Source organism: Melozone crissalis, unplaced genomic scaffold, assembly GCF_028551555.1.
Source record: "Melozone crissalis strain CALT ecotype California unplaced genomic scaffold, PUWL_Pcris_2 ptg000063l_1, whole genome shotgun sequence".
Taxonomy (NCBI): domain Eukaryota; kingdom Metazoa; phylum Chordata; class Aves; order Passeriformes; family Passerellidae; genus Melozone; species Melozone crissalis.
The window spans coordinates 4,031,144-4,531,128 of NW_026535841.1; the positions used below are offsets into that span (position 1 = coordinate 4,031,144).

Sequence of the window (499,985 nt, forward strand, 5' to 3'; positions counted from 1 at the left end):
GGGAATTTTCTGACTAGCAAGAGGAAATTCAGGAACATAAGAACAAGTGCTGCACCACAAACTGTTAGAGGCAGCCCAGCAGCAGCCACTCAGACCTGTATCAGAAATCAGGATTGTCCAACAAGCACTTCCCAGAAATCAGGTCCCTTCCAATTTTGGACTAACTGTAGTCAGATTCCAATAAGCTTATTTTGCTGTGCAGTAATTTTCTTTATTTCCCAGGTCACACCTAGCCAAGAAAGAACTCAGCTAGTCCCAATTCCAAAGGCAGCCTGACACTGGGGAGCACCAGAAGTGAAATTACAAGTGGAAAAGTGAAAGTCCTAGTTTGGCAATAAGGGGACACAGGCTTGGCCCCAGACTGGTCTCTTGAGGGAACAGGAGGGAACACAGTGAGTAGAGGTCATTTACAGTCACTGTCTTTGCTCCACCTAAAGCAGCACCACCTGTAAGAGCTCAGGAAAAGGAGCCAGAGCACACCCAGGACACATTTGGTAAAAGCTTTGGGTCAAATGATATAAGCAAACATGTATGTCAAAGTCATGACTCTGATTTAAGCATCATCTAGCTCTCACTTTATTCTGTGAGACTGGGCTCTCCTCAACTCCAGACACTTCTAGGAAAGAGGCTGCATGATGCCTAGAGCTTCAGACTTTCATTTTCTTTTCTGTATTTTGAGGTCCTTATGAACTGACAGGAAGTTTCCACAAGCCAAATAGATGAGAGAACTTACAGCCACTTGTGTATCAAGGATTTCAAGAACACCACTAGAGCATGACAACCCCTGGATCATTTGGGTTTGATCTTGGCTAAGTTTATGTGATGTGATGTATTGGTCCTGCACCAAACCCCCTCATGGAGGTACAAACACTCTCAGCTGCTCCATAACAGACAAGGATTTCTGAGAGCTCCTTAAAAGTCTGGTTAACAGTAACTTACCTTTAAACAAGAGTAGCTGCATGGTGTCCTTTTTTAGAAATTTAATTTCCTCAAACTCTGATATTTCACACCTGCAGTATGACATCATAAAATGCAAAGTGCTGAAAAACAAGCTTGTATTGGATATGTAACTATTGTTGCTTACTCATGACTTCATCAAAGCAGTGAAGAAAAAACAAAAGTCTCAGAAGAGCTTCTTTCACACAGACTCTCACCATCCCTTTTTGCAGCAACTGTGCAGGCAAGGAAAACGTGTGACTCCGTATTTATTTATTTTAGTTGTGCTCAGAGTTTTACAGGTAGCATCTTCCCTTTAGACCTTCTCAACAGAAATATAAAAAAGTTTGAAGCCATTTTCCCATTTCCCCCCTCATCTCCAAAAATCAACCGGGTGAAAATGCAGAAACATCTTTTGTTAACAGAGTAGTGAGTTTGGCTTGTCCCAGTCTAGAGCTGGGCTTCCTGCTATGGCACAGACCTATTAGTTTGTAATTTAGAAAACCCAGCCCCAGAGTCCTGTAACTCCCACCTACTCAACAGGAAACAAATATCTTCTCTAGCAGTGACAGGGACACCGTGCAGGGGAAACGCTTCCTGCAGCTTGAGTGAGCAACTGGGCACCCAATCTGTCTTTGTGGGATGGAGAGGAGGCAGGGAACCAACTCTTCAAGGCAGAACAGACTCTTCAAGTAAGCACTGCACGTCCTGGTGGACGCGCCTGTCCTAGCAGACGGCTGTGGCATGAGGCACTTCGGTCATGGCTGTAGAGAACTGTCCCAGTTCCATCAACAGAATCACAGGCAAATGCGTTCTCTTTCCTGTGAGAAGTCCCTGAGTTGCAGATCTAAAGGATCTTCCCCCCAAACACACCTCGGTGTCACTAGAGCAGGAGCAGAGCAGGTCAGTAGCCCGCAGGGAATCCGCCTTTGCGCGAGTCGGAGGCGGCGGCCCAGCCGCGCTCGGTGCGCAGGATGGCCTGGACCACCGCGCCGATGCTGGTCCGCACCGTGTCGTGCCTCCTCTTCCTCAGCTGCTGCTCGATGCCCTGCAACGACAGCGGGGTCAGCACACAGGGAAATGCACCTGCTGCAGCCTGCAATGTACAGCTGTGTGAGAAAACTGCATCTGCTGCAGCCTGCAATGCACAGCTGTGTGAGAAAACTGCACCTGCTGCAGCCTGCAATGCACAGCACACAGGGAAATGCACCTGCTGCACCCTGAAATGCGCAGCTGGGTGAGAAAACGGTACTTGCTGCAGCCTGCAATGCATCTGCTGCACCCTGCAATGCACAGCGGGGCCAGCACATGGGGAAATGCACCTGCTGCACTCTGAAATGCACAGCTGGGTGAGAAAACTGCACCTGCTGCAGCCTGCAATGCACAGCACACAGGGAAATGCACCTGCTGTACCCTGAAATGTGCAGCTGGGTGAGAAAACTGCATCTGCTTCACCTGCAATGCACAGTGGCGTCAGCATATGGGGAAATGCACCTGCTGCATCCTGAAATGCACAGCTGGGTCAGCACACGGGGAAAATGCACCTGCTGCAGCCTGCAATGTACAGCTGTGTGAGAAAACTGCACCTGCTGCAGCCTGCAGTGCACCTGCTGCACCCTGCAATGCACAGCGGGGTCAGCATATGGGGAAATGCACCTGCTGCACCCTGAAATGCACAGCTGGGTGAGAAAACTGCACCTCCTGCACCCTGCAATGCACAGCTGGATGAGCACTGTTCGATGCCCTGCAATGCACAGCTGGGTCAGCACACGGGGAAAATGCCCCTGCTGCACCCTGCAATGAATGCACCTGCTGCAGCCTGCAATGCACAGCTGCATGAGCACAAAGGGACACCGCACCTGCTGCATCCTGCAGTGCTCAGCTGTGTGAGCAAACTGCACCTGCTGCATCCTGCACCCCGCATCCCCCACAACCAGCCAGGTGCTCAGGGCTTGTGTTGCACAGGGCTGTGTTGTTCCTCCTCTTCCCTTTGCCCTACTTTTGAAGGAGTGGAATTCAGAATTTGATATGTGTGGTGCTCAGTGTGGGTTACCAATCTATTCTTGGTCACAGATATTCACACACTAACAGCCAGGACTGATGGATCCTGTCTGGCAGTGGTGGAGAACACAGGACTTGTAGAGAGCAGGGCATCCTCCTCAGTGCTGGCAGATTCCAGCTCTTACCTTCATTATAAGCTTATTAACAGAGGAACTTCTGCAGAGTTTGATAAGAAAACTGCATTATGTAAGACTGTTTTCCCAAATAGAGAGGCACAGAGATATGAGATAGGTACACAGAGGCAGATACAGAGGCATGAGAGATGTCCAAAGCCTGTGCCTGCCTCAGGCCTCTGGGGATGTGCAGGTGCTCAGGGTGAGTGAAGCTGCCAGCTCAGGTGAGGGGTCTGGAGAGCAAGGCAGACCTTGCCATCAGCTCTCCAGCTGGCAGAGCTGTGCTGACATCTCTACTGTGAATTATTTTCAAGCCTGTTCCCAGGTCCTTCTGGGCCTTCCAGATTCATCATGAGGTTACACAGCAGGACAAGAGCTCCCTGAGACTGACTGGACTGAGACTGCTGCACGGTCTGGGCCCTGATGTGGTTGGCTGTTTTGCAATTCCTTTGTGCCAAACATCACTGCAAGCAGATGCTCAGTTTCAGACACTCTTCAATGCACTCCCTTCACCCCTGTGTGACTGAGACTGAAGGTGCACTTTGCACAGCTCACTGTGACCCAGCACCAGACCTGTACCAGCTTTACTGCTGCTCACCTGGGAACATTTGGCCAAACCTGATGGTTTTCCACAGTGCCTGCCCTCCCAGCACCAGGGGCCCAGCTCATACACGTTCATGTACGGCTTGGTGACACCAACCTCCTCTATTTGCTGCTCCAGCTCTGTGATGTTGGGAAACAGCTGATCGTGAATCCTGGGCTCCTCCACTGCGCTCTTCACATCATAACCAAACCAGAGGGAATTCATGATTGTCTGTGAGAAGCAAAAAGCCTCAATGTTAATGACTATGTTCAGAGAAGTCTGCAGGCAGAGGTGCCTCAAGGATGCTCACCAGAGCCCACCAAAGGCACTGTTTCTGGGTTATGTGGCTTTCAGTGGTTCTTCTCTTGGCCAAGCAAAACACAGGTACATTGCAGCTTGTATATGCTCAGGAGGATTCCCACACGAAGAAACCATGAGTGACTAAAATGAACACAGCAAAAGGATCAGATCCCTGAGCCATGGTGGCTGGGTTTATGCTGCTGGAGCCAAGCACACAGCAGTCACCTCAGCAAACACACCTACAGCTTCCTGCTATTGTACAAACAGTTCCCCTGGGCCTGGCTCCTCTCTGCAGCACTGAACTGCAGGCTGGAGCTGCTGGGAGGTGAGAACACTCAGAGTCCAGGGCTTAGGAAATTGTTTGTAGTGGTTTTTACAGATTTCTCCTATACCTTAGCCAAAAAAGCCAGATCCAGCCTGGTGCTGCTGCCACAGCAGCTCACAGAGGCCCTGCCTGTCAGGCCTGACACCATACCTGAGCTGAGTTCTTGTTTAGCTTCTCTGTGGGACTTTGATCCAAATTGGGATGTTGGATGGGAACAACTCTAGGTAAATAGGTTCATGGAGATGCAGAGAACAGAACTCAAAGCAAATCTTGTGCAAGTGGTAAGAACTTGCCAGAGAAAACGTCACTAAAGGAGGCACTGGAGTCACTAAAGGGGGCAATTTAATAGCAGACCTTTTGTAGCCCTGGCAGGAGTTGGTGTTGGAGGTCTGGCCCTCAGAATGCCAGGCAGGAATCTCCTTTGCAAGCCCCTGGCCCCAGCAGGGAGCCACAGCCATGATCCTGTCACAGGTGCAGACAGGTGTCCCCCCAAATGCTGCCTCTCCCATTTTGCCCCATTTGCCCACACCCTCACGTACCAGTGCTGTTGCTGTCGTTATTTTTGTTCCTCCTGAAGCACCGACCACCATCCTCACCTGTTTCATTTTATCCACCAAAATGGAGGGGCACATAGAGGACATGGGCTGTTTACCTGGTGGGGACACAGAGGCAACACAGAGGCTCAGCTTTCTGCCTGCAGCTCACAATTTCCAGCTCTTGCTCCACATCTAAGCTCAGAGGCTCAGTATTCACCTGCCTGACTCAGCTCGTGTCCTGCTCAGCCCTTGGGGATCCTACCATCCCCTGCACTCATCTCCTTCCTGACTCTCTCCCACCCCTGTCCCCTGTAGGTCCCATGGCACAGATGCTGCAGTGTGAGCATGCACAATGCAGCCAAAAGGTTGGGTCAGGAATGCAGTTTACAGCTACCTGGAGCTATGAAATTTGCTGGAGAAGGAGGGATCCCAAATCCATTGATGATGTAAGGTGAGCTGAAGTCATCCATTTCATCATTAAATATGATTCCACTCACGTTGGATCGTACATCAGAGCCAAAGCTGGGGAAAACAAATTGTCAAAGTCAGGTCAAACCCACAGAAAATCCAGGCAGAGCTTCAGCTGAATTTACTGCAATGTGAAACCTGGGATTTGATTGGAGTAACGCTCCACTCCTTCCCATTGTAAAGGACATTCTGTCAGCCCTAGGGGGAAGGAAGCAGTTAATACTGTGAGTACACAGCTTCATACAGAGGAAAGGCAGCCCAGAGCCCTTCCTACACCTCCCCTGCGAGGATCCCATGGGGAAAACCAGCACAGCACCTCAGCACAACTACTGCCCCTTCCAGGTGGGCAGCACTGCCTTCCATTCAGAGGCAGCACATTTGGGAATGACTGGGGCTTTGCTTAGCTGTGTCAAGCTGGAGACATTTTCTATGGATAAAAATAAGCTTCACACCCTGGCTCCAGGCCATATGTGTGAACACAGCTCTTTCTGACAGCACTCACAGCCAAACACTGCGCTCCCAGGCCAGCTGCGTTAGCTCAAATTCCTTCCAAAAGCCTGGGAAATCAGAACCAGCAGCAATAGCTGTGCTTATGAGAAGATCCAGATGCAGCCAGTGTTGTGGTGGGATCCAACAAGAGAGAGGACACAAGCACTGAGAGAGGCCTCAGTGTTGGGCTCAGCAGAAGTGCCCATCCCCAGCAGTGCTGACCCACAGCCCGCCCCAGAGGTGACACTCAGAGGTGTTTGACACCCAGAACCAGCGCTAGGAAGGTGGCAAAGCCTACAGGGAAGGAATGTCTGAGCTCCTACTATTGGTTGATGGTGCTGGTGGCGGACACAGCACTGCCATCGTCAGCCACAACGGAGACGTGGGATGTACCGGCATTGTCTCCAGAGTAGTACACGGGCTCGTAGTACTCCACGGGGTGCGAGGTGTTGTCTGTGATCTTCCTCCACAGGCTGTCCGCAAACAGCTCGGATGTCATGTTCCTGATTGCCTGCCAGAGAAAGCCAGGGCAGCCACTCAGCACGTTGAGGCACGTACTCGTGTGAAAAATGCATGTATTTTATGTTTGGCTTTTGGCAAATATTAAAATGAATATTATATGTGTTGTGTTAGAAAGTAATGCTGTATTAACTCTCTTAGGTACTGTGTTAAATATATTTTTAGGTTATAAAAATTGTTAAAATGGAAACGATGCTATGTAGGGTACATTTTTTAAAGAAAGGACTCGCACTGAGATAGCAGCCATAGGACACCCGAATCTTTCAGAGAAAAAGAATTTACTGCTCATTATCAGAAGAAACAAACTTCTTCCCTCCTCAAAGGCACTGTTAGGATTCAGAGGAAGAAGTTGATGATGACCAGCCAGAATCCTGTGTTTAAATGGAATTTATGCATCATGTATGAGCTGTATGAATATGCAACAGGCTGTTGCTTTTAAGGGTTAATCCTCTGTTGACGTGGGTCCTTTTTCAGGCTCGTGCTGCCCAGATAAAGGTACCCGGATGTCTGTAACTCTTTGTTTCTATTGTCCTAATTCAAATTGTCCAAATTATTATTACTCTAATTGTATTACTATTTTTATATAACCGTTTTATTACTATGAAGCTTTTAACATTTTAAAAACAAGTGATTGGCGTTTTTCACACTCATGAGCCTGTTATCCCATACTTTACACCACACAACAGTGGCAAATCCCAGCAGTGAGGCTACAGGTTCCCCCCAAGGGTCTTCCTGTGGTGGTGTCCACTGGGGTTCCAGCACAAGGGAAGAGATGAGAATCTTGACTCTATGTTTCAGAAGGCTGATTTATTAATTTATGATATATATTATACTAAAAGAAAATTATACATTAAAATTATAGTAAAAGAGTAGAAGAAAAGGATTTCATCAGAAGGCTAGCAAGGAATAGAAAGGCATGATAACAAAAGCTTGGAAAGAAAGGAATGATAACAAAAGCTCGTGACTCTCAGAGAGTCCAAGCCAGCTGACTGTGATTGGCCATTAATTAGAAACAAACAACATGGATCAATCAAAGATGCACTCATTGCATTCCACAGCAGCGATAATCATTGTTTACATTTTGTTCCTGAGGCCTCCCAGCTTCTCAGGAGAAAAAATCCTGGCAAAAGGATTTTTCATAAAATATCATGGCGACAGTCTTCCTTCTTGGAAGATGGACACTGTAGCAAAAGATCATTTTAAGCTGTCACAGGAGCAGCTGTTAAAGTCACCCCTTTGTGCAGAAGTTGATCAGCATCCATTATTGCAGGGCTATGGAAAGCTGCCTCCACACTGCTGTGAGGGAAGCAGGGCTACACTTGCTGCAGGGACAAGAGGAATGGGATGGGGCAGAGGACAAGGACAAAGCAAGGTCTGACCAGAGCTCTGTAAGTTGGAAATTTGTGTTCATCAAGCTGGGCTGGGCTCAGAGTCTGCTGCTTTTGCAGAAGTAAAGCACAAAGTGCAAAGCTGGGACAAGCAGTCTCATCCCTTCCCATCTGCTGCTGCATTTTACTACAGGCAAGCCTCTGGTTAGAGAGCCACAAGGATGCTGGGAATATGGTGAATAAGGCTTCAAACACTACAAAAGCAGGCAGGGTTAGACCTAAATGTACTCCAGCTCTCCTGGTGAATTGAGGAGTTTGCTTTTCCTTCCAGCAGGAAGGTTGCCTCCAATTATAGCCCTGACAGCTCAGCCATGAGCCACACAGGGCATCACTTTTTGGCTCAGAGCTGTTTCTGTGCCTTCACAGCAAATGGCACAGAGCATGCTTGACAAAGCGGAGTCACCAAAAACCTTTAAGCCACATTCCAGTCAATTTTGGTGTTGCAGAAAGAAAAGGCTTTTGCCAGGTACCTCTGTAATGTTGACAAATTTGGGGTCTCCCAGCAGAGTCCTCTTGGCGTAGGCGAAGCGAAACGCCTCCAAGATGCGGTGGTAGGTCAGACCCCTCTCCTCCACGGTTCTGATGCTGGCAGCAGAGAAATTATATCCTGGAAACAGAGCACAAACAAGTGTGAACACAAAGCACAGGGTCCATGGATTGCTAATGCACCTGTGCCAAATGTAGAACCTCTAAGCCCAGGTGCAGTCACTGGACTGTCCTCATCTCCACATGGAGAGCTCAGGAGCTCTGGTGGTTCTGAGCACTGTGGGAGTCACCAGCAGAATTTGTACTTGCAGAGGTGATTTCCAAAGAAGCCTCAAGTAAATGTTAGGTTCCACCCATACAAGTATCAGGGAAGCTCCCCCATCTGGAAAATATTTTTCCTCTTGAACCTTGTATTTCAGGTAGGAAGGCAACATCCCTGAGTTTACAGCAGAACAGGAATGTTTCTGCATCTCTGATCTCTCATGGGCTCTCAGACCTCTCACCTGCTGGAGGCCTAGCCCCCAAAAACCTTGCTCCCCCAAAAAAGGTGATGTCTTTGGAGCTCTCCCAGCTCCTGCTGCCTGTGGGGCACTGCTCTGTGGCACTCTCACCTTTCAATATGTTCAGAATGAGGGCCAGGACTGGGCCACTCAGGGGGGCACTGGGTGTGTAGAGGGTGAACTCCCCGAGTTGGATCTGTATGGGGTCCTCGATCACTGTGGCATTGTAGTCCCGCAGGTCTTCCAATGTGACAATTCCCCCTGGAAAGAGAAGGAAAATGGAGATGTGGGTTTGTGTCATCTCTGGTGGGAAGGGGAGGTCATGCTCCACCACCATGAATCACAGCGTGGACAAATCCAAAAGGCAACAAGGTGAGGAAAGCAAAGATGTGTGCCCAGGAGATTTACTCCTTGACAGATCCATCTCAGGCTCAGATAGCCTAAGCACAAAGTTGGGCTGATTTACAGCAGCCACAACTCTGTGATCCATCTTATTTTACAAAGGACACCAGCAGTGTCTGGCTACAAAATGTCCTTATGAATTCTGTTTACAGGAGGAAGATGCAGTTCAGGGTGCAGATGCTTTGTGGCATCCCACGGGTAGAATAATTTGAGTGTTCCTTTACCTTTCTTATGTGAAGGGGGAAGAGAGTAAGTAATTATCCACCACAAATAAAGCCAGTAATTACTCACAGGGAGCTCACCAAGCCCAGTGCTGGCTGCTGAGGATGGGATACTGCCACCATCTAGTGGCACCGAGAGACCAAACAGCTCAGAGCTCACCACGGATGGAACGTTTTGGGCACAAACTCGTGGGATGCAGGCTCTGTGAACAGCCTGAGCTGCCCAGACTTGGGAGGCTCTGTGGCCCAGCAATGTACAGCAAACCCGCCCCATTTCTGACTTTCAAACACATCTGTTAAAGTGCCTCTTTTGGGTGTCCTGCTGCCACAGATCTCAGAGGCAGCGTTTCAGGGCTGGCCTCTCCCAAGGTTCTGCAGGTCACTGGCTGCTCCTGGGGCTCTGAGCAGTGTGGTCACTCCTGCTGCTTGGGAAGGGTGTCCTGGCTCTCACCTGCATTGCGGATGTCAGCAATGATCTGCTTTGCCAGGCTCCCTGTGTAAAAGGCATCTGCTCCTTCATTGGCTATGGTGGCGTACGTCTCGGCTAGTTTGGGCATCTTGATGGTTTCACCCTCCTGCAGGATTTTCCCTCCTTTGCAGAACACTTCACTAGCAGAGAAAGGAGATTGGGAAGATCAGATATGAGGGATAGGTTCAGAACTTTGTGTGTCAGTGGCAGCTGAAGCAGCATGGGTGTTCATGCTTGGTGCTTCTTGGAGAGAAGGGAACTGCCTGAGCCATGGGCTTCTCAGATCCTGGCACTGGGACACAAAATTGAGCAGTGCTTTCTGACCTGCAATTCCACATGCTCAGTGTGCTCCATGGAGCCTGCAGCAGGGATTTCACCATGGCACCACCCTCCCTGCCCACCCCAGGGGCCAACAAGTGCTCAAGATGCACAGGAGGGGCCACAGTCCTGGACTCAGCAGTGCAGTTCAGAGCACAGCCTGTTATGCGATGAAGTTCAAAGCTTCCAGTAAATCCAGAAGTGTTTCAGTCCCTGTCTGATAGATCACTTTAAGGAAGATTGCTTCCTCTCCAGCTCCCTCATGATGGATCATGATTGTGCTGCTGTGGACCTGCCTGATTGAAGGACACGAGGCAGGCGAGGGTGTACATTATCAATTAGATAGGAAACAAACCTGCAGCTGGCAGAGATTTTAGGGAAAAGAGAGAATTAAGCATGATTTCCATCAGGGCTGTTCATAAACACTGAGGGTTTCACTGTAAGAAGTGAGGAGTGTTTAAAACCCTTCATGCTCAAAGTCTTTGCCAGAGGTGGATGGTCAGAGGCACTGCTTGAGGAAGGCTGATTGCAGAGTAAGAGATGATCCCAATTCCCACATCCTGACAGCAGAGGTGTTCAAGGAGACTGCAATTACTCCAAATGCAGGCAGGATCAGCTTGGTGCACTCACAGCATGAGGAAAAGCAGGGATTCAGAAAATCCATTGCCATTGAGCAGGCTGACCCCAGCATGTACTCCAATTCCACCTTGCTCAGACAAATGGGCTTCAGGAGCAGAATTTCTCCCCCTTTAAAGGTCAGGACTGAACATTCCCCATGATTTAGCACCTTTAGGTATCTGCAGTGACCCCAGCAGGCACAGTGAGTGTGGTTACTGCAGGGGATGATGATGATACACTCCTCATGGACACTGCACTGCACAAACACAGGGAATTTGCAGATTGGATGCAGCCACTCCAAATTTCTCTGCATAGAACAGCAACTGCTCTACCTACCACAGCAAGGGATTGTTTTCAATTGCCTCCTCTTTTGATTTGATGGCTGCAGCAAGGCCTTTCCCAACAGGGAATCCTTCTCTTGCCAGCTTGATGCTGGGCAGGAACAGATCTTTCCATGCCAGTTTGCCATGCCGTTTGTGAGCCAGCTCATAGCCACGGATTTCTCCTGGAACAGCAATTGACAGTCCACCTGCAGCAGAAAAGGAATGGGGTAAGTCTCCCATAGCAAGAAAAGAAAGTGGTTGATGAGCAGGAGGTAGGGCAGGCATCTCTGCCAGCCCGGGTTTAGGCAGGGCTTGTGTGACCTGCTCAGCTTGTGAGAATTAACAGAATTAACAGAATAATTTGGTCTGACATTTGTGCCTACGTATTCTGAACCTCTGAAACCCCTCTGTGCTCTTGCTGGTAACTCCAGTTTTGGGGTCATTTCCCTCTGTAGCCTCTGCACCACAGCAAAGCTGCTAAGAACACAGAAACTGTCATGGGAGAGGACACAGACTGTGATGTACAGGAACCCAAAACTTTGTTACAGCATTGTAGCTACAACTGGAACAGGCTGATGCCACATCCCACAGTGATGTTGCAGTTTGCTCCAATCCTGGTTTCTCTTGCATCTCCGGGAAGTTCAATACACTGCTCAAACCCCCTCCAAGATGCTTGCTTAGAAGGGTGACCATGAAGAGGACTAGTTAGTATTTCTTCCTATTTCTTATTAGAAAATACTTTCCTGAAAGGAAACGTCTCTGGACACCCCAAGCCTAATGGGGCTTGTGGTTGAAGCCACCACCACAAGTAATTTAGAGAGGACACCTGAACTGACAAAGCCCAAGGTGATCCACACAAAGATGTATTCAAAGAGGTGGAAAGCAGAGATGGCACATGTGGAACAGGTCACACTCAGTGCTTTGCATTCACCTGCTTTTTCATGAAGTGCAAAGCAGAAAGTGATGGGGTCCCTGACTTGTTTAAAGGGCATTGTTTTTAGCTTCTTTGTCAGGCCAGAGTTTGCAAATTCTGTAAGAGGATATTTCCAGGATATTTCTAGTGAGAAATCCTGTAGATAGGCAAGAACCAACCATAAGAAATGCTCTCAGTGTAGATGTGCTGATGCTGGAGCTCTGTGGTCCCCCCAGGCAGTGCAGCAGCCTTTGCCATACCTTTCAGAGAGAGCTGTGTGTTGTTCCCAAACATGTCCTCTGATGCTTTCTTTGGAGCCACTTCTCTTGCATTAATGATTTCCACTTTCCCTTTAATGACAGAGCAAGGAAGATGATGTTTAGCTCTGGACCCTGCACACAGCCACGGTCTCTGCTGGAGGACTCTGACCAACGTGAGCCAGGTCCTTGGCAATTATTTTTGCCATTCTCCCAGAGGCTGTGAGCATCATCCACCTTCTCTAGGTAGGATAAATCACTTAGATAAAGCTCTCCAGCTGTTCCAGGCGTGTGTGGCCGTGTCCCTTACCTGTGCTGCTGTAGATGGTGAAGAAGAGGCCCCCTCCAATGCCCATGCTGTGAGCATTCATGAGCCCCACGCAGAGCAGGGCTGCGATCGCGGCGTCCACCGCCGACCCTCCCTGCTTGAGGATGTCCCTGTGAGCAGGAGGGAAGGGACATGAGACAGTGCCTCAGCTCCCTGTCAGCGCTGCATGGCACATCCTCTGAGGCCCATCTGTCCGCTCCTAGCCCATGTGCTCCTCAGGAAGCTCTGAGCTTCTGTCACCAGGGAGAACAGACCCTCAGCGGTCAGTGTGCCCTCGTCAGAGACACATCCAAACCAGCCTGGGAACAGCGAGAGGTGACAGAGTACACGTGGGGACAGACATTCCACACACATTCATTACACTGTCATGAGAAATTACAGCTTGCTCAGGAGCCTTGAACCTGCAGCACTTGAGACTAGAACTGAAGGATACCTCAATAAATGTTTTTATTTAAAGGAGGTAGAAAGAAAACTCTTGATCTCATTGATTGTGGATCCAAGGAATATTTGCCTGCTATGGTGTCTGTGAGCAGCTGCAGTAAAGCTGGTCAAGCATGGTAAAAGCCTGGGGTTTATTAGGATCTCCTCTTTCTACAGGTAGATTAGGGATTGATTATCCATGCTTGATGGATATTCATGGGTTGGGCAACTGCAGGGATTGCACCTGAGCATTGGGGAAGCAGCAGTTGTGTCTCATGGCACAGCTGTCAGAGCCAACGAGACAGGGCACAGTGAGTGGGTTGGCACAGACATATTTTATGAAAAATCCTTTCATTAGGATTTTTTCTCCTGAGAAGCTGAGAAGCCTCAGAGTAAAATAAAACCAATAATTATCTGCTGCTGTGAAATGCAACAGGTGCATCTTTGATTGGTCCATGTGAGTTGTTTCTACTTGTTGACCAATCACAGGTCCAGCTGTGTTGGGACTCTGTTCACGAGATTTTATTATCATTCCATTTTTCCTTCCTTTCCAACCCTTTGATGAAATCCTTTCTTCTATTCTTTTGGTATAGTTTTAATATATAATTTTCTTTTAATATAATATATTAAAATATTATAAATTTAATATAATATATAATATATATTATATATATATAATATATAATATATAAAACATAATAAATTTTTCTTCTAAAATTTTAATATAATTTAATTTAATTATATATAAAAATATAATTATATATAAAAATATAATTTTATATATATATATATAAAATTTAATATAATAAATTTTCTTTTAAAATAATAAATCAGCCTTCTGAGACATGGATTCTCAGAAGATTCTCATCTCTCCCCTCGTGCTGGGACCCCAGTGCACCCCCTCCCCCAGTGGGTACCTGCCAATGATGGAGCAGGGCCCCGCGTCGGTGGCCACGGCCGCCCTCCTGTAGGTGTGGGGGTCCCCTGAGCGCAGCCCAAAGAACAGCCCTAGGAACAGCACCAGCCCCAGCAGGGCTACAGCCACCACTGCCACCACCACACAGCGCGTCTTCATCTTCCTGTGGGGAGAGACAGGATGGTCAGCCCTGCTGCCACCTCCTTTGGAATCCTCAAACCATCAGCTATCACCCTTACAGCGGGCAGGGAACAGCACAGAAACCTCCAGATGCACAGGGGAGAAGGGAAATCCAGGGAGCAGAACACAACTGCTGCCAGTCATGGCTGACACCATCTTCAGGACAAAAAAAAATTTAAAAAATTAAAAATTTTAACTTCACATAATCTGCTTTTAAATGCCAGGTCTGTGGAGGAGTCTCTGTCTGGAAGGTTGTTGGAACCAAGGACATCCCTCTGGGTGTCCAGAGTTGTTGGGACCCCTGCCAGGGGGCTCAGAGACCCTGGCACACAGCCCAAAACATCTGTGGGTTTGATTATGACCTGTGGTGCAAATTACCAGCTTTGTATGAAGACCTGAAAGCCACAGAAGTTTAAAGAGTGTAATAATAAAATTAACACTGGGTGAAAAAGTAGATTTTGGGGTTTTTAGAATGGGGGTTTTGGGGACAAGCTGGAGGGACTTGTGTGTGTCCAGCCTTTCTTCTTCTTCGCCTCCATCTCCTGCTGTGATGGTGGCACTTACAGATTGGTTTAGAGTAGAAGCTCACTGTCTAACATAGGTGATAGGTATTGGGAAGGAATTGTAAACATTGTACACGTAGTTTTTAGTATAAAGACATAACACAGCCTGGGGGCAGGCAGAGTGCCTGGAACTGTCCTGCTGGACGGACCTCAGCAGGGCAGGAGAAAATTTTTATACATCAGATACAATAAACAACCTTGAGATCAAGAACTGAAGAGCTCCAACTCCTTCTTTTGAATGTGTGGGCCAAAACAGAGACTTTTCAGGCATCTCAGGGCTGCAATAAACTGCAACCTTCCGAGAGAATGTTGCCAAGGAGCAGTGCAAAACACATCTAGGTCATTAGGAATCAGCCTTGGCTGAAGCCACAGGGTGAGCACAGCACCCATTCCTGCCTGGGCCCTTGGCCAGGGCACCTTCCCAGTGATCCCAGCACCCCCAGAGGGCCATGGCCAGTGCTCAGGTCCCCACGTGCCTGGTCCTGCTCTCAGCTGCTCATCTGAGAGTGAGCACAGAGCCCAGGGAGCTCCCTGGGCTCACACAGGGATGAGCAGAGAGCCACTGAGGGGATGGACACTCACTGCCACCCTGCTGGGACAGGCACTTCAGCAAATACAGCTTTTACAGCCACTCTCTGACCCATTTTCTTTTCCATTACAAGACCACTCCAGCAAAACAGACCCAAATTAATCATACTGCCCTCAGAGATCACCTCCCCCCTTTGTACTGCAGCTCTGGGTTGTTACCACAGCTCCAGCACAGCAGCCAGGACGTCCTTTACCTTACCAGAGCCTCTGCCATGCTCAGGGAAAAGCCAGTCCATGGAACTGTGGTGGAGAGCAGATGCACCAGCCACAGGGTGGGTGCCCAGCAGCCCAAGGCAGAGTGAGCTCAGCAGGCAGAGCAGCCCTGAGTGCCCTGCAGCAGGCACACACTCAGCATCAGGCAGCAGGGAGTGTGCCAGCACTGAGCTAAATAAAGGAAACAGGCCAGGCCAGCCAAACCAAAACTTTCCTTAGAGGGGGAGTTTAGCAAGCAGCCCCCCCAGCCTCGCCCCTGCCCTAAACCAGGAGATTTGGGCACATTTGCTGTGCAAACCCTGGATCTGTGAGTCTCAGCCTGAGCACTACAGATGCCCATCTCCATCCAGGTAAAGCAGCTGTAAATCTGCTGTGTGTGCTGCTCTGTAAACAAGTGTCAGCTGAGGGTAGTAAAAGGAAATGGATGAAACCTCTTTCCAGGTTCTAGAACTTAATTTACACTCAAGCACTTTTAAAAGAGACCAGTGGTGTGTTTGCAGAGCAATGACTGTGCAGGGAAACAGAGGAGCCATTATGTCCCCAACAATAGCTCACACACAGCCTCAGAGTTTAAAGACAGTTTTGTTTGTTGGCAGAGATATTTCAGCTTCAGCACTGGCAGCCTCCTCCAAGCTACACAAGAAATGCCATGGGATCTTTTATCTGTGCCCCAGCTCAGCAGAAGGTACTTTGTTTGGTCTGAAGGCTGCTCTGTGCTGGGCTGTCCTTCAAGCCCTGTAGTGCTGATTTAACCCCTGGGCTCCTGGCTGGGCTCTGCAGCTCTTCTTGTTCCCTGCAGAGCTTTACTGCCTCCTCAGGGAGGTTACTCTGACTGCAAGAGAGAAGGGAAAGTTTCAGGTGCTGCCTCTGCTCTCAGCTCCTCCCTGAAATGGGATCACACCTGTGAGCATCCCACGGACCCAGGAGAGCTCCATGCTGTGTCCTGCTGCCTGCTGAGAGCACACACCTTGGGAAGGGCCCTCCAACCAACTTCATGTGAGCCTGGCCTGCCAGGCATGAGGATAATGCACCACTGGGCAGCAGCACACACACACAGGCTGCCCTGCAGGGACACTGACCCTGAGCTGCACCAGCCCGTGCCTCTGTAACTCCAGGGAATGCTCTTGAGGATGGTCCATCTGTGCAATCTGTCACACTGAGCCTGCCCAGGAAGCAGCAGATGGATGAGCTCCAGAGCTGCAGGTTTCTCCTCTCCAGCAATGAGCAGAGAGCAAGCCCAGCTGGGGACAATCCTCTCCACCTCTGCAGCCAGCTCAGCTCCCATGAGCTGCTCAGCCCATCCCAGCCTGACCCCAGAGAGGAGCACACCCCAACCGTGGCCCAGCAGAGCCCAATGTGTGCTTGGTTTGATGTACAGCAATCAGGAGAGGGATCAGGAGCCTGCAGACACCCTCTGCTAACCCAGCTCTCCGTGCTCCTTGTGCCCTGGGCAGGCACGCTGCAGGAGTTTGGAGCAATGGTCTGTTTGAACCTTGCCTCTGAGCTGAGTGCCCATTATGATTTATTAATGGGAGTGGAGCAGCAGTTGCAGGGCTCCACCTGAGCAGGCTCCCCAGTCTGCTGAGGCTGCCTTTAACCTCCCATCCCTGCCAAATCCAGCTGTTTGGAAGCCTGGCTCCAGTCACAGAGTGCTTTGGCAGCAGCAGAAGCTCTCCAGGAGACAGGGGCTATAAAGCAATTAAAAGCAATACAATTATTTCTCACTGTTATAAAGGTCCACAAGCCAGTGTTAGCCATGGAATTTAAAAGTAGCCTGCTTGTCTCCTTACATTAGGAGAGGGGGAGGACCAGGCAGCAGCAGGGCTGTGCTTGTACCAGCAGCACCATTGATGTGCCACAACATGCACAGCCTTAGTTAAACACGACACTGGGCTTGAATTAAAGTACCCCAGTGCAACAGGGGGTGGCTAGCTAGTGACAGGCAGGAGAGGCAGGGTCTGACATCCCTGCCAAGAGGGCTGGGGTGTTCTGTAGGAATGAGGAACCTGCCATGGTCAGGGGAAGTGCCAGGAGAATTGGAAGAGGAGAAGGAGAGCAGTGGGATACCAGGGGATGACAAAGGACCCCAGGCACGATCAGGCACTGCTTTGTTCCCAAATGAAGCAGTAAATGAAGCATCCACTGACAACACTGAAAACTTTAACCACAAACTCAATCCCAACAGGTTTCTGCTTTAAACCATCTTGCAAGAGCTCCACACCCCTCCACCATCCTGAGAGCTCCCTGTGCTCCCCTCACAGCCCAGCAGCCACTACTGGGCCATTATCTTTGAGATATCCTCCCCTGCTTCCCCCAGGCAGCACAAGAAATGCAAGGGGAGTTTGGACATCTGGACTCTTGTCACAGGACACAGGCCATGCTCTGGTGACACATCACAAATTGTGACATTCCATCAGGAGATGTTTGAATTGAGCTCTTGCACAGTCTGCAGCTCCACCAGCGATAAAGGAACTCAAACAGAGGTTCAGCCAAGCTATGAAGGAGCCTAAAGAGGCTCCCAAATTCAGACCCAGGCAGTGCTCCCACCTGAAGCGGGAGGACAAAGCAGTCCCTGGACAAACACAGCAGCTCCATTCAGCTCAGTTAAAGCCTTCCTCACTGATGGTGCCTCCGTGCTGGTTCCTGCCCAGGGACCAGCAGCCCCTCTTGGATAATCCCAGCATTGCAGACTCTGTGGGCGCACATCAGCTTGCAGGAGAGAGGCCTCAGTGGGGATCAGTGGTCCCTGCTCTTTGCTGAGATAACCAGCATTGAAAATAACTGGGCACTGTGTCTGTGAGTGAAGGGGCTGCTCAGCTGGGCCCAGGTGCTGCTCAGGAGAGCTCCTGTGGCTCAAAGAGAGCTCTTGTGATCTCAGTTTGTGACTCCTCCACAGGCACAGGCTTTGCTGAAGCCCCATGGCATGTATTGTTCTGCCCAATGTAGATCAAACTCTGAGTTCACTGACAGAGAGACAATAATTTCTTCTTGAAGCAACTTTTTTCTTAAAAATCCCTCATGTCTCCCTGCAGAAATTTTAGCATCAAATCCAACATTTTTTATTTTGACACTTCAGCATAAACTATGAAGTGGAAAAAAAAAAAAAAGACAGAAAGGTGGAATAAACACAGAATTCCCCATTTCCCATGGTTTTCACAGCGTTTCCTAGTTGAGGACCTCCCAGAAATCCACAACTGGTGAACTCAATCTCAAAAGCACAAGTTATTAAAGTAGTACAGAATGAGTTTTTATAAACCCATTAAAAACATTATTGTTATGGTCACTCCCAATTTAAAGCCAAAATGCCTCATCAAAATAGCTCAGTTCTCCCAACTGTTGCAAAAGATGCTTTCAGGTGCTCTTTTGCCATTAAACTGGAAGTTGTATACTAGACCTGAACTCATTCAGACTGGTTAGTCTGGTCCCATCATTCTCTTTTGGCAAGCTTTCATCTGCTTTCTAAAAAAATCCCATTTTCACACATTCTGTTGAATAATAAATCCCACACAGCAATTTCAGGCTGAGGGGAATGGCTCAATGAAGGTAATTCCTGTTTCCCCCTTACCTCTCAAGAGTATTTGCAAGTTGATCCTGTCCTTTTGCACGGACCTGTGTGCACTGACCTCCTCTGAATGTCCTTTCAAAGGAAGTGAACCCTTTTCCAGGGGCACAACATCCTTGTAGGAGAAGCAGCAACCACTTCTCTTCCTCAAAAGCTCTCCAAAACTTGTATTTGGTATTTGTACTGCCCTGCTCACAGAGATGAACCCATTGGAACTCATTATGTTTGAATTCACAGTACCAGAGGAATGCAGAAGTAATCATTGACTAGGTGAAGAGTCAAGAGCCCACACCTCTCAAAATGCATATTTTAGGATCCACAAAGATTGTTTATCAACAGCAGAATCATTCTGTGCCCCTGGATTTGGTGACTGTGTGGTACAAATATTTTTCCTCACCTCATTGCTGGCTCTGAAGTTCTGATTAAGCAAGTGAGGAAATACAACGGACTCAAGCTGCACCAGGGAAGGTTTCGATTGGATTAGGAAAAAATTTAGGAATTTGGATTAGGAAAAACCTAAAAAGTTTTAGATTGGTTAGGAAAAAATTCTTCACTGAAATGGTGGTCTGGCTGCCCCAGAAAGTTGTGGAGTAACCACCTCTGGAGGGCTTAAAAAACTTGTAGATATGGCACTTGGGGACATGGATTGGTGTTGATTTGGCAGTGCTGGGTTAATGGCTGGACTCAATGATCTTTAAGGCCTTTTCCAGCCTAAATGGCTCTGTGATTCTAAACACATGGTGTCTCCACATGGTCAGGTACCCTCACACCACTCCTGCCTACAGCCCTGTGTTCACACAGACTGGATTTGGTGTCTGTCTGTCCCTTCAGCTCAAACCCAGCACTGCCAGACTGAGCTGCGACTACCCTTGGTGGCAATGGCCTGTCTGCAGGGGTGGCAGCTGCTGGCAGTGCCAGGGCCCCTGCTCAGCTCCACAGCTGCCCCTCAGCCAGCACAGCCACCCCACCTTCAGCTGGCACCACACCAATGCTCCGGCTGCAAGGAGAAATGCAATGCCCGTTCTGCCCGGCCTGCTGCCACTGCAGCACCCTCTGGCAGGCAGCACGGCAGGGCAGGAAGGCAGGGAGGGAGAAACCTGCCCTCCACCACTAAATCTCACTGAGGGTTTAAGCAACAATCCTCCATGTCTGCTTGTGGCAAGTCTGGAGGCACAGCTGCAGCTCCAAGGCTGCAGCTCACCTGCTGAAGTGTAGCACAAAACCCAGACCGAGGAAAGGAGCTGTACAAGCTGTCCTTGGATTTATGGGCTCAGCTACTAAAACTTAGGCCACTGTGTCTGTCCAGAAACCCCAGAGCCTCCCCTGAGCACAAACTCAGTGCCCATGCAGAAATGCTGAATGCCCAACCAGAATTAACACAAGCAAATCACAGCCTGCCTGAAGCTTGGGCACACTGAGGATGCAAGCCCACATGTCTTCCAGCCAGAAGGCTCTCTGCAAACCCAGCATGAAGCAAAGTCTGTCTGATGGCATTCAGCACAGAGATGCTGTCTCTGGACCCAGAGGGGTCAGGAAAGGTGTGAATGCCTCAATTCCAGACCAGCCCAGTCCCCCTGCCCCACTCCAGCCTTTGACACCCCACATCTCCCCTTGCTGCGCAGCTCTGCTGCACTGACTCATTAACAAAGTCTGGCCAAGCTCCAAGATTAAAAGCTTTAGGGTGATATTTTCCCTGCCTAAAAATACATGCTTTTTTCTATAATAGCCACAAAATGGAGTTCTGTTTAACATTTACATGTGGAAAAATCAGTACTAAAAACCATGAGCATTTCAGCCCTGAGATATTTGGAAGGAATATAGCCTGTGCCCATTTTTCAAAGGTGACCTTCAAATACTCCTTTCAAGACATTGTATGAAGAGAACAGGCCCCTTCAGTTATATTACTATTATCCAAGAGGTCTTGAGCAAAACATGGAAGTTTTCTGGAAAGTAGATCCGGGCACAGAAAGTACTCTGCAGGCTCAGAAGGATTTGATGTATCTGCTGCTCCTACCAGCCAGTCTGAGCTACACATCAGAGTCCAGGCCACATTCAGCTGTTCACACACACCCCTCTCACTGTGTCTGATTTATTGATGTGAGACTCATGGTGCTCCACAGAAAAGATTGTGACAGGAGCACCCAAATGTCCTCTGAAAAAGCAGACAGTGTGGAAAGGTGTCTGGTCTCTGCCCCAAACAAATCAACCTGCACTTTTAGCCTGTCACACCTTTAATATTAACAGGGGAATTTAAGATGCAGTCCACTGAGCAGGACCCTTTTCTTAATTTACTGACCCTGCAGGTGTGATGGTACCAGGTTTTATTCTTAATATTTTCATAGCTCTAAAGTTGCTACATCCCTGAAGTGGGTCTAGGTCAGACAAGAGTCTCCCTGTCACATTTGTCTCAGAGGGTGCAAGGTGACAAGGAAAGGCTGTAAGAAAGCCCAGCTCTAAATCATATTTATCCCACTGTAATATTTCACCCTCACAGCTGAAAGGCAGGGTTTATATCAGTGACCCAACAAAATGAGGCAAATTCTGCCCTTTTCCAAGGACAATGCAGTGCCATGTTCTCAGCAGCACAGAGCTGAACAAGTTGGATGCTCCTCAGCAGGTTACTCTTTTACTTTTATGCACAAGTGGAGTTGAAGATGGGGTCAGAGAAAGTTGTGAAACCTGAAGTCAGTGCCTGCAGTTCCAAAGGGTGAACTCTGCTGTGTAAGGCTGTGCTGTGCACAGCCACCTTATTTCAGCTGTACACAACATTTGGCAGCTATCAAGCATCTCTGTCTAGGCACTAATTTTATAGAGAGCCCTGTTATAACTCAGCCTTACAAGTTTCAAGCTGCAAAGCCACACCTCGAGCAGTAATGCCATGTTTAATGCAAGTGCATTGCTGACTTGCTTTTCTCAACCCATTACAAATAAAGGAAAAACAAATCTCCTGAAGGACTTTCCACCTCCTTCCAAGTGGTCACCTTCATGGCATGGTCACCTTTAATTTCCCAAAAATTAGCAAGTGCTGTTATGTTGAAACTTGAGCAACAAATTCATCTTTCAGCACATGAATCAATACCTTCACACCTCTTGTCATGGAACTTGCAGACACTGAAAAGCATCAGGCAACCCGAGACACTTCTGGGGAATTTTTCTTTTTGTTTCTTTCCCCCCGCCCTTGTTGATTTTTTCTGTAGGAATTACATGAAGCAACCCCAGCAATGACTCAGAAAGCACAGACCAGGTCAACAGTTTAGACTCCTACTTTTTATGGCAGAACAAGCAACCCAAAGCCTCCATTTCCCAATGTTTTTACATCCCAATGCATTATTGGGATAGATGCTGTTACAAGATTTTGTACCTCTTGTTGCAGGTTAGCTATTTTTCCCATGAGGAAATCTTTCCCCTCTAACAGAGCAGTGTTGCAATCCAATACTACCTGAACATGAGCATCAAAAATAGCACCTTGAGTGCCCACTAACACTGAGCTTTTCATAAGCACATGAGGCTTCTTCCTACTAAATAACAGTTCCCTTTTTGACGCTTTTCCCTTACTCTACTCTACCATGTGGAAGCTAACTGCCAGCTGTATGTGTAGCAGACACTTCCAATTTAGGCTAAACATGACTCAAGGAACACTGATTCAAAAAAGAGATCACAGCTGAAAATGCCTTGGAAAAGTCACCAGGGGAGACTTAGAGAAAAGGTGCTTTAAGAATGGAAAACATGCCCAGTGTGCAAAAGGTTGAGTTGACCAAGAGCAGGGACACAAAAGTTGCCTTGCAGAGCTGAAAATAAACAAGCAGATGTTTGTCCACAGCCCAAGCACCTCCTTCCCCTCCAGTGAGAGCTGCTTTCACTGGAACTCACCTGCTGAAATGGAGCCACCCACTAAACCCCACATGCTTTCATTTCAGTGACCTCTTTTCCCATTATCACCCACAGGTGCACACTTTTCCCCGGGACAAAGGTAAGCAAGGGGAAGATAACTGGTACACAGGGAGGTTTATTAACCTGTTCTTGGCAGCCACACTGGTTAACCAGTTCTGGTTACATCCTTCTAACCCAGGGGCAGCTGCAGCAGCACTGCTGGGACAGAGCTGTGTGAACCACTGGGGCTCCTCAGTGCTTGGAAGTTGCTGGTTGCTGTTGCAGAAGCCCTTCTGCTTCTCCTTTCCAGAAAAGATAACTGTCTTCTGTCCAAAGTTCTGCCTCCTTTTCTCATTTTTCCTCAATCTTATCTCTCTGCTGTCTCAACTCAATCTTACTCGTTAATTTTACGTCAAGCTCTGCCGTTTCCAAAACCTACATCAACCTGTGCCATTTATCTAGCAGCTCTATAAAGCCCTTTAATCTTTGCAAAGCCCGTCTGCCAGGCCACCAAAGGGGCTGCAGAAATGTGTTCTTGCAGCTGAGAGAACTGCAGAAATGTGTTCAGAGCTGCCTTTCCCCCAGCAGCCAGCACTGGGCTCAGCTGCACAATCCCACACAGCTTCCCCTCAACCAAATAAAAAGGGACAGGGCTGATGGAGACAGCAGAAAGAAAAGATAATGACACCGGGAAAGAAGAAAACCTAAACCAGTGAAGGGAAAAACAGAGAAAGTGGGAACAAAGGGGGACAGAAGAAATGAAGATAAGAGGGCAAAAAAGGTGAAAGAACAGGAAAAGGGGGAACTGAAGGGGAAGAAATGAACTATGCCCTCTCTCTGGGCTAGAGGTTTTCCCCAGTCTTGCCTGACTGCTGCACTTGGACCTGTCCTGCACATGCACATTGAAACTCCCAGATCACAGATGAAGTTTAGACTTTCTTGGTGCTCTGCAGAAGGATTTGTGTAATTTTAATGTAAGGTTTATGTAATGTTATACCTGCCATGGCAGATAACTGTGTATTTTATAGAATGTAGAGCATCTGGATGGGTGGGTGAGGCCACCAAAACCCCTGGATTCCAGTTATAATAAATGAACTCAAGACTGAATTCACTGAAGAGGTTTCAGAGGCTTCAGCTGAAGCTGGAAAAGAGCTGCTTTCAACTGAAAAAACCCTGTAGCTGCCTGCTTAAATTCACCTGTTTTTGCCAAACCAAGATTCTACAGGCAGGTGAATACCTTAATGACCATAGAGCTGGTTTGAATGGCTTTGCCTCTCCTGACCTCCCTCCTGTTTGCTGTGGACACCTGGATCAGGAAATGCAGCCCAGGACTGGGACCCTGAGAGAAAAACCCTCTGGTCCAGGAGAGCCCCCCCTGACATGTGAGAGGGGATCCAGCCCAGAGCAGGAGCAGTCTTTGTTTTCTGAACACACATAGGAGAGGGCCATTCTTTTGGTCTGGTAATGAGCAGAGAGTGTCCCAGGTGCTGCTCTGACCCTTCATGTGTCTAAATATTCGTTTGCCTGGGCAGAATCTGCTCATTTTCATACAAATACAGTTGCCCTTGATAGTTCTTTGCAACAGATTTTTTTTTTTTTCTTACAAAGAATTTAATGTGAACTGCTTGATTTATTTCAGAGTATTTCTTCCTCCTTCACGGGCCAGTTTCCACACACAGAAATGATGCCCTGACTGTGCTCTGCCTGCTCTGCACCAGGAGCTCTGCTCTCCCACAGCATTGCCCTTCCACCCTCAGCATCATCCCACTGTCCCTGCAGCTTTTCTGGTTCTGCACCTGCCTCCTGGCCTTTCCCCAGGTACCAGGGAAGAAACCTGCCAGTGCTGGACCTCCCACACCAACAGGGCTTACACTTGTCAGGAAGCACAGAATGATAGGGAAAGAAGAGGGATCCAAGATCTGTGGATTTCAGCCACTTCTTAGACCTTGACTCCTCTGATGAGCACCACCTGCCAGAGGCACATGGACTGAAGTAAGAATTTCTCATCTTTAGGGACCCCATGAAATCTGCCTTCCCATGTTTGTGTAGCTCTGACCTCTCTGGTTGTTTTGGGAGCCTTTCCTGTGTCAGCCTGCCAAAACAGCACTTCTCTTATCAGCAATCCTTGTCATTTATGCCACCTGCAAAACCTGACACTCAGGCCAATGACCCTGCACCAACCTTTCCACAGACCTTTATAACCCAAAAAGGAGCATCAGCTTGGGTGGTGGATAGCACCTTCAAAGGGTTGGATGGGCCATGCGGAGGTGAAATGTCTTCCCCAGTGATGGGACTGAGATCCCAGCTCACCAGACTTCCAGGTCCTTGCTCTCATCTCAGCCTGTCAGAAGCCCCAATCCTTGAGGCCACCAGACCCTGCCAAGCCACAGCAGCTCCCCACAGGGTGGCCCAGCAGCTGCTCAGGGAGCTTGGACAGAGACCCTGCTGCCTTTGCTGCCTTTGCCAAGTGAGCCAAGCCAAAAGCAACACAGCAGATCAGGTCCTGTCCATCCTTGCAAGGGACAAACACTTGCTCTCCAAACCTGAGCCTGCAGGCTTGTGAAACAAAGGCAGCCTTTAATGAAATAGGATTAACGAGCTGGAGAGGTACGCAATAAAGGGGAAGAAACAACTCCTCTATTTCACGCCCCAGTCCAACCAATATGGAGATGCCAAGATAAAATCAGCTGTTTACTCACTACTTTAAAAGCTCTGCAGTTCACCTTCAGCCAGTGACATCAAAGGAAGGCTCTTCTGCCTGGTTCTCCTGCCCCTTATTCCTCAAGAGTTCCCAGGAGCAGGGACTCCAAACACAGGACCGGTCACACAGAGCTGAGTGGCAGCAGGGCTTCATATATGGGAGTGGTCAGGAGGGGAGGGTGATGTAATGAAGCCCTATCTTTGAGCAGTAAAGGCATGCCACCCTTCCCCCTCCCTGTCCCTGGAGGATTGCTGGCTCACAGGGCAAGATGAGAACAGAGTGGTCCAGCGCCTTCCGCGCTGAACTTTCTCACGGCAATGGGAACAGTGCGCAGGGTGGGGAGCAAAGATCAGACTTGAATGGAGACAATACTTTGATATTAGGTAGTCCCAGGAGTGAATCTGTGCTGGCAGAGTTGTTTCTTTTCTTCATGCATCAAACAATTCTCTGCCAAGTTGCTGGTTTTCCCTGGCACCAGTCCTGACAGGGAGGACATTGTCTGCATTAGAGCACTGGAGACCCCATACCCATCCTGACAGAGAAAATCCCATTCCTGCACTCTTCCAAGGTGGCTGATGCTGGAGCACTGCCCAGCTCCATGGCCAAAAGGGCTGAGAGATTTATAGAGGAGAAGAAATGTGCATCCCATAAATGGTGGTGTCTTGGACACTGACCTGCGAAGAGGCACATCAGTCTTGGACACTGACTTGAGAGGCACATCCTCCCCTTCTCCATCAGAGGAAATCTTGAACCCTGTGAGTGGAGAGGAAATCTCTCAAGGATGTGCCACTGCTGTCCAAAGGGAAAATAGTCATTTTTGACTTCCTTCATTTCAGTTTTGTTGATCACTCACTGTTGGAATGTTGGGGGACACAAGACAGATAGATGATGGACTTTGGACCTGGTTAAGATAAGAGATTTGATAACAGGATGCCTTGGCAAAAGCAAACGGAACTTTTAAAATTAGACCTGGATTGCAAGAAGATTAAATCAGACAGGTTTACCAGAAAAAGAAAATCCCATTAAACTCTGCAAGCAAGAGATGTTGTTATATGTATAAGTTTGTGTATGTGATTTTAACCAATCATTGCAGTGCACATTACCAGTCTCCCTGCAATAGTATATAAGGATATCTCACAATAAAATTGGATTCTGATCACCAAGTCAGCCTCCCCATCTCTCTCCATCACCAACAACTCACTGAAGGGCTTGTTTGACCATGAAGAGCCACTCAGGCACTGGGATGAGGTTTGTCTAAATCAAAGGTTGGGTAGGTCAGTGATTGCTGAATAAACAATCAGCAATCAGTTGGGTAGGTCTGTGATTGCTGTATAAAGGGAGAGTCCAGGGCTAACAAGAAGTTTCTGTGTGCTCTCAGATGAGGCAATTGGGAAAGGCAGGAGCCAATCCTGGCTTTCACAAAGTGGAATTCACAGAGTTAGTCCTCTACCAGGAACTGCACCAAGATCCACAGGATCAGGCAACAGCAGCCAAACAAACGCCACTAGTTCTGAGAACCAAAACCTCATTCTGACAGGAACCTCCGTGGGTAATTCTCAGATTTGGGTGGGGAAGGCAGATCTGGGAATGAAGGAGATCTGGGAATGACCCTTGCCAGAAGGGCTGCTTGTGCAATGCCCAGTGAACTGAACTGGAGAAGGAGCCATTTCCAGTCCTGCAAGGAGCACATCACAGTCTGGGTCTCTCTTACCCCCTGGAATGGGTCTGCTTTGGTGGTGTCAAGGGACTTGAAAGCAGATACACAACTGAGAACCCCTTTTAACTGCAGCCAAAGAATGCTGCCAAAGAGATTTTTTCAGATCCAGGATAAACTAGCTCTCCCTTACAGATGTAAGGTTTGCTCTACTATAATTGCACTCTTCTGCAAATTATATAATCTCAATAAACTACTCCATCTTGCTCTGTTGTTTTGGGGAGGGCCTGGCTTTGGAGCTATTGGCAATGAAACAGAAATAATTAACATTGAGGTGTTCTGTTATCATTATCCAAACAGGAATCTGACCATTTTCAGTACAACCTCAACTGCAGCAGACCCCATCCATCCCAAGGAAAGCTCCCCACTTGCTCAAGGTGCAGCATGGTTTTTACACCATTGTTTGGAGACAACCTAAACATGCTGGCTGGGTGACAAAGTAAACTCTACCCAAACTGTAAACACAAAGAGGAAGATCAAAGTCAGAATAAGTTCCTTCCCATATTTTTCCGATGATATTCATGGTAAGAGACAGAGACACAGGGGACTGTGCAAAGCTGCCTCCCAAATATGAACCTCCAGTACTTGCTGCACCTACAAGATCTCCAAACTCCATAACCTGTCCAGACTGCTGAATTCTTATCATCATCACCACAAAAAAAAAAATTCACTACTTAATAGCATTTTAAGGCTACTATCAGGGCCAGGGAGCCTTACAAGCCCACATGATAAAAGCATTCATATCCTCACTTCAGAGACAGGAAAACAGAGACAATCTTGCCCAGGGCTTCAGAGCAGGTCAGTGCCTGGGCTGGAATAAGGAATCTTTCCCCAGATCCCTTAACCATGTTCCTAGACATCACCTTTCTTCCCTGTCAATGCCTGATATTTACAGTAAATCCAGAGGCAGCTGAAGTGAGAGCAGAGCTGACACTGATCTGCTCCATGGGATGTTGGGCTCAGTGTTCCTCATGGCTTTGGGCTCTCCTCCACTGGAAACAGGAAATTAATAAAATGTGAAGGTAGCACCCTCCATCTCTTTGGAAAAAATGACAGATTAGATTGCAACAGAGGTGCTGGGGGAAGGACAAAGTGTTTGTACTTAATGGAAAACTTGCAGATTGTACAGAAAGTTTCTGGGTAACTAATCACTGTTAATGTCTAACCCAAGCAAGAGGGCTCTAAAACCAGAAGAACACAGACTTTAGCAGCAAGAGCCAAGGTTCACTTTCCATTCTGCTTAAGGATCAATAGGACTTGGAGATGTGAGGCTCAGAAGTTATTCCTGGACATGAATGAACACTGACCCACAGAGATCTGAGTGTGCAGCCCACCCAAACTTTGCCTTGTGGGAGCTGTGCTCCTCAGGAAGCCCCACAGCTCCTTGTTCCTTTCTCAGGAATTTCTGCTGAAGGATCAGCTCCACTGCTCTTGGAGCAACAAATGAAACCTCTCAGCATCAAATCCAGCACGTCCTGGTAAGGCAGAATCTGTCCTGGGCTCCCTCAGTGTGGCAAGATTTCACTGGGACCCCTGGCAATAGTATATATTGCCTGACCCTGGCAGGGTCAGGGTGGAGCCTCTCAGGGAGGGATGGGCACAGCAGCAGCGCAGCCACCCCCAAACTGCCCTCCTCCCTTGTCACCCTGCTGCCCCAGCACTGCAGGGACACTGGCTCACACAGGGGTGGGAATCAACCCAGCCAAGAGCCTCTGGTGGCTGTGAGATGCTGTGAGGGAAGGAATCCCACTGAGGCCCTGGGAAGCTGTGGATAAAGCTCTGATTTGCACTGAGTGACTATGCACATCCTGGCTACACTACTGCCAGGCTTCAGAGGGCAAACCTGCCTTGGGAATGAGCACCCAAAGCAAGAGTCCCATGGATCTTTACACTGGGAGCCCTTTCCCTGCTGTGGGCAGGTGAGGAGGGTGCTCAGCAGACACACAAACAGCTCAAACAGCATTGCACAGCAAAGGTGCACACCATGCAAGACAGCTCATGCCCCAGATGAGAATCTGGACATACAACTCTTTTATTCCTGTGGTTGTCAGCACTTCAAACTCTCTGGGTTTGCTCTCCAGCCTCAGGAAATAAATGAATTTTTTCTTTCTAAAGAAGTCACTCACTGCAGATCCAATTCTGCCCTAGTGCTCCAGGCTCACATTTAGCCCAGCTAAGGCTTGGGCAATACAATTCATGTCAGGGTGGCCATTTGCAACCCACCAGTTTTGACCTTAGGACAGAAATGCAGAGCACAGGTCAGTCTTGGGGCACACCATGAGCCACTGCCCCTGTGGGACAGGCTCCTCTCACAGCCACCACAGCAAAGCACTGAGCATGTTCAGCTTCACCAGCCCAGGGCTGCACACTGAAACCACTGGGGGACTGTGATGTGCAAAAGGGCATCACAAAGTTCCTACAAAAGGAGATTCCTGTCTTGACTGGCCTGAATGCAGAAATCTGGCAGATTTAGTGCTTGCAACACCTCCTTCTTTGGGCAGAGCATAACGCAGGGCAGAGAAAAGGACAGGTGCTCAAACACCAACCAGTCTCCCGTCCCCTCATGCTGCCAGGAGAACAGGGCTCACCCCTCAAGTACAGATCAGAGAAAAGAGTCCCCGCCTGCTTCACCTCCTGCCTGTCCCAGTCTCCTTCAGGGTTTGTTTGTTTAGGTGCTGCCAAGGGCACCAGAAATGGCCATTTGTTTATGAGAGATCACAATACAAACCTCTGCCTCAAAGCACTTGGAACCTGTGCTGGAAAGTGTGAGGGGGCCAGCTGGGCTGGAGGCAGAGCCTGCACCAGAACAGCTCTGGGAACACACCCTGGGCTTGGGAGGGGCACACAGGCTGCGGGGCTGGACACACCGGGGCTGGACACACCGGGGATGGACACACCGGGGATGGACACACAGGAGCTGGACACACAGCCCTGCTGGACACACAGCCCTGCACAGGGGATGGACACACAGCCCTGCACAGGGGATGGACACACAGCCATGCACAGGAGCTCAGCAGCCTCCCCTCCTCTCTCTCCCCCGCACAGGGGCTGCTCAGCCTCTCTGGGCCGCCATGGGGCACATCCTGGTGCTTTCCCACAGCTGTTCCCATTCCCACTGCCACTGGCACCCACAGATGCTCTGCCACGTTCCCCCTGATCCCTGGGGAGGGCTTGCTTTGCTTGCCCAACGTGCCAGGGCTGCCAGAATGAGCCAGTGCCACCTGCATGGCACAGCACAAAGCTGCCTAAACCCCCTCTGTCCGCCTGAGCCCCTTGAGCCCCTGACCTTCCCAGGCAGAAATGGCAGAGCATGGGGTGCCACAGGCAATGCACTCACAGGTCAGGGTGTCTCCCACTACAAACACTGACACCTCCTCAACTTTCAGAGCCACAGCAACCAGGCACAAGTGGACTTTTGCAGGGGTAGAGTGGCCTTCCATGGGAAAGGAGCTCACCTTCCCCTGCAGAGAGAGGCAAAAGGGCTTCCCCAGGCTGGAGCAATGTTCCTACTCTCATAGTTATATTTATAACCATATAAATGGTTATACCCACAGCATCAGAGGCCCAGCCAACAGCTCTGGCCCTCATGCTGTGGGTACAACCATTTTCTGCTGTGCCTCTGCCTCCCACCTTGTCCCCTCACATTGCCCCACAGCACTGAGGAAGGGGAACACCTTGCATTGAGGTCAGCCTGACGTGTCACAGGGGTTTGGGGGAGCTCAGACCTTGGGACTCAACAGGGCTGTTTCCTTTTGAAAGCTCAAACCTTGGGGTTCAAGAGGGCTGCTTCCTTGTGAGAGCTCCCACAGCCACAAAAACAGACCTTGGGGGTTCAAGAGGGCTGCTTCCCTGTGAGAGCTCAGACCTTGGGGTTCAACAGGGTTGCTTCCTTGTGAGAACTCCCACAGAAATGAACCTTGAACTCCAGCAGGGCAGGACAGAATTGTGCAGAGAGAGAAGACTAGATAAAAGAGATTATCCTTTTATAGATACGGATTTTTTTTAAAGAGAGCAGGAAGGAGCAGGAAAGAGAGGCAGGGTCCAGGGCCTGCTCTGCCTGCTCAGATCTGAGGCTCCCAGAAAAGCTGGCGGCCCTTGAAAAGGCTTCCTGGCTCCCCCCATGCCACCCTGGCTGCCCCACTGGCCTCTGCCACATGGATCCCACCAGCCTGCAGCTAATTTGGGCTCCTGGGTGAGAACACAGAAACACAATAGTGACAGGGATGAAAAGCAATGGGGAGGATGACACCCAGGGGACTTATTCTTATCAAAACCCAACAATATATCAAAGGGCATCTGTGAAGACAGGGAAGAGCCTTTTGTAAAAGGCACAATTGAGGCAAATCCTGCAGTTTTTACATGCTGCAGCTTTTACACTCTCTCAGGAACCCCATGATGTCCCAAAGGGGGGCCCTGTGCCAGGCCATGTGCCAGGCACTCTGCACACAGCAGCCACACACCCACAGCACAGTTGCTGCTTGCCCTGTGCATGTGCTTTTTAATTACAGCTTTTATTTGCAAAGCACCTCGTACAACAGAAAAGACAAATTGCATTACTCTCAGCTTATTAAAATCACACTCAGATTTTCTCAGCTGCTAATTACAGCCAGGCAGCAGTGTCAGAGTAATTAAAGCTGGGATGGACATTTGGGGACACAGCTGTCACACACACAGCCCCTTCCTGAGCCAAGCCCTGCCCAGCACAGCCCTGCATGCCACGAGAGAAGATGAAGATGATGATGATGAAGGTGAGGCCTCCTCAGCACAGGGGAGGGGATCCCCCTGCACCAAACATCCCAATTACAGCTGGGCACTCACCCTGACCCTGCTGCAGGGGATTCATGTGGCCTTGGGGTTACAGCATTGAGGTGTGGGGAGTGAAAGGGGGTTTTGTCCTGTTTCTGGGGCTAAATGATTGCAATAAATCACACTGCCTGTCCAACTCACCATTTGCTTTCACACAAAACAGAGATTTTGGGCTTCCCAGTTAAAATTAAGCAGCTCTGGGAACAAACCACAGAGTGGATTCTTGCTGGCACCCAAGCATTTTAAAGCCTGGCTGTGGCCCACAACAGACCTGGGAGTGGGTTACACAGGGGAAGGTGTGAAACCCCAGAAACTGAGTTCCAGAGAACTGAGAGACAGCAATAAAAGAGTTTACAGAGCTGTGAGGAGCTGGACCAACTGTGCCTTGGCAGAAGGGCAGCCCAGGTGTGCAAACAGCACAGCAAGCACCTGCCCCAGCTCAGGCAGCTCAGATACAGAGATCTCAGGGCACAGGACCAGGCAAGCCTTGGCCAAATGGGGATTTAACCCCAGCACTGCTTCCTACTGCCAAGGGGATGCTGTGGAGGGTATCACCCCCAGGAAGACAGAGTGCTAATTAGGGAAGGCAGATAAGGACTGTGTCTGTTTCAAGATGAGTTTCCTTCCCACTGCAATCCTCACAGTTTCAGTGCTCAGCAGGATGTAAACACATCCTTAAATGATTTCCTGGAGCCTGGTTTCAAAGATCAGTCCCTTCAAAAGCAGGAACACGCCAAGATCAATAGCAGAGCCAGGAGAGCTCTAAGCAGGCCAGCTCCAAAACCCACCAGGCTTTCCCTACAGCCAGTCCCCTACCAGGTGCTGAGGGGCCCTGATACCTTCTCATAGCTGAAAAGGCTCCCAAGACTTCCTAAGCAATCAGCCTTACTTAGGTACCAAGGGAAAAATAAAATCAGTAGGAAATGTTACATTTCAGAGGCAGCACAATGTGCCTGTGCAATAAATCCTGGAGAGGCAAAGCCACAGACAGGCTCACAAGGGAAGAGGAGCAGAGCTCACAGATACTGGATGTGATCCCAAGAACAAGGATATGCTCAGTTTAAATGCTAACCCCCTAAAATCACCAGCAGGATATCCTGGGAAGCAGCTGCCAGGTGATCATTTTTAATCCAATAAAAGCTACAAGAGAAGAAGGAATGATCAGAACTTCAAGTGGAAAAAGCTGAGCGGGGTGTCCTATGGATGCCAGAGGCAGCATGTTCAATATATTTACTTGTGATCCAGTAATGAAATAGTAAAGATAACATATGGATCTAGCAAAAGTTGTGGGAAAGCTTCAAAACCTAAAAACATTTAACATATGGAGCTACAAAAAGTTGTGGAAAACTTCAAAACTTGAAAACATCTGTGAAGCAGGGCAAATAACAGCTGATGAAAATCAATATAGAGAAATATGTAACAGCAGGCTTTGATAAACCAATATGAAGGACAGATGTATATTGATGGGTTTGAGTTAGAAGCTCCTTACACCACCATTAAATCTCTTACAAAGATTTGGGGGGGAAAATGCAGCAAGAAGGAAGCAAGAATTTGTTAGCTCCTGAATCATTGGCTCTTAGTTAAAGCTTATAAATGAAACTGGGTCTGTAAAGAGGAAAAGTATTCCTTTGAAAAGGGTAAAGAGGACAGAGGCAGAGTTAAGAATCAAAGCTGGCAAATCAAGCTACAGCCATGGAAACTTTTGAAAAAATAATAATAAAAGGAATTTACCTAAGAAATGACATAACAAAGATTATGCCTAACACACTAAAAAATAAAGTTTTTCAGTCTAGGGTGCTCACTCAAGTACAGCTAACTGCAGCGGAGAATTCCAGTCAGAGATCATTATTTTCATCCCTTAAAACACGTGGGCAGCCTTAGAGCACAATGCCTGAAAAGCAGAGGGGTTCCCAGGAGTTTCCAGCCTCCCTGTGAGAGCAGCTCTCGCCCGGCCCGGCTCCCCTGCAGCCCCGGCAGAGCCGCAGCTCCGCCCGCCCGTCCCGGCCCCGCTCCCGCTCCGCTCCTACCTGGGGCCGCGCTCGGGGCGGGCGCTGCGGCATCTCAGGGCTGCTGCTCCATCCCCGGGAGGGCAGAGCCGGCTCTGGGGGCAGCCGGGCCGCGTCCTGCGGGTGAGAGCCCGGCTCGGTGCCGCTCCTGCCGCCGGGCACTAGATGGCACAGACGGGAGGCGCTGCCGGAGCCGGCGCTGCCGCTGCCCGAGGGCTCCGACCCGGGAATGGCATCGGCCATCCCACTGTCCCCTCTGTCACTGCCCGAGGGGCTCCGACACGGGAATGGCATCGGCCACCCCACTGTCCCCACTGCCCGAGGGGCTCCGACACGGGAATGGCATCGGCCATCCCACTGTCCCCACTGCCCGAGGGGCTCCGGCACGGGAATGGCATCGGCCATCCCACTGTCCCCTGTGTCACTGCCCCACTGCACCCACTCATATCCCATCCTGTCCGGCCAAAGCGCCGCCAGGGCTGCGGGGAGGCTGCATAACCCAGCAGGGCTGTGGCATCCGTGCCCCCGCTCCGGGATCTGCTGCTTCTCGCCAAGCTCAGGGCACTGAGTGTACCTGGCTGGGCTCAAACTGCGCCAAAAGGCAGTCAAAACTGAATGTATAAACTGAATATACAAACTGAATATACCTGGTTGGGCTTAAACTGCATCAAAATCAGTCAAAATTGAATATATAAACTGAATATACAAACTGAATATACCTGGTTTGGCTTAAACTGCATCAAAAGTCAGTCAAAACTGAATATGTAAACTGAATATACAAACTGAATATACCTGGTAGGGCTCAAAGTGCGTCAAAAGTCAATCAAAACTGAATATGTAAACTGAATGCACCTGTTTTGGCTCAAAGTGCATCAAAAGTCGGTCAAAACTGAATATATAAACTGAATATACCTGGTTTGGCTCAAAGTGCATCAAAAGTCGGTCAAAACTGAATATATAGACTGAATATACAAACTGAATATACCTGGTAGGGCTCAAAGCGCACCAAAAGCCAGTCAAAATTAAATATACAAACTGAATATACCTGGTTTGGTTCAAACTACATCAAAAGGAGGGTGACAATCCTCCCTGGGAGGGTCTGTCCAGTTTCACTGTGGCTGCCCCTTGGCCATCAGCCCCCAGGATAATAAAATAACACCTGATCCCCAGAGGGTGCAGAGAGGCAGCCAGGGCAGGGACCCCACCAGTGGTCCCTGTGGGCTCAGGCCAGCTCTGAGGAGTGGCACCAGCACCTCTCCTTTGTCCCACAGGATGATGTGCAGAGGAGGGAAGCCCTTAGTCACTGCTCTCTAAGCATTTGTCACAAGGGAGCTCCTCTAAAGCAGCTCACTCTTCCTCCTGGTTTTCTTCCTTTTCAGCACTGCAATCGCTGAGGCAGGACCTGCACCCCAGAGCCTTCCCAGCCTCATCTTCCTCAATTTCTTTAAGGTGTGGATGAAATTCCTTCTCCATGAACGGCGTGGGCTGACGCGCTGAGGCACACAAGGGCTCGGCCACACGGAGCTGCTGTGGTCAGCACGGGAAAAGCCAAAGTGCTTTCTGTGGTGACAGAAAAAAGGGATGGCAAGGTGGAGGTTTGCATGTTGGCCTGTGCTGTTGTGCCATTAGAAATTCACTTTATTTCTAAGGTTAACCCAGTTAGTGCCTCTGGTGAGGATCACAGGCTCTGACAGCCTGCCTGGAGCGGCTCCATCCCTGGCATGTGCAGGGGGGCACCGAGCAGCAAGCTCTGGGCACAGGGAGGGCACAAGTTGGGTGTTATCCAAACCAAACCTGAGCCTGGCAAAGCCCAAAAGAGCTTTTGTGCTGAGCAGCTGTGTGATGCCAGGTATTAATGACACAGACCAGTCTCCAAGGAAAAGCCTGCTTGCTTTTCCAGCAGCACTACCCTTTCCTGTCTGGCTGCTCCTGGCACTGCCCTGCAGTGCACTGGGGCCAGGCACCACCTGGGTCAAACCCACAGGGGGAATCCCTCAGGCTGCTGTAGGTGGGAGCAAAAATTAATTCAGATGCCTGCAGTGTAAAATCCAAATTCATCCATGGTCAAGCAGGGCAGTTTGGCTCAGTGGCTCTTACCTTCTAAAGGCTGGAGTGGGTGGCCCTGGTGAAAACACCTGGAGAGAGACTCATGCAAGGTCCTAGGGACAGCTCCAGTCCAGGGTCCAGAGGCTGAGAAATGCAGAACAGCAGAGAAGCCCCTTCCACAGCAGGCTCTCACTGGCAGGCCTGGGACCTGCTCCTGCTCAGCCACATAAATCTGAATGCTGGGTCACTGTGTGGAGCAACCTGCCTCTGAAAGGCTGCTGGGCAGGGAAGGAAATGCTCCAAAAAGGCTTTTATGCCTCAATTCCCACTCCAAGTTCTGCTTCTTGAAACATTTGGGGTTTTTTTTAGACAAGAGATGTCTTTTTATCTTTGGATATAAATGGAGAAGTATCGTAGACAACTTTTATGAAAAATCCTTTCCTTAGGATTTTTCCTGCTGAGAAGCTGGAGGCCTCAGGAACAAAATGTAAACAATGGTTATCTGCTGCTGTGGAATGCAACAGGTGCATCTGGGATTGGGCTCATGTGGTTGTTTCCAATTAATGGCCAATCACACTCAGCTGGCTCGGACAGAGAGCCGAGCCACAAACCTTTGTTATGATTCTTTGCTATTCTATTCTTAGCCAGCCTTCTGATGAGAACCTTTTCTTCTATTCTTTTAGCATAGTTTTAATGTAATATATATCATAAAATAATAAATCAAGCCTTCTGAAACATGGAGTCAGATCCTCGTCTATTCCCTCACCCAAGAACCCCTGTGAACACCGTCACAGAGAAAAAACAGTCAAACTGAACAGAAATAAAACCAGTTGGTTGCTTTTCCAGGCCTTCCATGAACTGTAAACACATTTTAAGAAGTGCTGAGATCTTTGCAGAACATGGGAGTCTTAGGGAGGCCATCTCCTCAGCAGAAGGATGTATGTAACGATGTGAAGGATGTGATCTAATGCGTCCTGTGCTGGCTGGACTGGCTTCCCTGTGCCAGAGCCAGTGATGGGAGCACTGAGCACCCCTCAAACCAGCAGCACTTCCATGCTCTGTGTCTGCTCAGCCTGGCCTCCATGCCTGGTCCATCCACTCCCCCAGGGCCTGTGGTTGCCCTCAGTGGTTTAGAGCTGCTTGCTAAGATGCTTAGAGCCAGTATAATCTATGCACTTAGTGGTTTCAAATTCCAAAAGGAGCTTAGCAGCACCAGGTGCTGCCTTCAGCCTCTCCTGCAGGGGCTTAAGATGGTTTAATTCTTTTATGAAACCATAACTCCAGCCCTTAGCTTTCAAATGAGGAGCTTCTAAGCCAGGTTTTCTAAAAGCTCTTCAGAAATATTTTCATGAGACACACACACACACAAAAAAAGCAGATTCCAGAGGGATGTGTTATAAGATCAGACACTTCTGTCTCTTAAAAGCTGGAAGTGCCAGAGCCCCATGGCAAGGTGTATTTTAAGTCCTTGCAAGGCTTTCTTCCAATGTTTCTCCAGTCTTAGATCAGCTTCTCCTGTCCTTTCCTTCCTCTGGAGGCTCTTGTGTGTCTGTTGGGGGAAAGCAGAGGGCTGGGAAGGACAGAGAAGGTATCTGGAAAGCAGGCATAAACAGTGTCTGGAAAGCTGGGGAGAGGTGCAAAAGGTAGAAGGAAGAGAGGGGAAGTGTAAGCCTGGGGCAGAATGAGTGAGAAGAGCCAGAGCTTGCCACCCTGTACAAGCCCCCACAGTGTGGCAGACATCTTTTATGAAAAATCCTTTCCTTAGGATTTTTTTCTCCTGAGAAGCTGAGACGCCTCAGGAACAAAATGTAAACAATGATTATCTGCTGCTGTGGAATGCAACAGGTGCATCTGTGATTGGTCTCATGTGGTTGTTTCTAATTAATGGCCAATCACAGTCAGCTGGCTTGGACAGAGAGCCTGAGCCACAAACCTTTGTTATCATTCTTTGCTTTTCTATTCTTAGCCAGCCTTCTGATGAAATCCTTTCTTCTATTCTTTTAGTACAGTTTTAATATAATATATATATCATAAAATAATAAATCAAGCCTTCTGAAACATGGAGTCAGATCCTCGTCTCTTCCCTCATCCTCAGACCGCTGTGCACACGTTCACAGCCACAGGGCTGTGAGATGCACCCCACAATGCAGTGTGTGATTCCCTTCCTGCCTGGGACAGGGGGGTCTGGCCAGCCCCAGGGCTCCCAGAGCAGTGAGGAACATCTCTGGTGGTGCTTCCAGCCCTGCCTAGCTGCCAGGCACCACAGCCACTGCAGCAGCTCAGAGCAGGGCTGTCAGTCCAAACCTCACAGCATCCTCACAGCCCACCTTAATTTAATCAAGAGAAAATGAATCTAAATGAAATGGATGCAGTGTGCTCCCAGAATGGAGGTAACAGAAATCCTCCAGGCATCTCAGCTCCCAAACTGATTGACTGTGAAAGCAGCAGAAGCTCCGAATTCCCCTGTGCTGAGAAGTCAAGGAAATGCCATGTGTCACTGGAGCAGACTGGTGACCTTCCTTCCCTGTGCTCACAATTTCACTGTAACAGGTTGTTAATATTCTCTATGCAGGCAATAAACAGCCCAGCAAATCTGCTTTTACGGGCACTGCAAGAACTTGATTAATTTGTGCAATAATGAGCAGACCAGTGTCCATAATTGCACAGCAGAACTCTGTCCTTTTGAATACCCATCACTGCCTCAGACCCAGAACACCACCCAGGGCCTCGTGGGCTGCAAAGAGGGCCTCAGCTGCAAGAAGCAAAAAGTTTAAGACCTAATGAATGTTACATGGGTTATTGCTGCCATTTCTCCATCAAATACAGAGCCCCAGCAGTGACTGCCTGAGTGCAGCTGCTTCCACCAGCACTGATGCTGCAGGAAATCCCTAAGACTAGAGCCCAGCTGATGCTGTGCTCATCTTGCATTTCCCCATCTCCACGTGCTCTGCAGTTTCAGGAAAGAAATCCCCTTATTGGTTGTTAATAAGAGGAATTCTTCCCCAAAACTGCACTGTCATGGACAGATGGACCTTCTGCATGTCTGCTGCTTCGTTCAACCCAGAGCTTGCAGGCATTTGGGATATGGAGCTGCCACTGAATACTGGTTGTTATTAAGAGGAATTCTTCCCCAAAACTGCACTGTCATGGACAGATGGACCTTCTGCATGTCTGCTGCTTCGTTCAGTCCAGAGCTTGCAGGTATTTGGGATATGGAGCTCCCACATGAAAAGCTCATGGCCAAACCAAGTGCATTTGCCCCCTAGACACAGTGGAATTAAATCTGGAGCCTGCACTAGCTCTTTGAGCATGAATGTCTCCAGAGCTGCAGCTCCCTTCCCAGCAGGAGCCTTGGCTTTGAGGGATCTGCCAGCAAGCTCAGAGCCACGAGAAACAACAACTTGGGAGCTCAGACAAGCTGGTTTGCAGGCAAACAAAAGCTGAAGCTGTGAAAGTGTGAAGCAGTCAATGCAGCGTCTGGCAGCACAGCCTCACCTCCGCCTTAATCCTCTTTCCCTTCTTAAACTCTAAATTAATCAATTACACCTCCAGCCCGGCAAAATCAGTCAGAAATGTAACCTCCATCATACACAAGGCAAACATAATTAGGATTGTCACTGGAAGCCAGCTTGACCAGCATACAAATGAGAGCAGCCCCGTGACGGGCAGGGAGGTTGGGATTGGGGACACAGCCTGGCTGTGCAGGGGAAGGGCAGCTCCAGCAGGGACTGCCATGGCACTGGAATTGGCACTGGCATTGCACAGATGGGCATGGGGAAAGGGCAGTGGGCACTTCCATGGCACTGGCACTGCACAGAGGGGCATGGGGAAAGGGCAGCAGGGACTCCTGTGGCACTGGCACTGCAGAGATGGGCATGGGGAAAGGGCAGCAGCTCCAGCAGGCACTGCCATGGCACTGGCACTGCACACAGGGGCCAGGGCACATCAGGCAGTGACTACTCCAGGCAGCCCCTTTGGCCATGCCAGGGAGGAAGCCAAAACCTTTCCCAGGCACAGATGGGAGCCCAAAGTCCCAGCCCAGCTGCACAGGCTGCAGACCCTGCAGGGAGGGACAACATGGAAATCCCAGGCCATGACTGCTAGTGTGGATTCATAAATGGGGTAAGCAATGTTTATCCCCTCCCCATCCCACTAATGGGAAACTGACTCACAGGGGCCAAGTGATAGCAAGAGCAAGGCTGCAGTGTTCAATGAAAGCATCAGCTCAAGCTTGAGCACAATCAAAAGAATCCAAGAGAGTGCTGGCAGCCAGAGCAAGATCACAAACCCAGCGTGCTCCCAGGCAGCTCCAGGGGGCAGCTGCAGCCCCAATGGCTGTTCCTCTGCAGCAGGGCTAGAGGGGAGGCAGGGACTTGGTTAAGGATGAAATGGTTTCTATACAAGTCCAGCACTCCTCAATTTGCGAAGCAGAAACCTGAGAGGGGGCACAGCAGGGGTTTATCTGAGAGTGACTTGGAGAAAATGAAAGAGGAATGACTGCCTGCTGCCTCTTCCAATATTTAAGCTACAAAAGCATCAAATGAAAACAGTGAGTGACAGATTCAGAACAAAGTAAATATTTCTTCACACAGCTGAACAGTGCCATAAGTTGCTGTGGATACCCAAAATTTTCTCAGGCTCAAAAATGGGTTTAGGAAAAACTTGAAAATCCTATTAAATGCAGAGATCCACATCTCAGGAAATTCCTGAACTAGGGATGGCTGATGGTAAGGAGAGTACCCAGCAGCACACTGACCTACATCCCCCTGGTTTTATCCTCCTTGCTGGACATCCTCTATTAACCATTGCTAATTGAGGATCCCAGGGGAAAGAGGCCTGTGGTCTGATCCTGTACTGAACCTTTACAGTTGTTCTTCTGTCCTGGCACTGATCTGAGCTCTCCCCACTTGCCTGAAAGACAAGGAACTGGAACATTCCCATTCCTGGGCATTGGGTGACAAGGAGATGTGCTCACAGCACAGAATTTGAGTGAATAGAGAAAGGATCTCTGCTTTCCCTTTTTCCCATTTCTCATGTTAGGAGCAATTTTTGGTAAAATTAACTCAGTCATGCTGCACCCAGCTAGATGCAGTTGGCAGCACCGTGTACCCCGCATTCAGTTTAGAAACAAGATCACATCCTTCTGAGAGGTGCTAAAATACCCACGGGGATGGGATTTCCAAGTCTCAAACCCACAGCTTGTGGTCCTTGTGAGAAACCCCAGCTCCCACTCTGTTGTGCTAAACCAGCTCTTGAGCTGATCTGTCTCTGTGTAAAGTTTGTGGGTGCCCTTGGCACTGCAGCAGAGATGAAAGGAAGGTGTGGACACTCCTGTAGATTGGTATCTCCCGGGTTTTGCATGCTGGCTCACTCTCTCCTAGGGCTGCATTAGGACCACAGGATGCAGACTCTGACACAAGAGTCCACTCTTTGCAAGCAAACTCCTGCCTCCTCCCCTTGCTGACCATCTCAGCTATGGAAGTACATCCACTCCCTGCCGTGTGCCCTTTGGAGGCACACACAGCTAGGGCAGGATTATCTCAGCCTCCTGAGGGCTGCTGGCCAGGCATTCTCCTTCAGGGAAGCCAAGTGGAGCACTGGTGTGTTTCCCATTAGCTCCCATTATCCGTTCTATTGTAGTGCTCCCAGGGCTAAAGCACAGCCGGGAGACAGCTGAGCTGCCCTGCAATTGTTTGTTTGTTAAGAGGATTTGCTCCGTGGCGGGATATTGTCAAGCCAGATGCAGAGGAGGGGTATCCTGGTAACAGTGCCATCCTCTGAGCCACTTGTGTGCCCTGCTTCTCCCACTGCCTCATTACAGCCCACCTGGTTCCACCCCAGTACGAGTAAGCTGCACATTGTGTTTCCTCCTGGCTCTCAGAGATAAGGGGTGAGACAAGTGAGCCGCACAAAGCCATCCTGCTCATGAACTGAGCCTCTGGTTCCACATCCTCTATTGCTGCTGCTCCTTTCAGTGTCACTCAGAAGCATGGATTTATGGCAGCCTGTCCAGCTGCCAGGCAGCAGGGAAAGGCCATCGCGCACCCCTCCTTTGTCACCTTTACTTTTTGTCCTTCCCTTTGCTCCCAGTGACAATCCTGCAGCTGTAGTACTGCACCCCATATGAGTGATTTTCTCTCTCAAAGCTCTCTGACCAGATCCAGAAGTCCTTACTCAGCATCTACTCCCTCCAAATGGGATTAGCTTGAGTCAGGCTCAGCCATATCTCAAGATCTGTTGATGCTAATTTCCCTCATGCAGGTGGTCAGGGCAGGGAGGGGACAAATGGGCAGATGGACAGTCAGGGCTTTTGTCTGGTCAAGCTGAGGAAAACTCTGAGAAGGGCCTTCAGAATCTGACCTGCCATGGTTAGAGGGTTGCACAGGCAGTGACAAAATTAATGCATTGGCCAGGCTGCTTTAGAGTCCAGCCCTGTTTTGTCTCTGTCTCTTCAAGCCAGACAGGGATCACCAGCAGAGTATCTGAAGGAGGCTTTCATGATGCAAAACACCCACACCTCCGTCCCCATTCATGGCTCAGAGGAAGGTTGAGAAGGAAAATGATCCTTGCAGGCTCTGTACCTCAAAAAGCCATGGCCATCCCCATTCCCCCAGAGTGAGAGCCCAACAGCCACAACATTCTTCCACAGATGCACTGGATGATGCTTGTCCATGGATGCACAAGGCAGTGGGAACCCCAGGTCGTTCCTATAGCTGTGTGTCCTCACATTCCAGCTCCCCCTGCTCTGCATGCAGGACCCACAGCCTGCTGGGCTCACTGTGCTGATAGTCCTGATAGAAGCCAGCTCATGGCTCCAATTCCCAAAAGTAGGGCAGGTTGAGCCACTGGTTGTGCTGGGAGCATGACTGAGCTGCCTGCAAGATCTCGGTGGCTGGAGATGGGATCCAGGCTTTGTTTTTTCCCATCCTGTTGGATGGCAATGATTTTGTCTGAGGAAAAGCATGTGCTAAACTTGCTGTGCACTGCTGGAGGAGGGAAAAATGCACACAAGGAAAACAGTTCTACCCACAGCAGGTGAGGAACGGTGCCAGCATCGTACTATCAGTTGCAGATGACGGGTGGTGGGCAAAATTCCTGCCACTTTCTAGATTAGTAAAACACCTCCTCTGGGTCCAACAGCAGACTGATAGAAAACACAGCCCACAGAAGCATTCCCTGCAGATGGTGTGCTTTGAACTACTATTAATCTAGACAACCTTTTGCGATGCTCAAAGAGTTTGTCCGGGAATAGAACAGCTGGATGGCAGGAGCAGTGTCGGCAGCACCCGCGTCTCCCTTTGTCCTCCCCAGCGAGCATCTGCGGGCAGAGCCAGCCCGGCAGGAGGAGGAGGAGGAGGAGGAGGAGGAGGCTCCTGGGGCTGCCCGGCCGCGGGAGGCGGGTGCGGAGCGGGCGCGGAGCGGGTGCAGAGCGGGGCACCGGAGCTCGGGCAGCTCGGGGAGCCGGGGCGGGGCAGCCGCACCCTCCGCCTTCCGCGGCGCCTCCCCCGGCCCGCAGCCCCGAGCCCCGAGCCCGCCCGGCCCGAGCGCGGCGGAGCGCGGCCATGGGCTCCCGGCTGAGCCGGCAGAGCAGCCTGGAGGAGGAGAGCGGCGAGGAGCCGTGCCCGGGCAGGCTGGAGAGCGGCCGCGGCGACTTCCACCTCTCGTCGCTGCTGCTGCACCCGCAGAAGCTGCCCGGGGTGCTGCGGAAAGCATCGCCCGCGCCCTACGTGCGGCGGGTGGGGTGGCTGCGGGAGATCCAGGCCACCATCCGGGAGCACAAGCGGGAGCACGCCGTGCACATCCTCCGGCTGCTCAGGAAGGTACAGCGGGATGCGGGATGCGGGATGCAGGATGCGGGATGCGGGCGGAGCAGGGACAAAGGGCCGTGCGGGGCTGCGGGAGCCGCGGTGCAGGAGCCCCCTGCCCGGCGCGGGGTGTGCAGCCTCCTTGGGGGGCTCTTTGTGCTGCCTTTCTCCGCTCCGTGCCCCGCTCCGTGCCCTCCGTGCCAGGCGGCACCAGCCACCTCCCCGACCCCAGCTGGCCCGGCTGCCGGGGCACAGAGAGGGGCTGGAGGAGCTGCCGTGCAGGAGAAGGGGGGTCCGGGAATGGGCTGTGCCCATACACACCCCTCCATGGCAGCCCGAGGGTGTGCTCAGATTGATGCCCCTCCAGAAAAAAGCCACCCACTGCCACCACGTCCCGTTATGGCCACTCAAGCAGCCTGGCTGAGATATGTCTGGGAAACCCCAAAATGGCTTTGGAGGGCACCTCTGGGACAGGCGAGGCTGAGAGGAGAGGTAAAGGGGTCAGTGTATCAGTGGGAGCACGTCTCAGTCTGCCGCCATTCAGGAACAGCACAGGCGGTGTGCAGACAGTGTGGTGCCAAACTGATGCTGAGGACAGAGCCCTGCTGCTGGAACGGAGCCATCTCCTCCATCACTCACTGCTTCCATCACTTTCCAGGCAAACTCAGCTGCCCCAAACTGCAGGCAACTCGGTGACTGGTGGCACAGGAGGCAAATTCCACCTCTGATGGGGACATCAAGCACCATCAGTTTGTAGCTTGTCATGTTGCCTCATTAGATAATGATGATCTAACTTCATCTTGGCAATGTGCATTATCTCTTGCCTTAGTAGCAAGTGGCCTTTGGGTGTGAGTGCAGTGGAGCAGGGATGGCTCGCTGGATGCTCGGTCACCCACAGCACCAGCTGCAGGGAGCTGCATGCACAGCCCTGCCTGCCCTGCATGTCCAGGGTTTTCAGCACATCTGACAGTGGTGCTCACTGCCCTGGGCCGCCAGGAGGTTACACACTCACAGGTGAGAATCCACAGGACCAAAAATCACATCTCTGCTTCTCCTGTCCACTACTTCAGCATTCACTTGAAGATTGTTACCAGCACCACACTCTTCTTGCCACACATGTAGACAGATAAATTCACAGCAAACCTCTGTGTGTGCACCACTATGGCAGACAAGGGTTGAATAAGATTTAAGGCAGTTTTGGGGAGGCATTATTGCAAGAAGCTTGTGAAGAAAGAGAGGCAAGCACTCGCTTCATGGATGTGGTGATGTACCATGAACAGACTTTACTAGGGTATGCCAGAGGCCAGAACCACAGAATGCCATTTTCTGTAGTGCTCAGCACCTCTCCTGGAGACTGAGGCACTGAAACCTTTCACAGACCCTGGAGGTCTCCAGAAGGTCCATCTGTGACCAGGCATGGTTTGAGTGCTCAGGCATGGGGCCATATGAAATGCAGGGTCATTTCTAAGCTCCTTTCAGGATCAGTTGAACACCTGGCTTCCCCACATCTGCGCTCGAGAATTACCGTGCCATGAACATTCACGTGTTGCCTGCTGCCTTTCCAGTCCTCATGTTATTCCTGGTCCCCAGTTCTGCCTGGCCATGATGAAACAGTGACTGCCTGCCCATCTGCTCACAGCAGAACAGCGGCACATGCATCCTGTAATCACAACATCTTGTGCCAAGCAAGATGGGAACCCATCCAGCAACACCCCAAGGCCTCTGGTTCATTGAGCACTCAGAGGTTTCAGAGATGGAGGGTTCACACCACTAACATGTACCACACCCCAGGCTGGGGTCATGCAATCACCACCAGTCCTCCTCACGTGTCCAATGCCAGCTTCAGATCAGGCTTTTTTTCCAACTCACAGATTTTCCTCACTCCACAGCTGCATCCACCCTTTAGCTGGGTCCCCAGCTGTCCCCCCCTTACCTTGGCAGTGTCTCGCTCTTGGGAGTCACGGGTTAGTGTGTCCCAGGTGAGGGTCTGTTTGTTACCTGGAAAAAGAGAGAGATTCCTTGTTCACTGGAGGGGACAGGGAGGATATTTACACCACACCTCATCACTGTGCCTTGGCCAGGGTGCAAACACCCCAGGGAAGGCAGAGAAACAGTAGGACTGGAATTGCAGCCTGCTCAGGGGAGCAGAGAGTGCAGCCAGAGCACAGGACACGGGATCCCCTGTGTGCCTCCTGCTTGCCCAGCCCTGCAGGTGCTCCCTGCTGATGGATCTGCCAGGGGTTTTTCACCTGAGGGCTGCAGACTGTTCCTGGGATGTTCAGAGGGTGTGATAATGTAAAGCAAGCAAGGCAGGAAGCAGCAAATCCACTGACAGAGGTGTGGGATCCCAGCATTTCAGAGGAGTGCATGGAGAACAGCTGCAGGTGCAGGTGCAGGTGTGCTTTGTACATGAACACTTGGACAGCTCCACTGCACACCATCCACCCCAGAAATGCCCCCAGCAGGAGCCAGATCAGCTTTCCTGCTGATCTAGGTGGGCATCCCTCAGCTGAAGCCCAGGGAGACATTAGACTTAGACCAGCAAAAACTCTGCTGTAATGTGTTTTCCCTGTGCTGAGACGATGGCAAAGTGTCATTTTTAAGACAACAGCACTGAGCCAACTGAACTGGCAAGAGTTTTAATATTCTGCTGTCTGCAGCCACCTTTTAGCTGGTACAAAATTTTCCAAGAAATGAGAGGGAGAGGGAGGGAGAGAGGGAAATAAGTAAGATGAGCTGAAAAATGCCTCCGGGCTAAGAATTTATGGAATATCAATGTGCAGTGAACATTTACAGCTATATTACTGAAAAAAACCCTTGCAGGCAGGATTTATAATGGGAATGCAGATTCATCTTAATGGTACAGTTCCAACTGGGGGAGTTTAATTACTGCTCTGACATCCACTGCTGCATGCCCAGCCATGCCATCCCCACAGCAGCTTCCTTCATCTGTGCACATTACACTTGCTGTGGGAGGCTCCATTTCCCTGAAGCCTTATGGTTAAGGGAGACACTGGCATGATGCCTTGGCAGGCTCCTGGCCCATGTCCAGCTGTGGCTGTCTGTCCTTCAGGACTGATCCACTGCTTGGGTTCCTCGCCTGCTTACAGGTGCCATTTGTGTGCACAGAGTGATGGTAAAGTATTTCATTTATTCTCCCTTCCTGTGTCTCTAGCCAGGGTCTCTTTGGGATTGTGCTTCCTGCTCAATCCAGCATATCCAGAGCAGGATGCAGCACTGGCTTTGGTTGGTGCTTGGAGTTAAGATCCCAAACCCCTGCCAGCCATGGCTCTGCCCCTGTTGGTGATGTATGTGCACACATCCAGCTTTTCCCCTCCTCTCACTCCATTTTTTTTTAGCTCCCAGTCACTGGGTGGTGCCTGAAACACACACTCAGTAGAGCAGTGTGAACATATGGGGCACCCATTTGCTTATTCATTTCTCCTGTCAGCTGCATACAGAATGGGGAAAAGACTTGTTCCCTCCCTTAGCTGAGCCCTCCTTATCAACTGAATCAAACCCAGCACTATCCCTACTAGAGGGTTTTTCTGTTCTACATCTCTACTCCTAGGGTAATTTTTTCAGATGTGAATATGTGATCTCTCTTTCCTACATTTTTTAAAAATTTTTGTTTGTTTTTCACAGCTCTGTGGTACCTTTTTATTGTAATAACCGTGTCAGTATATTAGCTCTTTGCTTTCTCCTTAGTTCTTTGCAGTATTATCCATTTGGCCCTGGGAAGGCTTTTTGCTCCCAAAGATGCTGAGGTTTTCAAAGGTGCCCCATCCCCTGGTGCACACAGATAAGTTGCATGGACCACAGATGCTCCCCTAACCCACACTGTGCAAGATGGAAGAGGAGCTCCTCTGACTGTGGTGTGAAGCCACCTCTAAATTTACCATTGCACCCCATCCTGAGAAATTCACAGCACAGCTCAACTCTCACAGGTGGGCAGGACTTCTGCTCAGCCAGCCACCACCAGGGCATATGGCAGCATCTAAATACCTGAGAGAGGTCTGATTCTTCCAGAAAAGCTGAGATTGGGGAAGCAGCTTTAGAGCCAGCCTTCCTGCTTGGCTTCTTCAGCAGATTCACACATAGAGCTGACAAAACTGTGTTTCTCTGAAGTGAATTCTCTCCAGGCTCCAGCCAGCCTGGAAATGATAGAATTCTCACCTTCCTGTGGTAGGTGGGAATAAGGTGGACTAGCTGAAATTAGCTCAGCATCTCATTCAGCTCTCTGGCTGCTCAGCAATGCTGGGTCAGACACGGCTGGATAATCCAACTCTGCTGGATAATTTCCTGTACTTGGGCATCCAGCTGGCACCACAGCAGATTTGCTTTCTGGTTTCAGAACATCCAATGGATATAGTCCTGAGGAAATCTGACTGTCTGCTTTTGTTGTAGGACCTAGGACTGGAAGGAACATTTCTCAATGAAGTGCTCTACAAAAATGCAACTTTCCTCAACTTGGTGGATCCCATCTCCCATGACCTGCTGATGAGCCTTGCCAGAGACCTGCAGTGCCCCAAAAAGGTGAATTCTCCCCCAGCTCAGTGAGTGCTGTGTGGCACAGCCCTGGTGCAGAGAGCCCTGCTGGGGCAGCTGGTGCTGCATCAATCCTCCAAAGCCAGGCACAGCGTGCCCTGGGAGTGGCAGCATCTGGGTTGTGGGGCACTTTTCTGTAGAAATCAGTTAAAAATACTTCAAAACATGAATGCAGCTGAAGGAGAGGATGACTATGTGCACAGAGATTAGGAAATTACTTTTTGTGCCCACAGTAAACTTAGTGATAGGGCAGAGATATAATCACTCAAAGCAATTAGAGCTCATGAAGCTGCAGAGGAGAGCAGAGATCCCTGCAGGAAAATCACCTCTCTCTTCCTGGGCCCTTTGCCATATGTAACTACCTCAACCCAGCATTATTTGTCCCCATAAAGTCTCAGAGTTCCCCACAGAGAATGGTGCTGCAGGAATGTATTGCCACTGGTGTGTTATGTGCACAGTATCCCTGCATGCTCCAGCATTTCCTTCAGAGGATGAGGAGAGCAGAGACAGAAAGGCAGGGCTGAGAACTGACAAACATCACAGATGCCCCAGTCCCACTGCCACAACCAGCATCAATTCCTGTTACCCTTTGCCACCACAGACACTTGGATTTGCAATGTACCCGTTTGCTCATTAGGCTTGGCAAGTGTCATGTTTGCTTTATAAGGAGAGGAATAGAGTGAATTTCTTTATTTGAAGAGAGATATTAAGAACACAGAGCTCAGAGCAAGCAGCAGTGCCCCAGGGAATACATTGAATGCCTGGTGTAGATTAGTGGCATTGCTAACCTTGTTCTGCCATCTCCTGAGGCTCACTGATAACAATTAACCAGTCATGTCTCAATAGACAAACCACATTTAGCCAAAGTTTAATCATCATTATTAGGCTGTAGCACAGCCTGAAAAAAAAAAAAAAACCAAACCAAAACCTTTCCTGTGTAATTCATGTAAGCATTTGCAGGAAGGGCTGGGTGGTAGCAGTGGTATCTCTTTACCCACACTTCACCTGACCTCATCTCCAGCTGCTCTACCAGACCCTCTCCAAGGCCATGCTGTGCAGTGCCCCTCAGGGCAGGCAGCAGGAGGGGACCTTGCTCTAATCCAGTGCCCATGTGTTTGGCAGATAACACATTGCCATTTTTATACACCTGCTTATCCCCCCTCTCTAGTTTCATGCCTTGTGGATGCACTGACACACGTACCATTACACAAGAAATTGTTTTCCCCATTCCTAAGGAAGATGTTGAGCACCTGAGTTGCCCTTCAAAGCCAGCAGAGGTTTAATGATTTAATTAAATTCTTGTAGAAATTCAGTACCTACAGCAGCACACCCTTCCCAGAACAATGCCAGCCCACGTCCCCTCTCCGACCCTGGCTGAGCATCTGGCGGGTGTAACTGCATTACAGGCAAGCAGGCTGAGTGCAATCCCCAGCCTGTCAGTGGGAATTAAATCAGAGAGGACACAGGAAAGAACAGGAGGGTAACTCTCAGCTGGGAGCCAGCAATCGCTCGCAGGGCTCTGTGCCAGCTGCTGCTCTACTGGAGCCTCTGTGCACGTGCACCCACTTGGACAGGTTTGCTGTGGTGGGTGACAGCAGAGTGCCAGCTGCAGCCCTGCCAGCACACAGGAGTCCAGAGCAAGGCCCCTAAGCCAAAAGCATGGGCCAGTCCCTGTGGGCTCCCAGGGAGGCTGGGATGGGGATCAGGGATGCTCAGCTGAGCACAAGGCTGGGATCCCTCTCCCCCTGGCGCAGGGGAGCTGCCACGAGCTGGCAGTGCATCCTTCAGGGACTGCTGAGCAAAGCCACAGAGCAGCTGTTGGCCCCCAGAGCAGAGCTTTAATGCTCACAGTAAGGAATAAATCCCTGCATTCCCTGACAGCTTCACTGGTGTTCACCTATCAAATCCCTAAATGCACATGTGGCCCCAGGGCTGGAGGGCTGAGGGCTGGGAATGCAGGTGTCTGACACCAATTGGAAAATACAATGGGGAAGGCAGAATTCCCAGCCTTCAGCAGCTGCCATTTGCCATTCTGCTTCAGCAGAGGAAGAGGTTCTGTTCCAAGCCATGGCATCAAAGAACAAGCGCAAAAATAACCCAGGAAGGCAGAGCAACCATGTGGGTGCCTTCTTTTCCTGACGAGTTAGTGCAGGGGCGGGAGGGAACTGCTGGCATTGCAAGCTCCCAGACTCACACCTCCTGTAGCAGAGTGGACTGCAAGGAAGTAAGATGGGCTATGGACTAAGTTTCCTGTCCTGACATCTCCCAGCTAGAGCACAGGAGGCTGTGGAGTCAGTGTGTTACTGCAGGAGGAGCAAGAAGCACCTTGGGGATGGGGCAAGGGTGCCACTGACTGACCTTCCCACATCAGGGTATCCGATAGTCCAGAGACAGAGTCTGGGGAAGCACAGCAGCAGGGTGATTAACAGAAATTCAGCACTGTCCTGTAACACAAGGAGTTGGCAGCGCAGGAGTCCCTGAAGCAGAGCATTGTCAGTCACCCCTGCCTCGGCCCTAGAAAATGATCCCTTCTTCTGAGTTTCATTTGTTCCTGGGTAAATTGTAGCCCTGCTCTGGGCAGGAACATGCTGGGCTGGGGTTCTTCCTGGCAGTGCAGAACTCCTCCTGCTCCTGCTCCAGTCCAGGAGAGCTTGGCATATGGCAGAGGCATCTCAGACCTTCTCACCATTCCTCTTCCATTCCCTCTTCTCTGCTCCCTTACATACCTGACCCTTCTCCACTGCCTCTTTATTCCTTCCCCATCTTCCTCTGCCCTCCTCCTCCTCCCATGCTCTGCTGTGGTGCAGGCAGTCTGAGCTGTCCCTTTGCTTTCAGGAGTATGACCCCTGGAAATCCTCGGACAGGATCTGCAGGCAGCTGATTTACCACCTGACCCCGCACTCCAAGTGGCACCGGCACGGGATGCCCCGCAGGAAGTCCCAAGTGTGGTAAGAGCCCGGCAGGGATGGTGTGGGTGGGCACGGAGGGGGATGTGCCTGGGCAGCCCATCCCAGCCCTCCTCAGATGGAGACAGGACTGAAAGCAGTGCACAGCAGCTGCATGCAGCCTCTGTCAAAGCCCAGCCCCTACAGGCTTCTCTTGGATGTGTTTTGCTCCTTCCTGTGTGGTGTTACAGCTCCTCACCCTCTCTGAAGTGCACTGAAATCAATCCCCCCTGAGTGCACAGCACAGACACCCCTCCTGCAGGGCCTGCAGGGTGTTTGGCCCCAGCAGCATGGCCAGGGCTGCCAGCCTGCAAAACCCCCCATGTGCCAAAGGGAGCTGTTCCCAGCTCTGCATCACACCTTGTCCTGGTTTAAAGCATCACTGACAATGGGAAAAGTGTCCCATATGAGGCACTGCCCCCAGTGATCACCCCATTCAGCAGGAACCCCTCTGGGGTGGCTGGCAGGGAGGTGCCCAACCTTCTTAGCTCCCACTTCTCTGCCAGCACCTGCAGAGGGCCCTGGTGTTGGGATCTCTGGTTGCTCAGAGTGACCCCAAGGTTGCTCAAAGTCTCTTTCCCCAGCCCAGTGCTTGAGGAAGGAGTCAGGGCTCTTCATTTCTCGGTCTCGAGGTTGTTCATTGTATCTTATCTATAAAATTCTTTCTCCTGCCCTGCTGAGGTCCATCCAGCAGGACAGTTCCAGGCACTCTGCCTGCCCCCAGGGCAGTGTTATGTCTTTATACTAAAAACTACATGTACAATGTTTACAATTCCTTCCCAATACCCATCACCTATGTTAGACAGTGAGCTTCTACTCTAAACCAATCTGTAAGTGCCACCATCACAGCAGAAGATGGAGGCCAAGAAGAAGAAGGAGAAAGGCTGGACACGCCCAGTTCCCTCCATCTTGCCTCCTGAACCCCCATACCAAAACCCCAAAATCTACTTTTCCACCCCATGATAACTTCACTATTATTCTGCCTAAACTGTTGTGGCTTGCTGATCTTCATCTAAGGTTGGTAATTTGCTCCATGGGTCATAATCAAACCCACAGGTGTTTTGGGCTCTGTGCCAGGTCTCTGAGCCCCCTGGCAGGGGTCCTGGACAGCCAGAGGGATGTTCTGGGTTCTGACACCCTGGGATGGTGCACATGCACAGAGAACCCAGCTCAGAGCATGCTGGTCACTGACAGCTACTGGATGGCAGCTGCTTTTCACTACTAGAAGTGTATTTGGACACCCACACTTGTTCCCTCCTTGCCACTTGCTGGTTTTTCTGCCCAGATAAAGAGCAATCCCCATGTCTTTTAAATCCACCCCTCCTCTTGTCATTTTCTTGGAGCAAACCCTGTTCTTGTGACACAGATCACCACTGCTGAAGAAAAGACAGAGAAGTGACTGAGAAAAGAGCTCGTGTCAGCCCCATTAGATTCACAGGAATAAATGCAGGATTGGATAAAAAGAAATGCAAAATCAGCAGCACTCTGAGAATGGCCTTGGGCTTTTCTGATGCTTTTGGTCTTTGATGTGTGTGCCAGCAACTTAAAATCCCCCATGAGAGTTGACATTTCCATCATACCTTTCGTTCTGACTTAGAGGCAGGTTCCCAGTGCATCCTAAGGAAGAAAATCCCTAATGCCATGATTTCCAGGCCATCTGCCTCCTCTTGCACCTGCAGCCCCACTTTGGCAGGAGCTGAGCAGTCCCAGTGCTCTCAGCCCCAGCACCCACAGGGCTGGACTGTTTGTGCTGCTTTGCAGGTGCCAAGCACAGCTCAGAACAGGACTGAGCTCTCAGAGCTGAGTGAGCCCTTTTCCAGACCCACTCAAGGACATTTTCCCTGTAGGATCCTGCAGAATACTGGGGATGCAGGATACAGATGGCAGTTCTGACCTCATCCCAAGCTTAAAGAGAAGAAGTTCAGATCTCCAGACTCCTCCTTGCAGGCAAACCTCTTCTCCAGCTGGACTTGAGGGTGAAGGGTCAAACTGGAAGTGTTCCCTGTGATTGCACAGCCTGCAAAGTGCTGCAAACCCATCCCTCAGCAACAACAGAGAGGAGGTTTGTGGCCAGAGGAAGAGCTCTGGGTCCATGAGCACCCCACATAGAGGGTCAGGCCCCAGGTATTGGCCAGGTACAGAACACCTGTGAGCACAAGCAGGGAGAGGGCAGCAGGGCAATGTGCAATGGGTCTGCAATGGGCTGCCCTGCCGGGCTACCACACCCAGTTACAATGTGTTACATAAGGCACAAATTAATTTTGATGAAATATTTAACAGCACAGCTTTCTCTTTTAAGTGTGGAGATGAAATGTTTTGCAGTTTGCAGCAGAAGACGCCTGCAGAATTGGCATCTGAGGCCGCTGCAAGAAAATGGGTGTTGCCAGTAGCAGGCAGGCAAGAAATAGCTGCTTCTTTTGGAGATACCAAGGCATAAGTTTGTTCAGGCAGGCTGTTTTTACATTCTGCACTTCCCTCTGTCTGCTAGTGGGAGTATTTTACTACAGTGTCTGTCTCAAAGCCTGTGCCCTTGGCTTGCACCCTTCCTGCTCTTTGGGTCCTGCAAAGAGCATGGGTGTAGCAGAAATACTTTGAAGGAATTTCTAAAGTCTAGTGGGGGTTAAGGGCAGCAGGGAGGAATCTGTGCATGGAGACCACATTCAGAAACCAAATTTTCCTCTTGCTTTTGCAGCCTCCTGGGCGTTGGCACCTGGCTTTCACAGAGCTGATGCCCGAATCCCTTGCTCTCTGAAATGCAATTTCTACTTTCTGCAGCATGTTAGATGGGTCCAGGAGATAATTAGCAAGCTCAGCCGTACAGGGAGCTTGGAGCATCTGCCAGGTTTTAATTACATTTGGGCTGTTATGGAGCTGTGGTGCTGCAATACTGGAGTCAGATCGTGCACCAGGTGTTTGTCCCCACTGCCAAACCAGTGGGTCACAAACAAACTCACAGCAGTTGCATCCCCAGCTGCTCTCAGTGGGACCCACATCCAGCAGGTGCACACCTGAACCACCCATGGGCTGGTAAAGCAGAAAGATAAGAGACATTTCTGCTGTTTCAGTGCACAGGCAGAGCCCATACAGAAATGTGGAAGGAGAAGGCTCATTGTGGGTCCAACAGCAGCTGGAGGGAGCAGGAGACATCCAGGCCAGGCTCTCTCTGGTTCCTGTGCTTGACCAAGCTCCTGAAGGTGAAGCTGGGAGGCAATTTGCCCTCTGCACCCACGCCTGTATGCTCCCTGGAGTGCCTGTGTGCCTTGTACAAGAAAGGGTTGCAGTCCCCAGATGTGCAGTCACCCCAAGAGATTATTTCAGCTGCCCTGGTGATACTCAGACTAAGATTGCCACACTGAAAAGAAGGAGCTCCTTTGCAAAATCCTGTCTGCAGCCAACAGCCTGCACCCCACTGGCTCTGCCCTGCTTGGGTTGGCTGCCTAACCAAACTAGGAGGATAAGCTCTTGCAGATTTACTCCAGGGGTATTAAAATTGAAAGCTCAGAAGGTGGAGGATAAGATTTCTGCAGCATTTTTTTTTTGCAGGGACTAGCATAACTACTACACAATTTTCAGTCCTTTATATCCTAGAGGGAATTTGGTTTTAGCACCATTTTACAGTTGTATAGATCACTCCCACTTAACGAGCAGAATACATCCTGGAGTGTTGTATAACTCCAGCTTCACTTTCTCATTAAATTGATGTTTAGTGTGTAAAGAGCAATGGATTAAGAAATGCTCCTTTATACAGACATAAACCTTTTGGGCTATCAATGCCACTTCTGTGGCATTTTGACAGATGCAGAACTTTCAGATGTTATTAATTCTTGTTTTCAGAACTCTTGGGGCCTCTTGCCATGCTGAATTCAAGAAAACTGTCACCATCTGCTGCCAGAACAGGGTGGGACCCAGAGGGTGTATTGCTTTTTGGGCTGCAGTTCAGAGCAGAGAGGGAGAAGGGTATCAGGTGAAAACTGCCTTTGTCTGGAGAGCTGGATCATAGTCTGGTACTGTGATTAGGAAGCTTTGGATGACAACTGAACTGTCTTGGCAAGGCAGAGTCAGGGAACCTTGATGTATCTTCCACTTGCATCATCCCCAGAGCTGGCTCCTTCAGTGTAACCCTTCCTTTCCTGAGTGCACAGGATCAAACCTGACTCCACAAAGCAGGCAGGCAGCAGACACAGCTTTATAATTGTGAAAAAACCCCCAGATTTTTCACAAAGAGCAAATGCAGTTGTGTGTATGGAATTAACTCCCACACCACATGTATATGGCCTTTCCTTTCCACAAATCTCACCACAGCTTCGCTTTGCTCATCTGAGTGAATTTCATCGTGGCTAATCCAGTATCCCTTCTGGGCTCATTGCTCCCTTTCTGTTATTGATGTGCATTGGCCAGACATTGCAGCATTAGGTGCGTTTTTAAAATGCAGTGAAAGCACTAGTGTCTGGAGGACTTCAAGGAAACAGCTCTAAAGGGCTTCACATCTTTTTTTTTCCCTTGAAAACATCACTCAGCACTGAGGCTGACAGTTCTGGCAGATGAGATCCCAGCCTTCACATGGCATGAGGAGAATATTAACTACAGCTTCGTGTCACCCTTATGCAACAGGGTAAACAGGCACCATCATTCCTGCTCCAGTGAGAGGAAGCCAGGTCAGTTAACTGAAGCCACATGGAAAACATCATATGGGAGCACAGGAACTGCCCCACACGCTGTTTGCAAGGAGCTGCTGCTCACAGAGATGTCAGATGGACAGACATGGCAGGAATTGTGCCCTCACCTTACAGTGCAGAGCGCCCCAAACACTGCCCTGAGGAGGGTTCCCAGCAGGAGCCGTACATTTGGGGATTCCTGTATATTGGGGAAGCTGTTGGAGGTGCAGAAAGGGTCACCCAGCAGCCTGACACTGCCCTGCCAGAGTAAAAACACCAAGAGGAGCAGGACACTGTGGTGGGCAGACAGTGAGTGAAATAACAGAGGCTGGGTGGAAGGGAGTAGTTAAAAACAATCAGCAGAGACCTTGTGCCTCTGTGACTCGTACCCAGTTGAAGGTCTGACAAGGACATGGGTCAATACATGATATTCACAGCAAGGAGGCATTCCCTGCTTTGCTAGGGGAGGCCTAAATAACGAAGAGAAGCAACCTGAGGCCTTGGACAGATCAAGCAGCAGCAGGAGGAAGGCCAAGGGCTCACAGGTCTCTTGAACACACCTTCAAGGGCAAAGTGACAGCAGAGGCAGGAAGAGAGAGGCACTCAGCTGCATCAACAACTGCTGATTTCCAGATTTCCATGTCCCACCCCAGCTGCAGAGGGAGTGACACAGGAGAAGGGCTGCCTTTGCCTCCTCTCCACAGCTGGTCACAAGAGCTTGGGCACAAGGATGGAGATGTGACTGAGGGAGTGACCTATTTGTGCATTGCCTCCATCCTCCCAGCAGGGCCAGGATCAGCTGGGGCTGGGTTACTCTAGGTCAGTACTTTTGAGGCTTCTCTTTTCCTTTTTCATGTTGCATTAGAGGCAGCTAAAGCCAGCCCTGCACAGCAGCGCCCTGTGCCACTGGGGAAGCAAAGCAAGCAGATTATGCTAAGCAGGCAATTAAAAAGCTCAGAATCCATCCCCCAAATCACTGCTCAAAGCAGGGATGCCATCCAGACATGCCTGAGGTTCTGTGCAAGAAAGAGCAGCTGAGAGATACCTGACTCATGGCTAATTAGCCACTGCTGGCAGTGCCTGTTAATGACGGAGGGGATATCCACTAATGGGAATTTCTGGCATCAGCAAAGTTTTACATTTGGAGACAAATTTAATGTAAAAATAAAAGACAGAGTGGTAGAAAGCTGGTAATTCTCCAGAGAAATAGGCATGAAGTGGTGAGCACCCCTCATTAGCAAAATTCTGTCTCTTGCTGTCTCTTCCCAGCCTTTCTCCATGGCATGGAGACAAGGAAATGAGCTGAGACTCCAGGAACTTCAACATTCTTGGGCTGAACAAGCTCCCCCAAACCCCACAGAGCTAACAAGAGTTCAGACACCACTGTGACTGCTACAAGTCCCAACAGGGCATCACTCAGGAGCCACTGCACCCCTTTGGTGCTGCCACCAAAGAATTTAGCTGATGAGCAAGAAACTGATGGGATTCAGTGCTAATAAAAAAACCAAACATGCTGAGCCTGCAGCTTCATGGACTTGAAGAAGGACCTGGAAGATGGCCTGAGGGTTAATTCTCTTGGGACAGGTCCTGGAGACAAACAGCTAGCAATTAATTTCAGGTCCCCTAATTGTCCCATTTCAAGACAGCTCTGTATTTGTTCATGCTAGCTGAGTTCCCAGGAGGCTGGAACACTGGCTGGGTGTTAGTGGAAAGAGGAAGATTTTTATCCCCAAAAAAAGCCTGGGGAGGCACAGGATGGTTTCACCTCTTTCCCAGCCCACATTTCTCACTGAGAGGGTTTTTTTTTCCAGACACCGGCAGTCTCTCAGGCCCCTGCTCTGTCTGAACTGATCCAGGGTGGATCTCCCATAGCCAGGCTCAAAGTGCAGCCTAGGGAATGCTGGTAATGAGGAGAATATGAACTACTGCTGAAGAGTAGAGTTGGCACCCAGGGAAGGGATAAGTGGCAGTGAGGGTGGGAGGAAAACTCCCTCGTTGTCCATGGGAGAAAGGCCAGACCCCAGGAAGGGAGCTGGGAACAATGCAAAGTAAAACCTTCCACATGAGAAGCAAGGACAGGCACCTAAAGAGCTCCCATCCCTCAGCAGGGTGGACAAGGGCTGCAAGCAGGTGCTGATCCTTTACGAACAGGACTCTGGGCCAGCCCCATTCCCCACTGGATGCTGCACCCCCAGGCAGGCAGTAGGGCTGGGCTGTTCATTGCCCTTGTTTCTTGCTCAAAGTTTCCAAGAATTTCTCACTTGCAAGCCATTTCTCCAGCATTTGAGGGAGTTGGGGGTTGTTTCCTCTCCAGGCTTGCTGCAGATAATACAAACACAGTCTGCTGCCCTGCATCCAGGGTCCAGATCCTTGTCAGATGCAAATCCTCACAATTACAAACGTGCCCTGAGCAGCAGTTGCAGCAGCAGTGGGTTAATCCAGCCCCCAGTGCTCTGCAGCCTCTGTCCACGAGTCCCACAGGCATCCAGAGCCACGTTGCTAAGTAGCTGTTGTATCTCACACAAAAGGAAAAAAGCACTCTGCAGCTGAAGCAATCTTAAAGCCTGTTTCAAGTGCAGAAATTAGAGGATAATACATGACCCATTTCCCTGGAAATAAACCTAGTATTTTCTCAGCTGCTGCATGAGTGACTGAGGGCTTGGTGCCCTGTGTATCATGCCCCTCTCCCCTCAAGAAATGGAGCTTAACAGACCTCCAAAAAACGCCAAGTGTCAGATAACTCAGAGTAAAGCATCTACCCACATCTCCTTGACCCACTTCTGACTGCAGACCCATTTTCCTCTGAAGCAATAGAGAGACTGGGTAGCTGTTCTATGCCTTGCCCTAGACCTGGGGTTTAATTTTGCCTCTTGGAGCAGCACAGAAACACCAGGGACGCGAGGAGGAAGCTGCCAGGGGTCACAGCATGCGTGGGGTATTGCATCTCATGCTTCAGCACTTACCAGAGAGCTGAGGGCCTGGCTGCAGCACAGGGCTGTGTCCACCAGGATGAGGCTCCTACAAACACATCCCCACAAGAGGCATTTTTATAGGCAAGGGAACAGCTCAAACACAGGAGGGAGCCCCCCGGTGCTGAGACAGGAGGCCCAGAGTCACCCTGGCAGGTACAGCAATGAGGGCAAAAGGAAGCAGCAAAAAACACAGGAAAAGAAAGAAAAACAAGCCAGCAAAGAAGGGAGGGCGGGCTCTGGCACAGGACAGGAGGGTTTGAGCACATCCAGCCAGGAGCAGTCCGGTCTGGAGAATCAATTATGGGAAGATAATTTGTCTGCTTGATTAAAGCCTCCTTGGGGTATCGGCTCGGCGCTGGGAGGGCAGCAGAAGGTACCTGTTGTGGCGAGAGCACGATCCGTGGCTTATTACTGCAGTCTGCTCACGGCAGCCACAGGAGGGGAGGGCGGGGAGGCTCAGCGGGCACAGACAGACGAGCACATTGCTTTTGTCTTTCAGACATTTCCCTTCAGTCATCCCTGTCTGCACTCGGAGCCAAGCCGCTCCGGAGGGGACCCCGAGAGCCTCTCAGTTCTGTCCCCTGTTAAGGAACCGCAGGACGATCGATCGGCACCTGGATGCCGAGGGCGCGGCGAGCGGCGCCGGCTCAGACGTGCCCTCCAGTGGTCCCCACTCCAGCCTGGCTCCCATCCCCGCTCCAAACCACGCTCCTGCCCCGCAGCTTCACAAAAGGAAGGTCTGAGGAGGCTTTGCACAGACACAGACAAGGGTTAGGGCTGGGGAATGTACCCCTGTGTTCGTGTCTCCTTTCTGTGTCCCCCACCCAGGATCTGCCGTGGTTTGACTGGGATAGAGAATTTCCAGGAGCCACAGGCTGTGTTTGTACAACACAGGCACTGAAGTAGTTACAGGCTTGTTTCTGTGCTTGTTTATCCTGTATTCCTCACACTCCCAAGAAAGCCTTATTCCAAACCCCTGCAGGCCAGAGAAGGCTGCTGTATCCCTTGCACCAGCCCCCTGTGGATACAGGGGACTGGTACCCTGTGCACTCAGGTTCACACTCCATCTCATTCCTCCCTGCTTCACTTGATCCACATGAATGCACACCTGCACTGAGCATTGGATGCTCTGTTCTGCTAGAACAAGGACTCCAGATCAAACACCCAGATAAAATACCTAGCATGGATAACTCTTGTTGTGCTAGGGGAAACCTGAGATGTTTCCAACTTCAAGGCTGGTCCCTGATAAATTTCAGACAAGATGAACCCTCTTTTGTGGTAGATTGTGCTACACCACTGCCAGTGATTGGTGACAAACTATACCAAAGCACACATGTTGTTTTTCAAGAGAGTTGAAGAAATACAGCTCCCAGAAGCCTGGGCTGATCTCAAGCATGTCTGGGCTTAGCAGGAAAAGGGAGACTTGCTCAGTGCCACCCTGACCACAGCATGCACAGTTCACAACTGCTGCTGCAGCAGGCAAAAGAACTGCACTGCTGCTACAAGCAATGTCCTGGATTAATTAATTCTTCACAGTCCCATCTCTGGGCCCAGGTAGTGGAGGGATATCAAGTACCATCTTCAAGGCCCTCTTGTGTGCTCAGACCAATTATATTCCCCAGCACATCCCTGCCATTTGACAGGACAGACAAGCACTGCTCCCTGTGCCCCTCCTGTGATCCACTGACATGTAGTGTGGGTCATCTGATGTGTAAATATTTAGTAAGTAATACATTTTACTTACAATACTTCAGGTCTGAATAGAAGTTAATTTGTGCTGTTATTAGCTCTCTGCCATGAGAGCTCATTATTCCAAATGCATGCTTGCAGGTATGGTTTCAGCCTTGCACAGTGAATTCCCATGGGGAATACAAGGACACAGTGAATTCCCATGGGAAATACAAGGACATGTGGAAGTAGTGTGAGCAAAGTACTGCTAAACCCAGGGCAGGAATCTGTGGGCTTAAGAATTGACAGGAGAGGCCATGAGATCTTTCTGCCTCATGCTCCTACAAGAAGGTGCAGCTGCAGGTTTGTGCCAGTGTTGAACATGTCCACAAAGGGCTGTGGCCTGCACTGGTGCCCATTTACTGACTTATGTCAACACATGCTTATAGGGGATTATTAAGGGCTGAAATTTCTAGGATGCCATGAGCTGCATACGTAAAGCAAAGCTGCAGAGGCAGTGCCACGTCCTCTGCACAGCTCCAGCAGAGCCTGGCCATGCTGAGGCTTGGAGGGACATTCTCACCTGCCACGGGAGCTCCTGCGCTGCTGCAGCCTCCTCCGAGGGAATTGCATGTCCCCATGTCCCCATTGCTTTCAGGGACTGGCTGTGCCACAGGTGTGCAGGACACTACAGAGAGCCAGATAGGAACAGTGGGGACCTTGGAAGTGGTGGTTAATGCTTAACCCACCCTGATCCTCCCAAACTCAATATGGCTTTTACAAGACCCCCTGAGCACATGACTGGGGGGGCTCCTACTATGTCCTTAAGGCAAGATGTGTCGGAAAGAGCAGCAAGATTAACACAATTTAGGTAAGGGATTAGGTTCTCCTGTGTTACACCAACACACATTTCTACTCAATTTTGCAACACATCCCCCAGCAGCTCCTGTAGCCCCACAGTTCCCACTTCTCACAGTACTCTTACAAACCCACAGTCCATCATTAAGCTCCACACCCCATTCCCTTTGCATCCTCAGCAGCCTCACAACACAGCTTTCCTACCTCCTCCTCACTCCCTTGGCCATGCAGACAATAATAGAAATGGCTGAAGTTATCTCTTAACACCCTTATGCCCTCCCTGCCTCTTCATAGCTGCAGCAGATCCCAGATGATCTGCTGACCACAGAGACCCAGATAGGCAGCCACTGGTGCTGCTTACTGACTAAGTGCTGCTTGTGAAGGCTTTTAAAGGGACACGCAGTGAATCCATTCCTGGAGTGCAGTTTGCCTATCTATTGTTTTCCTGATGCAACATCCGTTTCTCAGACATTTAACACAGCTCTCCTCTGCGGCACAGACCTTGGCATTCACCTGGAGAGGCGGCTCACAAACAGCCCCCGCACAGAGTAAACCAGTGCTTTTGGAAAGTTTGCTTGCCTTGGTTATTTTTGCTTTCTGTGCATGAGCGCCTGTATGGGCACATACAGACAAACCCTTTGACATCTGCTAGTGGGAGACGCTTCAGCAAGCTGTGTTGAGCCAGTTCTGGCAAAGTTTATGTGTAAGTGCTGAAAATACACAGCAAAGCCCCAGAACAGTCTGCCCTGAGGTATGGTGCAAATGCTTGTTTCCCCAGTGAGCTCTGTTAACCCTTTCCTTAACATTCTAGCCCGTGTTGTTGATGAGTTCTCCCTGTCCCAAATGCTCTCTCACTTGGCTGGGATGGATGGGAGTGCTTTGCTTAAACCTTCATGATCTCTCTTGATGTCTCCCCTTCCCCACCATCTCCCCATCCCCAGAACAGTCTGCCCTGAGGTATGGTGCAAAGGCTTGTTTCCTCAGTGAGCTCTGTTAACCCTTTCCTTAACATTCTAGCCCATGTTGTTGATGAGTTCTCCCTGTCCCAAATGCCTTCTCACTTGGCTGAGAGTGCTCCCGTTAATGATGCTTAAACCTTAATTATCTCTCTCCACGTCTCCCCTTCCCCACCACCAGCCTGAAGACCAGCCTGCAGAAGAAGGTGAGCCAGGACTCCATGGATTTGTCAGGGATCCCCCTGAGCACGCGGGACGTGCACCGCATGGCCTACTACCTGCAGAACCACGGCGACCGCCTCACCTCGGTGGACCTGAGCTTCACGGAGCTCAACGACGACATGGTGCGCCTGCTGCTGCCCTTCCTCGGCGCGCTGCCCAAGCTCACCCACCTGTCCCTCAATGGCAACCGCCTCACGCGGGCCACCATGAAGGAGCTGACTGACACCATGAAGGACATGAACAAGTTCCCTTGCCTGGCCTGGGTGGACCTCGGCAACAACGTGGACGTCTCGTCCATGCCGCAGCCGCTGCTGGTGGGCCTGCGCAAGCGCCTCAGCCAGCAGACCACGCTGCCGACCATCTATGAGGCGCTTGACTGCGACTCTGAGATCGCCGGCGGGCACGAGGGCAGCCAGCCAGAGGATGAAGCAGCCGGAAGCGCCCCGCCACGTGCTCTTTCTCAGCAGGGCTGCGAGAGGTGACTGAACAGCGGGCTGGCGCCGGCATGCTGAAGCAACCCCAAGGAGAGGTTTTGAGTACAAACATCAAGCAGAGGGCCAGCTTGACCGGCTTCCCTTGGCTCTTTTCTCTCGCCTTCCCTGACATCTTCCCCCCCCAACCTGCTGTGAGACAAAAGCCTGTCGTCCCCCCACGGCGTGTTCCGCCCCCTCCCCTCGCTGCCAAACCCATTGCCCACGTTCCAGAGAGGAACCGGTGACTTACAGTGAACCTGGTCCCCAGGCAGGGTCTCACTGGAAGACGGGAAAAGACCTGTCGGAGTCAAGAATATCCTCCAGCAGCCATTGGGTTGAGGGAAAGGTGTTGGGGGGAACCTAAAACAGAAACAGGCTTGTAGTTTACTTCCTTTCTTCCTTTTCCTATGCACCTTGGAAACCTTGGGACCTGCAGCCTTGAGTGTGAAAGGAGGTGCCCCAAGAGCCTAGTGCTGTGGAGCTTAGTGGAAGGGCTCAGAGGCCAGAGCTGGAGCCCGGCAGTGTGTCTCCCTCTTGTGTCTGGCTCCTTTTGTTTTGTTTTTTTCCTATTGTGTGTTTTGTATGAACGTCTGAACAAAGGGACCTGGTCAGAGACCATTGGATCACATAGGCTGGGGCGGACACATGGCTTGGAACTGCAGCATCAGGACATTTGCTGTGTGACCGGGGTGAGAGGGAGGGGAAGGAGGCATGTGTTGGTGGGAGCATGGGGGATGGGATGAGTTGGGATGGGATGGGGAGGAGGGGGGGAGGAGAGGGAATGGGAACGGGAACCGTCTTGTGGATTAGTAGGATTGGTTTCAAAAACTGTGCTTTTGTACTAAAATTACAAGTTCCAAGGTACTACAATTGCAAGTTCCAAGTGAAATTGAGGAAAAGCTGACAGCTGAGCACCTAACTGTGGCATAGAGGAGCGAGCAGGGAATGTGCCAGAGGTGGGAGCTCCCCAGTCGGAGGCGCAGAGCGTTGGCTCCTCGTGGCACACTCACCTCCTGATACAGCCACGACGGGAGCAGCTGCATCACCATCTCCAATGCTGTCCAGAAACCAAGCCACTGATACAGAATTTCCGGTGTTTTCCACATTGCTCATGCTCTATGTAAACATAATAAAGAGTTCTCTTGGACGTGAGCGTGAAGCACTTCAGAGTCTGAGTACCTGGGTTGTTTGGAGGTGTTGGAATATGGATCAGAGCCCTCATGCAGTGCTTGAGGGACAGGATCAGGTGCCATTCACATTGGGCAGTGTGGTTCATGCCTTGAGGAAGGAGAAACATGGGTGTTCATTTGTGGTAGGCTGCCGTCCTTTGTTTTGCAAGGGGCTGGTAGAAGTAAACTGATGAGATTTAGCTGATAAGTCAAGTCCTCTCAATTATCTGTCCCCTCAGGAATTCAGACTTGGATGAGTTTTTGAGAGTTAAAAGTTATAAAAATGAGACATATTTAAAAAAAACAAAACAAAAAAACCATAAAAGTCCTCATCTCACAATGGTAACTTCACCTTCCTCTGCTGATTGTCTCTGTGAGTCTCAGAGCAGCATACATAAGCAATGCTCCTATATGAAAACAACACAAATTCACATGGAATAGATGCACCTTTCATGCTCTATACTAATTTTACAAGACATTGCAATAAGTAAATTGGTGATTTTTTTCAAGTGATCTATTCCAGTTGGACCAAGCGGGTGAGGACACTGGAAGGTATTGGTGTCTCTGATCAACCACCAAAAGCCCCAAAGAAAACCAGTTCCCTGAGGAGGAAAGGTGGGATCAAACACTGTGCTGAGCATTACAATCTGACACTGCAAATGCTGGACCCAGTCCTATCTGCCCCCCAGGCACAGGTGCAGGACCTCATAACCTTCACATTAACCTGCACAAAGGCCACCACCTGCTCTCTTCTCACCACTCATTTTTCCCTTCTCAGTGTAGTATCTGAAAGAATCATAAAATTGTTTCAGTTGGGAAGGACCTTTGAAGTCATTGAGTCCAAACATTAACCCAGCACTGCCAATCCCACCACTAAACCACGTCCCTGAGAGCCACAGCTGCACCTCTTTTCCATAATTCCAGGGATGGTGACTCAACCACTGCCCTGGGTGTCCTGTTCAGTGCTTTACAGCCCACTCCTGCTGGCCACACATACAAGCCAGGATGCCACTGGCCTTTTCCACTCAGCAGCTTTCCAGCTGCTTTTCCCCAAGCCTGGAGTCATGTTTGGGATTGTTGTGACCCAGGTGCAGAACTTGGCGCATGTTGGACCTCAAACAATTGTCCTTTGATTGACCATCAAATCCAGCCTGTCCAAACCCTTCTGCAGAGCCTTCCTACCCTCCAGCAGATCAACATTTCCACCCAACTCGGTGTCATCTGTGAATTCAGCTGAGGATGCCCTCAGTGCCCTCATCCAGATGATCAATAAAGACATTAAACAGAACTGGCCCCACTACTGAGCCCTGGGGAGCCCCACCAGTGGCAGCCCCAGCTGGCTGCAGCTCCATTTACCACCATCTCCAGGCTCAGCCCTTCCTTTTCTTCCCTCCTGTGGAAGAGATGGTATTAATTTTTTCTTTTCCTTCCAAAATACCTTTCAGCAAAAATGAAAAGTATTTCAGATGTCAGCAAGATCTGTACAAACTCTCACAGTCTAAGCAGAGCAGCACTCTGCTGTGTGCCAGGAAGAAAACTCGGGCACAAAGCATTTAAATGAGGGCTTGGAGCTGCCTGGTGAGCCAGTGCACATCTCCAAAGAGGGAGCAGTGCTGCTGAACATTTGGTCTCTGGCTCTGAGCGCTGTCCCCATAAGGCTCTGCATCCAGGCACCCTCACAGCTTTTCCATAGCAGCAGCACCCCCTAAAATGAGGTGAGACCCTCAGTGTGCGGTGCACCCCTGACACAGCTCTTCCTGCAGAGCCCCTGGAAACAGAGCCCCTGTTTCCAGCCCTGTGCTTTCAGTCTGAGCTCTGCTACCCAGCAGGACAGGGATGAGACATTCAGCCCCTTGCAGGGGAATTCTGTGCCAATCTCTGGCCGTGCCACCTGCCAGTTGGCAGCTCCAGGATGTGGAGATAAAGCAGGAAACACAGTGGTTCAGCTGAGCAGCTGTGGCACGCAAGTTTATTCCTCTATAAGCACTGGGTTGCTTTGCCACAGAAAGCTCCCCATGGAGAACTGGTTGTGAATAAATGTGTGAAAATGCAAATTACAAAGTGCTGCCACTGCTTCTTGGATGAACTCTGATGGGAACTCAGCAGGAACGATCCCAGCACACCCAGCTGCTCCCTGCCAGCTCCTGATCCCATGGACAGGAGAGGGGCTCTGGGCAGCACAGTGCATCCAGCTCGTCCCAAAGCTGGGAAGTGCTCCTGGGGCCCCTTCAGATGAGGTGTGTGCTCAAGGAGCAGATCTAGAGGCCCCAAATCTGCAATTTCCATAAAAGTTGAATTCACCAACCAGAGAGGATGACACAACTGGAATAAACCTTTCCTTGCACTGAATGAGAAGGCTCAGGGCTCTCAAAGGGTATTAAAGGGATGAGCTGCTAATTCAGCCAGAGGGACCAGCTTAGTTATGATGCTCAGTCAGGGGCCACCTGCCCTGCAGTGAGCCTGTCTCCTGTCAGGTGACACAGCAGACTCAATACTCTCCTCACAAGGCCCTTGCTGTAATCTCAGGTATTTGGAGCAGCACTCAGTACCAAGACTCAGACACCAGCCTCTGCCTCCACCATTTTCAGCTTGCCAGCCTCCCTCTGTGTGCAGGCTGCAGATGGTCAGCCTGGGATGGGACCTGGAAGCTGAAGCTGCAGCTGCACAGATGGAACCACAGCCCTCCCCCATTCCCTGCAGGTGATCAGTCTCACCACAGCTCTGTGAGACATCTGTGCACACTGTTCAGCAGCAGTGTGCTGGAAGGAGAGGTCAGCAGGTGTAAAGCATCCCCTTGAAGATGCTGGTGAGCATCAGCTGGGGCTCCACGGGGCTCAGGCAGCAGCAGAGAGCTCCAGCAGCAAAGCCCAGCCACATGTGGAGATAACGAGCAGCACCACAGCTAATGAGGCCATTGGTGCCTGGGAGGGAAGAAGGAACAGTTGCTCCCACAGAAAAGCATTTGTTCTCTCCCTGCCTAGCAGGACAACACCTTCCTTGCAACCACATCCTGTATTTTACCTCAGCTTCTGACCACAAAACCCAGGTAAGCATCTTGGCATGCTCCAGGCAGCAATGTGCTGAGCACTGAGCTCAGCAAAAGCCTCCCTCACTTCAGTGACTCTGCCTAAATAAATGGTAATTATTTTGTTGAGGTAAGGATGCAAAAAGCAGCTGGAAGCACAGGCTTGTCTAATCTATTTTTTATTTCACACACTTCAAAACCTGTCAAGGCCCTTTTCTTTTGCACTGCCAAGGCTCTCTTCTCAACTTATAATTCATTTCTCATCACAAGCGCTGGGAAGATAAAGGAGTTTGCACTGTTTGGGGCAGGCTGACAAGCTCCTTAGTGGACAGCTGCTGACAAAGATGTCAAAAATATAAATTGTTTCATCTTAAGAAAATAAACAAGATTAAACATTGCCTTTAGAGATTGCTCTGCTCCTTACCAGAGGATGTGACTCAAAGCTTGGAAGAGGCAAAGTGCCTCAATACAAACTCACATGCAGCCCCTGCATGAAAAAGCCTCCAAGGGCAGCTGGCAGGAGGCCCAGGCACCCCAGCTGGGGACATTATCCACAGATAAGAGAACTTGTTTTATAGTTTATTGGCCTTAAGCAGGTGCTCTCAGCATAGATGCAGGTTTAAGGCTGCCAAGGGGCACTTCACAGAACAAAACAGGAACACTGCTGGCTGAGGCCAGTGCTCCAGAAGGCCACGACTGCCTCTTGATCCACTTTGAGACACCAAGTACTTGGCTGTGACCCTCTGCTGCTCCTCTCAGACCTGACAGGATCCCACTTCAGTAATGCTGATTCAAAACCAGAACAGCCACTAAACTCAATAACCACACAGGAACTCTTCTTCAGCAGAAGAGACCAGAGGAAAATCAGCTTTTATTCCATTAACTCCTTTTCCCAAAGGCCAGCACTCCCCCTGCTGCATCCTCAAAATCAAGTGAGCCACAATGGCAATGACATTTCCTCCCACAGGTTCATTCTGCTTGCATGCAGGGTGTGTCACAAAGGTGGAAGAGAGGCACTTTCCTGCTTTCTGACCAGCCAGTTCCTCAGCTTCTGGGAGGGTTATTCCTCCCAGTCCATTTCTGTGTCAATCTGCCCCACAATGGACACAGTGATGGGAAGCATTTGAAAAGCTGTCAAAAATGACGTGGGCCTTATTCCACCTGTGTAATTCCCCTGAAATACATGGTGTCTCAACAGCAAAAACATGGCACAAAGTATGGGAAAAAGGCTCTTTCCCAGACTAGCAGAGGCAGCTGCCTTTGAGTTTCAATGTCAGACTTCTGAGCAGAGCTTTGTTCTTGATCCCCTGAAATCTTTTGGTTTGCAGAGCCAACAGTTTGATGTGTGCACCTTTGTCTGAACTCTGCTGCAACTGAAAAACTGAGCAAGTCACAACCCATCCACTCACTTTACCCACAGCTCTTTGGGGTTTTAGTTTTTCAGAAACTGCAATGGAAAGAGAGCCAAGTGGAGGCCAAAGGAACAGATCTGATGTGTAACCAGATATTCAGAGACAGCAGCCCAGGGTGCCTGCAGGTCCCCTTGCCTGGGTCTCAGCCCTGGACTGGCCCATCCCTCAGCTCCAGGGTGAATCCCAGTGTTTTACAGTGTCACTGGCAGCCCTAAAGCTCCTGCTAGCACCAGGCCAGGTGCTCTGGAGCTGGTGCACACTTGGCTCTCACAAGCAGGATGGCAGGATGCACCCTCAGAGCTCCTTCCCAAGGTATCCAGCTCAGCCAGGCTCAAATGAAGCCTTGGAGATAAAGTGACATCTCCTACATGGACCCTCTCAAGAAGAAACCCTCCAGCCAGAGACTTCAGCATGTCCCATGGTATAAATCTCTGCCTAGGTTCAGGATTAGACTTCATGTATTTGGAGTCCAATTCTGACATGAAAAGCCTCTAATGAGTTCCCTAGAGCTTCATCCACTTTCTCCATGTCAAATATGGATCATTAACTGGAAAAGAAAAAAAGAAAGGCTGCAGTGAAAAGACAAAACAAAGCCAATGCTAACAAGTACGAAGAGAAAAGGAAGAAGCAACATTTCCTCTAAGTGCAGCCACTCCTTTCCCCAGACCACAGCACTCCTGCTGCTGCATCCAAGCTGCCCTCAAAAGCATGAGGTGAACAAGACTGCAGGCAAATGACACACTCCTGTCTGGTTCTGAGGATGCACCTGATGTGCCCTTTGATATAGTGTTCTTCAAGAGGAGCAACACTGACTTTTGGCTGAGCTTTGCAAAAACAGGCTCGTTGTGGAGCTGTTTCAGAGACATGAGACAGAAAGGAGCTCATCTGATCATGAAGCAACAAACAGCAACACCTCTTCAGTAGAGAAAAGTGAAAATCTCCACATGCTGGTTAGGGTGTCAGGGAAAAAAGCCCAATTCACCCTACAGTTCACCTGAGATTTTAGGGGAGTGTAAAGATATCTATAAACACTCTAAAATGCCACCACGTGGGTCTGTGCATTGTCACAGTATCAGCTTCACTGCATGTCTGCTGAGGGCCATCAGCTGCAGTGCTCCAAAACCTCTCTGAGGCTCTGGGCTCCACTCTCTATCAACATTTTAGGCACCAAGGGACAAAATGTAAGAAGTTTTGCCTCACAAACAGTAGCTTGCTCAGGATTAGATGTGCCAGCATCTCTCCAGTGAGCTGGAATTAGGGCAAACCCCCAACCACACAACAGATTTGAAGTCCCTAGGAAAGGGAAAATGAAGAACAAATTAAATGCTCACTGCAAGCAGTTCACCAAACAAAAGAACAATGATAGTGTTTTTCTGCAATTCTTTTCATTTCTCCCAGCATTACTACACATCTTCTGGATACAATCTGTTTCCTTGCCAGGGTTCAGCATTCTCCCTTGAATTAACGATGCTGGAAAATCTCCACTTTTCATAGGCTCTGATAGGCTGTGCTGAGCAGCAGAAGGCTGCACAATACTTGCTTATGCAATGACTGGTCCTGTGCCAGGAATAATAGCCTGCTACTAGGAACAAGCAACTCACACACAAATACTTTTTAACCCAAATACTTTTCTCATTAAAGGTCTGAATTAAGTGGCATAAACCCACCCCAAACCTACTACTCATACTGCACACTAATGTCAGCACTAACTCCAGGAGGAGTGAAATAATCCCACACCCTGGTCTGTGAGGAACAGCGACCGTGAGCAGGGAAGGGTGGCACGTTCTTATTCACCACCTCCAAAATACTCTTGACTCTATCAAGAGCTCTCATTACAGGTTCTAGGGAACAACAGGACACCTGGAGCAGCCAAAACACAACTTGACCTGGAAAATATTTGCAGACAGGCAGTGCTTTGGCTACTTCAGCACACTGCAGTCACCTGGCAGCTCTCCTGTCTGCAGGTGTGAGCAGGTGAAGCCTCCTCTCAGTTGTGATCTGCACTCACTGACCCAACAGCACCTCTTCAGGGCTGTTCCATGACCATGCTTTTAAAGTGGTATATCTGTATTTCCTTCCAAAGAATCTCTGAAGGCAGGAGGGTTCTGGAAAGTTTTATCTAAAGTTGGAGGAGGAAGATCAGATCTGTCTGAAATTAGTTTGGCTGCAATAAGGCGCAAGTCCACATCTAAATTTCTGCTTCTATCAGGATGGAAACAACACAGATCCCTGGGAGAACTCTTTCCCCACTTTTGGCACTTGCCTGAGAAATAAACAATTGAATCACTGACACTTTCTTGTACACCTCAGAATTCCATCCATTGCTACCTTACCAAACCATTGGTGACCCTCTGCTGCTTCTCTCAGGACTGGTGTCTCACTGGGACATCAGTCTTCCACCCTTGCTCACATTTTACTGGCAAAAGAAACAGGACACATCTATTTTACAGGAAAGCTCACTGTAAAGCTCAAGTAGCAAACAGATACAGACTGGACAGTTATCCTGACTACCAGCACCAGAAATTCACATTTCCCACTCTAGTCTGCCCTTCTAGAAGAGGTTATCTGAAGACCATTGAAAAATGAACTAAAGGAAAGTACAACTTTAGGATCAAATACAAGTTAGACTTACCTGGAGATAAGAGCTGTACATGTATGGGATGAAAGCATCTGGTCAATGAAAGATCCCACAGTTCTATGCAAAGCAATTTTTTTCAAGAGATACTTTCTTGAACTTTTCTCTGATGTTATGCCTTGTTTTCATACAAGGCCACAAGTGTGGTTTTGACCCTGGAAGACCAGGTGAATTCCCACCTGCACCTCTCCACACACCATTTTGGACACCTACAGTACAGATTCCCTGTCCTACCAGTACTTCAAAGGCACCTGCACTGGTGTTATCAAAGGGGCAAGTTGGAACAAGGTTTTAGGCCAGTGCTTGTCCCTCTCTGCCAAAAGCAGGAAATTATGGAGAGCCCTGAACCCACTGAAGAACATGAGATTTATAGCCCACACACAGTGTGATGGCAAAGAATGTAAAGAAATGCTGCAATCTGTGATTAAAAAAAAAATTACAAATAAGTGCAGATGTTAAAAGCAGCTGCATCTCTCCTTAGTATCTGCCATCCCAGGGAAACAGATTGCTTAAATTACTGAACTGAGGAATCTGCATGATCTAAGTGCATTTGCCAATTAGCCAAGTACCAGGGAAACACAGCATCAATCAGCAGCTGGAAAAACCCAGCCATGCAGGAAGCCAGCACTCAGAACACTGGAGAAGAAAGAAAATAAGGTGAGTGCTTTCATGCTAGTTTATAACAGCCCTTGAGTTTATGGACTTTAGAGCAGAAGTCACATTTCTCGCATTTTTCTTTTCCAGAGGGTTCTGGTTTCTTGAGCTTCATTCTCTTCCCAACAGAGCCATCTAGTGGGTGAGACCTCATCTGTGAGGAAGAAATTTTTATTTATCACACTGAAATAATACACACAGCACAGGAAGGCACTGGAAAGCAGCTTGTAACAAACTAGCATTCCAGCTACTCCAGTCAGAAATTCAGTCAGAAATTGCTAAGTGATGTTTGTCTTGGCTGGGACTTTCCTACCAGTGTGAAACTCCAACATTTTAACACTAAATTCACAGTATCTCTCTGAAGAGTTCATCCTAGACTCAGCCTCAACCTGAAGCCACAACGCAAAGCTTTTTGTTTTTGCAAAATCCAGTATCTTCTTCAAAGCTGATATGCATTAGAGAAGTTACTCCAAACTTCCTAAAGCAGATACAGTTTGTTCCATCAAACCTCCTGAGGAAAGTTACTGTTTCTCTCCAAAATTCGTGCTTGTCCCCCGCCCTCAGTGCTGCTGAATGCCACATCCACTGCTCCTGAGAGAACAGCAGCTTGGCATTGCTCAAGGAGAACAGAACTTCAGAAGAGGTGAGCCAGTCACCACCAGTGGAAATGGTCCCTGTTTGTGAGGACTGCCATCTTTTGGACACATTCCTCATGAGAGGTACAAAATGACACTAAAATGCTTTTAGAGTTAAGCTCAAGTATCCCTTACACACATTCTAAGAAGGAGGATTCCATTGCAAATATTCAGGATCGCTGCCACCCAAAAGAACATGCAGCAGGGCTTTCCCTAGAGACCAAATACAGCTTTATTTACACACAATTCAACAAGTTAATACATTAGTTCAACTTTCCTGTCTGCACACGAGGGAGAGTCTTCACAGCATCCAGGCAGAAAAGCAAGAGCAGCTTTTTGTGTGTGTACAGACTGGTAATAGACCTTATGAAAGTAGGAGATTAGGTACACAAGGGTTACATTGAAACATTTCAACCATTTAAGTCAGTAAAAACACCCAGGCCACACGTTAATGAAGTTACAACTAGATTTGGCTTCCTGCAGATCAGCTGATCTATACACAACTGTGTACAGACAATAGGATCAAAAGCTGAAGTTGATAGTGAGTTTTGTTCAAAAATCAGCATTTGGATCAAGTTGTGTTTAACAGATAACTCTTTATAAAATTTCTCACACACCTGCACTGCCTTTCAAATTTACAAAGCATTTCAAACTTATCCTGGAAAATGCCTATTTTATATTCTGTCATCTTTTCCCAGACACAGGGAAAAACTGCTAAGAAAGTCAGAATAGATTTTTTCACTGCAAATATAGATTCAGGCTATCAAAGTTGTGTGCTCCTAATGAAAAATTCTCCCCATATCCAAAGAGAAAGAAATGCAAGAATACAAGTTCAATATAGAGATCTGAAGGTGGACCTCTATCTATTGTAGGTCCATATAAAGCTAAAGAACACAGCGCTCTGCTTCTCAGGAAGCTGCCTCTGTTTTGCTGTATTTTCCATAAATTCAGCTGCTAATAAGACTTTATAATGTATGACTTAAAATTCTTCATTAAGAATGCCTTCTAATTCTTTAGAGAATAAATGAGAGCAGGACTAAATAAGAAAAAAGAAACATAATAATCTTCAAAAACCAATGCATTACACAAAGTGGTCAAAACTAGTTATAACAAAGTCCACTATTTTCCAAAGCTGGCTTGAGTTTGAAATATTTGCCCAATAATTGTCCTGTCAGGTAAGAGCAGACAAGTTTTTGTCAGAAACATTTATTAAACAAAACTGATACCAATGCACACAAAGTCAAGTTAACACCCCTAATAAAAAAAGCAATTCAGCCAAGACCAAAATTATCTTCTCTTCTGGAAGATGTTGCCACGGCCCATCCCACGGCCTCTTCCTCTTGCAGCCACTGAAGAAAGAAAACACCAGTGATGACATGAATTTGACATGCCTGCACATTTATCTCAACAAGTGACAAGCAAAACATCAACAAAACTCGACGTCTCTTGCTCAGAAGGCAGGAAATGCTCAGAAAGTGATGTGAGAGCACAAAGTGTTCTGTGAGAAGAGCCAGATCCTAATGGCCCCACAGCTCCTCAGAACGACTGCAGCAGATATTCACACATCTCATGCTCCTTCTGACACACAAATCTGTGCCACCCAAGACACTTGGAACCCCACGCTCTTGCAAGGTTTTGTAACACTACTCAGTAAGTTACTCCCCCACACAAACGTTACTGCACACTGCAGTTAAACAGGGACTCTGTGGCACATGACTGTTACTGAGCTACCTAAGAACCAGACTGATCCCCTGAGGGAGGCACAAATGAGAGTGAACTACAGAAAAGGTAATAGTTACAGCTCCCCAGTAACTTTGTAACTAAAGCTGTTTTCCTACAACAGCTCAACAAGAACACATGAATCCTTCCCCAGGCACTTCAAACAGCTGGTGGCCACAATTGCAAGAGAACAGACCTCTTTAACAGAAAGGCTCTGTTTAACAAGACTACCCACTACCTCTAAATTACTGCAGCATCAATACTACACATTCAGTTAATTGGGACAATTTGAGTCTTGACTCTCACTTTAAGATAAAACATAGAGAAAAACACTGTATGAACCAGTAATCTTTCCACTTCTTACTGCTTAATCTCCCCAGTGACAGAGATGAGTTTTCCAGTTCTACAGAAAAACAGGGGGAGGGACCATGAACAAACTGTACCGACCTTGAGCTTTAAGAATAGCTGCTTTCCCTCGGCCAGCTCCAGAACCCTGGTTTTTATTCTTCATGCTCTTCAGCATAGGAGCATTCTTCAACATATCTGGTAAGATGAGAAACCGTATCTTGCTGCCCCTGATGTAGACCTGCTCGAGCTGTGCCACCCGGCCATCTCTGTATGTCACTGTTATGTTGGACATCTGCAAGGGAAAAATCAGTCAGTGCTCAGACAGTGACACAAGGCATCATGACCATTCAAACACACCCAGGACTTTTGCTTTCTCACCAGTTTACAAATCAGCTTTATCAGCATCACTATTTTTGTTTTCTTATATGTAAATAGTTTTAATAAAGCTCTTCTAGTACTTACTATTAGGAAAGCATTCTGATTTCCACGAGCACTTGCCTGAAGTCAAAGTCAGGCCCTCTTGGAATGACTATAGTAATGTGCATTAAATAAGCTTCAGTTTCTTAAATCAAGGTTTTTTTATTCTTATACTCAGTGACTTTAAACAAAGGACCCTGGAAAAACACTGTTCACAGGACAGACTTAAAAATCTCTGATCCTACTGACAGGGATGCCCAATCCTACTCTGAAACTGGAAATAAGCTCTGGCCTCTTTGGAGCCTTCTGTAACGCTGAATCCACTTCACCACAGTAAAAAACAGCATCAGTACAGTTTTTTTTTTTAATCCCAGAACTAAAAGCAACAGTCTTTTAATCAAGTTTTCAGCCTTCCAAGGCCCAGATCAGCCAATCTTCCCTCCATCCTTGTGAAACAAAAGATACCTGACAGTTCATGTTGTCTTCAGCTTCGATAAGTTTGCCTCGATAAACCTCTCCAGTGTTGGTCTCGCAGGTCACGATGTGGCCCTCGGCCTCGTGCAGGACCTTGATTGGCACTCCGATCGACATGGCTGCAGTGCTGGGGCTCTACACCTGAGGCACCAGGAAAACAAAAGCGTTTATTACAAAGAAAGATGTAGAATAACTTCCAATTACACAATCCATCATCCCTTCCAGTAGTGTGACGAACCAATTTTTTGACATTTTTAACACAACATGTGTTTTGACTATGCATCGATAACGCTTCTCTAGAGACGTGCCCATGTAGACGTTAAACATCAGCAGCCAGTCTTTTCCAGGTCTCTTCTGGGAAATTCACTGTTAAGGACCACAGAACAAACCACTCGTACCTCCAAGGGAAGGGCCCCAGGTGGATCCCACAGCGTTACGGCCCCTGCGAACCCCGCGGACAGCTCGGCCGCGCTCGGGGGCCCCGGGCCCGTTCGTGAGGGAGCCGCGGCCACCCCAGCCCTCCCGCACCTCGCCGCTCCGACCCGGCCCCCTCTGGCCCCTCAGGGGATGCGGCACCGCGCGGGCACCTCCCCAGAGCGCCCATGGAGCAGGGGTGCCCTACAGGGAGCCGAGAGCCCCGCACCGCACTCACCGCCCGCGCCGCTCTCCCTAATGGCCTCCGCCGCCTCCCGCCCTGCCCCGCGCGCCGGAACCGGAACGAGCGCGGGGGGCGGCGCGGCCTCGTCCCGTCCGCTCCCGCTCGGGGCCAACCCGGCAGCCCCGCGGTGCCCCGGCTCCGGGGCAGGGCTGCGCGTCCCCCGCCCGCCGTGTCATGCCCCTGCCCGCCCTCACACCCCGCCGCTCTCCTCGCCGCCACGGCGCGGGGCAAGCGCCCCGGGGCCCGGCCCCCCTCAGCCCCCGCCTCCGGGAGGAGCCAGCGCCGGGCCCCGGGGCCGCGCCGCCGGCTCGGCGGGGCCGGCAGTGAACGGGCCATGAAGAGTCCCCGGGAGGCCGGCGAGCCGCCGCCAGGTCAGTGCGGCCCGCCCAGCCCCGCTCGGGCCGGCGGGGCCTCTGCGGGCAGGGGGCGGCGGGGAGGCCGAGTCCGCCCCGCGGAACGGGCTGGCAGAGCGCCCGGCGGGCGGCGGGGAGCGGGCGGGGAGCGCGGGGCCCTGCCGGGGCTCCCGGCGGCCTCTCGGTGCTGCCGAGCCGCGGGGCTGCGGGTTTGCCCTTAGCAGCGGTGGAGAATTACCGCCTCCGTCCGTAATGTCGGGGCGGCGGGAGCTGGCCAAGCACAGAGGAGTTCGCAGGGTGGTTTACAGGCACGGCACAGACGGGCTGGTCTCTCTTGGGACAGCCACAGCCATCGCTGAAGAGCTCTCGGTGTGTTGGGAAACAGGTGACTGGCAGCTGGGCGGCCCAGAAAAGTTGTTATTGCTCTCTGAAGCTTTCATGTAGAAAACACGTACTCCTTGGTTAATGTGGGACTTGGTAGATGAATTTAAAAGACTATATATTTAAACTGGTGCACCATTCTTTAAAGTCATGATTAAATGGGGGCACAACTAGGAAAAATATAACAACATTATCTAAAAAGTTCTATAAATCATATTACCCCAAAACTAAACAAGTCCACGTGATGTCAAATGCATTCTTACTCCCATCATAAAATGTAGAGGACCTTGTTAACAAAACTTGTCAAAGGCCGTTTCGAGATCAAAGGTTATTGAGAAAAGCCATTTGTGATTAACTCACTTTGGTCAATGCTGAAGTAGCAATGACAGGCACAACCCTTCAAGTCCTGCTTGTGGTGAAACTGAAACCACCACATTGCCAGCTCCATAAAAATAAAAAACTGAGGCTGAGGATGGAGCTTGTATTTTGGGACTTTTTGGCAGAGATTATTAATTTTCCCTCTCTATTGATATTTTGATGGAATTAATACAAAAGGACAATGGTGCAACTTGCGAGTTTTAACTTGTTTTGTTTAAAGCCTGTAGATTACCATTCTTGAGAAATAAAGGCATCTATAGAAATCTGTGGGGCATCTAAGAGATTCATGCACAGAGATCTTGGTATGTTTTCTCCCAGTTTGGTTGAACTCCTCTTGTGGCACAGAAGTACAGTCAGACGCAAGAGAAAAGATGAATACCTGTGTCTTACCTGCTGTTATCCAGGAGGAGACACAGCTTCAATTGAGGGGTGGTGGGTACATCACCCCACCAAAAAAACCCATAAAACCAAAAAAAACACCAAAATTTCCAAGGGAAAAGGGGTGGAAAGCCAGTGATCTAGGTATGGAACAACAACAAAAAAAGAGATTAAACCAGATTCTTACCTGTACAGAAATACTAAGAAAGAAAAAATCCACCTTCCAGTCAGGCAAAACCACGTTCCTAAGTTCCCATGGTTGTAGTGCTGAGGACAGGCTGACTTTTGGTGGCATGGAAAACCATTCCTGTATGGATTGACATTGTTTGTGTCCTGCTCACCCAGCTGACTGCATCCAGCTGAAAGTGCCCGTGATTCAGCAGCTGTACCACTGGGACTGCGGGCTGGCCTGCTCCAGGATGGTGCTTCAGTAAGTGGCTCTCTGAGTGGGAAATGCCATTCCATGGGGAGGGGGAGCAGGAAGCAAATCCAGGGAGAAGAGGTGTGTTGGAGCAGCCATGAGTTCAGTCTTAGGAGAACAGCAGGTTGTGAGGTGCCCTTGGACAGTGACTGCTGCTTGGGCCCAGCTCTCCAGCAGGAGCAAGGGAAAACATAAACTGGAGTGAACTTCGGACCCTTTTGAATAATTACACAGATGCAGAATACCTAATCAGCTCTCTGAACTTTGCAGGCTGGCATGCATAAGCTCATAGAAAGGGTTGCTTCTTTCCTGTTGTTACAATTAAGAAATGATAGTTTTTAGGTTAGGTTAGCTGTGACTCATCTGATTCCTTTCTGTGTTTTCAAGTGATGGTAGGTGTATCCCAGTTTATGAGTGTGTGCTGTACCTGTACTGCCTCTGTCCTGCTGAGCCCCAACCTGTGGGATGAGTGTTTGTGTTCCAGGAGTAGTTTCAGCTTCAAAATTGTGTTGCCCTCTGGGGTTTTTTTTGTTTATTTTTGGTTTTTTGAACTAGTAGCTGTCCTGCTGAACTCCTCTTTCCTTCCACAGAGGAACATGAGCTTAGGTGCAGGAGAAATACCTATTTAGATGTCCACTTAGTAGATATGAAGCAGAAGATTTTCATTTCTCTCCATCCCTTCTGCCAAGACGTTAGTCCGTATGCTGGTAATTTCCCATCTTGACTACTGTAACCTCTATTCCCTTTACCTCTTTGCCACTCCAGTCTGCCCAAAACTCAGCTTCCAAGATTAATCTTCTTACCCTGCTGATCTGACCTTGTTTGCCCTGCATCCTCAATTCCAGTTGCTTTTTCTTTTTTATCATTTACTTCCATTTGTTTTCTTACTTTCAGAACTCCCTGTAGCTACCTTGCCCTGCCCCTTTGCAACCTGTCCCAAGCTTCCTCCTGACTTCCATCTCCCACTTTCTTCCTTTTGTGTCTTCAGTGCCTAAGACAAGCTTCCTTTGAATATTTACTGAATTCCTTTATGGCTCCTCCTTTTAAAATCCATCTATTGTGTGAAGGAAGTTTTAGTCTTTAACTCTTCTTTCTGTGTTGGCTCTAATACACTTGTACATTACACTGTAAACCCTTCAGGACAGAGTTCTATACCAGCTTGACTCTGGTACAGCACCTGTACACTTCTAGCACTCTGAAACAGTCAAGGCACCACATATTTCCAATTTTAAAAAGTCAGCATTAAATCCAGTTAAATATTCCCTATTCCCTTCCATTAAATTTCTGTCTCCTTTGTGGGTTGGTTTGGTTTTGTTTTTTTTTTTTGGTTATTTCTTAGCCAAGCCTGTTGTTTCAGTTTTTATGTGCTGTGACGCAGAGGCTTGGACTATAGCACACATTTTGCTTCTCCTAAGATCTGTGCTTCCCTTCCCCTGCCTTTGTTGATACTGTAGGTACCTGAATCATTTGGACAATGATGAGTTTCAGAAAGCCATCCAGGATCTCCAGTTAACAAAGAGTATCTGGACTATTGACCTGGCCTACCTGATGCGGCACTTCGGAGTTAAGCATAAATTTTGCACCCAGACACTCGGAGTGGACAAGGGCTACAAAAACCAGGTCAGTGTTCTCATCTACAGGGGGAGGGCAGGCAGCTTTAAAAGCCTTGAGTGTCATGCTGTAAAAGCTCTGGTGTCTTACTGACAGTCAACCACATTTAATTTGACCTACTGCCAAAACTGCCACAGATCTGTTCCAAAGGCAGTATGATCTCATACTGATTCCATCTTTTGAATTTTTAAAAAGTTTGCATGTAGTGTTCATGAAAGGTTCCAACCTATTTGACAGCCTTGGAGACTGAAGCCCTGTATTTATCTACAGAACAGGTACAGCCTGGGCAGCAGCAGTGTTTAGCTTCCACACTTTCCCCACCACCGTGCCTCAGCCTTGACCTGGAAGATCCACCTCTAGAGGTGAGAGGGGAACTCAGCCTCCCATCCACGGAGAGCTTGGCCTCTCCAGGGCCTGTAGCAGTGGTGACTTTACTGCAAGCTCCTGCCCAGTTTCCCCTGGGAAACCAGACAGGCTTCTCTTACCTAGGCAGCTGAACAGCTCAATACTGGATAGAAACTGCAACAGTAACTGACCAGGAGCAAATTTAATTTGTAATTCAGAGCAGAAATCCTTGTCTTGTTTCCAGCAAGCCAAGGGAAAGATCTTTTATCCGATAGCCAGAGCTCCAACTTATGCAGGCTCTTGCTAGCAGACTCTAAGTGGTGGATTACCCAAGGTAAACACCATTCCAGTTCAGAACTTCTGTTATTTCCACAGTCATTTTACAGGAAGCACTTTGACACAGAAGAGAATCGAGTGAATCAGCTCTTTGCACAAGCCAAAGACTGCAAGGTGCTGGTGGAGAAATGGTAAGCTGTTTTCTTTCTCTTTGGAGATTCTGTGGGCCCCTGCTTTTCTTGGAGGCACCAAGCTAAATCACTGAAAGAGACTGAAATCAAGCCCTAGGCCTTTTTTTACCAATTAGTGTCTTTCTCCTATATCTGTCTCAAAAAAACCTCATGCACATCAAGACCTAATAATGAAGTTTGAAAAAAAATTAGTCATGATGCAAAATAAGTGATAAGAAAATGCTGATAGGAGCTGACTGTGTTCTGAATTTGGTTATCCATTACACTTAGTAGGGAGTGCCTTCAGCACTCTAATTGGCCATAGCTGGAATTAAGGGGAATGCTGTGTGGGTACAGAACTCATTGTTCCCAGAGCTATGCAAACATTATGGATCTCTGTTCCCAGACAAACATGCAAATTACAAGTTAGCAGAGGAGCTTTTGCCAAGGAGACCATGAAATAAGAACTACAAACCCAGAACAAATGGAAAAACTGCAGAATTTTCATAATCAGCAGTGAAATCCTATTGGGGAATGACCAAACATCCAAGTTGAGCTGCATCCCTTTTTATAGGGAAGCTGGATTTGGATCCCTGCTGTCAAAGTGGGGTAAATGATTAGGGGTAAGGAAAGAAGAGAGGATATGGGGCAGCCACAATAACATCTGAATGCTGGAGCATAACTTACATTTAGCAGAATCAAGTGTCCTTGCTAACATGCATGGAGTCACCTTCACTTTAATTAATAAGCTGTGACAGGACAGAAGGGACACACAGTCCCTGTTGCTTTTGCAGTCTTAAGACCGTGGCCTTGATCAAGGGCAGGGACAGAGGGCACATTTACCTGTGCAGTGCTGAGGCTGGGGCATCAGAGTTGGGAAGGATTAAATAAAAAGCACATGAGCTCAGTCAGGTGGTGCACACAGCACAGACATCTGGAACTGATCCAAGAGATGAGTTTCTCACGCATATGGAACACACCATCTGCCTCAGAGAGGGACAGCTTTTAGCAGATGAGGTTATAGGTGGTGTTTGGTGAGTACTTACTCTCTGTAGAAATAAAGCCTAAAATATGAGGCAATTCAAAACTTCAGCTAGGAGAATCACAGTCCTGAGTGACACAGGCATATCTGGGTACATCTTAATTTGGTTAGTGGTTACACAACATTTAACCACTCACTGGATAAAGATTTGGTGTTTCAGAGATAAGCTTTTCTAACAGCAAGAGAGAACACTTCACTTAAAATTTTCCTACAACAGAAGTCCCTCAAGTTACTGAGTTGCAGCTCCTTTAATTCTCTTGTCTGGGGCATCTGATGTGTCATCTCAGAATGTGTTACTGCAAATATAGACCTGTTGCTCTGCACTTCAGCAGCAGCAATGAAATGAAAAGGCTGTGAATGCTGCAGGTTCTGTCAGGCTTTGTCCATAGCAAAGCCTGCAGGGTTTAACAGCAAAGAGCTGTACCTGTGATAAAGAAGTACATCTGTGATGTATCTATAAAGTGCCAGCTGCACTGTCCACCACCAGGCCCTTTCTTTACACCAGCCCCTTTCAATAAGTGTGTCTGTTTTTTCCTTGCAGCACAGTAACTGTTCAAGACATCCAAAACCACCTGTCCCAGGGTCACGTAGCCATTGTCCTTGTGAACGCAGTCCTGCTGCTGTGTGATCTCTGCTCAAGTCCTGTCAAATACTGCTGCTTCCTTCCCATTGGACAGAAGTGCTTCTGCAGGAGCCCTGACTACCAGGGCCATTTCATTGTGTTATGTGGCTACAACAAAGCCTCAGGGAGCATTTACTACAACAACCCTGCCTATGCTGACCGTGAGTAGCCTGTCCCTTTTGGATGGATTCAGCCAGGGCATTACTAATGAGTCTGACACAGAGCCACAGCTGGACCCCCCCTCACAGTGCACAGGCATTGTAAGCATCACTACCCAATTTGTCATAAAGGGTTTTGCCACATTGATTAGATCAGTGCTGCATTTCTTGGTGTGATTTACTTGAAGAATTCAGATAGGCATTCTAGCAATTGGCTTGTTTGGCTTTCAGATGGGTTAGTGAGAGGTGCTGAAATGTCCATGTGCAGAATGGCTACTTTGGTACCTGTCTGCAGCACTACTTCAGGTGAAAAATCCACCTGAGTAAAGCTGTAACCTAAGCTGCTGGGTGTAGTCTCTACACTAGTTTGGTTTGTGGATTCTGTTACATCCCATGTAAGAACCTTTCACTGGCAAATCCTTCTGAATTTTTTTTGTAACACTTTGCTCCTCCTTGCCAGGAACATGCTGCACCAGCATCAGTAACTTTGAGGAAGCCAGGACAAGTTATGGCACAGATGAAGATATTCTGTTCATCTACACAGACAGCTGACACCCACCAGACACTCCTGCTCCTTCCTGCACAGCCTGCAGGGCAGCTGGCTGCTCGTCTCAGGACTCCCCTGCACACACCTCACTCCTGGACTGCAGTGGGACCCTCACCAAGGGAGGCTTTACAGACATTGACAGGACTATATTGCAATGCTGTCTTTACCTTTTTCTCTTTTTTTTTTTTGATTTTGCAATATCTGTCTTTGGTTTTTTTTCTTCCCCTAATTTTCAAAATTGCACATTTGACAGCAGTTCTAAAATACAGGCCCAGAGCCTGCTCACTTTCAGCTTATTTTCAGATTAAACACATAAGAAAAAGCACCAAATTTATGCATTTTAACACTTGGTAATATTTGCATAGGTTTAGGTAAACAAAGGAAAAAATAGAAAATACCTGTTTCTCTCTCTGTCAAAGCATGAAGGGCTGGTCTTCATACAAAACCTATGGATTTGAAATTCAGCAGAATATTGTAAAAGGAAAAAAATTATTAATTTAAACCATCTTTAAATAAGAAAAAAATGCCTTGCTGGTTCATCAGTATTGTCTGCAATGTAGGAAACTTCCCACCTACCAAATTCACAGAGATTTACCATTTATGCAACTGCAATACTGGAATTACTCCCTTGCACTACAAACTCAGTTTCTTTTGGCTAAATCCTCTTGGATGACTGCTCAGAACTCCACATTGCTCCAAAACTTTAAGTGGAAAGATTTTATTTGCACTGGGAAGTCTTGACTGCTCTTTGCAAAAAGCTCTGAATATTATGCCACCCACATGTGCCAGTTTCTGCAGAATCCATTCTAAATATGAATATTTTAAATATTTATACTTATTAAGCAAATGCAGAAAATTGTCATCCACACTAATGGTATATATTTTGTGTGTAAAGTGTAAATATCTGGCAGCATCTACTGCATTGCTAAAATGCTAAATCATAATTTGAGCCAAATTTTGCTGTTAGTATTAGTTCAGTGACATTCTCAGAGGAGCTAAAATCAATTAAGGAAAGAAGAAATACAAACATACCTTCTACAAGTAAGAAGGCAGGAACCTAGATTGTTCTAGCTCTTATACTGCAGCTGTATGTGGATTAAGTTGTTGGTAACACCCATTCATATCCCTTTCCTCTGTTACCTGAGGAGCACTCTGAAGTGTAAGAAAAAACCACTTATTTCAGCTTCATCCATCCTAATTTCTTACCAGTCTCAATCTTCAGTCCTGCCTATATGAAAGTGAGTAGGAAAATCAGCACTGACATAAAACTAGGAAAGTTTGCACTTAAGGCAGAGGTCCCACATCTCTGGCATGGTTTTAGGAAAAGAACTGTTCAAGTTCTGAAACTCTGTGGATATAATAAATAGGAATCTACTTTCAGCATAGAAAGTTTTTTTACCAGGATAAACATTTTCTTTTATCAGTTGTTGACTAATTGAAAAGTACACAGTGTTGACTAAATACTTATTAGAATCAAGAGTGCTCCTTTGTACAAAGGCATAAATAGTAATAGACATCTAAAATGCAGTAACCCTTAAAAAAATTCCAAACAAAAGTGCATGACAGGAAGTTTTGTGTGTCAGATTTCGATTATCATTGGTGAAGTTTAAATACATTCTGGCAGCGATGAGCAACAGGTAGGATGTGATTTGTGGAGAACTGGTCCATCAGTGCCACCAGCAGAATCCTTCCAGAAGAAAGGCACAAAACCTTTGTTTGTTGTAGGTAATGCCTTTCAACTCCTCCAAAGTAAATAAACAGAAAACTCCTGATCTGGGAATTTTTATATCCAGGGCCAAAATCGTGATGTTTGATTTTGAGAGAGTGTATTAGCTCAGTTAATAATTAACAGGTATGGAAGCTACAGGCTCTTAGAGTACCCCCTTAACCCATGCATTTTCAGGTAGGTAGTTCATTCAATCCCATTAAACTGCCACAGGATTTGTCTTAGAGCAGGCTTGATTAGTTGAATAAAACCAATTCTTACAAAGGCTTCTAATTGGCATTCAGCATCTCACTGTTGCCATTACCAAAAGTGAATCCTGGGTGTACAGAAAAAATGAATTTAAGGGCAGGCTCAGTGTTCTGAAGTGCACACACAGGTGTAACAATATTGACTGGTAAGTGTTGGGTACTCAGGGTTTAAATGCTTCAACAAAAGTGAAAGATAAACAAAGCAGACAAAAGGAGAGGTCCCCTACAACAGGATCTCATACAGCTGCCAAATGGAAGATGGCTGTGAGAGATGAAAACAAAGGGAGAAGCAAAAGCCCAGTGAAAAACTGAGTATGTGACACAAATTCAACTGAAAAAGCAGCTCACTGCACAAGCACCCAGAACCACCTGCATTTTCTGAAACTTTGTTTCCTATTACAAGATTGTCTATCAAAACACTCTGAAAATGTTCTGTTGCTTTGTTTCTGTCAGGATGTCAATAGCAAAGGAAGGGGATTTTACATGCAGGGATTTTATACATAAATATATTTTTATTTGTAATTAAGCCATTCTCAATAAAGGTTAAACTCACAAATAACCTGGTAACATAACGTAGCAAGTGCATTTATTAATAAGTTTATTAGAAATAATGGTTTTGAAACTCTGAAATTGTAATTCAGAAAAACAAAAACAAGAGTTCAAATATTTATTACTATTACTAGCTACAAATTCATAGTTGCTGGGGTGTAAATTGTATTCAGCCTGCATTGCCTGAACACTCATTGCCATCACCCAAATCATACAGAGCAGAAATTTCAGAATACCACCTAAGAACACTAAATATACTACTAACATTTCAGTACTACCTAAGAACAGCAAATGTATCATTACTACCTTTATTCCAGAGCTGGTTTGTGTACTCTGCAGCCACCACATATCCTACTGGAGTGCAGCCCCAGGGAAGGAGTCTTCCTTACCCATCCTGAGCTTTCTGTTCACAGTGAAAAGCAGGCAAGTGCCCCAGCCTTGCCTGTGCACTGGCCAGGGTCTCTATTTCTGCTCCCCTTCAGGGCACTGAGCTTCAGAAGATACCAAAGCATCTCCCTGAACAAGACTTCTGCACCTAGAAGGGGCCCTGCAAAGACAGCTCCAGCTGTGGTTGTGTAAAGGCAACAGAACCAAAGCAGTCCTGCTTTACAGCACCCACAGATCTTCACACAACTGGGATAGCTGGTACATTACCCAGCTATAAGTGAATTGCATCAAGTAGTTTGTAAGCAGAAAAAGCAAACAAAACCCAGATGAAAACAATTTCTGCCTCATTTCTCCCTAAATTATGCATCTGGGCAGAGGGTAAAAACCAGAAAGCAGAAACAGATGCACAATGCAAAGCTTAAAAATGTAAAAATGTTCATGTCCTCTGAACTCATCCCATCAATTCTACCACAGTACACTCTGTGTGTATCTGCTCTAGAAAACACTGCATGTATCTCTAGCAAGGAACAACTTTAGACTCATTAGTGTAAATGACAAACACTTAAAAAGCCATTTTCAATTATCTAACCTAACACAGTTCTGACTCCTATTATTTAAAACTGGTTACATGAAATTAAACTGAACATTAAAACAGCAACACTGTAAAGCTATAATCCAACAGTAACTTTGAATTTGTCCTGTAACATTTGAGTGTAATGAGATGCTCTCTCTTACTCTTTGATGATATTGGGTATAAAGAAAGGCTGGATTGCTTCAGCAAGCTTTTCTGCATACATTTCATATCTACCAGTCATCTGGAAAAGAAAAATCAAAGCTTCAGTTCTTTCAAGTAAGCTACAGAAGTACTTCAGTAGAAAATATTTCTATCTACTGGCTGGTTTTCCCTATGACAATATATGATTTCATTGTCCCAAACATCAAAACTATAATTTCCTCAAAATCAAGATCTCCAGTGCCTTAGCACAAACTTTTTTTTTATAAAAGAACTTTTTTTTTACAAAAACTTTTTTTAAATGAAAAAACTCATATTATGTTGCCTAGGACTGTATTTCTATCCAAAAAAGAAGTGTAGTTCCATCCTAAAAAGTCCAAGTTTTAAATGAACACCTTCCTATTTTGCAGCTCTCCTTCAGTGACAGTCATGTCCACTGACTCCCTACTTATTATAGCTGTTCTGGACAGCTGAAAGTTGAATGTGAAAAGTGGACTTGCTTTCTTCTGGATCAACAATTTTAAGTCATGTCAGTGAAGGCAGAGGAGTGTCTCTGTAATTAGGGCTCCATGTCATGTCCTTGACAACCAGAGAACCCTGCTGCCAGCAGCAAGTTTGCATATATGCCACTGACATTGTTTGGGTTACTCTGCTTCACCCATTAATAATACAAAATATCAGTGGTTTGGGCAACAGAGCAAGCGCTGGAAGTGCTGCAATACAGCACCTGAGGTAGTGCCATTGTGCTCTTCTGAGTGCACAACCCACAACATGGGCTCTGAGAGAGGCAAATCACATCTTTATTTAATTTGTTTAACCCCTTTGCTGCCCTAAGTTTAGCAAAGCCATTCTACTGAATGTCCCTTTCAGGTATCACTGGGTGCAAACTGCAGACACCAGAGCAGGTTAATTCGGTTCCTGTTAAAGTGGGTGAGAAAACCTGTGACCACTGTTCCTCATTCCCCTCAGCAAGAACCACCTCTGGCCTGGTCACAACTCAGAGGAAAAGGAAACAGCTCTACCCTGCCACATAAACAAAACCACAGCTGTGCCTGAAGTGCCAAAACCCAACAATAGCACTCCAAACCATCAGCATGAAATAAAGGTGCTGAAAGCACAGGAGTTGAAGACAACAAAAATACACAATTGTACACAAATCAGCCAAAGGGCAGTGTTTTGCTTTTCCTGTTTGTTTTTCCCAATCAATACAATTGCTTTTGTTCAGATACCCCTGCTAAGGGGGCAGAAGCAATGCTCCATGTGCTTCCTGACACACCAAACCTCTGCTCTGCACTGAGGAAGGGCCTCAGACTCGTGGCAAAGCAAAACGAAATGCGTGCCTGATGTGAAAGGCTACGGATCTTTCAGCACAGCTTAATTCCATTAAGGCAACAACCACATGCCTACCACAGGCATCTGTAAAACAACAAATGCAATTCTGCTCCAGAAGATGACCTGAAATTACTTCTTGGTTTTAGTCCCTACGTATGGATTAGCAGTATTAGCAAAGAAATTGTGCTGTAGATAAGAAATTACTATTTTTTAATTAGAAAGCTTATTCAGCATTTCAAATCCACAGACTTTTCATTTTTATGTCAATCTGACATCAAAACACGTGGAATATTGCACCACACTGTAATGAACAACAGACAAATAAAGCAGCTCTATAAAATAAATGTCTGCTTGCAGTAGCATGATGTTCAAAAACTGACACTCCTTGAAAATTATTACTTATTTTAAAAACTAGGTGATCACTGAAGAACCTACATGTATTGTACAGCTGCTGGCCAGGAGTTCTGGTCTATGTTTTTAGGATTCAAACCATGCTGATCTTAAGAGGGACTAGGAAAAACTTCTAGTCTTTAGCAGTACTGAGAACTGGAACAAAACATCTGTCTCCACAGAAGCAAACAAGATGTTTTCTTCATCAACAAAGTCTATTTCCAGAGTTGCCACTTTTTTTTGCTCCAACGGGATCTTTGTGTGGCCTGTTGTAAACTTGATCAGAATAAAAAAGGAACTAGAGTGTCTTTTGTTTAAAAAAATCAATCTGCTCACTCCACTAAATCAGTATATAATAGAGCACCCACACAGCTTGTAGTGGCACAACTGAAGGGTTAGCAAGCTGCTGTACTGAAGCAGGCATTTCTTCAACCAGCACTGCTGCTGGACAAATTAAATCCAATCATGTCCTCTGGAAAGATGAACCAATTAGCTTTACCTCAGAATACAAAAAAATTGTAATAAATAAGGTTTGTTAAAGCCATGTGGAGTGGCTAGCAGCTATCTTAATCTGATTGAGATAAATTCAAACGCGTGTTAAGATGCTTCAGACATGAATATATACAGTACACAGCTCTTTCTCTGTGGTTTCAACATATCCACAAATTCAGGAAGTTAACATTGCAAGAATTTTGCCTTCAGAAAGTTCTCAAGCTTGTGGGTTTGGGTTTTCACTAAATTTCACCAGAAGTGACAATTAAGGTCTTTAAGAATATATACCATGTTAGATAGATCCAATGAGCCTGGCTCAGCTCAGCACAAATGGCTGCATTCACTGCACAAGGAAAGCAAAACTCCTCCCCACCAATCCTCAGAGCTGCTGGCAGTCCACATTAAGGTCCTGAGGCTAGAGTTTTCATCTGAAAGCTACTGGCCTAGCTTCCCTGAATTTAGCTACTCCTTTTCCAAATCCATTTATGCTTTTGGCCTCCATAACCTCCTGTTAAATTACTTCAACAATTTAAGCTCTGAACTGCTAAAAAAAATTAAAAAGAAAGGCTGCCTTTTAACTATTGTAACATCATAGAATTGTGGAAACCCAGGGCACTGGGAATATTTCTATGTCTGCTCTGGGGTGCCCTGATCCCCAGGGAAGCTCTGACTTTGACCCTCATCCATGGAGAAAGTTTCCCAGACTTCAAGATAGACTGGAATCCACAAAATGTGAAAGAGATTACAGAGAATAGCGTAGGTGAATCTTGGTGAGAAATTTAGGGTTTGGGATTTTTAGTATGCTGTGGATGGAAGCAAGATGGAGAGCACAGGGTGTTGACCTGGGTTTCTTCCTGTTTCTTCTTCCTTCTTCATGGGTTTGGGTGGCAGTTGTAATTGGGCAGAAAAGTCTGCATTGCAGGCTCTTTGGGATTAGTTATCAGGTTAAAGGGGAAAATAATCCAGGTGTCAGTTCTTAATTGGATAGTTCAGTCTTAAAAGACTTTGTACCAAGAGATTGTTGGCCATTTTGTGCCTTCTAATGAAAAGCTGCTGAACTCACAGCAGTGAGACTGTTTTACTGATAAGAAATAATAAAAATCTGAGTCCCAACATGAACTACTGTCTCAAGTGCCTTCAATCCAGACCCAGAGAAACCGACAACCACAAAGAATCATTACCAAAGCTTGTTTGTTCTAATATTGTACTTCCTTTATAGTCAGGCTTACCTTGAAGTTCCATTTGTCACTGACTTGCCTGCAGAGATTCAGGTCCATCTCTACCACCAGCAGCCCGTCCTGAGTGCGAGACAGCCCCGGGGTCCTGCTGCCGTCCGGCGCAGCCACGTAACTCGAGCCATAGAAATGGCCCAGCTCATGGTGGGCTTGGAGAGATTGTTAAAAAGCATCAATTGCCATCTGCAAATAGGTTTGTACCTTAACATGCAGTGTCCCCTAAAACCTGACTCCATTTACTGGGGACTCACTGTCCTTTAGGCAAGATAATCATCTTGTAGAGTCACAGCACAATCCTAAAATAAGTCCAGTTTTGGCCAGTTATAGTTTTCATGCACACTACACCGTGAAGTTATCAGAAAAATCACCCTGCAGTGCCTTTCAAAATAATGCACCATTATTTTTTCCCATTATTTATTCCCATCATTGCTTTTTACTCTGCATTTAAATGAATTCTAACTGTCAAATTATACATTTTCAAGCCAGCTGACAGAGATACACCCATTCTATTTTCAATAAAAGGTCAGAGGTGAAAACACTGGGATTTGAGGCACAGAAAAGATGTTATTTCATATTGCACAACTCTTGAGTTGTGCCAAAAATCAATCCCATTTTTTGTACTACTAAGCCATGGATTCCACTGACCTTTCTCATGCAGCTGCTAAAAACACTTAGCTACAGAACTGGCTAAAAAAGGCTCAGGCACACTCTAGATGGAGCCACAAGCAGCCACAGTTTTCACAGCATAAATTACTGTGTTTCAACATATAAGTACATACAAGAAAATCTCATATTCCTCATTGATAATTCTCTTTTTTAACTTCCAGCAATTCTGGGAACTGGTAGTGAATGTGATTTCTGAACATACCTTTTCCACCATCTCCAGAAGTAAAGGCATTCTTGTAGTATTCCTGTGAAATAAGAGGAATCCATAGGTGGCAGTATAATTCTGTTTCATTCAAGAAATCCTTGCTAGTTTATCATATTTTGGGAGTTTATATAAATCTACAAATATTTTTTTCTGGCACATGATCAGCACTGTCTAAAGGGAGTCATCAGAGGGGCCTAGTTTCTGTGATGGATAGCACAGAACACAAGGTCTTTTTGTATCACTGCCTGTTGTTCATACACTTCAGGGAACATGCCTTGTATCCATTTCACAAGTTTAAAGAGGCAAAAGAGATATTTAACCAAACATATCTTTTCAGATCACAAAAAACAGGCAAACATATTCACATAGCAGCAAGGGCAATTCTGGATTTTAGCAGGAAATCTAATTTTAAAAATATACATACTGTGTAATTGGGCTAGTCTGAAGGTAAGAATGACTTATTGCATGCACTATTAAATTTCATTATAGAATTTTGCAGTCCAGAAAGAGATAGTAGCTATACAAGAGCCACAAGTTGTATACTGTTGACTTAAGGATATATTAATTTTTCAGTCATTTTGGCTAAAAGAATACTGATTTCACAGAGAAACTGGGAGAGTTAGCAAAAGGGTGGGTGCCTATTACAAAGATTCAATTCAAGAACAGGAAACAGCTGCAACGAAAAAGTAGGCTGCAGCAACAGAGGCAGCTCTCAATCTCTTCATCACTGTCCATCTTCAAATCACACCACAAACCCCAGGACAGTGGTTACCCAGCAGGGGAACCCATGCTGCCTTGAACAAACCCCTGCTCAAGGCCTGAATGATGGAATGGATGAGGCAAGGAGGATACAAACCGTTCCAACTCTGTTGATGGGGCACGTGAAGCAGTGGTTGGCTATGGCAGCATTCCTGGCTTCGATCGGCCACAGTGCCTCGCTGCAACACACACACACACACACACAGAGGTGTTAATTCACTGCACACACAGAGAAAATTGTTCATTATCTGACACTCCAGGGCTGCATCTACACTCTGTCTCACACTGCACATTTTCTGTCCAAGCAGCCACAGTTAGCTTCTAGGAAATCAAGTCAGTCGGGTGCAATTAATGTTAATGTGCAGAAGATTAATCTCAAGGGACAGTTCACACTGGTCCAGTCTGGTTCAAGAGGCCTGATAATCATAAAATTGCCAACAGTTTAAAAAAAAATTCTGAAAAAAGGGTATCTCAGCTTGGTTCTGAAAACTGCAATTTCATACCACACTCCTTAGGTGGACAATGCAAGCTGGTAAAATAAGCCTGAACATGACCACTACCTACTGTATAGCAAAAATACTACATAAAAAATCTAAATAAACTCTCAGTTTTCACAGCACCAGCTGGATGCTGGGGAACACTGTCTCAAAGACAGGAGAGCTGCTGATGTACAACAAAGCTGTCAAAGAGAATCAGTTACTGGGAGGAGACTGAAAGCCCAAAATTCCTGGTGGAGCTATCTTGGGTGAAAAACAGACCTCCAAATGATACCTGGCTTAAGAAGGCTCCTATCACTGAGGAGAATGCAGGCTCCTTTTTAAAGACAAAACAAGGAGACTACATTCCAAGACCTCAGCAAGGTGCTTATGGCCCCAGTGAGGAGCTCAGAGGTTCAGTTAGCTCAGAAGGGGAGCAACGGCACAGCCCAGTTTGTGTTTTACCTGAGTGACCCTATAGTGGCTGAAGGGTTAAAGATGATCTCTGCCCCATTCATGCTATACATGAGCCAGTTCAGAGGGTGGTGGCGCCCATAGCAGATGTTCACAGCAATTGTCCCAAACTGGGTCTGAAACACTGCGTGTCCTGTGTTTCCTTCCATATAGTAAGTAGACTACAAACAAACAAAGAAAAAATAAAGGAAAAAATATAATCAAACAACAAAACCCAGAGAGGCATTCTTTAAAAAGTGCAAAGAATTATTTCCAACTAAAAAAGCTTTTTAATTTGTAGATGGAAGGCTGAGGATAATATGATGAGATTAACAAAATCACTTGGGCAGTGGAAAAGATGGATACAGAAATGCCAAGGCAGCAGCAGGAGTGTGTAGTCACTGAAATTACGCTCTTATACCTGCTTTCAAACAATTATGTAGCTGGCAGTGCACTTCCAAAATGTGCTGAAGGTACCATCACCAGGTTCAGACAGGGACAAAGACAGTGATAAAGACACACAGATAAGGAGACAAGACAGGCCACCCAACATTCCTTACACAATACTGAGGATCCCAAGGGAGCACAGAAGCTGCAGTGGCCAGGCTGATTCCTGACAGCATCCTCTGGTGCTGATCTGAGACAGAAGAGCAAGGGACACAATCCAGCACCCTGACCCAACAGGACACGTCTCTCATCCCAGAAGGAAGGTGTGCTGTAAAGCAGACCCCTCTTTATTGAAATTATCTGTTCTTGTAACCACCACTGCCATTGGTCCTGGAGGAAGTGGAAACACCTGAGGGCTGGGAACAAACCTGGGCCCCTGTAAGTGTGGGCCAGTGGCATGACAGATAGAGGGGGGTCACCCTCTGAAACCAAGGGCTACAGGTTCAGTATGTCCAGTGAAATATTCATCTCATGTTTCTTGTTTATTATCAGTTCTCATGAAATTGCACAGTCCCTTGGGCAGTGATTTGATCTCCTTTCATGTCTGTAGACAGCAGACCACATGGTGGGTGCTCACACAAGTCTTTTTCAAAACAATTCTGCTGTTTGAATATATTTCCATTTTTCATGCTATTCTCAGTTTCTTTTCCTACAACAGCAGAAGAAAAACAAGAATGCTGTTGCTTCAGGGAATTCATCAGTTCCTATTTCTTTATTTCACACCAGAGGTCACAATCCTCTCCACAGCAATAAACTGTGATGTCTCAAGAAGGATTGATTTTTGTTTGTAAGGCCTCCCACACATGGCTGAATAGGCCACAGACCAACCTCTCTGCCCTTTCCATTTAGTTCTTACTGACTCACTGGGCATGATTTTAACAAGGCTCCTCTCCCATCTGCCCTACAGAGACAACTCACAAGAAACAATTTCAAATTCGATATTTCCTTGAGGTTTAACTTTGTTGATAAAGAAAACAACATTAAAGTAACAGAGATGAATATAATCCCTTCCTGTAGCCTGGGTGGTTTCTGAAGTTGCTTTATCAGAATTGTTCAGTTCAGAAGAGTGGACTTTATGCTTTGCTACCAAAGCCAGCTGAATACAGTGCTGTCTTGGGTAAGCACTACTTGATTCTGTAACAAGTAGATACAAGAAAAAGTGCCAGATCATTCTAGAATATCTAGAAGCTATAAACTGATAGTTTTGTAGTAATTCTGGCATTTAGGATTCTAAGAACAATTTCTTTTAGCAACTATGCAAAACTCTTAGTGAAGTTCTATTTATACTTCACATGAGAAAGTAAAAATTCTTTCTTTTTTTAGGTGTCTCTCATTACAGTTTCATAGCTGGAAACAGTAAGTTTCTTGGAATCTGTTGATTCTCCATTAAACACTGTCAGGAAAACTGAAAGACACCATATTTTAGCACAAGCAACAGGAATTTATTTTTTGTTAGATTACATAAAGAATAAAAATATGGAAAGTAACCAATGGATTTGTTAGTTACTACTTTTGCTAGCTAAAGGACAGACCTGATGAAATAATATTAAATGTAAGAGTAAGTGTTAAAAATACAAGGTAAGGCTGGTGACTGACAGGCTGTGCCAGAAATTCATTGTGTAGAACTCTATTAACAACCTCCTCTGGAGAAACTCAAACCAGCCTGATCAGGTCTGGGAGCAAGGTCAAAGCTTCCAGAGGTCTTTGAACACAAAGTTTTGACACCCAGAAGAACTTTTACATTAATAAAAAAGTTCTGAAGCCTCAGTTTGATGACTGGAGCAGTCAGACAGGGAACAAAAGCTACTGCAGGTATACAGCAGCCTCCAGCTTAGCAGAAATGCCTCTGTTAATTACTCACTTTAGCTGACAAGGAGAGATTTAGTTAGGTAAGACAATGTATTTTTAGACTTCAGTTAATTTCTAATCCTGATCTTTCTGCATGTGATAATTGTTTGGATGAATAAACACATTTCAGATGTACCAGTCACTGCCTTTAGTGCCAGTTCAGTTTGTGATCCTGGAGGATGGCCCAAACCCTGCTGGGGGCTTCAGCTGCAATAATGCCATTAGCAAACAGGAGATGCCATAAAGCAGCCACTCCGTCAGAGGCACAATGAATTAAGGGATTCTGCTCGAATAAGCACAAGCAAAAGAACTGTCATTGCCAAGACAACCTCCCAGAGAAACAGAAAGGCTGGAAGTAATGTTCATGCTTGAACCATGAAACAATTGCCCTGCAAATTAAAGTAAGTTCAATGTGCACACATGACAAAAGTACCCAAGCCAATCATGCACAACAACCATAACACAGCTGTAACTTAAACAATCCTTTTATTAAAGGATATTGATACTTTTGAAGTTTCACTGGGCCAAGGAAGAGTACCTAACAAGATTTAATGTTGTTCTTCCTTTAAGACTCATCACTCTCACAAAAATTAATCCTTCTTGATAAATTAACTATCAGTTCACCTCAGAAAAACTGATTTGACAGCAAGTGACCACATTTTCTAGAACCCATTGCATTTCCTGCCACTGTGACTCTGACACAACACATGCTGGCACAAACAGAGCTGCAAGGTAAGACTGACCTGTTTGTCACAACACTGCACCTTCACCTTACCTCATTGAAATCTCCAACCCTTGGAATGTGATTTTTCCTGCTTTTGCCAAGGAGTGCTCCAGAATTAGAAATGATCACTGCAGTATTCCAGAGAACTCCACCATGCAGTTCATCTCGCTCCAGGATTGGAGACACCACAACCATGTTGTATTTCTTTGCAAGCTGCACAAATAAACACAATTCCTCCATCAGACACCAGCCTGCAGCACCCCAGAATGACAGACACCACAGCCAGCTGAAAACAGCTAATTAAAATAAAAGAAATGTTAACACAGGTACAAGTCAGAAATACAGCAAATTCTGCCTGCCAGTTCACTGATATGTTGTCTTTTCCTTCAAATGATGTCAGTTGGTCTTGGTTTTTTTTGCTTGCCTGGTTGGTTTTTTACCTCTTGACAGAACTTGGTTGTTGGCCCATCCTCTGCTGACTCAGCAAATTCAGTCCAAGGAAGTTTCTCTCTTGTACAAAAAGCAAAAGGCATGGCTGGAAAACACCAAAGCAAGGTAAATGTACAAAAATGTTCATGTCACTCAAGAAATACATGATATTTGCATGAATACAGATAAAAAAAATTAAACCATTAAGAATGATTCAACTGTTTTCCTTGTTTAATGGCAAAAGCTATTTAAAAATATTTTTAGCCAGGGCAAGGAGTTCTGAGGTCACACAGGGCAAACCAGAAGAGAATGGATGCATTTAGTGAAGCCTCAGAGGGGTAAAAAGACAAAATATCCCAGTCATGGTGTACACTGTGAACAACCTGCCTTCACAAACATTTCATGGCCTTCACTTGCCCATTAAAGTGAAGGGGTTTGCCTCAATTAAGCCTCAGACGCCACATGTAAATTAAAAACAATTTTTAAATTGTAATACCTCTCTAGAAAAAAACCCCAACGTTTTAGGAGAAAAATAATGAGGAAAGCATCATAAAGGATGCCATGAAGGAGCTCCAAATACCACATGGCAGTCTTCAATACAACAGACCCCTCATAGAGTTCTGCTACCTCAGACTCTTTGGTTTTTCCTTCAGGAAGCAAATCACTGAAGCCAATTGTTGTATCTTGGGAAATTTCTATGTTCATTTACAGCACAGCTGCTAAAATAGAGAGCACTGGAACATCTGAGAGCCCAGAGGGAAGCATAGGCAATACTCACTCCAAGCCTCCTGGAAGCACACGATGTTGACCCCACACATGGCAGCCACTCCCACCATCTCCTCGATGCGTCTGTGCAGAGCAGCCACCTGGCGGTGACAAATGTCACACCGTTAAAATGTCACACCGTTAAAAAGCCACGTGCTTAACTCACCTCCGTGCCAACTGCCTGCTTTACACCCTGTGCTCACACTGACTTCGCCTGTTCTGCACTTAGAGCCATTGCTTTCAGGGGGAGTAACTCAGCTATCATCCCTGAACACTGATAATACAGCCAGATTTAGATTTTTAAAAACATTTAGATGCTGAGAATAGAGAAAGCATTCCAATGGGATTCTAATTCCATGGCTGCAACATTTATATAGCTGGAAATTCAGTGCTGCCTGACTCGCAAAAAGCTGAAAATCTAAACAGAATTAATAAAAAATATAATTTTGCTGCTCATTGTAAACAATCTACAGGATGATGTTAAGCCCTCTGTCCTAAGAGCTAAATAATTATTACCAAGAAAAATCATCAAAGTATTTATTAATTAGTTTTCTAGAATATTCTATGTAAAGATAAGCACAGGTGTAGTACTTTGCATTGCTACTTTCAGGTTTCAAAAAAAATTACTAAAAACAAAACTACAGTGACCTATGAAATCAAAAACTGTACACTGATTTACAGAAACAGTTAACTAGTTATTCATAAAGTAAAATCATTAATACAGCTGGTACTTTATTCAACAGCTGTTACAAAGAATCCCCAACTTGATCTGTCCACTGAATTAATGACTTGCATCTGTGATAGGTAATCTTTCCAAAACAAACTACTTCAGAAGTGTTCTGTCCTGTCCCTGTACAAAACTACTCCAGGAGGTTTTGTAAATGCAGTATTTTCTTTCCCTTTTTTTAAAGCTACTCTCAGGAGACTATTTCTATACAGATTTGTCACTTCAGTGCTGCTGTGTCCAAGATATTAAGAGATGATGGTTTCAGAATAATTAATGTTGGAATAGACCTCTAAAATCATCAACCAAGTCCAGCCATTAACCCAGCACTGCCAAGTCACCACTAAACCATGTTATCTTGTAATAAGATTTCACTGCTGTACGAAGAATAATGAACACAGCTTTATTAATCTGTTTCCTTTAATGGATTTTCCTGTAATGGAACATTTCTCAATTAAAACAAGAACTGCACCTGTGGTTTCCACTGGTTGCCGTCCCTTTTGATTTCGTGTAAATGATTTTGTGTTTCATCTTAGAGGCAAAGGATTTTCATGTGTAAAATGAGCCCCTAATATTTAGCTTTGGAAAAGCTGCAAGCAGGTTGGGTGTGCTAGGTAAATATAAGAGGTGTTTCTGAGAAACAAAACTAAACGTGTCACTCAAATTTCTTACAGAATGCTCTATTGCAGTAGTGATGGGTCCTGTACTGCCAGACAATCATTAAGACATTTCATGCTAAGTTCCTAAAATCAACAATAGAACTGTGTTATGTTTCAATCCAGCAGAAGAGGAGATAAAAACAGTCCCAGTCTGTGTACCTGGACTGCCACTGCTGTGTCTGTGGGAAGAGGAAGTTTATTCTGTATCAGTCCCACTCGAACAATTCGTGGCCTTCTCAATTGCTCCAGAGCAGCTTCAAATCCATAGCCCTGTAGTTCAAAATCTTTTTCCTGAGCTGCTGACAGCGCAGCAGTTGGCAAATCAAGTTTTCTGGATTGAACAGGAAACAAAGACATTTCAAGATGAGATGTTCTCATTTTCTGTTGAGAATGCAGAGGACCAAGGGAATGACAATTCTGCCTTACCCTGCAGAGACACCCAAGCTCCCATGCCCCATGTCACCCATTGTCCACTGTCCTCCTGTCATTCCCAGACATTAACACTTTGCTGCAGAAATCAAGGAGCACACACGCAAAATTCCATCTGCCATACCTGGATTACAAACACTTTCCCTCGCATGTCTTTCCCTCAAGTTTAATACCTATTCTTCACGCTCCATCGCCCCACTATCACTATTCCCGTCATGTCTTCCATCCCTGTCCGACATCTTCTCACACTGCCCTGCTCCCCTCACCTGGATCACCTCCAAAATCCCTCAGTCACCTCACTGCAGCACCACCAGCCCTACTTTTCCTTTTTCCCCTCAGCCCAGCCCTGTGTCTCGCACACCCCCCCTCATAACTGCCTCCTTCCCCTCACACTGGGGCTGGGCATCTCCGCGGAGGCCGCCCAGAGGAGGGACGGACGGAAACCCGCAGAGCGAGGGGCGAGCCCGTCCTGGTGGCGCACCTGGGCTCGCCCCCATAGAGGATCCGCTTCACCTCGGCGAGTTCCCCGGGCGGGATGTGCCGCTCCAGGCACAGCTCCAGCGACTCCAGTTCTGCCGCCATGGCGGAGCCCGAGCGCGCGCAGCCCCTCAGGCGTTGGGCGGCCCCTGCACTTTGCCCCGGGCGGCCCCGTCGGCCACGCCTCGCTCCCCTCACGGGTTTTGGCGGGACGGTCCCTCAGGGACGGGGTGGGGGAGGGAAGAGGGAGAGCGCGGGACTTGTAAGTGTTCGTAGTGGAAAAGAACAACCAAGTCCACAAAAAGTCACTTAGAAATCCATTATGTTGGTCCCTGACCTACTCTATAACACAGAGTAGAAAAAGGGGGAAAAAGGAGAGAAGGAGAAGAGGAAAGAAAGAAAAAGAAGGAAAGGAAAAAGATCATCAGCCCTGGTTCCATCCGTCCACCCCATGGGATGTTGAGGAGATGAGGCCATTCCTGGCTTCTTGCCACTTCTGGAGCAACTCTTGTGCTTCAGACATCTAAAAGTAGAACATCTTTAGGAGCTTTTTCTGGTGATACCTGCCCAACAAAAAGGCTTGGAAATAAGTCATAAAAAGGCAGTGGTTCTCAGGGATATGTGTGTGTCCACTGAAGTTGCAGTAAAACTCTGAACAGGAGCCAGTAATAATTAACTTTGAGTTTAACATGGATTTTGAGGCCCATTATAATTGGAAATCCATCCCAAAACCAGACTTAACGTCAGATAAAGGATTGAACCAATTAAGACCTTGGTCTGGGACAAAATAAAAATGCACCAAATAAAGGCCATTTCCTTCTGCAGCTCCAAGGCAGACACCCTGTTTAAAGCAGATTTTCCCACTGAAGCACTGGCCATGCCTTCTGCTTCAAAACACACACAAGTTCACAACATAGCAACCAGATTTCTCATTCGAGTGGAACACCAAGTCCAGGGATGGCTTCACTTCTCTAAATATATCCCACTGAGTTTAAGCACTGCTTTATGTATCTGCTGGAGGATGTAACAACTTTCAGCACTTAACATTTGCAGTTGTTAGGTATTTTGAGTTAAATATTAAGCCTTTTAGACTAAACAAAAAAAAAAAAAAAATAACGTCAGGGAGAGAGTGTCTAATATTTAACTTTAGGCAGAAAGTGTCCAGAGGTAGTATGGTTTCATCAAGGCGTTTGGAGACATGTAATTCTTTCTCTCTAATTCACCCTTTTTAACCAAAAAAACTTTCAGTGAAATTACTTTTCTTTCCCAAACATGTTTCTGAATGACAATAATAAGCAGTGACTGATACGTACATTAGATTTTTAATCTGATTATCCTAATTTTCTTTAAAAGGCAATTTTAAAGGTACCTATCCGTAACATTTTGTTCTGTCCATGGCTGCCAAATCTTTAAACATTGCAGGGAGAGAGATCAATGACAAAGTCAGCTGACAATGTAGGGGGGAAATGAGGAGGCCAAGTAAGTTCATTTCCGTATCAGCATAGCCAGGATGTCAACAGATAAAGCATTTCTGGAGGATTCATAGAAACAAACAGAAGGGCCTGGGTTTCTCTGGGAACTGTTCAAGTTCTTTTCTGCCTGGACTGGAAATTAAAGGGAAAAACAGCAGGTCTATTTTGTATCCAGCTCCTGAAGAAGGTCACATAACTGAACTTTTCTCTTTAAGTTCTATTCTTAGTGTGAACTTTCACTGACTTCTCTATTGGTGCCTTGTTTATTTGTAATTTAGTAAATTGTACTACATGTAGGAAATGGACTTCATGGCAATAAAACTGAAGCCCCTGAAAAGAATACTTAGGAACAGTGGAGACCTGAAAAAACAGAACATTTCCTGTGCACCGTATCAACCATCCTGCAACAGCGTGGTGAGGTCCAGACTGCATGGATAGGAAATGACAAGCCTAGAATTACTAATAATGATGAAAGGAGACCAGGCTATTCCATAGGGACTGTGTGTATATAAAGGTATAACTCCAGCCAACACAATAAACCTTCAAAGCACGAAATGTTAATGTTGAGCAGGAAAGTAACCTAATAAAGGAAGATGCCTTCCATATCCCAGACAAAGCATATTAGAGGGCTTGGATTTAAGTCTGAATGTTCTACCTCAGTCATTGCAATTATCTGTTAAGTAGGATGCTCGAATCCAGATCCCAGTGCTGATTCTGACTTCTTCAAACCTCTGTATTTAAACTTCTTCTCAGTTCTGCATTTACCTGGACCAAGTAACTGGTTTGGGAAACAGCTGAATCTTTTGGTATGAACCCAAACTGTAATAAGTGATTTAGAGGAAAATAAGTATTTTATGGAACAAAAGCCCTTCAAAATGAGGGGAAAGTCCTGCAAAACAGTTCTGAAGTGCACATGCTTTTCATCTCCATTGCCCTCAGGCAGGGTGGTCCATAAAGTCGAGAAGTCAAGACCACACAGTGCAATCTGTGCAGAAACAGTTCTTGTGTGTTTCTGTGCTGAAACCCTGCATTGCACAGGCACCATCACAGAGCTAAACCTGGGCTTTGCTAGTGCTGGTCCACAACTCTGTGCTGCAACTGTTCCCAAGAGTTCCTGTAAAAGCCCACAATAGCACCCTGGCATTAGTCAGAAGCACCCTGGAGAATTCATTTAAGAGCCAAATATCTGGAGTTCAGGCTAAAATTGGGAAAGACCCAAGAAAAGATTTAAACAAACAAACAAAGTCTTTCTGCTGTAGCCCAAGATAGGAGGAAAGGCTGCACAGCATCACAAACCAGTGCTCATAGGGAGGATTAGAGACAGAATTTCTGTCTGTCCTTCCTGAGGCAGTGGCAGTATATGTCCTCCCTCTGAAACACCCAGCTTCTTACCAGCCCTGCTACTATCATCATGGGAATCACGTTTCTGACACTTTCTTTGTATGTCAATCCTTGAAATTGGTCACACAGAGTTCCCCAGAGCAGCTGAATTAATTATTAACTCATGTCCCTAATCCAGGACCTGCCTCAGATACCCCCAGTGTCGTGCTGCTGGTCACTGACCCCTATCAAGGGATTGGGGTGGACACAGATGTGTCCTGCAAGGGCACATGATGTTGGTGCTCTGGCTAAGCTTGCTTTTCTAATGCTGCAATACCCTTTAAAATTATCTTCTGCAATGTCCTCTTCCAGTGGCCACAAAATAAAGTACTGAATTCCACTGCAATCAGGTCTTTACATTGCTTCACCTCCAATACAAATTCCCTTGCTTCATGTGGAAATATAACACAATTATCTCGAAACACACCTGATTCAAAACATTTCAAGTTTAAGAGAAAGGCAGTGAAGGGGAATTAGCATAATAGAAGTGTAGGAGAGGAGAAGTTCTAAAATATAGAGAGAAGATAAAACACAAGCTTCAGGCTGCTTAATACACAGCTAAAAGAAGGGAGTCGGTAACCTTCCTGTCTCTGTGCTTTGGTTTAAGGGTGCTGTGGTAAAGGAAAACCAAAATTCTCCATTTTAAAGTCACTCCTTTGTACCATGACCTCTTGCTAATAACACTTAACTCTGGTGGGGCTTTTGGGGTTTGGGTTTTTTACAGACAAAGCTCTCTTCCTAATTCTACTTAAATCCTTACAAGCACTGTTATCAGTTTTAGAAATGGGTCTGTATGTGAACTTAAGCCAAAGTGAATTTGAGGATTTTGATATGGATGGAGAATTCCAGCCTACATTTAGATTACCTGTCTTAACTGTGAACTCTGCAACAGCCATAGGTACAATCACCTAGAGAGCAGCAGAGCCAAATTACAAACCTCATCCAATTGGCTTTGTGTCCTCTGCTTTGGCTTCCTGCTGTTCTGAAGGCTGGGTGAGGGGAAGTGGCTGAAAACTGAGGAAGTTTATTGTTGACAATACATTTTGTCTGCTCTCAGGCATGCCTGGGACCAAAGCAGTCCCCAGGCAGCCCCAAATCCGGGCAGTGAAATCTAAGTTTTTAGGACTCTCCCCTCCCTCCCACAGGAAAAGCCCAGCTCACAGTTTTCAGAGTTAATATATCTTTGAAAGATCCCTTCTGTTGTTGTCTTTCTAGCTAGAAACATTTTCCTTGATTGCTTTGACTGAATCACACCTGAAAATGTATCCTTAAAGCAGAGGAGATTTGCAAATTGGCTACTTTACCAATTAAAAACTTCATCTTCCCCAGAATATGGCTGTCTCCCTGGTGCACAGGAAGTGCATTAAAGAAGTAATAAAGACTCATAAAACACATTTAGTGATCTAACATTTAAAAGCAGAGTTCTTGTTCATTACTGTAACTTTCTGCTAAATTACCACCAACACGATTGCTCATGGGCTCAAAAGGTCAGTGTTATTTTTGCTGTCCAAATCATGGAGTCTGGGAAACAACTGTGTGTAAATTGCTGATAAACTGGAACAAAGACAGAAGAGCAAAACACTGAACATATAAGAATGCAAGTAAACCAGCAGGAAAGGAGGGGAGGGGAAGAATCTCACGGACAGTTTATTAAAAGAACAAAAGAATAAAATCTGGCGCATTTGTTTTCCACGGGTTCAGGAAGCCTGGTTTTAAGCACCTACTATAAATAGTGTTTTAATCCTTCATCAAAGTGAGTAGTAGTCTATACCAAAATGAATGAATTCTAGGTATAATCTGGGAAGAGGAAGATGTCCCTCCCCTCGCAGGAGGAGAAAGATCTTTTGTTTCAATACCTAATCTGAAATTAGGTATTTCAAAGTGTAAGAGCTGGAGAGATGAGGAAGAATCTGGAACGAGACATTTCTATACTGCCCAATTCCTGTCAAGAATATTGTTAGATAACGGAATTAGCAAACATCTAATTTGGAATTGAGTGATCTGATTTTGAGAAAGATGGGCTTGAATTTAGCACAGGCCTAACTTCAAAATCCTGAAGGAGTTCCCCTCTGAGTGGAAGCTCTGTGTGAATTGTATGAACTTTGGAAAAGCTTTTGATAGAGAGATCATACTGAAAGGAATGGCAGTTTGTTTGAAATTCTGAAAAGGACAATTTTCAGTCATTTAACCTTGCATAAAGGATCTGATTGTAATGCAATCCCAAACAGCTACCTCAGAGCCACCCAAGTTAAAACCAAAAGCAGATTAAAGGAGCCTTACATTGCCTTTAAGAGCAAAAAAGTAATTGAAAAATTATTTAATGCAAAAAACTGCAAATTGTTCTGGTGAGCCTATTAGATGGCCTCAAGACCCATTATCTTCTAGGTGAGAGCTTTGGTTAATAGCTTGGCCAGTGGCAAAGTGTTATTAAATTATTCCATGCACTGCCCTGGCTCTCAGTTGTATGATTTGGGGTTTGGTGGTATTCAAAGCAACTCCACAAGGACCTTGAAAAGGTTTGTTTCCAGAGCTTGCCCACTGAACTGGACACCAAATGGGTAACTTTCAGGATAGGCACTGAATATTTTTCAGGCAGGTCAAAACCTGCACACAGAAGTCAGTAGAGTGCTGCTCTATTGACTACTATTAATCTTTAGTTTCACACTTGACAGCACAAAAGGAACAGCAACATCCACTACCAGTCAACACCTTGCTTTTCTGGGAAAATCTCATGCTGAGATTGAGGAAATTGCAGTAAGGCTCTCTCTCATAGAGGATGAGACCCTTCCTTCCCACCACTAGAATTATTAGGGAAAAGGTGTTAGATCTGTCATACAGAGAGATCTTTATGCTCTTTATGAAAGGCCCTCCAGTGCAGGTTGCACAGGCTGGCCCAAAGACGGGACATTCTCCATATTAAATACTTCCTCATTAGTGTCTCACCAAAGCCATTGAACTCACAGCTCCCACTGACCAGAAGGAACTAGACCTGCAGAGCGATTTCAGTGGCAGGAAGGGCAAGAAAAACGAGAGCATCTGTGGGATCCATCTGCTGCACCCTGATGTGGGAGCACAGTTTGTGCTAAGGAGTAGCAAAGGGGCTCCAACCCTTCAACTGAATTTACCCAATGAGCTGATCCATACCCTGACACCTGGACACATTCTCTCAGGATTTCAGGGGTTTTATACACAGGGATTGACACTGACACCCAGCCTGGACCTTCTGCTTGAGAATAACCTGATCTGCTGCAGAATTTATTTCTGAGTAACATACTTTATTTCACAGTGAGAATACCTATGATATTACTGAGAATACAGGGCACAAACCAGAAGTAATATCTCACTTGGACTGCACATTTCACTGCAACCCAAATCAGTTGTCCGGTGTGAACAAGCCCTTTTTTCAGAGAAGTGGGAGGACAACAAAACTTGCCATCTTCTAAGGACAACTCATGGAAGGGATGCCGGGAGGCCTCATTGGCACATTTGTGTAGTGAAGGCCAATAACTCTGGCTCACAGGAACATGTGAAATTGGGCAGACAGCTGCAGCCGCACTTGGCAAACAAACAGTAGGAACATAAGCTTGACACTCTAAATTATGGTTATTGAACTGGTGTCTTCATGAACAGCCTAGATGCTGGCAAAAGGGCATGACAAAGACAAAACAGAAGTTTAATTAACTTAACAGGAAAGGAAAAATCTCCTAGAGAAAAGGAAAAGAGCCATTTCTGAGCCAAGTGTTTAAAGGGTTCTCAGACCTTCCCAGGCCAAAGAGTGTCTGTGTGCAATGCTGACTTCCTTCCAGTTCTGTCTGTGCCAGAAATAACTCCTCAATGGACTATATCTTATTAGAGTACCTTTTATCAAAGCCATTCCTGCACAGGAAAGTTATACTTGCTGCTGACGTGCTGCTGGCACACGAGGAAGGAGGAAGGTGCATTTATGAAGAGTGTAACACATTCTGCTGTCCTTCCTGAGCCCATACAAATGTCTGCAGACTTGTAGTGGCACAAACCAAAAACTTCCAAATGAGAGACACCAAGGGAAGAGGACATCTGCAAGGATTGATTTGCCTCTGTGAGATTTTGGGTATTTTCAGCATATTTTAAAGACTTGTTAGCAGTTTGTGTCATTGGTGATATGTCCCCAGGTGTTGTCATTATAGCGCAAGAGTTCTATTGTCATTATATTGCCAAGGTTCCATATTGCTAGAGTTTCATACCTCCTTGATGTTTCTTGTAGGCATCTCCTCTAGGCACTGACTCTTCCTCATCCTCACAGCAGCCAACTGACTCCAGTTCCCCTCAGCCAACCAACCCACTCCTTTATAACACTCTTCTTATTGGCTACAGCTGCCAACATTGCTTCAGGCCTGCTCCTAATCCTTAATAATTGGCTCAGCTGTAACGCTTTAGGGGGTGAGATTACTTTCTATACTCCCTTTATTTACTTATGTTCTATCCCCCTACACCAGGCACAGCAGAGGGAGCCCAGAGTGATGGGGTGATGCCTCTGGGGGTCACAGCAGCTGCAGTGTGGGGCTGGGCTGTGCACACAGGGCAGGCTCACATCTGCCTCGAGACACAACACATCACTTGACATGAGCGACACGCAGGTCGCTGGAATTTAAACTGGTTGGACAGAGATAAGGAGACAGGATGTGCTAGGAACACAAAGGCAGTAGAAAGAAGGAAGGGAAGAGATTGTAGATGACCTACTGGTGGAGATAATTTCCCTGCTGAGCAATAGTTACCATACCAACAATTTCTGAGCAAATTTCCAACAGTAACTGTAGGAAGATTCTTTGTTTGGCTTTGGGGATTTTTCTGTTTACCAGCTAGAGTCCATATGAGACCTTTGGTCCAACCTCGCAGTGCAGAGTTCTGTGGGTCCTGAGGAGATGTCAGTACTAAATTTATAGCCCAGATATCATTAAGGATGGAATGTAGTCCTTTCCAGGAACGAGTGAGACACTCTTCCCACAGCCAGAGAGAGGGGCTTTTATCTCTTTCCTTCTACACACAGGCACCCTCCTGCCCCCCCCCCCCCCCCCACTGTGCTGCATGCATATAGCCATTTCCTGAAACATTTCAAATTTGTTTTCCTTAGGTTATTTGTGTCTACAGCCACCAGATGGTCTGTGTCAAAGCTGATATGTTCAACATATTATTCCATTATCCTATTAGGTTGAACATGTCCTTCCTCCCATGAGAGCTGTTAAGATATCACCCTTACAGAAAAGAGGCAGCTTTAGTCCCACTGTCACCTCCTTTCTCCTTGTAACATACAATCCTCAGTGATCCTATAGCACATAGCTAACATTTTAGACCATCTTGATTTTCAAGAAATAATATCTGGCCATTTAATATCCAGCTCCCTCAATGAACAAGCTGCACACATGTATCCAGTGTGATAAAAAAAGCTCTGAAGACTTGAAAAAGACAGTAATAATGCTTTCTTATTTTCAAATAAAAATTTCCTATATTGTTTTATAGGACTCTATAATTTGAAATGATCCTCCATCAAGATACCAGTTATATTTCCAAAACTACTCTCTTGATCTTAAAAAGCCTTGGAAAACATCTGCAATTCAGGTCAATGACATTTAAACTGAGGAAATGGTCACCTTTGGTTTTCCTCTGTGGGCTCCTCATGCCCCTGGGAATGGGAGAGCAGAAATTCCTGGCTGGTTTCCACGACCCCAAGGACTGAACTTTGCTTGAGGAGCCTTCCCAACCCCTGCAGCATCTACAACTAAGACAGCTTCTGTCAACAAAGATTATTCAAAAGATGCTCTTTCAAGTTGGTAGGGGCAGAAGGCAATGGGAGAAGAGAGAGGCAGAGAAAGGCTCACTGGTGGGGATGGAGGCAGCCAGCACACAAAGGAACGAGCCTACGTCAAAGATACACTGGGGCTCCTGTGGGAATTCTTAATCACTAACAACAGCATGAGCACCAGCTCTTGCTTTTCTCCAAGATGCAAGTCTGGGTGAGAAATACCCTGAACAAAGGACCTTCTTTTTACATATCAAAAATAAATGTTTATGGAAAAAATGCATACCCCCCCTTTATTGAATGCCTGGAGATTTTTGCTATCTCTTCACTCACCCTTTACATCCCCTGTTCCATGATGGGAAGCAGTCACAAGCGTGTCACTCACAAATACATTGACACAGTTCAGTTCCTCCTGGCCTGGTGCAATGACAGTCACCAGCATCAGCTCAGTTCCAGGAACTGAATAAAATTAGATATTTTTAAAAGCCTCCATCAAAGCTGTGCTCTGAGAAGCCCCTCCAGCACAGCCTCCTCCTGTGTTAACCAGAAGGAGCAGTGAAGGACACGTATCTGCCTATCTGCACATCCACACTTCTCACCCTGACTGCACAGAACATCAACAGAAACTTCAGGCAGATGTGAAGATGTGTGAGTAGGGTCCATACAGCTCCTTCAAGAGGCACCAGAATTCCTAATTGTCCCGGAGGAGACAGTGGTCCCCTCAATTACTGCTGCATCCCCTTCAGCTATAGTTTTTATGATCTTGTAACACACAGGTTGTATGTTCTCCCCAGAGAGGTGGGCAGGTGAAAATTAACCAACATGCACCTAAAACACAGAAAGGTAATTAAGAAATTGATATTAGGGCAAAATGGTGGAGGTTTTTATCAGTAGTTCCTATGGAAAGGAGCTGATGTGGCACCATTTAGGTGATGGCAGAAAGCTCTGAGATGTTTTGGCTGAGGAGCCATCCCTGTGAGCAGCAGCTCCCAACAGAGGGGAGCAGCAGTGGAACTGTTATTGAGGGATGGGACAACTGGGGAATGCCAGAGTGTCTCACATGTGCTGTAACTCAGACCATATCTGGTATCTCTTCTAATCCACAGGGTACCACTTCTCATGCTCTTTCTTGCTGGATTGCTTTTGTCACCATAAATCCAGATGTTCAGGCTTTGGGAGTAAAGAGGCAATTACACTGAAGGGCTGCTCAGCATTGCAAAACAACATCCAGTTAGGCTGGGATCCTGAGGGATTGCAACACTTTAGAGATTCACTTGGACCGTGCATTCAAAAAAACCATGATACACTGACTGTCACATCTGCTGGTCTGTGCTTCTCTGGTCACCTCACTTGCCTAATTTCATGTAAACTATTGCAGGTCTTCAAAGCGTCCTTCTAGAATGGTGTAATTTTCCACTGCAAGCAAGATCTCTTCAGAAACCAAGCCACTGGGAAGCTCTGCATGTACAAAGCTGCAATTTTCAGTGGAAGCCTTCCCCAAGGATAGAAGCATCTGAGTGGAAAGATTCCTCACTTCCTACAGGTACAAACAATCATGCTCTAGTCATGTTGAATCACCAGATCTTGAATTACCAGTCCTAGAGGAATGCTTGCTTACAAAGCAACGATTTAGCAGAATAATAGAAAATACAGGTGAGAGGAGTAGCAGCATACAAATACTTTCTATCTCACCACAGTTTCAAAATGTGCCCAGCCCCTGGAGCCACAGATTACTGGACAGAGGCTGGGAGCAGCAGTAGGAGCTGCCTGCAAATGATATTCCTAAAGATTGTGCAATTTAAGCCAGCTATTATGAAGATGGATGGATGCAGCATGCTCACATATTGCTGTCTGCTCCACACAATGGCTGAAAATGGGCAGGGGGAGGGAAGGCATAGTGCAATTTACAAATAACTAATGTGCCTGTGGCCTTTCTTCACCTTTCCATCTCCTTATGCATTAGGCAAAATATTCATATCCCAGGCAACAACCCTTCCCAGTCCTGACCTCTGCATCCACCTCTTTCTTCCTGCCTCTGATTTGCCAGTGATTCAGCTTCCCTCATCCACATACTTGGCCTATAACTATGTTCTCACTTACTTTCATAAACTCAAACAAAACTTCTAAAATTACTACAGTTTTGTCTTTCAGCTGCCTGCTTACAATTCAAAGCTTCCATATGGTCTGGATGAGCTCAGATATATGATCAGATTGCTGCTTGTTTCTCTTATTCCTTTGTCTTATTTCTGTTTCTCATCTTTTTATGCTATATTTTATTTTAGCTTGTTTAATGCGTACAGCTGCTAACAAAGCAAGGGCCAACTTAACAACGACAAGAAAGATACTTAAGGTAATTTCCTTTTTTAAATGTAGAAAACCATGTAATGCCCTGCCTCTCAGGATGATTTACCTTGCTTAACAATGAGCCCTTTGGGTTCATTGAACCTCCACATCTCGTGCATGCAGGGACATGTTTGCAGTTTAACCAAGGTGAAGAAAAATAGCACTTTTATTAGTTTCCAGGCCAGTGAGCAATCACAGCCAGAAAACCTTGTTGCTTCTGACCACAGTTGCTCATCCTTCAGGGGCACCTGAACTAAATGAAATACTATAACAAAGGATCAATTATGTTACAGTTGAGAAACACAGGAATGTCTTCCTGAGCACAATTCCAGAATGTGGTCTGCAAACAGAGAGTCCTGAGGGGACAAAAAACCCCACAAAACAAGCAATCAAAGGGGGAGACCCTCCAAAAGCAAAAAGAGGCCTCATAAACATGAAGTGAGAAGCCACACAAGTCCAAGGCAAAGGGAATGGCTGCCTCCCTTGCTGCTGCTGCTGTCTGGCAAGGCACTGCCCAGTTCAAACAGCCAGAATGTTTTCTATTTTCACCCAAACAAATAATGACCAGGGTTAATAAGCTTAATAATCACAACAGAGTAATTTAGAGGCACTTTTGCTTTTAAATTGCTTAATTGCTTTTAAAAATCCTTTGTGGTTGCCCCATTCCCCCTTGACTTCTTGGCACCTCCCTAAGGGCCTTAGCATTGATGCTGAGTCAAGTCATGTGTCCTGGTCTGAGCCTCCATCATTGTCTCCCTTAAAAGTAAAGAAACCTGCCTGAAATAAACCCTCAGAGAAGTCCACAGAAGAAGCTGCTTTACAGACCTGAGATTTGTACCCCAAATTGTGTTGTAGTTGAGACAGCCACAATACACAGGGAATCTTCACACGATTTTAGAAGGCTTCAACCCATACAGAGCAACACCACATCACTTCAGAAGGCTGCAGGTATGTGCCCATCTGGGTCTTTAGCCCAGCCCCTCATTATTCATGCACTGCACCTGTGTGCCCTCTGTTCCCTTGGTGGTTGCTCAGTGCACTGGGCACTCCATGGCTCCCTGCTGTCAGTGCTGTTCACCTGCTGCTCACAGCTGTGCCCATTGGGGATGAGGATCAGCCACAACCCCATTCCTGATGACCACAAACATGTGCCTACAAAATTGAATTTTGGATTTTATTTCCTCTTGTCTCACACAGGATGGCACGTCACAGTTCTCACCTCCTCAGGAAAGACCACTTGCATGAGTGTGCCCCAGTCCAATCCGTCCTCAGCTGAATACAAAACTGATACATCCATCCCTTCTCATTGGGGTATTACACTCAGTCCAAACCTGAATTGACAGTCACACACAGGCTGTGAGTCCAAACCTGAATTCACAGTCACACATAGGCTGTGAGTCCAAACCTGAATTGACAGTCACACACAGGCTGTGAGTCCAAACCTGAATTCACAGTCACACACAGGCTGTGAGTCACGCTGGGCCTGGCACATAAACAGCAATAAATGTATTTGATGGGTCCTTTACAGAACCATCTGCAGACCAAACAGCTTCCAGTGTCATCTCCAGCCCGGCAAATCATTTAATCTGAGCAGGGAGCAGCTTAGCCAGGAGCCTGGAGGAGCACAGACAGCAGAGGGAGCACTCACTGCTCCGGTCCCCAGCTCGAGCATCCTGTCCGAGTCCAACAATGCAAAACAAAAGTAAAAATGACCCCCGGCGGCCACCTGGAAAAATGGAGGTACCAATATAAACATGCTGCACTTGTGGTTCGAATGCTGCTGAATTATTAGACCAAGTTATTGCCCAGATCAGGTGCTTAAGGAGGGCTGTGTTTTGGAGGATGTTTCCCCTGCTGTGCTGCACCAAGCACACAGTGATCACAGCACACATTTAGTCCTGATTCTGGTTTGTTCTAGGGTTTCACTGCACATGTGGAGATGGAAATGCGGTCTGGACTGGACTGCTGGAGCCCCCAGGTTTAATCCCACCTTTCCTGCAGTGCTGCTGGAATTTCCTGTGAAGCTCCATCCCACCAGATCCAGCCTCTGACTGTCCAAAGTGGAGGCAGCACTGAGCTCCCCCGTGAAGTGTGGAGACCTCTCATGGCAGTCACTAGAGATGAAACATCTTGTGAGCTGAATCCCATCAATTTAGGGGCTGAAGCATTCCTGTAAGTACCAAACATGAAGCAGCTAAAAAAAGAAACAGTCAGGGGTTAAATGTCAGATTTACACCATTGAAATGCAGGGCAGATGCTTCCTAGTTCTGTTTACTGGCACATTACAGGTGGGTTCTTGTCAGCAGTTCTGTCAGTCCAGGCTTTCTAGATGTGTGAGGAAAACCCCCAATCCTGGGCTCCAGAAATCACCTTTCCCCATCGTGTGCTTCCCAAGGCATCGGAACAGCAATTGCCTCTACTTGGCAAATCAGACTTATTCAGACAACTCCTTCTGCCCCCAGCAAGCAAAAGGAAATGCTGTAAATAAGTGGAAAGGCTCAATCCTGCCACTATTTCCTGACTCCCAGCACCAAATGAAGGCACAGGAGTCTGTGGTTAAGGAGAATATTCCTGATGAGAAACTCTCTGCAGCCTTTTGGAAATTTCTTATGAAAAGGGCCCCATTTGTACACCCACCTCAGCCTCTGACCTGGTTTCTCCCAGTGATGTTATTCTTTGCTCCCTCTTCCCTTCTTGCTGCTGTTTGGCACACACAAATATCAGGGAATCAGTATATCAGTATATCCTTGGATGCCTGTGTGGAGAGGAATGGCCAGCCCAGGGCTTCTGCCTCACACACCACAGCATGCAGCTTCTCAGGGAGCAGGAGAGCATGAGGCAGAGGAGAAGAAACCAGCAAAGGAACAAAAAGCTAAAAATGAAAAAAGTGCAGAACAGATTCACAAGATTAATTGAAAAATGAAAAAAGTGAGGAGGAGAGGAAGAGTACAACCACCTTCAAAACAAACAGCACAGGTAGAAGTTGGGGAGCATAAAGAGAGACAACACATTTGAATTCATTGGAACAATAAATTTTTTCCTATTCACCCCATGATCTCTGCCAGCCATGCAGAGTCAGCTTGAATTACCTTACCTCAGGAATATTTGTTACAGGAAGATGCTCTGTGTGCATCAAATTAGTGCCTTTAGAAAGCCCCTTCAGGAAACATCTACATGCCCCTTATTCAGTTAGCAGGGAGGGATGGAGTGGGGATGCCCAGCTGAGAAAGGAATTTTATGCAAACACGGCACTGATGGACAGACAGGGACATGTCCTGCCTGTACTGAATATTGGTGCAGCCTCTCAGTTGCTTTTGTGCACAAGAACCATCATATTTTAGAGTTGAAAAAATCCTAATCTTCGATGGAAAGTACTGGGATAAACAACTTGAACAACTGGGCTTGGAGGTGCCCACAGGGCACATCCCCTTTTAATCTACATAAGAGACCAAGGTTGATGAGCATCAGATGCCTTTGGAAGGTGTTTAAACCTCAGAGTTTGGATATGAACTTATGACATTGAAACAGCCAAGTCACTGGGAGCAACAGCAAAGACAATCCCAGTCCAAAATGTTCCCCCCGGGACTGGGGAAAGGTGAGATTTCCATGGGAAATACACAAAGGCCTCAGATGCTGCAAAAATCTACCAGCCAGCTATTGAAACAGCCCCTGACACTGGTGCAAGTCTTCAGCACATTTCCTAAAGTGCTGAACAGAGATCTCAGAGGACATAGCCACAGACTAATACCTCTTTCAGGGACATGGTGTCTCACAGAAATGTCCCATTCTCCTGCTTTTGTTGCCCCAGGGAAATGGGATGTAACATGCTGCCAACAGCTGCGAGCAAACAAGATTGTCCACATGGCAGCTGCAAGGCAGTGGGACTGAGAAGAGATAAATTTCTGTCTCTGACAATAGCTAATGGGCTCCAGGCAGACTGGCAGCTGCAAAGCACCCAGTTCCCTGCTCTGGTTCTGCTGACCAGGCACCTCTGGGGCTGTACTTTGAGCTGGTGAAGAAAAGAGGCAGAACAAGTCTGCTTCCATCTATTTTTATACTGCAGATCCATCTGCTTCTCTCCACAGCTGGCAAGGCCTGGAGCTCAGTTTAGATCCTCCCAACAAAAGGCTCTTTATGAGGCAAGGGAATCCCCCAGCACTATCAACACCATTTGGATTGGATTGCCCAGGCCTGGGCTATTTTGGGCACCACAGGTGGTTTCTCCGTCTCACTGAGCACAGGGATGGAGGCAGCAGATGCCTCACCACAATACTGCTTTGCCATTCCACCAGGGCTAAACTGAGCAGTGGGAAGGCTCTGCTAAGCCCATTGGATCTGGAGGATGGGACACAAAGGGAAGAGTTCAGGGAATGGGTTTCACAGGTGAGACAGAGCAGAATTTCCATCGACACCGAGATTGAGAACGGCTTTTGAGACAGAAAAACAGAGCACAGCTGATCAGTATCTCTAGCCTGGAGCAAAGCCCTAACTCACCCCACATCTAGACCCAAGATCTTCATTCCACAGACCCCCTACCCTTGAGAGCAACCCCTGCTCTGCCTGGGCAAAGCAGAAAACTCCTTTTCTCTCCCCTCTGTCCAGTCAGTAACCCCTTCCTTTGTGCTGAGGTTCAACATCTGCTTGCTCCTGCTGGAGAGAGTTCCAAGCTCTGGGTTTCCCCTCAGCACACAAGCATCACAAAGCTCTCCCAGCCTCTCCTTTCTCTGCTATCTTATTGCATGGATGATATTTCCTGTGTTTATTTTTCTTGTCTGCTTAGCTGGCCTGGAGGGTCTCACCTGCTGGAAAACTGCCATTACTTCTCTATCTGCAACACTGGTCAAGGGTTAGCAAAAAAAAAAAAGGGTTTTAGATCACTTCTTCTAGTTTTCTTGGGATGCCTGAGTACCAGCAGAGGCCAAAGGCCACAGATGCTGAGGGGGAGCAGGTTCCTGTGTCCTTACCTGGAAGCTGACATCAGCAGATGCATCTCTTTAGGAAGAAGAGCAGGGACACATTTCACAGTGCTGGGATTCATCTGGCACAGAGAGAGCACAGCCACCTGGAAAACACTGAATTCATGGTTCTGTCCTCAAGGAGCTCCCTTTGGAGACCGTGAACGTGTCTGTGCAGCAGACAGAGCACAGCTCTTCCAGGACCTGACTGAGGCTTCAGTGCTCAGTGTCAGCCACATGTCACTGACACCCCGACCCCAGGACGCAGCCTCGTGCTTTGGATGGGAAGAAGGCATTAAACCCTCCCAGGGAGGACTGCGTGTCCCACACAGTGTTTCCAAATCAAATGCTGATGGAAAGATCCTCCTGCAAGGGAATCAGACTTCTGTTAACACAGAGAGCACGTCTCCTGCAGCCACACATGGAAAATCTACAGGACCACGGATGCTGCAGTCCTTGAAAGTGCAGGTAGCTCTGAACCATGGTGGCCCCTGCATCTTGGATAAACTCCTTGTGCATTAGGTCTGGTGTGTGGCAGGAAAGGAGGGATCATCTGCAAACACAGAATTTAGGATGGGAGAGAAATTGCTCAGGAAGCAAGTGCTCAGAGAAAGCAAGCTGGAAGTGTTTCTGATCAAAAGACTTGATTCCTATGCATTGGCTCAATCTATAAGGAACAGGGGATCTTGGGTTTAATTTTGTGTAGATGAATGCTAGCTGGGTTAGTTCAGCAGACTGGAAGGCCTCAGTGCAAGTTAGGGATATTATTGTGTATTTCCTCTGGAAGGAAACCAAAATGCTGTTTCTCATGACTTCAGAAAGGACACAGCTGTAGAACAAGCAGCTGAGTCTCAGCTTTACTCGTGGCATTGAGTTACCGATGGTGGGAGAAAAGACTATTTCTGTTTTTCCAATGCAACCTTTAGCATTTTGATCCTTCTGGAATTAGAGGAGGATCTTGAGGAGGGTCTGAGATTTTTTTTTTGTCTCCACCCTATTCTGTTAGTGCTTTTGGCATGGATATAAAGAAAGGCAGGAAACACTTGGAATACTGGACTGCTCCCAAATGGCAGGCACCTCAGAAGCAAGGCAGTCAGCTGTCCTTTAAGGTGCAGGGTGCCACGTAGCCCTGCACCCCTGTGCTGGGGCTGAGTGCTCTCCTCTTGAGGCTCTGCCTTTCAATCAGCCACAACCCTTGTGAATTAACTGCAGCTGTCCCCCAGTAGCCTCTCTGGGACTGGGAATGCAAACATCAGTCCCCTTCTCCCCAAAGTCTTTTGGATCTGCAGAATAACTTCACAATTGGATGTGTCACCAGCACAGAGCAGCTTCAAGACAGCAGCACAATCTTCAGTTGCCAGCAAGGAGCCTTGTGTATCTCAGGGCTGGATCAGGAAACGTGTGATTGCTCACAATCACATTAACAGAGAAGACAGGATGTCAGGGAGTCACTCGGCAAGTCTCAGAGCTACCATTCCTGTCACCTGTGAAACCAGCCAGATTCTCTGCATGATGGAATGGTTTAATATCACAGGATCCAGTGTGTGTGGCAGGGCTGCTCAAGACATTAACACAGGAAGCAATATTGTTCAATGTTGATTTAACGGCCTGGCAGGTTATTCAGTGATGTGGAAGGATGGGAGCCTGCCTGGGCCCAGGACTCACAGCCCTGCAAGCAGCATTTCTGCTTGGCAGGACTGCGTTTTCTACAGCTCAGTGCTAAAAGCTGTATGAGCACGGAGTGAAAATGGCCTTCACCCAGCCCAGCTGGGCCCTGCACACCTGTCCACAGGAGGCTTCAGCATCTGCCACTGCTCAGCCCTTCAGCACCTCCAAAATAGGAACTTGGCAAACGGAGCCAACAGAGTGCATTGCTAAGCAGAACGTTCTGCCGAGTCCCAACACCAGGACTGCGTGTTATAGGGCACTTGCCAATTCCTGAGTCAACTTTATTTATTATACACAAGAAAGGTCATGACGAATCTCAAAAGATAAAATCTGTGTCTGTCAAGTCACCTTCCTTATTTTCATTGGCCCAGACCCTGACGTTCCACACCAACAATAACAGGACATGGGTTCAGGAGGCACCGTGAGTGCAGCTTACCCTGAGATGGCCCAGCCTTGTTTTGCATTCTTCACAGAACTGATCCAGGCTGCTCCATTCTCTTTATTAGGAGTTGGGTTTTTTCCTGGATGCAATCACCACACTGCACAAGAGCCCTGCATCCATGGAAATCCCAAAGAACAGGCACAAGCTTTCACAGCCCAGATGATGCCAAATACCCAAATGATGCAGCTGCGAGTTCTCCAGCAACATGAAGTACCCAAGATATGCTTAACTCCCAATTAGAGGAAATATCCTGGACCAATACCAGCCCAAAAAACATCCCCATGATCTCATCAACAGCTGAGGCAGCAAGATACCCCACACACATAGATTTCTTCTTTGTCATCATGAGCTGTCACCTAGGAGAGACAAAAGATGGGAGCTGCCTCAGGTTCTGGGTAAATTCTTGACTAAATCCATTCAATTGCAGCTCCAATGCTGTCAGTGTCCAAGCTAGCAGGTTTAAAGGCTTCCCTGGGATCTGTAGAAGTTGCAGTCACCTCTCTGGATTGCAGAACACTCCCAGAAACCACAGTCTTTGCTTTGGAGTTCAGGGTAACAGTCTTGGACCACACATTATGGGTCTGCACTCCACATAACCTCATCTTTGTACAGCTCACTCTGAACTTGGAGATGGAAAGTTCTTTTCCCACTCCTTGCCTTTCACCTGCTGGAAAATCACCACGCTGCTCTCAGACCCAAACTTGGTTTACATTACCTTCTTTGATGTGTTGCAAGGACTCTAATTCTTGAAATGAAATTCTGATTTTCTGAGATCTAGAGAGCACTTTCCTGACACTGCAGAATCTTAGCAGTGACTGCTGCAGTCCCAAAGCAGAGAAATTACTGCATCTGACAGCCAAAACTCCTCCAACAACTCCACCCACTGGGTCATTTCTGAGGAATCATCTCCAATATCCAGAGATGCCCCTCTCTGTTGTCTGAACAGCACTGAAGAGGAGATTGGGAAGTCATGGAGGAGCACTTCCTATTCAGGGAGACTCCAACCTGATGTGAGTCCCATCATCTCACCTGGGGCCCTCATTTGTGGGATCAGAGGAGTGGATTCCTCTCAGGGTCACTCAGAGCTGGCAAGTCTGTCTCCTTCCCATGAATGAACACACAGAGAATCTATTTTCTCCATGGTCACAGTCAAATACAAGACTGGAGGAATCTTTCCTGTGAAAGTAAAGGTCCACAGGGCCTCAGAGGAGGTGCTCAGAGCTTTTTAACTACCTGAAACTTCTTGAAACACATGCAGACACTTGTATGCATTATGCTTGGCAGCAAAGTCTTCCAGTTTGGGGGCAAAAGTGACAAGGAACATTCTGCTGCTTTAAATACTGTGAAAAGCTCTTTAGAGCCAAAATCATTATTTCCCATTTGTAGGGAAAACCTGCTAATCCTCCACAGCCCCATCCTATTTCATCACTCAGAAATGTCAGCAGTTCCCCAGCGCTGCAGCCAGCTCATGTCTACATCAAAAGCCCTGCAGAGTCTGATTGCCCAGGGGGACTGAGCCAAGGTGTGGATCTCTGAGCAGAGATTCCAATTGTGCTGTTGAGCTGGAAGCTCTCTCTGTTCTTCCAAGTTCTCTTTCTTAGGCACAGCATTGTTCCCTGGGCTCCTGCAGGTGCCCATTGTTCTGAAGGCCTTTGATGCTGCGGAACAAAACGCTCAGTGTTTGTGAAAGGAGGGAAAATCAAAAACTGCTCAGTTACACACTTGGTTGAACAGCTCGGGCTGCAGAGCACCAGGGCTGCAGAGCACCAGGGTGCCACAAACTGGGGCCTCCTATGAGGAGACCTTGAGCAAAGTGACCCAGGAGAGGGAATGAGCAGTGGTTGATGAATATCTGGTGAACTTTCAGTTCACAATCTCCCAATTCCAAGTGCTCCTGGACTGAACAGACTTCTGTCAACCTCCTTAGACACACATTTAGTAGCTGCCAGGTGGAAAAAGCTGGAAATTACTTCTGCTTCAGCATTGCTCAGATTTGACAGGAGAAACACCACAGTAGCATCTCAATTTCCTGCCTCCATTTCCAGACTAATTTGGCTGGCAAGAACTGGGCAGAAGTCCGAAAGGGTGATGGTCTGAGGTGCACCTGAAGGAGAGCCAGCAAGGTGGGATGGCCCAGGTCCTGCTGGGGAACACCCCCTTCCTGCCAGGGCAGTGGTTTGGGTGAAAACAGCTCTATTTGTGTTCCATACACAGCTGCGAGGGACTTCTACTGCCACGGTGGGAGAAGTTTCCCAGTCCATTTGGGTCTGTCACTTTAGTCCATGCTAATCTGTGCTGTGAAAGCATCACCAGGGATAGAGCTCTCCAGAAGGATCAATCAATGGAGAAAGGTAACAACATAATTAAAAAATGCTTGCACACAAGATCCAGCCAGCCGGATCTTCCTGGGACAAAGGCACTCACACTCTCTTTTACAAATATATTTTATTATTTTAATGCTTATTAAGAAATGTAACCAAGACAGACTCCGCAGCACCGGCGGCTCCTCACTGCCCAGCAGTCTGATGACTTCACAGATAAGAAAACTTCACAGATTCAAAAAAACCTTTGGTCAATGCACTTTAAATACATTTGCATGCACAGATTCTCCCACCCCCTTCCCACCCCCCCCCCCCAATGGTAACTGACAAAGGGAAAACAACACCTATATCATAAAACATTTAAATTAAAAGAGTAATTGTTTCATACTGACAGCATGTGCAGCAGGGTGTTGATAGTGTCTTGGTTTGCAGACCACAGAGAACCTCTCCACAGGACAGGGCAGGAACTCCAGCTCCTGAGACAGTGAGGGGAGGGATCGATGTTCTCAGATCAACAGGTTCCAGTCTTGATTTCAACACATCCTTGTGTGAACAGCCCCAGCAGGCAAGTCAGGGGGGGAGTTACACACAGCATTGCCCCAGTCTGGGGATTCTCATCTATCAGGGTTAGTCACCTCTCATGGAAATGAGGAACTGTGATTTTTGTTACTCTTTATGTGTTTTGCCATAAAGACAGCCAGAAGCTGAGGGCTGGAAAGAAAAAAAACCACTGAAATGACTCAGTGCAATTTGATGCCCAAAACAACTTGGGAGAGAAGTGATTTTTAGGCAGCTGAACTTAGCAAACACCACCAGAGAGTATTGCATGCAGGTTTAATGCATTGTGGCACCACTGCAGCCTGTTTGTCCTTCCACAGAATTGGCTGGAAGGATTGGTTTAGGTAGGGCCCATGCTCATGAAGCAGAAGGGGATTTGTTATACCTGGAGGTGCTCTGAAATGGGACAATGTATCTGAAAAGAACATTATCCATAACAACCATCCCTGTCAATACAGACCCTACAAAGTCAACCCTGTGCACGCCCCAGGAAGGGCTGATCCGTGCAGTGACCCAGGAGAGCTCAGGATAAGGCTGTACATCCCTTCCAGAGTCCTTCCTCAGCAAGTCCCACCTTGGTCTCAAGCCAGCATCACCTCTGCACCCCTCAGCACCTCCCAGCACGTTCCTGCTCCCCTGAAATCCTCCCAAACACCTGCTCCGCAAATGCTCCTTCACTACCAGGAATTCCTGTCCATCCTGACCCTCCAGTCTCCCTCACCTTAGAGACTTCTCTATTTCCACCAGCATCCCTTGAGGCATCATCAAAAAATGACCAAAGGCTCAGACTATTCTATGTCACTCCAAGTCCACCTGCACCAACTGGGACCAGTGAGAAACCCTTTGTGTCTCACCATGCCACATTGCTTCTTGGTTCAAAAGCTGCAGCTCAAACTTGCACAGAGCTTTGAAATATCACTGATCCAAAGGGACTCTGCAGGATACAGCTGTGAGTGCATTTATTTGCACACACAAAAAGCAGTGCCCTGTTGAGGAGAGAGCACCAAGAACTCTTGGTAAAATTACTCCTGGCAACGGATCAAACGTTGCTTTCTCCAAAACTCTTATAAAACAAATAAACTCTGGAGCCTAAGAGTCTTCAGGGAATGGTGAAATTTATGGAATGCCCTCACACCAAATGAAGCACCACATCTCTCAATGCATCTTCAGAGTTTTTTAGCAAGAAGTTCTCGTTCAATTAAATTGGTCTCTGCTGACCCCAGCTCCTACTCTGTGGACCCACTGCACCTGGGATTCTCCAGCCTCTCCTGAGAGTCACCTCATTCTTCCCTTTGCCTTGGCACCATCTTTGTTTATCCAGAACAGCTGGATCAGCTAAACATTCTCCAGCTGGAAGAAAAATGGAGATTTGAGTGGTCCTAGGAAGTTTGGAAAGCAGGTACTTCTCTCAGGAGTGGAGAGCTGCCAGAGAAGGAAAGAGCACACCTCATTGGTGGGACCTTTTTTTTTTATGGAGAAGAAACAAAAAAGCAGGAAGCCCTGAAATTATGATCCCTAGGAAACAAGAAACATGAAGTCCAAAATTCTGTTCAAAAGCCTCCTGCTCTCCCCAACAACCATTTCAGATCCTGAGGGTCCATCTCAGCCATGTGCTTGCCAGAAGGCCCAGCCTGTGGTGCAGCTGCCATCCCTTCCTTCCTGTGGCTGCAGGCAGCCCCACAAAGCACCCTGTCCATTCCCTGCCCTTCCTCCTGCACACAGCCCACCCCTTCACACACCCTTTTCACTTCAAGTTTGACCACTGATATTGAAAGGGACTGGACACTCTTGGGGGCAGCTCAAGCAGCAACACAAAAGTTCAGTTCAAGACATGTGGAAAGCCACTAAGCTCAGGTGGTGATCTAGTTGGGCAGGAAAGTTTTCCAGAGCAATCTGGAAAGCAAAGCAATCCTAAGCTTGTCCATCAACATAGATCAGCTTGATTCTTGGGGCAACCAAGCAAGAAACAGCCACAAGTAGGTGTGGAGATGCTCAGGAAATATAGAAAGCAACCAATCCACACCAACTGTGCAAACCATCCCTTTGCCAATGGCAGCTAAAGCTCAGCAGGCAACACTTCTGCACTGGTGTGTGCTCCAGCACATGAGCAATGCTGGTATTTTCCCACACTTCCTCCCCTGCTCTGGCTCTTTGTGGACCTAATTGTTATTGACATGAGTGCCGGATGTAATCTTGTGTTATTCTTAGAAACATTTCAGCTCCAGCTGAGGCCTGAAGAGAACAGCCCCCCATTTTCCTGAGTTCTCTGCTGCTGTTACAGGAGGTCAGAGAAGGCATCACACAAATAACCCACAGCAATATTCCATCCAGGAGGATCAGGAGTGACGAGATCCCGAGTCCCCCTTCGCAGGAGCTGCCTGTGACATCAGTGACAGGGAATGGCTCAGAGCTCCTTCAGGGATAATCCTCTCCTCTGACATCAGACCACGGGCAAGAGCCCTGCCAAGAAAGCAGCAGTTCAATTAAACCACCAAGTCTATTGTTCTACAACTGGCCTGTCTTTCTGCTAAGCACTGTGGTGGCAGCCTCATCATTTTATCCATCTCACAGCAAGCTTTGTGTAGCCCACAGCAGCTACATGCTCAAACACATTCAGCATCACAAGCTTCTCCCCACATGCGTGTAGGGAAACTGGCAAAAAGAAAATTCTCCTCAAAATAAAACTGATTTTTCACTTTAATAGTTCACAATATATAAAATAAACATGGAATAAGAACACACAGACCTAACCTGCTCTTCCTCAAGTATGAAAATCCCCCTTGGCTTCTGAAATGTTTGTGGACAGACACGAGGAGGAACCAGAGTGAGGGAGGATATTTCTGATGTTTTCAGCTAGGGAATGAGCTTCAGATCCCTGGAATTACCAGACTTTTCACTTCCCAGCAGGACCTGGGACTACTGCCTGTCTCTCCAGAAGGCTGGTAGTACAGGACATGGATTATTTGTCTGAAAAACTCAACCCAGACAATATTCAGGTAGAATTCCAGCTGATGTGGTTTTCTGCTGTTCTTGAGCTGCCAAACTTCCTTAATTTTCCTTCCAGAAAATTACCAAACTGCAGTGAAACACCTCTGCAACAAACCACAGCAATGTGTACACTTGCTGCAGCACAAATTTGCCTGTTCTCTTCTACAGAAAGTAGAAACTGCAGTTTCTAAGCTGAGTTCCAATACCACTGACACCTTTCAGCTTCTCAGAGCAGGAGCATCTTCTAACCAGACAGAGCCCAGAGCTTCCTCTGTTGGCCTCTGCACCACAAGGACACATCAGGCTTCTCAGGAAAAAACTGAAATCACAGGAGAAAAGGTTTTTTAAATAGAGCTCATTGGAATTCCAAAATTAGGTCAAGGTATGTGTGTGGGTTGCTCTCTATCCCAAGAAAGAAGTAAAAAAAAGTCCCTCAGCCTGTTGAGTGAGGATGAAGATGACTGAAATATGGAATATTACTTCCCCTCACACACATCTGGGGCCATGGAAAGAATTTGCATCCTAGGAGCTCAGGAGAGAAGCAGAGAGGGAGGGGGAGAGCTCTACAAAGAGCTCCCACACCCACAGCCCTTGACAGCCCTGCCCTGAGGACACAGCCCACAGCACCACAGCCTTTTGCCAAGGGAAATCCTTGGCAAGGCTCAGCTTTGGTGATTTGTTGGACAAAGGGGAGTGCTAAGAGGTTATATTTGCCATGTGCATCTGGAACGCTGAGCACTCAGGGAACAGACATGAGCTCTTGCCCATCTTTTATAAGTTAACATAAAGTAACCTTATCATCATGTGGAAAAAACCCATTTGAGCAACCTGTTGCAGTAAAAGCTTCAAGAACACAAACTGAAAGACAAAGTGCCATGGTTGAAAGTATCCAGAGTTCCAATCAGGTAAATTCCTTCCCTCTCCAAGCAGTTCCTGGCATCCTTCCTGACAACAGATTTTGCTATCCCCCTTCTGCTTGTTGCAGGGCCACAGAACTCAGAGGCCCTTCCTTCCCAGTTGCTCTTTGTTATTCAGGGAATACTTCCAGCCACACTTCTATTTCCATAGGTAAAGACAGTGAAACCAGCTCTCAACCAGAGGCACAGTACAGCAAAGTGTCCCAAAATCCCTGCATCAGCAGTCTCCCAGTGCTCAACTTGGAATGCCATCCTCGACCTTGGCACTGCCCTTGGTGACAGGTCACTGATGGGTAACGTGTCCTCCTTCCTTAGTCCACTTCAGTGGTCTCTTGGCTCTTCTCCAGCCTGGTATTTAGGATCATCCAACAGTCCTGGATATGGACCCCTTTCTCCACAGTGATCTGAATACACTGCTCTCCCCCCGCCCCCCAGCCTCCCTTTCTGCCATGGCAGAGGTCACCAATGGAAAAAAAAACAATTCTACCAGGAAAATTTCAAAAGTCTCATCAGGAAACATCAGCTGCAGCAAAGGCTGCTCTTTCCAGGTCTGAGTAAGACACCTGGGCATCAATTAGCTCTTCACTGTGAAGCTCCCTGTTCAGGCATGCATCTGAGAGAATCCCATTTTTACAGGAATGCGGGAGATGTCCGTTTGTCTCCAAGTCCAGAGCGTTTCCGTTCTGGTGCCATTCCAAGGCAGCTTTGCATTTGTTCAAGTCCTGCTTCTCGGGGTCCCTGTGGATCTCTCCGTTGCCGTACAGCTCCAGCGCATACTCACCGATCCGTATGCTGGCGTTCTCCGCGTCCCCGCCGTGGGTGGAAGTCCTGGAGCTGGCGGCTCCCGCCTTGAACGGCTCCTTGCGGCCCAGGATGTGCTGGCTGATGATCTTGCGGAAGGTGTAGCGGAACTCCCTGATGCGGTAGGCGTAAATTAGGGGGTTCACCACCGAGTTAGCGTGAGACAGGATAATGGCCAGGTACATCAGCCACAGGGGAGCGTGGGCACAGTCCGGGCAGAAAAGGGTGAAGCAGTTAATGATGTGCAGCGGGAGCCAGCAGACCGCAAACAGCCCGACGATGATGGCCAAGGACTTGGCTGCATGGACCTCCTTCTGCAGCGTGGAGCGGGAACGTTCCCCGTGTACCATCTTGTTCTCCATCTGCTTGAGCTGGCGCCGCGCTGCCATGAAGATTTTCAAGTAGATACCAAACATGAGAAGGAGGGGCAGGAGCACACAGGCAAAGAAGTTGTAGTAGACCATGTACTCCATGGTGACCACGGCCTCGAAGAGACACGCCACCATGCTGTTGCTGCAGTTGATGGGAGAGGACCAGTTGGAATGGGGCTCTTGGATCTGGGCTCCGTTGTGCCAGCCCAGCATTGGAGTCAGGCCGATGATGAAGGACAACACCCAGCAGATGGCAATGACGCCTTTGGCTCGAGAGCCGGTCACCAAGCCATTGTACCTGTAAAGCAGAGCAGATGGGAGCTGTGTCAGTGTCATTCAACAAGCTGCTGGCACCCACACAACCTCACAATGGCCCCATGGCCCAGAAGACAGTGAGAAAGGCACCTCCTTCATCAGAGGGGCCTTTGCACTGATGTGCAGAACCCATGCAGCACACCAAGGACATGCTGACACTGTGCCACCTACTTCCCTCCCCTTTCCTTTAAGCAGTGAATAGTTGACAGAAAAGCAGGGAAATAATTCAGTTTTCATCTGTGCTCCTTCACTGCACCAGTCCACTTGGGTGTGCACATAGATCTTGCAGCCTGGATAACCAAGAGCACTGCTCTGACCCTTGTGATGAAGACCACTGTGGGTCTCTTGCCACAGCCTAAGGCAGCAGCTCCTTCCTGGCAAAGGAGCAGCCTTTTAGCATGGAATTGTTAGGTCTGTCTTGCAGTAGATCTGTAAAACAAATAGCACAAAAGAGCCTGGAGGCACAGAGCCACCAGCCCTGCATCCACGTTCTGGTGTGCTCCAGGGAGATCCTGCTGGCTCCATTGCAGCAGCCAGGCTGGCATTGCCTGCATGGCACCTCACTCTGCTCCTCAGTGGCACTTTCAGGAAAAGCAGCACCACCAACCTTCTTGAAATAACTGAGGCAAGTCAGCAGTTTTCCTCACCAGCCCAGCTAAGTCGATCCCATATCTTTCTCAGAAAAGAGAAATAAAGCTGGGGACAATTCTCTGACTGCAGGTGTGCCATGGCCTGCCCTGCACACACCAAAGGGACCTCAGTGGTGGAGGTATTGATGCCTGGCTGAAGCCACTGCTCTTAACAGTAAACTTTCCATAATCTGTTGAAAGAAACAATAACCAAATGGTAAGGATCTGACAGTGCAGCAGAGACCTTGGTTTGTTTATCAGCCAGTTTCCAGGGCCTCACAGGTTACTGCGAACCCTGAGCTGACTCCACCAGTTCTCCCCTCTGAAAATGTAAATTAGGGCAGCAGTTTAACATTTCAGTGCAATTTCCTTCCCTGGGTAATGCTCAGCATGGAAAGTAGATGGCTGGGTTCTCACATGGCAGCGTGGGTCCCACACTGTGTTTGACCCAACAGTAGCTCCCAGTGTTTACCCAGTGCTCCTTCTGCCTCTGTCCCCAGAATTCTCTCCAAAAACAAACATTACAAGAAATAATACAACAAACCACAGAAATCTTTCCATCTTCCAGTGAAATAATTGCTCCCACAGGTTCATGCTCCTATCCCAGCACGAGTTCAAGACAAGGGAGAAGAGTGGCTGCTTTTGCACAGTACAGAATGGAGATCCTGCACATGCTTTAAATCCCTGACCATGGGCTTGGAAAAAAACAAGACCCATCAGGCTTCAATTTCCCTTTCTCAGTTGCATTTCAAAACCAGAAAAGAGTAAGTGGATAAGGGAGCCAAGCACACAATTCCCAGCACGCAAAACACACCTAAATTGCCCTTCCAGAAATGAGGAAAGACTTCAGCTGATTCTGAGGGAGAAAAAGGTTTTTTCCAGCAATTAGCAGATCCTGCTCAGTGCTTAAAGGATGCAAAGGGCGCAGCATGAATGGTAGTGGAGAGCTGCTCCATTCAGACCTCGTCCACACATCAAAACAGCATCTGTGCTTTGAAATGTACACTCAGGGAGCAAGAGAGTGGCTGGGGGCCCTTGAAGCTTGAAAAAACAACAAAACAAAACAAACAAAACAAAACAAACAAAAACAAACAAAAAAAAGACAAAACAACCCAACAACAACAACAAAAATCCCAAAAACCTCCCACAACCACCAAAACCCTGCAGCCCTGGAATTAGCTACATTTTGTCAGAGGAATTTTGAAACTGCGCAGCTGTTATCCCACGACTAGAGATGTCCCTTCCTTCCACTAAAAACACATTCAGCGCTGCTCCAGACAAACACCCCGCCGCATTTCCCCCTCCCTCCTGTCCTCTGGGGATTCCCATGCAAGGAGCTGTGCAAGGCTTCAGAACAGCACCCAGCCCCAGCAGCTGCCCAGCTGCAGAGCACTGCCCTGCATGTCCATAACACCTCGGTCAACATCTCCCAGGGTCAGGACAGAGGGCTCACAGCATCTGGTGACAAAGCCAATGGCCTTGTGCTGGCCAGGTACCCACTGAGAAGTGTGGATTTGTTTAGGAGAGCTTAATTTCTGGGATCCACACGAGGCACCTCTGACTGACTTGGCTGAGGCAGCGTTACAGTCCAGATGGGCTTTCTTGGACTCTTTCCTCTCATCCACTTGGAGATGTCATTGAAGATTTTGTGTACATCTTTGTGTGCTTTGTCTCAGTATCTTTCCAGGCTCGCAGCAGCCAGGCCAGAGCCATTCCATTCCACAGGGTGACTTCAGGGCTCCCCAGACACGTCCCCAACCCTGGCAACCCTGGGGGCTGCTGGCACCACGCAGGAGACACAGCCAGCTGGAAGGAGCTGCTCACACCTGTAGCCCCTGCTCTGCAGAGCTGGCAGGTGACTTTGCAGCGTGCCTGATGTGTCCAGGCTGCACTGGATTGTCTGTGCAGCAGCAGTTCTGCTTCCTGGAAATAACACACTTGCTGCACAACCAACCACTTCTGCTTGTGAAACTGCAGACACAAAGGATGTGAGCACAGGGATGCTCATGGTGGGGATAGAGTCACGTCTCCTCTACAAAGCAAACCCAGCTTTTGCAAACACATGGAAGTGTGAAAGTTTTCCCCAAAATAGTTTCAACCTGCCCTGCTGCTCTCCCAAATACCCAGCTGGCAAAGTGGAGCAGGAGAACAGCTGCCCTTGGTGAATGTACAGCTCCTCTGGGCTGCCTAGAGTAATCCAGCTGTGGATGTGTCTTCAGGGAGAAGTTAAACTCTTTCACTGCATTGAGTGGTATGTAGCTGGCCTAACTCACCCTCACAGTGTCCAGCCATCCTGCTGCTTGTCTTCCAAGCCCTCCTTTGTGGACAGCACTGCACATCCTCTGGCAGGTGTGCAGCATTTTTCAGACTGCATCACCCAGAATGCCCAGCTGAGGGCTTTGATCTGAATTCAGCACTGCTCAAAGGTGTTTAACAAATCACTACAAAACACTGCTCACCAAGCACCCACCAGCCACACTTCAGGCAGCTGCAGCATCAGGGACAGCACCAAGCAGGAGATTCAGTCCCTATTGCATGTAGGTGGAAATGAGAGACCCTGGCAAACCCAGATCATCCAGGGAATCTGGGACAGGGCAAGAAATCAAACTGAGACCTTCACATGTACCAACTGAACAACCTTTCCCAAACCACTCATCTGGAACCTTCCTCCTCTATTGCCAGGCACCAACAGATCCTGGTGTTTATCCACGCTCTGGAGAGGGGCAGGTGGGGTCCCCCAGGTGGGCACAGGTGCCCAGCATGATCTCTTTAACCAGCAGGAGCAGCAATGATGGGCAGACACGTTCTGCTTGTGATGTGATCAGCTTCCTGAGCAAAACCTTGGTAACAGCAAGTTCTGTGCAGACCATGAAGGCACTGCTCTCAAAGCTGTGCCCATTTAAGAGAAGGAGAGGGATTACTGTGTTCTCACATTAGGCTGAACCTGCCCTAAATCTATTTAACAGATGAACATACGTAGGAAATGCCTGCCATAAAGTCAAAAGGTTTTATGGTGAGCAGGGAAAGAAATTAATCCACATATGGCTCAAAGTGGCAATAAAACGTTAAAACCCTGATTCACTGGTTTAGATGCTCACATATGAGCATTAAAGAAAGGAAATCTAGGGAATTAAAGCAACTACTGAAACAGACTGTTCCCAGCACAAAGGTCCCTTGCACATCCTATACTTTATTCGGGGTTGGTGTTCATTTCTCCTATGTTTCCTAGATTTTGGGAAGCCAGAGCACCAATCCTCATTTAGCTTTTCCTTCCTTGATTCTTCATGTCCTCTGGCACAAAAACATCCCCATGCCACCTCAGAACTGCAGTTTAAATCACCACCACGTGGGATAACATGGGATAAACCAGTCCCAAAGCTCCAAACATCAGGGAGCTGCACCTTGCTAATGTTTCCCCAGAGAAGCCTGGCAGCAGCAGAAGCAGCTTTCACCGGAGGCAAAGGCTGCAGTGGCACTGTGTGACCCACGTGTTTCAGCACGGAGAGCAAGCAGCAGCCTCAGCAACCTCAGCAAACTTCTCTGTTTGGCTGCAGGAAGGAAAATCTCCCCTCTGTGTGCTGTGAGTTGGAGGTACCTGTCCTTGCTGGGAATGAACATCCTTCCACAGATCCCTGCCCAGGATCACACGGCTGGGCACGCTGCCCTGGCTGGCACCGCGGAGCCTGGAGAGCAGCAATTGTTCCTGGCCCAGGGCTCCATCCTGGGGCCCACACTCACAGCCAGGTTTGTGCAGAGACCTGGGGGTTGGATATTGGCCAGGGCAGGTTTTCAGGTACCTGCCATGTGAGAGACCTCTCATTGTCCTAGAGTGAACAATGGCTCGGGCTCCCTTCCCTGGCAGTGCCTTACTGTGGTACATTTGTATGAAACCTGGCAGAATTCAGCCAGGTGCTTGAGAACTTGTGGAAAATAGACCAAATTCTACAAAATATTGCCATTGTTTGAAAGGCAGAACACATAAGATATTCACAAATTTGTTTTTATCTATTTTAAAATTTCACCTATAAATATTTTTTTCATTGCAGTTTTTTGGAGGGGGGTATCTTCTCCACAAAAAAATAATTTCAAAGGTAACTAATAATGTACTGAGGGGTCCAAAACCAAGCAGTATCAGAAAACCCACTCTTCTGCCTTCTTAATACTGACAGTTTATTTCTGTAGGAATACACATCCACATATGGAGTTATCTTCATTAGGACAGATCAGACATGAAATATTTAAAGAGAAACAGAAGAATAAAACACAGGTTTGGCCCTTTTTGGTTTCCCTGGAGTGAAGGAAGTCTGGTCTATTAATTATTCAGCTAATGAATATTAGGAATACCTGCTGGTACCTTTCATGTCCTGTGAGGAGGAGAAGGGACCTTCCCAGGTATTAAAGGATGAGGTGAAAACAACACCCTGTTAGTGGCAGAACTTTCCATCAAATTGTTTGACCCCTTTTTGAGACAAACAGCTATTAAAAAAAAGAAAAAACATGAGGATGTGGGCAATCTAAATTATACCACATTTCCCTCTTCAGATAATCAGCTTTCACTTTCTCACCATGTCTGAGGCTATAAATGCTTATTCATCCATAAATTCTAAAGGCAAAACGCAACTGACAAGTACATCACTCCTGCTGTGAAAGGACAAACAGCAGAGGACAGAGAGGAGGAGGAACCCATGGATTTACCTGTGGGTTTCTGCATCCAATCAGTCCCTCTGTTCCTGGGGAGGAAGAGGGTGTGCTCTGTTTTTTCCAAAACAAGATAGTGAAACCGGTGTCCTGCCCAGCACTGATGTACTCTGGTTTTTTTGAAAAGACTCTTTACCTTGGCTGTTCCAGGAAATTACATTTTCAAGACAATATAGTTACAGTGATAGCCCAAAACGTGGGCAGAAATCCAGATTTTAAAAATCCCTTTCCTGGCAAGTCATGCTCTAGCAATAAGAGAGCTTAAACTGTCAGCAGGCATCCTCAGAGTTACCTTGTGAGAGATGAAATCAAGACATCAGCCCTTCTCAAACCATTCCAGAGGCAGCTCCCAGGGGCTACTCAACGTATTTCCTTGTACCATTTGTCATTATTTTGGTTTATAAACTGGAATCATCTATAGCAGAACTGTAGAAAAGTGGAGACTGTCCAGTTTATAGGTAACCATTATCAACAGAGTTTTCTCTGCAATAAAATGGAACAGTTGTTCCTTACACCTACATCAAAACCAGAGGCTGTAACAGGTATGACCAATAGGGTTTGGAGTCAGTGTTAGAGCAGCACAAAGTTGCTGAGGTGAGGCTTCAGAAGGACTTGGCTGCACTGGTCCTTCCACATGGAAAGGCAATTTCCGCTCTCCAGGGCTCCCATTCTGGTTTGGAACAGGAGGTTTGTGTTAATTGACATAAGTGCTGCATGACCAAAGTATTCAGAAGAGACAGAACTAAATTGTACAGATCAGCAAAAGTGATTTAAGCTCAAGAAGAGTGAGGATGTCCAAAAACTCAAACTCAAGAGCATAAAAACCAGGAATTGGTTCCATTTTTGCAGCCACGTTGGTTGTTCAGGAGACGAGGGCGGTCTCTCCTTTCCTGAGAGCGTGCTGCATCCTCCCAGGGACAAGACAGGAAGGAAGGAGACTCCTACAGTCCTTCTGCAGCCTCTCCAGAGCTTCCTCTCCATCTCTGGAGCTCGGTGAGTGCCTCAGAGCAGTCACAGCAGTGTGGGGCTGCCTCGCGCCCACGGGCACACAGAGCCCATTGCAGCAATGTGCTCCTGCCAAACTGAATGAGCAGCAGCCCCTGTGTGTGTGACAAACCTGCCCCTGTCCCATGCCAGCCTCCCTGGTCACACACCACATAGCAGCCAGTCTCAGTCATTAAAATGTCCTTTTCTTTCCTTCAACTGCAGAGACCACAAATCCCCACCTGCAGGTTGGGCTGGGACAAGCCTCCACCTTGACCCATCCTGTGCTGTGCTTCCAGAGGCAGTGCCTGAGCCACTCCAAACCTTCCTGAGGCCCATTCCTTGGTAGCCTGCTGCTTCCTCTCCCTCCACATTAACCAGACCCCTGAGAGAAACCCCAGCTCCCTGCCCCAGCCCTGCTGCTCCAGCTTCAGGCAGAACCCCCTGCTCCCCATGGGGAGGGACAAGCTGGCCTCACCCCCTTTCTGCCATCCACGGCAGCTCGGGGCACAGCTTGCCTGGGTATGGAGCGGCAGCTCCCAGGCAGCACCTCTGAGATGCCATGGACACCCACCACAGGAGAACAGGAAAAGGAAGCAAGCAGAAAATCCACCAGCCAAGGCAGACTTTAGGACCTGGAAAAGTTGCTTTCAAAATACAGGAGAAAAAGCACCAATCCTCATTTAGCTTTTCCCTCCTTGATTCATCTCCAGACCTGTGTTTTTAGGGATGTTGAGCCCCCACCACCCCAGCCCAGCCCCTGCTCACCTGAGGGGAATCCGGATGGCAATGATCCTGTCGATGGCGATGGCCAGGAGGCTGAAGATGGAGCTCTGGGTCAAGACCAGGACAAAGCAGGCAATGAAAAGGCAGCCATAGAAGAAGGCACAGAAGCCAGTGCTGATGGTGATGGCAAAGGGGATTGCCAGCACCCCCACAGCAATGTCAGCAGCAGCCAGGGACACCACAAAGTAGTTGGTGACGTTCTGCAAGTTGCTGTTGAGATAGACGGCCCAGCAGACCAGGATGTTGCCCAGGATGGCCAGCACAGCGATGATCAGCTCCAGGATGATGTAGGCTATGTCTGAGAGGAAGTCGTCCTTCCCATGTACTAGCATGGTGAGAACAACCAGCCCCAGAGCTCAGCGTTCATATCTGCAGAGCCCTGAACAGCCAGCACCCCTCAAGCTGCCTGGGCTCCCTGCAGGGCTCAGCCAGCCCAGGAAAGCTGCTCACACACACGTCTTCCTCCCCATGGCTGCTCAAGGACTTTACAGGGGACGGTGTCAAGAAAAGAAGCCCAGGGTCTGCCAGCTCCAGCACAGTGGATTAACCAGGTGCAGAACAATTCAGGCTCCAGCAGACAAACGGACAGGAGAATCCCTCTTGGGGACAGACAGTGCTGGCCAGGCCTCAGGGTCCAGCAGGCAGCGCAGCACAGCAGCTGTACTGAACAGCAGAGCCACATTGGCTGCGGTGCTTTGTTTCCTGTTGAGAATCCTCCTCCTAGTCATGGCTTCCTGTCATCCCCATGCCATAGCAACATCCTCTGGTCCTCTTTTTCACCTTTTCCCACCAGGACTTGGGAAATATTCTCTTCAGCTGAAGCAAACATTAAACTTCTTCACTTGCAGCTTCCTCTAAAAAGAAAAGAAAACACCAACCACATAGACTAAGTAATCAGCTCTGCAGAGGAGCTGGAGAAAGCAAAATCTCATTAAAGTGGCACATTAAATTGATAACGGATATTACACAGACCTAGAAGAATACATTATTGGCAAAATTCTCACATTTTGTCTATCCTGAAAGCTGCAGGGCCAAACCCAGGTTCAGGAAGGCAGCATTTCACAGTGGTGATGGGAAACAAGGGACATTTTGTTTTCAAGGCTACCAACTGAGCTGGCACTTGAGCAGCTGCTCCACAGCCCGCCCTGAAACACGAGAGCCCCACTAATTATGTGCTGGCAAGTGCTGAGGCTGCACAGAGGAAAGGTGCAGGAGCCTTTCCCACACACCTGTCTCCCTCTGAGGGCAAACACCGCGCTGGAGCCATCACGTGCTGCCCACCCTCACGCGCTTGGCCACACAACTGCTGCGCCAGGGCCCTGCTCTGCAGGGACAGGGGCCCTCAGCCACAGGGCCCTGCTGGCACGTGTGTGGTCAGCCCTCTGTGGCCTCCATGGATCCACGGTGCAAGATCCAGGGCAAGGAGCTCAGACAGGGACATCTTTAGGGCACTCCTGCTGACCATGCTCACTCTTTGCAAGGCTCTCTGCAGGCTCCCCTCCTGCAACTCTGTTATTTTTGTTCATGTAAATCTCTCTCCTATCAGCAAACCACTGGTTCATGGTACCTGCACTGTCCATAGTGTTGGTGGCATCCAGGACAGCATCATCCTTCTCCCAGAGCCAGCCAGAGCCAGGCCCACCCAAACTCACCTCTCCCAAAATACACACCCAGGCACAGGGCCATGCTCAGGGCTGCACTCCAGCTCCTGCAGTTCCTGCACACAGCTCTGGGCTAAAGCTGCTGCTGCTTGTGAGGAAACAACCCTGCAGCTGCATTTCATACGGAATACACATCACCTGCACACCCCTGCAGGTCACCTCGTACCTCCGTTCAGATATGGGGGCATTTCACCACAGCTTCAGCTAAAAATGCAGAAGGGAGAACACAGTTCCCTGAGCTTTGTGCCACAGTCAAGAGATAATTGCTTGCTGTCCTCGCCTGTCACTTCCAGAGTGGGTTGCAAACCTTATTTAGCAAGCTTTAGCAATAATATTTTCTCATTAATTTAAGAAACAGCTTGATACATCAGAGGGTTAGGAGAGAGAGAGAATCACAGCACTAACTGATAAATCACCGAGCTCAGTTTTGGATGCAACAAGGACCTCCAAAACACAAGATTTTTGAGCTCCATCCACAGGTGATCTGGCATGGTCTCACCCATCAGGGTTTGATGCCTTCACAGTTCACTCTGTTTTCAAGTCAGAAACCTAATTTCTCAGGATAAAATAAAAGGGTAAAGACAGTGATAATAAAAGAAAATATGATTAACTTGTGATTCACATCTGATCTCAGGAATATAATCTAATTTTAGACCTTTCATTGATTTAGAGCTCTATTGCTAATGCTGCATTTGAAAGGAAAGCGAATGATTCTTGGTGGTTTGGACATGCTTCAAACCCCTTGCTTTTCTCTACCTTCAGCTATCTTGTTTCTGTGTTTTTTTTGGTTTTAGCAGAAGAGATCAACAGAAGAGATCAGTGTGTGATCTAGCTATTAAGAGGAAGATAAAGATCATCCGTTTAATCTTTTTTAAAGAAGAAAAACCCCGAGAAGTCTCTATATTGTCTGTGCTCCTACAGCAAAACCTTCGGTTTTTCAGTGGCTTCCTAAGGATGGCTTTTACTTTCTAGGATTTCAGGGATGTCAGTGATATGCCCCTGCAAGGATCTGCCTGTCCATTACAAATCCCAACAGGTTTGTTCCAAAGCAGCAACACTGAAACCTCACCCTGCAGCCCAGCTTCTGGGGAAGAGGATGAGAATGAATATAAGACAGAAATAAAGAAGATCTGGAGGCAGAGAGAACAGAAGGGGCAGGATGAGAAATAAACAAGGCTTTGTGCATGTGTGTGAGCAAGAAGGGAGGAAAAAAAGACAGGAAAAAGCTGGTAGGAGGAAAAAAACAACCCAACAAAGGAAGCAGTGGGCAAAACAGGCTCCTCAGAGGAAGGGGGTGCAGGACATGGCTGAGACTGAGACTGAGGTGGGTGTGAGCCCCTGGGTCCTCAGCAGGACAGAGTGGGAGCACACACCTCCCACAGCCTCACACCTCACCATGCAGGACAAGAGCACAGCAAACTCCAGTGCCAGCCCAAGATTAGAAACATTTGACAAAGTACTCTGACATACTTGGGCCCAAACCGCTGCTAAAGCCACAATCATTCCCCTACAAGCTCCTCTGGGATGGAGTCAGAACTGAGGGAAGCCCTGGGAACTGGGCACCTTAACCCTGGTGCTCAGGATTTACCTACAGCCCTGCTGTTGCTCTTGCCCATCCTGTTCACAGCTCAAACACCTCAGTGAAGAGGATCAAAGCAAAATTACTGCATATTCTTCCCCACTGGAGAGCTCCCTTCAGTAGGATCACAAAGCCATACTAATCCTAGATGCATTTTTGTTTATCCTGACTCTGGCTCATCTCAAACTCCAGCAGGACATGGAGGAAAGTTACAAACGTCACTGTGGAGCTCCTGCACATACCAATGGCTCAGCACAGAGCTGAAATTCCCTACACCTCTGCCTGGACCTGAAAAAGAACAGGAACCTGCAGTTCAATGGCTGCACACACACTGTCCTCTGACACAACAGAGCTTTTAACCTTCCACTTTGACTCTTTCATGGCCTCGTGTTGAATTTGAATTTTTTATCTCTGAGTTTGTTTGTCTCTTGCTTCCATCTCTCTACACAAACAGTGAGTGGCCTGATTCCTCATCCCAAGCCCCAGCCATTTATTCTGAAGCAATTGGAATGTTATGTCCAGAAAAGGACAGCGTGTCCTTCCACCCTCTGCTCTCAGATGGGCCGGAAAACATTCGGAGTTCTGCAGAGCCAGCACATCTCAGGGGAGACACGGCTGCAGCTGAGCAGGTGTCCCAGCCACCACAAAACAACATTTTGTCTCTGCTTCAGTGCTGCTCAGCAGCCACTGACATTAGAAAAGCCAATTACAATTACTGGCCACACCAGCCCAGGCTCACCTGCTGCTGACAGAATGTGCAGGAGGGTTCACGTTCAAGCTGAGCTCACCTCTGCTCATTCCTCTCTCACAGTGCCAGCTGCTGTACTGCTCACCTGGCACAACAAATCTCCATTTCAGGAGTAGGTGCAACTTGCTTTACAACAAAAACAGGCTCAGTCTTTCTGCTTATACAGCTAGAAATGCACTGCACAGGGACAAAATGAAATACAGACCACCCAGAGAAGATGACGTAGGTCCAGAGGCACAATTAAATTTATTGTAGAATTGTCTACTTCATGCAAGACCCAAAGGCTCAGCAATCAGGTCTAATAAGAAAAAATTAATTAACAATCTGCTTTACTCACTGGGGAAGTGTATATTTAACATCTCAAGCCCTTGAGGGATCAGCATGGCAAGCTTCTTGAAACTTAAGAAAAATAACCTGTATCACTCAACAGGCTGGACAGCTACAATTAGTATTTCTTCATCAGCCCTTGTTTTATTTTGTTAATTCCTTCTTGATACCCCGGGCTATGTTCCGGCCTTTCCCCCATTATTGAATAAACCTTTTTTGTCATTCACAAACCTGTAAACCTGCTGCTCTGTTCGTTTGTAGTGACTTGGAACACTCTGTTCTCTCTCATATTTCAGTCCCAATGCGAAACTCCTCCTTGAAAATTCAATAAAGCATCTGCACAGCACGTCCCCATGAAGCAATTCACCAGCAGAGCCCAGGCAAGCTTTAGTTTGGCATCTCCAGTTGACTTTGGACCAAGGCGCTGCCCCTGCTCTGAGTGCCAAAGGATTGAGCGGGGCCAGGGCTCGGCTCAAAGCACCCAGCTCAGAGCAGCTCCTGTGCTGAGCCCCTCGTGCTCTGGGGGTTTGGGCAGCCCCGGCTCTGTCACTGCTGCAGAGCAGATGCACCTCAGGGCCTGGGACACCTCAGCCTGGCAGCTCCTCTCACCCATCAGCAAAGCTGCGGATGCTCAGCAGCCCTCGGGGCACCGGGACACTCGGTGGGCACGCAGTGACAGAGCGCAGCCTCGCCTGGCCCCAGGGGGGTCTGTGCCTGCTCCGGGATGGGCAGGAGATCAGCAGGCAGGGATTGCTCATTCCACAGATCAAATCTTGCATCTCCTTCTACATGACCCTTCCCAGGTCCCAGCCACGTGCAGATTACCTAATTCCCTTAGGGGGAATCCTTGGATTCACACATGGCCCTAAGCAGAAGAATCGGTGCTGCTAAATCATTTGTTTCCTACTTTCCGAAGCCTGGAGGGGGAGATGCTTGTCAGTTTTTATCCTCTCTTTGAAATCCCTTCGGCTCAAAGAGAATCTCCCTATCTTTGAAATCAAAGACTCCAAGAAATCTTGTCTCTCCCCACCACTTCAGAGGATCAAGTCAATAAACCAGCCAATGTGCTCACAGGCAGAACAGAAATTTGCAAAACAACCGGGGCTGTAAAACATGCTGAAAACAGGTGTCCTTTGGGGAGAATGACAGGGAAGGAACAGGAGCACTTCTCTGTGCTGCTCAGGGGTTTCCTTTCTGTAGTTCAGTATTTTATGAACACTTCACACAGAGCAGCTTCCCAGGTCCCTGAGTGCTCACACAGAGCTGTGGGGAGCATCCCCAGCCCTGCCTCCCATGGGAGGATGAGGAGCTGTGGCTGGGTGGGGCAGGAAAGAGGAGGAAGGAGGCATCACCCACCTAACCAAGACGTACATTTTCTGATTCCTCTCTTTGCTTTATTATTGGCTGCTGCCTAAATGATCTTTTAGGTCATCTGCTTACAGTAACAGGAGGAAATTAAATATTAATAATAGACTATTTCCCTCTAGACTGCTCTTTGTTAACAAAGGATGCAAGTGAAACAAAGCAGGCAAAATTATCAGCACACCATGGTCTTGGTTTTCAGGTACCTGGAGCACTTGCATGCCTGCCTGCATGGACACCATTGAAAGAGCAGGACATGGGCAGGTGTGGAAATTTTTGTTCTTTTAGGGGCTCCACGTGCCAGTCTGACCCTCCCAGGCACCATTTCAGATTTTATCCAAAATATCATCTGAGCCACTGATGCTCTGACTGCAAAAATGCAAGGCCAGGGATTTTTGGAAGCACAGGCTTTGTCTCCTCTTGGGAAGTGAAGTCTGCTGTAATATAAACCTACAGAGGGGTAATGAGCTTTCTGGATAGGCTTTGCAAGTTCTCCTGAAATAATAAGTAAAATGAGAGCTTCAGCTTTGCTAAATTTGGTGTAATCCCCTCTTACAGGAAAGCAACAGCCCTCCAAGACTTAAAACCTTCCCTTCACATACTGGTGAAAGGCAGAAGAGATGGCTCTTCAGAGACCTGTACTGTGCCTGAACTTTGTCTATCAGTTTAAACATGGGAAACAATTCTGTTGTACATTTCCATCCCTGCTGCAGTCCAGGCCAGGAAAGGAGGCTGTTCTCCAGCATGGTGAACCTGGGTGTGAAACCTTGAATGATTTACCAGAGATACCCAGACTGTTGCACCAGAGACAGCAGCCAAAACTGTGACAAACCCACCCCCTGCCAGCCTGTCCTGAGACTCTCCTCTCCTCCTGTTTGTGCCCATTAGCAAAAACCCTAAAAACCAAAACTGCCCCAAAAATGAAATCCCACTGGACAACAAGCAAGATGGGCTGGCTGACAGGAATGGCAAATCCCAAACCAACATTGCAGCTTTGCCTCCTGCCCTCCAAGTGCTAGAAGTGGATTAATTTTTATTGTGGCAGCGGAAGATTAGAACAAAACACATTTGACCATATTTTTTTTCCTAAGTGGATGTTATAAATGTTTAAAAAGCAAGGAAAAAAACCTCACAGTAATTATCCCAATTCTAATGGTCACAAAAAGCCAAGGAGGGCAAAACTAAGTAAGGATGAATGACCAGCAGTTAAATAAGCCAGACCAAACAAAGAGAAGGGAAAACAGCTCCCCTGTGCTCACCAAAGTCTCGCTGGGCAGCAGGCATCATGAGGTATTGCCAAAAGACACCAAAACATTGGATTTTTTAGCAAATTTTTTGTACTCAGGACAGCTGATGTTCATTTATCTATGTGGTGTTTCTAAAAAAAAAAAAAAAAGAAAAAAATAGAGCATTTGGATAGGCTTTCATAAGGCAGACAAGTAAAAAAGCATAATTAAAACCATGTACCATGGCCAGAAACAAGTTACTACTGCCAACAGCATCCACAATGTCTCTGAGGAGCCAGTTTTCCTTTCCTGTGTGAGGGAAGAACTCAAAGGCAAACCCTGCCTCCTCACAGCCCTACTAAAGCCAGCTGTGTTCACACATGAGGAGCATTTCCTTCAAGGACAACATAAGAGAAATGAGGAAACAGAATATAAAGAAGAGGTGACCCATTGAAGAATACAGCAAGGGAAGAATTTACTCTGAAGATATTTATCATACTGCTAACACATCCATTCTGGTCTATTTTAAAATAATGGTGCAGACTTCTCTCCAGATGTGACTTTGCCTCTCATTTCTGTATGAAGTTTGCAGACAGGCAGTTGAGAATTGGGTACATCTGTTGGTTTTCTTGCATTTTTACGCAGTTATTCCCAAACCCTGTTTGCCTTCTCTAAGTGCAGGTTATCTCTGCCCCAGGTGATCCCTGCTCCCTCCAGCACGGTCCTGCAGGCTGCCAGGAGTGTTTGCATAAACCCCGATGGTGAAACAAAACCTCACCCGAGAGCAGGGAGAGCTGCTGCGGCAGGTCAACCAGCATCCTTCCACAGCAGGGAGAATGTAACTCTCACTGTCCCTCTCCATGTAACTTTAAATGATTCCCCAGCTGTCCATCCCTATCCTGATGAAAGCATTGTCCTGCTCATCCCAACAGCAGGCAAAAGCCACAAGAGCAAATTTTCTGTGCCCTGAGTTTGTTTCCAGCACTTTCCCTCATCCATTTTGTGACTGCTAATGCTGATTTGCTCAGGGTCAGCCTCACCATCCTGTCAGTGCTTCGGTCACAGCCTCAGAGCTCTCTAAGGCATTTCCAGGACTCTGCCACCCTCTGTGGATAAGGCGTGGATGCTCTGATCATGCCCCGAGGCCGCATGGCCTCACTTTGTCATTCTCCCTCCTTTGCTGTGACTTGCACCACTCTGCTGTCACCCTGTGAGTGACTTGCATTTCCACTGTCCCAGCCACACCGACACTGCACGTACTCACAGGCACCGGGTTTTCCCCAAATCCTTGATAATAATCTGATTAATTAAGACTTTCCAGCGTCCCTGCTGCTGCTGCAGAGTGTCAGTGTGGTGCTGAGAGCACTCTCAAGCCCTGCTGCCATTTCCCCGTAGGTTCAGTGCAATACAACATTGCCCAGCCCTGCGCTGCGGTCAGGGCGCGTCCGCCCCGCACCGCTCCCGCTTCCTGCAGAGCCGGGGTGCAGAGCGGGGAAATCACCCTGCTCACCGCCCAGGGCTGCCCTTCTGCACCGCTCCTCGCCCTGCAGAGCTGCAGCTGATCCGAAATCACTGCAGAAAACCTTTTCCTGCATTTGCTGGGGAGAGGAGAGGAGAGGAGAGGAGAGGAGAGGAGAGGAGAGGAGAGGAGAGGAGAGGAGAGGAGAGGAGAGGAGAGGAGAGAGCTGTCAGGACCCCACTACAGCAGAGATCCCTCCACCAGCCTTGGCAAGTGGCCCTTCTGTCCTGTGAAAACTTCAGATAATTTAGATATTTAGATATCAAAAGGTCCATCTGTAAAGCAACCTTCGATCGTTTCTCAAATGCATGACAACCATGATGCTCACACCTTGCCAAACAAGGATAAACCAAAAAAAAGACCCCCAAGGCAAATTCCTTAGGGACTGTGACATTTGACTCCAAACACAGAAGATGTTAATCAGACAGAGGTGGATCCTGGGGAGCTCTCAGAACAGACTCCCCAAGCCTTCAGGATGGTTTCTCCCCGGTGCACTGTGTCCATCTCTTGCTGCTGTAATCGTCCTGCTGGGCAGTACGGTGGCCACAAGGAGGAAAAGGAAGGTTTCCCTTTAGGAATGGGGTAGGAAAGTTAACAAGAATCCTAAATTAATCATAATGGTCAAGCAAAGTTTGCATCAACATTTTGTAAGACAGAGGATGACATAAAACAAAGCCTTAATGTTTTTCAGGTGTTTGACAGAGTTAGGTGCCTCAGCTTTAAAAGGTCTGCTAAAAGGCCTGCGTTTTGGGATTATCAGGAACAGTCCCAATTTATCTCTTGATATCCCTAGGCAGCCATCAGCAAGAGTCATTTTTTTTTTTGCCAAAATCCAGGCTGCAGAACATTCTACAAACTTTCTAAATGTCAATGCGCTTCCTCACACATGCTGCAGGAGCTGTGATGGTGCTGGTGCCAGCCCAGGTCAGCCTGATGTGATTTTCCACCATCCCATTGAACCTGGGCACTGATCTGTGGATTGGACGTATGTGGAAACTGCAATTATTCAAATCTGTTTCAATCACGTGCCTCTCTTCTGAAGATTTTAGTAAAAAGCTGCCCACCTCTTTTATCCAGGGGAATGTTTCCTATGGAAAATCCCAGCCTGTGCCCAAGTATATGGATCTTACACTGAAACCAAAGTTGTTACTATCAGAGAATATGACATTTAACCACCTACTTCCCTTAAGTCCTTAAGCTCAACAGCTGATTCATACCAGGATCTGACAATCCTGGTCTGTTGGGGAAAACTCAATAATCAAAACGATAGGGCTGTTTGTGGAGGACTTTCCCAGAACAAGAAGGGGAATTTGCATAAGAGGCCAGTATTAGAGAACAGTCAGAGAGAGCAGAAACATTTATGCTGCCCTGGTTAGAAAAAATGAGAGGGTGGGGAGGGAGAAAGGGGAGACAAGAAGCAAGGGGAGAACACAACAGTGCAACCCCAAACCAAAACATCTCCAACAAAGCCCAGCCTGGAGAAAACAGAGGAGACTCTGAGGTCTGAACACTAAATGAGGAAACTTCTAACGGGGAGAACTGTAAAGCTCACCATTCCCGAAGGATGCACGCAAAGCCCGCACCGGGCTCCGCTCGCAGCGCTGCTGCCCCGGCCGGGGATGCTCGGGCGGGACCCGCGGCTCGGGATCGCTCCCAGAGGCTCCGCCAGACACAGACGGGTCGGGAGCTGCGGGACACGGCGGGAGCACGAACGGGGACACGGGGACACCGGGACACGGGGAATGCCGGCCGCAGATGGAACAGCCCCAGGCTGCAGGGACGGCGTGCCGCTGCCTTCCCCCGGAGCTGGGAGCAATCGCAAATGCTAATCGGCACACAGACAGCAGCCCGGCATGTCACCCGTCACGTCTCCAAAGCTCCAGGAAAACCCCCCTTTCCTCTCCTTGTGTCACGGAGGCACAGGAAGATTCCCTCAGCCTTTCCCTCCCCCTGCCTCAAGTCAGCCCTGCAAGTTTCCCTCCTTGCAAACTTCTCCATTGTCTCAGACGCATTGTTTGCAAATGTTCCCTAAAAATGCTTTGTAAAGTATTCTTTATTCCTGTTTCAAGTCTTTCCACATCCCTGTGTAGCACCTGGACTTTATCTTGTTACCTGTCAGATAGTGATAAACCCACTGCAGGCAACCCCTGCCTTACCATCTAAGATAAATACAATTTGTCTTGTAGCTGTCATTTCTCTTCAAACCCTTCTTCCACAGCTGCCTTTGTAGTGGTAATAAAATTACTTTATTTGGGCTTGAAATGTGTAACTTTTAAAGAAATAAAAATGTAAAAATTCCCATCGGCAGGAGCCCCAGGACCCGGGTTGAGGAATGAGAGAGATCACACCTTTACCCACTCACATTTGCCAAATTCCTGCATTTGGTGAAGTGCTTTGAAATACTCTTTGCTGATTGCCTGTGTGTTGCCCACTGTGGCCAGGATGAAGAATGAGTTGGAGCAAAGGAGGTTTAAGCTGGAATCAGGGTATTTCCTGCACACAGGGAAAGTGAGGAGTCTCCACTGCTGCTCTTTAGGAGCAGGATGGAGAAAGATGTCAGGAATGGCAGATCCAGAGCTGATCCTGCCTTTGGACAGAGGTCTGGAGTAGATGACCTCCAAGAGCCTCCTAAGGATATCTTCCATAATTGAGAATTGTATGGGCCATCTGTCCATTCTGATCTACAGAGATCTACTGCAGGAAAAAAAAAGTGCAATATAACCAATAACTATCCCTGATAGAGATACAACCTTTGTGGAGGGAGAGGCATCTTCTGACTGCAGAAGGAACTGAAGCCTCCAGAGGTTAAATCACCTTCTGTGCATCTGCCAGACCCTCCTGCCCTGCCAAGAGAGAGTGCTGCCAGTTCTTCACCCCTAACAGCCCAACCCTCAATATTCAACCACAAAAGCATCTCATTAAGGGGCAGCTTCCTCAGCATTTCTGAAATGAGCAGAGAGGCAAGGAACTGGTGCTGCTTTGCTCAAGTAGCTTTACCAAGGCTGTTCAGGTGCACTGTGCAAAACCTGAAGATGGCCCATGAAGCAACCAAACCTTCTGGTCTAAATACCAGGTATCCTGATAAAAGGGAACAACCCTTCACTGACTTGTGAGGATCTTCTCTGATTCCTTGACACACAGCTCAAGATCTCCTTCCTGGTTTTTACTTTAGAGTCCAACCAAAAAAATATTTAATAGCCCATCTCCATTTACAGATGGAAATCACACAATAAAGAACAACCTCGAGATTTAATCACAATCCAGATCAAATGAGAAGATGAACACGCAGAGCCAGAATCTGTTTGAGCTGAAGACAAGGACAAACTTTGCAGGACACCAAGAGAGATGCTGGCACCAGCCTTTGGACGGAGAACAGCTCACTGCCAGCTGTGCAGAGCTCAGAGACTTTCCCCACTCTGTGCCTTGTCCCAGCTGGTGTGGGCAGAAATGTCAAACCCCAGCGAAGAGCTGAAGCACAGTGAAAATGGTGAGAAATCTGTGAAACCTTAAACATCCTGTGCAGACATCAAGAAATCATGCAGCCATCAGTCAGCCAGGCAGAAAGGAAGTGGTGAAGGGAGAGGCTTTCCCTCAGCACAAGATGGAAAAGCAGCCAGGTTCAAAAACAAGGGGGGACCAGACCCTTTGAGAGACAGCCCTGAAAGGAAGAGTAAAGATTCCCCCCAAAACCTTCTGCAGGGCTGAGCTTTCCCCACTGGTTCTCAGGAGAAATTAAGCACACAGCTCTACAAGAAATCTGTCATTGAAGATTAAACAAAAAAGATGAAGATCTTTCAAAAGTTGATTGTATTCAAATGCAATAGCATCAGCAGCCCTTATGGAAACACTCTATTAAAAAATCAGCAAAAACAGAAATGCAAATATGGGAGACCTGCAGAGGCTTTCCAGCTCAGACCTTCAGTGCCTTTTGCACCCACTGATAGAAGGACAGAGGCTAAAAACATCATTATTGGGCCAACATCCCCTGACCTGGTACAGGGTGATGCTGATTCTATTTTTTATGTATAAAATACATACGGAAAGACACAGATTATATACACATGAAAATTACAGATGTACCACATGGCCACCATTAAAAAGGAGACCTGCTTGCCTTTGTTGGTTTTTTTTTTCACACCCTGCAATAGGTCATTTTTATTTTAGGTACACACATACGTTGTTTGCAGTTTGTACCCACATGTTTTCTCTACAAATTCAGAGGTTCACAGCTTTCCTGGTTAATTCAGAATTTAATCCATTTGCTACATTAGACAGGATTTTGTTTCCATAGGTTTTTGTGGTACATGATTACGTTTATATTGACTTTTTTATTGAGATTCAGAATAAGGCATTTCCTCAACAGACCTAATCCAATTGAAATATCTCTCACATCCTTGCTGGTCACTTTATCTAATGTTTTTCTACCTCACTTGGGCAATATGCTCCAGGAGTGTCTCTGACTGCAGGGGCTGACCATGCTTTCTCTCCCTCTGCTAGTTTCCCTCATGCAGAAGAATGAATTTATCAATTACTCCAGTTCTTGAGTTACATGTGCCTGAGACTTGCAAGCCCGATAAGAAACCTGAAAACAAATACATCCAAAGACAGAGTTATCTAATAGTTGGCCATCTGCTTAGGAAAATCATTTTAAGTAGTTACAGCAATTCTATTAACTATTTACCAAGTGAGTCATGTTGTTCTCTTTAAGTTAACCCTTCCCGTCTCTCTGTGGGCTCAGTGCCCCAGGCAGTTTTGAAGAAGGTGCTCAACTACCTTCCCTCCTTTCAGGCCATGGCAAAACCAGCACTCCAGACCCCCCAAACTCACAATGTCCAGGGCACAAAAGAGCAATTAAGCAACCAAAGAGCAATAAAGCAGCCGTGACTGTCGGTCCATGCAGCAATCTGCTCCCGGAGCATCCCCGCACAGGGCAGCGCGCAGCAGCCCCGACGGGGTTGGGAGCGCGCCCGGGGCACTGCGGGCGGGCCGGGCCGGGCCGGGCCGGGCCGGGCAGGGCAGATCCCTGCCCCACAGCCCGCAGCCCGTCTGCCCGTCCGCCCGTCCTGCAGCCGCCTCTCCCCGCACAGGGCACCGGGCACAGGCCCTCGGGCAGGGCCGGCTCCATCGCGGGTGCCGAGGCTGAGCGCTCCAGGGAAAGAGGCTCTGCTGAGGAACTTTCAGCTGCTCGGCAGGGATAAGGCAGAGATGGAGCCTTTGGGACAAGACCGCACAGGTTTGGAGCCATCTATTCAGTCCCTGCCCTTTTCCCTTTAACACTATGAAGCGGATAGAAATCTCCTTTGAAAGCACTGCAGAGAAGTTTGCAGGATGAAGGGTGCTCCCCCGGAATCGCTATTTTGTCATTAAGCACAAATATCTGCGGAAGGCCGAGGAGGGGTGGGTGCAGGGAGGCAAAGTCCAGCGCCTGATGTTTGAGGGAAGATCCGCGGAGCAAACACCTTGGAGCGCGGGGGTGTGTCGAGGGACTGACAGTCGGGAACCAGCGCGGGGTGAAACGCACCGGCTCCACGGGGAAACACCGTCCGAGCCGGGGCAGGAGAAAGCGGCAGCCGGGCAAAATCGCCCCGTCCTGCGGCTGGGGGCTCGGCTGCACCGAGAGGGCAGCGGGCGGCCACTTTTCAAATTCGCGGGACGGGCAGGAGAGGGACCGCGGCTGCCGTGAGGGAACCCGAGCCCCGGCTGCGGGGCCGGCACCGAGCCGCGCTCGGGATGCTCCGGCGGGACGAGCCCCGCAGCCCGCCCCGCTCCGCCCCGGGCGCTGCTCCCCGGGCCCCGCCGCCCCTCCCCGCGGCCCCGCCGGCCTCACCCACCTGGGCTGGGGGCTCCGCTCCGGCCGCGCCCGGAGCCGCGCGTTGCTGCCGGCGCTGCCCCGCTCCGCTCCCGCCTCCGCGCAGGACGCGGCGGCCGCGGCTCCCCCTGCAGGGCGGCGCGGGGCGGGCTCGGCACCGAGAGCGGCACCGGCACCGCGGGACGGGCCCCGGCAGCGGCTTTACCCGGCACCCTCACGGAGAGCCCGCAGAGCATCCCGGGCTGCGGGAGGGACGGAACTTACTTGGGAGTCCTGGCTCGCCGTGAGGGACCCGCGAGTGACAGCGGCGCGCTTTGACCGGACCCGATCTGCATACAATGAAAGGAGGAAAGAAAGGAGAGGAGAGGGAAAAGGGAAGGGAGAAGGAGAGGGGAGAGGGCAGAGGGGAGGGGAGGAGAGGAGGGCTTTCTCACTACATTATTTTAAGCATCTACTTCTTTCCAGGCTGGAAAACCCACCCAGCGAGTGAAGCTGCAGCTGCAGCACCCAGGGCTGAGGGGACACCGGGCCAGGCTGCACACACGGAGCAGCTTCACTCTGCTCTCTGCCCGGCTGCCACCTCTACCCACGGAAAGGAGCCCCGTGCATTGCCACTCTGAAGTGTTTAGGATTCTCTGCAGCGATACTGACTCTCTGACAGCAGTTCCACGTTCCCAGCGGGCAGGCGGCTGTGGATGCCCCAGCGCACCCCACATTTCCTGCCCGCCGTGCCCCTGGGGCCGCGCCTGTCCCCAGGCAGCTCCTCCGAAGCTCTGAGGACAGCCGTGACTCATCTGGCAGCAATTCTGAAACAGGGGGAGAACCTCTCGAGAACTTGATCCCACTGGTCTTTGTGGGTATCTTCTAAGTTTTTTAAGTTCTATTTTTCAAGTTTACCTCTTAGCAAATAAGTAATCTATGTGTTCCTATTGGGTGGACATTGCAAATAGGAAAAACCACCAACGTGACTCCACAGTTCCCACCAGCTCCACGGCAAGTCCCAGGCTGTGACAGACTGATCCACCTCGGTGACAGCAGGCCAGGGCCCTTTTGCAGGGACTGCTTGTGTCATGCAGTGAGGTTTTATTCCAGGATTCCCACTCCAAAAGCATTCCCACATCACTGACACCCGGCACTGCTCACCCTGCCTTCCCTGGCAGCAGGGATGCTTTGCATCTCCTTGGTGTAGGAAAAAAGGAGCAGAACTGGCACCAGCCCCTCCAGTGCCAACCTCAAAATCCATGAGCATCTAAACACTAAAAATCCAGCAGTGGCAGCAGCAGCCAGCAGCTGAGCTGCCCTCCCCTCCCCTCCACTCTTACCCCAGTCAGGAAGGCAGGCTGGTTCATGGGCTGGCTCAGCCAGGCAGCTGGGAACTACAGAGCACAGTGAGGGCTGCTCCAAACACAATGGGAATCCTCTGGGGAGAAAGAAAGAAAAAGTATTTTTTTCCCAGGAAGTTACAGAAAAAGCTGGAGTAATTTACCACACAGCAACATGAAGTGATTTTAAGGAACACATACACTGACTAGCCAAGTCAAGAGGAAAAACAAAAGTGGGAGATGAGAAAATTAGGAGCCTCATCAAAACAAGCTGCATAGATGATAGATTTAGAAATGCCACCTGCCTACATGATGTTTACCAGAGCTTTTTAAAAAATGCTGACACTAGGAATGGAATACTATTCATATAAGGGCCTCACATCTGCCCTGTACAAGAGGTGGTATTTTCCCACTCCTAGCTGATATTCCATGAAATCTTATGCAGTGCAATTGTTTTTGAACTAGAGGAGCAAGTCAGAATCAGCTGCCTGCCATGCTCTGCTGCATCTGCTCCGAGTTGCTCCTTTCCAGGGCAGTGTTTGCTGTGTTTGTGTTTGCTGTGTTGCAGAGGTTGCCTCACGCTTTGGCCCAGATCCTCAAAGCCATCCAAATTACTCTCTCCCACTGAAATCAATGAAAGCTGGAAATCAAAATACTTTTAAGGAGCAGGGATGCAGTTTCTAAATATGATTTTGTTCCAGAATACATTAAACATAGCTGTTGCAGTCAACCCTCTTCACTGAGCTGCCAGACTGGTTTATCCCAACCATCCCATCCTCAATATATCACCTTACCAGTTGCCCAAGTCACAAACACTGATCACCATTCCTTTGAGGGACCCCAGAAAGGCATCATTGGGTGCTTCTTTTCCCAGCTGCAACTCTTTGACTTTTTGCAGCTAACCAATTTTAAGAGTATTTGATGTAGACTACATAGATTTGTTTTTAAATCAGCAAGTCATAGAAGATCCAAAACAAATGTCCAAGAACTTTCCCAGGACTGGCTGATAATGGCTCCCTGACCAGCTTCTAGAGCTTCTTAGGAATTACTTTCCTTCTATAAAAGTGTTCTGATTCCAGAAGGACTGGTTCCTTCCCTCACTGGCCATTCCAGTTTGGATGGCACATCAGATCCCCATTGTCACCTATTGATTTTATCTGTGCAGCTGGGAACTCTGCAGGGATCCAAGACGTTAAAATTGATATTAACACCTCCCAGAGCAACGGGGCCAGACCCTCTATGGCTTCTGCATGCTCATTTCTCACTTCTGTACAAGTAACTGTGTTTATAATGAGCAGCTGCTGTTTTATGTCCTATTCAGCAGTTGGATAGGATAACTTCCATTACTATAATAAGATCTGAATAGATCTGTTATGTTACCTTTCTTTTTAAGTAAAAAATGAATTGGTGGTTCTATGCCACTATCCCTGTCAAGCATCAGGCCATAATTCTTGTGCATATTCCATGTGCACTGCCCTTACCTCTGGGCAATTCTACTTATGCCCTCCCTTACCAGTGCCAATGAGTGTAAATTGACAGTAAGGAATACAAACAGCTTTTTTATCTTTTCTCTGGTTTTTTTAAATAATAAATGCAGGGGTGGCAGCACCACAGAGTGCAACTTCCCAGAGTGCAAACAGCCCCACAGCCATGGTGGGGCTGCCACACGTGCAGAGCCAGCTCTGAGCTCAAAGGAGTCCAGGTCTGCAAGGACAGGAATTAAATTTTCTGCTTCTCCCGTGTGCAGGCAAGATAGGCTCTCTCATTCCTGGAAAGCAGAGATCGGTGACATCCCGTTCACTGTCTCACTGAACAAGCCAAACTCCTGAGCTCTGGGCAGCTGAAAAGTGGTGATAAGAATGTTTGCACTCCTCAGATTTAGCAACTCAGCTCAAGCAGTAAACTCTAGAAACCTGTGTAGAACAACCCTTGAAATGCTCACTCCAAAAAGGTGAGAGCAAGGTAAATAAAACCCTCATGCCTACTGAGAAACTCACCATTCTCCGTGCAGGCACTGCCTGAGGGACACCTTGGGCACATCAGGGATCCCCTGGAACACAGAACAGACTCACAACCAAACACAGCCTGCCACCCTGGGAGGCAGAAATCATACCCAGGTACTGAGGCTTCCATGTGGAGGACTTCAGGACATCAGCTTGCCTAGGACAGAATCTGGAAAAATCAATCTTATTTCGAACAGAAAAATTATTTCTGTCTTTACAAAGAGATTAATGATTTATCAGTTTTGAGGCTCTTCTCTATCATGAAATTTTTCTCTCTAACCAGACTGAATGATTTAATATGTGCAAAATTACATTTAAGGGATGTATATTTTGCCAAGAACATCAAACTGAGTGTTGCATTAGCACAGGTGTTCAGTGTTGTTAAACAGGACATTTAAAATGGTGTGTTCTGACTTGTACATATCCCACTCCCACAAATACTTCCTGAATCTCCTCAAAAGCAATGAAAGAGCAATGAAAGACACCTGTGTTAGTCTAAAGGAAGGGGTGAGGGCACAGTTACTTGAGATCCTTTGGGTACACCAGCAAATCCTTCAACATCAAAACCAGATATATAAATATAAATACAAATACGAACCTGTATGTGTGTTTGTATATATGTGATTATTTCACACACACTGTTCAACATTAAATATTTGATAGCATCTTAAAAATCAACATTGGGAAAAGCTCGATTTTCCTGAAGAGTGTCTCCTTTAACAAAGTTACACATACAGAATTGTGTTGGCAATGCCCATGGCTAAAATCATAATGAAGGACACTCTCATGTCAGAGACTGAAGCCTTTTGCACCAACTGTTCAATTCCAGTTCAGCTTTTACCAAAGGCTGAAGGAAAAGAAGCTGAAGTCAAGGTAAGATCTGCCTTCACCATGTCCCCAGCACAGTCTGAGTCCAGTCTGGGTCAGGAACAAAGGAAGGATTTTCAGTAATTTCACATCAGGAGTTGACTGCTCTCCATAAAAGACACTGCCCAAACAGACTGTGGCTTTATTCCTCTCAATGCTATCCAGCATGACAGACTATGAGATGGAATTCAATCTAAATTTAAGCACTCTCTGTAAACTATTAATAGAAGAAAAACTGGTAGCATGAATCATCATGTGGGAGCTGCAGAGCAACAGCTAAAATATAACTTACCTTTACACAATAAATGAACTGTTGAATTGAAAGGCCCAGCAAGAGTCACTTGATTCTTCTTCACTTGAACTATTCTCATTTTATTCTGAGGAGCAATGAGAGGGCAGCCCTTACCCAACTCCACAAAACACACCTTGTGTACAACCCCATTTTGTCACAACACAAACTGGACACAAAAAGTGGCTGCTGACCCTGCTCCCCACCACTCCCTGCTAGGGAAGAGCTTGTGCTGGAGATGTTGGTGCAAAATGACACAACCTCAGAGGTTTATAGAGCTGGGCTCATGTTTTAGCTCCCATTCCAATGCCACCTGTACCTCTGGCCAGGAGCAGAAGGCACCAAACCCTCCTTTGACGTTTTGTCCCTGCCCAGACCAAAATCCAGCTGCATTAATTTCCCAGAGCAGCCGTTTTGGGGGGATTTTTTGCAGCTCCTGAACTGCAAAGCTGACAATGCAAAGCTGGGATTTTGCAGAGCCAGCCCTGGCTATGCCCAGTGCAGGCTGTGCCCTGGTGCAGCCCATGCACTCTGAGTGTGGCCCCACGGAGACTCAGCCTTAACACAGTGGCATTTTGGTGCTCTGTGGGATATTTATTTTTGAAAAATATGATATTGTCAACAGCTCAGTGAAGTTGTCTCCAGACTGTTATGTCTCCTTCTCAAGTTTCTTTCATTTTTAAGAGCTTAACTTTTAGGCTTCTGGCGTGAGGAAAGAGCCTAAAATGGTTTAAGAAAAGGACATAAACAAGGGAGTGAGCTATGCACAGCACTGGAGAGCAGCACAAATAGTGCCCCACACTATAGAATCAATGCAGATGTCCAAGAGCAAAAATACTGTGCTGAGACACTACTGTGCCCAACCCCATTCTCACAAAGGTTCCAAAGAACTGAAAATCCTGAAGGACAAAGACCATTTAAGGAAAATCAACATCATACTTTTCAAATAGGGCATTAAATATACAGAAATCCAGTCCTACAAAAAGGACTGAACAATGGTGACACAGAGGAAATTGCAGACAAACGCTAATAAAAGCCTTAACCTGGATTAGAATTGGTGGCACCACTCCCTCATCTGCTTCTTTAAAAATTCATAGACAATGCCTTTTTCTGAACAAAGACTTGCATGGGAGAAGTTTCAACTCAACTCTTCTAATAGAAATGAAACTAATAAAAATATTTAATTAGACATAAATGCTGTTTTGATCTTGAGCTGCCAGCACCAGAGACACTAATTATCCAACCTGCCCAATCAAGGGGCTGGGCTGCAGCACCAAGCAGGAATTCCCAGGGAAGGCACCGGGGCTTCCTCAATGCCAACACAACTTCCTGAGCAAATTCAAAATTCAAAGGAGAATTCACTCAACCTTTAGTAGTGAGGATGAAAAAGAAAACCAGCTTGAGATAGGAGAACATCTCAACATGAAATGCTGAGATGGAAAGCCAGTGCTGAACAAACACCACAGACAAAGCACTGAGGGAGGGAGCTGAGAGGGCACAGAATCCAGCTCCCTTTTTCTTGGGTTTTAAGTTCTTCCAGGAGCTACAGGCTGTAAATAGCTTCGTAAAGGTTTAGAAAGGAGTTAACTTTCAGTGATAAGGGTCTCCTCTAAAATAATTGTGTGGTAACAATGCACATCTTGTGAGCTGCTCTGATCTCTGCCCTTTGTAGAATTCTGCAGCAGGCATGATTTAATCCAAGTCTCCTCTATCAAAGCAATTGTGAAACCCTTTAGCACAATCCCAGTAGAAGATCTGTATTTCTATCCACAGAATTCAACAATTTCAGCAGAAAGTCTCTACTGCTAACCTAGTTCCTTCACAGAATTTAACTGCAGAAAAGCCATTTCTCCAATACCAGATTCTGTGATTTAACACAATGGAATATTATATTGCTTCTGATGTATTTATTTCACTATTCCATATAGTTGCAGCTTTTCATTACAGTTAAGATCTTAAAAATTAATGAATCAATTGTACAATATTCAACTTAGACACACTCATGGAGCTGGTTTCACATTTTTAACACAATTTTTTAGTGACAGCTTGGAAGGCAATCCATGAAAATACTCTGGTGAGGGAATATTATTTCAGTGGATATTGGAAAGAAAAGCTGCAGCCCTACAGACTGTGCAGACCCTGCAGTTTCAGCATCCCTCAGGCCTGGCCATGTCCTGCCCCCAGATGCCCACTGCACATGGACCAGTCCCTCCCATGGAGCTGCCAAGTGCTTCTTAGAGAAAAGAACATCATCTATTTTCTGACATTGTACTGCAATGCACTTCTGAAATATTTATTTGCAAGAAAAGTATTAAAAACAGGTTATAAATCCATTTTAAGAACGTTTTCTTAAAACAGGCATGTTCTTAAACCCCTCCAGCAGCTGAAGGCACTGCAGGCAGGACTGCAAGGAGTTCTCAGGGAGAATATTTCACCTCAAGAAAGGAGAAACAAGGCACTTTCTTGCAGAATAACATCACTGAGACAAAGACTTTTCTGGATTGCTGAACAGTCAGAAAACACCACACAAAGTCTCAAAAAAAAAAAAAGTAAAATTAAAATACCTACACTAGCCAGTGCCTTTCAGAACAATATTTACAATAATTAGGAGCTCAATCCAAACCTCTGGATCCAATTTGTTCCAGAACACTTGAAACTAAACCAGCAGTTGTTAACAGTTACCATCCAGGACAATTTGAGACCAAACCAGGTTTAAGGTGTTCCAAGCTTTATTTTCACCTGGAAAAAATTGTGTTTAGGCTTCTGCTTTAAATAGTCTGAATTGTTCTAGAGATTAAGCCCCCAGCTCCTTTGGACACAGAGAGGGGGTGAGCACACAATTGCCTTACTTGGGTTGGGCCAAGTAACATTTAAGTAATTCTAAACCTGCAATGTATTACAGAAGTTGCCCAAACTGAACATATTCTCTGCAATTTCCTTCTCTAGAACAATACAGGCTAAGCAGATGCCTTTAACATGTCTCTCTTATCTGGGGCATTCACTGTCTTATCACCTAAAACCCTTTGGGGGTAGAGGCTGCTGGTATCATCCCAAGAGAGATATGACTTCCAAAAATATCCTGGGGTTGAGTGCACACACTGCTCACCTCCAGCCCTGCTTCCTGCAACACTCCTGAGCAAACAGTGCCAGAGGCAGCCTGAGAGCAGCCCCAAGAAAACAAACACACATTCTCCTATTTGCAACCTTTATTTCATGAATAATTAAGAAGAAAACATGGCAACATTGGCAAATTGAAGGCATACATACTAAATACTCATACAGAATACATCATGGAGAAAGTAAAATGCCCAGGTCTCTAGTGGTCCTTGCAAACTGAAAGCATATTGGGTCCTCCAAAAGGTTTAGCTTAACACAGGCTTGCTGACTTCTCATGTTCCAATCATGGCCAACTTGTGTCTTTCAAACCACAAATACAATTGGAACACTCAGATTTTCCTCAGAGCTGCATTTCCCAGCTCTAACCAGAAGCAAACAACATGTTTTTTCCTCCTTGCCATTTAAATATCTACACTAATACACCAGCCTAAGTATTCAAGACATAAGCACTCGTTGAAACACGTTCCATGTTATCAGAACCTGCAGGAGCACCTATCTGCACACACATTTACACATGTGGGTACATCTGTACATTGATGCAAAGCCTCTCTCTATGTAAGATATGTGTAAACTATCCAAAAGGGTTCTGGAAAAAAAAGCAAAGTACTTGCACTTGTCTGGAGGAATTTCTAAACCCATCCACAGACTGACACACAGCGGCTGTGTTCCAGGGAAGAGTAAAACCAATACAAATCAGAAAAGCTGGAAGGATGAGAAGAGCTTTTAGAATCACTGGGTTTTAGGTCATCTTTAAAGGCCACAGAAAGTGAGCTTTAAATTAGCTATTTAGGAGATATCATTACTGGCTGCAGTGTCATCTCAAACAAGGTTAGTCCTTATCCAGTATAGTGCTGTGAAGTCAGACTGAGGCATCAATAAATTCTGTTCTTCCACCAAGTCCAAAATTCCTCACACTTGTGTCAGTTCTGCCTCACACCTGAACTGGAAGCACCCTCCAAGAGGAGGAGGGTACCAATTAATGCCCTTCTGGGTTGGATCAGGGGAGTTGTCCAGCAGTAAATGGGATCACTGATTTATTTCAGATACTCTGAACAACTCCTGATCATTACTGACCTAAAGTGAACTTACAGTCTGGAGGCAAACTACTCTATGCCTTGTTTAGCAGTGTTATACTTTCTTCCCATTAGATAATATACAGAAAAAACACATTTCTGTTCAAAAAAACCCTTCAGATACATATAAAAGTGCTACTTAGAGACAGAAAAATTAACCTTACAATACACATAAAACCAAAAGTTTCTATCAAACTGAAATGTTGTAAGTTACAAGGATTAATTACTTGAGAATGTTACATGTATTTGTGCCCTCCTAGATGAACTGATTTCCAAGTAACCATTCTAACATGAACAAATACAATAATTGGAAACCATTAAAAGCCTCCAGAAAAATTTCAATAATGGAATAAAAAAAAGAAAAAAGGAAAAAAAAAAAAGGAGCCCCCTTTTTCCTCATTTGTTGAAAGAGCTCAGAATCAAAAATGGACAATTCCATTATTGCAAGTGCAGTCCAGAGAACAGGTCAGCTGATGAACTGTGGAACTGGGACTGCCAATGGCTCCTGTGCAGCACGAAATGTCTGCTGGGCTCCCTCACTGCCACATAAATACATCAGCTACATGCAATGAAAATCATACATGGATCACTAGGTGAAAATGCACATCACACATTCCTGTGCTGGGGCAGAACAGGTTCCAAGCCTTGACTTCCCCAAGCAACTTCCTCATCTTCTAGAACTATGCAAAATACAAAAGCCTTAGAAAAGTGCAACAAAACTAGCTTTATGACATTTTTCTTTCCATTTCCATAAATACAATCTCATAAAAATATTATTAAACAGAAGCATACTTCCCAGTGGAGAACTAACAGGCCACATTTCAGCTTTCAGTAAATTATTTTGTCTAAATTGAAAACCCCTGAAAATAGGGGATTCAAATGAAACCAGCTTAATTGCATCAGGCTGCTGTGATATTCTGCCAAAGTTTACCCTGCTGCTCTGCATCCCCAGGTGCTGCTGGGACTGATGGGAAGCCCACATGCAGCTCTGGGGCAGGCAGTGGCCTTGGAGTAAGGAATATTCCAAGCAAAAGCTAATGTCACTTGGAAGGAAGTCATCTGGGATCCATAGGTTTTACTAAAGCTTCATTGGGAGCAAATAATTCTAATATCCCAGAATGAATTAGCTCAGGAGATCAGGACAGTGGCTTTGTCAAACCAAGCTCAAGGGTGTTGCATCCAAACAACTTTAGGCAAGTGCAGCAAAAACACAAAGAAAAAAAAAATTGTATCAATTAACAGAAATCAGATCTGTACAAACCTCAACCTTTAAAGTTATTTAGCATTAATTACCCACAGCATACTTGCTACATATTCCAGATGCTGAACATCTTGGGTTAGATAATTATAGAGTGTACTACAAGGCTGATTGTGAAATCAGGGAACACAGCAGAAGAACCTTAGATGAAGGAGGGACACAGCAAGCCACACAGTAATTTAAAACCCATCCAGCCACTCTCCTGTGAAAGCAGGAACACTATTAAAAATACCTTTCTAAATAGGGACAATTGAATGTATTAAGGGCTGTCTGTGTTTTGCCAGCCAACACACACTAACTTGGGAAAGCACAGTGCCATGTCCAGCACTCCTGGCTGACAAAGATATTTAATAGCCCTTCTCACCAAATAATGCCTCAAACTGGTTAATATCAGCCTAAAGAAAGGGATCCACTAATGGCAGCTTAAGGAAGGAGTTGCAGAAATAGAGCTCACAGAACATAAAAAGAAATAAACAGAAATAAATATTTACCACCAAGTCTAAGGAAGGACCACAAACAAACCATACAGTTAACTCAGTCCATCCATGAACATGGCTATTTTAAGGTTCTCTTTCTACAGCACCCCAGCATAACTCACAGTAGGCAGAAAGCAGCATGAAGATGCACAGCTGGATTCCTTCCAAAGAGTTTTACCCCTTAGGAGATTCTGCCTGGGGCTGTGTTAGTGGCAAGAGGCAAACAAGAAGTGAAGTCCCCACAGGAGTCACAGTTTAAGGGTGCAACTTTCACTTCAGCCTGTGGAAGGAACTGTCACACACCACCTGAACCCCAGGCAGTGTCCCCAGAGCAGGCACAGGCAGGAAGAAAAACACCCACAAGTTCTCCAAACCTCCAGCTTCCCAAATAACCTGGGTTAAAACTAGGCTGGAATAAAAACTGTGCCCTGGGCCAAATCTGTGCAGAAACAGAACTGAGTGAAAGTAATCTGGTGATGCAAAAGAACCCAAATGTCTGGAGTGTTCAGACTGAAAAAAGCTAAAACTTAACAATGAGATCAGGAAGAGAAATGAGACTCCATTCCCAGGGCAGAGCCTCAGCTCACAGCACTGCACCATGGCAGGAGGGCTCCTGCTCATTTCTCCTCATGCACCTGAAACCACAGCATTCTCTGCCAGGACATGAACAGGAGTCTACACCAATAAATTAAAACAGAGTTCATTTAGCTCTGGCAAATTAAGGGCCTTCTAAGACACAATGATGGACATTACAGAAAAACACAAACAGTGGAAATATTTAATAAAATTGGAGGCAAAAATTATCAGAAACACTACATGGAACTCAAAGAATATATTCTATGCAAAATAGACAAAAATCTACCTTTAAATTGGAACATGTCACAATTATATACTATATTCTGGAGAAACTATCCACAAACACAAATTTAAAAGTGGAAATTTCATTTTTTCAGAGGCATGGGAATAAGGGCCAGAGATTCACACTGGAGATACTAAATTAGTGTTTCTATTGAAACAAACAGCCAAACCAAACTGGATTAAACAGAACCAACTGAAACCCAAACCCAGTGAAACACCCATGGAAGTGTTTCCATCCACAGGATCCAGAGGATGACACAGCTGTACCTGCACCAGGTGTCCCACAGCTCCATCCTGCTGCCCACCCTGACCAGGAGTAACCCTGATGTTCCACAGCACAGGCTTTTGCAAGGCACATAGAAAATATAAATGGATGACAACATATTTTCAGTACATTCAGCACTACCTTCTGGATTAAAAGGGAAATAAGTCAGCATAAAGTTGCACTTGACATGAACAGAAAAGCAGGCTCTTTGAGGATTAACTATGAACAGAAACAAAACACAACAGTGTGTTTATTCCACATCCAGAAGGACTACTGCTATTTTTCCTCTTGAGCAACTGAATGTGGTTTGAACCTTCAGGAAGAGCCACACTGTGGAGTGCAGCAGGGCTTTGTGTTTGCTTTGCTCTCCCATTGCTTCATTCCTTCCATGGGCAGCACCTGACACGTAAAGGCTCAGACACATCAGGACACAGAAACCTCTTCTGAAGCCCAGGGCTCCTGGGCTGGATTCACAGAGTTTTATCACACAGATCACAGCAAGAAGAAGTTCACAGAGCTCTGAAGTTCATAACAAGATCCCTATTACAATTACTGCTAGCTTTTCTCTCTCTTCCTTTCTGAAGACCAGAAGTTCATGTTTCAACAGAAGGGATCTGGCAAACATGATTTCTCCTTTGACAAATGGTGACACTCTCAGGATTATTGCAGTTCAGGACTCTGACAACACTCCAGGTAAATGAAGGTGACCATTGGACAGAAAAAAAATCAGCTCAAAGCTTGAATTACCTCACCAAAACAGGTGATGAGTGAATTTAGATCAAGAAATGCTATCCTTTTCATTAGAAAAATATTATTTTTTAACTCTAAGGCAATGAATAAGACAATCATAGATAAGGATATCAGTTCAGAGGATAAACAGAAGGGTTTTTAAACACTGATTGGCAAAATCTGGAATTTAATAACAGGAGATAGAAAGCAAGGCAGCACTAATGTGTATTTCCACTAAGACTATTCTTATTGAAACTAATAAAGTAAAAAAAAAATTTGAAGAAATATAGAGGAGAGGAAAATGCATTTCAGACTTTTATTAAAATCTATTAATGAAGATCTTTCACTTGAAACCTCGCTTGCAACAATTGTCTTTAGATTATGCTGGCTCTTCAAATGCACCAGTTAATAATCTGAGGGTCTCTACTTCTAGTTCTAAAGAGCTGCAAGAATGTTTGAGACACCACTGCTCTGCAAACTTCTCCAAAGGCCCTCAGCACAGGTTAAATAGCTATTTTGCAAAGTTCCATAATTCTCACAGGCACATATCAGTGTAAATGTGTATTCTTATACAATGCTAGAGACATGCTGAATTATTACTCTTCACATGGGCTATGTTCTTCAGATGATGGGGTTTTGGATTTGGCAATACTTTTGAGTTAAATCTGTGCTTTTTTACCATGAAGAAGTTTCACAGATGCCAAGCACAGCTGCATTCACTGGGTTAACATCTATGACATTCAAACTGTCCTTAACAGTCATAAGAGCACCATAGAACAGATTTATTTTCTTTACAATGGGGTTACTGCTGAAAGAGCCTGTGCTTATAAATAGCAGCTGTTACAGAACTCACTGCTCAAGTTGGCTTCTGCTTAATATTAATGAGATGTTCCATGGCTGAACTGCTGCTAAGTGTTCAGAAAAGCAAGAGGCAGAAGCAATGACAGAAGGAAGTCTCCCCTGGATTTGACAAACAAGATTACAACAAACAGCTCGTGACAAAGGGAGCCACAAAACCATCGGGAGCCATTAACATTCCACAGCAGGCCCTGAAGTGCCAGCATCTATCAACTCAATGATAGCTAAGGCACTTAAACTCTTTTGCCCAAGAGCTGCTAAATGAATTCAGGTACATTTTCAGAAAGAAAAAGAAGTTGAGCAGACTACAGTTTCTCAATTCCTTCCTTGTGACAGTGAGTCATTTCCACGAAGTATTTGAGACGGCTGGGTGGACACACATTACATCAGTTCCTCCACAGTCCTTCCCAGAGAACATCTCACCTCCTGTCACTCAGATGAGCATGTGCAAGACCAAGGAAAAACACACAGAAAACATGGCAAAGTTGGATTTTGAGACAAACTACTTCATTATTACATCTTATGGAGAGTATCTTCTCTGCAGAGGAAATGCTGTCCCAGTTGCACAGTTCCAGCACAGCCATCCATGATCTGTGCTCGTATTGCTGCAGGGGAAAGCAGCACAGGCAGAGCAGGGAGAGAGCAAGGAACAAGCCAGACAGGGGGTGATCATTGATTCATTGCTGTTAGAGTGGAAGCACAGGGACTTTGCACAGATTCCTTGAAGTGTAGTGTACCCTGAAAGCCAGGAGCTGCATGTGCTAGTCTCTACAATCCATAAGATAAAGATGAAAGCCACATCACTGTGACAGAGGTAGGCTTATAATGAAGCTTTAGGATGAAGACTTCTTCTGTGCCAGATTTTTCGAGGTATCAAGAGCGCTTTTCCCCTCAATTTGTCATTATGGAATCAAAGCTTGTTTTCCTAGAATATTGTGCACATTTTAAAGGATGGAAAATAGCTGTATAGGCAGTAACTAAGTTACCATTAAGAACTCTACTGCATGGGGCTGCCGTATGCTGTGGGTAGAGTATTCAGAGTCTGTGAAATCAGGATGCTACAGAAAGTTCAGTGATATGATGCCATGTTATCCTTTTCCTTCTCAAAGCTTTATCTGTACATTCAGTCTCCTATATGCCAGAGGAAGCATTCATCTCTCTCCCAGCAAAGAAAGTTTCAGGAAGTCTGACTGGAAAGGCAGCACAGAAGTAATTCAGGCTCTTTAGGCTACATAATTAATCTGAATAGCTTAATAACTTGGGTTATTCCAAGCACTGTGGCAACAAGTTCTCACTTTTAAACAGTTGTTCCCATGCTTAGTAGCTGAAGCAATCCATGATAGTGTCACTGAAGTTGGAGGGGACTCAAATGTTGCCAGTTTTGAGTGAAATGGGGATTAGCATTTCAGTAAGATTTCCATCTGGTAGCTCACGTTGGTTGTATCCCATGGATGTGCTGAACGATTGGGGTTCAGGTTTCAAAGTATTTGTAAATTGCTGTAACATACAGCATGACATTCTGCCAGTCCGGACGCTCCGTTCGCACCATTTCATTGATGTCCTGTCACAGAAAACACATCGGTCAAAAGCAGCAATGGAAACCCTGAGAGCAATGTGGCACTGCTTTCACACATTCCTGGCAATGGGAAATCTGTCAAGTTTCCACAGTTTAAAGCACTGATGAAGAAAGCTCTGTTTTCTTCCATATATCTTGGTATTACTTACAAACTGTAATGAATAGCATATCTGTAGACAGCTCTTTTGTTGACTTAAGATTGAAATGTCTGATGCTGTGCATGCTCAAGCTGTGCCCCACTGAGCACAGCTGGTACAGCAGTCAGACTTTAGTGTTCACAGAACCCTGCATCAGCCCTGCAAATCAACACAACCCACCCAGGAGCTGTGAGCCACGGAATCGAGGCCCAGATATTAATTAAAGTTCAAAATTCCCATCAGGTTGAGCACCAATAAATAACTGACTCTCATCTACCCTCTTCAGCACATGGCACAAAGCAAAGCAGAGTGATGCAGTTCCTAGTAATTTCTGTTTAGTCTGTTTGAAAGCTTTGGATATAGGAATCTCCAGAACTCAAAAAAGAAGTTGTGAGTTCTTTTAGCTGAACATCTTCAGAGAATGAGTAACTTCTACTTGCATTCCACTCCTGTTTACATACAGCAGGTTTCAGACCCTTCTTAGCCCCTCACTCGTGTAATATGGATGAGAAAAAATGCACAAACCTCCCCATCACACACAGTGTGCATGCAGGTATGCAAACAGCTGCTAACTTCTTCAGATGGATGCAATTTGCACTTAGACTGAATTCCATTCAATCTGCCTGTCTGGAGTCTCTCTAATGAAGTACATCACAAAAAGGAAGGGCAGACAGCAACCATTTGGACTAAGGCTGAGTTATGCAAGAATTTCTGTAGTTATTTTCCACTATCTCATTCTTACATCAACACTTGGTGAAAAACTCCCACATCTCAAGTCAGTGCCAAAGTCAAAGTAGGAAAGCCCAGGAGCTGCACTGCCATTGTCAGCAAACACAATGCTGGGGGGTAAAAGCACTGATAAGGATCAAGGAAAGTGTTATTTTTAAAAACTCTGTTGTACTGTTAGTTGCTAACTATGGCAGCTTTGTTAGAACTTAGGTTGCAGAAGTATCACTTAAATCTCATTTCTAATAGTGGCCATTTCAGCTGAGTTTTGTGATCACTCACAAGGGTTTGGATACTCCCAACTCCACACCTTCAGAAATACTCCTGTTCTAGTAAACACTCTACTGCTGAAAACTAATTCTTTTATAGTGACATTTGTGTAAGACAACTTTTAAACCATCACTGAAAAAATCTTACAACTATTTGCAATGATGACAAATTAAAAGTCTAACCTTAAGAGGCAAATATCAACTCACACTACACTGAGAAAAAGGAACAAATTACATTGCTTGATTTGTAGCTCCAGAGTTCAAAAAATCCTGAATAATTTAGAAGTAGGTTAGAGACAGGACAGATTTAATGGATTATTGAAATCTTATTCTCAAATTATTCTCAAAAAAATCCACTGCTGTCATTAACATTTATTTTCATATTGGGAGATAAGTGTTGGTGAACCTTCCTTTTAAAGCTTAACCAGTCTGCAGTTCAGTCATTATTTAGTGCAATAACCTCTAGCTGAGCTCATCTGCTGCTATTTTTAAGTATAAACATCCAGATCTTTTGAAACTACAAAATGGAGTTATTTGGATTTTATAAGTGGATCATAATTAATTCAATATACATTTAAATCTTACCAGAGTAGATTTGATGCCAACACTTTCAGCTGCCTGAAAAGCCAAAGTGAAATTTCTTCTCTGCATGAGATATAAAAACATGTTAGAAAACAAGGAAATACTATTTCAAACACAACAAAATGGTCTCAAGAATGTTCATAATAATGCTACTACTTAAACTTCAAATGGAGTATATAATTAGACTACAGTAATTTTAAAGAGTCATAGGAATGAATGTGTTTTAATATCATCAAAAATGTATAAAAAAATTTATCAATTGCCTGTTCAAAAGATAATGCTGAATATCATTGTCAGTGAAGAACAGCTGAGTTATAAAATGCTAAAGAAGAGATTATTTATTCTCTGAAAAGAATAAATAAATAAAATCTCTTCATGCATTAATGAAATAATATTTTGCTTTGAGGATCTATTATCATTGATTGTACACCCTGGGCTAATTAGTAGGTAGGAACTGCGGCAGACCAGAATACAAAGAGATTTATGGAAATCCTAGTAACACTGGGGGGTTTAGAACTGAAATTACTTCACTGGTCTTTATTAACTCATGTTAACCTAAGCACTGCAGTCCTGGGAATGGGATTTTTAATGTCTTACCTTGTCCTGGCTGTTCAGCTCTTGATAGGGAATATGGGCTGGGAGGTAAGTGTGGAGAACTGCACAGAAAGCCAGGCCATCATTCCAGCTGCTGCTGAAGTTTGTGATGTCAATATTCTTGAAGGGAAAAAAATAGAATCAATATTACAATTGTAATCTAAAAATTATTACATGCTACCAATTGATCAATACTTTATTTTAATACCTTCAAAGAAATTGGCACAGAAAGTGGACAGCCCAGTATCAAAGTTCTGTGGTAAGAACTGCACTACTAACAGAGGAAAACAAAATAATGTAGTGGTAAGAAAGTCAGCTATTTTATATATTGATTTCTGGTAAGTTTAAATCCTCCCCCCCATAAAAGTGCAAAATGTGTGCTTGAGTGTGTGTTAAAAGCTGTAAAATGTTGTGCTAGAGAAGGTAATGGATTTAGTGCAACTGTACCACAAACACAAATTTAAAAGTGGAAATTTCATTTTTTCAGAGGCATGGGAATAAGGGCCAGAGATTCACACTGGAGATACTAAATTAGCGTTTCTATTGAAACAAACAGCCAAACCAAACTGGATTAAACAAAACCAACTGAAACCCAAACCCAGTGTAACACCCATGGAAGTGTTTCCATCCACAGGATCCAGAGGAGGACACAGCTGTACCTGCACCAGGTGTCCCACAGCTGCATCCTGCTGCCCACCCTGATGTTCCACAGCACAGCCCCAAGACAGAAAAGCAAATGAGTCAAAGAATTGTACCCCAAATCCCTGATTAGACAATGTGCTCCTATCTCTGCTCATGTTCATTCTATTTTCTCCTTCTACGACATTCATATCCAGACAAAATTTCTAATTGATGAGGGAAAGTATTTTCTCTTTTAAACAGACCATTTCTCTATAGAAACTGATGTGAACAAGAAGACAAACAAAAGTTAACTTTCATTTGGAAATAAAGATGTTCCAGCAGATTTAGTGCTGATAGTAGCAGAGAATCTTTGGGATTGAAACTGAAATTGAAAACTGCTGTCTTGCACTCTTGATCTTTTAGTTCCCATAGGAAACTCAGTGGCACTGGTAAATGCATCTCCTGAGACTGTATAAATTATTGGAGAGTCAGCCCAGTCCAAAAGAGTTTTGAACAAGATGCCTCAGTGACCTTTTAAATGAGTGTGTATTTGGCTGTTGGCAGTCAAACAATGTTAGAGAGGCTAAGTGGATAGCAGTCAGTTTAAACTTTAATTAGGAAACAACCAGTAACAACAATATATCATATCTCTTTTACACTCTCATGGAGAAATATAAATATAAATATGCTTTAATATCTAACCCACTTAACTGGGCTGAAGCAGAAGTATTGTATTTGCAGGGAAATGCCCCAGTGAAGGCAGGAATGATGCATCTGACTTTATGTTCTCAGAAGGCTAATTTATTACTTTATTATCTATATTATATTAAAGAATACTGTACTAAACTATGCTAAAGAACACAGAAAAGATACTTACTCAATGTTAAAAAGATAAGAAGAACTTGTAACTCTTTTTAGAGTCTCAAACCAGGTTGGCCAACGAGTCAAAGCAACTCACACCAGAATTTAATGAAACAATCACCTTTGGGTAAAAAAATCTCTAAACACATTCCAAAGGAGCAAAATACAAGAGAAGCAAATGATATAAGAATTGTTTTCCTTTTCTCTGAGGCTTCTCAGCTTCCCAGGAAAAAAATCCTAAGTGAAAGAATTTTTTCAAAAACGTAAATGCTACACAGAAGTTTACTTAGTTTTCAAAGTTTTAGCAGCAGAAACCTCCAGTGACAGAAGTGCAGGACCACAATCACCTGAGCCAGCCTTTCACCTGACAGCAATTTAGTCATCATCATCATCATCAGCTGTCTTGGACAAGACACTGAAAGTGGTCATTGCTAAGGCAGAGAACTCCACCCCGAGCCAGCGCTCTGTGCCAGGCAGCTCTGGCCACTCGGACTTCAAATGAACAACAGCCACAACCTCCTCTGACAGAGGAAAAAAACAAAACTCTGGGCAATTTCTAGAAGAATGTGAGGGAAATCTGGGTTTCCTGCCCAGCTCCAGCCCCTGTGCTGTGCAGTGGCCCCGGGCTGGGGCTCAGTGTACGTGCTGGGGCTCACAGCGGAGCCCCCCGGGCTGTGGGAACTGCTCTGCTCACAGCTTCCTCCAGCCACAGGCTGGGAAAACTCAACACCAAAAGGGAAAAAAATAAAGGCAGAAAAAAAAAAAAGCACTCTCTTTTTTTCCTCAAGAGAGACAGGAAATTAGATTTAAATTAATGCATGGTTAAAGCTTTCTAAATGTTACTTAAATTAAGGAAGCATATGCAACACATAGGATGAGGTTTTAAGGAAAAAAAAGGGGAAAATGTCAGATTGTTAAAGCAAATAAATTTCTACATGTGTCAATTTACAGAAGTCACTATTTGGGAAGTTCTCTCCTCCTACCCTGTATCCAATAAGGCCTCGGGCTCACATCTGTGTCAGTGAGAGGGATAAAGGCAGGAGAGGGGCTTCTTCTGTCACAGACTTGTGTGGCAAGCTGGTTGTAAAAATCAGGTGTGAATGATCCTGTGTGCTTTGCTATACAATCCACTGAGGGAGAAAAACTCAAACCTGGTTTTTCTCTCTTGGCTGAAATGTTCTCCCTCCTTCCCCAAGATGAGCAAGTGATGTGGGAAGGGGAGGAGAAAGAGGTACACTGGCATTGCCACAATGAAATTACAACAAGCAAGTCTTCTCTTCAACATTACAATTGTACAAACTAAAAACTTCACTTTAATATTAGCAAGTATCCATAGAATGCTGAATTTTTAATATAAACATTGGGATGAAAAAGGGCCACTCAAAGTACACCTACACATTTGGTTGGTTCTCAAACAAAACCAAACTCAAAATACCCCATTTTCCTAAATCATCTTGTAGGGTTCAGCTCTTATTATTAAGACAACAAGCAGAAAGCAAGCCTATCATCCAAGAATTTTAATGTATCCAGAGAAGCTGAATTAAATACAACGGAAGGAAACAATTAAAAGGGACTGGTTTCTGTTTCCAATTGCTCTAAGCATTATGAATTATTATTACCTCTCAGACTAAAAGAAGTATAATATTGGTCAGACAGTAAAAACAAATCTAGAAAGGGGACAGATTGTCATTTAAACTGAAAATTTAATTTTTCATGTAGGGCTTTGAGCACATAACTGGCACATTTAAATACGGCAAATTTTATTTCCTAAATGCTTTTAACTACTTGTGGTTTTTTTGAAAAAGCTTGGTCAGTATAATGAAATCAATCTTGCATTAAGCCCTTATTTCTCAAAGAATTGATGGTAAACAGAACATCAATCTAAAATCTCTGCCATAATTTCTTCTTTGTTACTGCCTTTATTAAGTAATTGGCTCTATTAAGAGAATTCTGCTGGAATCTAATCTAGAATTATTCTTCAAGACATTTCAGACCACAAAGTATTAAAGCAACTCAAGGACATACTTTCAGATAAATTGTCAAATGAGGAAAAAGCTTTTCTGGAGATAAATGAACTAGAAGGGCATTTATCATCCCTTGTCTTTTTATGACTAATAGGTAGGATGGCAGTGAAGCCACCTCTATATTTAGGGTAGATGGTTTTTAAATAGGTGATTTTTACAAAAGTTAAGCAGCACATCATTGTCATAAAAAGATCTGTGGAAGACACTTTCCAACCAGGAGTAAACAACAGAGTTACAAATTTGTAAGACTTTCTGGAGACAGAACATAAAAATATCAAGTGAAAAATAGATGGTACTAGAACAACCTGGTAGATCCACAACCAAGCAGCATTTCAAGCAGGACTCCTGAACTGGAAACTGCAGAGCAGGAGCAGCCGCCACAAAATGAGGATTCCCTTGAGCTCACATAGGAAAGACTAAAAACAGTATTCCCCATGAAACTTTCTACACTGCTTAACAGACTGAGCTATCAATCTCTGCAAACCTATGGCTTTTCTAAAACTCACTATTTTAAAGTGGTTTTAACCAGCATATCACTAATTTTAAAATTTTCTCCTATTGCTTTTTGCAATAATTCTAAATTAATAGAGGATCTAAAGTCAGTGAAAATACTTTTTTTTTAAAAACCAAGAAACAGATGTTAACTATTATAACCCAGCAACTCTTTGAAATTTTTTATCCCCCCAGAAAACTTCCACAGCTAAAAACCCCACAAACATCAAGAAACTCAACTACAGAAAACATGGTTTCTAACTTGCAGTTACAAATTAAGAACAAAGCAATTTTGATCACTTTTTTAGACACATCCCCAGCTTCAATCTCCCTGAACTGTGGACATCAGAACTCCAGCAGAGCAGCATCCTGCACAGCAGCCATTTCTCCACCCCTTGTTCTGCACAAGGAGGAGAGACTCCCATATCCAAACTTGGCTTGGCTCTCAAAAGAGTCAGGACATGAAGAAAATAAAAGCATGTGTCTATGTCTCTGTTGTATTAGTAATTAAATAAGTGGGTTGAGAAAACAAAGCCATTAATATGATTCTGTGCTATAATATATTAAAGCCTTAAAACAAGATTTGAAGTTTAAGTGTGCAGAGCTTGGCAAGCTTCCTCCCATGGCAGAAAATTACTAGTAAAATGCTTTTAAAAGCTTTTAAAGATACATCCACAAAAGAAAAGAGTATCCATTACAGAAGATTACAAAGGTGAACTACAACTCCATTGAATCAGGATTCACTGACTCTCAAATCATGGAATAAAGCTGTGCCTATCTGCTCCTGGCAGTGGGTGAGAACATGAAAATATTTCTGGAATAGACTTAGCAGCAGTCCCAGCTACTGCCTCTTCAATGCCAGCTTCTGGAAAGGCAGTAAATGGCAAATATAGACCATCAAAACCCTTAAACACTGACTAGTAATGTTTCTTTCCATACCAAACACATGTTATTTTTCACTTTGGGCATAAAGAAGAACCATAAAAGAAACAGTCATTCTCACAAAATCCAGTAATAGCTTCAGACATTAATGTCTGAAACACTTAGAGGTACAGACAGCTTCATAATTTATTCTAAATTTCGTCATAATTAAGTCTAACAAGTTGACATTTCCCTTGTATCACAATCCAATCCAAACAAAAAAAGGAAGCATGTCTTTCCATAACTCAATGATTTTTGGCTAAAGCATCAGCTTAAACCAAGGAGAGAAGTGTTTTGGCATCCTGACTGCTCTGATGAATCAACCAGACAGCACAGAATGCACACCCTGGAGTCAGTATTTGAACACAGGCTTACATAAGCACACTCATGTCCTTTGCTTGTGCATTTTTAAAATCAATATAGCACTTTGAATAGAATATGGCCTACTCAGTGTTGATGAGTTTTAAAAAAAAGGAATCTGAACCATTTTTTACTTCAATTTTTGTTATTCTACACTTATGGCCCAAGCACAAATAAAAGCATTGCTTGATTCCAAGGTGCATTGAGGACAGCATTCAATTTCTTGTAAAACATGTAGCTTTGATCTGTACAGGAGGTAAAAATTAAGTCTTTGCAGCAAAAGTCTTTCCAGAAAGCAGCATTGCATGAAATAGAAGACAAGTACTACATGGCTACACTAAGTGTATCTGTACCTAGAAAGTGTGTAAATCTTAAAGAAAGTTTTTTTTAAAAAAATTAGTCTATTCTTGTTGCAATTTTGCGACAATTGCTTTTTTGGTGCCAGACTTCTGGAAGTGAATTATCTTTCAGAACGCTGACAAAAATGGAAAAAAAAATGGAAATACTGGTGGAGATAAGAATGGGTAAGGATGTGTGTGTGTATCCTGTTTGTTAGTCCTCTTTTAACATGAAACATGCATGCTCACATCCTTTTGGGGACTTTTATTAGCTGTGTACTCAAAATGAAAGTAGCTGTGTTCCAGCCAGGGTAAATGCTCCCTAACAGCTGGATGGGATTACTTTATGCTTTGAAGATATCTGGAATTTATGACAGTTTTATGACAGTGCACATATTTCAGAGGAGCCAGGAGGATTCTCTCCTCTGAAAAATGCAGCACTTGGCTCTGTGCTCTGCAGCAAAGCTAACACACAATGAAATTTCAGCTATTTTGTGCCTGTTCAACTGAAAACTAAAGGTGATTTGCTCCTCTTTTATCTACAAGCTTATCTTGAGAGCAGCTCTCCTCTCTCAAGGCTCAGAGATCTGCTCAGGCCAGAGCACAATGAGCTCAGTAACCTGGGTGTGCAATTGTGCCAGAACTGAACAGGCTCAGGGTGGAATTAATTCAGAACCTGCCTCTGCCAGTCCTGCACTGACCTTCTGCAGATCACCATCCTCCAAACCGAGCTCCAAGGAGAAATCCTGCCTGCAAACAGCATTCAGGCAGCATGGCAAAAGCTACAATATTATAAGAGATGAAGTTCATTCAGGTTTTTACACCAGTAAATTCTCCTATTTTCTTTGGCTGTATCAACCTGATTTTTTTACTAAGGTCTTGAAAAAGCATTTGGAACACAGTTAAATATTAACAACTACATTTAAAGGTGACTGTTCATTTATTCCCCTTCAAACTTGCTTGAATAAATCAAGAAAAGTGTACTATGAAGTAATTTACAACGTTTTTTAACAGGGTTTATAACACTATAATGGACTGAAATTAAGAGCTTCACCACACTATCATATTTGAATTATTTAGCATTCACAAAGTTTCAAGCTTCTAAAGCAGAAAAAAGGACTTAAGACTTTTAATCAAAAGCTTGAAAGCATTTTCTAGAAGGGATTGAAAGCAGGAGTTATTTCTCTTCCATTTTACTTAAGCTGACAAAAATCCCAAACCAGTTACACCAGACAATTCTGTAGGGCTGTATTCTCCACAAGTATCTTGTGAGTAAAGAAAACCTTCTCCCTTTGAAACAGGACAGACTTTGCTGTGTTTTTCTTGTTTTTCTCTCTTTAAAGAAGAGAAATTTATTTTATTAAATAAAATAAATATCAGCAGTATTTTCCCCTGCTGATAAGGAAAATATCAGCAGCTCCACCACACCTGGTGTTTAACAGGCTAAACCACTGACAGCTCACCTAGAATTCTGTACACCTTCAAAAAAATTCTAGAAATTAAGAAGTATCTGCTTACTTGTGTGATTACTATTTTTTAGTATTCATTATCTACTTTCTACTATCCAGTGTGAAATATAACACCAGAGATAAAACGCAAAACAATGCCAGGAGCAAACATGTCTCTGTTAGAAAAGGAGCTTTAACTCAAGGTGCATGGCTCCATCTTCCCTGTGAAACACCAACAGCTGAAATAATTTTCTATAAATACCTTACATACATTAATGCATAAAGACCTACAGCTGTGAGACATCACCTCCAGGTGAGAGGGAGAAAACAAGACCAAAAAAGTGATTATTGTTGGCAGTGGATGAATCAGTTGTGATTTAAACACATCTTGAAAAATACTGGCTAACAGGGCTTTACCTAAGTATTGGTAGTTTAATATGAATAGGACAAAAGTAAGAAAAGAATTATTCTGAAACAAAAGCTTTCTAATCCTTTCTTTTCTTTTGCTTGTTTCCAATGATGGTTACAATCTTCCAGATTTTAGAACTGGTTACAGACTCCATCTACAAGTATCTTTCCTTTTGCCTGCCACATTTACAGCTAATATTGGATAGAAACTGGTGACTGGATAGAAGGGACCCACTGCTCTTCCTAGAGGAGAAGGTTGGGATATTTGGGACTTGTGTTCTGTGGGGCTCCTGCAGCAGCTCAGAGACAGAGGAGCATGTCCCTGCAGCTCAGAAAGCTCGTGCTGGCTCTCACCCAGGTGCTAAAGCAATAAAACAACAGTGGGACAGAGGAAAAGTAGAAGTTCTGATGATAGGAAATGCTGGGGAGAAAAGGGAGCTGTGGCAGAGTGAGAGACAGCAGGAAGAGCTGGAGGTAAAGAGGATGTCCATGCTTGCAGGACAGGGAAGGAAGGAGAGCTGAGCACCTTCAGCAGGACTGAATGAGGAAGGGAGACATTCATTACCCTGATGCTTGTCTCCTGTTTGGCAGTTTTGAACACACATAGTTTTAAAATAAAATTAAATGAAGCAGAGATTCATTGAAAATAAAAAAAAGATCCTTATCTGTTATTGATAACATTGAGATGCCAGAAATCTGGATAAGCACTGTTCACAATGAATACACTGCTGGCTATGTTTAAAACATTAGAATACCACCAACACAGTGTTCAAGCAGAACTGAATTTCAGGGGATGCTGAAAATAATCAAATTCTGTACAACAAAGAAATGAAAAATGAGTGTGCCTAAAGCAAAAGCCATTCTTCTCCCAGAACTACTTAATATAACCTCCTGATACTATCTCACAATTTCAACGAAGGCATTGCAGTGGCTCTGCAGATGCTCTGTGCTTTCTCAGCACCATGCTGCAGGTTCTGAAGCAAGTACAGAAAGTCTCAAAAGCTATCCTTTGAGCAGTGTTTGTAAAACTCCAAGAATTAGAAGCAGCAATCTGTAGAATCAGAAGTGTATTCTTCAATGTGCACACAACTAGAGAGTGAAAAGTTTGGAATAATTTCTATCACTTTTCCTAACCAGATTAACGAAGCTGTCAAATTCATCTTTCATTTCAAGACAATATGGGAAAATATTTTTGCACTTAGTTTGAGGATTTATAAAGCAATGTAACATCCTGCCTTTTTTAAAACGTGGGGAAGGAGAAAGGCTCTTTCCACAAAGCTGCTTCTCCTCAGAAATAGCACAGCTGAGTATCAGACGTGCACAGGAAGAGGGGGAGGGTTATATCCCAGCCTGCCCATTGTGCTGGAGGAGCACTTTTCCTATGGATGGGCCACCATCCTGTTATGTGGCTCTCAACTTCCTCCTGCATTGTGAGCCTCAAGTCATGGAAAGAGTAAAGTTCTTAAACTGAGGATTGTGTTGGGAACTCCAAACACTTTCAATACAAGTTAACCAAACAAATACATCATGGTCAGACTATTAACATCCTGGTTTAGTTTGCTGAAGCCACTATTCTTTTGAAAAAATAATGTAATCAGGAGAACTCTGGACAGTTATCTTGTTGGTTCTTCTGGCTTCTGATAACATTTGGACCAAGTGAAAAAAAAAAAAAAAAAAAGAAATCTGCAACTACAGTGGAAAGCCAAGTTCAAAATTCAAGACAATGCCACCTTCACAAAACAAACTCCCTGAGAGGCCAAATGGGAGTCAAAGATCCAAAGAAAACCCCGTGATAATTACCTATAAAAAATAAATCTCTGAAATCTGAGAAATGGTACTCTAGCTGCATTTGGGAAACTTTCATTTAAACATTCAGTTGATAAAGTTTCAGCTCCAGTTTCATAAGTGAAGGGCTGATTTCAAGTGCCTCAGAGGGAGGGAGGCCGCCCCTTCAGACCAAGCTGTGGAGCAGTGACTGAGGAGCTGCTGCTGCCGGAGCAGCCCTGGGAGCCCCCGTTCCCAGGGGAGGGTACAGGACATGCCAGGGCACTCAGCCCATGCAGTCAGGTGTGGAGCAGCCTGGTTTGTGCCATGGGCAGGCTCCACTGCCTGCAGCCACTGCACACCCAGCTCTGCAGGTACCTGGTAGCCCTCTGTTTTCTTCTGGCACCACTTCAGCAGGGCATTCCTCTTGGAGCCTCCATATTCTCTTGCCAGGGCAGACAAGGGATCTTTCCTCTCTTCCCTAGGAACAAGGCCAGAAGAGCTTGTAACACAACAGAAATAGGTATTTATAAAGGCTCAAATAGAAGGACAAATTCTTGGCACACTGGAAGAAGCAGGATACAGCACTTATGACTGAAAAACAGAACACACAGGAATACCTGCAAAAGACTTTTGAGTTAGTTTGGAGTAATTCTTTCATTACCAAATCATCCTTCTTTTTCCTTTAAGCTTTTTTTACTAGATCTTTCCACCTCAATGATATTTCTTTCTAAGAGTTTGCAAAATTAAACTCACAACATATTAAGTTGCAGCCTGAACCATTAAGCTAACTCAAGTGACTTTATTTCTTATTCAGAAAGAATATAAACTGATGCTATCTCTTTTGCATCTCATGGCTGATTACAAATGTCACCTTGAAACAACAAGTTTGCATTTGAGCAGCACGGTGTTATTAACAGAACACTTGCCTGAGACCTGGAGTTCTCAAAAAAGAAGGGGGAGATCTATGTAGGCTGATCTGCCATTTGATGTATTAGCACAATAAAAGCAGTCAATTAATTTCAATTCCAGTTTGTCAAGCTATCTTAAGTAATTTTTTCCTTAAGAAAAGTTTGAGGAAGAAAAGAACAACCTAACTAAGTTGGCCATTTTTTCATGAGCCTTACATTACAAGCATCTCTTTACCAGGATTCAGAAAAGAATTCTTAGATTAAAAAATGTATATATTATAAAGGCTAATACTTTAGTGGTCTGGTTACATGACTCAGTATTTCTATAGATATTATAATGAACAGTCTTTAACAAAAAGAGCAAGTACTACACCATTATGGATATTAGTTACCACAGAGGAAGTGTGACAGCAATTGTTCTTGTTTTTAATAATCTCCATTTGGAAAATTAAAATAAGATAGCTATCAGTGAACTGCAAAGACTTCCCCATCTGCCATTTTTAAAGTTTCATCAGAGTGTCCTGGTTTGAAAAGGAAGTAAGTTTTTTGGGATGCTGTGGTCAAACCAATAGGTGCTCAGATTTGAATAAGCAAAGTTTTCACAAAATAGACAGAAATTATAGCCTAAGCTACTCTTTCTGAATATTTCCCAAAAGACATTGGGGTTGTATACATTCACTCTCAAATCTTCAACTCTTTGTTCTTTACAGCCCATATGGTGACTGGAGAGAGGGGTGGAATGTGGAAGTAAATAATAGCACCAGTGGATTCTCTGAAGATTTCAGGTAGCAACTCTCCAGCTCCTGCTAAGGGACAGAAAGCATCCATGGAATGTGAATATCTTCCTGTGTGCCTGTTATAAACAGAACACCAGAGACTGTTCCATGCACCAGCATCTCTTGGTCAACGCACAAAAGAGAACATGGCCCAACAGACAAGGAAATGTTTTAAGGCACTAATCTCAAGTACATGTATTGCAGTTTTCTTGGCCAGCCTTCACTGACATATGGATGGGCAGGATCTCAGTGTTACTTACAGATAACAGCTGAAATATCCATGAAAATTTAAGCCCAGCAGGACAGTAAATACAAAACAGTAACTGCTATCTTTGATGCTGAGCCTTCAAACCTAACTGCTCATCTTGATTTAACACAACAAGGAAGTCAATAATTGCATATTTAAAATGTGAAATAAATTATCTGAATAAGTCACTGTACTTAAACTTCATAGGCACCACACAGCCAGTATGATGCTTCAAGAAATTCTGTACTTCAGTTCTTAAATCAGTACAAATATCAACAACTTACACTGGTGATTTTCTCCTTTGGTGATTGAAACAAGTAACAATGGGATTGCATATTTAATCTATAATGAGGGTTATGCAACACTTTGAGAACTGAAGAACAGAGATCTGGGGCAACAATAGAACTCAAATAAAAATATCCCTCTCTCTTTATGCTAAACATACTGTTTAGCCATGAGGGAGCTGTACAGCCTGTTCTCAAATTCCAGCAAGAGCACATGGTTTATATCAGGTTCTCACAGCTATGAAAACACTGCTGAAGAAAATAAATTAGCTTTAAGCTGTATGGAGACAATGAGAAATGGTTTGACATACAAATCTTACATGTTCACATATTAGGGCAACTGCATTCCAAATCAAAGAGCCAATGAAGTTTCACCTAGAAGAGGGAACTGCAGGTATTTGTTCTAGTGAATTACACCAATAACTGTTTATCTTCCAATAACTTCCAGAAAAAAGTAGGGGAAAACAGAAAAATCTGCTCATGTAACAAACCAGTGTCTCCAAAGGCCACACTCATCACCACACACCCACTGCTCACAGCCCATTAAGTCTCTTGTAGCACTGAGCACTGCAGGCAATGGAGCACAGTAATGATTTCATAATTATAACTGTCCAGTTTCACCCTGGAATGCCACACTGTTTGCTCCAGTCTGCAGACTGACACCAACACAACTCAATGTTACCAGTTCCAAGTTCATACACAGGTGTTTAAAACTTATTTCTGGATGTATTCAGTTTAAATTTAGGTGTTAACATACACATTAATTGCTGGTAGTAAAGTTCCCACAATTAAATTCAGTTTAATTTGTACACAATAAAAGGAGGGTGGCACTGAGGGCTGTCTCAGCTGATTTCAGAAAAATCACTTTCAAAAGCACCCACAGCTGTAAATATCTTAGACTTTTATATATATTGCAAGTGTCTCTGAACATTAGGAGTTTAATACTTCTGCTGTACAAAAGCTTTGTCAGAAAGCTCTGTGAGAAATGGTCTTGACAGAGTTATTTAACCTTTGTCTGCAAATTTCCCAATCTATGAAGCAGAGCTGAGGACATACTTCACTTGGATAACGTGAGGATTAAATACTTTGAAGTCCTCTGACTGATAACACACCAGAGAGAAAAAGTTTTAAATTTACCACAGACTTATCTTTTGTCTTACTAATCAAAGGAGGTTGTCTGGCCATTTGTTGCTCAGACTTGCACTATGACTCCATCTGTGGGACCAAAAAACCCAGGCCCATTCACTCATGGTTATGAAAAAGACCTGTCAGTGTCTGGGATTAAGATCTGGGCATGCTGCTTTTTGTCTTCAACTGGGATTACAGAAGTTAAGGTTTATCATGGTGTCCCTGTGTCCAAGCCAGTCTGCATGATCTGCTCCATGTGCTGCAAGCTCCCTTCCTGAATTTGGCTCTGTGCTATTTTGAACTGCTATTATTATTTAGTGACATGACTTAGCTTGCTTTTCTAGTAGAGCATAAAGTCTGCTATTAACTTATAAGCCTTAAAAAGGACTAAAACTTTTAGTCTCACTTTTAAAACAAATACTGAACTGTAGAAAAACCTTTCTGAAGATCATTATTGTGTGGGGTCTGCAGTCTCAGTACCAATTTCATATACTAGAGGTATGCAGGCAGACAGCTGTGAAATTACACCCAATAAAGGGGTTAATTAATTAATTACCTTATTCTGCTTCTGGTTGTAGGGGTGACAGATGCTGTAGGAGAAGATGAGAGGGACAGCTGTGGGGAGGTGGTGCCCATTGCCATGAGAGATGCTGGGGATGCTCCATCAGGTGCACTGATGTCCCTCTTGATTTCCTCACTGCTTCTTCGAGACACTGAGGGGGGAATTGCCCAGGCATTTCTCATTTGCAAACACAAGAACTTCCCAACTTGCTCTCAAACAAGCACTTGTTCAGAAACCAAGCACAGAAACCTATGTCTAATAGTAGGTGTCAATATTCTTCTTGATGCTTTCCACTTTGGGAATATGAAGGATTTAGACTGCACTAGAAACATTTATGATCAAGCCTGTATTTTGAAGCAAAGAAAGTTTGATGGATGTATCTTAATGGAATATGACTACTCCCATTTGAAGGATTTAATGAATAAGAAGGAATTTTAACATCAAAACATTTATTTTCCTCTAGTCCATATAATTACACTGTGAAGCTTCAAGTAGTTAAGGAAAAAGAAAACCAAATCAGTTTAGAGATGACAGCTGTTTTATTTCCATTTAATTTTAATGAAGAATTGGCATGTATGTGGTGCTCTGGACATTAATTAAATATCATCAACAAGAATATCAAATGTTGACCTGAGATCAGTCAGCCACATTCCACAGAGCTTGCTTCATTTTATCAAAGGAAATAGTTTTTGTTTCAAATGAAAGCACAAGCATTGTACTCTGTAAAACCAAATTTGGAATTGTTACATGTTCTATACATGGAAGAGTTTCCAGTTAAAAGTACGATGTTTGTCTTTATACTTAAATAATCACCATTGTTCATGTTTGTGCAAATCAAAGATTCAACTCTCTACATAAACCAGGGACTTATTTTCTAATGACCTGGGGACAAGTATATTAATTTATAAATACCAGACACAAGAAGTTTGGATTCTTATACAAACAAAAACTATCTAAAACTTGTAAGCATTTACTCAAATATAGGGATTTTAAAAAATATTGATTTAAAATCAATTCTGCTGGGATTTTACAGAGCATCTTTTTCACAGTATTACATTATTTGTGCTATAATTCATAAATATTTGGTTTTAGAAGTAACATTTTGCTGATACCGAGACATCGGTATTACAGCTTGATAGTAAACTAACACTCTGCATAAACTTGTATTTAGCAAGTCTGGCTTTTTAAAAATCCAAACTTAACATCAAATGTCCAGCAGTGCTGAAGAATATTTGTGGGTTTTGCCAGTCACAAAGCAGACCTGTAAGTACATGACTGAAATGAGAGCTCCCCATTTCCCTGAACACCTAAAAGCTGTGGTGTTACCTGAAATGGATTTGGCACTTTCCATGGCAGGGACCCTGGGCAGAGACGCCGGCCGGCTGGTGGAGGATGTTCTCAGCAAATGCTCTGCACAGAGAGAAAGAGTCATCCTTACTACAGGTTCCAAATGTAACATTCAGGTCTGAGTCACCAATATTGCCCACCAGTGCCTGAGTTTGGCTGTTTTAGGGAGGGCAGGTGGGAGGCAGAAGAGCCCTAAAGTTGCCCATTGCCAATGAGGTGCACCAGGAATGCACCATGAGCACCTGAATCCTTCTGCCCTAAAGCAAAAAGGAGGATGTTCTCAGCAAATGGTGAAGGATGTTCTCAGCAAATGCTCTGCACAAGGAGAAAGGAAAAGGAGGGAGTCATCCTTACTACAGGTTCCAAATGTAACATTCAGGTCTGAGTCACCAATATTGCCCACCAGTGCCTGACTTTGCTGTTTTAGGGAGGGCAGGTGATTCTCTCTGGAAGACAGAAAAGCCCTGAAATTGCCCATTGCCAATGAAGTGCACCAGGAATGCACCATGAGCCCCTGAATCCTTCTGCCATAAAGCCTCTTGCTAATCCACTTGCCCTGGTCATAAACAATCCTTACACCAAAAGGCTGGGAAAGGAACCCCCATTCAGCACATGGCCAAAAATATTCAATATGTCCTTCATAATGTTCAATGGTAAAGCAGATTTTGCTTTATCCCTCAGGTGTTTTATTTTTTCCTCCTCTCTGGTTTATTGGATTGACAGTTTTTGGGCTTTTGGGTTTTTTTTCATTTTATTATTAAATAAAACTACACATTTTTTCCTTTCTTCCTCCATGCAGTAGGGTCTAAAATGTGCCTGTACATATTGCACTGCAAAATCAGTTCTGACTAACACCAATGAGTAAAAAAAAGAACTAAAACAAAATTAATTTTCTATAGCAACAAATCAAAGCTATTTGAAATATTCCTTCAAGTAAAAGCTGCAAACAAAAGGTTTACATACTCCTACGTAGAAACACTTAGATGACAGTAATTAGAATATAAAACCTCATGGAAACAAGGATTAAGAAAAGTGAAACCCCATTTATTAATTGAAAATGTGACATTTTTATACATTGTTGGAGAGATACATTAAAAATGTATCTGTATGGCTGTAAACAAGAATTCTGTCTGGCACCCTCACTCCTGGAACACAGTCCTGCTCCTGCATTCACTGATTTGAAAAAAACCACAAAAAGCCATGTAAAACATACCATTCATTTTGTGTTTAAGCTTATGTCTAACCCTTCTGTCTTACCCTGAACTCTGTAACAATTAAAGAATCCTGTATTATCTTCTTGGAAAGGCATTTCAATATTCCTAAAAATATCAAAGTTTCTAAAATTAAAACTGCAGCTGCATTGTACAAACAGCCTCAATATGGATTCAACAAAAGCAAGAAGGAAATCTGGCACATACAGACTATTATGAAGTGCTACAGAAAAAAAAAAAAAAACAAAAAAACCCAACCCTTTAGAAAACATCAGACCTCAGGAATACCAAATTGAGAGGAAATATTCAGCCTGGAGTCATATGGGGATTATCTTGAGAAACATCTACACACAAAAAGCCCCTAAAGCAGGCATAAATCAGAGAACTACACCCAACACATGATAGCCATTCATTCTCACAGGAAGAGCACATTGTGAACAGTGTTTTGAGAGACAAAACAAAGTTCACAGAACAGGGGAATATTGGGAAATAGATAAATCAACACTCAATTCCATTCAATATTTCATCTGGCTGCTGAAGGTTCAATACTTAATTAGTTTATTTTATTATTCACATGCAATACAATGCCAATCATCATCTTTGTTGCATTTTCGGGGGTTAAAAACCTGTAACTCCAGAGGCTGGGTTTTTTAATATCTGGGACAGCTGCAAGATATGTCCCTGAAATTATCTTATCTTGATTTTACAAGTGATCTTAGTTTATGCACACAGTAAAACTTGTCAGAATAGTACCAAGTTATCAGCATGCAATTGTGGTTCTGTTGGAAATTCAAAAAAGCATCTTTGTTACTCACCACATGTGATGAAGCACAAGTACAAAGAACTTAAACATGAGAGAGACTATGATTCTATTAAGATGTTTTGATAATAAAAATATGTAACATGCTAATGCTTTGGATACTAAATAATTTTTTAAAAAAACCTATCAATAGCAATGCTAAAACCAAAGTTTAAATGAACTTGAATCAGTACCTTGAACAGGAATTTCTGCATAGCTTGGTCTTTTGTCTGTCAGTGTAGCAAGGGGTTTTGAAGCTGAGATTGGCCCACTTATGGAATGCCTCTGAAATGGAAAAATACTTCTGTCAGACATAACTAGAAGGTAAAAAAAAAAACAAATATGGAATTGCCGAATTAGCTTTAGTAATTCAGATATGACATTATTACTAATTTTAAAGAACTACAATAATAAAGGAACCTTTGAAATTTTTGCCTTCTTTACTTAAAAAACCTTTACTTTTTCCAATCTGACTATGCCTTGAACCTGTAACATTTACTTTAAGCTGAGTCCTGTTCCTCAGACCAATGTTAAAAATTAAGGCTGTGAATGCTACTGCAATTGGTTATTAATTCTCACCTTCATTTCTATTTTGTTTGAACAAACCTGTTCTGGTTAAACTTGATGTGTTTATTTAAACCCACAGAACCCCCTATACAAAGCCAAGGTTTCAGTGCATGATCTGTGTTATTAATAAAAGCTTTCACAGCTTTGTGCCTCTTCCTGGAAATCTAGGAGAATGGTGCAGTGGGTACAGTGACCCAAAGCACTCTTTGATAAGAAAAACACCACTGAAAAAATGGGGTTTATTCACAATGTCAAGAGCTTTTGTTCCCACATATTTAACTGAGATGCTCTGGGAACAAATGGAGAAATCCATTTTATTATTTGTTAAAGATGTAATGAAACACAAAATTTTTTTTTGCCTTCTCAAGTCACTTCAATTTTTGTTCTCCTCTAAAGAGCTATGAATTGAGCATTTAGTTTTCACATTTTATATAAATATTTAGCAATATATGGCTTTTAGCAAGCACAAGATCACAGCTGTGTTCAGGCTTGTACACACAATTCAGCAAGCACTGAAAAGGACTAAAATAAGCATTTTAGTCTCACACAGCGAATTGTACAAAGCAATAATTACCCTCAGAGTTACTGAAACAGATTCAGTTGCTGAAGACTCATGGAGGATCGCCCACAATTCTTTCAAATTAATCATTTCAAAGAGCCTATTGCAAATTACAGTTCATTCTTTATTCACCCTGTCCTTTCTATTAGATTCCAATATTTAATCATAATCAGTCCACTAATGTGTTTATCCTGAAAACTCTTTCAGGTCTCCATCTGGCCCAAGGTTAAATGAGTCTTATCTTCACAAAATACTAAAGGTCAGATGTTTCTCACACCAAATTATGCAGGCAAGAGAGACAAATGCAGAATTGTGATTAAAATGAGTTAACAGTATATACTTTACAGCACCCCATAGCACAGGCAGGATTACAGGGCTACTTATTCATCACTTGGAGTCACACTGGAGTTTTGCTTTTGTGCTAGAAACCAAATGGAGAGCACAACTGCCAAAGGACAGCATGCAGAATTTCATCACTTCATATACCCAATGTCCTGCACACACACACACAAAGATTGTACCTTTAAATGTGCAGGTGTGTGACCGTGAGCCATGCACAGAAATGCCCACAACAGCTTCCCCTCAGAGCTGCCCTTTCACACTTAAATCACCTACTTAAAAAACCCCAAACATTTCCTTACTAAAGGCTATGAACTGTACCAAAGTGAGCCATTTCAATGCATTCCCCACCCCAGGAAACAGCTGAAATATGAGGCTAAAATAAAAATATTGAATTTTGGTTAGCTTTGGGACTGGCACTACAGAGACAGGGGAGTACAGAGCTTCAGCCAAGAAACACAGGTATGGATAACCATACACATTTATCCCTTAAAACCAAACATCTTTTATGGAAATTGTCAAAGTGGCTGTATCACTCAGCTGACAACTTGCTGTACATTGCTCTTGTCTCTTTGCAATAAAACAAAGTGGTTGTCTCTGTTCCTGTTGGCACTGCAGACAGGGCTCCCTTGCCCTGTTTAGCTCCTAATTCCAAATCTCACAGCTACCAGCACTAACACAGGGACTGATGCACTGCAAACCAGAGGAACATGGACCAACTGATGCTTATCTATTTTCACCTGTCTTCATCCATGTGGCAGTGCACAAGTGTCTGGGAGAGGCTTTAAATTTGAAACAGAACTATGGCAGGATGAACTAATCACTTAAACCCCAAATATTTGGCTTCTGACTTCTCATCCTTGTGTCTGTTGTCAGCTATGGAAGGAAACACAACCATCACCACTATCCAGGTACCTCCTCCTGATCACTTTGCACTTCGTGCCAGTGCACCTGCAGAAGGCAACTGCAGAACAAACAGTTCTTCACATATTGACCAGTTCAGATATAGGAAGGCTTGGACACTAAACTGCTTGGACCTTGGAAGTTGATATGCTCAAAGCAAAACAGGGCATTCAATGGTAACCTGTAAATCTGAAACCATGTCTGTTTCAGGGCATTCAATGGTAACCTGTAAATCTGAAACCATGTCTGTTTCAGGGCATTCAATGGTAACCTGTAAATCTGAACCACATCTGCTTCAGAGAGTCCTCCAGCTACAAAACAGAAAATGGAAGTACCCAGGGGAAGCAGCAGCCACGCTCCCTTGTCCTTATATTCCTCCCTAGGCATGTGCTTTGGTCACTCCCAGTGGCATTCCAGACCAGCTAAGCTCTGGGCTAACCCAGCAGGGCTGTTTTCACATTCTGAAGAGCATTCTCTTCATACCTCTCTTCCTAAATTGCTTTGCAGTGCTGCTAAGAGCCATAGTAAAACACAGTTATGTTCCACTGCAGGCTTGGACCTGAAGCCACAAAGGGTTTTGTTTGTTTGTTTTGAGTTGCAAAATATATTCAAGAATCTATCTCATTATACATACACACAGCTGTAAAGAAAAACAAACCAAGCAAACAAAAACTCTTCAAGACTGAGGAAATTCATTTCACAGTCCAAAGACAAAGCACATGGTTGATGCCTCTGTACTTGGACAATGTTTTTTACAACCAATCCATCTTGTGGAAGTATCAACACTGTGCCAGTTTCTCAGTAGGTGCCCATGTAAATATTTCCACTGGGACAGCATTTAAGAGGAACTGAAATTAATGATAATAAACACTGCAACGCCCATACAGAGATCCACCTTTCTTCAAAGACCTTAAACCATAGATGACTTCTATAATGTGGGAGCCAATAGTTCAGCTCATATAGTGATTACTTATTAAAATCTTGTTTTTCAATTGTAAGAGAACAAACAAAAAATGTTTTAAAAAAATTACATAGAATGCAACAGTAGAAAATGAGGCAGGCAATATGAAAATAAAGAAAGCTCAATACCCTTCTCTCTTGAGCAGAAAATATTCACATAACTGAGGTCATGAAACCCAACTGCCTTCTGGATAATTACAAGCACTTTGAAGAAAACCACCTATCTTTATAAAGACAATAGAAGCTGTTTTTATTTACACACCCTTCCCTTTGTTTTTCAGGCAATGTTTCCCACTAATGAGCATCCAGCTGTTAATGACTTGGGTCTATACCAAAAGTTGAATTCAAAATTCAAGTAATTCTGGCAGATCAAGAACATCAAACAAGAGCTGTAAACCTGAGCAGCTTTGCAGTATTCTAAGAGATTACTTTGGTTCATGGTTAATTTACAGGTAAACAAAGTGAGATAAGCCTTAGGCTTCACCAAAAAGTCCTCTGTCTGCCAAAGGTCTGGTTCAGCCCTTTGGAACATGAGATTAAGTCTTCTTCCTCCTCCAAGAGTGCAGAAATAAACAGAAATATAAAGCCAGATCAATAGGAACAAAGCATCTGTCAGCAAATTCATCACATTTAACTAATTTAGAGAACTGCTGTCAAGAGCGACTGAACCACAAGAAGCAGCAGAAGCTCTCCCAAGAAACCATTTAATTCTTTCTCTTTGCTTTAAGGCTATCTATTTGTTTCATGAAATTCACTCTTAAATGAATAAAAGCTGCACTAGTCTGAGAACAGGAGAACAGTCAGTCTGTTCCAGGTATTGTTCCTTGAGGACTAAAAGCTGATATGGCTCCAGAGTCCTCAGCTCAGGCAGAGAGAATGTATTACCAAATCATTACACTGACCTACAGTGAAAATCAAGTTCTGGAACTTTGTGATAGCAATATCTTGATGGCAACAGGAGAATTATGGATATTAAAGGAGTAAAACAACATGCATTCTTTGACTTTTCTTTATGAACCTGGTCCCATCTGCTTTGTCCTTAAACTTGTTGGATTCTGCCAAAATCTCACTTCACACAGCAAGTGAGATAATAAAGTCAGCAAAGCTCTACAAAGCTGAACATCAGTCCTGAGAATGCCATCTCAGTGCACCCAGGCTGCTGCAGAGCTGAGCAAAAGCACAAAGCTTCAGAGGGGACAGCACAAAACACACAGCACCATCACCCACTGGCCAAACTCTGCCAGTGCAAAATGAACAAAGAGCAGAAATCTGCAATTATTTCCATCCTACCTGTAAGGCCTGCATTGAAAGATACATTTACACTGATGATTGCTGACAGATTCTGCACAGTCCTTAGTCCACTGCCAAAGGGATTACTGCTGTTTCCCTGCCAGGCATAGGACTAAGAATTGACAAACTGAACTCTAAAAACTAAGGAATGCAAATAAAGTCTTCCTCTCACGCTTTTTAACAGCACAGGAATAGCAATGGTTGCAAATATTTAACAAGAACTTCCAAGTTTCCAACGTGGCTCTCAGTGAAACACTTGTTAGACTGAACAGTTCAGTAATTACTTACTTAAGGCAACATTTTATCTTTATTTCCCCAGCAAGTCAGCCAATATTTGTATGTCACCACCTGTAGTTTCACACAATCTTCTTCACAGAGAAGGATTAAGTGCAGTCATAAAACACCCACCTGCATGGGGGATACAGCAGCAGCTGGGGGAGTTTTCATGGGGCTTGGGCTCAGGGGAGTGCGAGGAATTGTGGCAGCAGCAGGGCTTGGAACTAGGAGGAACACGGAAAAGAAGCCATGGTGAGCACAACACTGTTCTGCAGTGCAACAGGAGACTGCTAAAGCCAACCCTCACCTTGTACTTTACATTACCAGTTCTACCAGATCACACTCTCAGAATTTCAATTAGCAATTGACTGAAAAGTCATTTGAAAGTATGCCTACACATTTACTCCCCTGCAATTACCTTCATTTGCTGTCTTTCTATCATCCTTGGTAAAAGGCTGAGCTGGCTGGGGGTGGACAAGGCTAAGGTGCAGGATACTATTACCTTGGCAGATGTAAATCATGGCATTACTAGCTCTCTGATCTTCAGACAATTAAAGAGATAGCAGCAGTTCCTGGCTCTGCTGGTAATATAAGAAAGATAAACTCTATCACCTGCTTCTCCTTTCTAGCTTCTAATCAAAGTCCACGAGCACTAGATTATGATATACTTTAAATTTTGGGATTAAACAAGTAACATTTTTAGAAATGTATGAAAACAAAAAAATTCTAAATTGGTGAATCAGTGATCTGATGATTTAACAACATGATCAGACAGGAATGCTGAGGAAGAAGGCAGATATTAGCTTGAAATAAAAAATTCCAAAGAAGGGAGAGGGGATTTGTCATTTACCTAAACTAACTCTGGCAAGAAAGCACCTTCCTCCACTAATAAATTAAAAAAAACTTTCTAAATTAACACTAGAAAAGTAAAAACTGTAAATACCTGTGAAGAAAACAAGCAAGCATGGAAACAGAAGCCTTTACAGAATGATTAAATAACAGAGATGGTTCTGTATCTGAAACTTCCTGGTTCTAAGCAGTGGAAAGCAGCTTTGCTGTGCACAGTACTGGACTGGCTCTGCTAACTTAGTCTGCTTCAGACCAAACCTTTATACATTAAATTTATGGTGACTTTGTTGGACATGAAAGTCAAAACCCAAAGACCTGGCAAGGGAAATACTTTAATCCACACAAGGTTTCATATAGAGCTAAAGGTGAAACCCAAGTGTTTCTCATTTCAGAATAATTACTTGGATTCCTTATTCTGATCACTTATGGAGAACAACACCACTTCCTCCCACAAATAGAATAATAGTAAAGTCCATTGCCTCAAGAGTGAGACTCCTCTCATTTTAGAGAATATCTCCTATTTCTTTCAATAGGTGATATTGGCTGGATCTCACTTCTTACTGTCATCAAAGCTCTGAGTATAAGACATAAGTTATTAAAAGAAATAAACTCAGCTCTAGCTATTACATGGCTTTGAAAACGCTTAATTTGGAACATTAAGTTCACATTTTAATAATCAGGCTGAAATCAGCTGTGCTCCCAGCTATAATTATGTGTGTCATATGTGTTTATGTATTTCTAATATACAGGAGCACTGAATCAAAGCATCCAGCATATGAGTCACTGGCAATGCGACAGCAAAGAGAAAAATAAAGCCAAGACAAAAAAGGATGCTTGCACTGAAGTGCAGTGAGCAATCTGTGCTGCAGCCCAGTTGGGGTGGGCTTGGTTCAGCCAGGACAGGGGGAAGCAGTTTGGCTGTGAGCCATCAGAGGAGCACAGGCAGCCTGGGGCACTCTGGACCCACCTTGGGAGGAGGCGCTGTCGAAGGACTTGATGAGCGTTTTCACAGTGGGCGTGGGCTCCGAGGAGGTGGAGGAGCGGCGGCTCAGGCCCATGCCTTGTCTCAGAGCTGCCAGGTCTCTCTCCACTGCGTTCATGTAATTGTACACTCGGCCACGCTCTTCCTCCTGCCTGGAGTCAACGTGCTGCTCGTTTAGGGCATTCAAAACACATTTTAACATGCAAAGGCTTAAAAAAATCGACACAAATTGAAGCTGAATTAAAATCTATGGTCCAAATGGGTCATTACATTAGCCTAACTTTCTTTCCACTGTAATTCAGAAATGGGTTATCAATGCAAATTTTCACTGTAATTTCTTACTACTTGTCAGCAACAGAGCTCAGCAGCTGGTAAAAAAAGTCTATCAAATCAATATTTGATATAAAGCTTAATTCCTACTCCTACTCACACACATGGATGGAAAAAAATTGAGACTTAAGGATTTTATCATTCCACATGAAAATAATCATCTCAGAGGGTTTTTTTCTACCTGAATAATGGAATACAATTTAATACTAAGGAGGTAAGAATATGTTCCTGGTGTACATTTTTAGGTAGCATTAGCTTTTCTCCAAATTTCACAGCCTGTGAAAGGATCTCCTATCCTCCTAGATGCTGGCTAAATGTAATGTAAATCTCACCACATTCCCATCCATGCAGAAAACAATAGTTTTATATATCCACATCACAAGCATCATTACTGTAAGCTACATACAGATCTGACCCCTAGAGACAATGTAGTCAGGATTCAAATGGTGCTGTCCAAGATGTTCCTATTTGAGGACTTTATTACTTCTGAAAGACATATAACTCAGCTTCTAAATATCGGGAGCACCTAATTCAAGCCACAATTTGGATTATTTTTGTTTTTATATAGAAAGCACCTCTAATTATCAGTGGAAAGAAAACAGAATAAGTAACATGCAGAACTAGATTAAGGTTTCTTCTCAGGTAAAAACCCAGCTGTGTTTTTAACCATACCAAAAGCCCTGATTGCTAATAAAGAAATATTAATGATGGTACAGGAAAGCCAACACTGCTTGTTTTTCACACTGTAGGAAGCCAAATAATTTTAAGCTGTTAAACTGGAAAAATCCCCCACTCCAACTTAGTTTTGTAAAACCCTGGGTGGGTTAAGTATACAGTATAAAGAAACAAATATTGCTGTTGTAAAATGCTGAAAGCTGTAGGGGGATAGAAGATAAGAAAGATAGAGTAGAAAGTAAGGAGTTGCAGCTGGGTCAATTATCAAAGATTAGGAACAGGCCTGACTTTACCAAGCCACAGATGTTAAGTAGTGAGAAGAAGAGTGCTATAACAGAGTGGGGTGGCTGGGTGAGAAGGGAACTGGAGTCGGTGCTTTGTGAAGAAGAAAGTGTCAGTGCTCTGAGGAGCTGTCCACGAGAAACACCAGGAAGGTGTGACACTCTTGTGATAAGGAGACAACAGCGTGGAACCCCTGCGATACGATGACAACACAAAGCAGCATAAAGCAGCTGAAATACAGATATCCACAGTGAGAGGTTTTACAAACTTCTGGAGCCTCAATAAATAAGAAACTGGGTTCCAAACTGCCCTTTCCCTGCAGAAGAGAGCACCTATCCCTGTTGTTATTTGCATACTTGCGTGACTTGATCTCCTCCAGCTCCTTGGTGAGTTTCTCGTTCTTCTCCTGCGCCTCGTGCAATCGGCGCTTCAGGTCCCCGATCTCCTCCTGCGCCTCGGACTTGATGTCGTTGGCAATGACCACTGCAGTCTGCAGGTCTGCCTGGAACTGGCGCCATTCTGCCGACTCCTCCTGCAAGCACCAATGTGGAAGTTAAAAATAAAAACTATCCTTATTATTCACAGTTTTCCTATGCTGTTAAAGGAAATTATTTACAGGAACAACACAGGCACTTGTTCAGTGTTAGGCACAAGCTAACTCATAAGATAGATTGAAGAGGTTTTGCTGGAAATAACTAGACTTTGCAAGTCATGAATTTCTTTTCTGGAGACAAAATGTTCAAAGTGGAGGAGAAAAATATTTAATATTACACTCCACATCAAAATACATAGGAACATTTTCTCCTAAGCCCAACATCATATCTTTGTGACACTGAGAAATTTTTAACATTATTTAGTGTTTGTAGGTTAGTAAATATATTCCCGTGATGCCGTCTTTCAGAAACAATTATTTTATTGGCATTGTATCTAATGATATTATCTTTTCACAATTTCATAAGCTGGTCTGAAGACATTCTAAGCTGACAATGTATTGACTTTTCAGTTTTTACCTACCCGGAGTCTCCTGTGAAGATTCTTGATCTCTCTTTCCATGTCATGCTTTTGATCCTGAAGTTTTTTAACTGTATCTGGAAAAAAAGTTAAATTCCCTGTAAGATCTTAGTCAGGGATTTATTTACTTGAAAATGAATAACTGAAAAGACCTGCAAATGTTTTTGAAGACTTACTCAGACATTTTTATAACCAAAGACATCTGAAGAAACACAGTACGAGAGGGAATAATTTGCCAGAGGGTGTTAATAGGTACACACTCCTCTGTGACTGGCAAGGGGAGCAGCATAAGCAAACTCACTTCTTATACAAATCCCAAATCACAATACCAAAATGACAAAGCAATAGCAAAGAGCAAGTAAACAAGGCAGGCAATTTATCATGAAAGGATCCTAAAAACATGCATGTCTGGAGGTTTCCCCTCCTCAAACACAGACTGCAGCTACAGGAAGCCTTTTGATTCACAGTTTAATTCCTGCCACCGAGCAGCTGACACAACACTCACAGCCCTGCCTTCCACAGGGATAAAACTGAACCCGTGTCCCCAAGAATCTGACATTCTTGTCTATCAAGCTACTATTTGAGGTCAAAGCAAACTATATTTACAGCAAAAAGGCCAAACAGTCTGTGAGGTTGTGTTATGAGAGAGAGGGTCCCTAAATCTGTCAGCAGCCACACAGCAGGGTGGCCAGCCTGGCCAGCAGCAGAGTGTGGCGTCTGACAGACTGGCTGCTGCAATTATTCTTCATTTGTGACTTTATTCAATACACAAGCACCATATGATTGATTACTCCATTCTTAAAACTAAGCAACTAATGAAGCAGCATAAATTTCTAATCAGCGTGTCACTTCACTGATCCTTGCATTCTAGGATGCTTTATTTCTGTAGCATTGTGTGACTGTAAAAACTGTTAAAATGATGGAGAAACTGACTAAATGCATTTTTTTGTTCAGGTTCATTATCTCAACAAGTATTTTTCCTGTATATTAGCAATGCTCTTTCTACAACATGACATTTAGGCTATTCAATACACAAAACCTTCCTCAACAGCCCCAAGTACAGGGACTTTTTAAGTCCCAGTTAATTTCTTTACAAGAATCGTGAAAACGAAACCTCAGCTGGTCTGAAAACACAATAACCTTTCAATCTTGGAAAAGTTGGAACATAAAAAATAGACAGACATTTCTGTATTTATCTCCTCCTTGTAAAACTGCCCATTTTAAGCTGCACCCAGCTGATCTTTAAGCTTTGAAGATAAGCCTACACAGGGTGGGCCACTCAAATCTCATGCTACCATGATACTTAAGCAAAGCCCTCCAATTTTTAGCTTGTCTCTTGATACACAACTTGTTTGAGCTAAATTCAGAACCAGGAGGCCAGCTTTAGGCCAAAGTTATAAAACTTGCTCCCCCCACCTTTTCCTTTAAATACATTTTGGAACAAATCAAGTTGATGTTCATTTTCATTTTAAAAAAAGTTCAAAGAAAAAATGGTTTTAAAAACAAAATTTGCAGTACTACTAAAAGCAAGCTGTCTAAAAATAACCACAAACCAGAAACCACAAATGCACCCAGTTAAAGCTTGTGTAGTGCCATTGTTCTGAGCTCCTGTGAGTTATGAAACGCACCATTAAATTTTAGTGTATTTATGCTTTGAAGTAAAACACAATGGTCTGGATATTCTGCAGGTACATAAATAATACAGAGCAGTTTAGAGCAGTTGTTGGAAAAAGTGCTCTCCCTCCTCCCCAATCAACCAAGGAGACTAAAAATACCCCCCACAAACTGCAACTGAATTTGAAATGCAGTGAGAAATTATGACTAATTTTTATGATTTCACCTCTTCCACCAACAATAGCCTGAAAATTCAAGTAGTCAAAACAGGTAGAGGCTGCCATGTGGCACCTTTCCTTTCTGCATCCCTGCAAACTCTACACTCTTCTCTAACACACACAAACCCTTTCCTGCTCCACTGCCTGGATTTTCAGTATGGTAGGACAGGTACTTCCACCTTTATCCAGTCTCATTCTTCAATGATCACAGACAACAAAGAAGACTGAGATAAAAGAAAAAGTAACTACATGTTAGGGTAAATGAAGAACAAGGAGACTCTTCTGATGAATGAACAGGATAATTAAAAATGGCAAATCAGCAAGCATGTGTTTGACTGCAGGATGCAATTACATCTACATTTTAGAAAATTATATTGATTTAAGCCACAGTTTGACAAGACCTTGCCTCTACCTAAGAGGCAGAAAAAAAAAAGATTATGGGACATGCAGATACAAAAGGTAAAGAAAACCTTAACAGCTGGGGGTGGGAGGAAGAGTTTTGTAAGGCTACCAGAGAAAAGGTATCATGATGTTCTGTATCTGCAATTTTTACGAATTATATTATAACTGGCAGTTAGAATTTATCACTATGAAATAAAAATGAGTATTAACATTCAATTGTATAATTTCAATCGTTTCTGGGGAAAAAATATTAACAATATTCATGTGCAGTAGTTTCAGAAAAAATGACATGACAACTCCTGGGAAGGAACACTAAATCAAGTAACTCTGACACAGTCAGTTCCACAGTGGACACCCTCACAGTTTTTGTACTGGTTACACAGGCATGCCCAGGGAGAGCATTTTGGTTCTTTAGCACATAAAGGCTATCCCAACACAACCACAAATACACAGAGCAGGCACTGGGCACAAATACCAAAGCTCAGGCAGTTTGTAGACCAATCTTGCTTTTGAGCTCAACATGTCAGACAATACATCTATACAGCAAGAAAGGTGACTTTTTAAGGGTCTGCCATTAGTCACAAAACTAAAAATGTTAAAAAAAGGTACAAAAACTGAACATCCTATTGACTTTTCCAGCACTTTGTTAGAAAAGGCCTAAATATGGTAAAGCAAACATTTCATTTCATAACTGCTGTCAAGATCCTTTTCAAATGAAATATAGCAGAATTAAAACTAACACTGTCAGCTCCATAAAAGAACTATTCATTGAACATTAAAAATATCCACCTTCTAGCTCACCTACACTTGTCCTAAAAATTTACTGACTTTTAGTAACAGACTAGGAGAACCTATGTGCACCTGTGCTAAGAGAACAAGCAATGATTATTTTTGTGCTTCAGAAGAAACCTTTGAGAAGTGGTAAGCTAACCTACAAATATACATTTTCTGCACATCAGGAGTCAAACTTTTCTGGAAAAAAAATCCCCAAAAACTCTTATTAACTGCTTGGGAAAATAACAGGTTTCTGTTTCCCACTTAGTTACTGCAGATGACTCATGTGACAGCTGGGCTACCTGACTGCTGCAAGTTTTTGGGAGTCAGGAGTGAAACCCAGAGGGAACACGCCATCTAGTGCAGTGTCAGCCTTCCCCACTGTCCTTCCTTCCTTCCTTCCCCACTGATGTTTCAGCTCAGCACAGCATGGAGGATATAAAACACTGAATATTTTAGTATTTCTTAGACTTTTTACATACAAGAGAATCATAGAATATCCTCAGTTGGAAGGGATCTATCAGGATTATTGAGTCACAATCCTGGCTCTGCACCCCAACACTCCCACCCTGTGCCTGAGAGCACTGTCCAAACCCTCCTTGAGCTCTGCCAGCCTTGGGGCCACCCTGAGGATCCTGTTCCAGTGCCCAACCACCCTCTGGGTGAAGAACTATCTATTCTGCTACCCAATCCAAACCTCCCCTGACTTAGCTACAGCCATTTCCCCAAATCCTGTCAGAGTCACAGAGAGCAGGGATTGAAGGCCACAGTGAGGTCTCCCCTGTCTCCTCCAGGCTCAACAAACCAGGTGCCCTCAGCTGCTCCTCACTGGGTTTCCCCTCCAGGCCCTTTTAGCCTTGTGCTTAAAACTCCTCATCCCAGCAGTAAGAGCTCAGCTGCAGTGACTGCAGCTCTCAGCACATCTGGATGCATGGCAGGAACATCCCGTGTGCTTTTCATCAAGGCAATTTGCATCCTGCTGCACACATCAGAGATCCCTGTTTCTGCAGGCAGACATATTAACAGCTCCAATGTGACAGTTCAATACCCAGATTAATGTGAAAAATGTTCCACTGGAGGTTCCTTGTGTGTCTTGGTGTTTGAAAGCCCACAGTGAAGCATGCACTAAGTGCTTGGAGTGTTTCCCATTTCTACATTACTATTTGTGTTGATTAATCATTAAATGGAATGAACACTCCCCACCTCATCTATGAGCATCTTCAACCTAAATGTAAAGTCTGCCTTTAATAAAATCTTTAAGTTATAATTTCCCATTTTGTGTTTACAATTCTATCTCTTAAATGCTGTTTGTACTACCTGTAAATCTCAGATTTTTCACCATGTTCTATGCTGTCAGTTCTTAGAGACTACCATGAAAAAACTCCTGTGAGAGGTTTAACTATGAACCTAAAATCAACAGTTTTCAAGTTGTCAGAAAAAAAGCACTTTTAAAGTTTATAGAATTCCTCGTGTGCCATCCTCTCTTACTGCCACTAGATGCCACTCTCCTTCCAGCACAGAACTAAAACAACAGCTTGCTTCATCCTCAGGATCACGTCAGGACATTGGCTGCTCCACATGAATTTTCCAAGACCAATGAATAACAAAGACTTTTGCAATTTTTGTTGAGAATTTTTCCCCTGGCAGAGCTTTGCCTGCCTGAGTTTTCACCAGTCGAAATTAAATATCTAACAGCTGGTTTGTACCCACAAAGCAGAAGCATCTAAAAATCAGAGCTGCCTTGTAATGAGGTATTGCTAGGCAGAGTCCCAAATATCCACTTGACTACAGTGCTGCTCCCTGCATGAGTGTATTTCAGTTAATGGACAAAACAAAACAAGTAAAAAACTGTTTAACCTTCTTGAGTTTTTGCTCAAAATGACTGTCTTTTTGCACAGAAATGGAAAAAAAATCGGAATAAAAACTTAAAACTATTTTGTAAAGAGAGGCAGAGACTGCCTTTCAAAATAAAAAAGGGTTGCTTAGGGAAACAACACTCACAGCCATGTCTGAAGATACTGAGCTTGAATAAACAATTTAGTTTGCTTAAGACACCAACTTTTCTTGATAGCAGAGCAATTAAAAACCCTTTCTATGAATATTTCCCTTGTTGTTAGAAGGAATCATGCTTTGATTTTTTTGCTATCTTGTTTCATCTTTGAATGACATGGAAGACTAACAGATATTTAAATCCTCTAGGCAGCACTGTGCAAATACAGCTTGCCGGGGTAGAGTTGCCCGTGTTCTTAATTAGATGGTGACTAATTGCAGAATTCCAGCCCGTGGTAGGAATGTCTGAGCAGGTCTCCAAGATCAGAGAGGGAATAAGGCACAGAGAGCTAGACAGGTACACAGTAAACATGTTTTCTACCACATGTTTTTCTACTTTGAAGAACAACTTGAAAACAGTATTAGCAGAATTCACATTTGTTCTCTATTCATAGGTTTCATTCCCACACCAACTACTAAGTGGGTCTGGAAAAGCTAAGCCAACTTGATTTTTTTCTTCTCTTAGTGTGTAAGGATTCTGCAAAACCCAGTGTGACTTGAATTCAGACATACAAAACACAAGTGAAAATATTTTCAATATTCCAGTGTTCTACTTGAGCTTCCCTTAAATTATCCTTTCTCTCAAGAGAAATGCATAATACTTACTCTCCAAATCAGATATGATGAGATTGTCATGCAGCTTCACAGCACGGTGCTGCTCCACTTCATCCTCCAGCTCAAAGATGGTTTCTTTCATGTCACTCCTCTCAGTCTCCTTTTCATCCAGCTCTGTCCGAAGCTTTTCTAGAGTCACATTGAGATCCTCAATTTGTTTCTTGGCTTCTTCTTGGAACACTCTGTATTCATCTTCAACCTAAAGAAGAATAAATCTCAGTTGCAATATTAAACATACTTTTTGTTTTGTAACTACCACACTTACAATCTATTTCTGCAAAGAGAAAAATACAAGAGAAATGTAAGCCTTTGCCTATACATTGTTCCAGTGGGCCAAAGTTCAACTGTTTTTATTCCCAGGCTGGATAAATGAGCATTCCCAGCTACTCTCAGAGCATACAAGTGAAGCAACATCATTGCACCAAGGCTGAGGTTTCATGAGCAGCTGATCCAATTTAACATCCAACTGCCATGGAAAAGGGACAGGGTGGAGAGGAAATGTTAAAACTCTTTACCCTTCCTTTCTCTTGCCAAGAGAGAAAAAACTTTGTCTCTTGGGCATCAATTTAATGCTTGCTGCACCTGTGTGATGAGTGATTCCCTTAAGCAAGTGTGACATTTGTGTGTGAGATGTGTTAGTGAGCTGAAGCAGTTCTCAGAGGAGTCTGAAAAACAATTAATTTGAAAAAAAACCAAAACAGGGAAGAGAAGAAGTGGTTGACTTCTCTCGTTCAGGAGCAGGGGAAGAGGTTTTTTCATCCTGCCCCATCAAACTGTAACATAAGTAACAGGCTGGGATCAGCGGCACAGGAACATTAACCCAACAGGGTTAAAATATAATTCTTTTAATATATATATATATATAAAGAGGGCATTAGAAAAACAAGAGAAAAGAGAAAATAGGTTGTGGCTTAAGGTGAGCAATGCTGGCAGGCACCAAGTTTAACAGACAAAATACCCTGCTCTTAATTCATCTGCTTCAGTGGTTTTTATTTTAATAGCATTCTCCAACTTTAATTATTAAAATCATCGTAGTATGTTTTTCACCTCAAATTAAGGTTGATTCTAACAGGCTTGTGATCACGACTAACATGTTGTTTTGCAGCTAATATATAGTTCACACATTAAATTTGGTATAAATTGTCTCTTTAGGAAGCTATACCTTTAAATGCATATGTAAAGTTATTAAATAAATAGTGTGATTCTTGCTTTTATATTAAATTATGGTAAATACTTTTACTAGACATAGCTACTGCATAAATTGGAAATATTTGGATTGAAACGGAACTGGAAATAAACATTTTGATCCAAAACCTAGTCAGCACATGAAGTCTTGCAGGTGTGCAATTTAAGCACTAAATTAGTAGAGTATCTTAAATACTGTTTAAGTTTGGACATTGAAGTAAGTTGTGGAGTTTAAAAAGTAACACTAGAGTCACCCTGTAGCTCAGTGTATCTATATAATTTTCTCAAATGCTGACATCATTTTCATAACAAAAGTCAAGAGAAAGTACTCAGTCCTAACACTACTGCAATTCAATTAAGCGATGGGATGTTAGGATGCAATGGCATTTGAAGCACTACCTTAGCAATGGCATCTTGCAGTCGATTGGCATCGTTGCGGGTGTGTGCCAGCTCCTCCTGCAGACCACTGGCCAAGCTCTCTGCTTTCTCCTTATCCAGCCTGACACTCTCCAGCAGGTCTTGTATATCTGATTTATCTCCAGAGTTGTGTATGGAATACAGCTCGGCCACTCTCTGCTTTTCGTGCTCCAGCTGAGCTTTCAGCCTGTTCATCTCAATCTGGTCACTGGCTACTGTGGCTTTGTACTCCTCCAAGGTGGATGCCAGAGCCGTTTTGCTTTTCTGCTCCGACTCAATGATCCGTTCCATGTGGTGATTCCTCTCTTTTAACGCCCCTATCATCTCTTGGGCCTCCTTGTTGTCTTGCTCTGCCATCTTCAGCGTGTTGCTCAGGTGCTGCTGGACGCCCAGCAGCTGCTCCCGCTCGAAGCGCGCGTTCTCCGCCAGCTCCATGTAGCGCTGCTCCAGCTCCATGTAGCGCCCGCTCTTCATGTCCTCATCAATCACGTAGGAGATGTGGTGCTCGTCCAGGAGGGAGCGGAAATACTCGATCTGACGGCTGAAGTGCTCCAGCTTGTCACTCTGCTGGCACAAGGACTCCATCAGGATTACCTTCTCCTCTCCAAGTCTTTCATTCTCGCTGTTCAGCTCTTGTGTTATTTGTTGTAGATCTGCAAGCTCTTGAAGCGTGGCCTGGAGCTCCTCAGCTGTACTGTGTTGGTTCTCCTCCATCTGATGTATCCGTTCTGTCAGACAGGCTACGGACACCTCACTTGCATTGCCACTGCTTCCCTTCCTAGACCTTTCTATGCTTGGTACTCCTTCAGATTCTGAGGATGATGGAGCATCTAAGGCATCATCGCTTGATGTCAGCGGCTGATAAACTTCACTGCACTCACTGTCTAAATTATCCATGGAATTACTGTGCTGGTTGTCCATGAGAGTGTTTTCATCCTGACTTAACAAGTCTTCCATCGATCCAGGAGCAGACCCTTCCACTGAAGATGTCAGAGTGCCCCCACCATCGCTGTGGTTGCCAGCTGTAATCTCTGGACTCAAAGACTGATAGCCAAAGAGCTTTTCAGAGTTGTCCAGCCTTTGTTCCAAAGAAAAGCCCAAAGCATTCAGTCTGTCTTTTAACATTCTATTCTCATTCTTCAGCTGGTTGAGCTCTTCTCTGATGGCAGTGTTTTGTTCCTGTAACTGCAGCAGCGTAGACTCTACATCAGTTGGCTGATGGACAACAATGGCTTCTTTCTCTTCAGATTTCTCATCCCCCTCAAGATGATCTTCGTTGAGTCCAAGCTGAGCACGCATGTCCCTCAATTCATTTCTCAGATGCAAGATCTCCACATCTTTAGTTTTTGCTAACGTCAGGAGATCATTCACCTTTGCTTCCAGCGCAGCTCTGTCGCTGATCTGATTGTCTGACTTGGACTTGCTCATGCGGACGTCGCAGTCGGGGTTGGCGCGGCTGCGGGAGCGCTTGGCCAGCCCCGCGTCGCCGGGGCCCTGCCCTGCCAGGGGCAGCTTCTTGCTCTGGCTCAGCCGGGAACGCTCCCGGATCCTCTCCCTGGAGGAGCTGGACTCTTTGTTTCCAGAGGAAGTGCTACGTTTAGCTGTGGAACTTGTACCTGTGTGTTGGTTGAAAGTTAGGAGATGAATTTAAAATACTGGATCTGTCACAGCAGGCTGTGTGCTTTGTATCAGCAGCACAGTGGCTGATTTTCTGAAACACACATTTATTATTAGCACACAAGCTAAATACATTTCATAGAAAATATTGGAAGTAAGCATGAACCCAACATCCAGCGCTTTCTGTTTTCTGTATTTTCATCTTATTGCATAAAAATAAAGATAGATCATTACTTCTTTATTTCCAGATGGTTTACAGCTTTGCAAGCATTACTGAATCCAAAACACACCAATCAAAGGCAAGACCTATTTCAATCCATATCAATAACACACTAAATGATTTCATTTTTCTCAACAGTTTCTGAAAGTTCTCCTACTTTATTTCTGTAAAGCAATACAAAATGTCCAAAATGTTCATTGTAACAATTCATCTTAGAGATTTAGTGCTTGTGTCACGGATTTTTTAAACAGACAATTTCAGAAAAATCTATGATTCTCTAAATTAATTCTATTATTTCACCTTATATAATAGTTGCATAGTCAGTACTGAAAAAAACTAAAAGGAACACCCCCCAAAAAAGCAATTACATTATTAAAAACAGGAAAAGAGTTTAGAAGGTGTGTTATTTGATCATGGTATTACTGAGCATTTCAGTAAGCAGCCTGGATCCTCAATACATTAAATGAAAATAAAAAGCCCCCCAAATTCCACCTTTAAGAATCAATATATCCATTTACCTGCAATAGTTTTGGGTTTGTTTTCTAGAGTGTTCATGGCAGTCCCTGGAGCTGAAGGTGCTGTTGATGATACACAAGAGTTCTTCTTGGCCTTGACACCGTTGGTCATGGTCACTCCACCACCACCAGCCATCCCTGCTAAGAGGTCATCGTTACTCTTAGTCTGAAAGAAAGGGAAGAAGCAGCTTTAAAACAGCTGGCCCAGAACTCTGCACAGCCAACATTTCTACTGCTAAAGATTCCTTCAGTTTAAAAAGTACATATTTGACAAGTCATGTGTCCATGCAAGAATGCTGAAAAGTGTAAGTGTGCTGCACTGTGCAGAGTCAGTAAACTGAAATGGAACTTTAACCCCTCACATATGAGTGAGTATTGAAACTTCCCTCTCCCCCCAAGAAATTCTTAATCTGCCAGTAGCAAGGAGAAAAATTTAAAAAAAAAAAATCAATTAAAGCAGAGTAAAACATCATAGTGTAAAACTTCTCAATTTTGTCTAGAACGCTGCTTATGCATAAAAATAAAGGCAACGCTTAGATAATTAAACCACCAAATACCAGGAAGTTAGTACAATATCCTTCAATTGAGTATGATCAAATATTTTCTGGTGGACAAATTCACAACAAAAAGCTCAAATCAAAGGAGAACAAAAATCAATCCAACATTAGCAAAATACAATTTCTAGCTAGAAACACTGAGCTACAGACCACTAGAAACTATGGCAGAGGCAGGGGAAAAGCCACTCTCACCACATATCCTTGCCTTGCTTTCAAGCTCTTTTCTAGGGAATTTTAAGAGATGGGGTATTTGTTTGATGGACTTTTTGTCTAACCTCATATGATTGTTCCTGAAACTACTGTTAGCCACAAAGCTGCCTGGAATGTGACAAGGCAGCAAGCGCAGGATTCCCAACAACCAGACTCCCAAACAGAGAATACATCTTTCAGAATAAAGCAAACTCTAGAAATACCAAACTCTTAAGCATTAATTGGCAGGCTTTATACTCTTTAAAATACAATTTTTCAAATGGTGAAAATCAAAATGTGCTCAACATTTCTCCCATTATATGAGGAAAAAAAATTAAAAGGAAACAGCTGTGCTAGCAGCATTCTTGAGCAACTGTATTATTCAGCTGGATAACACATTTGAACTCTCCTCCAACATCCCAGCTAAAGGTACTGCTGAGGAGTTAACCAGTTGCTTGCCATCATGTCTGCAAGTTTGTAACTTCTAGCTCCCACACACATCCATGTTAAAAACCATATTGCACACATTACAATTCTATATATTTAGAATAAAGGTACACTTGCTTAATTTAAAAAATAGTTGCACGTCAACCTATTCTCTACAGTCTATTTTTGCAAATGCCAATTCCAGAACAGCCAGGAACACTGATCACAGCACTGTGGAAATGGATGGGATCTGAGCCATTTACAGACAGCAGCTACAAAACAAAAGGGAGCTTAGGGAGGAGAACATATTTGCTCTGCATGAATTGATAGAAATATAGAAAATTTACAGAGAGAAAAAACTATTTGTAAGGGTAAAATCCTCTAGGACAAGGATGTTTTTATTGAATCATGTCAGAAATGGTGCAGCCTTCTGAGAAGGTTTATACAAGGCTGGAAGAAAACACATCACTCCAAGGATCCAGCCTGATGTGCATCTAAAGCTGCCTTTTCTGCTGTGGAAATGCCATTGCTGTTTGCTGTGCAAACAAAGCTCTTCCAAGGGCTCCTTCCTCCCAGGAGTCAGAGCAGCTCCTGGGTCTGCCATGTCACACAGCCATGCAAACAGGCACAGGCAACAGAAATACAAACAGGAGAGCAAAAATATCAGAGGGCTACAAAAGCCATAAAGCTCACCCATCTCATGGGTGAGGATGGGCTGAGCACAAACTACTGGTGTACAACAACCCTGATTTACCTGTGATCTGATTAGATTTTGTACCTAACTGAAACTCATTTTGTGGGCATGGGGGCACAGGGGGAGGGAAACAACCCAGTGCAACTATTGCCTAAACCCAGGTATCACAGAAAGGCACAGAACTGATTTTCTGCTTTGCTGCTGGATCTGCCCACCCTCCTGCAAACATGATGGTTCAGACTATGAGCTGTCAGCATCTTTACCCTGCTGAAACACTGGGGAAATTAGATTAAACTTTCAGACACTTACAGTACAAGTACATGTTATCAAGCCAAATAGGTCAAGATGTGACTCAGCTTGAAGAAAAAACTCAAAGTGAAATGCACAGGTTCAGACATTACTCATCTGCAGTCCTTGCTGAACAAAGGAATTTAAGACAGCCATTCTTCTTCTGACTTACCCATAAACTATTTCTGGTCTAGGTTGGAAGGCACTGCCTCCTCTGCAGCCAATTAGTAAACAGCTTCTCAAAGCTGTAACATTATACTCTTGGCAAAGAAACTATTTAGCAAAGCTTTGGAAAAATTACAAACCAGCAGCTCTCTTCTTAATGTTCCACAATGGCAACCATTCAGAACCTTTAAAATCAAAGTATTTTTGTAGCATATCTTTTTAATTGAAGTAAAAGCAATGCTGCATATTTATTAAACAACTTTTCCCATTTACTAAGAACTGTGCCATCCTGCTTAGCATAAAAATTCTTACATTCAAATATGAAAAATTAGAAACTCTCATAATTAGAAATGCTCATCCAGACCTATTTTGCTTTTCTGTATAAAAAAAACACTTTATAATTATACAATTCATATTCTGTTTTCCTCTCACCACTTTCTTTCAGTGCAACGAAACTTGAATAATGACCTATACAATTCATTTCATCTCAGTTTCTCAACAGGAATATCCTATTTACTGCATCTCATTCAAATCCCTTTATATATATATATAATTATTCCTCCCTAAGATTTTCTTTGATGGTTGTTGTTGCTGCATTTGAGTTTTTCAAACATCAAACTTCACAACAATCTGTAATTAAGTGACTGCATTTTGCAAACAGAATAGAAGCCTAGACACATCAATACTGAAAACACACTCTAATTTTTAATATTCAAATATTGGTCTCCAAGTCCTGGCTTTTCAGGGACACTGGATTTTGCAATTTGTCTGAAGTACAGCTGCTGTCTAATTACAGCTGGGAATGTCAGCAGGATCACAAGCTCATTAGTTGAAGAAGTCAAAAAATAATGATCTTAAAAATAAGAATACATTATTTGTAGAGTATTTTTTTTTTACAGATTAAAAGTGGCTGGGAGTTAAATTTCTGTAGTAATAAAGTTTGTGGGGTGCTGAACATTTACCCAAGTGCTGGGCAAAGTGAGAGACAAAAACTGCAGAGAAGGAACCGACCAAGGGCATTGGGAACCAGACCCTGGGACAGGCTCAGCTCTGCTCAAGGGTGGGTCCCACAGTTTCTTCCTGTGCTCATTGTCCATACATTTGAAAACTCCACAAGAAAGGACAAATGTATGGAACAATGCAGTTAAAGAAGCCCACCCAAAGCTGAATGTTGGCCTGTAGTTGTATCATAAAGGGGATGCTATAATTAAAAAATAATGTTCTGTTCTGCAACATTATTACTGACTGAACCAAGACTGCTGTAGTACTGTATTTCTAATCTTTAATAGGAGCCTTTCACTCAATATCCACCTCAAAGGACTGAATAAATTAGTAAGCATTGCAATAAAGTTATTTAATGCCAGCTTTTATTTTTGTCAAAGAATATTAAATTTTAATTTAATAACACACACCAATTCATCAACTCTAAGAGAATATCCTACAGCTCTATGAGGAAAACAATATGCCAAATGTTTCATCAACAATATCAAATACAAAATCATATTTAAAAAGTATTTTTAAAAATGCAACTTCTATTGATACTTCTTTCAAGCCAGAAATTATGTGATTTGTCAGTACCAGTAAATAAAAAGCCCCACAAACAACTAACTTTGTTATATAAGTACAGAACACTCAAAGAAGATTCATCACTATCATTAAGTCACACAGCACTATAACAAGTAAAAGACATCCAAGTGTGTGAGTAAGCCTGGTTGAACATAAACCTGAGATAAGCCTCAGTAACCAAAAGAAAATTTTCATTGTGCCTCAAACTCATAAATTGTCATGAATTCCAATCCCACACCAAAACATAGCCAGAAGTGTTACTAATATAAGTAAAACTGTGAAAGCATACTGGGTCAAATCTGTTCAGAGTTACATCATCCGCCTCCTTTATCTCCCTCAGAGGAATGACATAAGAAACTTGATAAGTAAACTACAAAGGGCTTTAGTTGCTTTGAGAGGTTTCTAGAAATATAAAGTATGTAGTGTCAACAAGCATCAAAAGATTATTTAAAGCTAAGAAAACTGCAAGATGCACTGGGTGATGGAAGAAAGAAGGGGCACTGGGAGAAAACCTCCCTGAAACTTGGCTTGCAAGTTCATCAGCAAAAGTATTAACCATTCTTCCATAGAGGAAAAGGAAGAAGAGAAAGGGAAGACACCTTCTGACTTCAGTAATCCTGCAGGGCTCTTACAGAGAAACCTCAAATCTTACACCTCTTTAATTCTGGATCTTTATTTGCCAGGTACTTCAATGGCCTTTGTGGCTCCCTGTGGGTCAGTGACAGTGGTTCAGGCCCCTGCTCCTTGCTCTGTTTCTCTGTTCCAGGGCAGCAGCAGCACAGCCCTGCACCCTGGGTGCAGAGAGCAGCAGGAGCTGCATCCAGCCACGTCTCCATGCCAGGAAAAGGAGCAGAGCAGGAGCCGGCAGGCTCATTCCATCCAGCCAGCCCAGATGTGGTTGCTCCCAGGTGAAAACTCCTCAGTGCCTCTGACTGTTTGTTGGAAGCCATTTGCTCCTCCATACACTGCCCTGTTTTCCTACTGTAAGAGAAAACCTCTACCTTTGAACTTGTTCTGGGAGCAAGAATCAACTTGTGAAAGTTCAGCTCAAGCAGTACTTGAATACAAAGCAAAGGCCAAAACAGCCAGAAGAACTCAGCTGCACTGACCCAACACAGATCACTGATATATAAAGAAGTTCTCATGTTAGATACTTCATTAGTTCTTTTTTCAGAATGAGTAAATAACTCCTATCAAATCCTATTAGTCACTGACACCATCCAAGCATAACAGCAAACAAATAACATTGGTCAGAGCACAACTTCCCCTCTGCTCCTCCTGCACAGCAGCCAAGGGCTGCACAGCACTCTGCTCTCCATCTCCTGCTGCAGAGTGAAAGTTCAGCATGAATGACACACCAGATCCTGTCACCCTGCCCAGCCCTCTGCAACTACCCACATTCCCTCCAGCTACCCATGCAAACCTCCAGTCTAAGCTGCATTAAAGACAAGCCTGGAAATTCTACCCTTTCTAAAGCTTTATTTAAAAAAAAATACAAATAATCAGAATGTTCTACTGGTTATTACCTTCAAAAGAGATGCTGATGTCCCAGTTTTGGAGAGTTTTGTGACTGCAGACACTGAGGAGCCGTTTTCTGGTTTGGCTTTTTCACTTGTTTGAGCTTTATTTACTCCAGGCACTTTGGGCACTGAGCCAACACTCCTGCTTGCTTTCTTCATTCTGGGCTGTCTGTTTATGATGCATTTACAAACAAATCTACAAGCAGAAAGAAAGAGACTTTAAACATAAAATACAGATGAAAAGCAATGCCTTTTTTAATAATGTTCTATTTAAGACCAGACATCCAGAAGAGCAGCAAAGACCACAGATTAGAGCCAAACAAAATGCATGTGACTGACCAATGGTTTTTGCCTTTTTTTAAAGGGGATTTTTGCTAAGGACTAAGCTCCACTCCAAATTATAATAATTTCTTTTTTTAAGTTCTTGTTCCACAAATGGCATTGAACTGAGGATATTTTCTAAGTGACCCATGTAGCTGAGCTCACTCGTTAGCCAGCAAAAGAAAGGCTTAGTAGGGAGCAATGTCCTTTATTCCTGACTGTGGGAAGCAAAACACTGTGGGAGTATTCAGGCAACAGCTTAACTACCAACAACACTGGATCTGAGAAAAGATTACCACTAGTTCAGTAAAACAGCAGTGGTGGAGAAAAACTTACTGTACAAAAAATCCAAACAAGTTGAAAAATTCAGATTCCCTCCAGCCAGTTATTAAAAATCACAATAATAAACACATGGAACTTCACAAATGCAACACGAGTGATGTGATTCTGAGGATTACCTGCAGGAAGGAGCCAGAAGCAGCTCCCTGGGCTCCATGGCCTGCAGTGAGGACACTCCTGCAGCCTGGCCCTGCTGTCCCTGTCAGCAGAGAGCTGCCAGCACTACCATTCCACCCACAGGCACTGATGAACACCCAGAAAACAAAGCTGGCTTTATCCAAACCAGGAGCAGCCACAGCAGCAAACTGCAGGTATTACAGCAACAGCAGCTGATTCCAAGGAAGCACAGACTGACAGGAGAACAGCCACAGGAAGAACCTGAAGCAGGGGCTACCAGAAAGACCAGACACAGCAGGGACTTCTCCTCCTGCAAGAGGGAGAGCTGGCAGCTGTTTTCCTCATCACCCTGAGTCAGATGTCATGGGATGGAAGATTAAAAGGACAACATCCCCACTCCACTTTCAGTCTGAGGGATTCCAGGTGGAAGTGAGTGATCAGGTTTATGTGAGCCCAGTATCTCACAGCTGATTGGAAACATGAAACACGTTCAATCATTTCCATCTCTTAAAAACTGAAGCATTTCAAAGGCACAAAAAGCAGACTGATGGCTGTGTGCATGAGACATCTGACATAACACCACAGTGGTCAGAAGTACTAAATAATTTCAGCTAACAAAATTAACACCGTACCTTTACACACACTCCTTCCTTCTGAGCACCACCTCAGCTGCACACAAGTACATTTCAATTCTGACTTTGATCAAAGTCAGTAAAACTGCAGGAGTTTTGCCTCCTCAGATCCCTAAGCACTGTTAACAGAAGCGACAGGAAGCTTCATCTTAAAACACTGAGAATATTTGTTTATAGCTTCCAGATTCCTTTAGTTCTGAAAGCTGCCATGAACAGACACAGAGAACTTTGTTTGCTGTTGCAGTTTCATCATCGCAATGTCAAAAATGCACCAGTCCTGCCATATAGCCACAAGTAATCAGAACACTTTCACAGAAGACTAAATAACTGAGAGATAATTTGAAATGAGAGGCTCCTTAGAAAACCAAAACCCAAACCAGAAAAGCCCCATGAAGGCAATATGTTTGTTATACACAACTAATATTAAGTGGCACAACTGCCTACTAGATTCCAGAAGCAGATGGTAACACTGGCTACCATCTAAGTCACCACACTTCTATTTCTTGCCTTTTTCATGTTTATGAGTCACTTACTTGTGCTTTTGATCTTATTCAATTGAAACCTAAACCTGAAAAATACTATAGAGGATAAAGTTCTTTAGTAGAATTGGCATCTTTACCATTGAGGGTTATTTCTGATGTTTTACAGACATAAATAAATTGCACACTTGAGGAATAACCAAATGAATTTTCACAGTTTGTAGTGAAGCTGACTGCATTAAAAAAATTATCCCAAAGAAAAACTACACACCTGTGATAAATCAGTCAGTCAGAAGCATCCCTTTTTGATGGTCAGAGCTCCCAGGAGGGCTGGGGCACCAGCAGTGACATGACTGTGACACATTTGGGCAGAGCCTGCCACCCTTGCCTGGCAATGCAGATCCAGCAGGGGCCCTGGCTGGCATGGAGACACCCAGCACTGCTTGCAATGCACATTTCCATGTCTGCAGAGCACAGTCATCAGCCCTGACACATCTTGCACAGCCAGACACAGCACACACCACTTTGCATGCACAGTAAACACAGTTGGATCTGTTTATCACAGCAAGGAAGAATAACAACACACTCGGTGGATGGCCTCAAAGAGATGCAGGCTAATGTTACCTTCTACAGAACAAACCATTCCTACTGGAATCAAGGTATCTCAGGGGGCAGCAGTGACAGACTCTGTGAACTCAAATGTTTCAGTGTCACTATAGGACACAACTGAGCACACACACCACTGCTCTCAAGGTGAAGGAAAGGGAAGTTTATTTTCTGATTCTAACATTTATAGTTTTCTAAAAGAGACAGTGGATTGGAGGGTGCAAGTGCCACCTCTCCGATGACACTGGACAACTGAACAGTCTATCAAATCTCTCTTCTTCCATAAAAGAATGTAAAGCAATAAATTATTTACAGAAAGTGTGTGAGAAAGTTTACTGCAAAAATGTAAACATCAGAAGGCTTAAAAAATCAAAGTAGCATTTCTTATCCATGAGAAGTGTTCCTGAAAACATGCCACAGTGTTTGCTTCAGGAACAGCGACTGCAAAGCAGTGATGGAAGCAAGCAAAACTCAACAATGTCAGCTAAGTATAAATCCTCATGTTTCATCAAAGCATTACTTTAAAATATCCAGAAATTTGACACTCAAGACCGGTATTTTTGATTCACTGAAACTCAAAGGTAGAACCACATTTCCAGAAACTAAGGATTCATAGAGGACAAGAAGGCTTAGAGACCACTGTTCCTGTTTTAATTCCAGAGAAACAAAGCCTTAGAAGTTACTTTCCTAATGAAAGAAGTTTACATCATTAGAGTTTAAAAACTGAGAAAAATACACAAATGGGTCACAAAAAAAAGAACAAGATATCAATGAGCATTACAGGTTCTAAAAGCAGCTGCTTACTAAGAGTCCTAAAGTGAATTTATGGCCTCTCTGTGCCAATTTCTCCCCTCCTGCCTTCTCCAGGAAGGAAAAAGAAGATGGGGTTTCAGCACTGAATACAGGAGACATCAATATTGTGTGACTGGAAGCAGAAAAAGCTCTGCTTCATCCAGTTTCTCCAAAGGCAGGTATGGCATTTAAAAACTACTTTTGTGCTTCTGAAGAACACAACCACGTTCCTTAGGAAGAAAGAGTATTAAGAAGCAGCAATAATCTTGTCTCTGTCCAACAAGAAAATTTAACAATAAATTTCAAAATAAGAAATAAAACACTCTCCAACCAAAGGAAGCTTTCTGAAGAGTAACGTACAGCATTGACAATTCAAACAATAACAAAAATATTATTTCACTATTGTTTTAAAAAGAAAATATTGCATATAAAACTGTATTTTATCTTTTGCCCTAGGGAGAAAGAAAGAATTACTGAAGACTTCCTTTCCCTTTATACACGCTTCCTCCTCAAAAAAAAAAAAAAAGGAAAAAAAGCCACTGCTAAAGAAAATATTCATCAACAGGCAGAAGACGTTAGTGGAAAACATTTGATTAATGATAGCACAAACAATATCAATTAATCAAAATGGAAAAAAGCCAAAACAACCAAAATATCAGATAGACAGACTGCATTCCTGAAGTGCACTGTAACTGCTCCCTCTAACCTGTATCCCTTCCCAGGCGTCTCTCTCTCCACAGCACACATAGTCCAGCACACAGCAAACTCAGGAGGGCTCTCCCTGCTGCTGTGAAACCAGCCTGGCCCTTATAGCAGCTGCACACACAACTGCATAAATAATAATTCCCAACTGTTCTGCCCAATAGCATGGCTCTGCTGCTGCCTGTAAGCTGATATGATGCATGCAGGCAGCCAGCATGCAATGCTCTCAGCATTACACTTGAGAGCCCTGAGCAGGGCAGGGAGCGGTGATTCCTCACTGTGATTATTTTAATCTCATCCTTTATTTAATCTGCTTGTTTATGCTAATATTGTTGTCACAAAAGTAAAGAATAGTAGTTACAGGAGTACAGAATATAGTTTCCTGTGCCTGGAAGACAATAGAGGGTTGAGCAACAAAAGTATTTTTGAGAGGCATTAAGCAATGCTATCTACTAAAAATAATGAATTATTAAGAAAATTATAAATAATCTTAGAATTATTTTTTAAGAGAAAAAAAAAAGAAGCAATCCCTCAAATCTGAGGCTACTGAGCACTTTTGGAGACTCAAATACCCAAGTTACAGAAGAAATTGCTCACATCTTAGAGCAATAGAGTCAGTACACTTTCACTCTGTATTTGTGCAAATTCTTTGGTTTTGATATATTCAGGCTGACAACTTTGCCCAAATAATTAGGGAATGACGTTTTCAGGTCACTTATACAGTCCCAAAAGGCAGAAAAGCAAAGAGATTATAAAACACAGCCTCATCAACCCCCTGTAAAACACAGACACAGAACTTTCCCCAGTCTCTGCAGACAAGACAGCACAGACACCATTTCATACCTGGAATATGAAATAAGTTATCTAGAAAGAGACACAGCTCTCCACATCTATAACTTTCAGCCTGCAAGCTGCACAAGCACTCTACAACAATGTCTCTTGCTCAATAATTCCAAAAACATGATATATAAACCACTGGAATCCAGCAGCCCAGAGCAAATAGTGCATTTCTTTTATTGCTTAAGATCAAGACATCACTTTTAGTGACTTGCAAGTTTGCTGATGCTAGTGGGTAATTTAAGATACCAAGGATAACAGAGAGTCCATGGAATCACAAAAACCCTTATGAGACTAAGTGGACAATAAAAACAGCAAACAAAATTAAATAGAGGTAAACACAAACACATCTATCTCTAAAAGGAAAGCAACCTCAGCTTCAAATATGAATGTGCTCTCAGTGTATCATTACTGCTCAGCAAAACTCCAGCATTCTGATTCACAGATTCATTAAACCATCAGTGCGGTGTGTGAAACAGGAAAAGAAAAAAAGCAAAGCAATTCCAGAAATTATTACAGAAAGGAATAGAGAATGGACCATAAAACACAAATATCACACTCAACAAATCAATGTTTTGCCCATCTACCCACACTTTAATTGCTATGTGCAGTTCTTCTCTCAACCTCAAAAAAAAATTCTTACAGATCTTAAAATGATCAAGCAAGGGGCAAAAATAAGATCAAAGGTATATAATAGCTCCCATGAGATATCTCACAGGGATCATGACAAAAGCCTATCAAATCTGGAATGGCATCAAGAAGGCAGACTGGGAGTGGCTGTTAAACATCTCTTCCAGTAAAAAACTATAACTAAGAACCAGCAAATTAATTTAGAGCCAGATTCTAAATTTAAAAAAAAAAAAAAAGTGAGCTGTATGTTTAATGTATATTGTGTGAGGGTGTGAGGAGATGGGGAGACTGGCCATGCACAAGGCACAGAAATTTCCTAATGGCTGTAAAACATCTGAGCACAAAGGGCTCAGAAACCACCCTGAGCCAAAACTAATTAGAAGCTGGGAGAGCAGTCAGGGTAGGAGGGAAGATTTTGGGTTTGGGCTTTTTCCTGAGGCATCTGCCCCCAGCTGCAGGTGGGCTGGAGCTCCAGGTGGGCTGATCCCTGTGCCAGCGTGGGCAGGGCCTGCTCCCTTCTGTGCTGAGGGGAAAATGCACAACTGGGGGGAAAATGCACAACTGTGCACTGCACTGCAATACAGATGGAGCACACAGGGCTGCAGGGAGCCTTTTAGAGAGAAAAGACTTTTCTACTACTTTCTGTCTTAAAAATTCTGAACACCCTTTACAGTTTTCCATTACAAGTTGTGGAATTACAAAAATAGGAATTCTGCGTTTAAGTTATGCTATCCAGGCACTGTTCTCAAGCTGCATTTGCTATTGCTACTTCTCCTTCAAACAGGAGGGAGGAAAGACCAGAGCTTTGGGCAAGAATTGGCTGTTGCACACCTCAATTTCTCTACTCCTTCTTTGGAGAAAACTTCAGAGCTGTAGCTGCTGCAAGCAATGTGGAACCGTTGCAATACTTAACATTCCAGACAAGTGACAGGAACATTTACAGAACTCCTGAACTCACAAACTGTGCTCTAAAGGCCTTTTCATAACAAAATTAAATTATGTAGCCTTGTTTTCAAGCTCCTATTTCAAACAACTGCTATTTCAAACCACTGCCAAGGAAAGAAAAAACAACTGTTCATCAGCTAGCATGGAGAAACTGGTCTACAGGGAAGGGCAACACTGCCCACAACTTGGTATCAGCAAGAGATTCTACACTGATGGCAGTTTCAGAAGACTTTTTTAATTAAAAAACTTTGAGAAACAGAATAACAGACCAGGTAAATCCATACCTAACTAGCATCCATAGTTAAACTGATTACAAAACATTCTATGTCAGCCCATTAACTACAGCTGCTAACAGTCCAGATCAAACACCAGCCCCATCACTATAAAGCAGGGTTTGTTTCCTTGGTGTTGAAAATACAGGTAATTTAGTTACACTGCCATTTTTCACTCCTTTTGGTAAATTTCACAGTTGCATCCAAATGTTAAGCCACACACGAAGAGATGAGACAGCATTTACCTATTTCCTGGGTAGCAATTGCATTTCTACGTCAGATTTTACATGCTTGAGCAAACAGCAGACATGTCAACCTTCCCTGTAAACCCCTTGGGTTAGTATTCTGATAAAACAGAGCTAACTCCTACAGTGACACTTGCTTTCCAGGAAAATAAAAAAATTAACACACAAATTTTCCCAGCCAGAGGACTGGCCACCTTTAAGCATAAACCCAAGTAATCTAAAAAGTGATACTTGATCAGTTAACTCCATTAATTGGAAGTGCTCTTACCTGTTATCCCAAGCAGGGTCTAAAGCAAGTGTTATTCCAAAAATCAACGACCTTCCAGTTCCAAAGGTATATTTAGTGTCCTATAACCCTAAGCATATACTGTATTCCTCACACAACAACCAAAGTCCACTGGTAGAACGCTTACAGTGTTAATTGCTGTGATTCCTCCAGCCATGAGTCCTACTGACAAACTCATACGTGGAAATTCCCCTGGCACTGCCTGGCAGCACTTTCAAAACCAGCCCTGGCAATTTTAAAACCAGGGGAGTTGATAGAACAGCACAAAAAAAGGTGCAGGAGCAACACTACAGCTTCCTTCCCTTACAAACTCACTGGCTCAGCACACAACATTTCACTGCCATGTTCTCTCTCTCTCTGCATGAGCAGGTGACCAGTGGTGACCTCCTCCCTCCCTTTGGTGCACTGTAAATGTTGTCAGCTGAACTCAGATAGCAGCAGCTGCAGCAGCAAAGGTTCCAGGGGAGCAAGGCAGGCAGCAGCCAGTGCCCGGCACAGGAAGGGGACAGAGAAGGGACGTGCAAAATGCAATTTCAGAGGCAGACCAGTGGCTCCCAGCACACTGTGTGACAGGTAAAACCTGTAAGAGAAGTGATTAACTTTGACTGGGTCTCATGCTCATCCAAAACACTCCACCAGATCTTCAGTTCATGCAAAATCCAAACACTCCCAGCCCTGATAGCAGGATGGTTATGGTGACAGATCTGCTCTTACCAGCAGTTGATTAATTCTCAGCTTGGGGACTTTCTATTGCCTGGACATCTGGAGCTGGGAGGTGACTGAGTGCTCACCATGTCCACTTCACCCCCAACCTGGTCTGACAACATTCTTGGAGGCATTGCAACAACAAAGTCCCAGAGGACAGAGAAGCAATAAAGAGATGCGTGACCTGAGGAGCTTCCCAGGCCCCAGGTGCTCACAGCTCCGGGATTCCCAAGCCCAGGAGGACCATCCTGGTCTCAGATGCTCCAAGCAAATGGCCTGAATGGGAATGGCTCATGCACAGCTCAATCTTGCTAAGGCTGGGGGAGGGAAGTGCCTGCTGAGGATTGCTTAAGTTAGTCATGAAAATAACTTAATTGTACCTTGCCACCTAAAGAGGCAGTCCCACCCCTTGCTCAGTCCTCTCCCTTCTCTCCACTCTAGAGATCACAGCTCATTTTTGATGAGTTGGTCTTTCAGACAGATCAGGACTGATGTGACTCACCTTGTAATTGCCAGATACTATGCAAAGGAAGCAGCGGGACTGGGAACAAGAAGGAAGTCTCATCCTTCCAGAGATGGTGTAGCCCCAAATTTGTTTTAATTCAGTTTCAGGCTATTGGCCTCTAAGCAGCAGCCCTGCTTTAAATGAACCTCTTACTGTCCCCTACCAAGCCACCAACACTTTCCAAGCCAGGGCACAGATGAACTGTGTTATTTTTATGCTATCACCACGTCACTAAACAGGCACTGAGGGGCCTGAAGCCTGGCTGGCTACAGATTTCAGTTCTGTGCAGTGGCCCACATCTTTCCTCACCTCCACGACCTGTCAACAGCACACTCATTACACAGTTTGAAGGCTTCAGGCTTGGCAGACACAGCCACATGCAAATCCTTCCTAAACACTCGGGTGTCACTAAGGGAGGAGCAGTTACTGGCCCCAGTGTGGAAGCTCAAGGACACAAATTTGAGTCATATGGAAAAAAAGTCCTTGTGACAGCATGGAGAGGTTCCCATCTACTGGCAATTTTTTATTTCCCCAGGGAAAAAGGGTAGGACTATTTCTCTTCCAAATTTTATTGTGAGCCTCCCAGAAAAGGGTGAATCACCAGGCAGTTTATGGAGCTGCCATTCCCTGGGACAGTTTGGTTCAATGCAGGAGCAATGCAGGATTCTACATGGGACAAAGCCTGGGAAAGCACCAAAATCCCAGAACAGCATCCCTAGCTGATGTAGCTGCTGATATCCTGATATCAGCTGATATGGAATGCCAAGTGCACTTTCTATTGTGAAACACTTTTAAGGTATTTCCTTGAAAAGCTCCTGGATCTCCAGGTTTCCTGGCAAACCTGGAGATCCAGGACCTTGATGCATGACTGAAGGCCTCAGAATAATTTTTCCTCCAGTAAAATGCAGTCTTTCTATTAGAAAAGCCTATACTGAAGTATTTCCCTTTAAATATCCTTTATATTACAACACTAATGTCCATAACTGATAGACTTAATTTTCTTCTGTAGATAGACACTACTAATTTCTTACAGGTGTGTACATCAGAAAGATTTTGAGAAAACTGTCAGTAAGTTTTTCTAACAAGAATTTGTATGATTTCACATTTTTAACACAGCAAATGTAGTTCTGAATATGAAACAAAGTGGACTGAAATCTTCATCTGCACACTTGGATCTATACCCTTTAAAATGTCTTTACCGTTTTTCCTGAGTTTTCACAAACAGAATTTACATTGTTTACAGCAATATCTATCCCAGCAAACTATCAAAACCTTTGGAGAACAGCATGATGGCACCTTTAAACTTTTCCAAAGTCCCAGGCACACCCATGCTGCAGGCTGAGGAAACCTTCTCCTGTAGTTTTATATAAAACTAGAAAGAAGAGCAACAGTAATGGGGAAAAAGTTTATGTCACAAAGTTTTCATATTAACATGACATTTCTTTATGACCTCAGTACAGTTCAATCCAATGCTATTGCCACATTCAAGGACGCATCTCATATTTACAAATCCTAAATCAAGAATAATTTGATGACAACAACTGTATGCATTTAAGAAGTCCATCATTTCCAAAAGAGAAATTAATTGTCCGTCTCATGTAAGCAGGTGCAGATACAAAGTAGCTTTGCATGATTCTGTCACTGAAAGAAGGTTCTGGTTTTTTTTGTCACAGAAAGAAATAAAAACAAAACTAAAACTTCAAGTGTACACAGTTACTCAGATTTGTGGAAGGAATCATGCCTATAAAAGTAGCTTTGGTTTTCCTTTTCTCTTCCAGAAAAGCCTATATTCCTTCAGGGGCTTGAAGGAAATATTTGCCATTAACCATTTAAAGTGCTGGTCACTTGTTAGGGAAGAGCAAATTCAAACAGGCAAGACCATTGTCTGAAAAGACACTGAACAGCAGATGCTACTTTAAATGCACACCCACTAGCAACCCTCAATAAAATAAATTTTTTTTTTGCTAAATAAAAGAAAAATTTAGCTCAGTATAATCCAGCAACTCAGGAAAGAGAGAAAAAAAAATTAAAAATCCTATGGCTAAACAGAGAAAGTCAAACTTCAGCAGATCATTTTTATAAACTTGCCCATGTCACTTAAGACCTGTCCATACAAAGCCAATATTCTAGCAGAGAAATACACTGAATTACTTCAATGCTGGAATACTCTCCAGCACCAACCCTCCCACAGCAAGGAAATTCTGCAGCCGAAGCCTCACGAAGGCTCCATCTGCCAAAACCACTGTGTGCTTTTAATTAAAAACGTCCACAGAAATGCACTGAGAAGAACACACAAAGCTTCAGGGAGCAGTAAGAATGGCAGCACCCTGGTCATGCCTCCCACCCACGTCCCCCAATGCAGATCCCACAGAAAGCCTTTACTCACTGCAGGTACCTGTGCAGAGCATGAGTCCCACACTGCCCAAATGACCAAAGCCAAGGAAATGCTTTCAGCATCCAAAACACACAAATACTTCCAGGCTGATGTCATCAAATACATCACTCAGTACCTCAACTCTACCTTAACTCTTTTTTACTATTATTTAAGTACTACATGTTAGATGCTGAGTTTATTTTTCTGAACAAAACTGCAAATCTAACCATTAGTTGCAGCCAGTCATCACCTTGGCTCCGTTCTGGCACACAGGGATGGAAAATAAAATTCATGCAAGATTTAGCTCTCAAAAATGTCAAACCAAGTTTTGAAGTAAGTAAAAACTTGTTATTTACTCTTCTGAAATTTTGCTTTAGTGGATTTATAAACATTTAATATGCAACCAGTGACTTGTTCTAGTTTTGTTTTTCCTTTTGGTAGTGAAACCTCGTGGGTTGAAACCCTTCATAAAGGGTTTCCCCTTTCACCTAACTTCAGAATTTATCCTTCTATTCTTCTTCCCTGCAATTTGGGAAGCTACTAGCTCTGCCACTGATTTACAACACAGTATCAGTTCTTTGCAAAACTGAAGCACCTCAAGAAGATGAAGATCAAAAGTCTGTATGTTTGATGAAGATCAAAAGTTGTAGTGCCTTGTAGGTGTAGGACAGTAAAGTCTTTTTTCCCAAAGAAAATCACGCACACATGTGTGAAAACTCTACTAATGAATTATTTATGTTTAAAGATAGAATCCTGTGATTATTTCCAGGCTGCACTAGTGCTAAGTGCTCCAAATGGTGCCTTCTCTGATCATTTCAGTTGGAATAAGCTCAAAAGAAACAAGTAATGGGTTCCTTGTAGCTAGTCATGTAAGGCTACCATTATGTGCATAAATCAGCTTCCAACACTGCTCTTTCTCCCTTTTTCAGTAGAAAGACCAAAAATAAGACTAAATGGGGTATTTTTTAAGGCAGGAAGTACAAGCCTCACATTTCTTATGCTGTTTTCCCAATGAGCAATACTGATTCAGTCCCATTAATAGCATTGCACACTGCTAGGACTGGATCCTTGTAGGCAACACAGGCTCCAACACCACAAGGTCCAAAAAGAGCTTCTGAATTACATTAGTGAAAAATCTCCTAAGGAGTTTCCATAGCCTCCACCTACTGAGAATCTATTTTCCTCCTTCATACCAATAGTAAAGCAAAAATGGCACAAATTTGACTGCAAAACGTTACTTCTAAGTACATAGCTATCAATACATAAAATGTCGATTGTACATCAGATTTATTTTGTACAATTAAATCTTTGCAGCATAAAAATATCCATCCCAACATAAAAATATCCATCCCAACATTGTGCTAAAGACAAAAACTTCTAAAACTCAAGAAGTTTTAGCCCTGGCAATTGCCACCTTTAAATGATGTCCAGGTATGGCTCAGGAAAATTCCAGCTGGCCCAAGCAAGCCATGCCAGTGCCCATGCTGGAAATGATGTGGCCAGGCACCTACCAGACCTCAGCCTAATGCCCAAGTTTGATTTGCTGTGTCCATACACACTCTCCACTGATAGAAACCATAGTTCCAGGTTCTTCCTGATGCAGAAGACACCTTTGGCAGATGCCTGGAAGGCCACAGAGATCACACCAGCCTAAAGCACAAAGGGAAATGAAAAATACCCCAGAGCTGCAAATCACAATAGAAGGTAACAGTCCATGACACCTGGAAATCCCTGCACTGAGGTTTTCCCACTGTGTTCCACCATCATCAGACTTTAATACAACAAACCCTCAAACAATCAGAGAGAGAAGACAGATCTTTACTGATGATCACACTAAAACACATGTCAGCAATTAGCTTGAGCAGATAAAGTAACTGGGAAAATGTGGGCTGCATTATCTAATTAGATGGCCCTTTATTTGACAGGAATAGGAAAATACGTTAAAAATATCTGAGGGGTTTTATTCCCAATTATGTATCATATTCAAAAAATAAAGAAAAAGAGATGTATCTTCAGCCATACAAAAACATCTGAGAAATCAAGGGGTTTTTTTCCTTACTTCATGTAGTTTACCAGCCTGGAATCTGGTTTTTCCATTAGCTGAAAGTGAAGTGGCAGTGTTACAAGAAACATGAGACTACTCCCGTCTCAGTTTCCAGTTTTAATCTCAGACTATTTACAATGACCTTCTCTTTTCAATTTTGTTAGCAACTACCTAACAACACTCACCCAGGCTGGAGACAGAGAAGAAACTGCTTCTCCTCTTCTGAGCTACTACAGCCCTACATTGTGATCCACAGTGTTAAAAGCAGCCAGGGGCTTTAGTTTGCCTATCTTTCAGCAGCCAAAGTCCACACCATTAATGAAGCAGGAAGCAGCTCCAGAAGGTTTATGTTTGCTCTTGGGGTGAGCAGAGCTTGCACAGACTATGCCCTTCAAGAGAGCCCACGGCTCCTTGGAGCTTTTTTCACCCAGCAGAATCACTTACATGACACATTTTCTGCTACAAGAGAACTCTGTTCTCCAGATCCCAGCACAGTCAGGCACTTCACGCGATCACAGATGGTGTTGTGGAGAGGAGGGTGCAGTTTGCTGAGCATCAGCACAGCGCTGCATTGTTTTTCCCTCTAAAGACACAGCGTACAGAACCCTCAGAGCCGGCTGGTGACCGGATTTGGCTCTGCTATAGGAACCTGCCTTCCTACATCCCTAGTAATACCAGGTCATGATAGACTTGGAAGTGAGGCACAGGATGGCAGACAGCAGGCACAAAACTGGAATTTAGAGGCTCCTTCAGCCCGAAAAAGGCAGAAAAACCGCGCTCCAGAGAAGCACGACACCAGATTGCAGACAAAGGTGCTCCCGAACACACCAAACCCAGCCGGAACGCTGCTGACCGCGGGCACTCCGCGTTCCTCCTCAGGGAGCTGCACACGCACCCACCATCCCTCTCCCAGCCCGCAGCGTGAAGCGAACGATTCCCCCAGGGATGCGGACGCGGGCCAGGCTGCGCTCCCCGCCAGCCGGCACCGGGGGCCGCTCCGCCACTCCCCGCCAGCCCCGCGGTTCCCGCACCGCAGCTGACAGCGCCAGGCCGGCCGGAGGGTGCCGCGGGCGGCCCCTGAGGCGCGGGGGACCCGAGCGGGCGCGGGGCGGTGTCACCGCCGCGGGTGACAGCGCGGCCCCTCGCGGGAGGCGGTGAGGAGGGGCCGCGCCCGGGGCTTCCCGCGGCCGCGAGGCGCTGCGGCCGGGGCGCGGGACACAGGCCCTGCCGGAGCCTGCGCGGCCGCGGGCGACCCCCCGGCGGGCGGGCGGGCGGGGGTCGGGGCCGGGCTGTGCCCGCCGGCGCTCGGCGCTTACCGGGGCAGCCGCCGCCTCCTTCCCGCTGTTCCGCAGCCCCGGCTCCGGGGGCGCCGCGCGGGCCGGGCCGGCGGGAGCGGGGGGGGGGCGCGGAGGGGCGCGCGCACGGCAGGGACCCCTCCGCCCGCCTCCGCCCCGCCCCCTGGCGGCACCGCGCACGCGCCCCCCGCCAGCCCGGGGGCCGTGAGGGGAAAGGGCGGGGCCGCCCCGCGCACGCGCCGCCCGTGAGCGCGCCCCGCCCTCCGGGCGGCCCCGCTCCGCACCTGAGGCTCGGAACCGCGGGGTAGCGGCTTCAGGTAGGGAGGAAAAATTCTCAGGTAGCGGAGCCCAATCTGTGTCCCAACACATCGGGTCATCTAGAACATGGCCGTGAAGTGAGCGCCACGTTCAGTCTGTCCTCAAACACCTCCCGGCACGGTGACTCCATCACCGCCCAGGGCAGCCCGTTCCGATGTGGGATTAACCCTTCTGTGGAGAAATTACTCCTCGTGTCCAACCTGAGCCTGCCCTGGCGCAGCCTGAGGCCGGTTCCTCTCATCCTGTCCCTCGTTGCCGGGAGCAGACCCCGACACCTCACGGCCTCATCCTCCTGTCAGGGAGTTGTGAGGGACAGAGGGTCCCCCCTGAGCCTCCTTTTCTCCAGGCCGAGCTCCCTCAGCTGCCCCTCATCACACTTGTGCTCCACACCCTTCCCCGTTGCTGAGGGTGGGAGGGCGGCAACAGCCCCAGCCCAGGGCCCACACCTGGGACTAGTGAAAAAATCAATTATTTTGTTTGGGGGGGGGGGGGGGTTTTGGGGCCAAGGAATGAGCATGCATATTTTAAGCTCCAGCACCAAGTGCACACAGTGCAGGAAACATGAGTGAGGGAGCTGTGGGTCTTGTAAACCTCTGCCTTACTGTCCAGATCTATAATTGTAGCTTTTCATTCGAGTGAGAAGTAGATGTTTAAATGTGTGTCGTGGTTTAAATGGGCTAGAGTTTTCTTCACTGTTCAGCACAAACGCAAAATATAGCCCATACTGGCCACCTTGAAGAAAATTAACTCTACCCCAGCCCAAACCAGCACATTGTGGTAGGAAATAGCTCTACCTTCTTAGGTGACAAGAACTCACCTGCACACAAGCTTTCAGAGTCTGAGCTCCCTTCAAACGCACTAAACTGAGCTCAGCTGTGTAGCCCATCACTGTGCAGGATGTTTGACTTGTCACGAACAGCCAGCAACTGAAGTTAATAACCCCAAATTGCAGCGTGGGTGCTTTGGTGGGAGGTATAGCAGAGTTTGTGTTTACAGACACTGCCTGGGAAATGCTATGAACACAGTAATGAAGACAATGTGCTGATTTGACACATTCCTGTAAAAGTTTCCCCCTATTTAGGATAAAGCTTTCCCAACTCAGCTGTTTTAGCAAAAGAAACATTTCAGTGTAAGACTGAGTTGCGTGTTCTCCCTTGAGGTACACTCCTTCCTAGAATTCACAGGAATACAGAATTTGTAGGTTGCAGACTGGTAGGGCAAGTATGATTTACAGTCCCCTCATTATCTTTGGTGAAGATAAATTTTCAATATTATAAATCAAAGCAAATGATATCTCTATTACATCAGAATTCCCTTTAAAACCAGCAGGATGTGTGCTGCCAGATATTGCAACATCATTTGATTTACATGGTGGGAACATTTTTCTGTTTGTGCGTCTTACAAAGTCAATTTCATGAGATGCCCTTCCTTGGCCATTTCTTTGTCACTCTGCCTGCTCCTACCTGGTGAGGATTCCCCTGCACAGACAAGGTGCACTCATTTGACAGTGAAATGCTCCTTTATGCTTAAATAATAATAATGTTTATTTTCCTACACTATGACCAATGTTATTCTGCTATAATTTCTGCTTCATGATACCTTCAGCAAAATGTTGTCCTGTTTCCACCTTCAGGTTGTTTTTGAAGTTATCAGCTAAAAAATGGCATTTCAATGGCAATAATTCTGTATGAAGGATGTGAAAAGTGGCTGCATTTGTTCTGAACAATGTATTTCTCACGGCAGCCCACAAAGGGCTCAGCTTTCTGCTTTGCAGCAGGAAGCAGCCGCTCAGCTCAGTGAATTAATGAACGAGCTGCTAGCTGACGGTGCATATGCCTTGGATCTTGGTTCTGGAACTTGAAAGGTCGCTGAAAAAACCGCGTTAAATGGCAGCATTGTGTGCTGTAACGTGTGTGCGAGCGGTTCAGCTGTCTGCTAGGAACGCTTTCTCTTTGTGGTTAGTTCTGGGTTGGCCTGCCCCTGAGGACTACAGAATCTCCATAACTGCAGGCTCCTGGCTGATCCTGCTCACACCGACAGCTGGATCCCGCCGGCCTCGGGGGAGCTGCTGCCCCAGGGCAGTCTGGAAAATGGAGAGACACCTGCTCAGGTGCAGCAATTTGCACGGAACATCCGTGCTTGTTACACTCATGTTCTTTCTCATCCTGCTCCTGCTCCAGCCTTAGGTTCCATTCACTTCCTCTCGTTCCAGGTGCCACAGATGTGTGTTGGCTGCTTTGCTCAGGCTGCACCAGGGGGCCTTCAACGGGGGAAAAGCATCCAGGAGGAGTGGCTGGGATGCTCCAGGCTGGCAGTGCAGAGCTGGACACGGTAGGAGCTGGCTGTGGGTGCAGAGTGCCCGGTGCAGGACATGATCCCTGCCAGGCTCATCCAGAAGCTGCTGTTCCATGTGGCTGCACCTCAAGGGTTCACTTTCTGGGACAGGGAAAACCATTTGCCAGAAGAATTCCACATTTTTACATTATATCATCACACCACTGATGTATTAGTCAGAAGTATTAGCAATAGTCATTGAGTTTCCCCTCCTTTGCCCAGTTCAAGGTAAGCATGACACTCAGTGTAGTTTTAAACAATGCAGTCAATCATTACATTCCATTTTATCTATTTCCAATGTTGCAATGGAACCCTGTCATCTTTGTGATCCACACTTAATGAAATGGGCTAGAGAGCTTTCAAGCAGGTATCTTTTTATTGTAGAAAGGTTTATATATTATATGAAATTTGGACTATATTTAAACATAAATGTACTTTAATTACATTAATAATTTAAACAATGTTTAAATAAAGCACCAAGTCAACTTGATTTAAATAACTGATTCAGTTTCCACACTGATTCCTACAAAATCCCACTAATTTCATGCAGTGTTTGAAGAACTGGAGGCCAGAGCTGATTTCTCAGTAAACACTGACTGCAGTTCAAGTGCTCTGCACACAAGGGGAAAGTTGACAAAGTCTGAGACAGGCTGAGTTTTGAAGCAGAACTCCTACAAAAGGATTCATACAGATCTCAACAGGGACTGGGTTGCTCAGCTGTTTCTCTACCTTCCATGTAAACTATTTCCACACATTCAAGTTGTTCCAGTTTAGTTCTCTGTACTGACCTCTACATTTTAGGTGATACAGCTCTATCTTGTAAAACAAGAAACAGCTTTTATTTTGAAACAGCAGTGTTAAATTCCATGCCCCCAGCAAACTCAGCTGAATGCAATTCACACATTCAGTGTAATATAGGCCCACTTTTATCTAAATAAGACCAAAAGAACCTGACAACATAGATACAGGAGATTTTATTTAACATTGTGTACAAAGAAAGGCTACAAATGCCTTAAGACGTTTTTCCCCCAAATACAGTTCTTGGATCCCTTTTTCATACCACATTTCTCAGAAAGTTAAAAAAAAAATCCAAAATGACAATTTTTCCCTTTCCCCTTCTCTTTGGGCCTAAACTGAGAGATGTTTAGCAGTATGGTTTCAACATCTTTCCATATTAAACTATTAGGATTAGGTTTTCTTTCCCCAAAACTGAGCACTGTGAGATACTGAAGCACTACCAACAGCAGGATCAAATGTCAAAAACTGACTCCCTAACACGGTAGTGTTTAAAATAATGCCAACAGTATTAGCTCTGATGAAACCCAAAATTATCCAAACAATAACAAGTTGTTTGTCTTCTACATCTGATAATTTAGAACTAATTATATAATTTAATTGTATTTATATTTAAATAAATAGTCTTAACTCCTTTCCTTGGAATTCTTCATGGATTATAAACACTTATAATACTAGAGATAACAAACTACACAACTTACATAGGCAAGAGAAGGCTGAGTTGTTTTGTTTTGGTTTTTTTGCTGGACAGACACAGAAAGGACAACATTTCAGTGTCCTGCTGTGAGATCATTTTCAACTCACCATTTCATTGTGATGCTTTTCATTATCCCAACACAACAATTCCTTACCCTCTTTTTGCTCCCTTGGTAATCACTCTTAGTACTCCTGAAACATTGGTCCCTGCATAGCTAAGTTTTATCCAGGGTTCTGCAAGTTTTGGATGTGATTGTGAAACCCAAGACAAGAATTCTTTTAGGCTGTAAGAAGCAGTAAAGAAGGCAGGGAGTAGAAAAGGCTCTTGTGGAGAAATGACCTTTTGCTATAGCAGCTTTTACATTACCATCTACTAGATATGAGATAGGTTTTAGATAGAGATTGATTTTCAGCTATTTGTATATTCCCAAAATAGCATTGCCCCTGTTTCTCCCAAAATGGGACTAAAATAGAAGAATTTTGAGCTACTCTAGATCAGCAGCTGATCACTTGGCTGGGTGCAGTGAGAAGGAACTCACAGCTTCCTTCTGAGCCTGATCAAACTGGCCCAGGGGAGATGGGAGCACCCAGCAGCAGCCAGGCCCTGCTCCCTGCTGGGCTGGAGCTGCTGTGACCCTGCCTGGGGTCACTCCAGGAAGCTGCTGGAGCCTCCTTGCAGGCAGGAAGCTGTTTTGTACACAAGCCTGCCCTTTTGTACATCCACAGGGATATAAAATGCTGTGTGGTATAAATCATCCTGCAGATTAGAGAAACAGCTCATCTGTAGAATGCCTCCTCAGAACATCCCACCACAGGGGGAAAACCACAGCAGTTACACAAGCAAAAGCTCTAGCACAAAACAAAACTTTCTCTCTTCTGGTGAACCATTTTTGACAAGAGGATCTGAACATGATTGTGATTAAGACAAAGCAGTAGAGCAAACACTTCTGCTAGGTTTGGGCACTCTGTTATTCTACTAATTCCCAATATGCTTGAACAGCTGTAAATGATAAAATTTTACTTAGCTCACAACACAACCCTGTATGAGCCCAGAACTTTAGCACTACCTGGTCCACTCTGCAAAAGAAGACTGGAAATATTTTAATTATCTCCAGGGCTCTGCTACAAACTGAACCTCTCAGTGTGGTATTTCTACAGAGCAGAAAGATGTGAAGTGGTTCTGTTGGGAAAGGAAGGGTCTGTCTTACTGTGAGGGGAAACATGGCAGCAGGAAATAAATGATGTAAAAACTGCTGCACGTTCTGCAGTGGTCTCCAGCAATTCACTGTAAGATGGTAGCACAAGAGAATTAACAGTGGAGGCAAACTAGGTAATTTAGTCATTTTCTAATTCTGGACAAGAGGATTTATGAATTTGCTTGACCAGAGAGGCATAAATCTAATGATATGGTCAGGGAAGGGAGACTCAAGGCAACACAAACTCAGGTTTGCTTTGGTCCTACTGCCCCAACCCTTCTGTCATTACAGCTGTTGTGGCATTTGATCCTTGCAGCCCAAAACCAGACTTCTAGCTTAAACAATAATCCAACTTTGTGGTTCTAGGAGTTTAGGGGCTTTTTTCTTCCTAGTGGTGGTTTCACCTACTTTAACAAACAGGTGCTATAGCTGTTGCCTCAGGGAGAAATGTAGAGAGCAAGTGATAAGCTTTGCTTTCTTAGCACTGAACTGTGAATGCTCACTAGCAAGAAAGAGGGGTTGCAGCACATCAGAACTGTGAGGCTGCTGTAGCTAAATTCCTGCCATTCCCATGTTCATGTTCATTTCCTGGCAGGAGAGCCTTTGCTCAGTGATCTAGGGCATGAGCCACCTTCTGGAACTCAAAATGAGAGCCTCATTCTAGTCCCAAGCAACGTGACCTTGAGCAATTCCTAATTTTGCTTCCCTTTTCCATTTGTGATGGTTTCATTCCCTAATGACTGTTAAGGAACAGTCTATTAACTATAAGTGCTTCCTTTATAGCTTCTGTTGATTTTAAGGGCAATCCATGGATTTAATTCCATTCAATTAGAAAGTTCACAGAACACACATGAACATTTATTTCATCCCAGTTCAGAATGGAGCATTGCTAATACCAGTCCAAGGCTGCAGTATCTCAGTTTGTACAGGCCCTGTGTTAAAGGAAGGGAATGGTACCATGTTTATTTTCCACTAATAGCAGTAGGACAGTGTTAGCAAAGTCTACAAAGAAAAACATCCCTGGAGCAGAAATTTAAGAGAGCATAAACAAGTGACTTTATATATCATATGAGAATTTGATTGAATTGCCCTTTCAGATTTTTCTTCTTCAAGGAACAGAAGCAAATCCCCCCAAGTCCCTGCACAAATGTATTGGTCTCCTGTTATTACAAATCCCTGTCATCTTGAATTTAAATAAAAAGAGAAAGGGGAAGTTTTTCTTTTTAAAACATTTCCCATTTTATACTAAAACTTCCATAAGAAGAACGCCACATCTGGTAAAATTATCCCAGTAGGTGACCAGCACTGAAACAAAAGGATTACCTAGTGAGGAATCTGAGAAGGTTGGGGGTTTGCCATCAGACTTTAAACATTTCCAAAACCACATTGGTCAGTTTACATTTGATACACACTTGAAAGAATGGCACATTAAGGTAAATTGACACATTGTGATGTCTTCCAGTGTTACACAGGTGACAAACTAATCTGGAGATCCAGGTCTGCCTAAAGGAACAGTCCATTTCTTTAAATAAACTCATAGAAAACTAACAGGAACAACCATAAAACAGTTTTAAACAGGTAAAACTAATAAACTGTAAAAATCCTGCACCTGCCATAAATATCCACCAGCTGTGGTTGCACCAGCTCACGGCCACACCACGAGGGCCGCGTGGTGCCAACGATTCCGCGACCACGGCTGGAGCCGGGGTGGGCAGTGGGCACTGGCAAGGACGGGCACCCCACTGCTGCATCCTGCCCTTAGCTATACACTGAAAAATAGCAGCATTAAAATACAGCCTGAAATAGCTTAGCTACTACCTCAACTTGTTAAAAATGTGCAAGAATAAAGAACACCAGCAGCATTTGAATGGATGTATTTCAATTTGGTTTTTGACACTTCCCTCCCATACAAAGCATACACAAACACAAAGCTGACTCTGAGCTAGTAACTGTTATTTCTTGTCCATCTTTGAAAACTTTTCCCTTCATTTACTTAACTTTTTAAAATTTTACTTAAAAACCTATTCAGTGTTAAAAAAAAACCACAAGAAATTTTAAGGTAATTTCTAAATGCCAAGAAACTGATGCTTATTCCTCTCCTTAAACTGGAGAGACACAAACTATCATAATCACCTGAATTTCCTTAGCTGAAAATTTAAACATTTCAGATTCCTGTTCCTGAAAGTGACATTTGTAAAAAAGTCTCTCCAATACATTAGAAACTGAAGGAGCAAAATCTCCCAGTGCACACATAAAGGGTAACTTCTTGCTCTTGTGTTGTTTATATTGTACCTTTTAACACAGAAAATTAAAGAATTCAATTTTCTGACACAACTCACAAGGGAATGTATAAGAGGAGAAATCAGAAGGCCTTTTCTGAAGCCAAGTTTTGCATTTCCCTTTTTGTTTAAGTATGATAAGGCTTATTTAAAAAAAAAAACAAACCAAAACACAAAAAAACCCCTCCAAACAAACAAAAAAACCCAACCAACATCCCTGGGAAAGAAACATAAAAGCCTTTTGGAAATACTTAATTTCTGAAAACATAAGACTATTGGAAAAAAAATGAATTGCAAAATTAAAGGAAATTCAAGAAATCAATTCTCGTATTTCAAATCAGTCCATTATTTCATCATCAGCAATATGATCCACTATCTTTTCCAGCCCAAAATTACCAGCTTTGGGGAAAACATATTCATACTTAACAGAAATAATTAATGGGTTAAGTTAAATTTTTTCCCTGATCCACATGCCTGCATGTTAGATAACATTACATTAGAACCGAGCATTGTAATGAGAGACTGACAGCAACAACCTGTCACAGTAACCAAAGCAAAAGCAATTTTCTCATGGTTACATACTATAGATCAGTAATCTAATATTAAAATTAACTTCCTATATAAATAAAAAATTAAAAAGTTGGGCAAAAGTAAATTGGCACAGTCATTATGGTATTACTTTCCAGTTTCAACACTGCAAAGAGCAGCCACAGATTGCAAACACCAAAGGAAAAGGCTAGCACCCAGCACCAGGTGTAGCTTGGCTTTTCTCCCTTTCCCATGAAGTCACCAGCAGTGCTCCTGCCTCAGGTCCATCCCCCCAGGTGGGAGCAGGCAGGAGTGCAAGGATTGCTGTGGGGCTGCTGGGGAAAAGCGAGAACAAATACAGAGAAACAAACACAGAGAATGCTTTACTGCTCTGCACAACATGGCTCGAGTCAATGGTTTTGCAGGATTGTGACCAATTTTTACCTTCAAACAGGCAAAAAATGAATATAAAAATTTAAAAAATCAAAATCTTAAGCCTTCAAGTTTCCTTGCCTTCATTCCCTCCCTCCCCCAAAAAGCACTTCCTACTACAGACAGTTTTTTTTTTTTGTGGGTTCAGAAGTTGGAATGTTGTGGAAATACATACAAGAGAGAAGGAATTTCTAGTTGTACATTACATTACAAAGAGGTTTGCTCCCAGACCTAAGGAGGGAGGGATACTAAGCAATATTAAATTCCTATAAGAATCCTTACAAAGCATGCAAAATATTGATATACTCACAAAATTGAAATTTATATTTGTTCCTTTCTGATTTCGCAACTTCACAGTACAATAATTTCTAATATTCTGCAGCAGTCAGAATTACAGTGACTACAAAATCCCTTTAATTTTTTTCTATTTGCTTGAAACACTCCTTTGCTATTTTTTTTTAAATTGAGAGTTTGCAGATCACCCATCAGAAAATGTGCAATTCAGCACAAGAGGAGTTGCTTTCTGTGTCATTTTTCCCTGTAAATGATGTTGACAACCTGACCCTACCAATCTTTCAACATCTGTCCCTCCCTCCCCTTGTTGTGCCAACCCTTCCCTTGTGTTCCAGCTGTACTTCCAGCCAGGATGATGATGGGCAGATGCCACTAAATGGATGCTGCATAGCTGGGTAGGAGTAGTGGGGGCTGGAATAGTTTAGGACAATGGCATTGCTCCCACCCCAGGATGTCTGGCACAACTGCTTCAGAGCCAGAGTGCTGCCTCTGGATACCAGCTATTCAATCCTGCACTTTCAATTCCCTGCACAAATCCTGCTGCCTTTTCCACCCCTGTAGCTTCAACTGATTTAGGGAGGGAAATAAAAAACTGGTGTTTGGCCAGATCTTTTGTACTGCTAGATGGAGTTCCACAGAAATTTCTCCGCTGCTCTGAATTAAAACAGAGTTGGAATTTCTGGAGAATTCACAATGCATGCTACTTGCTAGATTGTCCATGAAGTACATTCTGGCATTTTTTTAGAGTGTTTGTATCTATCAGAAAAAGACTCTTGTAGAAACAATGTACAAAGCCTCCAAAAATTCAAGTATCAAAAAAAAGATGTTCTGATAAAAGTCTGGAGTAAGCAGCCAGCCAAACTGAGAGCTATTGATTTTTTTTTAATCCACAAATTCTTCAATTACTTTTGCAGAGATAATGTGTTTTCTTTGGAGTGTTGGGTATTAAGTCTTCCCAATTAATTTTCATTAAGTTTGGTGGGGTCTAAGGAATTTAGCAATCCTTCCTGGATAACAGTGCCCCTGCTTTTTATAAGCAAACGAACAACAGAATCACTGACTGTTATTCTCCCTGCCTTTCATTTACTTATTTATTTATTTAATTTTGCTGAGTCTGTCTCAACCCAACAAAATCCATCAGAAGTGCAACATAGGCAAGAGCAGGGCATCTCCTTCCCTGGGGTGTACAAACATTTCTATGGGAAGGGCTGGGTGAGCCAAAAAATCATACCAACAAAATAAAAAACCCAGCCCCCAACCAGCCAACAGTTCTAGCTGTACATTACACTCTTTGATTTCTTTAGAACCATATTCAAATCAAGACTTGAATTTCTGTGGAGAGAATTTTAGATCCCAGACCCTTCTCTTCTCCTTCCTCTTGCAAAGCAATGCTATTTTTGTGGCCTCAAACAGTACTTGAAAAACAGCAGTTATTAAAGACACAGTTGTGATATATCCTTTAACGTCCCCTCTCCCAAAAAGGGGTGTCCTATCAAGTGGTCCAGTAGAAATCTTGAAGTTTCTTTATGATAAATTAAATCCATAAAATGAGGAATACCTTCTGTCACATTCCTAACAAGGATAATCACCACATTCTGTGGTGCATTTGTCTGAGTGTCTATTGCTCCTTCTAGTGGAGATTCTGCACAGCTCCATCTCCGCTCAGTTCTGGTTCTACCAGCACAAGGAGGTTTTTCTCCATTCTCTCCAGCTTGTCTCTGGGTACCAAACTGCAGAAGCACTGAGGGCCAGGATTCCCCAGCCCAGGAACAGTCTGAGGAAACACCAGTCATCTTTATCCCAGGGTGACAGAGTTTGCCAAAAGCAGTTTGTGTCCTGTTGGTACCGCAGGCACCTACACCTCTGTAGAAAAGAGAATGCTTTGCCTCTTGCTGTCTGGGGTAGGGATAGTCTCTAGCTGCAGGAAGTACAGAAGAACTTGAACCTGGAAAGAGAAATGACAAAGTAATACTAAAGCCCTGTAAAAATTCATTCTCATCCTGGTTATATGAGAGCAAGTGACACAGCTCTCTCTGGGACATCTAGCAGCTGTGTATTTAATATGCTGTATAACAGCAGTAGAAACAGTAGAACTTGACATGCTTCAGAGACACTTTTTTAGATTCCAGGTGGAAAAATTGTGCTGGAGGTTCCAGCACTGAAAAAATTCAATCTAGAATTTGCCATTACTCAACAGAGAAATACAAACCAGTGTGACTCAGTGACACAGACTCTGTGCTCCAATCCTCTGCCTTCAAAGGCAGCAGTGGCCAAACAATTTTGTTGTGCATCAGTGAAGGTGGTTTAAGTGCTGAGGAGCATTGTGGAAACACTGCCAATTCTTTTATCCCAGGCCAGCAGCATGTGCTGGGACACAGCTCCCCAGAAACTCTTCCCATGCAGGAGCACACACAGGATGCACACACACAGACATTCCTTCATGAAAAACTGTATTTGTACAGATGCAAATTGACCTGCCTGAAGGAACACTGTTCTATAGACAAGCTAAAATGTCTCTGTGAGGGCAAAAGTTGTTTTATGTTTACCAAAAAAACGACCATGAAAACCCAGTGGGGTCACTGAGCCAGGCCTGCCACAGGACTGTGCTTTCCCAGAAAGTGTCTTCACATGAGGGAATGGCACATTGAGGATTTTACCTGGGACATGACTTCTAGTGACCAGCTGTCAGTCATGGTGATGGGCTGGGTTGGGTTAGCAGGGATTTTGCTGTCCTTCTCTGAAGGTCTGAGCAGTGTTGGTCCAAAGACAGTGGCAAGATTATGCAGGGACATCTTGTTGATGCTTTCCCTCTCAGCAACCCTGGGAGAAGGAACAATGCACAAGGCAGACCTTCATAAATATCTTAGTTTCTAAATGGGAAACCAAGGCACAAAGTTTAAAAAATTTGCCCAAGGGCAGAAAAGTCTGCAGCAGAAACACAACTAAAGCCCAGATTTCCTGGATTTTAATCCAGACTCTTAATCACAAGATGATCTTTCATGTCTCCAGGGACAGTCTCTGATATGTAAAATATACTTATGCAAATCAACACATTGGGCAAGCATTAAGCCAGCTTATTGCATTAATGTCAAATGCATGGCAATACTTTTTCACAGGTACAACCATATTACAAAGACATATACAAAATCAGAAAGACTTGACTACAAAAGGAACTGACAACTGCAGTTAGGCAAAGTGCTGGAATTTAAAAAATAGATTGTATTGGATTTCAGACACTTTCTGAGACAAGGTTCCCTAGACCTTAAATATAGGTAAATCTTCATGGTTTGTACAAAAACCTTTCCTAGTGTGTGTATCCAGATGCAGGTGCAGTCTCAGTGACATTGCAGCAGCAATTTGCATTTGCAATAGATAAGCCCTGACTCTTTTGTTACTCCTTTCCTCCAGTCCTAATCATTTTTCAGTATGAGTGGAAATGGAATTCAGGATTTACTACCTCACTAAGTGAGTATGAGACAATAGTTATCTGATTAACAATCCCAGCAGATCAGCAAATACTTCCTCATTTCTGTGATTCAGGCAGGTATTTAAAGAAAAGGCTCCATATTTCAAAATAGCTGATGCTGTACACATTAAATGCATTTCTGAAGGAACCACAGTTACCTTTTTAAATGGTCCAGAAGGAAAAGGAATGTCACAAGGTTGGGTTCTGGAAGTGATAGCAACAGATTCAACATACAGCTTTCCTTTGCAACAGGATCTGAAAGTGCTGCAAGACAGAGAACAAGACATGACCACAGGCAGAGAGTGCAAGTCTGACTGACTGAGCCAAGTCCCAGAACAGCCAATATGGATGGTCCCAAAAGGATTGTGACCACATCATCATGGGCTGGAAGGTCAGAGTTGCACATCAATACCCCACAGCATCTCATTCCTTTATTTCACAAATGCATTAAGAATCCTTTAGTCTCTTTTTCAAAGCAGTTCAAGTGCTTTGAGGCTTTCAATCATTGACGTTTTTCTTTGCATCAAGATAAGATGAGGTACATATCCCCCTCCCCTCCAAAGGGGGGTTCCCTGAAGGCTGCCTGGGCAGTGAGTGTGCAGGGCCCCAGCAGGCAGGGGCAGTCTGTTCTGACCCTGTCCTTCAGAAACCTGGGCCTTGCAGCTTGCAGCACAGCGTGGCAGGCACCCATACTGCACCACTGGGAAGGCAATGTCACTCTGAGCTCCATCCCACTGCCCTCACAGCCTGTTCCAGCTTTTGCCCAACACTCTAAATCCAGGTTTTATGATGTTTAGGAGCAGCCTCCCATGGAAGAGCCTCCATTGCCCAGGGCCCCTCGTGCTGCACCTACCGATGCCCTCGGCAAAGTTGGGGTACAGCTCGTCTGTGAACAGGGGCTCCGGCAGCTCCCGGAAGTACAGCTTGAGGGTGCCCGCGATGGCGTTCACGTCCATCTCGCTCATCATCACCGACACATCCTTGTTATCTGAAACAGGGACAGTACAGCAAGGGTAAAGGCACTGCTGGCCTTGCATTCCTCCTCTTCCTCGCCTTGGGTCTGTTCATCTTTCCTCTCTGCCCAAATAGCTGGGAGTTTTCCTGTTTACATTTCTCCAGATTAAATGAGCAACCTTCCAGCTGAGAAACACTGTAAAAATGATTGCAAACACTTCATTGCTTTACAGCATGCCAGGGAACCTCACCCTCCCAGGGCTAGCTGTGCTGTGCCAGCAAACCTGGCCTGATCTGAACGAGCCCTACTTGACTGTATTTATATGCATTTCAACTTTTATTACTGACAGCGGTTGTTATTCCAATTTCCTACCTCTAACAGCTTAGACTAAGAGATTCTGAGATGCTCTAACTCCCTATTGAGTGTAGCTAAGGCAATTCAGGCTTATATTTCCATTTTGTTACTCTTAAGAACAACAAAACCAGACCCTCTCGCAAACACCAACCAGCATTGGTTTCATAAAGCAGTGTAAGCCAGCATTTCACAGAAATGAAAAAAGTTGTTTTTCAAACTTTGAAAGACTCTTACTTGCACTAGCTGTGATGTATCTGGTTTTTGATATCTTAGGGTGATTGAAAAGAAAACATGAAGGAAATTCCACTAGAAACTGAAGGAAAAGTGCAGGCAGGGTGAATTTGGGTGTCTGGCACAGATCTTGTGACTGTTGGAGTGTGGCTTGAACAGTTCTTGGACCATCACATAGAAGCTGGGAGTAGGGAAAAATTTCACTTTTTGTACCTCAGCAATTTGGAAGCATTTCACCTGCCTGATCTCAGGTGCCTTTTGGGACATACAAGGCACTCTTTTAAGTGTGGCACCAGTAAGGAGCCTTTTTCTGCTCAAGATCAAAGTGAGCTTTGCAAAGGCTGCTCAAAGTGATCTAATTTTCTAAGCCTGTGCACATCAGTCCAGATGGAGTAAGGGAGAGAAGCCCTGACAATCCAACCCCAGTTACATAAATACCCCTCCTAATTCTAAGGAACATTTGGCTTTCACAAAACATTCTTTATTTTAAGGACTTCTATTAATTTAGACACCTCACAACAGTGAAGAAATTATGACTGCTGATTGCTGATGTTTTCCCCCAGAGAGGTGTCTGCCATTTACAAAGATTTGGCAAGGCAGGTAAAGCCATCATTTCATCTCTGCTGGGAAGAATAAAAAAAACATGGTTTGGTACAAGGATCATCCTGTTTTATGTCCTGGGTTATATCAGTAAATAAAATATGCAGCCAGGGTTAAAATTATTTTCCTTGAGTGAGAAGCTCTACTTCTTAATGCTTCTTGGGCAAGATAAGATTAAAAATAGCACAGCCACCTGACAGGGAGCTGAGGCAGGTTCTGAGAGAGCAAAGGGAAGAATCAGACCCAAATACTTACTGACATCAAAGGCAGCTTTCAGAGCCTGGATGTCGGTTGCGACTCCGGAGACGCGGTAGATCCCCACCTCCTCCATCCCGCGCCGCTCGATCTCCTCCACGCACTGCCGCACGATGTACGGCACCTTGGACCTCTCTCTCCTGAGGGGAGACACACAGAGGGGCTCAGCTCAGCCCAGGCCCTCTGTGCCTGTTCTCCAGGCAGCCAGGATGGCTCCAAGCACCCCAACACTTCCCTGGGCAAATGGGGTGGTAGGAAGTCTGAGCAGGCAGTCAGGACTGAGCTGAAAAACTCCTTTTAAAACTCTGACTGTGTCAGCCCTGCTCTGGCTGTTCTGCAGCTTCGAGCACTTGAGCTCTTGGCCAAGTCCCAGTGCCCCCAGAGCCTGCCCAGGTAATCAGAGGATTCCCAAACAGCCCTTGGATCCATAGCAACTCTGTTGATTTCAAACTGATGCAATTCCATGGGGAGGAAATACCACACTTCCCAAACCATACAACAGAACAAACAGGTTTCTGCTGGCAAATGATTCATGACAAAAGATCAGGGGTTAAAATAATACAATAGGATCCAAAGACCTTGAACATTTTTGATTATGGAAAGGAAACATCACTGTTCAGTGGCTCTGGAAATTTGTGACATGTCAGCTAACTACAGAGAAGGCAAGTGCAAGGGGGATTTCCGGAATTCAGAGGAGTGATAGGCTGTCAGTAAACAGCCTGTGTGCACACTGGATTTAATCTCTGCAAAAAATGAAGCTCAGAGATGGTAAAGCATCTCCAGTCTGCAGCCACATCTACACTCCTACACTAGTGGAGCAGGCTGGACTGCCAAACCCCTCAGGGGGACACAGGCTGGTGCAGCCCACTGGCCAGTTGTCTTCCTGAAACACAATAGGGAGAAATGTGACCCGTCAGCTCACTTGGTGACAATGGCAATCTTGACCCCAAACACTCCTGTCTGCTTGCGGGACGGCATCCTCTTCAGGCTGAACTCCCTGCTGGTGAACTTCACTGACAGCTTCACTTCCACCTGAAGCAAACAGAACAGCTGTCACTTTTTAAACATTTTCTTTTATTTTCTTCATGTTGCAATGAGGAGCAGAGAAATAAAGCCCACAGGAGGTACAGCAGCAGAGCTAATTTCTGTTTGTACACTTACCCCATTCATTGAGATGACTGTGCGCTGCCAGTCTTTGTCCTGCAGTGCCTGTGGGTCCAGCTGGAAAACAAAAGTTACCCATGAGCTAGGAACAGATTTCAGAGAAACCAGCTAGCCTGGGTGGCTTCTGCAAGTGAGCAGAGCACAATCACTTTTACCTTCTTATTTCTTTTCCATAGGAAAATCTATGGAACACTCCAAGTTTCCCTGGTTTCGGGGAAACCAGGTATTGGATATTGTGCAGTTCTCTAAACAGGGCTGATGAGGGTTCATACCCATGGAAAACCCAGCAACATGAGAGCAGTGTCTGCTCAACAATAAAGGCAATTTCAGGGAGCACAACCAATATTTGAATCTGCTGAGAAATCAGGGAAAGCTGTCCTTCAAACAGCCTATTCCTTTTCATTTCTATTTGAGCATAGAGGCAGGAAGAACACCAGACCCTGCTATTGCAAGCACTCATTAAACAGAAATGAGTTATAATCTCTCATTTTCAGCTTCGCTTGATATCTTGAGTGGACAGTTGTGAGGCTGGGGAGCAGCTGACTCAAGTGCTAGAATGTCACCCAGCGATTCCATTACTGCCTTGGGAGAGCCCAAACACATCTGAAGGCCTGAGCAGTGGCACTCAGCTCCAGGGGGACTGGCAAGAGAGAGAAGCTGTCTGCTTGGGGGCTCGATCAGGCATTGGAACCAGCCAAAGCAAGAATTCAGTGCCTCCTGAGACAGCTTTGTAACACTTGGCCTTTGAACACAGAGGCACAGTAAGAGCAGGAGGAGGCAACTGCAGCAAACTCTGTGTTGAGTTTACTACTGTCAGCAAACAGGCAGTCATAACCAGAGCTGCTTTGCAGCACAGCTCCCCCCTCTCACAGAGCCCCGTGCAGAGCCAGAGAGCTCTGGCAGGGAACAATGGCAGCTGCAGGAAATTCTGGGAGAGCTTAGACACAGTCATGGTCACACACACATGGATCATCCACAGAGCAGCCCAGTGCTGCTGACAGCTACAGACACAAGCCCCCACCCAAACCTTCCCCACTCCCCAAAGAAAGGCAAGCAGCAGAGAGCAAAGTTCCTCCCTCTGCAGGGACCCCCAGCAGCACAGAAGCAGCGAGGCCAACCTTATCCCTGCGCGCTCTGCTACGGCCGTGAGCCCACAGCGCGATGCTGCCAGCACACACGTGCTTCCATGGCGAAATGGACCGGCTCCTGTAGGTGCAACGCTGGCAGAAATTCCTGAAGAGCCCTTGTAAGGAATTGTCAGCAACCAGCAGCTCCCACATTTTGGAACTGTGCAAAGGATGGGCAGCAGTGCTTGGCTTCAGTGCCTCAGTGACCCCACACACAGCACTGCTGGCCAAGGGGGTTTGCTTTTAACTGCGGCACAGCAGATCCGCCCCGCCTGTGGGGCTGGCCAAGGGCCCTACGAGCTGGCCAGCTTCTGGGCTGTTCTACCCTCAACTTCCGTGCTGGAAGCTTGATTTCTTTCAACAACTGAATTCTTTCCCAGAAGCAAGAGGAAACCATTTCTGAAGTGTCTGGTTTCCTATGAGGAGCAACCATGCTAACAATTCCTGATAGCTTGATCTCCAGCTCTGAGGAGTCATCTTGTTAAGCTGCCAAAATGGCCCTGCTGATGGACACAGTCACAGCCAATCCTCTTGCTGGGAACCAGTTTTCCATATGCTTTTAGAATGGAGTCACTGAGTGTATTATTTATAGCAGGGAGTTATATTATTTATAGTTAAAGACTAAAGGGGAAAGAGGTTTTGAATATTTGCCAAAAACTTCAAAGGAAGAGTCCAGCAGAATCCAGTTATGGTTTATTTAGGCTAACAGGTATTACTGGATATGTCTCAGTAATGACCAGGGAATTCCTGCCACGGCACAAAACAAAATCAAGTAAATAGCTGTTAAAAAATAAAACCATCCTGTTCTCTCTCAAGAGTAACTTTGACACTGCTACAAAGAACAAGCAGAAGCCCAGTGCTGGAGCTGAGAATTCAAAGACTTCCCCTTGCTGTAGCTGAGAGCTCACAGAGGCTTTTCCTCACTGGGTAACTGCTGGGGCTGAGCCAGGGCTACGGGTAAAGCTCCATGTACCTGCTGCTGCCTCTTGCTCCCTTGTTTCTGAACTCTCCTGCAGAGCTGGCAGGACCCCTGCACTCCCTCCTGCTGTTTGACTCCTGCTGGAAAATGCCTTGTACAGAATGGGGACAGCCAGGGACAGCAGGCACCAGGGCTGGCTGACCCAGCCAACCCTGCATAAATCACTGGCAATAACAACAGTAATTAAGGGGGAAAAAAACCCAAACTCCTCCAAGGTGCTTTTTAAATAACAAAGCAAAATGATGGAAGCTATTAAAAGAGCAAAGCTTGAATAAACTCTCAGCAACACTGAGTGAGACAGGAAGATCAGGTCTAGCAGTCTGATAAGTCACAGCAGGACATCACAGAGTCAACAGGAAACCAAGAGCTGTCACTGGGACTTCAATCAAGCTTCAGTCGTGGTCCCAAGTGATGACTGACCTTCTGAGGCCAGCAAGAGACACAGAGGGAAAGAGCAGCTGGAGCAGGCAGGGAGAGAGCACACTGAGGACATGAGCTAGCAAGAGTGATGCTCCAGCACAGGGGACAAATGGGGCCATGCAGTCTTCTGGCCCGATTTGGAGATCAGTGACCTGAAAGAAGGAACACTGAGTAGAAGAATGCAATCCACAGCCAGCGTGGCAAAGGGAGGCAGCTCTGAGCAAGCTGTGCCAGCTCAGGCAGGGGAGGCACTGTGCAGCTGCTGCCTCTGCATTGACAGTGGAATTTACTGCTCCTCTACACTGTTCCTCCAGTTGCTTGGTTTGAGTGAGCTGCCCCATCCCCATTGAAGCAGAGCCACTGTGTTGTTTCCATGCTCTGTGCAGATAGGACAGACCTGCTCAAACCCTCACAGACTCCATTGCAGGGGCTTCTTTGCACAGCCCCCACCAAAAGCTCATGCCAAACAGGAAAATACAAACCAACCACTCTGTCTGTTTGCTGCTCCCTCCAGTCCCCTTGTGGCCTTTGGTAACTGCAGTGGCAAGCTACAGCCCCAAAGTCACTAATGAATCAAGCCAATACCTCTCTGGATCCTGCCCAAAACACAACAGAACAAAGCAGCTCAGCAGCACAGGGGTTTCTGAGTGCAGGGCTCTGGCCCTTGTAGCAGCTCAGCACTGAATTCAGACAGGGCACAGCAGTCAGGAAAGGCTGAGAGTGCACAGCAGAGTGCTGAGAACTGGAAAAAGGGAAACTGGGAATGCTGCTCTGGCAAATGCAAGCCAGGCACTAAGGAAGGGTGTCTATGCTCTGCCCTAGGAAACCACCACAGAGAGTCTGATCATGATTTCTTTTTCCCCAGAGAGAAAAGAAAACATGCAGAAGGAGGGAAAAACAAAGAAGCCTCAGTGGAAATGAAAGAGCATGGACTGTGGAACATTAAGGTTAGTGTGTTCTATATATACAGTACATTCACACTACTTGTTCCCTTTATTAAACTTCCCAGGCAACTTTACACCCCATCAATTTTGAACTGTAACTAATGTGACATAGATGTTGTCAGAGCCTCACTGCTGCTGGGAACTCCCAGTCCTGCCATAACCCCATTCTTCTCACAGCTCCCCACTGACAGCTTAGTCTTTCCCACCATCACCCTTTAGGCATGACCCATTGCCTTCTTCATTTCCCCCCGTTTTCATTGCTGGGACAATGTTCTGCTTCAGCAAACTGTTTAAACAAGCCTGAGTGAGTAAAAGGTTTCCAAGTTAACACTGGGGAGGTACAACATGGGACAATCTGGTTTACATGGAAAACAACTTAATGCCTGAAATAGCCATGGGCACTGCTATGAGACATCCCAGATAATTAAGATAAGAGTGATTGTTCTGCAAGGCAGCAGGGAATGGTGCTGCTCCACAGAATGAGCGATCTAAGGTCACATCCTCCCTGATTTTCCAGCACTGCTGTGAGGGAGAAGGAAATATTTAGCTTGAGCTGATCATGCAGAAAAAGAAAACAGCCAAGGAAATGACATTTCTGGGAGGCACCGGTGGGAGGAGCTGGATCACAGCGTGAGGAATCACCTCACTCACTCACAGCTCTCACAGCCAGGCTGGTCCTGCTGACAAATGTGCCCAGTGGTGCAGTCTCAACACCAAACAAAGGCTGCTGCACTCCAAACGTGGGGATGTGTCTGCCATCCCCACAAGAAGTGCACAATTCAAGGAGCCAAAGGGCCAGCCAAGTGCCAGAGATGGACTGCAAGGTAACAACAAAGAGAAAAGCCAGGGTGCTCACAATGAGAGGGGCTTATGCCCCCAGCTGAGCTAAGCCTCACATTTCCTCCCATCATGTGATGTCCATTCTGTCCTCCTCCAGCTCCCCAGTAATTCCAGTTTCACAGTGAACTCAGGAATAGTAATTCTCATGCCTGAGGTGCACAGAAGCCCCCAGCCACGTGTGCCAGTCAGTTCAGCACTGCACACCCAACACTGCTGTGCCCAGCTCTGCTGAGGACTTCACCCCTACATTTACAGGAGGTTCTCTGCACTAAAACCTCATGGGTTTATGCTTCAGAGATAAAAACCCTGCAGACTGGCAGGAAAGAGGCAGCTCTTGCATCTGGCTGTACAGACAGACAAATAAAATATTCCATAGGAAAAGAAAGTATGAGCAATGGGAGCTATTAAAATTGCTGCCCATTCCTGGAAACTTGTGACATGGACCAATTTCCAGCCTTCCTTCCTTCACTACCATAATGTAACGGAGAGATTTAATAAACATTTTTTCAGCCAAAACAGTCCCAGTCTCCTTGATTGTCTTCATCACTGAGGCTCAGTATTTGGTGAGTCACAATTCCCAGTAGTGGGAAGTTGCATATTTACAATAATTCATGGCTTAACAATACACTGCAATTTGGCCAACAGAGAAACTTCTCTGCTTTTATCAAAGGAGGATGCAGACACGACTCTTCATGTTCCCAGAGTTTTTACCTAAAAGGAATTTATGAAACAAAAATCCTCACCCAATCTCACAGACCATGCCTTTAGACAGACAGACTTGGGCTGAATAATGACAGTGCAGCAACAAATCAGAAACCCAGGATAAACTAAAAACTCTATAGCAAACAAAATTTGATATAAAAGCACCTGGGAGAACAGCCAACCTTCAGGCTGTAATCAGATTTTGTGGTTGCATTATTATGGTTTCTTAATAGAGAAATGGTGTTTACTTCAAAAATGGAACTAAACCAAAATCAAAACCTTTAATAATTTTTATCAATCCAAAATTTTACCAGACTGTCATATGACTTCTCTTTGATTCAATAGTGTTTGAAATCCATGATGGGACAGAAATCACTGAAAATTAAGGGATTATTCTGGCAATTCATCAAGTTTCTTTATAAAGTACAAAGGGGATTTACAGAAATCAAGAGAGCTTTTGCATGTGCCTTTTATGATACAACAGAATGCAACATTTGTACATTGATTAAAAACATTTTAATTGATTTTTTAACCTTCCCACTGTCTAGGTTTCTCTAAAAGAATCAGGATGCAATTAATATTTAATTGCCATCAAAGAGTATTTTTATTTACTAAAGTATAAAATATATTTACAGAATATAAAATTGCTGTGCATAAAAATGCCCACAGCTGTGAGAAGGAAAAAAATGCCAAATTTTGAAAGATTTTGGTTTTTTATAATATTTCTATGTAACATATTTGTAGAATTTATCAGGTCAGTGATTTCAGGGTTCTCTGTTATGAGCACACAAATCTCCAGGGCATTTCAGGGCTGAAGAGTTGCTCTTTTGTAGTTGCTCAGCTCTGTGGAAAACAGCCTTTGTTAGCTGAAGGGACACAGGGATTTCTGGTCAGCTGAGACTCACACAGCAGCCTGTGCTGGCATTTATTGATCTCACAGCAGCTCCCTTCACATCCCACCATGCATCTGAGACAAAAGCTCTCTCTGAAACCAGGAGAGAGGGGAGGAAGAGGCTGATCAAAGTCATTTAGGCAATGAACCTTGCCAGAGCAAAGGGGGGATGTGATCCCACAGGCCACCCTCACCCTGAGCTGCTTCTGCAATCGCACAAATGGCCTTGGCCTGCATGGCCATCCCTGCAGTGCTGGCCAGGGAAAGTGTCATGCACAGGGAGAGGAACAGCCAGACCCAAATGGAGGGGAGCTGGTGAGACCTTTAAACAAGACAGAAAGGAAAAGGTGTCTGGGCAGGGTCCCTGTTCTGTTCAACAGCCACTCCAACACAAAGAATGGGTCCTCAGAGCAGGCATTGAAACACCTCCTAAAGTTGTGGACAGACAGTGCAACAAACTGGAACAGGATGGGGGACATATGTTCCCCATGTTTTCCTCCACACAAGGCCTGGTTTCTCCTACATCCAGCTTTAGTGCTGTGTCACACAGCAGTTCCCCAAGAGCAGCAGCCCTTTGCAATCATCACCTCTCCCACTGTATTACACATCTGCCATACAAAGTGTCCCAGGCCAGTTCCCAGCAGTGGAAATGTTCCTCAGATGCTGTCATGGACACCACACTCTGGGCATGGCACTCACGAGGACAGGCAGGCTGTCCCAGGGCCTGGCCAACACATCCATCAACTTCCAGCACACACAGCTGGCAGCCTTTGTGCACAGGATTTCCAGAGTAGAGAGAATATTCTTGCATCCTCCTGTCACAAATGAAGCATCCTCACCAGTGCCCAGGGCACTTCCTACACAGTGGTGTGGAAGTTTTGAAGTTAATGGGCAAATGAGAGATCAAAACAAGCAGCTATTCCATGGAGCAGGCACAGGGCACAAAGCTAGAGGGACAAAGCTGCTGATTTCCTGCCTGTGAATCACACTGTGTCCCTCGCTATCTGAGGGAAAAATCTTCAATGCTGAGACAACCAGAAGGCAGAAAAAACCTCTGTGGTGAACAGCAGGATTCAAAGTGCTGTGATGTTTTGCAGTAAGGGTATCAGGAATGAGATGGGCACAGTCTTACCTGGATCTGTCCTTTCCCCATGATGCGATCTGTGCTCTCCCCATCCTCTTTGGTGAGCTTGGTTTTGTTGTAGCACTTTTCATAGCACAGAATCCGCAGTGTCTGGGAGCCCTCCAGCTCAATTTCAAACTCCTGCAGGGCACCAGGAAAGGAAAGAGCAATGGCTGCATCACAACAGGACACCAGTCTCAGAATAATCAATACAGACTCTTTAATACTCATCAGAAGAACACTTCAGGGCTGGCCAAAACCTCCTCACTACTGGAATTGGTCTAGAAATAAGCAGAATTTGTATTTTGTATCTATAAGATGGTCATATTGGAGACTAAGATGGTTCACTCCTTAGTCAGGTTTCACAGGTCTCAGCAAAGCATTATTCAAAGACACATATTTGCTCTTCCATGTAAGAAATTTTGCTCACTAGCAGGTCTGAGTTGGCTGTAAACAGGCAAAATGTCTATAGCTAATTCTTCCCCCTCTCAACAAATAAACAAAACCATCTCCTTCAACGTATTTTTACTTATGTCTTTAAAAAAATTGTCAAGCATTAATCTGTTTAAAAGATGAAATACTGGACAAGACACATTTATATCAAACTGTTTGTTTAATTGCCACTAATCCAAGAGAAAATCTTCTGCAAGCTCTGACAGCCAAATGAACCTGGCAGAAAAGTGTTTTGTGAGAAGCAGCATGTGCAGCACAAGTGCTGAGCATGCAGCACCCTCCTTCACTGGCAGGTCTGCTACCCATCATGTGTTGATGTTTGGCACATGGAACGAGTCACATCAAGAAAAATCAAACCTACCTCGTTCCAGTTGGGCTCCGTGGTGTCTCTGTAAACTCTGGTTTTGGCCTTGTTCACAAAATACCCAAAAGAATCCACCTCTAACGTGCAGTACAAATCTGAGGAGGGGAGACAGGGGAGATAAAAGCTTTAAAAATATATCTAGAATCTCCTAACTTGCATTAATCAGCTGCACAAAGTGCCTTCATTTCCATCATCTCTGTATTAGTACCAGTAACACCATCCCATACAAATCTCATCACCTGGATCAGCCCAGCTGTCCTTTAGAAGCTCTGTCATCTTTTTTGATCCTTCTGTCAAGTCATTCCCCTGAATTTTAACACCACTTTCTTCCCAACAAAAATTCTGGATGCCAGAGAACACCTTTCATTCTTTCCTTGTAAAACAAAATATAGCTGAAAGAATTGAGAATAAGGGCTGACTTGTTTCTAGAACAGCTGGGTAATCAGCAAACACTGCTTAAAACCTCAAACAGACTCAGCCTAACAATAAATGCTGTGTGCTCAATCCTTGATGCTGATCTTTTTGGGAGTTAAGAGTAGAACTTCCAGTTCCCCAAAACACCTCTCCTCCTCACCACCACCACAGAATCCATGCCCAGCTGTCCCAGCACACGGTTTATCTACCCCCTGTCAGTACCTCCTGTGTGTCCCACAACTGCAACTCACTTGAGCTTTGCTTGAACCCCGTGGCAGAGTGGACAATGACGTTCAGGAATCCATAGAGACCTGGGGATTCATCATCTGTACAAAAGACCCAAGGGATTTTGTTACATTCAAAACAGAGCCAAGAGTGAGAGTGATGAGACTGATATTACACAGGTTAATGAGCAGAGGGTGAACTGTCCCCAAGGATGGCAGGAGCAAGTAACAACCACTTCAGCAAGACAGGAGACAGTTCCACAGCTGGCACCTGTGATTCCTTCTGCCACTGGGGGGCTTTTACAGAGACAGTTCTAGGATCAGCAAGACAGCATGGAAGAAATTCAAAGGAGAAAAAGTAAATTATAGTGGCTAAGTCTACATTAGCAGATTAAGCAGTAATTTAGGATGGCCCCTGACACAATTTTGGCCAACTAGTGTTATTCCAAAGGATTCTCAGACACAGCTCAAAGCTGTCCCAGGCTAGGACTCCACCAGGCACTCCAATACCTTGCACAACAGCTGCATGCAAGGACCATTTAATAGTTATTAATGTATACTGGAGGATGCCTGCGAAGTGTAGCAAAAAGGAACAGTAAGAGCAGTTCTAGGGGAAAGCACAAAATCAGGCAGGGGGAGAGTTCCACTGCAGCTGCACCATGTGAAAGCAAACCCCAAAGGTCTTACCTTCCTTATTGATAGTGAGGGGAATGTTGTGCACTGTTTGAAGCTTCACACAAGAGTTTGTCAGCATCTGGAGCTCCACTGATGTGAGTGAGAAGCTTTTAAAGCCTGCCAAGGAGATTGAAAGAGGGAGAAGTAAAAATTCCAGGGAAAGGCTGGATGCATGACCCCTCATGCTGGGCACACAGGGACAGAGCTCCCTGGGCACTGCTCAGCAGCAGCACCGAGGTGCTCAGGGCAGCACTGCTGCAGGCAGCTCTGCTGGGGCATATTTAATTACTCTTCCAAGTCTCAGGATGGTTCACAGGAAATAGAGGGGCTCTTAGTTCCTTACAAAGCCAAAAACACCATGCCATAAAAGTAACTGAGTTTCTTTTGAATGGAGCCAGGGGATAGGGTGCAGCTCTTCCCTCCTGGAATTCCCTGGAATTGCATTGAGCTCTGATCTCTAGGGTAAATGGGAGAATCTCTACACACATTTTCTTACTAACTGCTCTCTCTACACATTCCTCACGTGTTGCTGCAGCAGAAATTCCCCAATCAGCCTCAGACAGGAGACATCCATATTATGCTGTGGTTTTCAATGCAGATCTCTGTTTTGGCAGGGAAGTCTGTCCCACACCTCATCTTCTGGAGCCCTGCTCTCTTAAGATCACAGTATTTGTACCAATGACAGCTGAGGGATACTCACATTTCTTTTGCTGTTCCCGGATATTCTCCCTCCACTCTGCCCTTTCATAGTCCGATGAAATGAGGAATGTGTAACTCTGCCCAGGAACACAGGAGACAACAGGGCATGCATTAGTGTGATGCACCACTGAGGGCAGGACCTGCCTGCTCCCACCCTCCCCCAGTGCAAACTGCTGGACAGACTGTTCTGCTGGCACTCCTGCCACTTACCCTGCACCACATCTCTGTCAGGACAGGCTGGGCTGTGGCACCGTGCCCATGGTACCAACATGGACAGTCATTGTTCACAGAGCCTCACCCTGCCAAGGGCAGCTGTGGCCCTGCAGCAGCTCCCATGGCAGCTTGTGCTATTCCTCACAACAGGAATTCAGCTGCACCAGGAATGCCAAAAGCCTCCAGCACAGGCCTAGACACTGATGAAGCAGTGAAAATGCTGCACCAGGGGATTAATTTCTATGGTTATTTCTTAAATGCCAGTCTTGAATGCAAATTAATCACAGCCTTACAGGATGCCATCATAACCTTTGGCACAGCAAGGGTGAGGTGGCTGCTGCTTTGAGGACACACAGTAGAGGCCACAGAGCCCTCATGTGCAGGAGCAGGTGCAGTCACAGACACAGGCCCCCAGGATCTCTGGCCCTGAGGGGGATGCTGCTCTCACCTTGCCGTTGCGATTGTGCACGCGGAAGGCCATGTTGGGAGACATCAGCAGGAGGAGGGATTCCTGCTCCGACAGCTTCTTTTTCAACCTCTCAATGACCTTGCTGCCTTTATTGGCTCTCTGAAGGGTGTGGGAGAGAGGGAGCACAGGACATGTGTTATTCTTCAAATCTGCCCTCATTCACACAAACTGCTATTTTGAAATCCACAGTCTCTACCCTGTGAGTAGGTAAATGGCCCCAGAGCAGAAGAAATGCTGTCAATAGGATCCACAGGACTCCCAGCTGCTCAGAAAGGTGTAATTTGCACAATCTCTACATATGGATGGGGCACTGTTCCCAGATTCCAGCTGTCCCAGCTGAAGTGCAGAGGTGTATGGCCACTGTCCCAGCTGTACCCTGTATTTCTGTTCCAGAGGCTGCAGTAGCATCATGTCACTGGGCAGCCATAGCACTGCCAGGTCCTCCAAGCGTCCTTAACTAAGGAGACTCTAAGGAACTTCTGTAGAAGCCATCCAGAACTCTCCCACTCACCACCCACTGATCCATTTTCATCAGAAGTCTGCTAAAAATATGTTTTTTCCTGGATAAAATCCATTACCAAACCCAGCCATGTGTGTTGTTAGCACTGATGCACCAAAGCACGAACCTTAGACACCTGCAGCTTGAGTAAACAGCTTCCACAATTCTTCCTAATACCTTATTTTTTCCAGGAAGCCCTCTTTGAAAGCCAGCCAGGGCTGTGAGGCAGAAGCACGTTCTTTGGAAACGTGGGGAATAACCTTCCCACAGTATGATCAATGTTATTCATATCCTGCCCTACATACCAACGGTGTTCAAACTCTTAGTTCTCTTTTAGGCTCCAGGAAGGTTTGGGATCTAACAGCTCTCAGAAAATATTTCTTGCAAGCAAAGAGAAGCCTGGGCCAGAGACACCATGTCCATGTCTGACTGTCAGCATAATTGCTGGTTTTTATGCATTTGCTGCTGCTTTGACATCAGGGAAGTAGGAAAAAGCTTCAAAGGCATAACTGAGCCTGCTGAAATTCAAGAGTATATGGCTTCTGACCAAACTCACTGGCAGGATCATAATTTAACAGCCAGAAACTGGCAAATAACACTCCCAGTCCTTTTCATGTCTGCAGCATAAAATCCCTGCCTTCCACATGGATGCCCATAGGAATAGAGGAGCTGCTGGGTACAACCACAGGGTCTTTTTGTCTCTGCCTCCTCACAGGGCAGCACCACCCAGGCTGTGCACTGGGATGAGCAAAGCCCCAGCTGAACAGGGCTGGCCCCCACAATGTGCAGCCCTGGGAGAGCTGCCCCAGCACTCCTCTGAGCATAGACCTGTGTCTGCATTGCCCTGGAGTGCTCAACTCCTTTACCTTTTCCCGCTGGATGTCGTTCTTGATCTGGGATATCTTGATCTTCATGGCATCCAGCTCCTCATCAGGTACCAGTGGGATGTTGGGCACTGCCTCAGACTCATCCACCATTTGGAAACTGAGGTCAGTGAGAGGGATGTACCACTTGCAGTCGTACTGTTGGCTTTTTCTGAAAGGCAGGAGGTCCAAACCTTTTACTGCTACTGGTGTTTGGCAACATCCAGCCCTTCCCACAAGCTCTTCCCTGCTATAGTGCAGAAGATGCAGATACTGGCCCAACTTCACTGTGATTCCCATATGGAAAAAGTCTGGCAACAGGCTGCTCTTCAGCAAGACAGCCTAGCAGGGCCAGTAGCTGCTACAGAACATTTTAAAAAAGACAATTCATTTTGTTATCTAGCTCTTTTCATCCTAAGAACCATATCCATCTCCTGCAGACAATTTTGGTCCTGCGTGCTCTCTCTTTGAAGCCTCTGGAGTGGCAAAGTTCTAAAGCTGTGCCACAGCTGTGGCCTGGTGGCCCCCTGGGATCTGAACCTGAGTCTCTCATGACCAAGCTGGGGCAGATGAGCTAATGGATATAAACCTCTGTGTAATCCAACCAGGGGAGAGAAACTACAGCTCACAGCTGCCATTCTTCAGGGATTTCACCAGGGTAAGCAGCACTTTTTAAGTGTTTCATGTCATTTATTCCCTCTTCACCTGTGCTGTCAGGAACATCCACTCTTGGGAATGTCCCACTCCTTTGAAGGTTCATTCCTCACAAGCACATGCTTTGTAAAGGGCAGACATAACTTTTTTGCTTGAGGAGGGCAAGAAGATAAGAGATGTCTCCCCAAGAAGGTTTACCAAATGAAGAGAAGTCCTATCTGAGGCAAGTGCATTGGTAATGGTTTGCCTCACTCACATGTGAAAATTGTCAGCAAAACTGCTTTAATAACTGCACTTTGGGTTGACACATAGTCTGTTTACTGCACCTTTGCCATTTTTCTGTAAAACTGTTAACAGGCTGTAGCTGCAAAGCCAAAATTAACAACCCTAGTCATAAAAAAAAAGTGAAGAATGTCACCTATTAAAAGAAAGGGCAAACAGAAAATTGATTGACATTTGTCCAGAATACCAGCAGCTACAACATCTCCTGCTCTCCTTGGTAGGCTCAGGGCAGGGATGGGAGGAATTACCTTTCCTAAGGGGTCAGGACTTAGACAGGATCTCATACAGCAAATATTCCTATCTTGCTGATCATTTCTTATCTAACTGCTTCTTGTGCATGATGGTTACCCAGGCCTGGGGTATCCATTCACAACTAACACTACAGGCTAAGCCCAGGGTTCTGTTGCAGCCGAGGTGCAAAGCATGAAGTCCAAAAGCAAACTCTCACCCTCCAATCTGCTTCTTGAGCTTGGCACAGAGGAAGAGGTCAGTGAAAAGAAAGACATGGCGTAGCTTGCGAGCCCCTTCCACCAGCTCCACCATGAAACTGTCCTTCAGCAGCTGCCGGTGCTGGGGAAAAACAGGAGAAACGTTCCAGTGCAATACCAGCCCCAAATAATGCTCCAGTGCAATACCAGCCCCAAATAATGTTCCAGGGCAATACCAGCCCCAAATAATGTTCCAGGGCAATACCAGCTCCAAATAACGTTCCAGTGCAATAGCAGCTCCAAATAATGTTCCAGGGCAATACCAGCTCCAAATCTGGCACTGGGGCAACACAGTCCTTAAACTTGACTCCTACCAGAACAAATTCAGTACATTTGTCTAATTCAGAAAATGAAAAAGCCTCTGAAATACTCCTTGCTGTCCACTCTGCCCCCTGCTGCAGCCCTCTCTCCAAAGGCAGAAGGAGCCATGCATCTTGCCCCCAGCCTGGTGCTGGGTCAGACCTCGGGCTTCTCTCCATCACCCGCTCCTGAGCCCAAGTGCAGTTTGCTGTGAGTCACTGCCCAGCCCCAGAGTCCCCGAATCCCTGCCAGGGGATGGTCCCCTCCCGAGCCAGCAGAGAGCAGCACACACCGCTTCTCCCAGAGCCACCTCCCTCAGTCACCTCCCAGCCTCTGCAGCAGCTTCAGCCACCCCGGCAGGGACAGCAAAGCTGCCCTCGACCCCTTCTCCCCCATTCACAGACCGACTTTGTCAACATTAACAGCTGAACGCCATGGCTGCTTCTTCATTACAAGTGCTGTTAAGGGATAATTCCTGGACATGTGTATCTGGCAAACTTCTCAGGAGTCCCTTATCAGCCTTTGCTTTAAAAGGACCATCTGGACGTACCCTCACCACATGCCTATTGGAATCTCCTTTATATATCATATAAAATTTCCCCAAACCTAGAAGATGCAAAGAAGCTGCACAAGTCTGATGCCTTTAATCCTGCTTCTAGTTCCACAGAGTTTAACAGCATCCCAAAGAAGGGGCACACACTGGTAGGCAGAACATTGCTTTCCTAACTCCCTTACGGGGGAGGGGTGGGACAGATGACTCCACAGTAAAAAGCCCAAAAGGCTGGAATGCTGGCATGCAGACAGGTGGCTGTGTGCTCCTTCCAGTGACCACCACAGGAGTTTCATGCCCTGCTCTGTGCTCAGGTCCTCCCCTGTGCTGTCAGGATCAGCAGGACTCAGTGAACACCTGGAACAGATACCTCCCACTGATTTTAAGCAGAAGTCAGCATTCAGCTCTGGGCAGGTTTTATTTCCACCAATATGTGTAACTGTCAGTGCTGCCTCACTTCACAGCCAGTACAAGCAGGAACCATCAGCTGCCCCACACGTGCTAAGGTATGCTAAGGAACTCTGCCCTGACCTGTACTTCCTTTGCTGTTCCAGCCAAGAGGATGCTCCTCTGCCATCCCTGACATATCAGACATCCCACATGTGCCTAGCCAGCGCTGTGGCTGGAGACAGGAGAGTTCTGCCAACCCTGTCCAGGGCTCACCAGCACCTCCCCAGCTGCCTCACTGCCAGCCTTGCCCAGCCCCATGGCCAGGACCCCCACACTGACACACACAGAGAAGGGTCTCCAGGGGCAGCACCACGAGAGCAGCTCCCCTGGGCAAGGTCAGCACACCCTCACTGCAAGTGGTGCCTCCATTTCTCAGGTGATGCCCCTGGGCTCTGTTTGTTACATGATTTAACAAACCCTGAACGTGTTCCCTGCCAAGGGTGTGGGAGTGCAAACCCCCACACTGCCTCTCCTCCTGCCTACCACTCTTCCCATCTTGGCTCTCCAAAATTAAAACAAACCACATCAGTCCTGAGCCTAGCAGGCATCATGGCAAGGAACACATGACAAAGAAATGCCCTTGCAGACATAATTCTTCTTTCCACAGTCTGTCCCACAGCACCCTGCACTTCCTGACAGGGACTAGGAGCTGCATTTTCCTGTCTGCAGCTACAAGAGCACCACAGCTACCTGCAAAAGCACATGGAGCAGTGTCAGCAGCTCATCTGGGTGCTGCCTTCCATTACACAAAGATCCAGGAGATCTGTGAGCACAGCAGCAAAAGCTGCACCTCTCCCAGAGCTGCAGAAGCAAGGCTGCTCCCTGGCAGACTGCTGCACCATCCCTGGGCAGGACTCTGGGGAGATCTGGCATCCAGCAGTGATTCAGCTCACAAAGGCCTGTACATATGTTAGTGTTTATTTTTAGGTGGGTGTGATCATCCTGGCTTCTTCTCAGTGTTTTTGAGAGAACTCCTGCCTGCACTCCTGCCTTTGCTGCTGATGGGCACTTGAGCAAGCCTTCCCCTCCTGCCCTTGAGAGCAAGCTCCAGACAGGAAACTAGAAACACTGAGCTTTGAAAATAAATAAACAAACAGGAGGAGGTATGTTGTCAGTAGCACAAGAACACTCTCCACTCCTGCACAGAATTTCATTTGGGAGCAATAATAATAAGCAGGGAAAGATTTTCTGAGCAAGCCAAACCCCTGATCTCAGGTTTCTAGATCTGATGCATATTAATTACACTGCAAATCAGCTCAGCTCCTCTGGAGCAATGAGAATAGCTGCTTGCTGCCAGCTCAACCTCTGCTCATTGTTCGTAGGTGTAAAGATGTTCTCACAGCTTACTCATCTCTGCTCCCCAGCAGGAGGTGGCACTGTCCTTTCCCTGCCTGGCACTGACAGGGCACAGTCCTGGCCTGACCCTCTGGCTGCCTCTGCCAGGCACTGGCAGTGTGTGAGAAGAGCCAGGGCCCAGCCCAGCACCCTGCTGAGAGCACATCTCCCCCAAACCCGAGCAGAGAGCTCAGCCAGCCCATGCCAAATGACCCAACAACCTTCTCATTCCCATCTGGGGCTGAGGTGGCACTCAGTTTATTTGGGTTAGCACTCCTGGGAACCCAATCCTATCACTGACAGACACAGTGCAACCCTGAGGCAGCAAAAAGTCCCACAAGGAGAGCTGGGTGGAAGAGGACAAGCCTGTGCTTCCTAAGCTTGGCTGGAAGAGAAGGAAAGAGGTGAAAGAGATTTATTCCAGTCAGTCAGAGAGAAACATGGATCTTCCCAGAACCCTTCATTCTTCTGATCTCCTTGCTCATGGCAGCTAGTTGGGAAGGTGTCCCTCCTGGAAGCAGCATGGGTGAACTGCCAGAAGAGCAACCAAGCATCTGGGGAGGAGAGTACAGGAGAAAACATTTGTGGATCAAGTCAGGAAGTGTCTCCTCACTACCAGCTTTTCTTGGAAAAGAGAACTTTCATTAGGGCTGGGTAAAACAGGCATGCCCCAGGCTGCTCAGCATCCGTGGAGCTGAGGAGGGGCACTTCCAGCAAAGGGGCACATCCTTTGCTGCACATGAGTCATCTTGTGGGAGGTTCAGCAGGTCAGAGGGAAACAATAAAAGGATTTCCCAATGGCTTACCAGATCCAAACCCCACAGTGTGGGAGCAAAGGGCACCTTCCTGGCCCTCCTGACATGAGTCAGCCCATCCTCTCCCACCCTGGGGGAGCCAGCAGCCCCCTCAGACAGAGCTTGTGCCACTCAGAGGCCTGTGCCACCTCAGCTCTGCAGTTTGGAACCAAGACTTTGGTCAACTCCTCCCACCCAGGGCCACCAACAGCTATTCCTTTTGTGGCTCCTGTTAAATGGGGTCTCCTGAAACACAAGGGGTTTTTGGATGAGTGATCCTGCTGTACTGACATATAATAGCTCATGTGGGAAACCATCACTCTACCCAGAGTTACTCTGTTAAAGTAACCAAAGGTGCTAAAGATTTCCTGAAATACTCTGAAATAGCACTGACTACAGAAACACCAAATAAACATCCAAGAGAACATAGATTAGAGTGATAGGGTGACAGTGGCAGGAAAGTGGCAGAGTGACCCCCTCCCTTCCACAGACAGCCCCCAGGTCTGGCAGGTGTCCAGCACAGGAGCTCAGCTCAGCTTCAGAAAGATGTTCCAGGAAGTGTGAGAGAAAAGTCTTGATAACAGAGTGAATTAGGATCATCTTCAATCTCTCACACCAGGTCTGTGCTGTTAACTTCAGTGGCTCTTGCAAAGCTCCTGTACTGGTGCAATACAAGTTCCACATCTCTTTTCCAGGCCCTGCTTTTCTTTGCATGTTTTCATCTGCTTCTTCTCCCACCCACCTCAGTGCTCTGAACAAAAGAGCTCTCCCTGTACCTTTCCCAGAGCTTGGTTATCCTCTTTGGATTGCTTTTGCTGTCCTCCTCCTCCTCTTACCTCTGTCACTGAGCATCTTCCCCTCCTCTGCCAGCAAGCTCACGACTACCTGTGTGCTCATCTATTCATCCTACAGTGTTTTTGTGCCGTTTGCATATGATAAATCCTGCTGCTGTCACAGACTGATTAACTCCAGGAAGTGTGGCCAGCTTGTCTGAGGCACATGACAAAAACTGGAATTAAAAAACCTACTCAAGCAGCCCCACAGCTGCACAAAAGGCCATCTCCCCACTTGTGTGCTGAGGAAGGAGCTCATCCCATGTGCTGACAGCAGAGGCCTGCAGCGTGCGTGGGTGAGAGCCCCAGGAAGGGCTGGGACGTGTGTGAGGCACAGGGAGGAGGGGAAAACCAAGAGATGGGTATTGGCACATGTCAGTGAGGAAGAGGTGGTTTGGCTTTCTGCAGAGCGTAGGAAGAAAATGATTCCTCGTGTGTGTAAGTGTGTTGCAAGACCAGCACTGCAAAAATAAAAGGGATGCTCTGCCTAGGGAGTTAAACTGGCTGCTCTTTGAGCATTTTAATGGCCTCTTTCTTCTTCCCAAAGCTCCTGTCACCAGGAGCTCTCTGGCTCCAGCTGTAAGACAGAGTGTGAAGCAGCCAGGATAATTTCTGAGTGCTCTATTGCCAACATCTGCCCAAGGCCCCCAGGAGCAGTGGGCACCAGGCCCCACACTGTGCATGGCTGTGTCTCAGCTTCACTTCCAGCTTTTCAAGGGCTTCAGTTTGCACTTCTGCTCCCTTGCACATGTCCCTTGTCCTTTCCCTTCTCTAGCACACTTGGTCCTCTACAAAGTCAAGCAGAAGCCTAAGGCAATGCTAGCCAGTCCCTTGACTGCAGTTTAAAACCAGATTTAGAAACAGCAAAGCAGCTTGCCAAGCAGCCTCTCCTCTCCAGGGCAAGGACAAAGGTGTACAGTAGCACAAGCAGATCTGTGATGTGATCTACTGGGCTTGTTCCCAAAAAAAGCTGTCAGCTCCCCTGGGTCTGGACCAGTGCTGATGAGAGCAGACATGAAGCCACTCAGCCAGCAGTGACCCAAAACTCCAGGCCCCTTTCCTCTGTGCTGCTGTGGATCACACAAACACCAGTGTGAACACTTCAGAGAGGGTGGGAGAGCATGGCCAAGGCAGAGTGGCAGCCACCACACCCAGGCTGGTCTGAACTGCCCTGGAACAACACCCTGCAAAAAGAGCACGAGAGGAGCAGCAGTCAAGGAAGGGACCACCACCTCTCAAATGAACTCTGCAATTTTTTGCTGTTTCATTAATTCCTGCTTTGCACAAATGAATTAGCTGGAAACACCAGCCTTGACCTCTGGCAGGCACTACAAGCACTACACTCATTTGCATCTGGGCTTAGCTGACAAAACCCCAACATGCAGTACCTAGAGCTGCTCTGTTAATATGACTAGAGAAGGTTATTACTGCCCTCCTTCTGCACGTAACAGTGGCACTTCCTTCATCTCAATGCATTTGTTTTCCTTCTCCCCCAAGGCACCATCCCCAGCAGAACCTTAACCTCATTCCTTGTTTAAACCAAGACAACAGTGGTGCAGAAGGATCAGCAGTGACAAGAAGATGCCTCTTCCATGCCCCCAAGGGCTGGGTGACTCCACCACTCACAAGGCACAAAGCACACGGCTACTTAGACTCCCTCCCCCTCCGTGCATTTGCTTGGTTGTTTGGAGGGTTAGTAAAGTGGATATCTGTAGATAATTCATTAAAAAAATGTAAAAAAGGTAAAACAATAACAGTAGAAAGATGGGATGAAAATAAGGGAGCAGGAGAATGTGGTGGATCAAGCTGAATGGAAACCCCAAAGGCCAGAGATGCCCCCTGGCTCCCCTGTGTTGCCAGGCTGGGGCTGAGGCTCTGCTGGCTCCTCTGTAACACGGCCCTCAGCAAATCTGCCACAGTCAGCAAGGACCAAACTCTCTGTTCACAGGCTCCCTGCACCAATCCTGCCTTCCCTGCTGCAGCTCTTTCTGGCCCTCTGGGGAGGGATTTTACTCCCTTTGTTCCCATCTCTTTGTACTACCTGAAACACTCATCCAGCCCAGCAAGTCACACCACAGGACAGAAACCTCCCAGTTCCTATGCATAAGTCTAGATCAGAACAAAGCCTCTGGAGCCCAGCAGAACTGGGGGGCTGGAGTGCAGGATGGACACCTGGCAGCACACAGGGAGCCCAGCAGGCAGGGCAGGCTGAGTCAGTGCTCCCAAAGCAGGGAATCACCTCTGCAAAACACAACAACACTGTGCTGATGAGCCTGTCCTCTCTCCTGACCTGCACTCCCCTCCTTAGCAGCCTGTCACTAGGGAGATTAACAACTGGCTGCTTTCCCCCAGTTCAAAGCAATCCTGAAAAAAAGAGCTGGAGCAAGAGGCTGGCAAAGGAGATTTGATTCCTCCCCACAATACACTCAAAAGGAAAAAATATTCCACATAAAAGGCAAGGACTGTGAAAAAAGATAACTGAGATCAGCACCTAAGCAATACATGAGAGGAAAAGGCTATTTTACCCTCCTTCCTTCCCACCAAGGAAACTTCAATGGGAGGAAGACAAATAATGAAAAAAGCCATCAAAGCAAGCTGGTGATTCATTAAAATAAAAAATGCATTATGCATTGAGAGCAGTCAATTAGGAGATGCAATCCACACACTGTCCTGTCACCCCGGGGGAAGCACCAGCAAGGCGAGTGGGAGGAAAGGATAAGTAGAAAAGGAAAGATTTACAGGCATAAACAAAACCCAGTTATGACCCCAAGCTGAGCAGCTTGTAGGAAGGAACAGCCATCACTAACCCACACAGAGTAGCTGGGAGCAGATTTGTGTTTCTGCATTACTACATGGAGAGTGAGCATACCTACTCTCAGGACACAGAGGGTTCAGCCGGGGCACTACTGCTTTGATAGAAGTGGGATATTGAATAAAGCAAATATTCATGGTCAGATTCCCAGAGTGGAAGGCAAGTCCTTTTCTTCCCTGGGCTCAGGAAAAGCTGTGTGCAGTGAGGAAGGGCACAAAGGCTTCCCATTCCCTTAGCACACCCACAGCCCTCTCCTCTGCTATGTTCTCTTCCTCCCTCCCCACATCACACCTGGAGTCACTGCAGGAACAGTGAGAGTGTGACCAGGCCTGCTGAGCCCGTGCCTCCCCTCCTGCTTTCTGAGATCTGACAAATACTGCCCCAAAAAGGCATCAGCAGGATCATCCTCCTGAGCCCCCTCCTCTGCCTGGCTCTGGCTCCTCATTAGGATTCTGCATGACACCTTTCAAAGGCTGCATCCCTCACGGAGATGCTGACAGACACCAGAGAACACAAACTGCTCCCTCCCCTGCGAGGGGCACTCCAGCCTGTGCTTTCTGCTATGACTCAATCAGCAGCCACTTTAACGAGGCCATCCCCTGTCACTGAGGCACTGGTGACTGATGGCTCAGCTTCTGCCTCAGCCTCCAATTGCTCAGCCCCTCCTCTTCTTCTCTCAGCTGGAAGTGTCCTCAGTTGACAAAATGAGACAATGAGCAAGACTTGCAGGACAAAGTGCACCAAATTCCCAGAACTGCAGCTTCCAGCAAACCTTTTGTCAGCTGAAAATCAGTTTAACAGCTAAAAGCAAGCATGTTTAGCTGTCAGGATTTGGGAATAAATCATGAAGGTTCACGGTATCTTAACAATCTCCTGGGCTTTGTAAGAGATGTTTTTGTACAATTTGGGTCACTGCTGATCAGCCCATGTCTGGAATGCTGCCACAGCTCTTCTTGCACCTTTACTATCTGAGCTGCTCCTCCCTGTGTCCAATCTCCTACATCCTTCCCTCTCAACCCTTCTGCCAGTCCTGGCCTTTCTTTACAAGGAGGGACTGAACCCCATTTTAATGGACTTACAAGGCAGCTGAATCAACCACTGAGGAACACACACTCCACCACAGAGAAGCTCCATGGTCTCCCTGCACAACACTGCATGCAGGTGAAGGATCTGCACATCTCAGACCCTTCTGGGTGCAGTGCAGCTCCTTACAAAGCTGAAAAGGGTTATATTACACTCCCAGGAGTCAATCATCTCTCTGGCATTCCCAACACATTCCATTTGTTTTGCTTTCCAGTCATATTTACAACACTCTCCTTTAGAATAAAGATGCAGACAATTAATTTTATGGTGAAAATTAAGATGCTGGAAAACAGCTTTTCCTAATCTTTCATGACTTCTGATGTTCCCTCATCTTTTTCTCCTTCTAGGCTTCCTATTTGGTTTCAGTCTGCAGGTAAAACACAAATCCATTTAGTGCATGGCAATGTGCATCACAGGAATTACGAATGACAAATTATTGTAACAATGCTAAGGACAAAACTCTGATCACACTTCTCCTCTTGGTTTCCAAACTGTTTTCTGAACAGAAAACAGAGGGAGCTGTACCACATCCTTTAGAGAACAAGGACATTGGATAAACTGTATCTTAGCAACAAACAGCTTAAGAGCAGAACTTCCTAGTCAGCTCTACTGAAAAGACATAACCAGTATTTAGAAACTGAGAAAATAACAAGACAGGAAGACTCACCTCCCCTTTCTTTACAGTCATGGATTGCCTGCGAGGAGTGATCTCCTCGTTGATGCTGGAGAGGAAGTTCTGTGAGATCCTCAGAGCATCCTGCAGCAGGGGATGGTCAGGGTGGCTCACAGGGGTGTGCTTGAGCAAATCCTGACAGAACACAGAGAACACAGTCACAGGCAGCACTGGAGGGCAGGAGAGCCTGAGCACCCCTAATCAGAGCTGTAGGACAAGATGCTCCAGCTTCTTCACACAGATGAGAGTAAAGCTTTATCTCTAGATAAAGATAAAAATACCCTGCACTTCTTGGTGACATCACTGCAAAGATAGCAGCATCCTACCATAGACTCCATCTCCTTGGTGTAAAGGGAAGAAGCTCTTATGCAGCTCAACAGGTTTATTTTTGCAGTCCTTCAGCTCCATGGAAAATGTGAAGGTCAAAGAAAATAGGACAGGGATCTAAAGTTTGAAAACTCCCCTTCAGATACTTACATGCAGGACAAGTGTGCTGCGGGTCACCCGATCCACTGGCTTGTACAGCAGAGCTGTGGAAACAAAGCAGCAGGAATGTCAGGAACAGTGAGTGTGGAAGCTCCTTCTAGCATGGGGTGTCTTCTACTCATGTGCACAAACACAAGCACTGTGGAACCTGATCTTGACCAGGCTCCCTAAATGCCCCCATAAACCCATCACTGCTGGGGTTGCATTTGTGCAGATGTTCTCTTAAAATCCCAACAGCCCAGTGGCTGGGCTGGCTTTGCACAAAGACACTGATGAGGTTTGAAGCCAGGAGGCACCTCCCCATGCAGGCAGCCTACTTAGCAAAAGGGAACTGACTTCCATAACCCTCCAGCATTAGAAAAGAAAAAGGGAGGGTGGAGGTTTGGCAACAGCCTCCACACAGTGCTGACAGACCAATCTCCTCTCCATGGATCACTCACTTTCCAAGGAATTTTTCGTCGTCTGATCTTTAGATTCCTTTGTGCTTCTGGCCTTTAGATTCTGAAAGAGAAAGAAAAGCCATGTAGCAGATGGTCAATCACCTTGAAATGTCACATGGGAACACAACAGCCTATCTGCTCCTCCAGGGGAAGGCCTAGGTGTGAAAGGAGGAGAGCCCTGTCACAGTTCAAGTCAGTGATGGAAAAATGCACTTTCCTCCTTGGTAAATCCACCAGTGCCATGTCACAGGCACCCACACATCTCAAACATGAAGCAATGTTCTTAGGAGCACCTGTCAGTAGACATGCAGCAAAGCAGGGAACCACCTACAGCAGTGGGGATGGGGGAGTTTTTAAATCACCTGTAGAAACAAGACATCCATAAGCACACAGCCACTGTCCAGCACCAATAAATAAAGTACAGCACTGGCATTCAATAGCCTCAGGTTACACTTCTGACTCCTGGACTCAGAGCTGGGTGACCTTGACACATCAGATCTTCCACAGCAGCACAGGAACACTGTCTGTGACTCTGCTCTTTGCCATGGGCCATGCCATGCATTAATATGTCAGCTCCAAAATCCTCACCAGGACACAAATGCAGAAGTACCATTATTCCAAACACAGTAGATACTGATATGATTCAGAATTGTTTGTCAGAAACAGCAAAACGGAGAGATCATATTTTACCTCTTTCTCAAGTCTCAAGGGACATATGATATAGAATGTACTCAGGAGTTTTCTCAGAGCACTAAACGCCCCTGGTACTGCTCAGCTCTGATGATTTATCTGATTGTTTTTATATGAAATTCATGTTTTCTTGGCAACTGAATTCTTCAAGAAATAATCACTGCAATATAAAGAGTCACTGAGACCATGCACTGCAGGGAAAGCTCATGGTCTGAGAAGCCTAAAAATTATTCAAAATGCTTTGAGACAGGTACTCCTCTGTCAGGGAGGAAATCAGAGCAGGCCAAAGAACAGTATTATAGATTTATGGTTGACACACTTGCCTTTTTCATGAGAGAATTACCCTCTCCTCTCCCTGCCAGTGAAGCCTGCAATCCCACTGACAGCCACTGTGCAAGCCATTGAGGATGGCTTTTATACCACAGCCAGAATCATCATTAGCAGAGAAACATCTGAGAAACTCACAGGGAGCTTTCCCTTCTGGAAATGCATGAAGGGGGCACAGAGCTGGAGAAGTTCAAAGCAAAGCCAGTTTCTAGCAGATTCCCTGGGTGGGACAGCACACAAAGGCTGTGTCTGTGTCTGTGACCAGCCCAGGGCACAATTCAGTGTAAGGACCCGAGCTGAGTCTGTGGGAGCTCACAACTCCTCCAAAGCCAGGGCTGCAGAGGTACTTGGAGAATAGACAGGAGTGACATGGCACGGGATTAGTCAGAGGCAGACAGCTCGTGTGTCTGAGCACCGTGACATTACCTCAGAGATTTCAGCAAACTGAGCATTGGCTTGGCAGCATTTCTCTGCTGTCTCCATGGCAACCTCATAGTTATCCACAAAGGCCCGGTACACTCCCAGCTGGCTGGCCTGCAGGAAGGAAAACAAAATGTAATGAATGCTGGGGAAGAAGACAGTTTGGGATGGTCAGTGTTGGTATCCAGTGACCAGGTCATGCTTTTTTCACACCAAACAACTGCAGGGAATGCTGAGCAGGCCCAGAATGACATCTCTGACCTCTCAACTTTGTCCAACCAGCACTGCACCCAGTTCCACCCTCTGCTGAACAAGTTTACTTGTGAAGGATGTGAAAGCCTATGAGAGTGACACATCCTTATTTCTGACATCTATTTTTCCCTTCTAAACTGCCAGATTAGTATCTATTAATATTGCAGCTCATTGATGTAACTGGAGCTGCTGGCTTTTGGCCACAGCATATGAATCAGGGAGGAATGATTCAGCCCAACAGCACAAATGTGACCCCAGTAAGCTACTTGTTGGCCTTTGCATGGTGGATATACTAAATCAAACCCAGATAGCACCCATATCTGCCTTAGTGAGCATTATTATAAGGGCAGCAGAGTGCTGGAAATGCAGAAGAGGGCACAATCCGTTTGGATGGCAGTGACTGGGGCACTAGGTGACAGAAAATGGCACTTTTTCCAGCAGAAGGAATATGGAATTGGTCCAGAAGAGGATGGAACAGGCCCCAGAGTGCAGTAGTAAGTCATTATTATCACAGAGTCTTAGTACTGATCCCGTTTGCTGACTTAGGAACTTCAGCCATATTCATGCCAGAGAACACAAGATCCAGCCTGGGGAATCCCTGGGCAGGCTCCAAGCTTGTCTGGAGTGCAGAGCTGGCTTTGTGCTGCAGAGCTGCCAGGCTGGGCTGGGCACCCCTCGGCAGCCTGAGGGCAGCAGCCAAGGGTGCAGCAAGGGGACACTGCCAGGGCTGCCCTCACCTCAGCACTGCTGCAGCACACGTGCAAGAGGCAGAGCAGGAACCTCCCACTGCTCTCTCCCATAACCACTGTGCTCCCCACTCTCTGTGGAGCTTTGTGCCAGACGTGATGGAAGAGAAAAAGCCACTCCCAGGACAACATTCCCTGCACAAACTCTGTTAACAGGGCTGACAAAAGTGAGCTATTTCCTAGGTAACATTTTACTGAAAGACTAGAAACCAATCTCAACCCTTACACAAAATTACACAGTTATGACTGAAGCTGAAGAAAACTGTGCTCACTTATACCAAGGATGACCCCAGCAGCATGGAGAGAATGAAGTCTGGTTTTGCCACTGAGGCTCCATCCTGTGAAGAAGCTGCTGTCAGAATTACTGACCATTTTGAGGGCTTATGCCACTCAGATTTGGATGATGCCAGCTAACATGGCAGAGCTTTAAAGTTTCTCCTTTCCCATGCAGCTCTTTCATTTCCTGCTACTCCTGAACAGTCTTTCTGAGCTTTCATTTTCCTCCTCTGAATGTGTCATCACAAAGACATCTTTTTCATTAAAAACTGAGCTTCCAATTAAAGTAATAATGCTCACACACCGTTTTCACGCTGATTAATTTTTTTTTTCAATTAAAAAGAACTCAGTGAAAATGAAACAAGAGTTGGTACAAATGGTTGGCTTTTGGACATTTTTTGTTTTTGAGGCTTATCAGTGAGGATGTTTGCTAAATATGTCTTCATTTCTAAAAAGAGCTCTAAAGAGTTTCCTTTCTCGCTATAAAAAAATATGCACAATTTATTCTCCAAAAATGAGGAGCGTATTTCACTCCCACACGCCTGGCATCTTTTCTTTTTCTCAACAGGAAAAGGTGTACTAACAGTCAATTTGATGTTGCAAATAGATCATGCTTTGTGCCAGAACACACAGAATTCTGAAACTCTTTGCATCCACTATCTGTAACTCCAATCTACTGTGCTGTTTTTTGCGTGAGTACAGAAAATTCATGTCCCCAGGGACATCTGGATATTTCGGTGTTTATCATCAGCCTGCATGACATGGCCACGAGTAAACAGTCTGCTGCACAAGATTTGATGTACATCCAGTGGAGATGCCTTATAAAGCCTGATGTTCTTGCTGTCTCTCTCTTCTAGTTGCTTCCCAGTGCCTGCCAAGAATTATTAGCTTTATCTCATCCAGCAATTCCCACCACTGCTGTACCAAACCACCCGAAACTAACACTGCCATGCCAGCTCCAGGCCTCCTGCACTAGGGCAATTTGTTCCTTTGTTTCCAGTGCTAATCCAACAAAATCATCAATTCTGTCACAAATGCAGAAAAATCAGGGGAACATAAGAGCAGAGGAAGGGTTGAACTCCTGCACCCAAGATCAGCCAGGAACAAGAAATGGTCTGAAACAAAAGCCTGAGTAGGAGTGCAGTGAGTAGAGGGCTGCTGGGCAGCCCTGCCAAGGAATATGTTCAGGTCTTCTCCAGTTAGTGCTGTTCCCATTGCTGCACCACAATTCCAGGGCAGCTTATGAGGCTGCCACTTCCAGCAGCCTTCTGTGTCTGCTTCAGCACCCAGCAGCAGCTGGGTTTGTCCTCTCAAACCAGCTGCTCAAATTGCATACCATGAACTGTTCATCAAGGCACCAACTTGACCCCTCCTGGCTAAAACATGCTGGCAGTGAAAAGCAGATTCCTGCATTTTCATCTTGAGCTGCTGGCATGTACAGAAAGCATCATCCTCCAGGCCAGCTCCCCCTGCTCCACAGGGGATGGGGCTGATGCTGGGCTACACAGCTGCTAACAATTGATGGACCCTGGCAAAGCACACTCCCCAGCCAATAAACCCCTCACTGGAATGTCACTCCTACCCTGAGAACCAGAGGCACCTCAGGAATGCAGAGCTTCTTTTCTTTTCTAAAAAGGAAAAAACAGCTCCTTTAATCCTTTGCTCTCTGCACATGCTAGGGGAGAGGCTAAAGGGGCCGAAAAAACCTCCTAGAATGCAAACAATTTGTCATCTGGCTCAGAAACTCAGCAATTTTAATTCAGCCTCAGGAATATGCTGTATATGTCTTTGTCCTTTTCTGCACTCAGAGAATTTTGTTGAGGTTGCTTGGAGGATTCTCAGCTGCAGGTTCACTGCATCAGCACAACAGCAAGGGGAGCAGAAAGGCCAGGACAGTGGCAGAGAAGCAAAGCCAATGGTGATGACCATAAATCAGCACCAGGCAGAGCAAAACACCAGAGAGAGAGGAAAGGATGAGTGGGGGAGTTCACAGCAATAAGGAATGCTTTACTACTGGTGTTGAGAAGTTCACTTGGCAATACTGCCCCTCTCCCATCTCCAGCTAAAGGAAACACTTTTTGGACTCCGCAGAAACCCTGTAGATTCAACATTTATGTGAAATTGTATTTATTTTACCACCACAGCTTGGTGCAGTCTTTAATTAAAGACAATGAAAGAGCCACTTTTGCTGTAGGGCCTCCACTGCAGTGGCAAAGTGAGGAGGTGAGAAACCTCTCATCTATTCCAGCCACAGACCCCTTTGTTCTCTGCAGTCACCAGAGGGAACCCTCAGCTCCTGGGAGATGGGTGAGGGGTCCCAGCACCTCTGGTGATGGCAGCTGACTCACCAGCTTCTGGAAGAGGTCCCCAACACGCTGCTGGTGACTCCACTGCTGCACTCGGGGAAAGAGCCCATCATAGAACTCCTTGTGGATCTCATAGAGCTCAGGCACTTTGAAGAATATTGTCTCAATTTGCTGACTGGTCAGCACGGGCTGGGACGTGGTGGCAGCAGCTTTCAAAGGCTTCATAGGCTGAAATGAGGAAAGAAAGAAATAATTGTCATGCAAACCATGAACATTCACCTTTGCCACACTGCAACACATCCCTCCATAGAGTTATTTTTCATCCTAATGAAAAGTGAGATCTGCATTCACACAACTCCTAAAGGCTAGACATGAACAAGGTCTCTCATGAGGATCAGCCATCCCTGGTAGGTGGATTTTCCCTGGTTATTAATGCTGCAATTAAAACCCCTTTGCACTCCATTTCCCTAACCTCTGTCCAACTGTACAGCAACATTTAATAATTAGCACAGATAGTTAAGAGAGCTCCTGGATACTGCCACATTAACAACTCCCAAACTCTGCTACATCCACTCCCTCCTGTAAGCCTCCCTCTCTACTGGGGGTGTAGCAGGTACCTTCTGCACCCAGCAACTTGTGACTATGGCATGTGGAGCTCAGGGAAACTCTGAACAGAAGCAGCAGTGAAAATTCAAGCCCCAGTGTTTGCACTGGCACCTGGCCCCAGCCTTACCAGCAGCAGGGCCTCCAGGTGGCTCAGGTAGGTTTCCTCACTGGCCAGGATTCCTGACAGGACCCATTTTCTCATCTCCAGGCCCTTCTCCAGGTCTGGCTCACTCTACAAGGAAGTTGTTTAGGAGAAAAAAAAAATTAAAAAAATAAAGAGCAGGTTGCAGGGAGAGTAAGAAAAACCCCAAGAATGAGGATGAAGAGTAAAAGACCATTCAGTTGACCAGAGCACACTTGGTTTTTCAATTTACTTTCAGACTAAAAACCAAAACATCCGCTTGTGATGAGCATCTTGTTTCTAGAAATATGCAAACATAAAACATAAAAGAAAAACATAAAGAAAACAAAGAAATTTTTATTTACTAGCAACTGATACCACTTAGATTATTTACAGTTTTCAGCTGTAGTCATCCAACTGTGGTGTCTCAATTAGGTGCCCAGACCTCTTCACAAAATTCAAAACATGGAACTTAAAAATTCAGAATTCATCCTCCTAAACAAATGTTAGGGCCCTTGTTCTGTGCAATGCCCTCCCTCCTTCCATGGGAGCTCTCCAAAGCTGTATTTGTGAGCAGACAGGATCACTCCTCCTCTGTGTCTGTGGGCAGACAGGATCACTCTGTGTCTGTGGGCAGACAGGATCACTCTGTGTTTGTGGGCAGACAGGATCACTCTGTGTCTGTGAGCAGACAGGATCACTCTGTGTGAGCAGACAGGATCACTCTGTGTCTGTGGGCAGACAGGATCACTCTGTGTTTGTGAGCAGACAGGATCACTCTGTGTCTGTGAGCAGACAGGATCACTCTGTGTCTGTGAGCAGACAGGATCACTCTGTGTGAGCAGACAGGATCACTCTGTGTCTGTGAGCAGACAGGATCACTCTGTGTGAGCAGACAGGATCACTCTGTGTCTGTGGGCAGACAGGATCACTCTGTGTCTGTGAGCAGACAGGATCACTCTGTGTGAGCAGACAGGATCACTCCGTGTCTGTGGGCAGACAGGATCACTCTGTGTCTGTGAGCAGACAGGATCACTCTGTGTCTGTGAGCAGACAGGATCACTCTGTGTGAGCAGACAGGATCACTCTGTGTCTGTGAGCAGACAGGATCACTCTGTGTGAGCAGACAGGATCACTCTGTGTGAGCAGACAGGATCACTCTGTGTCTGTGAGCAGACAGGATCACTCTGTGTGAGCAGACAGGATCACTCTGTGTCTGTGGGCAGACAGGATCACTCTGTGTCTGTGAGCAGACAGGATCACTCTGTGTGAGCAGACAGGATCACTCTGTGTCTGTGAGCAGACAGGATCACTCTGTATGAGCAGACAGGATCACTCTGTGTGAGCAGACAGGATCACTCTGTGTCTGTGGGCAGACAGGATCACTCTGTGTGAGCAGACAGGATCACTCTGTGTGAGCAGACAGGATCACTCTGTGTTTGTGGGCAGACAGGATCACTCTGTGTCTGTGAGCAGACAGGATCACTCTGTGTCTGTGAGCAGACAGGATCACTCTGTGTGAGCAGACAGGATCACTCTGTGTCTGTGAGCAGACAGGATCACTCTGTGTCTGTGAGCAGACAGGATCACTCTGTGTCTGTGAGCAGACAGGATCACTCTGTGTGAGCAGACAGGATCACTCTGTGTCTGTGGGCAGACAGGATCACTCTGTGTCTGTGGGCAGACAGGATCACTCTGTATGAGCAGACAGGATCACTCTGTGTGAGCAGACAGGATCACTCTGTGTCTGTGAGCAGACAGGATCACTCTGTGTGAGCAGACAGGATCACTCTGTGTCTGTGGGCAGACAGGATCACTCTGTGTCTGTGAGCAGACAGGATCACTCTGTGTCTGTGGGCAGACAGGATCACTCTGTGTCTGTGGGCAGACAGGATCACTCTGTGTGAGCAGACAGGATCACTCTGTGTGAGCAGACAGGATCACTCTGTGTCTGTGGGCAGACAGGATCACTCTGTGTGAGCAGACAGGATCACTCTGTGTCTGTGGGCAGACAGGATCACTCTGTGTGAGCAGACAGGATCACTCTGTGTCTGTGGGCAGACAGGATCACTCTGTGTCTGTGGGCAGACAGGATCACTCTGTGTGAGCAGACAGGATCACTCTGTGTCTGTGAGCAGACAGGATCACTCTGTGTGAGCAGACAGGATCACTCTGTGTCTGTGGGCAGACAGGATCACTCTGTGTGAGCAGACAGGATCACTCTGTGTCTGTGGGCAGACAGGATCACTCTGTGTCTGTGGGCAGACAGGATCACTCTGTGTGAGCAGACAGGATCACTCTGTGTCTGTGAGCAGACAGGATCACTCTGTGTGAGCAGACAGGATCACTCTGTGTCTGTGAGCAGACAGGATCACTCTGTGTCTGTGAGCAGACAGGATCACTCTGTGTCTGTGGGCAGACAGGATCACTCTGTGTGAGCAGACAGGATCACTCTGTGTCTGTGAGCAGACAGGATCACTCTGTGTCTGTGAGCAGACAGGATCACTCTGTGTGAGCAGACAGGATCACTCTGTGTCTGTGGGCAGACAGGATCACTCTGTGTGAGCAGACAGGATCACTCTGTGTCTGTGAGCAGACAGGATCACTCTGTATGAGCAGACAGGATCACTCTGTGTGAGCAGACAGGATCACTCTGTGTCTGTGGGCAGACAGGATCACTCTGTGTCTGTGAGCAGACAGGATCACTCTGTATGAGCAGACAGGATCACTCTGTGTGAGCAGACAGGATCACTCTGTGTCTGTGTGAGCAGACAGGATCACTCTGTGTCTGTGGGCAGACAGGATCACTCTGTGTCTGTGAGCAGACAGGATCACTCTGTGTCTGTGGGCAGACAGGATCACTCTGTGTCTGTGGGCAGACAGGATCACTCTGTGTGAGCAGACAGGATCACTCTGTGTCTGTGAGCAGACAGGATCACTCTGTGTCTGTGGGCAGACAGGATCACTCTGTGTCTGTGGGCAGACAGGATCACTCTGTGTGAGCAGACAGGATCACTCTGTGTCTGTGGGCAGACAGGATCACTCTGTGTGAGCAGACAGGATCACTCTGTGTCTGTGGGCAGACAGGATCACTCTGTGTCTGTGGGCAGACAGGATCACTCTGTATGAGCAGACAGGATCACTCTGTGTGAGCAGACAGGATCACTCTGTGTCTGTGGGCAGACAGGATCACTCTGTGTCTGTGGGCAGACAGGATCACTCTGTGTGAGCAGACAGGATCACTCTGTGTCTGTGAGCAGACAGGATCACTCTGTGTGAGCAGACAGGATCACTCTGTGTCTGTGGGCAGACAGGATCACTCTGTGTCTGTGAGCAGACAGGATCACTCTGTGTCTGTGAGCAGACAGGATCACTCTGTGTGAGCAGACAGGATCACTCTGTGTCTGTGAGCAGACAGGATCACTCTGTGTGAGCAGACAGGATCACTCTGTGTGAGCAGACAGGATCACTCTGTGTCTGTGAGCAGACAGGATCACTCTGTGTGAGCAGACAGGATCACTCTGTGTCTGTGAGCAGACAGGATCACTCTGTGTCTGTGAGCAGACAGGATCACTCTGTGTGAGCAGACAGGATCACTCTGTGTCTGTGAGCAGACAGGATCACTCTGTGTGAGCAGACAGGATCACTCTGTGTGAGCAGACAGGATCACTCTGTGTCTGTGAGCAGACAGGATCACTCTGTGTGAGCAGACAGGATCACTCTGTGTCTGTGAGCAGACAGGATCACTCTGTGTCTGTGAGCAGACAGGATCACTCTGTGTGAGCAGACAGGATCACTCTGTGTCTGTGTGAGCAGACAGGATCACTCTGTGTCTGTGAGCAGACAGGATCACTCTGTGTCTGTGAGCAGACAGGATCACTCTGTGTGAGCAGACAGGATCACTCTGTGTCTGTGTGAGCAGACAGGATCACTCTGTGTGAGCAGACAGGATCACTCTGTGTCTGTGAGCAGACAGGATCACTCTGTGTGAGCAGACAGGATCACTCTGTGTCTGTGAGCAGACAGGATCACTCCGTGTCTGTGGGCAGACAGGATCACTCTGTGTGAGCAGACAGGATCACTCTGTGTCTGTGGGCAGACAGGATCACTCTGTGTCTGTGAGCAGACAGGATCACTCTGTGTCTGTGAGCAGACAGGATCACTCTGTGTCTGTGGGCAGACAGGATCACTCTGTGTCTGTGAGCAGACAGGATCACTCCTGTGCCCCTCCCCAGGTGTGCACAGCCTGACCCGGCTCCACAGGGCTGCTCTTCCTCCCACTTCCCTCTATTCCCTGAATTATTTTTCAGTGCCACCTAGCACAGTGCCTGTTGCTAGTGAGAGGATGGAATAATCAGCATGGCTTGGAATGCTCATGCTGATTTTCTTACTGGGATCCCATGAAGGAGTTCTTAACCAGAACAACTGAAGAAAGAGAGGGGGGAACAGGCCCCACATAACTGCATTCAAGGGCTAATGGGGAAGACTAGCATGAAGTGCTAAAAGAAGCAGTAATCCCTTCTGCTGAATTTCAATTATCCTTCCTCTCAAAACTGTTACCTGAAAAAGTGTTAAACCTGATAAAGTGAAACTGAGTCTTTCCAAAAACTCCAGAAAAAATTGGTCGAGCAGTGAAGGTTATAAATAATGAGAAACATCCCCCTTTTACAGAGTCCTATTCCCAGTTCTTTTTATTTCTGTCATTCACAGAAATAGCATTTTAAAACTCGTGCAGCCTTTTTATGTTGTTAAATGTCTCTAAGAATAGAGTCAGAAGTTGGCTCTGAAAGGGTACATGCTTTTCAAGGGATTTGGGTAGGTTTTCTGGGGCTCCATCCTACTCTTAATATCCAGAGGAATCTGAAGCTTTTGATTTCACGGTGGGAGGATCAGGAAGCAGAGCAGTACACTCCACTCTAGTCACTGAATTTACAGCTTCCCCCCAAAAAGCTGCACTTAGGGTCCTCTGCAGATGTACAGATGAGGTACCTGGGCTGGAGGTTCAGTTTGAGGAACTATCACATCCTGTGACTTTGAGCCCACGCACAACACAAAGAAAGAAACAGATCCTCACGCTCCCAGATATTTCTGGATTCTGTCTCATCAATAACCATCCTGATTTTCAAACAGTTTCATTAAATTTCACAAGCTGTATTCTAGCCTAAAAGACTTGCAGCAACTACTTCATAAAATTTTTGCAAGGTGTCAAATGCTACCACCACCTCTTAAATAAAAGTGGCAGACAGAAGCTGTTCTAAGGAAATGAGTAAGATTTACACACACATTAGGTACTACATGGAAAGAAGAACTTCTCTTTGCAGCCCACCCTTCAGTGACATTCAGTAAGAACCACAGAGCCTTTTAAAATCTTGAAAGGGCATCTCAAAGAAGGCAGAAATTTTTAATTCACCAGTCAGTGTTCAGAAGACTTCAGAAGAACACAAGTGACAAACTCCATGGTAAAATGAACACTGCACCAGACTCTGCATCCATGGACAGCCCTGTGACTGGCATGGAAATGTTCAACAGGGCTGTGACCATTCCTTATGGACTCTGTGCCAGGAGTGCCTGGATGCCCAGCTCATGGACCATTCTGTAAGGCATGGTACACACACATAATCAACACAGGCAGCCCCAAGATGGTTAACAAAGATTGCCTTCATCCAAAGAGGAAGGGATGTGGCAGCCCTGGTGCAAGAAAAACACAATTGCTCTTGGTTTCCAAAGATTTCTTACAACATTCACAAAAGAAAAAGTGCAGCTACACAAAGAGGCATTGAGGAAAACTAACAGTGCTCCAAGTCTGCAGTGCTGAGGATGAGGTAAGTGGTCAATATTGACACAGCCCTATAATTATCTTTACCAGGTTCTCTTGGAGGAGGTGAGGCTTTAAAAACCAGCTGGGTATGTTTGTAACATCTGTAAAGAGCAGCACACAATGACAAGTTATTGAAATGACTTAAACTTCCCCATCACAACAGTGGCACACCAGTTTTCCTTTGAGCACTGAGAACAGTTTTCTCTTCACAAGAAAAAGCTTTAATTTACAGGCCAGCCCTTGCTGGGCACCGTCAGCTGACAGAGAGGCATTTTCTGCCAGAATGTTAATTTCCTCCTTCAAGAGATGCACTTTCAGAGAGACAAATATCTCCCAGGACGCACTGCAGCCCTTCCTTCCTGCCCATTACCACAAGGGCACCGTGCAAAGTCCACGGATTTGTCCTAAGCCTTTGTTAACAGGGGCATTTGTCCAAGTGTGATGCTTGCAGGAGTGCAGGCACAGGACACGGGGCAGGCACTGGCTGCTTTATGCTCTGCACAGCAATTGCTCAAGAAACCCTCAGGGGAGTTGTTCCAACAATCACAGGGCACATTACAAGATCTCCAATGCAGTACCTCGAATTTACATACAGCTTCCTCCAGAGTGAAAAGATGATCCCCTGCTCCTGCTGTGTCAGGGATCAATGCAGCACCAGGGAGCTGCTCTGTGCATTGTGCTGCTGCTCCTGCTCCCTCCGGGAGCTGTGTCCTGACAAGAGCCCCTGCTGGGGGAGGCCTTTGCTCACAGTGTCAGCTGGGGCTGATGGAGCACCAGGAACATCTGGAAAACAGCCCCTGTGCTGCTCCAGCCTCAGGGTACTTTTAAGTCACACATGTTATGAAATGTACTCCAAGATGCAAAAATTCAGTTGGTGCCAAAATCAGGAGGACGAAGAGTAAATTTATGATTTGGTATTGCAAATTCCTCACTTACAGAGCTGGGAGCAGCTCACCTGCTCACCCAGAGCAGGAGAGCAGTGAGCAGGCACAGACTGGGCACTGTCCTGCCCACAGCAGCCAGGCTGTGCTGCACTCTGGGCCAAGGGCATTTCTGCTTTGCCTGTGTCTGGCACAGAAGGGAAACAAAGAGCAACCCTGATTCCAACAGCCTCACTGCCCCTCTGTTCCTGCTCTCCAGCCAGGACAGCTGAGAGGGAACATCCTGGGCAGTGCTGTCAAGCTTCCCACCAGTACAGGGAGACCTGCCAAGGCTGAGGACTCCTTTCCCCTGCCCTGGCAAGAAGGCAGCAGTCTGAAATCTTTGAGCTGCTTGTGGCAAGTGGAGGAGCTGGTGCCACAGCCACCAGACCACAGAGGAAAATGGGGAAAATACACCTATAACCAAAGTGCAGATGGGATGTTCCCAGCAGGAAGTGGGAGCAGCCTGAATTGGCAAACTCCAACCACTCAGCAGGGAGTGCCAGGTGGTCAGCAGTCCATCCATCCCATGCTTCCTCCCCAGCCTGGCTAGCCTGTTTTCCACTGGTACAAGTCTGACTGGTATTTCATGCTCTGCCTCTCCCACCCTCTTTGATGCCAGCATCCATGTCTAGCACAGCCCTGCCATCCTTTGGCTACCTCCCTACCCACATGTTTCAGAATAAAGCTCACAGGACTGGACCAGGGCAGCCCTCAGAGCATTGCTGTCTCCCTGCTGTGGGAGCTGTGAGGACCAAGCACCCAGCCAGACCTGAACAAACAGCCATCAGTGCTTTGCTTCCACTCCTCATGAACTACATTAAAAAACCACCAAAACAATAAGGAAGGTGGAAAGCAGGCTACAGGAAATTACACAGGTATCTCATGCCCATAAGATCCTGCTGTTGTCCTCTCTTCTCAACTGGGTGATGCTTTTTGCTATTCCAAAGCCTTAAAAACCAAAAGACTGAGTCACAGTGCAATCTTGCAACCTGAACCATGGCCAGGGAGAGGGGTTGGAAGCTCTGGAGATATCAGAGAGCACAAATCTGATATGTGGAGATATCAGAGAGCACACCCTGGCCCCGAGCCATGGCTGGGCTGGATGTGTTTACAGCCTGTCAGCCTAAGTGCTTTAGTTTACTAACCAGGTTGGCATCCTGTGCTGTGTTCAATTACTGTGAGGCTGACATTCACCAGCTCCGAGGTTTAGACAGATTCAGCTCCTCCTGACTCTGGTTAAAGAGCTCAGGGCTTCCTGGTCCTTGTTTAAATTACAGCAATAATTGTTTTCTAGCAAATGTTAGCAGAGCACAGATTAAGAATCCAGAAACCACAATACCTAAGGTTTTGCAAAGAGGTTGCTGCTGACACAGCTCTTTAAAGAGAATCAGGGATTCAAAGTGGGTGTTTAAAAGGCACTTTAACTCTTCCTTTGGTACAGGCTGTTCATGCACCATGCAATGAATGTGTTCAAGGGAAGGTTTCCCATAAGGACAGCTCACAATCTCATACAGAAGCTGCCAGCTTACCATGGAGAAAAACATTCTGTTCAATTTTTCAAGTGTAAATATGTTTGAAAGCTTCTGCTGGAGGTGTCTCATTGTCCTGGTGATATTAAATGGGGCAAATTCTGTAATCAAGCCAATCATGCTCCATGTGGGGAGGGGAAGCAGCAGGGAGAGGAGCCAACATTATTTATAACATCAGTACTGGTGTGCCAGCTCTCCTCAGGAAGGGCTGACATCCAGGCAGAGCCTTAAGGAGCAGAGAATTGGAGAATAAAAAGGAAAAGCTTCATCTGTTGGGGGTTGTGAGGGGAAAGTGACAGTAAAACAAAACAAACCAACCAATTCAAATACTGAGAGGAAGAAAGAATGATTAGGAAGTGTTGGAGGGGGAAGGACAAGCTAGCAGGAGCAGCACCAAGAGGAGCAGTAATCCCATTTACTGTGCAGCTTCAGGGGTCAGCTTCCTGCATCCCCTTGGGACCAAGCTAGGAGCAAAATCCACAACCTGCTCTGCCACAGCCCTGCTCTTGCTGAGCTGGCAGACAGCAGGAACAAAGGGATCTGATCTGAGGACAGGCAGTGGCTGCCAGTGCTGCACCAACCATGGACGCACAGCAGAAAAGGAAAAAGAAATTTCACCTGAAAGCCTGTGAGTACCAGCAATTTCTCTCCCAAACAGAACAGACAGTAGGAAGTAGTAGCAGGAGTTTAGCACTCCTGCCTCCCTTGCTCTGATATATGCAAGAATTGCAAAGATCTGTTTTGTCAAAAACTCATCTTCTAAATTCCTGAGAAGGGACTCTCCTCATTTCCTGGCATGGTGGAATGAGCTTTGCTTTTCCACTGCCTGCCCTGCCCCACCTCCACAGAGCCCTGTGCACATCCCTGAGGCTGCCTCTGCTGGGGAGCATCCTCAAAGCCTTTCCTATTCCTGCCCTTCCCAGGCTGCAACTTCTGCTCATGAGGAGCCCAGGGTGACAGTGAGTGAGGAGCAGCACCAGGGTGACAGTGAGTGAGGTTTTCCCCTCTCCCACCTTTCTCTGCCCTCCAGGCTGCCAGCTGCCCCTCCAGAGCTCCTGGCAGTGACTCTTCTCCTCTGAAGGGTTTCAGTCACTGATTTTCCAGCTGTCCCTACACCTTCCTGTGGCCTCATACTGTATCAAGCTCTCTCTCTGTCCTCCTCTAACTTTGTCCAGGTATTTTCTCTGCTCTTCACCCTCACTGTATGGGAAAGACAGACACATTCTCTCTTTCTGGGAGTGAATTATCACTATTTTTTACCAACAGTCTGACACCTTCTGAAGCTACCAGCACTGTCTTGTTTGGCAAACATTTGGGCTGACATTTTCCAAGAGAGGTTCCCAGAATTTCTGTAAAGTTCAATCATAACAGTTCAGCTGCTACAGAAAGGAAGGTTTGGGAAAATTAAATCTCAAGTTAAATAAACAAACATCTTAAGCATTAGTGGAACCTATTTCTCCTTTTTCCATTGTCCCTGTTGGCTTGCTTGAGAGCACAGTTTGGCAAAAGCACTGGTTTTATGGCAGGACATGCATCAGCAGCCCAGCCTGAGATTCCAGAAGAAATGGAGCAAGTTGGGTCAGACTCTACAAACATTTGTTAAGGCCTCCTTTCCACACAAGTGACAAGTCAAGGGCTGCTGAGATCCACACCACAAACAGCTCTGGTGCCTGTCCCTCTCTGGGTACAGACAAAACCAAAGCCAGAGCAGCCTTGGGCAGCAACAGTTTGTGCTGTGGGCAGGGAACAGGGGGAATGGGGGGATATCCCAGGGAACAGGGGGAGTGGGAATGGGATACCCCAGCTGTGGCTGGAGTGGCACAGTTGGGAGGCAGAGCAGGCAGCATCTCCTCATCTACTCAGGAGATACAGGTGGTAGGAGGGAGTACAAAACACTGCCCAGGTGTAAAGTAACACCACAAAGCTCTGGGAGTCAGCTGCAACCCCAGAATGTGCTGGGAGTCACCCTACACACTGAGGGAAGAGCAGGGAGCTCCCTCCCAAGCAGCCCAGGAGGTTTCCCTTCATTCCCTTCCAGCAAGACACCCTGCTGCTGGCACCCTGCACCTTCCCCATGGGGGCTGGACAGAGCAGGTGAGCCCTGATGTGCTCCCCAGGCATGGGCCAAGCTGCTCTAGGGAGGTGCAAGAACTCAGACAAACTCCTGGCAGAAAAGTACAAAGCCCAGAGCAAGCCCATAACATAAGTCAAAGCAAAATGCCCTCAATATTCAGTTAGCAAAAAGGCAGGCTCCAAGAGGCCTCACGGATGAGGCAGATAAACATCACAGCAGAATGCTGCAATGCCTGGGTGATGATAAGTGAATTACTTAGATTTATATTTATAAAAAATAAAATTAAAACATCAGTTTGCTACATTTTCCATATTCTGGGTGTCTGACTGAAGTGCAGTTAACTCTTGGTTGCAAAGTGAAATGAAAGGAATTTTACTTTAATGAGAATAAAGCTGTGTTAAAAGTCAGAACCCTGTTTTGCACAACATTACACATCTCACATTAAGCACCCAAAATTAGCAGATGCTTCTCCCATAACCTGTCTGCCCTGATTCCCTGTGGTTAGAGAACATACCACCCTCTTATCTCCCAGGACAATTAAGACCTGGGTGGCATTCCAGCTGTATCTGGACTTAATGGAAACAAACACTGTTGTACCCAGTCCTGTAAATAAGGTGCAGCTCTGGAGATGAAAAATTGAATCCAGTGAGTACCATTCCCTGTATCCACTGCACAGTGCAGGAGCCCACAGGAGAGATGGGACAATTGAGTAATTCAAAGTTATCATAATGATTCAAGAGTTCTTAACTTTACACCCTTAATGTTTTGCCATGGTGTATGTAGTGCATGCATTGTGCTGCTGCACACAGTTCACTTCACTTCCAAACTCTGGTCATAAAAATAATCTGAAATTTTCAGAAGTAACTGCAGGCACCTCAGTTAAAAGTAAAAAGGCAAGAAGACAACTTTAAAAGCAAACACATCTAAACAGAACATGTTTTCTGCTAATCAAGTTTAGTACAAAAGAAAATGGAAGAGACATGTCCTGGTATTTCTGGTCCAACACATGTTATGTGCTGGGCTCAGCAGTGTGTTTGACACTTAACTTTGTTCCTGATGTCTTTTCCACTATAGCTGAAAACAGCTCAGCAAAAGCCATCTCACAGCTCATGATGGCTGAAAGCTCAACTTGCTTGGGAAATACCTGGGTATAAATTTATCTCTTTCTGCTTGTCATGGACTGCCCAGGGACTGTCACCTGTGATTACAGAAAGGATCAAGTGAAGCAGCTGAGGTTCATGATTAGAAGTCCAATCTGTATCAGGACACCTCTTTCTTTTGGAAGCCATAAAACATCCTTTATAGTCAGAGAAAATAACGCAGCAATTTACGTTAAAAATTATTTTTCAAGAAGCGGCCTTCAAGCATTACTAAAGTAATTTTAAAATTAACTACTGTTAAATGCTTATGAGGCAATATTCAAACAAATAAAGAAAAATATTAACTCTCAGGCAGTGTCTCCTCCAGGCCTCCAGTCACAGGCACTGTCATAACTGGTTCTTTGAAGATAACTCTCAGCCATGTGTAGTCACACAGTGATTTTTCCTTCATCATAGGAAACATAACCTGAAAATCTCAAGCCAGTACTAAAATGGTTTTAGAGCTCTTTGAATTTACTAATGATAATTTCTTCACTCAAAAGCCTCTTAGATATCACAAGAATTCTCATCTTGAAAGAAAAGAAAGCATCTCAAAATGAATACACTAAAGCAACTAACTAGATTCTACCCTTTACAGTCAAATAAAATTAAGCAAACACCAACAATATATCTACTTGATAATGCTTTAAGAGATCCTGACAATGAATTTTATAAATGAGGAAGAACAAGGACACTGTATCAGGAAGGATTCTTAGCCCAGAACTCATGCTGGAAGAAGAACAGCTGTGACAGTAACCAACAGAGAGCAGGAGGATGTGTATAATGATGGCTGGTGGCACTTCTCAGACTCTCCTTTTGATGCAAGATAAATAAAACTGCCTGATAATGGTGATGGTGTTGATTTACATGTACACTGATATCTCTAAAATAGCCATAATTATCTTCCATGATATCTTAATTAACAGGAAGGAACAATATAAAGGCAACACATAAGTTAAAACACTTGGATGAGAGATTTCAAAGTGTCATTTACAATGTGGGAATTCAAGATTGTTTGGCACATTTTCTTTGAAGTACTGTAGGAAGGAAGTGACAGTTGCCTTTGTGCTATTGAACATCTTTATGAATGATTTGGGGAACCCAAAAGTTTGAAAATGACAAAAATATTCAGGAAAAAAGTAACTTGGGACTCAAGTGTTCTGCAATCTATTGCAAAAGGATAAAAAGAAACAAAAGGTTGAAAGTCAAAGAGACAAATCCAAGCTGAAACTAAGACATTTTGGACTGTGAAGACAGCAGAGCCAAGAGTTCTTTACCAAGGCATGCAGATGTCCCACTCCCAAGACTATTGTAAAACCAAAAATTGAAATTTTCCTGAAGTTCCAAGCTATGGCCATGCTACTGAACCTGAAACAAAACCAAAGCAAGGTAGGCTGAAGGGCCATGTTAAGCCACAGGTCAGGTAAGACAGTCCCTGCTGTATTTTTACTCAATGATAATGGATGATATAGACAGCTATTTAGTGAATATCAAACCAGTACAAGCAGTAGCCATCTCCCAACCAAAGTCCCCATTTCAGAGCTGGCACTTTTAATTCTTTTTATTCCATTTTCACAGGGTGAAGGAAATAGATCTTCTAGATGCTTGATCAAAACCCTTAACCTACCTGAAAATAACTTTTATTTTCCTTGTGAAAGGCAATGACAACTCACACGCAGAGGTGTATGAATGTGCTTCATTCCACAGCCTCCTTTCCAAAATATCTGTTATTTAGAGACCCTCTCAACTGAATTAGTCACTAATTCTCTCCACTAAAATGCACAAAGGGCTCAAAAATCATATACACAACTATTGTATTTGCAGGGAAGCCCTGACGAAGGCAGGAATGATGCATCTGACTCCGTGTTCTCAGAAGGCCAATTTATTACTTTATTATACTATATTATATTAAATAATACTATACTGTACTATACTAAAGAATACAGAAGATACTAACTGAATGCTAAAAAGATAATAATGAAAACTCGTGACTCTTTACAGAGTCCCAACACTGACTGGCCAAAGAGTCAAAACAGAGAAGAGTCCAATCGAACAATCACCTGTGGGTAAACAATCTCCAAACAAATTTTACATGAGCACAACACAGGAGAAGCAAATGAGATATGAATTGTTTTCCTTTTCTCCGAGGCTTCTCAGCTTCTCAGGAGAAAAATCCTGGGCAAAGGGATTTTTTCAGAGAATGTGAATGCTACACACAACATCGAGCCCTGAAGGGAGGCCTAGCATCAGCTAAAATGTACAATGTACAACACCGGGCAGGGCTGTGTCATGTAGGGTGATGTCTTGTGGTGTTTGTGAGGGTCCCCAGGACAAGGTTAGAAATGAGAATCTGACTCCATGTTCTCAGAAGACTGATTTATTATGATATTCTACTATACTATATTATACTATACTAAAACTATACTAAAGAAAGAGAAAGGATACATCAGAAAGCTTAACAAGAATGAATAATAAAAACCTGTGACTGACTCAAGGAGTCCAACACAGCTGGCTGTGATTGGCCATTAAGTTAAAACAATTCACATGGAACCAATCAAACATTCGCCTGTTGGTAATCAATGTCCTAGCCACATTCCAAAGCAGCAAACACAGGAGCAGCAATCAGATAATTATTGTTTGCATTCCTCTCTGAGGCTTCTCAGCTTGCCAGAAGAAAATCCTGGGCAAGGAGGAATTTTCAGAAAATATCATGGTGACTGTAGAGGGATATAAGATAAGAAAATAAAGATAGTGTAGAAAGTGATCTTACCCCTAAGGAGTTGCAGCTGGGCCAGTTATCAAAGATTAGGAACAGCCTGACTTTACCAGGCCACAGCTGTAAGCAATGAGAAGAAGAGTGCTATAAAAGAGTGGGGTGGCTGGGTGAGAAGGGAACTGGAGTCAGTTGGTGCTTTGGGAAGGAGAAAGAGTCAGTGCTCTGAGGAGCTGCCCATGTGAAACACCAAGAAGGTGTGACACTTTTGTGATAGGAGACAACAGCATGGAACTTTTGCAGTAAGATAACAGGTGACAATGTCCCACAGCACTGGCAGTCCCTGTCTGTCCCCACTAAGCCCACCCACCCCTGGCAATGGTGCAGGGAGCAGGGAGGCAGGAAGGACTCACAGATTTGGTGGATTCCAGGGAGCCCGAGGACAGCGTGTCGCGGCTGCCGCGGCTCTTGGAGCTGAGGTGCGGCGAGGAGGAGGGCGAGTCGTCGATGAAGGGCATCATGTCATGGTGCCGCCGCTGCTCCTCCGCGCGCTCCGCGTCAAAGGCGTAGCCCGGCGGGGTCCCCCCGAACGGGGCATCTGCAAAACACAAACACAGCGGGGCTGTGCTCAGCCTGCACGGCCAGGGCACGGCCCACAGCCCCTGGGATCGCTCATCGGGAAACCAAACACTCATCAAGGAGAGGAGCAAATATCATTCAATTCACGTTGTCACCAAAAGTTCATTTCACTTATTCTAAGTCCTAAAAAGCAAAGTCCTTTCTTGCATTAGTTGTCATTTAATTACAGCTCTTTCCCTCACATCTTTCTTCAAAAGCATTAACATCAAAATAAATTATTTTGCCGGCTCCATAAAAGTCACCAGTCTGGGTTTAGGAACCTACTGGGTAACAGACTCTGGGTTTTCTGCCAGTCAAAAGCAGATGATGCCCCTGCCAGTTTAGGTAAGATATGCAGGGGATAAGGTAGTATAGAAAGTAATCTCACCCCCTAAAGAGTTGCAGCTGAGCCAATTATTAAGGATTAGGAGCAGGCCTGATGTTAACAGGCCACAGCTGTAGCCAATAAGAGTGCTATAAAGGAGTGGGTTGGTTGGCTGAGGGAACTGGAGTCAGTTGGCTCCTGTGAGGACAAGGAAGAGTCAGTGCCTAGAGGAGCTGGCTGCAAGAAACATCAAGGAGGTATGAAACTCTAGCAATATGGAACTCTTGCAATGTAATGACAATAGAACCTTTGTAATATAGTGACAAGATAGGTAATACCTAACTCAGTTCTCCCCTAACTCAGGGGAGAACTGTAACTGTAACTCTCTCCATACTTCTCATCAACAACAAGAGTAGGAAAGAAAGGTCCTACATGTCAAATGAACCAACCTACTGACAAAAATAAGATCCTAAAAGATCCTCTTCTGTTGGCTGCCCCTCCTTCTATTTTGACCTTAACCCCTTAAACTAACAAATAAACCACCACACTGTTCCCTTCTATAGATCCCATCTCCCCTCCCTCAAAAAGCCCTAAAACAACCCATCCAAAACACAAGCAGAAAAGGATGGTGGTATGAGGAGTCAAGCTAGCCATTAATGCATGAGACAGCAATGAACTTCTGCAGGAAAAACGAGCAGCAAAACTGCTTATGGCATCTTTAGTTGTGTACAGACACTGCTCCTGCAAAAATCCGTAACAAGGACACACAGCAGCTCTTCTGCCATAAGTTAAAAATCTTTTCATCTCTCTGCACAAAGAAATATTCACAGAGGAGCCAAATTTGGTGTCTACACAGTGACACCACACCATGACCTCCATGGGCATGTGAAGCACTTTCACCTGTCAGTGCCCAGCAGTGTCCTGTGTGTGACAGTGACAGCCATGCACAGGCCACTGCCCACAAAATGGCAGAGCTGTTCCTCCTCTTCTTCACAGAATGCCACCCTTCTCCCCAAACTGAAAAACAACCCCAAGGAGGTAAGCTAGATCTGCCTTTACAGAAGCCAGTGAGCCTTATGGAAAACAAAGCCATCAAAAAAGGAAAAACGGTTACACTTGAACACAAGTAGAAGCGATTTCTTGTTTTCACAAATATCCAGGTTCTGCTAAAATAATAAGCAGCTGCTGCCAAGCATACTAATAATCCTGTTATACATCACTAAGGCAGGGTGGAGGAGTAACATTTTAAAGCCCACTTTCCTCCCTCACAGTAAACTCAGTTAAAGCATGACTCATTTCAGTAAAAGATGTGAACTTTATGTGGAACAGAATAAAACTTGATCTATGTGGCTTTTTCAGGAGGGAGAGCTGGTCTGGGACTTTACACAAACAATATACTGAAAACCCAACAATAAACTCACTGTGGATGTGAGCCTCTGTCTCAGCTTGTACCAAATGCCACCCAGCTAAGTAACAGCCTGGTACGAGGCCTTGAGGCTGCTGAAGGACTGTGGCAATGTTATTTTAACAAACTCAGTGAGTTTTATGTCACCCACCTGCTCGAGTTATTACCTTGTGCTCAAGCTCTCAGAGCTCCTCAAAAAACTTGTCAGACTGTGCACAACCACAGCAACAAGAGGGAAGGGGGTATCTGCTCTCTGGAAGGAACTTGAGTCTAGATGTTAGAGGTTTGCAGAGCCCACAACCATTCAGAAAACACCAAATAAGTTGATTTGCTAAACAGCAGCTTGAATGGGAGTTGCTTAAACCAGGAACTTTGTAACCCAAGAAATCTGTGATAGACCACTGACAACTGGGTGTTATCCAAGGAGGAACATCAGTACTGGGCACTCCTGCTGGCCTCCAGCCCACTCAAGGCAGAGTTCCTTTTTCCTGCAGAAGTTTCTTCAAACTCTTCTTATCCAAACCCATTTCCCTGCACTCCTGCAGTAACAATTCCAAGTCACTCTGTGGAAATTAAGGCAGGAATTTTTTTTTTCACTCCCAGTGCTCACTCTCAAAATGAATCGTTTGCTCCACTTTTGTTAGTGGGGGAGTAAATGCAGACTAAAATACATTAGCAGAAAGGCTTGCAGTGAATAACAGCATTTCCACTTAACTCATTTTCTCCAGCTAAAAACCAGCTCCACGCTTCTACCTCCCATAACATGTTCTGTCTCCTGCTGCACAGGAAAACCTTTACCTGAAACTGGAGGAAATGCAGCTCAGAAGGATATTTATTCCTAGTTTTGCAACAAGATTCAGTCTACCTTTGAATCACTTTGTCTCCCTAGCCATAAAAAAGAAAATAAGTCATCTCACAAATCTATCAGTGTCACAGACTGCTATGAGATGTGCTCACAAAGCCCCACACAGAATTTAAAACTTTATTTCCATATCCTCCAGGGATTCTTCACACATTAAAAAGCTTAGAAGTAGTTATAATCCTTCTTCTTTCTATTATTGCTGGATGCAGCAATCTACCTATGGAGATTTTAATTATCTCAAAGGCAGCAAGACCTTCTTGCTTTTATTTGCCATTTTTCCCAAAAAAGCCAAGTGCTGCCATAGCCAGACACACTACCCAAGCCTGAACCCCAGCAACAGAGGTAGCCTTGTGTCTCTGTGATGAAAGAGCCGCTGTTGCCAGGGAAACTGGGTTATTCACATCTCCCCAGCCCAGCACAAAGCTCAGCCTGCTCAGCCCCCACCTGGGAGCAAGGGACAGAGCAGAGAGAGCAGAGCCAGGAGCTCACCTGCTCTGACACTCGAGCTGCTCTGGGGCCAAGTGGAGGCAGCACACAGGAGCCAGAGCACTTCGTTTCTCAGCCAGTGTCTCTGTCAAGGTGAGCATTAGGAGGGTTCCTATTCTCATTTTAGGGCCAGCCAGGCCCAGAGTTACTATCAACAACTTTGCCATCAAGGCCAGAGGAAGATGAACCACAGCAACACCAGGTAACTGCTGACAAGAAAAAGGGCAGGCAAACAAGGGTGATGGGCTCCAACACAGAGTGCTGAGAGAGCACCTGAGAGCCACTGAGGACACAGCTCCACGTGTGCTCTGCTCCTCACATCAGCACCAGGCACAGCCCTTCCTCCTCCTCTGGCTAACCTGAAAGGGATCTCGTCCCACAGAGAAGAGCAGCAGCTGTGACTTACAGCACTGAGCCCTCAGCACACAACAGGAGCTGTGTGTACCCCTGGCCCTCTGACATTCTCTCACAGCTCCAGCACAACGGGCTGAGAACCACCTGGGGCTACACAGGCTCATCATTAATTCACCCATTCTGCAAAAACCCACTCAAGCATTTACTTCCACCTTTGCTTCTGACAGCAACAGACTGGCCTGTTCAGCTTATGTGAGTCTGTTCTAGCATTTCCCTCCTCAGTTACTGCTTCCATTCTCTCATCTTGTTTTTCATCTCTGTCCTATTTTAATTTTCTTTTGTTTTACTCAAATATAATATTTCTTTCCTCTGTGACCTTGTGCCTCCCCTCTTCTAAACTGCTTCCCTCCCTCACTGCTTCAAATTTCACCTGGCTGGGGGTAAGGGAGAATCGAACAAATTTACAGTTACAAATCCACTGGCACTCAGAGAGAGCACAGCAACACTGCTCCCTTGCCCTGTTGCCCACACCCTTCCTGCTGGGTGCCACATTCATTCTTTGGAAATATGAAATCACAGACCTAATGTGAAAGCAGGAAGGGTAAAAGAAATTAACTTCTAAGTAAAAAGAAAGATTATCTGCATCTAATCCAGAGGCACACAATGGTTGAAATGCACGTGTCATACTTTCACAGCAGCACAACATCCACGGCTGCTTGAGAGGCTTAGCAGCAGCATGCAGAGAAGATTCCAAGCGAGCTGTGCTCCAGCTAATCCTGCTAAAAGAGCAGTGAAGCCACAGCAGCTCAGACCTGCCTGCCTAAGTAAATACCTAGAATCCTGGAGGGGGAAGGGAGCTGCACATCCTGCCAAAGCCCCACATCACTGTGGCTTCTTTGTGAATGGTACCACGGCTAGCACAAGTTTGTAATGTCTGCACTCACTCCAAAAACATCCCACAGCTGCAGAGCAGAGCAGAGCTAAGGCAGTTTGCACCCCTGTGTTTCTGTGCCAGGGAATGTGTGAGGCCATAGCTTGACAATGCATTGTCTTGGCAGCAATGGGGTTTTAGGTTTCCCCCACCAAGCCATAAACCACTTCACTGCCCTTTCCCCTCTTATCCCCTCAGTTCTGCAACCCCACAGATGCCTGTGGTCCAGATAAAGAACTCAGCCAGCTCAAAGAAAAATATCTTTGACGCTTCCCTTCTAAGCTGGATCAGCTCTGTGATCTAGTTCATGGCTCAGAAATCCAAACTGGAAGGACACACACACAGCAGATATGGGCTGGGTACACTTAAACGCTTCTTCTGCAACTGAAGAACATATTAGCAGAACACTGCTTCATTTTCCTCCAGGCTGCAGCTCAGTCAGTTCCTGGGATTTACACGTGGCTGCTTTAGGGATAAGTTACCAGAATGCAACACCCTTTCTATTTTTATTTTTCCTTTGTAACCTTTAAGTCACTAATGTGCCTTCCAACCTTAATGCCAGCTTTTGCATATCACTGTTTGCTTGGTGATAAACAGTACAGAAACATGTCACTTTATTTCTCAGTGCTGGCCAGGCCACTTGGAGCAGGATCAGGGACTGAGGCCCAGTGCTGAGCCTGTCGAAGCACATCAGTGTGCACGGCTGGGAATGCAGTTGCCTGGGGAATACAGCACCATTCTCTAAAAGATATAATAACCAAGCTATGGAAAGCTAAACATCCTGCTTATTTCTTTGACATATCCTGAATCATCATCTCCAAACCCAGGAAATAGCACACTCAATATGTACAATTTCACACAGAACTGAGATCCACAAATTATAATTATGATGTTTACCTATACCAGGAGCCTGTCCCCCAGGACACAAAGATCAAATTCAAAAGAAAAAGAACAGATATGTTTGCCATGTCAAATCTGTACACTTTATTTTTCTTGTATGGATGAAGAAAAGTCTCTGCTAGGATGCTAAACAGATTCAAAACAAACTATTTTCTTCATCCTTTCCATCTCTTCTCTACATAAAGACAGTACACCAACATGTAAGGAGGTTTAGTGTACCCTGGAGCCCCCCTCATGTACAAAACCAATTCATTTAGCAACAAAAAGTCCCATTAATTTGTAAACTCATTCTTCAGTACAAGGTAAAATCAAAGACAAAAGCATCCCAAGTTAGCTCCAGCTAGCTGCCTATGGCCTCAGACCATGTTCTCCTTTGGGCACATGAAGTGAAGCCAGTTATCAGTGCTGACAGACTCTCACCAGGTACTCCCTCACTGAAAATGGCCAGGGGATGATCCCTCACACTGCTGAACAAGCTGAGCATGGGCTGCAGTGAAACCCAGCCCAGCTCACCCAGGAAACAGGCAGAGCTCAAAGCCAGAGCTGAACTGCACTGTCCCCTCTGCAGGAGACATGAAAGCTTCTCCAGGAACAGGACAAAAGGGAAACAGCATCCCAGGAAGGGAGGTTCTAAATGCATTGCTGCACACTAGAATGACAACTGCAGCTTATGCAGGACGTAAAAAAGGAGTTTGTGAATCCAAAATTTTCCCGCAATCACCAACATCCACTTCAGGTTTGCATCCTCTGCTCTCTCATTCCAGTAAGTCATCTCTCAACCATGTGGAGAGGCTGCAGAACCTGTCACTTGTGAATTTTACACAATTATTTCAATGCCTGCTAAGGAAGGGTGAGACTCACATGTGAGTCAAGTGTGTATGTGCATGTACAGATTGCAAACTGCATCTCATTTCTGAGATGGAAGGAGGAGAAAGCAATGTACCTGGCATATGGAAGCAGCAGGACAGCTGGTGGTTCTCTCCACCCTCCCTCCCCCGGGGGGATCCCAGGCCATGGATGTTAACCAGCCTCCAAGAAACTTCTGTCTCTACCACAGATGGGCTTTATCCCCACAGCAGACAGCGCCTTTAAGTCTTTAGGAGATGAATTAACTGCAGTCCACTTTTAATCTTTTAGGTGTGTCAAACCCAGATCATTAAACATCTAAAAAAGAAGATCAGAGTTCTTTAATCTGCCCATATATTCCATGAAGAGTTCATGCAGAGACTAGAGGACAGGTCTGATCTGTTTGCAGCAGTCTGTTAGTAAAACATGTTGCATTTGCTCTCACCGGTGTATTTGTGGGGACAGATTAAACATCCATGCAGATCTAACGCCCATGCAGAGAGGTTCCATGATCCACCCATTATGTGAAAGCTGGGACTACTGAGGCCATTCTGCACCTCAGGGAAACTCAAGGCATCCTCCCTCCCACAGGACAGAGGCAGCTGCTCACTACAGCTCCTGAGAGTCATTAGAGAAATCCAGGAAGCTAACCTGATTATCCAGCAGGGTCCAGACACGACAGCTCTGCAGCATGCAAATTCCAAGGATCTCCCTTCTGCCAGCACAACTTCCCTGCTGCTCATCTTCACTCCTGACAATGCAGTCAGCAGCCCTGGAGTGCTGCAGGCTGAGGAATCGCCCTCAGCTCACACCCAGCCAGGCCTGCACTAGGGCACAGCAGGCCAGGAGCAGCAGAGCTGTGAATTCCCACCTCTCCAAGACATCTGACACTCAGAGCAGCTCCAGTCCAGCTGAAATACTGGGAGGGAGCACAAGCAGTGCACCACAAACCAGCCAGGGGAGTCCCACTGATAACCACAGCTGTGATTAAGAGGAGAACAGGTTACACGTTTGGATGTGGCCTTTCAAATACAGGGTGTCTCCATAGCCATTTGTAAATTCGAGGATATACTACAAGCAGTGGGGTGTGACTGACAAGGAGACAACGTTACAGCCATTGCCACTGCAGAAACCAAGATTTGAGCCTGTCTCTGCCAGCTGACAGTGCCTGTCTGTCCCATGGATGTCCCAGGGGCTGCTGCACGTCCTTAGAGACACTCACAAGGTTTAATGTCCCCATTTAGAGCCCCAAACAGCAAACACACACATACATGAACAGGGATGTGCCCAGCATGACTGGCTGCAAATATCTTGCCAAGAGGTAAAGACAGAGATTTGGTCAAGGCTGCATTACACAGGTACCACCTACCCAAGGAGAGAGCCTGAACACCACAGTGCAGGGCCAGGGCAGTGACACTCCTGTTATCTCTTTTCTTTTTTCACTGTTCCTCCTGTTTAACACTGAGTGATAATGGCACAACATCACACTCCATAACACTGATTAAACCTCAGGTTTTGCCTTAGAGAGAGCAGAAAATGAATCTCTGTCCTTACAGCTTCTACGCCTTTAGATTCCTCTCCTGTACTATGTTTTCTCAGGCAAGCTGGAAAGGTTTCCATGTTCAGTTCATGTTGGCAGTCAGGCCACTGGATGTCCTTGGCAAAGGAAACCCCAAAGCACCCTGGAACACCTCTGCAGTTTTCCACTCCCTGCTCAGGATTGTGCACCAAGTTTAGCTGTCCTCATTTAGTGCAAGTCTAACAGGCAGAAATAAATTTCAGTCCTGGTTGTTCACATGTAGAGACTTTTCAGCACAGAGATACATGGACAGGCAGCTACATTCAGAGGAACCTGTGGCTTTGTGCCAAAGGCAGCAGGAGCTTTAGCACTGACTAGGTCAGAGGTGCAAACCGAATGAAAGAAAGAAAAAGTCTCCATGAAAAATAACGTAAAACACCCCAAGAGCAAAACCAAACAAATGAACAACCATGAACCATGCACAGCTGTAAGGAGAAGAACCTGGAAGTCAAAAGTATTTCCCAGCAAAAGCAGGGCCCTCATTATGAGGGGTAAAGTCTTAGGATTCAAGCAGTTCCCCAGTGTAGGTTCCTGTCCATGACCACCCACTGTCCCCTAAATCACATTTGCAGGGAGCATGGCAGACCACAGCAGGAGCTGGCTGAGGTAAAAATAACTGCAAAGAGTGTTATTTGATAAGGCAGAGCAGTTCCTATTCCATTCCACTGATCCCCTGCACACAATGCAGCAGCCTCAGAGCAGAGGTGGGGTGCAGCAAACCTGACTGCTCAGGTCAGCACGACTGCTGTGCTCACACTACAGCCTCCATTTCAGCTCTAGAAAAACCCTCAGTGACAAAGGCCAAGTGGAAACTGCATGTACTGACTGCACTGGGAGGGCTGCTGCTCCCATACCCAGGGGCTCTGTCACCTGCCAAGTGAATGGAAGAAAATTCCAACCATGACCAGCATAAGATTTACTGTTTTGCCCACAATTGTCTCAGAGTTTTGCAATCACTTCAAACATTTGGCAACAGGAATCTCCGGAGAAGTAGATTATAAAACTACTTGAAACAAAATGGAGCAATTCTCACCCTATGATCTCTTAAAACCCCTCCCCAGTTCTATATCCATCTTTTCCTGTATTTAACTAGAGCAGACCATCAGTCCTGGCATGTGGAGAGGAAAGGGCCTGTTCAAACAAGAGTTTAACTGAGCTGACAGTTCTGTGAGAAGGGAAGGGAGGGTCAGCCCTAGGCAGTGGGGGGCATTAAAGTCTATTTAAAAGAAACAGTAAAATGTCTGATAAGAGCACTGTTGTGTTTCTAGATCTTCAATCTCTTTCAGGGTGAGTTGCTTTGGCTTTGTTTTTGTGCAATATTGTTTTGTTTTCTCACTGATGCATCTGGGACACCAAGAAGCCAATCAAGGTAGCTCCCTCTTCCTGTTTACACTGTAAATCTCCCCATTGACATCTTACTTGTAACACTATGAAAAATAAGCTATTGATTTACTATCTTGGCCTAGAAAAGCAGCCCAAGCTAAATGCCTTGCTAGGCAGATGGTTCTGCCTACACCACTGACAACCCTTCTGAACACAGCTGCTGCCCAAGCTCAGTGCCTTCCTGTCATCTGGCTGGGGAAAAAAACCACTTTTGTGTCATTCATAACCATGGCAAGGTAGTTATAGGAACTTCTTTTAATTAAAGATGCTGAAGGTGGAACAGAGCTTCCTAGCAGCATTAATAAACAAAATCTTCTCCCCATCTCCTTCCCCTTGAAGCCACTGGGTTAAGAGGAAGGTCAAGGTCTGCTCTGGGTTAGGGGGTTCTCAGCTGACATACTACAGCACCTTTCTCACAAACTCTGTGCTTCTGTGTGGAACCTGCTTTTAGAAGTGGAAGTCCTCCTCCAATTATTATGAAGAACAAATTTAGAAAAACACGATTCAAGAACAAGCAGCACAGTGGTGCCAGAGTTCTCTGAGAAGCTGAAAAGCCAATGAGAGGAAAGACCTCTCAGTCTGAGCTCGTGGTGCACTTCATCAGACACCAACAATGCTGGTTTACACTTCAGCATCACTGACTGATTCATTGCTGTTCAGATTTTATTAAACCAAGGGATAAGAGGGAGCTTATTTTGGTAACACAGATGTGTTACACCACCACTTCATTAAGCCCTTCCATCCCACAGCACGGACGAGCCAACAAGGGAATTTGAAGACATGCCAAGGGGAAGCACTAAAACGCCAACAAATTCCAGCCAAAGGAAAACAGGGCCACATCAGTCCCAACCAAGACAAAACCTGTGCAGAGGATGGTGTCCCCCAAGAGCTCTGTTCTGTACCCAGACTGTACACACCAAGCAGAGCTCTGCTCAGACAGCAGCTCCCAAAGCAGACTGAGTGCTCTCAACGCCCAGCCAGTCCCAAAGCACCCTCACTCAGTAACTCTGCAGCAAGGCCAAGAACTGAGCTCCTGCAGCTCCCCAGCACTTGGAGGGGAGCTGTGGATGTGCAGGGATACACAGAGCCAGGCAGGATCAGAGCCTGGCTGCCTGGACAGCCTCACACACACACATTCTCCAAGGGCACCCAGAAGCTGCAATTCAGCTCAGCTGCTGCAGGAGAGGGCAAAGCAGGAGAAGCACTTACCTGTGGAACCAGCTCTGTCCACTGCAGGCCCCAGAGCAGCCTCTGCACTGTTGCTGTGGTGCAGGTGATGAGCCAAGGACGCCCACAGGGAGCCTGACCCCCAGGCAAGGCACAAAATAAAACAGAGTTCAGGGGAGTGTGTCTCACACCCCACACCCTGCCCAAGACCTCCTTCCCTTGAGGTGAAAAAACCTTGTTAAGGAAATGCTCTGTGTCCAGAGCTAAAAACCACAGAACACACACCGAGTGTCTGTACACAAACACGCACACACATTTACATTTACAGCCCACAGGAGAAGAATGGCCCAGCTATCTGGGAGCAGGATTTGGTCTGCCAACACCCAGGCTGAGCCCAAGCACTGCACAGCAGACTCCTAGTGAGCAGTCTGCACAGCAGGGTAAGATTTTAAAAGATTAAGCAGTACAGCATGGACAGTCACATACAGAGCACACACAGCCAATGATGCTGCTTGCTGCTGTTAACACTTTCATTTCCAAATTCCACTGCTTAATATAAACAGGTGAGGAGTCCAAGCAGCTATTCCAGAGCATAACAGAAGCCAGAGGCAGAGAATTTTCACGGGAGATAGTTTAAAGTAAGAAAACTTTAAAACCAATACACAGCAACAGAAATGCTTTCTCCATATGGCTTTGGAATGACTTTCTCCTTTTATTTCCAGTGACACACCCCTCCCAAAAGAGCCAGACTACTATCCTGCAAGCTGAAGCACTGAAATTCCAGAAGGAGTGATAATCACAGTGGTCTGACACTGGCTCTTAAGACCTGCTTCTGATTTCAAGTCTGAAAAAAAAAAATCAATTATTTACCAGAATTACGACCTACTTAGCAGATAATAGCCTGGGATCTCCTCCCTCCCCCCTTTACAAGCAACATTTTGCTAGAGAACAGAGCATTAGAAAGGCAAGTCTGTGGGAGCAGCAGGAGCAGGGGCTGTTGTCAGGAGCTCCCAAGCCCCAGAGCACTCCCATCCCTGCCCGGGCAGCTCCCAGAGGGCAGCTGGGGATGGGGAGCAGCTCCCCTTGTGCCAGGGAGCCCCGAGCCCTTGCTTGGCTGAGAGCTGCAGGGAGCTGGCCTGCCTGGCACTGCCACCACAGCACTGCCTGGGACATGTCCTGCATGAACTGGCACTGCAATCAGTGTTTTGAGAGGAGAACAGTTCTACCAACACAGAAACACTAAGAGAAGCTCTATGGAGGGCAACCTTTATCCAAAATCTTCAAGACACTGAGCTTCCAAAAGCCCTTTATGTCAGGCAAGAGATAAGAGAACTTGGTGCCAGAATGCATTACAAGTACACATAGGGTGTTGGCACCTTAACCAGACACCTTAGAATGAATACAGACCCAAGTGACTCTTTGGCCTCGCTCAACTCAAGTTAACAGAGGTGGGGATATAGAAATTCACAGCAGCTTGGACTGCCATGGAAGGTACTTTAACCCCACCTACCCCCAAGGAACTGATTTAGAAATGATGTCAACCTAAACTCCTTACATGGTCCAGAGGCACGGCCGGAAACAAACAAAAATCTTAGATGGGATAAACTGCTTACTGGGAGGGGATCAATCACTTGTCAACAGCAGAAATCCTCACAGTTATGTGCCCCTGCCACAGGGAGAGGATCCAGACCATGGTTTCTGCCTTGACTGGACCATTCTAAAAGGGAAAAAGATTAGCCAGGCCCAGCTACTTGCTCTGAACTGAGTAAATTGAGTGTACAGCTAATGCTTGTGCCAGTAGGGGAGCACACGCCCAGAAGGATGGCTGCACTCCTCCATGCAGCACAGCTGCCTCAAATCTTCATTCCTTTTAAAGGAAATGTATTTATTTATTTTCATCTCTTGCCTTTCATCTCGTGTTTGCACACAGTCAAATATTTTGAGTGAAAACTTCAGCAAAAAGCCGAACCATCTTTAAATGGAACACACGTACAAGCAGCAGCAAGTCAAACACAACAGGGGAAAAGAAAGGAACACTTGTACATCAGCACTATATTTAGATACTGCTTTCCTGGGACTGTTACAGAAACTTGGAAGACGTGTTGTGTTGATGCTTGGTCCAGCCCTAAAAAGCTTCAAGCAATTTGCCACAGCCCTGAAATAGAAGTTGTGACGTTTCAGACTGCAAGCTGCACAGAGCAGATACTGTTCAACAGCACAGCCACTGTTTGCCACAAAACCTCTGCACACCACTAGGCTTCCTGCATTAATGCTTCCTTTAATTTGCTGCAGCAATTTTAAACAACAACTACACTGTCTGACAGACTCACACACTTTGGTAGGATTGAAATGCTGAAGAATTAATAGGATTAGACAAGATTCCTGTCAATATTACTACAGCAGAAAGAAGAAACACTACTTAGTTGCTGTATGGCACTAGCCAGCCAATTATTTCAAGCACAGCATCCACTCACATAAAGTGGAAAGTTTGATCCTGCCCCAAGGACAGGATTTGACAGACAGTCCCCAAAAAATAAACCTTAACCTGGGGATTTGTTTTACTTCCTCCGAGTGGGGGCATGCCCCAGTCCAGATTTTATGTAGCTCATAAAACGCACTTACCCAGCACAGTGGGCACATATTTAATTACAAAAGCTGTGTGTGGCAATGGAAACCCTGTTCAGGACATCACTATCATAAAACAATAATCAACACCTTCAAGGGGCTCCTTTTCTGCCCCAAATATTAATTTCTCCTTCTAAACCCAAAAACATTAAAAATAAAAAGAAGGAATTACATTTTGGGAATGTAAGTCAAAATGGGGAATTTCTGGGATCACGCTGGTACCTCACAAGCCCAAGTAATTCATGAAAATAAGATTTAGGCTCAAGCTATTTGAGCAAATTTTAGCCTAAATCCTTGGCCAAGAATCTTTCAATCAAATAAGTGTAGACTATAAAACCAGCAGGTGTTAAAGATGCCACAGAGAATGACATCAAGTTGTAATGGAAGAAACACAGTTGACACAAAAGAGATGACAAATATCCTCAGGCACTTTCTTCCTGTTAATAATCACAACCGTTTAAGTTGTTAGTTTCACATCAGCAACCCGGGGCTCGGGGACCACAAGTGGCTACACACAGCAGGAGCTGCAGGAAGTGAAACAAGCCTCTGTCTCTTCTATCCTAAAATAAAAATGGGCTGGACCTCAGCACTTTATAAAGGAAAAGCTGCCTTCTAACAGCAGCCTGGTAGAGATGAAAGACGATGGAATAACTTCATTTGTGTTTAAGGGTTTGTTTTTAACAGATGGGAACAAGGAGAAGAGAAACAAAACAAGCATAACTCACTCTATTTGCATATTACTCCTGAATGTAACAGCTCAGAAAAAAATGTAAAGTTTCATAATCACCTGCACTGCTGATCCATGTGTATTAATGAATCTAAACACAAAGTTTTCATGAAGCTGAAGGCCAAACTCAGTGAGCAAGGTGAGGACTCCCAGGTAAAGCCAGCTTACCCTCGTGCCCAGGCTCTCCATCTCAAAGGCTAAAGCACTCCATGCTCAGCTGAGGGGTCTCTTGCCTTTGGTTACTGCCTCCCTCTCTGCTGAACTCTGCCTCAAGGCCCTTCTCCAGCACCTGTGAGCAGCACCTGGTGCTGACAAATGGGAGGGGAACAAGAAGAGCAAAACCAAAAAGCACAGCTGAGCCTCATCAAAGGGTGGCCCTGAATGGCCTGGACATCACAGAACCTGCCTGACAAGCAGAGGCCTTGGCTCCCCAGTCACTGTCCCTGTCCTCTACTGGTCATGGCAGCACCTTCCACTGCCAGCTCCCTCTTCCCAAGCCTGGAGATTCAGTCTGGGACTAAACCTGAAGTTACCTTGAAGTCATTCACACGCTGCTCTGCCTCAGAGAGGAACAAAAGGTCAGGGGAGCAAAGGCAGTGAGAGCCTCAGGACCTGCAGTGCTCACACAAGGGACTATTTGAATTAATCCAGTACCAAAAGTATCCCTGCTGCCCTGGAGTCTTGGCCAGGAGGATTTGTGATCCCTCCTGTCAGGGCTGCCTCCCTCTCCTCCCAGGGAAGGATGAGCACTGCCTGATGGATCCCTAGCAAAGAGCAGCCACTACTCCTTTTCTGTAACTGCTTCTTGGAAACCAACATCCCCATGGGAGCTGGCAAAAAGCCAGGGGTGAAATGTAAAATTTAGTAACAGTGGGATCTGCAGCACAACACTCACAGCACACAGACTTTTCTGAAGGGATTGCTGGCTGCCAGCCACTCTCAGAGGGGCTCTTTACACGAGGCTGGCCATGGTCCTGGCAGGAGGGATGGCACAGACAGGAGCTAACACAGCCACAGCAGCCCAGCTCACTAGGGATGGAGGGCAGGGCAGCCACTGCAGCAGGACAAATGACAGAAGTGCCAAATGACAGAATTAACTCCACAGCTACCAACAGTGCACCCGATGGGGCTCAACCCCAGAGCAGCCCTTTAAAACAGGAGCTCAGGCCCCACTCCAGGGCAGGCACATGGCACAGGTGGAACCTGAGCTCACTGGAGACCAGCAGGTCCTGGCATCCCAAGTACAGTGTCACAGGGGCATGAGGGACAATGCTGCTCCTCAGCAGGTGTGGTAACCAAGCAGCAGAGACACCACTGGCACATGGAGGAACAGGGAATTCCATCCTGTAACTGGGAACGTGGAGAGATGGCCACTAGAGCTGGCACTAGGCAGGCCTTGCCTTCAAAAGGCAGGGTTTAAAATCCACTCCTCAGCTAGAACTTGGAATGACCATACTGCAAAATGAGCTTCCCTCTGGATGTACAATTCCTTATTCAAACCCAAACTCACCTTTCAGGCACATGAACAGTCCAGGATTAAAATATCCCTCTCTCTCATCTGCCCTCTAGAGATGACAAGTTTGCCTCTCCTCACTGCTTCTCTCTGAAGAGAATGTAAAGCTTTTTCTTGCCTTCCAAAAAGCTGGGACTCCTCTTGCTTAGCCCACAAGGCTGGAAAAGGCTGGAAAAGTTTTTTGATGTGAATATTCCTCTTTCTCTATCCTTGTTTTATGAAATTGCTGGGAAGAATGTTCCACCCCATGGCTGCACAGATCCCAGCCTGCTGGCTCCCAGCACAGCAGGTTGCCCTGGGCAGCTTGGTAAGAAACTTGGAAGGGGAGAATTTCAGTGAGGATCCCACCTCCTCCAAATTCTATTAATAATCTGCTTTTCCTACTGAATGCTGTCCATACATGACAGAAATCCTAAGAATGCCAGTGTGGGTTGTGCTCCACATCTGGAGGCCTGCAAGCAAAGGGAGGCCAAGGTCATAAAACTCCAGGCACCACTCAGTGAGCTCAGCTCTGTGGTTCAGTGCCCAGCCTCAAAACACCACATTCCCATTTTGAACCTACCAAAAGCAGCTCAATTAATAGGCCCAAAAGCTGTGTATAAAATATATATTATTTAAGGGAAGCAAGGAGGAGGAGAAGACATGAATAGAAGCTTTGATGTCAGGAGTTACTCCCTATCTGTTTGTTGGGTAATTTAAATCTCTCCACTGTCCATGGTTATTGAGTTTGGTAAAAGGGAAGGAGGAAACCACTTTGGACAAGCCCCTTCTGCAGGTTTCTTTAAATGGCAACAACAGGTCTGGTCAAAGCTGTTTCCCTGTTCCCAGTCTTTCCCTGTGTTCTCATGTCAGGAGCATTCTACCAATGGCAACCAAAGCCAAAACCCTTCCATTCCTAACCAGCAGAGCCCAGGAGCCTGGTCCTACACAGCAAGGCTCCCAATCAGGGGTGAAAAGAGCTCACACACAGAAAAAAAAGTGGCATTTCTGGGAATGTCATTCCCTGCAAGAATGGAGCACAGACATCCTGCAGTACTGTCCAGAAGAAATGGAAGAAAAGATTGAAGAAAAAGTATGAAATACGAAATTCAAAGCCAGTTGCTTCAAATGGAAACACATCAAACGACTTCCTTCTGCACTAGCACAGAAATCCCAGTAATTTCTGAATGTTCCCTCAGTATTCCATTCAAAGGGTCAGGAATTCCTGGCTACAGAGATTTCTACCCCATTAAAGAAATTAAAACCTTTTTGTCCCTTACCTGGGAACCCATTCAATGTCACCTTTGTAATAGCTGATACATGCATATAAGTTAATGCCTCTCCTGGCAGTGGTTAATAAAGGATCCTGGTAGCATCAGAATTACAGCAAAATTCCACCACAAAGGATAAAACTCATACAGGGAAACAGCTTTATGCTGAGCTAGAGCTGCAAATCAGGAGGACTGAAGCCTAATTTAGGTACGCTTCTGTCTGCAAGGCTAGGAACAAAAATCTCAGCTGAGGAGACATGGAAGGCTAGGAGAGCTGTGACAAACAGAGAATTCAATCCAAAAGGACCATGTGGCAAAGAGAAGGTGGATTCTCTGAGAATGACAGCTGGAGAAAAGAAGCTCTGGCATGCAGCAAACCCAAGGCAGACACTTTCCACGCCTCCAGGACTGCTGGAAATTAGAAGTATTCCAGTAGCTTAAATTCAATTGCTTATAACATCACGGCTCTCTGGGTGCAATCAGACTGCTCTGGAAACTGGCAGAAAATATCCCTACTTCCAGCATCACCTGGGCAGCTCATTTTTCATGAGAATGGCACCATGAACTTGTACTTCTCTGCATCTAGTAGATGTACAAAGCCTGACTGGAAAAAACAGAGTCAGTGATTCCCAGCAATCACTGGAAAGGTGTCTAAGAAACTCTTCTGCAAGGTTTGACAGTGTGGCACCATGGTTACCAAGACAATACCTGGCACAAAATCCTGCTCCATATCAAATCCCTTTGGGTCCAACCATCTGGGACAGCAATTCCATTCATGTAATAGGGAAAAGCCATGATGTTTTAGAAATGTGGCTTTTTAAACAACACCCCAAGTTCTTCCATTGTTTTTAACTTTCTAACATGTACAGATGTGCTGAATATACTATTTCATTCATAACTTTAAGGACATGTTACAGAAAGACAACAGCTGAGATATTTTGTTCTGCAGGTGAAGAGTTGGACTCCAGGAAGAGCCAGATTAGCATCCAGCAATGCCTTGACTTCCTCCATTTTTAAACTGAGATAACATCTACCTATAATCAGTAAAGCAAAAGCTAGAAAAATTTCTATTTGCAGTTTTTTGGGCAAAAGTAATTTCCTACAGGTAACTAACTCTTCTCAGGCTTCTCACTTGCACTTTTCATAGCAGGGAGGGTTTGTAAATGAATCAGGATAACCTATATAGTTAAGGGCTGAATTATTCCATTGCAAAGAAGAGAAATTCCAAAGCATCACTCAGGAACAGCTTTTTGAGGCAAGGAGAACCAGACAGCTTTAAGTTACTATAGGAACAAGCAACACACAGTGTCATATACAACAGAAGAATTTCAGAATTACATCAATCCAGGACCCCCAAAATCTTGCATATTTTCCCCTTCAAGGCATTATTCTGCAGTCAAGCTCTTCTGGATGCAGCACTTTACCCCTCTTTTACCTCTCTACTACCAATCCTTTAGTCAAAGCTTCTGCAAGGGCATGGAGAAAAATCTTCCTCCGTCTCAAATTCATGATGTTTCCAGTTTTTACCCCTCCACAACCCCTGATGGATGCCAGCCCCAGCAGCTGGCCCTCAGACAAGCTTACACAGTAATTGACTTGACATCTTCTTGAACACTTCTGCATTATTATTTTGAGAGCTTCCAGGTAGGAAGGTCATTGTCTAAGGGCAGGCCTCCCACACAACTGCAGTTCTCCTGAAATCATGCCCTGGAACACAACATCACATCTGCTGTCACAGCACTGACATGTGAGCAAGGCTGACACACACTGAGGCAGCTCCTGCACAAATCCTGCACCACCCTCTGCTCACACCTGCAGGCTCTGCCCTTCCTTGAGCTGAAAGCTGCTGTACATGCTTCTCCAGAATGAAACTTCAAAAAACAAATAAAAATGAATCTGTGGATGCTGCCCTGACCTCCAGCACACATAACCAGAGTGCTGGTGATGCTCTGGGGGCTCTGTGCTTGCAGTGGCCACTGCCACACCTGAGCAGGCTACAAAAGGAGCTTCAGCCCCTTGGCACCAAGCCCAGTTACTTGGTTTTTTTCTGTTTCTTTGTTTTCTCCAATCAATCATCCCCTTTAAGTCAAATTCTGGGTTTTCCTGTTGCTAGGAATGGGATTCATTGCTTCAGCCTGGCTTCCTCTAGGACACATGGGGAGGAGAGATAAGCTCTCCCTTTCAGCCAGTGCTGACCACAGATAAGCAGAGGGGGTTTATATTTCCCACCTGGCTCTACAGGCAGGACACAAGCAAGGATAATCTGAAAACCTGACAGGTTGAGGAGCAGAAAAAGCAAATGCTTCTTCAGCAAGTCTAAGCTTGCTAACAAGGTTTAAGCAGCAGGGCACATTATTCTAGACTCAGGAAGTAACCAAATCTTATAATTCTGCAGGAAAGAAAATTAGTTCTCCTCCCTAGGAAAAGTGAGGGTGAATAGCTGATGTGCACAGCCATTCTTTGGAGAGCAACACTTACTGGCAAAGCTTTTCTAACCAGCCTTTTGCCACATTAACTCCTTTTAACACAAAAGAATTTGAAGATCACAGTCTAAGAGATGAGGAAGCTTTGCCATCTCATCCTTTGCAGGGAGGCCCAGGTAGCAGCAGCACTTAAAGAGCATCAAAGAGATGACTGAGCAAAAAAGAAGAGGTGGGAGGCATTTAAAATATGCTGTAGTTCCAGGACTTCAACAAATGTCAGGAAGTACCAAAGTCCTGCCTTTTATTTTGTCCCAAAATACAATACTATGATTTAAGAAGGGTGTGTGAAAACTTATTTGGTGCCCCTTTAACTGAGCATGCTGCTGCCCACAGGCAAAGAAAATGTGCTCCAAACATGATGGGTCTGTAAAGCCTGAACTTCTCACCACCTCCAGCTATAACAGAACAGATGCACTTTTAATGCCCCTGTCACCCTGCCCATCCTCACAGACAATGTTTGTCCCCTGGAATAAAAGAAGACAGCATTTGGAGAAATACAGAAGCAGATTAAGCAAATTCCTAAACCCATTTCAACAACTGTGCCTCTCATTTATGCTCATGTGCTGCATTCTGCAGTGGTTTTTAGCTGTTGCCACATTCCTGAAGGCAGCTATCAGCACAGCAATTGCCATTACAAATCTGCAGTTCCATCTTTAGACTTCACATGAAATATGGTCACAGAAATGAGATGCAGAAAACAAGTCTGTACTACCAAACATTTGGAAACTCTCAGTCAAACAGCTGAGACAATGCTTCTGCACTCCAATAATGTGCTCTGTTCATCAAAATGCTGCCCAGCACTTGAAGTAGATTTTCTCAATGCTTCCACTTCCAGGCTGGTTTCTTCTGTTAACTCAAGTCCTGTGTGGATGCTTGTCAGCCCTGATCTTCAGCAGATGGTCTACACTTCAGAGACATTTCTGAACTGAACTCCTGAGTGAGCCCTACACATGATGCACTGAAATATTTATTACTGCAAATATTAAAAATGTACATGTCTGGTCTCTCAGAGACTGAAGAGTCTGAGATACCTGTGAGCCAGGACCAAGAAACAGGAAAGAAATTGTTACCAGAAAAAGATTCTTATAATTCATTTGAGAAAGTTCTTTTTGCTGAAGCTAGTGGGACTGTATCTTAGAACATTTGGCCAGAAGAAACACTAAAAAGTCAAATATTCCAGTGCTTTGAAGCACATACTACTTGGGACAAGAAAGTAATTTGCAGAATAATCCAAATTAGAACAAAACCACAAACACAAAGCAAGATGCTCTCAGTTTGTACAAGCAGGCACAACTAAGATCTGCAGATCCTTTGACCTACTGCAATTCTTTAAAATGTTTATGTATTAAAAAAACAAAAACAGAAAAACACTTAGATAAGCAAATCCAAATATTTTGTTTAATCAATGGCTCCTAACAGTGTACTACAAGACTGCCTGTCAATTTAGGAAAAAAACCCCAGCATTTTATTTGAAATAGAAAGAAGAAACACTCATAATTAAAACAAACAGCAAAGTTTCTTTTAATTATGCCCTTCGGTGAGGAAAAGGAGCAACCCTGGGGCAATGATTGGGGCAAGGCATTGAACAGGGGCTCAGATTTGCCAGGGCACACAGAGAGCTCTGGGATGCATGAGGAGCTCACTGTGCAGCACACACCGACAGCAAAGCCCACACTAACACACAGCCATGGGGAACCCACACCCTGCAATTAAATATTTAGAGAAATCAGGGCCTGCACAGAGCTCTGCAGCAGCCACTGCCTCCTTACACTGAGTCTGGAAGAGAAGCTCTGCACAGACTGCCCTGAGAAAGGACAGCCCTCACCTTGCATGGGCAGATGTGGCACAGCTGTGATGCTCCAGGTGACCAAACCACTCCAACCAAGGCTTGTACATTCAGCAAGCAGGAAAAAGTTCAATAGTGCCAAAGCTTTCCAGGGTCAGAGCTCTTATGCTGACTAAACAAACAAATTTACATTATGCATACAGACAATACTGGATGTCAAAACCTGGTATGTCAGTGAATGAGACTGTGTATTTTCTGACACAAGAGTTTCAAATGAACTCACATTTTATGCACCACACAAATGTGAAAAGGCCTTACTGCTGAACCATTAAATATTCTGCACATTGCAATTCTACAAAACCCCACAAAACCATCAACACTCTCCACAGGACTTTTAGAACATTTGATAGTGTGTGCACAGCAAGCCATAACATGAGAAGCACATCTTTGATAGCACATGTGAGGGAGTCTGTCTGTCTTGTTATCAGAACACTGTAAAACCAGATTTCCTAGGGAAGAAGCCTCTCCACTTTGCCACAGTGGGGCAAGTGAGACCAGACTGCAGCAGCCATCCAAAAGAACACAGATAAGGACATTATGCATGCACAGAAATGGTGTCACTCACCAACCTGTACATGCATTTATCTGCAATTATAGCTCATTATGCCTGCAGTCATAACACAGTTATTCAACAAACTCTGCAGACATTAGCCTCCTGGAGAGTCTGAAGTAGTTTTTCAGCACCAGCAGAACCAGCTGTCTGAGGATTACTGCAGGGATAAAAACCTCTTTCCCTCTGTATCACCTTTCAGTGACAGCAAGGACATCAAAGGAAGGGACAATGAACAAGCCATGAGTCTAGTTAAGCAGGCAGAGTCTGGTTAATAGAGCAGGAGTGCAGGGAAGGTTCTGGAAACAGCTACCCCAGAGGCATCACAGACCAAAGAGAAGGGATGCCAGGTTGAGCAAAACCCTGCCTGATGCCAGGCCCAAGCACAGGCACAAATTCAACATCACTACAGGAAAAAAAAGGCAACATGACATGCTCTATATGCTGCTGCTCTGACATGGGGAATTAAGAAATTCTGTATTTCTGCAGCCTCAGCTCTGATCACAGCAAAACTGCATCCCCAGAGAGGAGGGAAGACCAAAGGGGAGGAAGGAGCATCTCCTGGCAGAAGGGGACACAGGACACAGCTTGCCATCCAGCTGGACAGCACTGTGGGAACATCACTGCTGTACCAGCACCAGGAGCCTGGCCTCCTGCTCAGAGAGAAATCATTGCTTTGAAAGCCTCAGTAACAAAAATTTAATAAACTACCCTTCTCTCACACCAGTTTTCAGCTTCAGTATAAAATCTGACCTTGACAAAGACAAACTGGCAAAGAAATTACACAAAAAAAGTAAACCAAAAGATACAGATTTTCCATTCAGCTGGTCCTTTAATTTTCATTCTTAAGTCCAGCTTGGCAGCTAAAAGTCTCCCAAGCACAGTGCATCCTAATTAAATGTCATCCAAAGGGAACATACTGATTCAGCTGTAACCATTTAGCATTAAGACATTCTGGAATCAGACTTCACTATATGATGTCATACTCTGTAGACCAATGTATTTTGAGCAAGAAAAGTTTCTGAGATGCTCACATGGACAAATCAACATGAGACAGTGAACAGAATTTCAGAGCTGGTACTACAAGGCTTTTCTAAATCACAGAGTTTCACTCAGATGATGCTTCAAATGTGCCAGGCAAAGCTTTGAGGAACTTTCTTTATCAGGATTTCACAGGTGTACGTGACACATTTACATTTTTAAGGTTACAGGACATTCCCAGATACTCCAGACTCAGGCAGCAATGAATACGCCCCCAAACAAATCCATTGGCACTTTCTGAGCAGTATTTCAGCAGTTAAAGAATCAGGAATGTGAAGTGTGCTGGGACTTGAACTCTGGGTGTGGTTACCACCGAGTTGAAAGAAAGAAACAAGCCGATGCAAGAACCAGCTCCTGCTTTGCCAGGGAAATAGAAACAAGGCTAAATTAAACCAGAAACTGTGGTGAAAGATAGTGTCATTTTGAGTGTCACTGCCTCAGCAGTGCAAAAGTCACAGGAGTGACTGCACCTCAGGAGAGCCAGACATTCTGTTCCTGTTGAGCATTAATTTCTTGCCAGAAGATCAGTGAAAACAAACACAAGAAAAGAATTTCAGTTGTGTTTCATCTTCACAGCTTTCAGTGACCGTCTATCCAAGCAGTAATTTTCTCAAGCTTTTTAAATCCAACTATATTCATTTAATAAGGTGATAGTTTTCTATTTAAAACACAAGCAGAAAATTCTCTGTCACACTTTACACTGTCCTGAAGTCACTCCTTTTACCTGGAGATGGCACACTCTCAGCAGCACCTAAACACAAAGTCTGCAGAGAAAAGGGCTATTTAGCCCTTTATTTATTTATTATCAAAGAGAACTCCTTCACCTCAACCTTTACACAATGGAATTCTTTGCATCCCTATCAAAATCAAAAATAGTATTGTCTTCCATACTCCTCTCCACTTCTCACCTTCTCACATCCTCCACCTTCCCCACAGAAACAAATATGGAAGGAGAAATTCTGCCTGTACACTTTAATTTACAACAGATTCCAAACTGATCCAAATGGGTGTTAATCAGAGCTGAACAAATACATAGATTTTTAGGGTAGGTGTCTCAGGAAAGGCTCAGAACTACCCTCACTAATCTCTTTGAAGATGATGAATATTTACAAGTGACAGGATACACTGAGACAATGCAGAGAACTTTCAAAATGCAAATTTTGACTGCAAATTCCTCCCCTTAAGAGAGAAATAACCCTTGTTCCAGACGTGCACAGCAACCTTGACAAAGGGACTTGTGCTCCCCAACCAATCCACAGCTCTTTAACAAACTAATCTGTGTATTGGCAGAGGAAATCCCATCTTGCTGCACTGGGCAGGAAAAGGCTGGAGATCCTTCAGAGGGTGTTTGTGGGGGATCCCTTTGTGTCACTCCCCACTGCAGCAGATAAGAATTCCAGCATCCCACCATTCCCGCAGCAAAGAGCAGCAGGGCTGGTCCCTGCCCAGCACCTGGGGCCCAGCAGAAGTTCCTGAAGCAGGGCTGAGCCCTCAGCTGTCTCCCAAAGCAGCACAGGCAGCTCTTGTGCCTCCCCCCTGGCAGCTGCAGGGAGAGCCCTGGGGGCTGGGAGCTCTCCCCAGCCCACCCAGGGGAGAGCATCAGCAAAGGACAAAAAAGGAAAACGGGGAAACAGAGCAAGCACACAGATGCCAGGTATTGGCACCCTCCCCTCCCTTCCAGCTTGCAGTGATTTATTCTGAGGGCTAATGTTTAATGCTGGGGAAATCCCAAGTCCACCTAAGGCTGGAGAATTTATAAAGAAAATGTGAATCACGGTACCATCTCACCTGCCTGCAGCCTTTCTGGGAAAAGGAGCGCAGGGAAGGCTGTCTGACACAGCACCTTACTCACCCAGAGCTCCCACCAGCCAGGCTCCAGGGAGATGCAGGGGACAAAGGACCAGAACAAGCCCAAGGGTCCCTGTGTCAGAACTCAGGACATCCTTCTGGGTGTCCAGAATGGCCAGGACCCCTGCCAGGGGCCACAGAGACCCTGGCACACAGCCCAAAACACCTGTGGGTTTGATTATGACCTGTGGTGCAAATTACCAGCTTTGTATGAAGACCTGAAAGCCACAGAAGTTTAAAGAGTGTAATAATAAAATTATCACTAGGTGAAAAAGTAGATTTTGGGGTTTTTAGAATGGGGGTTTTGGGGACAAGCTGGAGGGACTTGAGTGTGTCCAGCCTTTCTTCTTCTTCTTCTTCTTGGCCTCCATCTCCTGCTGTGATGTTGGCACTTACAGATTGGTTTAGAGTAGAAGCTCACTGTCTAACATAGGTGATAGGTATTGGGAAGGAATTGTAAACATTGCACATGTAGTTTTTTAGTATAAAGACATAACACTGCCCTGGGGGCAGGCAGAGTGCCTGGAGTTGTCCTGCTGGACGGACCTTGGCAGGGCAGGAGAAAAATCTTGATAGACAAGAAACAATAAACAACTCTGAGACCAAGAACTGAAGAGCACTGACTCCTTCTTTGAATGTGCGGGCCGAAAAAGAGACTTTTCACGTGTCTCAGGGCTGCAATAAACTGCAACCTTCCAAGAGCCCTGAGCACTGGCATGTGGCTGCAGGGCCCCAGTCCTGCCCAGAGCCAGCAGCAGATGCCACCCCAGGGTGTGTGACAGCTCCCATTCCACAGGCAGCAGCTGGCTCACAAGTGGCAAGTGACAAAGCACAGCAGGGAAGCAGCAGCTGAACAGGTGACAGCCCTCAGCAGAGCCCAGCTGGAGCCCAGGGCAGTGAGTTTGGAGGGTGGTGGCCACAGAAAGGGAATCTAAGCAGCAGGAAAAGCTGCAGCTTTCCCTGGAGCCAAGTCCTCCAAGTTCAGGCCATAAAACATCAGATAAAAAAGCAAAATTGGCAGAGTAACCATAGGAGGGACAATGGGAGAACCAATGAAACATGCCTGGGTAACATTTACCACATGAAATGTGTGCTCCCTTTCAAAAATTCTTCTGTGCCTTCCTCTGGCCCTCAGTGTTCCTTCAGATGAAGAATTGCTACTCCTCTAAACTCAGGTAAGCAGTGATACTCAAATGTAGATACTGATCACATTCCTCTCAGGCCTATCCCGCAATTTCCAAGCTAAGCAGGAGTTTCACTCCAGAGCACAGCTCAGGTAACAAACATCAGCTCAGCTTTGACAGCACCTTCTGGTTTTTAATGCTGCCACAGCTGGTGCACCAGCTGTTTTCTGCATGCACTCTTGCAAAGTTAAGGGGCAGGCCAGGCAGCAGAAGTTTGAGCACGAAATTCTTGGATTAACAGGGGTTAGATGAGGCAAATGCAAAAGCAGCAGCACTCTGAGGAAGTCCAGAATGGAAGCATGGCTGCAGAGAGGCTGGAGTGCAAGAGCCACACAAACAGGATTTCTCAAACTCTTTAAACACATACAAACACACAAGTAATGGCTGAAACCACCTCAAAATATGCACAGGCAAATTTCTCTAACCCTGACTTAATTACAGTTAAATTAACACTACTATAGATCCACACCCCACTAACAGAAGTCCTGAGAAAACAAGAAATAAACAGATGAATCATCCAACTTCTCCACCTGCCTCTCTGGTATCCCTTCATTGAGCCCAGACTCTGCAGCATCCAAGCTGCTGCCACATTCCAGGCAGCTGTGGCTGCCAGTCCTCACCTGGCACAGCTTTGGAACCATTTTTCCATTAACATGGGCTCCACCTGGAAACAAAAGGCTCCAAGTATTGATGTACTCAGGTACTGATCCATGTCCTTATTTTCTTGCTCTAGCTATTTCAGATCAGATATTACAGAGCTGCTCGAGCCCCCTCATTCTCACAGATTCAGGGGGAAAAAAGGAAAGCTGTGCCCAGCTTCCCTCAGGAAAGGTGTCCAAAGCAAAGTTAACTGGAACATTGAACACAGCCAAAGCCTGGCAGTGCCATGGGCTGTTCCTAATGAAGGCATTTACCACAGGGTGCATTGCAGACACATCCACAGGCAGTTCTGCCATGGATTTGGTCTCCCTTTGCAGTTAAGTGACATTCAAAGCAAAGAAATTTACAATTTACAAAGCAAATCTTCATTTTCCACAAAAGGATGAGAGAGATGCAGAGGTAAAGCCCATCCCCCTCCACAGTCCCACTTTCTTTCACTGTCCTGTGCCACACCAAAGGGATCCTGCTCCCTTCAGGCTTTCTTTGCTTTCCTGAACAGGAATCAGCACAGTCAGAAGGCAAAGTGCCTTTTACCATCCCCAGTCAGGTGTCAGGATACAGGAGCTGGGAAGGTTGGGCTCCAGCAGAACCTTGTTCACCAGTTTAGGTCAGGAGCTACTGTTCACAGAGGGTGTAAGACTGGACTAGAGATTCCCCTTTCTGCTTTCTTCACTTTTATTCAACCTCAGTGATTTCCCACTGAAGGCACTCTATCCAACACCCCCAAAGCTATGGCATCAAAAGTCCTCTAAGGTAAACCACATGAACTGGTAGGATGTCTCCATTTGCCCTCTTTAATCAAGTTTTGTGAAAATCTTAAGCCTCCAACCTTGCCAAGGAGATCACATGGTGCCTCCTAAAATGCTCCATTGACAGAGATTTTTGTTGTGCCCACCAGAACTCTTTCTGTCCACTCCTCAAACAGCAACTCTGCTGGGTGTGTAATAAAGCTGTGACACTCCAGCAGAAACAAGAACCAGGGTCCAGAGAGCCAAGTGAGAAAAGCAGTGTGAGGCAGGCCAGGTCATGCTGAGCAGCTCCCCACTGCTCTGAGTGCTCCCTCCCTGTGCAGATCCAGCTCTCCTCCATCCCCCTGCTCCCAGTGACCACAGCACAATACAGAAGCAAGGCTGGCCTCTCACAGCCATAGAAATCTGAGGGCCTCAGCAGCCTGCAACAATGTGTGAATATAAATCACATCCCAGCCAAACCTCACACTAGTCAAGACAAGTGGTTCTAAACCTCCTTTTAAAAAAGAAACTAAAACAAATAACCAAACAAATCTGTTTAAAACCAAAACAAATAACAAAAACAACACAGAGCAGACCACAGCTCCCCTGCTTTTAGGTCTTCCTCACCCTTCCAGGAGCTCAAAAGGACTCTCTGGTGACCTCAGAGAGTATCAGCTCCTTCTTGTTGGCATGCAAGTAGCTGTTCTGTGGAGCTGCCCCATGAAAGCAGGGGTTCCTTTATTTACAGTTTCTTTCCTCCTTTCCCACCAGTTATTTTTAAGGGATTATGTTTCCTGTTTTCACTGCTTTGCCTCCATTTGTCATTCAACACTGCCATTAAAGTAGGAGGGAAGTGCAGGGGAGAGACCAACACAAAGCAAACCTTTAGGGTTCAGCAAGCACGGGATTAAATGTCACCAATGTCACCTCTTCCTCCCTCAGCCTCACCTCTCTCTTGCACACCCTCCAAAACATTACATAAATAGCTTATCCCCCAGAGTATACCCAGATTCTGACACCTGTGACAGATTAAACATTTCAGAATGGATCAGATCAGCAATTCATTCATCCTGGTTTGTGACAGCTACTTACCCTCCCTCTGGCTGCTCCATTCTGGATCACCAACAGCTTGTTCTGGAAAACCCCTCCCTGTAGGTTGGGGCTAGAAATGGTGCCACAGTATTTTTTAGACAAAAGCAGAGCAACAGAACTCAGATACTCTCTCTTGTTATGCTGTTGATTTGCAGACATTGCCTCCCTACCACCTCAGTATGGATGTGTGATTTCCAGGGAAATGGTAGTCAGAGAAAAAACAAAACTAAGAAAACCCAAAGGGTCTGGCAACAACTTAGAAGGATGCAATCCACAGAACTACTGCCCTTTCCTTAAGCCTTTGCTTACAAATGTGCTGGCAGCAGTCTCACAAACCCTCCTGATGAAGGTTGTGCTGAGTAACTCAGGTGCAGGGTATTCCTGTAACTCCACTGCTCCTCAGCACAGCTCTTCTGCAACTTGGAGATGTATGGTGACCCCTGAGGACAATAAATACAAAGCTTCCAAAGGTTAAGGGTAACAGAACAACAGGATTTGAGTAGATAAAGGGCAGTTTTCGTGTTTTAACACCTTTTCAGTTATCTCAAAGCTCTTTGCTCTCTGTTCATACACTCTTTTCTACAGCCTGACTCCCATCCACCACCTGATACTCAAACACACGTGCTCTCTATGGAGGATAAGGAATAACTGCTCTAGCAGAAGCATCTCTGTCAAATCCATTGGCCCCCTTCAAGGGTTCACATGCTCCTGGTTCACATGATTCCAGGGCTCCCCAAGGCTGCTGCTGTAATTGCAACCTTCCCACCCTCCTCTCTCCCAGTCACACTGCAGGGCTGCCCCAAAGGTGACAGTGCATTGCTGTAGAAGCAGATGATGGCCAAGGGATGGAGGAAATGAAAGATAAAAAGCAAAGTGGTGAGACAGGAACACAAAGAAATAAAAGTTGGTTTTAAGCCAGCTCAGGGTATGGCTGAGCTAGACTTATGAGGGAGTGTGGGTTTGTGCAGCAGCAAATCATACACAGAAAGAATCCTTACACAGGTATCAGAGAGCAATTAAGGTTTAATTAGGCTCAGGGTAGACAAATCAACACCAAAGAGGAAACTAATTACATATGAAACTGAATCATGCATGGCACACAGACACCAGGGATACCAGAATAATAAAGGTTATTGAGACAGGAGAAAAACACCACAACCAAAAACTGTCAACAAGGAGAGAAATCAGCACCTGAGATGGCCACAGCCACTTCTGGAGGAGATACATTTCTGCTCCCAGGCAGAAGCAATCTTCACTTAATGGGACTGCAAAATGAACATATTTCAGCAGAGAAGAAAAACCCAACCAAAATCATGGCAAAGCATCAGGAGATCCTAAGCTCAGTATCTGACAGCTCAGACCACACAGCTGGGCAGAAGGAACAATAAGACTGAAGACAAAAGTAATTTCCCAATGCATAAACCAAGCTGCCCCTTTCACTGCATTAGGAAAGGCAGAGACCCTCCCAACACCAGTTACAGAAGGGTGTAATCCTCTCCAGCACAGTGTACTGTGAAGGGTGAAGGGCCATGCTGGGGAGCCAACACATCAGGAGGGCTCAGCTCAGCAGGGCTGCTCTCAGCAGAGCTGTGTGGGTACTGCTCCTCTCAAACCACTCATTCCCTGAGGGCTGGGTATTCCTCTTTTCTTTGAACAGTGCCACCTTATTTCTTGATGCTACTGTAAACAGGCTTACCACAGGAACTGGTTTAGGGAGCTGCTGATTCAGAGCATCAGCAACTTCAGATTTTAAAGCCCTCCCTAAGAGGCAGAACAAGCAGAGCACACAATAATGGAGGATTGAAAAAAATAATAGGTACAAAGAGTACAAATAAGCAACCACACAGTGAAAACCTGGGCAAAAGTGCTACAAGGAAGATACTGAAAGTTTCTGGGCTCGGTAATATACCACAGATCACAAGACAGTTGCATTCCTGGCTGAGAACGCCAGCTTCTCTCACTGATCTGGCAAGGGAATGTTAATGAGACCTACCTGGAAGGCTTTAAAATTTAGGAGAGTACTGTTCTGGCAGGAACTTACTGGTTAGTAAGTCATTCTGAAACACAAATTACCTCTACTGTAAATGCACCTTTCTAAGCAATTAAAACACACAAAAAACCCAAACAAAAACTCCAAAGCAAACAAACAAAAACCCCAAACCAAACATCAACCCAAAAAAACCCCAACGTACAGATCTTTGGAGAACTGCAAATAAGAAAAGCCGGTTAGTCTAGCAGTCAATCCTGTAGCACAGGAAAAATGGAATTTTTTCAATTCCTCTCTCCTTTATTGTTGCCAGCTAAAGGCTTGGTTGATTTCTTAAGCAAACTCAGTGGGAGAACAGACTGGACTTCCCTGAAATATTCTCCTACCACAAAATTTCTGTGTTGCCAAGTACCATTCAATTAACAAGTTATGGTCAAAAGAAGTGTCTCTTGCACTGTAGTAGGAAAACAAAAGTCAGACTCCTGGATTCCACCATGTCAAGAACCACAGAAATGTTGGGAGAAAAAAAGAAAGACAGAAGAGCTTCCCAGTAAGGAGCCTGGTAATGAGACATAAACTACTTTTACAGCTTCAGTTCATTTACATGCATTAGTAATTAAAAAATAGTTGTTTGGTTGGTTACATAGAAGATGATGTGGTCACCAGTATGGTTCTTTATCACCCAAATACTGCAGCAAAGGCCAACAAAAAGGCAGCAGAGCACAGTAAATAGGGCCCATCCACTGCAGTGCTCCACCAGAAACAGTGAACAGAAAGGTGAAACCACACTGATCTAAGCACCACAGGCAAAAGGAGAGGGGCCAAAGGTAATTCAGCATTGATGATACCACCTCACATCATGGATGAGATGTAGGCAGTAAGCTCTAGAACCAAAACTAAAGTCCAGGGTAGGATCCCAGACTATCATCTGTAGATGATCTAGGACAAACAAACTCCTCAGCTTCCCTGGATGGACAGGGATGTACCCACGTTTCTGAAACACCTGCAGATCCCAAGAACAAACCCATATCATTACAGCAGTACAAGAGCATAGATGGAAAGAAACCCCCAGTTTAAACAGTGTGTATCCTTCTTGTTTCGTGCAGACAATTTCAGAGTTTTCTATTTCCCATTCCCATGTCAGGTATAGGATCCCTATGTGCATTTTTTAAGCCAATCTCCAGTTCTGCACATTGCAACATAAAATGACAAATTATCCTTTTAAAAGGAAATAACTGACCCTAATCACAAGTCTCACACAGACTTTCATACTATTAAAACTATATTTCAATATACTTAGAACAAATCCCAGGACTCTCTAGGCACAGGACCTCTACCATCCTTAACACTCTTCCTTTCTCCAGGCCTGCTTCTCTGAAAAACATTCACCCACCCAATTTTTGCCTTATCAGGAACCTGCTACATTCCAAAGGGCTGTGCTCAAGGTTGTAATGTTCTTTTCCAGGCATTTTGCTGACTGTTTCACTGCCAAACACAGCCCTTTCCAGGATGTACTTTTCTGCAAGAACTCAAAACTTGGGCCATTTCAACAGGGTTGCACAGCATTGCTGACAGAAAGGAGACTGCTGTTTACCTCAAAGACAAAAAGTGTGTCACTTTGTGTATTTTTAAAACCAAGAATTAATAACTGATGTTTGCATTCACACAGTCCTTTGCTCCCAAAGCAAAAGAAACTGAAGGGATACATTCAGTGGTACAGCTGTCCCTGGGGTGAGCCACTGGACACCTGCAGGCTGTGCAAGGAGGAGAAGAGAAGAACAGGTAAAATAACATGAGTTTGCCCTTGTAACAGAGTGCTGAGCCCTGGCAGAGCAAGGAGACTTTCTCAGCACTGCCTGAGAGACTGAGCTGTAGACAGCACAGTGTTAAAAGCAGCAATGGTTTGCTACCCCCAGTTTTCCCCTACAAATAGCAACTCCTCCCCACTGCCTACGGCACTGGCTGACATCTCCCAGGCACACTTGGAATGCACACACAGACAGGACACACTCTGACAGGTTTCATTTGGAGCCATCTTCAAGGACATACTAAAACAATGCAGTCAAATCCACTTAAACACCCAACAGAGTATCAGAATAAACCTGTTAAAAGGATTATTCTACATAAGAGTTGATTTCTACAACAGTTGCATTTGTTGTAAAAGCCCTTTAAATGAATACGAGCTGAGGAAATCACCTTGGGGCTGAGGCAGAGCAGCAGCCAAGAACAAGAAATCAGCTATTTTAAAAGGTTCTAGAGAAGTGAACCAGACCCAGCTCTGCTGAGTTGCTCCAAGTGCCTCAGATAGTAATCCTATTTCGGGAATATAGGACTGCTCTGGGCTCAGTGAGTCAGCAGGGTGGGGCAGTTTTTTCCCATGTTTGTGGACTGAACAGGAACAGAAAAAGCAAAAGAAGCTGGAAGCCAGAAATGTAGCACCTGGCTGGTGCACAGGCAGGAATTCAGCAGAGTTAAGGCAGAAGAGTTCACAAATCTCTGCAGAGCCAGCAGTCACAGGTAAAAATAGAAGTCTTATCTAGGAGTCACGTAAGAATTCAAAATTAAACTGAACAGAGAAACTGTAAAGATGTTTCAATGCTGGAAGCTACATGTATTTTCTCCTGGTGGTGACCCTTGTCCTCTCCTTGTTCAACACTGAGCTTTTTAAGCAAATCACACCATCTGACAGAAATCTTAGTTCCACTATTAGGCCAGGACATGACATTTTATATTTCAAAGCAAACAAATGTAAAAAGGCCTACAAATGACCTCTAAAACTCCACTTTCTCAAAAACACTCATCAAGGGAAAATATTCACATGGTTGTAATTCTACAGATGTCTCATCACAGTAATTACATCCTAAAAAATGACTTTAAATCTTAGCCCATGAACACTCAGACACACAGAGAAAGCAAACACAAGTTACTGAAGGAGATCCACTCACCTCTAAAAGCTGTGCTGACCTGGCAGCCCTCCTGTGCTCCTTTCAGATGATGCATGACCCAAACATCCTTTTGACAGGAGCTGGTCACCTTTTTAAGTCTCAGTAAAAACTAGTAATTGTATCTTTTATTCCATTTTCCCCTGGTCATAACCAGTCAAAGTATTTGCTGATGTAATAATTGAAACCACAAAGTAGTTATGTAGGCAACTGAAAGGGGAGTCACTCATACAGAAAATGGATGTCATCAGGCATATGCAGTCACAGAGCTACAATTTCAGGCACCATGTCACCAGGATGTCATCAGGTCTGTCTTACTGCAAATACTCCCATTTTCAGCCTTAGCATTCCACTTGGATTTATTCTACAAAGCAATTTTAAATATCTGCAAGCTCTCAAGCAGCTTTTACTCATTCACACTATGCCAGCAGCAGAAACAAGGCATCTTCCTAGAGAAGAGGTACTCTGCTCAAAGGACGCCCCAAACCTCTTTGTGAGACCCCAAAGCAGCTGGAGAGTCATAAGTGAAATTGCTGAAGTTAAACAAGACTTCTCAGCATTAATGTCCCATTGTTATTTGAATTAACAGCCACAGGGGACTGGGGCTTTAAGTGGAAATTGTCTTTCATGGCATTACACTCTGCCCCAGCACCACCCCATCAGTTACTGCTCCTCCAGCAACATTTGCAGGAGCACAGATTATGATCCATGCTTAGAGGGGGTTTGTGCTTTGCTTGGGTGAGTTTTGTGATTTTTGTTTGATTGATTTTGGCTCAGAAAAAACCAAACAAAACCCCCAAAAATGCCTCAGATAAATTCCCTGATCCAGCTCCCAGCGTGCAGCCAGAAATGAGCAGTTGTTGGCACGGCTGACAGGGCAGCAGGTCACAGCATGAGGCTTTAGCACCAGAGACAATTTAAATCAAGATTTAGCCTCAAGGGGCATAAGAAAATACTGGAAGACATACACAGATACATGTTGTAAAACAAGGCAGCTCGTGCTTCAAATTTTAAGCAAATAAACCAAAAGAAGGAAGAAGTAGAAAACCCAGAGAATTAACACATAAGGAGCAACCACAGCCAGAGGCAAAACCCCCAGATTCTGAGCTTATTTACTTGGAGAGGAAACACAGAATTAAGTAGAAAAAAAGAAATAGTGGAAGCAAGCATATGAATTGTAGAAATCAGTAAAAGGGGAAGCCCTCCGGCAACAGAACTCAGGTTATTTGGTTTTTTCCACTGCATTTTGGTTTTTTTTGGCCTTTTTTTTTTTTTGACAGTATTTTCCTTTAAAAGTTAAACATGGATACAAAACAATTTCTAAACACATACCTATAGAGGAAGTTAATCAATTTACTAACTAAAGCATGATCCAGGAGAAATGTACCAAATTTGATTCCAGTATACTGGAGTACCAAATTTGATTCCAGTACACTAGAGTTCACCAAATTCAGCTAAAACCCTGAGTTTCAACAACTCAAAAGACTGAGCTACATATTTCCTCATTAAAACGCATGGAAATTTATTTATGCAAATCACTATATTAAGATAAAAGCTTGCTATAAACCTAAGGCTGTTTTTCTTCTTAAGTTCCCTTTTCATTCTTTACATGTGTTTGGAAAAAAAACTTGCAAATGACTCGTTTCCTTACAAGCTAAAAAACACAACCACAAAGCAACCAATTATTAAGGATTATTAAACAAGCCTGTTTCAATGCGCATCAGCCCTACATGGCAAGTGTCTATTAATGGGAAAACCAGTTTTAGCATCAGAATGCTTCCTTAACCAGATGTTGGTCTAATTACAAGAAAAAGCTCCTTATAAAGTTTAGGTAGAACTCTGTAAATTTGCTTATATCTTTTCATCAGTGTATATTTGCATATACATTGAAACCAGTCTGAAACACCTATACAGAGAATAAAATATTCAAGTTAAAAATTCTTCCTCTTCAGATTCTCCTTGTGCACATAAATATTCAGAACACATTTATGTAACAGATAATCAGGTCTCCTTTGCTTTAAGTGGAGATGCTGAGACTTCTAACATGCTCAGGAATGGAGGACACTAAGTGGAGGAAGATGTGCAACCCTTTATCTGCAGCAGAAATTTTATTATGTTTACCTATCAGCACAGAACAAAGCAGAGCTTAGATCACATTAGTCCCTGTGTCAGTTTGAGCAGAGACCACAACAAATTATGTCTAGGTCAGTGCTCAAGGCTGAGTGAATTTGGGGTAGCCAAGGTCAGGCCTAGGGCAGGTTTGCTGAGCACACAGGACAGGTCAGTGCCACAAAACAGCCCCATCCCAGCAGGGTGGGTGTGACACAGCCCCAGCCCCGGCAGACAATGGCCCAGTGGAGGGCAATGCACCTTCTGGTGTCTCACATACTCTACACACAGATTTTTCTCTCCATGAACACTGAAAAAGCCCTACCTAACCAAAACTCACTCTGAGAGTCCTAGCTCAGAGGACCGGGCAAACTGGAAAGAACATATTTGACATTTTAATGTAAATACCATTTTCTCACTCTGTCAGGCCATTTTCCCCTTTAGGATGGCAGATGCAGGATGGCTAAAAGAATTATTAAATAAAATAAAAATGCTTTCCAAATTACATTAGTGTTTCCATAGCACCTAATCAGGAGCCATGGCAGATACATATGGCCAGCTAACCCAGCTCTCCAAGAGGTACAAGAAATTTCAAAACAAAATTACAGTTTTGAACTGCCTGCCCAGCACAGCTCAGCCACATCAGTATTGCTACTGAAACAGCATAACTTTGCATGCATGTCAGTTCTAAAACATTTATAATCTAAGCCTGTGAAGACACTATCAGTGCTTTTGAAGTCAGAGCTCAAGTTCAAACTTCAAAATCAAAGTATCTTGGAAATTCTGGTTCAGGTAGTTACATAGAAACAAACAGCTACTGCTGTGGAGCTTCACTCACAGCAAAAGAGTCACTAGAATTCTCCTGGCATCAGCAAGACCTCAATCAAGTCTTTCCCAAGAAACTGTTAGAGGTCTCAAGAGTAGCCACTGGTGTTTTCAACTATTAAATAAACCAAAAAGCAATAATCCAAGCAAAAAAAACCAAACAAAATTTGTTAAGCTCTCCTGCTGCTTCCTTGTTACTTATTCCAAATGCATACCTTCTTTCCTAATATTTTTTCCTACTGAGAACACTGATCCTTTTAGCAATACAGAGAAACTGATAATAGCAAGTTGACTTCAGCTCTGTGACTGCACATTTCACTCAGTGCATACAGAAGATGAAAAATCAATTTGGATTAGGAAGGGTCAAAGCGATGTTTAAATCCTATGTAAATATTTCTATATAAAGCAGTGTGGTTTCTCAGCAATGCAAAAGAAAAGGTTTATGGGTTTGTGGGACTGCTCAGCTGTGCTCAGAACCTTCAAGAAATTCAGCAAGTCAAACAGTGCAAGTGCCCTCCAAAGCCTGAATGGGTGCAGTGACAGGTCTGCATTCTCTGCATTGTGAGTGAAAACATCACTCAAGAATACAGGGAAGTGAAAAATAATTGTCTGCACTGTGGCCTCATATAAATTCATAAGACATGAGAGAGCTTCTGCTTTCACATGAAGCAGAACCCAGCCCTCATCTGAATGGCAAGAGCACCAGACCATGCAAAGCATCTCAAAATTGCAATCAGTGTCTCATCCCTGTCAGGCAGTACAGATCAATTCAAGAAGGCAGTCAGGCCTGTAGCTCAATACACCCCCTGAAACACCAAAGGAAAACCAGGGAATTTCCTTGGTCCCTATCCTCTGCAAAGAGGATGGGGACCATCAGCCAGGTCTGCCAATGGCCCTTCTGCCAGCAAAAAACTGAACTGTTGAGTAAGTGTGAGACAGCAAATGGTTTCTGGGTTCCCTGTTGAGCTGAGCACACACTGGCTCTTCTGGATATACTCAAGGACTAAACACAATCCTGCTTGTCACACACCAGCCCCTCACCTGATCACACACATGCTGATCATGAGTTCTGTTAGAGCAGCATCTGCCTCTGGGCCCATTACAGTCACAGCTTCCAAGGGAAAGAGGGCAAGAGCAGACAATGGGGAACACAAATGAGTTATTCAGGATTCTTCATTCCCCTGAGTAAGTTCCTCGGGAAAGATGCCAATGGAGAAAAGGCTGAACAAAAGATTCACCCAAACAATTATTCAGGTGACTTTTAAGCCCAATGAATTGCACACATTAAGTGCACCAGCTTTCTGTCAGAGTCAGAAGCAGCTCTTGAGGGCCCCTGAGGATCTTGCTTTTGTGAGCTGAGAGGTGCTTGTTCCAGCTTAGGGAGCCCTTGAGAAAATACTCTGGATCTGACTAAAACATTCTCCTCCTGATGCCCATTTACCCCAGACCAGGAGCCAGAGATGATCAATACTAGGACTAGAGAAGTGGTTTATGTCCCCAGGCTAAAGAGACTATTTTCATCTGACAGTTTGTCAGATTCTTCTTCCTCTTTGCAATTCAGATTTCACTCATCAGCTTTCTAAGAAAACCAAGAAAAGAAAAACAAGGAATGGACGGTGAGATGTGCTCTCCTCACTGCAGCCACTGATGTGGGGTAGGATGCCCATCACCTGTACAAGACACCTTCAATCCCAGCTAAGCACTGGCTTTGGTATCCATCACACTTAGGCTTAGGTGGGAGAACTGCAAGACAATTTTGCAACTGGGCATTCTCTGCTGACTAATCTAGAAATCCAAATAAGTAATTGATACAGCTGGCAAACACAGATTTATTCATTCAAATACCATGATTTCTCAAAGACAATTGAGACATTATTGTGTTTTCTCAGAACAATGTCAGTGGTTTCATCCCTGTCAGACTGACAAGATCCAATGACCACCTCAGGAGAGTGTAAAGCAAAATTGTCCTACCCAGGGAAGGGACTCCCATACTTGTTCTACCTAAAAGGATTCAAACAAAGGGGACAATTTATAGAAGTGACAGGCAAAGACAGGGGAAAATCCATCCAAGTCCTCCAACAGTGATCTACTGTTGTGAGCACAGTATTTTCTGAAACTTCGTGTCATAATGTCACTTCAGGCCACTATACAAAAATTTCCGGAGCAGCTCTGGGTTAGCAAGAAGCAGAACTGAAACTGAGGCAGTGAAATATGAGCTGAGGCAGCTGGATCAGCAGGCACAGAAACAAGTGTTGTATGCCCTGGCTCACTGCAAGCACCAGAATCTGGCTCCTCTGGGACACCCTGAGCCCAGGCAGGGGCTGCTTGCTGGGCAGTCCTGCCCTGTCATGGAACTGCACTGCAGCAAATCAGTGCTGGGCTTGTGTGTGACACCTCCCTGCTGACAACACGCCAATTACATTCCCTTTTCAGCAGCTCAAACACATTTGGAGCCTGATGCTCCAGGGAACAAGGTATTTTCCTTCAGAACAGATTACCCTAGGAAGCTGCTGGCCCATTTCAAAGGAGCACACAGATGTGGCTGTAGGCAACTGAGGGATTTGTTGCTTTTTGGTGGTTTTTTGTGTGTTGGGTTTCTTAAAACTGATCTAACAACAGCCTGCTCCAGCCTCACCCATCTTGTGGGTTCTAAATGGGCACTCCTTCCTTAGCTCTGCAGCCAAGGGAGCACGTAATTGCTGATAACAGAAGAGCTGATAAATACCCCAACAGAGAAGGAGCTGCATTGCAGTGTGGAGTCTGGAATATTCTCGAGTTCTTAAGAAGTAAACACACACAGTGAGCCAAGGTGCACTTCTCCACACCTCAAGGAGAGGAGTCCAAGCACACAAGTTACTCACTATTTAACTCCTCCTACCAGGGCTGCCTGCTTAGATTTCAGATAAACTGTGTGATCCACAGCAGCCTGCCAAAGCTGCTACTGTGCTGTTGTCACAGACCAATCTGCAAGTAATTTGTGGATTTTGGATACTTCAGAAGACTTGTGCAGAAGCTCCTGAAGAGAATGGGGTGGTTTTGAGGGTTTAAAAAAAATACATTATTTTTAGAAGAAAGAAGGTTGTGGTGGATCTACTCTTCTGGAAAATAATCTTTCTTCTCCACTAGCTAAATAAATAATGTTTTTTAAAATACCACCTCGCCCAGTAGTAACAGAGATTGCTGAAATGACTGAAAATAACAAAATAACAAAAGGTAACAACTATGCAAAAGACCTGTAATACCAACAGGCACAATTCAGTAGTATAAACCAACACACTGAACTTTAGCAATTCACACTTCCTACAGGGCAGTCCTCACACAAATACTCCTCCAGCATCTGTGTAGCCATGAGCAACTGACCTGACTCCAGCTGCCACATTTGGGCAGAGCCTCCAATTACATTTGCAATAATCTGATTACTACATAAGCCATAACCTGGTTAAGAAAGGGTCTGAGAGATACCATTTTGGCACTTAGGAAGAAGACAGGGAGAGGGAGACATGCTTTGTTGTTTTAGTAACTGACCAATCTGCAAATTGAGCCAGATTTTGTGACAGAAATACAGCACATTGTCCTACACAGGACTCTTTTACTGTTTAAAACACATACAGTACAATTTGAAAAAAAAATTAGAGAAGTTATGGATCTGTAAAACTGTCTCAGTAGAAGGCCAGACCAACATCCAAGGATTTACTTACAGCTTATGGTTACTTTCATATCACAGGTAATTTAAAGATATGATCAGGAAAGCAATCACTTTGTCATCAGTGAGCTGGCCAAAACCTGCTTTGTAACCCAAGACACTCAAATTGGTGTTCTGGAGTCCTTCATTCATATGCTCTCACCCAAACTAACCCATGCCAGCATTTCTCAGTCACTTGCAGCCTGCCCCTCCATCCAGGTGCCATTCAACCTGCACTGGAACACCATTGCTTTTCCTACATGTGCCAGCAAAAGATGACTTATATTTCACCAGGGGAAGAACAGGATCAGACCCTTATTATTCTTTCCATGCTTATCTGACTGAGCAGAACAAATCAAAGAGTAGACAGTAAAAAAAACCCCCAAACTGCTGGTCTTGGTTTCTCTGGGGAAAAGCAAGCTCCAGATAAGCTGTGCCTCCAATCAACACTCTGATTTCCATGAGCAGCAATATGCTTCCCCGTGGTAATTGAAATGGAGCAATTCTCAAACAGCTTGCCAAGTCTCACCTCATTAACCTTTATGGACTGACCTCCAAAATTCCTTGAAGCTGAAATGCAGGTCCCCCTTGCCTCTGCATGATGGCTGCTTACCCTTAAGAGGTTGGGGAGCAGGGGAGGGCATTAGAGAGCAAACTGCTAAACATGCTAGAACTGGAAGAAGAATTGTTTCCAGCCTGTTATTGGGGCTCAAACCTTCACAGGCTTAGGCCTCCTTTGTTGGCCCTTCTTTCAGGTAGCCTTCAAAGCCAAATTTGGATTACAAATCACACTCCCCACCCTCAACACTTCTTTTAAGAGGCAGTATATAGCTCTAGTATGCTGCCCAGCAGTCAAAAATAAGCATATCCTAACCCACACTTGAAGATTTAGCAAAAGCAAATTTTCTAATTAAACCTTATTTTTGTTTCATCCCAAATCTCTTACTCAGAATGCCTCCTTGCCATTCCAGTGAACTCATTTTATTACTTTTGCTCAGGTCTCAGTGAAACTTTCTGGTGGCAGTGGAAAGCAAGCTGTCAATGAAGGAGTGACTGAACACAGCACTTAGCATTTTATCCAAATATCCAAACCAGAGATCTTACACAAATGGAAACACTTGGGAAAAATGGTAGAGCAATTAGTTCCACAAATTAGCAAGCTCTTAGCTTTCTATTTCTCAGCATTAGCATGAGATAGCACAACTATAAGAATTAAGAATATAAAGTTCCAGTTTTGCACCCTGGAAATCTGTCCAGATGAGGGGACACCAGCAGTCTCCAGGGCTCCCCAGTACCAGACAACTTCTTTGTGGATTGGTTTACACTCCCATTTCAAAGGCAGGTGCTTTGTGACTGCAGAAATACCTGATCTAGGGTGAACATAGGAAAAGAAAAAATAAAATCTGTCTACATGCTATTACTTCTGGTAGGCGTGAGGTAAACATCAGCAACTCTCTGTGGAAGAAGGAACAAAACAAACACTTCAGAGTCCACTACAGTCACTGGGGACATAAAGCAGCTCTGTGGATTCCATTAAACTCTGCTGTAGGGAAAGGAAATCTGGAACAGAAAGAGAGGGAGCTCTTCACTCCCCCAGACTAAGAAGAGGGGAGTGGTAGTGCAAGCATCCTGATAATCTCTGAAATCTCAAAAGCCACTAAAATGCTGAAAAGCAAGGCAGGGTGGGGGGGTTGCACTTAAACAGCATCTTGGCATCAAGGAAATCACTGATCATCGCAGGGAAGAATTAAAACATGTTAAAGAAGTAACAGCAAAATGAACTAAACAAGTGTCAGGAAAATTTAAATTGCATTATTGATCCAGTGTAAGTCACAGATGGAAAACAGGACCTATGGCCAGCAGGCCTTAAAATTAACAAGCAATCTGCACATTACAGAAGTTCCTACATTTCAGCTCCTCAGAAGGAAGAATCTCTACAGAATGGGCTGAAGTTCTGCCTCAGCTGCTCAAAGGGAAGTTGTGCTTCTGAACAACAGCAACAGCACTGACATGTTGTCTCAGGAGTCTGCAAAATCCCACAAAGAACTTTTCAAACTACATCTCAAAGCTAAAGTTCACAGAATACAATACTGGGTGGAAGAAGTGCAGAGTTAAGAAACTTGTCTAAGATCTCAGAAGATGCAAATAACTCAGGAAGCAAACCCTTCAGAAACTGGTACTGAATAAGGTCCTCCCATGATAACACGCCACATGATTTCTTGGGGTTTTACAAATAGTGTCAAGTTTGCCTTAAAAGCAGGAAATTCAGATGCCTGCCTATCTGGTCAGGCATTCAAGGCACACAAAAACTGAAGAACCTTCAGCTCTAGGTAAGAAGGAGTTTTAAAATGGCCTTCTGTTGACATAACAGGATCTGTGAGGTTTGCAGTTCACATGCATAAATTCCACTGCTCTTTCCCTTCCCTACAATAAACTCACTAAAAACAGGGAACGTTCCATGCTCTCCAGAAAGGGACATTCAGAACTCCCACATTTAGTAGAGGCTAAAATAAGTAAAAGCTCACTCCAATGGAATTAAATGACACATATGCCCAAACTGACCTCACACTGAGCCCTGTGGTGGTTGGTGGCTGTCTGGAGACAGAGCCTGGCACAGCTCTCTCAGAGCACCACCAGGTCCTCTCACGTGAACAGAGTTAGTGCTGGGGCACCTTGAGGGAGGCAGCTGTGCAGGTAAATATTATTTATGTGGACTCCAGAAAGTTTTCCATGTTATTATGCAGACAGATAAAATCATTTCACACAGAGTGACAACACTGATTTTATGCAGCAAGCTCCAAAGCCAAGCAACAGCTTCAGTGTGCTCTTCATTAACAAAGTGCTGTTAGTTAGAAACTGTCCCAGCTGAGGCCATTGCAGGATCCCATTGCTCCATAACAGAACTGTGCAACTTTCCCCTTGACCATAAGCAGAAATGCACAATGGGTGGCTTTTCTCATGTCTATTTCGGCAACTAATGTTTAACAGAAGGCAGAATTTTAAAAATCTTGTTCTTTCTTCACAATCATAGTAAAGATATTCAAGCTTAATGCAAAGTTAAGATGTGATTTTTTTTTCTATTCCCACTACAGGAAATTAGTGATACATAATTAATCCTAATATCAATATCTTTGCCCAGGCTTCATTAAGTACATTTAATAGAAAGTACAGCTATTACCAAATCTCAACCCTGAAGCTCTCATGCTGCTCCTTGGAAAAAACTGAAAACCTACTATACCTTGGTCTGCTTTAATGTTTTTGATAATCCACCTCCAAAAACTCAGATTCAAATTTTGGCACAGACCCCATGCACTTGAGAGTTACATCCTTTTTTTGTAATACAAAATCAGGAAAACATCACTTAACTGTGAAGTCATGAAATAATTTGGCCAGAACAGCCTGTGTCTGCTGGCCAAGCTCAAGGTGCACTGGGACAGATCCAGATGGAAATTTCACACTGCACCTGTCCCCAGCACACTCAGCTTTACTAAGGGAAGAGTGATCAAAGGCAAAGCCAGAAAACACAAAACAATCTGAATACACAGAGAAGTCAAGTACTGTTGAATAAACCCCACTTGATGCTAATTAACATGAAGGCTGGCCAGAACCTACTGTGATTGAAACTTGCACTCTGCTCAAGCAAAACTTTAGGGAAGCCTGGCAGAAGCAGTGAGGGAACCACAGGTGCTGGAAAATGTGTCTGGATGTGTGAATGGCTTTGGTACCACGTCGGCATGGAGAACAGCCCGGATCAGAGCAGGGTGGCTGGGAATGGGAGCCAGCCAGATCATCACACGCTGCTCTCTCAGGCCTTTTGTTTGTTTTAGGAAAAGGAGGTGATTCCAACTGGTTTCAGATCAAAATTCATCCCAATCGGGAAGGAAAGAAAACTCCTGTAAAATGATGCTCAGTAGAAATTAATCAGAAACACAGCCCTCCTGAAGGCACAAGCCTTTTTGGTTAAGTAAAAAGTTGCCACCAGCTAATGTGCAAGACAGTGCTGATTAGCCATCTGGTGAAAGTTCCTGCTAAGCTTGCCGTGTCACCCCCTGTGCTGAGGAAAGCAGAAGGTCGATCAGTTACATTCTGTCCTTGCCTGCAACGTGTGGCCATCCTTAGGAACAAGACACAAAGCTTTCCAGTGCATCCAGGAATTGTGAGTGTTCTGACTTTTCAGCTGCCTTATTTTTTTTTTTTATCCCAGCTAAATTATTTAAAATAAAAATTACCTACTGCCTTTTTTAAAGCTGAATTTATCCTCAAGCTTTATCAACCTTTGTTATTTTTACCCCTTTGTTTCCTTCTGCAAAAACTGAAATTGCCAGGAGGCTTCCCAGTCATCTAAAGAGCATCAGTAAACAAGAGCAGAGACAGATGGCTGAGCTCAGTTCAAATGAGCACAAGACTCAGCCTCTCCCCTAAAAGCCAGCAAGAATGCAGCAGTCCCAGAGAGAAAACATGGATGTCCATCCAATCTGATAAGGGAGAAGTCACTGTGAGGAGGTGCAGAGCTTCCATGTGCACTGAACATCCACTACAACTGTCCAGCCTTCCAATAACACAACAGGATAAGAGGATGGCAGCACAGCACAGAAGAGTTCTCTCCTCACTGTGGCTCCCAAAAGTATTGCTGACAAAAACAATCAGCAGGGAAAGTAAAGCCAGGCATCTCCTTCAAGCAGTTACTCTTCTAAGAGGTAAGAGAGAAAATTCTCACAACCTGAGAAAAGGACATGTCTGACAGGCCTCTGAAATCACCCAATACTACAGGAATTTGGTCCCATTTGGACAAATAACATGTTAATCCCTTATCAAACTGAGAGATTCAAAGAGACAAAGAAAAACCCATGAGAGAACTCACAGATTTATAATGAAAGAAATCTATCAAAACAAACATTCCTATTTTCTTCATACCTGGATTTGATTTTCATTTAGTGTATAGGAGACTACAGGTGTTAGCACAAGATACTACTTACATTACATGCCTTGCCTTGCTAAATAGGTTCAGACATCCACAGACATTCAAAAACTGCATCTTAATTAATACAATTCTTGTATGCCTCTTCCACCTATAAACTCACTGTGTTCCACAGACACACCTGCATGCCTGAATGAGTTACATAAAAACGGATTCAAACATTGCCCATCCTTCCCCAAATGAAAAGTTTTATTCTGCTGAAATGTAGTTAACATTTTTCCCTCAGGGCTTCCCGTTATTCCAAGTTCTTTCTTCACTCAGCGATAGCAGAAAGCTCCAAGAACAGAGCTGCACAATCATCACCTCCAATCAGCTCTAATTGAAGGCTGACACGAGGCAGAACGAGAGACTAGCACTGCAATTAATACAGACAGGAAAAAACAAGACTGTGGGAGCAGCATCATTATCGGTAAAGCTCTGGCAAAACCCTCAGGTTGTGGCTTGTTGGCACACTACCACCTCTGAGGTAGAGTTTAACTACTGCATAGGGCACAAATAGGAGGGAGGGAATAAACTGGTGGTGAATTCACCACAGATGGCGAATACCTGGTGAACTTCTGGCCCCTTTTTAGCCCAGTGTTCAGACTGAAACTTTAAGAAATTATTAACATGGGGCTCCACTGATCCTCTCAAAAGAAGCCTGAACCAACCCTTCTGGGAATCCAGACTGAATTCCTAAAATGCAGTGTGACATACACTTCTGTAGGATCCTCCTAAAACAGCAAAACTACAAATTAAACACAGAATCCTCACATGAAACAGTTTTCCCCTCACAGTGATTCACCCAGGGTCTCCCATCCATTCCCAGGACACCATTCCCTGCTGGATACATGTAAAAGACTAAGCAAAAAGCTGGTACACACCTGCATCCCCGTGGAAACAGCTGTCCTGGTGACACCTGGCAGAGGGCAAATCTCCATCACTGGGCCAGATCTGTCCTGTTTTCCGTACCCCCACAATGGTGGCCTCAGACACGATGACCTGCTGCTGCCGGTGCCGTTTCTGGGACTGGGGGGTCGGTGGGCTGCTGCTGTCAAAGGACTGCTGGGAGTTCTGCGAGGGGGAGCGGCTTTTATCCCGATACATGCGGTACGTGGTGGGGCTGGGCGAGACATGGCTGGACTGCCCTGAGGAGAAGTCTTCCTCACTGGAGGTGAGGTTCTCATTAGAGCTGCAATCAGGAGTGTATCCTCCTCCAATATCTTCAAAACTCCTGGGGGAATAAGATCTCCTGGGCCACGTGAGATGTTTCTCCTGGTCGGGTGGGCCCTGGTTTCGCAGAATAGGTCCTTTTCCTTCTTCCCCCATCATGCCACCAACGTAGATACTCTGATAGGGCTGAAAGTCCATGGGCTGCCAAGGTGAGCGGTTGCTGCCATTAGCATTAATCAGGTTATCTTTAAGAAATTTGGGGTTCAGTTCAGCATCCTCATATTCTCCATCATAGCCAAAGCTGCTCTCTGAGGACCTTCCCCTGTAGGCAGGCCTCTGGAACTCGCTGAAGCTGGGTACCATGTTAGAAGGGAGGGAGTGCAAAGACTTTTTGCGTTCCATTTGCATGGCTTGGCTACCAAGGGAGCTTATTTTATCAGAAACATCTTTATCATTGACCTTTACTAGACCCTTCTCATGATGATACTCCATGTTCACGTAAAAGGGCTTTTCAACAACATCCTTGTTATCACCAGAAGAGTGCGAATTAACCTTTTTCATTCTCTCAAAATTGGACCTTAGGGCTGCCACGCTGGTGCTGTTCCCTCTCTCCTTAGGTTCAAATGATCCCTCCTTCTCAGCAGATCCCACCAGTCTGCGAGTGGAAGCCGATCTGTGTTTTGAAGGAGAGCCATCTGTATCACAGCGATTCTCCATGTCTTCTACAACTCTCTTCAGTTTCTCTTCACCATAGTACTTACACCTGTCCTGCTCTCCTTCCCCGTGGTGGGGACTGTCCAAAGGTGACAGGTCTGACCCATCGCTCTGGGTAGACAGCTTCCTCATAGAGGGTATCCTGGGTTTGAACTTTTCCTCCCCGTGATGTGACTTGCTTTTTTCATATTCGTCCTGGTCAGCAGACTGGTGATGATGCAGGTCCTGAATCTGCTGCTCTGCACCCCCTTCAGGCAACTGAGAAACACGTTTAAAACCCCATCTCTGTCTATCATAGCTTTTTTTCTCCTTTGCCAGAAGAGTCTGCAGGTAAATCATGCGGAACCTCTCCTTATTAACCTCCATCTCCAGTCTCCGGATAGATGCTTTGCACATCTCCAGTTCCTGTTCAATGTCTCCCACAGATTTCAGCTCCATTTTAGGAGGCTCAGAGTCTGCAAATTGTGCTTTCCAAGCCTCTACAAACCCCACAGGGTCCACCATTTTGCATACGGGAGTAAGTGGAGAATACGAGAAGGAGGCTGGAGAGAAAGAGGTGGAAAGAAAAAACCAACCGGATCTCACATGTAGAAGCAGAAACAGCTCGGGCAGGGTCAACTCAGCGCGTCTCTTTCGCGGTCCATGCAGGGCAGCGGGAGGCAGGCAGCGATCCTCTCTCGCAATCGTCTCTCCTCCCCGGCTCCTGCTTCTGCCGGCTCCAGCCCCGCGTACACTCGCTACCCTCTCCCCGGCATGACCGATCGTTCGCTGGCGAACAACAATGCTCCCACCCCGGCGATCCCCGAGCACTTCAAAGCGCGTGGACAAAGGAGCGGGCTCGGGGCGGGGGAGGGAAGGTAAATATCGCCCCCCACCCACCTCCTGTCGCCGCCGTCCTGGGCACGGTCCTCAGCGCGGCCACGCTCCGGAGCCCTCCGCTCCGCGCTGCCTCGGCAGCCCCCGTGTTGTGCTTTCTCTTTCTCTCTCCTCCTCTCCCCCTGCCCCTTTCCCTGTCTCCTCCTCCCGGCTATTGTGCTGCGCTCGGGGCGCACTCGGTCCCCGCGCGGGCGGCGATGCGGGCGGCGCGTCCCGGCCGAGCTCCGCCGCTACCCGGCGGTGCCCGAGCGCACCGCGGCCCCGCGGGAGCCCCCCCGGCGGCGCAGCCCCCGCTGCCCAGGGCGGCCCATCGCGGCCCGGCTCCGGCGGCGCTGCGGAAGGGGAGGGGAGGGAAGGACCCGGCGCAGGCACTGACACGGCGCTGGGGCCTCTTAAAGGGGCAGCGGGGCCGGGGGAGCCGCGGGGGTGGGGGGGCCGCAGCGCCTTCCTCACGGCTGCCCGTGAGACAAAGGCAAAGTCCTGAGCCGTGCCGGCCGCTCGCCCTCGCAGCCTGGGCATCCTCACACCGTACAGACATGACCATAGCTAAGACTGATTAGGAACATGCCATGCACACAGCTTGTGTGCATAGGGAGGTATCCCTTCCCGTCCATAGAGCCATGCCCTCATATATTATGTATAAACAGCAGCACGTCCCCGTGCTCTCTCTTGTGTTCATAGCAAGGCTCTCCCCCCAGGCATTGATGCAGCTCACCTTCAAAGGTCACGTTTTCCCCCACTCATGGAAGTGCTGGATAGTAGCAGGCTTGTCAGTCCCTCAATCCCACCTTGCTTGCTAATAAATTATAAACTGGATTTCTGAGGTGGGCAACTGCTACTCCAAAATAACTCCAATACTGACAATAAAGGCTGCTTTGTTTGGGCATTACTCTCACTTTTGTCCTGTATATTATTTAGCCCCAGTAACTCAGTCCCACACTTCACCTCTGGGTGAAGGGTGGCAAATGATTTAAAGAGAATTCTGGCTGCTATTATTTTCCTTCTGAAATCACACCATCACACTTTCTTCTTAACCTTGCTTACAGCATGTGTCCTTTCCATGTACTAATTCAACCTCTGAAAAAAGGGTAAAAAACAACCAAAGCTCCATCTTTCCTGTTTGGAGGACAGGCAAAGATGATATGTAGCCCTCAGATCCCCCATAAAACTGTTTCTTTCATGTTTGTGGTGAAGCATATTTTTCAGGTACATGTTGCTAGCAAAGAGAGTGGGATATAGCTCTGATAAGAACTAATAAAATCCCATAGGAATGAAAAGCACAACTCCATGGGAGTAGCTCTCTTACCTTTGAGATATGTGCTGTTTCCAAATCCATTAGACAGTTTTCCTCTCCATGCTTTTTTATATGCCAATGAAAATATTTTGGGCTACTTTCAGCTATATCACAAATGGCTACTCATATATTCACTTTTGCATAGTTCATCCCTCTTGGTTTTGTTTCCTGGCTTTAACTGCTTTTCCTGCACTTGTTTCCTCAGCTTTTAACACATAACAGGCTTTGGCTGACCTACATGGAAAACAGATTATGAGCTAAATAATTATAAAATCTATATGTTTAATAAATAACTCTATAAATCATTCAAGACTTCTCAATCTGTCACAGAAGTAAAATACACTGCCTTTTCTCTATTGATACTATTTGTTTGCTTAGTGGCAGTTTGACCAACAAAATTCTGACATGCAATGCATTTCTAGTAATTATGAGATTGTACTGGCATGGTTCTAAACAATGGCAGGTATGTGACATCACTGGGATCTGTTCTGAATTCATACAGAACTTTTACTGAAGGCTCACCATTCTGATTTATTTCTGGAGTGGTTTCTACTTGGGTCCACTTTTCTGACATTTGTGTCCTTTCTGGAGGGAGGAAGAATGGTAATGAGTCACATGAGGGATTTCTGTGTGCACACTTACCTTTCAGTGAATAATACTGTTAAACAACTACACTCTCTTTATGTACTGAGGTAGTACAACTCCAGAAATTCCACTGGGAATTGTTCTCTGAATTTTTGCTGCTACTTTACGCATTGAAGAGAGCGGTATTTTAACTGGATACAAAATTTCTTTAAGACCACGGTGGCAGACACCTACCTGTGATTTGAGACCGAGATTCCCGCGATGAGGGGCCGAGCTCAGGCCGGCCTGCCCGGCCCATCCCCTCTGCTGGCCGGTGAGAGATCGCAAAGCGCTTCCGAGCCCGCACGGATCCGATCCTGCGGCGACCGCCGGGCTCCCTCTGGTGGGGAGAAGGAGCCTCTCGGCTCTGGGTAAAGCTCCCGAGCTGTCACTCGAGAGATGCTCTTCAGCATCATCCCACGCGGAAGAACCGGGGAGTTTTAAGGACAACCAAACAAACAACCGTAGGGCATAAGCTGAGCTTTTAAAATGCGATCTAAAACACGGTTTCTGATTAATATGTGGCTGAAACTAAAAAATCCTATTTTTGTTAACACAAAGCAGCACTCTCAGAGGAGTTTGACAAAGCTGACAAGTCTTGGGAAGTCCCATTCAGTCTAAATCATTTGATGAACCCAGGGTAAAAAAGGAATTCTCCTTCTCCAAATTCAGAGAGTGGCAATTTCTCACTGTGAGAACAATTTCCAGGCCAAAAATACAGGAAAGTGATTAACCCTCTCCATCACTAAATCCATATTCTCCTACAACTTGTCAAACATTTCATTTTAACTTGCATGCTCAGAGATGTGATACAGAGTGTTCAGAGCATCCACTCACCAGTGTGTTACATCAGAACAACCTCTAACTATTAATGGGAAGCTGAAAACACCCAGAGGGGACAGATTTATCCATGGAGAATGGACTCCAGTTCCACCACAATGTAAACCTGAGCTGGGACCCAACAGGATTCAAAGAGTTCTGAATCCTATGACCTATGTAACTATAAGCAATCACACCTTAAGTGTCAAATAACAACTCAAAAGATGAATAACATAGTTAATTTCTTACTATAAAACCCTTTTCTTTTAATTTTTAACATTGTCAGGTGGCTTTTGATCCATTACCAGTGGGTTTGCTCAGCACAAATGCATCCACAATCCATGAACACATAAGCTTTTACTTATTAAGACAAGAAAGAGCACAACTTCAGTTCTTTCGGGAAATGGATTGTTACAATTGCTCTTTATCTTTGTTTCAGACTGACTCCAAAGTTTACTCCAATTTCTCACCTGCAAATTCCACAAGGAAGCTGAAACTGTGACTGTTGCCATAATCACTGGGGGGATTTCAACTGGTATAGAAATCCTGGTTTACTCTACCTATAGGGAGAGTTAAAGTTTTTTCAGCACTGTTTCCCAAAATATTAAAGCTTCTTCAAAGTCAATTAAGCTGCTGATAAAATGGATTTACAGAAATAAAATATTGGCCAGGTAGAACTTAAAAATTTCTATTTTCTATAGTTAGTTTCTTTTGTGCTTTCCTAAGCAACTCATCATTTGCAACACGATCCAAGATTCATTTTAGATGATAAATTATTGAGTTCTTTGTTTTTTCTTCTTCTTCTAAATAAAGAACTTCTTCAGAGTTCTTTATTTAGAGATAAATTATATGGAGTTCTTTGTAGGGGGGGTTTCAGTGGTGCTAAAAACACCCTTAATACCCCAAACACACAAACAAAAAATTACAACAAAAAACCCAACAAACACCCAAACAAAAAACACCCAGTCTCAAAGCATCCATCATTTAATAGACTCAGGTTATTGTCCCATGATAGCTGATGACTGATAGAGTATTACATTTGTATGTGAAGTTTTTGGAGCTCCAGATGATACAAAACAGCAGTGACATCATGCAGTGTACTGCACCCCTAGGAAAAAACTGTCCCAGTTGATTTCCCAGGCAACATGATCATGTTGTTGAGGAGATTGCATTTCTGTGACTTTGTACAATAATTGAGCTCAGCAACAGAAGAAACCCTTAGGAGATATATTTCTTGGTGGGGGAAAAAAAAAAACAAACCAAGAAATGGATATTTTCTTAGATTTGCTCCTGAGTCATTTTGCAGTGTCAACATTATTTTCATGTCAGCACTGAAGCCCAGCTAACCTGATCAGCTGCAGCAGAGTGAACCATCTCCACTCTCACTCAGGAAACACAAGGCCAAGGCTGCCCAGCCAAAGCCTGTGCTACAAGCACAGAGTAAATTCACCTCCCTTTGAAACAGACTCTGGAACTGAACAACTGCACAGAACATCATAAGGTCAAAATATTACACATTTGGATAAAGAGCTCCTTTTGTACCCTCACAGATTCATTTTTTCCACCAAATGCTACATTTGTGTCCTTGCCAACAGGCAGCACAATTGCCAAAGTGAAGATTATCAGATAAAAAAAAGACACAGAGTTCCTAGATCTCTATTCATCATATTCTAGGAAGCTACTCTAACTTACGTCAAAAGGAAAAATAATAAAAGCATGCTCCAAGCTCTTTTCTCCACTTTTTCCAATTTCTTATCAAAGTGGGGAAAATGGCAGAGAATCCAGAATATTTTCAGATTGATGCATTTCTTTATTGATAAATAAGCATTTCTCAGCAGCTCAAATCTGAGTCCTGTTATAATTATTTTTAAAGATACTGTTGATTCCGCAATGATTGAAGAAATAATCCAAGAAACAGTACCTTGTAACTATTCACAGGTTTTCCTTCTCTTCATTTAAGATAATTACAATATGAACTTTAGAGCATTATATATATATTTTAATGCCAGCAAGCCTGACATGCTGGATATTAATACTAGAAACATGGAATTCTAAGCTAGATACAGAGTATTAGAGTTCAGAGAGCTGTTAAAAAAATTAGAGGGAAATAATGTTTTCCATTTTATGCACCTGTGTGACCATTCTTTCTTATTCAAGAGAATGCAAAAGAATAGCATTCTTATCTGGCAACATTTTTCAAAATATTAGACAGCTATGTTAAAACAACCAAGTTCCTACCTGGACTTCTTTTAGGCTTGGAAATATTTAATACTGGGCTCTGATTCTCAAGTGGAAAATGAAAAGTAATAAACATTTTTCCTGGATGGAGAAACCACAGTGGAAACTATGCAGTCTGTATTTGTGTACTTCCAAGCCTGATAGTTTAAAAGATTTATTTTCAAATAGTTTTAAAATACTTGGAATGCATAAAAGCAATCAGAGTTATTTTACACGATTGTTTTAAAAGGCAAAACTGTATTGATACCACCCTTCATTCTGACCTGCCACTTGTTTCCTGCTCCCACAAGAGAATGTCACCTCACTAGCTAAGATTTCTAGAGAATTATCAAAAATAACACACTAAAATGACATCATTTTTGACTACAAGCCTTTTTGGCAGACAGGTGAGCCCACGGCACTGGCAATGTCTTCTTGCATTAAGACAAGGATGTTCTATTTCAGCTACACAGAGAAAGGTTTACATAACAATTGTACCACCCTGCACAGGGAGCCTGCAGCAGCAAGGGAACTCTCAGCAAGAAAGTTTGGCTAAGTTTTTCCTCCCTCATTTCTAAAATTAAAGCTCACTATTTCTGGTTTGAGAGCATTGTTGCAGAGAAGTGTGGCACTTGCAGAAACAGTTGACACTTAGCAGCAACTCAGGCTGACTCGAGCATTGTCCTCTGGAACTTCCATAACATTCTTCTCTAGCTCTGTGGAAACAAAAAAGTTATAAAATCAACATACAAGAAGTTATACTATCTGATATTATGGGTAACAAAAGCTGGATGCAGGCTCAGTCACTCCTGCAGGCTAAAACCTGGGCAGACAATGATATGAAAATATGCTTGCAGGTGTTTGAAACTGGCTCTAATGCTTGAAAAACCTCCCCAATCCTTCAGTGTATAACAAGAAAAATGCACACAAAAAGCAAAACTCCACATACTGATGAGATTTCCTGCCCCAATTTGGGCCCTGTGTCCAGGAGTGCTCTCCAGCTCCTTTATCATGGACTGTTCAAAGGCCAAGGCAGCAACTCGGGAAAAGAATTCTTTGACATTTTCTCCTAGGAAACAAGACAGAAGTGATGTGTTTTTATAAAGGCACATCAACAGATGAGAAAGCATAACAAGCACATCTGTGAACAGCTGACTGCTCAATACTGGGACAGAACAGGCCTCTCCAAGAATCTGACTCTCATTCTGATCACTGCAGAAAGAATTTCTAATTTTCTTACTTTGGAATACTGCACCCTGTGCTGCACCTTTATTTTTAGCCAGCAACAGAGAGAATTCATCTTGTGATGTAATCTTTTTCCATTACAAACGTTGAGTAGTAGTGCACATGTGTATTTATGTAACTATCTATGAATTATACATGCTCAGATACTGCAAAGTAGCTTGATTATTTCTTTCTGCACACACAACAGTGAAAACACACATACAAACACTCAAATAAAACCAGCCATTAATAAGCCTGAAGTTTCTCATAGCAACAAAATACAAGAACAACAACAAAAAAACTGGCAATAGGGGGGATAATAAGTTCCTCCCACTCCAACATCAGCCCTGGTGGTGATGCTATTTTCACATCCTTTGCAGAGATTTACCTGTTTTGGCTGAAACCGACCAGTACTCTGCCTGCATCTCCTTGGCAAAGCGGATGGCATCGAGCTCTGTCCTGTCACACACAGCACCTGACTGGGCAAACATGGGACAGCTGAACAAAGTGTGCCTGGGCTGGTGACAGCACACAGGCACTGCCACAGCACCCACACTGGGATGCTTCCAGTTCTCAGTGGCCTTTCTGACCTTCCTAGACTTGGGCAATCAGACATGGCTGCAAGAACATTCAGCTATTTAGTACTGGCTTTACATGGAAGCGTCCACTCAGCTCCCACAGCACTGAAACAGGAGTTAACAAGTGACCCCTGTATCTAACACATTCTCTGGTAAAGGACTATCAACTCAGCAGCCAGTTAATGGTCTTTAAATCCTTGTCACCCCATCATTCTCAGCAGGGACCAACCAACTAGTAACAGAATAAACAAGTTTGTTTTCAAAGCCTTAAACATCTTTTTTCTACAGAAAGACAAACGCGGGACTGAGAATTGTATAGAGAGACTGCATTCACCCTGTTCTTTTGAAAATTATGTGATATTCAATTAAGTAAGATACTTTCCCTGTTGCTGAGTAATGTACACACCATTCCTTAAAAACCAATTTCCCTCTAATTTTTCCAATACCTCTCTGAACTCTAACACTCAGTTGTGAGTATCTAGCTTAGAATTCCATATTTCTAGGATTCATATCCAGCATGTCAGGCTTGCTAGCACAACAAAAATACATATAATGCTCTAAATTCCATACTGCAGTTACTTTAAATGAGGATAAAGAAGAAAACCTATGAACAGTTACAAAACAACAACAAAACCTTCAAGATCACTATATATGTTTTTATATATATGCTTGAAAAATGTCATGCAAGAAATATTTCACTAACTACCCATTTTTTTCAGAGTCTATTCTTTAATTGATTTCAAGTGGACTGTTCAATTTACCTTTAAGTTTTTCACTCAAGGTCTTTATCTCAATGACATTGTGCACAACTTGCAAGGGAAATCGCTTGAGGAACTAGGGAAAATCTGATTTCCTTATCTGCACTCCATTTACTCACCACCAAATCTTTTTTTGTTCCAACCAGAAAGATGAAGCTGGAATCTGGCTCATTCTCCCTCAATGCATCTTCTAACCACTGTCTGAAATACCAAAAAAAAAAAAAATCAGTCAGAACAAGGAGTACAGGAGAATATGACAGATAATAGGGTCACAAGAAAAGTGAGTGGAAGAACTTGTGAGAGTATCAAAAGTCTTTTTTTCTAGACAGAGAGAGCAGTAGCTATTCCAGCTTCTTTGAATACATGTCTCCCACTAATGAAAAATCATACCCATGGCACAGTACAAATTCAACAATCACTTTAGCACCCAGAGAGGATATTTCTCAGTGTAAGGGAGAGGGCAAAGTTTGGTGTGAGATAAGGAATAAGAAAGCAAGAAGCAACTGTAAAGGTATGAACCACATAGCAGGTTAGGTACAAATGGGAATAAAGAGTGAAATAATCTATTCAGCATTATAAAACAGCTCCCTATGAAGGCTGTATGATTCTTGTCTCACAAGCTTTTATATTCTTGTTACTCTGGCAATCAAGTTTCTCTTGAGTCATCCAACACAAGTCAGGGAGGGAAGGGAGTGTGTGCGTGTGTGGGAAATCAGGTTCACAGGCTTCAATTACTTTCAGCCAAGCAGAGACACTAATATATATATTATTTTACAAAGTCCTATGTAAATGAGCTAAGCACCATAGTACACATTCAAATAAGACAGAGTACAGGTTGTAAAGAAGTCTGTACCTGCATTACAGTCACAACAGCATGTTAGAAAAACATATACCCTGAGCTGTGACAGCAGTGTGGGTACCAGATCCATGCAGGGTTTTGCAGCCTGCACTAAAAGCAGAATGAGTTCACTCATCACAATCAGTGTGTTGTTGTAGCCAAATCATTATACAGATCTGAACTAGTAAGTTTAGCTGTATTTACACATACTTGGAGTTTTAATTTTCTCTCCTCTTTCTGACAGCCTATCTCCCATCAGAAACTAGAGAAAAAAATTTGGGATAACAGTGCACCTAAAAAATGAAAGGCCCTTGAGACATGCATGAGATGCATCTCAATTTTATCATTTACATTAGATTCCAGCCTGTTATTCTATTTATACCAAATGAAGTAAAAAAAAAAAAGCTTTTGGAGTGCACTTCATCTTTTGCTGCATGTCTAGCTTTGGAAGGATCAAGCTTTTACTGAAGTGCCTCCCTCTCTGCACTGACTTTAAAGGAAGTCAAGTGTAAGCAGTTCAAATTTATGCTCTGCATTTTCTTCAGAAAAATCCCTCCCTATGTAATCCAAACTAGTAACTGTCATTTTTAATTTCTTAGCTCAACAGAAAATACACTCATGATCCAGCAAGCTCTTAACACCTACATATGGAAGGCAATTAAACCTGCTGTAAAAACCTTTAAAAGATAAGCCAAAATGCAGAAACTTACTTGGTGTGATCCAAAGTTTGGATATCAGCCAGATCAAACACTGTTATTATAGCTGCAATAAAAGACAAGACCAGAAAAAAAGGTAATTAAATTAGAAAGTGTATCAGAAGTCTCTCCAACCTGTCTTGTTAAACAGAGAGAATGTTTATACATAAGGTGTAAGAACAGATTTAACACATAGGAAGTGCAAGACTATCCATTTGCTCATTCCTTTTCTTTTTCTAGCACCCAATAAGATCTAAGTCCTAAGTCTTAAATGTTTTATCTATAATGCTATCAACCCTTTCATTTTGGAACCACAAATTACCACATGATTGTCTCTTACCAAAGGGAAAGCCAGAAATATCCACTTCCAGCTCCAGCATTCATCTCACCCAACCTCAAATTCTTTCCCCCTAGTCACAAGTGCCACTTTCTATCACTGCACCATCAGAACACTCAGAGCCTGCAGATGTGACAACACATCAAGTCATTGACTTCTTCATGCCTTCTTCCCTGCCACAATGGACAATCCATTCCACCACAGTGTGTCTGTAGGTACCCTCCTGAGGAGCATATATGGATATAGGCTGCTGTACAAAACACAGCCTCCCAACAAAAGCAGGATCAAATTAATATTGCTCTCACCCTCTGCTCCTCGGTAGTAAGCAGATGCAATGCACTTGAACTTCTCCTGACCTGCTGTGTCCCATCTGTGCAACAGGGGGAAAAAAAGAAATTTCAGGTTAATGAAAGCCAGGGTAACCTGAGTAAACATGTTAATGAAGCAGCAGACTGGTACAAGGCAGAGAAGAATGTGATACCAGGGAGGTGTCACCATCTGGAACATGTTATTCATTAACTACTGAGAGAAATACACTAAAGCTCTATGAGTCAATGAAGACATGCAAACACCATTTTTACCTTTTCTTAAAAAATACTGATCATTTTGGAGACAATTCAAATATTTGTATTCTGCATGGTAATGCCCTATCCTTAAAACATGTTTTTCTTTCACCTATGTAATTTGCATGTATTTCTAGGGCAATCTAGTTTTGTAAATTTTCTGTGCTAATACTAGCTCAGCCATGTATTAGCCCATGTTAGAATCTTGCAACTGCTAGATAAGATATCTGTCTCTACACTATAAATTAGAGACCTGCAGCTCAGCCTAGCAGGTACTAATGACACCATTAAATAAAATCAAGAATGTCCTTCTCATTAATGAACATGATATGCAGTGCCTTCAGCTACTGCCAGCACTACAGAGTTTGGGGTTTTTTGTAGCCTTGTACTGCCACTCACAGATACTTGCAAATGTATCTTGTGTGGAAATCTCTCAGCAAGAGGGGGCACTAGTGCTTATCATATGGAAATGTTCTACCCAGCTCCTGAAGTTTGCAGATAAGGCAACCTGACCTTATTGCTTCAGTTTGCAAAATGCTGATGCATGAGTCTGGATTTTCAGAGGGACTCAAGTTCCAAAAGGAAAGCACCTGGCAAAGCTTCCCAAACACAATTACAGTGAAATCAGCGGGAAATGGATTTTTCAGTAAATACCACAAGTCATCTATTTACATCAGTGATCTCACCAGAAAAAAAAGCGTTCCTAAGTTAAAAAGGTTTTCAAAATTCATGCACTAAAATATCTCATGCAAAGCATCTTATTTCTGCTCTAGGTCACACTACAGGTGATTCCATAATGCCCTCTACAGAACAATGTTGCTGGCCACCAGAAACACAAAGGGACACCACTCCACAGACCCAAAGCAGGCGGAAGAAGGGCAGGATTTCCACAAGTCTGACAAGCAAAGTTGAAAATCAAAGATATTAGGTTCACATTCTAATAAAACCACTCCAGCCTTTCTGTGATTTAGGGATAATTAACTAATTGCTAATTAAGAGATGGTGAAATCATTAGACAGCTTATCCTTAATTTCAATGACTGCAGGAATAAAACCCCCAGTAAAGCCAAGTTCAGTGCTCACTGTGCCTAGTAAACTCAGATCACAGACTGAGGTTACACCAGCACTGGTGGCTGTGACAAAAGCTTCCACTTCTCTTTTATGAATGTTGAGTAAAAGTGACAGAACTCCACTGAAATAGTACAAGACATTCAAGATGAATTTTCATTTACAAGCTTGTAGTATTTTTTTTAGGCATGAGAAATACAAGAGCAAAATTTCTACTAAACCTGCAAATCCATAGACAGAATATTTTCTTCAGATCACATTACTCTTTGTGCAATTGTATCATATTTTAAAAATCTTTATTCCACTACAGCCTGCAGCAATTCAAGCTCTGCTGAGACTGTACTCTGTGCAATGCTTAACCATGCTCTTTCAACTCACATCTGGAGGTTATATGGCACTCCAATTATCTCAAAACGTTCGATCTCAAAATCTACTCCAATGGTTGCCTTGTAGTCTCGGTCAAAATGATCTTTACAAAATCTGCAATGGGAAAAAAGAGGATGAAAAGCTCATAAGACAATTACAAATAATTGCAAAACTAACACTGACTAGGGTAAATTATGAAAAGAAAAAACTAACTGTGGATTTGCTATATAATGTAGAAACAGACATAAAAACATAAAGGCACTAACAAAAAGAAGATACTGTTTAACAAACTAGAAAGCACATCTATCTAGTAAGCTCTCAGGATAATGTGAGACTCAGAATAAAACATCTTTGGGCTCTCAAGGGAGGTACAGTATCTTCCAGTTTTAGTTACAAGGGAATATATTTTGAGTCATAACTAATGACCCAAATGAAACCTAGACTCAGACACTGAAATTGTTTTCTAGTTGTTCAGCCTTTAGACTGGATTCCTAAAGAAAACACTGTATCATATTTGACTAGATAAAAATGTCCAAGAATGTAACATATACTGATTGAAGTGCTAGAGCACAACTTTTTGTGTTGATGTATCAAGACTGTCTCATACTCTTGACTTCATTTAATAACAAAACCACAAAGTACTGGTTCAGGTTCAAACCAGAACCACGAAGCACTGCTCTAAAGCCAGCAATGGAAACGTTATAACATTTATCTGAGAAACAGGAGAATCAAACCATCAGCTGAGATATACCGTACCTGTTGATAAGACTGGTTTTCCCAACATGCAGGTCTCCTACCACAACCACTTTGGATATTTTCAGCCTGTTATAAATATTTGAAAATATTACATAGTGTTAGTAGTAATTTCACAGTCTCCTTTTACAAATTCTGATTTAGATCTTTAAATTTCAAGTGAGGAGCACAGGTACCTGTGACTTCAGTTTATCTACGTGCCACTGTGCTGCATGGTGAGTTTTTAACTGTGAGAAAGAAAGCACCAAGAAACCAAAACCTTCTGCAGCAGAAATAGTCCATTTCTTACTCTGTTAATTTTTTTTCTTCATTTCAATTCAGTGGAACAAATTTCATTAAATTAAAATTGCTTTGACTACAAGTATATGCATTTGGCATAATTTTACATAAGTTTACACATAGTGTGTCTGCATCCTTTGCATTCCAATTTATCCCAAGTTCCTGTTTGTACTATTAAAGTCAATGAAAGTCCTAAGTGCAGAAATAAGAAATTGCTGATAATAAAATAACCCACTGCAGAATGTGCCTCTGGGAAAAACAGCCCACAGGGTTAGAGCCAATACATTTTCTGACTATCTGGAATAATATTAATCTGAACCTGGCTTCATGCAAATAATCCTCTTTGCTCTGGGTCCTCCCCCAGGACACAGCAGATGGGCTTTAGGTGACTCAGTCTGCATTCTTAAAATTGAAACTGGATCTCTTTTAGGACATCCAGGTGGATAAGTGAATTTAAATTCATTTGCTGACCTAAACTTGGATTGACATCTCTTGTGCAAATGGTACAAAAATGGCTTAAGATGTTTAATGCTCTTTTCTATCAAGGAATGGCCTTTTAACGAAGGAGTTAATCTTCTATTGAATACTATTTCTGGTTACATCAACTTCCATGTGATGCTACTTCCAAGTTAATCTATTCTAAATGGCTGAAAAATTGATTGGTAAACTGCATGACTAATATCTCTAAAAAAGAAAAAAAGAAGTTTTTTTCTGTGCCAGTCAACATTAACTGGGTGACCCCAGACCCCTGTGCTCCTGATTGCTGTTACTGAGAAAATACTGAATAAAAATCAACAACCTTAAGGGAAAAGCCAAGGAGTAAGTGTTGGTTTAGAGGTGTGTGTTCCATTAATTTGTACTGGGGGAAAAAACTCCCTAGATCAGACCATTTAACACAGTGATGAACTGTCAGGAGAGTATTAAATAAAGCCATTAGCTGCTGAATTTATCAGACTCGCTTTCCAAAGGACAAAGAAATATTTTATTAGTTGGGGTAATGGAAAAGGAAAAGGTGATGGTTATTCCTGACAAGCTTTACAAGTACTGAACAAAACACTCTGGCTGCCCTTCCTATGCCCATTCCACCAAAAAATGACCAAATAATCATCATATCTAGAAAACAGTGACAGAGAAGTAGTTTAATTCTATTCACATATAGCTTTTTAGTTATACTCTGTTACCAGAATAAATTACATAGAGAGTTGGTTTACTATAGAAATAAAAAACCCCTAATATTAAAAATCCCAAATGAATACAACTTGGAAATGGAGGGAAAAAATACCTCAATTCAATAATGCATATCTTACTTGGAAAATTGTCCAGACACTTGTAACAAATTTACATGAAACTAAGATAGTCAAAGTGTTTCTAAAAAAGGAATAAAGTCACTGATGTCTCTCAGGGTGACATATTTTCAGTTAATTTTTTTTTTTTTAGCAAGACTCCCTAGTGAAATGAATATAAAGTTGCATTTAAAGATGGATATCATGACAAGTCTCATGTCAGCAACTCCAGAGCTGGAGGAATAGTGAGCTAATTGTCAGTATTCATAGGAGCTCCACTTTATGGAGGATCCTTCACACTGAAACCAGAAGCATTTATCACTAAAATGTACAGCTATTTATTTTAACTGAATAGTGTTGATTTCAACACAGTTTAGCTGTCTTGCCTTACTTCAGAGATTAAATCAGTAATAGTAACAGATCTGGTGGAGGGATAACGCAGGAAAAAAACCAACTTCAAGATTATTAGTAGAGTATAAATCAGCTTATTCTGATTTTTAAATGCTATATAGTTACCAGAAATTTGCTCCAGTTTTAAGGAACCTATTAAGAGAATTTCTCAGCATGTATACTTCAAAAAGGCTAAAACCAGATCCCCAGATTTTTCAAGAAACTTAGAACTGCTGCCTTTGTACCCCTGCAAAGCCTTTATTAACTGCTCCTTTGGAACACCTACAGAGAACACAGCAAGGCTGGATCTGTTAGATCTTTTGAACTAAGTGTTTATTTAAAGGGTGTCAAAAACCTTTTCATTTCTAAACTATTTTTTCAATGCTACCTATCCCAGCAGAAGAAGAGGCACTTGATTCATGTACTGTGGAACAGGTCAGCGAACTGCCCTGTGCAGGGGCTTAGCTGCCTTGAGACATACTGGAGTAAGGAAAGCCAATGAAGAAAGGAGGCTCTAAAGAGTTTCAAATACTTTCTCCCTTGAATACCTGGGTTTTTACAAACTTACCCAGCTGTTGCAGTGCTCTGCTGACAAGCAGTCCTGACCTGGGCATGGAAGTGCTCTTTGAGCTGCAGACAGGCCTCAGGTGTGTACCACTGAAAAGAGAGAACAGCTGCTGGGACAAACTGGGCAATGGCTACTGGGCAAGGAATCAAACTGGCAAGGAAAAAACAGATAAAATGATTGCTCACAGGGTTTGTCAAGAACAGGGTTATCCTGGCATAAGAAAAGGGTAGGTTGGGTTAGAAGGCAGTAAGGTTTCCCCAGAGCTATTTGTTAAAGCTCCTTGGGACAGCACCATCCTCTGAGCACCTTCTGAGTGTCAGTGTCCAGCCTTGCCTCAGCACTCATGGCCAAATCCATTTGCTCATCATTCTGTGCCCCAGGAAGTGCCTTCAATTGTCCCAACAATCTAAGACACACAAGACAAACATGGATGGGAGCACACCACCAGCAAGTCATTATTACTGTGAAGTTTTTCAATCTTATATAAGTGTGTAGCACTGTTTTTATTACTAGCCCTTTAACTGGGAATTAGCTAAAAATGAGGAAAATATATTTTACCTTGCATTTGCTTAAAATACCTGTGGTACTTTTCATAAAATTAAAAGCCAAATATGTGGCTGAGATCAAGAATGGAAAAAAAAGCGAAGCCCTTAAAAGGATCTTCTGAACAACTGAAAAAAACAAGTGGTCCTTGCCCTTCCCTGTCCTTAACTGTGCTATTATACTTCAAATACAAAAGTCTTTGGGGACATCAAAGGTATTTTGTCTGTGTTTCAACAATGCCTGCCTACTACATTTGATCTACTGTATGACTAAGGTTCTTGTACCAACAGAAAATGAAAATTGCCTCAAATTCTTTAACCAAAGACTTCTAATTAGATTTTTTGGCAAATTTAATGTCAGCTCTGGTTCCTCTTTGCCCTCAGTGTTGGAGCTCTTATGCATGTAATTATTACTGTTTTGCTGAAAAAACAAATATTGTAAGATGACTCTTGTGTCACAAGAGTCACTTTTTGCAAAGGTTAGAAAGAAGAATGAGGATTGTTATTAAAGAGTTCAGCATTGAATGGGACTATGAGGTCACATTAAACTTTGAAAGAATCTAAAATAATTTGCAATTTTAACAGAAGACAACAAGTGTACACTAAATTAAATTAAAATACCATATTAGCACAATGGAGAGATAGATCAGTTTGGCAGGGGCTACATACTGTGACCAAAGGGATAAAAAATCCTTACCTTGGGAAACTGGGAGATTATTCTTTCTCTGCTCACTGGGGGAACCCAAAGCATTAGGTTGGACTTCATTCTCCAAGTTCAGTTAAATTCTACAAGTCTGAAAATACATAAAGAGAAAAACAGTATTCAGGAATTACCTCAATACAGAGACATTCAGGAACTATCTCAATACAGAGACATTCAGGAACTATCTCCATAAGGACTAACCAAGTTTTGCAGACTTGTCATCTTTTTTTTCATTTTTTCTTTTCAGTTCAACTGGTGGTTCTTCAACTCAGTTTGCAAGGAGAGAAAGTTGTTCCTCATGCAAACAGGATCACCTCAGTGTGCACAGCTGTAGCAGCAAACAGTGGCCTTCTGAAACTACAAGGCACCAACTCTAATTCCCTGGGAGGGCAGAGAATTGCTCACTTAATTCAATCCAAGTGCTCACAGTTTAGCCCTCAAAGGACTCTGCAGTGTTTAATTTTAAAATCTTGCTCATCACTGGTTCAAATGCCTCTGCACTAAGTACATGAATTAATGTTAGGGATCCCAGATTTCATGTGGTCAGAAGAAGGGAGGAAAGATGTAGCTGCCACATTTCTTGGCACAACATCAAACTTTCATCCAAGATCAGCTCAGAAAGAATGAAATCTGTCTGACATGAAAAAAGAAGAACGTTCACATGAAAATCACAAACGCATTCAGATGTCTCACCTGAGCTACATCAATTTGGTTATGTAAGGAAACCTCGTGGGCTGCTGGGGGAGGGGACCCTTATTAGGGTACTGATTTCTTACTGGCATTCAAAAGAACAGTTCTAAAGGGAGCATTTTCATCATGTAGCAAAGTGTAAGGAAGGACTCACCGAGCAGCAGCTGATGCAGAGGATTCCAGCCACACAGGCAGCCCAGCCCCTGCTACGTGGCCATAGCAACAGGTTTGAAACAATTCCCTTCCTCCCCTTCCTCCACAGCCGGGAAGGCGGAGATGCAGTAATTGAACTACACAGAGCAGTAGTTTTAAAACAACAAACTCGTTTTAGTGGTCATACAGATTCCTTTGATCAGAAACTGCTCCTCAATAAACCCAGATATCCCTAATTCTGAATCAGGCAACAATTCCATTTTGCTCAAAGATCGTTGTATACATGGATACAAAGAGCAGGATTAGCCTATTAACAAGGAACCAATGGAGTGGGGAACTGTCACAGTGCTAATATTAAGCACAGCAGCAATTATAAAGAAACTCCCAAGGGATTTCTCCAGCATTTCAACTTGATTTCATCTCAGCTTTAAAGTCAGAATGCGCATGCCACCAATGAGACATTCTGAATTATATAAATGTCTTTCTGCTCATTAATAATCTTGCTTTCTAATGTACAAAACACCAAAGACAAGGAATAAGAAATTACACAGCCATTTTGCATTACCTAAGTTTTGTCAATTAACTCATTAATTTAAACAGTATTTAGTAAGCCAGAGTGCAACTTAGGATGCTAAGAGATTTTGCTACGTATTTTATTAGGATTTAAACTTTCAACTTTGAGGAGAAAACAAAGCTCTCCCATTCTAACAGTCATATTTTGATAAAGGAAGAGGTTTTGAACAAGGAGACGAGCCTCTCCCACTTCTGCAGCAGACTAAAAAGGTTAAATTGCATATCAAAGCAGACCAGTAATTTTAAACAGTGAGCAAATACAGAATAAAAACCCTAGAGTTGTGTCTTACAAGCACACATAAAAAATAATGCTTAAGAAAAATCACTAGCCCACTATCCAGAATTAATGTTTTAGCCTCCTGTTGTCATCTTACTGCAGAAGTTCCACACTGTTGTCTCCTATCACAAAAGTGTCACACCTTCTTGGTGTTTCTCATGGTCAGTTCCTCAGAGCACTGACTCTTTCTCCTTCACAAAGCACCAACTGACTTTATTCCCCTCTCACCCAGCCACCCCACTCTGTTATAGCACTCTTCTGCTCATTGCTTACAGCTGTGGCCTGGTAAAGTCAGGCCTGTTCCCAATCTTTGATAATTGGCACAGCTGCAGCTCCTTAGGGGTAAGATTACTTTCTACACTATCTTTATTTTCTTATATTCTATCCCCCTACATTCTCCTCCATGAGAAATTGCTTTTAAATCACTTCAGGCACAAATATGACCTCAACTGTATCAAAACAGCCACTTCCCCACAAAGAACCCAGATTTGCAGCTGATGGGTTGTTCACCAAAGGTGACATCACAGAATTTATCTATTGCCATATGGAGAGTTCTACTTATGCTACTTGTGACCATATAAACCTTGAGAAGTCTAGACCCTTGTTATGGTGTGCTCCTGCCCTTCTGGCCAGCTTGGATGATTTTATGGCAATATCAATGTCTTAATTAATGTCAGAACTATTAGTGTGGTTCTGAAAACAAGAACTCCATGAGTTGGTAAGAGTTTCAAACACTAACTTGCTTCCTGCATGTTCTAGTTGGAGTTCAACACCTCCTAAGCAAGGTAAACACTTGTCATGTGTACACAGATTGACTCAGTGCTCCTCTCCTAGAGCTCTTTCACAAACTAAGCTACAAAAACCACAGTTCAACCATCCCAGTGAATGAAGTACAGGAGGGACCAAGACAACCACACAGATATATTTCAAAATTGAGAGGCTATTTTCACTTATACTTGATGTATTTAATCTAAATCTGACACACACATAAGCATATCCCAACTTACCATATCAACAAATAAGAGACACCATTACAGGAAAATAATTTAAGAAATAAAGAGCTGCTAAACATACTGAGGATGATGCATATTTTCTCTTCTTAAAGAGCTGAAAGGGGATTCAGTCAGCAGGGAGGGCTGGGAACACAGTGTCTCCATGGCATCACAACCCTCCTTATCTCAACATTGCAAGAACAGTAGTGCCAGCAGCTTCTGTGGAGAGACAAAGGATATGAGGAAGGCATACATAAAATAAGTGAACATCATAACCACTAACAAAATCAGTATTCCAAGCTGCAGTGAAGGACAAGACAGAATAATTCACACCAAAAGCAGAGGTAACACCGAGGAACAAGTGTCTGATTTGGTCCTACTGTGTCTACACTGAGAAAAGTTCATGCTCTTCCTATGGAAATCAGGTGAACTTTTACAAGTACATAGTGGAAGTCTAATCTAATTCAGATAAATCACCTGTAAAATAAATAATCAGCTCTAAAAGGTTGCAGAAAAATGAATACTTTCCTTTTTAGACTAGCAATTTTTCTTTTATGGATTTGAAGATCAACAAACCAGAACCTATTCCTGTGATGCATTTTAATCCGGCTGATCAGAACTACTTTGGATTTGTAAAATCCTTTTTAAGAATTTTGATTATTGCAATTGTTACTCAGACATAATGAAAAACATCTCAATGACTTCACTATCTGCACTATCCTTTTATAGCACAAGCTGTTCAGAATTTTTTTCCTGATGCCAGATAACATCTGACAATCCAGAACACCCTTAAATTCTGCCACAACATTGCAATGATCCATTCTTCCCGTGTACCTTCTTCTGAACAGTTATGTGAAACTGAGTAATGATGGAAACCCTCACTACACATTCTAGCTGTTCATAGTGACATTTCAGAGAAGATTAGGAACGAAAATCTAGTCCAAAACTACTGCGCTCCCTTCAGCCCTTGTACCCCTGGGCACTCGCCTGCTGTATTTCTGCCCTTAACTCGACCACCATTTTGTTCGTTCGGAATTTTCCTCGATTTTGTTCAAGTAAAACTACTTTGAAAACAGGGGGCGAGAAGAGAAACTCCACACTTGAGCAGAGAACTGAGGCAGCACGGCTGCCACTCCGGAACCTCACGGCGACACCCCCATCCCCGTCCCGTCCCCTCACGGCTCCCCTCAGCGGCCGCGCCCCCGCTGCCACCTACGCCATTGACGTAACTCCCTCAGCGCGGGCACTGCCAAGCGCGGTGCTCACGCTGGTGACGCAGCCGGGCCCGGGGCTCAGCGGCGTTGGTCGCTATTCACGAAGAGGCGCGTACGGAAAGAGCGGGCGCTGTGGCAACCAGGGCACGCGCGCGCTGAGGGGCGGCCGGCGCTGAGGGGCGGGAGCGGGGGCTCGGTAATGGCACACGGCGCTTTCGATTATTTAGTTATTTCGTTTGCCTTGAAGGGAGAAGTAAAGCTGTTTAGAGGCTGTTTTAACTTTTGGGTTTGTTTTTGCTGTTAGCAGTTTTCTGTATTGGAGGTCGAAGTGTTCAATCTGCTGAGGCGCTTTCCGTACTGAGGGAAGGGCGGGGGTCGGGGGGGCAGCCCTCACGTATTCTATCAAACGTTACCGAATTCTGAGGGCAGGATTTAACCAGATCCCTTTAAAATGCCTTTTTTTTTTTTTTTTCCCCCCCTTAGGGAAAAAGGAGGTATTTTGTTTTGCTTTGCTTTAATTTTATTATTTTGAGCCCTCTCCGTTTTTGGGCATTGGGCTGCTTCACTTGAAGCCTTTAAAAAGCATTCCCTTCATCAATTTTAACATCCTTCCTTGAAATTTTAAGCGTTCTCTCTCTCTCTTTTCTTTACAGTGTTCAGTGAGAACTAAACCAGATTAAGACAATTCAGCAGATGAACACACATTAGTGCTGATGATGCACGATCCCAGCCTCTTTCACAGCTTCCTGACAGTGTATGTTTGCTCAAAGAGCTCCTTGGGGACACAGAGCACTGTTCAAAGTCAGTAGGTGTCTTTATGGTACATTATCTGCCCAGTCACCAAGTACAACCATTTTGGACTATTTCTAGGGATAGGGAGAATCTTTCTCAGGAAGATTTGGGATGGCACAGCCTCGTATCTCAGCGTACCTCCCCCCTGACATAGACCCCACCAAAGCTGCTCTGGCCTTTGGGAGGAGAGCCCTTCCTAAGCTGAATGAGGAGCTGCAGTCTCCCGAGCTGCTGACGCAGCAGCGGGCGCTGATGGCTCTCTGCGATCTGGTCCACGATCCAGAAAAAGTCTACCAGGCAATAGCATTAGGTAAGTGGTCTGTTCTCACTGGCTCTGACACAGTGGGGCAGGGTCAGGGGGGAGCCCCACTTCACTTTCTTCCATTACTTTTTCCTTACAATATCTTTGATGATGCAAAATGCCCAGGAAAAATTTCCTGTTTGTTTTACCTTAGAAAGGTAAGGAATATTATAATACCATTTACATGACAGTTATTATAAGAATTATCCTCACTTTAGGATTCATCACTGCCTCACTGTAAGTTTTATCAACCTCTAAATACAAAAGTAGTGCAGAATCATTCTTTCCACAGAATCATAGAATTGTTAAGGTTGGGAAAGACCTCTGAAATAATCCAGTTCAACTGTCAACTCTGCCCTGTCATGATCACCACTAAACCATGTCCCCAAACTTTATTCCAATTTTAGCTGATTCCTAACATAGGCTAATAAAAAACCCCCACCTAATTAGTTCAAAGTTAAAACCCCTTCGCCATCATCACCCACTTGCCTGGAACTTGATGACAAATTCAAAAAGAAAGGAATATAACCAAATTTCTCATACTCAGCAGGACTACAGCTGGCCACCACTTATTTTTAAAGCTTGGAAGAATCCTGAATTTTGGTTTTTGGGGGGGAAAAAACCCCAAACCACAAGTTTATTTTTGCAATTTTAGCAGTCTGTGTTAGATCTACATAGCTCATTATGTAACACCGAAAAAAATTCATTGTTTGCTACTGCTTTTTTCTCCATTTACTTCCATTTACATTTTTTTTTCTCTCATAAAAGAGACTAGTCATGTTCAAAATTTATTAGGTTGGTGTTTGACGAACAGTTGATTGCCAAAGCAATGTGAGATTTTTGTTAGTTTGGGGTTGTTAGGTTTTTTGGCTCTGGTGAGTGCCATATGTGCATACACAATCACTAATGGTTCACCACATTTATTTCTGTTCAAAAAAGACAAGTGAGTGTCAATCCTGCAAAAACACGCTTTTCTAAAGACATCAATAGCTCTACTGTCTTATTTTTAGAGTTATGTCACTTTATATTTGCAGGATTAGGATTGAACTTGATAAGGAGTCAGGAGCTTGTTTGTAGCGTGACATTTTTGGCAGTAGGCCTTAAAATTTGAAAGTTTCTTCCTTACTTGAGATATGACAATGAGAATTTCACTGTCAGGACAAGCTGAAATTTCTGAGGCACTTCAAGTTGTGAGATAAACGCTGAATATTGCTATTTTCAAATAAATGCTGGAAGTAAGAAATGTTAAAATGAATTCTGATGTCTCGTAGGATTCTTGGACAGCCTGAAGGCTTTGCTGGTGCATGAAGACCGAACTGTCCGGCAGAAAACAACAGAAGTTCTCTCTGTAATGGCTTTGCACAGTATTGGCAGGTGGGTGCAATTCAAAGTTTACTGAACCCTGTGGGAAGTGATGTTGCAGTGAGAAATAAGAACAGCTCCTAAGTTTTGTCAGACAGATGCAGCATAAAGAAGAGCAGTTAAGATTAAATATCTCGAATACATACAAGTTTTGTTATGTTGTGTTCAATCTGTCCTCCATTGTTGTTTCTAGGGAAGGGCTGATACGAAGGGGAGTCATCTGAGGATTAAATATCTCAAACAGATACAAGTTTTATTATGTTGTGTTGAATGTGTCCTCCATTGTTTTTAGGGAAGGGCTGATATGGAGGGGAGTCATCTGAGGATTAAATATCTCAAATACATACAAGCTTTAATATGTTGTGTTAAATGTGTCCCCCATTGTTGTTTCTAGGGAAGGGCTGATACGAAGGGGAGTCATCTGAGGATTAAATATCTCAAACAGATTATGTTGTGTTAAATGTGTCCTCCATTGTTGTTTCTAGGGAAGGGCTGATACGAAGGGGAGTCATCTCTGCCCTGGCTGGGCTCCTGGATGATCCAGTGGATATCTGTCGGAAGAACACCCATCAGGTCTTTGACATGCTGGCAAGATTACCTGAAGGTAGGAGGCTTTAAGCAGTTCAGTATTCAAGTAGACAACACAGAGAGGAAGTCAGGTAAATTCACCTATGCTCCAGCTTTAATTTATTCCATTTCCCTTGAAACTCATATTTAAAAACAGTATCTTGTGTATTTCTGCTCATCTTCATTTTCCTTAGTTAACTTAGGTTTTATGCAAGTTAAGGCAACCTGCTCAAGATACAGTGCACTGCATGCTTGAATTGGTATTTCAGAATCTTGCATCAAAATTTCACTTTTTCCCTTCTATTCAAGGTGTGGATCATCTGTTCATCACAGTGCATTAGTTTCATAAGTGTTTTCATCTGAACATTAGTCTTAAACTTCTCTTCCAGTTGATAAAAATTACAATTTTTAAAATAAAATTGTAACTGAAATTCAGTTACAATTCAGTAGAAATGTTCAGTTAAAAAACCATGCTGTTTAAATTCATAGCAAAGTATATTGTCTGAGAAATTCAGTTTCATTACTGATGCTTGAAAAGAATTAAATGAATGCTTAGAGCCTTCCTAACTGTACATGAATTCTAAAAAATCTAAAGATGTATTTTTACATGCAAGCAATCCTTTTTGAAGTCTTCAATAATTCCATTCATATGAAGGATATTAATGTGTTGGGCTAAACAACTTTGTGAACATCAGTATAGAAAAGTCTGTAAAAGCAGCTCTGAGTAATTACTGGAAAAGGTGGGGGTTTTTGAGTCATGTATTCTGTTTATTTAGATTAAAAATATAATGTATCTATAAAAATATACATGCCTGTATTTAAGAGCTGGAAGATAAATCCTGGGGCAGAATTGTATCAGTGTAGAATGGACTCACATACAGAGGGCAATTGAAAAGGAAAATGAAAAGGTGCAAAACTTTCTGCTATGAGACAATTTGGGGAAGAATCAAGGATAACCACAAATATTTTCCTATAAGTAGTAAGAGTCACAAGGCCTGACGTAATTCATTTGACATATTACAGGTACAGAAATAGTCTCTGCTTGGTAATTCAGCCTTTTCCAGCTAGCCAAGAAACTGTTTTGCTCCTTGCATTCACTTTACACCTCCCATCCAGAAAATGAGGTAGAATTTTGTCCTAGGGTAACAGGTGTACCTTGGGTCAGGAGGTCAGCAGCTCTGCAGCCCTCCAAGCTCCATTTGTGCTGCTCTCCAGAGCTGAGGTAATTTGCAGGGCCAGTAAAGCATCCTGCTCTGTGCTAGACAAAAAGGAACAGAAGCTGGACATGCCCTTGGCATGAAGTGTGGCTGTTTTAGCTGGGAAGTGGTCAGTGACTCCAGCTAGCTCTATGCCAGACCACCTGGGCTTTCTCCAAAAATGAGTAATTTAGGAAAATGTGGTTATTTTGAGCAAATCCACTTACAGAGTATTTTTTGATTCCTAAATTTAAGATGTGTACCAGTATCTTCCAGGAACTGTGAGATAGTTAAAAACCAAAAGGTAGGAGAATGCACAAAGACTGGGAGAACACTGAGGAGTAACATTTCCAGAAGGAAAAACAACTTAATGAAAAAAAAATAATGGGCAGAAGAAAGACAAAAATAGATAGATATATATGTTCAATAGAGAACAAGAGGGAGAAGGGCCAGCAGGAGGAGAAAATTAGGAACATTAAAGAAATTAATAGCAAAACTTCCTCTCTTTATAAAAACAATTAGTTGACATATATAATACTTGATAATGTTAGTGAAAGGGTGTTATGCAATGATAAATGACCTTGGAAATAGCAACTGCAAAAATAGGTCCAGGAAAAAATATCTTTCATTATGGTGTGGTTAACACTGGAAAGGTTTAATAATTCTTACCCATTACCTGTCCTGTCATTTATGGGTCCTTCATCCTTTTAGGCGAAAATTGAGGTGGAATGGATGGGATGATGGATTTTTAAGCTTGCCAGAACCTCTGTTTGGGAAGAGCCCAGGAGATAATATTTCTCCTACACTGCTGACTCTCAGTGTGTCCACTCTTTCACCCTTGAAAAATCATAACTAATTGAATGTGTGGATAAGGACTCTTTAAGGATACCTTTTCCCTTCAAAACTTGTTTTGCTGTATGGAGTGCAAACGCTGAAAGGACAGATGGCATTCTTACTGCAGCAGATGGGACATCTCTTCTGTGAATGTCATTGTTGCCCAGGTGAAGTGAAATCCCAGCTGTATTAATGCAGCTCTTTCAGGTGGCAGTGCACTGCATCACTGATAAACCTGAGAACTGAGAAAATAGATGCAAATTTATTGCATGATTTATCCAGGTGGATGACTAAGAGTCAAGGGATTTAATTTCAGCACCTGTCTTCAGCCAACAGATTTTTTAGTTCTAACTTTGCTATGCCTCAGTTTTCTTATACAATCAGAATTTTTTGTAAAGAAAACTCTGTATAAAACATAATTTATTTCAACATCTTGAATTCTTCAGAGGGAAAACAGAGTAACCATGAATTACTCAGAATACTAAAATCAAAAACATCATAGGAATTAAATTATTAGAGAGTTAACAGCAAGAAATTGCTATTCAGAAAACATGATTATGTGACCTGATTATTTAAACATAATTATTTACTTATTTGTTCCTCCCCATGCCTCTGATTTTAAGTCAAGTAGGAGCACAGGTAGTGCTTTACTTTCATTTCTCCTTTCCAAGATAACTTTCACTCAATGAGGACTGGAGCTGGCTGCTCTCCTTTAGAAATCCCCTTGGGCCTTTGTTAAAATGTTCTAGGCTCTCCACCTCATCATCTCTAATACTTATGGTAGAAAGATCTTCTTAGTTGAATAAAAATTTTGTTTTTAATATAAAGTGTCTGTTACCCTCCTGATAATTGACTCCACTTTTGGTTTTATCCAGCTTTCTTACCTGGAAGCTGTGCTGTAAATGCTGGCATTTCCTTGTCTCTTCTTTCACTAATCTGAATAGGCCACAGTCCAATGAAGGAAAGAGGTGAAGGAGACACAACATCTAACAGGCCATTTATTGGGAAAGGGAGCCCTGACTCACTCCCCACCTTTTCCACAGTTCAGCTGGCTAATAATTGGATATTACATGTAAAAAAGCAAATTAGACTATAAATACCGCACAATTTCCCCAGTAAATGATAGCAATTTAATATTAAACAAAGTTTAGAGGAGCTTGTACTAGCAATTACTGAATACAGATTTTAGTAAACTTGCCAAGCCAAGCAGCCTGAGTGCAAATATCCCAAGCAGGCAGCAGCACTTCACTAGGAGTGAGACCTAAAACCTCACTGTGTGCCATGACAGACAGATCTTTGTGCCTTTATGCCTTGAAGGCCCAGCCTCATTTGCTCTTTTGCCTCTGCTCTTCAGGTGTTACAGTTGGCAGGAAATGCTTAAAGGGACCCCATGTCCTCAATACAGGGATAAAATATCTTGTTCAAAATTAGGAAAACTTCACAAGCATTAACCAATCAGTTAACTGTTGTAACACTACTTAATGAACACACTATAGACACATTCAGTATCATTTGAATTATTTATTTTTGAAGTGGACAATTTAAATGTTGATGTTATTAACCATTTTGTTTTAATTTTCTTAGAGCCCTTGGCTGAGATTTCTTGCACTAATCATAGTACATAAGGGGAACAAAAGTAGAAGGTGATTTTCCAGTGTGCATGTGTGTCTGTGTCTCTGTGTACTATGTGCTTTACAGTTATCAAACATTTATTTACACACCAACTTTACACTGATGTCTTTAAGAAGTCTTTTCTATGGCAGGGGAAAGAACAAACTGACCAAAGACTTAGGTGTATATAATCCATGTGAGATTTTCCAGTGTAGTCCCACAGAGCTTCTTATGCATTCAAACTTTTGCAGGAATGTTACTCCATCCAGTAGTGTTTCTTTATGAGATGAAACCTGGAGCTGAGGATTGCATCTCTTCAGTTTCCTTAACTTCACTAAACTGTAAATAATTTAAATTATTAAATTGAAATAACAAGACATTTAGTTATTGTTCATATCGCTCATCTTTAACCTTCTAATAACACATCACATTTTAAAAATAATTTTAAAAACCAACAAAAAAAGACTTTTGAGGTTATACACTACACAATCTCCATGGCTCCTGCTTCTTGGGAAATCTGTTATAATATTACAATACCCAGAAGGTATTTGGAGCAGTGGAACAGAATTGTCCGTTGGCAACTTTCACATTCAGCAATCCAGACACTACAACAATAATTTAAAAAATTGCTTTGTGATTTATTTTTTTAATCTGTATTAAAAAAGGAACACTAACCTACTTCTTAAATATAATTTGGTTTTTCATGAAACACCACAAGATTTGGCAAAAAAAGATGTAAAAGAAGACTGTTTTGATGTATAAAACTCCTTAACAGTAGAAGAAACACCGACCTTGATTTGGCCTATTCAAAGATTCATTTCATGTAGTTTTGCTGCATATTTGAAGCCAGAAAGAGCAGAAAGAGCTGCTAGTCAGTTAGGAACTCACAAAACAGTTGCGCACCAACAATTCCTTTAATAGGCAAGGTGTCCATGAGAAACAGGAAAGTAAAGCAGAGGTGTGTACATAGTATATGCTGAGATCATGTGCATGTGCATACAGGATGGATGTGTACATACTCTTGACTGTGGATACCAATAGTGTGGGTGCATGCCCACTCTCTACAGATTTAAGTAGTATTTTGCTTAAACTCTCTCATTCAGTAGCTTCTGGTTTGACCTAGCTTTTCTCCCAAACACAAGCATTCCTCTCCCCACCCTCCAAACAAGTTCATCTGTCGCTCACCAGATTTATATTTTTATGTCAATAAAATTTTAGGACAACTGGATGATGAGTCATTTCTTACACAGAACATGATAACACTCCCACTGTAGGAAATGGAATGAGACAAATGGAATAAAAGTGCAGTGACTGTGGTGAAACATCTCCACAGAGTTTGGCCTCAATATTTTTTTTGTTTTTGTTTGGGGTTTTTGATTTTTTGGTTGGGGTTTTTTCACTGGGGGTGTTTGGTTTTCTTGGAGAGGAGGCTCTCACTTTCCAGAACATAGATTTGGGGAAAATTATGTACCAGGTTAAGGGGTATAAGAGGAATTGTGTTCATATATCAGATTTCCCCGTTTTCTCTCCTTGGGCTATTAAGCATTGCCCAATTTTTTTCCACTGAAGTGGAAGAAGTTAGCCCGTTTTTTATCACTCCAGGAAAACAGATTAAACCCAAGGATTCTTAGCAGAGGCCAATGTATTTGAGATTGTTCTGAATGATGACATCTGTCACTGCATCAAACACAAACTGGATGTTACTGGTATCAGTGGCACAGGTGAAGTGTGAGTAGATCTCCTTGGTCTCCTTGTTGCGATTCAAGTCCTCAAACTGGCGTTGGATGTAGACTGCTGCCTCCTCGTACGTGTTTTGGCCTTTGTATTCAGGAAAGCAGACTGTTAAGGGGATGCGTCGGATTTTTTCTGCCAGCAGATCTTTCTTATTCAAAAAAAGGATGAGGGAAGTGTTGATAAACCAGTTGTTGTTGCAGATGGAATCAAACAGACGCAAACTTTCTGCCATTCGACTCTGTAGGGGAGGAAACAACAGTGTCAGCAATAGTGCTCCAGCAGAACTGTGGAGAGCTCACAGCTCTGGCTGCTGCCCTGAGCAGGTGAACTCCATCTAAGAACAATTGAGCATGACCACCACAATTATGTTTGGAAATTAAAATCCAATGCTGCTACAGACTGAAAGAAGAAAGGTCTGTTAAAAATCAGTGGCTGTCTTGAATGTTCCTGGGGTATTGCTGCCACTGTGACATTTACACTGATGCAGCTGGAGCTGTCCATGGTACCAGGCTCTCGGGAGTCTGTGTTTATTGCTTGGTTTACACCTCTAAGTAGGTGTAAATAAATGCAATGTTTTGAATAGAAAGTATTATAGATTATTAAAATAAATATCACTCAAGTATTGTCAAAAGTAGATACAGAAAATGTCTTAATCAGGCTTTTTTGGCAAGGTCAATATTTTTCCAGCCTGCTTAAGTTTCAGAAAATGTTATGCATACATCATGAGTCATGGGAGTGATCCAGGGTAAGTGAACAGCAGGGATTTGGGATATCAAAAACCAAGGGTATATTTGGTTTACAAGACTATTTGCAAATATGTATGTGTTCCATTTGTCTGGCTTGTGTTCAGAGGGCATGAAAACAATCAGTCTGGGCATTTTTGTTGTTTAACTGTGAAGTATTCTGGCCAGTTCTCCAGTTTGGAAGGAACAAACAGTGGAGGAAAGAGGATGACTTTGGCTTTTAATAGAAAAAAAGTATTTCTAATATAAATTCTAAATTCTCGTGAAATTTCTATCGGTTATGTCGAGTGCATCTCCCTTGACTTCAGCAGAGTCACCTGGTGAGAGGAAGAGAGAATAATCATGCACTGTTTATTACACAAAAATTAATATGAAAATATAGTTTATTTAAAATTTACTTTTTATGTTGTTTTATTTGGAAATGAAATGTATTGTTATTATTTCAAAGGAAATCTGCAACAGTTTTGTTCATTATTTTTGCACTAAAGCTGTATACTGAAAAGATGCCTCTTAAAAATGCACAGTTGCTGAAATAGGAGCAGACTGATTTACATAAGCTTTTCAAATTACCTCTTATACTTCCCTCACTTTGTGTTATTACTCCTTTTCATTTGCTAAGGGTCTTGTTCAGAATTGCAGCGTGTGTTCTGTGAGTTCCATGGAGGCTCTGCTGTAGCTCTGTGTTTGCAGTACAAGCCAGGGCTGGTGGCATTGCTGGTCACTCCCACAGCCCCAGGAGCGCCGGCAAGGCTGGCACTGCCGCGGCAGCCAGGGGCAGAGCTGACTCACCAGCCTCTGGGGGCACACTGAAACACAAGCTCAGCCAGACATTCTGATTTGGGGCTGTTGTTTACTTCTTCCTTTGTAAGGTGGGGTCACTGACACTCCAGCCTAGTTTAAATATCAGCAGATTTATAGGTATAAAAACATATGTTTATGCATTTCTTTTCACCATGCAAATACTGACACAACAAATAATACCCTGAAACATGATAGATCTGTTTTCAAATATTCAGGATTTCCTTTCCTGATTTTGTAGCTGATAAATAACCAAGCAAGAAATTTTTATCTCAGTCAAAATGTTTTCGCTACTAATAGTCTGAAAAAAAATCTTTTAGAGCTAATATAGGTTTTTGGCCAACTCTCAGAACAGTAATACCAACAGGATATTGCATTTTAAGAGGTTTGTGTTCATTACTGTATTTTGTAGTGAATCACAACACTGTCTCTCTACTACCAAATCCTTCATTGGAATCTGTAATCCAAGGACAAAAGCAGAGAGTTAAACCCTTCCATAAACTGGGAGATGTTATGGACACGCACAAGAGGACAGACAGTTTTAAATTACTGTAAACTTGGTGATCTCTTGTGGGATGTAAAGAAAATATTAGTAAATTGTTGATCTTGACACCTAAGGAATTTCTTCTTCAATGTAATATTTTAATATTGGCTCAACATCTGGAATTCATAATATTCTTAACTAAACTGAATACCATTTCTTTCAGTTGAAAACCAAGACTCATTTCCAACAAAGATGCAGGTGATATTATGCCAGTGCTAGGCTGTGGTTACATGGTATAAATGTGTGATATACCTTGGGAAATGAACCCCTCAAATCCAGGTCATGATTTTAATAGCCAAAGAAGGAAAATGTATCAATGAACAATGAGGAAATGTATCAGAAAGGAAAACCCAAGTCTTGAAATCTTACAGTCATACAGTGGTTCAGGCTGGAAGGGAGCTTAAATACCGTCTAGCTCCAAATCTCCTGCCATGGCCATGGACACCTGGCCTTGGAGGCTTCCAGGGATGGGATATCAAAAGATTCTCTGGGCAGCCTGTACCATTGTCTCCCTACTCTCACAGGGAAGAGTTTCTTATTAATACCTAATCTAAATCTACTGTTCTTCAGTTTGAAGCCATTCCCCCTTGTCCTGTCACTGCAGGCCTTTGTGTTTAGTCTCTCTCCATCTTTCTGAGCTGGAAGGCCACAGTGAGGTGACCCCTAACCCTTGTCTTCTCCAGGCTGTACAATCCAATTTTTCTCAGTCTTTCCTTATAGGAGAGGTGCTCCATCCCACCAATCAACGTGGTGGCCCTCCTCTGGACTCACTCCAGCTCTGGACTCACTCTGTTCTTCCTGTGCAGGTGGGGTCTCACCTCAGTGGGCAGAGGGGCAGAATCTCCCCTCCCCTGCTGCCCACACTGGGGCTCAGCCCAGCCCAGCACAGGAGGTTTCTGTGTCCCTGCAGACAGGGACAGGGCCAGCCCTCACCCAGCAGCATCCCTGAGTCCTTCTCCCCAGCCCTGCTCCATCTCCTCATCCCACACGATTTCTTGCCATATCTTAAGTGATATATCCACAGTTCTAAGGTCAAGGCTGATACTAAACATACACACTATACCCACTCATCTACTCCCAGCAAAACAGGCTCATTTCTGCTTTTGACAATATTGTAAAACTACTTTACATATCACGGGGAAAGTGAATTTGAGAGGGTTATGGCTTATTATAAGAAAAATAGAAGAAATTGTTGTATGACTCCCAAAGGTGTGATAAAACAGTAAAATAATGTTAGGCATTCTTCTCTGCAGTGTCTTTTCCAGTTCTGGAATCCTGAAGGGAGTATGTAGCCAGGTGGTCAGAAAAAAATGTGCTGCTGTAATTTTATAATTATACACAAGCTGGGGTATAAGCAAGATAATGCCAATGCCTTACCCAGATGGCCTTGTTGGGGGCTAATTGCAAATTCTTCTCTGAGCATAAGAACAAGGAATTGGTTGCTTAAGGGAAAGAACATGCTAAGGAACAGATGGCTGCTTTTATGCTTGCAATAGTTTGCAGAGGCACAAGCATCCCTGGTCATCCTCTGGAACAGTAGAGGTGTGCTTAGCAGGAAAGAGTTCTGAACAAGTAAGCATTTTCAAAAGGGAAGACCCAGTTATCAAGATAGCAAGTAATTAAAAGAACAGAGTTTGTAAATGGAGCCAAATTGTAATGTAGTATCTCCTTTCAGCTTTCACACTAAAGCTTTCTAGTCACAGCTGGGAGAGCTTTGAAATTAAAAATGAAAAATTATGAAGAGAGAAACTATCACAAATAGGGGAATCAACTGCCATTTGTATTAAAAGCTTAAGGACTTCATCTTCCAGTCATTATATCTCTTTCATCATCATTATTTTAAAACTGGTAGGCACTTGGGGATTTGAAAACCCTAACAAAACCAAGTAAAATTTTTCTTGTGTAAGCCATAAACAATAATGAATAAAATTTGTGCAGGAATAGTAATATTTACTTTCTAGACAAGTTAGAAAATCTTTAAATGTCAGTAAATCTTGGAATAACCAGTGGAAGCTATTGCCATTTTCCTGCAGAGGCTTTCCTTGCAATAGTGGCTGACATTTAGCATATGCTGGTAGCTATGAGCTATTTCACAAAATGGCATGAAACTCTCTATTTCAAATATCTTCTTTAGAGATCCATGACTTAAAATCTTCTGAAGAAAGCAGATGAAGCTAAGGGGTAGTGGGGTAAAAAGGTAATTGAATCAGTTGGATGTTTTTCCTTAAGTTTAATAGACAAAAAAAAAAAAAAAGAAAAAGGAATCCATTCTGAAATAAGGACAGTCTACAGAACAAATGAAGGAAATACCATTGCCCAGGACACTCAAAGTCAAACTAGTTCAAGAATTCAAACTATGCTTGAGTAATGGCACAGGGAAAACAGAATAATTTCACAAACAAAAATACAGAAAGCAAGTGATAGCTTGGGTGAATACAAAGAGACACTCTTTTCTTGTAAAAAAGCCTACAATGAGTGCTACTTGAAATGTCCTTCCTGTGTAGCAGTCAGGCAGTCCTGACTGAGTGCTGGGTAAGAGGCATGCAAAACTATTGTATGATTCATCTTTTGTTCAAAGGAAGAAGACTTCTACAAAAATGTATATGCTCAGGTGGCTGCTGGACAAAATGGGAAAATATTACAGTAATTTAATGAGTTTTTAAAAATTTCTTTCATCTGAAAATTCAAAAGAAGAAACTATCCATTGGAGAGAAGTAAATAGACTTAATTCAACACCTCTCAAAGAAATTAAGAATGCCACTGAGGTAGAATTAAACTGGGATAAAACTCCTTACCTGGTTTGCCCTGTATATATATCTGTTTCTAGCCTTGGCATCTCCCAGGAGGGATGGGGTAAGCAATAAGGATTTGACTAGACAAAATTGTTTTGGTTTCTATACTTTTTCTTCCCAATCCTAGGAGCCAAAAATTCTCCTGGAAAATGTTGGAATTCTAAACTGTCAAAATGAGAAGAGGTGACATAGAAGAGTAAGTCCCACTGTGAATTCACTAAGAAGTGTTCTTAAGACACTTAGCAGCTTAACTTATTCTGCCAGCAGACAAACTCATTATCCCATCACCCAAACAATTTATTACCTTGGTCTGAAACCACTGCAGGAAATCCTGCTCAGTCACGTTGTAAACAAAACAGGAAGGAACTCGAGCTAATTAACAGCAGCAATGTCAATGTAGCACCTATCACACAGATCCATGCATGCACATGCCACCTCTTTATGTCTTTCCTACCAAAGTGCCTTTCAGTGTCCTGCAGATGAGAGGACTGGGAAGTGTAGAAAGGTGAAAACCTAACATAGCATGTTGGTTTATACCACCACAATAAAGGGAAATTGAAAGGGATGGTAAAAGATTTTATATTGTAGGAATATTGAATCTCTGCTATGAAATGAGCTTATAGAAGGCTGAGAAACATATGTATTATGAAGTGCAGCCCTGAAGAAATTTTGTGTGATTTTGATAGGAGATATCTATTTATATTGTGAAGGCAAAAAAAAAATTATTAAGCGTGAAACAAGTTTGAGTTTTTTTTAAATCAGATTCATTCTCAATCAGGAGGAAACTATACATTAGCAAACAAAATTTGTAAGCTACCAAATTAATTCTTCTTTATTTTAAAGGTAATGTCCTGTAATTGTTCATACTTAGACTTTTTACATGCAAATGTAGAACTGGTAAAGGAGGCACTAGTGAGTATTTGATACCTCTTGTTCAGAGAAGCAAGGGAAAATAGACTTTATAAAGTGGTAGTGCAGCCCACTGTGTCCCATGGTGGTTTCCTGTTGAATATTGCTATTGTCTGTACATAGGACTGTGTAGATGATAACTGAATCTGGCAGTGTGAATGAGAATTACAAGGGGACCTTTAGGCTTGGCTATTGTATGGGATGACAACGAACAACATCATGAATATTTCATCATGTATGTTCTCTGTGACTGAGAAAACCCTGCAGTGTTACTAAGGCTTACTGTGGACTAAACCAGACAAAGCAGATTTAATTGGGAATATTACTTTAACAGAGTCCTCAACATTTGTCTTGGAATATTAACCCCTGACACTTCTCAGGCCTGCAGCAACTCATGTCTTAGGAGTGCATACTCAGTGAAACATTGGTGTGCAGTTGTTACAAATGAGTAACACTTGTGCCAGTGACAGACTGGGGTAAAGCAATCTTCAATACTATCTATCAAAACTATTTTATATTCCTAGATCAGAAACAATGCAGAATGGTTAATCCTACTAAGTACAGTCTGACACCAAGCTATGGTTGTAGAAAAGGAAGCTGAGCTGAGAAAGAAATTTGATTAAATTTCCCTTCTGGAGGATTAGATTTTTGAGCCAGGGGATTTCCAAGCAAAGGAGCAGGACAACAGGTGCTTCTGCTAGCACCTATAAATGAAAGGGAATTTAAAGAAAGGATATATAGGAAACTCATAGAAGAACAGTGGAGAAGGTTACTGAATTCAAAGGTCAGAAAGGGTGAGACTATCATAATTCCATAGAAATGCTAGAAGATCCAGATAAAGGCTACTCCTGTATGTCTGGCCAGAGTATTAAAGTCTGTTCTACAAACAAGAAAAGGGGCAAAATAGAAATGGAGAAATACTCATAGACTGATTTATTGCTTGTGACTGGCTATACATATCTTTTAAGTAAGCTGAAGTATAGGAAAATTATATTTAGAAGTGACAAAATAGGCATGTGACAGGTGTTATGTTTATCATTACCCATAAGAGAATTGCAAGTCCAGAGGAAAGTTCTAGAAAAAGGTATGTTCAGGAAAATAGAAATATGGGGCAGTCAGTATTGGTCCTGTGCCTGACAGAACAGCCACACAAGTCAACATTTCTGGGAAGCAGTAATAGGGATAGATTGGCAAAAGTAATGCTGCTGCAGCTGACAAAAGAAACCTAATGTCCCAATGGGCCAGCAGAATAAAACCTACACATTTCCCAGCCAGTGTCCAGCCAGGGCAGTGCTGCCAGGCCTGCAGTAAAAAAACCCAAAAGAATCACAGAATGGGCAGATAGCTTGGATTTTATCCCTAAGGGAGGGCTTGGTGTGTTTCAGTTGCACAGCAAACAACTGTTAACACTCTGCTTTTACTGCCCCAAAGTCAGCCAAGTTTCATTTTTACAGAAGCCTCTGGCTGCTGCCTTATGAGTGCATGTGCTCTGCTCCTCTGGGATAATTTTGGGGCACAAGCAGTACTAAAAGGGCAAACATCCCATAAAGGGAATAGAAAAATGAATCTCCAGGGTCTTTCACAGTACCAGCAAATTAAGATTTCCTGAGTACAAATGAGGATCTTCATGTCATTCTAAGAAATAAATTTGCAGCATACAATACTTAGGTTTGCTTTGGGGGATGGAGTTTCTTAAGCATTGTACAGTATCCCAGGCAAGCTGCATATTTCTGGAGGTTAGCAAAAAACTAGCTTAAAAACATTTTCTTGGTAAAAGCATATTCATTTAAAATGTCACAGTTCTTGAAAATATATTCAAAGTGTCATTAAAATCCGTATTTCCATTGTCAATACCTGGATGTTTTATCCTTAGATTGAGCTTTTTATATAGTAATAGAGTCCAGCTTTTCTATTCCTGGTAATAATCATTTGCTTTCAACACTTACTCAGTGTTTTCAAGTGGGGTGGGTTTTTGGTTTTGTTTTCTTCCAGGCCTTTAGATTGGTTTTGTTTTCTTCCAGGTCTTTGCTTAGCTCAAGGACAAAAGGAACATTTCAAGCATATATTCCACACAGCTGAAATACTGCTTAGTTTTACACATAAAGTTGTCCAGGACTTCGCTGTCCTCATTTGAGACCCTTAAACTTCTGTCAGCCTTCTGTGTCTAGACATTGATAGAATCACAGAATGGTTTAGGTTGAAAGGGACCTTTAAGGTCACCTAGTCCAGCTCCTGCCATGGCAGGGACACTCTGCTAGACCAGGTTGCTCAGAGCCCCATCCAGCCTGGCCTTGGGACCCTTCCAGGAATGGGGCACCCACAGCTTCTCCAGGCAACCTGTCCCAGGGTCTCACCACCTCCATAGTTAATAATGTCACCCTAATTTCCAGTCTGCATCTATCCAGGAGACAGAACTTAACTCTGCAGTGACCTTCAAGGAGAGGCTGAGGGAGCTGAGCTTGTTTGGGCTGGCAAAGAAGAGGCCAAAGGGTGACAGCCTACAATTACTTGAAGTAAAGGTGACACAGAACTCTTCCTAGCAGTATTAGAGCAAAGAATAAGCAGCAATAAACATGAAGTGAAGTTTGGGAGGTTCAGATTAGATGTTAGATTTTCTCTAGAAGACCAGCAGAGCTCTGCAACAATTTGCTGAGTTTTGTGAAATCTACATCCATAGAGGATTTTCACTCAACGAACTGATAAAGCCATAGCTGGCCTGATTTACTGTTGGCAGTAGTCCAGACCTTTAGGGATCACATCCAGCCTACATTTCTGTAATTCCATGCAATGTAAAAACATATTTATAGTTGATGCATAAATAAGAAGTCAATTTCACACACACAGTTCTGAGCATGTCTCAAACTTTGCCTCCCAAAGAGATGAATTCAAGCACAAGGGCTGTCCTCTGATGGAAAGAATCACTGTCCTGTTGTTGAAGCAGCATGAAAAGGAAATAGTTAATGAATGGAGTTGTGGCCTTTCTGGAATATCCAGGGTTTACTCTTTTCTGTTCTTTGATGCTCTCTGGTCCTTGGAATAGCCCTTAAGGTATTGAAATAGTGCAGAAATCTGCAAGAGAACTACACAGGAATGCACAAGTGAAAAGAGAAATGTTTAATCACTCTTTCAGGTTACTGACTAACCTACTTTTGTATAGTTTATTCATAATCCAAGCTTTTGCTGGTACTGTGTGTGTAAAGAAAGAATGCTTTTCATTGCACCTTCTTTGAAATGGGCATTTTTCTAATACATTGCAGGATGGGAAAGGGTATTAATAGGGTGAATATTGCTTTCTGACAATTGCCTAATTGAAGTAAAACAATATATTGACCACATAAAAGGAAATTAATATTTCTTTTTTAAATGGCACGGGGACAGATAGCAAAATCTCATGCCTGTGAATGCCCTTTTTCTGGAGAAAATACCCATCTGATATAAAGAAAAAAGTGCTTATCAAATAAGTAGGTTTTCATTTCAACACACTCAAGCCCAGCTTTCAAACTTTCTGGATCTTTATGAAAGATGTAAGATGAGGAGTCATTTGTAACAGTAGCATTAGAAAAGAGAGAAAACCAGCAAGAATTATCATAAGCATGGAATGACTATCATATGAATTTAAATAAACTAGTTTTTTTCAATCTGGAAAAATAAATAGCTGAGAGAGAACACGTCAGAGCTCATAAAACCATGAATGGTATGGAAATGTTGAATAGCAGATTAGTTTTTCACCATTTCTTACAATGCAGGAAGTAAGAAACATCAAATTCATTTATCTGACAGCAGACAAGTATTCCTTCCATACAGCACATAATTAAATGTAAAACTCTGTCATGAGATGTTAGAGAATCATAATGATAATAGTAAAAGTCAAAAAATGTAATTGGGTTCAAGAAGCAATTAAATTAAAAGGGCACTTAAACAAAGAGATGTTGATGCAATCTGCTGTTCAGTTACCTGGGAGGGTAAATTGCAGGAAATATCAGTGTATGCTTGATCTGTTCCATAATTTTCCTAAATGTCCATAGTTGCCCACAGTCAGACACAGAGTGCTGCAGGTACTGGCTGTGACCTAGTGCAGCTGCTCTGTGTGTTTTGGCTGTCAGAACAGCTCATCCTTGGGGAGAAATCAGTTGTTTATTTCCCTGTTGGTGAAAATTTCTCCTTTATGTAACCCATGTGAAATCGCTTCAGTTCCCAGGCAATTTTCCTTTCCCGTTAGTCTTGCCCAGCTTAGGAAAAGTTTTTTTCACACACTTCACCATCACTTGAAGCAGTGAGTGTTTCTCACTGAAAGGTAGGCAAAGCTCTTGGCACTAGAAGTACTGACCTCTAGTAATTTGCATTGTCCAATGCTGGAGTGTTTAAATGATAGACAGACAGACAGACAGACAGACAAAGAAAGAAAGAAAGAAAGAAAGAAAGAAAGAGAGAGAGAGAGAGAGAGACTGGTTCATATTGATGCTGAACCAGTTTTCACCAGAATAAGCTGGCCAGTTGTTTCATTCTTCAGTAGTATCTGAACAATAAAAGCAGCCTATTATCCACAAAAAAGGTAAATGGCTCTTTATACTGAGAAATTCACTGCAAGGAAAAAAATCTCACATGCCCTGAGACCATTTCTCAGACTGTGGGACATGTGGAGAGGGATGCATCTTCCCCTCACAGCAGCTGAAATTCTTGCAGGAGACTGGCTTCTTGTTTTATTGCACCTTTGAAGATATTTTGGGTAGGATGCTTACAGAGTTTAGCACAGCAAGAGCTCTTGTGGGAACAACTGCATTCCCTTTGTAGCCTGTCCATGTTGCAGGATTAAGGTAGCAGGAGCAAGTGGGCATTTTTAGCACCCTTGCCTGTAATTCTAACAAAGTTCTTCCCATTGTGGGGGTTCTGAGTTGCCTCCTACTAACCTGGAAGAAACAAAGGCTGAGGGGCACAAAGGTCAGTGTTCAGAGTCAGGAATGAAAAGGCAAGAGGAGGAAAGCTGAAGGGAAACTGCAAAGAGCCTCAAGCAGAGGATCTGAATCTGGGTCTGATCTTGGCCTTTTTTGCCTAAGCTGAGAAAAGTACTAAGAGTGCAAAACCAGCATGGAGAATCTGGTCTTCACTTTCAATAAATTCTTCTGGTTTTAAGGAACATTAGTGGGATTCAGAACAAATCAGTTTCAAGAGATAATTTCTATGAAGTTATTTCAGAGCAATTGGAGAAGAATGAAAGAAATGGTGATGTATGCTGTAAAAATGCTTCTCTCATATTTGAGATGGAAATTCTAATCTGTTGGGCTACAGACAAAGAAGTAAAAATAATTTTGTTGGGTTAGGACTATATTTAAGAAAAGCCCAAACCCTCTGATGTTGTGGTCTCAGGTTACAGGAACACATTTTCTCTTCACTGAGCTCTGTCTCATTCAAACTGCAAGATGGACAATGTCCTGTGGTAGTCAGTATTTGTCTTTAGAGTCACAACTCAATTTATAGCTTCATGCTTTACTATAGACTTGCTGTTTATGAACTGCTCAAAAACCAGAATTACTGGTTTCTTCTCAAGCTTATAATTATTGTATCTGAATATTTCATTGACTACATTTGTTTCCACAGCATGTTGTCAGATCAAGAGGTGCTGTTGAAAGGAACTTATAAATAGGGAATGAAACAATCTATACAATGAGAAATTATAGGGAAGAAACAATCTATACAATGAGAAATTATAGTTAGAAGGAACCCAGTAATTCTAGACACCCAATCTAATTTTATAGAACATAAGTTTTCAGCACATATATTAATTATTTAACAAAGATTAATAGGTTTTTCAAGATATCAGTAATATCTGGTGTAGCTCTGAATAATCAGACCTACTATAAATCAAATCACAGCATCTCCAATTAGGTTCCTTTGAGAAAAGTAAGGAAGAATGTGGGATTACCTAATAAAATTGTCATTTAATAAACACATTTGGAACTAAAAAGGAACGTGGACCTATGCCAGGTTCTAGTACAGATTTTCAGTAGTGTTCCACTGCTTTAGCCACATTAACTTTCTGCTTTCCTGTAACCCTGTGTTCCATTCATTTCACATTTTCCTCCTCTGCTAGAGATGATGGCAGTGTTCCTGCAGTTGACAGTCTTATCTATCACATGAGCCCCCATTAATCATAGAAAAATCACTGCATTCATTGAAAGAGGCATAAAATCTGTGGAAAAAATCCATCATCAATATAAAGTTGGAATCAAAATATACACAAACAAGACAGCCAAAATAAGGTTACAACAACATTCTCCCATTTACTAACTCTTGATTATTTGATTGCACCAGAGCACTTAAATTCCTCTCCACCTCATCCTCAACCCACAATGCTTCACAATTCAAACTTACTCCCAACCTCCTCACTCTTCCAGTGCAGTTTCCTCCTCTGACTTGTACATTCCAGATGAGAAACAGTGCTTATATAATTTTGTACCATTAGAGGCTGAGCAGATCTCCATAATAATGGTTTGTACCATTCATATTAGCACAGAAATTTGCACAGTTTAAAATAATTCAAACTTGCAAAGGAATTAAGGAAAAAACTCCTCACCTCTGAGACCCTGGCTGTGCCATCTGAAACACAAAGATCTTGTTAAAATAATGAAATTCTTAATTGTTTTTCTTTTATAATAATGGTTAGATTTTTATTCCCTGCAAATGAATCCTTTTTTTAAAACCACCATACATTTCACTATTTGCAGAAAGGCAGATTTATTGTCTTCTGTCCCCTGCTTCCTCATAACTAGTGTAGTGCACTAAGAGTCATTTTGGTGTATTTAAGGGTCTCTCTAGGAATCAGAGAAAGAATCTGAGAAAGAGTCTTGGCAGTGGCTGCTTCTAAATGGATCCTCTTGTATTACTCTAAAACTCCTTCTCTCCTACACTGGGGAAAAGCTCTTGTACTTTAATCCTAGAATTTGCAGTGCTAGAAGATAGGGCTGTGCCTTTTGTACATCCATCACCAAATTTTATTGTTGATTGTGTGTGTGAATTTCAGTGAGAGCAGATTGTTTTTCCTTAAACTGTGGGATTCCATGTATCTAACACTTCACATTATTTGTTTTATCTTGCCATGTAATAATTCCAGCTGAAATTGATAGCTGAGATCAAGAGGGGTGTCAGATGTGCTGAGACTGAGTTACACAAGGAGGTGTCTCCTGGGACTCTCCTCTCTCAGGAGACAACAGGAGCAGCATTATTGCCTTATTGCAAAAACATTCCCATGTTGTGGGATCACAGGGGGAATCACAGGAAGTGCTGGTGGAGTAATGACAAGTTGGATAACAAAACAGAGCAACAGGGAAGGAAAAAAGAGAAGCTATTTGAACATTTGATTGTTTCTGGTATTACAGAACTACTTTTTTTTTTAAATGTTTACTAACTTTTTTTTTAATACTAAATTTTTTTATTTTAATGTTTACTCCACGTGGGTAACAATGCAGCAGCCTTAGCAGCCTGCCTGATGTCTTTTGCAACAAATCAACTTCTAGTGTTGTCTCTGTAAAATAACTCCTGTCTGGTTGGAGGACTCTTAATTAATGGATCTAGGATTGAATCGAGAAAGGGACATTCTGAGAATCACTTACAACAGAGGAAACGAGGAAAACGAACCAAGTTACCAGCTTTTGCAGGCTGGAAGGGATTTCATTTATTTGCAAGGCTGCTTCTCACTTGTCCATTTCTCAGATTTCTTAAGGAAGTGTAGACTGATTTTCTATTCAATCCATTGAAAGGGTAAAAGCTCTTGGGTTGTGTACTGCTTTCCTATTTTCAACTTAGAGTTTAAATATTAGGTCAGAAATACTGTAATTAATTTTGTACCCAGTTATAATAGAAAATGATTTTGGTCCAGTGACTCCTGAATCTGTCCTAAGCACAGAGAGAACCCGAGATGCCTTCTCCTCCAACTTCTGCCTTCCACTGCATTCATTCCAAGTCCCTCTTCAGGTTTCCATGGAAATAGCACAGAAGTGTGCTTACATTCTTGGCATTAAAATATTCATAAAAAGGGATAAAGAGATGGTTTAAATGACAGATGCTGTATTGCTGAAGCAGGCAGTCAAATTTAGGGTTCTTGTCTGTAAATGATCATGTGTGTAAGCAAATGCATTCTGGAGAGAACAGGCCCAGAATAAAACAGGCCTGGTAGGAGAAGGGATAGGCAGGACAAACCTGACCTGCAGAGAAGGCAGCAATGGAATGCAAGATTTCCCAAACAATGCAAAATAAAATGCTGCTAAGATTTTGCTATTAGAAGTTGAACCCTTTCTCAGGGAAAGAGAAGATGATTTAAGCTTACAGAATTACTTTTGTTAACTGACAAAAATATTGCACAACTCCAAACTATTCAATTAAATATTAAAATCTTACCTGCATAAAGCTGTTAATTCCTTTCAGTTACTGCCAGTAGAATTTTTGATACAAAATTTAAATTTAACCCTTTAAAAAGGCTCTCATAGATTTGAGCTCTTGAGTACATTGAATATTCTAAAATAACTACAAAAACCTCAATATTCTTTTAATCTTAGAAAATCTAACTGAAAGCCGGAAATACACTGACTTATTTTTATTTTTATTAATTAATCTTATTAAGACTAATTATTTTGGTTGTTTACTCATTACAGAGATTTAACTTTACCACTACTAAAATTATCCTAGTCGTATAAATAAGCATTTATATCTAGGAAATCTGTTTTTCTGACTCAAAATATAAACTCTAGTCCTTAAAAGACCATTGTATGGGCAGATTCCAATGCAGTTCTTTGATGCTCAAGGAGAATGGAGCACAGTATGTAATATAAAGACAGCTTTTAAAAATTTAGGAAAAATAAACAGTAAATAGATGTATAATTTAAAAACTTGCTGATGGAACATTTACTGCATAGAGACTTGGTGTGGTTTTCATTTTCCAAGAATAAAAGTATTTTTAAAATATAAGTCCCTGAAAATAAACACTTCAATATGTCAAATTAGTGCCCCTTTTAATAATAGAAGTCAAGAATGTTGTATTGATTTGTTTGCATGAAGTTATGCTCAAAAAAACTTGCAAGTCATAAGGCAGATGACCAGTGCATACTGATGAGGATCTATCCAAATGTTTATTAGTCTTTAGGTATAAAATCAGCCTGACTTCTGGCATGTTTATTGGTAAATCCTTTTTTTTGAAAGACATTCAAACAAGGGTAATATGCCGGTCTGCTAAACCAATTATCCAAGCTCTGCGTGCAACAAATACTCTGGGACATTTTTATGCTAAAAAAGTGTTTAAAGAAATATCTCTTTATAAAAAGTATCTCTTTCAAAAACCACCTTTTTTTTATAAGCCATACACATCTGGAACTGAGAAAAGCCAGACAGACAAGGAAGATTAAGCCACTGATGCAAATTGATAGAACAATCAAGAAATAAACCCCTCATCTCCACTGCTCTACCACAGAAAAAGAACATTATAATATGGAGAAGTTTAGGAACTGTTGTTGTAGAGTCACTACAGACTCTACAACAAAAGAGCAGATATACTCTTTTGACTGCATCTATAAAGTTTAATAATTAACATTTGAAAAACAATAATACAATTCTGTATTATGATGCTGCCATTCAGGCTCAGCGCTGGGGATTGGGCTCCTGGCACAGCAATGTGTGACATAAATGCCAACCCTGAGTCAAGGGGAGCACATCCAAAGGAGCAGCAAGGACTTAGAGGAATATTTGTCACCTGCTGAACAAGGACAGGGAGCAGCAGGACACTAAACATCTACTGAAAGAAAGATCCTTTGAGGATAAATTAGGGGATTTAGACAGCAATGGCTCCATCATTCTTTCTGGAAGGTGCATTTGTCATCGTATGACACTTCCAATTTTTAAAAACTTATTTCTCCCACCAGAAATGCCCCATGCCCTAATCAGGGCTATATGACACAGATACCACTTCAGCACTGAATTTTAAGAACAGTGGAGGTATTTTATGTCCAGGATTTATTATCATAGAAAATCTGTTGGTTCCCAGCTTGCACTTTTGGATATTCATGTAATTTCCCTATTGTTCAGAGGATAATCATCTTCATAATAGAGAAAACAGTAGAATTATAAAAGCATTTTCAAGCTGTTCCAGAAAACTCTGGTCAGTTCTTAATGAGCATGTCCTAGAATCCTTTGTGTAAGGCCAGCTGAGAAGGCACCTTGAAAAAGCCCTCAGTGGAAACAAGGTTATAATTTCTCTAAAATCTTCACATTAAGGAGAACCTGCAACTAACTGAAATCATACCATCTCTAAAACCCATATTCAGAATCATTTTCCACTAAATCTCTAACTAATCTCTCCCAATTACCTTCCATTCAAGATAGATGCTGGCTACTTTGGATCACAAAACCTCAAAACATGGGACACGGCTCCTCAGCAAAAATACTAATGCATAAATGTTAAAATCATATTATTTATTAATCTTTCTGCCTCTAGTGCAAAATTGAAAACTAATTGATGCCATCTTTAACCTAATAATCATTCTTATAAGTGGGATAAAAAATGAAAAATCTCAAGATTTTTTTCAGAGGTTTATGGATGGGAAAGACTTCAGATATCAAGCAATAAAGCAATCTACCAGCAGGGCCTGTCAATTCAATACATAATCATGTAGGTGAGCCAAGAGTTTCTCTTCTAACTCCTCTTCTCTTTGCTGGCCAGCTGCACCTCACTTGACACTGCCCTGCTGGGTGACTGATGCCCTTTCAGCAGGAGCTGTTATTGAGCTGTGTCAACTTCAAAAACTGACAGAGTGGTGTTACAGATTGGGGATGAATTATTCATGAGAATAATTATATTGATGAGGGAGAATGATTGAAAAATCAAACTGGGGAAAGCCAGACCTTTTCTTCTCTATTTCTTAGCTGCACAGTGCCTCACTTCTCTCTGATATTGTACAAGAGCTTCCCTATTTCCATTGTACATGTACATTGAGCAGTACAACAAATTGCATATAAAACTGATTTCCAAATAAATAGGAAAGTCAGCTTCATGAGTCAGAAAGCAAGATATCATCCAGGATCTATTTACCAATAAAGGAAACAATTGAGAATGTGCAGTATTAATAAAGAAAATTCATACTAATAAAAATTAGCAATTTCCTCATAGCAAATAATGAATGTAAAGAGCACAGAAATACAGAAGTATTAATCAGGAAAGCAAAATACAAAGAATTAAAATCTGGAGCCTGGTTTTGCTCATATTAAAATCAGTGGTAGCAATATTTTAATTCATTTTGTTGTTTGAAAACTACTATCAATAAAATGAAATCAGCATTTATGATATAATCTGTTGGAATCCTGTACAATTTCTCAGTAGTACTTCTTCAGTAAAACAAATATTTTAACTATTAAGCTTTATGTATGATGATATAAATGGAAGGATTTTCATCCATATCTAGTTTTATATTTTACAGGACTCTTTTAAACCACTACACCCATCCAAGCCAGGAGCAGACAGGTTTCCAGGCAAGTTCTTCCTCACTGGCTCATCTTTTAGCACATGGGGACAGCCTGTCCTGCTCCTGTGCCTTTAAAATTTCCTTCTTGAAGGATGTCCAGCTTTCCTGGCCTCAGGACTGTCTCCTCAAGGGACAGCCAGTCTCCTGAACAGGCCAAGTGCAGGGTGTCAGTTCTGCTGAGCTCCCTCCTGGCTTCCTGAGAATTCCAAACTCACATTGTGATTGCTGTGCCAGGGCAGCCTGCAAGCAGCACATCACCCACCAGCTCTCCTGCCCCTCCTGCAGAGTTCCTGGTCACCCATTGCAGCCCTCCAGTGCTGCCAGTCATCCCAGCACATTTCTGGCATGGCAGCTGTGTCATTTTTCCTGCTGTGCACTGCCTTCCAGCTCCCTGCTTTGTTGCCCATGCTGTGGGTGTTGGTGTAGGTGCACTTTAGTTGAGTTACTGATCCCACCACTCCTGGGGGAATGAGCACTATTCCTACTCATGACCATTCTCAGGCTTTTCCATTTCTGACACATCAATAACCTTTGTGTCTCTGCTGCCACCTGGATCAGCATTAGCTGCCAGAGAAAAGTTGGTTCTTTCCTAAAGCAATGTGTTTAGAAACTTAGAATCCATCCAGTGGGTAGAAAAGTGTTGATATAATCTCTCATTAGAGAGAATTGAACCCCCCGCTATTTCAAGTCAGTATTTTTCTGACCTAACTTCCAGCCAGTTGTTCTTTGCCTTTCTCTGTTAGATTACATATTTCTTGAAATATTGAGCATTTGTTACTCCTTCAGGTATTTATTCACTAAGCAGGTACTTCACTTTTTTTTAGCTCTACAAAACTAATTAACCTTTTGAAACCTTTTTAAATGCTCTAAATCTCAGTCTGGATTGCTGGATAGCAATGACAGCCACATGCTCTGCAGAGCACTGCCTCCAGGACATTTTAGGCACAGCCACAAAGCATTTACTCTTGTCAACTTTCATTTTATTTTTTTAACATATCCTTAACCTCCTTTGTTAACCTCTCACATTTCCAATTCAGTTGGATTTTTTTTCCTTTTTCCATGTGCAGGTTGTTGAGGGGTTATTTCTTTCTTTCTAATTCCTACTTTGATTTTATCTCTGAAGAGCAGCAAAGGCACTCAGCAAGCTCCTGTTGGAGCCATCCCTCTCTGCAGCACTGCCAGGAGGATGCACACTATCAGTACAGGCTTTATAAAAATTAGTGTACTCTGACAAGTCCAATGACATCCCTCATCAGTATTACCAGGGTGCTACTGCACAAACATTTACACCAGCAGAATTCCAACTGATCTGGGGAAAGATCAGTGGAAATAAGCTCAGTGGGAAGGCTCAGGCTGCTGGAAGCACTGGGAGCTTTGCAGGACCAGGCTGCAGCCATTGTCAGCAGCTGTGACACCCAGAGCTGTGCTGGCAGGGAAAGAGCAGAGGGAGAGAACATCAGGTGGGGAACTGAGGGGCCTGGCTGTCCTGGAGGAGGTGCAGCACATCTGAAACACCACCATGGCCTGCTGCAAAATCAGTTTGGGCACAAGCTTCCTCCTCAAAAATGAGAGACTGAAGGATTCCTGCCTCTCATTTTATGCTAAATTGGCTTAAACTCTTATCAACAGTTTATTATCACTGATGGGAAATGGCTGGGAGTTGGTTCCTATTAGCAGAGTATAATCTGGCCAGTCAGTAAATCCTGAGAAAAAGTACACAGAGAGTAAGTGGACAATGTCTTTGGAAAACAAGTTGTCTCAATCAGCTTAATAATGGAAAGAAAGGACAGTATCAAGCTTAAATATCTAAAAAATAAGTGACAGGAGTTAGAGAGCTGAATTAATTGGAGTAGAGAAGTTATTCATTGTCTGCTAATTTTGAAGTATAATCAGGGGACACTGTCATTGGTTGACAAGTTAAAAGTTTAACTGAGCGTATTAATAGCTTTCAAAAAGTGCATTTTGATGCTCAGAAATCTTTCCCAAGATACAGTCATACGTATTCAGTCTTGGCAGCACACAATAAAAAAAAAAAAGCAGTAAAAGTGCAGCAACAAGGGCAAATTACTAAATCTCTGCAAGTGTATAGGATCTGTTTAATGCCCAAGCTTATTTAATACCTTAGTTAATGACAGCAGGAGTAACTATAGTAACAGATAACACTACATTAATACATGCCATGGACACAGGCCAGCTTTAAGACAACAATATTGCAGAATTAGAATTAATTTTAGCTGTATGCCAAGGCACAGAGATTTTTTAAAATTCATGTAAGTAATTCAATTCAGGGATTTTGCAGAATTGACAGAGAGTAGTCACTAATGATCCTTACAAAGGAAACAAGCAAAATGAATTTCAAGTTGGGTTTTGCATACACAGAATATTTTATCTGCAAAGAAACAAGGAACAAAGAAAGTTGTATCTGAAAAGGGTCTAGTCTAGATTCAAACTGCCCCATGAGAATATTTCTAGGTATGTTTTGGTGATTGGATTTACAAAATGTTTGGATTTACAAAACTCTGTAGCTTAAATAAAACTGACCACCTCTTGCAACAGCCTATAACAAATATCTATATTTTCTGTCAGAGCCTAGAATGGCTCCTTTTAGCAGTGCTGTCTAACTCAGGCAGAACATGCTGAGCCAGTGTTGCACTGACTGGTATGAAAGGTTATTAGGGTGATTACCCTATTAGTGTAAAGGCACTAGACAAACTTAATAGTAAATTTTGAAAAAGAGAACATGAAGAATCCTGTAGCCCTCCAAGAACAAGAATGCTCATGGACCAGTCCATGGCCAAAGCTGGCCTGACAAGGTTGTTGATTTGACCTGCAGTCTAAATTACTGACTTGTAATAATAGAAGAAAGTTCTGAGAAATCCATCACCACCACAACTCACTCTGAAGCTGTATTAACAGCAAGGATCCTCCTTTGTTCCAGCATTTCTGCTGGTTTTTGAGGCTAATTGGACTGCACTACTCTGTCCAGGGTTGGCATACCACAGAGAGTTGTTACAGCTTCTACACCTACAAAAATAACCCAAAGTAGCTGTAGCTGTTTTTCTAGACCAGGATGGAATTTTCCTTTTTTTTTTCATGTTGGCACATTTCTACTCACTGTGATTGTTAAGTAGACAACATACAGAATTATGAGAGATGATATCAACACTTCTCTACCCACTAGATGGATTCTAAGTTTCTAAACTCAAACCACATTATTATTTTTGTGGCATTGGGCTTCAGTGGGATCTTGACCCCTTACAATGCAGTCAAGTGAATTTCCAAGCTACATCTATATGATCAATATTTCTCATCTGTCTTTTAAAAGTTGCTCAGTTTATTGTTATGGTTCCATTAAAAGCTACACATTTTCATCACAAAGAAGTTAAATTGATTGCCTGAACTATGCCACTCTACTTCACACGCATTCAATTTCAGAGAATCTAATTAACTGCTGAAGATTAAACCTCTACATGTCCAAGAAGCAGGTTTTCCATAAGGCTAGGCCAGGCTTATGGAATGCTCCTAAATATTCTATGAACGTCAGGAATAGATTAAACCTCTAGATTCAGGCAAAGATTAAATCTCTACATGTCCATATTTTCCATAAGGCAAGGCCAGGCCTGTCACATAATGTGCCTCAAATTATGTGGCATTCCTTACTGTTCAAGGGATTCTTTGAGGGCAAGTTTACAGCTTGCTTTTAAGGAAATTATTTGCAATAAGTCATCTAGAGAGCTGCACATGCAGATGACAATATGCTGTCAAAGAGCCTTATATTGCTCTGGTGTATTCCTGTTCTCACTCCTTGCTTGCTATAACCAGTGCTCCAATTTCACTTGGGTCTTTCCTATACAGTGTATTTGAGATGTTCGTGGCTTTCCAGCCCCATTGAGAGAGCAGAGACATTCAGTTCTTTCCTTCACAAACTGATTCTTTATCCAATTGACATTATCCAGCGTGTATGATCAGCTCCTCTGCCTGTCAGGGGCTGTGTCTTTCTGACTCATTCCAATTCCCCAGTGCTTGACAGGTGCCTTGTGTTCATGTGTACTACACTGCTGCCTGCTTTAACCCTGCAGTTCCAGAGCAAGCTTTACTGCCTCTACACTGGCAGGCATTCCTGGAATTCAGCTGGGTTTTGTTTGGGGTTTTTTTTCCTTCTTTTTTAGTTTGAAGAGCAGCAGCATTACTGGATCACTGAGATTTTAACTTAAGTTCTGTTTATTCATCTCTAAGTATCTATGTCTTTCCACCTAAGAACTATTCTGAGCCTGAAGTTCGTAGGATATTTAGGAGCATTCTGCCACTCCTGATGCCTCAATCTTTTACACTTGCCTTAGTGCTGTAATGCTTGGAATTCATTTAAAAATCACAGCAAAACACTTTGCCCAGTCTAGGACTTTTGAATACAGGCAGTCACAGAGACCAAAACCAGGAGTTACATCATCTCCCAGGTATTTGGCAGGGGGGATTTTAGCCAATGCCTGCTGTTACCTAGTCAGAAATTCAATCATCTAATTCAGATGTAAGTCTGACAACTAGCCCTGGATACCAAAGCAGGCAAATACTGCCCAGTAGGGCCATTACTTCTGTGCCGTGGTTTTCCAAAACAGTAAAGTCTTTCTGGTTGTGCCCCTGTGCATTTCTTCTACTGCTCTACAGTGACAGAAATATTTATCTGTAGGTTTAAATACAGGCTTGTCTTAGGGATTAGTCTATTGACATGAAATAGATAAGCCTCACAGCAAAGCTTCCCAGGCTTTTACAATCTGATACTGGCATCTTCTTGCAATCATACAATGCCATTAGAATGACTCTATTTTTTGTGTTCCATGGTGTGGCACATTATCATAGTTATTACTTTTTTTTTCCCAATTAATTTAGTGAACATACAGACAGAATTATTTGCATATAAAGTTACTGTTAGTATCTGAAGTTACATAGAATGTAAAGTCCAGGGTATGGCAACAAATCCAAAATATGAAAAATTGCTGTCCCATGTGTTCTATGTGAGAATATTCACATAAGCAGCAAACAATTATAATGAACAATGTAAACAAAAATAAATCTTCAGACTTGAAAAAATATCTAGTAAAAAACCTGCAAACTGGCAGCTGATCAATCATTTCCTGTTATGTATATTCATTATTTTACTGCTGTTTACATATTTTAGAAGGTACATGCTTGGATACAAGTCTTGAGGCTGGAATTGTGATGCATTACTATATAAAGTTAAACTTGGGTAAGAGACTATATATATATATATATTACTTTGTTAAGTGCAAAATGCTAGAATTTCATTGGCAGTGCTGAAAGATTACACACATGAGTACTGAAGTCATCTAGGCTTTGCTCCCACACAAACTTCACTATGAAAAGACTTGAAATGGAAAAGCTTCATGAAAAAAATGTAACAGTGTGGGTCAATCTTTTTCTAGGATTCCCAAGTGATTTAGTTTGTCAGAAAAACGTTTCCTGACATGATCTTTTACCACTGGTAATAACAGGTGCTAGAAGGGCTATGGGTACACAGATCATAATTTCCCCTCTGTCCTAACTGTTAGTATTAGCATTGCAGAAAAAGAGCTGCATGCCAGAAAGGATTTCTAATACCCTGAATTACTGAAAAAGCTGAACTGTCAGGAAAGGCAAATAAGCCCCTTAAGTATTTGGCCTCAGGGAGAAAAAAAAAAGAGGAAGAAAAAAATGTTACCAATGTTGTTTACTTGATAAAAAAAATTCCTGGCAGAAACAGGATTTCTGTTCAAAATTCATACAATTAACATATGACAGAAGGCTTCCCAGTTATTATTATTAGATAATTTAGAGTTTTGATTAGGTCCCCAGCAATTAGTGTTGCATGAGGCTTACTCCAACCTGAATTATTTGCTGCAGCATTCTTTTTCATCTGCATCTTCCTTTTAACAAGATACTAAAAAAAGAGCCTCAAAAAGTCTAAAATTTAATTTTTATATTCATTTGCAGTGGCTGTAAGAAAGGGAATAAAAATTACTTGTTACCTGCAAGCAGCTTTCCTCTAACATCCATACTTATATTTTTACTGAACCAGTGCCATTTCTAGACCTGCACAACCTTTACTTGGTGTCTCTGCACCATGTGAATCTCTTGCGACTCCTGACCTCAGGAATTCTCAGGCACACACTCCTGTTTAACTCAGTTCATTAGGTACTTTATTATTGCACCTTTGAAGTGTTTCTCTGTCTCAAAGCCTGTTGCAGCTACAGGCTGTGAAATAAAACTATCTGTGAAATGTCCAGCAGGACAGAGCTGGACAGATGGGGACACTCACAAAGAAACCAAGAATCCTTTCCATAGGAACAGGCAGCAGCAGTGACTTCTGAGTACAGATTGTTTGACATTCTCTAGCACACACTGATTTAAAGAGAAATTGAAATAAAGATGAAATACTTAGATATTAAGGGGTAGTGCCTTCAAAGTGCAGGATGCAACATGTAAGAAGGCAAAAAAATTATTACTTGATCATGTAACATTATCAAAGGCCAGGGATGGCATCTTAATATGTAATAAAAGATACAATGGGTCAATCAGCTGCTAAGGAGCGTGAAAAACAAGACCAGTAATTTATTTGACATAATAGAGAAGAAATCAGCATGGGATATAAAAACTTAAGGCAGCCTTCTCAGAGTGCTGGTCAGGAATAATAATCATACAATAAATCAATAGCAAGCCAAAGGTATTTCACAATTTTGCAACTGTGTCAGAAGAAGAGGCAGCTGTTATGCGGTTGAGTCATGCTAACTAGCTAGGGTGCATGGCATGATTAAGATATATTTATTAGATTAGGTAGGGGGAAAACCTCCCAAGATATTGTAGAAATGAAAACAGAGATCACATTTCCAAATAACCCTAGATAAGCAGGGAAAATATTGTTTCAGAGTGACAGAGCATACAAGGTGAAGGAAAAAAGTGAACTGTAATTCTTCATTTATCCTTCTCTTTAGTAAACAGCTAAACATCACATATGTTCAACAAACAAGCAAAAATATTGGTTTGTCCAGGTCTACAAACTGTCAACTCGGGTGATTTGTTCCTAGGAGTGATGTTACCCAGAATAAAGCATAGCAGGAGAAAGACAAAAGCCCCTGAAAAAGTCAGCCTTCCCCTTCTGTTATTTGTTTTCAGGCAGGATAAATTTAACTTAGTCACTTAAGATGTCACACAAAGGAAAAGTTGTCCAGGCAGCCAATAGTTCAGGCATTATTTTTGTTCTCCTGTTCTGCTCTCTGGTGTCACTACAACAATCTCACCCTCAGCAGCCTTCACGACTCAGCTATAATCAGAACCCACAGGGTGCAGAACTGCTTTCCCCCCCATTTTTTACCAGATCTGTCAATCATTACTTTAACGCATCTTCAATAACGACAGAGTTCATGCAGAGCATTTCTCCACTTCTGTCAACAGGATCACAGAAGTTTTCATATTCATACAGATCATTTGCTCAACTTTCACAGTTTATAAATCAGCCAGATTCTTACATGCTCTCTCAAGCAGTAAGTTATGTTTGGCAGTAGCCTGGTTTTATTTAGCAGTTCTTTTCGCCACAGATACTACACCAGGAAGCATTTTACACTCTGCAACTCCATCATTTGTAGGGCTTTTCTCATGAGTGGCAGTCTCAGTGTTGCAGTTCCACTAATGTACCAATGTAGGTAACTATTGTTGGTCTTGTATGGACCAATGCTCATAAGGATTTTTCAGGGTATATTGATTTTTTTCCCCTTTCAGGTAGTTATTTTTGATTTTTAAATCTGAACAGTAAGGCAGAAAAAGTCAAAAAAATTGCAAGAAACTCCTAGTCAGGGTCTAATGTAAAATGCTTTTCCTAATATGTCTGAAAATGAGGAGAAATAATTAGTGGCAATGTTTCTTTCATGCCAAGAGGAGGTTACTGAACAAAAAGCAGATACAGAAATCTGTTACAATAAGAAGGCACTAATGCCAAGACAAGAATCTCCAGATATAATGAAGGATAAGTCCACACACAGGACAGTGGAATGGCTCATCAGAATACTACAGAGAAGAAAATAGAAATTCTGTTTATAAACAGTAAAGTCACTACAGAAGATAAGAATAGGGAAATACATGTGATAAGCTATACCAACAAAAAAGGGCCATCATGCATTCCTACCCACAAACTCCCTTCTCTTAAAGAGCATGTTTTACAAAGCTGCAAAAAAAATAATTTCAAGTAAAACCCCTGTGAAGCTTAATACAGGCACTTTGAAAGTCACAGAAAACATACATTTGTGTATCTGTAAGCATTCATCTATTTCCCATGGCTACTGTACTTGCATGCTGTGAAAACCAGAAGCTAACAACATTAAAGACCATTAAATGGGAATGGCTGTTGTTTGGACAAGGCAAATTAGCCATTTACCCAGAAACAGTCAAAGAAAATTTTAAATACAAAAATGTCATATTAATTAAAAACATGTTTAATTAATTTAAAAAATTATTTTCATCCCAAACTCCTATTGAAAATCCTGCAGAAAAAAGGGGGAGGAAACTCTTAGTTACTATTATTTTACCTTTGACATTTCCCAGGACCTTCCTGGTGTCCAAATGAACCATCCCTGTACACCAGGATGCCACTACTGTCTACCTTTTTAAGTGGTGTTTGAAGTAACAGTTAACCATGTAAACTTTTAGCTAAAGACATCAAAAACATTAAATATTGGCTGACATGTGAAAAGCGCCTCCATTTCCCAAAAGTAACATTAAATTACTAACTCTGTCCAGCGGGGAAAACTACCAAATAAAGGAACCAAAGCTTCTGGGTTTTCCTAATGACTGGGGATTACTACCTTGGGAGGGAGAGAAGGAGGGGGAGACAAAATACCGAATACTGATGGAGGAGAAAGAAAAGAAGGAAAGAGAACAAGGAGCAGAAGGTGCACTTACTGTTTGGTTATCTTCATACAGCTTCAAGTCATACCCACTCAGCTCCACACAGAAAATTATTGCTGTAACCCCCTCGAAACAGTGGATCCACTTTTTGCGTTCAGATCTCTGTCCACCCACATCTACCATTTTGAAAGTCAGCTCTTTGAAGGTGAACTTATTTTCTACAATCCCTGTGGTCATGTCCCGAGACCTCAGAATATCTTCCACCGTGGGGATGTAGTCCAGGGCGGCGATGCGCTCCAGGTCGTTCAGGTAGTAGGCAGCGTTGTCCTCCAGGTGGTACTCGTTGGAGCGGCAAAAGCACTCCTGCACGCCAGGGTCTGCCCACAGCCTCTTCATCACCCCCAGCAGCTCGGGGGTGATCTCCCCTTTGCTCTCGGCTGGACCTGTCAGGGCAAAAAGCTGCACTGCATCGTACGCTCTGTCAGGATTGTGGAACTCTATCTTGAGGGTGGCCAGAGCCCGAATGATACGTGTGAGAGAGTCAATTGCATTATAGATAATCAGGGGTTTGTATTCCTTACAGGCCTCCAAGTTAAAGCCACCGCTGTGAATGATTTTCATCTGCTTTACGATAGTGCTCTTCCCAGAGTTGCTGGTGCCCAGGAGGAGGAGTTTTATCTCCCTCCGTTGTCGCTGACTTTCAGAGCGCAGGTGGCGGTCAATCCTTCGCGACCGCCGCGCTGCCTCTTTCTCCTCCGAGCTTTGCCGACATCCCATGGTACAGCAGGCAGGGACAGAAGGGAAGGGTGCAGACTGGCTCACTCTCTTGGCTTCTTTCAGAAGGATCTGTGCTGTCTTTCAGTCCTCGTGCCAGGTACACCCGAATGGAATAGAGGTCACTATCCAGTACCTGATGATCCCCGATGCCTACAGCCACCTAATTGAGTCCCAGCAAGGGTGCAAACCCATGGAGGTATGCAGCCACAGAAATAGTCTCTTCAGCAGATCTCATGGCACTCCCCTTTCTGGTGCATGAACTGTGGCACATTCCTGTTAGTGACGGGGCACTTCCCTTTGCCACAGTTTGTCTAGAACCATCAAACACCCATTTCTGTTCTGCATAATGATTTGGCTGCCTTCTGTCCAAAGGTAAGGAGCTGCACTTTCGCCTTCTCTGCTCTAGCCTTTTCTTCTGATCGTGTTCTCTGGTTGCTGTGGTGATGCTGCAAGATAAAGCTGAAGCTCTTTTCACTGGTACTGTACTTGTTTTGTTTCTCTTCCCCCACTTCTTCAGCTGATCCAGTTCAGCTCTGTAAATCTGTGCTTTCCACCTGCCAAACAATGGGAAAATAAATGAATGAGAAACCCTGCTTTCTTGCAGCAAGCCACTCACTTTTTCTTCCACTTCTAGACTTCTAAACCTTTTATTATGCCAAATGGAAAATACAGATGGAAAAAAACGTAAAGAAAAGCAAATATCTGAAGTTATAGTAAAAACATAGGGACAGTTGAAACTTACAAACGAAGAAAATGTGGTTTCTGAACAATAGTAAATCAAACCTCCCTTTCAGCCTTCTGTGTTTTATTATCTAAACCTACATGAAAACAAACAGTGCTGAGCTGTGCCCCAGTTTCTCCCTCAGCAAGAGCTTATGGCAGTGCTTCTCCTGCAGTTCTGTTCTGACTGGTTTGTCTGAAGTAGAAAATGAAAACTCACAATTACTTTTCCCAATCTCTCTATTTGTATCAATATCTTGTACTCAGACAGATGTCCTCCTGAGTTTTATTTCATCTTATCTATCTCCACTGAACATTTAAATAACTAAATTAAGAAGCAAAATATGCTGATTAACTTTGCTTCATGAATTTGAGAAAGGAAGAGTTACTGATCCTTGTAACAGCTCTTTTCTTCCCCTTGGAGAACAGTATTGTTAAACACAGTACCTGCTGCATCTTGCTTAATCAATAAAGAGATGCAAACTTTGTCAGCTTTCCACAGCCAAGCTAAGTGGTTTTGAGTCTCCTCTCTTTCCATTTCAATACAGGAAAATTCTGAGCTACAGTAAAAGAGAACAGTGACTTCAAGGTGAATTTTTCATACAAGAAGCACATGAAACACCATCCCAAGCAAGGGCAGAGAGCTTTTCAGTGACTGTTAGAGCAATTACTCTTTCCCAGATTAGAGTTTAAGCCTGCTAGCTGGAACTCTGCAGAAGGCAGCAGCAGGAAGCAGTTACTCTGGCAGAGGGAAAACACATTACTAACAGCTGACTGGTGATCATTTGCCTCTCTTCTAGGAAGGGCTTGCTGCTCCCACTAAGCTCTGAGCACAGTGGGCAGCGGAATCACAGATGTCACGGCTTCCTCCCCGAGAGCTGCCCCAGCACACCTTGGCTCCTCTCCTGCTGCCTGCTTATTGGGCCTGGAGCCTCCTCCCTGAGTGCCTCTGCAAACCAAAGCACACAGCACTGAGATCCTCACAGAAACTTGCAGTCTAGTAAAGAAAACTTTCTACTGCATTTTAATAAAATTAAGTCTCCTAATACCATTTTCAAAGTTGCCCTACAAGCCTTTAGAAGTTTTCCTGCTTGAATTTAAAACATTTAAAAGTAGATGTGACAATAAATTAAAATACATGTTAAAGAGAATGATTCCACACTACCAGGAGAGAGACAGAATGTTCCAAGCCACATGTTGAGCCTCAAGCTATTGTGACAAAAGTATAACTACAACTACTTGCAACCTTGTGTACTTAACTTTCTAACTAACCATACTCTAATGTTTTTTAGAATATGGTTAGAATTATATCCTAAACTAATCTCACTCTGAATTGTTCTAAACTATCCAGTCAGTACAGAGAGTCACCTCTCCGTAGCAGTTTGAAATACTTGTCTCTTATCTTTGCCTGTAGGGACCACAGTGCTTGAACAGCCAGGCAGTTTAAGCATTTTGGATATTTTAAATGTAAAGACATTCAAATCCTTTGCCCCAAGAGCAATGCATGTATTGCTCTTACCTGGTCTGAAATTCTACAAGAGAGTCTTAATATCAGCTATGTTTATCATACTTCTCTTTGTATAGCAGGACATTAGCTTGAGAAGAACAGATTCAGCAGTGAAAAATTAAAGGACTAGTGTACACATTAATAGAATTGTAATTAGCACAACTTTACTTACTCTGAAGATGTGGAAAGGAAAATCCTCCCAAGTGAGGAGTGACACTTTCTTCAAATAAGTCACTTTTTCCAATAATCACAGAAAATGAAAAATTAGAATTGAGGAAGCTGTTCCTTAATGAAAAACCTTCTGGCCATGCAGAGAGAATTAAATTTCTGTATTAGATATCAGGCCAGATTCTGATTTTACTTATATAAAAATCAGAGCTGCTTCCACTAATCTCACTTATTCTGACACCTTCAGGACATTTAAACTGGATCTCCTTTAAATCCTCATCATCACAGGCCTCATTTCCATGTCATTGATAAAACCACTTGCTGAATTCTTTATGACATTTTCTATGTATTGTGGTGTGTACAGGTGAAGGATTTTGCAAGAAACACACATGAGACTCCCTCTCAGTCCCATCCTGAACAAAAGAGGCTTCCTAGCAATGAGCAGCAAGAGGGCACCTATTCCTGCCAAAAGGCAGCAGTCTGAGGAGCAATGTGGAGATTTTAAGACTATATAAGACAAGAAGATCTTTTTTAAACTTCATGTTGTTTCCTCAAACACTTATGACAAATGGTTGGGTAGAAAGACTCTCTCAGGAATAATCCTTTGTTTTCATTCAGCTCATACATTCTGTAGAGTATTTCCTGTTGCATATTTCCACAACACATTCAGATGCATCATTCATATTCCACAGTGTTTTACATATCAACTATTTTGTTTGCCATTCATTAATATGTTTAACATCAAAAAAAGGTAAAGTAGGATCTACTTATTGTAGGAAAGACCAGGAGTATGTAAATACATAGCAGTTTTGCACTCTTGAATTCCTTTTTTTGTTTGTTTTTTTAATTCTAGTCATTCCTGTTGCTTACATTGCAACGATGTTTGGATATCACTGTTTCAAGTAGTAACACAATGAGGTGATTATATTATTGGTTTGTAAAGCAGAGTAGTACATTCATACATTCTATTTTCAAATAGGCACTACAGTAAGAAAGTTTGGTGTATTTCAGTAAGTTTTCCCATATACAGTGAAAAAAATCTCTCATGTTCACAATCAATACTTCTTAAAATTCAGGAAACTTCACAAACTATTACATTACTGCAGTTTACTGCCCTGGCTACATGCAGATGAACTTCCTGTTACCAGGTTTACTTTTCCTTGGAATACACTCAGAAAATAAGGCAGTCTAGAGTTTGTTGGGTTGTTAAAATCAGATTTCATATTAAACGTGTTTTATGGCTCTAAGTTTCTAATTAGGTAAGTGTATTTTCAGTTACTCTAGTGGAAAGCCCTATTGCTTCCTTTCACTTGCACACTTGTCTAAAGTTTGTTTAAAAAAAATCTTATTATTCAAATGACCAGATGATACTGTATCTGTGTGTCTAAACTAACATATTTGCCTTCTCCTGACAACTGAAGACTCAGAATGTTAAGAAAACATGGGGTTTTTTTAGGTCTGATGATATAGATGGGCTATTTTGTCATCACTAGAATGGGCAGCTTTTCCCACAAGATAAGAGTAACACGCCCCAAATCCTGACCTAACTGTGATCTATTGCCACTATCAAAAGAGGAATGCTACCAATTCCTGGAGTGGGAAGGACACCTGAAGAAAATTCTGCAATGGTTACTATGCTAAAGTGTTGAAGCCCATTAAACTGAGCAGCTGTTTAGTGCTACCATGTTTTGACCACCCACTTGTGGCCAATAAAACCAAACATTATTGTTGGTTTCATATCTAGGCTTGCTCTTTGCCCCTATCCATCACTCCTGGCTTGTGCAAACTGATCTCTGTGTGTGCAATATAAACACTTCTCCCTTTTCCAGCATGTTCCTTCCCAAATTATGGCAGCAGAGGGAGAAGAGGCACAGGGAAGGAGAATGACACACCACCACAATTCAATTGTAAACACTTCCATAAGGAAAGATCCAAGTATTGTCTCTGGATTCATTATCCACTGACACATCATCGTGGAACAGAGTTACAGAACCTGCCTGGGAAGATGCTTCCCCCATGATCCTGTAGAAAGCAGTGACTCCTGAGCTGAGAACAAAACCAGGGGCTGTGACTGTCACAGCACAGAGATTGCACACAGCATGCTGCTGGCAGCAGGAATTCCAGCTGGAGATGTAGGCACAAAGCTGTATTATCCCTCAAGTGCAAGTGATCTGATAATTTAGCTTCATGACCACCAGCCCACTCACACACATAAAAAGCTTTTACACCCATGTAAAAGCAAACTCAAGCAAATCTAGCAAGAAGTGGCACAGAACTCAAATAAGACAAGTGTAAGCCAAGCTACTGTAATCAGTTTCTAGTGATTATATACATCCACTGAGAATTTCTGTACTTTAACAAAACCTTATTTCTGCATGTTTTAACTTTCAATCATTTTTATACTATTAATGAAAGAGAAGAAGACACAAGGGAGTGTGATATATCAGGACATACCCAAGGCATTTACTGAGGAAGAAACCAAGTGCTCTACTAAGCAGGCTTTTTTTTTTTTTTTTTTTTTTTTTTTTTTTTTTTTTTTTTGAGGGAGAGAGGAAAATAAAGGAACTGAGGCTCACAAGAAATGGGAAAATTCATCCAGATTTTTGGATCTGGGAAGCATCCAGGAAAGAGTCCCACACATGCGTGCTGTAGAAATACAAGGTTGAAATAACTTCACAGAAATTAATTTACTGTTTAATGTAATGGAGATTTAATTCCATTTATAGCAGAAGTTATTTTAAAACTGGGGCTACAGATATTACTGACATTCTCTTTATACAATCACCGAAACCTGAAAGACAAGGAAGTATGTTCAAGTTATGATAAAACTTGGGCACTATAATCCCACCCAAAACAAAGGATGGGCCAGATGTAGTTGATGAACAAGAAAACAGCAGAGAAAGCTGATGTATCTGAGATTTATTTTTTGCAGCAGTTAAAATGTGTATTCTGTTAGTCAGAGGAGTGAAGGAAGAAGTGTCATTATTTAATTAGCTGAGTGTTTGACTGGACACTACCAAATTCTGTCCCTTTTTGTCACGGGGGTTCTTTGTGATGTCAATTAACTCCCTTAAGCACATCTTTTCAAAGATGATTTCTGCTTGTCCATTTCTTAGATACCAAATTTGAGATACTGTTTGTGACAAAGAAATGCACTGAGTTTTCAAGTATAATCAGCCTCAGTGATTGCTGGGCTCTAAATATTTAAATATTGAATAAAAAAATCTTTTTTTACTTGATCCATCTTGATCTCTATTTGAGAAATAGGACCTATCCTCAATACCAACTCCTCAAGATAGAGCCAAGAAATAATTAATGTCTGTGCAAAAGATACCAAAATGAGAGGAATAGCAAAGTGAGTCAAGAAATGCAAATCCATGGCACAGGACCTCAGCCACAGTAAACAACACCAAATAACAGAAACTGCTGTGTGAGGATGGGATTGTTACAATAAAGATTGTCAAACGTGAAAGGACATAGTATAAAAATGATTGAAAGTTAAAACCTGCAGAAATAAAGTTTTGTTAAAGTACAGAAGTTCTCAGTGGATGTGTATAATCATTAGAAACTGATTACAATTATTAAAAAAAACTCATTCAGAACTCAGTCCAAGGCAAGGGATGAGAAGGGCACTGATCAGAACTGCTGCCATACCATGAGCTCCTTAGTGTCCCCAGCACTGATGGTTACCAGCCCCAGCTGTTTCAGCACCCTTGCAGGAAGAACAATTGGTAGGTCCATTAGGTTTTCATCTGCTGATTCCCACTGTGATTTTATAGAAATACTCAGATTTGTGGCACAAAATCTGAGCTCAACTAATAGAATTGCCACCTAGGGATACCATTCTGTGATACATGGCAGAAGGAAGTTTTACCAGGAGATAATGGAGAACCCAAAGAAAATTACTGTGTAGGCATAGACCTAGCAGTGCATGATCAAGTGTGCCTGACATGGGATATTATTATATTCATTATCTTAAACATCTTTGTCTATTGTTTGGAAAATATCCAACAAACTTTAGCAGTACCACAATACAAGTTATGCTGGTCAGGGATATCCATCACTATATTATCATCCAACTAAAATTTAGCATACAGGCTTCATCCAAGATTTAAGGAAATCTAAGAATTTTAGTGAAAACATAGTATTTCTTATAAACCAAGCATTCAACAACATCTATTGGTTATTTTTCTTTTAACTGTGCACACCCCACTTAACATAAATCCTGTGAAGCATTAATACCTAAAATACATAGTAGTTATTTAAATTATGACCTTTTTTAGCAACAGTATATCACCCAGCCAAAATTTAGCATACAGGCTTCATCCAAAATTTAGGGAAACCTACAAATTTTAGTGAAAACATAGTATTTCTTATAAACCAAGCATTCAACAAACATCTGTTGGTTATTTTTCTTTTAACTGTGCACACCCCACTTACTAGAGGAAGTTGGAAACATAAATCCTGTGAAGCATTAATACCTAAAATACTTATTTAAATTATGACCTGTTTTAGCAACATCCACAAACCACGGTGAGACAGGGAGAAGAAGCACCAGCACAAGCAGACATGAGGCTGACTCTTGACTAGAGGCAGGTACAGCACAGTTCTGCTCAGAGCTGCATGGCCAAAGCCCAGAGCAGTGGCAGTGGCTGCACAGGGACTTGCTGTGCTTCACAGCAGTTTGACTGAACCAGACTCTGCCACAGTGGCTGCTTTCAGGGTGACCTTTACACTGGCATCAAAAAGCACCACAAGAACAAGAATATTACAGTGGGTCTAGCAGTGGGTGTGCAGGAAATCCTGGCTGCTCGACAAGGGTGAGAAGAAACAACACACACAGCAGCTGCTTTAGGGACATCCAAACATCAGACCCATTTAAAAGTGTGCAATAAAGCAGCAAACAAAATGCAGCAGCCACTCAGTGTTTGTAAGCACTCAGTGATGACAGCAGTGGAGGTTGTGTCTTCATTAGTGGGACCCATAAGCCTTATGTGGGTGATTCAAGAGCCAAGACTCACTGTCACAGCATTGCTATTTCATGAATCTTACAAGGCTAAGGAGAGCATTTTATAACAATTTTTTAAGAAGCACTAGTAAACATTAGAATTTTTTCATGAATGTAATGGCATATTTCCTATCACTCATACAACCTTGTTGCACACAATACCTTATGAAAGATAAGGGAATTTTGGTAGTTTGAGCAAAGAAATTTTAAGAGGGATTTGTACAGCCTTGTAAAAGGAAGTTTCTCTTTCTGTGCCTTAAAGGTGACATAATAAAGCACAACCATGCATGCTTTAGCTGTTCCGTGACAGGCATGAGCTATGGGAATCTCTGCAGTGAGAACATGAGAGTCTGGGTACAGATAGCTGTGTCCTGAAGGCAGAAGGTTTGTTTAATGCAATAGAGAAAAGCAGCCAGGGAAGATTCAAAGATTGAAGCTCAAGGCCAAGCAAGAGGGAAGGAGGAGATGCTCCAGCAAATGGGAATCCTGGAAACAATAGATGAGTTTTATGTGTGATGATGCACAAAAAGCATCTTGGAGACAGAAATGCATCACAACTGTTCTGCTGGTTTTAAAGGAAAGAACTGGAGGAAAGGCAAAGATTAAGGCAAGGAATGAGAGAATAAAGTCACTGAAGCTAGGTAAGATTTCTTGGGTAAATTGAATGGTATATTCACAGGAAGCCAGAAGTCCTGTATCCATAAAAAAGAAGGAAGAGATAGCAATAGAGGAAGGAAAGATGAGGCGAGAAGAGCAGATGGGCACATCTTACTATATCATACTGGCACAGGATCAGCAGAAATCTGCACACAGGAAAAAAAAAAGAAAAGAGGGAAAGGATTGACTCAGAATCTGTAAAGATGGGTCTGCACATATGGAATTTAATTACACTAGGAGAAAAAAAAAGGGGAGAATAAATCCAGGGTGTTCACAGTGGAAGAAATTGCGTAGATCATCAGACTTCCATCAGAATGGTTTTGCTAGAGAAAGGACATTGTTGGGAGTGATCAGGACTGGAAACCTGGCAAGAATAGACTTACAGGGAAAGGCAGAGCAAAAGGTTTTGGAATGAGAAGAGCAAAATACAGGAACCATTTCAGTAGAAGTAATAAACACTGAATTCATGGGAAGGCTGGGGGAAAGCAGGGGAGGACTGGCAATGTGATGGTTAAAGCTGGAAACTAAGCAGCAGAGAATGAGTAATGTTTCACAGAGAACAAATCAAAAGAACCTCAGTGAATGAAAAAACAGAAAAACAGACATAGGTTGAATGAGTATGCAGGAGCAGTAAGTTCCCAACATGAGAAAAAGTCAAAAAAGGATTATAGAAGATTCACATGAATCGTAAGGGAGTTCAGAGGCAGCAACTCAATGAAAGCATGAGAGGAAAGAGCAACAAGGTGCAGAGAAAACGTTGAAGAGTTGGTCAAAATGGAAGAGAGGAATGCAGTACAGTGGAAGAATAAAGCCAATAGTTCTCATGATGGGAAGGACAAGGGAATCTAGGGAAGGACAAGAAAACTTCAGCACTTTTGTCAGGTTATTAACCTCACAACAGGACAGAATCACGGATTAAAATGCTGTTCCTAATACAATAAAAGAAAGGAAGAGAGTGTCAATATCAGCACAAAATGCAGGGCTATCATCAGGGATTAATGGGGTAGGTAGGGTAGAGAGTATTTTCCACCCCTAGGCCACACATAAAATTAACCATATGAACCATGTCAGAAGGTATCTACATCAGAACTGTGGATTTTCTAGGTTTCCTCTTAACAACTCAAATTAAACATTATTTTATCTGCAAAAAGGAGATGAGAAGTGGAAGAAGTATTAGACTGCAGTCCAGGGCCAAAAAAATAAATCCCAAGAGGCTAAAGAGAATCCACGATGTTCTCAGCAGTGTGACTCATGGGAGAGGACTTGGATGCTACCAAGCACAGATTACAGCTGCAGCCTACGCCTGGTCTCATTCTGCTTCTCTTTTGAAATTCAGAAGCTTTGACAGTCATACACTCCTGCTGCCTGCAAGAGCTTCAGCAGGTACACCTCAGACAGCTGAGCTGTTGTTGGAGCCACTCTCTAATTCAAAGGACCTTTTTTTATAAGATGAATATGAAGGACGTTACCCATGTTCTGGTTTTGTTATGAAATTGCTTTGTGCCAAACACAGATATATGTTACTTCACAGAAAATTGCTCTGCAACCAGAAACAGTTAAGTGCAACATTGCACAACAGCCAACAAGCTCCTGGTTTCAAAAGCCAGGCCAAGCCATCATTTTGCCAGCTAGATAAAGTTCTGTAGAGACCTATAGAAACTAAGTTCTTTTTCACTCAAAGAGAAGTAAAAAGACCTTGGTATCTGATGCATCAACTTCTTTAGCTCCTATTTTTCCTTCATTGACGCCTCCCCCTGAACAAAACCAAAACAAAACACCAACACAAAACCCCACCACTGATAATTGCTGCTGCCAGAAAGAGCCTAACATCCTTTCGAGGTTTAGCAGCCATGAGAATTTCTCTTCAGTCTCTCCTATCGATTCTCTCCCCCTGGAGGGTGATCACAGCCTCCTCACAGCCCAGCTGCAGTTGCTGCAATTCCACACCCACCAGCACACGCACAGGGATCCCAGGCACTCCCTGCTGCCTCCCAACTCCCGATTGACTCTAAGCAGCTTATGTTGAACGTACAATGAATATTAGAGGACACTGGTGGTTAAATTCCCTTCATCAGACTTTTAAAGAACTCTTTCAATAAGCAAGTTGGTCATGGATAGAGGTGCAGGTTGCAGATTTGAAGAGGATGAAGGCCTGATTTATCCAAAAAGGGAAACTAAAGGTGCAGTGCAAACATGTCTAGCAATAGTCTCGATGTGCCTTTCACCACTTGTGCTCTGAAGAGTTTAAGCTCCTTAGATAATGTTAGGTCCTTCGTCTTATTCAACCTTGCTTTTCTACTGAGATGAAAAATATTTCTATGTGGCACTAAATGAGAATGTAAAATGAGTTGGAGGAACTTAAGTAATTATGGTGAATTGGCACCCTGTGATAAGTGACACTTTGGGGTGAGGGTATTCATAGTTCTCCCTCAGCAGAAACAGTGACAGTATCTATTAAGAGAAAATAAGAGTAAAAACATTCCAAACCCTGTAAAGTGCTGTGGCTGTGATCCACTTTAAAAGTAATGGTTTTGTTGACTTCAGTAGGTTTTGAAATGAACCTGTATTTGGTTTTGAACAGGATGAAAATAAAAACAATGTATTTAACAACACTGCAAGCAGGATACCAAAGTGTCAGCAATAGAGACTGTTTTACTGATGAAAATTTAGTATTCAGTGCATGATTCATACTCTTCATATATTGGAATATCTATGGTGAGAACTTCTGTAAGAATAGATACCAAAATAGTTTAATTTTCAGCTCCCCACTTTTGTATGATCTCAGCATGACTGTATTTCTAGGAAATGCTGAAGCATGATCAGTATCATTGTGTTTCAACATTAATTTCTTGCTCTGTGCACATGTTCCCAGCCTGGCTTCTGCACGTATTCACTATGTTTGTTCCTAGTTTCATCAAGCTTGGAAGAGCAGAGGCCACATTTGACCACATCCATTTTGAGTCATGCTATGACAAGACATGGTTGGATGATTTCATGTATTCATAGGGCTATACTGATTCTGTCAAAATAGTAGATGGCTTTCATATAATTCAAAGAATATATTTTTTGTCTATAAAACAAATACAAAACATTAGGTATTGTATATTGATTACCATAAATTACTCTTAAAATGGATAAGTAACAAAATAAACTGCTAAATCTAAGTCCATCTTCTGAGGAAGATGGACTTTTAATCTGGATATTTACTGTAACATAGGAGTACCATGATTTAGATTTAGCTGGGCAAAGTTATTATTTTTCAGCCTCAAGCAAGCTTGTAAATTGTTATTTTTTCCCAAGCCTGAAACATAGGAATGATAGATGGATTTAATTTTGTTATTAAGGATAAACCAAAATCCAGTCATTTTTCTTGATGGTTTATTTTTCACTGGTAACTGTACTACTACTAGTAATATTAGAAGGTGTAGCTTCCAATTTTGTTGCACATACTGATGATTTTTGGTGTTCCATTAACACTACCAGTACTTTTCTGTCTATACATGTGTGGAGAAAGAGAGGAGGAGGAGGGCAATCACTGCTCCTGTTCAAGTTGTGTTGCATGTAACGGCATTCTCATCATTCAGATATTTTCTCCCCCTTTTTTATTTTTCTCTGTAGTCCTGCAAACTTCCTAGTCATGCAGCCAATATGTCTATATTTTTTACTTATCCTTTAGCCCTTCAATTCTGTCTCTAAATAATCCATCTCTCTCCTGTTGTACAAGTTCTCTTTTGCTGAGGTCAGAAAAGTTTCCTTTTTGTGTCACACCCTAACTGGACTTGTCTCCTCCTCTTTAAGACACCTAGAGGTCAGCTCACCATTTTGAGACCCTAATAATTTCATTCCTTTTGCTTGAAGCAGGCTCTTGAATCATGTTTTGGGAACTGATGGGTTGATTTATGAGACTACACACATGATCTGCTATTACTGTTAATAGCAATACCCCCAAATTTTGCTGGTTTTCTCTGCATGAGGCTGTCCTGTCAGCTTATGGGGGAGCCTCACTGACCAGCCAAATGTGCACCACCACCCTCACAGCACAGCTTTAACAGCAACATCTCAGGTAGTTGCTTTTCTGTTCCTTTTACTCTCAGTGACATCTCTTCTTGACTCAAGAAGCTGCAGCACCAAATTTATCTGAAAGCTGAAAGGTGCTAATCGAGCCTTTCATTTATTCATTATTCAGCAGTGGATCCTTAGTTATTCATTTCTCATATTACCAGGAAAAAAATACTTCTGGTGACACTCTAGCCTACTATTAAGATGGCACATAAAGCTGGAATTTTATCGCTGATGCCTAACTATTCTAGTTAGCATTCTGCATTTCCCACAGATGAGATATGCAGGAAAAAAGCTGATGACTCACCATTTTATTTCTTTTTGCTCACTAAAAATCTACTGTTGATATTACAGTAGAAGCAGCTCTGTGAAACAGGCACAGATCTGGGACATGAAATAATGCATATGGTGGAGGTTACCCACAGCACATCCAGCCCTCAGCAGAGGGGCTGGACACGAATTTCTCAGCAAGCCACATTGGGTCAAAACAGGGCAAAAGCTATTGCAGCTGTAGGGATTCCAAATCCACCTTAAACTCACAAAGCAGATTTACCAAGGGGAGAGGATGGGAGGGAAATATCCACAATGTACAGCAGAACAATAATTCCTCCTGAGAACTTCATTAAAGGACTACAGGGACATCTCTGAGGGCACTCAGGGCACTTGGCTGGCTGGGGTAGGGTGTGGGGTCTGCATTTTCAGTGATCTCAGGTACCACTGCTCAGGTATCACACTGTCCCTTGACTGATAACTACCAGAATAATTGTGCCTAAAAGCACAGCTTTTGTTATGTTTTGGTTCATTTACAGCATACCTCAAGACTTTTAAATTGAGGTTTTGGAATCAGTATTTTAGTAACTATGAAAAGGGATATTGCCTTTTAAAGCCCTCTCTGACTTTCAAACAACTTTGGCATCTCTGTTGTAGCAAGGCTAAAAAATTCCCCCTCAGGATGCATCTTAGTAGTAAGAGAACAACCCACAATCTACCCAAAAAAAGCTACAGGCATTCCAGAAAATAAGGCACATAAAATTTCTTACTTCTCCAGGAAAATGCTCGATAAGGTGTCTCCCCACCTCTGCCGAAGGCACAAAGGCAGGCAATGCTACAGAGCTCCCAGCTGGCTTAGCTTTCAGCCCAAACCCACCTTATAGCAATCCCAATTTGGTTTCAATCTCCTCCAGCTGGCAGCAATCCCACCAGGATGCAATGCCACTGACACACACCTACTGGCAGTGTCCTCATCCCAAAGAATATTTTGTGCCAAATAGCTCAGGAGAAATAAACCCCAGTTTGTGTCACCTCTGTGCTGGCTGAAGGCTCAGGGCAATAGGGAAACCTCCAGTAAAAGCTCTAAGTAGTTTTGCTCTGTTAGACGCAGGAGTGACACTGAACAAGTCAGTACATTGTCATCCTGGTACTGTTTGTGTCTCCTTGGCTATTCTGAGAAGTCTTTTTTTTTCAATTCAAAAGAATGAGGTAAAATTTTGGTTTGTATTTCAGATTCTCATGTTCACTCTCAACTAGTGCTCTGCACAAAAATAATTTTAACTGTCCCTTGTCATTTTTTGTGTTGATTGCAGGAGGGAGCTCATTGGTAAGGGTGACATTTCTAAAGGATTTTGCAAAAGTTAAGAGCCAAGTCCTTGACCTCTTGCACACCTGTATTATTTTCTGAAATCTTTTAATCTTGACCTTCTATTTCTTGTATAAGTGGTTGATCACCACATGCCTCTGACTAATCCCAACAGAAGCTTAAGAAACTGTAGGGAAAAATTGTATTTTCTATGTATTTTGTGACTAGCTAACTCTGAAAAAACATATCCTTTTAAATTACATCTTAAAAATTACAGAATCTATAATTGATGATTCTGATAATAAGATGCAGACACCAAGTAAACAATGAGATTGATGTACTGCTAACATACCTCCATCAAGTATAAATCTTTGCAACACAGATAAAGACAGATCATAAATGCCATGTCTCAGAAATTCCATTTGCACCCTATCTCACAGCTGAGTAAGAACAGTGCTGCATAGATTGACAGCATTCCATCTGGTCTCCTTTAAAACAAACAATTGACTATTTTCTTGAATTGACTTGTTTATGTAAACTTTCAATGAGGTCTGTGAATAATTCTTGACAGGTTAATCATGAAAACATAATGTATCCAAAATGCAAGGCTACAGTTGTATAGATAAGCTTTGATGAGTTACAGGCTCCTGTCATTGGACGTATCCAACACCACAAAGAAAATACTGACTGAAAATACCTGGAGACTGTAATTGTGCTGCTTATTGAGAAGTTCTCCCATTACTTGGAAATTAGGTCTACAATATTTAAAGGATGTCCCAGAGTTCCACATGCCTGTGTGTCAAATCTCCCCTTCAAAGCACACTTCTACTATAATGGGCATCACCCATTTCTTCCAGATCTATTCTCCCTAAATGATTTCTGAATTGGAATATTCTGGCATTTTCTGCTTGGGGTTTGTTGCCTTCCAGTATCAGAAGACACAACTAGAAAAGCAACATAAAGTAATCAAAAATACACAGAAACTCAAACACTTCTAGTCTTAATCTGGGGGAGAAAGGCATTTTTGTGATCCAGCCTTTATTGTAGAGCCAGGCTGGGGCTGCCTAAGCCACAGTGTGAATTAGAGCAGTTTCCAGGTATGATCCCAAGAGGCCACAATATCAGTGGCTGTTCTTGGTTTCCTTGACTGCAGAAGTGGGAAAAGGGTAGAATTGCTATGCCATGGATACAGCAAAGAGAGAGGTTTTTCTTGTCACAGACCAGAGTAATATCCTCTGTAAACATTTAATTTTCGTTTATAACCCACATGTGCTGACAAAGAACTTTAAGAGATCCAATAATTCAGTTCTTTGTCTATATGGTAGGTTATTACTGTTATTACTTTATAGATGTTTTAATTCCTGTTATATAGAATTTGCACCATTCAGGACTGCAGGGTACAATGAGGCCTCTCTGGAAAAAGGGAGAACTGTAGTTTTCAGTGTTAAAAGTCACTGGTTCCTACCTCTTCCTGATGCTACTTGATACTTTAATTTGTTTAGACCATTGTATATTTACTTGACCTGTGAGAGCAAATAATATTGTGCTGATATAATACTGAACTGCACATCAGCCTCAAGTTTGCCACATTTAAAACAATTGTTGATCCCTTGAACCTAGTAGCCAAAAATTTGTTCCTGTAACTTAAAAAAAATTTCATAAAGTCTTCAGTATTCTGTTGCTTTTTGTGAGCACACATGCAAAAAGCAAACTTGACACACCTGTGTAATCACAGCTATGAGGCAAAGTTCAGATTTGCTTTCAGGAACATTCGCAGCATGAAACATAATCAGAGGACTTATTGCACATCTAGTCAGGGAACAGAAACAATATGATAATAGACCAATTGTTCAAATTTGGAGTAGGCTAGCCTTAGAATTTTAAATACCTACATAAATGTCACTGAATTACAAATTAAGGTGAGTTTATCTGTTCATGGACATAGATGGATTGGAAAAGAGATTAAAAACATGTCTCTGAAGTGACTGATTGAGGTGAGGTTCTACCATTACTGAGCAATATAACATGGAAGTTCAATAGATTCTTAGCAATGGTAAGAATATATGAATATCTTCCCATTACAAAATGGCTTCTGCTGTGGTACCCTGAACTCTGCCAAATTTAAAAGGTCAGGCACAGAAAGGCATCTTGAGAGAAAATCTTCTTGCCAAGGCCTGTTGCAACAATCAACTTGCTGGCAGTACTGAGAGATGCTCCTGTGCAATGGTGTTAATTCTGCAAAACTAGTTTGTAATGGATTTGGTTAGCATCATATGCATTTATTTACTGAATTGAGTGCTTTAAATGATATGGAAAATATTTCCTGTAGTATTGTTTTGAATCCTCTCCTGTAACATAAACGCTAGAGAGGGGCAACAGCCAGTATCCTGGTTTTTCTTTCCTCAAAAGACATTAAAAAAGCCCAACTGTAATGCATATAAATGTATAAATAGATATTATACATCCAAAAGAAATCATATTTTGTTAACACATTCCAGTATTTGTTTTATATGACTTCAGCTGGTAATATTCAGAGACAAAACTCTCTACTTGAAAAATCCAACCTAATAGCTCAAATTGTATTATCTTCAGAAAGATGTTCCCTTAGCTGGTAGGAAAGTATCCTTTTGAATCATACACACTTTTCTCTTTTAAAGGAAGGAATATAATAACCAGGTGCATGCCCCCTCTGAACAGCAAGCCCTCTCAGAGCTAAACACCCAGCTGGGCTTTTGTTACTGTGCCATGACACTGAATTGTAATCAATTCAGCTCCACTGTGTTGTTTCCTTCCACAACACAACTGTGTCAACTCTATTTGTACATCAACACTTGCTATGCTGCCTAATTGTATTTGCATTCGTGTGGTTTATGGAGATAAAGGTGCTTATTCCACATTGTCTGGCTAAGATTTGAAAATATAGAAATCAGGCACAGAAAATCAGTAGAAACACACTGGGAATGTGTGCTAGAATACTGCCTGGAAGAATTGATAAAAGATTTGGATTACTGGTGCTGTTCCAGTGAAGCCTTTCCACTGCCATGACCAAACCATTGTTGAGATAACTCAGAGGGGGAAGCCAATGCCAGCCCAGGAAACAGGGCAGGTAGGGAGGGAATGGCAACTGCATTATGACTTACAAATATTTATGGTGAGCCGTGAAAATATCTTCATAATTAACTAGTAAATCTTGGTTAAACATTACATTATAGACAGTGAGAGTGGGATTCATCTGTGCAGATTTAGCATCTGCATGTAGGTGGCTATCTCAGAGCTACTCACTCAGTGCTTCCCTTAGAGGCAGTGGAGAGGAGCTGTCATTTCCAGAGGTCAGCTCTCATTTTCAGAGCTCAATCTCACGCTAACATGGTAGTCAGAAACTAGTCTAGGTAACTCCAATGGAGAAATCTCTTTTTCTTCCACCAGCTAAAAGGGAAGCCTTAACAACTACTCTGTGTGTACATGTCCTTGTTATGGATGTCTGAAAGTGATGAGAATAATTCCTTCCAACTGCCAAGTCCAGGCAATTACTATTTCATAAATCCACTGTAAAAATAATGGATTAACCAATTGTAGTTCCTATGAAATTATTATTTACTTTCCAGTCATTATTTTTCATGTGTGTGAGCAAAACAAATACTTAGAATTTTTGGATTTGCCTCTTTAAGTTTTTCTGTTGGCCAAGGTGTTGACTGGTAATCCAACAGGTTATTTCTGCAATGTGGAATCATGTGGAGGTGTTATCACATTTGTCTTTTGATGTGATGGCTTAGGAATCCAGAGAAGAAACAACTCTCTGGTATAAGGGGCTCACAGAGAAAACAAAAGGCAAACAGGATTTGTTGGCTAAAACCGTGTTCCCTAATGATTCACTGGGTGTCCAATAAATAATAAAATGGGATTCTGAGGAGAGTTGAGCTTCTGCTGAACGCAGAAAATGCTCTGAGCTGAAGAAGTGAAAAAAAAAACGTAACAACCAACATACAGAGCTGTTATCTTCTGAATTTTTGCCATGTGTTTTGTTAGTTGTGAGTTTAAATGTATTTAATAATAACCAATGTTTGAAGTCTGGGTGAGATGGAAGAGATGGCCTCATCACCAATCTGCTCCTTCCATCCAACTCCACCAGTGCCCTTCAGTGTTTAGGAAAAGCAACAGTTCACAGAAGAGTATTTTCTCTGTAGCCTTCATGTCAAGGGTTAAATTGTCCTTGATTCCACTTGAAAGCTAAAACAACTTAAATTGTTAATATGTATCAACTCCTGATTCCAAAACAGAATTTATCAAACTGTATTTAACCCTTCTCTGTCATCTTGTCTATTCCACATGCCTTAAATTGCCAGGGAACTTTGCAAAGAGAATCGATTTTGGTTGCTTTGGAACAGTATAGTTTTTCTTAGGATTATTCTTTCATCAATGTAATAGTTGAAATTTGGACTTCCTAATCAACATTCTTGAATTCTAGAAAGTTTAATAAAAATTCTGAATATAACACACAAAATATAAGTCATATTATCCTCTCAAGTAAGTGAAGGGAATCTGTTGTAACTAGTAATTGATGTGGATTAATTCTGGTACTTTGGGGATCACAAAGAACAAAATTTACCCTTCTTTTTAAATAAAAATAGGACAATTCTTCTCTGTAAGTATAAATATGATTTTATGCACATAGGCCAAGATTATGATTTTTAAGGGCCTTTGAATAAGTTTGAGTCTTTTTTCTCTTAGGAAAAAGAAAATAGTTGATTGCTCGTGTAGAAACTACTACTGCTGAGGGTGGGTACTGTCAGCCTTAACATGGGAGTAACACTCCCATTTTCTCAGCAAAAAAGCATGATTCAAATAACTGATAATTTATGAATTAGTTTACTGAATTTGTCATTGAACCTGCGACCTCACTGAAACCAACTACAAAACTGTTCAACATTGCTGTTCCTAAAGGCAAGGGAGAACCTGATCAGTGACACTGTGTGTGCTGGGCTCTCTCCAGCTGAAATAAATGACAAAACTTCCAGTGACTCCTGTGAAAGCAGGGCCAAAACTTTAGCAGAAATAGTCAGATTCAACTCTCATTTTCAGGTACATAAATCTGAAGAATCTCTTCTGAAATAAGTGGGATTACTGTGATTTAACGCAAAGGAATTGAAAGTATTTTTCTTTAATTCATGGAGGGGGAGAGAGAAAAAGGCATCATTGCCTTGTATAGCCTCACCCCTGTGTATCAAGCAAGGCTGCTGTCAAAATCCTTATCTGCTTAAGCTGGAGAGGAAGAGCTGACTTCACCATTGAAGGATTTGAGCTTTTATTACCTGCTGAATTTTCTGTTATCCTTATCCCCTGCCCCACTGCTTAGCAGGTAGATTCCTTAAGAAGGGACAAATTTCAGTTTCTATCTACACTTCTTAAAATTTAACATACCTTGTTCCATCAGTGCATAGTCAGAACTGGTCAGAACATAGTCAGAGACAACCAGAACACTTTCACTTCAGTCTTTCAGAGCTACCTGGCTGGTTATTTTTAGATTATCAACACTAAATTCAAAACCAAGGTCTGCAACTGAAACACGAAACTGTTCTGGAGGCTTACAAAATTCAAGGTAGTACCTGCAGAAGTCTTATTCAACTCTTCTCACTAGTGGCCTGTGGAGTGACAAGCACAGAATCTCAGCCAGAGGTGTAGCATTCTTTATGTAGCATGCAGAGTTTATTCCTCTCTGTAAGGTCCATTGTCAGAGTGAAATTTCCATGCCTTGCACAGAATTAATCAGCTTTTCTTCCTTATAAGCATACATATGTACACAGAAAATGTACATTTTCTTCTCTGAAAACGTAATCAGTGTTTTAGTAACAAAAGATAGCATGAGTTTTCCTCCTAAATATGCCTTATAACTAAGAGGTTTTCTTTTGATAACACCTGCCTGCCACTGGCTTCTTGAGGACTGGATCTTCATCCTTCTATACACACAGGCCTCTCCTCTGATAATGTCCTTAATCCAAGGGCAGGGATCTGTGCTTTTTGCATGATAGCTTCCAAACAAATGATTTGATGGAGACAGCCACATTAATGGCAAAACACACTCTGCTCTGCAGAGCTGTCTCTGTTCAGCTGTCAGATCTGTGCCTGTTGAAGAAAAGTGAGGATTTCTGCCTATAACAGCACCTAAGGCATCAGCTCGGACTTCCAACATCTATATCCATAAAGTCAGACAAAATTTCCTTTAAGTCCAAACTACACACTCATTTTTTGCCCCTTTGTGATCCACAAGTAACCTTTATGGATGAAATGTTGATGGCCACCCGAAGGGTGTGACCCACAATGGCGCGAAATACTGAGCCCGAATAAAAATCAATTTGTGGGTGTGAGGCTATCAGAAAATGTATATAAACAAATATAAAGAAATGCTGGAGGGAAATCTAGTAATTTTTTTCTCAAATCTTCCCAGAAAATTGTTGAGATAGGTCAGTATCTTGCAGAATAAATACTGCAAGAACACACGTTAAACGGCTTCTACAGTGAAACAGCCAAAAGCAGATCAGATCAGTTCTATGAGCAGAAATTAAACTGACATCTATTTGTCTGCAGCTCTCTCAGCTAACATTGAAGGCTTGGAGGTTTTGTGTATGAAGCACTCTCCCAAAATGCAAATGCAAAGATATCAAAAAACTTGTGGTTCACAAGTGCAGATGGGAGCCGTCCACAGGTGCAGATGAATATGAACCCTCCTCATTCCTTCACATGCACAGGCACACACGGAGAGGGAACGCATCCAGGCTCTGCAGAGCCACACATCCTTCCAGTGAGCACATGAGACTGCTACCAGGAGCACTTATTACAGAAATTTGGCAGCAGGAGTCTTTTCTGATAGAATGTTATCCAGGCTGCATTTCCCTGGGAGGAGGTGCTACATAGCGTGGAGGTTCTTCTCCCAACAGGCAGAATCTAACGGATTATCTTCCTGAATCATTAAGGGGACACAGCAGATCTTATTAAGGCTCAGGTATTGGCTATTAATGGGTTACAATTCAGGCTAGGAAAGGGAGACCACTTAATTTTTAGAAGAAGGGCCCAAGCTGAAGCAGTAGCTAATAGAAGGCCGGTATCCCTTGAGAAGGTCATTTTCACTGTATCAGCAGCCTGCCTCCCCTTACTATTTTTTGTCTACACACAGCGAAATGTTCCTACCTCACAGTGACACTCATATTTTTTATCCAGCAGAAGCATAGCTTATCGTTTCAAAATTACATCTTCTCCTGCTTGCTATAGAAGTGCTTTTTCTTATTTTGGAAATGTTCATCACTGAACTGATTTAAGAGAGAAGGAAATGCGGAATATTGCACTCACCTCTCCAGCACCAGGCAGGCAGCCTCCACCTCCTCAATCCATCAGTAGAAACGCTCGCATCCACTGACGCCTCTCCTCTGCTTTGGCCCTTTTTCACATCAGCATCTGTGATTTGCCGAGCAGACACACCACGACTGCAGGGACTAGCCCCGCAGCCCCAGCAGGAGCAGGAACCTGCCCTTTCCCATCTTCTCCCTGGAAAACACAACCGTAAAAACCCGGGCTGTTCTGAAGGCGGCCGTGGGAGCACTTGTCCGGCGGCCCCCCGCGGGAGACAGGGAGGTGCTGCTCGCTCTCGCCGGGGAGCCGGGTAGGGGGAGCGCGGGGCTGGCGCTGGAGGAGGAGCCGGAGCCGCCAGCCCGTTTCCACGCCAACGGCGGGGGTACCGCGGGCGGGGCGGCGGCGCGGCCGGCGGGCGGCTCCGCTCCGGCTCCGCTCCGGCTCCCGCCCGGGGGGCGGCCGGGCCCGCAGCCCCCGCAGCCCCCGCCCGGAGCGGCGCGGCACAGAAAGAGCCGGGTGCTGCTGGCGAGGGGTTTGTGCCTCTCCCCCGGCTCGTTCGCTCCGCTGCACTCGCGCGTTACATAATGTGCGGGTACAGACGTGCCGCGGGCTCTGCCTCTGCACAACCGCATCCGCACCCGCGGGTCCATGTTCGCTGCAGCGCGGCACTGCCCGGCTCCGGCAGCGGCTGCACTGCCAGGGCTCATTTCACAACGCGTGGTTTAGGGCCGACCGGGCACATACGTGTTGGAAGGATACGGTCAAGGCTAAAGGGAGAAAAAACAGTTTCTTTAGTTACACGGAATTTATCTACTGTTTGCTTTCCGCTTCTACCGTCACTCTGCTGCTCTCAGTACTGGGCGTAGATTTTTTTTCTGATTTTCCCCTTCTGCCTTTTGCATTTGTGTATGTGTAATTTACTACAGCTTTTTTTTTAATTAACGATGAGTATCATTTTCTTTTTATCTCATTAATGGATTTACCCAATTCATATTTTACATTTTTCCTAGTGTCTTTTTCCTTTTGGCTACAGTACTAGTTGCATTGTTGAATCTGCAGCCCTGATCAAGTAGCTGATTTCTCCCTACACTGCTAATTTTATAAGCTTGATTTCTAACTGATACACTTCTGCTGGAGATAGCAACAGAGACTCACACACAGACGGGATGCAGGCATTTTTTCCCACAATAAGGCTAACATAATACAAAGCAGAAAACATCTGATTCCTGTAAATGATATCACTTCCAGTACTGATATTATCAGCAGAGCAGTAGCATTGATGAATTATAATAATGAAATAATTCCATGTAAAAATCAGTATACCATATTGAGAAAATTTTCCCATAATTAGGAATCTTAGGTGTCTTTCACATTAGAAGAGTTTGCCAGTACATCTAGACTGGCAAGTTTGTTCTAGAAAAATTTGTTAGAAAACAAATGTCATATACATAACTTGCATTGTTCTCCCAGCAAAACAAGAATATTCAAATCATAATTTTGACCTGCTTTAATAGAAATATTTCTGCAGTCTTATTTTGAAATTTTAGCTTTCAATATACATGCACAAACATCTCAGTGCATTTAGAAGATCAGATAGTGGTCAATTTAAAACTTTTAAGTGTTGTGTTTTTCATAGGTACTCTTTACTTGCAAATGCATAAATCCCTGATATAGTTATGTTGGCAAGGGAATAGAATAAAAAAAAGTATCTGTGGTAACTGAGTAGTCTAGAAAATAGGATAAAAGAACAATAACAAGGTGTACAGGTTTAATCTGCAATTCCATAAAGAACAAGTAGTTACTATAGAAACTGTCACATTACATGTATCTTTAGCATAGTACTTGCTATGTGAGAAAAGGCATCTTCCACACACTAACCAAGTGTGGCAGAAATAAAGCACCAAGCACCATCACCCTGGCTGGGACGATCATCGTTCACATGCTGTCTACAGAGAGAGCAGCTTCAGGCACTTTCCATTGCTAGAACACAGCACCTGCTTTCCTCCAGCTTTGAGGGAGGCACCAGAGCATAGATCAAATGTTGGCACTGAAGGAATTACAGACATGCAGTACCTGAGTAATGGGACAGCTCTGAGAAGTTTAGGAGCTATTATTTCAACACTATCATATGGAAGCTTGCTGTTGATTAATGGCAGAGTTAAAAACCAACTTGTCTGAAAAATGGCTCAGCAGATATGTCTAAGTTTTCTTCCGTTTTACCTTGTCCTGCATCCAGAAATTCTCAATTAGGGCCTTTCAGCATGTATTGATTGCATTAGATGTAGCTAAGGTCCCACAGGAATTTAAAGAGAAATAAGTCTCCAAATAGCCTGGACAGGTGATTAAATGCCAAAGTCAAACAGCACAGAAATGCAGGCCCTTAGCCCAGGACTCTGAATGCTGTGCTCTGTAAATAGACTGAATGCTATATAGTTATAGAAATAACTATAGAATATGAATACACAGAGTCATTTTAGGGACCTGTGCAATCTGACTGGATTTCCATTTTCCTTTCTATGCCACCATTTTTGCCCCAGCAGAGTGGGCTGCAGTTTGGAGGGAGCAGTGTTTGACTGCTGAGGTGCGGCATCCCAGACACGACTCCTGGGCTCGTTGGTGGCACCAGTTCCCCTCAACTTGCCAGTGCCATTCATTACCCAAAAGCCAAAGCCCTGCCTGTTCACTGCTGCTTTCTGCTGGATCAATCAAAATAGATGCATCCTTACATGTTTATTTTCAAGACAATAGTGCTAAAACAAAAATGTGCTCTTAAGTGGAAAATCCCATAGGGATTTTTCTAATCAATTACTCTTTGTTATACCATGACAACATGAAAATATTTATATGCACACATGCAATGTTCTTGGTGAATGTACATCTCCAAATGATAGAGGGTAAATTGAGAGGCCACATCTGGTCTCTAATAAAAATAATAGACATTTTGTATTTCATTCAATCTTCTACCAAACACTCTCTTTTTAACAAGCAATTGTAGATCTGGGTTAGATATTTATAGACAGGTCTGTGATTCTCTCAGCATGAAGAACTGAACAGAACATTTAAAGAAGAATAAAAGGGCCGTATTTTTATTTTTAACCATTTTTCTCACGTGGAAGAGTTTAAAATAGCATCATGTACAGATGATTGGGATCTGATATTTATATCTATCTGAGATATTGTTGCTTTGTATCAGTGACTGTGAAATGGTGGGGAAAAATCATGAATGCACCTTCTATCAGGTGGTATCAGCCTGACCTCATTTGGCTTCATCATTTAGGATGAAAATTCACTTTCTACCAGGATTTCTCCCTTTTATCTTCTCTCGCCCTTCAGGTAACTGATGGTTTTGCTTAATATCAGCAGTTTACTCTTCCTATGAGAGCAAATCATGGAGACATTTGAGAATGTGAACCCAGACAATGCATTACATCTAATATCACAATCAACTAAAAAAGAACTTTAAAAAGAAAACACCAACCAAAACCTACAAATGTTGAGTGCTTTCCATCCCTCCCTTCACATTCTATTGTGTACCTACTGTGTGTGCAGCTCATTGTTTCAGCTGCTGCATCAGCAGTTGCAACTGAAGCCAAGTTGAGAAAAACAAACACTAAATCCAGCAGCTGCTCTCCCAGAGCCCTGGAAAATACCTTGGCTTTGCTGTGCAGGAAACTTTCCACAGCAGCCCTTGCTTATCCCAAGCTTTGGGATGGATCCATGCACTCCTGTTCCTTCAGAGCCTCCATGGGAAGAAAGCTGCAGTGATGCTGTGAAACAAGATAAAGGAACATAGTTCTTGGTAAAGAGACTGTTCATCAAGACTGTATTACTTTTTAATTTAAAAAGAAAGGTTAATTAAAGTATTCTTTGTTCATTTTTCACTATTAAGGGCAAAGGAATGGGGGGAAAACCAAAACAAAACCCCTCAAACATTAACCCAAATTAGGGATCACTTAGTAAAGTATACAACAAAGTATCCAGAGCAAAGGTTGAACAGAAAAAATCACCTGAGATCAAAATACAGAAATCTTTGGGAATTACACCAGGAGATGCAATTAAAGAGTGCCAGGAATGTTTTGAAATCAAGGCTTTTAAAACAAATTGTACCAGCTTCAGATCTTCTGTTAAAGTGGTCTGAGCAACAGGTTGTTGGTTATTCTTGGGGTACCCTCTTCCTTCCTCTAATCCTCCTGGTTGGGGGTTTTGCACTTCACAAGAATGATTAAATATTCTCTGAAGAGTGGCTTGAAAGTAGGCCTTTCCCACCTGAGGACATCAGTAGGCATTTAGTGAGGGTTTAAATTTTTTGTAATAAACAAACAAAAAAAATCTATTGATTTTAAATATATTTAGTTTTGCCACTTCTGTTCTTACCAGATGAAGAAGTACCAAACTGGGCCCTCAGAAGGATTATAGATCATTTAATAGATGCTTAGAAAAAAATGTTCTAATTGGACTTCACATTTTCTTGTGTCCTTTAAGCATGATAATTCCACTTCATGTAAGAACCACATATAACTACAATTTCATCAGGCACTGTTATTTTATCTGTTCTATGACCTCCTTGTGTCTGATACACAGAAATTATTTGGTAGTTAAAAAAATTTAAATGGGGACAATTTTTTTTGAGGACACAAAGGTAATTCTGGAAACCTATGGTAGAAGAGCTGGGAACATCCAGGTACCTTTACTATGGGGGCTTCAAATACCAGTCCAGTTCTTTAAAAATTTGTAATATCACAGTCAGGACTAAGTAATTGGTTTAGATAATTGTCCACTTATTCAATGTCAGGCCCACAGGTGGTTTTGCATCCACATAAATTCTGAGAGTTTCCCATCTATCTACCAGCCCACTTATAGAAAGTACAAACTAGACACAAAGTGTGTTCTCTGTTTCTGTTTAGCAGTGTTTTGAATCCTCTGTAAATAATGTTCTAATAGATAAGCACATAAGTGGTACTGTTGAAGTGCCTATGCTTAATCTGGCATGTTTACAGAAGCTAGACCTAATATTTTGGTTCAGGTTAAGTAACAGCTTCATTTTGCTGTTGTGCCCAGCATTTACTGGGGAGGTACTTTAAAAAACAAATCATCCTCAAAGCAGCCCACACCTTGGCAGGCTTGTATTCAATTAGGGCTTTTGAATTTTTCACTGCTTGAAATAAAATATAGGCTAAAAAACAGTGGAAGGCACTATTGTAGAGCCTCAGTCTGAACAGAATGCAATTTTCATTGAGCACAGAAAGCAGTTTTCCTTAAGAACATGGCTTCCCATGGAAAACATGGACTCTGCAAATCTGAGTAGAGAGGAGAGGCTCAATCTGCTCCTCCACCCAGCCCCACTCATGTTGTGCAGCCATCTGGGCCTGTGGTTCCAATCAAGATCTGTTTCTTCTGCTCTCATTACAAACAAAATTGCCAAGCCAGAGCATCTGAAGCAGAAAAGGATTTCACCCACCTGTAGTAGTGTATTCTTCTTTTCAGGAGCTTTTATCAGTTCTCACCAGTCAGTTGTGCTCACTTGGCATCAGTGGAAACAGAGTGAACTGTAGGATAAAATTGTCTTATTGCAGCTTTGCCAGCAGGCCTGACCAGCAAATACAAGCAGTGGATTTGTCAGCATTACAATTTCTCCAGTTCCACCTTCTTTGAAATTTCTATCAGGTAATTTTTGAAATAATATATCATATAACACATAACACATATCTCCTGCCCTTCTAACAATGCAGAAAATGTAAAAAAGAAGTGTTCACACAATGAGCCTGAATTCATGTTCCCATTAATTTCTTCCTGTTTTCTTCTACCACTATTTGCAGTCTTTCAGTCTGTTCAGTTTTCAGTCTGTGCAATGATTCATATCTTCAAAGCAAGTTTATGTTAATTTTCAGGACAAAATTCTTCAGAATCTGACACATAATTAATTCTAGATATTTGGTTGCTTTAAGCCTCTCATTTTTAATGTTTGACAGTGGTATAATCAAATCTCTATAGGAAACATTCTCATTCATATACCTCTGTTTCTGATGGATTGCCATTTAATTGTCCTATGGAAGTTCAGAAAATACTTTCACCATCTTAATGACACATTTCTCCTAAGGAACAAAACTGAAAAAAATGTTCTTTAATGCCTGAGCATGAGTGGGGTTAATTCACTGGTTACAGAAGGTGAACCTTAAAGATAACCAAGATGTTCTAATGGTCACTTGGCTGTGTGATGCCATTTTGTAATGCAGAATTCCAGCTGCAGAGGTGTAACTTCCAGGTATAGAAATTTAAGATAGTTGAGAAAACTCTTTCTTGAACTTCATTCCTTTTGCTTTAATTAGTTGGCACTCTGCCCCAAAAGAGGAAAGATTTATTTTTCTTTCAACCTATTTTCTCAGCAGAACTTCTAAAAACTTGGAATTGTGCTTTACTCGGACATTAGGGGCTTGTAAGACAGTTGGACTTTAAAGTTTTAAAATCTTGTTATTAGTGAAAAATGGCTCTGAGTTGTTTCTCAGCTGTTCAACTGACTTGCCTGAAACAAATGTTTGCCTCCCTCCTCCCCAGCCAGCCAGACAATAATCTCTGGAGGAAATGAGCTCTCACACATCTTTACAAACCTCTGTGACAAGACAGACCTTTCTCCACAGGAATCTCTAAAAATTGCCACAATGGAAGTAATAACCATATGAATGTTTGTCAAACTGATAATGTCATGTTCACCTTACAGCATCAATTTTTCTGTGACTGAAACTTGCTACAGGAGCTGGAAACACTTGATGTACGTGCTTGGTATGAAGTACAAAATCCAAGATTTAAGTCAGTTTTGTGGATGTGCCAGTCCAGGCTCTCTTCAGAATGATTTCTGTCAGGCACACTGGATTCAGTGCCCTCTGTGAATGCTGTATATCACAGTGGGTACTGGTGGGAGCTGAAATTCCAGAGTCTGTTATGGTTAAAGGCTGCACTGCTCCCTCTCAATCTCATCTCAGAGCTGCACATGCCCATCACTGAGCAGCAGAAAACAAGGACAAATTCTCACTTGGAAAATCTGAAATGGGATAGCCTCAGTGGCTGGGGCTCAGCTTTTTGGGAGTAGTTATCCTAAGGCTTTAATTTTCTCTACACTTATTGATCTGAGGACTTTGGCAGGAGTAGTGCACATGTCAGATTGTTTTCCTTCCTCCCTGTATTTTGGCAAAGTCTTCCCTGTAGAGGAAATTAATAAATTTCAGGGTGACATTTCCTTCTTCAACTAAAAGAGCAAGGAAAAAACCTCCAACCCTCTGGGTGAATTTTTGTAATTTTTTCTTTTATTTTTATTTTTTTTTTTAATTATATTTTGTCAGAGAAATAAAAACCAAGCAATTTCCCAATTTATGTGATCAATCTGCATGGAAGATCAGTGATATGCATGCTGTTTGTGTACATTCACACATTTGGATACATAGGATGACTGTGAGGGTGTCTATAGATGAAGTTACAAATTCAGGAAATGTAGAAATTTACTTAAAAGGGAGGTGCAAGCACCTGGAGTTCCAAAGGGCTAAATAAAACCTCTATAAAAGATAGCACAGCTTATCCTGTAATTTACAGGCAGACTATCAACAACTTGAGCTAGGAAAAAATTATTTCACCTTCATTTTGATTGTTTGCTTTCTTGTATATGATAACAAGCCAATGTAGCTTCAGTAAAAGAAGGAAAAGTTGCTTTCATTGTGGAGAATGCCTTCAGATTGCACATGAATGAGCAGCAATCCACAGTTCTGGATTATGCACTGTCACAACAGAGAACACATTTCATTATTTCCATCTTTTGGAGGATTTCCCACTGAAGGATCTGACACTGCCCTCAGTCAGAATGAGGGGTCTGGTCTTGGTCAGTTATTGATCTTGGGCTGTAGCTGGTTCTTGTACAAAAACAGAGCACAGGGTTTATTTCTCATATTGGATAATTTCTATGTGAAACACAAGTCTATTCTATCTAATTCACTCTCAGAGTTTTTAGAGATATGATAGAATACATTCTGTAGACTAAAAATTTTTAATTGTTTAGACATTATTCCTCTTTTCATTGACCATGAATTATTTAAATAATTAAACCCACTCCTTTCAAGGAGGTGGTCACAGACAGTCTTAATTACTATCAAAATGACAATTTTTTTTTAAAGTAACCTGTTTCTTGGATTTCTAAATTACACCTGAGGAGATAATGCAGATATATCAGATGTAGTTTCTATGTTAATTTTTTTCAGTGGTGCTTTGATATTACAATTGCACACACTCCAAACAAAGTTTCTAAAAACAAAAACATGATATGCAGGAATCTCTTTCATTCTTTACTGGGCTTAGGAACCTCTTGTTTATCAGACCAATCTTTCCTGTTCCTTGTTAATGCTGGAAACATTTTGGGTTTTTAAATCATCCCCAGAGGCAGCCACATTATGTGCTCCTGCAGGGTACTGCTGACTTTTTAATATTTTTATAACCTTAATTTCTGTGATATCTTTAATTCAGACAGCATCCCAAAATCCTGAGTATTGGAAAAATTCTCATTGGCTTCAAAAACAGATCACATCATGGTTTTATAAAGCTTATAAAGTTTTATAATGCTCTTGTATTTTTAATGAAGATCTGGCAGACACTACAGTTGAGGTTGTGATTTTGTACCTGGTGAATCCCCAGGGCTCTCATGAGATGCCTCCAGCCAGTGCCTCCATTTGAAATGGTTTGATCCAGAACTGTTTACTATTTCTAGTCTGATCCAACCTCTGCAGTGTTTTCCTCAGTTCTCTTCATATCCCAGTAGCTCTTCAGTTCACATAAACAGAGACTTCCCAGCCCTCAGTCCTTGCAGATAAGACGGGGGCCTCTGTCTGTGGGCACAGCCCTCCCTTGGGACTCTGCTGTTTGTTCCTGTGAAATTGTCATGGACAGACAGAGAACTATTCTTGCAAAGAAGAGCAAAATATTCCGATTTTCAAAGAGGTCAAGAGAATTATCCTCTTCAGGTAGGAGTCTTGGTGAAGCTGATGGGTTCTAGCATGTGGTCTGCCTCCTGCTCCAAGCTCACCAGAAAGTTCAGCCCAGGTTTAGAGCATTTCCAGTTTTATATTCACTCTGCTCCCTGACACAGCCCCAATGCTGGGAGCACTGAGAATCAAAATGCTGAATCTTAGCATTAAATAAGCTACTACAAGGTTCATAAACTGTGCTCTTGTGACAGGTGACTCAGAGATTTTCACAGAATAAATTATATTTTTTCCATTTAAACAGTAGTGAGCAAGGAGTCATTAAGGAAGGTGTGCAGGGGCAGCATCCCCTGTGCTCAGCTGTCACTCACAGTGTCACTCTTGCCACCAAGGAGGCATCACCCAGCACTGTTAGCCAGTGTCTGTCACGTATGGGGGCACTCACAAGGGTAACAAACCCTTTCTTGCCTCTGAAATGCTGATTAACCATTGCAGGGCAAGCAAGAAAGCTGCTGTTCAGGGGGTTTAGGCAGGATCACTTGGCTCCTCAGCCAGTGGCTCCCCCAGGGCAGTGCCAGCTCCCCCAGGGCTGTCCCAGCTCCCCTGGGCTGTGCCAGCTCCCCTGGGCTGTTGCAGCTCCCCCAGGGCAGTGCCATCTCCCCCAGGGTTGTCCCAGCTCCCCAGGGCACTGCCAGCTCCCCCAGGGCAGTGCCAGCTCCCCTGGGCAGTGCCAGCTCCCCTGGGCTGTGCCAGCTCCCCTGGGCTGTTGCAGCTCCCCTGGGCTGTGCCAGCTCCCCTGGGCTGTTGCAGCTCCCCCAGGGCACTGCCAGCTCCCCCAGGGCAGTGCCAGCTCCCCTGGGCAGTGCCATCTCCCCCAGGGCAGTGCCAGCTCCCCTGGGCAGTGCCATCTCCCCCAGGGCAGTGCCAGCTGGCTGTGGTGCCAGGCAGCAGAGTCCCTTCCCCTGCCTCTGCTTTGCTTTTCCTCTGTGCCCCTTCCTAAGCACAATTCCTGTACTGAGCATTTCAAATCCTTGTGTGACCATGGCAGAGACACATCCAAGGTGCCAACAGAGAAGCTGTGCTTCCATATTATTTTTCTGTGTTCTATTACACCAATCACCACTTTGTGGCCATGCATGAGGCACATGCTTCAGACCAGACCATTTTGAGTTGAAAACCAACATTTTCAAGGAAAAGGATTTGCAATATGATTGGATTTATGTAATTAAAAACCAAAACAAAACACCATTCTTATGTACTGTAAATAACTCCTTCATCTTCTACTAAATTGAACTTGTTTACATGCCCTGCAGCCATACTGAGAGAACAGAATAAATGGCAACTCCTCTTTGGGCCTATTTGAAAAAAAATCAGGAAAGGGAGGATGAGAGTGGCCAGACAGTTATGAGAAGGAAGAGATGAGTGCTCAGATAAAAAGCAGCCCAAGGGAAGATTACAAGTTCTCAGAAAAACAGATCAATAATGACGTTAACTATGCAGCTGCAAATGCAACTATTTGCATTTTGAAAACATTTTTCCCAGCTACTTCACTGGGCCCAGGGTATCTAGAACACTCTCTGCAATAGACAAACCCCTTTGAAACGGCAGTGTTTTAATGAAAAAGTCAATATCCTGAGGATGCCACTGTATTTTTCAGTACAGGACTATCCAAACCCCAGCTTACCTTCCCCTCCTATTGCTCACCCACTAAGATCCAAGGATGTGAGACCTCTCTCCTTTACAAGTGATCCCAGACAACTTGCCACTGATTTTGCCTCCTCCCTTTTCCCTCCCTCAACCTTTCAACCTGTGGTTCCCCTGGGAAAATCATGACGAATTTCCACGTGGAAATTTCAGTCTCAGTGTTAGGTAGTCTCTTTTTGTTGTTGATGATGGCCTTTCCTCTCCACCCTCTTTCTCTTCACCACAATTAGACTTTTGACAAGGTCAAACAATTCATCTTCATTTCTATATTTATATCTGGGAAGCTCCCTCTCATAGCACGACAGCATTTGAGCTCAGACCGCTTGACAAAAACAGTAGACAAGAAAGCTCCTGGTACAGAGACTCAGCCTGGTAAAACAAAATCAATTTAAAAAAAACCATTAGAACATCCCAAGTGTTCAGACAAAATGAGATCAGTAGCCCCAGAATAAATATTGGTTAATGGCTGTACAAAATCAAAGTTGTTCTAGACAACACTGTACCTTGTCTCAGCAGCTTAGGGACACAGACACAAAGTGACACAAAGTGGCTTTGCTGGGTTTCACACCCAGGACTGCAGTGCCACAGTAAGGCCAGCACCCAAAGACATGAACTGCAATGAATGAGGGATGACTGAGGCAAAGGTCAATAAACATTAACTGGAAGGAATAAAGCCAAGGGCAAGTGAAAGCAGCCCTGGCTGCATGAATGTACTGGTGGAATACATTAAAGATAATTGAAACACTAAGACAGAAAGAAGTGAAACATGAATGCTGGTTGTACTTCCTGGATGTATGATGATGAAGTGATCAAGGGAATTGAGAGAACTTAGCAAGGAAGTCCTGAAAAAAAGGGAATTGCAGCAAAGTGAAAATGAAACTTGACATGATGGGTTAAAAAATGGCTGGTAAGTATTTGAAAGCAAGCAGAAAAACCAGGAAAGAGCCAAGTACATCTCCCAGCATGAGGGAGGCAGAGGGAATGCTACAGCAGCAGTTGTTACAGACAGATGGAGTTAGGTTAAATCAAGCAGTGGTTTCTCTGGGCTCAAACCAGAGTGTGTCTGCACTGTGCAAAAGGGTTTGCTTATGGACTGTCCCAAGGAGCACTGGGATCCATGTGAGTCAAAGCTACTCACAGGCACTTGTGACAGGCAGTGTGAGCCTGAGGCTGTCACAGCTGATTTACTGCTCTTCCTCTGAAACTGTACCTCCCAAACTGACACTCTGTACTGATTTCCATCCAGAATTTAGAAATGCCTGTGACTGTGGTGGTGACTGTGAGCAGTCTGGGGATCCCAATTTCATGCACTCAGGCCATACAGTTTGTTTTCGTGGAAAACTTTGGGTGGAGTTTTAAAAATTGCATTTGAAAAATCTTGTATTTCATAGGCCTTTTCAAAAGACTGTTGGGAAGTGTGGCTAAAGGAATTCTGGATATGATTTAACTGCTTTAGTCTGCTTCACTAGTGGGTTCCCTACTGCCTGGCATTCCATAAGTCATGGAGAATTCCCAGCCATATTCCTGCTGCTGTCTCACCTGCCAAAACCTTTCTGTACCTACAATGTGCGAGCCAAACCCCAGCAATCCTTGTCCAGAGGGTTGGTGCTGGTCATGGACGAGCTGGGGCTCCTTCCCAGGGGCCCTCCAGCAGAGTCCTCTGCAGAGCCATAGTGCAGGTGTCCTTTATCACATCCTTCTGCAGGAACAGTATCAATGGGCTGGAGTTACTCTTTGATAAATTTCTTTTGTTCCTCCAGGGAACAATACAGGGTTGGTTGGGGTTTTTTTTTCACAGTGAAAGCAGCAACTCCTCTGTGTGGTGACACACAGAGCCACAGCTTCAAAGAAATTATTTCACTTTCCTTTCCTGCTTTGCCTTTCTGGCACAAAGAGAAATCCTTGTTTGTAAAATGCTGTTAGCCTTCAATGTGAATTGTCTTGGAACTGGTTTTCCTTATTTATGCGAATTCTTACAGAAACTGACCTCCAAATGCAGCACAGGTGGTAAAGCTGTAATATCACCTCAAGGCATTTCTTGGCCTTGGCATTGTAACGTGGATCCTAATGAGTCAGTACCATAAGAAGTTGTTCAGTATTAGCAAAGTCTCAGAAATATGTACAACAGAATAACCTCTAGATTAGAATCCTGTTTTTCACCCAATTATCGAGGTGAGGGATTTTTCTTATGCACTACCAAGGGTCATGAAAATGTATTTCCCACTTGTCTCTGCTGTGAAGATCCATTTGAAAATACCTTGATGACTCTTATCCACAAAACTTCCTTATCTAACCACATATGAATCACTTTGAAAGGAGCCACATTTCTCATAGCAACCAAAGAATCAGTCTTAGCAACAAGACAAGCTGGAGAATTTTGTTTTCACATAGTTACTCGTGGACAGTACATTCTGCTTTCCCCTGGCATTGCTGGTGAGTGTTGACTTAGTAAAGGGTGAGAAATGGTACAAATCAGACTCTTGCTCATAGTACAGACATCACTTGCTGGGCAAGTTATGATCTCTCTACCTTTGATGTTATATTTTAGGAGCCAGTGCAAGAGTACTGACTGCTGGAAAGTTCAGAATTTAAATTTTTGCCTTGACAGACCTACTACAAAGAAATCTGTGAGGAAGCAGACAGTTCCCAAAATCTTGACTTCCCCCCACCAGAAACCACCATGAGAATAAAAGAACAAGCTCTAAAGGCCAAGATCTCTGTCTGTCTTGGCATCTGCTCATGTTGAGAACAGTTAGACAGGCTGCATAGGAGGTGACTTTGTAATTGATATATATTTCCTATCTTTTCCTTGCAAGGATAATTTTGGGAAAAATATCACAGAGAAACTGGGAACATCAAAGCAATTGTCATGTTCGTTATTACCTGGTGTTGGTTTCTTTAGAGGAGCTTTGGGGAAGCTTCCCAAAGAAGCAATGCTGAGATACATTTACAAACAAGGGATGTTGGAGTAGTTTCCATCTCTCAATTCCACTTCTGTGTAAGGAAATGAGTTCCCACATGTGTTTTGATCCTCTGAAGCAATTCCAGGTGCAGGTAGCAATAGTAGCTGCACTCAGCTCTCACCCATGTCCCTTCCTGTCCCTCTGCAGGGGCTGGTGGTGTCCTGCAGGCTGGTTTGATTCCCCCACTGGTCCTGAAGTTGGAGACAGAGTTGGATGAGATCCAGGAGCTGATCCTGGGTACCCTCTCCAACTGCCTCCGTGTGGAGATTTCTGAAGCCCTGGCAGCTGGTGCTGTTCCTGTGCTGAAGGAAAAGCTCTCACACCCCTACTCAGCCATCAGGAGCAAAGCAGCCTGGGTCCTCTTAGAAATCAGGTAAAGAAACATCTCTAATGCATAAGTCCAAGAAAGAAGTAATTCTTTCAGGAATAAATTCAGGAGTAAATTCAGAACTAATTCCAGCAGTAAACAAATGCCATTCATTTGCAGCTGTGTTCCACTGCACATTGAAGCTGCCACATTTCACATGTAAAGTACTAACAGCCTGAATGCACACATGGGTAAAACAAAATAGGACACATGGGGCTTAAAAAATTCCTAACTGCCATAAATCACTGAAGAAAGCAGATGCTCATCAGTCATTCCTTCTCCTTCTGTTTGTTTTCAGTATTGGCAGTGGAATCAGGATTTTTTTTCCTGGAACAGCACTGCTAGGAAAAAAAATCTTACATGAAAAACCTTGTAGAAACAGAACTCTGACCACTATGGAGGTAGGGAGAATCTCCCTTATGTTTTTTGGAAAAGTGCTCTCTCTCAGAAAATTAGAGATCCTTGGAAACTTTCACTGGGATTGAAGACAGAAATAGTTTTCTGCCACAGGTTGCCACATACATCAGTGATGGATCAGAAAAAGCAGTCTTTATATTAAATTTGTGTATCAGAGAATGGATTAAAGGAATAACTTAAGTCCACTGTACTGCAATCAGAAAATATAATAAGTGTTCAACAAATGTCTAATTTGAAAAGGTCTGCAGTTGATGTAGTTTACATATCAACTGGCACTACAGATTTCCTCATGTGCTATAATAGAGGTATTAGAGGAAAAGAGTATCATGAGTCACAGAAAGAAAGTCACAGAAAGAAAGCAAGATGCAACTGAAATATGGACAATGAGCTACGTTCCAGGTCCCTGCAATGGCTGGGCCACATTAAATATTCTTCTCATTAAAGAGGCTGGAAAGAAAGAGAGAAAAGTGATCTGGGAGAAGAATTCATTTTAGCCCTGTGATTTAGCAGGTTTTTAAATCTCTAGAGGCTTCACCAGCCAAGTTTGTAACTCTGTTACGCTTAGGACCAGCAACACTCTTAATCCTACACTCTGTTACATGCAGCTGCCCATCAGTGCCCAGTGTACCATAGAAAGCTTTTTAAAAAATCCAGGTATCATCCAAAAATACCCTGGAATATCGTGAAGCTTGTCCAGGCGGGTGGGTGTGGTGTCCTCAGGCCCGTGTCCGCAGGTGGGTTCAGCAGGCACAGGCACAGGCACAGGCACAGGCACAGGCACAGGCGTCCCTCGGTGCCTGGGGCAGGACAGTCCCTCCAGGGGGCACAGCGGCTGTGGCAGCGCTGGTGGCCCCGGGCTGCGGCTCCAGGCGTGCCCAGAGGCCCAGGGGCTGCAGGGGCAGCAGGCACAGCTCAGGGGCTCACTCGCTTTACCCATCCTCTCTGCACAGCTCCCACGCCGAGGGGAAAATCGCCGTGTTTGAGGAAGAGGTGATTCCTGTGCTGCTGAGCCTGCTGGAGGACGCGCGGCCCGAAGTCCAAGTGAACTCAGCGGGAGCGCTGATGTTCGCTCTTGTTACACCTCAGGGTGAGACACAGAGGCAATTCTGTTGGGGAAATCCAATTCTAGGGCAACTAACAAAACATTTGCCCCCTCTACTCCCCAAGTCTTTAATTTCTGACAATGTTGATGCTCGTCAAGAAATTAGGACTGGGACATTTCTTTATCATTGTCTTTAGCAACTGTTGCTGCTTCGTCACAGTGCCTGGGGGGGACAGGATATTTCACATTTCATTCCCTTAAGTAGGTCAAGAAGTTATTTATCTACCTCACCTGCATCATTTCCCTCCAGAGGGGGAACATTTTCCACTCAAGTCCAGACCACACAGAGATCCAGAAAGCTGGAGCTGTGCTCAATCACCAGTGCTCATCACAGGAGTGCTGCTCTCTGCAAACACTCTGGGATTAGAGGCAGCTCCTCTCTCACAGCTGGGAGAGCAATGAATATTAATAAGGTCTGTAGCTCTCCCAAGTAACTTACATGACACAGAAAATACTAACTGCTAAATTTCCAGTGTGATGAATGAGTAATTAGACATAAAAGACTCAATAACAGCAGTTGTGTTCCAGTCCTCCTCTGCAAACCTTCCTCGGGCTTCCAAAGACAACTCAGGAGTGGATCTCGGTCTTTGAAGTGTTTTTAGAAACGAAAGACTGGAGGATGTTCTTAAGGGCATCTAACAAATTCCACTCCTCACCCCCCTCCAAAACATATTCTATCATTTAGTGCTCATGTATTTTTGGATAATTTGTTGCAAATTAAATACTAATGTACAAGGCAGATAAAGTTAACCATGAAAGATCTTTTTCCTTAAAAATAAACAGCTGGGAGCCAACCTTGGTCTCTGAAAGAAGAGCATGTTCTGCCTCTGGGCACTGCACCTCCAGGGCTGTTCAGAGCTGCAGCCAGGCAGGGAATGGAACGTGTCAGTCCAAGAGGATGATGATGAGATGTCATTACAAATTTCAAAGCCACTTTATTTCCCTCCAGGAAGATCCTCAGCCATGGGTGCTGCAGCCATTCCACCTTTACTGACGCTGGTTGCTGAGGAAACCAGCAAAGCGCGTTTGAATGCAATCAAAGCCCTCACCCTGCTGGCTGAGCTGCCGGAGGGCCGCCAGACGCTGCTGGAGCACAGGGACACCTTCCTGCGGTGTCTGGATGATCCCAGCGAGGCCGTGCAAAGAGCTGCCGAAATCGCCATCACCGTGATCGACTGGAAACCCTTCTGCAGCCGCGATCTTTTCTAGAGATCTATTGCCCTCTGTTGTTGTCTGGCTGTAAAGGTACACGATTACACGAGACCTTCAGCACCCCAGAGCTCTCCTCCTTACTTACTCTGGCTCAGTTTCTCCTGAAAAGTTATTTGGCAACAGTTTCACATCTATATTGCAGGTCACAAGCAGAAAAATGGAGACGAAGTGTTAGGAAGTGTGGAATTCTCCACTAGGAGTTGTTGCCCTAATTACCAAGATTTTCCTATGATTCAAGACACCAATCCCTTTTATTTTCTTCCTAATGTTCTCTCCCTTTTTTTTTAACCTCAGCCTATCAAACACTAATCAATAATTAATTATATTAGAAAGATTCACAATTAACCCCTCCAGCAATTTGTCCATACTGACAAATTGATCTAACAACATGAATTCACATGAATTTTGCTGCAAACATTTGTTGAACGTGGGATTAAGAGCAAAGTCAGAAAGCCTTTACCAGGTTAAAGCCTTGGTAAAGCTGTGCTGGGGCCCCTCCAACAGGAGAGGGCTCTGGTCCCTAATTGGAATTGCTTGGAACAGGGAACAAAAGCACCTCAGGGTTTGAGCTGAGGGCAATGGAAGTGGTGGGAAGTTTCAGTGGCATTTTAGTCACTGAGAGTTCAAGGCTGGTCACTACTGACATGTTGCAAATTTCTGTCTGCAGTTACAAGAGTGTAATTTAAGAGGCTTTAACAGGAGGCCTGGGCAAAGAAATAACACAAACGAGCAGGACAGCCCTGGCCATTCTCAGCCACCAAGGAAGATGGGACAGGGTGGTTGGCACAGCTTCACAGCAAGTCCCATTTCTTTTCACTTGGGTTTTGTTCTCACATGGGAGTTTTATATCCAGAATTGTAGCTACAAAGCAGCTGCATCAGGTCTGTAAAAGGGGTTATTTGTCAGGGCTGCTTTTCCATTCAAACCCACAGTCACACTGCAAACTGCATTACCCTTACACACAGGATAAACTCTTCCTGTAGGAGTGATTACAGTTAAAATGCTTCTCTTCCATAATGTAACCAAAGGGTGAATTTCCTCTCTTATAAAGATGTGATTTAAAGTATTGAGTCAGTTGGATTCATTCCCTCCAGGCAGGATCTTGGAGGAACTCTGCCTTTTATGCACATAAGGCACTCGTACGTGATACATATTGGTGCCAGAGTGCATCCAACTCAATAAGAGAGGCCAGGCAGCTTTAATAACATGCTAAAGGACTAGAGAAGCACAGTGCAGGCTCAGCTGTTCCTACAGAACTGCAGGAAAACCTGGTAACAATCATCATTTTAACCCAGGTCCAGCCTTGTCACAGCCTTCCCTGATAATTCACTGATAATTCAGTGAATTCCCAAAATCATTAGCTTGTTCAGATGCAGAAATAAGACCATCCACACTGAACTGCTCTGGCTAAAAGAAATTGATTTGGACCTTAAGTAGTGTGTTCTGAGTATCTGCCTGATCAATGCTTTAAAGACAATATAAACTATTCCCAAAAAAAGCCTCTCCATGGATCAGTGCTCTCATCTCACACACACAGCTCAGAAATGGAACAAAGCCTCAGGTGAACCCTGAGATATGGACACTACTGGGGCCCTCCCACGTCAGCTTTTGTCTCAGCAATTCTTTGGCCCTGTTACACCTGACAACATGAAACCATCACACTCCAAACACAATAGGAATTCCCTTGGGCTGTACTGACCATGTGCTACCTCTGCAAATGCCAGGATTTAAAGTCTGTGTATGGACAGCCACTGTTAGTTGGGGTTTTCTACTTGCAGAGCTGCATTATTGACAAAAAGTTGGTTGCAAATATAATAATCCAAAGTCACAGGCTGTGCTGAGGGCTGATTCCCTGCTTTGGGGTGAGAGACAAGAGTCCCCATTTCATGAGGCTGGGAATTAATTAGCACTGTAGGTGTCAGTAAAACAATTGGCTGGACCAAAGAACAGTTGATGAACAATTTCCCTGGACTGAGCTTTCAGCCAGGAATACTCCATAATAAAGCTAGCACAGACTTGGTCACAAAAATACTGAAGATCTTTTGGAATTGCTTCACACACATTACAAATACTTAAATGAACACCTTAGGATTGGCACCCCACACCCCAATTAAACTCATCCTTTCAAAGGAAATGCTGTGTGTACAGCAAGTCTCTGGTTTTAGCACCAAGGCAAATTTTTAACATCAATGAAATCAATTTGCCTTTTTAGCTTGAAGCCAACAATTATTAAGGCCCAGATATAATTAATATGGTCCCAGATCAATACTGGAATTAATGCACTTACACTCTACACAGATTGAGCTTTCAAACCATTGCCCAGCAGTCCTCAGAGCACCAGAACACAAGGCAGCTGCATCCATGGGAAACAAGACTTCCCTGTGGACTCTTGTGTCCCACCCAGGCAGAGGTCACATTGAATTTTTTCTAACAGTTTCCAGAAGGTTAAGAATGTTGTGGCTCTTCGTTCTTGCAGCTACAGACTAATTTCCACTGTCCCTATACCCTTTCAGAAGGCCAAGAGGTGGAAATCATCCTGTCCTGCTCTGGAAAATGGCAGCTTTTAATTCCATCTCTTCATGTTTCAAAGCAGGGAGTAAATTTGTTTCTCACTACTACCATTTCTATTAAAAAATATAAAAATCATAGTGAGAAATGTGTCAAAGGACAAAATAGTCTGGGAAAATCACATTTGGCTAATGGCATTAAACCAGAAGGGCAGAGACAGCTACACACAAAGCTAATATGCTCAAAGCACAGGACTTCCTTTCAGAAAGACAAAGTTTGCAATTTGAATGAATAAAACCATTTTAATAATTTGTTTTCGCATACCTTGCATATAAACTATGTTTTTAAAGTTATAGGTTCCAATACTGTAATCAAAAATGTGCACAGAAGGACAAGAAACTCTCACCTCAGCTTGAAGCTCTTCCAGGTACCCACAGAAAAGGAGGGGAGGGTCTGATCCAGGCAGGCACAGCTGCTCTGGCCTCAGCTGTGCCAGGTGAGGGCAGGGTGGGCTCAGCAGCTCCAGGGGAATTATTCTTTCTCACAGCTGCCCATGGTAGAGGGCAAGAAGGGATATTTTTCAGGAGGCACAAAAAAGGCAACCTGTTTTATTAATAATAAGGATGATAACTTGAGGCACTGCTTACACTGTCTTGCATTAAAACAACCAGTGGAAAATGGAGTGAGTGAAGTTTTTCTGTCCTTTAAGTTCTCCAGCACAGGCCTACAACACACACTCCATGAGATAATGCCGTGAATCACCAAACAAAGCCAGGGATTTTTGCATTTCCCATCTCTTTCAGCAGGGTATTGCCTGCTGTTACTGAATCTGGGACTACAGGTTCTCATTTCGGCACAAGGGAAGGTCTCTGGTTGCTGCTCCCTTCCCTCTCTGTGGGTTCTCTGCAGGGCACAGACACCTGCAGCTGGCACATGAGACCACTAAGCCAATTCAAGCACCCAGCAGCTTTCCTGAGAGCAGCTTTGCTGTGACCCCACAGCCTGTGCCCAGCCCTTTCTGTGCAGTCTGTCCCCAGAAATGTCAGCTCTAAGCTCCTCTGGCTCCACACTTGATACCAGTGAGCTCAAGTGCCCTTCAGATACAATGACTGCCAGTACTGGATTGATTGTTTAGCTTTGCTCCTCTTTTTGTGTTGGCTTTTACAGGAACACTCCTGGTTTTGCCAGTTCAGGCAGGTCAGGGAGCTGAGTCCCCTGGCAATCCCAGCTGCTCTGGGCTCCCATCACCACAACCACCTGCACCTGAGGAGCTCAGCCCTGTGCCATGGCCCAGTTCAGCATGGCCAGACAGTCTGCTTGAAACCACCAAGGCTACTGCAGACTGATTGCAGCCAAAGCCCCAGACATTCCCTCCCCTGGCATTTCAGTGCATGAGATTTGCAGTAATGAAATAGGAACAAACCCAAATTCTGAGTTATAAGAACAGGGTGTTCTCATCATCACCAATACTAAACATTTGTGAGATACTTGGATACATTTTGTGAGTGATACAGAAAATTAAATGAACAGCGATTACCCTTTCTCAGGACTTTTCTTAAGAGCTAGATAGTATTTCCTAAATGGTTAAGATTTTGCTAAGTTGTTCTTTACAGAGCAGTGTCACAATTTGCTAACAGTGCTACTAAGTGCATATTGTATTTTATTTTATTAAAATAATTCTGTATATCTAAAGTCCAGTAAAATAAGCTTTAACCATGTATCTTACATGACAGGGATGTCTCCAGATGCCCTGGAACAGAGCTGTGTTGTGCTGTACAAGCCATGCAGGTACTTTGTGCTGTGAGCCAGAGATTTATTTGGAGTCTCACCACTAACCAGACATTTTTCAACTGTATAATCAAGCACTGGGGAAAGGGTGTGCTCACAGTTCCCACCTCTGGAGCATGGCAATGCCCAGAACCGTGCAAGCTACTGCTTTTAGCTGAGTGTCCCCAGCAACAGCTCATGGACAGAGCTCCCCTGAATACTGAAGGAAAGTAATTTTCTTCCTTAAAATCATGAATGTAATAGCTACCAACCTGAGCTGGCATTTAATGTTAGCTAAACATTACAATTTTATCAACTGTTCACAATAGAAGGCAATTTTTCTTTGAAATTCTACAAAATTACAGGAATCAACAGTAGCTGTCAAACCTTTTGTAAACATTTGAGCTCTTCCCTCCACAACATCCACCTTCAGACCAGAATGAATCAGGTTGCTGAGGACATACAGTGAATATCCCTGGGAAACTGTGTTAGATTTTCACAACTCTGTGCTTCTGAGGAGCAAAGTCATGCAATGATGCCTGATTACCCAGGAGGTCATCCAAAGGCTGCCCACACTGCCAGGAAATCACTTCAGTTCTTTGTATAGCTTTATAATTTCACTGTATTTTTGTAGCAAAGAACGACAAAGAGGGATCTGGGCAATCCTCAGTGACATCTTCCTTGTTTGTTTTTCACCCATTACTATTACCCAGAGCCAAAACCTAGACACCAAATGAAGTTTCTCTGTCTTCCATCACATTATATAAAAATCCCATCACTTTGTGGACACCAAATACTGCAAAACATACAATTACTTTAATACATACAAATCTTCATCGTTCATTAAATACAATTAATTTCATGGTCTTTTAAATACTCTATCACTGTGTTAAGGTTTGCACTGGTATTCCTGAAGTATTGATTAGATCTGGCCTATGCAAAGGACCCTGAAGGGATTAATGCTGAATAGCATCAACTCTACTCTAGAGCAGCAATTCTGCTGCAATCCTGAGCATTTGGGGTTACAAATGAAGCAAAGATCCTGCCAGGAGATGAAGAAGTGGCAGAGATGCAAGGCCAGGAGGCAAAGCAGGGAGCTGACATCCCAGGAGGCAGAGCAGGGTGGTGCCAGCCCAGGAGGCAGAGCAGGAGCTGTGGCACTGCAGGGGCTGCTCTGTGCCTTCCCCTCCTGCCAGCCCTGAGTGTCCTGAGGCAGAAGCTTGGGGACAGCACAGTGCCACCAAGGTGTGCAGAAAGAGCAGGGAACTGTGGCACTGAGCAACCAGCATCTTCTTTCTACAGTTGATTCCCCAGGAAGCTGAATGAGATGAAAAGAAGATCTATTGCTTTCTGCTTTGAAGTGTTAAATCTGTCTTTTCCTGTGTCCCCAGCTGGCACCAAACTTATCGAGGAGAGACAATCAGCCTGGTTTAGCTGATATCCCACAGCTGTGACTATTCTCCTTCCTGAACTGCCAAACTCATGCTGCCATGCAGCAGGAATCCTCTTTCTCAATGAAATCTTCAGAGGAAAGATTTATAGCTTTGCAGGAAAGCAGCACAGAGCCCTTGGATGTGCCTCACAGTGCAGCCCAGCACTCCAATGCTGAGGATGTGCCACCATGGGCTGGTTTGTAGCACAGTCCACTGACAGAGGCAGGACATTGACTCCAAGCCCACAGTAAAGAGGGCCTTGACACACCAGGGTGAGAATTGATCAGTGAGAACTTAATATATATACACACACATAAATACATATTTTAAATATATATAATATATATATAGTGCATATACATAATGCATTGCTTGTGTATATATAATACATGTATTTTGTATAAAAAGCTTCACATTCAAGTAAAGGTATATATTAAAATATCAAGAGAGGAGGACCTTTGGAAGTTAACCTTAAACAAATAATCTACTGTAAGCAAAATTCTTTTTAGGATCATCAAGACAGGTGTTCCCCAGTTTCAAAATGTGATCGGTTCAGAGGTGAGTGTTCCACTGACAACTGAGGAACACAACCCAGTGGGAAGTGAGAAAAAGGGGAGAAAACTGATAATGGAAAATTATATATAATATCGAATACACTGATATGTGCATAAACCCTTTACTTAAGATATCCCATGTTGGGGGGACAGCAGCAATGTTTTAATTTGAGTTTGTAATACAGTCCCTCAGTGGTTGTCAGTTTTTTGCACATTATCATAGCCAAAGGAAAAGGAAAATTGAATGATCAGAGGAAGGGAGATGAAAATCAAAATAGTGTCATGAACCCTAAAAGGTAGTTCACAAAACCTGATATGAAATATGGCTCAAGCAGCCTTGTTCTGAACCTAAAATATGAAATGTATCATAAGCAGAGAGAATATTGGATGGAAATTCTGAACCTCAGCCCTGGATTGGTTCAATGCCTAAATAGAAATTCTCTCTTGAAATCCCAGTGGCCTTCAGCTTTAAATTGTTGAAATTATGATCACAAAATCAGTGAGTAAATCACTCTGATGTTTTACAAATGTAGATGATGAAAATACAATGTGTATCTAATTGAGTAAATCTACAAACCACCATTTTTGCTTGAACAATGCAGTACAATTTCAGGACTGTGATCGGGGGTTATGCAAAGTAGGCATGGCAAAACACAGCCACAGTCAAGAGGATGATGCCATTGATGTTCACAATGTTTCTCCACAGTGGCACTTCACTGGTGTCTGTGAGTTTCTTCTTCAGTGCCTCTTCTTCCTCCTTGCTCAGTTTGGGGGCCTTCTGTTGGTCCAAGCCACAGAACCAGTTGTAAGCTTTCCTGCAGCATCCTGGCTCCTCCTGGTTTTCCTCATTAACTGGAAGAAATAACACTGGTCAGGAAAGGTGAGTACAGACCATGGCACACACACATCTCTGGGATTGAGGGCATTCCTGCTCTGGTTTATGGTCACAATTAAAGGAAGCATTTTAGTACAAAACAGTACGAGGATCGAGTTAATATTGGTTTTGCACAGCTCATCTGAGAAAAGAGAGCTTTTCTACATGTTCCAAGAGAGCCTTCTGGAGAAGACACTTGGGCCTTTTGCAGCCCAGAGATTGGCCTGGTATTGGAGAAGCAAATGTGCTTCAAAGCTTAAACTCCATTTTTTCAATACATTCTACGCTCTTAACTGAAAGACAAATAAATTAATTTGAGGATACTGATGAAAAGGAGCTTGGGCAGGTTTGCAGTCTGTTTTCATGGTGCCTTCAATCCTGACCACAACCCACTGTTTGCAGGTGAATTCCCTCCCAGTGCTGGAGTCACACACAGTTCTGTCAATGCACAGTGCTCTGACTCACAGCTTTGCCATTGGTTCAGTCCTAGAGCTGCCACCCAGATACCAAGAGAACAAGATTTCCTCCCTTCAAATCCACTTCACTTCTGATTTACACTGAGCTTGAGAGATCAGAAAAGGCAACTCATGAGCCATTTAAATTTGTGGGGGCTGAGGATTTGTTGTTGGGGAGAGGGAGGGTGTCTTCATCTATCAAGCATGTTAATGTTCCTTCAGGAGTGAAACAGGGATACTCAAATATATTACAGAATCTCTAGGTATTCAACAGTTACCTGATTCATCATCTTTTTCATCAGCTCTGTCCTGCTCCTCATCTGCATCAAGATCAATCCGTTCTTCTTTGCTGTGCCTCAAGGCCCAGCACAGGCGGTAGAGCTGCCACGGAACAAAAGGACTGGGCTTGATCATGGGCTGAGCACACAGAGACCAAGCAGCCTGGCCAGTTCCTGAGCTGGCTCCAAGCCACAGCATCCCAAGTGCCTGGGGTGTCCCAGGCTATGAGCAGTCACTGGAGATCTCTGACAGGTAAATGAAGACTATTTCCTTTCCTTTCTTACAAGAGCTGTATGCTGGGGGAGGCTGAGGTGTCGAGGGGTAACACACCAGGTATGAACTGGTGCTTTCATTGGGTTCCCTCTCCTGAGGAGCAGGACTGCAGAGATACTTACATGTGCATCAGAGATACTCACATGTGCATCAGTGATGATACTCACTGTACATCAGAGATACTCACTGTACATCAGAGATACTCACTGAACATCAGAGATACTCACATGTGCATCAGAGATACTCACTGTACATCAGTGATACTCACATGTACATCAGTGATTATACATTTACATCAATGATACTCACATGTACATCAGAGGTACTCACATGTACATCAGAGATACTCACATGTGCATCAGTGATACTCACTGTACATCAGAGATACTCACTGTACATCAGAGGTACTCACATGTACATCAGAGATACTCACTGTACATCAGTGATACTCACTGTACATCAGAGATACTCACATGTGCATCAGAGATACTCACATGTGCATCAGAGATGATACTCACTGTACATCAGAGATACTCACGTGTGCATCAGTGATGATACTCACATGTGCATCAGAGATACTCACTGTACATCAATGATAATCACATGTCCATCAGAAATACTCACATGTACATCAGAGATACTCACTGTACATCAGAGATACTCACATGTGCATCAGAGATACTCACTGTACAGCAGAGATACTCACATGTACATCAGAGATACTCACTGTACATCAGAGATACTCACATGTACATCAGGAATGGGCTTGGTCATGAAGGAGACTGCCAGGATGACGATGGCAGAAACCCCAAAGAGGATCAGTGCAAAGTAAAGGTAGTGAATGCCACAGATGATGAAGGGGCAGTTGGAAGGGGCCACACAGCTGCCAGTTCCATAGGCAAACTCTGAAATCATCCTGCCAAGTCCAGCCAGCAGCCCAATGATCAGGCCCCAGAAGGCACCCTGCAGACAAGGGTGTGACAAGAAGGGATCAAAATGAGTCATTTCAGGCGTGGAAATAAACTGAATAAACAGCTGCTGGAGGAAACATGGATGGAGTTATGTGCTACAGTGGCTTTGGAATGTGGGTTTTAACCCAGATGCTTTCAGTCACCTCATTTACAGCTCAGTGTATGAGTCCAAATGAAAGGGGCAATGAACAGCTCTGAGATGTCAGGCACACCTCAGGACTGTGTCCAGACCATTTCTCACAGTCCATCTGGCTCCACACAACTCTGCCCTCCTACAGGACAGGTTTCAGCCATGGATTGCACACCCCAGGGGCTGTTCTCGTACCTTTTTACCTTTGAGCTCTTAATCCCTGACAGCTCTGGCACGATGGAGCCAGCCAGAGCGTTGTGTCATCCTTTCTGAAATGTGTGTCTGCTTTCCCTGCTAATGGCCCTGAGTAATTATTTAATTCCCAGTGCTGTTGGTGGGTGCCTGGTGTACAGAACTGCAGCCCAAAGTGTAACAGACACACAGCTATGTGTGAGCACAAACTGAAACATGGGAAATTCTGTTTAAACTTTTGGTTTTTGTTGTTTTACTGTAAACGTGCTTGATCATTGGAACAGTGCCTAGAGACACTTTGGAGTTTCCATTCTTGGGGATATTCAAAACCCAGATGGACAGGATAGGTAAGACATGGTTTGTTTGGTAAAGCAGCTTGGTGACCAATATCCTAAATGAAACTTTCAGCTATGTGTCAATAGATTATCCTTTTAACACACTTGGCAAAGTGATAGAGAACCTAAGCTTCAGAGCTATCTATGAATTCCTAGGTGACTGTTTGTGTATCAGACAATGAAAGAACCTTATCTAACTCATCCCTGAAACCTGAGGCTTTGGGGTATGGAGACACAAAATCCCTGGGCTATACTGGGATTAAAATACACAGGAAGTTGCTCATAACAAAAACCCCCAGAGTTCTCCCAGTTCCTAAAGGAACAGGTGGCATACCTGTTTCCTAATTTGCACTCACCTGCTCATTGACACGCTTGCAGAAGATACCAAGGAGGAAAACAGCAGCAATGGGAGGGCCCAGGTAGCTGGTAATAGACTGAATATAATCAAAGAGCTGCCCACTCTGAGCTGACTGCACCACAGGAACCCAGGCAATGCTGATGCCAATTAAGAGTAACATGAATGCCCTGTAAATACAGCCAGATATTCAATTAGTCATCTGCTTAGAAGTATCTATGATCTATCAGAAAGAAAAAAGAACATCAATTAATCAATAATTTACATGTTCATTTTGTATTTCAACTAGTGAAATCAATTATAATGGCAAATTAGCACTGAACAAACAAAAGAAATCCAAGTTGGGTATTGTGTACATCAAATATCCATCAGCACATGGTTAAATATGCAATCAGAACACACAAAATCACTTTTCTGCTGTGGTTGTTATGTCCAGAGACAAATCAATAGCAGATGAACTAGAACCATTCATTGATGCTGCAGCCTGCTGCAGCACGGAGCCCAGGAAGGTAATTGAAAAGATTTTCCTTGCAACAGCAGTGGGGAGCTGTGACAATCAGCTCTTCCTGCACACTCTGTGTTCCTCGGGGAGCAGGGTGCACTGTCCCCAAAGGAGCCGGGCGGGCCCGGGGAGGCTGGGGCAGCCCAGGGAGGCTGAGCCGGGCTGGGGAGGCTGAGCCGGGCCCGGGGAGGCTGAGCCGGGCCCGGGCTGGGGAGGGGCTCCGGGGAGCGCTCGGGGCTGAGCAGGGGGGCTCGGCCACGCTCACCTGCCAGCCAGCATCAGCTCCTTCTCAGATGGCCGCGTCCGGATTTTGGTGTAAATGTCCATGGTGAACAAAGTACTGGCACTGTTAAAAATGGATGTCAGGGAGCTCATGAGGGAGGCCAGCATGACTGACAGCATCAGACCCCGCAGACCTGGAACACAGAGACGGGCACGGGGAGGGAGGAGCGTTCCGTGGGCAGCCTCGGTACCCGGCACCCGCTGTCTGCCCGACCCTTTCATCGGGCAGCTCTGAGCGTGTCTGGCACATTCACCTGCCTGACATAAAATCCTGCCTGACATTCCCCTGCTGGAGCTATTTACAGCAGTGGCAGGGAAACTCATGAGCTTTTAGCATGTGGCTACTTCTTTAGTGAATTCTGCCTGATTAAATGCTGGAATAAGAAAATAATATTAAGCAGACTTTTCCCAACCATATAAAAATTGTTCCTTTTGTTTGCAAGAGAGTGCTCACTTGCTTGTAGTATATTTGTGAACCAGATATTTGCCAAAAAAACCAAGTTTCTTTTACTGTCTGAAAACCAGAGTGAGCCACTTTTCCAGATGGTCTGGCCTGGTCACAGAGCATAGGGAAGTACTGCAGGATTTTTACAACAGTTATCAAAGGATGGGAAGGGATCAGGGAAGCAATCAGGGAAGTGCCATGGTCTCTGTAATATCACAACCTGGCTTTTTTGCCTTATGAACCAGCACCCATCCCTTTAGGGTTGTGTTGGAATAGGCCTCCAACACAGAGATCCTGGCAAAGAGTCTTTTATAAATCATTGGCCAAGCAGGTTATATTTTACCTTCACAAAAAGGGAGCTCCTTCACCATTTCAGCACACAGCCAGCTGAAAGCTGACACTGTCAGTGTGGAGCTATTCTGCACCTACAGCTAATACAGACAACCCCTTTGGTTAATAGTACATCATTCTAGCAAGAATTTTGGAACTAAATATGGGTCTTGGACTCCCTCTCTCACTTGTTTTTACAGTCTGGCTTTCCTAAAATAAAGAAACAACAAACACAGACAGTGTCTTACCATTTGGCATAAGCTCCACTACCAGTTTTGGGTAAGCAATGTTTGTACAGCCCACTGAGGTGCCACAGTAGCGCTGGCAGACTTCAGGCACAACACAAGCCACCACATCTGAGGGGAGGATAATGAGACGCTGAGACAAGGTCATGTAAACAACAGATTGCTCCCAAATTAACAGAGCTTCTAGAATGTATTTTTGTGTTGAGCCACTGGATTGACACATTTGATTTCATCCTTGGTTTGCTGACAGGGAGGAAGGTGATCCTAAGCCTCTTCCCTTCCTCTCTAAGAGAATACTGACATGTGCTGCAGGTCAAAAGCAAATCTGCGCTCATTTGTCAGACCAGGGCTGAACAACACAAGTAGAAAAACAAGCAGAGGAACACAAAGCCCACTCCCTGCAGCCTGAACCTCTCTCCTCTGCCTGCTGCCAAACACAGCCAAACTGTGCTGGTCAGGGAGATGGGAAAGTGGCATTTCCCCATGCTGCCCTTGGGACTGCCCATGGCCCAGACCCTGCAGTCTGTGACTGATGGCCCTGTCCCTCCAGCACAGTATCTGTCCTGGACAGCATTTTCCACTCATTCAGTCACAGTGAGGCTGTGACAAACAGCAGGGGAGGGACCCTGTGGAATTTCTTTCCCCTAAAACAGACAGCAATAGTTATTAGCAGAAACCTGGGATCAGGGAAAAGAGGAAGGCCTGTGGCTTCTAACAGTGCAGTTAGCTGAAGGTGCCTGGACACTTGGATGAGAAGATGACAATCTAACTGGTATTTTGGAAGGGACAGAGATTGGCAATGAAAGGCAGGCAGCAAGAGCTTTGCATTTCTGTATCTGTGTCATACCTGTGTACAAAATCCGGCTGATCATTCCAGGCATCACTATGATGAACATGGGCAAGAGTTTGAGGTACCCACACACGATGCAGCCAGCCTTCACATGGGACATGTTCTTGCCAGAGAGACATCTTTGCACAATAACCTGCCAATGACACATGGCAGCTAGAACATTTCCATGATCACACCATGCCATGTTCCCCATACAAGGTACTTCTTAACTTCTGTATAGCAAAAGAGCCTATTTAGCATTTCTGCCACTAGGAAAAATGAAAACTACATGAAAATCAAAGGATATGTTTGAAATAAGTAAAGGAAAATACAACTTATCTGTGTGTTTGAGGGGTAAAACTTCTCTCACAAGAAGTTTTTAAAGCTGACAGACTAAAAAGCCAAAAAGGAATAGAATATTTAACAGAGCAGTAAATACAGTTACATTGGGGATTTTGTTAATTTGTTGAGAAATCATGAAGATGATCTTTCTCACAATTTAGGATGCAGAGAAATCATTTGTTAGAGACACATTTACATGTTGCAGAAGCAGGAGCACCTTTTTCTTTACTCATGTCAGTGTGATCTCTTGGGGAAACTGGCAGTAGTTTTAGACAGAAGGAAGGATGATTGGGGAAGAGTCTCCAGGCTGAAAGACCAAACATATAAAGAATATTCCCCCCAAGACTATGCAAGCAAAGATGAAAGCTGCATATATAGGAAACAAACTTGTCTTTCTGAAAAGGGAATCGTATCTAGACCCAGTCTAACAAGGGCCATTTGTTCCATGGTTTCCTAGGTGTTCACAGCACAACCTCTCTGTTTTCACACATGGTCACACATAAAAAATGAGAAAGGAGGCAGAGAGGGTATCTGTTGGGCAGAGGTGTGGAGGAAGGTTTGAAAGAACACCCATTCCTTTTTCCTATATGTGAGAGATGCCTTGAAACCAGGAACTGAGAAGTCACTGACCAGCCTGGAAATGACAGCCAGCTCTGTGGCCCAGCTTTGCACTGCAGGGGAGGATCTCCCTGGAGCACAGAGCTCTGTGTCTGCCCTCAGCAGGGCATGGGGCTCCCACATTACCTGGTCAGTGCACCAGTACCACATGGCAAGGATGCTGAGGCCAAAGATGAGCCCTGGCCAGGGCAGGTCCCCACTGATGGGGTCCCTGAAGATGTGGAAGGCGTCGCTGCGGGGCGTGTAGCAGGCGGGATCCACCTTGGTGCCCCCGTAGGACACGTTGGAGGGAATGGCTGCCATGTACTTCTGCATGAAAGCCTCGTAGCCTCCCACCTCAGCAAATGCTGAAACACACAAAAAAACAGGAGCAATAAAGGATTTGTTACTGAAATCTCAAAGCTTGAGAGTGTGAGGAGAAAAGTCCCCTTGATGTGGGCATAAAAATCCTGTCATGGGATGCTGCTTGTTACCTTCCACATTCCCTTGTGCTCGGGAGACAGAGACTCAGTGACTAAAGGTGCCTGACTTTTGGCAACATGCCTGCTTTCTTCCCTGATAAATGGGTACAGGAGCTGAAACCTCCTGGTTAAGGTAACAGTTTCACACTGCAGGATTCATTCCTGCAGCCACTGCAAGATTTGTGGCTGAACATTCCAGTTTAATTCACCTGATTTACTTACCAAATCCCATGAGAATAAAGGATCCCAATACCATGATGAATGTTTGTAGGGTGTCTGTGTAAATCACAGCTGCAAGGCCACCTGATGGCAGAGAAGTCAGGACAAATGAGTTAGCCCGGGCAAATGTCTCAGTGGAAATGCTTTTTTCTTTTTTTCCCTTTTTCACCACCTCTGTCTTTCAAGGACCACTATAAATAACCCCCCCCCCCCTTTCAGGTTTTCATTTCTCCCTTTTTCTCCACTTCTCTTTCTTCTGCCTCCCTCAACATCTCTGATTTATCAGACTGCTCTGCAAACTCACCTGTGATGGTGTAAAGAGCAGTAATAGCAAGCAGGATGATTATGGCCAAATAAAGATTCAGCCCTATGGCCAGCTGTATAAATACAGCTCCAGAGAAGATGTCAGCCTAGAAAAGAAAAATGGTAGGTTCAGCCATGTTTGGGTTCATGGTGATATATTATAGTTCCATGATGAGGGCACTGAAATACTCAACTCTGCCCCTTGTAGTACTGCACACACAAATCAAAATAGAAGCCATTTTTGTGTACCTGCCAGTGTCCCCTCAGAACTGTGCCGTTCTTAGTACCAGAGGTGTAACGCTTCCCAGAGAATTCCCAGGCCTTTTTAAACAGGGTTCTTTTCTCTAGACAGTTACCTCACTGCTCAGTACTTAGGCACTAAGAGACAGATTCAGAACAAACTGTTTGAAAGAGAATGTGAGTTCCATTTGCTGCTGTGTGCAGGGCTGGACTGGGTGACACCTCCAGGACAGTTCTCTTCCTTCAGTGTCACCCCACAAATCTCTTTCCCTTTGCTGCTCATGTGTGGTGTAGCTCTTCCTGCTGGCTCAGGACAAATGCTGCATTTGCACTGAAGGCAAACATCTTATATGGTCTCTAGTTTTAAGTTCCTGTCAGAAGAATTGACAGCAGTTGGCTAAGAGAGGAAACCTTTAGGTCTTACGTAAGGAAGGGATTGTTCAGGTTTCAGAGTAACACTGGGCCCTTAATCCCATTAAATCACTTCCTGATTCAGAGATAATTGGCATCAATGGTATTTACACAAGTTTGCAATCAGAATAATCTGCCCCTTGCACTTGTGATGCCTTACTGTAAATTCTGCTTTCATTGCTCCTGAGCATGCAGCTCATGGGCTGCCCTGCAACCCCAGCACCACAGAGGGCTCTGCACAAGGGCTGCCACCCTCAGCTGGCAGCAAGTGCCCCCAGGGTCACCAGCTGGGACAGACACACAGCTGGGACAGACAGACACACAGCTGGAGCAGGCAGACACACAGCTGGGGCAGACACACACACACACAGCTAGGGCAGGCAGACACACAGCTGGAGCAGGCAGACACACAGCTGGAGCAGGCAGACACACACACAGCTCTGCCCGAGCCCTGGGCAAAGCCTCCCCCAGGGGCCGGCCCGGGGGTCACAGCCCAGCCTCGCTGCTGCCCCGGGGCGGGGCGGGGCAGGGCGGGGCGGGGCAGGGCAGGGCAGGGCACACCCCCCAGCAGGGAGGGAAGCAGCCTGGGGGACACCAGAGAGAAAAACCATCCTCATTGCCGGGACACCGAAACTGAGAGCGCAGGGCAGGAGCTCGCCCTGCTTGCTGCTGAGGAGGAGGAAGAGGCTGGAGCTGTGCGGCCCCGCTGTGCTGACAGCACAGGGCTGCTCTGTGAGCAGAGTGGGAGGCACAGCAGAGCTCCCACCCCGGAACTGCCTCTGGAGCAGATTTCTTAGAGCCTTTCTTTGGCACTGGGAACCAGGACCTGTAGCTCTCGCCCCAGTCGCTGTCAGACCGTATCCTTTGCCCCATTTCTCTTTGGTAATCTGTTTCCTATCTTTTCACACCACTAATCAGTCTATGTTCCAGACATTCCTTTTATTGTTCTTGGCTTTAGTTTAGCCTACATATCATTAAATATTGATGGGCCTAAAATGATTCCCACAAAGAAATGTATAGTTAATTATTGAGCATTCTGAGAAATGTATCAGCTTCTTCAAATTGCTGAGTTATCTTCCAGTTTCACTGCTCCTCCTCCCCAGTAAGAACACTGCCTTCCAATATTGCCCTGTTTCTCCATTCATACTGTTCTATAGACAATCTTTAGCTAATCTCTAATTAGAGTCACTCTTTCCTTTTCACTCCAGGCTATTCCCGGCTATTCCCAGGCTATTCCCTAGGGATCACAAAGCAAAGCTGGTCAGACCAGTGCCAGCTGAGTTTATCCTGTGGGTGCCAGAGCAGGGGCACCTGCTCCAACCCCTGCACTCTGCACTCCTAGGAGAAGGTGACTCTCCTCTTCCTCTTTCCCTGGGAAGTCTTTGCCCATAGATCTCCTGCTGAAATGATGCACAATGAACAGAGAGAAAATGCTGTAAGAGATTTAGAAGTTCCAGTTTACCATTTCTGATTTCTGCAAAAACATTCAGATCTTAATTGCTTTTTTGTCTTGTCATAATTTACCCTATTACTATCCATCAAGACTTTATTTTTACCAGGCCATTTCCTTTGGCAGAATGACCAATATTGTCAACACTGGTGGCTAAAAAGCCTCTGCAAGCTGCTCTGGACACTACTCACAATGTGCTGCACACTTAGGGAGCAGGAGCAGCTGAGGTCCCTGGATGACAGAAATCCTTTGGGCTCAAAATCACATGTGTCCTGATCCCAAGGATGAACTCCTTGTCCTTGTCTGTCAAGTGGCTGATTAGCCACAAAGCAAGGTAAGAAATCAACAAAACCCACGGAAAATGTGCAGGGAAAGAGAAATGGCAAGGACATTGGAGAGGTGTGCAAAGGGAATCTGATCCTCACTGGGGGTGGCACTGTGCCAGAAAGCACAGCAGGAGTCACACTGCCTCCCTAGAAAGCATTGTTATAATGATATTATTAAGTACACTCCATAATGTTTCAACCCAGCAAGGAAGAAGCACATGAAATAACTACCCCAGAAGCAAGAGATGCCACTCTTCTGCAAGGATAAGAAGCAGTGGGAATTGCTGGTGGGTGTGACCCACTCAGGGCAGGGCAGCAGCCCATCCTCCTCTACCAAATCTGAGAGCCCCAGAGAGCACAAGGGAGCGTTTGCCAAGGCAGCTCTGCGGGAAGTACAGCACAATGGCTCTGTCAACAGGTGGATGTGTATGGATATCCAACGTGTCTGTGGGGACGGAGCTCTGCCTGTGCCTCTCCCCCCGGCACAGCTCCCTGCAGCCCACCAGGGAACAGCCCTGCCCTCCCTCCCTGCTCTGGCCACCGTGTGGGCACGGTGTGCACAGCACAGCACAGCAAAACCTCCCGTGAGCTCCTCTGACAGCTCCTGAGACCTCCAGGGACTGCCTGCTCTGCCAGCCTGGATCACACAGAGCAGGGGAATCAGTGCTGGGCAGATCCTGCCCATCCAAAGGCAGCAGTGCAGGGACCTGTCCGTACTGCAGGAATCTCACCTGGACAGGCACAGACACAGACACTGCCACAGCTGCCCAGGGCAGCTGGGGGAACAAAAGAAATGCTTAGAGGAAATTGAACACCATGTTTGTCACCTGCACAGCACAGAGACCCAGCTCCATGCACTTCCCCACAAACACCTGGAGTAAAGGCGGTGGTGGGAACCTGGGGGGGGCAATGGTGGAGTGGGGCCCAGGTAACTTCCTGCTGCTGCTGTATGGGTCCTTGGCCATGGAGAGGGTGTTTGATCCTCCTGGACACACTGGAAGCTTAAATGCAGAACCTGTTTTCCCTGGAAACAGGACACTCCAAGTGAAACAGTGAAAAATCCCATAATCAGAGCCTCAGGCATGACTCATGCTGGGAGCCAAAGCTGGATGGTAAATTCAGAAGCTGTGTAGCACCTTGATAGGCTCAGCACCAACATGTGCTGCTGAAAAGGGCTGTGAGTCTCTGACTGGAGGAGTTTCTCTGCAGCTGGAACGTGCAGAACTCTGTGTTGTACCCAGGAGTTCTGATTCTGATGAGCTCTAATCTAATCTCTAATCCTTTTGAGATATACAGAAATCCAGCTCTGAGGCCAGCTCATGCCACCAACCTGTTTAATTTATAACCTCTCTAAGGATCAGTTATAATGTGAGAATGAGAGCAAAAGGCCAATCTTTTAGCTTAAATTGCACTATTATCACTCAGCTCCCATTCAGAGGGCAAAGACTAATCTGCCATGACAACTTCTGCAAAACAACAGACTCAAGTATGCCTGAACTGTGGACTTCCTTAGAAGCTTGGTACTTTCAAGACATATGGAAAATACCAGCTCCCTTTACTACTCCACAGAAACACATCCATTTACTTAATAAACATTAACTTCATAGTACCTTAAAGTTTACACCAATCACTTGCCCATTAAAAGAATCTCTCCTCTTTCCTCCTTTCACCTCAGTTGTTACAATTTCCCTTATTTCCATTTCCCCACTCTTCCATTTTCTAATTCTTGGTATTCTTTTTTTATCCATAGTCCCCTTGCTCTTTTCCCTCATCTATATTACTGATGGCATGTTCATCAGAGGATACTAAAACAGATAAATATGAAATCTAGGGACAAAAATTCCTGCCCTGGGTTTCACAGACCCCTAAGATAACAGACCATAATACAATACAAATTTCCCTCCACACTGATGTTTTCTAGAAGAGAGCAAATGTAAAAGTAAACCCTAAAACTTTAAAAAGAGGACAAAGCACAACAAGTAGCAAGGAAGAAAAAACCTTAGATTGCAGCACAGAGTGTCACTGGAGAGAATAAAGAAAACACAAAATCACACTTTTACAGTTGTTCATTCAGCCGAGAGCTCCAAACCTGGAATGGCTGGGCAGTTGTGAGAGCAATATTGTAAAAGGGCATTTCTTTTCTTTAGATCAGTGTAGAATGGAAGAAATTGTAAAAGTTTCACTTACTGAGATCTTTGTGAAAACATAAATGATGAGGGACAGCACTGACAGGTAGACCTGGATCCGTTTCCCACCGAAACGTTTCCTCAGGTACTCTGGCATTGTCACCACCTGGGGAGGCAGAGGAGCTTTCACATAATGGGGAACAGCTGCAAATCACATTAGAGCAAGACTTTTGGTACTCAGATACTCTGAGAGTGCAGCACAAATTTAGGAGATTGTAATTGCAGCCTCAAGGAACAGCAGCTCCAGGAATCAAAGGAGAACAAGGAGAGAGCACCAAGTACTTCCCAGCTCAGGTCTTAGAACAGAGAATCCTCATTTTTCAAGTACACAGATACAACAAAGTGCTGCTCTGGCACACTGGGATCTCGTGCCATTCATAATGAGTTTGCTGCACTCCAGCCCTGAGCTGCAGAAATGAGCAGCAAAGACAAATGTAATGTAGTGGTTTGACAAATGCAATGTAGTGGTTTGACTTACCCCAGCCTTGATGTAGATGGGTACAAAGATCCATCCCAGAATCACCACAAATATCAGAGCCTGCAGCCAAGACAAGATCAGCTGAATTAGCTCCTGTATCCAGACACTGCTCCCAAAACCATTTATCAGATCAAACAGCAGCTGGGGAACAGTGAAATCACAAAAACCTGGGCACTGCAGGGGTGTGGGGGGAGGAGATTGTGCTCTGACCTCTGATTTACAGTTGAAAATTTGGGGATGGAATCTTGGCTAAAAACTTCATCAGGTATAATGTAGCCTGGGTTTCATGCTAGCTGTCCCAAGAAAGCACACATGATTTGTATTTTCTACAAAACCAGCTGATTTCTCCTCACAGGATTGCCCTCTGGTATTGAGTCACAGCTCCACCAGTGGCACCAGACTATCCCAGCTCTCTTCAGAGCAAGCCCAGCATGGTTGAATGCTTTACAACAATTTCACAGACTGTACAGGATGCACCACAGGCAATTTGTAAAATATTCTGTATTGTTATATTACAATTTAATAGTATATTTTGTGTGTCCATGTGTGTTCTGTGAATTACTGATCTTACTTCTAGCAGTGCCACAGTTTTCTGACTTAAATGGCTGGAGTGCTGTCCAATACTGAGTTGTACATACTTAAATCAACAAATACAAAACAAATTCCTGCCCTCAGAGCTGGACTCAGTATTTATTTTGTCCACAGGGCTTAGAGGGCTTTTAAACTGTATCTTTTAAGTTCTGCCCTTAGGTCAAAACTGTAAGATGGACAAGAAATACTGGGTCAGCTTCTGCTGTTATTCTGATACAAAATAGAAATAATTTGAATGGATCAGGGGTACACAAGGATGACAACAGTCAAATTTGGTATTACTTTCATTACTCCTGCTATGTGTGTTAGCTGGGCCACTCTAAGTCATGAACTCTGCAGCGTCTGCTCAAACACCCCCAGAGCTCATTGCTGCTTCCCTGTTCACTGTGGGCTGATACAGGTCCAGTAGGAACCTCGCAGGAGATAAAGTGTTAGAGATGTCTGAAGAAGGATATGGACCCGAGAGATTTGTGTTCTGTTTTAATTTGCTTTGTTCTGCTGGAAAAAGGAGAATCAGGCCTGCCATAGGCCTGATATAATCAAAAAGAGGGAGCTGACAGATAAACTGCACATCTCAGTTCATTTTAAGCTTTGTCCTTCTCCTTAAACATTTCTATCATACCAGCACTTGATTATTTGCAGCAACCATTCACTTGCTGAGGAGCACAAAGCCAAATCCCCCAGGGTGGGAGGGTTCTTTGCTGCTCAGAAATAAATGCAGGGAAGTATCGACCTGTGGAGGCTCATTCAGCCCTTTGTGCCATGGCTAATTCCCTCCCCGAGGGTGAATTAGGCACAACAACGCCATTGTCAGCCGCACCCTCATGGCTGACAGCACAAGGAAATGGACGCAGTGGTTCAGGGCAGTCTCCGTTCACGCTGACCCTGCTACTCCGGGAAGCTACTCCGGGAAGCTCATTTAGCTATCAGTGGTACATACAATGCTATGTGACAGCTCTACCCTGTACTGGAACCGTAAGCAAAACACGAGCATAATTACAGGAAGGAGAAGGTAAAGAGGAAAAGATTTTTGGAATGCAGGTGCTTGTGCAGGATGTTCAAAATTCCATACAGCCTGTGAAGAAATCAAAGCATCTTCAATAATTTCTACATAGCAAAATGCTGCAAAAATTACCATGGATTGCCTGATAAATTCTTCCCAGCATCCTGCAGTCTGAAAATGTTGTTCACAAATACTTTAAAAGTAATAAAACTATATGCATAGAGGAGAAAATGCACCAACTTATTTGGTTCAAATACTCTCTAAAAAGCTTCAACTGAAAAGTGTCACCTTCTCCAGTGGCTTAGACAGGTTAAATCCTAGATTACATTGGCTCTTAGTGGTCTGTGCAGAAAACAAGTGTTGCCAAGCACAAACTTTGACAGTCCTAAATTACTGGGCAATGTTATTTTGATTAAGCTCTGCAGATGATCCAGATGTCACAAGTATTTCCCTGACATATATGGCACTTACATTCCACTCATATCCTCCAATGGCAATTCCTCCAGCTGCTGCTGTTCCTGCTATTCCCACAAAGTGCCCACTGCCAATGTTGCTGGCAAACAGAGATGCACCAATCTGCAAAGAGAAAAAACAAAAATTGGTTCTTATGTTCATGGGAATTGCTGAAAAATCCCCTTCATTTGGCACATTGAACTCGTGCCTGTCTGTGGTGGTGCTGATGGCAATGACTGACAATCAATTCCCTTAGAGATTTCAGGACTCCCACTGAAACCAGAGCCCCCAGCACCACATCCACAACAGTGAGGGAGAAGAGGATGGTGAATCAAATATCTTCCAGTTGAGTCAAAAACCCCATTACACCAATATAGATTTTTAAATGTTTGCAAAGCTTGCCAAGCTGGCATTGGGATGATATCCAGGCAATCAGGGAGGAAGACTGTGATCTTCCTTGTTCAAGGAGGAAATGAGCAGGGCATCCCCAGCTGTCATTCCTGCACTCCCTGTTCCATATTGCACAGCCTGTGCATCCAACTGTGCCCCTGCTGAGAGCTGGACTTGGCTCACTGTTAGCCAGAAGTATTTGATTACTGAATTAAATTCTGAAAGCTGCAGAGCAGGAATGTCTGCTGAGAAAGTGGAAGCCAGGAGCAATAGTAAATCAAGGAGTTATATTTAAGAAGTGCTGGATTTTAAGACCCCCAAATATTGCACTGGTCATACAAACAGAACAGTGGGGAGAACATGGGAATTGATGAACGGGGAGAGACTGAAAAAATGCAAGGTTCCTGATGGTTTGCAGACAGGCAGGAGCCATTCACAAAGATCTAATTCTTAATTAAGTAACTTAGACAATAGAAAAGATGAAAAGGACTGAGCTTCATTTCCTCAAAATGAACACATTAAAGGCAGCAGAAATACCCAGTGATGATTTACTGGATCAGGGACTGAAAGATGCAGGGTGAGAAGTCAGGCATAAAAAAGAGGTTGGATTTGATTGAGTATTGTGGGCAGAGGACAAGGAAGCTGGAAGAGTTCTGAGATGAAAAAATGGAAGAGAACATTTTTTTATTCTTCTCTATTCTTTCCTTACATCCTTACATTTAAAGCTAAAACAATAACAACAATAATCAGGGTTAAAAAGAAAACCACATAAAAAAGCAGGCAAGGGAATTTCTGCTGCCCTCTTCCAATGCTCTCATTTGAATCATGGAATATCCTGAGTTGGAGGGGACCCACAGGGATCATTGAGTCCAACTGATTTGAATAGCAGCAAATATTCAATCAATGTGGCTGGGAGCACAGGGACAATGCCCTGAGTTTTGGGAGGATGAAGGATTTCATCCTAGAAATCCACCCCTGCAGAGCAGATTTATTCTACAGAGCTATGGCATAGCCAGAAATAACAACCACACTCTTCAACCCACAGCCCTGATCTCTGATAACAAATAGATTATCCTCCCCTATTTTAATTTGCAACACACAAATAAAATTCAGGGGGTTCCATTCTTTCTTTTCCAGGCTTACTGTTTTTCTCTTCCATCAGTTTGATCTCCTGATTTCTTCAAGTCTTTTTCTGCAGACAAACTGTTCTTTTGCTGGGACAGGAAATTTGTGATTCTAAGTTCACTCAGTTCTGGATTTGGGGTTTTTACACATTTCTAAAAGCCAGTTGTGCCCTACAGAACTGTAACCAGTTGGTCATATGACATTTCTACAGGACTGATAAGTTTTGCAACAAACATTGGCAAACAAAAGACCTCTGTTTCTTCTAACCTCTTGGTGACAGCAACAGTTTTCCAGATATGATAGGGAAGAAAAAAGTATCACTTTTACTAAGCATTAGCACTGTTGCCCAACACTTTCCTTGGAGATAAATAATTAAACTTAAATCTAGGTTACTAGAAATGCAATCACCAGAAAATATTAACCTCATTAATCTCTGATTTTATTTAATGTGTTCCCTCTCCTGGTTCAAGAGCTTAAAGGCAGATCCAAGTAACAGAAGCAGCTAAAGAGGAACTTTGAGAACTGACAGGCACAAGCTTTGGCTCAGTGCCTGAAACCCCAGGACACACTGCAGGCAATGCTGCTGATGCTGTGTTCTCACATTTATCTAAAATAATATTGTACTGAAAGAAAAATACCAAACCAAACCAATGCAAAAGTACCAACATATTCAGGACCAGCACAAGGACAAAACAATGTGAATGCAGATCCCACATTCGCATCCTAATTTTTTTTCTCTGAATTAGGAACATCCAGTGCAGCAGAACTTTAAGATCAACATATATTAATAATGGATGCAATTTAAAAATAAGTTTCAGTTATGTCACACAGCTGGGAAGGGAGAACATGGCTTCATGGCCAGGAAAATGCAGATTACCCTTAAACCAAGGAGAACATGGCTTCATGGCCAGGAAAATTAAGATTACCCTTAAACCAAGGAGAATATGGCTTCATGGCCAGGAAAATGCAGATTACCCTTAAATCTGCAGCATGGCCACAGCAAGAAGAGTGCTGACCAAACACCCTCACACCCCACTGGCTGCTGATGCCAGATGGGGAAGAGAAATTCCCCATCTGCCATATTTTAAGGATGAGGAAAGAATGCAGATGGCTCTGGGCCTGAGCTGCCTTGCTGGAGAACTTACTGCTGTGGGATTTCTGTACTGGAAAGGCTGGTTAGTGGAATTCTTGATTTGCCATTGGTAGATGCTGCTGAACATCTTAAAAACTCTGGGCTGAAACTGGGAATGGCAGAGGGAAACAATCTTCTGGCAGTGTTAACTGTTCTCAGAGAATGTGTGAGTGAACTGACTTTAAAGGCAGATCCAGGAGGGAAGGTGAAGAACAAAGTTGGTTGAAAGGGACAAAAGCTGCTGAGAGGGAAAGAGGATGAAAAACCTGAACTAACCTGAGGCAAACGTGGAACATTAACTCTTTTAATAAATTTTAAGAGGTCAGGCCCTAACAAGAGCACTCTGTTCAGCAGAAGTACCACCACCCTGAAACAGATGATGATCACTGTGTTTTTTCCTGTTATTCATTAACTCTTTCACCTTGCTCTCCTCATGAAGAGGAGGATGCAGTGACATCCTGGCCCTGCCATTCCCAGCTGGGTGGATGCACTGGGCAGGCAGTGGCAGCTGCAGGGTGCAGAATGCACAGCCTGTGGCTCCTCTCCCTGCCAGGACCTGCCAGCAGCACATCCCCTGCCCCCCCTCCTGGAGGCATTAGCTCAGCACCAAACCCTTTCCCACTGATCCTTAGAGCACAGGGGATCCTCTCACCCCACAGGCCCTGAGCCACCCCTGAGGTATCACTCTTACAGAAGCTCTTCTCACACCCCTCTTCCCTGACACATCTCTCATTCCTCCCCTTGAGGCTGTTCATGCTTTTCTTTAACCAACAGCTCTACCCTGCACCTTGTGACTTCACTCTGATGCAAAGGCATTGCTTCTCCTACCTGAGCTTTTTGGGATCACCCTAAGTCCCTTTGGAAATGCAATATTACTGCCACACTTCCAAGGCTCTGAGACCCAAAGAAGGAAGTGTGGGGTTTATTCTTCTTTCCCAATTAATCTGAAAATTCTATGAATTGCATTATTACCCAATTAAGCCACATCTTTACAATTCCCAGTGTACTAAGGGAGGGATGGATGGACAATAATCATCAAAATGTCTGTGCTCCAACAAACCTGGTATAGCTCAGGCTCAGGAGGATCTGACACCTCCCCAGTTTGTGCTCTGAAGCAGAAACACCTCCCAGCCAGCTGGAAAGTCTCACAGATTCTGCAGAAATCCATTTCACTGAACTTCTACTTTTCTATCAGAGCTTTGCTTTGATTACTTCATTATTCTTTTTACCCTGAAAACTATTGATGTAACACTTTTTTTTGTTTTGTTTTTTTTTTTTTTGCATGGAACTTGACAAGGTAATTTTTCATTCTACTTTACCTAAGAAAAGGAAATGCAAGTCTTATTCACAGCAGAATTGTTGTTCCTGGTTCCTCATAGCAGTGTCAGATTCAGCAAGTGGGCAAAATCCTGAGACAATGTAAAACTCACCTGGCTGCAAAGATCAGAGAAATCATGCCAGTGGTCAGTTCTGATGGCCACAAAGATTAGCTGAGCACAGCTGAAGCAAGAATCTGTTGGGTTTTTTCCCCTAATTCCTATCTCTCTGACAAAGATCTAAATGTACATGACCAGAAACAAGCTGAGTTACATTTCTCTTTGGAGTGCCCTTGACCCTGCAGCACTGTTCAGTAAATCTCTCTAACAGAGCTGGCTTCACATGCCCAGCAGATACTCTTTGTCCTATTCATGCCTCAGGAACTGAGGTGTACAAGGTAACCCATAATTTTGTGCAGACAGATCTGTCTGCAAAACTCCAGAACCTGAAGAAGAAAATTCAAAAGCAGGAAGGCTTTAAAAGTTTGAGGTTTTTTAATTGTGCATGAAGGGCTTTAATGCTGTGAGATTCCTGCTACCAAAGCTGACTGTTCTGCAGGAACAGACACTTCATGTCCTACCATGGCAGGAAGCATTTGGCTGAACCCAACTCCTTCATCTGGCAAAGGAAGCTGAAGCTGGCAAGGCCCCTTTGCTACAGAGCTGTCACTTGCCTTGAACTTCTCTGGGTCTTTTTGGGAAAAGCAGAGCTGATTATGAGGGTTTAAAGAGCCATGAGTCTTTCCTGAAGATATTTCCCCCAAAGCCCAAGAGACCAAGACAGTTTCTTGAAGATTCTTCAGTCAGTTTCCACAGCAAGAGAGTGGAAAGGGCTCAGCATTTTGTAAGAATTTCTTAGGTTATGACTAACCAACAGCAGATTTCAGTTTTGGGTAATCTGGGAGAATGCTCTTATATAGCTTTATCCCTAATTAACCAGGGAACCACTGAGATGGCTCAGCCACTGCACAAGGGCAGTGATTCCAGTGAAGTGAACTCTCACCTCAGCCAGAAAACTATCTTGGGCTTGGTTCTGCAAAATGCTGAGCAGCTTTCCTGGATTCTGCTGGAGCAGAACAATCAGAGCCAAAGCAGGGCAGACTTGGCCCAGGATGTGTCTTGGTCCTATTTTATACATTGAGAAATCAAATCACAATCACAGCCAGTGACTACAAACATTCAAAATCCATATAAAAGCAGGAATAATCTCTAGCCCTTCATTACCAGGGTCTCCTCTAGTCCACCAAAGCACAGATGTGATATGGTTTAAGTGAAGGGAATCCCTTCCCAGCTTGTCAGTAAGACATCCTAACACTCTGCTAATGAGCCTCCCTCCCTCTAGGGTCAGAAATGCCACTTGTGGGTGCCCTGCAGAGCATAGAATACAGACCACAACGGAAAAATACAATTAGTTAGGGCAATTAAATTTATACCAAGTTTGTGGAAGGATTTTAGGATTTTTTTCTTCATTTTGCTCTGTTCCAGAAAGCAATTACATGACAAGGGTCATTATCCTGAAATGGCAGGGGAGAAATCTGACAAACAAGAGCCCTCTTGCAAAACAACTGCCCCCACCCTTTCTGTGGAAATGCACTGAGGTCACCCAGAACCACCCCAGGTTAGCCCTGACTTGGCACAAAAGAGAAATCAAAGCACAAAGTAAAACATCACACTCAGCTCTAGCAGCTGCAGAGCTGAGATCACATCTCTGACTAAACTTTCTATACTTTCATTGGTTTCCTCATCATTTCAGCCCAGTTTGCTCTGGGTGATTGACATCCCATCTACCTGCTAAGCTGTCAGAATTGGTGTTTTGGAAGCTCTTTCTATCCAAGGCAAACTTTCCAGGGTGGTGCTGCTGACATGGTATTTAGTTTGTGGTTTTGGAGTGTTTGCTCTTTGTTTATTTTGAGTGATATGAGGAAGAATAGCAAGAAAGGTTCATTTTTATGGCATGGGAAGCCCCTCCTGGCATTCCAGAGGGAAGGATTGAAGAGGAGATCTAGGACTGAGCACTTTGTCCACACTGAGCTCCCAGAGTCTGGGAAGGAGGGAGGGGACCCTGGCAGGAGCTTGGGCTGATCCCTGCTGGCTTCCCACTGGAGGAGGGGAGCTTGCAGCCTCTGTTGGGTTTGTGCTGGCAGAGGATCAGTGTCAGATCCTCTCCCCCAGGTCTCAGGGGATCATCAGGAGTTCTCAGTGCCACTGGAGCAGCACAGAACTTTCCTATGGTGAGGCTTGGCTGCCCTGCTGCCTCCATCTCCATTTACACCTCACAAAAGGATATTCACACCCCCTTGCCAGGCAGACACAATTGCATAAGGTTCAAACCAGCCCCCTGATTAAAGTGACAGTTGAGTATTCTGTTAGGTTCTCTTCTCTTCTCCCAGAATAATGGGTTTTATCTTAAAATAAATTGGAAACATTCTCTTTCCTCAGTCTTCCAAAGGAACCTGAACTTTCTTATATCTGCTACATCAGATGAAGAAATCTTTTAATGTCATTGGCCTTTAATCCTTCATGTCCTTACAGAGGCTGTCCCAGTGCCTTCTAAAGGCAGAGAGCAGCTCCCTGAAGCACAGGACTGAAAGCTGTGTAGGTATTTCTGCAGCCTACTTCAAAAAAATTCCTAAATCTTTAGGGAATCAATATTTACTGTCAGTCTTCTGGTCCTGTAACTGAATCAATGTGTGTGGAGTCTTGACTCCCAAGTCTTAATGAAGTGCAGAAACATTTTCTGAGACTGAATGCAAGATCAGAGGTGTTAAGGAATTCCATTCAAACAAATGGAATAATGTAAAACACTATTCCATTTCCTGTATTCCAGTGATCCAGAAAATGCAGGTTTGTGTAAGTTGTCTCCTTTTCATATTAAAGAGACTGTATGATCAGGAAGGAATAGACAATTGTATCTAACATCATTTCTGCCAAATGGCCTGATAGGATGGATGGCTAAAAACACTTTGTAGTTTTGACTCCTGTTCTCTGCCTTGGAATATAACAGAGTTCCACAGAAGACAATCAAGGTAAGCCACAGCTAATCTTTAAATACATTTAAAATATATTTTACCAATAACATATCAGAACATTTCTATTTCCAGGATTTTTCTCCTTGTACAGAGTAGAAACAATAGAGCAATAAAGGGGAAAATTTCAGTAAATTAATTCCTGTCTGTGATAACCTTAACATGAGCCAGCTTCTTTGAGTGCAATGAAAAGAACAGAGTCCAAATGTTGAAAAGTTTGAAAGTGGCACGAAAGGCAAAGCACTGGATTTGTCTGTACTGACATTAACAATGTACTTATAGCCAAATAAGTTGATCACATAATCAAGACAGCTCAGGGCTGAGCAGAGACGACTTCCCCCAGCACTTCTCCCTGCCCATCCCGTGGCTTTGTTTGTGCAGTGTGCCCTGTGACACCAGTGGCTGGAGAAAGGGTTGGATTTGCAGTCACACAACAGAGCCACCACAGCCTCAGCAGTGTCACAGAGCCCTGGATATGCCAGGACAGACAGTGCAGACGCACACCCTGTGTTTTACACACAGCACTCACCGGCCACCACACCATGCTCCGTCCAGCCAGGAAAAACCCACCCACTGTGCCTCGGTTGGTGGAGTACATAGCCTGGAAAAAAGAAAAAAAGAAAGTTTTAATCATATTTCAAGTGTGCTAGGCAATTATACACAGGCTGAGAACAAACAGCCTGAATGAAGGGATAACAAAACACACGGGCAGGGTGAAGTGAAAAAAACAGAGTGGCCAAAAAGAACAACCTTATGATGAAGAAAATACAACAGAATAAAACACAACAATACAATGAAACAATTATTCTTTCATCTAGGCCTGCATTAGCCATTCAAGTTTCATTCCTTCATCTTTCATTATAGTGTGAGCACTAAATAAAATTAAATTTAACCAAGAAAAAATTTCGCTCAAGTAAAAGCTCACATGAATTTTTTGTTGGGGTGAAAAGCCTTTGCTTTCAGGCATCAAAACAGACTATAATATGCAAGTTTACTATTATACAGAAAGTATGCAGCTTTTTTACTCAATACCATCCTGCCCCTATTGGTATCTGTTCCCTTGTTGTGATATCAGCATTGTGCCTGATTCCCTCTGAAGTTCCAAAAGAAGAAGCCAGCTAAAATTTCCTTGCTACAAACTCATGTTGTCTTTGTCAAGGGATGGGCTTTAGAGGGAAGTTCCTCAAATTTTTATTAATGATCTTGAGCCATTATTTACTGGATTTCCATTGTCATCTCTGATGGACTTTGAACAGGTAAATAAAGAAAGAAGACCTGGGGAAATTATCCACGTATTTTCTTCCAATGCAGAAGAAAGGAAGTAAACACAATGGATTTACATTTAACTACACACAGCAATTGGGTAAGTATTTGTCCAGTAACAATGTCTTCATGGCTGGAAAGAAAAGTTTCCAGGAATTAACTCAGCACACAATGGCCTGAGAAGCCAGAGATCAGCTCCTTATTGTCAGAGATCTTTAACATGAAGTTCAACTACAGTAACAGCCAGACTCTCATGGTAGGACCCAGCTCCCTCCTGCCAGACAACCAGGTGTTCTGTTGGACTGGGGCTTCAGATTTTTAACTATATTTTTGGCCTCTGCTCCTGTGCTGAAGAGGCAAAGAAAAGTTTGTGTCCACTTTGTGCAACCTGTAAATTGTTGGCGCCCCTCAAAATATTGCCAGGTTGTTAGAAAGGGATGTTTGTTCTGCAGCTGACTTTTTTGCACTGTGAAATGTAGCTGGGATGCTCCTGGAAAGCAGAGGATCCCTGAAGGGCAATCCCGCCTCTCAGCTTGTCACTAGTCAGGTGTTCAGGTGACAAGGAGGGCTTGCCCCAGGGAAACCCGAATTCAGTGTCTTCCTCTGGAGCTCAGTGCATCGGCCCATTCTCTCAGACGCTTCAGCTCTGAGGTCCCAGCGCTGCTTTTCTGCCCTGGCTGCCGGGGCTTTGTTCCCGGGGCTCCGGGCTCCCCTCGCAGAGCTGCCGGCCGGGCTGGAGGCGCCGAGCACAGGAACTGCCAGCCCGGCCGGGGCTGCTCCTGCTCCCGGCTCCTGACACAGCCCGGGGCTGCTCCTGCTCTGCACCCTGACACAGCCCGGGGCTGCTCCTGCTCTGCACCCTGACACAGCCCGGGGCTGCTCCCGCTCCCAGCTCTGCACCCTGACACAGCCCGGGGCTGCTCCCGCTCCCAGCTCTGCACCCTGACACAGCCCGGGGCTGCTCCTGCTCCCAGCTCTGCACCCTGACACAGCCCGGGGCTGCTCCTGCTCCCGGCTCCATGGCTCTGCACCCTGGAGCCCAGGCACAGCCCCACCAACGCTGCCCTCAAACTGCACCCGGAGTCTCGGCCGAGGCGCCTCTGCCGTCCCGTCCCTGTCCCCGTCCCATTCTCTGTTCCAGTCTCTATCCCTGTCCCTGCTCCCGTCCCTGTCCCCGCGCTGTGGGTGCTGCCACACCGCCTCCCCACCCCGGCGCACCCCGCGTCCCCTCCGGTCCCTGCCCAGCCCTGCAGCTCCCCCTCCCCGCTGTTTCCCAGGCCATCCCCTCCCAGCACAGCTCTCCCGCAGCCCCAGTGCCCCGTGGCCAAACGCCCCCACTCAGGTGTAGCTGTTTCTGAGGGACCCTGGCTGATCTTTACTGATCACATCTCTGGGCTCCATCCCGCACAAACCCCAGCACTGCACCTTCCCCACTGTTCCATTCATCCACCCAAAGGGATGGGGATGCCACCCTGGCTCACCATCCCCTCTGATGTAAATAAGTGCCCACATTTTGCCCACCATGCACTTGTTAATTATTTCAATTAAGCATCAAAATCTTTATCTAATTACACATTCTCACTTACTATACTATTTTGCCAAGACTCTATAATCTACCTGTTCATCAAGTAAAACAAAATAAAATCCCAACATACCCATAGTCCCACTGCCAGAACTATCAAAAAGTAGAGAACAATAACAGAGATGTCTGCAGCATTGTTGATCCTTATGATGGATTCCATCCTGGCTGCTTCTCTGGCTTTCTTCTTCTTCCTCTCCTTATGTGCTTCTTGCAGGGTTCAGGTTAATGATAAACTGCTGTCATCACCTACGTCTTATATAATATATAACTTCAGATTCACTTGTCTCCAATGGGACACAAGTTGAAGCTGCTGCTTTTCCTTGGACAACTTTTTTTCCCAAAGAATGCTCCTCTGTCACAGGTGCTGCAGATTTCACAGTTCAGTGTCCCTGCCAAAGGTGCTCGGGGTTTTAACATCCACGAGCAGATGTCTGAGAAGGAATGACACAGAAAGGAGTGGCTTGGCTGCAATAAACCTGCATATTTACCTCACTGTGGGTGAATACTTTTTTTTTTTTTTTTAAGTGGTTGCACCTGTAAATCTAGTCTTGGAAGATGTAGTTATTTTAGCTGATGATGGGAAGCAATTATCTTGTGAGGAGTGACCTGGCACCTGGGGAAAACCCAGGGGTCCAGGATGTGGGACAACCTCTGTGTCATCTCTCAGCTCAGCAGCATTAGTCAATGGAGAAACACTCCTGTGTTTCTGGGGAGGAGAAAATTTCAATCTGCTTCCATCTCTCACATGGATACAGGTAAAGATGCATGTGAACACAAGACCTGGATCCAGGAGTTTACTGGGCTGAATTTCAGGCTGTTTAGACCGTGGTGTTGGCTCTCTCTATTCCAGCTAATCAGCTTCACATTTGAGTAAGTTCAAAGTTCATCAGACCTTGGGTCTGCTCTCCCTTTATTTGCTCCTCTGACTTCAGAATTAAGCTAAGCAAAGCAAGTGGTCACAAAGATGTGGAAAACACAGGTTATAGACAGATCCTCACAGCTCTGAGGAAGGAAGCTTCCCCAAATGATGCCCATGATCCTCTGTTTGAGCTAGAAGGGGTCAGAGAAACCCAGGGTATTTAGAGCAATATATCTGGGTGCCAGGCACATTTGTGGGCTCTGAGGATGTCTGAGAGTCCCATTCCCTGCTTGATACTAAGGAATCATTATTAATTTACAGCCTTTTGAGTGTAAAATGTGACCTTGAAGTGACACTGAGCAGAACAAGCAGTCAAGGACGTGGGAAGCAAGCAGGCCTGACTGATCTTGCAGGTGTTATTTCCTCGGAGATGAAATTGAGGGCTGGCACTCTGTTTATTGGCAACGATTTTCTCCTGGGTAAACTGCCCTGTGGTAATTGTGGATCATAAAAAGCAGCAAAGAACCTATAATACAATGGGATTGCTTGAAAGAGTGAAATTTGAAAATCTCTCTCTTGTTTGAGCAGCTATACTCTTATAAAACAGTGCTACCCTTTGATAGTTTAGGCATCTCTCCTAAACACATTCTTCAGTTTGTCCTACATGACTGTGAAATGTTAGCTTTAAATCCAACAGAGAAAAAATTAACCCTGGAAGCTGCTGAGCATCCAAAATTCCCATTAGTTCTGACCTTCCCTGCTGTGTATTTCAGTGGAAAATAAAAGACTTATTTACTAACCTTAATTATCAGGAAACAGTTTGTCTAAGATAGGCTGCAGATGGCACTTCTTTACAGAGATTGACACATTTTCCTCCGGCTCCTTGCACCTAACAAAAAGTTTGGTTTTCATGAATTCCATTTCTGTGTCAGCCTACAGAGGCAAGCAAAAGAAAACATTAGTCAGGACTGATCTATTCTAATGTGCCTTGTATCCTCACCCCAGCCTCTGCAGAGGCTGAGCAATACTGCAGCCTCTGTCCACAGCTCCTGGTGTGGCCACACCAACAAAATCCCAAGGTTTGAAACACTAATGGAGAATCAATCATCTAAAAAATAGTAATCATACAATTCCTATCTTCATGTACAGTGGAAACAAACTTCATTGTTTTTTTATGTCTGTAGGGCACAAACAGAACCTAAGCAGAAACCAACATCATCTACAGGACTGTCAGAAGGGGAGGGAGCTTTGCCAAGGCTCTGAATATCTCATCTCCACATCCTCATATCTGCAGCCCAAATAGAAACCTGGAAGCATTTCAGGTTGTTGGTGCACCCAATGATTCACTGCTTGAATTCAGTGCACACAAAAGGTTTGCACTGAAAGGTCAGGCAGGTTTTCAGATTGGAATAGGCTAAATCTTTCTTTGTGTCAAAGCTTTCAAAGATAAGCAGGAGTGAATCTCCTGATGTAATGAGGGAACACCATGTCAGAACACAACAATGATTTCTTTTCCTCACTCTCAGTGAGCAATGTGCTTCTGTGGGTCTCTCATCATCCTGAAGGGTCTCTTCAAGCAGGTTTAGGGTTCCAACACCAGACAAACTGACAAATAATTTGATATACCGAGGGTATTTCTCTAGTTTTGCCTGTGAGCCAGGGCAATTTACAGAAGAGAGATGTTTACAGGAGTGAGAAAATGAAATAGTTTAAGTAAGATAACACAGAGCCTCTGATCCCTGTCCATAATGAATGCTCCCCTCTGGATAGAGCCTGGTGACATCAAGCTTATCATGAATATGTCTGTTCAGACCTGATAGACAAAACAGAGAATGGGGGAGAGGGCAATTAGCTACAGACCAGCAGGGAACTGGTTCAAATTCCCACCCCAGGCTGCTGATGGAGAGCAAATGGGATAAATGTGATGGATCTGCATTCCCAACTGACCAGGCACAGCTGTCAGGGCAGCTCATGAACTGGGTAGAAGCTGCAATTGCTGTGCTGGCCTCGGAAAATGGAACTGTAGCACAGAAAATGTGAGAATTACTGGCACTTAGCCAAGTCTCTTACAAACTTTTGTGTTAAAGTCTTCCTCCTGAGGATGACAAATGATAAAGCAATGGTAAAACAAATAAACTACAAACAAACAGAAAGTTGCATCAGCATGCAAAGTACCTCCCACAGAGGAACTCCTCTGATCTTTCCCCTGGCATTCTTCCACATCTCTTGATAAAGCAAGTAGATTTCTTTGGGGATGCTCTTCAGAAATGCTAACTTATACAGAATCCTTTCTGCAAGTAATGAAGGACAGAAACAGATCAAAAAATTGTAATTATTTTATTTGCAGAAAGCCATGTACTATGTTAGTAAATTCTCTACCCTCCTTCGATGGTTTCCTAGTCATGCAGTGTGAACTTGGAAGAGCTCATATTTGCCAGTGGACAGAATAGAAATTCAAAGGCTCTCAGCACAGCTTTCCTAATATGAGGGTGGCAGTTAGAGAATTGTTTAACACTTTTTTTGATATCAAAAGTCCTTCTTCTCTTTCTGCAATCTTCATTAAGTGAACAAAACCTGGTTCTAATTAGAAGAATTAGTCACAGAAGGATGACAAAAATATGGGAAACTGAAATGTGCAATCAGTTGAAGAGGAATTACTAAAAGGGAAAAAGATCTGAAGTCCAGTGGGTATGACGTAGATAGAAAAAAAAACAGCAGGAAAACAGGTGTTTTCCTAAAAGGTTATCAGAAAGAAAGCAAGGTCATTCTATTCTTATTCACTGAGAGGATCAGGTTGAGAAACATGAACAGAACCACGTATTTATCAAGAGACAAAAGAGATAACAAAAAAGAACACTTTCAGGACTAATTTTCTGATTAGTATCTCTACAGAGGAGAAATATCAGAGGACATAAAAATAGGTCTGTATGCAGATGGACCAGCAGAAATGAAGCAAGGAAATACACTCACTTCTTCAGCAACTGGTTAAATTATCTCTGTGTGATCACTAAGTACCCTCAGCCCTGCATTGCCAATCTTATGAAAACAACAATCTCAGGGCTGTAGTCTTCCTACAAAACAAGCTAAGACAGCAAATAATTAGTTTATTTTTTGTTTATTAGTGTTTTATTAATTCTTACATTTAAGGAGGTTAATAGGGGAAGACTAATGGCAAGAGATGGGTTTGAAATTTCCACTGGGACTAATAAAGTTGAATAACAGATTAAAAACTACCCCCCAAAGCCAATGCAGGCTGTCTCCAGATTTAGCACCTGATAGCAGGGCAGATTAATCCCCACAAGCAACTTCTCAATTGAGTAGCATTCTCATTAAAACAGAAGTATTATTATAATTATTATTATTATCTCATAAATAATAGACTAAATAACACAGGACATTATGTGTTACCCTCATTATCTAATCCATTGTGTTTTGTATATATTAGTGTCTTGCTAACCCTTTTTGGGATTTCCCCTTTCCCTTCAAACAATGTGTGCAGAAAAACATCTTTCAGAGATGGATACATGCTGACCTGCCACTTCTACTATTGCTAAACCTAAATAAGAGAAGGAATTATGCAAATGAGCTGCATAATCATCATCCCAGCTCTCACAAGTATTTTTTAACACTCATGTTCCAGAAACACTGTAAGGAAAACAACATCTCAACTGCATAAAATAAAGTGAGAAATGAACAGGAGCTGAGCTGCTGATGCCCCTTCCACTGAAATAATTCCCCACTTTTCCAGGAGAGCCAATGAAAGCTTTGGTTGCCCTGCTTGATTTGCTCAAACCCCGTGTAATTACTCTTGAACAGCAGACAGCCTCAGCCTTTGTGGGTATGTTTTGATTGCCCTACAGCAATAAACAGCCACAAATATATTATTATTTATTGTGTCTGACAGTTTAATTTGATTAAAGGAATCTAAGTGAAGGGGGGAAAAGATCATTATCTACTAATGTCATAGCCTAATATTAATGTCCAATTTGCTGCACAGTGTCCCAGGGGCTCCTCAGTTAAAAGTGTTTGTAAAGTGGTGGTTGAGAAATCACATGGGGACAAAATCTTAATAATTTTCTACAAAAATATATATGAAGCTTATATTTCTACAAAAATATATATGAAGAATATATTTCTACAAAATATATATGAAGCTTCCTGAAAAGGAGAAAGAACAGAAAATATTGTTGGAGAGAACCTGGGAAAATATTCTTTAAGGAATCTCTGATCAGGATAAAAGTGAAAAATTTGCCTGCAAACAAATCCCTACTAGAAGGAAGGAAAAGCTAACACATCAACAACAACAACAAAAAACCCACAACCCAGATTATACACAGGTTATTGTTGGAAAAAGAAAGGAGAGAAATGGCAATAATGAAGAGTGTGAAAAATATACTGACATCTGAAAACAAAAAATATCAATAAATTACCAGGTACATTTCTCCCCCAAAATAAGTGTGATGCAGTCTTTGGATAGACTTTAAAGGTCATTTTGTAGAAAGAACACTTCTGAGAGGATTTCTAGTTCATGGAGCTCAGATACCAATAGTTTTCTCCATTAGAAGGATGTTATTTCAGCCCACGTGTGCATTTAGGGGAGGATTTCTCCAGGTGTGTCAGAACACCAGGAACGAGGAGAGGTGACCGTGGGTGGGTGGGGCTGTTTCCGGGATTCTGACTGAGGCACAAGCTGCTCCCTTACATTTTTAGCTGAGTGTTTACCGGCAGCAGAACATCAAAAACTCCTACTTGTTCTTTACGGGTGCAGGAGATCTATTTCCTCACGTTGTGATGTAAGGAGACAGACAAACTGATCATTAAATATAATAAACTCTTCACAGGAGGAAACTCTTCCAAACATCTGCAGCTCCTGCTGAGGCAAACCAGCTGTCCCAGCCGTGCAGAGCCCAGCCCTGCTGCGGGCTCGGCTGATGCTTTGAACCTCACGTTCCAAACCCTGCTAATCGCAGCGGTGCTCAAAGCAGGGGCACAGCGAGGACCATCAGCATTCCCAAAGGCAGAGGGAGCCAGCTGCCCCTTTGTTCCAGGAGCACAGGGCTGATTATGCCTAAGAATGCAGCGCTCAGGCACAAGGAGGAGAATATTTAGGGATACCCTGGCTTCAAAAGCCGTATCTGTCCTGTTATCTGCGGGCTGCAGAGGGCAGAAAGCCCGACTGACTGGATGAGCAGGTATTCCCCAAACCCCCACCGAGCCAGGGAACACGGGGGGAGACAGGGGGACCCTGTCACTGACACAGTGATGAAAAATCCTTTTGCCAGGATCTTTTCCCCTGAGAAGCTGAGAGGCCTCAGAAACGAAATGTAAACATTGATTATCTGCTGCTGTGGAATGCAACAGGTGCATCTGGGATTGGTCTCATGTGGTTGTTTCTAACTAATGGCCAATCACAGTCAGCTGGCTCAGACTGTCTGACAGTCACAAGATTTTATCATCATTCCTTTCTATTCCTTTCAAGCCTTCTGATGAAATCCTTTCTTCTATTCTTTTAGTACAGTTTTTTTTTCTTCTAGTATAGTTTTTTATATGTTATATATTTTATATTTTATTTCATATATATTCTTTTAGTATAGTTTTGGTCATATCTTTTTAGTCATATAATTTTCTTTTAATATAATATATATCATAAAATAATAAATCAGCCTTCTGAAACACGGAGTCAAGATTGTCATCTCTTCTCTCATCCTGGGACCCCTGTGAACACCACCACAGGACCCAGTTATGGTTGTTCTCCACCAGAAGAAATGTTCTTCAGGGAGAAAACCTCCTGGAGCAGTTCTGTGCATTCCTGACATCCCAGCATTACATAAAGCAACTAAAAATTCAGCATTGTATCCTTTTTTCTTTCTCTTCGGTGGTGCCAGGAGCTTGCTCCAAGATTTGATACAAAATGATCATTTGTACCCAAAGCAGTCATTACAGCAATATTTTTCATCCATCCAATCCATGGCACAATCTATAGCTGCAGCCTAGAACAACATTTACAATCATACACCAATTTATTCAGCTCAACAGTATTAAATGGTAACAATGACACATCCATATACAGGATAATTATACCAATACTAAAGGAACAGAGAGAAATCTCTAGAATGCTTTCCTTTTTCCCCTTGCTCCCCACCCCCTCCAAAAAAACCCTCATAAAAGTCATCTTGGTTTTATGGGGACTCCACTCTGCAGTTTACTTCTTTAAAGCCAGAGAAGGATACTATTAGCAATTAGGAGTGGGAAATCAATAAGAGCCTAATAAACAACAGTTCCAGCAGCAGAACATAACAACTTCACCTATTTTTCAAATAATGCTGCTGAAAGGAAAAGCTCCTGTGGGCTTGGACAGCTCTGACAGCCTGGTTAGCTGCCAGGGAGCTCAGGATCTGTGATGGATCCACAGAACAGGTCACAGAACAGGTCAGAACTCCATCCAGCTCATTCAGCAGCTACACCTGTTCAGTTTCTTGTCCCTACAGCAATAATTCCTGCGCTTTCCCCCACACACAGCACACAAAATCCACCTGTGGATCTATCAGGAACAGGGATCATGGGGTAAAGCTTTGGCAGCCTGGCCCACAGCACAGGCTGGGAGTGTGAGCAGGGTGGCACTGCCAGGAAGATCAGCACTGATGACAGGTTCTGTGTGCCTGCTTGCAGAAAAGCCCTGCACTTTCACAACCCTGCAGGTGTGGAACCAGGTGATTCAGATGCAGTTGTACTGTGTGGAACACTGCGTTTAAGAAGGGTGTGTAAAATTTGGAACACATTTTTCAGCATCAGTTAAGAAGTTTCACATCATCAGGACATTGAAAACTGTGCTGAGGATTGTAAGACTGAGCTGTGCAGATCAGGGGGAGGACTGAAGTCACCCCAGGCAGGAATGCAGCTTCCAACACCCCCCAGACAGATCACATGCAGAGGGAGTACATCCCACTGGAATACAAACTCACAATCTGCTCTGGGACGTCTGTCCCAGAGGAGCAAAAATCTCTTCTAACTCCTCAAATGTCACTGGTCCTCCCTTAAGCTCATGCAAAAGAAGAGTAAATGTTTAGGGAACATCATGCAAAGACCACAGATAGAATGGGAGATGCACATTCCAGAACACCCTGGGTGTAGCCCAGAGGGACAGTTAAGAGTTTGAGCTTCCATTTGTGCTTGTAGATAAAATTTTATTTCAATACTTTAGAGAGAAAGCAACCACACATTAATTTACCACATATTAATTTTTAAAAAAATTAATTTGATGACAATACCAGTGAGGCTCTTTCAGTTGTCAGAGGAATACCACATGTGTTTGCTGAAAAACTGTACATTTGTAAGTCTTAGGATTTTTTCCACATCCTGAAACACAATTTTACCCACTTTACACTATATTGCCACTTTCAAAAATTCTGAGAGATTTCTTATCTATCAGTAATAGGAGTTTCTATAAAAAAGCTGAGTATCCAAACTAGGAAACACATAAAAAGCTACTTTTCCACATTCATACATTAGAAATCACCTCACTTGACCGAAATAGTATTTAAATTGTACTTTCTCCAAGGAGATCACAAGGAGTAGAGAATAATTGTCATTGTTGTACAATCACAGGACACTAAAGTGATTTAGAGTGGCTATTATTTTACTACTTGTTAATGATTCCTTAAGAGTCAGAACCACTGGCAGTAAGAGAAAGGAGACTCATTTTACCATGTAAGACTTTTCACCATGATCAGGTGCTTCAGTGAATCCACCATGACCCATGTCAGAGCCCAGGTGACCTTCATGAGCAAATCTCTGTTACATAACAGCCATCAAGACAAAGTCCTTCAACATTTTGGGGACAGGAGGGGACACCTTCACTGTCAGAGCAGCAAAGGTAACTCCCTAGAGCTGCACAAAGGAAGCTTGCTACCAATATTTGTGCATCCATAACAACAGGCCAAGAAATTCCCACATGGCTGGGGTCACCTCCCACATTGTGGGGGCAGATCTGAAGTCCCAAACTGCTTGGAAATAATGCAGAAAGCAGTGCAGGCCCAGGTTTCTAGGCTTCCCTTCTCAGTGCTTAGTCCCTGCTCCATGCTAGTTGCTCTTTGCCAAATAAGCACTGGAGTCCCCACCAGTGACAGAAATGTTGTCTCTCCCAGTCTCAGGATGCTTTTTGCCTCAGCCTGGCATTTTGGGTTTGGATGGGAGATCAGAAACGGGGCAGCATCCAGGCACTCATGAGGCTCAAGTGTCCTTGCAGTAGCTCTGTGCTTTTCCTGACATTCAACTTGAAAAAAAGCAAATATCAAAGAAGAAACTTCTCCACAAACTTCTGTGTTACACAATTGCCCTGATTTTCTGCTTTGCAGAGGAAAACACACAGATATCAGGACACAGATCATTTGAGGACATCCTTTGTACACTGTGCTAACAGCAAGCACTGCACTGCAATGGCAGGGTCTGCACTGCACAGGGAGCAGCTGGGGCAGGAGGGACTGGTGAGGCAGCCCCTGGGACACTGTGTCCCACCCTGGGCTTTTTGTCATCCAGGTGACACTGATAACTGCAGGGAGCTCAGGGAAAATCACTGAGTAGTGAAGTGCCTGCAGCACGTGAAGAGAGGCTGAGGGTCTGAGTGTGTTTAGCCTCAAGTGAAGGTTTGGGAAAGGAATCCAACTGTTGTAATCAAACATTTAAAGGGTAATTACATGTAAGATAAAGACACTTCTTAGAGATAACAGTGCAAGGGCAAAAAGCAATGATCAGATTGGGGCAGCAGAAATCACCAGTGGATACAGAAGAGATATAGAAGAGAAAAAATTCAGTATAAGGGCTGAAGTCCTGAAACAGATTGTCTAGAAAGACAGAAATCTCTGTTCCTGGTGGTTTTCAAACTCTGATCAGATAAAGCCTTGAGCAATTGATCAAGCTTTGAAGGCAGCCTTGCCCTTCATGTTCTCTGGAGGCACACTTCAAACTGACTTATGTTATCTGGAGATCCCTGACACGTTTCCTTGTCTTTAACTCTACCCTGCTGCACAAGGCTGTTTGACAAGCTCAGCCCTGCACTCAGGGCTGCTATCACAGGCTCACAAGTCAGAGATTTGACAAATTGTAGTTCTTACAGTTACAGGGCTGAAAAAGTCAATAGTGCCATATACTCATTTTTTACTAATCACTCACTGCCAAATCCTTGAGGCTGTAATCAGGCAAAGGCCCATCAAACCCTGGAGAAAGCAGAGTGCACCTCAGAGCCCCACTTCATTGTGACTAAACTGAGCAGAAACTGCATGTGAGCCAAATGAAACCACACCAGGGCTGTGGGGGCAAAGTCTGGGAGCTCCTAATCACCATTTGTGCAGTTCATGCACAGATCTCTCCAGAGCTGCAGGAGAGGTGCCCAAATAACTTCTGGGAAAAGCTGGCAATGGGCTTCATCAGCTGACTGTAACTGATTTATTACACTCAATTATTGATGGATGATTTGCAGACTGAGGCTACATAGCCCAGTGACTCATAAGCCTTACCCCACTCCAGTAAATTCAGCACTTTTTCCAGACACCAATGTTAATTCTGCTCTCCAAAACTGATAGCTCAAAATTGGTGGGATGGCTGAGAATAAAGTGCAGTAATGACCCTGAGTTCACTTTGGCTTCTTGATCCCAAAGCTGAACATCCATGACTGCAAACAGTAACTCAGGCCAGCCTTGGGATCCTGACTGTGGTCTTGGACAGCACTTGAGAGTGGCAACCAACAGCTTAGACCAGGCAAAAACTGAGCCACATTCACTTTACTTCTCATTTTTTCCTAGAAAAATTTCCTAGAACACAAGTACAGTGCAATTTTGGCACAGAACACCTCTGCAGCCACAGTGGATTCTTCACAAGAAATTCCTAAGTACTTTGCAGTATTAGGATGAAAGAAAAAAGAATCTAATTTAATTGCTAAAAAGAGAAGGATGAAGAGGAAGAATACAGCTTATAGATTAAAACAAACAAACAATTTTAAAATGCAATCTATAAGTACAATTCATGCTAAACCCATTGTGAGTTAGCTAATTAGAACAGAATACACATAATAAATCCAGAGAAGTAAAAATTAAAATTACTAAGATATTAAATCTGAAACCAATTCAAAATACTTTACTTTTTCTTTTCTCACACCTAGTTTTTATTTTCATATTCCACTAGACCTGCTGGAAAATGCAGGCCTGATCTTTCCCTGCTTAGCAAAGACTTGTCTTTGATGTGACTGATAATGAGCAGGAACAGGAGTGGGACAAACAGGTGCTCAGTGCCTTATGAGCACAAGAGATGAGAACAAACCTTGTCCTGCCCTGTCCTCACTGAGAGCTCAGTGAGTTGCAATTCCCCTTTCCCTCCTCACTCCCAGTTATGTCACATCCATTAGCTGGAGACTGCAAGGCTGTTTCATGGAGGTTTCATGGCACTAATGGGGAAAGTAGATGTTTATAGCTAAAATTCTGTTTTTATGAATGATGTTCCTAGGGCTTAATGGGTTGTGTTTCCTTGGCAACAAACATATAATGTGCTTTTTAATCAGGTTTGTACATGAGCTTTGTACAGGACCATGCCAGAGGTCCCTGCTGATAAGGTTTCTAAAACATTATGAATTCAGAAGAGTGTATCTACCCTTTGACAAAGCAAGGGCCACACTGGCAGAAGAGCCAGAGCCTTCCCTTTATAAAGGTGCTCCAACTGCAGGCTCCTGCTTTTATTATCTAAGTCCTCATTCATGCAAAGAACCATCTTCACTTTTTTACATCAGTAAATTTCATTAACTCCCTGATTATCCACTTAAATACTCTACACTTTAAAAAAAAAGAAAAAAGAAAAAACAAACAAAAAACCAAACCCAGAATGATATCCCAGGAATGAAATTTGTAAGGCTGCACTGTGGTTTATCCTGAAGAAACCTTGGAGAAAAAACAAGTTACTTATTTTATTTCCTGTTTTACTAGAGAACAACTTGTTACAGGAAATGGGCTGCAATCTGTTACAGAACTTCAACGTGCTTTGTGATCCACAAGAGGGAATCCCAGATCCACAGAAAAGAAATCCTAAACTCCACACACTGTACTGGTGAAAAACCAGACTTGTGGTGAATATGCACAGGCACAGAGAACTCCTGTGGCTGAAGTCAGCACAGATCATCACAGTGCCACTCTGAAGCACTGCTAACATTTTGTTTCACAACAAATATAAAAGCTTCATCTACAAGTCCAGAAATGTTTAGTGATAGGAGATGATTTTTTTTTTAATCACATCCATGGAAAAAAGTAAAATACTCAACACCACATGAATCTTGGCTGGCTCCAACCTTGTAACTGTGAGAACAGCAAAGGTAAAAGGGGTGGAACACTGAACTTCTGACACAAAGAACCAGCTAATTGACTCATTTATATTCTGAGATTGTCATTCACATAGTAAACCCAGTAGTGAAGAGTACACTCATGTGATCCATAAGCACCTTAAAACATTTACTAACCACTAATCCATGCAGTGCTCCCAGTTAAGGGAGGCTGACATCCATTGCCATCAGGGCCAAAAATAAGAGGAAAGTTACAATCAGCACTCATCTCTTTGGTTTATTTATTAAAGCAATCAGAAACTTAGAAAGAAACTATTCCAAACATGGAAAAAAAGTGTTCTACTGCTGCATTTGAACCAAGAAACACAACAAAAGGATTATTAAACACACGGAAACAAGGTCTTATAGATAGGAAAAAAGAAGGTGGAAGGAACACCAAAATTTACAATGGAAAAATTAATATGAGAGACATCTTGCAAATCAGACTGAACAGAATTGATATGAATAGAGAAGGTGTTCACTGAACCTGTACAGGTGGCACAGGGAAAGAAAGAAGGCAGCAGAACTGTTCCATCAGGCAAGGCTGTGCAGGCAGAGAGCCCTGTCTTGTTTCTCTGCTGATCAGTGGAATCAGGGTCCCCAGCAGCTCCTGCACCAAGCTCAGCACCGCTGAATGTTCAGAATGTTACAGCAAAACTGCCTCAGTGTGCTGCTCCCCAAGAATGAGACTGAAAACCAGCCCTGGCACCACCCAGCAGAGCATCCCCAGCCTGTGCCAACCCTGCCAGAGCTCCAGAGGCATTTGGAGAACACACTTAGGCACAGGGTGGGATTCTTGGGGTGTCCTGTGCAGGGCCAGCACTTTGAATCAATAATCCTTGTGTGCAGGGGGATAGAATATAAGAAAATAAAGATAGTGTAGAAAGTGATCTTACCCCTAAGGAGCTGCAGCTGGGTCAGTTATCAAAGACTGGGAACAGGCCTGACTTTACCAGGCCACAGCTGTAAGCAATGGGAAGAAGAGTGCAATAAAGGAGTGTGGTGGCTCTTTTTGAAAGAGAGGGTAGCCTTGACATAATATTCAAACTACCAAACCCTCACTTCTTCACAAAGTAGCCAGCTAGAGTCAGTTGGTTGTTTTGTGAAGAAGAGAGAGTCAGTGCTCTGAGGAGTTGCCCATGAGAAACACCAAGAAGGTGTGACACTTTTGTGATAAGGAGACAGCAGTGTGGAACCCCTGCAATAAGATGACAACACTTGTGGGTCTATTCCAGCTCAGGATGTTCCATAATCACAAAGGGGTAGAGAGGACATCTAGAAAGCTTGCAAATAGGTACACCAGCCACAGTTTCACCTGGGAATGTTGCTGACATCATTCAATCACTGCAAACAAATCATTATCCCCAGCTGAACAAAGCACCCAAGGCACAGCAGCTTCCTGCTTCAGAGCAGAGTTGCTCTCTGCCCCATGATGACACAAAGGATGAGGCAGTCACAGCTGCAATTCCATTCTCCAGGAACTAAAAAGTAAATTGATTGCCATGACTCAACTGCTCAAATCAATACTCACCCTCCCCTCCTCCTGTACACACACACAGACATTTTTCTTCCTTTAAAATAAACAATATCTCCAAAGTTAAGGAGCATTACTGTGCTTAATGAGGTATAAGTACATTTTTCAGGGGAAAGCATTTTCTGCCTATGACTTTATTCAGTGAAAAATTTCTCATCAGTTCTTGTGAATCTGGTCACTGACAACCAGGGTGTGACAAATTTGAATTCATGTTCTTGACCTGCTGGAACTGGTTCTGAAATTTATGGCAATTTAGGATTTGAATCATGCCCATCAGCACAACATCCCAACACCTCTGTGCGTACAGTCCTACATGAAGCACATAAAAAACATAATTTCCCTGGGATCTGGCACTGTCCAAAGCTATGACATCATGCAAGAGGCAATTAAGGCCACTTTAAGTAGATTTTTAATGAAAATTAAGAATTTACAATTGGCTAAATACTAAATAATTAATAACTTCTCAAGAAAACAGTTTGAAGCCACAAGAGCAAATACATCCATTAACAAGGAGAGTAAGCAGCTTCATCTCTGTTCACAGGTAGTAAAAAGAAATTCAAGCTCCCTGTGCAGAGCCTTGCAGGTGTGAGTTCCAGGCTGCTGAGGTATGTGAGCCATAAAGATCCTGACAGCCACAACACTCTGAGCACCAAAGCACAGCCATCAGCAATGGAATGTGCTCCTGCATGGGCATTCAGGGAAAAGCACCTCTTCTGCCTTTATTTGCATAAATAACATGATGGATGGACAGCCTGTGGTTGGTTTGGATCTTTTTTTAATCCAAGAAAATCCTCTTTATTAAATTACTACCAATGGCAGCTTCAGATATTGTTGTTCCTGCAAGTGAAGTAACAACAAAAGGAAATCAGTAACTGCCTAAGCTTTTGCCTCTGGGTTCCACTTGATTTTTTAAACTGCACATCCAGTTCAATTAATCCTACTCAAAGATAGCCTCTGATGGCTGCTAAGGTAAACAGCAGCTATTTGTCCACACAAATGATGGATTTGGGACCTAGACTGTAGTGTTCCTACCATTCACAAATTTGTTTCCCACATTCTCAACACCCAGAGCAGAACATTTGCTGCCTAGAAGTACTGAGATGTTTATTTTCAAAAAAGCACAAACCCTCACATATGGGATCAATTTACTTACAAAATATGTGTCATCAGTGAAAGAAGTCTTGAATGATTTCTCCTTAGCAGTAGAAGAACAACAAAAATCTAAAGTCTGTATTTCCTACCACTCTCATCATTTTAAAAACATGAAGTCCCTAAAATCCATCCCTTTTTTTGGTGTTTGACCCTGATTCCAAGTCCTTGCCTTAAAGCCAAGGGCCCTTGGTGATCCTTGCACAGCCAATTCAACATCCCAGTGACAACTGCCCCATGGAGCCCAGAGATGTGCAGGAGATGGAGCTGCTGTGTTCCCTGGGTTGGAAGTTTGAGATGGCCTTCAACAGCCACGTGTACAATGATAATTTTTATCCAGTGAAACATCAAGTGATCATCCTCTGGATGATCCCAAAGGACACACAATTGCAGATACTGCAAGGAGGCAGGGGCAAGGTGCTCTGACTTTCTATTTTATTGTCCTTTTTATTGTCCATTGAATGAATATATTTAAATAAATATGAATAGACAGAACTCAGTATGTAATCTTCATATAAGATTACATTATACAGAAGAAGCTACATCGTTACTACTTCCTCTAAAATTATCCTGAACTAGTAAATCTAATCTTATATACAAGGTTATAAATTTTATATACTATGTGTAATTTACTTTCTATCTAAGTTTGCATCTATAAAGTTAAACTTTTATCCAATATAATGTTTTATTTATTTGTAATGCCACCATATCAAGTCCAAAGGTGTTGTGCTATCATTACTCTTAACAACACTGTCATAAACAACAAGTAACACAGAAAAAAATTTCTTCTCCACAAATTTTATGGTTTGGGGTGGGGTATCTTTATCTGCACACTTTTCCTACACAACCTGATAAGAATAAAATGATAATGCAAAGATAGAGTTACCATCTCATGCTGTTCATTCAATAAATCAATGAATTTGCAGGAAAAAATGAGAAAATAACTCATTAAACAGAAAAGTGGGCAGGGAAGTACTCTGTTAGCTGGGCTACAGTGTCTCCAGTCACAAGTTTCATTCAAAGTTCTGAAGTTAATTGCAAAACAAATTAATTCCACAATTCTGAAATATCCTTTGGGAGCCCAGACCCTGATGTGCAGTGGCAGTGTAAATAATCCTGAGTGAAATTTCAGCACTGAAATCCATCCTGGATTGGGTACCTGCCCCATCATGCTGGGCCAAGCAGTGCAAAGGGAAAGTCCTGCAGCCTCTGTAGCCTCTCAGTGAAAGCACCAGCTTCAGTCACAAGTCACAAAATCACCCACTAGGAAGATGTTTGTAGAATCTGTACTTTAACTTCCAGTACTACTGTGTAAGTGAAATTTTAGAATAAAACTTAAGAATACTGGTTCCAGGTAGGCAGAGTTACATCCTTTAGATGTAAAGCTATAGAGCACCCAGGTGATTTTTGTTAGCTGCTTAAAATCCCATAAGAACTTGTTTTCTTCTAGTAACTAATGATAATTAAATCCTTGGGGGTTTCATGAGCAAGATTTTATTTCTGTGAGTACAGAGTGAATACTGTGCAAACAAACTTCTCCAGCAGATGGAAGCATTAGTCAGCAAAAGCTGAGCTCTCCCAGGACTGTGTGTGCTGCAGCACCACAAAATCACCTCCACTGCTACTCACAGAACTTCACCAGCTACAAACCCCAAGTGCTTCACACTCGTGGAAAACAAATCTACAATTCTGTACCTCCTGAGATCTCCAGTATTGCTACAGCACAGCATACAATTATTATTTCAATATTTACAGAAACCTGACATTGGTGAAAGTCCAGAGACAGGAAAAGCTGGAGTATGAATCATAAAAACATGGATTTCAGGTAAAATTTACCAAAACCCCGTAAGCTCTACCAACCTTTTCCCACATCTCCCTGCCAGTTAAACAAACACAGTCTAGTTTCTTGCTTGCTTTCTCATATTTTACCAGTAAAAGTCATCCAAACATAAATGTTTAAAATGTACTTAAATACAATAACCTCAAATTGCCAGGTAGAGTGTTGAAATAAAACAAACCCAAGTTCAGGGGTCATTCTGAAGCTGAGTTAACAGAAAAAGTAACACAAGTGGCCATTAATAGTAGGATCAAATATCCCTTTAATTACAGATTCAGCAACATCCCAGGCCAGTACCTGCAAGGCTGCTCCGGTGCATCAAAGCCCAGCAAAGGCCATGATCACTGACATATTTTACAGTGATGCAACTCCCTTGGCTCACCATGAACAGAACAGCCTGATCTGCAAACACCATCATTGCATGGCCATTAAATAAACACTGTTTTCAAACTAGAATTTAAGGATTTACACACAGATCTGAAGCACAAGCAAGTGATTTTTCATGGCTCACCTGATTGTTGGGAAGCCCTGAGCACTGACTGGCTGCTGCTTTCCCCCTCTGTGAGCTGTTTTGTTCCTTGCCACCTGATCAAAATGACATTAAATGATTTCAGGTATGAAGCACAACTTTCTTTTACAGCTACTCTGGCACAAAGACTGAGATTGCTTTGTTCAGTATGCTGAACAAATAAACAGTCAATCGAGCAGTACTTCTAAAGCATAAGGATGGGAATTAAAAACAAACAAACATCAAAAACTCCCACCCTCTATTCCCTTTCTTCTCCCCATACCTAAGTGGAAATTCTGTTCCCTGCCCAATGAAGTTACATTTCCTCTTCCGGATTTTCCTCCTAGCTCTGCCAGAGCTGAGCTCCTACCCCCATTCCAGCCTGCTCCCAACATTTCAGCAGCCCTGGATTTCAGTCAATAGTTCAGGTGCCCCTAAACTCCTCAATTACCTGGCCTGACATCAGCCCTCTCCAGAGCCTGACTGCATTCCTGTTTGCAGCTCCACAGTGATTGAAAGGATTTTGATTTTCAGCCTGAAGATGACTGCACACAGTGGGGCCAAAGAATGGCTCATTCCAGGAGCTTCAGTGGGAAGTTTGTAACTCGTTTCTAGTGAACTCCAGAGCATCTGCAGGAACACTGAGAGCAGAGACTTTACTGGACATGTGGAGGCAGTCACACTCACACATGCATGACCTGACCAATATGCCCCAGACATGTAATTCTCTCAAACTGCAGAAAGCTTGGAAAAGCTATTTTCATTAAAAGTTATCTATTTATCCATAGAGCAACGGCATGTGTTTATACAAATGCTGTCAGAGGTACAGATCTGCACATCACAAACAGTGTTAACCACTGTTTACATCCTCACATCCTTACATGAATCACACACTCACTAAACTTGTTCTTCAGTACCTTTCTCATCTCTGATAGCTGCCTCCTACTTTTTATTTAACCTCCGCTTCACCTCTCACATTGACATTTCTGGGAACTGCTGGAATTATTAAAACAATACAGGTACATGTCAGCAGTGATGAAACAGAAATTGGGAAAGGTAGGAAAGAAGTGGAAAACAAATGACAGGCACACAGGGAGCCTGGTGCAGATGCAGCAAGCTCAGGCTGTGACACTCACTGTGACAGCACCTCTGATGTCTGGATAAATACCGGGCTGGGCTATTTATCTGAGAAACCAAGGGAACCAAAGAGGAAAAAACAAAGAGCAATAGCAACTGCAATCCCATCTTATGCAGAACCACAGGACAACAGAGCTTTTCTCCATTTTCTTGTGATTTGATGTTCATAGGTGGGAAGATCCCAGAGACCAATGGAAACAGCCCAGCCAGAGAAGTTCCAGGACATCAAGCAATGGGGTCTTTGAGTCACAGGCAGCCCTCCCTGGAGTCTAAAAATATAAATAAAAGTCTCTTCTTTATTGCAGTTTATGGGAACATTTCCTGGCACCCATCATGACAAACCCTTTTTCCCATTTACCTCAGCCAACTCAGTAACCATGGCAACAGCCTCCAGTGCAATGACATCATATGGTTTCCTAGGCAACCACTCCCAGTGCAGTGATGTCATGTGGTCACCATGGCAATGCTCCATGAGGCCAGGAAGAAAGTTCTCTAAGTGGGAAGATGGGTCAGAAAGGACAAAAGAGGGCTCAGGGAAGAGCAGGATAAAAGATAATTGAGGTAAAAATATCAACTTTGTATCAAGGATAGATGCAAGGAAAAAGAATTGATGGACAGATTGAAGAACAGACAGAAGACAAAAAAGGAGAAATTTTAAGTAATTTGAACTACAATTTGTTTTTTTAAAAATCTTAATTCTCTAATCTCTAATATGTTATTTAGGTCAGAGATTCTGAAGCAAAGCATGCATGGTCACAGGAAGTTTAAGCATGGTTCAAACACTGATTTACTGACAATCCAGAAGAAACTGTCAGAAATCTCCAAAGACACTGAGGGAAATCACACTACATAGATTATACAGGTACATTTTCTAATCTATTTCCATTCTCTGGCTGACTACCCAGGGCTCTGTCACAGCACTGCCAATAACCAGGTGTTGCTGCCACACCTGTACAGGGCTCAAGGAAAAGATTCCTTTGCCCTCTTCCTTCTGCTCTTTGTAGTTGAAGACACAATAAAAAGAACCTGGCCAGCTGACAGATGAAAACATGTTTTCCTTTTACTGAAAGCTCCCTCAGACCCTCACCAAGATGGAAGAGTGTCCCTTCTTTTAATTTTCTATGTCTTCTTCCAGTTCTCTTATACTCCCAAACATTTGAATTTACTGAGTACAAACACCCTTTCTGCATTCAATCCTGTTTTAGCTCTGGCCAGTCTCAGCCAGCAGACAATGTTACTGCCAGCTTTATGGTAAATGGCTATAAAACCCCTGGGAAAAAGCTTCTTGGCAATAAAAGGCCAGCACTATTGATACACAGTGTTTTATCCATGTATACAGCCTTGAGTGCAAGATAAAGTAACAAAAAGCTCTGCCTTCTGAGGACAGCCTGCAGGCTAAAAGCTCAGGGCAATGCTCCTGAGAATCTTCCAGGTCTATCACAGGATTTTTCTATCCAGCAAGGCATCCTCACACAGTCTCTCTACAGCAAAACCTTAGTGTAGTTTATTCAGCACAATTCTTGCCCTCCATCACTCTTTGCAGATGGAGTTAATGTAGAATCAGATGTAGGGACTGTGATTGTAACAGTGCAGCTCAGCAATGCAGGGTTGCAGCTGTGACATCTAAAAGTGACTTGTTTTCTACAGTTGAAGTGAAGAACCTCAGCTGGTCTATTCAGACCCAAACTTCAAATAATGTGAAGCTTAGAAACCAAATAATGTTGAAGCTCAGAAACCTAATAATAATGTGAAGCTTAGAAAGCTAATTTGAGCATGGCTGTAGATGAGCTATTTGTGTCAGACTAACCCACAGACTCTCCCAGGTCCCTGGCAGCAGTGCCCACCAGCCCAGCTGTCTGCACAGTTCAGCACACAGGAAAAGAGCACATTCCTATACAAAGGATTTTGTCCAGTTTGTCACAAGGAAATATTTTTGTACCTCAAGACCTCATGCAGATTGTTGCTGTTACTCAGATAGCAACAATGCATTTCATATGCCAAGCACTTCCCAAATCTCTACAAAGGCAGGCATTAGGGCTCCTGAAGTCCAGCTCCTTCAGAGCAGCCCGCTCAGTAATCTCCAAGGGGTTTCATTGCAAAACCCTGCAGTCATCAGCTTGGAAATGTTCCAGGTGCTTAATCACAGCAAGTGGAACTGAGAGAGGGAAGAAAAATTCTCAGAGATAAGCAGCACTAGGAAGGATATGGTGGCCAAGGGAGAGAAACAGGAAAAGGGGAGGAGGAGGAGAGGAAAGGGAGAATAAATATCTCACACTGCTGATGAGCAGAAACACAAACACCAGACACAGACACAAAGAAGGCCAGCAGTGGTTCCCCCAAGTTATTCTACTGTCCTCATACACTTTCTCTCTAAATTAAAAGATATTCATGGAGCAGCCAGCTGCACATCTCACACAAAAATCAGGCTGAGCTGGGCATTCTCATACAACCAACAGGTCTCACAAACCAGTTACACCTTCATGGAGTTATCAAAATTATCTCTGCAGGGGAGAGGAAGGAAAGCTCAGCAGGGTCAGCACAGAATTTTGGAAAATAACTGCTAGAGGAGAATAGAAGTGGGAAATAGGTGTTGAGGGCTGTATTGGTTGTGGGATGGGGTTTTTTCAGGCTGAGCTGTGAGACTGAAACATCTGCATTAATCTAAGCTTCAGGCTGCTGTCTTATTTAAAAAACTAGGAATTTCTTTAAAAATTGTTGCAAAATATAAAATAATGTCCTTTTGTTTGACTTCTGATAAATCTCTTTGATGAACAATGATATATGACAACATTAAGTAAAACAAAATGCTGAGAATTTACTTAAAAGGAGAAAGAGGAAAATATATAGTAATGACTAATGGCCAAGCAAAAACAAATCTGTTATAAACTGTGTTGCCTTAAGTAATAAAGATTAATATGCACAAATATCTAATTCATTCCCACAGTAAGTGCCACGCTTTAACACAAGTGCACATAAAAGTTCTAGGTTAATTAAGAACAAATTCTGCTCTGATTGATACAAGACAATAAAGATCACACATAATAGAAGAAATGGTAACATGCAGCTCACCAATATGGAAAAAGTATTATAGTGAGGAATAAAAGTAAAACTTTGCAGAAGCTGTTAAAAGCTTCATCTCTCAGGCTAGTTAGTCCTAAAAAAGTAATTGACTTCAAAAAACAAAAGCTGAAATAACAGAGATGAAAATAAGTCTTGTTTCTATTGAGTAAGAAATAAATTGTGAGGTCAGAAAATATATTTATCATGAGGAATCAGAATATAGGTTGAATAAAATATCTTCTGGGTATTCCTTACTTTGTGTCAGCCCATCCACCTGCTAATTAGCACCAAGACATTATTGTGATTGCATTAGGATAACAGCATGAATAATTCATTATCCCTTACCCAGAGATCTGGTACTTTAGTAGCTCTTAATCAGTTCCTAATCCAAGGATTCAGCATAATCTTTATGGCAGAATTAACAACATACATACACACATAATGTGTTTAGTAAAAATTTAAAGCAATTGTTTTAAACACAACTAACAATGGGCTAATAAGCTCAGCTAAAGCTGGGCTTCACTAATCTAAAAATAAGTTAATTCTGGCCACAAGCCTAGGCTAAGAGGGGACAATCTCAGAGTGAGGAAGTGTCAGCTGTGGAAGCCCAGAGAATGACTCAGCAGTGGTACCAAAGTGAGCTCATCTCTGAGCAGTGCTGGGCTCTGATGATACCAATGACAGAAAAAGTCTGAACTTCCCAATCCTTCTCAATCCTTCCACACCACCTCAGAGCCCAGAGAGCTTAGCAGGACCTGTTTCAGAAGAGGCAAATATCAGTCCTTAAAAAGGGTGCCACCCTTTTTGGGGTGGCATGAGGGAACAGAGATGTGTCTGCCCTTTAAGGACATGCTGGAATCTCCCTCACCCCTCGGACAGACATACAGACAGCAAACACTGGAGAGAGCTGGGCCATTTCTGCTCCCTGCTCTGACCCGGCAGGCAGTGACAGGAACAGAGATGGCTGCTCCAGGGTGGCTCTGGCTGCCATGGAGACAGGAGGCCGCTGCAGATGGTGCCACACCTTGCATCCCTCTGGGTGGTGCCTAAGCCCCACACCCTGGGCAGGTGTGTCACTGGATAACTGGGCTGGACTTCACACACAACCACCCGGGATTTGGCTTTTTTCTGAGTCAAAACAAAGAAAACATGGACAAGCACAAGCTTCTCTTTGCAGACAGAGAGCACAATCCATTTTACTCAGCAGGGAAAGTGGTTAATCACTGTCATCCATCCCCTTCTGTGCCCTCTGCAAGAGTCAGATGTGCTTTTGTGCTGGAAAGGCACAACAACAGCCACAAAGCCTGCTAGGAAAATGCTGCTCCTGCCAACCCCCTGCAACTCTGCTTCCTTCCAATGTGCTTGGGAAAGGAATCAATGCTTTTCTGCCAGCCCTGCTCTTTCAGTAGCCTCTGCTGGAGAAATCCCTGAATAAAGGGCATTCTTCAGATTGCTCAAACAAGGATGCAGTTCTCTAAATGCTACAAACTTTATATACAATTACTGCAAATATATTAGGCTTATATTTCTAATAATGCATGTTTATTATAGATTATAAGTCATATATGTATATAAATTATTGTTATAATATTATGTTTTATATAAATATAATATTTATATTATTTATAATAGTGTATGTATATTATTTATATTATTATTGTATTTAATATTTAAAACTGGCAAAACATCACTGAAAGTATATTTTGAGCTGTTTCTTCTCTTAGACATGTTGCTAAACCACTTAATTTTTTAGAGATGGAAGAGTTTAACTACTATTAGATTGAGTCCTAAAGTGGAATCGATCACATTATCGAATTATGTGAAAATAGCTCATACTAATTTCAGTACATAAGTGATTTATTAATGATTTCCTCTGTAAAAAATATATATATTAACTGCTGAAGTACTCCCAGTGTTCTGCCTTTGTGCACTCTGGGGTTTACAAAAACCTAACTCAATGAAAATAATTCATCTGGCTATGATGTTTGAGTTGGGACAGACCAAGCTGGTTCATAATCATTAGTTAAAATCATTTAGACTAAAATATAAGACAAGTAACACTGAAGATTCAGAAAAATGTGTATACTTGAAGTGTATATATATATATATATATATATATGCAAGTGTATTACTACATTTATAGTTATTCAATATTAAATCACAATTGGCACATAGCAAAGTCATAATAAACACTGTTATTTCTAACAGATGGTTCAATTCCTAACATCAGTTAAAAATTTACCTGGCCTGACCTCAGTGTTCAGAAAACATCTTCATTAATATCAGAAATCATTAAGGCTCAGACACTAAACCATCTGCATCTATGGAACTTCAAGTACTGCAGGCTTGTTCAGAACAAGATCTAAACATCCTCTGTCAATTATGTGGATAATCAACTTCACATCCTTCAAAATCTGCCACTGATTTCAAGGAGCTGCTTCAATGAACCTAAGATCTATCAAATAGGTTTCTTGTGTTGTTGAAATGGTTTAGCCAATTTTTCCTCATCAATTATGTTAAATTAATTCAAATATGCGGTGTGGATAGAATTCCAAAAAACCAAGTATACAAAGCACTGAAATATTTTTCCTGTTTTCTCTCTGTCCTTAAACTCAAATTGGTTTATTGAAAGATTTCCAGTTATTCCCATGGTAACAGAAAATGTTTTATAATGTATAACAACATCAGTTTTCACCCTTCTAACTTCTATTATCATTAAGTCATTCTCTTACATGACTTATAATACAGCCAGGCTTTTTATTTTCCTCAATGTGAGGTGTACTGACATCATTTTTTTCTAGATTATTATATTGCAGCTGCTGGAAGAGGCCCTGACAGTAGGTTAGGGAATACCCTCCATGCTCCTTTGGAAATAGATTGGGCTCTGTCAGTTAGATGGAAGCCAGTCAGTCCATCCAATTTACAGATGCAGATCACAGGTGTGAGGACTAAGGAAGGAAAACCACAGCCTGAAGTTACAGGCAAGGGAAAGGCAATGTGGAAAATCTATTTCCAAACCCATAGTGAGACCCAAGTAGTAACAGTAAATGGTTACTTACCAGAGCAACTGTGACCATTGATATGTGTTATCCATGGACCTCTCCTCTCTTCTTAAGGTTTCTGCTTCCCTAGAACCTTCACATGTTCAGTGCTACTGCTCATGTTGAAGAGCAGCCTCTCAGTACATAATTTAGTGTCCCACAGCACTGGCACATTTATTCCAGTGGGTTCAATGGGGTGTGGGTGTTTTTGTACTCTGAGAGATGAACACAACCATGTCTGTGAAACTTGAACATGTTTGAGCAGATTAGGACATAGACTGAGAGTGTCTCTGTCCCTGTAAGACACAATTAATTTAAGGGCTGACTGCACCATAGCTCTTGAGTCCTTTAACATCACAGAAAATGCTGCTTTATTGTTAACAGCTGTCAGGATGCTAAAAATTCAAGGATATGCACAAGCCTTGTTAATATTATACCAAAACCCTCAGAATGACTGGACCTCTCAACAAAGATTGTTGTCATCTTATTGGAAATCTTTCATAGCTGCTCAGTGATTGCTCATGGGCAACTCCTCACAGCACTGACTCCTTCTTCACAGCACAACCAACCAACTCCAGCCCCCTCCTCCCCCAGCTAAGCCACTCTTTTGTAGCACTCTTCTTCTTATTGGGCACAGCTGTGGCCTGTTAAGGGCAGGCTTGTTCCTAATTTTTGGTGATTAGTACAGCTGCAACTCCTCAGGTGTGAGATTACCCTCTGCACTATCTTTATTTTCTTACATTCTATCCCTCCACAAAAGATTGCCTGTAAAAGACATGAAAATTGTGGTTCTGGGCAAGAGTAATGCTCAGATGGACACTAATGAAACCCTCACCATGTCAGGAGTAGCAAACAACCTTTTATGCCTTCAAGGACACATAAAGTCCCCCCTAGGGACAGGGGGGAAAGTCACTCAATTTTGAGTCTTTCCATTGGAATTACCCCTGCTTCAAACCATGTTGTGAACTTCAACTAAGCACCTTTGGTGAATACATCTGGTGTTTTCAAACAATAAATTGGGCATAGCCTAGGATTTTATTTATTTTAGAGAGTGATAGGCAGAAGACATTACTTGGGAATGACCTATGAGAAATACCAGTTCCAAAATACCTGAATCCTGTGGTCTTCTGCAAAATATTGGAATAAGCATGTGCTATTCATCAGCTTTGGTTTCCTCCAGATCCCAGTAAGGATGACAAAAAAGCATTTGGCAATCCCAGGGCCCAGGAAATGAAAAAGCTGCTGAAGTGTAAACAAGGATATGGATTGCACTGGAGCATTTGTTTTCTTGCTCCATAGAAAACTCTCTACTAACTCCTACCAAAACACAACCACAAAAAGATGCTCTGCTCATCCCTGGCAGCTGGAGAACAAGGGAGAAGTGTCTGTGTTCCTCCTGGGAATGCAATCACTGCTGCACAGCATCATTCTGCAGGATGCCTTTGGTCTCCACTTGGGATCCTTGCACCAGGGCAGCAACCAACCTTCAGCTGCCAGCCCAGAGATGCCAGACCTGCTGACTCACTTGTAAAATACATAATGCTCATGGCTTTGTGATAAAGGGTCTCACAAGACAGGAACTAAAATGAGAAAGGACCCTTTGGCTTTTGAATTAAGAAAAATATTAATTAAAAAGGTAACAAAAAGACAGATATTTCTATCAACAAGGAAATAAACCTACCAACTACCAGTATTTTACTAACCACCAAGGGTGTTTCAATGTAAAAAGGCAATCTTTTGGCCAAGTTTTACCTGGGTTCCACAGGGGCAGTAGGAAGGTGTGTAACTATTTTCACCTCTTTCAGATGTTGTGTTACTCTTTCAATTGTTGTCAATTTTACTGCTATAATAAAGCTAGAATTATCTCTAAGGTGACAGAATACATGAATGCACACAAACCTACCATTAAAAATTCTAAAACTCTGGATACTTAAAAGAACCAGTGCACTGCTTTTAAAAAGTATGAGCAGCCGTAGTGGGTAATTCTGACCAGTAATAATTATTTCTATCATTAAAAACTATCAGTTCTGATAAAGGAGAACTTACATGACCTTTGAGCTAGCTCAGGTGCCAGTGGCAGTCTGGATACAGCTAACTTCTCCTGCTTCTGGGACATGCCACGACAGAAGTGTGCTCAGCACCAATAAACTCAGCACCAATAAACGCCTGTACTCTAACTGTTGGGAGAAAACAAAAACAGGGTTAAGTTTGTGTTCTACACTTAAGTGAGTTAAATAGAGAAAGGCAGTCTTTAGCAACAAGTATTGCTCCTGTTTGAAGCAGGTAAATATGAAATAGCTACTGGGATATTCATCTATAAAGCTGATTTGGTGATCAGCACTTCAGAGAAAGCTTAGAAGTTGCAGTGGGCAAAAGCAAACACCAGTCTCTCATTGATATGGTAAGTTATGTGCTTTACAGCTGTTCAGCAGCTCTTGTACTGAGCAAACATCTAAATATGCCACCTTGGGAAACTCCACTGTAATAGAGGTGACCCTCACTGCAGGTGCTTTTGGGTTTTGTGGGTTTGGGTTTTTCTTCTTTCAGCACACCATGTTGTGGTTTTGTGTTGTTTAGCATGTGTCAACTTCTATTAAACTTTTGATTAAATATGTCTTAATCCATCAGTGATGTGTTGGATGACTCTATCTCTGCTCCAAACAAAAGACAGGACAGCTCATGTAGAGATAACATCCCTGAAGCAGCAATTTATTTTATTCACTTAATTCCAAAACATTTAATTTAGAAGTCTGGCTTCCCAGTCATCCATCTTAACATGGGCAAATATTGACATAGAGTTGTCAGAATACACAGACAACCAAACAGCCAAAGAGTTTACAAAAAATAAATTCATGATTCTTCAAAACAACTGCAAAAGGTTACAAGTATCAAAACTCTTAGGTAGATGCACTGCATTTAAAGAAACTGTGCACATAAGTTAGAGGCAAAAAAACCAAATTGCTACTGAAACCTCACATTTCAAACAGTTTATTGTAAACTGATGAACAGAGTTGTCATTTCACATCAGCTTAACTGTTTTCTTTGACTGAAAAAAATTTGGGGTGGCTAATTTACTTTGCATGCACAAAATGTACTGCTTAACAGAACTGTCAGCTCATTTCAAACAGAGAACTTTAACTGGAATCTAGTTATCCTCAATCACTTTCCATTATTCTTTTCCTTATTTTCCAATCAACAGGCAAATTAAAAATGCCTCCTTCTGCACTGCTGAAGTGCAACTAAGATAAATAGGGCCAATAAACCAATCAATCCATCAATGCCCATGAAGACTCATCTGAAACTGCTTCTTGATAAAGTGGACAGCAGATCTGAACAGCTGTACAATACAGATATGCTTAGCACTAGATATTTAGTGTGACTGTGGCAAGGAAATATTGGTGATGATGGGGATGGCCAAGTGGATGAAAGAGGGATCAGAGAAAAGCTTATTAATTATTGCCCTCTCCTGCTTCTTCATCCTGCTGATCACTCGTCCACAGAGTGAGGTTATCTCGAAGTAACTGCATGATGAGAGTGGAGTCCTTGTAGGAATCCTCATTTAGTGTGTCCAGCTCTGCTATGGCATCATCAAAGGCTTGTTTGGCTAAAAGGCAGGCCTGCTCAGGGGCATTCTGGATTTCATAGTAGAACACTGAGAAATTGAGTGCCAGCCCAAGCCTAATGGGGTGAGTGGGCTGCATGTGCTCTTTGCTGATTTCAAAGGCCTCTTTATAGGCAGCTTCTGAGGCTTCCACCACACTGTTCTTCTTCTCTCCAGCAGCAACTTCTGCCAAGTAGCGGTAGTAATCCCCCTTCATTTTCAGGTAAAAGACCTTGCTCTCATACTGGAAGTCATTGCAGTTCTTGATCAAGTATTTATCTAGGAGAGCCAAAACATCATTGCAGACTGTCTCCAGCTCCTTTTCTATCTTCTCCCTATAGGCTTTAACCTTCTCCAGCTTCTTCTCATTGCCATCTGCCATGGTCTTCTGCTCTATGCTGCTGATGACGCGCCAGGAGGACCGTCTGGCTCCCACCACGTTCTTGTAGGCTACAGACAGCAGGTTTCTGTCCTCATTTGAGAGGGGCTCATTCAGCTCAGTTACCTGAAAATACACACAAAGAGCAAATTTAAAGGGTTTGCCCTAGAGAAGAGTGTGCAAACCTCCTTCAATACTTTCATCACAAAGTGCAAGATTCAAAACTTCTTCTAGAACCCAAAATTCCTTCTAGACAGGATTAACTTTGTAACATTGAAAGTTTAAAACTGCAGTCAGGACTTAAAGGAGAGCAATCCCCATGGTTTTGAAGGAATAGAAGGGGTATTTAAAGCCATTGCAAAGAACATTCATTGAATAAAAGTGAGTCAAGCCTGTGTAATGGAGAAGCAATCAGAGAGGAAGACTGAGATTTTTTAGGAAGTCTGTTCTAATTATACAGACTACACATTTAGTGATGAATTTAAATGTACCTAAAACCAGTTTTTTGAATCTGGAGCACAGCAGTGACACTGGAAGCTGGTGCAATTCTCCCCATTTCTGTGCCCTGCTGCTTGTGTCCATTTGACAGCAGAGATGGAAGCGCTGCAGTCATTAACTCTGCACAGCACAAATGGAATCAGTGTTCCGTGGTCTCTTTCAGACATGTAGTGGGTGATTACACAGTGGAATACAAAAGCTACCCTGATTTCTGCTAACTGGCTGCAGACAAATTCCAGGGATAGGACATGAAAGAATCTGCATAGAAATAGGACAGCAAATCAGGAACTAAGCCATGATCAACTTGGAACTGCTGCTTCAAAAGGCCAATACTTCTCATACTGTGTATTTAGGCCTATTTCACTTGATGTTTTAATTCAGGCTATCACATCCATGGTCACTTGAATTTGTTCTACTTTTAAAAATTTATACACATGAAATTAAACTCAAAGGAATCAGGATGAAAAATGTAACTCCTCTACCTTAGCCATATTGCAAATTAGTCTAAGGATATGTACTTTGGTGTGAAAATAAACCTGTCCTTGCTCAGACACTGTTAAAATCATTAACTATTTATTTTAAAAATGTGCACATTTACTCTGCTTGACAGGCACCAGAGTGCTCACAGCCAATACTTACATACTGCAATCAAGTCACAAATATTTGCACTATTCTGAGACTGCTGGTGTAGGCAGTGAACCTTCTAACAAATGTGCTTGTTTGCAGATCCAAAAAAATACTTTATGTAAATTATAACTCTTACACTAAGAAATTACTTTCAAATTTAGGTTTGTTCTTAAAATATATAAAGTCAATTAGTTTTATCTCCAAACTGACTTTTCCACAGTTCAGGAACCTGAACTCCCAAAAGACACTGCTCTGCTTGTCCTAATAGAATTAGAGGCAACCTACAGAGGATGAAATGCACAGGAATAAACTCTAATGACATCTTCAGAATCTTCATCATAGCTCCCAAGCAATATTTTCCTCAACAATCCCCACCACAACCTACCTGAATCTTCTCTAGTAAAGATATTTACAGTTCTTTCACTGTTTAGTGACCAAAATGGGAGCATATAAAAGGAATCCTGACTATAACCCTGAATTCCTAACTCCCCATGCTAATGACTGTGCAGTACTGCATGAGCTCAGAAATCAATAAGTTAATTCTGTGTGTGATCCTACACAGGCCATACACCAAGCTGAGCTCCTTTCCAAGGAAAACACCCCAAAGTGAAAAGTTCCACAATGGAGAGCAGATCCATGACCTGACCCTGTGATTATTCTGGTTGTGTCAGCCAGAGCCAGTTCTGAACCAGGAGCTGCAAAGATCACTGTACCTGAGCCAGTACAGAGTCAGGTTAAATGAATAAAACTTGCCTGATACAAAGTTATGCAATCCATCATTGTGGAACAAATAGAAACCAACTAATGAATTTAAACCAGATCAGTTTGTGTATCATGTGGGTTCAGAGCTCCATACCAAGAACTGGAATTCTATAGCTACAGGTACCCCAGAGAAGGCCATGGGGAAGCCATGTCCCAGCAGGGAGAGCAGTGATTCCATTAAAGTCAACTCATTCCCCTCTCCTACACAAACAACTTCATTAACCCCAAACCAGGCACTCGGGGATAGGTGACAAAAATACAGAATATCCCACACTTTTAAAGTCCATTTATATATACAGATAAAGCCTACATAACAAACTAGAACCTCAAGCTATTTGTTTCAAAAAAATTAATTCAATATTTAAATTTATTTCACTGTGCAGTATTTCTCACATGACTAATTTTAAAATTCTGTATCTCACATCATCCACGTTACCAATTTTAAAAATAAATTCTTTTTTACCACTATGCAGCTATACTGGAAAAACAACATCAATCAATAGAGGTCCTAAGCACTACCTATTAGGATTAATACTGTCCAAAAACAAAGGGCTTACACAGCTACAATTTTTCATGGTTTCTGGAATTATCTAAACCAATGCAGAAATCTCAGGATGCTGAAGCATTTGTTGCATCCACTGAGAACCTTTCAGCACACTGCCACCCAAAGCATCTCTCTCAGTGTGCTGAGAAACAATTCTGTACCTACCATGTCAGCTTTATCTGAAACAGCTGGGATCCTGGAGCAGCATTCAATGCAATGGGAATGCCATGCCCCATGGAAGAATGCCATGCACATATGGTTGGATTTGTACTAAAATGACTTTAATAGTTACAAATTAATGGCTTTAGTAAACTAAAACCAATTATTTGTAACAGCAACTATTTCATTTTCCTCTCCTGTTTATACATTACAATCAAAAATACTGGAATTCTTCCATGAAAAAATGTTTACAACAACTAAAATTTGTATTGAGCAGTAAATTCCTTATTTAAGCTACAACTGCTATTTGGTCTAGCTTTTTTGTTTATAGAAGGAATTGATGGGAATAAAAAATGAATGTTACTCCAGCTTTATGCTGACAAATGAAACAGCAGCCTTCTCACTGTTCTTCTCCAGTGGCAGAGTCAAGAATCAGGCAAAGACACTTTCACTAAAACTAACATTTGTTACTTTATGTTTCTGAAGTAACTACCATGCTGCTTGCTACATTCTGTATTGAAAAGTGCAGTCATATCTCAAACTGAAATTGTTCAGATTTCAGTTTACACTGAAAGCACACCACTTTCATATAGCACCTTTAAAAAGTATCAGATGTGTTACATTCAGAGATTTAAAAAAATTAAAATAAACTTCAAAAATGAATATATAAAAAAATTATATATATATATAATATAAAGATATCTTGGAGAATAGATTTCTGAGTTAGAATACTAATTTCCTTCCTTCTGGAGGAAGTCTAAATTCTCTGGATTACAAGATTACTTCAATATTAAGCTACATGGATTAAAAGCTCTCTGAATTATCTCTCAGTTATTTGCAATCACTGAGACAGAAGTATGAGCTGTGAGGAGAGCCAGGAGAGCCCTCAGAACATTCCACAGATTATGCTCAGACATACAAAATCAACCTCAACACTGAAGAGCATTCTGGAAATTGCTGAGTTGGAGTGAACACCTGGGAAAGCCAAATAGCCAAGAGATGCTCCATCACAGCCATGCAACAGTGTATGAACAGCTCTAAATAAGGAACTGTTGCTTTTAAATTCAGCTTGCTTTTTGTATTTTAAAAGTATCTATATGTTTCAAGACTCCACTTACTTAGAAAGTGTTCTGAAGCTCCCAATTCCAGAAGCTCATGATCACACAAATTATTTGTGAGCACAAGTGGCATTATAAATGAGAATACCTCAGCTCCAGGTGAATGAAAACTTGCACAGCAATTAGAACAGTTTGAAGACACCTGGACATGCACACTAGCTGTAAGTACTTTATTTACACTTCCTAAAGCAAAGCTACTGTGTTCTCATGGTTTCACATGTACCCAGGGACCTACACACCACACACTGCAGGTCTGCAGTTCTTGGAGAAATGTAAAACTTTCTACTAGCAACAGCTAGAAATTGTCCTCTTGAGCAGTAGTTTTAGTGGGTTCTCTCTCTCATCTTTTAAATTACCAAGTGAAAGAAGAGCTGTTACTATTATATTATTTGTATCAAGAACTCTAGGGATAGAATTATAAATACACCTTATATTAATGTCTTGTGGCTCTGGTATTGAGATACTCATTAGTATCACTGTAGAACTGCACTGGTTGTAACATTTATTACAACATAATAGCAATAGTGAACAAAAGCAGCAAAATTAGTGACTTTTTACTGCCCCCATTTAAGGGAGGTGACATTCTTACAACAAAAATGTGGACTCCATTTGAAGCTGTTCTTTTTCAAACTAAAATCATCTCCTGCTTTCAAATAGCAGAACTCTCAAGAGAAACAGTTCCTCTTGGTGCCTTTGGTGTTCACAGAGGACAGATCAGCAAGAACAAACCAACTGTAATCTGATATGGAAAGACACTGCTAAGCATCCAGTGGCATTAACATTACACACAACATTCGGATCCTATGAATGCTTTGTTTTCAAAAAAGGGACTAGACATAACAGGTTTGAGCATTCTACAATTTTATTATGTATCAATACAGTCAGATCAGTACAAATAATTTTCATTGCTTGCTTCTCAAAGGAGCAGAGTTGCAAATGTAACATTGTTTAAACACATCTCAGTATTCAACAGGGTATGGAATGCACTGAGAAACTGTTACCCTACAAAGAAGAGGCAAAAAGGCAACGTTAAAGCTCGGGAAACGATCCTGGAACGGGGGGCAGCTTTCACACCTGGAGGCAGCTACTGTCTGTGAGTCACCGACGGCAGTGAGTGAGGCAATAGAAACGTCTAGAAGACGAAGGGGCTCCTCTGGCTGTGTCCCCAGACAGCCCCCGCCGCAGCGCCCATCCCACGGGACCAGCACCCCCAGACGCTGGCGGATGCCCAGAAGGGGAGATGCACCCCAAGGTGAACCCAGCACCCGGTCGGGGTGGGAGGGAGGGAGGTGGGCGAGGACGGGCCCCATGTGTAGCACAGAAGGAATGCACAGCGTTCCCGCCGCCAGGAGAGGCGGGCGCCATTCAAATGGCCGCACTGCGAGCCCGATTGGCGCGGTGGGGAGACGGAGAGGAGGGCATGGGGACAGCCACACCCCCGGGGCAGGGACAGCCGGGGAGCGGGAGGGCTGCGAGACAGGGAACGGAGGGAATGAGGGGGGGAAGGAAACACATTTTGAAAGGGGGTGCCTGGTCCGGTTTGGACCGGCTGCTCTTTGTCTCATCCCTGCCCAAGGCAGGTAGTACCGGACACCGCCCCACACGGCGGCGAGCTGTCCCGGCGGGACGGTCGGGCTCCCGCTCCCGCCCTCCTTTCTTCACCGCCACGGGCGGGAGCCGGCGGCTCGCATCCTCCCCGGCCCAACCCCGCCTCGGACCAGCCCGCACTTCCTCTCCCTCCCTCCCTCCCCCGCCACTACTCCCCTGCACACTCCTCCCCGAGTACGCCCCACGGCCGCCACGCTACCGGCCCCACTCACCGACTTCATGGCCGAGGCCATGTCATCGTATCTCTCCGCCTGCTCGGCCAGGCGAGCTCTCTGCAGCAGCTGCTCTCGGTCCCCCATGGCCGCTTCCGTGGTGGCTGCCGGGCTGGGCTCTGCGCGCCCCTCAGAGAGAGCGGAAGGCGGGCGGGGATGTGCGGCTGGCGCGCACGGGTGGCGGGAGCAGGAACCGTAAGCGGAGCCGCCCGCTGGGCTGTGTCGGGCTGAGCTGAGCTGTGCCGGGCTGGGCTGTGCCGCGCTGGCCGCCGCTCCCTCGCCCGCCGGCCGCGCTCCCGGACCGACCGCGGCGTGTGCGGCTCGGAGCCTCGCGCTGCTGCCGCCGCCCGCGCCTGCGCGCCGGGAAGGCAACGAGGGGGCGGAGCCGCGGTGCTGCAGGGGAGGGGAGGGGGCGCCGCTCCCCCGCGCTCTATTTCTAGGTGACGTCACTTGCTATAAATAGCCATGGCGGGGCGCCGGCCGCGGGCCGCGCGTGCGCGCTGCGAGTGCTGCATTTTCCTGCTGCAAAGGTGGAGGTGGGCGGGGGGCGCGGGCACTGCGGGACGGGGCACGGCACGGGCTCGGACACCGACGCCGACACGGTCACCGCCTCACCGGGCCTGCCTGGCCTCGCCCGAGGCACGGGCGGGCCGCCCCCGGCTGACCACGGCCAGGGTGACCACGCTCCGCGCTCACGCGAGTGACCCTGCCCAGCCCCAGGGCTGCTTTGTGCGGCCGCAGCCCGCAGTGGGGCACGGCCGTGCCGCTGTGGGGAAATGAGCGGATCTCGCACCCCGGCTGCCTTCAAACAGCCCGAGCTGTGGGGGTGGCACCACGGACCAATTCCACTACCTTACCTAAGAGATGCAGCTACATTCAATTTTACTACATATTTTAATATGTAATAGTCAAGCTCCTCTTTCATAAATTGACAGACTACCATTCTTACATTAAAATTATCTCAAGGCAAGACCCTTGCACAAACAGCAAACTGCTGCTGGTGTCCACAGAAACGCTGGGAGCCACGTTACTCATCCCTTAGAATAAATCATGGATTAATTTTCCCATTCAACCCTGGGCAGCATTTAAACACGCCTGCAGTGCTGAAGGTGTGGGGAGCTGCTGCACAGCTGAGCCAAGGTTTGCTCACCTGCGGGCAGCTCAGCACCGGAGCACCCGAGGCGATTCCAGCTCCCATCCATCCTCACCCCCACAGAGAAGGAGAGAGAGTCCGGGAGCACACCCGGGAATCAGGGACAGGGCTGGTCTGTCCTGATCACCCCTCCACTACCCTCGGTACTCTCACACTGCTTCAAATGAGTCAATCCAATCCCTGGTGTCAGACAAAAGTTTTCAGCCTTAACTCCAATGCTGCTGGCTTTTGTACATTACACCCTAATGCCATTCTGTGGTTTTAAAAGGGATTAGATGAATACTACTTGTTAAAAGACATAAATAAATATGACAAATAAGAATAAACTAGTTATATGTAATAAGGCATGAAAGAGATAACTTAGCAAGTTATAAACTGACTGTCAGAACATTCTGGAAACAGCCCTTGCAGCAGTGTGAGGCACATACACCGCTGTGCACTCATCCCAGCAAGCCAAATGGGGCTTTTTCCTACTGGGATTTTATTTTCACTGCTTCTAAGAGAAGGCAGTGACATCCAAAACCTGAACTCAAGCATCAATTCAATTTATTATCAAAATTATTTTAAAATTTGCATTGATTTTACCTTAGGATAAATGTTTAGGTATAGACAGCAAATATGTGATTTTAAAAATATACGATTCCATGTAAAAATACAAATTTTAGTGCATGTGACCCTTAGGCAAGAGTAGTGAGAGATTTGCCAATCCTCCTTGCCCAGTTCACTTCAGCTGGGAACCTTTGCAGTTGGAATAATTTCTCAACAGAGATTAGTCAGTTTGCAAAGGATTCCAACAGCTCTGAAAATATGTAGGGTTTACCAGCAGCTTTCTAGTCTTGCACAGCAGCTTCAGACTCCCCAGGGAAATGGATTACAAAGTATTTTTAAAACCAGTTATTCACCCACTGAACCAATCTGCATTAATCTTCCAAATATATGTGGATATATCCACACATGCACAAAACATTCTCATTAAATGCTTTGGTTTCCTTAATTGAGGCTTCTGTAAAACAGCTATTTCTCAGTCTAAAGCATCTCAAAAATTCCTAACCTTGAATCCACGAGGTCATGTGTAACCTCACTGCTCTAAAACCAGATACACATCTAAATTCAACAGTTTCAAGGAAAAGTGCTAAAATAAGGCAACATTGTGTGCAGCATTTGCACAGTGTGACTGCAACCCAGAGAAAGGGAGGAGATTGCATTTCACACCGAGGCCTGGGGACAGCACCTCTGTTCTCCTGGGCACACAGTGCCCAGTGCTCTGCTCTCCACCCTCAGCAGAGGCTCCACAGATACACAGAGGTACAAATAAACAGAAATTAGAGCTCACACAGGGAGTTTTATCATCTTCTACAGTATTTATGAGTTCCAATGTCTTAAAACAAAAACGGAAAGGAAAAGAAAAATCAGCAGGCCTTCCATTAGAGTGCAGAACGGGGTGCAAGCAGTGCCTGCCTGTGGCTCCCCTGCTGAGCTCAGACACCAGCATCACTCTGTGATTCCCATCAGAGCTCAGGAACACTGCTCTCCTGAGGCAGGACTGAGAATTGTTCCCAAAGTGACCACACCCAGCAAGAATTTGTAGATGGAGAAATTTATGGCACTGAAAATTGCACTATGACCTCAGGCAGTGGCTGTGCTCCACGGGCAGATCTGATTATTGGCCAGCACCCATGTTCCATAAATAGCTTTGTGCTGAAATGCCATTCCAGCTCAGGGCTCACACAGGGGCACTGGGGACACCACAGCTGCCTCACAGGGTGTCTCCCCAGGGCTGATGTTCAGCTGCAGGGACACTGTGGAGAGGCACCACCACAAGGAAACCACCATGTGCCAGCCCCAGGCTTTCCCCAGGGTGGAAAACCTCCCCTTTTTGCTCTCTGGAAGCACTGAGGGAGCAAACCTCCCCTTTTTGCTCTCTGGAAGCACTGAGGGAGCAAATCTCCCCTTGTGTGCTCCTGGAAGCACTGAGGGAGCAAACCTCCCCTTTTTGCTCTCTGGAAGCACTGAGGGAGCACACACACACATTTTGTGCCACTCTTTCCGAGACTCATGGAACCACAGCAGTGATGCCACAAAGTCCCTGCCACTAACATGCTCCTGGATCCCTGGAGAAAATTATCTTCCCTCTCCTTTCTGCAGCAAGGAAATGTTTTATTTAGGGAACTGCTAAATGATGAAAGTCTTGGGGACAAGATACTGAAAAACAGAGAGAAGAGAAACCACCCACTGGTGGGGGAGGTTAACCAGCTTCCACATCACAGCAAATGGAGTAGAGACAACAGTGGAGGAGAAAGAGATGGAGTTTGTGAACATCTGGTCTTAGAAATACTGGTGAGTGGCCCTTACATGGGGCATGGTGCTCAGACAGTGCTGCAGGACAGACTCTTCCAGAGGCTTGGGACTATCTGTAATTTTTATTGTTAGAATTCTAGCAGCACATTCCCCCAAGTGAAGTGAGATAAATGTGCACCAGGAGGAGAGATGGTGTAAGCAGTGACAAGATCAGAGCACGAGATAGCAGTGGGTGTAGCTGTAGTGTGATGATTCTCTCCCAAACCACAAGGGACTGTAATTTCAGTGACATACTTCTAGCCAAACCATACAGCACACTTTAACAAGCCTCTAGGCTGTCACAGTGTGTGAAAATATTCTACTCTTTGTCATATTTCAATTTCATATTAATCTTGAATCACTCACAGAACCTCCCTCATAACTCAAGGGTAAATCCTAGAATGAAGAAAGATGACACTGCCTGAGTGCTGCTCAGCAGCAGCACCAGGGTTCATGCCATGCCTTGTGGTGAAGTGCTCTGTGTATCATTAACACACACTTTAAAACACAAGGGTACTGATTTGTACAAAACCTGTGAAGCTCTCGCTCCCTTGGGAAAGGGGAGGTGTGTACCCCAAAGCCTGTTTGGGATCACTGCAGTGCATTAATGCCATTCAGCATTCACACACAGCAGCCTTTTGCATGTTCAAAATCCTGTGCAGACACAAGCTGATAAACCCTCAGAACTCTCTGGCAAAATGTGTTATCTGCCAGCACCTGCTCATTTCAGAGTCCAGTGAGGAGCAGCACTCTGTCTGAATAAAAGATGATGGCAGTTTTTCCTTGCCAGAATGATTCAGGGATATGCACAGGGGGTTGTCAGGCATGCTCAGTTGTGGGGGTTCCTTTAAGTGGTGAGAACACAGCAGCTAATTGAAAGCAGCTTTAACTCCTCATGAGCTACTTCAGACTATGGTGTTTGCTACTCCTGCCCAGAGAGAAAAATGCAGTTTGACTCTTCATATAATGAGGGGGAAGTAACCAGGATTCAGAAGCTTCAACAGGAAAACATGAAAAAGCCTGCTTATCAGCAGCTGCCAGCAGAGCACCATTTTGAAAAGAGGCTCTACAGGTAAGAGGAAAAAGAAACCTGTGTTAGAAAATACTGGAAGTAAAGGAACAATATGAACACAAAATAACTCAATCCTTCTGGAACCTCTCTCAAAGACACCTCGTGCTGAGCATAAACAATTAAGGACCCAGCATCAACAGCCACATTTAAAAAATAAGACCAGATCTGTCTTAAATGAATTTTTACTGCCCTTCAACCTTTACCAAAGTGGATTAGTTTGACTTAGAACTGGATTAAATCCCACTGAAAATGATTGATCTGAAACAATGACCTTTCACTGTAGAACATAACATGAAAGACTTTGGGGATAAGTCTAATGAAGTGCAGAGATAAAACAAAATGCCTTTGCCAACATTTCCAACAGTGGCCTCTGATTCTGGGTGCCCCACTTGAGTCACTGCACAAAGTGCTCGTTTCCTCTAAAAAGGAGGCCCCAGGAAAGCTGAGCCAGGCATCCAGACTGAGGGACTGCCTGAAAACACTTCCCTGGAGCTGTGTCCCCCAGCATTTGTCCCAAGTGGGTGTTGGATGCAGCAGTGACAGAAAGCAGAACTGCCAAAGGGCTGTGAGCAGGAGAAGCTGCTGCTCACATCCCCCATCCCCTGTAGCAATGACTTGGATCAGCTCAGGGAAGGTTTCATGTGCAGGAGCTCCCCAGAGCCATTTCCACAGCACACTCCAGAGCAGAACCACCCTCAGCCCCCCACCTTGCCAGGTCAGGGCTGTCTGCTGAACTGCCAAGAGAAAAGCCACCTCCAGCAGCAGTGCTGGAAAACAAGGATGCTGCCTGTTGGGAGAGTGCCCCTCTCACCTCAGGGAGGGTCAGTAACAGAACTTCTGAAAGTGCTCCTAGATTTCCATCCCCTTTCTGTGACCAATCAAGACATAGAGGCATTGTACTTTGGGCCCTTATATGCATTTAAAGATAAAAATAACTTTGGGTTTTTTCTATCTAGGGCAAGCTCCTTCCTTCGCTAGGCCAAGCCATGTGGAGGAGGAGGAATGACAACAGCAGGTACAGCACATTCAGCTCAGGGCAGGTCAGCCACGTGCTCAGCGTGCTTCCAAGTACAGCTCCAAGGAAGAACAACAAAAACACATCCAGAGCTCGCTCCAGATGGTAGCACAGGGAAAGCAGAACATGATGGGGACACGAATCACATCTAGGAAACCAGAACGAGGTAAGGCACAAATTGAACAAATTGCTACCCCAATGTGAATGCAATGGAAAGAACTCCACGAGGCTCTCCTTGAAAGACCAACTCCAGCCAGCAGCACAGGCAGAGAAGGTCAAAAGCACTATTGGCATTCAGCACAGATTCACTTGTTCTCTTCCTCTGCTGCATGGGCAGGCACCCCATCTGCTATGGCTCATGGATGGGGGAGCAGCACCCACCCCTGAATGCTGCTCAGCCCACCCCTGAGTGCTGCTCAGCCCAGCTCAGCTCAGCCCTGAGTGCTGCTCAGCTCAGCCCACCCCTGAGTGCTGCTCAGCCCCCTGGAACCCAGCAAGGCCAAGTCCTGAGACCATCTGTAGGCACCACTTGCCAATTCCTGTCCAAATGCAATTAGCTCCTCCAAAGTGCTTTGTGCAGGTTCAATATCCAGGTGACATGGGGTGAGACTGGGCCAAAATACAATGTACTTCAACCACTTGACTTTACATCTCTTAAAGGGATATTTTAATTTGCTCAATTTTGCACATCAAACTTTTGAATTGTCTAACATAAATTTTCAGAAAAGTAATAAGTTATTTCACTTGGGAAATGACCTAGAAAATTCAGTTGTCCTCCAGAGAGCAATTGTACCAAATTCAGAAATGAAATTCATTAAGAGAAAAGGCCTTAATTCTGCTTTAGCTGAAAATCCTTTTTCAGATTTAAGTTTGGAAAAGAGACTTGTTGTTCTAGTACTCCTGAGGAATGTTGCTGAATCGAAACTCTTCTTTTTAACTAAAAACTCAAAACAACTGTGTTCTTGAACTATTTTTAAAACTTACAAGGTCTTAGGACACTGGTGTTGTTAACATGGTAGAACAAAGGTCACGTATGTGCCAAACCAAAATACCTGCATTCCCTAGCATGGGTTGCTTTCTTAGAAAAGAACCTATATAGAATGACAGCTCTCTAAAATTCCTATACAGTCAATGTTAATCCAATCTTATCTCCCCTGACAGGAAGCAGAACCAAGTATTTGAAAGGAACTGAAAATACATCTCATTGTAAGAGAGGCGTCATTCCTCTTTACTCCAATACATCTCCAACAGCAGGGAAGTGTAACCTCCCTGGCTTTCATCCACATGTATCATGTAGCACTGGCTGCCTAAATCAGTCATTTTAGTGACATGTCACCAGCAGGGATGAAAACTAAAGTAAAACTAAAGTACCTTTGGGATATCACACAGCAGCCCAGCAAGATCCAGGGGGAATTTTGCTATGGGGCTGCTGCCTCTGTGTGGAGCCGCGTCTCTGGCTGGCTCCTGACCGTGTCGCGTCTCTGTTCCACCGCGGGCCGCGGAAGGGCCGGTGACAGCGGTGACAGGGCCCAGAGAACGGGTTTTGCCGAGGCGCGGCCATGGCGGCCCCGCCCGCCCCTCAGGGGTCCCGCCGCTACCTCAGCCTCAGTCCCGCGCGCCTCCTGAGGGGCCGCGGGCGCCCCGCTGTTGCTATGGCTCGGCGGGAGGTGACAGCCAATCAGAGCGCGGCAGGATATATCTGTCGCTGTTGCCAACGGCCGCGGACCAATGGGAAGGCGGCGGCGGGCGGAACGCGGGCCAATGGGAAGCGGCGGCGGGCGGCGGGAACGGCCCCGAGCGGAGGAGAGGGCCGGGGCTGTGAGGGCAGGGCGGGCTCGTCCCTCAGGGGTGTTCGTGCGGCCCCACGAGCCCGGCGTCTTTGCTGCCTGTAGAAATGCCCGGTTCACTCACGGCCCCGCTGTTGCCGGCAATAAACGATAACGTGTGTGACCTTTCCAAGCACCGCTGTTCCCAACACAAACAAAAGGGGTTATTTCTGGTGAGAGCCACCAAAATAATGGAGGCTTCAGTCTCTAAGCACCCGCAAGTGTTGCCAGGACAGCTGGTCCTGCCCTTTAATACATAATTGACATGTGAAAGTTATCACTTCACATCCTTACCTTGAAAGAAATGAACTCTGGAGAAACAGTAAGTGAAAACCTTTACTTGAAAACTTTGGAACAAAAGGTAAGGGAGCCATCTTCCTCCTGTGTCTCCGGGCTGGAGGTCTGGCAATGGGGATACATTTTGCAATACAAGTTTTTTAAAAAACAGTAACACTTGATGAAAATACCCAAAACTCCCCCCTATAACTTGCAGGGTTATTTTTAAACCTGCATGAAGGGTACTTCTTGTATTAAACCCCAATTCAATGGCATGCCCTAGCACTGAAAATTCTGCTGGGCTCCAGTTTGTGTCACCTGTGACACCATGGAGTATGGAACACTCCAGAAGTTACACCCTGCTGTAAAACAGGAAGGCACTGATAAGAAATAGCAATATTTTACCAGCACTTACTGAGACCTTATTTTCCAAGCCTGATAAAAGGTTATCCAATATCCACTGCAAGGCAATGTGACCAAATTTTACTCCTTTGAGCACAGGAGCTTCGTTTACCTTCATGATGCGACTCGGATCTGGCCAGTGCTATGATTAGATCTATGTTACTGCCACAGAACCAGTGCCTTGATAATTTTGACATTTACAGTGCAGCTTCAGACAGCTCCAGGAAAAACCTACAGTCCACAGCGCACCTTTGCTTTCTTCTATGCTTTGCAAAATTCTTAATAAAACTGTAACTAAACCAAACTTTGTAACCATTGAACACACCTCCATCTTTCTCCCTCAGCCTATTCCTCTCCCTGTCAGACCCCTCTTTTATTAAAAAAAGGGGGAAAAGGAAGCAATGGGGTGTTTCCTGGGGAACTGCAGACCCATGGAGTGTATCTGCAGGCAGCTCACATCCGTCCACTGTCAGAAAACTCACAGAGCAGGCATGCTGCCTGGAACATGTCGTTGGTTAGAGAGTCAACAACAGGATCCTCCAGGACCTGAAAGACACAGGAAGGAACCAAAGCCTCAGCAGGTGTGATTTGAACCCAGTTGGTTATGGTGGAAGAGCTCCTTTGAGCAGAGAGCAGCACAAGGTGTGCGATGTCAGGGGATGGCACTGGTCAGGGCTGTGTGCATGGAGAGACAAAGGCCTTCCTCCCCTCCACATTTACAGTAATCCATGTTGTAGAAGTGATGAGCACAATCCATGCCAAATCCAGCTCCCAGGAATTCAGAGCAGAGCAATTCCCTTCACTTTGCCCAAGGCTTTGGCTCCTATAAAAGGCAGTAACTGGCAGAGGGTAAGACAGGAATGAAATCATTAAGGAAGTGATGTCCTGAACAAGGGAGCTCTGCTCAGGGAGAGAATGAAATATCTCCAAAATGAATTCATTTTTTGTTTGTTTGCTTGCTTTCATTTTACTCTCATTTTGATTCTAACAGGATGTATGACCTACCAAAAAAACTTGAGTCGTGGACAAAAGAAAGTTTTCACCTGCACCTCTGTGGTTCAGGCATAGGAACCAAATATCTGCATATTCTTGCCACAAGCCCAGAGTAAGTTGATTCAGCAAGAAGCAAAGTGCCCAGGAAGTCTGTAGAATGCTGTAAAATCATTTACCCATTCAAGTTCTTTCTTTTCATAGAGCTCACATAAAAATATGCAAAAATTGCTTTTCTGAATTCTTGAACTGAGTAATTATTACAAAGATTTGAAGATGTCCCATTTGACATCTACAAGCATCACTCAGTATCTTGCTCTCTGCCCATAGTGTACTGAGTGTCATGTTTCTTCACCACTGCAAAAATCAGTGCAAGGATGCAGAACAGCAAGATGAAAACCAGCTAGAGACAGCCTGCTCTGGGAATCTTAGAAAAGGCTCATTTATTATTAATGCCCAAAGCTTTCCTTCTCGTCTGGCTTACATTATGGCAGGAAAAAAGGCCACTTTCCAAGATACAGATCTTTATATTGATGCTTTCAGAGACTCAAAAGAGGTTCTGTTACTGCCCTCAGAGCTGCAGCCACTTCTCATAATGAGGCCAGCAGATATGGGTCCTGCTTTCTGTAATCTCTTTTGGAAAGGTTTTCCCCAGCAGCTCACACTGAAAGGGAAACGGCAATGGATGCTGACTGACTGTGAGACCAACACATGTGAAGCCAAAAAATACATCAATGTCCAGCTCAGACAGGGCTTCCTGTTGTTAGGTAAAAATTCAGAGATGTGCTCCCATCCCCTTGAAAGCATAGGATTTCTAATTTGTATTCTCTACTGCCTTGAAGTCCCCATCAGAAGGAATGCAGACTGCACCCACAGCATGGAAGTACCTTCTTTATCCTGGCCAATAATCACACTGCTCTGTGTACTGCCATCAGCCATCTCAGAACAGTGCAAAATCCCCTTTCATCTACAATAACACAGACTTGCAAATGAAAATTGCATTAAACATTTTAAGAGATCTGAGAGAACAGAGTCAAATTGTGCTCAACACCTTAGAGAGGAGGATCTCAAGCAGCCATCTTTGTGTGATTGTTCTATAAGTGAGCCCTCCATTGCTGAAAGTTTCAGTGACACTTTGGATATGCACAGGGTCTTTTGGTCACCATTTTCAATGACATATTTAGTAAAATTAGGGTCTGATTAGCAATTTAAGTAGGAAAAAACAAAACCACCTTTCCTTCTACTATCTGCTGGGTGTTAGCCAGGGAATGCCCAGCTTGCCCTGAACTGGACTTCAGGAGCTGTGCTTAGATCAAACATGTTTCATACTGAATATGATATGAGATTTCACATCTTCTCTGAGAGAGCTGCAGGGGATTGTGTGTACAGAGCTCCTTTCTCTGAACTTTAGGTGTGTTCTTACCTGGCTTTGTCCCAGGGCTTGGCTTTCTTCCACACAGGGTGCAGAAACAGGTGGGCACTGAGTGCTGCCAAACACAGTCTGAGAGGAACTGGAAAAATATTATATACAAGTGCATTTGTATTTATGCTCTATTTGCCTCTTACTGTAATGTTTTGCAGCAGGACAAGAGAGGTTGTTGGCAGAACTATTCATTTGATAGAGTTCTGTTAATTTGTCTACAGACCTGTCCCATTTCTCAAAATTGTTATGGCCTGAAAATACAGCTTCTGCAGTGGGAAGACTGCCCTGACCAGGAGCAGTATACAGGGAATCACATCTCAATTGGCAACTTTCCTTCTGCCCCAAAACACTCCCCATAAATAAGGAGGTGTCTACCAAAGCTCCTGGAACATGTTTTAAAAGCAGAGACCTTAAGAGTCAAAATATGTGGCTTTAGACAGAGACCCAACATTAGCTACACTTCTGCTCCAGCTTTCCAAGGGCACCAGTGGAGTCTGGAGCACATCCACACTGCCCGGGAGGCTCTGCCAGCCTCCCAAAATACATCAGTCTGTGGGCACTGGGTACTCAAGATTGGGATGTTCTCTCCCATCATCACCAACTTAAGTGTCTCTCTAATGCAAGAACAGTGCCCAAACCACCACCAGGAAGAGCCCAAGGTGTGAGTGTCCATTTGGACCCAGACAAGAGGTGCCCAATAGTGGAGTACAGGAAAGAAGCAGAACCAATAGGATAAGTGTCAAGTTCCCTTCCTTGGAATGCTCCCCAGGTTCCAGTGACCAGCCCTGGGACTGCTCTGCTGGAGGCTGCATTCAGAGTCACCTTTCCTAATGACAAATGGGCTCAACTCCCTCTGCCACCCTCTCAAGCATTTGTCTCATGTTTTTTACAGCCCACTTACAGCAACATGCACAGTGCCCTTAGCAACGAGTTCTGCAATTCAGTTATGCAACATGGCAAAGAGTAACCTCTGATGGTGGTTTGGGACTTGCTGCCTGCCCCTGTCAGGATGCTGGGCTGTCCAAAGGGGAGAGCCCAACAGCAGGAGGATTCCCAGCACTCTGAGCTGGAATCCCAGAAATGCAGGCAGACGCTGTAAGCCACCATGAACATCTCAGCACTGACATTTTCTAAATCAATATGCTGGCTCAAATGCAGAATGTCTTGCTCAGTGTGCTTTTCTCTCTGAAATGGAAGGCACAAGATTTCCACTCTGCAAGAACGATTAGCTGGGCTACATTCCACCTGCTCTGACTTGCAGAGTGAAGAGGACACACCACCCCTATTTGTAAGGGGGAGCATCTGTTTGGTGTCCCACAGGGCCTTCCAGTCCACTTGCTGGATCAACCCCTCCTCTCAGGCAGCAGAAGCAGATGGAGACAGTCAGCTTCCAGCCTGCTTCCCTCTCACACTCCCACCTCACAGCCCTGTAGATCAGAAGAGGTTTGGACACAGCCCAGGTGCGTAGGAGTGGCTGTAAAAAGCCCATGAAAGAAATCAACAGGAATTGTTCTGATAAGCTTTGAGGCCACATCCTGTCCAGGTGAGCATCTTTAAAAATGAGACAAGCAGATTAAGGGTCCTTTGGCTGACTTGTAGCTCTATCCCAGTGCTCAGGAAGCAAGAAGAGCATAACACTGAGTCCATTCCAGATAGGTGATCTTGGCTAAATAATTTCCTTCTCTTTGTGTTACTCTTACCTCTAAAACCAGGATAACATCACTGCCTTGTCCTTACAGACATCAACACTCATTTGCCTTGATCAGACAGTTTGATCTCTTGCCCCCAGGAGTCGTGATGTTCATTGCACCACAACTGCTCAAGAGGACTCTGGTACCAATACTCCTCTCTAGCCCCTGCCTCTGTTAGAGGGCTCTGCCTTATAACACAGGTGATCCTCACTGACTGAGCAGTCATCTTACCCAAGACTACCCACACCAGCTCTCCTGGCTCCCTAGAGAGAAACTGCAAAATTAAATTGCTGAAATTGCAGCCCAAGCATCACTCACTTCTGAAAAAGATTGATGTTCCATAGCACTCATGGAATTTTGAGGAGGTCAAGGTTTTGGGGGACCTGGACCAGGCCACTAAACAGTGTTTACAAATAGGGTTATTTGAGCCCTATGTCCCCACCAAAAGGTGCCCACAGAGCAGCAAGCCCTGCCCCTCACAGGAATATGATAAAGGGTGTGTGGATGCCTGGCACACTGACCAGGAGACATTCACCATACATTTCTTCTACTGGCAGAACATATTTTAAAAATAAACATGAGCTCACTCCAGAGTCAGAACATGCAATTTTAAATCCAGCCAAAATATTGCCTACAAGCCTTGCTGATCTTTCATGATCTTTAGCCACTGTTTAAAACTGCGAATCCCAAAACACAGCCTGAGGTTTACAATGCCTGACCTGGGTTCTCCCCAGCAATTCAGAGCAAGGAGTCTGACATGAATGTGAACAAGGCACCAGGCCAAGTGAGGAACAGGGGCAAAAGGCAGAAATGATTTCTGCAGGGAACTGGGGCCAAAGCCTCACCAATCTTATCTCCAGTGAATCACTGCATTCACTTGTTGTTTAACAAGCCACAAAGCCTTCTGTGCCTCTGCTTCCTCATCTTTAAAGTGGGAATAAAGCTTCCTCTACCTCTCTGACAAACTGACAGCATCATGCTGGCACAAACACTGGTCAGTGTCAAGCAGAGGGTTATAAAATGGGGCTGCTGCTCCTGCTCTGCTTTGCAGATCAGTAAATTAAAGGAAGCCCATAATGTCTGGCAGTGTTTATTTTTATGTAACATTATGGAAGTTGTATAACATATGGAAAATGGCACGAATTTTTGTTGTTTTGCATTCTCTGAATTTATCTCAATTTGCAGGGAAAATCTGAAATCTGAAACCTTTGTTATAGGTGGAAAACAGAAAGAGAACAGTGCCTGTCTTTCTGTCTTCCAATTTGGAAAGCTTGCACTATGGAATAATCTTGTCATGAGGTTGTGAAGCTACAAAAACTATTTTAGGATTAAGTACAGGCCCTACCAACCCAGCCCTCACTGGATCAGTACAGGTTATGCTTTTCTGCCAAAACCAAGCAAATAGATCAGAAACTGAACCTGCCTAAAAAGCAGGGGGTCATATCTCCTCTGATTAGGCTGGTTCCAAATCTCCTTTGTGCCACACACACATTTGTGTACTTAGACAAGATTACCCATGCACAGATATAAATACTGGCAAAGAAGGATGGACATAAGGAGAAGCAGTCCCTGGGAATGAGGTGTGTCACTATTTCTGCAACTCTCTTCAACAGGGACATCAAGACATGGCTGGACTCTGCACCATTTTTCTTCCTGCCTTTAGGCAGCCCTGTGCTTTCCCTCCTTTTACCTGTGAAGAATAGATTCCAGGGTCCCTAGCTGTCCTCCTCTAAGGATTAAGCTTTCATCCTGTAAATCTGACAGCTGAATGATTCTTTCTGAACTGGCTTCAACACAGCCAGCTTGAGGGACTGTGCTCAAGGGAACTCTCAAACCTGCTGAAGTAAATGCTCAAATTAAACACAAGTACAGATACAGATAACATAGCCCCGACCTCTGACCCAGCTATTCCTTCTCTCCTTGCTCCACATTCACCAGAGCCTGGGTGAATGGCAGTTACAGCCCTTCCTGCTCTACACACTGATGGCAAAAGCAAGTGGGCATCACTTATCCTATCAAGCCTGTTCTGAAGAAGGAGAAAAGGATGGTGGGAATGCTGAACAAGACAGGACAGGAAGAAGACAAAGAGGAAGAAAGAAAAAATAGCAAGAGGGAGAGGAAAGTGAAAACATGTACTTGAAGACAAGCACCATGTCACAGTTAAGTTCCCAGACTTTTCTCAGGCAATATCTTAATGATGACAGGCATTAAAAACCCAGAACATTGCAAAAGGGCAAGGTGAGCAGACAACACTTGGAGGGACTCTCTCAATGGATACACTAAAAGGAACCCACCACTATCTTATGGAAGTGGTTGCAGTTTAGGGAAAAGAGCAGGTAAGTATGTCTGTTTAAATACCTTAAATCAGCAGATTTTCTCACTGAACTATCATGGAAGAGGAACTCCAAAGCTCCAAACAAGCCCTGCTCTCCTTCATCAGGACACTTAAGTGAGCAATAATGTTTACAGCAATGGGAAAAGAAGCTTGGAAGTCTTAGGTCAACAATCTGGGTGCAGTTTTACTAACCTTCTACACCTGGGGTCCACACAGAGCCAGAGACTCCTCCAGTGCTGTAAGGGGCCCACCACATGGGCAGGCAATAATTCACAGAGGGAAAGGTCTGGTAGGAGCGCAGGACAAAGCTCCCCTGCCAGGGGCTGGCAGCAGCTCTGCTCACTGCTTCTCCAGGCAGCAGCACAGGAGAGCCAAAGCAGGTTCCTGCTTCCCTCACAGCCTCAGTGCCAATAGGTACAGGTTGTTCAGAGCTGTGAGTGGTGAACAAAGCCATGCTTGTTCCAGCTTCATACAGCTCAGGGCTCTGCATACAGCTGCAATGATGGAGAAAATGAATCAGTCAGACATACTGCTTTGCCAAAAGGGGACCCCCAGCTAAACCTCTGAATCCTGCCCTCCACAGCTGGGAGATGAACTGCTCTGAGTGGACATGGAACATCTCCATCAGTGGTGGCAAGGCTCCCAAGTGATGCCCCCAAGGAACCAACATGGAAGTCAGTTCTGTGAATACATTTAAATGTTGTTTCATTTCTGAACTGTCACTGTAAAGATGCCATACATCACCTGGATTCCAGCATCTTTAAATATGTCCCTTCAGGAGGCTTATACACAGGTGCAGCTGACTGCTCCCATCCTGGCTCACAGGGCATGTGGGTTATCTCTATTTGCCCAGGGCTGGTGTCCACATGAGATCCACCTGAAAGGTGCAGGCCAGGCAGGTGAAACAATGCTAATGATTACTCCAAAAGGCAACAAAACAAGTCCAATCTGCCAAATGCAGCAAGACCCCCGTGTTCCTTGTGACTGAGGATTGGTTAAGTGTCTGTGGAAGGACATGGAAATACTGGCTTTTCCTGGAGTGCACTGCCCTTATTCCAGAATCTGAGAGCTAAACCTGCTGCTTCCCATGTATTTGCTTTCATTTGGTGCCTCCTTAAAGCCAAGCATCTCTTCACCTGCTGTTGCACAGGCATTAGCAGTGTCTGCTCCTCTGGAGTGACAGCCTGGAGCCAAACACCGAGGCACTCCACTGAAGCAGAGTCCTCCAGCATCCACTTGATCCATCAGCACATAATGCTGTTCTGAACAAGCAATATCCTTCCCTTCCTGAGGGAATTTCAAATTGATTTTCACCTCTCTGCACCACATCCTGAACCCATTAGGAAGAGACAAACCTGCACTTTGTGGAGTGTTGGATCCTTTATCCTGTGGCTCACTTCTGTGGGAAGCCAAAGCCTTCTCAGGACAGGAATTGTTGAGCTCTTCCACACGAACAAGGCGGGATTTCTGGCGGCGTCGATAATTTGCAAACCAGTTATAGACCTGGGCTGGCTGCAGGTTCATGGCCTGAGCCAGTTCCTCCTGCAAACCCAGGTGTAGGGAGAAATCAAAGGAAAAAAATCACATCCAAATAATCAAGCCTTTCCCTTCAGTTCCAAAAGCAGTCCAGCAAGAGACCTTCCAAAGCCAAAGGCATTTGCTCACTAGGCCTCTGACAGGCCTTGTGGATCCCATCGAGGAGACCATTTTATAAACTCAGAGCTGATAGAAAACACAAATTCCACCCTGCACTCCCAGACAATGTTTGCTAA

At 44.2% G+C, this 499,985-nt stretch overlaps 13 protein-coding genes and 1 long non-coding RNA gene across 23 annotated transcripts; 4 read left to right on the forward strand and 10 right to left on the reverse strand.

Annotated features, from left to right (window-relative positions):
- Positions 1–1,178: 1,178 nt before the first annotated feature.
- Positions 1,179–45,895, reverse strand: GGT1 (gamma-glutamyltransferase 1). Of its 5 annotated transcripts, none has more exons than XM_054288784.1 (13): positions 45,877–45,895; positions 13,891–14,052; positions 12,536–12,663; positions 12,229–12,318; positions 11,069–11,261; positions 9,779–9,936; positions 8,816–8,965; positions 8,189–8,325; positions 6,135–6,322; positions 5,249–5,376; positions 4,858–4,970; positions 3,811–3,924; positions 1,179–1,984 (listed from the first exon to the last, which is right to left on the reverse strand). In XM_054288784.1, exons 2-13 carry the CDS (start codon positions 14,046–14,048, stop codon positions 1,841–1,843), a joined length of 1,701 nt encoding a protein of 566 aa, XP_054144759.1. In that variant the 5' UTR covers positions 14,049–14,052; positions 45,877–45,895; the 3' UTR covers positions 1,179–1,840. The 5 variants fall into 5 exon arrangements, with proteins under 5 accessions (XP_054144759.1, XP_054144758.1, XP_054144757.1 ...); XM_054288783.1 differs by lacking the exon at positions 45,877–45,895 and adding an exon at positions 34,114–34,164; XM_054288782.1 differs by lacking the exon at positions 45,877–45,895 and adding an exon at positions 26,241–26,316.
- On the forward strand, positions 43,697–64,392 carry LRRC75B (leucine rich repeat containing 75B). Its single transcript, XM_054288785.1, has 4 exons — positions 43,697–43,958; positions 48,351–48,479; positions 51,327–51,439; positions 62,727–64,392. Exons 1-4 carry the CDS (start codon positions 43,701–43,703, stop codon positions 63,247–63,249), a joined length of 1,023 nt encoding a protein of 340 aa, XP_054144760.1. The 5' UTR covers positions 43,697–43,700; the 3' UTR covers positions 63,250–64,392.
- Positions 64,393–72,984: 8,592 nt separating this feature from the next.
- Positions 72,985–76,482, reverse strand: SNRPD3 (small nuclear ribonucleoprotein D3 polypeptide). Its single transcript, XM_054288791.1, has 5 exons — positions 76,381–76,482; positions 75,720–75,869; positions 74,937–75,129; positions 73,666–74,119; positions 72,985–73,627 (listed from the first exon to the last, which is right to left on the reverse strand). The coding sequence occupies exons 2-4, from the start codon at positions 75,843–75,845 to the stop codon at positions 74,058–74,060; spliced, it is 381 nt and encodes a 126-aa protein (XP_054144766.1). The 5' UTR covers positions 75,846–75,869; positions 76,381–76,482; the 3' UTR covers positions 72,985–73,627; positions 73,666–74,057.
- Positions 76,483–76,683: 201 nt separating this feature from the next.
- GUCD1 (guanylyl cyclase domain containing 1) lies at positions 76,684–84,172 on the forward strand. Its single transcript, XM_054288629.1, has 6 exons — positions 76,684–76,757; positions 78,222–78,306; positions 79,752–79,917; positions 80,629–80,720; positions 82,283–82,524; positions 82,982–84,172. The coding sequence occupies exons 1-6, from the start codon at positions 76,721–76,723 to the stop codon at positions 83,071–83,073; spliced, it is 714 nt and encodes a 237-aa protein (XP_054144604.1). The 5' UTR covers positions 76,684–76,720; the 3' UTR covers positions 83,074–84,172.
- A 2,495-nt stretch (positions 84,173–86,667) lies between these two features.
- Positions 86,668–99,326, reverse strand: UPB1 (beta-ureidopropionase 1). Its single transcript, XM_054288916.1, has 10 exons — positions 99,226–99,326; positions 98,475–98,646; positions 96,946–97,033; positions 96,179–96,273; positions 95,790–95,951; positions 92,732–92,901; positions 91,888–91,969; positions 91,029–91,071; positions 90,155–90,309; positions 86,668–86,793 (listed from the first exon to the last, which is right to left on the reverse strand). The coding sequence occupies exons 1-10, from the start codon at positions 99,324–99,326 to the stop codon at positions 86,710–86,712; spliced, it is 1,152 nt and encodes a 383-aa protein (XP_054144891.1). The 3' UTR covers positions 86,668–86,709.
- Positions 99,327–121,863: 22,537 nt separating this feature from the next.
- ADORA2A (adenosine A2a receptor) lies at positions 121,864–147,178 on the reverse strand. 3 transcript variants are annotated; one of them, XM_054288928.1, is made up of 4 exons: positions 146,879–146,951; positions 139,562–139,680; positions 132,608–133,479; positions 121,864–125,511 (listed from the first exon to the last, which is right to left on the reverse strand). In XM_054288928.1, the coding sequence occupies exons 3-4, from the start codon at positions 132,955–132,957 to the stop codon at positions 124,551–124,553; spliced, it is 1,311 nt and encodes a 436-aa protein (XP_054144903.1). In that variant the 5' UTR covers positions 132,958–133,479; positions 139,562–139,680; positions 146,879–146,951; the 3' UTR covers positions 121,864–124,550. The 3 variants fall into 3 exon arrangements, with proteins under 3 accessions (XP_054144903.1, XP_054144905.1, XP_054144904.1); XM_054288930.1 differs by lacking the exons at positions 139,562–139,680; positions 146,879–146,951 and adding an exon at positions 147,121–147,178; XM_054288929.1 differs by lacking the exon at positions 139,562–139,680 and having other exon boundaries at positions 146,879–146,952.
- A 12,237-nt stretch (positions 147,179–159,415) lies between these two features.
- SPECC1L (sperm antigen with calponin homology and coiled-coil domains 1 like) lies at positions 159,416–218,634 on the reverse strand. The gene is made up of 16 exons (XM_054288620.1): positions 218,559–218,634; positions 204,418–204,607; positions 199,010–199,172; positions 196,637–198,270; positions 195,044–195,251; positions 189,384–189,457; positions 188,726–188,901; positions 187,068–187,234; positions 185,384–185,475; positions 180,552–180,642; positions 178,327–178,410; positions 176,995–177,151; positions 173,471–173,573; positions 163,859–163,975; positions 163,265–163,324; positions 159,416–161,532 (listed from the first exon to the last, which is right to left on the reverse strand). The coding sequence occupies exons 2-16, from the start codon at positions 204,568–204,570 to the stop codon at positions 161,443–161,445; spliced, it is 3,369 nt and encodes a 1,122-aa protein (XP_054144595.1). The 5' UTR covers positions 204,571–204,607; positions 218,559–218,634; the 3' UTR covers positions 159,416–161,442.
- Positions 218,635–225,571: 6,937 nt separating this feature from the next.
- Positions 225,572–325,250, reverse strand: BCR (BCR activator of RhoGEF and GTPase). The gene is made up of 23 exons (XM_054288621.1): positions 323,247–325,250; positions 277,868–278,052; positions 263,265–263,369; positions 262,574–262,759; positions 258,958–259,065; positions 257,515–257,575; positions 257,066–257,118; positions 256,583–256,723; positions 247,719–247,840; positions 246,338–246,506; positions 244,952–245,071; positions 244,292–244,367; positions 243,604–243,708; positions 242,944–243,018; positions 242,276–242,373; positions 241,471–241,602; positions 234,432–234,491; positions 234,193–234,302; positions 233,271–233,410; positions 231,729–231,863; positions 231,034–231,139; positions 230,067–230,229; positions 225,572–229,354 (listed from the first exon to the last, which is right to left on the reverse strand). The coding sequence occupies exons 1-23, from the start codon at positions 324,751–324,753 to the stop codon at positions 229,265–229,267; spliced, it is 4,047 nt and encodes a 1,348-aa protein (XP_054144596.1). The 5' UTR covers positions 324,754–325,250; the 3' UTR covers positions 225,572–229,264.
- Positions 325,251–328,052: 2,802 nt separating this feature from the next.
- On the forward strand, positions 328,053–328,773 carry LOC128945190 (uncharacterized). The gene is made up of 2 exons (XR_008483853.1): positions 328,053–328,649; positions 328,718–328,773. It is a non-coding gene; the product is annotated as an uncharacterized LOC128945190 (long non-coding RNA).
- Positions 328,774–330,319: 1,546 nt separating this feature from the next.
- Positions 330,320–341,941, reverse strand: RAB36 (RAB36, member RAS oncogene family). 2 transcript variants are annotated; one of them, XM_054288840.1, is made up of 11 exons: positions 341,868–341,941; positions 341,018–341,114; positions 339,779–339,867; positions 337,262–337,327; positions 336,518–336,619; positions 334,815–334,879; positions 334,188–334,239; positions 332,759–332,840; positions 331,692–331,782; positions 331,029–331,148; positions 330,320–330,795 (listed from the first exon to the last, which is right to left on the reverse strand). In XM_054288840.1, exons 2-11 carry the CDS (start codon positions 341,084–341,086, stop codon positions 330,731–330,733), a joined length of 801 nt encoding a protein of 266 aa, XP_054144815.1. In that variant the 5' UTR covers positions 341,087–341,114; positions 341,868–341,941; the 3' UTR covers positions 330,320–330,730. The 2 variants fall into 2 exon arrangements, with proteins under 2 accessions (XP_054144815.1, XP_054144816.1); XM_054288841.1 differs by lacking the exon at positions 341,868–341,941 and adding an exon at positions 341,717–341,790.
- Positions 341,942–345,084: 3,143 nt separating this feature from the next.
- Positions 345,085–418,027, forward strand: RSPH14 (radial spoke head 14 homolog). The gene is made up of 7 exons (XM_054288855.1): positions 345,085–345,118; positions 345,576–346,024; positions 347,287–347,389; positions 347,863–347,981; positions 415,080–415,305; positions 416,667–416,803; positions 417,768–418,027. Exons 2-7 carry the CDS (start codon positions 345,826–345,828, stop codon positions 418,025–418,027), a joined length of 1,044 nt encoding a protein of 347 aa, XP_054144830.1. The 5' UTR covers positions 345,085–345,118; positions 345,576–345,825.
- GNAZ (G protein subunit alpha z) lies at positions 351,481–401,646 on the reverse strand. The gene is made up of 3 exons (XM_054288854.1): positions 401,309–401,646; positions 379,550–380,826; positions 351,481–353,557 (listed from the first exon to the last, which is right to left on the reverse strand). The coding sequence occupies exons 2-3, from the start codon at positions 380,270–380,272 to the stop codon at positions 353,213–353,215; spliced, it is 1,068 nt and encodes a 355-aa protein (XP_054144829.1). The 5' UTR covers positions 380,273–380,826; positions 401,309–401,646; the 3' UTR covers positions 351,481–353,212.
- A 6,596-nt stretch (positions 418,028–424,623) lies between the features above and the next one.
- On the reverse strand, positions 424,624–449,853 carry SLC5A1 (solute carrier family 5 member 1). 3 transcript variants are annotated; one of them, XM_054288676.1, is made up of 15 exons: positions 449,778–449,853; positions 447,389–447,460; positions 439,889–439,993; positions 437,824–437,883; positions 437,347–437,451; positions 432,734–432,839; positions 432,433–432,513; positions 431,876–432,096; positions 430,808–430,943; positions 429,964–430,071; positions 428,924–429,074; positions 428,158–428,326; positions 426,921–427,136; positions 425,900–426,002; positions 424,624–425,144 (listed from the first exon to the last, which is right to left on the reverse strand). In XM_054288676.1, exons 2-15 carry the CDS (start codon positions 447,455–447,457, stop codon positions 424,921–424,923), a joined length of 1,854 nt encoding a protein of 617 aa, XP_054144651.1. In that variant the 5' UTR covers positions 447,458–447,460; positions 449,778–449,853; the 3' UTR covers positions 424,624–424,920. The 3 variants fall into 3 exon arrangements, with proteins under 3 accessions (XP_054144651.1, XP_054144652.1, XP_054144653.1); XM_054288677.1 differs by having other exon boundaries at positions 425,894–426,002; XM_054288678.1 differs by lacking the exon at positions 429,964–430,071.
- Positions 449,854–476,867: 27,014 nt separating this feature from the next.
- Positions 476,868–483,987, reverse strand: YWHAH (tyrosine 3-monooxygenase/tryptophan 5-monooxygenase activation protein eta). Its single transcript, XM_054288849.1, has 2 exons — positions 483,694–483,987; positions 476,868–478,291 (listed from the first exon to the last, which is right to left on the reverse strand). The coding sequence occupies exons 1-2, from the start codon at positions 483,778–483,780 to the stop codon at positions 477,635–477,637; spliced, it is 744 nt and encodes a 247-aa protein (XP_054144824.1). The 5' UTR covers positions 483,781–483,987; the 3' UTR covers positions 476,868–477,634.
- Positions 483,988–499,985: the final 15,998 nt, after the last annotated feature.

Coding starts and splice junctions, on each gene's coding strand:
- GUCD1 (XM_054288629.1), top strand. CDS start 76,721: ATGAAGAGTCCCCGGGAGGCCGGCGAGCCGCCGCCAG. Junction 78,307..79,751: donor TGCTCCAGGATGGTGCTTCA/GTAAGTGGCTCT, acceptor TTGATACTGTAG/GTACCTGAATCATTTGGACA. Junction 82,525..82,981: donor CAACCCTGCCTATGCTGACC/GTGAGTAGCCTG, acceptor CCTCCTTGCCAG/GAACATGCTGCACCAGCATC.
- GGT1 (XM_054288779.1), bottom strand. CDS start 15,434: ATGGCAGAGGCTCTGGTAAG. Junction 3,925..4,857: donor TAACGACAGCAACAGCACTG/GTACGTGAGGGT, acceptor TGCTTCTCACAG/ACAATCATGAATTCCCTCTG. Junction 1,985..3,810: donor TGGAGCAGCAAATAGAGGAG/GTTGGTGTCACC, acceptor CTGTCGTTGCAG/GGCATCGAGCAGCAGCTGAG.
- SLC5A1 (XM_054288677.1), bottom strand. CDS start 447,457: ATGTACTCCACCAACCGAGGCACAGTGGGTGGGTTTTTCCTGGCTGGA. Junction 428,327..428,923: donor GAGCTGATGCTGGCTGGCAG/GTGAGCGTGGCC, acceptor CTGTATTTACAG/GGCATTCATGTTACTCTTAA. Junction 425,145..425,893: donor AGATGATGAATCAGGTAACT/GTTGAATACCTA, acceptor TATTTCTTCCAG/TTAATGAGGAAAACCAGGAG.
- RAB36 (XM_054288840.1), bottom strand. CDS start 341,086: ATGAAGTCCAACCTAATGCTTTGGGTTCCCCCAGTGAGCAGAGAAAGA. Junction 334,240..334,814: donor TTACTACCGAGGAGCAGAGG/GTGAGAGCAATA, acceptor CTTTTATTGCAG/CTATAATAACAGTGTTTGAT. Junction 332,841..334,187: donor CAAACTTTGGATCACACCAA/GTAAGTTTCTGC, acceptor TTGGTATTTCAG/ACAGTGGTTAGAAGATGCAT.
- SNRPD3 (XM_054288791.1), bottom strand. CDS start 75,845: ATGTCGATCGGAGTGCCAATCAAGGTCCTGCACGAGGCCGAGGGCCAC. Junction 75,130..75,719: donor AAGACAACATGAACTGTCAG/GTATCTTTTGTT, acceptor TTTCCCTTGCAG/ATGTCCAACATAACAGTGAC. Junction 74,120..74,936: donor AGCTATTCTTAAAGCTCAAG/GTCGGTACAGTT, acceptor TTCTTTCTTCAG/TGGCTGCAAGAGGAAGAGGC.
- BCR (XM_054288621.1), bottom strand. CDS start 324,753: ATGGTGGACCCTGTGGGGTTTGTAGAGGCTTGGAAAGCACAATTTGCA. Junction 241,603..242,275: donor CGGAGCCCAACTGGAACGAG/GTAGGTTTGATT, acceptor GGTGCCCTGCAG/GAGTTTGAAATTGAGCTGGA. Junction 231,864..233,270: donor GAAAGCTGCCTTTGATGTCA/GTAAGTATTTGG, acceptor TCCCTGTTTCAG/ATAACAAGGATGTGTCGGTG.
- SPECC1L (XM_054288620.1), bottom strand. CDS start 204,570: ATGAAGAAAGCAAGCAGGAGTGTTGGCTCAGTGCCCAAAGTGCCTGGA. Junction 198,271..199,009: donor CAAACCCAAAACTATTGCAG/GTAAATGGATAT, acceptor ACCAACACACAG/GTACAAGTTCCACAGCTAAA. Junction 189,458..195,043: donor CATCATATCTGATTTGGAGA/GTAAGTATTATG, acceptor CTTTTTTTCCAG/ATACAGTTAAAAAACTTCAG.
- LRRC75B (XM_054288785.1), top strand. CDS start 43,701: ATGGGCTCCCGGCTGAGCCGGCAGAGCAGCCTGGAGGAGGAGAGCGGC. Junction 43,959..48,350: donor TCCTCCGGCTGCTCAGGAAG/GTACAGCGGGAT, acceptor CTTTTGTTGTAG/GACCTAGGACTGGAAGGAAC. Junction 48,480..51,326: donor ACCTGCAGTGCCCCAAAAAG/GTGAATTCTCCC, acceptor CTTTGCTTTCAG/GAGTATGACCCCTGGAAATC.
- GNAZ (XM_054288854.1), bottom strand. CDS start 380,272: ATGGGATGTCGGCAAAGCTCGGAGGAGAAAGAGGCAGCGCGGCGGTCG. Junction 353,558..379,549: donor TGTATGAAGATAACCAAACA/GTAAGTGCACCT, acceptor CCTCCCCTACAG/AGTCGAATGGCAGAAAGTTT.
- UPB1 (XM_054288916.1), bottom strand. CDS start 99,326: ATGGCGGCAGAACTGGAGTCGCTGGAGCTGTGCCTGGAGCGGCACATC. Junction 91,970..92,731: donor GCCACTATAGGGTCACTCAG/GTAAAACACAAA, acceptor TGTGTGTTGCAG/CGAGGCACTGTGGCCGATCG. Junction 91,072..91,887: donor CCATCAACAGAGTTGGAACG/GTTTGTATCCTC, acceptor CTTATTTCACAG/GAATACTACAAGAATGCCTT.
- RSPH14 (XM_054288855.1), top strand. CDS start 345,826: ATGGCACAGCCTCGTATCTCAGCGTACCTCCCCCCTGACATAGACCCC. Junction 347,390..347,862: donor GCTTTGCACAGTATTGGCAG/GTGGGTGCAATT, acceptor TGTTGTTTCTAG/GGAAGGGCTGATACGAAGGG. Junction 347,982..415,079: donor GCTGGCAAGATTACCTGAAG/GTAGGAGGCTTT, acceptor GTCCCTCTGCAG/GGGCTGGTGGTGTCCTGCAG.
- ADORA2A (XM_054288930.1), bottom strand. CDS start 132,957: ATGCTAGTACATGGGAAGGACGACTTCCTCTCAGACATAGCCTACATC. Junction 125,512..132,607: donor GCCATCCGGATTCCCCTCAG/GTGAGCAGGGGC, acceptor TCTGCTTTACAG/GTACAATGGCTTGGTGACCG.
- YWHAH (XM_054288849.1), bottom strand. CDS start 483,780: ATGGGGGACCGAGAGCAGCTGCTGCAGAGAGCTCGCCTGGCCGAGCAG. Junction 478,292..483,693: donor TGGCCTCGGCCATGAAGTCG/GTGAGTGGGGCC, acceptor GTGTATTTTCAG/GTAACTGAGCTGAATGAGCC.